General features: G+C 45.4%; 2 protein-coding genes, 6 long non-coding RNA genes and 1 other non-coding gene across 12 annotated transcripts; 5 read left to right on the top strand and 4 right to left on the bottom strand.

Moving 5' to 3' along the window:
- Positions 1-1,438: 1,438 nt before the first annotated feature.
- On the top strand, positions 1,439-15,980 carry LOC131487478 (uncharacterized). Of its 2 annotated transcripts, XR_009249760.1 has the most exons (4): positions 1,439-1,806; positions 9,346-9,457; positions 9,958-10,063; positions 15,444-15,980. It is a non-coding gene; the product is annotated as an uncharacterized LOC131487478 (long non-coding RNA). The 2 variants fall into 2 exon arrangements; XR_009249761.1 differs by lacking the exon at positions 9,958-10,063.
- A 2,686-nt stretch (positions 15,981-18,666) lies between these two features.
- LOC131488723 (uncharacterized) lies at positions 18,667-23,311 on the bottom strand. Its single transcript, XR_009250263.1, has 3 exons — positions 23,206-23,311; positions 22,912-23,048; positions 18,667-18,771 (listed from the first exon to the last, which is right to left on the bottom strand). It is a non-coding gene; the product is annotated as an uncharacterized LOC131488723 (long non-coding RNA).
- Positions 23,312-25,011: 1,700 nt separating this feature from the next.
- On the top strand, positions 25,012-28,588 carry LOC131488724 (uncharacterized). Its single transcript, XR_009250264.1, has 2 exons — positions 25,012-25,321; positions 28,259-28,588. It is a non-coding gene; the product is annotated as an uncharacterized LOC131488724 (long non-coding RNA).
- A 20,717-nt stretch (positions 28,589-49,305) lies between these two features.
- LOC131488725 (uncharacterized) lies at positions 49,306-51,214 on the top strand. Its single transcript, XR_009250265.1, has 3 exons — positions 49,306-49,393; positions 50,032-50,151; positions 51,118-51,214. It is a non-coding gene; the product is annotated as an uncharacterized LOC131488725 (long non-coding RNA).
- Positions 51,215-57,441: 6,227 nt separating this feature from the next.
- GALNT18 (polypeptide N-acetylgalactosaminyltransferase 18) lies at positions 57,442-409,264 on the bottom strand. Of its 3 annotated transcripts, XM_058688250.1 has the most exons (11): positions 408,572-409,263; positions 233,708-233,900; positions 215,277-215,443; positions 158,220-158,403; positions 156,508-156,705; positions 151,771-151,885; positions 118,567-118,752; positions 110,365-110,502; positions 104,674-104,769; positions 73,663-73,827; positions 57,442-57,863 (listed from the first exon to the last, which is right to left on the bottom strand). In XM_058688250.1, exons 1-11 carry the CDS (start codon positions 408,804-408,806, stop codon positions 57,717-57,719), a joined length of 1,824 nt encoding a protein of 607 aa, XP_058544233.1. In that variant the 5' UTR covers positions 408,807-409,263; the 3' UTR covers positions 57,442-57,716. The 3 variants fall into 3 exon arrangements, with proteins under 3 accessions (XP_058544233.1, XP_058544235.1, XP_058544236.1); XM_058688252.1 differs by lacking the exon at positions 118,567-118,752 and having other exon boundaries at positions 408,572-409,264; XM_058688253.1 differs by lacking the exons at positions 57,442-57,863; positions 73,663-73,827 and adding an exon at positions 100,318-100,344.
- On the bottom strand, positions 274,279-291,022 carry LOC131487480 (uncharacterized). The gene is made up of 3 exons (XR_009249762.1): positions 284,850-291,022; positions 282,939-283,079; positions 274,279-274,466 (listed from the first exon to the last, which is right to left on the bottom strand). It is a non-coding gene; the product is annotated as an uncharacterized LOC131487480 (long non-coding RNA).
- LOC131487481 (uncharacterized) lies at positions 316,514-321,391 on the top strand. The gene is made up of 3 exons (XR_009249763.1): positions 316,514-316,591; positions 317,259-317,450; positions 321,263-321,391. It is a non-coding gene; the product is annotated as an uncharacterized LOC131487481 (long non-coding RNA).
- A 71,055-nt stretch (positions 409,265-480,319) lies between the features above and the next one.
- On the bottom strand, positions 480,320-483,067 carry LOC131487482 (heterogeneous nuclear ribonucleoprotein A1-like). Its single transcript, XM_058688254.1, is given in 2 exon segments — positions 480,320-481,597; positions 481,599-483,067. Coding segments are annotated over 2 exon segments (1,227 nt in total). The 5' UTR covers positions 481,953-483,067; the 3' UTR covers positions 480,320-480,724.
- An 8,555-nt stretch (positions 483,068-491,622) lies between these two features.
- Positions 491,623-491,729, top strand: LOC131488906 (U6 spliceosomal RNA). Its single transcript, XR_009250295.1, has one exon. It is a non-coding gene; the product is annotated as a U6 spliceosomal RNA (small nuclear RNA).
- Positions 491,730-576,716: the final 84,987 nt, after the last annotated feature.

Raw genomic sequence — 576,716 nt, forward strand, 5'->3', positions numbered from 1 at the left:
GGGAAAAAAATGGAACTAACAAATAAATTGCCTGTTAATAAAACAGTGATGTTGAATTCTAAGGGTGTGAAACTGAGAACAAGAGAGAGTATGATTTGGGGCGCCTGGGTGGCTCAATCGGTTAAGCGTCCAACTTCGGCTCATGTCATGATCTCATGGATCATGAGTTTGAACCCCATGTCGGGCTCTGTGCTGACAGCTCAGAGACTGGAGCCGGCTTCAGATTCTGTGTCTTCCTCCCTCTCTGCCCCTTACCTGCTCACACTCTGACTTTCTCTCTCTCTCTCTCTCTCTCTCTCAAAAATAAATAAACATTAAGACAAATTTTAAAAAAGAGAGAGAGTGTGTGTAATTTATCACACCCTGGACTCCGTCTTCCGGTAAGGCTTGTAGATATGGAAACCTGGTCACCTCAAACGGAAGGACTGAGAGCTGTGTTCTGATCGCTGCCTCATCGTGAGCTCCAGCCGAGAGGGACAGTCTCACTGACTTGGGTCCTGATGCTGTCAGAGGTCAGCACAAGGCAGACACCAGTACATTTCTCTAGGAGAGTCATTCACTTTGGGCTGGCAGAGGGCTTGCTTCCTCTGATTGTCAGGCAGGGCTTAGAGCATTTTGCAGGCAGCTGGGCCCCAAGAAGACCTTACCAAGCTCTTTGGCTGCATCACAAGGATCATTTATTTATTCTGACTCCTTTGAGACAGACGGCTCGCTTTCAACATCTAGAGGGACATCCTTTCTCTCCATTGCTCTCCTTCATTCCGCCCCCTCCATGCCTTCACTCCAGGCCTCATCTCTTATTTGGTCCACTGTACTGGCCTCCTAACTGGCCTCCCAGCCTCCTTTCCAGCCACTTTTCACTGATCCTCTGCAGCCACAACCGTTTTTCCAAACTGCTGACATCTGATGGCTTCCTATGGTTTCCAGAAAACAGCCCAGAGACCTTAGTCTGACATTTGGGATCCTCCAAACCTGGCTAGTCTGCCTTTAACCTTAGTTTATATTCTTCTCACGTGTGCCTTATTTGCCCCAATCATACTGAGCTTCTTGACATTTGTTTTTTTCTGTTCACAGCCTGTTATTTTAAGTCTCTAAGTCATTGCAGTGGCTACTTCTTTTGGGTGGCATTTTTTCCCTTCTGCTTCACTTTCCAAACTCAGCTCAAATGTCAGCTTTGTGAAGTCATCTTCCCATATTCTCTAGGATAATCATCTCCTCCCTTTGATTCTCACACTGCTCTCTTCATACTCCTCATAAACATTTGTAAAAATTTCCCTTTCCCCCACCAGATTATAAGTTATTTTAGTGTTGGGCTTGTGTTTATTCAGCTCAGTATGCCCAGTGCCCAGTGCCCAGTTGTTTATGACATAGTATCTGCTTCATAAATGGATGTATTAATATTTGGATGGACAGAAGATAGATAGATGATGGATGGGTGGGTGGGTGGATGGCTGGCAGACTGGCTGGCTGGATGGGCAGATAGCTGGATGGGCAAATAGATGGGTGGATGGATAGATGGATGGATGGAAGGTGCATGGATGTATTAGTAGATGGAAGGAAGGGAAAAAGGTAGATAGGAAGGAAGGATGGATTAGTGAGTGATTGAGTAGATGAGATAGGGAAAATGTAACCCAAATAGATTTAAAAGCTTGAAGTCCATTTAAGTACAACTGTTTTGCCTGCAGTGGGGAGGTTGCAATTGATTTTGTGATAAAACCAAAGGAAGTTGTGATGTAAAATATAAAGGAAAACACTCAGAAGACAGAAAGTAAGGAAGGCTGGGAGAAAATCATTGTAGCAGAAAAGGTAAGCAAAAGTCCAAACAACGAAGAGGGATTTTGCTACTCATCTCTGAATTGCCCAGAGCCCAGATCAGTGGATGGCACACAGTAGGTATTCAATAAATGCTTACTGAATGAGTGAGAAAGCCTATGCACAAAGTCCATATGGAACCCAAAGCAGATATATTCTCTCTCAGAAGCAATAAGTGATTTGGAAAAGTCCTTGTCTGTGAGCATCACTGAGAGAGAATTCTGTGATTTTTATGGATGCCAAGTTATACCCAGGGGCTTAGGTGATATAGGCTGATTTTCTGTTATTCGTTTGGTGTGTGTGGTAGGATCATTCTCAAACACGGAGTGTTCACACATGTGCAGCTCTGGGCTGTCAAGTGGATGGTCTTCCCTTCCTGAGTGTGGGAGCTTCAGCCAAGGAAGGAACCTGTTTTCCCTGACAGTGGGACCAGCAGAATCAGACAGAGCACCACAGCTATGTTTCACCTTTCCACAGGGAATATTAGGTGTTGAGGCTCTGAAATGGAAGTACAGCTCCAAATATAAAACAAAAAGAAATGTGATGGGAGACAAAGAAATTTCCTTACAAAAGACTTCCTGGCTATTGAGAGAGGGATGTGCTTGCACTGGATGGAGTCAATTGCTAAAAAATTCAGCTGGTTTAGATATTTGGGGTCTGGGAATAGAAAGATACCAACACAAAATTCACTTTCCCTATCCTTCAGATATGGGAGAAAAGGGACTGCCCTCTTTATTACAGGGCTATTTAGGTCAACAAAACATTTATGAAACATTTACTATTTGCCAAGAACGGAGTTCCAACTGGGGACACAGAGAAGGAGAAAGCCTGTTCCCTGCTCTCAAGGAGCCCTGTGGGGAGGAAGGCAAGACAATAATCAATGGCAGTTCCATATGTCCAGGGCTCAAATGGAGGCATGAGTGTCAAGGTCTAGAGGTCCACAGGGGAAGGGGTTGTGCTTCATCTTACATGAAGAAACCATGAAAGGCCTCTCAGAGGAAGAAGGCTCATGAGGAGGGAAATGGAGAAAAGAAATGGTGTTCCAGGCAGATGGGCTAAACGCTGGGGCAAGACCAGTGCAAAAAGACCTAAGTGGGTGTGAAAATAATTGAGATGTGAGATATTAAGGGGGGATGGGGAAAATGCAGAGTCGAGATGCACACAGGAGGTAGAGCTTCCTGGACAGGAGGAAAGCCTGGCCAGGAGGGACGGGGAAGGCGGAGTCAACGTGTCAGGCACCATTCACAGAGATGGGAAACAGATGGGAAGGAACTTGAGGGTGATGCCAAGAGGGACAGATTGGACTGTCTTCTCCCGCAGTGAGTCTGCTGTGTTGGAGGACCCTTGGGAGGAAACATCTGGATAAATGGATCTGGAGCTTAGGGCAAAGAACAGAATGGAGATACAGGTTTGAGAGTCCTCCAGGGAAGCAGATCAGGCCCTGGGGATGCCTTTCGAAGTTGACAACTGCGAGTGGGGAGGTTGTAACAAGGGGTGGCGCACAAAACCCTCACCCCGGTGGGTTCATCAGTCCAGCTGTGGGTTTTCTGGGCTACCCCTGTGGGTATCACTTCTGCCATCACTCACCTACCTGCCTCTTGGTCCTCTGGATTGTCCCTGCTCTGCATGGCTACTACATAATCGAAGCTGCGAGATTAAAAGGTGGTAAACAGAGCTCAAGCGACCAGTGTCAAATTCCAAAAGCAATGCGAGGGAGCACAGGCATCAGGAAATGGGGGGACCATTTATGTCACAGGCTTCCTGGGTCAGGGGGCCGGAGGTGGCCTCCACCACCTGCTGTAGGGGGCTCTTCTGTGCTCAGGAAGAGCTTTAGCTTGACTAGATTCCTGAGTTGGAGAGTGAGCCCTTCATAATGTGGTCTGACAGCCGAGGGTGACTTTTCCCACATATTGTTTTAAAGGGAAGACAGCTGCACTGTAGTTTCACTTTGTTCTGGGGTTTCCATTGCACTCCCCACAGGAAGAGCCCCTGGGCTGCAAGCCTTGGGGGCTTCTGTGTGACAAGTTGTGGGACCAGAGAAAGGGGTGACCTTCTGGGTAGCCAGCATTAGCATTAAAACCCAAGGGCCCCACCTCTTAAGATTTAAGATGCTCTTGGGATGCCTGGGTGGCTCAGTCGGTTAAGCCTTCAATTTTGGCTCAGGTCATGATCTCATGGTTCGTGAGTTCAAGCCCTGTGTCAGGCTCTGTGCTGACAGCTCAGAGCCTGGAGTCCGTTTTGGATTCTGTGTGTCTCTCTCTCTCTGACCCTCCCTTGCTCGCACTTTCTCTCAAAAATAAATAAACATAAAATTTTTTTTTTTTAAGGATTCAAAATGCTCTTATGTTCTGGTGCTCACCCATAGGGGGAGCACTACAGTCAGCTCTCCCTGAGGCCCTACTTTCCAGCTCCTGCCTCTCCCAGAATGTAAGGATTTCTGGATGGAATTTGGGGCCTGGGTTACTCAGGCTGAGTCAGTTTCTGCCTCCAGCTTCAGATGTGTCACCTGTCCCTTCCTGGAAGGAATTGTTGGGTGGGAAGAAAAAAATCCCTTCAGTTAGAAACAAGTGCTGCTGAGATTCAAATATTCACTTCCACACTCCTACCACAACCCTAAAAGATACAATGTCCTAGGCTTGAACCTCCAGGGGCTGGACCTGGTGGTAGTGGGGAGGGGGGGGGGGGTCATTCCTGGTTCTGACAATCACCAGCTGTGTGACTGGGGGCACCACCTTTCAGTCCCTTCTGCCTTAGTGTCCTTACCTGTCTGGGAAATGCCAGAAGCAGGAAGGGAGGGGCTGTTCATACCTAGTTTTGTTTAGGACAGGTATATTCAAAGAAACGGGGGTACAGCATGTGGCTCTCCTTCTTGTCCAGGCAAACTTCTGCCCACTTCTACACACAAGGGCATGCACACAGACAAGTGCACATACAGTCAGACGCTGCCACTATGGGACCTCCCGAAGGTGTGGGTCCCCAGAATGTTATACAGGTTATAATTTAAGATAAAGGAGGGGCAGGAAGTAGCTTTTACGGGGTCCCGCCATGGGGCAGACACTATGCTGTGCATTTTTTCCATGTCACCTTATTTAGCCCTTACAGAATTCTATGCAGGGATTCAGAGAAGCTAAGCCACTTGCCCAAGGTCACTCAGTAAGTAAGTGGTACAGCCAGGACTTGAACCTTGGGGAGGTCTGGCTCCCAATGCTAGGCTCGTGCTGTCCCGCACTTCCTCTGACACAGGACCTCTCCTACTGTGCACCCTGTCCAATATCCTCCAGTCTGGGCTGCAATCCAGCTCGTCCTATCTGACTTGCTAAGAGCTCCCTGGCACAGGCTTCTCAAATCCCACTCTCCTTCCTGAAGTCTGTTTTTTTGATTCCCACCACCCTTCCTTTTCAACCCCGCCTAGGATGCAAGGTCTCACCAGCAAAATCTCCTTTCAGCCGACTGTCCAGTATCAGTTCTGATCCACTGGTGACTTCTCATACTTTTCAGACGTCTCAGACAATGCATTCACTTCCCCATTTCCAGCTGCAGTTCTCCCACTTAGTACAGGATCACACTGAGAGCTGTACTCTCTGTCTTCAGCTGGAGGAAGCTGGTACTTCCAGCTCCCACGGGATGGCCCCTCCAACCGGGTGCAGATAGAGTCTGAGATGGTTGGCTGCCACATGGGTGAGTTCTCTATCACCTACAAGCCTGTGAAGCACCACTGGGCCAGCTTTGGGGCCACCTGCTTCTCCTGCTTCATCCCTCTCAAGTAGCCTGCTTGGCCAGTAAGGGGACAGGCTTCTCTGAATGGGTGGATGGATGGATGGATGGATGATAAATGACCTTAGAACTATACCCTCATTCCCATCTCTGGGCCCTTGATTTTGCTTCTCCTGATTCCCTACATTTGTCTCTGACTTTGGGTGGGAGAGTAACACTTCTGCTCTCAGTCCTTTCTAGAGACTTCCAAATGAGGACTCTGGCCACTAGTCCATGATTTTGTCTCTTAGGCCATGGAAAGAACTTGTCAATAAGTCAGTGATTGACACTCTTCCTGCATGCCTTCTGGTCTCTTTCTGCCCAGTCTGTGCAATTGCAGAGGACAGGGCTGTGAGGACATAACCCAGGCCATTGATGCCCTGCCTATCTCCTCTTAGCGTTCACCACCTCACACTGATGGCTCCCTCTTCAATGTCTGCAATTCTCTGCCAGAGGGGGTGGCTGGACCTACAGCACAGCAGACACTCCTGGGAGGATCCCTGGGCCAATTAGGGACGGCAGTTGGAGGCAAGACACCCAGCTCTCTTGTCACTCAGATGGCACAGCTCAGAGACATAGTCTACACTATCAGATGTCCCCTGTGAGATTACCCTCAATTCCCAGCTCATGCACCCACCTGAGTTGACTCTCTTTCTGTTCCTGTCTCACTCCTCACTCCCCTAAAAGTACTTCCTGTGCAAATTGCTGGGACTCAAATCCTTCTTAGGGTCTGCTTCTTGGGGCACCCAACCTAAGACAGGGTCCTAAAGCTGAAGTACTTGGTGACTCTGGCTTCCACACAGCTCTTTCAAAGGGGTCACAGCCACCAAATTCCCACAAAAGTTTCAGGACTGAGTCAGTGCATATACCAAAGCTCCAGCAAGTACAGGAGTAAAAAAAAAATGTTTAACATAGTCATCTTTAATGGAAGCAAGTTATGGAGCTAATAATACTGATATTTTCAATGGACCGAATTAAATTATGCTTCCCATCTTGTATCTTAATTAAAGGAATAAAAACTGTTTCACATTTTAATTAGCAAGTATGCCTTGAAAAGACTTAAATTAATATGGGAGTCATCACCATAGGAAAGCAGCCCTCTGCCAAGATTCATGAGGCCAGAGAGAGCATGGAGAACAGAATGGGGTTCTCGTCGTGGATAAGCGCAGCCGCGGCTGGAACTCAGAAACCTTGGCTCTTTGAATTTTCTGAAGGGATAAAAGCAGGAGTCTGTTGTGTAGCTGGGAGGCATGACCATTTTCTTTTCTAGAAAGGGCCACCTTCCACATCTTTTCTAAGGCATTTGAACACTAGACCTAGAAAATGTGAGTGTAACAATGATCCTTTTTATAATGACTCTGCCTTGGCTGCCTTCTTGCTTGAGAGTTCTTAGAGGTTCTGGAAGCCTTGTTGGCAGAGACTGGGAACAACAGGGGCTCTACCCCTGGAGCTAGCCTGGCAAGTGCCTTGAATAAATGTCCTGTGCAGTTTGGGAGAGGAGTCAGTCTCCAATGGCTGTGTGTTTCCCCTGGTTTGGGGCAAGGCATGCTGTCTACCATCAAGTGTGTGAAGTCCTACAGCAGGCAAGTCTGCACATTGGTTTCTTTTTTTAGTTTTACTTGAAAAAAAATTCACAAGTAATACAACTTGTTTAAAACATTGAGAATACATGAAGCAAAGAGGAAAATTCAACCCCAAAAGCATCATCCCAGCATCTGCATCCAGAGATAATCACTGATGACATTTTGATGTGGTTTCTCTGCCTGTTGGCACCTCCTGGCTAATGTTTCTGAGGCCACTGGGGAATGAGGGACGGGAGGGTGGAGGACGGTGCTCCCCTTCTCCTTCTACACCCCCGCTCCAGTCCCCACAGTACCCTTCTCACCACCTGCCACCTCTCCCGTTAGTTGTTCCAGTGTTGGGTTGTCCTCACCTCATTCCTACCATGAGCTGCCTGGTTCCCCCTCCTCCATGTCCCTCAGGACGCTTAACCCAAGTCTACTGTACAATGACCTGGGTTAAAGGGTTTATGTAAAATGGGGTTTCAAGATGGAAAAGGTTAGATTAGATGTCATTACTCCTCCCTTGAGGATTCTTCACTGCCTCTCTCTGTTTGGTCCAAGGTCCTGCCAGCAGACTGCTTGGCCCCCTCTCTCCCAAATGCTTCTCCTGTCTCCTCTCCTCTTGGTTGTCTCAGTTTCCCAAACCCCTTACTTGAGTTGCCAAGGGACCAATCTGAAGTCTCTTTTTCTCTTTTCTTTTTTTTTTTTTTGAGTTTATTTATTTCTGTTGAGAGAAAGAGAGATAGCACTAATGGGGGAGGGACAGAGAGAGAGAATCCCAAGCAGGCTCCACACTGTGGGTGCAGAGCCCACCGTGGGGCTCGAGCTCAACAAACCTAGAGCCCACATCAAGAGTCGGCCGCCCAACAGACTGGGCCACCCAGGAGCCCCACCCTCAAGTTTCTGCTACTTTGTTGTGCTAGGTTCTTTTGTTCCTATTTTGTCGCTATCTCTTCCATATAGACCAGCTCAAAGCCTTACCTTTCATAGACAAGAGACCACAGATTTTCTAAATCCAATAGCCAACTACTTTTGAGTTTTATTTTATTTTCTCCTTCTCCCAAAGTAAAAGTCTTTAATGTTGTTTGATTTTTTTTTTTTTTTAAACTAAATTGAGGATGGGAGAGTGGCATGTGTGCACAGGCTTAACCATATCTTTAGACTTAATTCTTAGAAGTGAAAACCTTGCTCAGGAACCATGAAGAATGTCAAGGCTTTTGACACATTCTGCCGAACTGCCATGCCCAGAAGAGTGCCATCTACTATCCCTCCGGCACTCCCCTTTGAGGGTCCATTTTCCACTAGCCTGGCCAGCTTTGGATGATATAATTTGGAGGGGGGAAAGAATGAGCCGTTTTGATGGCTGGAAGTCATACCTGCATGCTGATGGGATTTCCAAAGCAGTCTCTGAGCTGTGTGTGGGCAGAGCCCGGGAGGCAGGAGCCCCCCGTAGAAAGCCACATGTCACCTATTTGACATCAAACTTCCAAATGGAATCTTAAGTTCTGCACAGCCATTTATCAAAGAGTTTCCAAATGTCACTTTCCAATTTGCATCAGACCTTTTCTACATATTGATGTGATTCTGTAACTAATGTATGTATTTTTGCTGCTCTACCTAAATTTGCATTTGAAACTCTAATGAGGCCAGAGGGTGAGCCAACTCCCTGGGGGAAAAGCGTGCGGATGCTTCCCCCTGTGGTCCATGAGGATGTCCTCAAAGAAGTCACAGAAAAGTCAGAATCGACCCAGGCAGCCCACTTGCAGTCTTTGTGACCTCTGGTGCTCAGTTTGGGCTCTGGGCCGACTTTTGACCCACGTGTCCTCTTGCCTTGGGGGAGGCCTATTCTGGTTTGCTTGCTTGTTCACCATCTAAGACGATGAGCCTGTACCAGAAGGGTTGGGCCCCCTGCTTTGCCCAGGGGTTTTACCAGTGGAGGCTCCGGGGCCCAGAACTAAGTTAGAAGCTTCTGCAGCAGAGGGAACTCAGGGCAGGGAGAGTGAGATGGCCACTCCAAATCTGAATTCTTTGGGAAAACTTGTCCCAACGTCTGATACTTCTGCTGCATTGTCCAGGGGCCTGCAACGAGTACCTTTGGGCATCACTGCCCAGGGCAGGGCCTCAGCTCTGAGCCCACAGGGTTTGCACTCCAAAGAAGCTTGTGGAGGGTTTACTGCTACTCATTCTGTCACCCTCTGCTCTCTCCTCCCTTTCCCAGGCCTGAGCTTTGAAGACAAGATGTTATCTTGAAGGCTTGTTTGGAAGTTTTGGAGGGGAGCATCTGACCCTCTGTCAACTGAATCCCAGTGTGGAAGGCCTGACCTTTCTAGGTGAGCATGGGACTCCCTGGTTAGTGTCAGGTTACCTCAGGCCCTTTATTTTATTTTATTTTTATTTTATTTTATTTTTTTTAACGTTTATTTATTTTTGAGACAGAGAGAGACAGAGCATGAACGGGGGAGGGTCAGAGAGAGGGAGACACAGAATCCGAAGCAGGCTCCCGGCTCCGAGCCGTCAACCCAGAGCCTGACGCGGGGCTCGAACTCACGGACCGTGAGATCGTGACCTGAGCTGAAGTCGGACGCTTAACTGACTGAGCCACCCAGGCGCCCCTACCTCAGGCCCTTTAAACCAGCCTCCGGTCTTCCCCGGGGCATGCACTGAGGTCCCACCGTCCCTTGAAAGGGAGCCACAGCCCCCAGCACAACAGCAGCAAGGCACGTACCCTAAACTCTCCTTGCTCATTCTTGGCCTGCTTTCTCTCCAAACTCCATTTTGCTCCATTCTGAATCCTTGGCTTCACACCCACATTTCGATTCTGTGTCTTGAGACTTTGGACTTGGTGTCTGTGCTTTGTCTTCCAGGTATCTGGATCTCAGCTTTCTCTGGGACTCATGCACCAGGCTCTCTGCTTTTCAGCCTCCAGGATGCTGCAGGTAGGAGTTCCTGTCTATGTTCAGCCCTGGCCCCTGACCTAGGCCCCTCAGCCAGGGCCCCTGTGGGTCGAGGGCAGGCTCTCTTTCCCTCAAGTGCAAGTAGTATGGGGAGGAGAAAATAAAGGGGACCCTTGAGCTCTGTATCAGAGAAGCTGAACCCAGCCCCGGACGGTGGGGTGACAGCTAGCCAGCCCCCTACATCCATTCTTTCAAATGTATGGTCAATTCATAAAGATGGGCCAGGTGAGTACATCTCTCCCTTCCCTGCACACACCTGTCAGACCACACTTCTGCTGCAGGGAGCCACATAAATCTTTGGAACTGCTGGACTTCAGGCCCTGGGCCTGTTTCTGCCTGCCCCAGCCCTGCTTAGCAGCGGGCACCAAACCACTTAACCAGGAACTTTTTTTTTTAAGTTTTTCTTTAAATTCCAGTTCGTTAACATACAGGGTAATAGTAGTTTCAGGTGTACAATACAGTGATTTAACACTTCGGTACATCACCCCATGCTCATCACAAGTGCACTCCTTAATCCCCATCACCTGTTTCACCCTTCACCACCCCCCCTTCCTCTCCTCTGGTGACCATCAGTTTGTTCTCTATAGTTGAGTCTGTTTCTTGGTTTGCCTCTCTCTCTCTTTCTTTTTTCCCCCTTGCTTGTTGGCTTTGTTTCCTAAATTCCTCATATGAGTGAAGTCATGTGGTATTTGTCTTTCTCTGATTTATTTCACTTAGTATTATACTCTCTAGCTCCATCCACGTCATTGCAAATGGCAAGATTTCATTACATATTTTTTTTAACATTTATTCATTTTTGAGAGACAGAATGCTAGTGGGGGAGGGGCAGGGAGCGAGGGAGACACAGAATCCGAAGCAGGCTCCAGGCTCTGAGCTGTCAGCACAGAACCCGACGTGGGGCTCGAACTCACCAACTGTGAGATCGTGACCTGAGCTGAAGTCGGATGCTTAACGTACTGAGCCACCCAGGCGCCCCAAGATTTCATTCTTTTTTATGGCTGAGTAATTTTCTATTGTATGTATATACCACATCCTGTTTATCCATTCATCAGTCGATGGACACTTGGCCTTTCTCCATAGTTGGGCTATGGTAGATAATGCTGCTATAAACATTGGGGTGCATATATCCCTTTGAATTAGCATTTTTTGTGTTATTTGGGTAAATACCTAGTAGTACAATTACTGGATCATAGGTAGTTTTTAACTTTTTGAGGAACCTCCATGCTGCTCTCCAGAGTGGCTGCACCGGTTTGCATTCCCACCAACAGGGCAAGAAAGTTCCCCTTTCTCCACATCCTCGCCAACAACTGTTGTTTCTCGTGTTGTTAATTTTAGTCATTCTGACAGGCATCATGAAGAACTTCACTTGCATGGGGACCAGGAAGGCATGAAGCTCCAGCCGCTCCCTCAAGTCAAGAGATGAGTTTTGGGGCTTCTACGGTCAGCCTGTGCATGCTGGGGAGAGACTCTGCTGTCCTTCTCAGGCCCAGGCCCAGCCTCAGCCTGCAGTCACAGGACTGCGGGCATTTCCTGGTTTGTCCCAGAGTCTTAGCAGGAATGGAGCCTGTAGTTTGCTAGGGCTGCTGTGACAAATTACTACAAACTGGCTGGCTTAAGACAACAGAAATAATTCTCTCACAGTCCTGAAGGCCTGAAGTCCAAAATCAAGACATTGGCAGAGCTGGTTCCTTCTGGAGGCTCTAAGGGACATGGATGTCTCTTGTCCTCACTTCTGGTAGCTGCTGGCAGTCCATGGTGCCCTGTGCCTTGTGAACAATAGTGCTTCAATCTCTGTCTCTGCCATCACCTCACCTTCTGTGGGTCTCAGCTCCCCTTCTCATGTAAGGATACTGGTCATTGGATTCAGGGTCCACTCTGGTAGTCTAGCCAACTATAGAACCCTAACCTGAACCCCAGCTGACATGACTGGATTCTATCCCTGTGCAGCTTCCCTAGAAACTAAGCTTTTTCCTGGGACCCTTGATGATTCCCTGCTGTCACCCACGACCCTGTATCTGAGCTCCTCCTGCAGTGCTCTCCCAACTTGTTCACTGAATTCTTTGATCCACCCAGAATGTCAGAATTAAACCAGGGTTCCCCATACCCCATGAGACACAGAACAATGGACTCTGGACCATCCAAACCAGGACAAGGCAGTGGCTCAGGGGAAAGGGCGTGGGCTTTGGTGTGAGATGAAGCTTGGTTCTTGGCTCCAACACTCACTCCTGGTACAAGGCGCAGGGTGGTGGAGGGGGTATTTATACTCACTGGCGAGTTTAATTAAGCTGGAGTCTACTTTGGATAATGATTATCACACCAGGCAATATTCAGTCTCCCCTACTCTAAAGCAAACTCAGGACTAAGAAATCTTACCATTTTTCTGCCAGTCACGATATGGATCTCTATGATGGGTGAGCTTGGTTTAAATACCTCACAGTTGACAATGAATATGCAAACAGATGTTAATTAAGGCCTTTGCTCCTCTTCCTACCTCACTGTGAATATTCAGCCACAGTTAGTGGTGTTGGTGTATCGCTCAGTGCCCAACCCTGAGCACCGACTGGCCTGTCCCCAGGTTGCCCTCCCCAACCTCCCAGGATTGTTCAGGGCTTGAATCATGTAGACCTGACCTGAAGAAACCTTTCTCTACTAGCGAGCAAGCACCCGCTCACACAGCCCTCTGATTAATTAACCGAGTCGTGGTTGAGGGCCTTTTTGTGGATGGGTGGTGGAGAACATGTAGCCCTGTAAACATGCTTAATTAGGCTGGATGAATTACTGGACTCCTTAGCAACGGACTGGGCCTCAAAGCCAGCCTTGTGGCATATTTGCACAATGTGCTCTGTGTTTGCATGTTTGAAACGGGATTGATCTATCTGGGGGATGCCTGTGTGTCTGGTATTCAACATTTTTTCTTGGCACAGTCAGATTAAGGGGGAGCTCAGAGGAACGTGGCCCTCCCCAGGACTCTCCTCAGAGACGAGCTATGATTCTACTATTCAGGGAGCATGGCCAGCTGCTGCCAAGCAGGAGAAACAAGATGTGCATGTAGTTGTAGTGTTAGTCAGAAGTGATATGTGAAATATTTAATAATAGGGGTAGCACAGGTTCCAACCAATCAGAGCCAACAGCAGCCCTGAATAACAGAGGTGTTCTAGTGTGTACTAGCTGAATACCAGCCGTGGAAAACGTTAGAGTTTGCAAAGAGTTTCACATATATTTACCCTGTTTGACTGTAGCCACAACCACGTGAGATGGGTTTGGATACTTTCCCAATTATAGCGATGGGGAAACTGAGGTTCAGAGAGGCTATGTGTCTTTCCTCAAAGCCACATAGCTAATGCCATAGCTAGAAGCCAAGCACCGTCCTTGTTTCTACTACCATATCCTTTGGCTGTGCCTACACAGATTCTGGGGCTCCACCACGTCCAGGAAGATCTAGAGAAAACCCCCAGCTGTGGCTGGGCTGCCAACTGGCAAGCCCAGGGCCAAGGTGAGAGTGAGGGCAGGAGAGGGGCCCACAGTGTTCTGGGATTTGTAGTCAATCAGGGTGGAGCCAAGAGGCAAGAATGGGCCTTTTTGTGTCTTCTGCTTGCAAAGCTCTATGACCCTAGGGAGGCTCCGAGGAAGAGAAGAGGGTACAGAGCAAACATAGAAGCATTCCTGGAAGGCAAGGGCACACTATTTATCCGGAAAGTGATCCCTGGATGCCAGGAGGAAGTGGGGAAAGTTAGATACAGAAGGCAAAGAGCTAATTAACAAGTCACCATTGTGGGCATTCCCCTGGGGACCTTCCAAAAACCATGTGGCCCTTGCCTCAGAATTGTGCCAGTGGAGAGCGAGGAGGTGGGGCACTTTTCTACCCTCTGCCACCCCCAGCCCCTCGCATGAACTTCACTGCACTTCATGGTTGTGCTGGGCCACTAAGAGAAGTCAGCCAGGCAGAGACAAGAGACCGGGCGCAGGGGGTGAGGCCTGAGGACTGTCTTCACAACTGCCAGTGAACTTGGGCTGCTGAGGGATATGGGATGGGGCAGCCACAGCATCTGCTATGCCCACATATCCCATAGGGGGCCAGAAAACAGGCTTTTTCCCATTGTGGGCTGGTTTTCTCCATGGGAGGCATGGAGGCCTGGATGTTTCAGTCCCATGCCCAGGACAACACCTGATCTTCTGGGAAACTCTGAAGAACATGCCCCTCGACTCTCCAGCTGTGGAGTCTTACTGTCTGGACTTCCATCTCCCAATCCTCTGACTTATTTGAGAAGCTTCTGGAGCCTTCACAGTTTGGGGAGCCTTGCTTGTGGCTCTGGTGGGAAGTGCCACATGCCCCAAGGCTGACAGTTTCCCCTCCTCCACGTCCTTACCCTCACACCAATCTGTAGCTGGCATCTCTACCCTGCCAGAGGGCCTGCTGAGGACATATGACAGATATAGAACGTTTTAATTTCGGATGCCATTGATCTAGAGCACGTTAATAAATGGCACCTGTCAGTCCAAATGTTGTTTGCCATTTGTCTTGTCTTATCTGAGCACTGACTGCATCTAGATAGGAGCCATGGCAGTCTTTGGGGACCGATTGTCACACAGCTGCTCCCCCCACCCTCCTGCCCCAGCGTCAAGAGGACTTGTCCCTCCAGCCTATGAATAACAAGGGCAGTGCCTCTGAGGTTGGCTTAGGGGCCAAGGATAGGAGAAAGTATCAGCAAATTGCTTGGAGTGGCTAAGAGAAGAGTGTCTTCACCTCCACTACGAGGGCTAGTCTTCCATTTTGGCAGTGAGTTGAAGAGAGACTGGATTGTTACCTGCTTACGGACCTCCACAGGCAGCCTCATTTATATAACAAGTACAGGCGGGGGTTCATTATGGGAGCTTGTAGCTTGGCCCTATCTAGCCATATGGACACAGGCATGTTGATTGCCCTCTTGTTTCTTTCATCACATCACCTAGGAAAGAAGCATGGAGGTCTCTACCTGGTGCCATTTCATTGGGCTGCTGACAGCACTAAGTCAGGACAGCACTAAGAAAAGTAGAAGGAACTGTGGAGATGCACTTCATTTATATCAAGGTGGATGAGTCAAAGCCAAGAACACCTGTACCCATATGGGATGGGTGAGGCTGGGCATGGTGACTCACCGATAACTTTGGGAGAGAATCAGTGATGTTAACCCATCTGGATAAAGACAGAATGTGCCAGCAGAAGGGAAGGGGTCCAACACAGAAAGTGGGCTTCAGAGAGGAGGGGTGGTAGTCTAGCCCCAGCTCTGTCCTAGAGACAGGTCTGTTTTGTGGTGAGGACAATTCGTGGATCTTAGTGGAAATAATTCTCTCTGCCTCCTAATATTCCTCTTGTCTTATTCAGACACAACAAGCAAGCAAGCCTCTGAAGAATGTTTTGGTCTCCTCAATGCTCTGAAAGAGTATCCTGGTATGGTGGGTGTCAGCTGGATTTTCCAAGGAGCATTGTGGTGCCAGTATCCTATTTCCCTCTTTTTCATCCACCAACTCTTGGCATAAGGATGAAACGCTCCCAGATCCCCAGGTGATGTAGCCTTCAGGCAATCAGAACATAATGTTCCTGTCCTAGCCACAAGGGATGAATTCAGTGATGGCTACATGACCTAATGAGAACCCAAGTGATGCAGTGAGATGCTTACTGGGGCTTCCAGAAGAGAATCCTATTCCTGCCAGCTAGACTGGAAGCTGAGAGGATGGGGTCCTGGAGGTCAGGAAGCTATCTTGCAACAATATGGAGCCTAAGATGGAAGTCCACGTGGTGCAAAACAGAACCCAAAAGAGGAAGAAATTGAGTCCCAGTGATACCATTTGAGCCCTGAATCCAGCAGGACCTGAAGTTGGACCTACCTCTGGAACTTTCAGCCTTGAAAACAAATAAAGTTCCTTCGTGCTTAAGTCATTTTGAGTTAGAATTTCTACCTCTTGCAACTACAAGGGTATCAACTGAAGTACCTGCATGAGGGATAGTAGCATTCCAGTCACCTTTATGAATAGTTAGGTTGCATTCTTACTTTGCATCAGTGTCTTTTGAGCTGTGTTTACCCTGAAAGACTGATGATTTGGGGGTACACTGAAAAAAGTCTACATTCTGAACTTGGCTGGCTGATAACTTGGCCTGGGTATAGCCCACCTATGAAAGACACTGACCAAGTGCCCATCTCTGTGGTCATTGTGGATGGCACCTTATTTGTTCACCAACATACCCCCATGGGCTTCCTTCCTTCACGAGGCTGACAAGGTCACAGATGCTAGGTTACATATCATTCATTGCTTTGCTTATTGGAATGTCCTTTAATTCATTCAACAAATAAGCAAACAAGGAAATGGTGAAAAATAAGGGTAGTCTTGTTGACTGAGTCAGGAGTAATATTCAAAATACAGTAAAACCTTGGTTTGTGAGCATAACCTATTCCAGAAACATGCTTATAATCCAAAGCACTTGTATATCAAAGTGAATTTCCCCATAAGAAACAACAGAAAGTCAGATGATTTGCTCCACAACCCAAAAATATTCATATAAAAATGATTACAATACTGTAATATATAATACAAAGTAATAAAGAAAATATAAAATATAAAGAAAAAGAAACAAATTAGCCTACACTTACCTTTGAAAACCTTCATGGCTGGTGTGAGGGAGACATGAGAGAAGAGGGTTATTGTGTAGGACGACTTTCACTATCACTAACAGAATCACTGCCAGCTATTGGCTCCATGGAATCTTTTTCTTTTCGTGTAACTTTAACAAGGAACCTATCCAATGACACTTGCTTTTGCCTCCTTTTGAGGATTTCATGGAAATGTGACATTGCATTGGTAATCCTCCACAATCCCGCAGAGAGAGAGAGAGAGAGAGAAGAACCATTGGCTCAGCTGTGATCATGTGACATTCAGCATCACTGTACTACTCATATTGCAAGACATCGTTCATTTATCAAGTTGAAATTTATCAACTTGAAATAGGAATGTTTGCTTGTCTTATGGAACACTCGCAAAACAAGTTATTTGCATCCAAGATTGTACAGTATTGCATTTAATAACCAATATGGTCTACTATAGAAGCTGTGGTTCCTGCAAGCTGTGGTCCATGCAAGGGCACCTCTAGAGAATGCTGGGCCATGTCAGGGATCTCAACACACCATATACCTTGTGGGGGGGCCAGTGCCAGGTTGAAGAATCCTTATTTTACCTTGAAGACAATTGGGAGCTATTGGGGCTGTATAAGAAGGAAACTGACTTAACCAGATTTGTGACTTGGAAGCATGTTTCTAGTGATGGTGTAGAAGATGATTGGATGAAGCACCACAGACAGGTAACCTTGGCAGAAGGCTGGCGACGACAGTCCAAGAGAAAGATGGGGTTCTATGTTAGAATAATCTTTTCCCCTTTGGAGGCTACTGAACTGAGTGGCTTGGAAGGACTTGGCCTTGAGATAATGTGTGTTGAGGGGGGGTAGTTGAATCTCCATAAAATGTGACACTTTTTCTGATGGTATGGGGCAAGAGTTGGCTGTTTTTTGGTTTTTCCTTTCCCGGTGTGTTTAGGAATTCCCGAACACTCCCAGGAAACCTGCCCTTGCAACATCCTGCCCTCCATACCTCCCACCATCCCGGTGCTCCACAGGGATTCTGAAAAGCTTCAATTCACTGATACACATCAGGGAGAAAGAAGCTGCTGCTCAGCTATTTAAGCTTTGACTATTTCTGCTTGAAAAGCTTGAGATAAAATTTTCTAAAGAATCCTCCTTCCTTCATTGCTGGGGGGGGGGGGGGGCACTTAGGTGGCTTAGGCCCTTAACCAATCACACTCCACCAGCAACCCTGAGAAGATCCCTGAATGTTCTTAAGTGGAAATGGGTGGATCATCAACGTTGGGGAAATTCATTCATTAAGCATTTGCCAAGCCCCTACTGTCAATCAGGCGCTTCTGCTCCTTTCACACCTGCACACCACAAAACATGTCATCAGCCCACAAAAGGGGGTGGTCGAGGCAAATCCAAAGTGGTATTTTATTTCCCTCATTGGGCAAAGCTGGCGCAGCACCGGGGCAATATTAATGGCCAGATCCATTTAGGAGCTCCAGAACTGCCCCTTTCTTGGTTCTTCCATTTCCCTAAGGTAATTCTTAGGCATCCAAAGATTATGGCTCTAACGGACAACAGGTCAAATCAAGCACTGGTTTGTTAGGTCACCTCTGTTATTCCCCAGTATCAGAGAATAGCGCTCCCACAAAGATCCCCTTTACTGCACTGTGATGTCTTCTGCAGATCTTGGAAGCAGTAGCTATAAGGGCCCAAGGCTGCCACTCAGCCCAGACCAGACTTTGGCCTTGGGGATGGTTTTGCAATTAAGTAGCTGATATGGTTTTCTGCTGATAATCCCTTTTCTGTGGCTAGGAAGTTGATTCAAAGCTGCTTCTCACTGGAAAGCTTTCTTTTTCATTCAAAACTGGGCTCTTAAAGGAGACAACTCTTTTTGTACTGAATATTCAAGCCACCATTGTAAAGGACAGCTTTTTTTTTTTAATGTTTATTTTATTTGTATTTATTTTGATAGGCAGGGCAGAGGGAGAGGGGGAGAGAGAGAGGAGAGAGAGAGAGAGAGAGAGAATGAATCCCAGGCAGGCTCCATGCTGTCAGGGTAGAGTCTGTTGCAGGGCTCCATCTCAGGAACCTAAACCAAAATCAAGAGTGGGACGCTTAACCAACTGAGCCACCCAGGCCTTTGAATGCAAAGAGAGTCCTTTCCTCACATAGAGTCTTGGGGGAGCCTGTCCACTAGGTGTGGGTGTGGGGAAGGGGATTCATGGTGAGGATATGTTGAGGGTAGAGGGGGAAATAGAGGGGGTCCAAGGATGGGAGAAAGCCAGACAAACTCAGGAAGAATGCCAGTTGTCTTCAGGGCCAGCCTTGTTGTGGGCACAGAGGTTGAGCAACTCCCCTGTGGGCACAGGGGGATGCTAAGTAATCTAATGGGAGGAATCTGCTGGAATCCTAGATCACAGTTAATGCTAATAACAGCTACTACTTGCACTATACTTACTATGTGCCAGGCACTATTCTTTGTATGTATTAACACATTTGATCCTCAAAACAAGATAAATGTCATTATTATTATCATTTTCCAGATGTGGAAATTGAAGCAGAGAACAGTGGAGTAATTTGCCCAAGTCACAGGGCTGGTGAGTGGTGAGGCAGGATTCAGAGCTGAGGAATCAGTTGCGGGTCTGTCTGAGATCTGCTGCTCCAGGATGGGGTCTGGAGAGGGGGCCCCACCCACACCAGAAGGAGGGTCTGGGTGAGTTCCTGGGACCCTTAGGTTTTCACCTACACAGTTGGGGGAAGGATGGATACCAGTGGGTCGTGGTGAAGAGAAAATGAGACAGTGAGAGGGAAGTGTGCTCTGGGGGCCGGAGGGGTCTGGGCACACCTTCAGTGAGGTTGGTTTGCTGCTAGGAAGAGGGGAGATGGGAGGCTGAGAGATTGGCTTTTCCAAGGAGAACCCAGCTGGTGCCCCAGAGACTCTGAGATTCTAGGGGAGCCATTGAGCCTGGAGAGGAGATGAAGGAAGCAAGAGAGAAGGACTCCCAGGAAAGGAAGTGAGCCTGGCATCAACCCCCCTCAGGGGCCATCCAGACCCAGAGATGGAGCTGGAATTCTCACTTCATGCAAGGTCCCATCTGGGGAGCCGGAAGGGGCCTCTGGACATTCCACTGGAGCCCAGCAGAGTGTTCCTACTGCAAACCTCAGAGGTCTCGGGCAGCTCTCATCAGGGCCCCTCCTCTATCTCTCTTCCTTCCGCTCTAAACTCTGCTCATCTCTCAAGGCCCAGGCCAGATGCTGCCTCCCTCATGGAGCTTCCAGGTCATTTACAAGACCAAGGACCATTCAGCTTCCTGAATGACTCACCACTGGGCGTCCACTTTCTGCCTTTTGTCAGGCTTATTTGCATCTGTGTGAGCTCACCAAGTGTGGGGAACTTGGTTACTCCCTGAGCCCTTGACAAATGTTTATTGAGTTGAATTGAGGAATGGTTTGGGAGTAGGCACAGCCCTCCTTCTAGCTCTACTGTGTGACCGTGGGTTAGTCACAAAACCTCTCTGGGCTGTCTCATCTGATGAGGAGAGGGTTGGGTGGGATGATTTGGAGGGCCCCTTCAGCTTTGACCTCCCAGTGTTCTAGGGATGGAATGTCACAAGGTGGGCAAGCAGAGGTCCACCTGTGTGTCTGAGAGGCTGGCCCCCCTTGGCTGTGGCCTCTGTGGAGCAGACTCTGTGCCCAGCACTTGTCTTTTATTATTATTATTATTTTATTGTTTATTTTTGAGAACTCCTTTGGGAGTTCTTTGAGAGACAGAGCACAAGCAGGGGAGGAGCAGAGAGAGGGGGAGACACAGAATCCTAAGCAGGCTCCAGGCTCCGAGCTGTCAGCACAGAGCCTGATGCGGGGCTCAAACCCACAGACTGTGAGACCGTGACCTGAGCTGAGGTCGGACTCTTAACCAACTGAACCACCCAGGTGCCCCCTAGCGCTTGTCTTTAATGCCCTTTGATTCTCACTGGCGGCTCTAAGAAGTCATTTAGGACCCTGAGTGGGTAGAATGAACACCGGCTTTATTCGTCTGGCAACAAGAATTTGGTTGGCAATAAATTGCTTGGCCAATGAGAGCATAATCACTTCTCATCAGATGACCCCTTGCCAGGAGCTGTTCTAAAATCCTGTCTATGGCTGATCCAGCTCTCACTCCCAAGGAAAAAAATTAAAAGCAAATTAGATGCAAGGATGATGAATTTGATGAAGGACAAAGATACCCTGAGGTTCTGTCTCCTGTAGAAAGACTCAGGAAGAGGGGAGCAGGTCACAAGCAATCTTAAGAAGCTGCCAAAGCCTGAGGTGGGAAGAACTGGCAGCCGCCCCCCACCCCCACCCCCAATCTCACGCCTGTGATGTAGGAAAGCAGGCTTCGGGCCCAATTCCACTGCATGGTGGACAATTATTCACTCGCCAGGCGGGCAATAAGACAGTTCTCACAACCTGTTCTGTGAGTTCTGCAAAGTCCCTGCTCTCCATCCTATTACATCCAACCTCACCTTGTGCGAAAGGACAATGTAGACAGGACAAAATCCCATCCGAGGGATTCCATGCTTCTGGTCGACATCACAAGGCGAGAAAGCCTCCTAAACCAATGACCAGACCCAGAACTGTGCCTCAGGGGTGAAAGGCACGGGTCTCCTAGGATTCTTATGTCCTTGTCACACAAAGATGAGTATTGTCCCCAAACTATTTTCAGCCAGACCGCATATCTGAACCCCTTTCATTCCACCAATGCAAACTCATTTCTGATATTCATCTTGCTAGCCAATATGCTACCATTTTCTCCAATAAAACTCATTTCTGACATGCAACATGCTAATTTTCGGAGCCTTAGCTGTTGGATGAAAAAAAAATAATAGAAGTGCTTACACCGGTCGTTTCTGACATATGGGCTTCATCCTGAGTGTGCATGTTAGCTCATGACCCCTGGTCTGTAGACTCTCAATTAGGGCAACATCTTAGAAAATTGAGTTCCTCTCTATGCTGAAGTATTTGGAAGTAAATTATGGGCATCATAACTGGTTTCTTGTTATGATGCCCATAATTTACTTCCAAAACCAGTAATGAGAGACCCTGTGACTCTGTAAATCATTGAGTTTGAAGAGAGAAAATAATTTACGAAACCTTATCTCATACACAGCTTCTCTCCCCAGCTGGAGATTCAGTCACTGACTGAGTTCAAATCCCTGATCCCCATCACCAGCTTCCCTCTGCCCCTGGCCACAGGTGGAGTCACCAAACTCTCCAGAGTCTGGACTGCAGGCAACCTTAACAGAGGAGCCTGGTGCAGATCTTAGAACAGTGTGTGATCGTAAGTATTCAGGCCACTGGATGAGCCTTCAAGCTGAGTTCCCTCCATAAATTTAGTTTGGTTTGAATTTTAGGTCAGTGGCATTCCTGGGAGAGATGTGGATTTTCACCTCCTTACAATACAAACCACTAATTCAGGCCTCTGGGAGTTCTTTCGTGGGGGGGCTTTCACTTCCTATAAATGTACTGCCTAGATTTTGGGCACTGACTCAGAGTCAGTTTAGCATTTTAAAAAAGCTAAAGAATATGTAAAGCATCCTAATAAAAATATAGTTAGAGCCCAGGCGGGAGGAATAATCATTACGTTAATGCATGGGGCTCGTATTCCCAAAGGCACTTTTGTGCTTATATAAAATCCTTTCCCCCCTGGTTAACTGGTCTTAGAGAATGGCACTGTGTTTACTGTTTTGTTGTTGTTGTTTTCTGAGACCATTGGCATTTCTGAGTCTGGTTTTTGAAGTTCCATCCATGTTTTTATTTATGAAGCAAGCATGATACAGACAGCCCTGTGAACAGGTCCTGAGTTTTGGAATCAGACACCTGGGGTCCCCTTCACAGCTCTGCCACCCCCCAGCAGGATGAGCTTGGGCTCTTCTTAGCTTCAACCTGAGCCCCAGTGTCTGCATGTGTGAAATGGGGCTAATAAAATTTATTTGGGGTCATGGGATGACTAAACTCATCAGTATTTGTAAAGTACTTATCATTTAGGAAGTGCTCTGCTCTGTTAAGGGTAGGTGCTTAGTCCAAGGCCAACCTGACAATGCCTGTGTATGGAAACAGCTTTAGAAATGTGTGCCCTCGGGCACTGTGAGTGGTTCTGTTCTGAAGAATAATTATTTGTGAGCTAGTGGATCTGAAGCCTGGCTGACAGTGGTGGGTGGGTCTCAGACCGGGGGTGTAGTGCACTTACCATTTGGACCCCAACTCTGGGCACTGCTTGGTAGACTTAGCAAGGCTCTAGAATCCAGACCTTCTCTGGAGTCCTGCCTGAAGTTGGTGGTGGCTTGTGCTGGTCCCAAGTGAGGAACAATCGTCAGTCACAGATCCCTGGTTGGGAGATACATGAGGCACTGACCTCCTCCTCTCCTCAGCACATCCCCTCACCACACCCGCCGCCTCCTGAGGCTCAGCCCACCCACCGACCACCCCAGGTCAGGAGGAGGTCTGGCTCGGCATCAGCAGCCTAGCGCCGGGTCCTTCTGACCGTCTGCCACCTCTTCTCTAGCCAGTCCTCCCCTGTCCCTTGTAGCCAGGCTCCAACGATGGAGGTGCTGCTTCAGTTCCTGTCTGGTGTTTCAGAGTTCTAGAACTAGAATCGAGCCTTGCTCCCCTTACCCGCCCCCCCTTTGCCAGGCCCCAAGAGTCATGCCCCTGGTTTTCAGGATCTGTGACTGGAGTCCTGCTACCTTCTCAGAGGCACCCCTAACCCTGGGCTCCCCACTCAATGTCCACTGCCTAACCCATCATCAAGCATTTGACCATGTGTGAGTCCATCTGGCCGTGGGCCTTGGCCACCCTTGGGCTGGTGTGTCCCACCCTGCCTGAGCCCTGGGCCGGGCCCAGGAGGGCATAGCCCCAGGAGGGCATAGCCGCTGCCAGCCCCAGCTGACATGGGCACAGTCAGCACAGAGGCCATCTGCTGGGTGTCCAGGGAGCCCACACACACTTGGCTGGGAGTCAGGAAGTCTCAACTGGGGAGCAGCATCTGCCCCTCACGGCCTCTGCTGGAGAGTTGTGGGAGGGTTCTGCAACCCCAGCTCCTTGCTCAAGCTGTCTCTGCAGGCTCTGAAGCAGCCTGTGTCAGGAATGTGGGAGGGGGTGCAGATCAAGGCGGGGAGCTGCTGGCAGCTGTAGGGAGGGGCGGGGGTGGCAGCTGCTGCTGTGACCGCCCACTCTCCTGTCCCCTCCACAGTGTGGCATTTTGGGACCAAAGGAAGCCTCCACCCCAGATGCTTCTGGGCTGAATGTAGAGACATGGGCAGGATCAGGCCCGAATGTAGAGACATGGGCAGAATCAGGCCCTCAGTATGTCCTTGGTCAATAATTAACATGAACAAGACTCCAAAGCTGTTTTTCAATGCCCAGCCCCTTGTCGCCCACTTCTGCTAGTCAGGTTCTGACTAATTGATCTGAAGCAGAGTCTGGGCTAAGTATTTTTCAAAGCTCTCCAGGTGATTATGATGTATAGCCAGTGCTGAGAACTTCGGCTCCAGAGCTTTGCTATTCAAAGTGTGGCCCATGGGCCAGCAAAACTGACATCACCAGGGAGCTTGCTAGAAATGCAGGGGTGCCTGGCTGGCTCAGTCGGTCAAGCGTTCAAATCTTGCTTTCGGCTCAGGTCATGATCTCATGATTTGTGAGGTGGAGTCCTGAGTCAGGCTCTGCACTGACAGTGTGGAACCAGCTTGGGATTCTCTCTCTCCCTCTGTCTCTGCCCCTCCCCAGCACGTGCATGCTCACACACACTCTCTCTCTCAAAATAAACAAACATTTAAAAAATAAATAAATGCAGACTCTCAACCCCAGCTATGGAATCCGAATCTGCTTTGTAAGATCCCCAGGGGGTTCAGAGGCACATTAAATTTGGGAATCACTGTGGGAAATAAAATCAACCTTCACCCAAGGAGGGCAGTTTTAGGACACCTCTGGCTGCCGCTTAATGGCTGTGACTGTGCCCATGTCAGCTGGGGCTGGCAGCGGCTATGCCCTCCTGGGGCTATGCCCTCCTGGGCCCGGCCCAGGGCTCAGGCAGGGTGGGACACACCAGCCCAAGGGTGACCAAGGCCCACGGCCAGATGGACTCACACATGGTCAAATGCTTGGTGATGGGTTAGGCAGTGGACATTGAGTGGGGAGCCCAGGGTTAAGAATGCCTCTGAGAAGGTAGCAGGACCCCAGTCACAGATCCTGGAAACCAGGGGCATGACTCTTGGGGCCTGGCAAAGGGGGGGCGGGTAAGGGGAGCAAGGCTCGATTCTAGTTCTAGAACTCTGAAACACCAGACAGGAACTGAAGCAGCACCTCCATCATTGGAGCCTGGCTACAAGGGACAGAGGGGAGGACTGGCTAGAGAAGAGGTGGCAGACGGTCAGAAGGACCCGGCGCTAGGCTGCTGATGCCGAGCCGGACCTCCTCCTGACCTGGGGTGGTCGGTGGGTGGGCTGAGCCTCAGGAGGCGGCGGTGTGGTGAGGGGATGTGCTGAGGAGAGGAGGAGGCCAGTGCCTCATGTGTCTCCCAACCAGGGATCTGTGACTGACAATCGTTCCTCACTTGGGACCAGCACAAGCCACCACCAACTTCAGGCAGGACTCCAGAGAAAGTCTGGATTCTAGAGCCTTGTAAGGAGCGGGTAACCAACCTTTGTATCGGTCCGTTTTCTCCAGATAAACAGGTTTCTTTTCCAGGAAACCTGTTTTTGCTTGTGAGGCCTTCAGCTGATTGAATGAGGTCTAGCCACATTATGGAGGGTAATCGCCTTTACTTCAAGTCCACTGATTGTAGAAGTTTACCCCGTCTACAAATACCTTCAGGGCCACACCTAGATTAGTGTTTGATTGAACCACTGGGTGATGTAGCCCAGCCAAGCTGACACCTGAAAGTAATCATCATACCCTCCAATGTGTCCACTGGTGTGGTTTTGGGGTGCCGGTGCCTTTAGGGGAGCGACCGTTTGCCTGCCTGTCTGTACTCAGGGCTGGATGCTGGTGTTCAGTAGGGATGGGAATGGATCCTCCCTGTCCTTCTCCACCCCTGCCGGGGCTCAGGTCCCCAGCACCCAAAGCTTAATCAGTGCCACAGTCTCCCAACGGTGGTTTCCAGGCTTTTCTCACACCACACCCAGCAAGACCTTCTTAAAAGCAAATCCAATCAGCTCACTCCCTGTCTCCCTAAACTATTTTGGTTGCCTTTCTCTTAGCACAGCTGACTTCTTTCCAGCCAAGCCACTGCCTGCAGGAACTACCAATACGTCCTCAAAAATCCAGGCAGCCTCATATCTTTGGGTGTTTACTCATGCCAAGAATGCAACTTCTTTACTTATGCACTCTATCCTGTCTCTCTTTTATCTGTCACCCACTGCCTATGTACACACACTCAGACACACATGCATATACACACGTGTGAGCACACGCTCAAGAATGCCTAGTCTAGTGGTGTATCTAGACCTCCTCTATGAAGTCTTTCCTTGCCTCTCCTCGCCACCTTAGGACTAACCACTCTGTCCTTTTTGTCCTCTCATCCACTCACCCCGTGCACTTGCCCACCCTGGGGTCTGTATAAACTTCCAGCACAGGGCCTGGTATATCTTATTGCCCTGAGTTTTATCTGTCTTCTGCAGTGATAGTGCATTCCATGGGAGTCTGTCTCCGGCAGGATCACGGGGCCAGATATGCATGCAGTCGGCTCTCAATCAGTGTCTGTAAACGAACAGTGACAGAAGGAATGAGCAACTAAATGGATACATGCATGCGTGAGTACCAAGCTTCCCCAAACCAGCTCATTTCTTTTTTTACCCTTTGAAGCATCCTGATGCCTTCTCTTGTTTTTTTAACTTAAAAAAAAATTTTATATTTTGAGAAAGAGAGAATGTGAGCAGGGGAGGGGCAGAGAGAGAGAGGGAGAGAGAGAATCCAAAGTAGGCTCTGAACTGCCAGCGTGGAGCCTGAGGTGGGGCTCAGACTCATGAACCATAAGATCATGACCTGAGCCGAAACCAAGAGTTGGACGCTTAACCAACTGAGCCACCCAGGCACCCCAGAAGCTTTCTGATGCCTTCTAATTCCCACTGACAACCTGAGACTCAAAGAGGATGTTTGGATCCCATTAGGTCAGCCAGAATCTCACTCCTTCTCCCCACTGCTGGGCAGAGCAGAGGTGGGGGTAATAAATGCAATAGCTTGTGTGTGTCGAGCACTTACTATGTGCTGAGCTTTACGTGGATTATTTTATTGAATACTTACAACTCTGAGGGCAAGTACTTGTATTATCCCCACTGTGCAGATGAGAAAACTGAGACTCAGTGACACAGCTAGTAAGGGGCAGAGCCAGGGCTTGAACTTGGGCACCAAGCCTGATTCCAGGGTCCCCCCTCAACCACCACACTAGACTGTCTCCCAGGGGGACATACAGTTGCATTGAACAATTTGGTGGAAAGCACTTTATTTAAATACAACTCAGACCACAATTTGATTTAAAAAGTATATTTTCACTTTTATTACTTATAGGTAATGTTGATGCATGATGAAGTTTCTTCTAATGCACTTATTTTTTATTGAGATATAATTCACATATCATAAATTCATCCTTTTAAAGTGTACAATTTAGTGGTTTTAGTATATTCATAAAGTTGTACCATCACCAGCCACTATCTGATTCCAGAACATTTTTATCACCCCCCCCCCCCAAAGAAACTACATATACCCACTAACAGTCACTTCCCATTGCCCCTCCCTCCAGCCCCTGGCAATCACTAATCTACTTTTGTCTCCATTAGTTTGTTTATGCTGGACATTTTATATAAATGGAATCAGATATTTTGGGGCCTTCTGTGTCACTTTTCCACTTAGCCTGATGTTTCCAGTTTCGTCCGTGTTGTAGCATGTATCAGTAAACCATTCCTTTCCGTGGCTGGATAATATTCTATTGTACAGTAGGCTGAGTAATGACTCCCAAAGACATCCGTGGCCCATCCCTGGAATGTGATCTTATATGGCAAAAGGGATTTTGCAGATGTGACTAACTAAGGATTTGAGATGGGAAGATTATCCTGGATTATGATAAGGATAAGGATAAAAGCAGGATTGCTGTGTTGCTCTTTGAAGATGGAGGGAGGGGCTTCAAGCCAAGGAATATCCAGTGGCCACTGGAAGCACCAAAGGCAAGGAAAGAGATTCCTCCTTCATAACCTCTAGAAGGCACAAGTCCTGCCTCTAGCCAGTGAAACCAGTTAAGGGCTTTCAGCCTCCAAAACAGTAAGATAATAAATTTGTATTGTTCTGGAAATTTCTGGTAATTTGTTACAGCAGTAATAGGAAACCAATATAATATGGATATGGCACATTTTGTTTATACATTAATTAATAGACATTTGGGGTTTTCTTTTTTGCACTTTCTAGCCATTGTGAATAATGCTGCTATGAACATTTATGAACAAGTTTGTGTGTGGACATACTTTCAATTCTCTTGGGTCTATACCTGTGGTGGAGGGAATTGCTGGATCATAGGGTAACTGTTTATCTTGATGAGCTTTGTTTTACAGACTCTTGTACATCCTGAATGGCCAGCAAAGTTTCAAACCGGGCAAGCTGATGGCCGGGCAGACCGGGGAGATTAGCATACGGGAGCGGGAGCGCTGCGGAGGGCAGGCAGTCTGGAAGTTCCAAAGAGCATTTCTAAAACTCGAGCTGCCATTTCATGCATATGCAGCACTTTCCCAGAGCCAAAGGCAATGGGACTGCAATCACTTTTTTCTGTGTATTTATTCGAAGGTAGAAGCAGGTATGCGGTTTCCTAAAGCTGCTGCTGAAACAGTGTAGATATGCCTAATTTGGTAAAAATAAACAGTAAGGATTTCAAAGGACATCCACAACAGGCGTGATAAGGACAGTGTTTGTCAAGTGTCTTCACACCCCGCAATGGCACCTGAATACCTCCTGTGAGCCTCAGGCCAGGCCCTGGGATGGGCTCCCTCACATCAGTTTTTGGATTTAGTTCCCACAGAACCCCACGAGGAAGTATGGCGTTCCTCCATGTGTGACATTTGAGGATGACACAGAAGCTGAGCAAAGGGAAGCGTCTGCCCAGGTCACAAAACTATTGTTTGAGGGAGTCCGAATTCAAACAAGATCTGTCTGCCTTAAATTACTTTTATCTCCGTAGGAAAGGAGGACGTTTCCTTCAAGGTACTTGTTCGGGTTTGTAAGTACACACTCTGAGACGGCTTCGGCAGTCACCTGATCTAAAACTTCTCTGGTTCACGTTAGAATGGGAAGTCCTTCTGAGGGAAATGACGTAGAGACAAAAGTCTTGGAGCTCCCCACAGGAACTGGGGAAGACGGAGGAATTAAAGCAGTCTGGGAGTGGTTTTTGTTTTGCTTTTTTTGTTTTGTATTTTTGTTTCTTGAGCACCCATCCCAGGCCAGGCTTCCCCTACAGTTGTCGCAGCATCCTTTTGAGGTACTTATTATCAGTGCTTCACAGATGAGAGGAAGGGAATATGGAGAGGTTACGTCCCCCAAGTGACCCAGCTGGTAAATATTAGAGGCAGGATCTGAATCCAGGTTTGCTGATTGGAAAGCCCTTGCTATTTCCCCCCACATAATCTTAACCACTTCTTGGTTTGGAATCTGAGACTCAGAAGGGATTAGGATTCTTCTTTCTGGGAAGCATGGCGAGGGATGTGAGGGAACAGAGAGGTCCAAGCCAATGCCTCCGAAGCCTACATTGACCTCTGAGTTTGGGAAGGAAGATGTAGACACACCAAGCTGGGAGGGACCAGAGAGACTCATCTGGTACAATATTGAAGCGTAGGCCCAGGAAAGGAGTACAACCTGGCAGGCCAGGATGCAGAAAGAGCGGGAGATTGGGGACCAAATCCTGCTCCACCTACTGGGTACATCTGGGCAAGAGATTTAATCGGGAGATGAGGAGGGCCCTGTGGCAATTAGAAAGAAGACACGTGACCGGGCAGCAGGTAGTCAGCATGCCTGGCCTTCCCAGGCAGCTGGGCTCTAACGGCTGAAGCAGACCAACACGTCCTCGCCGGGCCTTCTTGGAGGCTCAGATGATGCCCATGAGCCCACCGGAGGCTGGAGCCTTCTCCTTCCTCCATCACTGCCGAGAGACTGGGTTCCAGTCAGGCTCCCCAGACCCGGATGTCACAGACAGCAGGGTCTTGGGTGGTCAGTAATTTTGGGCAAAGAGCTTTGCAGAGTCTAGAAATCCAGCTCAGCGTTTCCTCAGCCTGCAGCCCCATGAGACCTCAGGAACAAAGACACTGCAATCCCGCTGGCGGCTGCTTCCTTGTTGCTAAGCGACCACATATTTGATACTAAGTTCCTGTTGATGAAGCTAATTGCAAAGGTTAATTGTCCTCCCAGATGAAAAACGCTCCAGGAATGTATTTAGGAGTTGGTCTCTATGAACTTCTGAGAGAATGTGATTTTTGGGAAAAGCCTGTTTTTCAGACGGTGATGGCATCAGCACTTTGTTCTTCATGCTTTGTTCATTTCTCTGGGCTGAAGTTTTCAAACTTGGCAAAAGGGACTCTTACATGGAACCACAACATATGTAAGAGGTCAAGGAGAGCTAAGGAGGTGGGTGGAGTCCCCAGAGACCCGCCCACCGTGAATCCACGCCCACTAGGAGCCCCGCCCACTCCCCCGCCTCCCTCCAACCCAGTGGCATCCCTGTGGTGCTGGTTTCTGGCTTCTCCCTCTCCTTTCCTTTACTAAGCAGTGATACCCTTGAGAGGTAAAGCTGTGCTGTCTACCTCTGTGTTTGGAGTATCCAGCCTAGAGCCTGGTGCAGGGCAAGTGAACAGTGAATGCATCACTCATAAATGACACCCTCATGTGTCATGAACCAGGCTGGATCACTAGTGTGGATGCAGCTAAAATACTTGATTCAAAGATCATGGAATGCAGTTTCAGCACTGTTCCAGTTGCTGGGTTACAGTCACTGGGGAAGCAGGTCATGGGCATGAGAACAGAGGAAATAGTGGGTTTTCATTTCACCTCCAGTACTTACTGGTTATGTGACCTTGGGCAGATGGCTTCATCCTTCTGGAGGCTCAGTTTCCTCATCTTTTTTTTTTTTTTTTTTTTTTTTTTAATGTTTATTTATTTTTGAGACAGAGAGAGACAGAGTATGAATGGGGGAGGGTCAGAGAGAGAGGGAGACACAGAATCTGAGACAGGCTCCAGGCTCTGAGCGGTCAGCACAGAGCCCGATGCGGGGCTCGAACCTGCAGACTGCGAGATCATGACCTGAGCTGAAGTCGGACGCTTAACCAACAGAGCCACCCAGGCGCCCCTCAGATTCCTCATCTTTAAATGGGGATGATAAAACCCACTTTGTCTCTCAGTGCTGTTCTAAGAACTGGTGTTGACTGTATAAAATATATGGCCCTGTGCCTGGCAGAGCCGGAGTTCAATAAATGGTAGCTATTTTTTTCGTGTGTTGTTGTTTTCCAACAAGAGGCTGGAGTGGTCACTGTGGGACAGCCTGCCTCAGGCAGGAGGGTGAATTCTGATTCAATTCATGAATGCTCTGAGGAAAGACACAGCACCAAAGCCAGGGGCAGGAGTAGTAGGCAAAAAGGAGTGGAGGTATGGCTCTCCAAACATCTCCAGTGGCATCTTTTCCATTTCACAGTGAGGATTTAAGAGGGCTTTCCTTCCAAGAAGATGCTGAGCCTCTCATTAGAGGGGCTGTGAGTGGTGCTGGGGTGATCACGTGGGGGCCTGCTGTCGGCCCTGGCTCAGGGTCACCTGTGAGGACCAATGCAGGTGACAGCATCACAGAGGGGCTTCCCAGGATCTAGGTGGAGCTCAGATCCTGACACTTCAGCTTCTGTCCGCCACACATTCAGCCCTCATTCAGCACTTATTTAGGGAAGATGAGTGGGTCAGAGATGGAAGACGTGAGTCCTACCTCAAGGAGCTCATAGTCTAATTCAGGGGTTAACAAACATTTTCTATAGAGGGCCAGCTAGTAAATATTTTCAGCTTTGTGGACCATATGGTCTTGTGCAGTTATTCAACTCTGCCATTGTAGCATGAAAGCAACCATAGGCAATATGGAAATAAATGGGCACGACTGTGTTCCAATAAAACTTTACTTAAAAAACCAAGGTTACTCAAGGACTATAGTTTGCTAATGACTTAGAGAAAGACAAAGTGGTAAACAGATCTTTACAGTAGGCGTCATCATGCAGATATTACACAGGATATAGCAGGTATCCAGACAAGGAAAAGATATTTGCTTAAAAAACTTCCTGAATGGGGTGCCTGGGTGGCTCAGTAGGTACAGTGTCCAACTTCGGCTCAGGTCATGATCTCACAGTTTGTGAGTTGGATCCCGACACTGGGCTTTCTGCTGTCAGTGCCTGCTTCAGATCTTCTGTCTCCCTCTCTCTGCCGCCCCCCCCCCCCCCCGCCAATAAATACAACATTAAAAACAACAACAAAAAGAAACCTCTTGATGGGGTGCCCGGGTGGCTCAGTCAGTTGAGTGTCCAACTCTTGATTTCAGCTCAGGTCATGATCTCATGGTTTGTGATTTTGAGCCCTGCATTGGGCTCTGGGCAGACAGTTTGGAGCCTGCTTGGGATTCTCTCTCTCACCCTCTCTCTGCCCCTCCCCCACTTACTTTCTCTCTTAAAGTAAATAAATGAACTTAAAAAAAAAAGTAAAAAAAAAAAAAAGAAACCTCCTGAAGATATCAGCTGGGTGGCTTTGGAGAAGTCCCTCTCTATATCTTAGTTTCTTCAGCGGGATATTAATATTATAGAGATCATAGGATAAATGTGTTATACACCTAACATACTGTCTAGGTCATTGTTATGTCCATAAGCTAACTCAATAAATGTCAGCAATAATAATAGCTAATTTTTTTGAGGGCCTTTCATATGCTAGCCACTCTTTCATGCACTCTCTCTATATTATCTTATTTAAATCTCATAACTATATTGTGAGAGATCTATAATCCCCCCAAGAAGATGCTGAGCCTCTCGTTAGAGGCTCTGTATGAGAGATGTATAATCATTCTTTCCATTTGACATATGATAAGACAAAGGCACAAGGAGATCAAATAAATCTGGTAAAGGCACAGCCAGGACTTAAAGGCAAATTCCTGAGCCAGAACTCTAGCTACTGCACTCACAATAACCACTGACAGTATATATTAGGACCCACTCAAGCCAAGACGGACAATTGCTGGTCAGCAGGCATGTTTCTGTGGGCAGTGGGTCATGGGCTTCATTGCTTGCCCTCTGGCAGCAAAGCCTGAACCTAAGTCTCTGAGTGATGCCCACACCCTATTACCGTGACATCCAATGGGTCATTTCAACCACGTTTGCCTCAAGGACTCAAGGGCACAGATGTGTGGTGGTATCTTCCAACCCTCTGTACCTGGCAGTACAGTGAGCTTATCATGTCAAGCTTCACTCCTTCCCTATCCTTTCTCCCCTTATGTCTAATCACCAGCTACCCTCAAAAACAAGCAAACAAAATATATGGAGTCCTGCTCCATAAGGATGGGCAATGATATCCTCACTCACCATTTTGGACCCATTTCTTTAGAGTTAAATTTTCATGCTGTGCCCACAGTGGGAGCAAATGAGCCAACTCTATCAAGAAATAGAGGCATAAACACTGTGGACTAAGGATGCCTTTGTCCACTTCTTGACTGATGGTCTCCCAGGGATCGGCCCATCTCACTTGCAATCTATGCTTTTAGCAGCTAATTGCATTTCTTAACCATGCTGCTTCAGACAAAGTTACACAAGTACAATTCCTGGAAGTCTGACACAGCTTGTCAGAGTAGCAGGGCAGAGCTCATCTTACTGGAAATCCCCCTTGGTCTCTTGAGGGGGGGGGGGTGCTTAGTATAGCAACATCAGGAGCCCCAGCCCCCTTAGCGTTTACTGGGCTTCCAATTAGAGTAGGCCCTTGAAGTTGGGGTATGAGTCAGCCCAAGTCTGTAAGAGACAGCTTGTATCTGGCCCAAGGTCAAATTTCAGAGCACCAGGCTCTAGGAAAGAGGCCCATCCATGTTTAAGGATTGGTGTCTGCACGCAGCTAGCTCACAATGATAATAACAACAATAGATACCATTGATTGAGTTCCTGTGGATCAAAAGCTCTTATGCGAACACTTTTCAGCATTGCCTTTCTCTTGTTGCGGTGGCCGGTTCTGCATGGGCGTTGGCTGATTTCCCACAGGTACGTCTTGATAGTTTCTCACCTCAGCTATGTGCATGTACCATGTGCCTCCTATGCTGGGAGTTCTCTGTTGATGCCCGTGTAAAGCCCCACTCTGCATCCCACAAGGGGAAATACCAAAGTGCAAGTGAGTTAGTCCCCCGTAAGATGAAATTTTGGCCAGTTGGAGATAGAAGTCACGAAATACATTTTTCCCTCATTCTCTCCCCTGAGAGATGGTTCCAAGACTCATCTTGTATTGCCCAAGAGCTTTCAGAGATGCCACTATGATTGAGCATTATGGGATTGCTTCTGCTAGTTATAGCCAGAATCTGGTAGCTCTAGTGTGCTCAGGCTGGAGGATTTCTTGGCATGGGTGGAGTGGGGGGACTAGTCCCCAGAGCAGCATCTTTCTAGGATGAGAGGGTCCTACCAAGTGTTAAAGGCATCAGTTTCAGTAGTGAAGATGAACTTGATTGGGCTAAGCAGGAATCAGGTAGAGGTAGATTGCTTTAATCTCAAAAAGCCTATGTATGTTCTTGGCTTTCTGAGGATTTGGCTATTTACTGCCATAAATGCAGAGTAAATTGAAACCTACCTTTCTTCTCTAGGATATACTCCCTCAAGTTTCTCCCAAGTTTGGGCTAGGTAGCTTTCTGGACCAACAGCTAATGGAATATCAGGTCTGAGAAGGCTATTTTTGGATGATCTTAGATTAGCACTTGAGCCAAAGCTCCCACATAGCCTTTGAAATTCCAGACAAAATATAATCGGGACAGACTTCAGGTATGATAACATGCCTCCTCGCTATGACTTTGAGCCTGGAATTCATTACGTCGTGCACATTTGGAGCAGTGCTAACTAATCTAGGGTTTTTTTCTTCAGGTCCTTCTTCTGCTGGCTTTAACTAGCAATACTTTTGCCCAGTAGTCACAAATGGGGTGTGGCATAGACAGTGCTAGCGTGGGGACATAGGAATATCATATTTCACAATCTCCCCTGCAGTCTGCAACCTCAGACTGGGTTCTAACTTATGGGTTGTAGGCAAATATATGCCACTTTCAGTCCTGGCCTTAAAACTCTACGTGTGTACATTTGCCCACACTTTCTCCCTTTTTTCCCCTCCACCTAGTTGGAAGCAAAGTTTTCCAGCTGGGTGGGGCCCATGATGAAAGGAATTCAATCCTCAACACTTGCTTGGAGGTGGAGGTATCCAGGAGAGTCACTTGTCACACATCAGGCTATGTTAAACCACTGAGATCTGGGATTGCTTGTTACTGGAGCTTAGCTCACACATACTAACAAAGTGGGGGACAGTGCCTTTCCAGCCCTCTTGCCCCCAAATCGTCCCCAGATGGTTGGGGAGCAGTTAGGTGTCCTCCCCTGGTCTTTGGCTCACCAGTCTTTGCCAGGCTGGATCAGGATGGAAGCATGGGAAGGTTTTACTGAAGGGCCAGGTACATTTCAGAAGAGCAGTGTCCTGTGAGAGGAGGAGAGTTTGTAACTTACTGTGATCATTCCCTGTGCATACAAGGGAAGCACTTCCGAGAAGCAGCCCGTACAGCTTCAGACCTCTGTCTTGGTTCCACCTGGGACCCTCTCAACTCCATTGGGGTTTGTCCTCGTCCTTGGCTCTTCACAAGAAGATGAGATTCCGCCCCTCAGATCCTTTAGGTTTTGTAAACCAGAGTGTTTTAGGCTTCCTTTCAGCTGATAATGGTGGTTCTGCTATCCCTGGGAGGAAGTGGTAAGGGTGTCTACGGGATGGTGTCACAGTCTCCTTCCCTCTCTCCCCTGCAAGGGGCTCTGGCTGCCTTTCTCACAGGCTCATCTGGGAAGCAAGTACCCCTCTCCATGGGTGTGCTACTTTTTTGTCAGAGGCAACCTGGCACAGACTCATTTGGGGAAAGGACATTTCTCTTGGTCAGAAGTTTTGACCTCATCCCTTTATCAAACAGCGACCCCTTTCATTAATGCAAGGGGACTTTGGTTCTTGTGGGGGCCTGGGTTCACTCATAAAGGTCACCAACTGGGCTACAAATAGCTCATTTTTGCCATTCAGAAGAGGTGACAGCCTCTCCTTTGGGATGGATGGTTCTCAAGTTACTCGACTCTGTTGGGGGATTCCCAAGTTATTTTCATGCTTTCCCCAAATTATATGCACATATATACACACATGCACACACACATGTGTATATACACACACACTCCCCTAGATGGTAGATAAGGTCATGCCAGAGCACAGCACACAGGGCACATTCCTGTCTCAGGGCCTTTGCACTTGCCTCTCCCTCTGCCTCAAACACCTGGTTTTCAGATTTCCATCTGGCTTGCTCCCTGCTCTCATCCAGGTTGTTGCTCAGATGTCATCTTCTCGGGGAGAAGATCATCCTATAAAATTGCATCCCTCATCCCCCAGCGTCCTTATATCCTTTCTCTGCTTTGTATGACCTCCCAGCACTTATCACATTCTGACAGGGTATATATTTTACTTGTTTGTTAGTTTACTGTCTGTTTCCCCCAAAGAACATATGAACTCCAAGAAAATAAGAGTTTTCATCTGTGTTGTTTCCTCCCGTATCCCCTGATCTACAACAATGTCTGGAATATGGCAGGTGCTCAAAAGATACTTATTAAATGAATTAATGATCCCCTTTTCCAGATAAAGAAGCAAAATCTCGGAGGGGTAGTTAGAGCTAGGGCGTGTCAAGAAAGATTTCAAACCCAGGAATTTCTGCTTCAAAGCGTTTTTATTTTCTGCTCTGATATCAGACTTCAGGCGTGCGCGCTATGGCCAAGGGGCTGTGATGTGGGACGATGCAGCCATGAGAAGAATATTCTGTAACACCAGGTACCAGCGAGCTGCCTGCCCCAGTAGCTGTGCATCGTTTGCAGGGTTTCTGTTCTGCCCACAGAAGCATTTACCTCGTCAGCAGCATCCATGGTCTTTGAAATTGCTTCACCTCTCTGTGGCTCAAACACCTTCAGCTTCCTACCTGCAAATATTGCCTTTGAGGTTTTCGAGCCATGCTTCCATTCTGTCATGCTTGACAGGCTGGGGGTCAGGTGCCCTGGGGCCCCGTTGTCACCACATGCTTCTTATCGGTGTGTTGTCTGTGCCTTCCTTCCCAGGTGGCTCGCACTCCAGAAGAGGTGACTTGTGATTAGCTACTCACATTTGCTGATCAGGATTTCCACGGCCACATTCACCTTCGCTTCAAGCGATAAAGCTTTCCACGGAAGGGATCAAGCGTCGCCTTAAATCAGTGGGGGCTTTAACTCATGCTGACGGCTGCGTCTACCCCCAGAGATTCTGATTCCATTGGTCTGGGCATCGGAATTTTAAAAATCTCCCCTGGTGATTCTCAATGTGCAGTCAGGGCTGGGAACACTGCTTCGATCAGCTGTAGAGCCTCTTTCTGAGAGGGGAGGAAGAGCGTACAATGTAGCTGAAAACACATACATTTCAGAAATAGTCACGTCTCATTCCCGAGTTCTCCTGTCCCTCCTCATCTGACATCCTGCTGGGAGCCGGAGACTGCGTCCTTCTCAGTTTCATTGTGGAAATCTGATATTTCTATTTTCTAGATGCCTTTCTTACTACAAATAATGGCAAACTCTGGTGAGTATGAGGTTCTTTCTATTGGTCGTGTGTACCTCAGTTTTCTCACCAGGGAAATAGGCATAATAATAATAATGCTGACATGGTAGTTTTGTTGAGACTTCAAGGAGCTAATATATGTAAATTAGGAGTTAAGCACCTGGCATCAGCTACTATTTTTGTTGTTAGGCATCTTGCTTATCAAATGCCTTCTCCAGAGTCCATTGTTATAGGAACTGATATTGGCTCCGACGCAACCTTCCACCTAGATATTGCATGACTCTCTTTTTTTTAAGTTTTTAAAGTTTATTTATTTATTTTGAGAGAAAAAGAGCGAGCAGAAGAGGGGCAGAGAGAGAGGGAGAGAGAGAATCCCAAGCAGGCTCTGCACGGTCCGCACAGAACCCGACGTGGGGCTCAAACTCAGAAACCGTGAGATCGTGACCTGGGCCGAAACCAAGAGTAGGACACTTAACCGGCAGAACCCTTGCATGACTCTTTAAGGGCTTTTGGCTTTGCCATGCCTCTGGCACACTCCAAATGTGTCTTTCTTTCAAAAGGTAAATGTCTTTTGAAAGACATTTCAAAAGGTCTTCTGACCTTTCAAATGTCTTTCATTTGACATTTCAAAAGGTAAATGGCACTATTTTAAGTCTTGGGACTTGCCTTGGGCAGGGGCCAGCCTCACCTGCCTCTGGACCAGTGTTCCTAGCCTGGCACCATAGTGGTGTCTATCCCTGGGGGTAGCTGTGACTACACCTCCCACAGGCCCAGAAGCGGGTATGGACAGATACTGCCAAGACAGTGGAAGTGGCCACGGGGTGGGTAGCAGAGAACTAAGTGGAGGAGCCCAGCACTGGAAGGGCCCATGTGCCAATAACCCAGGGATTGTGGGCCAGCATAGCCGCAATGTTTGGTCCAATCACACATGCAAATATCTTCCGGAAGGGGGTGCCTGGGTGGCTCAGTTGGTTAAGCGTCTGACTCTCGATCGTGGCTCAGGTCCTGATCTCACAGTTCAGGGGTGTCAAGCTCCACGTGGGGTTCTGTGCTCACAGTGCAGAGCCTGCTTGGGATTCTCTCTGCCCCATCCCTGCACACACGCACGTACACATGTTCTCTCTCTCTCTGTCTGTGTCTCTCTCTCCCTGTCTCAAAATAAACAAATAAACATTAAAAAGAGAAAAAAAAGGATCTCATGGATCTGGACTCAGAAAATTAATTGCGGAAGTCTGGTAAGCCAGACCCTGATCAGGGTGCAAGTATCTGTCTCTTCCTGTGGCCTGAAGTGGATGAAACATGGGCACCCACCCAAGGAAGAGACCACAACCAAAGGGAGGCAGAAAGTGCAATAGTTGCCCCCAATCTGGAGAGAATGATAGAGACAGAAGTGATACAGACACCACCTCCATCTCCTGAGACTGTCTGCCAGGGGTAGGGACAGACCAAATATTTAACAAGGGTAGCCATGTAGTGTGATGGGTTTCATGCCAGAGACATGTAAGTAGCTGTGGGCACAAGTCACAGGAGACCCGGGTTCACCCTGAGCTCTCAGTGGCAGCGGCTTCCCTCGACCGTGGCTGAAGGTTACCAGACCCACTAGCCTTTATTTCTTTACCCCTGTCTACATGTGAAGGAACTGAGAATGCCATGCTTGCCTTGTGTTGGCTGTATGTGGCTGTCCTAGCCCAGAACCTCTGAGAGAGGGGGAATCAGGTCCCCTTGTTCGCCACCGTGTCTCGAGCACACAGGAAAGCATGTGGCGTTAGCAGATGCTCTGTAGTTATTCGCTGAATACATGGATGGCTGCATGAACTAATGAATCCCAACGTAACACAATGATGGGGAACCCAGGGAAGTGGTGCCCAGAAGTCCACATGCCAGGTAGCTGGCAGGTAGCAGGGCACAGTGTGGTTAACAAGGTAAGACCCACTCAAAATCACTGGGGTGGGAGTTTGCAGCAGGGACCAAGATATGCACGTAGAGCGGGACTAAAGAGCCTCCGTGAATCATGGCCCCAGGACCTGGGCAGGTCTGGGCCTTTGGATGGGGATCAACGCGCCCAGCAGCTGGGAACTGCTGACAATGGAGGAGGGCTGACACAGTAATGAAAAAGACATACGGTCCATTCAAGAGACAGCTAGTTAGTGAAGAAATTGCTCTGGAAGTAGAATATTTCTGAGGTGGATGCAGAATCCGTAGGCTTTAACTATAGATCACATCATGTTTTCAAACACATTTCTCTGTGTCGACAATTTCACTTATTCTGCAGGTTGTGACGGATTCAAGTGCCATAATTCCTGCCAATGAGACCAGAGCCACATCATGTGGGTTCCCAAATTGGGTTTGTGTATTGCAGCTAAATGGCCATCTCTTCATTTAGAGGAGCTACAGTTTGAAGATGCACCAACAGTACAGCCATGATGACAGATGAGAAACCCCCAGTCTGGCAGGTCCTCCCGCCCAGTCAGAGCTGACTGCACACCCGGGAGGCCCTGTCTGCACCTGCTGGTAGTGTCATCTCATGTGTGGCCTTGCACTTTGGGGATGGCAGTTGGGGCCTGAGGCAGCTGGTGTGCTGCAGGGGCAGATGGAACTCTGTCCAGAACTCAGTCCAGAACTCAAGGGTCATATCTAGTACCTAGGATAGCTGCTTCCAAGGTTCCTCAGGCTGCACTTCACAAGGACCAGCAAAGGGTAGAGACACCGGCACAGTGTGAAACACGGGGTCCTTGGGTATCTGTTTGAGGCAAAGCACCTGCAGGGATGGGGAGGCTGATTGAGTCAGGTTTCATGAGCTCGCAAGAGCAGACACGCAAAAACATGCTGCAGTGATGCTTCCAATATAAAGATGTATGGATTGGGGTGCTTGGGTAGCTCAGTTGGTTAAGTATCCGACTTTGGCTCAGGTCATGATCTGGTGGTTCGTGAGTTTGAGCCCCGCATCGGGCTCTGTGATGACAGCTCAGAGCCTGGACCCTACTTCAGATTCTATGTCTCCTTCCCCCTCTGCCCCTCCCCTGCTTGCTCTCTCTCTCTCTCTCTCTCGCTCTCAAAAATAAATACACATTAAAAAAAAATTTTTTTTAAAAAGATGTATGGATTGAAAGTAAATGGATAGGCAAAGATATACCATGCTAACACTAACCAAAAGAAAGCAGGAGTTGCTGTACAAATTTCAGACAGAGCAGACTTCAGACCAAGAAAAGTTACCAGGGACAAAGAGGGGCATTACATAATAATAAAGATGTCAATTCTCTAAGAAGACATAACAAGCCTTAATATGTATGCTACTAACAACAGAGCATCAAAAGTATTGTCCTCTGGTTGTATACATACACTCTTATAATTTCTTTGACCCATACTCTTAACTACTGCTCACGCTATTATCCCTCTGAAAATGAAATGCAAGAGAACTTAGCTGCGCTCAGAGCTGTCCGCGTTCTGAGACGCAACAGTTCAGTCCGGGTTGAAACGAGGGGCTTATGCAAGGAATTCAGGGAATTCGGGGATGAAGTTTGGCTTTTCATAGAAGGAAGATTGCTTTATATCAGAGCAACATTCGGAGCTGAGAAAATCAACAAGAGGTGAGACTTGAATGCTCTTGCTGCTGGTTCAGGAGAGAATTGAGGAGAACAGGTAAAAGCTGATTCAGATAAGCTGGAGCTCAAGTCTGTTTCTTTTGCCTCCTCCACGTGGTGCTGGGACCAGGTCTCAGGGATGAGCTAGGCGCGCGCCGGTTCCACCGGGAGAGAAGGAGTCAGTAAGAACGTCTCCTGCAAAGTTTTCTAACGTTGAAGCTGGCTTCATGACAGACAGCCTTTGCTCCTGTGCAGACCAGCATGGAAGATAAAAAATTATAAAAGTGTCAGCTCAAAGACGTTTAGTTCTTTCTCAAATGGCAATTCTCAGCATGCCACAGAGCTACTGGTTAACTCAGTAGCGTCACAGATGGGGCTTATGAGCTCAAAATTATGGTGAAAATTTTATGAGGATCCATTAGCTTCATACGAGCAAACCACAGATGCTACTGGTGTACTTTGAGGAGTGATAAATAAATACTTACATACATACTTGTTTTCTTTAGCTGATTCATTCCTGAGGCAGAACCTGTATTTTATTTTCTCCCCCAGAGCTTGTGTTGAATGCTTGGGAATGATGTTTTAAAGACACTAAGCTTGTTTATTTGAGCTCTTGGGCCCCTCGGAGCAAAGCGGTCCTGACTGACCTTTCAGCATGGGTTGACTCAAAGTGACAGTTTCCTGTGATCTGTTACAGGAGAAACCATCTCTCTCTCCTTCCTGCGCTGAGCCATGTTAGCAGTCAGCCTGAAGAGTGAGCACAGGGTGAAGTCAGGGCTTCTGGCTTTTACTTCCAGCCTCCCCTGTTGTTCTCTTCCCCCCCACACATACCCGCCCCCCGCCTCCACAGAGCAGGCACCTGGTCTTACAGTGAGGCTGAACCAGGAGACAGTTCTGACTGGCAAACGCCAGGCTGTCCCCTGAATTGTCCCTTGTCCTGCTGACTAAGCCTTTCTTACTGAATCTTACAAGCTTGGATTCCTCTTCCCTTAGGATTAGTTTTTTTCCAGGAAGCTCTTCAATTTTTTTTTAATATAACGTTTAGTTATTTTTGAGAAAGAGAGAGCGAGCGAGTAGGGGAGCTACAGAGAGAGGGAGACCCAGAATCCAAAGCAGGCTCCAGGCTCCGAGCTGTCAGCAAAGAGCCCGATGTGGGACTCAAAATCATGAGCTGTGAGATCATGACCTGAGCTGAAGTCAGCCGCTCAACCGACTGAGCCACCCAGGCGCCCCTAGACTAGCATCCTTTAAAGTTTTTTTAATGTTTATTTATTTTTGAGATAGAGACAGAGCATGAATGGGGGAGGGTCAGAGAGAGAGGGAGACACAGAATCTGAAACAGGCTCCAGGCTCTGAACAGTCAGCACAGAGCCCAACACGGGGCTCGAACTCACGGACCGCGAGATCATGACCTGAGCCAAAGTCAGACGCTTAACCCACTGAGCCACCCAGGCGCCCCTAGACTAGCATCCTTTAAATGTGCTCAGAACACTGACACTGGCCTACATTTGGGCAAAACTCATCTCAAAGAAAGCCTATTTCACAATCAAGTGTTGAATATCTCATGCAGTTTACTGAATACTGTACCATGGAAATCAGAATGGGTGTGTGGGGACAGAACGGCTGTGTGTCAGTTGCTTACCCTTGTGATGGCGTGGCTGATGGGGTGCCGTGGCCTGCCACCACTACCCAGCATCACAGAAGAGGAGCGTGCCACATATCGCTAGTTCAGGAAACTAGCACAATTCCAAATTTCAAGTATGGTTTCTACTTACGGGGGGCATTGCTTTTGCACCACGGTCAAGTTGAAAAATCATAAGTGAAGCCATCGTAAGCCAGGGACTATCTGCACTTTCTATATTCTAGATACTGTGTTAAACATTTTGTATACTGTAATTGATTCAATTCTCAAAATAACCTTGTTAATCAAGATTCTTTTGATTACAAATGACAGAAACTTCAACTAAAACCGGCTTACACATACAAGGCAATCTATTGACTTAAGTAACCAAAAGTCCAACATAAGCACATACCAAAATTAAACAAAGTAGTGATATGGTTCCCTCTGGGTGGATCTTGGGTAATTTCTCTTTCCCTTTTTATGTTCTACATTATGTATTTGCTTATACTAGACATTTGCTATGTTTAAAATCAGAGAAACTTTATTTGAACGGGGCTTATACAGCATTCTCCACATCGTTTCATATATTCTAATCAACTGGGACTCTTGTTCCCTGGGCTATGGTGTCCTCAAGGGCAAGGACTTTTACATGTGTCTTTGTAGGACCTTCCTTGTCTTTTCAATTTGTGCTCAAAGATGTACGTAAGGTGGATTGAATTCACACGTCTCACAAGGATGCTTTTTGCTCTTCCAATTCTTTCAGAAGACAGATGATAATAAGACAATAGTTTACACTTGATTCAATCCGTGATTCCTCAGGACAAACCATGTAACCTCAAATGGAGGTAATAATCTCAGGTTATTGTGAAGCTCAAATGAATTAGAGCCCCGTGTGAGCTGTAAAATTCTGTACACCTGGCAGTCGGTAATGACTTGGGTTTATAGAGACTTCTCATTCCACAGCCTCTATCCTAGGTGAGTCATGTCTATTTCTAAATTTTCTAAGAACCATCATTATCTCTTGATGAAAAGATATGGGAGAGGAGAGAGGAGCTGGGAACATCAATTTAGGACACATTATTAATCCCCTGCCGTGTGCATGCTCCACACCCACATATCCTGCTGTCAGACTGTCAGATTCTTCTGACATCTCCTTCTGGAAAGCTTGAAGGGCTCTCAAGCCCAATAGGTTTGAGACTGAGTTCAGGATCTTGCTTCCAAAACTGGTCCTCTTGAAGCGTTCTTCATACCAGTGAATCTTTCCACCCTCAACTCTCTCTCTTCCTCAGACTCCATATTCAAGCCACTGCCGTGATCTGTCTACTTCACCTGTTATAGGTCTCTGGAATTTATTCTTCTTTTCATCTTCACTGCCATGACTCTAGTCCAAGGTACCATCACTCCACCTCCTACTTGATCTCTCCATGGAAGAGCTTCCTTTCTTCCAATCAACTCCACTTAGTAGCCAAACACAACTCTGATTGTGTCACCTGTTCAAAACTCTTCAGTGATTTCCTCACTCTGAGGATACAGGTCCCATCTTTAGGCAAACTCACGCAGGCCCTGCAGTGAGTAGGGTACCACCTGTCTTTTACTGTCTACCCTCATTTTCCACCCCTTCACTCTTTCGGCTCCTCCTGTGTGAGCTCCTTAGAGGCCCTCCTACCTGCCTCTTTATGGGCTGTTCCCCCAGAATGGAAGGACATTCCTCTATCCTCCGGTTAATCCTTCACAACATACATAACATCTCAAATGTCACGTCCTTGGCATCTGTCTTTTATTTCCCTGACTAGGTTTATCTGCCTTTGGTTCTGTCAGAATTCCATATGTCCTCTTCTTAGCACTTGCTACAGTTGCAATTTTACATTGTTGGTTTCATTACTTGATTAGTATTTGTTTAATTACTCAATTAATATTTCCACCAGATTGTAAGGTCTATGAGGGTAGTGACTGTGTCTCTTTGTATTCCCTATCATATCCGTAGCATACGGATGGGGACAGATCCCAGGGGATGGGGACAGCAGGGGATGAGGACAGCACCCAGCAGATGATTGAGACACATGTGTTGGACAGATGGATGAATGAATGAATGAATGAATGAATACATGTGTACATACCAGGCACAGTGCTAGGAGCTAGGGATACAAAAAAATCAAGTACCCACAGTCAGGCTGGACATGGGCACAAGTCCACGGCCAGTCACAGTGCAAGGGAGAGGGACACTAGCCTGGTCCTGGAGGCTCGGGGACCACTCTCAGAGGAGACAGATTTTAAGATGAATCCCCAAGGACTAGCACGAATGCATTAGCTGGGTGAGCAAGGTGGCCCCAGATCTGCATTTTACAAACACCCTAGTAATTCAAATTGGGGTGGGGGTAGGGCTAGGGTGGATCACATGCTGAGAAGCATTAGTGTGGGAGGTTAGGGGGGGAGACAGGTAAGGGGGCTTCAGTGATAGTCCAGGTGTAGGGCATGGTCTTGTTTTAAATGCTGGACATTCCAGAGGCGCCCAGGTGGATCAGTCGGTTAAGCGTCTGACTTCAGCTCAGGTCATGATCTCACAGTGGGTGAGTTAGAGCCCCCCATCAGGCTCTGCGCTGACAGCTCAGAGCCTGGAGCCTGCTTCAGATTCTCTGCTTCAGATTCTGTGTCTCCCTCTCTCTCCTCCACTCCCCCACTCACGCTCTGTCTCTCAAGAATGAATAAACGTTTAAAAAAATTTTTAATGCTAGACATTCCAAGTGGGGACTCCATGCCATGTCTCTTTGCACAGACTGAAGAAGGAGATACCCTCCCAGGATGCAGACCTGAGGCCTAGAGGCCAAGGCTCTGAGCTGAGCTTTTTCCCTGGAGAAGGGAGTTGGTTGTGGAGACCCTACAAAGGCCTAGCTTTTATATTTGTGTGTTTCCCCTGGACTACGAGAAAGTTTCGTAAAGTGTGCGTAAATGGAAAACATGGCTTGCTCCTACATCAGCGATTCCCCTTTGGTCTAGCCGGGCAGAGAGTTCTGGTCCCCCTGACTGCCTTGGGTCATGGAGGCATGGAGAATCACAAGAAGTCAGCCTGCTATTTCGTCTTTGCTGGAGGAGTGAGCTTTGTCCTAGAGGTTAGGGAGGTGAGAGCCAAGGGAAGACTTGAGGGCAGAGATGAGACAGATCCCTTCACTCCCAAGAGAGGCAGATGAAGGGCAGTCTCTCCTCTCTCTCTTACTCTTCAAATCCAGTCATTCTTCAGGATTGATCATTTTTCTCTTCCCCCTTTTCTTCTTTCTTGCTGACATGTCTTTTTCTTGCCTTTTCCAGAAAATTCCTACTCACCTAACAAACCCCAGATTATAAATCACCACCTCTTTTTTGTGGCGTTCTCTGTCTCAGGCAGGCCACACACGCGTGCGTGCACACACACACACGCACACCCCATGTCTACATGAGAAACAATAGTAAAATTGGTCTTGGAGTCTGAAGAAGTAGATATGAATCTGAGCTATTTCATTCCCTCTTACTAGTTCTGGGACGTTGGGGAAGTTCTCGATCCTAGCTGAGCCACTACCTTTCCTCATCTGTAAAATGGGGACTTAATATTTACCTTGTGGGCTATTGTGAAACTTAAGATGGATGTCAAGATGGATATGTAGGCTATAAACGTGCATCAGAAACATCCCATTGTTGGATTTCTTTTACTTCTGGCTACATTAAACTCTGATGGCCTAACACCCTACCTAAGACTTCCCTTCAGCTGGTGAGTGCCCCACAGGAGACACCTGGCCTCCTGCCCTTTCACTCTCTGCCTGTACCCAGGGATCTACAAAAGACAGCCTGCTGAATGCATGACTTTGCAATCCCTCGTCACCCCTGGGAAGGAGGTAAAGGCCTATTTGAGTTTGGCCCACTTGGTGAGGTTTAGACGGACATACTGTTCTTATTCAGTGTCCTCGGTTTGGCCAGTCTGCCCAAGTTTATTTTTTTATTTTTATTTTTTTATAGTTTATTTATTTTGAGAGATGGAGTGAGTGGTGGAGGGGCAAAGAGAGAGGGAGAGAGAGAATCCAAAGCAGGCTTCACACTGTCAGCTCAGAGCCCGATCATGATCAGAGAGATCGTGAACTGAGCCGAAATCAAGAGCTGGACACTTAATGGACTGAGACAGGCGCCCCTGCCCAAGTTTAAAGTGGAGAAAGAAGTTTCTTCCCCTCCTATGCCCTTGTCCTTTGGTTTTCCTTGAACCATCAATCACCAAGGTGCAGTCAGCCTCCCTGGCCACACTTCTCATATGTGGGCACTTGGGCCTCCACAACTACCGGTTCAGAGCTCTGAGCACCCTACCCACTGCTCTCCCTTCCCCCAGACTGCCTTTCCCTGCAGCCCCTCCTGCCTGTCTTGCTGTTGACATCAAAGGACAAATGCAGTCCTATATTTCAAAGTCATCGGGCAGATCTGATTAATTTTGGAAATGAACAACATGAAGATTCATCACAAACTTTCAGGTATGAGCAGCAATAAACAAAACCAGAGCATGGAGTGCTATTTATTTATTAAAACAGTAAATTGAAGGGAAATGGGCTATTTATTTTGCACGATGTCTTCCACAGAAATAATTGGCTCATTAATCACACTCTTGCTGTGGTCACGTTCAGAAGGTCAGTCTCGCCAGGGAATTGAAACAGGGGGGCGGTCTGCACAGCCCTGGCAGCGTGTAGAGCCTGGGGGGATGCTGGCTGCTGGGGGTCTTGGCATGTCCTGTGGATTCTGTGTCACATGAAGGCAGCCAGGAGGCTGGAAGGCAGTGTGGCATAGTGGCTCGGGCAGCAGGGGGCCTGGGTTCAAATTCTGGCTACTGCCACTTCCTATCTGTATGACCTTGGGCAGGCTAGTTCACTCCTACGTCTTGATATCTTCATCTATAAAATGATGCTGGTAATGGGAACTAACTTGTAGGGCACCAAGAGTTTAAGTGAGTTGGCAAGGCACCAGCATGGGTCCGGGGCAGGTTTGGTGCTCTTATGGATGTTAGTTGTGTTTGTTTGTTCGGTCCAGGTAGAGCCTCAGGCTGGGGCACCCTGGTGTCGTGGAAGCTTGGAGCATAAGGTTACTGCGGTATTGCCAAAGGTGGCCAAAGGAGGCAGACAGCATAGTAGAGGCTAGGGGGTCAGGCTCTGCAGTCAGCCTCCTTGGGTTCAAATCCAACCTCTGTCTCTTACTAGTTATATGTCCTTATAGAATGACTTGGCCTTTGTGTGCCTCGGTTTTCTTCACTGTAAACTGGGGGTGATCATGATAGCACTGCTTGGTGAGACTATAATGAACGTTAAATGAGAAAATAAATGGAAAGTACTTGCCTCGGTGGCGGGCGTTAGAAATAATCGACATTTGTTATGATCATTTTTAGGACCTTCCTGGCCTGGGCCTTTCACCCAGACACCCGGCATGGTCCAGGCATGGTGGAGGTGAGCAGACATGCTGAACTTTGGGCCCCTTCCCTGGCAGGGACACAGAGGGTGCCAGAGCCCAAAAGGGGAAAGGCTGGGGAAGGTGTGCCTACAGCAAAGGCCAATGCCACAGCGCAGCTGGAGGGTCCACGTGGTTTGGGCAGGTGACAGCAATGAGCAGGGGTTTGGGTTGATGGGACAGAGCAGAGCCCCCATGAGTAGGTGGCCTCTAGCAGCAGCAGCCCAGCCAACAAGAGGCTGCAGAGCACCATCCCAGTGGGCCGAGGGTCACGGAGATGCCCCGGCTGGGAATCAGACTTCTGGAGGAGCACAACGGAGGGGGTGGATGGGCAGGGCGGAAAGGCCAAACGCGGGGCGCCCATGCATTCCTATCCTCTCCCCTGCTCACCCACTCTGGTACCCTTGCCTATGGAAGCCAGAGCCAGAGTCTTTCCCAACACATCACTCCAGGAAGCTGTGGCCAACCAAATGCCCTCAAACGGACGGGATATCTTTGCTAGTCCAGGGCTACAAGGTCAAAGCCCATCCTAGGCTCTTCTAGGGCAGTGAGGTCAGCTCCCTCACATGCTGGTCAGGGGGGGCTGAGGCTATTGAAGAAGGCCTGAGTTTCTTTTCTTTCTTTCTTTCTTTCTTTCTTTCTTTCTTTCTTTCTTTCTTTCTTTCTTTCTTTCTTTCTTTCTTTCAAGTTTATTTATTTTGTTTTTTTCCTTTCTTTTTTTTAAAAAAATTTTTAAAATGTTTTATTTATTTTTGAGACAGAGAGACACAGAGCATGAACGGGGGAGGGTCAGAGAGAGAGGGAGACACAGAATCTGAAGCAGGCTCCAGGCTCTGAGCTGTCAGCACAAAGCCCGATGCGGGGCTCGAACCCACGGACCGTGAGATCATGACCTGAGCCAAAGTCGGATGCTTAACCGACTGAGCCACCCAGGCGCTCCTAAGTTTATTTATTTTGAAAGAGAAGGAGAGAGAAAGTGAGCATGAATAGGGGAGAGTCAGAGAGAGGGAGAGAGAGAATCCCAAGCAGTTTCTACAATGTCAGTGCAGAGCTCGATGCGGGGCTGGATCCCACAACCGTGAGATCATAAACAGAGCCAAAGTCAAGAGTTGGACGCTTAATGGACTGAGCCACTCAGGTTCCCCTGAAGGATGCCTGAGTTTCGATGACCCTAGAGGAAGTGGACAAGAGGAGGCAAGATCCTTGAGAGACTCCAGCTGTAGGTGGGAAGACCTCTCTCCCTTCTCTTTCACATCAGTGAAGGAATACTTAAGTGGGAAAGTACGAGGTGTGGTCAGTTTCAGGGCAGGAGGCATCCAGAGACTGGGGGAAGGGTGTGAGCTGGCGAGGCGAGAGGGCCAGTAGGTGGCCTGGGATACCCAGACCAGGGTGAGGCTGAGCGTAAGTGTGCTGGTTATTCTCCCTCTTGGCTCTTCCCTGGCCTGTAGTGTGGACTGCATCAGTGGTTCTTCTGCCCTCTGCCTCCAGTTGGGTTTGGCCAATGAGAGCCTCTGGTAGAATATCTGACAGCAGGGGGGCAATGGGGAAGAAGTGGAGGTATTTTCCCTAAGCCTTCCCCCTTCCCCCCAAAGGCTCCCTCCCTGCTGGGCTGCGGGCTCTACAGTGGGGGGCCCTCAGGCTGTGGCTGTCTGTCCTGCTAGGCAACCCACTCCCATGGCAGCATCAGTGAGGGTTGGAAGCCCCCTGCTCTTAGTCCCTTTAGCTAGAAGAGTAGGTACAGCGTCCACTTTTGCTGTCTGGGGGTGCTTCCCCCTACCCTGCCCACACCTCTGAAGACCGCTGTCACTCTCCTGAAATCCTCTTCAGTTAACCTCCGGGGGCATCATCTGCTTCCTCCAAGGTCCTGATTCAGTTGCGGAGCACAGAAGGGTCCTTTTGTCCGAGTAGGGAAACGGGTCAGATTATGCCAGGGGCATTTCCGTGGTCAGGAGCTGAAGACGGACCAGGCCTGTGGAAAAGTGTGAGTAGGACATCGAAGGGGAGCAGAGTTTTTGGGGAAAGTAACTCTCGCACCGCTCCTTGGTATGGGGGTCATTTCCTTGGAACTCCTGTTGGCAGTTCGATCCCTCACAGAAATCCTGGCGAGCCTTACCACGGAACCCAGGGATGGGATCTGGGCCCACACTTCTGAGCACAAAGGGAGCACAGCACCCCCTAGGGGCTGATGTGAGAGTGGCAGCACCTCTAGAAGAGGAGGGGGGAGGGGCAGAGAGGGGCACAGGTCCCAGAGTCCTGGCTCAGGTGCCTCTCTCACCAGAAGCAGCTCATTTTAGGAAAAGGTTCTGTGTCATGGGCTAGATTGTGGGTGTTTTCTTAAAAAAAAAAAATGCTGTGTCACAGGCAGGATCTGCAGTATAATTTGCCGGTCCAGATACAAAATAAAAGTACGGGGCTCCTTGTTCAGAAATTATTAAGAATTTCAAGACACAAGAGCATGGAACTAAGCTGAGGTGGGGGCCCTGAGCTCGGAGCCTCATGCCACATACCCATGAAGCCTGCTTGGGTCACAGCTTGGGGAGACCACGGGGGGAGCCCCCACCCCTAGGCCAAGCAAGGGAGGTAACAGAGACAGGCATGACGTGGTGACAGCCTTGAAAGTCTGGCTTCCGGGTGTGGCTATGCTGTGTAATTTGAAAACATACACATAGTAGGGCTGATGCCTCCCTAGGCCCTTTCTGGCTAATCGTGTGAGCCAGATACCAACGAAGGACAAAATTCCTGTCTGTGGGTGGGGAGAGATGGGCAGAGGCCAGAGGGCGGGGCAGCGGGACCTGAGGGTCTTGTGGGGTCAGGGGCTGGATGTGGGCCAATGCATCTAGTACATTCCCCTCCCTCCTCTTTGGCTGAAGTCAGGAGAGAGGGCATGGCTGAGGGAGGATACATTTTTGGGTGGCTCTGTCCATGTTTGCTTTCTTGGGCTATTTAGATGGTTGTCATCACGAGGAAAGCAAACAAACACAGACTCTTAAGGCTAGAGAGTCTCTCCATCTTGCCTCGGAACTGCCTTGTATCTCTTACCTGGAATTAGGAAGAAATGGTGAGGACAGAAGAACTCAGATTTCCTCTGCTTCACAAGAACCGTGTTAAATGGTGTTAAGCGACGGCAGCCCAAAAGATCTTTGGGGAGTGGGCAGAAATAGCTCTTCTCTTTGGAGTCAGTGTGTGCGTGTGTGTGTGTGTGTGTCCACGCATGTATCTATGTGACCGCTGGATGTGAGTGCACACACGTGTGCACGTGAGGGGCTGTGTGAGCCTGGGCATGCGTTTACATAGAAGGTGCAGATGATGTCCCTCTGCTGCACATGTGCGCAGTAGTTGTAGGCATGGTGTGCGTGTTCACACACGTGTGAGGGTCTGGGAATGAGCAGGTTCTGGTGTCTAAAATCTTTACATCCTGCTCCGGTCAGTCTTGTTGGCTGTAAAGGGCAGGGACCCGCTCAGCCAACTCTGGGAAAAGCCGAATTGGCAGGATGTGGATGGGTGGGGTCTGGAATGAGGAGGAAATGCGGGCAGCTCTAAGGCTGTCTCTGGTCTTCGTCTGTGTCATGGCTACATGCTACGCCTTCCTCACGGCGGGTCTGCTGCCTCTGCTCATCAGCTCCTTTCTCTGCTCCGCTCAGCTGTGGTTTCCTCCTCGTGACCTCAGCATGCACGAGGCTGTGGCATGGTCGGTCCTCCTGGGGCCCCAATCTACCCTATGGCATATCTCTACGTATGGCCATGGCTTCTTCACTAACTGGTTGATTTTTTTAATTTTTTTTAAATGTTTATTTATTTTTGAGAGAGACAGAACACGAGTGGGTTAGGGGCAGGGAGAGAGGGAGACACAGAATCCCAAGCAGGCTCCAGATTCCGGGCTGTCAGCACAGAGCCTGACGCGGGGCTCGAACTCACGAGCTGTGAGATCATGACCTGAGCCAAAAGTCGGACGTTCAATCATCTGAGCCACCCAGGCACCTCTGGTTGATTCTTTATGTGTGTCATAGTGCAAATGTGCAAGCAGAATTTGATTGACCCCGTTCATCTTTCTGTGTTAAGTCATTGATTACTGGCCAGCCTATGGACACTTCCCTTGGGTCAACTTGACTCCCCATGGAGGAAGACAGCATGGTCATGGTACCGGGGGGGGGGGGGGGGTCACAGCTAGGGCTGTGGCTGGGACAGTTTTCCTCAAAAGGGGTGTGGATACAGAGGACAACGATGAACTTCTCAGGTCTGCATGCACAAACTCCCTGTCACCTGCTCAGTGCCCACTCTCTTCCCTGGGGACATCAGGACAACTGGGGTGCCCCCAACAGGCAGGACTTTCCAGGCAAGGTGGGTATGAGTGTAGGCAGTCCCCCGGAGCCTGGAGTATGCCCTTCACCACCCCTCTTCTGCTCCCTTTTATGGGCTGAGTTGTGTTTCCCCCCAAAATCCATATGTTGAAGTCCTGGAAGTCCCCTCAGAATGTGACCTTACCTGGAGATGGGGTCTTTACAGAAGCAGTGAAATTAAAATGAGGACATTAGGATGGGTCCTAATCCAATATGACTGGATTGGGCACCTGGGTGGCTTAGTCGGTTAAGCCTCCAACTTTAGCTCAGGTCATGATCTCGCGGTTTGTGAGTTCGAGCCCCGCGTCAGGCTCTGTGCTGACAGCTCAGAGACTGGAGCCTGCTTCAGATTCTGTGTCTCCCTCTTCCTTCCCCCTGCTCCCACTCTGACTCTCTCTGTCTTTCAATAATAAATAAACGTTAAAAGAATTTGTTTTAAAAAAGAGGAAGAAATTTGGAAACTGAGTCACACACACAGGGAAGACAGTGCAAAGGCGCAGGGAAAAGACGGTTAATTGTAAGCCAAGGAGAGAGGCCTGGACACAACCTTCCATCACAGCCCTCAGAGGAGTCAACCCTGCTGACAGCTTGATCTTGGACTTCTGGACTCCAGACTGAGAGACAACACGTTTCTGTTGTTTGAGCCACCCAGTGTGTGGCACTGTTACAGAAGTTCTGGAAAACTCATACTCACTCCAAGAAAAACTTCTTGAAAAAAAATAAAGAAGATACGGGTCACCAACATCTCTAGAGGGTGGGTTAGGGCCACAGGCATCCAGAGCATGTGACAGCCAGGAAGCTAGGCCCTCTCACACCCACAGCCCACCCCTGACCTGGGCGTTTCCGAAACTCAGTTCCTGGACTCACTGAAGGAGGAAAGTCTGCGGCTGGCGCCCGAGCTACTCATTTACCATCTTCGGTGAGACCCAGGCGACAGTTTTAGGCCAGGGGAAAAACTGATGACATAGCATTTCAGGAAGATCACTATGACCGTTGCAGGGAGGAGGGCTGCTGAGGTGGCATGGTGGGGCCCATGCGAGCGATGAAGCAAGATGTGAACAGTGGGGGTGTGAGGGTCGAGAGGAGGTCTCTGGTGTGAGCACCTGGTGGAGGTCACTAGAGCGGCGCTGGGAGAGGAGCAATGGGTTGGTTCTCTGCTTGTCACATCAGCATTGTCTGAGGGACACCCACTCAGATGCCCAGGGCCCATCAGCAGCCGGAGATTGGGCCTGGAGCTCAGGATATAGATGTGGATTTGGGCGTCCCGGTGTCTGGATGGCCCTGTGTCACGGGCATGAGACTGTGGTGCAGGAGTGGCCGTGAGCAGCTTCTCCAGGAGCAGACCCAAAGACTGGCATGTGGGAGGTGACTGGGGCACAACAAGGAGGGAGCTGGAGGGCGGGGAGATAGGGAGGGAGGAATGCCAGTGAAGTGCCCATTAAGGTGGGTTACTGGGGCTCAGTCCTATGGGGGGACTGTGGGGTGGGGGATGAGGCCTCACATGTGTGTTCCTGAAGGGTGAGGAGGCCCATCCCTCATGGATGGGCTTGTTCCTGAGGCCCAACCCCCTCAGTACTTCGGTCTACCCACACGCAGGCCCGAGCATGTGCCTGTGGCCAGAGAAGGGCCTCAGACAGAGACACAGGAAGCTGCAGGAGCTGCAGGTCTGTGACCCCCTGGCAAGTGACCTTTGGGGCCAGCCAGGATACGGCCAGGTCGCTGGCTTCTGCCATTGTCTCTGCAAACAATCGTGTCCACTTCCGGTCGGGAGTGAGGGGCCCATCTTCTCCCTTCACTTCTCGGAGCGGGTGGGAGCCTGGGTACCCGCAGGCGAGGGCTGGGGCTGAGCTGTGGAACCAGGCTGTGGGGCTCGCTGTCCTGGAGGTCTTAGACACCTGCTAAAAGAGCCCTTAATGGTATCAGAACCGTTTCCTGTTTCTACCAAGTCGTCGGATGTGCAAACCATTAAGAAAATAATGATCTCACTCCAGGGCGTTCAGAGAGCCCCCAGACAGCTGCTAGTTAGCTTGCACCAACATCAGGGAAAAGCAGCCAGCTGAGGCTGGATGTGGCCGAGTGCCCTTGGCCTCCTTCCTTTACATTCTCCCCTCCTGCCTCTGCCCCACGCTCACCAGCCCCTCTGCTTTGGAGACGTGTGACCTTGTGTGTCTCACTTTTATCCCTCTGAGACCCAAGTGAGCCTGGACTGGCCATGTGGCCCTCGCTCTTCGGGGGCCAGGGCCCTCAGGGATTATCTCAGAGACAATTCTCCCACCAGGGCCTGGGCCTCTGGGCTCAGGGAGGAGCTGCCCCCTATCGCCCTGTTTTCACTGCCCCCGGATTAGCTCAAAGGGGAGAGCTCTACTCTGGGGTTTGCTTCTTAGAGTGTAGATGTTGGGAGTGGCTGAAGGCAGGGTGCCTTTGATAGGACAGGGATGTGTGGAGTTTGTAAAAGTGTGGGTTTGGGTGAGGGCAAGCGCCTCTAGGCAGGTGAGACTGACGGTGTAGATGCTGGCACAGGCTGGATGGGCCACGGAAGCCAACAGGCCTGGTGAAGTATGGGCATCGACTGGTGTCAAGGTGTGGATATCCATGACAGCGGCTGGGTGTTAGGATGTCAGTGGATAAAATAATAGTAGTTACGACTTGATGGCACTTACCATGTACCTATCGCTGTTCTTAGTGTTTTACATAAATTCCCACTCATTTAATTTTCACAACAACCCCACAGAAGACATTCCTATTTTTTAAGGAGAGGAAACAGAGATGGAGAGGTTTAGTAGCTGCCCGAGACCATCCAGCCAATAGCTGAGGCTAACTCAGAGTCCCCACTCCTGGTTCCTCTGCCCTACAGCAGGGACGGGGCACAGGCTGTGGAGGTGCGGGTGTGGGTAGACGCGGGGCATCCGTGATTGTGGCTTCAAGTAGAGGCCGCCGGGTGTAGGGGAGTGTGTGATGGATGTAGCTGGGGTGGGAGGCCTGGGAGAGAGCAGGAGGAAGGGTACAAGGGAAGGGATCCTGGTGGGGACCGAGCAGGGGTCTCAGACTTCAGCAGGGAATCAGAATTCCTGGACCATTTGTTAAAACCCTGTTTCTGATTCAGGATTTCCAGGTGGGTCTCGAGAACCGCCCTTCTAGTAAGTCCTCAGATGACGCCAATGCCGCTGGTCTTGGGACCAGACTTGGGGGCCACTGGCAGGCACGTGCGTGGGGGTGATGATGAAGCACAGCAATTGGTGCTGAGAGGTGAAGCACCAGGTGGGTAGATGAGACTAGAATGGAGGGGACTTGGGAAGCGTGGCTGGGTTGCAGGGCTCAGAGGAGTTTGTTAGAATGAGGTAGAGGAATAAGTGTGGGGGAAGCCATATTGAGGCCCTGGCTTCCGGAATATGGCAAAGGCAGTGCCTACAATTCCCTCTTGAGGGTCTTGCTTCCCGTGTCCACCTTCCGGGTGGGAGCCATCAGGTGGGAGCCGCCTGGCCAATGTCTGGGTATCCTCTCTGGTCTGTGGTGGGAAAGCAGTGTAACTCTAGGTGGGGGGAGGTGGGGGGCGGGGCGGCTATGGTGGCAGCCTGGGAAGTCCTAGTGGCCCTCTAGGGTGAAGCCTGTGCATGCGGGTGTCTTGGTGTGCCAGATGGCCAAGACGAGAGGCTCCTCTTCCTTGGGGGTCCCTGAGGCACAGGGGTGTCTCTATGATCACCAGTGTTTCAGCTATAGATTATTGATCCCCAACAAGCAGGTGTTGGGACTGGAGGCCCCTGGGAAGGAGGTCCCAGAGAACTTGAGAGGGTGGGTGGGGCTGAAATCTGTCCAGGAAGGGTTTCCTCTCCTGCCTCGGCCCTACAGCCTGACACTCACTACTGCTCTGCTATGAGCGAGAGGGTTGGAGGTGGTGCTGGAGGTGGGGTTGGGGTGTCCTTCAAACTAAAAACAGGAGCCTTCAACCTGAGGAAGGCCTACTTTGGATTGGGACAAGAACCACTCAGCCGGAAGCTATTGGAGGGACAGAGGATTGAGTAAGAGGCTCCAAGAAACATGGTTCTATTCTGAGGGCCACTGGTCTCCTGAGGCTGGGCCCAGAGGGGTGATGTGGAACCATAACTGAAAGAGCCATGTGTTATGGGTTCAATTGTGTCCCTACCCCTCAGTACCTCAGACGAGAAGTCCTCTCCCCTCAGTACCTCAGAATGTGACCTTATTTGGAAATATAGACTTCACAGAGGTAATCAAGTTAAAACGAGGCCACAATGGTGGGCCCTAATCCAATATCACTGGTGTCCTTGTAAAAATGAGAAATGTGGACCCTGAGGCAGACACACAGAGGGACACAGGAAGCACATGGCCACCTACAAGCTGAGGAATGTTTGAGGCTATCAGAAGCTAGAAGAGAGACCTGAAACAGATCCTCTCACAGCACTGGGAAGGACCCAACTCTGCCCATCTTTGATTTTGTACTCCCAGCCTCCAGAACTGGGACAGAATGAATTTCTGTTTAAGCCAGCCAGTCGGTGGCACTTTGTTATGACAGCCCCAGGAAACAAATACACTGTGACTCATGGAAGGAGCCGAACCGTCTTAGCAACTGGAAGGAGGCATTTGCTGTAGGCCAGGGTCACTGCTGAGGGCCGGGGCGATGGACCGCTTTGGGAGGTGAGGAAGGTGATATCAAGATGGGGCAGTGTGGCCTAAAGCCTAAAGCCCAGCAGCTGACGCTCGGGGGCCAGCAGAAACCCTGCTTTCTTCAGGAATGCTGTCTCCAAAGGACGTATCAGCTGTGGGAGAGGCAGAAGGAGCCTTCTCTCTGGAGGTGACTGTGAGGTCACAGTGCCCCACTCGCCACCCTAGGCTTCACAAAGAAAGCGGGCTACAAGAACTCCAAGTTCAGAGGAACCAGGCAGGCAGCTCCACTGTGCACCAAATGACTGCAAAAGCCCTTTTCTTAATCAATAGTATTTTATTGTCAGTTATAAATATTTTCCATTTGTCCCCTATTTACAGTTGCAAAATAGTTTATGATATTATACCATCACCCACCATTCGGCACCTTTCTATAAACTCCATGAAAATTGAATAGGAAATAAAAAGCTCTTTTGGGGGGGTCCCGCTAACCTGGTTCCCCCAGACTCAAACAACCCCCCAGACAGCAGGCAGCATTGCAGCAGGTGCTACACAGTAGCAAAGGGACGGGCGGGGGCGGCTCCCAGCAGGGTCAGGACGCCAGGCTCCTCAGGACGTTGGTGATGCTCCAGTGCTGGCCTGAGCACCTCTGCAGCACCAGCTGGAAGCCAAACTCCGAGTCACTGTTCTCCTGCAGCTCCAGACAGCGCTTGGACTTGCGGTTCTGGATGGGGCCTCCCTGGGAGCCGGGGCAGAGAGTGGAGTCAGAGGCTATAGACGAAACAGGGGAATCTGGGGGGGACCTTGGGCCTAGAGTTATCGGTGGGTCCAGATGCCTGGGGTCCAGAGAGGCTACGGGAGGTGTGGGGGCCAGCATTCCCATGCAGCCTCAGGCTGCCCTTCTCTGATGTGTTGGTCTCCTCCCTGAGACCGAACATGTGCCTTGGTTTTCTTCACAGGGCCCTAGTTCTTCGTTAGGACGGAGACACCCTGCCCCAAATTCCATCCACTTGCTGGGGTGTGGCATGCTGGTTTGCTCCCATAGCTCCCACCCTGGGGGCCAGGCCCTGGTCCCCATAGGCATAGGCTGGGGTCCTGCTCTGAAAAGTCTAGTTCCTTGGGACTCCCCTCCCCATGACTGGCCTGAATTTGACCACCACCAGAGGCCCAGGACCTCCTGCTTTTAGGGTCCATGTACCCAAGTGGACCTCTAGAGTCATCAGTGTTGGTCTCCACCAAACTCAGTCTCCTGGATATGTCTCCTAGGCCACTGGGCTCCCTCGGCCCTGGGCATGCATGGTTTTCCCCCATGCTACTGATGTTCTAGAATGTTCTGTAGCCATGAACACTCAGTTTATGCCCAAAGCCTCTTGAAGGAAGAGAGGTGCTGCTCCCCAGAGTAGCCCCATGGCAGCAAAGAGGAGCCCACTAAGTTTTTATTTTAGTGAGGCCCTTGCAGAGCTCAGATACTCTGAGGCTGCTGGCTGTAAGTCTAAGCATCAGCCCGGACTATTTGAGTATCTTGGAGTTATACCAATTCTGCAGGCAGAATTGCTTGGGGTAGGTGGTGGTCCTTATAAGTACACTCTTTGGAGCTTAATGGCACTTGAGTAGATGTTCAAACTCACCTTCTCCCCAGAATCTACTCCTCTTGTGTTTACCACCTCAGTTATAAATATTTCCCATAAATAATTTCCCCCAAAAGCAATAGCCAGGCATTCGTGTGGGAGACCTGGGCATTCTCACTGACACCTCTGCCTCCTCCCCAGCATCTGATTAGGCACTAAGTCCTGCCAATTCCACATCCCTCTTGCCTGGTGACTGTCCCCTTATTGCTATCACATCACAACCCTGCCTGCGTTCAGGCCACCATCTTCTGTCCCCTGGACAACTGCATCAGCCTCCTAGGTGACCCCCCTCTGACCTCCAGAGGCAGGGAAGAGTGATGTCTCTGAAATGCATGTTTGGCCTAGAGGACAGAGCCCAAGTTCCTTAGCACAGGCCTTTCATGGCCTCATCTCCTCCCTCAGCCACCACACCTTTTGTGCAGCCACACCAAACTTCCTGCAGTTGTGTAAAGATTTCTGTATTATCAGGGTTCCTAGACATCAAGCAAGCCGTGTCCTGTGCTGGGGGTCCTTCTCCATGCTTCCGTAGCAGGCCAAGGCACAGTCACGTTTCAAGGCTAAGCTCCTGCTCCATTTCTTCCAGAAGCCTCCTTATCTCTCACCTCAGCCCCTCCCACCTCTTCTCCTCCAGGCCACCCAGCTGGCGAGGTGCTATTCACCCGTGTTTCCACCGTGTTTTCTCTATTCACCCAGCATGATTGAACGGTAGCGGAATTACTAGTTTCCTTGTCTCTCCCCCACCCTCCCATACTGACAGCTCTATGTCTTATCAATTTCTGTGCCCTCAGCATCCAGCCAAAAGCCTGGTACATAACAGATGATCAGTAAATGTTGGCGGTCATGACCTGCATAGGTGAGGAGGGATGGGTCTCAAGACAGGGCTGCTGTGTTTCACTCTGGAGTGGCCCTGAGCAGGCCTGGCAGCAGGGGGAGGGAGGCCCCTGCCTCTTTTGACTGCAGCCCACCCCCAGCTACATCCCATGCCCATTCCAGTGAACAGCATGCTGGGAGAGGAGACCACGAACTTCTTCTGAAAGGGGTCATCCCCAGTCAGCTACCACTATCCCCATGGTGACGGCTGACATCTCAGAGAACATGAAGACTCAGTTCTCACGGCGACCTAGGAAACTGGCAGTATTTACCGCGGTTGGACACACGCACCTCCGAGACCCAACACTCCCACACTAGGTCTGTACCTAGCACAAATGCGTGCACCAGAGACAAGCACCTGAGTGCTTTCTGCAACATCATTTGTAAAAGCTCCAATCTGGAAACAACCCAAATGCCCATCGATAGTAGAATGGATAAATAACTTGTGGTTAGTCACATAACGGAATATTGTACAGCATCGCAAATATACAAACTAGAGCTCCACTCAATATGAATAAACCTAACAAATATCACGTTAGCAGAAGAAGCCAGATAAAGAACACATATATAATTCCACTTATATACACCCCCCAAACAGGCAAAATAGGACCACGGTGTTAGAGCCAGGATGGGGGTTATCTTTAAGGAGGGGGAGGGGAAAATGATTGACAGGAAGCAAGAGAGGGGCTCCTGGGATGCTGATGGGATGCTATTTCCTGACCTGGCTGGTGGCAATACAGGTGTTTGCTTTGCTTTAAACCACTGAGTTGAACATTTACACTTTGTGCATGTTTCTGTATGTATGTGTGCTATTCTTCAATTAAACAATTAAGACAAAAAAGATGCAGCTCCCTCAGAAGTGACTTTGAACCGTGGGTGAAGGAGGCAGGTAGTGAGAGACTGGATGGCAAAGGGGATCGGGGGTCTGTCTGTGCGTGTGTTGGGGAGGAGGAAGAGAATTCCCAATTTCCAGTGGGTGGAAGATGGCCCAGCAAATTTCTTCTGGAATATTCAAGGGAAGAAAGCAGGTCTCTCCTGCTGTGCGCCTGAGGAGAGCCGTGACTCATTGCACCCAAGAGCAGAGAGACACCAGTGCAAAGAGGAAACCCAAACAGCAAGCTCATCTCTCACCCAGAGAGACACCGGCTGACTCAGGCCCTGAGGGGGCAGAGGAACAAGTGGCAGTGAGACAAGGGCTCAGAAAGGACCCTGCAGTCCGCATGTGGAGTTCACTCTGAAGGCCGACCCTCTTGCTCTAATCAGCAACCTGGGTGACCTCTACTTCGGCCTGGGGCCTCCAGCTTTGCTGGGCTTCCTCCAGGGGTGACTCACGTAGCCTCCTGAACCAGCACTTTCTTTCCCATGCTGCTCTGCCCAGGAGCATTCAACTCAAATCCTTGTCGTGGAGGCAACCAGCAACAGGCCCCAGACTGTCCCCCTGAGGTTCCCACACGTGGGTCTGCTCCCGCTTCTCCACCCTTTCCCTTCCAATAGGGGAAGGTAGGGCTCATGTCCTCCGAGTTCCATGCCTTTCTAGTTTAAACTTCCACAAGGAACTGGGCAACAATTTTGAATAATTTTTCCAACCCGCCTGCTCTCCTTTGGACAAACTCCAGTTATTCTGTGTCACTCAGAACTGACGGCCAAGCAGAGGGCCACCACCTCATTTCCACTGGACAACAGACTCCTTCAACACAGCCAATGAATCAGTGCTTTCGGTGGCCACGCCATGCTCCTGGGCTGACGACAGGTTGATAGCTTCAAGTAGTCCACTTGGAAGCTGTGGGACCCCATTCTGTCCCTCAAAAGCTGGACTTGCAGACCCAGAGACATCTCTTGTGTCACCTGCTCCAAGCAAGGCCAGCCCATGGCTCTGCCAGGCACAGGTTTCTGCCGTTTCTGTTGCCGTGGCCTGAGCGCACCTGTCGCCCACATCCGGGTTGGGCCGTGTCACTGCTGCTTCTTTGGCAGATGTGTGGCCAGGCTCCCCTGACCCTCCAACACTCCGTCAGCTGGCGGCATGCCAGACCCATGTCGCTAGGAGTGGAGCTCAGGCAGGGTGCGAATGAGACCAGCCCCACTCACTAATTCATGAGCTCTGCCGGCCTTTCTGGCAGTAAGATGGGAAGGGGCGGTGCTGACCTATGATGCTTCCTTCCTGGTTGTTAGCTGGTGGCCCTGGGTGAGCTGCTCTCCACTCTGGTTCCATTGTGTCTAGGACCAGATGGTAATTTCTTTCCTGACTACTGGAGGATGAGAGAAGGAGGAACGGGAAACCCTTCCATCAGCTATAAAACAACCAACGAGTGTGTATCAGGATGAGGGCTCCGGAAAAATTGCACAACAGGCAGAAAAGGGACCAGAGCAAGTGCCCATTCACTCTTCTGAAGATGGGCTTCTCAGAATCTCCTCAGGGGCTGGCCCGGGCCTGTGTGCCAGTGGCCGGGCTGCTTCTGTCAACCCTGGAATAAATGAACTTGGGGAAACTTGTCCAAAACAGAGAAGGCGCAGTCTCTCCTTTCCTGCTACCACTCAGGCACATTCTAAGCCTTTCACAGGGGCGCCTTGCCAAGCCCAAGAGAGGGAGGAGTGTCTCTGAGAAGGAAAGCATTCCTTCAGAGACTCAAATGTGACATTTCCCAGACCCCATCCTGGCCCTCAGGACCCTGGAGACAGGAAGTGTCGTGACCCTGGGGCAGAAGCAGCCAGTGTGGCCTCTGGGAAGGATGTGGAGGAAACAGAGCGAGGCCAAGAGCAGTGCTGTGAAGGAGACACAACCTCAGTGAGAGCATCAGGGCCTGTCAGGGAGGGTGAAGCAGGCAGTCAAGGAGAGCTTCCTCCCTAGAGGCTCCAAGAGGAGAATCTTCTAGAGCAGAAGAGTAAGGCCCGTGTGGAGGCCTCGCTGAGCAGCCCTGGTCAATGTCTTGGGAACATATCTGGGCTAGAGGAGGAGGAGGCAGGCCACTTTGGTGAGGGAGCTAGCACTGGCCACGGGTGCTGCCTCCCTCCTGTCCTCCTTCGCAGACCCCAGCCGCTCTCAGTGAATAATCTCTAGGCTCTCACCCTCTCTGGGCAGATTCCATCTACCACAATTGCAAAGGAGCCTTCCTTTCCTGCGGTCCATCCTTCCCTGGTGAGCTCAGCACACCCTGGGGAGCAGCCTGGTGCTGTGACTCTCCGTACCCCTCCCTGCAGGCTCTGCACTGAGATGGAACTAACAGCGGTTGCCACTGATTTTCCAGGCTCCCAGCACTGTGTCAAATGCTGCACATGCCCAGTCGCACATATTCCTCATGATAATAACCCTGAGGGGTGGAGATGGTAATTGTCCGCATTGTATAGAACTGGAGACTAGGGCTCAGAAAGGTTGGGACACGGGCCCAGGGTCACGTGGTCAGTAAGCGGTAGAGACAGGCTGGGGGCCCCTGCCCCATTCACTGTTCCTCACTAGCATGTGTAACTAGGCCCACCAAGTCATCTCTCCGGCCCCATGCCTGTCTCGAGGCAGCGGACTAGACTGAGCTCTGCGGGTGCCTCGATGTCTGGGGCAGAGGAAGGTCACCTTCGTGGGCTTCAGGGGCTCTGCGGAGCCAGTTTGGGCTAGTTCTTTTGAGGGCTCGCTGCAGACACATGATTCATCCATCTATTCATCCATCCATCAGATATTTAGTACCTACTGTGTGCCAGTTACTGTGTAACTCTAGGCCATGGAGATTCAGGAGTGACTAAACAGAAACAGATCTTTTTCTGTAGACAAAGACTGAGACTATATTCCAGGAGGGGGAGCAAACAGTTCTTTGGTGTGTTAGAGAGTGATCAGGCTGTGCACAAAAACGGACTGAATGCGAGCCCTTAAAATTCATACTGAAGTCCTACTCCCCACTGTGATGATATTTGGAGGTGGGGCCTCTGGGAGGTAATTAGGTCATGAGGGTGGAGCCCTCATGAATTGGATTAGTGCCCTTCTAAGAAGAGACGCAAGAGAGATGCCTGTCTCCCTCTGCCATGTGAGGACGCAGTGAGAAAGGGAACACCTGCAACCCAGGAAGAGGGTTCTCAGCAGACACTATCTGCTGGCACCTTGATCTTAGACCTCCCAGGCTTCAGAACTGTGAGAAATAAATGTTTGTTGTGTAAGCCACTCAGTCGATGGCCTTTGTGTTCTAGCCTGAACGGCCTCAGACAAACCAGGTAAGAGAGTGGGGCCGGCGGGAGGCAGGCAGAAGAAAGAGGTGGCCAGGGTGATCGTCAACAAGAAGGGGAGAGTTGAGTGAAGACACAAAGGGGGAGAGAAGGTGGCCTAGGTGGAATCTGGGGGTAGTCCTATGCCCCAGAGCAAGGCTCTCGCACCAGCAGAGGCCTGGTGTGTTCAGAGAACAGCACAAAGACCAGCGTGGAGGCCGTTGGGCAGTGCGGGCGTGGGGTAGGAGTAGGAGTTAAGGCCCAAGAGGTGAGGTAGGGGCAGGTTCTGTGAGGACTCAGTGAGGACTCACAGCCACTGAATGGACTTTGGCTTTTAATCTGGTAATAGGGCCATTGCAGGGTCAGACTGACATGCTAACCGGGCCACTCTGGCTGCTGTGTGAGGCATGGAGTGTTGGAGGAAGGAAGAAAGCAAGGATGCCTGTTTGCAGTCTCTTGTCCTCACAGCCCAGGCCCATCCAGCAGCCCCTGGGCCGGGCCCTGGGCTCTGAAGGGCTGGGGCTTGATGCAGATCCCCTGGCCAGCCCCGCCGTCCATGGAGAGCACAGTTCCTTGGTTTACCAGTCCAGTCATCGAAATTATTTGTGTAATACATACACCAACAGGATCTGGAAACACACAATACTTTTAATTAAAGAATTTAAATAAGGGCAATTAAACCTGGCAGGAGAGATGCCGCAGCACACAGAGAGCTTAATTGGAATGGAAACTGAAGTAAATATGGAAAGAGCATTACAAAAAATCGAAAGCTCAATGTATAGAATTAAGGAGGCTAATAATAATTCCTGGAGGTGCGTTCCCAGCCCCCAGCCTAGCTCTGGCTCCTTCTGGGCCTCTCTGGAGTAGTCACTTGGAAGGGCAAGACAGGCAGTGTGGGCGGAAGCAAAGGAAGAGGGGCTCTGCTCCTGGCCTTGCCTCTGGCTCTTCCCACCGGACCCTGGGTCAGCAGCTCAGCTGCCCTGGGCCTTAGGCTTCTCATTTGCAGAAGGCCCGGAGAGCTGTGGGGCACTCAGATTTGTGTCTTGCCATGGGGCACTGATGATGTGTAGAGTGGGGCTCGTGGAGCCGTGGTCCACTGTGTAGCTGACCCCAGATCACGCAGCATGCGCTTCCCCTCTGCTTCAGTTTCCCCAACTATGTGCCTGTGGCAGCTAGAAGTTTCCTAACTAGCCCAGTTCCTCCTGAGGGTGTAGGCTGGGTAAACAGATTAGGCAGAGTCCCCAGAGGGCTCGCTTATCACAGATCACTTCTGGGCCTGTGATGGGGCCCAGAAAATGCCTTGTTTGGTTCCCGGGGGCTGCTGCCTCTGGTGCTGCTTGCTGGCTACCACAAACAAGCTGTCGCCGTCTCAAGGAAGGGCTGGGCCTGGCTTGTCGCTTGCACTTGTGACCTCTGGAGCCTCTGGGCTGAGCTCAGGCTGGTCTCATGTTTACCACCAAAGCGTTTAGAGGAGGTTGTGTGGAGTGACTCCTGTATTCCAAAGTCTTCTCTGCTTATTTCAAAGCTCTCGTTCCACTTTCCAATTAATTTTCCATGGCCAAATGGCCCAGTGTGTCTTGGGCTTTAAGCACAGTGGGCTTGGGAGTTTCCAGGTTAAATAGTTAATGATTAGTAATCAAATACTTCAAAGCATGGGTGGGATGTTAGCACTAGTTAAAGAAACTCTGAGATTAAGTCTTTTCATAGAGGAAAGCGGTCTTTATGTATTATGAATATTCAACACTAGATTTATTCAAGAAGTACTCTGGCATTTATCTTTTTTAAAGGAGACTCACCAGTGCCTGAGTGAGAGTCTGCCTGGGATTTGCTCTGAAGGTCCACTGGACCAAAGATGGGGTAATGGCAATCTCAAGTGAGGAAAAAAAAAAAAGGGTGAAAGTGGGTTGTGGAGATAGCAGGGTGGCTGGAAGGAGTTCGCTGAGGTGGCAGGAATCCAGCCAGTTCACACACGTCAGTGACTGGTTGGCAGGGAGACCCTAGCCCCAAACTCCCACTGCAGCCATTCACTGGTTTTCTAGAAGCAAGACAAAGAAAGGAGCCATGGTATGGTGGTTTAAAGCATAGATCCCAGAGGCAAAATTCCTAGATTTGTTCTTGGACAAATTAATGTCTCTGTGCCTCAGTTTCCTCATCTGTAAAATGAGGATAATTAAAGTACCTACTAGCATTGTTGGGGGGAGTTAAATAATATTTATAAGGCAGTTACAATACTATCTGGCACATAGGAATCACCATGTAAATTCGGTAAATAATTTTTAAAATCTTCTTCGGTCTGAGTAGTGGGGATCTGAGCCATCACACCTGCTCCTGGCTCCTGATCTCTGTGGGATGAGCAGAGGGGGGGGTGCATGCTGACTGCCATAAACTAAACATCACAAACTTCCAGGGCCTATGCAAGGCTTTGTTAATCCATCAAAACTGGACAGTTCTACATTTGCCCCTTCATACGACACGGGAATGAAAAGGTGTTTTATTCCAGAGCCATAATGAAATACCAGATTATAGTCTTTTCAGTACAAAATGTTCCTGAAGTCGGACTTCCTGACGGCGACTGGGAATCGGAATGGGAGAAAGTCAAGGACTCCTCCTCCTTGAGTGTGGGGAAATCCTTTGGCAGAATTAGCCATGCTCCCTGGGAAATGTGCTCTGCAAATAGGTTCTTTTTTGAGTGGGTTACTCATCTTGCATCAAATTATCAAATTATACCCCACAAATCAGAGCCAATTATCCTGGACAGGCAGGCTTGGCTCTACACTCAGCTCTCTTCCGGGCAGTCTCCTCATACTCTCGAAAATTTCTTCTCTCCTGGCATTAATAGACATCTCTGTTGTTATCCGTGATGTCCCTCATGTGGAAAATGCATAAATGCTTTGCAGAGAACGAGGCAAGCATAGGGGCTCAGGTGTGGGGACAGCCTACCAGTGGGAACGCTGATCTATGTGTTCTTGGACCCCCAGATGGACCTTGCTAATGTTTCCATCAAAGGACTCAACAGCCAAGGGGAGTGACGGCAACCCCCACAGTATGAGAGCAGCATGAGATATAGTCTGGATACCCTGACGTTTCGTCAAAGCCTCCTGTTTTAAAAAATATTCATACAGGGGCTCCTGGGTGGCTCAGTCGGTTGGGCAACTGACTTCAGCTCAGGTCATGATCTCATGGTCTGTGGGTTCGAGCCCCGCGTTGGGCTCTGTGCTGACAGCTCAGAGCCTGGAGCCTGCTTCAGATACTGTGTCTCCCTCTCTCTTCTCCTCCCCCACTTGTGTTATATCAAAAATAAATACATACTAAAAAATTTTTAAAAATTCATACAAATTTGTGTTCACCCTGCTCTACGTAGTATGCATATTTGTTTTAGTATAAAGCATTTCCACCTCCTTCCTTCAAATCTGAAGTTATAGGAAGAAGTACATATTTACCGTATAATTTAGAGTACCTCACATAACACAGTTAGGATGCACCACCACCTAAAAGTGTTATTTGTAGGAACTAGGGATTTCTCCAGCTAAGCAGGGCCCTTTGACTATTATGCTGAAATGTCCTTTTGCAGTGTGCCCGCATGCTGGGAGTCATCAGTGGTAAACTTTTGTTCGTCTTACAGTCTCCCACAGACCTAGCTCAAGACCTGGTGCACAGGAGGCCTCTGGTTAGTTTTTGTGAATTTCTGAAAAAAAAAAAAATAACTGCTTCATTTGATTAACAGCACGTTGGGTGACTCCTCTGTCTCGTTTTCCATGAGGTGCTAGAGATGTTGGAAGTGTAAGACAGTCGTGCCCTCCCGTGTATTGGTTGATGGATGAGAGGAGCGTGGACTGACATAATGGAAAAACAGTTGCACACAGTGGGATAAAGATGGCCGTTGTGCAAGGAGTTCGGCTCATTTTCAAACTTGTGGCACTTTTTATTGAGGCAGGCCCAGGGAACTTTCCAGGTGGGGAAGCCCTCCTCAGGGCTTGCTGTCTAAATTTAGCTTAGAATTACAGAATTTTGGGTTTGGCAGGCCCTTCAAGCCATCCAGTGCAAATCCACTGAGAGCTGCAGAGCCTTAGATGGCCGGCTGCATGGTCCCCGGAGCCCCTGGCTCTTCCCTGAACTGCCAACCTCATGTCTGGACAACTTGGATTAGGAGAAAGCTGCTCTATAAACCGTCCCGGACTCGCCAGTCTTCCCTCAGAGCCAATAGGACAAGACTGCTTTCCTGTGGGTAGGGCAGCCCTTCAGCTTTGAGAAGGCAGAGCTAAGGTGCTTCTGGTCTTTCTGGTCCAACAGCCTGCAATTCCTTCAACCGTGCATTCAAATAGATACGTAGAATTTAAGGAAGTTGGACCTTAGAAGACACACATCATGTGGCAAGAATCCCTGTAAGAATATCTAAAGAGAGGGATGCAGCCCTTGTGTAACCATTCACAATAATGGTAATGGCGGAAGAGTGGCATCTCATTACCATGGAGAGGCAGTCTATCGCGTCACTTGGCAGGTCTGGCCACAAAGTTCTCTGTAGCAACTTGATATTTGCTTACTCCCTCTCCTTCTATTGGCATGGGGCTCATTGACTAAATGCCTCTTTCACTAACCTTTCATCACCAAATCCCAGAATCCCCCCAAATCTCAGTATGTAGGGTACTCTCAGAAGACTGAAAGTCCTATAATTTATAGGTAACACTTTAGGAGAGTCTTTAAACCAGGAGGAGTCACAAGCTGGAAAAGTCACAGAAGGCAATGACTACTATTTCCCGTGTTCACAAAATTTCTTCATGTGCTGATGTGGGAAATGCTGGCTATCTAGAGACAGGTGCGTCACTTGAGAGGGACAACTCTGGCTGCCCTGTTCTTCGGACAGAAACCCAGAGCCTAGAGTGGTCCTGGGTTAATAATACCCCTTCACAATTCCCTCCTTTTCATCCATCAGTACTTCCAACAGACTGATACAGTCTCTCTCAAAATCATCCCCCCGCCCAGCTGCCTGGACCCACGCCCTCATGGCAATTGAGTCTGCCCCATCTCTCATGGGAATGATGGAACAGCCCCCTAACTTGCTTCCATGTCTCTTTTTTTCTAATCTACCCTGAACTCTACTACCAGAGGGGTTCAGACCCCATCGTGGCAATCCACTGCTTAAAACTTCCTCCGGTTCCTCCCTCTGCTTTTAAGGTGAAATCCAACTTGTTGGCCTGGCTTTCACCGATCACCACTATCTGCACCCAAACTGACCCTTATGTCTGAGCTCTCTCATGCCTCTTTGGAGGTTCCAAATTCCACCCATACCAACACTGGATTTGCATTCTTCAGACATACTCTGTTTTTTCTTGCCTTTGCCCAGGCTGAGCCTCTACATGGGATGTTCTCCCTTTTTACACCTGGGAACTGTCCTACAACTTTCAAGATCCAGATCAAACAAGTCTCGAATGTGAAGCCATCCTTGAGCCTGACAACCCCAGGGTCCCAGAACATCATACATCCCTCATTTCTGGTCTCATCATGCATTTTATTGCGTGTTTATATGCTCATGAGCTCCTCCAGGGCAGAGGCTGGCTCTGTTTCATATCTGCATCCCTCCTGCCCAACCCCCATGCTCAATAAATGTTTGATGAATAACTGAAGGAAAGAATGTTCATCATCAGAAAATTGCTCATCAGAGCCCTGTACATCAGTGTTGCCAAGAGATGTTTCATCAAATGTGGTTTCTCAGTGTCAGTATCTAATGCTGTCCTGATTCATCCTGAAGCATCAGAAATGCAGAAGTGCTTGCAGGGGATAGAAGACAGGCATTTTATTTGTTAAACAGAAAATCAGAGTATGAGATGGAACACTAAGATATGCAAATGCCTATCTTCTTTGTAGGAGAACCTGAGAGAATCGTGCTGGATTATTTTGAAATTAATTCAGCCTGAGTGTCTGTGGAGTTTAAATGCAGCCCTCAGGAGAGTAAATAATGCAGAATGTGAAACCGGAAAGGAGATTGGAGATGCACCAGTAAAAGCTCCTTTCAGCCCAACTTCTGCACCAGATCATTCTAGTTGGTAGGATACCCATGTAATTTGCAAAGATTAAAACCTGTTGCAAGAAAAGTAGCCCAAGAACACGATTTAATCACGTAAGAGGCTTCCAGCTTCCTCTGGCCTTGTCAACAGTAGTTCCTAACCAGCGAGAGCTTGTGGACAGATTCCGGTTGCTTGATAAACATCAATCATTTTGCATTAAACAAAAAATTCACATATGTTAATCTTTAAATATCAGGCAAGAGTGGCTGCTCTGAGTTTGCAAATGAGGGATTTAAAAATATTATTTCCAAACAGTTCCCCTTGGTAGAAAGATCAAAGATGTGACTGCCAAACCACCCTGGGAGTTAATTAGATATATATGTAAGTGGCTGAAAATTGCCCAGGGTCCAGGATTCCACATTCCAATATGGCCTGCTTTGCCGGTCACTGTGTCCTTTCAAGTAGGAACCACATGGGGCTGCCTGTTCAAGGCCATGTGCTGAGATGAGAAAAGGAAAGAGCTAGATTTGGGGGTGTCTTTGCCTTGAGTATGTCCATTTTAGGGGGGGATATTCCTTTCTCTAACCCCGGTCAGGGACGGACAGATGAGATGAAGGCCAGCCAGGGGCACCCAGGCATCTGGGACTGGAGATGGAGAGAGGAGTCACTTCAGCCTGAGACCTTGGGGGCATGTCTGTCTATGAGGGTTGGAAACAGGCGGAGGTGCCTGTGTGTGGGGCTGGGATATGAAGCAGCCTGTGTTTGGATGCAACCAGCCTGTTTGAACTCCGGCTCCATCCTTCAGGCCCTATGATCTTGGCCAGGTCACTTCATCTCGTTTTGTCCCAACTGGGATGGAGTTGCTATGTTTATGAACACTGCACTTCATGAGGTTGGACACAGCGGAGCTGAGGAGCTCTGTGTCCCTGGTGGTTCCGGACCTCCTCGGAGGAGCAAGGCTTCCAAAGAGGCCAGGGAGCTCACTTCAGTTCAACAACACTCATATCCTGGTGACACCAAGTCTCTAGCGTGGCAGGTGCGTGGCTGGGCTATGACCTCCAGGGGCTATTCCGGGGCTGCCCGGGGCCGCTTTCCCTCCTCCCCGTGAGTTGAAGCAGCATGTTCAACTATTAGAGGACTCCCAGCCACACGTGTCAATCTGCCTGACCCACAACCACCAGAAGCTGGGCATCTCGGTTCAGCCTCAGACCTTGCCCTGAGAGGAGATCTCGGTGGCCAGGCAGGGCCATAAGGACCCTGGGGCCACTCACAGAGGAGAGGGAGGAGGGAACAGCTAAATGTTCAGACTGCATTTCTGCCTCCTGCTGGCTTTTCTTCCTGCCTCTCTCCCCCTTCTAGAAGCTCCCCTTCCCATTCAGCCTCACAACCTCTGCCACAGGGGCATTCAAAAGCCCACACCTACACATGCCAGTCCCCTGCCGCACATCTTCCTGCCCACAGGCTCAAGTCCAGGCTCATGTGCAGCTACTCCCCGCCCCCTGTGCCGTCCAGGCCCCACCACCCCTGACTATCCGCAGCTCTCTGAACATAGCCGGGGTTTGATGCTTCACAGCTTCTGTACATGCTGTTCCCTTTCCCTGGAATGCCCTTCACTATCTTCATATGGAGCACACTCCTACACATTCTTCAAGGTTCAAGCTAAGTGCTCTCTCTTCTGAAAAGCCAGCAGCCCTGGTCTGGCTCCCTACCCGCCATCTTCCTGGACAGTTTCTTCAACATTCCCAGGAGGAAGCTGAGCTCACGGGCCCAGCAGGCTTGGCTGAAGGCAGCAGAGAATGGCCTGATGTAAGCCCCTGCCCAGCCTCCCTAGATGGTATGATGTCCACTTCACCCCAGCAAAGTCAGCCCCACTCACCTCCACAGGGATATGTGTCCATTTCCCTCTGTTGCCTCCAGTCTGCAGGCCGATTTTGCACCTAGCCTGAGCTGGGAAACACCAGCCAGCAAGCATACATCCAGCCTTCCTCCCTGACCACATGCCTCCAGCCCTCTCTCTGCCTGAGGAGAAATACAGTCCCATCCCGTGTCACTCAGGGCTAGACACCTGGCAGGGGACAGTGACAAAGGCTACCGCTGGGCAGAGTGTGGGGTCAGAAAAGGTGCTTCAGTGAGAGAGAGGGAGGCGGGAGGAAGATGTGCCCTGTATTCTCAAACCTCAGCCCTGACCCTGACCTTCTTCTCGGTGGCCACTACTAAGTAAAAAGGAGAACCTGAAATAGTTCGCGGATAGTACCCAACATGAACACGTTGGGCACGTTATTTACCGTCTTTGTGTCTCATTTGCCTCATGGTACCTACATGCAGCTGTTTGGAGGAATAAATAAGCGAATACATGCCCCGTGCTTAGAAGTTCTGGCACAGAGTAAGCACTGTATGAAGGCTGGCTGCCATTCTTACTGGGACAGAATATTACAGTTCACCACACAGGGAGGAGCACGGCAGGAGCCACCAGTCCTGGTGCACCATATTCCCTCTCGTGGAGCCCCATATATTATGCAGGCCCAGCCGGGACTCGGAGCTGCCCCACACATCTCCCACCTGCCCTTGGAAGTGCTCCCAGTTGGCTCCCTGTGCTGCTCCCCAGCCATCTGCTTTTCCTGGGGGGTCACAAAGCCCTTGTCTGGACTCCTGCTTTCCGAGTAGCCCTTAAATCTATGGCCTTATTTCGAACTCAGTATTGACCTTCCTCACTCATTCAGGACCCAATTCAGTCCTCTGGATGCACACACCCAGATCACGGATCAAAGGTTCCCCTACCCGTAGAATATGATGCAGCCGGGACCTGCCCTGCCCACCCTCACCACCACCTCCCCCCGCCCCCCCCCCCTCCCCCCCACCACGGGGAGAGTAACTGCCAGTCCCTTCCAGTGCCCACCAGCTTCCTCCTCCCCAGGGCAGCAGCAGCTTGCTGGAAGGCTGAGTCAGGGTCTCTTCTACTCGGTCCTTCTACTCGGAAAGGGAATATACCTATTCCCTTTCTGACTTCCCTGGAAGCTTCCACCATATACAGTCCTCTGATGCCTTAGAAGCCCATGGGCCCCCTCACTTCCTGTTCTGAACACTTCCGCTGCACTGCCTGGGAGGTGGGTGTCCCTACCTATGGGGGAAAACTGGCCCTAACTTAGTGGAATCCTGGGGGTTGGGAGCCTCTGGGCTGAGGCCCAGGTCCTCTTCAAAGCTGAATCATGGTGGGCCATCCCAACTGGGCATCTTGATCCTCGGACATCATTTTGTAACTGGGCTAATGGAGAGCAGGAAGTCAAATATGGGCCTCAGAACTGATGGAGGCTTAATACGGGACTGCTTCCTGTTCACCATTGTACACACTGCCCTTTGAGGAAGCCTCCTCCCCTAGAGTGAGCCCGTTCTGGGAGGAAGGCAAAGCACGGCACAGACCAGAGGTGCCTCGGCACTGTCTATACCTGGGACACTGGGCTTCATCCCAGGAGATAGGGCGTGTGGAGAGGAAATGTGAAAGTTTAAAGACAGAGAGGCCTAAATCTAACTCCCAGCACTGATCCTTACTGTGTGACTTTGGGCACATGACTTCCCTCTCTGAGCCTATCTCCATGTATCTACAAATTAAACAAAATGATAATAAAACAATAATAACCACAACAATTCCCCTTTTAGCGCCAATATCAGGAGGCAATAAGCTAATGTACATAAAATGTCTGGCACATAGTCAGTGCCCAGTAAATCCCGGGAGTCCCAGCCTCCCTGTTGCCACCATGTCCCTTTCCTCCCTGTCTCTTCCCACATGCTCCCTGGCCCCTTAGACCTTCTCCCCCCTCTGCTTTCCTGCTGCCCTTCATGGGGGCTCTGGGGCTGTTACCTGAGAGAACTGCCAGTGAAGCTTCATTCTCTTGGCTTTGGCATAACTGCACTCGATGAGCCGTGGCCGACTGTTGACATCCACCAGGCACCGGTTGTCATCATCGTCGACCGTGGGGCTCAGGATGCCCACGTGGATCTGCTGACTGCTCGTGTAGTACACGTTCTGGGGGTGGGGGAAGAATGTGGTTAAAATGCAGTGGCCAGAGAGATGGGGGGTGGCCAGTGGGGATTCTCCCTGGCAGCTAGCGAAGAGAGCACAGTCCAGCGGTCTTCGAGTTATTTTCTACTGCGACGGGCAAGAAGAGGAAACCCTTTAACATCACGATCCAGGATAGTATCTGGTCCACATGTGTAACTGAAACAAAATTTTCAGGAAATAAAACTTATTCTTACCATATGCAATGCAATCTGATATCTTCTATTCTATTCTTTCAGTGAAAAGCATTGGTCATAACCTTTCAAATAGATTTCACCACCCACAGTTTAAAAAGTATGGCTTGAATCCATTATTTGCAGGCTTGCTGACTTCTCCCTCCATAAATAACTTGTGCAAGATACTGTGGTTGGCCAGTAGATAAAGAGAAAAGACCTGTGCCATGCCTTAGGGAGTTCAGAGTCCTATAAAACATAATTTCCATCTAGACTAAGACTGTGTAGACCAAGGATTGGCAAACTTTTTCTTAAAGGGCCAGGTGGCAAGTAATTTTGGCTTTGCAGTGTGTTGGGAAGTCCTGAAGACCACTCCCAGGTTTGAAGATTTGATAGGGCTCACAAGACTCAGCACATATTTGTACTCACAGCTGTGAATTATTTTAACAAAAGGATACAAATCATATTGGCAAAGGGAAAAGGCACCTGGGGCAAAGCCTGGGGGAAACCAGGTGGAAGTTTCCAAAGGTACTCTCCTAGTGGTCACAAGGATACACTTAATTCCCCCCAGCAAGGAGCTGAGACAACACGTGTGAGATGTTTTCTACCTGGAAAGTTCTTAGAGACTCAGCTGGGCTTTTTTATCAGGGCTGGTCACGTACACAGCCTCTGCCTGGCACATACCAAAATTCCAGATTCCCAGAAGGAAAGCACATGTTAGCACAAACTGTACATTGCCTGTACAGTCTGGTTAGGCATAGTGAACCACTCTTATAGATCTGGGGATGGTGGGAACCTCCTGAAATCCAAGTTCCAAGTAGGCCTTTCAAAGGACAGCAGTCAGCCCCACTGTGTTAACTCTTTTCTGCACAGAAGGCCATACAGTCTGAAAACTCAACTCTGCCATTGTAGCATGAACACAGCCACAGACAATATGTGAATGAATGGCTGTTAGGAGAATGCTTCAATTACAAAAATAAGGGCTGTGCCATGGGCTGTAGTTTACTGGCTCTGGTCTAGGAGAAAGCCACAAGACCCTTGGCCTTCCAAGTTTCCAGTCTCTTCCTTCAACCTTCAGTCATGGTTCCAAAGAAAAGGGCTCTGAGGGAGAAGTCATAAGGTTCTGTGAGTTTTTCTCTTCATATTACTAAAGAAATGAACACCCCCACTTATGATTAGACCCCAGGGGCAAATTGAGATACTACATTTCTTTGCTTTAGGTTAGAGTTCAGGGTGAGCCCTCTTGTTATCTTCATATATTAAAACATTCTTACTGGTAAATATTTTTGATTAATTCCAAAAGAGAATATAAAGATTTCTTGTTTTAGTAGAAGAGGGATTATATATATATTATATATATTAATGTATTATATATGTATATTATGTATATATTTTAATGTTTATTTTTAAGAGCACAGGCGGGGGAAGGGCAGAGAGAGGGGGAGACACAGAATCTGAAGCAGCAGGGCTTGAACCCATGAACCACGAGATCATGACCTGAGCTGAAGTCGGACACTTAACTGACTGAGCCACCCAGGCACCCGACATCATTAGAAGAGGGACTTTTAAACATGAGTGTGGGACATAAAAGGGATTGTGGGGTGAGAAGGGCAGTGCAGGGAAGGTAGGTAAGGAGTGGTCCTTGGGGGCATGTTCTTTCTGACCTTTGGAAGTCCAAGGAGGGCATGGAGAGGCAGGTAGGATCACCCTTCAGACATAAGAAGATCCTCAGGCCAGTGTATCAGTCAAGGCCCTAACTGGAAATATATGGCACACTCAAGGTGGGGGAATCCAAAGAGGGTATAATAAAGGCACAGGTCTCAATGATGTGGGTAGGATGTAAGGCAACCATAGGGATAGTATAATTCCCTGAGAATAATAACATGGAGCTATTACCACTCCTAGACCCCAAGGGATGAGAGAAGAGAGAAGTTACCAGAATCTGTAAAAGTCATCTAGAGAGGGTTGACTTGCAAGAAGGCTTCAGGGAGGGAGGGGTTTGATGAGTGGTGGTGAATAAATAACCCAACTTTACTCTCCCCCCTCCTCACTTGGTTCTCCTGCTGGGTCAGCCCATTGGCAGAACCCTGCTGGAAGCCAAACAACATGGGAGCCCATTGAAACATTCCATAAAGTCAGTGTCCTAGAGTAGAAGGAAAGGATGGAGAGTGGATCTGGAGAGACAAAGAGAAGACACTCATTACAGGAAGGATGCACTCTCTCAAATCATCTTACAAGTTATCAGATTTGGGAATCCATGGAAATAGGCATTTAACTACTGAGATGACTGATTCTTCCCATAATAGAGGCGACCAAAGTTCTGAGCAGAGGCCAAATGTAGAAGGCCTGGCTCCAGCGTGGACATGTGACCAGAACACAGGGGCAAGAGGGTCCTATTCAGAACCCATATTGAGTGAGAGACCCTCCAGTGGGTGGTCTGGATTTCCAGTTCACCACTAAGGAAAGCCAATGACCTGCTGTGGCTTCCAGTTTTTTGGAGGTGAGGGAGAATATGATGACTGGTCAGATTTACGAATTTAAATAGATGCTGGTAGACATCTCATTCCTCCATCCACCCACCATCCATCCATTCATCTGTCTGTCCAACAACAATCTCTAAGTTGAGATCTGAGGATAATAGAGATGAGAAAGCTATGGTCCCTGTCCTGGATGATCCAAGAGCCAAGCTGGGGAAACTAACGTTTCAGGAAATAATGGCTCTAATCACACTAAAATGAACATTGTCTGTGCTTCCTCCATTCACCTAATCCAACTCTCGCTCCTTTGAAAATAGAAATAAAAACACCACTTCCTGAAAGCCTTCCATGAATATGCAAAAGCATGGGGCCTCTCAGCCTGCCACCTGAGCCTCTCTCCAAAAAGTGCAGAGCTGCTCATGACGTTGGGTTGAATGCCCCACGCTCTCTCCTCAGGACAGAGTGTAGCTCTCAGTCACCCTGTTTATCAGGACCCAGATTTCCCGAGGCTTGGCAGTGTGGGCTGCCTGACAAGGACAGCTAGGAAGCTAGTGACTGCCATCCTTCTTTCATTGCTGTCACCAGGGCCTGACTCTGGTCTCCGGGGCAGGTTGTAGAGACACAAGCGGCTGTGCAGGTAATAGCTGAAATCAGTTTTATTCACTTAGCTGCTCTGAAGTGTTTGGGGGAGACGCTTGGAGAGGCACGCGTGCGGTTCCTATCTGGCACAGCTGTCACATAACAGGGACAGACAGTTGTTATTTAAAAGCAAACACCAAAGTGCATCTTGAGTGGTGTCACCATGAAGCCTGCAGAACAGAGAGAGAGATTCGGCAGAGGACGCTCTCAAGTGGTCCCTTGGGCACCTCAGAAGTCCAGCCAGCAGTGGATTGAATCGGTAAACGGCCTGAACACAAACGAGGGGCACCAGTTTCATACAAGATGCCCCACTTTTGGTACCAGCAGGCCCAGGAAGCACCGCTACACTTTCTGAATAACGGGGAGCCCGGAAGCTTTAAGCAAGCAAGGACCTAGAACCGTGGTTCTCAGGGAGGGGTGGTTTTGCCTACCAGGGCATATCGGGCGATGTCTGGGGACATCTGTGGTTGTCATGAGAACAGGGGAGGGACGCTGCTACTGGCATCCAGGCGGTAGAGGTCAGGGACACTCGCTGCTCGACATCCTACCCCGTACCCAACAGCCCCCCAACAGCGAAGAATGACCCGATCCCGGATGCGCAAGAATGCTGCTGTTGAAAACCCCTGCCTTAGGTGGCTAATAACGAAAGCTGAGATGTTTGTAGTTCCTACTCTGTGCCAGACTCAAAGTCATTTGCATGCTTTATCCCACTGAATCCTAAAACAACTCTGAGGAGGGCGCCGCTGTCGCCCCCATCTTGTAGATGAGGAAACTGAGGCACAGGAAATTAAGTAAAAGTCCTACAGGTGGAGAGCAGTAGCTGAGATTCAAACTGAGGCAGTCTGACCCCAGAGCCACACCTGTGACTTTTTACCTCGCCCGCCTACCTACCTCCCTTGGGTCAGGGCAGCTCTAGCAGCCGGCCCAAGGGGGAGAGGCCAGGAGGCTGGCTTGGGAAGCTTCCCCTGTGATCCATGTGAGCCTGCACTGAGGAAGCAGCAGAGGGCTGGGGGCGCCTGTGGTACAAGAGGGTACAAAGCGCTTAGCCATTTTGGGATGAGCACTGGGTGTTGTATGGAAACCAATTTGACAATAAACTTCATATATCGAAAAAACCAAAAAAACAAAAAAGCAAAAAACCAAAAACCAAGTGCTTAGCCACATTCCTCCAGTAACTCCCCAGTTAGCAGCAGAGGGGGAGCTCCATCCTGCCCGGGGATGTTTTACAAACCCCGGGGGCATAGAAACAATAGTCTGACCCCTTGGCTACTCCCCAGCTGCAAACTATTAACTCCGCTCACTCTTCAAGCAGCCCCATGAGGCCTGAGGCAGGCCTTCAAACCTGAGCCGGCACTTCCTTCTTTTTTTGTTTTTAATATGAAATTTATTGTCAAATTGGTTTCCATACAACACCCAGTGCTCATCCCAACAGGTGCCCTCCTCAATGCCCATCACCCACTTTCCCCTCCCTCCCACCCCCCATCAACCCTCAGTTTGTTCTCAGTATTTAAGAGTCTCTTATGGTTTGCCTCCCCCACCCTAACTTTTTTTCCCCTTCCCCTCCCCCATGGTCTTCTGTTGAGTTTCTCAGGATCCACAGAAGAGTGAAAACATATGGCGTCTTTCTCTGTATGACTTATTTCACTTAGCATCACACTCTCCAGTTCCATCCACGTTGCTACAAAAGGCCATATTTCATTCTTTCCTATTGCCAAGTAGTATCCCATTGTATATATAAACCCAAACTTCTTTATCCATTCATTAATTGATGGACATTTAGCTCTTTCCAAAATTATGGAACGGGCACTTCTTTCTGATGCTTGGAAGGAAAAGGGAAAAAGCACATGCAGGGTGACAGAACAGACACATCCCGTGTCTTGGGGCTCACACCAGTGGCATTTGCCTCTCCCTCAGGCCAGGGGCAGGAGTCATGACTAATAGCGAAGCCGGCCAGCCCGCCAGGGAGCCCATTGGGTGCACACTCCTGCCCTCAGGGCCACAGAGCCAAGGCCAGGCAAACACCCCCAGGGCTGGAGGTCCATCTTGCTCTGTCACTATATCTCCTGGACAAGCAAGGGCTCCCACCCTGACCACTGTCAGCTGTCCTCAGCATCCCTTCCCTACCCGGCAGGCATGGAGGTGGGACCTGCCTGTACTAGAGACTGAGCTATGGCCTTTTATAAGATCTGCCCTCCACCCCTATTAAACGGCACCTCCCTGACAGAAACTGCCACTGGCAGCCGAAACTTCTCCGGAAGGCAGGTGGGAGAAGAGAAGAAACATACGTTTGTGCACCTATATGCCAGGCCCTCTGCAGGGTACTTTCCGTATCTGCGGTCACCTTCCAGTTGTAAGGATAAGGAAACTGAGGCTAAGAGGCTGTAAACACTTTGCCAGAGGCAAAGGCAGGCAGGTGCTCTCTCCCCCCTGCCTGGGGGAGGCTCCTGGGGAAGGCAGAGACCTTGGCAATTCAGTGCCTTCACCCCACTCTCGGGTCGACCACCCCAGATGGTCTCATCTCCCCCAGCCCTCAGCAGGGCCTCCCCAGAGCAGAGGCCAAGACGGGCAGAGGGAGAGGGACGAGGGTCTCCCAGGCAAGTCAGGAACATGGAGCAAAATGGGGTTGGTTAAATGACTTAATAATATGGTTTCAAGGTGCAAAAGAAGTCCCAGCTCCCTTCCAAACAAAGGCCAGGTGGATTTTGAGCAGCTTTATTTCCTTCATTAAGTGATGTTTCCTTGGCAACACTGCCGGGCCTACTGAGTGGCTGCCCTTGAAAAATAAGGTAAGGTAGAGACATTGAAAGACACGGGGCAGCAGTGGTGGTATTTGGCTGAAAACTCCCTCAGCCTAAAGGGTGGTGGTGAGGGGATGGAAGGCAGAGAGTCATTGTGGGACACTCTTTACAAGAGGTTCTAGAACCTACCACAGGGAGAAAACTTTATTTGCAGGGTGCTTTCATGGGAAAAATGACCGAGGGTGAAGCAGGGTCCTTGTGGTCATTTCTTTGGATACTTGCAGGATATCTGTATGTACCCTGGAGGATTGTTGCTGCCCAAAAAGACTTAAGAGACCAGCTCTCTGTGGGGGTGGGGGGACACACCAGGGGAGTGAAAGTCTCGGGGTGGAAAATTACAAACAATGGTGCAATTACAAAGAGTCAAAATGGCAGGGGCGGGGAGGAGGGCTGTTGGTAAAGATCACTAAAGGGAGAGCCAACCTCTGGGGCTACTGCATGGTGGGCTTCTTAGAGGAGAGGATGGGTGCTGGGCTTTGGAAGAAGAGAAAGATCTGTGAGCAAATGAAATGCGGGAGGATAGAGGGATCAAAGCGACATACTCCTAAATGCAATCAAGCTAAGGCATTGCCGTCTACCTTGCACAGTAGAATCACCTGGGGAGCTCTGAAAAGTATAAATCCGGGGCGCCTGGGTGGTTCGGTTGGTTAAATATTCGACTCTTGGTTTCAGGTCAGGTCACTATCTCACAGTTTGTGGGTTTGAGCTCTGCAAGCACGGAGCCTGCTTGAAATTCTCTCCCTCTCTCTCTGCCCTTTCCTGCTCGTGTGTGAGTGCTCTCGCTTGTTCATGCTCTCTCTCTCTCAAAAAATACATGAAAAGTAGAAATGCGGGGCGCCTGGGTGGCTCAGCGGTTAAGTATTTGGCTCTTGGTTTCGGGTCAGGTCACAATCTCACAGTTTGTGGATTTGAGCTCTGTTCTGTAAGTAGGGAGCCTGCCTGAAATTCTCTTCCCTCTCTCTGCCCTTCCCTGCTGTGTTTGAGCACTCTCTCTTGCTTGCTCTCAAAATACATAAAACTTAAAGTGTAAATCCAGGTGCCTGGGTGGCTCAGTTAAGTATTCGACTCTTGGTTTCAGCTCAGGTCATGATCTCCTAGTTTGTGGGTCTGAGCTCTGCTCTGTGAGCATGGAGCCTTCTTGAAATTCTCATTCTCTCTCTCTCTCTCTCTCTCTCTGCCCTTCCCTGCTCATGCGTGTGTTCTCTCTCAAATTAGAATATATATATAAATATAAAACTTAAAAATTCAGGGGCACTTGCGTGGCTCAGTCATTAAGTACTTGACTTTCAGTTTCAGCCCAGGTCATGATCTCACAGTTTGGCTTTGAGCTGTGCTCTGAAGGTGGAGCCTGCTTGAAATTCTATCTCCCTCTCTCTGCCCTTCTCTGCTAGTGTGTGAGTACACACACGCGTGCTCTTTCTCTCAAAAATATGAGACTTAAAAATATATATAAATTAGGGGCACCTGGGTATCTCAAATCTTACGTATTTGACACTTGGTTTCAGGTCAGCTCGTGATCTGAGTTTGGGTTTGAGCTCTGCTCTGTGAACGTGAAGGGTACTTGAAATTCTCTGACCTTCCCTGCTCATGTGCATACATGCATTCTCTCTCTCTCTCTCTTTCTCTCAAAATAAGGACAAGGATAAATCAGTCTTAGCAGGTGAGAACTAGGCATGCGGGGTGTTCCAGGTGATTCCAATGTGTAGCCGGGGTTGAAACTAGCTGTATGAAGGACATTTTGGGGAAGCCCAGGGAGGAAACATGGGGACAGCACTTATGACCACCTGGATTCCAAGCCTCTCATTGTGGGACCAACAGGGATCCCCATCTTCAGGGGCACGGTTTCCAAGACTCTGATGTGGGTGGCCAAGGTGGTAGGAAGCACCACTGTTTAGGACCATAGTTCCCAAAGTGTGGTCCTAGCATCATCTGGGAACTTGATAGAAATGCACATTTTGAGCCCAACCCCGGACCTGCTGAATCAAACTCTGAGCGGGGCCCAGGAGTCTGTATTTTAACAAGCCCTCCACGTGAGTCTGTGTGTGAACATTTGAGAATGGCTTGGTCCAGGTGAAGGTGGTCACGTGGGACAGTCAGGTGGACCCGCGTCTTCACTCAGCACCTCCGCCCAACCTTTTGTAGCTGGGAAACCACTCTAAGCCTCCGTTTCCTGACCTGTAAAATGCGACTGTGAGGATTATGATAGTGATGACTCCCAGTCTGGCCACAGGGCCTGCGGGGCACAGAACAAGGCAGGAGGGACGGAGGCCTTCATAGGAGGGCAAGAAGAGACACAGGGAAGGGACTGCTTCCAGCTGCCCTGCCCCAACCCCTTCCTCTCTGCCCCCCCACCCCCATCTTCAGCCTGCCTGGCCAGTGGATCTGTGGGTAAGAATTCATGGAAACAGCAGGCAGGGAGCAGGGGGAGGGGCAGAGAGGGAGTAGAGGCTTGCTTTATTAAATCTCAATTTAGAGTAGTGACTCTGACATCTGTAATGTGTGCTGGAAATGGGCTGTTTGTCCTCTTTACCGAGAATGAGCTGCTGGCCCCTCTGCAGATAGGGCAGGCTGATTTAAGGGTTTGCTTACTAGTCATTAACCCCTCGACACAGAGGTTAGTTACAGTGCTGAGGGCTGCGGGGCACTGATGCTAAATCAGCAGTGAAGGGGAGTCATTTCCAAAATGATCTCGTGTTCACTAAGCACAGAACCAGGTACATCAAGGGAATGAAAACCTGTAGAAACATTCTGTTTGCCATAGCTGTGAAGGAGCACAAGTGTGGAAAGCAAGGTCCCTAGCTCAAGGCCTCCCCTCCCCCTCCTCGTAAGCCCATTTCCCTGGTGGAGGGGAACAGGTGGGGCTAAGCACGTGAGTCCCCCAGGTGTGTGTGGGGAGGTGTATAACCGGCACTCAGCACATCGATCCGGTTTAATTAGCAAACACGCCTTCGTGCCCACTAGCGTGTGGCCTGAGACGGGCAATGGGGAAACAGGGGAGAAAGACACATGCATCCTCCCTCGGTGAGCCTGGTGGGGAGACCAGCCTGCTGTGAAGGGAAGAGAATAGCCTCGTGGCCAGGCTTAGAGCGGAGTAAGAGCAGGTCAAAGTGCCGGAGGGGCCAGAGCTGGAGTGATTTACTCCGTCTGGGGGTCTGGGGCTAGTTGGTGAGTGAGGAGTTTCGAGAAGAGCCGAGGAGAGAGTAGTTTTCCCAGACAAGTGACAGGGGTGAGGGACTGCTGTCAGAAGGGACAGGACAAGCCAAGTCAGGCTTGGCACTACCTTGCCGTGTTGGGTGAAAGAGAGGTCCCTACGGGGGTGGGGAGAGAAGGCCAGACAAGCAGCTCGGGGCTGAAGAGTTCACACAGCACACATGAGCTCTGACTTCAGGTTACCTGCCCCTCCTCCACTTGTGAGTGCCTATGAGGAATTCTCAGAGTGGTTTGGGTCAGAACCATCCAGGGTGCCCGGAAAGTGAGCTGCGGTAGAGGTGACACGGCCACCTCTGCAGGCTTGTTTGGAGGAGGTTGCTCATGAGGCCGTGGGGAGAAAAGCGAGCTTTGGACTAGGGTGTTGTGTTGGAACATCAGACTGAGTAGAGACGACTAAGCAATGCCCGTTTTCTGCCCCCCAACTGTGCACCTGAGCAGGACAGCCAGGCAAACAGCTGCTCAGCACGATTGCTGGGCTTGGAAAGTTTGACTTAGATTCACAGCTTGTGTGTCTCATTCTGGGCCTTGTACCCACAGGGGTGGGGAAGGGGCAGCCATCTCTCCACCACGGTCTATGAGGCTGTTTGCAGACCAGTCAACCTAGTCAGCAACCTGAACCCCTCACCTAGCTCTGCTTTCTCTTCCTGTGTCATTCTTAGCTCCTGGTGTCGCCTGGCCTCAGTGTTTCCCCTGCCAGCCCCTCTGTCCTCACGAGAGAGCCAGGCAGCAGGGGTCATCCTGGGCTTCCCACATGGAAACCTAGCAGGAACGGATGACCAGTGAGCGCAGAGACAAACTGGAGGAGGCCGCTGCAGGATTCTTGATGCTGAGAACTTTATCTGCTATCTTGCAACAGCATTTTGCCTCACTCGGACCATCATGGTAGGCCTATTTCAGTTGGCTGGTCAGGGTACTCCATTGCCCTGGTTCTAGAATGGACATGTTGATCAGTCTGGGCCAATAAAAGTCCTCCCTCAGATTTTCTATTTGTGGGATCATGCTGGAAGGCTCTAGGCCCCGAGCTACTGTTGCTTTCTTCCTCAGGTAAATCAGGGAAGTAAGTCCCTTCCCCTTGAAAATAGGAGAGACTAAGGTTACATATGAAGGGAACCATAGCCAAAATAGGAGGAGGGCAGGCAGGAGGGAGAGAGAGAAGAGGAGGAGGAGGAGGAAGAGAAGGGAAGAGTACAGCAAGCTTCATTCCTGCCCCTGGATCCAGCCCTGCCTGAAGTTGGAGACAGACGTGGACTTGTCCGTTACAGGAGATAAAAACTTTTTGCATTTAAAAAAAAATGTTTTTAACGTTTATTTTTGAGACAGAGCATGAACAGGGGAGGGGCAGAGAGAGAGGGAGGCACAGAATCTGAAACAGGCTCCAGGCTCTGAGCAGTCAGCACATAGCCCGATGCGGGGCTCGAACTCACGGACTGCGAGATCATGACTGACTGAGCCACCCAGGCGCCCCAAAAAAAACTTTTTGCATTTGAGTTGGGTCTTTGTCATTTGCAACTAAGAGTCTTGATTAATCTAGAATACCCAGGAGACCTTTCAAGAACCCCAAAGGGGAGGAACCAAAAGGATCAAATCACAGTGGTCTTTAGCTACTGGATGAATGTAAGTGGCATGTGTGTACATGTTTTATTCATTTATTATAAAGCAAGGCACCTGTTTTAATAATTACTGAAGTTCATGAATTTATGGTTGTTTTTTTAAACAAGATAAAGATCCCCCTCATGTGCATGCCAGTATGCTTTCTTTAGTGGGTGAAAAGCTAGTGGGCCTGGAGGTTCACATAGCCTTAGTAAGCACCTAGGAGTGGGCTGAGCATCTGAATATTACCTATCATGTAAGTATAAGAGAAGCTGAGAATTTCAGAGGAAGCCCAAGTTCTAGGAAAATAAGATTGGCGTGGCCCAGGATGAGACTAGGAACAGGTGCCCTGGACTGGGATCACTGCCTGAGCCGTCTTTTTCTGCAGCCTCCTGTGTCTGGGGAGCAGTGCTTGGTAATTGCCCCGACCTGGGCCTTAGCTGCTCATCCCGGTCCTGCTGCTTCCCCTCCCTCGCTCCTCCTGTTCTCTGCCTGTGCATTTCACAACAAGGTGAGAGGGTGCAGGGCCAGGGACTGGGGCAGGCAGTTGTGAAGAGGTGGGAGGGGAGGGGAGCGGGGGTCATCGCACTTGGCCTACAATGAGCTGGAGAGACACAGATGAGGCAGCTCTGTAGCTAAGCCATGGATCCATAAACTCTTACTGCTGAGGCCCCTGGAGCTGTCCGCATTCCTGCCACCCCTACCCCGGTCAAACTTCCTTTTGAGTCTATGCAGTGAATTACCCAGGTTTTCTATAATTGCACCCACCCTTCATTTTTAACCAAAGCTGCCCACGTTTGTTTCAGTTGTTGCTGTTGATAATAACTCCCTCCCCTTGCATGAGCAAACAGCTCGTTTGTTCATCGGGACATTTGCTATCTTCAAGAAATTTCAAACACCTGCTGACTGTTGGGTCCCGTTTTGGTCCCTATTTTGGAAGGTACTGCTCAGAGTCCTTCATAGCTGTGTCTGCTTGTCTGATACAAGCTGTGTCTACCCACTGACAAACAGCTAAAATGGAGCATATCATGTGCACTTAGGAAAATGCCCTGGCATTCTTCATTTCCAAAACACAACCGTCTGCCAACTCGCTATCAGCTGGTGACAGTCAATGCATGCTCTTCAACCACTTGAACAGACTGACTCACTGCTCTGTCCTATGAAACTCCTCCTGTGTTCCCCTCCCGACAGAGCTATTACATGTCCCTGCATTGTTAGTATCAGAATTGGCCACATGCCTTTAACGAATGGGAGTGGGAGAGACCTGCTCCATTTCCAATCAAAAGCTTTAAGAGCAATCGTGATCTACCACATCTCTCTTCACTCCCTGCCATTGGACTGACAGCATCCCAGATGGGGGCTGCTGCTTCGGTCCCAGAAAAAGGAGAGGTGACACAGCTGGAGCTAAACCATGATGACCATAGAGCGTGAGCAGGAAATAAGCATTTCTTGTAAGTCACTGAGATTTGGGGACCATCAGCCTAAGCTGAATGATAAATTGATACTATATGAGGGGTGCTACGAAACTCTAAAATATGGGACACTGACTTTGGGGCCAGAAAGTGGGCAGTGAGGAACCATCCCCGGAAGCTGGAAAGATGGCGTCCTCTTTTATGCAGGGGTGAGACATCTGGTATAACTGTTGCCTGTAGTAACTTGGTGGACTGTGCTTTTGATGAAGAGCATGCCTGTGTTCCTATTGGCTGCTTTGACAAGGCTGCAAAAGGGGAGATCAGGTCAGCAAAGACTTGGACATGTAGCACGACTGAGAAATGTTTGTTATTGTAAGCCACTGGGATTTCGAGGTCATGTGTTACTGGAGCATAACGAAGCCCGAACTGACCAAAACGACGACTGTGCTATGCTCCCTCACCAAATAATCACACAAAAATAGAATCACAGAGTGTGATGCAGGATCTTCAAACAACAAAGGACTTCAAAATAGATACCAAGAAAACTTGATCTAGTGGAGAGAGGGGAAGGAGTTGACTCCAGAAAGATTGACTCTGGATCGGAACTGCCTAATTTGAGTGCCCCCTCTCATTGTTCACTAGCTGTGTGACTACAGACCATGTATTTGGCCCATTCATTCTTTCAATTTACTCATCTGTAAAAGCAGGCGATAATAACGGTACCTGTCGCACACAGTTGTTGGGGGAATTGTATGGACTGAGCATTGGTTAGTGTTAGCCATTAGTAATGTTTTGTAACCTCTCTCTCATTGGGTTACCAGTTTCCCGAGGGCAGGAACCATGCTGGTCTTGCTCATTATTGTATCTCTATTGTCCAAACTGCTGTTTGATATATGAGCTATACTCAAAACATATTACCTGATTGAATGTGTTAAACTATTCCAGGGACCTTGAACTCCAGGTGAGAAATCATCCAGGCTTCCTCCCTAGTACCTGTTTCATGTCAAAGACTCCTCTAAGCTCTCTGTTCCGTTTTAGACCAGCACCTTGGACAACACCTTCCATATAACCTTGTGGATCAATAGTTTAGGCAGAATGGGATTCTCTCTCTCTCTAGGACAAGATTCTCAATATTTGCTCCCAGGACACCATCTGTGCCACACCTAATTCTTACCTGGACCCATGAGCAGTGATGGGGGTGGAGGGGCAGAGAGCTCAATCATTTGATGGCACACCACAACTGTTATCCTGCACTGAATTAAGAAGAGTTTAGAATATTGCCAGGGAGGAGGGGTTGGGGGAAGCGGGGAAGAGAGAGTGTATGTGTGTGTTTGACTGAGATTTTAACACGTGAAGTCAATGATGGTCTGGACTCACCAGCAATCTCCGTGATCAGGAAGACGGGGGACAGAGCATGGAAACAAAACCTGCCCATTAAGACCCGGTAGGGAGAAGTCCGCTCAGAGATATAGAGCTCATGTGGATGAAATCTTGGTGCCTGATTCTGATTTGCAAATGTAAATCTCTCTTGTGCCTGCTCCAACACTATCTGCATCTCAACCTCCCTCTGCCCTGAGAAGAGTATGATCTGCTTTACTGGGGAACAAAAGGTCCAGCTCACGTCTTTACTGGATGTTACAGACCTCAGACAGCAGTGCCAGATAGATTGCACTACGATAAGGTATTAGGAAACTGAGGCCATTTGGGGGGAGATTTCTTTTCTCACGACACCTCAAGACAGGTGCTTAATAAATATTTTTGGATAAATGAGCAAATGAATGAAATAACAGTGAATCTGAAAAGCCATTGTTCTATATTAGAAGAATGGCCACAGTTTTCCCCATTCTTGCATGCAGACTCTGCCCTGTGAGGCTGGGCTTGGCCTTGTGACTTACTTTGGGCAATGACAAAATTTTCACAGCAAAGGTGATGCAAGCAGAGACTTCTACAGGGATGCTTGCCCTTTCTTGGTGCTCTTAGAAACCCCTGTCACTGCCGTCATGTGAAGCAGCCTGGATCATCCTTTTGGATGATGAAACACACATGCTCCAGACACTCCCTCCTTCCAGCTGACAGTCAGCCAACCTCTGGAGGCCGACTCAACTAGCTGACCAGCATTTGGCCACAGATGCCTGATTGAGCCCAGCTGAAACCATCAGAAGGCAGGGCCAGCCCACCCCACCCCACCCCACCCAGCTCAAATTGTTGACCTTCAGAGTCTTGAGCTAAATAGATGGGATGTATCTTTTAGTTTAAATTTTTATTTTTTGAGAGTATGCATATGTGTGCCATGTACAAGCAGGAGAGGGGCGGAGGGAGAGAATCTTAAGCAAGCTCCATGCTTGGCACAGAGCCCGATGCAGGCTCCGTCTCCTAATCATGACCTCGGCTGGAATCAAGAGTTAGACATTCAACTGACTGAGCCAACCAGGTGCTCCTAAATGGATGTATCTTAAGCCACTACATTTTGGGGGGTAGTTTTCTAGGCAGCAAAAATGATACAGGTAGCTCCTTTCACAGGCATGTTTGTTAAATATATGGCACAGAGTGTAGGTACTCAGCAAACTGCTGTTACTTTTTCCTCCTGATTAATGAAAATAATTATACTAATATTATTTAATGACCTCTATGTCAGTGAAGCTAAATGCTTCACAGATACTTCCTCCATCCTCAAAATAACCCTGGATAAGTGGAATATTATCCTCTCCTTTTTTGGGTGTGAAAACTGAATTAGACGGAGGTAAATGAATGCAAAGCAAGTAGCAAAGCTGGTAACTGGACTCAGGTCACCTGGCCCCCAAACTCAGCTCCCAAGCACTACAATACCCTGCTTCTTACTAAAGGAGGAAAGGAAGGTTCCATTCTACCCCTTCCCACCTGCGGCCCCCACTCCTGAAGTGTTCTTTCTGCTCTGCTTTTGTTTGTGCATATCCTACTCTTTGAGGTCCAGGTGTGGCTCCTCCTCCAGGAAGTCTTCCCTGACCTCTCCAGGTCACCATGACTCAGCCCTTTTTCTCCTTGGCAGCTGGGACTCTGATCCCTTCCAGTGGCAGAGGGGAAAGCTCCAGGAAGCCCTGCTGATCCTGGGCTGATGTGACCGGGATGGGGTTCGTTCACCATGAGAGCCTTAGGGGAGGGTACTTTGTGGGGCCCAAGGTGACTGCAGTAGCTGCATACAAGGAGATGGGGCTCCCCAATCTGATTCTGCCATCCCTTTCCTTCCAGCCACCCTCTTAAACATCTGGTTTAACTTTTGGTGTCTTTGTGGGGCTTTCTCGTCCTCTCTCAACCCCCGATATGCTCTGTGCTTCTTTCTTGGCCAATCTTCCTTTGCTTCCCCCTGACTCTTAAACCTTCCCCAAATGCCTACAGAACACCCAGTATCTTTCAAGGACAGTCCTTTCCAGCCAAAAAGGACTTGTCCTGTCTCTACCCACACATGGCATTTTCCCGAAGGATAATGCTACTCTTGTGGGCTTTGACTCTGTTGCTTCTTCCATCAGGGACACGAGGCGGAGCTGGCAGTCTCCTCTCCCTGCAGCAGCGCCCCTTCTCCACCCCAGCCCTCCATCCCGTACAGAAACCTCCCCTCCTTAGGCCTCAGCCACCAGGCCCCACTTATGCACTGCCCGCTTTGTGCTTCTCACCCAAGTGCTTCCCAGGCAGTCCTCTGCTACTCTCCCGCCGCTACCATCCCACTGGGCAGCTCCTCAGACGATGAACGGCCCCACCTGCACTGGGACCTCAGCCACGGGGAGGGCCACCTGTACTGCACTTTAGTCACTCACACCCGGGGACCCTGGCTCTCAGTGCCTGGAACTGTTGTCCCCTGAGATCTTCCCCTCCTCTGCCCTACGTTCCCCCAACCACCTGTCATCTTGATTACTCATTCTCTCACTTCCCGAATGCCTGCTCATCAACCTGACACCTTTGGAACAAGAACCTTGTTTCTTTTTTTTTTCCTTTCCTCCCCTACGTTCATCTCCCTCCCAGCCTCTCCACATTCCTGAAAGGCTGCACCCACATTCCTTCAACTATCCGCTTGCCAGCACCTTCCAGTCTCTCGTTCCTTATTCCTTCCGCCTTTGACACCCTGTGAGCCCCACCTCTGCAGCTGATTCGCCTTCTCCACACCCTCTCCCGGGATACTGGGCACACCAACGAAAAATCATGGCAAGGGGCACATGAGACCCTCCACAGACTCATGGTCTTCAACCTCAGCTGGGCCCCTGCACACTGCCCTCCACGCTAGGCCTTCTGGTGTGCCTCTGAGCCACCCTCCTCCGCAGGGTTTCTATACGTTCTCTACTCTCGAATACAAGCAGAGCCCCCATGCTTGACTTGCAAGACAGCCTGCAAACTCCTTCCTCTTGGACAAACCTCCATCCTACCCTTGAAGTCCAGGGCCAGCCCACTGGCCTTGGACCCCATCCTCTCCTGTCCTTGCTCTTTCCCCACCCAAGAATGTTGCTTCATTCTCTCCCCATATGAGCCCTCTTTCTCTACGGACTTCCTCCTCTCAGCCTCAGACATGCTCCCATATTGCTTCCCTTAAAAAGCAAATCGGAACACACATGTTCTCTCAACATCTCACCCCTCTTGGTAGCCAGCTTCTTTTTCTTTCCATCCCTTCATAGCAAACTGAGGGGGAAAGGAGTTTACACTTGTTCCTGGTCCTCACTTGCCTCCCTGGATGAAGCCCTCTACCCACCATATCCTCCTGGACATATCATGACCACCTAGCTGTGAGGGCTGAAACGCTCCTTATAGCATCAACCGTCCTCATTCTTCACAGGTAGGCACCAGCTCAAACCTTGCCACTCTAGAACTCCCCCCCCCCCCCTTCCCCCAGAGGAACCAAAAAGGTAAATCCCGGCTCAGTCCCCTTTATGATCATCACTTAAAAGGCTTTAATTTTCCATGGATTCAATCATTTCTTTATTTAATATATATTTGTTAAACACCTATAATGCCCCAGGCAAATATGACTGAGTGACTTCTGAGCAGCTCAGGATATTCTGAGGAGCTAAAGATACTGCAGAGACATAAATGTGTTCTGTAGCTCAGTTCTACAAGAATTAAGACCAGCAAGGCCTTTTTCCTGCAGAAAAAAAATGTTATGAAATTTTCCTTTTAAGCGTGTCCTTCACCCAAGTCAACCTCCACTCCCACACGTGTTCCTGCATTTAATAGTGTATTTTTGAGCAAGAAAAAAAAAAAATAAAGCTGTGCTGGTGATTGATTTAGAGGGCCCGGCTCTGCTGAAATTCCCAGTATATTAACACAGTGCTAACCTCAAGGACTCCACGAACGCTCTACGCTGGCAGACTAATGCACAGCGATGAACAGATTTCAGAAAAAGCAGCAGGGACAAAGGCTGTGTGGTGACAATGGAGTTAGTTGGAAAAAAATCAAATAGAAGAACCCATTTATGCCCATAATACATTCTGAACACATCTCCTTAGGAAATTTCTTGAAATAGGCCAGCATGTCCACAAGCTGCCCTGATCTAAACACCACTCAGACGTCCCCACTCCATGCCACCAACCATATCCTAGTCCTGGAGCCTTGTTTCCTATGTTCCTTATCACATTCTCAGCCAGGGGTTGGCACCACCCTCCTCCAGGGCACGGGGAAATGTACGGAGGTGTTCGGGTCCACACTGATGCTACTGCTGGTTGATCAGAGTCCAGTGAGGCTGAATGTCCTGCACAGTCAATGGGAGAAAGCTCTCTTGCCTGAAGGTTGAGTCGAAAGGGAAGGAAGGCTGCCTCTGTGTGCCAGCAAGCATGGTGGCAGGGGAGGCCTTGATGGCCGGGCTCTCCTTCCCCACTCCTGCCCAACCTGCACCCACAACAACTGGACCTCATCAAGAAAAATGCCCTGGATCTGGCTTCCATTTCAGTGGGGGTGCGTATATCTCTCAAGCTCCTGTCCGTAGGTCCCCACAAAAAGATAGTGGGTCTAAAAAGTGATACTGAGCCTGCCAGATCTTATCTTGACTATTAATAACTTGTATTACTAACAAAAACAGCAACTGCTATACAGTGACTGCGGATTTACAGTGTACCAGGCGTCGGGCTGAGAGCCTTATGTATTTCTCCACCTAATCCTCACAAAACCTCTATCAGATGGATGTCTGTAACTCCATATTACAGAAAAATCAGGCTTCGGGTGAAGGCTGGTAAGTGGCAAAGCCAGTGTGGCTGGGCAGGCTGCTAGGAGGTCTTTGTTAGGAAGACTACCTTCAATTACCCAAAAATCCACCAACTTTATGAACCGAGTCTTTTACTAAGTGGAGGCGCGCTGAGTGCCTGCTCTGTGCCAGACAGTGTGCTAGGCTCAAGGGATTCACTAGAGGGACAAGCAAGTGCCTGCCTTCAAGGAGCTTATGATCTAGTGGTAGAGCATAAGTCTGTTTTACAAGGAGACAAACTGATGACTAAGTGCCCACTGTGATTAGGATCACATGCGTCCAGATACTACAGGAGCTGTGAAGCAATCAGATGGTTGCCGAGATTTGAGAGTAACTAGTGAGAACACCTAGGGATAGGGTGGTCTGGCGAAGCGGACTTTGTCTGAGACCTGAAGGGTAAGAACGGGGGAGAAGTGGATTGACGCTTTGCTCCTGGAATGCTGAGACTAGATGTCTTCCAATGGGGAGGAAGGGGGAACCCCAAAGGCAGGAGGCACATGTGGGGAGTCCTCATGAGTCAAGAGAGGGCTAACCCACCTGCATTCTGGGTCAGAGCCCAGGGTGGATGGGGAAGGGCAGTGCCAGCTGGCTAGTGTTTGCCAATCGCCTTCAGCCTAGTCTCAGGAACCTGCCATAAGTCCCTTCAGGGAGGAAACTGCAAATCAGACTCCCTTTTCCTTTAGATCCTAAGAAGAGCAGGCCTGGTGGTAGGTTAAAACCTCCCACCCCTATAGGGTCATGGCAGCCTTTATTTGTCCTGCAAGGACACTCCGAACCCCTCCAAGGGGCAGCACCAAACTGTGGCGGCTTCTTGTCCTGTCTGCCCAGAGAACTCCCTGAGAGCAGAGGCCACAGTTGATGAAAGTAGGGAAGCACTCCTCAGGCAAGGCTCTGGGCATCGGCTTGGCATCTGTGCCAATAAATGCCACCAGCTGGGAATCCCATGACCCTGAACAAGTTACATTACTGCCTGGAGGCTGGTTTTCTCCACTGTACAAATGGGGTAACAGAACCTACTTCCCAGGGCTGCTGAGGGCATTAGCTGAGATTATGCACACAGAGCATTTAGAAAGATGCCGAGGAACAGTAAACAAAGGTAAGCTGTTGTTGGTATCATTATCTCTAGGCAGACTAGCGAGCTCTCAAAAGTGTGGGGACACTGCCCTAATTAGAATAGGAAACCCACCTTACTGAGCAGGGTCCTGTGCCAGGCTTGGAGTGAGGCACAGATGGGTGTGCTCCTTCATTTAAATTTGGCATCCGCCCCATTTGACGGATCAGGAGGCTGACGCCAGGGGTTGGGGGGCGGTGAAGGGATTTGTCAGCACAGAGCCAGGTCCAAGGTGGGATCTAAGTTCAGCGGCTCTGATGCTGGTTCAGCGACCTGTCCCCAAGCTAGAAGCCTAAGAAGCAAAGCTCTCCCAAGGCTGGAGAGTGGAGGGGGCGAGGTTCAGCCTCTTGCCGGGTGGTGAGCCAGTACTGTTTTCCTCTGTGTTGGCCCACCGTGGTGCTACTAATGACTGCTGCTTCCCGGCCTGTGGGAGCTTAATAAAGTCATGCAAAACTCGCTGTTTACCACTCTAACTGTGGAGTCTGGACATGAAGTGAAGAACATATCACGTGGAATGAATAACAAATCAAGCGGCTCCTTTTTTTTTGTTTTGTTTTAGCACCGAAGCTTAGGAGCACTGCAGAGTTCACCATCCCTCTGTGTGGCGCCAACATCTGTGAGCGAACATCCCCGGCGGTGCCCCACTGTGTGCCCGCACCCCCACCCTGAGCTGATGCTTCGGGCTCCGAGTGCAACCGCCAAAAGGGAAACGGAGATGGGTGGTTTTCGAAAGCAGGTGCCAAACCGGCTGCGTTCCCCCACCCAGCGTGGGGACAAGCTCCAGGCTGATAGCCCCTGGACCCGCCTAAGGTTATCTGCGATGGAGACTTGTGATGGGTCTGTGCCCTGGGGAAGCATCTAGAGCCCAAGAGAGGTAGTACCAGGAAAGAAAGCAGCACCGGTGGTCAGCAAGCCCTTCCCAGGTTCAAGCCTCTTCCTCTGCCCCAGGAGAGGTGTGATATAATTGCACCTACCATCATGTTCTGGGTCCTAGGGGCCTGCATCTACCACTCACTGTGGTGGGGACTTGGGTACATCTTTACATCTTTGAGCCAACATCTTTGAAGTGGGAATAAGGTGGCAATGGGGCTTTAAGATGAAACGACACCTGGAAGGTATCTAGGGAGACTAATACATAGCAATCACATATATATGATGTGTCTTTTATATAGAAATACATATATATAAATACAATGTGTATTAATCAAACTAATAACATAACCTCCTATAGTTAAGTAGTTTTTACTGCGAACTAGGTTTTAAGTTAGATATTCCAGGTAAAGAGAAATTAAGTATCCTGTTCCAGGTGACACAACTTCTAAGTGCAGAGTCAGGATTCACGCCCAAGTAGCCCCCACACGGCCCAGGACCGGCTAGTTACTGTCCTTTAGTAGGGCTGTATGGAAGAAATGAGATCGCAGGCTGGATTGAAAACCATGCATTCACTCCTCACTGAGGAGCAGATAGAGTGCAGTGAGTTCTTGAGCCCCGGGATGCAGGCAGGATACATTAGACACCGGGTCTCCATGGATGCTTCTAGGGCTGTAAGGATGAAGGGAGCCACTCCAGCCCTGGGGGTTCGGGGTCAGGGTGGGGTGGCTGGGATGACTGCAGATGGTCAGCCCTCCCTATCCCAGCCTCAAGCGTCCCACTTTTGCACACTCGGAGAGGCCACCCTCAGGTGTGATCTAGCACCTGCAGGCATGTTCTATGCACGGGGCCAGAAGCTGTCATGCACAGGCCATCAGAGTGTCACCAGTCATTCTGCCAGAAGTACCACTTACTCTGCCTCCTGTGGAAATGATGGCCCTGGAATATGAGATGCCACAGCTCAGGGGCCAATAAACCTCTGATGAGGCCCTGCATCATGCAGACCTGGAGGCGTCCGCCTAAGTTGCAAGGCTGGTTGAGGCTCCCCTCAAACTGGAACCCGGTTAGGGCACGGTGCCAACGTTTGTCAGCTGGTACCTGGGCAGCAAAGCCATACACTGGGAGGTGCGCGGGGCGCACTTTGATCCTAGCAGAGCCAGGGGGTAAACTCAAGAAAGCTTTTCAAAACCTCACAGCCATTCAGTGCCAGCCATTCTGATGTACTGATAAATAAAAATCCTAGAGAAGTGGAGAAACCTTCCAAAGGTCACAGAGAAGCGGCTGGTGATTTAAATTCTTGCCGCGCAAATTAAGACTCTTCAGTTGTCTCTGAGGTGTTACTTGGGAGATCTGGGGGATGTGTGCACAGTCCATGAGAGGCCTCTAACGTCCCCCAGGAGCGCCGGCCAGGGCCGGAGTCCTGGCTCCGTTACAGCCCCACATGGGAGTGGCACGTGTGTATGCACGTACAGCCAAGTTAAAACTTTAAAAAAATGAAGAAATTCCAAAAAAATCTAAAAACGCAAAGGCACCAAAGTCCATCTAGAATGCCACACTTTTCTTTTATGAAACCTACTACCCGATCTAACGTGAAAGCTGTCTCTGGGTAAAAATAGAATACTTCTTTAAACTCTAATCTTTATATTTCTGAGTCAAAAAGCACTTCCTGAAGCACAACGTGGCGGTGTAAGTATTTCCAAAGCTTTAGAGGGAGTTAAAGATCCTTTCATCTTTTGTCTACAGCCAGGAATTCACATTCCGGTAGGAAACGCACTGTTTTCCCTGGGCCTTTTGTAGCCTAGAAGATGGAGGCAGCAAAGAACAGGAGAAGCCCCCAGACCCTGTCCTGTGCTATCGGTCCTTTGATGGGCTGATGAGAAGGTGATCAGGGGCGGCAGGCTGCATCGTATGAACTGTGACGATCCCAGTGCCTGGCTTCCTGTCCGCACTGGGACCCCTCCAGATGTGGGGCCTGGGCAAAGTGCCTTTGCCACTCCCAATTCGTGGCATAAAGTGTAATGCTCCGTGCATGTTTCTTGAATGAGCGAATGAATGAGTGAAGGAGTGATTGATTGAATAAATACGGAGTCTGTGGGGAGACCCTATTGTTGTATTTTTCCCAGCAGAAGAAATTTTCCAGGCTGTTACACTAATTAGGGCTAATATTCTCAGTTATTTTGAGGATAGCTTGAAATTTGCTGCTAATTTAAATAAAATGGTTACGTTTACTCATTAACCAATTAGCATGCTTCCCAGCAGCTTCACCTCACTAACTTGATTAGTTACACTATGCTTTCTCCTACCCAGAGCTGAGAACATCACAACTATATGAGAGTAAACACAGATGTGAACCCAGTCCCTCTTTCCAGCTCACCGTGTCCCCACTAGAAGTTGGTCTATGTTACCGTTCCTATCACTAGACCAAATTGGTTTTTCAAGGAAAACAAAACTTTCCAAACTTTGGGGACTTCCTGAAACACAACCTGTCTCCTATGTTTGAAGAACGAATGATCGAAGCTAGAGAAGAAACTGGAAGCCAAAATACAAGCCCCCTTCCTAGCCCTGTGTTTGTCAGTGACCTGCAGTACATACGGGCTCAGGCTAGCCTGCTCATATCATTTTCCTGTTTTCTTATTTGTCAGAGGTGGAAGTGATTTAGCAAATATTTAATTTTCTGTGGCAGAGACCGGCTTCCTGGGCACGCAGAAAACCCTAGCTTCCCACACCCTCGGTAGTTAGCTGGCAGGGCTGTGTGACTGGCTCTGGTGAATCAGACGTGAGAGGAAGTAAGGTGAGGCACTTTTCATTTGAGGCATGAAAATCAAGAGTTCCAGGCACACTCTTCCCCTTTGAGGGGGGGTTGTGGGTGGAACTGTGTACCTCAAAAGTTCATATGTTGAAGTCCTAATCCCCCACCCCCCAGTATCGCAGAATGGGACCTTCTTTGGAAATAGTCATTGCAGATGTAACTAAGTCAGGATGAGGTCACACGGGAGTAGGGTGGCCCCTAATCCAGTATGGCTGGCATCCTTACGACAAGGGACAGAGACCTGGGAGAACACCACACGGAGGTGGTATGCTACCACAAATACAGTTCTTGGTAGCCAAGAACTACCAGAAGCTAGGAGAGAGGCCCGAAACAGATCCTTTCCTGGTGCCTTCAGAGGGAGCACAGCTCTGCCAACACCTTGGTCTTGGACTTCTAGCTTCCAGAACTGTGAGACGATATACTTCTGTTGTTTAAGCCACCCAGGCCGTGGTCCACTGTGATGACTGCCTTAGGAAATAATCTACGGGAAAGGCCACGTGGTCAGACAGCTCATCCACAAGGGATGTCACTAATGGCCTGAACAGGCACTCTGCCTTTAGCCAGCTTTGTGAACAGAGTAAGAGAAATGTCTAAAACCTGGAAATAAGGCAAAATGGGAGAGGAAATGGTCTGTCCTTTCAATATCCTACTGGGGCATGAACAAGCCCACCCAAGGGTATGCAATTTTCCAGGAGAATGTACCTGTGTTTGACTTTGTTATTTACCTTTTGACTGGTAGCCAAACACTAGGAAGTTAAATGGTAACTTCCAGATTTGTCTAGTAAAGATCACACTAAAGGCTACGATTTTATTTCCCTATAGGACATTGACTGCTTTTGTATCTAATCTAGCAACCTTATTCTAACTTTCTTTTTTAGAAAATGCCTAGAGATCCTGAGCTCCTCAAATGTTCTCCAGAATTGCTTAACCTTCTTACTGGCTCCCTGATTAAGGGATTAAATAAGTTTTTGTCACATGTTCATTTTGATTTTAAGAATCATGTTTTACTTTGAGTTGACAAAATAAACTTGTTTGATTAATGGCAATGAGGTTTGAGGATTGTTTATTACCTGACTGATACAGATTCTTTCTGGTTTTAAAACCCCAAATGGAATAAGTTAGAAATCTGAAAGAAGGAAATGAGAAAGGGAAATGACTCTCCGGGTCAGCGGGATAAACTGGATCATCTTGCTGTCCTGCCTTCTTGACCTTTTTCTTCCTTCACCATTCTTGGCCGTGCTTGGCTGAAATCCAAGCCACACGGCTCAACTCTGGCCACATGTGTAATTCTTAGAAGAGTTCAAGCCCTGGCTGTGGTGAAGACTTGAGGATTAAAAAATATAGAACAGTCTGTCTCCAGCCCTAGAATGGGGACTTAATGAGGGCAGTGACTTCCATCTGGCTCATGACTGTTTCCCAGGGCCAAGAACATGACCTGGTACATGTTGGACTCTCACTGATTTCAGAAGAAAAAAAATGTAATGAATTAAAAGGTCATACAATTCTAGGGTGGGAGTGCCCTTAGGGATTTCTTAGCTTAAGCACCTACATGATATAGGAACCTTTCATAATGCCTCTGGAGTCCGCCAGAGTTGACTTGGACACTTCTGATGATGGAGAGGTCACAGTATCATCAGAGCCAATGACTGGGAAGAGTTTCTGTATACTCAGCCAAAAATATGTGCCTTTTATAATTTTGGACATTTTCATGTCTCTCTTAGATCTGTTCCTCTCCAGGCTAAACAATTCCTGTTCTCAAGGACAGTCTTGAGTTTCTTTACCAATCTTGTAATGAGCCAATATCTAGTAAGCAATGACTGTGTACCAGGTTTGTTGTCTCAGTGCTTTATGTGCATTGGTTGATTTAATTCTTATAATAACCCTGAAGGTAGGTACTGCTAGAATATCTATTCTATAGGTGAGAAAATTGAGGCACAAGGAAACTTTGACACCTATTCAAGGAACCCAATTGGTAAGTGGTCTGACTGGGATTCGAACCCAGACGGTCTGGTTCTTGACCACTATATATTGCCTCATCGTTTGCTTTTCAGCATTTTCAAGCTTCCTATCAAGGAAGGAACTCCTAGCAGAGTCTAGAAAGACTGTAACTTTGGGCTGATCTCTACTCCCCAGACAACAATGTGAGGTGCCACGTCCCTCCCCTGGAGTTGTGCAGTGTACCACCTGCACAGTTGTATGTGGCAGTCTCATCTGTGCATAAGTGAACTTCCCTGGTCTCTCTGTGGCCTCTGTGGCCATGGTAACAAGAGATTTTTCCAAGAGCTGTCAGTGTGGGGGTGGGGGGGGGAATGTTCCTGGAAATACATATCAAGGGTCTGATTTGGACCAAGTCTAAGAGATTCAGTCTCTATATTTGTCCAAAGTCCCCTCATGAGGTGTACCCTGACCACATACTAAGGTGATAGCCCTAAGCCTCTCCTTTGCTCCTCCCCATCCAACCCACCCCACCCCACCCCACCCCCCAGGAGCCAGTGAAGTTTTTAAGGGCTAGTGGATACCTTTGGGAAGGCTTGCCAGTCAGAAGCCCTGCCTTATCACCCACTGCTTATCCTGTGTGCCTGCTTCTATGTCTGGTGGATGGAGGAACTCTACCAAGGACACATAGCCCATCTCCAGGATGACCCCATCCTCTTGGGCCACAGGGCAGGCCAGACTCAACAAACTCTTGCCATGGCAGGTTACCTACCACCCTGTTCTGGGAAATGTGTTTGATCTGAGGTTAGTCTCGAGCCTCCTTATCTCTGGGCACTAACAACTGTGCACCTCCTCTGTGGGCCTGGTGGGAGAAGGCAACTGGGACCCTGTACAGCCTAGTACAGGAATGGGGAGGGGGACCCAACTCTTTAAGACTTGTTGCATATCTCCATGAAGGAGTTGATTCATAAAGCACCGAGGGAAGGCAGCTCCCAGCCTTCCTGGCAAGCCCAGCACAAACTCACAGCTTCTCAGGCCAACTAAATTTCAGAACGAAGGAATTGAAGGTAAGTAGGTAGAGCTGGGCCTACAGCTGGCCAGCACAGCTTCCTCATTTGCAGAAGACAGGCCCAGATGAGACGAATCAGTGGTGCTAGGGATCAGAATCGCCATTACCTTTGGGTGTAGAGTATTGACCAAGAGGAGGAATGAGGAAAGCCCAGTGGGATGACAGGCTCAATCTGGATGCTGCCTACGTGGTTGCCTGAAAATATGGAAATTCACTGAACACTTCAGATATATGTACTTTAGTGTACAACCATATCTCAATAAAAGGATAAAACAAAGGCTCAGAGAGGGTTAAGGTGACATTACAAATGTGTGGCAAGACCAAGCCTAGAACTCAGGATTCCTGAAGCCCCCCTTTCCATTATTCCACTGTATTTTTGCTGCCACAGAAACTCAGTGATGCTCCATTAGTCTAGGGGTAGGCTTTGACCAGGGCAGGAATCCATAGCACATGGCCCATGAGGTCAAGGAAAGTCAGTCCAGTGTGGGCTGGAGTTAGAATCTTGAAGGTATTTATACTGAGCAAGGCTTAATAAGCAAAATAGTAATAGTATAGCACTATCATGACATTAACATCTAATATTTATTGAGTGCTTACTATATACCATGCACTACTTAAAATATTTTTTAATATTTATTATCTTAGAAAGTGAGAGAGAGAGCAAGCAGGGAAGGGGCAGAGAGAGAGGGAGACACAGAATCTGAAGCAGGCTCCAGGTGCTCAATGAGGTGCTCGAACTCACAGACCGTGAGATCATGACCTGAACTGTAGTCGGCCACCCAACCGACTGAGCCATCCAGGCGCCCCTACCAGGCGCTATTTTAAATACTTTACATGTATTAAATCTTTACAACAACCTTGATGGTACATACCACTATGAATCCATATTTTACAAAAATACAATAGGCCCACCTTTAAAAACTTGCCCATTTAAAAATGTGACAACTAGAGAGCACTGAAGTTGATTTTTGATTCCAGATGACCTGATTCCATAATCCATGCTCTTAGCCACAACACAGACTGCCCTATATTGAACCAGCAGCAGCTAGTAGACTGGCAGCCTTTGCCCAAACCGACATCTGCTATCCCACAGAGAAAACACTCAACATTTGTCCAATGATCCAGATAAGCAACAATCCTGCAGATTTCCACCTAGACTTGTTAAAAGCAAGTTCCTTCATTGTCTCCTGGACTGCATGTATTAAAAAGCAGACAAGGAATTGACAAAAAGACTACTTGTCTACTTGTGACCTGGCCACGTTGGCCCATACTCAAGAATAACCTGGGGAATTTCTGAGCTGAAAACTCCAGTGTCCAACTGCATTAATGATCAGAGAAATGCAAATTAAAACCATGGTGTGATACTATACACCTGCCACAATGTCTATAATTTAAAAAGACAGGTAATACCAAGTGTTGGCAAGGATGTGGAACAACTAGATAACATGTGGTTGGCACGAGTGAAAATTGAACTACTTAATTTGGAAATCTGTTTGACAGTATATTGGGTTGGCTTGGGTTGCCACCACAAAGTATCACAGGCTGGGTGGCTTAAATAACAGAAAGTCATTTTCCCACAGTTTTGAAGGCTGGGAAGTCCCAGATCTAAGTGCTGGTGCCTACAGGTTCCAGGGAGAGCTCCCTTGCTAGCTTGCTAACCACCTTCTTGCTGTGTTGTCACATGGCAGAGACAGAAAGATGAAGAGAGAGAGAGAGAGAGAGAGAAACTTTGTAGTGTCTCTTTTTACAAGGACACTAATTCTATAAGATCAGGGATCTACCTTTATAACCTTATTTAACCTTAATTGCTTCCTTGCTCCAAATACAGTCAGGGTTAGTGCTTCAACATATGAATTTGGGGGTGACACAATTCAGTCCATAGCATTCTTCCCCTGCCCCCCCCGCCAAGTTCATTTCCTTCTCCCAAGCACAATGCATTTGTTTCATCCCAACAGCCCCTGAAATCTTAAGTCATTCCAGCATCAACTCTAGAGTCCAAATGTCATCAAAGTATCATCAAAATCAGATGGGCATGAGGCTCAAAGTGTGATTTATTCCAAGGCAAAACTTCTCTCCAGCTGAGAAACTGTGATATCAGAGAAGTTATGTGCTTCTAAAATACGGTGGCTGGGCAAACACCAGTTAGACAAGTGTGTTCCAGAAGGGGGAAATTGGAAAGAAGAGGTGATGGATCCCAAATGAGTCCAAAACCCAGCAAGGCTAATTCCATTTAATCTCAAGGCTTGAGAACAATCCCCTTTGTCTTGATGCTCTTCCCTCTAGGCCCACTGGGGTGGCATCACTCTATGGCTCTGTGGAGTTGCCTGACCCTTTGGCCCTCTGGGGTGGCTCTGCCCAAGCCACTCATTGCTTTAACCCTACCCCTGAGGTCCTGGGAGGGATCATCCTGGACCACTGAAACCAGAGAGGTAGGCCTGCCCTTTGAGGTGACAGCCTTGCCCCTGGGTTTGTTGGTGGGTCTGGCCTTCAGCATCTTTCTTCTCTTGAGGAATAGTGCATGTTCACAGCTGAACAGCTCTATGCTCCTGCCTTGTGAAATCTAAGAAACCCATCAGCCTGCCTTCATTCTGTCCTCTCTTCAGTGGAGGCTTCCAGTGTCTCTGCTGGTATAAGCTCATCTCTATTTATGGCTTCTGCTGCTGTGACGGCCGATTGAGTCCACGAGTCCTACCATGATCTCTTAATCAAACAGTTGTTCAGTCACACTCAGAGTTCTCTTCAGAACATGCCATATGGACAAGATGAGAATTTTCCAAATCTTTGAGGTTAAATGGGTCATAAGGGTCAAGCCCTGATCTAATGGGATTAGTGTCCCTTCAAGAAGAGACACCAGAGCTCTCTCATTCTTTCTCTTCCTGCTGTGTGAGGACACAGAGAAGGTAACCATCAGCAAGTCAGAAAGAGCCCTCACCAGAAACCACATCAGCCAGCACTTTGATCTTGAACTTCCCAGCCACCAGAACTGTGAGAAAATAAATTCCCGTGACATTTTGTTACAGCAGTCCCAGCTGACAAATGCAGGCATTATCTGCTAAAAGTAAACACACATCAACCCTATGATTCAGTGATTTGACTCAGGTATAAATCCAAAAGAAATGAGTCCAAATGTGCACCAAAAGACATGAACAAGGATGTTCATAGCAGCAGTATTCATGATACTCTCAAACTGGCAATTTCCCAGGTGTCCATCAGCCATAAATATATAGGCAATACTGTATATTCATAAAATGGAAAATTACACAGTAATGAAAATTACAGCTACATCTAGCAGCATGGAGGAACTTTACAAATATGATGAGGAAAGACAGAAGCCAACATGAGAAAGCATACACCCTAGGATCCTATTTATATAAAATTCAGAATCAGGTAATAATGCTCTTTTTTTTTTTTTTTTTAATCTAGGGACTGGTTATGTTGGTGCACTTGCTCTGAAAACTCACTAATCTGTACACTTACAATTGGCTACTTTCTGTACGTATGTTGCGCGTCAATAAAAAGTTTACATAAAAATAGTGACCTGTGAAAAATATCGCAGCATTGTAAGAATGAGGAATGAGCTGCTATACTGTGTGGTGTGGGGAGAGTGTGATCTGCTGACCTACAACTGACCAGTCAGTGATGTCACAGCAGCTTGGCCCCCATAAAGGACGAGCGGGTGGAGGTCACAGTGGACAGTTGCTGTAAGTCTCAGCACACACACATCGTGATAGCCTTCAGTTGTATGTTTAGGTGGGTAACCACTCTTTTAAACACTCAGTTATAATTGCACAAATATACATATCTTCTATACCATCTTTTAAAAAAAAAATCGTGCCCTTCTGGAGGTAAGATAAGTAAACTCTGAAAGTGTCAGAACAGGTCAGTCTGTGGCATCCATGGAAAAATGGCTGTCCGTTGTACTCTATTGAATAAGCCATTTCTCTTGCCTGTGTTTCAGCACCCTCTTTGGATATCTGGAGCCTAGGCTATGACTGGCTAATTTTTCCTAGGATAAATTATTTCCCTGGTAGCTTCCCCTCATTCTCCATGAGGAGAAAGTCCTAAGAGCTAGAAAAGTTCTCCTGGCTATAGATCTTGGCTCCAGCTGTGATCTACTAAAGGGCAGAGCCCAGACACCATAAAATGGCACTGTGAAGGGATTCTGAGATGTCAGGGAGCTTGGGGGGACCTTGGGTTCCCGCCTGCTAGGGAAGGGCATGGCTGCCAAAGCAAGGACTGAGATTTACCCATAGTTTCCCCAATAAGGCAGGCGTTCCTCTTTAGAAATTTATCCCTTTCCTTGCTCCCCACCCCAGAGGATCCAGGCATCCCAGCATCTGCTCCCCCCACCTCCTTCCAGGCAAGGCAGGCATGACTCTCCTCTTCTACTCATGAGCATACTCTTATTGAAGAGCCCTGGAGGCCTCTGGGCCTACAGTAGCCAAAACATGACTTTAGCTATCCTTCTCCACACTGGACATACATGTGTACACCCCCAACAAGAGCCTCTCTCCGGGAACTCACCTGTGGTGTCATCCCATGGCAGATGTACACGATGGGAACGTTCTCTGTGTCTGGACCCTGATCAAGACACAAATCGGTCTTCAGAGAGTTCTGCAGCTGGACACCAGAGGAAAGGTAGCCACACCAAGGAGAAAGGAACAGAGAAACATATGCATTAAGTCAGGAGAAGCCAGCATTCCACTGAGACAAGTCCCATGTCCATAATTGCCCCACGGCCCCTTGAATACTCTGGAGAGCAATAACCACCAGCTTTTGCCTTGCATGAAGGTGCTGAGGGAAAACCAGCCTCCTGTGAAGGAGAAGCATTTTTGTGTTGTTAAACTGTGACAGTCCAGGTAGAAATAAGATATTCGCACATGCACAAGATGGTGCCAGGTTCCTTACCCTGTCTATTCCCATAGGGGTGGCACCACGGCTTTCAATAGTCCTTGGTTAGAAGTCTTTGCTCTGGAAGGTTGGGCAAAGTGGGCAATATGTTAGCTGCCTTCAGGCCTGAGATGTCCTCTGGGTCCTTTCTGCCTCCTGCAGATCCAACAGGGGCTGGCTTGGCCCCTGTGGTGCCCAGATGATGAATCTCCAGAGTGGAGGTCAGACAGGTGGATAAGGGGTCCAGGATGGGAGTAGGGGAAGAGAGAGGTATCTCTTATCCTCACCTACAGGCACATAGCAATCAATAGAACCAGTGCCTGGGTACCATGGACCAGTGTCTTACCATGTCTGGTAAGAAAGCCAATATTCAATGTTCCTTTCTGGCATATGTCTACTTCCAGTCCCTGGAGAGGACAGGTTATGGTCCACATGGCCCTGCTCACCAGCTATAGCTGAGTAGACCATGGTGGGCACCAACATGCAGTTTAGAATGAGTTAATAATTCTATTTCTTTCTCTATTCTCCATCCTTCTCCTTCTGGAATGTAACCATCTCATCATCCTCTTACTCTGTCCTAGAACTCTAGATGAGAGAGTCAGTGTGGTCAATGGGTGGTGGCCACAAGAATTGTGAAGCCATTTAGATTGGGCATGGGGGATCTATCGGGGCATATGTAAGCTGAGAGATCCAATGTGGCCAAGGAAGAAATGAAGCATGAGACAGGATTAGAGAAGTTCTGCCCCTGCTATGGCTTTAGTGGCTTCTGGGCTCGGGTGCCCATGTCCAGCTGCACTTTACTTCCTGTGCCCATTAGAGTTTGTGGTATCGTTGGCCACCTCAACTTGAGCTAGCTGATACATAGCTCTTGTTAGCAACCGAAGCACTCTGCTTAGAACAGAAGAGGGATGTTGGAATTCAGGGAAGACCAGGGCAATGGACCACACAGGTGGGGCATCTAGCCAAGGAGGCCAGAGACTGATGGCGGCTGAGCTTTCATGGTCTTGACAACTTGTGGCAGGAAGGCAATGGACCCAATTAGGGGTGCAAAATGCAACAACCAGAGGCACGTGTGTGCTCTGTGAATCCCCTGTTCTTGACAGGGGACAAGGAACAGAGTCAAATTCTTTTCTCTTGAGCTTCCTCTCCTCTACCAGGCAAAGGCATCTCAATCCCAAACTTGCAGTTTGGAAGTTCTGGAGAAATATAAATGTGTGCCAGCTCCCTAGGCAGAGGCTCCAGAAACATCTATGTAGCAAATCCTCATTTATAAAAGAACTATTTGGCTTGCCTGTGTGAGGCAGCATACATAAGCACTCTCTGGACTTCTCCCACAGTCTACAGAGAGGTGGGTGTCACATCTAAAGCTGAGAACTGTAATCCATTAGTGAGACCCGCTAACAGCTGTCACAAAGCAAAAGCAAAAGGTCCATGGAGCCCTGATGTCAGACTTGGCTTTCTGCTAGGTTCTCAAAGCCATCCCCTGGGTGAGGAGGTAGGTGGTGGCTTTTGATAAAGTGCCCCCAGCTCTGTGTCATTCCTCCCCCATTAAGCAGGTGGTCTGTTGATGCTGTTGGGAGAGACAGGGTGGGATGGAATCCTGGCTCCAGCTGTGTGGTCTTGGACAAAGAACATTTACTCCTTCTTGTCTGTTTTCTCCTCTCTAAAATAGGGATAATAATAGTGCCTACCTCACAGGGTTGTTATGAGGGTTAAATGAGACACTACCTATGAGTACATAGCATGGAGCCTGGTAAATAGCAAATGTGCAATAATTGTTAGCTACTATTATTACGGCTATAACCTTCCTGAGAGCCATTCAGGGAAACTAGCTTTTATGGCTGCATTTATGTGCCAGCTACCATGTGAAGTGCTTTCCATGTGTTATCTCCCCTAATCCTCAGAGCAATGCAGCCAGGTAATATGATCTCTTTTAAGGGTGAGGAACAGTGGCATAGGAAGGTCTGCCTCACCTCGTCATCTGTGATGCCATTTCCATTGCATGGGCCCTTCCCCATGTCACCTCTACTTTTGCCTTCATTTTGTCAGACGAAGTCCTCTTCTTCCTTCTGCTCTCAGCTTCTCTGTTGCTCTGACCCACATCTGGGTGTAAGGTCATGGCCCTATGCTTCATCATCATCTCCATTTCTCTTACTGTAGCACTTGGTGTGCTGTGTTCTTACTGCTTCTTCACGTGCCTTTCTCCCCTGAGCAGGCTGGGGCTATGTCTTTCTCATGGTCTGTGACACGGGCCACTCCTGGCCCATAGCAGACAGTAAATCCATGTGGAATGAATGAATTAGTGAAGAAAATGAACAAATGGATGGCATTCCCAAATGAACAACACTGGCAGGTGGACAAGTGTAAAGTTCTTTCCCTCATGCAGCTGGCGACAATCCTGAGACTGAAAACTGCCCCCTCAGATGGTGTAACTATAACTTTTAAGGTTTTATAACCTGCCAAGATCACACAGAGTAAGTGGCAAAGCTAACGTTCGCAAGCTGGGTGTGTCTGTTTCCAGATGCTGTTCCATCTTCGCTGTCCACACTAGAGCTGGGATCAATCCAAAGACCCCGCCTCTTGGACGTGGAGCTCCACCCTCCGGGGGAAACCCATTCCCACACTATGGGGCCCAGAGGCCCTTCTGCCTGTGGCAGTCATTAATGGGACCTGTGAGTGGATTAATGGGCTGTGTTATAGACTTGACCCAGGCCCCACTGAGAGTTCCAGGAGGTTATTTGACCTGAGCAATGTAGTTTGGCGTAAGTTAGCACGGAAAAAGTAAGAAGAAGCTTTACCCCCAAGGAGACATCTGGTCTCTGCATTTCAGAATAAAAATAATCACCAGGAAGAATGATTCAGCCTCAGCAAATCCTCTTGTGGCTGCATCCTGCTTTGCCCATCTTCACCCTGTTGCCCCCATTAAGAGTTAATTATGCTCCTTGACAAGCCAGCGTGTCTCTATTCTGTCAGAGCCCAGGCTGTGGAGGAGCCAGAAGGGAGGGGAGGCTGGCTGGGCTCCCTGAGCAGGGGCTGGCAGATGAACATGTGGGGGTGGGGGTCAGAGACTCTGCTAGCCCCAGGGATGGTTAGCACTGGTCAGTCCTTTGGGATGATGAGAGAATGGCTTTTCAGCACACCAGAGTAAAAGCAGCTCTAACTAAGGACTCAGATCCAGATCTCAACCCTGTACATGCCACTTACTATTTGATCAACGAAAGGTTTCTGGGTGTGGTGATGAGGGCTACATGGTAATTCTGCTGTACATTTCATTAAGATGAGACCCTTTTGCTTGGAAGACAAGAATGCTTTTGGTAAGGCCCAGTACTGCAATGGCCGTATACACAAACCTCCACTGTTGCTTTCCCACTGTAGTTAATACTGTTTGGCTGATGCTGTTCAGCTATAGCTGACAGCTTGGTGAGAACATGAATCTAGAAGCTGGCCCTAGCTCACAGGGGTTTGGGGCCAATAGTTTCTCCAGAGCCACGGTAGCATAACCCTCCTTTTTGGATTGGGTCCAACCATGGCCTAGCATCATATATGACTTGCTATGGGCAGAGTGCAGGGGGACCAGTAATAGCTATGTCCTCAATATGGCCCTAGGGAGATAGATGGGGTTGATAGGTACTTCATAGTCTGGTGTGTTTCCATGGGAACAAGAGGATGTGAAGCTTCAGGTGAGAAGTTTTCTGGCACCCAAATTACACCAGCCTGAGAAATGGAGACGCAAGGGGCCACTGAGTGATTTCCTCAGGACATGTCAACCATGCCATGGAAACTCTTGTGGGAGGATCTGACTCCCTCCTATAGGTTGGTCTGCTGGACAACAAAAGTCTGATTGGGGGACAGGATTCCTGGGATCCTGGCTCTGTGTCTTATAGCATCCTAGAATGTCAGAGTTGGGAGGCCCACTGAGAACATGGAGGCCCATCCTCAGCAAGCATTTTCCTCTCACCCCAACCCAAGTAGTTGCTATGCCCATTATATTCCTGCTGAGGCAGGCCTTCAACTCAGTTTTGACCACAGCTTATTGGAGGGGAGGTCACAGTTCTTCTTCTGAGTTTCATCCTAGAATATCAAAAAGGTCTGCAGGGATTCTCTCCAAAGAGAGGGAGCAGAGTGCTATCAGAAGCTGATGTTTTAGGGGGTGCCTGGGTGGCTCAGTAGGTTAAGCATCCGACTTCGGCTCAAGCCATGATCTCACTGTTCGTGAGTTCAAGCCCTGCTTTGGGCTCTGTGCTGACAGCTCAGGGCCTGGAGCCTGCGTTTGATTCTGTGTCTCCCCCTCTCTTGGCTCCTCCCCTGATCACACTCTTTCTCTGTCTCAAAATAAATAAAGATTAAAAAAAAATTAAGAAAAAAAGATGATGTTTTAGACTCAGTTCTGTGTTAATGACCTATGTAAACATGGGAAGGTCACTTTGCCTTTTTGTCACCCCCCACCCTGGAACAAGGTGGTGAGAAATCTATGTAGTTTGGGGGGCTTATAGCTGTCAGCAGAAAAGCTCTATGTGTTCAGGAATCAAAGACCAGATGAGCTATCAAAAAAATCAATCAGGTATCATTGAAAACACTTTAAGAGTTGAATCGTCCTGGGAACATTGGGATAATGGTAGAATTTACCATATTAAAAGTATTTTAACCTTAGAAAATACAAATCGTCAGGATATATATTTATATAGCTGAGACATTTTTCTATTCTAGGAGTACAGCATTATTTTGCCCCATTTAACATAGGGACAAACTGAGGCCCATAGATGTTAAGACACTTGACTGAGAAGCAGCTTGGTCAAGATTGGTTTGGATCCGAACCACATCTGTCTGCATCCAAACCCTGTACTCTGCCCTCCATAAGGGTAACTGCTCTGTGCCAAACAGGGGGTTGGCGCTTCCCCCCAAATACAGTGAACTTAAGAAGGTTATGTTCCAGAACTCCTTTCCTAGAGGCTGTGCGTGTGAGTGGAAAGCATAAGCCCCTTCGGTGGGGCAGGCATACAGGCTGGTCACTAGAACCTCAGGCACCCGTTGCTTGGGGAACAGTGGGTGATTGGTATGTTACCTCGCAATCTTAACCTAACTGCAGGGTTTTGTCTTATTAAGTAGCACATGCAGGTTTGAGGCTAGAGCTAAATTGCTTGAGGCTCCAGAGGAGAGACTAAGCACATCTCAAGGGAACAGAGAGGTTCTGTCTATGAAACCAAAAGCTGCCTTTTGCCCGCTGGTCTACCAGAGGTCCCGTGGAGTCAGGCTCTCCCCTGACTCTATACCTCTCTCTGGCCTTGCTCTCTGTGTCTGAGTGAACCCCAAGGGGCAGGTCCTTACCACTCCATAGGCAATGATGTCCGAGTACATCCTCATCTCCGGGTACACACTGACCAGGTACCATCGGAAGGTCTTGCACTGCAGCTGTTTTCTCAGGGCCTTCCTTGCGGTGATGTCCCCAATGTCGATTCCAGAGTCCTGCGTGGGTGTGCAAATGCAGAGATACAGCCACCACCAGGACATGGCTTCTCCCCAGACCTCCCAGCCAACGTTCCTGGAGACTGCCTAGTGAAGGGAGGACGTGGGACATTAACTCCTTCATTTCCCCATATGTCCTTAGCCCCATGACTGTCCCCATGTGGGCACTGAAACGTGAGGTCAGCACTGATGGGGACTGTCACCAAAAGCCTTTGAAAATAAATAGAACAAGGGGCGCCTGAGTGGCGCAGTCGGTTAAGTGTCTGACTTCAGCTCAGGTCATGATCTCACGGCTTGTGGGTTCGAGCCCCATGTCGGGCTCTGTGCTGACAGCTCAGAGCCTGGAGCCTGCTTCGGACTCTGTGTCTCCCTCTCTCTCTGCCCTTCCCCTGCTCATGCTCAGTCTCTCTCTCTCTCTGTCTCTCTCAAAAATAAATAAACGTTAAAAAAAAAATAAATGGAACAAAAAAACCTGTGGTCTAGGTGTAGGTGGAAGGAGCTGGAGCACACAGTTGGAGTACAGTTTTTTCTACCTCATGCTAGAAGATGAGAAGTTCTGAGCTGTGGGGGGAAAGAGGGAGGGAGGGAAAAAGTGGAAGGTGGAATAGTACTAATTCAAATACTATTCCTAATAACTGCGGCAGAAAAGCCTTCTGTAATGCTCGCAATGTGGTAGGTTCTGTCCTGCATGAAACCTGCACAGAAGTTTATATGCATGTATAGTGGCCCACTTAAACCTATAGGGTAGCACTGTTTTATAGATGAGTTGAGACAAAGAGAGGTTCAGTGACCTCTTGCCCAAAGTCCTACAGCTGATAAATGTGGGTGCAACTCTCAGCTCCCCATCAACCCAGGTCGGGAGTTTGCATTTTTAACCTATGCTATGCATCTAGAAGAGCCTGCCCCTCTGCCTCCTAAGACCAGGTCCTTGTGGGAGAAGCAGACCCTCTCTTAGCTTGGGGGTCTTAGTGTAGAGAGTAGTTGTGTCTCTCACTTCCCAGGTATATCAGAGTGGTGGCCTCTGAGCCATCAAGGTATAGCAGGCAAGAAATGGTAATGGAGACATGGATGTGTCCTTGATTTAGAGAGAGAGAGAGGCCCCCATATTCCTTGCGGTCTCAGAGCAAAGGGGAGAACACTGAGTCCCTGGGCCTGAACACCGGCCATGGAACAGGGCACAGAATCAGCTGAGAAAGAGTTGATGTCACAGCAGAAGATGGTGAGGAGTCTCTCTAGCTGGGGATCAGGTGGAGACTCCATGACATCTCAGAGGATGACACCACGGAGCCAGGGACCAGAGAGGGCACGTGGTATTTCGTAAGCCCAGAGTAGGGAGAGAGGAAGACCGGGAAATAACAGCTCTCTCCTACTGGCACTGGTACTTGTGTGCTGGCTATGTGAACCTCCTGCTTCTAGCAACAGCTCTGGGGATCAAGTTACTGGGGTTGGGAAGATCATGAAATGAACAGAGTTTGAGTTAATGTCTGAGAAAAATCACAAAGACGGCCGCTGCACGAATCTGCACGTGATCAGGACAAGTATTTGGTATTCGACCATGGAGGCCTGAGTAACAAGAGAGTGTAGATACAGAAGAAACACATTTATTTTTCCCACCAGAATTTAGGTAACATAAAAATGTGAACCTACTACAGCCTGAAGTTTAAGTTCTAGACTGCTAAGGGGCAATGTTTTCTGAGTACTTCTAGATGACCTCATCTATAATTTGCCTATTCCTCAGCTCCTGCCCAGAGAACTTTCTAGCAACTGCTACTTGGCCTTTCTCTGCTGGATCCAGGAAACATGTTAGACTAATCTCTGTGCCCCGGACCTACCGCTGAGCCTGGAATGTATTGATGAAAACTAGGTTGAAAAAATATTTATGAAGTATTATAGATAAAAGCTGGCAATAAATGTAACCTGCCACTCACCCCAGCCCCAGCCCCACCCCAAGGGATCTGTTAAGTATTAGTTCTTTAAACTTCTCTGCCCCTTATCCTGATATCACAAAGGTATTTGCTAGGACCCAGGCCTTCCCCTTCATGCTATCATCACCTTTATATGACAAATTAACACTGTGTCTCAGTATTTACGGGGAGCCACTGGAAGAATCTGTCTCTAGAAGGCCCCCGTGCTTTCCTAAAATTCCGGGTTCCCACAGGAAAACTTTCTTTTTACATTCAGGATCAAGGGAAAGTTGGTCTCTCTCCTTATCTAATCGAAGGTAGGAGAACTACCCATCAGAGGCTCATTTCTACTTCTAGAAGATTCAAGAATCAGAGCTTTGCTCTGCTTATATTTCTGGATATCATGCCCCTTTCCCCTTCCTATTTGTTAGTTGACTTCTGTCTTTCCATTTTAATGGTTCAGGACGTCTGTACAGTGTATTTACTGTAAAATGCATCAAACTGTTTTCAGATTGGGGGAAGAAATTGTGAAATAAGCAAACTTTCTCAGAGAAGGTCACCTTTACCCTTATTATTAGAAAACAATAAATGTATCACCCCCTTTGCCAAATACTTAGTGGATTGAATAGAGTCCCCTGTAAAATTTGTGTCTACCCAGAACCTCCAAATGTGATCTTATTTGGCAATAGGATCATTGCAGACAGAATTCATTAGAGATCTGCAGATGAAATCATTCTGGATTTAGGGTAAGCTCTAAATGCAATGGCCAGTATCTTCATAAGAGATAGGGGGGTGGCATTGAACACACAGAGTCATAGAGACAGAGGGAGAGACTGGAGTTGTGCATTTACGAGATGAGGAATATGCCAGGAACCACCAAAAGCTGGAGAAGACGAAGTATCCTCCCCTAGAGCTTTTGGAGGGAGCACAGCACTGTCGTCACCTTGATTTGGGGCTTCTGGCCTCCAGAATTGCGAGAGAGTAATTTCTGTTGTTTAAAGCCACTCAATTTGTGGTAATTTGTGATGGTGGCCCTTGGAAACAAATACACCCAGCCACACAAAAAGCTGGCCAGTATTCCCGCCCGTGTGTGCAGCCACATACACAACATCTTGTAGCCAAACCTAGAGAAGGGCCATCACTTGTGCACCATGGTGAGTCATCCCTGGCACTCAACCTGTCTTTGGGCAAGAGAAGGCAGTGGGGTGGGGGTGGGGGGGGGCGGTGGCTAGAGTTCCTGAACCTGGTGTAAGAGAATGTTGATGCTTTGCTGCAGGCTGACTTCCTGTGTGTTGATAAACAAACTGATTTTCAATCAAAGTAGAAAGGATGCCAGAGCTGGCAGCTCCTCTGGCCATCCCAAAGCTTGGGACTGAACGTGGAAAGGAAGCAGGTCACAGAGCTGGCGGACCTGGCTGGTGCACGGCAGGGGGAGGACTTGGCATAGAAGGTGACCGGGCAGGATAAATGCCCTGCAAGGGCATTTGAAAGCTGGGGTGGGAATGCAGAAGGCAGAGGCAAGACCACCCAGACCGAGAGGTAAGACTGATCTGGTGCTTTTTCTACTTGCCGAGCACCCATCAAAGCCTTTATGTACATGAACTTATTTAATTTTCAAGGCAGCCACTGGGCAGGGTTGTGGGGTCTGACTCTCTACCTGCAGCTGGGATGCTGGAGGCAAAAGGTTAAGTAAACAGGTAGCAGATGTGCTGTGGTTGAGCAGAAGGTCTTGATATAGCACCACAGCAAGGGCAGCCGGGAAAACTCTTGGGGAAGGCACACAGGGCATGTGGCATCCACACTTCCTCCCTCTTTCTTTTTCAGCTCATCTTAAAAAAAATTTTTAATGTTTATTTTTGACAGAAACCGAGCATGAGTGGGGGAGGGGCAGAGAGAGAGGGAGACACAGAATCCAAAGCAGGCTCCAGGCTCTGAGCTGTCGGCACAGAGCCCGATGTTGGGCTCGAACTCACAGACCGCGAGGTCATGACCTGAGCTGAAGTCAGACGCTCAACCGACTGAGCCACCCAGGTGCCCCTTCAGCTCATCTTTAGTACATGCCAGGTGCTGTCCTAAGCACTGTGCATCCAAAGAGGAAGAAGGCACAGACTGTGCTTGAAAGGAAGACCCAGACAAGTAAACAGACTCTGTACACAGTGTGAAGCACAGAAGCAAACAGGGTGCTGAGGGAGAGCAGAAGAGGAAGGAGCCCTTAGTCCATCTCACTGTGTGGGGCAGCCAAGATGGTGGGGAGGGAAAGGCGAGCAATCAGAGAAGGCTTCCTGGAGGAGGTGACACTCAAGGTGAATTAAAGACTAGCAGGATTAATCTAGTATTACTCAAATCTGGCAGTCCCAAACCGGCACCCAGAGAGCTCTGAACAGGTTCTGGGACCACTACATACCTACTCATCACAATCTCTGAGGATGAGACCCAGAATTAATCAGCTGGTCTGCAGATCTGCTTTTAAGAGCCACTGACCGAGGGAGAAAGGAATTACACACACTGCCAGCAGATCCATTTGTTAATAAGCATCGGCGAGGTTTTCCTGAGCTCTGATCATGTGCCCTGGCTTGCGCTAGGTATGGTGACACAAAAATGAAGAATACAATCTGTCCCCAGGAAGCCTGTGGTCTAATGCAGTGGCTCTCAGCCTGGATGGATATTAGAATCCCTGAAGAGCTTTCCAAAAAATGATCCCTGGTCCCCTTCCAAACCAATTAAGTCATAATCTCTGGGGCTGGAACACAAGGGATTTTAATGTTCAGCCAGATTTGAGAGCCCCTGGGGGAGGGAGGGAGAGAGAGAGAGAGAGAGACTTTTACACAATAGAACATTCTTTCACAGGATAGTGCTGCAATGACACAGACATACATGCAAAGGGGGCACTTTCTCTAGCTGAGGCTGACTTTCTAGAGGAGGGGTCACTGGAACTGAGTCTACTAGGATGGAGGGAAATCGGTAAGGGTGGATGCTGGGGGAGAGGCAGAGGGTAGGGAGTTCCAAGCAGAGAGGACAAAATGAGCAAACATACAGAAAGAAGAAATAGCATGGAATAGATGGGAAACTCTGGAGCTCTCACTGTCCTGCAGTCTACAGAAACTATAATACAGAGTGGGGACAGGGGGTTACAGGTGGGCAGAGGGGTTTATGCCTGATCTGGTGCACAGTGGAGAGTCCGTTCAAGATTTTAAGCAGGGCAATGATGTGGTCACTGAGTTTTAAAACAATTTTTTTAATGTTTTATTATTTTTGAGCGCAAGAGAGAGACAGAGTACAAGTAGGGGAGGGGTAGAGAGAGGGAGACACAGAATCCGAAGAAGGCTCCAGGCTCTGAGCTGTCAGCACAGAGCCCGACGCGAGGCTCCAACCCATTAACCGTGAGATAATGACCTGAACCGAAGTCAGACACCTAACTGACTGAGCGCCACCCAGGCGCCCCACTGTGTGTGTGTGTGTGTGTGTGTGTGTTTATTTTTATTTTTTAAAGATAACTTTGGGTAGTGTGGAGGATAGATTTGAGGGGGATAAGTCTCGAGCCAGGGAAACCAGGGGCTCTTGTGCAGGAAAAGACAAGGCCTGAACTCAGACGTGAGGTGGGTAGGAACGGACAGAAGAGTTCAGTGATGGATTGGGAATGGGGCTTAAGGGAAAGGAGGATCAGAGGAAGACGTGTTTCAAGCTCATAGATCTGGGAAGATGGTGGTATCCTCAACTGTAATGGGAGGGAGAACAGGAGCAGCTTTGGGGGGAAAGATGTTCTCCATTTTTGGCAGATCCAGTCTAAAGTGCCTGAGGGAGCACCCAGGAGATCGACGTGCAGCTGCAGGTCTGAAGCTAAAGGCAGAAGTCAGGGCTAGAGGTATTAGTTAGGAAGTCGTCAATGGATAGATGGTAGGAGGACCCAGGAATAGATGGGACCACCAGGGAGTAAAATGAGAGTGGTTGGCCAAGGGTGGATGCCTGGGTGCACTTAAGCATCCAGGGGAGGTAAGCATTGCCCACAGGGAATTAGGAGCAATCAGAGAGAGGTGGGGATATCCTGGGGTGTGGAATCAAAGAGCCAAGCAAGTACAGAATTTCAAGGAAAAGGTGGGATCCTGGAGGTTAAAGACTTTAAAATGTCCATTAAGCAGTTAAGATGCTTTGTCAAAAGCAGTTTGGGGGCAATACTGGGATGTGACTTGAGAAGTGAATGGAGGGGGTATGTGTTGACTCTTTCCAGAAGTCTCAGAAGAGGCAGGAGATGGAGTCTGGACAAAGCAGGAAATAGTGGGGGTCAAGAGATAGACTTTTAGAAAACACACTGACCACCTTCTCCATCTGAGGCTTTATCCTGGACACTCCCACTGCTCATCTGCCTTCCCTTTTTTACTAAAAAAATTTTTAATGTTTATTTTTGAGAGAGAGAGAGAGGGAGACACAGAATTTGAAGTGGGCTCCAGGATCTGAGCTGTCAGCATAGAACCTGATGTGGGGCTCTAACTCATGAACTGTGAGATCATGATCTGAGCTGAAGTTAAATGCTTAACTGACTGAGCCACCCAGGAGCCCCTTATCTGCCTTTCTTGAATTCACTTCCCTCTCATCCTACCCATTTGACCGGGTTTGAACTACCCTCTGAGAAGTCACAGACACACACTGAGTTTCATCATTTTCCAGTTACTTTTCTCTCTTGGTCTCTGCCATTCATTGGATTTACTATCCACTTCAACATCTATCAGCCACTATGAGGGGAGAGGACTAAAAGATTTGCAGCTTTGGGGTACAGAGAGAAGGGGGCAAGAGTGTGGACAGGACTCTAAGAGACTACGGATCTATGATACTTCACTGCTAAGTTCCTGGGGGACTTTCCAAGTGTTTAACATTTTGCTATCAGAGGACACCCACAGTGGGGCTCAGCATGCTCCCAAGAATACTGTGATCCAACTCCCACAGCCACAGATGGGTCTAGAAGGCACTGCTGTTTCCCTAGAAACACTCCCACTGTCAGGGATACAATCCTGGGGTTGGTTCATTAAGGTTGCTCACACTCTGGCTGGTACTTCTTGGCTCCTCTTCTCCCTACTGGTGAAATGTCACTGGTCGTGGGAGTACACATCCCAACCCCACCCCCACCCCCACCCCCACCCCCACCCCCACCCCCATGATAGTGGAGGTGATGGGGGCTGCCTAAAAGCTCCTGCCCATGGTCCAGGTAACCTTCAATCACTCCGCCAGAGCAACATTAGCTGGGTGGAGAGATCAGGGAACAGGACCTTCATATGGAAACGTTAGGCAAAAATCAACCATTTCTCTATTAGGAAGAGAGAACTGAAGCTTTTTAAAGGATTCCCAAGGGGAAAGAAGGAGGTCATGCAGTCAACAGCTATCTCACATAGACAGTGCAACATAACCAATGATCTCCAGGCAGACAGGCTGGTAAGCAGGTTGGGATCCCATGGCTGGCATCTGTTGGGTTCTTGCAACTCAGTGGTCCAAGGTCATTTCCATGTGACACATGACAAGGCAGAACCAATCTACTAGAGAAACATTGCTTTTTCTCTGGCATTTCTTAAATGTAGGAGATAAGAGGGATAGAGGACAGTGGCAGGCAATGATGAGATTCTGTGATGATTAGAAATCATCCAGAACAGTTCCCTTCTCCTCCTGAGGGTCCTGTGAGAGTGTATCCCCTCCTCATGCATCTGGTTCCAGAAATCCCAAAGGCATATGGACATTCCTATTGCTCTGGTCACAGGTTCTATGGAGAAGCCTAAATATAGTCTACAGGGAGACTAAAGGGCACTTTGGTGAATTTTGGTAATTGCTGGTATATTTGTATAGCAGAGAGGCTGAGGACCTAGACATGAAGTAAAGTTGGAGCCACCCGGTCCAATGTTCTCATTTAAAATGAGGATAACTGAGGTCAGGAGAGAAGAAGTCTTTCTTTAAGCATGCTGACCAGGGACAGGGGTGGGGATAAGACATGGCTTAGTGCCTCACAGTCCGCCTTTTTTCTCCCACATGTAGTATCTTTTGGGGCTGAGAGTCTACTCTACCATGGATAATAAGACTCTGCCTGATCTATGGGAAAAAGGGTTAGTCCCATATTTTTTGTGTTTTAATGTTTTTTCCTACCAACCCTCCCCAAAACCCCATCCCCACAGGGGCTTCCTACCTCTTGGGGTATGTTCCATGCCATGTAGACATGGCTTTTAAATTCATCCATCCAGACTTCAGCCACCCTGAGGGCATTCCTGCGGACATGGGCTGTGAGGTCCTCGGTGTAGGGCTTGTGGGCTCGCTCAATGTGGGCAATCCGAGAACAAGGCAGGACTTCCACGCTCCCGCCACACTGCCACACCTGTAGAAGACACAGAGTCACTCACCAGTGCCCAGACCTGACTCTGAGCCACTAAAGTAGGCCTTAGGTGACCATTCAATCTGAGCATGAACAACTCCAGTTCTCTTCATCTTGTCTCTCCAGACTACTGTCTACAGAGGGGGTGAGCTCTACCTTATTTCTACTCCTATAGCAGGAAGGTTATTGAGTCATTATTTTGTGTCTTGTTTCTTGTTGCTGTGGATTTACCAGCAAAGAATGCACCTTCTTTTTCCATCCCTTCCATTCCTGCAAAGAAGAGACTAGACATTGTGTGACCAATGATCTGGGCTCTCCTAGCCCCTGACAGAGAAGTTAACAAAAATCTTCATAATGGTCTCTGCAGCAATGCTAGACCTAGAGGAACCAGTAGAGACTCCCAGCAGAGGTATCATCCTAAAATGGACCACATGGGCCAGACAGAGATTAGTGATCACCAGAGGGAGTGAGCCTGTTGCCCTTCTCCTGGTCCGTCTTTTCTAATAGAACCCAAGAGAGAGGGAGATACAAAGAAGGCAATCATGTGAAACTTCTCGCTGACCTCAGTGACTAGGAGCTTGAATCAGATGCAATTTGACTTCAAAAAATAAAGAAAAATGGTCTTCTCTTCTGAGTGCCGAAGGACAGTGTCTTGGAGGTCTTGCCACAAATGTTGCAGCCACTCAACTTCCAATGTTCTGGGATGTGCACATCTTTTTGTCATTGTAGAATGCTACTCCTTCTCCAGCTGAAAAAATGTAATCTCTCAAGATCCTGACCACATGACTTCTCTGTTGTAGAGTCTTTGCTCAATTTTGGGGGCAGAGCCAATTTCTCCCTCCTCTGGTCCCCAAGCTCTTGATATGACAACTTCCTGCTTACCTGTCAGCCTCCTTCCCTCACTTCGTGTTCCTAGATGGAAAGAACTCCTGTCTCCTTCATTTCTCATCCCTAGCACTAACACAGACCTGGTACATACAGGTACTTAGTAAGTACTTGTTGAATCAATATATGGATGATGATACTTAATCACTCAATCACTATATGATTGATGCTTAATAAATGTGTGATGAATCCGAAATACCTGGCCAGAGCTGATGAATGAAGCTTCTGAGGGAAAATAATCATTATTTCTTGGTGGATAGCAGTGAGCACCTGTCAGATACTGTCAACCAGATAATTTGGTAAATAATGTTCACACTTATAACCTGTATCCATCAAGGATAGGTCTGCATCTAAGATAAGGTCAACTTTGTTTTTCCTTTCCTTTTTTTTTTTTTTTTTTTTTTTTGAGTATAGTTAACATACAGTGTTGTATTAGGTTCAGGTGTACAATACAATGATTGGAAAATTCTATACATTTCTCATTGTTCATCAAGATAAGTGTACTATAAGGTCAACTTTGGATTTCACTAAGTTATTCTGTGTGTGTGTCAGGAAGAGAATGCCTTCTGTTCCACCCGTCTGTTTCACAACAGTTGGTCCCTACAGACTGTCAGAGTTGGAAGGCAACTGATCGCCTTTCCACTCTCTGAACTTGTCTTGCCTTCGGTATATAATTTATGGCCAATGGAAAAGACACAAGCGTTTGCACTGAGGGTCCACCATGTACCAGGCACTGGACTGTGTATGTGGGTAGGTAGTATAGTGTGGTGGTTATGAGCAGAGGGTTTGGAACCAGACTGCTTGGGTTCAAATCCTGGCTCTGTTTCATGCTAGCTGCGTGACCTTGGGTACGTCACTCAATCTCATTGTGTTTCAGTTTCCTCCTCTCAAATGGGGATTAAAATAGTACCTCTTTCATGAGGTTCCCGAGGAGATTAAAGTGATTATATACAAAGTGCTTAGCAACATGCCTGGCACATAATCATGTCATCAGCTCAGCTCTTACTAAACAAATTATATTCAGCAGGATCTTTAACCCTGTGTTACAGTGGTTATTGTCTCCAATTCCAAATGGGGAAACTGAGACCAAAGGCTGTCCCTTGTCCAAGGCCACACGGCTGGTACTGAAGAGAAAAGGATCTGTCTGACCTCCACCGAAGCTTAGGCAAGAGAGGAAGCCATGGAAGGCCTCAGGCTGTGCACCTTCATTTCCATGACCCATACATTCTGGGGCTCGTGCTGATTTCCAATTCACTTTGCTGAGATTTGCAATGAAAGCCTATGAATACTGTGAATATGTTACAACACAGAGAGTCAGGGTAATTATTCTTTTGCAACCGGAACGGAGGCTATTACTTGGCATATTTCAGCAACACAACACAGAACATGATTTGTAACAAAGCTCTTTTATTACAAGACCTGTTTCTCAAAGAGTCGCTTCACCATTTCACCTTAGAGTGGGTGCCTCTGCTGTGGTTCTGATCACAAGGGTGGCAGCTGTACCTCCTATGCCCTCTAAGCGCACGGTAAGAGGAATGGTGTGAACTCACTGTTGGACTCTCGAATCCACTCCTGTTTTCCTTTTCTTTGACCACGGCCCTTGTCTAGACCACTGTCATGTCTCACTTGAACTCTGGAACAGCCTCCAAACAACCGATCTCCCTCCTGCCTTCCTCCTCCAGTCTCTTCGCCTCCCTGCGGCCAGAGTGATGCTTTTAAAGTGTAGGGTGGATCACATCCCCTGCACCACACATTTCCCAGCACGGCCCTGAGGCCGTGAGGCCTCCTGGGGCCCAGCCCTGCCCTGCCCATCTCTCCAGCCTTGTGCTGGCTCCCCCATATGCTCTATGCCACAGCCACGCTGACATGTTCTACTTCTCCCAGCATGCATGTTTGTCCTCCCATCTCTGGACTTCTGCACATACGATTATATACCCCACCCCTGCCCAAGCTCTCCTTTAGACACGTGCTAAATGGTGCCTGGACAGATCATGGGTTTCCAGCAGAGTTGGAGTGGCTGGGCCAGTGGGAGGACATAGTGTTTGAAAGCACAAATTTGGAGCCAGCGAGAACTAAATTCAAACATTTTGCCTCTGCCACCTGCTGCAATTCCACCTTGGGCAGGTCACTTCTCCCAAGCCTCAATTTCGCCCAGGAGAAGAGGGGGATGTGTGGATTCATCATGTTCAACCCTGGTGCTTCAGTCTGAGCACCGCATGGATGGCAGTCAAGGAGGTAGGGCAGGACATCTGGGCTCATTCTGTCCTCACTGCATGCCTGCTGACGGGTGACTGTGGGCCACTTAACCTCTTGTCTATGAAACACGCATAATAGGTTGTTCCTGCACAGGGCTGTGGGCTCAGGAAGCCCTGCAGTAAGCCCTCAGCGTGCACACATTATTATTTTATAATAACCTTATCATCGCTGCTATTTGGCTCTTCCTGAACATCCACCTTCGGGGGAAAAAATGACTGCAGAGGACTCCCACGTCTGGCTAAAGTCCAACAGACAAGAGATAGGCTGACTTCCAGAGTGCCTGGCCCAGTGCAGTAGGGTGAATCAGGCTCCTCCTTAGAGACTAGGAGCACTTGTTAATCTAGAAGTCACTCCCACTCTCCTACCTTCTCTGCAAAGGAATTCATCTATAGAGGGGGTGACGGCATCTGTCTTGAATGCAGCCTGTGGGTTCCTAGCAGTCTCTGGGCATTGGAGCAGAAGATGTGGATTTGGCATGTTTACCCTGCTGCTTCTGGACCCTGCCCAATGACAATGAAATACACAAGAGGAAGCCCATGATCGCTGATCCCCAGGTGGTAAGTGGCTCCGCTGACCAATGACTTGACACAGAGAGACTCTCAAAGGTCTGACCCACAGCTGATCTTGGAGACCCTCTCATGGAGGGTAGACAAAGGATAGGAAGGAAAATCACTGGCATTTGGACCTTCTGGAAAATTATATCATAAAACTTCCATGGAAGCTTGGTGTGGGGGAAGGCAGGGGTGAGGAAATGAGGAAGGGGAGCTGCATCTGGGACATGTCACAGCTGGTGTTGAGGTAGAAAGACCCAAACCGATAGAAACTACAGACAGGAAAGATTGTGCCAGAGAAGCAGGGCCACTGGATGGACGGTAAAGGTGTGGGACACAGTGATGGCTTAGCCTTGCAAGTTCCATGGGGTGAGGGTGCCAAGAGGAGAGAGGGCAGGAGAGGTGGGTACCAAAGACGTGGCTGAGAAGTGAAGGTCAAGGGTCAGTAACCAAGAAGGCAGATGAGGTCACAGGTCACAGGAAGCAACTACAAGATGGAGAGCTTGGTTTTTACATGGGGTGCATGTGACCCCAACTTGTTATCACAAGTGAGACACATGCTCAGTCCCACAGCTTCTGGGGATACTTGACACATGTCAGCCCTGGATGTAGGCTAGATCTTGTGGCTTCTGGATCGGCCCTGGGAAATATAGTTCTTGACCACACCAAGTTTCTTCCTGTCTCTGTGCCCTCGCACCTGCTACTCCATCTTTCTGGGATAAATCCCCCTCCCCCCCCCCCCCAACTGTTACCCAGCTCAAATATTACCTTCTTTGACCTGCCCATTAGATCCCCTCAGAATACTTACAGTGCCCCACCCTTTTTCTTGGGAACACTTATTCACAATACTTCCACTTATGTGTTTATTCAAGTCTGTCCCCTGCTCCCTGCTAGACTATAAGCTCCAGGAAGACAAGGATCATGTTGTATTCATCAGCACCAGGCATATGGTATACATTCAATAACATAAACTGTTATTTCAATGAGTGATTCCAGCAATCTCCGAGTCCTGGGCTTTCACTAACTATGGAGAAGTGGTTTTAACTCGCTCAGCTGGATCCCCTAATAAAGGCCATAAACATAAAATGTGGCCAGATTTGACTGAACACAATGACTTCCTTCAGACCCAAGCAGTTTTTCAGCGACGCTCTGACATTTAAGTGCACACTGCTGTAACTGAAGAGAGTCACTTTGGCTGCAGAGCGTAAATGAATGTTGTAAAACCTGGCAAGGCATCAAATGAGTGTGGTGGAAAGCAGGCAGCTTCATCTTGTGGAACCACGAACTAGTGTGGAGAAAGCCCTTGGCCTGGCCAGTGTTTGCAAACACCCACAGAGGAGATGCTGGGCTTGCCCTCAGGTGGGACCAAGAACCGGAAGTAGATGGTAAACAACAGTTACGCAGCATGGAGTGAAGTCTCACTCACCACCAGCCCTTCCCAGAGAGCCCTAATCCTATTAGTGTTTCCAGAAAGATGGAGCATCCACCTGGGAACCATCTGGGAAGGCGGCTCTTGGGGGCTGATGGAAGAGGGTTTCAATCCTGCCTCTGTTGCCCATTAGCCTTTGACCTGAACCTGTCTTTGGGTGTCAGTTGCCTTTTTATTGGGGATAATGATACCCTGGCAGGTTTAAAAGAGATGCTGTATGAAAAGCTGCCACTAGCAAAGACAGGCATGTAGTGGGTTCTTAGGGAAAGGTCAGGTTCCCTTTCCCCTTCCAGGCTGGGAGCTGCTGCTAAAAGGTCAGGGTCAAAGGATCTGAATTTATGTTCTGTTTGCCACTTCTATAAACAAGCCTATTTCCCTCCCAGGCCTCAAGTTTCTCCTAGCTGCCAAATGGAGGGACGGAACTCAGTGATGTGATAGATCCCTTCTACTTGCATTTTGTGAGTCTACGTTTTCTTGCCAGTACCTCAAATGATGCCCAGTATTTGAGATGTGACTGGCAGAGTCGTAAATCCAAAGTTGTAAAATAGAGAGACACTGGAGGGAAGGCGACAGGATACAGCTTGACCATTTCTCCCACTCAGACTCATGATCACTCTGCAGTCTATGTCAAGGAGAGCAAATAATACTTCCATGATAAATGCATTTGCTTGTTAATGTCCTTCTGAAGCACCGTGTTGAGGATTCTGAGGCTCTGAATCCTTCTGAGCAGGAGTCTCCGGGCTCAACAGAAAAGTGTGCCACAGTTTATTAGTGATGCTTCCTGGAGGCAAGGGATTGGGGGTGGTGGCATCTCAGCCTTGTACTCCATAGACCTAGACCACAGGACCCCAAATCCTGTCCAGCTTTTATCTCCACATGACTTTTAATGAGCTCTTTGCTCTTGGCAAAATGTTCCCACTATTCCTTTAGCATAAAAAGCCTCCTTCCTGCTCTCCATCCATCCAAAGCCAGCCTGGCCAAGTTCCTCCAAACTCCTGAAACACATGATTTGTACCACTCCTGTGGTCCGTATTTCTTGACTCATGTTGTTAATTATCTTTCTTATGTGTAACTGTTTCTCCTAACTTGGCTGTGAAATGCAGCGACCAGAGTAGAAAGCCAAACCAGGCAGGCTCGGGGAAGAAAGACAAGGAGGATGGAGGTTGAGGCTGAGGCCTGAGAATAGCTGGCAGAAGACGAGAAACTCATTTCCAGGGTGGTTGTAGAGTCAGAAATGCAGGCAAACCAAGACGCTGACCAGGGCTGTGCAGGGCCCCTATTCTTCAGGCGTCTTTCCATTCTGCACCCTGGGCACTTGGCTCACCTTGGCCCTAGGCCTGGTCCTGCATGGGAGTAAGAAGGGAAGAGGGGTCAAGTCTGGGCAAAGCTAAGACAAACGCCAGAAGCCACCAGCAAACTGAGGTCAAGGGCGTGAGGCAGAAGAGGAGCCAGGATGGGGACAATGTAAAACATGGAGCCAAACTCCCTCCAAAAATGCACCTCACTCCCATACTTGCAACTTTTAGTCTCCAGAGAAAAGACCATATTCCTTAACATGATTTGCAAGACCTCTGAGACCTGGTCCTTTCTGTTTGCTGCAGCTTCATGTTTCATGCTCTGCTTTCCTGTTACATCAACTTCTCTTAGTTCCTAGGATAGACCTAGGATTCCTAGTCTCGGATTCCTGCCCTGCACCCTATACCATTCCCTTTACTGGAATTTTCCTCCCCTCCCCCTGCCCGCAGCAATACATTTATTTGCCTAGTGATTCCTACCTACATTTCCTGGCTGTCCTAAATTTGCTTAAATACCTCTGCTACTCATTGCCGTATTACCTATACTTCCTCTTGCACAGCACTTACAATAGCTGTGTGCAAATGTACAGTTTAAAGACACATAATATAAGGAAAATCTATTTACCTAGCACCCTGCTTACAAAACAGTACATTAGCAGTAACTCAGAAAACTCTGTATGCTCTTCCTTCCTCCCAAAGGTAACCCATTATCCTGAATTTTGTTAATTTCCTTGCCATCAACCTAAACTATCTATATTTGGTTTTATCTGTTTTTGAATGCTACATAAATGAAAGCATATCGTCTGCATTCTGCAACCTGCTTCTTGCTTCATTTATTTTCATCACCATGGTGTTCCACTGTATAAATATACAGCAGTTTACTTATGCATTCTCTTGTTGGTCGACAGTCTGGTTGTTTCCAGTATAATGAGGAACGCTCCTTGGAACATTCTTATGCACGTCTCTTGGTGCCCAAGAGCAGGTGCCTCTCCACGTATTTACACTGCGGTGGAATTTCTGAGGCACAGGCTATATACACATTCGACTTTCCCCAGGAAGGTGAAAATCTTCCAAAGCGAGTACACCAAGCTCTGCTCCCACAGCGCAGATGAGCACTCCTGTTGCTTTGCAATCTCGCCAACATTTGGTGCTGTCCAACGTTTTAATTCTTGCCGATGGGTGTGGAATTCGCTCTCACTGGAGCTTCAGTTTGTAACTCCTTGACTTTCAGTGAGCTGGAGCCCTTCCTGTTTACAGATCTACACCACCAGACTGTGAGAGAAGACCCAAGGCCACCTAGCTCTCATGAGGGAATCCCTTGGGCCTCCACGATAGGTGCTTGATAAATCATTCCTGCATGAACGCAGGATCAAGAACCTGGACTGACTTCTGAATTATCCCCAGTGCACTTTACTTGGTGCTCTTCCAGGATCACAAGGGTTGATACTGCATTATTTTAGAGTGTAAGAAAACATTTTTAAAGTCCATGCTTATTCTTCCACGGGACCCCATGGAAAAACACTCCTTGGGGATACAGTTTCCCCAAGCCCTCTTCTTGTCAAAACACTGCCACAGAGTCCTCTGGACAGAATTGATGCTTGGGGGAAAAAAAATGATGCCTTTTCTTGGAAGGTGTCCCTGAAGGGGTCCGATTTTGGGTCAACCCTAAGAAGCACTTGAAGCACTTTCCCTGTGTGAAAGGGAGTCTTCATAACTATCAGAAAACAGCAGGAGGATCCATCTGGCAGAATTCCAAAAAGAGACCAGCTGGGCTGGAATGTCTGGAAGCTTTTCATGAATAAAAAGTTAAAAGGCTGTTTTGCAGGGTCTTGAGATTTGCTGAGATAGCTGCTTCCCTACAGGAAACCCGGGGGCCGTGATGGCCCCAAGCTCAGCAAACTAACCCATCATACACAGGGGACTCTGCTTTTCCTCAGACGCCACTGCTCTATTAAGATTGGGGCCATGGGAGTTCACTTCCTCATGGGAAATGTCACGAGGATTGCTTTGCAAATTGAGATCAGAAGGCATCTTTTAATGGTTCCAACCAAGTAGAGTTTATTCATGGTTACTTCAGGTCTCTTTCTAGCTAACAGGCCTGGTTAATATTGCCCACACTCAAGCTAGGTTGGATTCATGACAAAATGGAAGGAGCTGGTCCTGAACATACGGAGGCTGGCAAAGCTGAGACCGGAGTAGGGTGGTCTTCAAGGGTGTGGTAGGCTCGTACTGCTCACTAATATGTCTGTGCTCCTTTACATCTCCCATCCTCCCTTGCTGTCAGGAGGGACCATGTGAATAGCTGTGCCCAATGAAATAAATAGCTGCCACTTCCTGGCCAAAGGCAGTAAGTATCCCATGTGGGAAGTCCATGAACACGTCTACCTCCCTCCCTCCCAATCTGCTGGATATTTAAAGCAGGATGACCCTGAGGTTCAAAGATGGGTAACCCCCCAAAGGAAGCTACCTGAGTCACCATGTAGAGAATGGCTGCCCAGGACAGCCTCCCACCTCTCAGGAGACTGATGAGAGCAGCAAACAAACTCGTCCTGGGTTAAGCCTCTGTGGTTTGGGGGCTACTGGTGCAGCTTTTGATCACCTCCCTGGTGAATACAAGCTGCCAAAGAGGCAAAGTGACCAGAGAGGCTTGGCTCCTGCAATACTGATAATCAGGGGTTTGGTCTATTGAGTGGGACTTCGTAGCAGAAAGTCCCAGGCATTGGGAGAGACTATTCAGAAGGCAACAACTTCCCAACTGCAGGTGATAAGTGCATTCCGAACATGACGCCACCAGAGGCCGAGGGTACAGACAGTAGGTCTAGTCCCAAGGAGTGGGAGAGGGAGCTAGCTACCACGGGCAGGCAGGGTGTAGGACCCTCTCACAACAGGCTGTAGGTGAGAGTCTGCTTCATGTTCAGAACAAGAGCAGAGGTCAAAGAGCTAAGAAGCCAGGGTGGAAAAGGAAAAGGTTGGGGTTTGGTGGTCACACACAGTCCAGAGTTCCTCAGACCGCTAGACAGCAGCCCTGTGGTGGCTCCGCTAATTCTGGAGCCGGCCAGGTGAGTCTGGGGCCGGAGCTGCACCCCAGCCTTGGTCAGGCAACACCATCTTGACAGGGCTGACCCTTACAGCTTCCCAGGCATGGCAGACAAGCCAGGCTAATTCCAATCCAGGCATTTCTATAGAGCCCAAACTATAGAACCCCCCAAGCTCTGAGAAAGAAGTATTGACTAAGTTCCAAATCAGGGTCCCATTGACACGTGTGCTGTCTACTCTAATCAAGTCTTTGTTTTGAGCTAAGATCTCTGGCCCCATTACCATCATGGATGCTTCCAGAGAATAATAATAAGCTTGAATGTCACGGGGACTCGGGGAGCAATTTTCTGAAATCCAAATAAAACTCTTCTCATTGCTAGTCTGAGAGTCATTTTTATCAGATAACTTGGCCCATCCATTTACTCCAGAGTGCTCAGTGCCCTCTCTGGTGCGTTAAGTCCCTTTGAATTGCTGTGAGCATCTTCTCCTTGTGGACATATTCAGAAAATCCCACTCTATCCAGCTGCTATTCAAAGCTGAGCCCCTGGACTATGTTTAATTTATACTTTGCTATATGAAGATGAGCCACTTACTCATTTAAAGTGTTTCCTTTTTTATGTCTTTAATCAGTGGCTGTTTCTTTCCTCTCTGAGAAGCTTAATCTAATCAGAAACAAATCCTACACATATGAATGGCTCATTAGCATGTCCCAATCAAATTCAAATTGACTGTCCATATCAGATGCCCCCTCAAAAGGGTGACACTGGCCCAAAGGATGACTCTTTGGACTAGTGTCTGAAGAATATAGCCCATGGTAAGTTAGGGGGGTCCTTTCTGAAATGCAGGGCAACCAGGAACCACTGGAAGAAAGGATGCACTGTGTCATCACTACCTCCCTATCCCCAGCATATTGGTGGCCATATGACTCAGTGACATATGAGATGGCATAGGTGGGAAAGTTTGGCAGACCCTGGGCACAGACCTTAGAGGAAGCTATGTGTCTGGCTCAAGCATCACCCTCACAGTTGGCTCAGTGGGACCCTTGAGGAATACTATTCAGATAATAAAAAGGAATCTGAGATGCTGAACATTCTCTCACTCAGAAATGGTATTTGTTCTAAGCAACCTTCCTCTTGCTCCATTGGAATTCAGATTTAAAAAGCTGGTGTGCTGGGTCTTTGCTTAAAGAGATTTGCCCTTTTCATGCGTGTCAAAATGAATTGTCAGCTTGGGCATCATTTCTGAAAGGTACATATGGCAAACTCACATTAAAAATGGGATTTACAAAGGAGATCGGCATTGCAGTATGGAACTGAAGGAGCCCATCATTTCCCAGGCGAGCAAAGTGAGGCTCAAGGTCACGTGATAACTTAGAAGCAGATTAGGAAATGTACCCAAGACCTAGGCCTCTTGAGAGACAGGGGGTCACTGTGGTTCAGAGGTCAGGCTCAGGGATTAAACAGTGTTGGTGTCAAATCCCACACTTCTCATTTGCTGGACTGGCAACTTTAGGCAACTCATTTCACCTTCTAACATTCAATTTCCTTGTCTGTGAAATGGAGACAAAATGACACACTGAAAAAACAGTTGTTGTGACAATCAAATGAGCTATGTCCCTCTGTGCTCGAGATTTATATATCCCGCTGCCTACATGTTACCTCCACTTGTGTATCTCTGAGGCATCACAAGCTTGTCTTGTGCAAAACCAAGTTGTCGATTTCCTTCCCTGCCTCCCTGTCATCCCCTAGTCTTCCCCTCATCCAACTAATAGCCCAAGCCTAAACCCTACATCAATAATGACGTAATCCATCTGTAATCCCATCCTCTTTCTCCCCTCCATGACCAATAATACACCAGCAGTCAGTTCTACCTCCTAAGTATAGCTTAAGGTTAATCACACCTCTCAATCTGCAGAGTCAACAGCCTGGTCTAAGCCACTATTATCTTTGTGCAGACAACCCTATCAACAGCCTCCTAAAGTCTCTTTCCTTCAATCCTTGTTGCCCTGCAATCCTTCTACAACTATGAATCAGATCATGTCCCTTCTCTGCTTTAGTTCAATTCAACAATCATTTATTGACTACCCACTCTGTGCCAGGCACTGTTGTACGAGATGGGCATTTTGTCACTGAAAAATACATACAAAATCCCTGACTTTGTGGAACTTACATTCTGTGTTTTTTTGCCATAGCACTTGCTAGGGACGGAATTGTGTCCCGCTCCACCAAATTCATATCCTGAAGCCCTAACTCCCCCATGTGACTATATTGGAATAGAGCCTTTTAAGGAGGTGATTAAGTTAAATGAGGTCATAAGGGTGGAACCCTGATCAGACAGAACTGGTATCCTTATAAGAAGACAAAGAGACATTAGAACACTCTCTGTACCATGTAAGGACACAGTGAGAAGGTGGTCGTTTACAAGTCAGGAAGAGAAGTCTTACCAGAACCCGACCATGCAGGAGTCCTGATCTCAGACTTCTAGCTTCCAGAATAGCGAAAAAATAAATTTGCATTGTTGAAGCCACCTTGGCATTCTGTTATGGCAGCCCAAGTTGATTAACAGAATAGCACTTACTGAAATTTGTAACTGTATATTTATTCTGTGTTCTCTTTTATCAGCTGTCTGTGCTATTATGCCATTAGCTCTAAGAGGGAAGGGGCTGTGCTTATTTTCAAACACTGTATGTCCAATGTCAAACACTGTAGGCCCAATGACACATACAACAGCCACCTAGCGATGTGAAAGGAGAGAACTGCATTAAATGCACACATCAAAGTATAAGTCGAGTGACCATATGTCCTGGTTTGCCCCTGATAATATTGGTTTTTACCTGTTGTTCCAGTGTAACTGCTGGTAGTACTTTCATTCTCAAAACTGTTCTGGTTGGGATAAATTGTAATTTGCTTAGATATTTATTATTTATTTATATATGCTAAGTTCATAGGGCATGACTTGATTTCAGAAATGCTGAAATCCAAGAAAAGCAACTCTCTTGAAATCATGATTCATGTTTTCTCTCCCCTACTTCAGGATTTCTTTCCATCGCTACAATGCAGTGCAGAAAATTACACAAGTCACTGACGAGCAGTATCCGAAGCAGGCATAATGAATACGGTAGGGGCACAGCACATCCGCGGTTCCAGCACCTGCCGGGTCCTGCAGCAAGCAAGGACAGGGACCGGGGCCGGTCCCTTGAACTTTCCACAGCTAGACAGACAGCACACACTTAGAGTCAGGATCTCTGGGAGTAAATGTTGTTTCCTGGGGTAGTTTACAGCAGGGGTTAACTCTGTCTTCAGGACTGACTTTATGTTCGGGAAGTTTTGCTTGATAGCAAAACTTGTGTGTAAGGGTAATTTCTGTAAAGAGTCACTCACAAGCACTGGATACTTATCTGTATCCTGCCTCTTGCATCGCTTTACAAAGTAAAGAGCATTTGTAATGGGAGTAGATGTCTCTGAATTCCCCTTCTGCAATTGCAGATTTATGAAGATCAGGTCTCATCAAAAGAACACAACAGTGTCTGGAAGAGGAGGACAAAGAGGAGGGGGAGCAGGAGGAGGGAGAGGAGCCCCGGCTCACTTGCTATCTGTCATTCTGAGGGACTGAGTTTGGTCTCAGCTGATGGTCCCTTCCTGGAAAAGTCAAGCTACAATGTAATGGTGGCAGCAAGGCTACCTTCCAGGGTCTGATACAAAATTGCACAGAGACTGGGCTAAAACAAAAACAAAACACAGAAAAGAACAGGCGGGGAGTTGGGGGGGCAGGAACGAATGACTCTCCGGAGCTTTAACATACATTGCTGGCTCCCAAGGTTTGGTTTTTTTTTTCTCTTTTATTTTTCTTTTTCCCCCATACCAGGAAATTAAACACTGATACATTACTATTTATCTAATCCACAACCTATAATAAAATTTCATTAATTATCCCAATAATGGCCTTTATAGCTCTTTTCCTCCTTGGTCCCAACTTTTTAAGAAGGTAAAAATTTCCTTCAGTTTAAATCTCAAAACCCTTTATCAATTGTTACCTTTTCTATGCATCTTATGAATCTCACTCTTCTACGGCTCCCTCATCGAACACGATTAAAAAAACGTAAGTGTGAAGTCCCTTCCAGAGTAAAATTGTCCGTGGGCGTTCTCCCTTTCTTGCTCCCCACCATTTCTAGCTAATTGCTTCATTATGTACTTTTTTAATTGCTTTGTTCTTTAGGGATTAATTTTGCACTTATCGTTACTAACCGTAAAACTTTTACAATGTACTGTTAAACTGCCTCTGTTCAGCGGCTGGTTTGTAATTGCAGAGTCACTCATGGCTGGTGTGCTAAAGATAACGTGCTATGGCAAAGACGCCTTCTTCTCTATATTTTCAGATGCCGTCTGGCCACTGGGCATGGCAGAGTCACTGGTTCTGGGCTGCACGGTGTACTAAGCTTCCCTCATGTATGCACACTGCAAGCAAGGGAGACCCCAAATCCTGGGGTTTAGGCCTCACAGGCCCCAGGTTGCTCAGACCTCAAGGGCCCTGGACATTTCAGGCCCCATGGGTGCCAGGAGGCCACACCTGGTGGCACACATTCCAGCACAGCAGGGCTAGATATAGCCAACCGCCCAGAAGGAAATGAAAATTTCAACCACTCTCCTAAGGTCAAGTCCATACTGCCCGAGGGCACTGGCGCTTGGCTTCTGCCTACGTGCAAACACTAGGTTACCCTCTCCCTCCATTCATGGTCACATAAAATCTCTAACCTCCCTGCCTCTTACCAGTTTCCATCCACTCCCTCCATAGCCCTTTGGAGTCTGTCTCCTATAGCCACCCTTGACTCCACCTGTCCCCTCAAAGGCCGCCTTCCAGCTGCATCCATATGCCCTTTCTCTGCTCACATTCTCTTAGTACAAGATGGGGGCTTAGAGGCATTGGCATCAGACAGAACCATCTTCAAATCCAAGCTCCACCACCCTTTCCCTGTGGGACCTAGGCAGGTGACTCAACTGCTCTAAGCTTCTGTGTTCTCTTCTGTAAAAGGAGGATAATAATTCTAGCCTCTCGTGGTTCTCAGGAGGCGTAAATGACAGCACAAAATTCACTAGAATGGAGGTGCTATGGTGGTAAGGCCTAGGCTATCCTGCTCATCTCTGTGTACCTAGTACTTAGCACAGCACAGTGTCTAGTATTAAATAAGTGTACGAAGCACAAATGAAGTGTTCAAAAGACAGCAGCTATTATCATTAATATTCCTCTTAGCTTAGCTATGGCACTCCTGAAACACTGTCTTCCCCTGGCATCTCTTATTTTCCACCAATCCAGCTTTTCTCTATCTGGCTGATTCCTCCCTGTAACTATGGGCACCACCCTGTCACCCACCCCCTACTCAATGCCCATGGTCAATTCCAAAATCTCGTTTCAGTTCAGACTTCATCATCACTGGGCTCCTCCATCCTCTTGCCTTGAGTGGGCACACGGAGGGCACCTGAGCCCCATCTCCCCTCCAAGGCTTCTGTTTTACACAGTGCTGGCTTCCTGTTGAAGTCAGGATCCAGGCACTCCATTTTCCTGTACCCTACCACCAAGCACATAACACAAATGGCATAAGAAATGCTCACTGTATGAATGGATAGACGCATGAATAACGCAAGCTTTTTGGTTGTTTCCTTTGTTATTTACAATATCAAACATGCCCCATTTTCCCCTTTAAACCAATTCTCTATCCGGAATGCCCCTTTCCTAGTAAATGGTACCCCCAAATCTCCCATCATCTTGGCTTCACTCAATGCCATCTTTGTCAGACTTTTAATAACTCATTTATAAAGATCAGAAAAGGCTAGGTCTTGACCTCCAACTATCACTCAAACTATTATTAGCATCCAACACAGTGCTAAGGGAACATGTGGACAGTGCCTTAGCTAAAGCTTTGAGTCACTGGGAAAATTCCGTTAGGAAGTATAAAAGCCTGCAAAGTGGAAACCTGTGTTTGGTGTCTTTTGAAGTCCTTGGCCTCAGAAGACTGCACGGATGAATTCTTATTCCACTGACAACTGTCAGCCTTCTAAAGGCTTTACCCCGTGACAGTGGCTGAAGGACAATGCCAAAGCAGATTCCAATTCATGACAAAATGATATAAAACAGTGGCAGGGCTCACTGCCTCACCTCAAGTGCATGCGCGTGTGCACACACACACACACGTGCACGTGGATGTGTGATTCCAAGTTCTCAGATTATTCTGAACTCTAGCTCCAGCTGGCTTAGATCAACCATAATGTTTAGAAGTAACCAGAGAAAAATCCAATTTAAGGTGTTTCATTTTCTCGGTCTCCAGGGATGGGAGGTAAGAGAATCTATGCACAGCTTTTCTATGAGATGTTGCATCTGGCGGTTTCCTGAGACCTTCTCAGCTGAGCAGGGAATTCTGGTGCCCACACCCTTTCTCTTCCTTCTCAAGGCTCTCTGGCTGTGCTGGCAGATGAGTTGATTTACTTGAAACTGTGGGAGCCTGTGTTTTTTAATATCCTCCTTGTGGCTGGGTGAGAACAGCCCTGATGTTAGCAGTGAGCTGAGATTACTAAGACCTCTGAGGCGTGGCCTCCAGGGAGAACCATATAGTCTGTCATATGCTTCAGCATAGTAGGCTTAGCAAGCACCCATTAGCCCACCCAGACCTCTGTCACTGGTAATTTTGGCGACGTCTGTAGCCCTTTAACCAAAGATCTATTTTGTAAAAGTCTCAAATAATGGTGATGCCTGTTCTAGGCAGTTGCTACAGACAGACCGTTCTTTGCTTTCTCTTCCTCCTCCGTGTCTCTGGCTTCCTGAACACAGATTTCTGACTTCCTGTCTGTTTTCTGGTTCCTCTCATTTGGCAGCTCCTCCATGTACTCCTTTTCTGACTCTCTGGACTCTGGATTTTGGCTCAGTTCTTGTCTCTGTCACCCCTCCAGTTTAGAAGTCTGCTGTGACCTCCAGTAAAGACACTGTGTAGTACTTTCTGACCCAGTACTTTCCCACCCATCAGGGATTTGGGCTATGTCATCAAGCCCTAGAACAGTACTGTGGTCATTTTCCAAAGCAGTACCATTTTCCAAAGCTGGCCAAATGCGGAAATTAAAATGTATGCCATGGCTGAATCCTGAAGGCAGAGGCAGAGAAGCATCATGATACAATGAGAAGGTCTTGAAGCCACTCAGGCTAGTTCTAAGCTTGAGCGATTCGGGGAGATATTTTATCCTGTTTTATCCTCCAGGTTCCTAATTCACAGAATGGGGATAAGCATGCAGACCTCACGCGGCTCATACAAAAATTAATGAGATAATATATACAGAGTGATGAGCCAATCGCATATAATAAATGGAAGTTCTCATTATTCGTATTATCACCATCCTCCATATTGTTGGCAACTACTGCTACCAGCTGTGGAATGTGGATCTGCTTTAGGAAATCATAACTTTCTCCTGTTGCCCAAGAGTTTGTCACCAACCAAATCGCAGATGTTCCAGAACTAGAAGGCCGATGTTGGTAACCAAGTAAATGTTTGTGTGGAACCTCTCAGCTCCAGGTCATCTGCCATAAGCACACTTTTTTCCTTTCACTTAAGTCACCAAGGAAAATGCTGGACATTTTGGATTGCCTTCTGGACTGCCAATGAATGACCAATTTTTCTCTCCATGTGATAGCTCTGTCTTCCCCGTCTCTGACTCTCCGTTTCGGCCCCATGCCTGGTTACAGACCCCTACTTCCCAGCCTGAGGGGTCAGCCGGGGTCATGTGTTTTCCCCGCTGTCACTGTACCTGTCACCCCCATTCTCTGTAGCACCCATAGTCCCCTTCCCTGCCTGAAAACGCACACCCTTTCTCTGGGGTCCCGCATAAATGCCTCCACTGCTAAGCCTCACCTAGCTCCCACAGGGAGAGGGGTCGCTCACTCCTGGTGCTACTGTTACACAAGATCTTTCATCCTTGCCGTTTTGATTCTGAGACAGGTGTGCCTTACTTAGTACTTTAATGCGGAGTATGTTCACCGTAATGAATTTTTATCCAGAAGGTATTTTTTGGAATAAATGTCACTAAAGCAATTTAATCCTCTTGGTTAATTTTTGATATGATTAAAATATATTTCCTTTTATACTCATTTTCCAGTTTTATTTTTTCCAGAATTATTTTCATTCAGATTAATTTTTTTTGCATTGATTTAATAACTGACATATGAATATCAGTACTTTTTTTTATTATACACATCACATTTTACAATCTGTCAGGGTTTTCATTTGTCATCGTTATTTCAACCAAGTTTGGTTTTCTTGAATCAAATTTTGCAGATATGAATTATGTTACTATTTATTTCTTCAATCCATTTTTTAGTTTTTACATTTTTTACCATATTCAGTTTGTGTTGATTATCTTTGTGTTGATTATCTTTACTCATGGTTTGGCAAAATAATAATAGTTTATATTTTTTGTTTAAAAAAATAATTTTAGGATTATCACAAGACAGGGGCACCAGGGTAGCTCACTCAGTTAAGTGTCTGACTCTTGATTTCATTTCAGGTCATGATTTTGCAGTTGGAGCCCTGGATCAGGCTCCATGCTGGGTGTGGCACCTGCTTAAGATTCTCTCTCTCTCTCCCTCCCCCTCTCTCCCCAGCTCGTGCATGCTCAGCATTCATTCTCTCTCTCTCTCTCTCTCTCTCTTTCTCTCTCAAAAAAAAAAAAAAAAAAAGAATATCACAAGACAGAGTGATCAGGTTTTCTGGGTTGTATACTTACTATAGTTACCATTGGTGGATCAAAGAACACAGAAGTCCTTGGAGTCAAAATGGAGGAAGGAGTCAACGCATCCTGTTTAAGTTCATGACACTTCCTATAATTTTCTATAAGACTAATACTTAGAAAATGGTAAGGTGGGTTTGTCTTTACTGCTAGACTGAGAGCCACTCAAAGGCAGGGTCTGTGCCATTCACCTCTAGTTTCCCGGCACCTGGCAAGTGGATGTATGAAGAGTGAATGCATGAATGAATAAAAAACAAAAAATTAACCTACAAGAAATTTGAGAGAAATTTTGTCAGATTTCTCACTGAAGGCTACTAGACAGTGCCTACCTACATAAGGCATAATGGCTGCTGAAGCCATTCTTCATGGGTTCAAATCTGTTTTTCCATTTATCAGTCATGTAACCTAGGGCAAGTTACATCCCTGCTCTGTGCTTCAGTGTATCTACCTGTAAGTGGGGAGAATAGTAATATTTGCATCTCAAGGTTGCTGCAAGGATTAAAGGAGTTAATACACATAAATCACTTAGGACAATGGCTCACATATAGTTATTGCTGCATCACTATTAACACTAGTATTATGGTCATAAATCCCATCTATCTTTACAGTGATACCAACAGGTGGTGATGTTCATGTCATATTATAAGGAGCTCATTCTATTAGGCATTGCTCCCCCTTTTTTTTTTAAGTGACTCTAATCCTGGTTACTTACATTGAATTGATAATGTCCTTACAACTTCTACCCCACCTCAGAAGGTCATAGTTCTGACCTTTTCAGTTATATAGAATATATTCTCTTATATTTGTCCTTCAATTTCAAAACCTGTTCATTGAGCACATACTAGGTTCTAAGCATCAATATGAAAGTTAAGTAGCCATAAATCCTGATAGTGAGCATTTTAAAGTCTGTTCAGGAAAGAAGGAATGATGACATTGTTTGTCTCTTAAGGATCTTCTCCTTTGAATCCAAGATCCCCATAACACACAGTTGGTAAGCCAGAATCCAACTCACAAACATAACTTAAAACATTTTTAAGGTTAGACTTACAGACATAATACAAAGTCTATATATAATTGAAACTCTGTGATATCAGTACATAAATATACCAATAAATCAATGGAAATAGAACATAAAATCCAGAAACAGATTCAAATATATGTGGCAACTGAATGTTTGATAAAGGTACTACTGCAAACCAGTGAGGAAAAGATGGCATTTTAAATAGAAGGTATTAGAATAACTGGTTGACCATGTTGAGAACTAAGACACTTGGGTCCATTCCTCACACCATACATCAATACCAGGTCTAAATGAATCAGATCAAACCATTTGCAATGACATGGATGGAGCTAGAGTGTATCATGCTAAGCGAAGTAAGTCAATCAGGGAAAGACAAATATATGATTTCACTCATTTGTGGAATTTCAGAAACAAAACAGATGAACATATGACAAGTGGGGGGAAGAGGAGAAAGGGAAACAAACCACAAGAGACTCTTAATGACAGAGAACAAACTGAGGGTTGATGGGAGGGAGGTGGGTAGGAGATGGGCTAGATGGGTGATGGGGATTAAGGAGGGCACTTGTTGTGATGAGCACTGGGTATTGTATGTAAGTGAAGAATCTACTGAATTCTATTCCTGAAACATATTGTACTGTTAACTTACTAGGGTTTAAATAATTAAAAAAAAAAAGAAATGAAAAAATTGTGAAAAATACAGTTACACAAATATTGGAAGAAAACATAGATGAATTTCCTTGTGATCTGATAGTGGGCAAGTTTTCCTATGACTAAACTCTGAAAGCAAGAAGGAAAAAGATACATTTGCTTACGTTAAAAAAAAAAAAAAAAGGAAAGAAAAGAAAGGAAAAAAGGCTTTGCATGGCAGCAGCAACAACAAAACAAGTATACACACACAAAAAACAAACAAACAAACAAACAAACAAAAACAAAACGCCAGAAGCAAAATCAAAAGACAAGTAATGAACAGGGAGAAATTATTGGCAATTTATATGATAGGCAGACTATTAACATCCCTAATGTGTAAAGAAGTTCTAAAAATAGAGAAAAGACTAACAATCCTATAGGAAAATAGGCCAAAGATATGAAAAGCTCACAGAAAAAAATGCAAACGGTTTTAATCATATGAAAAGCTGTTCAACTTAGCTCTTAATAAGAGAAATGCAAATTGAAACTACTCTGAAAGCCATTTCTCATCTGGAAGATTGGCAAAAACCCAAATAGTTCACAACATACTTTGTTGGTTGACTCCAAGGAACTCTTCATTGTTTCTGGTGGAAAAAGTACTACCCACCCCTCTGGAGGGATATTTGATGATAGCCTAGCAAAATTACATACACATTTGCCCTTTGACCTCACAATTATGCTTTCAGGAATCTGTTCACACAATAACCCAGTAAAATATGAAAAAAATGCATGCACAAGACTATGAATTATAGCACTATGCCCTCAAAAGGAAAGTGGCAGAAATGACTATGGAGCATTGCATACATTGGAGTACTATGTAGCTATAAAAAAGCAATAAGGAATAATCTATTCTATTATAAAATGATCTTCAGAAAAATATACATATATTTTTAAAAATACAGTACTGAAAAGTGTAGACAGTGTACTACCATTTATCTACGAATGAGGAGATGTGAATATATACATGTATTTCCTTAGATGTTTTTGATGTGTAAAGTAAAATGAACAAACAAAATGTTTATGTTAGAGGTAGTAAGAACACAAGATGGAGAGGACAGTGATAAAAGGTAGACTTTTCTGAATATACTTGATTTTTGTGGATTTGACTTTGAGATTATGTAAATATTTACATAATTATAAAAAATTAAATATGAACAACAATTCCTAAAAATCAAAAGCCAAATGAAAGAAATGAACCAGTTTGTTAGGTTGGCAATAATAACACAGAGGGGAACTATTCTAGATGACTTCAAATCACAGTAATTTGACTGTATATCTCTGGTGGAATATAAACAACAGAAATAAAGACAAAAAATTTAGACTGTTTTTAGCAATCATATTGAGGGTGATAGGGTTGTTATTAGTATTCTGAGACAGTTGTGTGCATACTGGGGAATAAAATAAACAATTGTGTTGGTGTCATTAAGAATAAGAATTTTTGACATGGGAGAAGGGAAATAAAGAGGAAAGATTGATAAGGTGAAGTAAAAACTCAGTAGTCCTACATTTGAATCAGAAAGATCATAATGAATGCCTAGAAAATTTTATCTCTACAAAAATAATAACTTCTAGCTCTGACTACTTAAAAGACCTAGAAACATGAACCAACCCAGTAGCAATGAGCACCTCTAGTGCCCAGATTGTGATTTCAAGTACCATTTCTCATTAAAAGAAAGCTGGGCTCCTTAGGGAAATGGCTGGTTATAGGTGTGGAATAGGAAATGTATAGATGAACCTGGAACATCTTGATGGCAGGGAAGCCATTAAAGAAACAAAGGGACTCAGGAACCAATGTCAGAGGCTCTCAATGGCCAAAGGTGAAAATATGCAAATCAGTAGGGATATTAAATGTAATAAATTAAAATACATCAAAACTTAAATCTGTAAGTTCATAATACTAAAAAGGAATAATTGGTTCCCTTTGGAAGATGGTACAGAATCAAATCATTATTTTGAAAGCTGTTATAAAATTATTTATTCTGATTTTTCCAAATGAACTTTATCATATTTCTAGGCAACCAAAAAGTGGATGATTATAAACGTCTCTTTATATAAATCACAAGAATAAAAGGCACAGCATAAGGAATACAGTCAATGATATTGTAACAGTAGTGTGTCAGGACAGATGGTAGCTATGCTGTGGTGAACACAACATAATGTGTAAATTTGTTGAATCACTATGTGGTATACCTGAAACCAATGTAGTATTGTATGTCAACCATACTCAAATACAATTACATTATATATTTGTATATAACTATGAATAACTATATATATATATAAATAACTATATATAACTATAAATTATATATATATAGTTATTCCAGGTATTAAATGAGGAAGGAAAAAATAAAAATATCACCGTTTTGCAACCTCTAATGAATTATTGGATCTAGGCAACATTCAGCAAAGAGTGCTAACATCACAAATGGGGAGACCACTAGACGTTCTGTACCTCACGATGGAAGCACACACATACTGCCTATGACCTATTTTTGCTACAAAACTGAACCTACATCCCCGGATCTAACTACCAATTTAGAAGACATATACGGGTGGAAAGACATGCTAAATGACACCAGGGGGATTCAATAGGGAAAATCTGGACTGTGGGAGTCTCTATAGGACAAATGACCTGATCTCTTTAAAAATAAACTACAAGGGGGGAAAAAGATGGAGAGAGAAATTCAGTAGATTAATAGACACTTAAAGGACATATTAAACAACTGAATTTTAATTCATGCAAATGATATTTTTTGTTTGAAAAACAAAAAATGATGAGACAATGAAGGAAATTTGAACACCAATAATACTTGATGGTACTAGGGAATTCTTTTCAACACCTTTAGAACTAAAAATGGTATTCTTTAAAAAGTCCTTATCTATTTTAGATGCATATTGAAATATTTTTTGATGATACAATCTCTTGGATTTGGTTGAAAATAACAAGTTGGGGGAGGATTGCATAAGAGTAGAGATTAAAACCAAATTATCTGTCCACTGACACCATTGAAATGGGGTGATGGCTGCATGGCAATTTATTATACCATTCTCTCTATTTTTGCATATGTTTGAAATTGTCCATGATAAAGAGGTGTTTTTGTTTTTGCTTTAGATCCCATTTCTGATAAACTACCTGTAACATGGAGCATAGTAACCTAGATATCAGACGACTTGCTGTTGAGGACTTTTGAACTCAGGTTCTAAATTCCCTTGCTATATAAGGGACCACATCATATGTAGTTCTTGAGCCTAAGGAAGCTGAAAGGAGGCATATATGATCTGCCCCTGTCCTTGGAAGCATAAGCATATAATCTAGGTTTAGCCAACTGTATGCTCTCACTAAGGACTTTGAATCTTGGTAAATGTCACCAAGACCCAAGCAATGGTGCCCAGTATCCAGTGGCAGGGCCACCTAGTCATGGCAGTAGAGTCAGTCCTAAATATACTATTCTTACCAGTTGGTTTTGGCTATGGTTCCTGCTGTCTAGTCTCTCTTGGTTTTTTTCTTGTTTTCTGAATCTGCATCTATAGAGTTCTTATTAATTCTTTGAGATATCCAATGACCCTCCAATAAATTCCATTTCTCTTTAAGTTAGCCTGATTCAGTTTTCTTTGCTTAAGACCTAGATTCTTGAGTGTTATCCAAATAAATAGCTCAGTAGGACTATATAACATAAATTAAAGCATGTTTTTAAAAAATAGAGCACTATGGGGCGCCTGGGTGGCGCAGTCGGTTAAGCGTCCGACTTCAGCCAGGTCACGATCTCGCGGTCCGTGAGTTCGAGCCCCGCGTCAGGCTCTGGGCTGATGGCTCGGAGCCTGGAGCCTGTTTCCGATTCTGTGTCTCCCTCTCTCTCTGCCCCTCCCCCGTTCATGCTCTGTCTCTCTCTGTCCCAAAAATAAATTAAAAAACGTTGAAAAAAAAATTAAAAAAAAAAGAAAATAAATAAAGCACTAAATAAACTGTATGGTAGCATATTAATGTAACATATATATCTACATGTATAATGCAATTGTAAGTTTTGTATAGAGCCTTTTATAGTTTACAAAGTACTTACATTGATTTTTTTTGCTATCTTTGTTAAATAATGATTATAATAAAGAGGTAATAAAGTATAAGAATTTACTTTTTTGACCACATAAATATTTTCAATCTTATAACACTTTCACTTATTTATTTTGAGAGAGAGAGAGCGCGCATGTGCATACAAGTTGGAGAAAGGCAGAAGGAGAGGGAGAGAGAAAATCTTAACAGGCTCCATGCTCAGCATGGAGGCTGACACGGGGCTTGATTGAATGACCATGAGATCATGACCTGAGCTGAAATCAAGAGAGAGACACTTAACCAACTGAGCCACCCAGGAGCCCCTAATCTTACAGCACTTGAAAAATATCATGTGGCTTGCCAATAACACTCGATTGCTGTGTTCAGTAAATAGGATAATTATAGGGAAAGAATTTTGAAAACACATAGCAAAGGCATTGCCATTGTTTCTTAGTTGATTATAGAAACCAGAGATGAACCTAGTCCAGGGACTAAGGAATTTTTGAAACCTGGTGACTATGCTGTGTCTATAACCTTCTTTGTTTGTGTTCATCCCACATGCCCTGTGGAATAGCCATTGGCATTTTCTTAGGGTATAGAGAGATACTAGATGCTTCTTGGCTAAGAAAGAAGGTTTAAAAGTGGGCATGAAAACTGATAGACAAGGGCAATAAAAAGATGTCACAGAAATAGAATAAAGGCACTGTCTGAAGTACTGAGAAATCTCCAATGCAAATTTGTTTTATTAAGCTATTAAATAAGGATACCCAAATAAGGAGGACCTTGATCGATTCCTTGGTGATCCAAAGGCCAACAAATGGAGTCAGTCCACTGGATCTCTTATTGTCCTAGATTTTGCTCAGTTACACAGGGAGAAGAGGCAGGGTAATTCACAGGGAGAGATGCTACACTCAGCTAGACCTTAAGATGAGGTTAAGCAAGAGTAGTTAAAAGAGGCAAGGCTGTCACGAGGGTTTGGGTAATCTGGTTCAGACGGAATAAAGGCAATGATCCCGGCTTTGGAGCAGATGGTAAGAGGTCAGTTAGCCTAGAGGATGAAAAAGCTGTTCAACAGGCATTACAATAGTAGACCATATTTTAAAGAGAATGACAATAATGAATATTCTAAGATGAGAGTCTAAAATGCCAATAAGAAACCCGAAGTGAGGAAAGCTTAGACATCCAGATAAGGAGTTGGTGACTGGCAAGTATGTCTAAGTGGGTGTCCAACATAGTCCTATCTGGAAGACTCTCTTCTCTGTGCTACGTTCCAGAGAGCTCAATCCAGTATAGTCGTCTACAGCTAGGGCAAGATGGAGAGGAGAGCTCTCTTTCCTCAGATTGCCTCTGCCCTGGACACTCAGAAGGGAATTGGCATAGTTGTGGTAGCATTCTTTCTCTGCCTTTCCTACTTCTATGGTTTCCATCCCATAAAGGTGGAGATAGCTGTTACTTACATTGAAGAATTTAATTTCAGGGGCACCTGGGTGTCTCAGTCCATTAAACGTTGGACTCCGGATTTCAGTTCAGGTCATGATCTCACAGTTCATGTTATTATGTCCCATGTCAGGCTCTGCGCTGAAAGTGTGGAGCCTGTTTGAGATTCTCAATCCCTCTCTCTCTCATTCACACACTGTCTCTGTTTCTGTCTCTCAAAATAAATAAACATTTAAAAAAAATTTAGTTTCAAAGAATAATAAACAGGCTAGGCTTCCAGATGTTTCCCTATGTCAGTTTCACATAACTGAGGAACTGTCTCTTCCAATATTAGAAATTTAACTGGCTTTACATTTTCTAAAGAAATTTTTAAACATGTGTATGCTCTTTCTGTTGTATTGAACAGAGTGCCTGTTGTATTCTGAATACAATTTAGAATACAATTTAGGCTTTTCTTTATGACTCAGGCCTGTTATTAAGCACCAGTAATTGTGCTGTACGTTTTTGTGCTCTAAACCCAGGGATCTGCCTGGATGTTCCGCCCTAGAAGAGATCCAAGTCATTGTGCTTTTGGTCATTACAAAGACTCTTCTCTTTCCTCCACATCCTTGCCAACACTTGTTATCTCTTGTCGTTTTGATAATAGCCATTCTAACAGGTGTGAGGTGATATCTTATTGTGGTCTTGATTTACATTTCCCTGATGATTAGTGTTGTTGAGCATCTTTTCATGTACCCGTTGGCCATCTGTATATCTTCTTTAGAAAGATGTTTATTTAGATATTCTGCCTATTTTTAAACAGGATTGTTTGGGTTCTTTTGCTACCACATTGCATGGATTCTTTATATATCTTGGATATTAATCTCTTATCAGTTATATTATTGGCAAATATTTTCTCCCATTCAGTAGGTGGACTTCATTTTGTTGATGGGTTTCCTTTCCTGTGCTGACTCTTTTGAGTTTGGTGTAGTTGCACTTGTTTATTTCTGCTTTTTGCTGCTTTTACTTTTCATGTCAGATTCAAAAATCATCACCAAGATTTATGTTAAGGAGCTTACTATCTACATTTTCTATGGGTTTTATGGTTTCAGGTCTAACATTCAAGTCTTTAAACCATTTTGAATTATTTTTTGTGTATGGTGTAAGAAAGTGGTCCAATTTTTGCATGTGACTGCCCAGTTTTCCCAATACCATTTATTGAGGAGACTGTCCTATCCCTGTTGTGTATTCTTGGCTCCTTTGTTGTAAGTTAATTGACCATATATGTGTGAGTTTATTTCTGGGCTCTCCATTTTGTTCCATTGACTTATGTGTCTGATTTTATGCCAATACCATACTGTTTTAATTTACAACTTAAGTGCTGTTTTAGCTGTATTTAATATAATGTAAAATGGAGCATATTTGGTATACTCGTTTTAAAATATTCTCAAATTTCCAGTATAATTTCTTTTATGACCTATGCGTTTAGAAATGTTTCATCATTTCCAAAAATATGGCTTTTGTCTATACCTTTTAGTTGTGGGTTTCTAATTGAATTCCATCGTAGTCAGAGAACATGTTCTATATAATGTTAATCCTTGAAATTTGTTGAATCTTGTAATTGTTAGATGCAGCGTTCTCTATATGCCCATTAGATTCAAACTATTGTGTTGGTCTATCAGTTCCTTGGCGAAATGTATTAAAATATTCCACTACATTACTGGAGCTGTCGATGTCTCCTTGTAATTCTGTCAACTTTTACTTTATATAAATCAAGGTTGTGAAATTAGGTGCATAAAAGCTTATAATTGTTATATATTCTGATGAACTGCACATTGTAGAAACCTTTATTTGTACTAAAACATGTGGTAATAGTATTTTTTCTAATATTAATATAACTATATCAACTTTCTTTTCATTGGCATTTGCCTGTCATGAGTTTTTCTATCCATTTAGATTTAACCTTTCTATATTATTACATTTCAGACATGTTTCTTATAAATAGCCAACAGATAACTTAAAAAATCTAATTTTAAAATGTCATTTAACTTAGTCCATGTAAACTTACTGTATTTACTCATATATTTGGATTTATTTCTATCATCTATGTTTTCTCATCCTTTCTATTTCTCCCCTTCTTACCATTTTCATATTTCATTTGTCCCCTCTACTTCTTTGGAAGTTATACTTTCTTTATCTATGATTCTCATGGCTTCCCTAGAAATTTTAATGTGCTCACTTCATCAAAAGTGGAAGTCAACTCATATCCCTTCCACCCTCATTAACATATAGGCACTTGAGAACACTTTCATTACAATCACCCCCTCCCAATTTATTGGCAATTGTCATCACACATTGTAGTTTTAATAATCCCATAAAACATTACTATAGTGTTACTTACCAACAACGTGTCTTTATATTTCCTCATATATTTTCTACTTTTTGAGCTAAATATTCTTCTTTCACCTCAAATTTCCTTCTGGGGTCATGTTCCTTATGCTTGAAGTGTATCCTTTGTAATTTATTTTAGTGAGGATCTATTAGTGGCAAACTCTTACAGTTTTTGTGTTTCATAAAATGACTTTCCTTTATATATATAAAAGACACAATTATTTTCTTTCAGAATATTTAAGATATTATCTCATCGTCTTCTGGATTCCATTATTGCCACTGAAAAGTCAACTGTTACTCTAATTATCATTAATTTTTCAGTAGTCTATCTTTTTTCTCTGGCTGCTAACAGATCTCTTTGTTTCTGGCATTCACTATGACATGTCTAAGTGTGGATATATTTGTATTTATCTTACTTTGGACAGGCCGACTTCCTGAATCTGAGGGCTGGTGTCTTTTACCAGCTTGGGTACATTCTTAGTCATTATCTCTTAAAATAATTGCTTTTTCCTAATCCTCACTTTTTATTATCTCCTTCTGGAATTCTAAGATATTAGATCTTTCCCCTCAATTCTACCTGTCTTTCAATCTTTTTTTTTTTTTTTTTTTTTCGTATTTTCTTCTTTGTATTCCTGGGATGATTTTGAATAATCTTTTTAGGTATATTTCCCAGTTTACTATTTTTTCCTTTAATAATATCCATCTGCATGATTTAATCCACCCATTAAACTTTTAATTTCCATTTTTATATTTATGTTTAAAATTCTATTTTTATCCCAATATGATGAGTCTTGTTCATAGTCTCTTTCTTCTTATTTATATCTCCAATTTCCGATTTATTTAAAACTAGTATACAACTTGTTTCATACCCTGAGTCTGATAAAGTCAATACTTGAAGATTTTATAGAACAAATTTGGCTGTCCAATGCTTTTGCTGGTGTTTGCTCTTGGCGCTTTCTTTTCCCCTTGTTCATTTGTGGTTTTTTAAAAAAGATGAACTCCTATTCCTTGAAACTCTGGCTGTGGGAAGTTTTATGGCCTGGGTTAAAAGGGTCTTTCCCCAGAGAGGGTTTGTATACATTTTTGCAGATGCTTAAGAACTTCCAACAACTTTAAGTTAAATTCTACTCTTGAGATTTTTCTGGATCATGAAGTATTTTGATTTTATGTTATAAATCCAAGGGAGAAACTCACAGAGGAGAATTCTTCCTCTCTTCCCAGCAGAAAATTGAGATAGGCAATTTTCACTCTATCACTGGGGGTGAGGATGGGAGTATTTCTAGCTCATCTTTATACTGAGCTAATAGGCCTTTGGAGTGACCAGTTTTATGGGAGGTGAGGTCGGGGCTGGGGGGTTATTTTATTAGACTCTTCAAGCTGGGAAACCCTTAGGCTTTGTATAATGTCCTCTGTACTCTGTGAAATTGGGAAATCATAAACCTAAAGTCACCAGGTTCTTCAAATATAGTAGATGCAGACTTTCTCTAGGTTCCTACCTATTTTCACTCACACTTTAATTTCCTTGTGTTATAACAAAGCACAAGTTGGATCTCCTAAAACCACAGATTTATTCTCTCATAGCTCTGGAGGCTAGAAGTCTGAAAACAGGCATTGACAGGGCCATACTCTCTCCAAAGCCTTAGGACAGGATCCTTCCTTGCCTCTTCCAGCTTCTGGTGGCCCCAGGCATTCCCTGACATTACTCCAATCCGTGCTTCTATCTTCACGTGGTCATCCTCCCTCTGTGCCTATCTGTGTCCAAATATCCCTTCCAAAACCACCAGTCGTATTGGATTAGGGCCACCACAACCCAGTATGACCTCATGTTCACCTGATTACATTGGCCAAGACCTATTTCCAAATGAGATCATATTCACAGGTACAGAGGGTTAGAACTTCAACATATTTTTGAGGGGAGTCCATTGAATTTATGAGTGTCGCTAACAATTTCTAATTCCTTACCACTTCTTGAATGCTTTCTACTTATACTTTAGCATCTTTATAGCCATCGCCTATACAATCTTTCTGCCTTTTATTCTGTGTCAGCTCTTATTGCTTGTTTTCATCTGCTTGCCCACAGTAACTCCCTTCTTTTTTTTCCCACTGAGTTGTGGAATTAGAAATCAGAAAAAAAGGGGGCATTATTGGAAACAAATACAAAAAAAGAAAAAGGCATTCAGTAGATATGACTGAATAGAGTAGAAGGAAATTACTGCATGGACACTGTAATACTTTTGGGGGTATGCTCAAAAGACTTTTATCCCTAGATCACTGTGGTATATCTTTAAAAAAAAAATTATTTTGAGAGAGAGCGATCATGCATGGACGAGTGGGGAAGGGGCAGAGAGTGAGAGGGAGAGAGAGAATCTTAAGCAGGCTCCACACTCAGCTCAGCACAGAGCCTGACGTGGGGCTTGATCTTACAAACCATAAGATCATGACCTTAGCTGAAATCAAGAATTGGACGCTTAACCAGTTGAGCTACCCAGGCCTCCCTCACTATGGAATATCTATCTAGGCTTTCTAATCATAAAGATCTGGGGTTAAATCTTTTCTCTACCTCTTCTAAGCTATATGACTTTGAGAACACATGTAAACTCTTTAATTTCACAATTTTCTCATCTGAATAAAAGGGGTATTATAATAACAACTACTTTTTAGGGATATAGATAGATGGCACGGTTAGGTGCCAGAGCAGGTAGCGAATAATTGTGCAAACAACTCTTTCTGTGTTCCGAATGGGCAAGGACTTTGAATATGTTGCCTTTGAATCAAAGAAATGAGAAAAGCAACATCTCTCCTTTTTACAAACACTCCTGTGGAGATCCCAGATGATGAAAGCGAGGCACTGGGATGCGAACTCCTAATACATGAAAGGAAGACACTAATAACCACACAAAACATTAAAATCTATTTTGGCAGTGGCGGGGGGTGGGTAACTGGAATTCAAATGAACTAGCCTCTCCTTCTGTTCTCAGCTCTGTCGGCCAACAGGCCATTCAGTCCGTGCTTTTATTTTTTTTAATTTTTTAATTTTATTTTTATTATTTTTTTTAATGTTTATTTATTTTTGACACAGAGAGAGACAGAGCATGAACAGGGGAGGGTCAGAGAGAGGGAGACACAGAATCTGAAACAGGCTCCAGGCTCTGAGCTGTCAGCACAGAGCCCGACGCGGGGCTCGAACTCACGAACCGTGAGATCGTGACCCGAGGTGAAGTCGGACGCTTAACCGACTGAGCCACCCAGGCACCCCCAGTCCGTGCTTTTAAAAACACCTTTCCTTCAACTACAATGACATTTCGTCTCTGTCAAGTGGGAGGGAAGAGACAGAGAAGAAGAAAAGCCAGGCAACGTTTTACACCCTGAACACAAACCCCCATAATTTAAACACTTTTTGAAAGCCTCACCCAAGCCCACACTCCAGAACAGCTTTATAATCTGGGCGAGGAAAAGCCAGAAGCCTCCCACCACCCCACGACTGTCCCACATACATGTGAGCTCAGTCTCTGGGAAGACCTCACACATCTACTTCCTCTCTGAGTCCTCAAGCATCTCTACCCGGAGAGCACACATACTGGAGGGGGCCCCACCTGCTCCGCCAATTCCTGGCAGCAGCTCCTTGTGAAAAATAGTATGTTTGGGGACGACCATTTATTTGGGAGTGGTGCGGAACTGAGATGGTGAGGACACAAATGGTGAATAAACGACTGATGTAGGGAGAGCTGGAGGAGGGAGGGTGATAACGCAGGCGCTGTCCTCTATGAATATATTAGCTCCCTACGAAGCCCATGCATTTTGACTGCCTTCAAAGCAATCTCTCTGGATTTCAGTGAATTCAAGTGTCTAGAAGTGTTTTCTAAGCTCAGCTGCAGATAGGCTGCTCCTGCTGCCAGTCGTCAGAGCCTTAGGATTAAGGCTGGGCAGTAAGTCAAGCCCACACAGTGCTGGTCAGACCATTGGAGATGTTGTGAGATGCTCAGCAGAGATGCCCAGTCTCCCTTCAGGGCAGGGCAAGGTCTGTTCAGGGTCAGATGACTTGCCCAGTGGGGATGGGAGGACTAAGGAAGTTAGAGGTAAGAGGAGGGTGTGTCCAAGCTGGAGTCCTGACTGAGAACTGGAAATACAGACACTGAAGCCACAAGGCCAAGAGTGGGTCATTAGTAGGAATGAGCTGGATGCTGGGGTGGTTTGCATGGAGAGCTGGCAGTGATGAGGAATATCTTGGATGATGGCCATGAACTCTAGCAGAAACAAGGTCCTCTCCAAGGGCTGTCCCACATGGATGTGTCAGGCTGCTTCAATTACAATGCCCATGGAGAGGACAATGGGGACCACTGTAGGGATAAGCCACAGCTTGAATACTGTTTTTCTTTTGTGAGGGTAGGACCACGGCCTAGACAGAAAGGTGGGCTTCCCTCTAGGATGAGGTCCTTCATTGTCTCCATTATTACATTCTTGCCAACCACCAGGGCACCGAATGTGTCCCTCAGACATGATGGGGGAGGTATCATTTTGGAGTTATCTTTTCATGGGCCCAGGAAAAAGAGCCGGAGCCTAGGAAACATTCCCATGGGATGAGAAATTAAAATGATGCCTATTGTGCATTCACACCATATGTCAATAGCTGCAAAAGACCCTCTATTTTGGGGAAGGATGGTGGCTACCTCTGAAGAGTGGTCTGAATAGGTCTGAGTGTCTGACCAGCACATGGTGACATCAGAAAACAGAATGGAGTGAGCCTGGCTGTGTTTTGCTCTCTATAGCTCATGAGTTTTATTTCCCTGGAGCTCTCTCTTGATAAAGTCTTTAGGAAAGTTCTCTGGACTGCTGAGGAGGAGGCAGAGAATATGAGAGTGAGAAATTCCAAGGGGAGGTGACTCTAAGGGTCACTCTGGTACCGCCACCCTCAATGCATGCAGGTCTCTTCCTGGAGCACACTTCTGCTCAGCCCTGAGGAGCCTATGTTCGGTTTTAACAAAGAGGTTGTTCCCATAGTTGGGAGCTCTATTCTCCCATGTCCCCGGCTCTAGCCAAAGCAGTTTCTGAAGTCTTTTTCTTCCTGCAAATTCTATAGGTCCCCTCTTGCGTCTCTATCCCGTCCTCAAGCAGCCCTGATCACACACACGAAGTAAGGTTAAGGACTAGACAGTCAGCAACCTGGAGCCCCATTTCTCCACCTCCTAAGCTCATTCACCTTTTGGGGAGCTGAGCCAAGCCCTCTGGGTGAGAAACCTTGCTTACCCTGATCCCCAGCTCGACATTCTCGCCTCCATAGACCTCCATGCCCTCGTCCAGTAAGCCGATCTCCTGGAAGTACTGCCGGTCCACAATAAAGCAGCCAATGAGGGCAGGGCTCCTACAGGGGTGAGGAGAGATGGGCCAGCAGTTAGCAGAGGGGCTGCCAGAGGAGTCAGAGCGGTGGTGCCTTCCTACCAGAAGGATCTGTTCCTCTTCCTTCTTTTGCTGCTGAGCTGGAGTGGGCCTTGTTCTCTGCAGGCCCCTCCCACGCTCACCTTCACCAGAGGCTGTAGAGAGGCTGTTTCCTCAAGGTGGCCGTGGGTAGCTCCCCACCTCAGGGCCTGCCATCATTCCAGGTGGCACTTGCATGGTGTGTTAGCCCAGAGACCGAGTACTCAGTCTGCGGGCCCAGGCTGCATGTCTGCTTTTGTAGCTTCCCCGATGCCTGAGCTCTGAGCTGCACAACCAGTCTTGTTTCTACCTGGGTACCCATGCTACCTCCCTCACCCTTCCCCAACTTGGGTCCTGCGTGTTAACCTTGGTTCACTTAGAAAGATTACCTGGGGCTTTGGACAGCACGGTAAATGATTTGCATTTTACCTGGAGGTAGAGGAGTGTCAGTGAGGAATTTTAATCCGACTTTGGTAGGAGCAGAAATAAGTCAGCCAGAGAAAGACAGATACCATATGATTTCACTCATACATGGAATTTAAGAAACAAAAGAACAAAGAAAAAGAGAGCCTCCCCCCCGAAAAAACAAAAACAAACAAAAAACCCACCCAGACTCTTAAATATGGAGAACAAACAGATCTGTGCTTTAAAAGGAATCCTGCAGCAGCTGTGGGGTGATAGGGTGAAAACGGAGGAATCCAGTTGGGAAGCTTGTTGCTATGTCCTGTGAGAAATGATGAGGCCCTTGACCAGTGTATCAGGAATGGACAGACAGTTTAAGGACACATGTTAATGTAAATCAACAGAACTTAGAAACAGGTGAACGGGTGAGAGAGAGAGAGAGAGGGAGGGTGGGAGGACTCTGGATGCCCGCTGGCTTTGTGGTTTGCATGATGGTGGAGTGGGGACCACCCATCGATGTGGGCCATGGAGAAGCTGGCTTCAGAAGGAAGAAGCATTCCCTACTGGGAAAACAGATCTGAAGGTGCCTGTGGGACACTGGAGGGAGATAACCAACAGGTAGGGTTTAGTACATGGCCTGGGTCTTAGGCCTGAGCAATTGGGTCTTAGGCCTGAGCCAATTGGTCCAGGAGCTGGAAGGTCTTTCCTTAGTGACAGTGTGGGCTCAGGGTTCATAGGCCGTGTAAAGGCACTCACTGAAGCACAGGACTTTGCTAGGAGTGATTCGTATTAGGAGAATCAGCATGAGCACATGTGGACTGCCTCTCTGCTGAGAGCATTAGCTTACACAAATGACTTTGAATTGTTCCACTGCACACTGCTACCATTTCTAGCCCTTGTATATAGCATCTTATCAGCTGGTGGCTGAAGGATTTGGAGGGGAAGAGAAAGAAAAAGAGAAATGATGAATCCTCAGTGATGAGAAAACTGTCAGTCACATGCAAATGGACCCATCTTTGAAATTGGAAACTCATCAAGGTGGAGAAACAGCTATTTTGCAGGCCATTTCTTTAGACAGTGTTGATGCAGGAGGCTGCTCAGGCAGGGACTGGTGCCTTCGGGTCCCTGGCCCCCCTCCTTTTAAATCACAGCATTTTGTTCTGGATGGGCTCACCTTCCACAGACCACAGGAAGCCAGGGAGGACAATCTACTTCAATCCACTACTCCTAAAGCAGGCGGAGATCCTGCTGTAGTGGAGGATGCTTTGACCCTGGCCTTGGAGGTGTGTGCTATGGGAAAAATTCCCTCCTGGCTGTGTGTCACTGAGAAAAGTTCCCTAGCCTCTCTGAGTCTCCGATTCCATATCCATGAAATAGAATCAACTAGAGCCTCATAAGGATTAAATTAAATAATGTAAAACCTTGAAAACTTGTGGGACAGAATTGTTACTTTAAAAATAATTTAAAAAGATGCACTTGTACAATGAAGAAGTCTGGAGAATCCCCTCCATGAATTCATGGTGATTTAAAAACATCAGTCCAGAAGAGTGAGCAGAGTGAGGTCTCAACCTTTCCCTCGACGTTCCTGAAATGTTGAGTATTTCCACATGGTGCTCCAAGACCTGCAGGAAGGGGCCTTCCCCATTTGGCCGAACCCACTCAGGGAAACAGCAGAATCTAAAACAATTACTGTGGAATGAGCACAGGCCACCTCAGGCAGTCTATTACTTATTAACCAGCTAGGGTATGAAGTAGACCCAGTCAGCCTGGAAGTGTTATTGATTTCTACCTTACCTCATTCCCAAAAAAGATCAGAAAGAGCTTATGAAAAAAATGTCCAATACATTGAAATACAAAATACATAAATGTCTGAAAAGACCAAGAGTTCACAACAAATTAGGAGCCAGTCAGGATGCATGTACAGTGTTAGGTCCTCCTTCACAGGTTTTAAAGTAGACCCATGGGGGCACCTGAATGGCTCAGTTGGTAAAGCATCCGACTCTTAATTTTGGCTCAGGTCATGATCTCACGGTTTGTGGGTTCGAGCCCCACCTCAGGTTCCGTGCTGGCAGTGGAGCCTGCTTGGGATTCTCTCCCTCTCTCTCTGACCCTCCCTCGCTCACTCTCTCTATCTCTCTCTCAAAAATAAATAAACTTAAAAAAAATTAAAGTAGACCCACAAAACTGGGCACTGCGCTTCCTGGCAGCCAACGTGAAAATGAACAAACATGTCTTAGGAATAAGATGTATTGCTCCCATGTGAAAATATCACACTAATTCCTTGAGGATAACAAGATTTTCCTTGAGTAGCAGTCAGTTTGAAAGAAATTTCTCATGTCAGTATTCTTAGAGGTCACTCTGGGACATAGTGAACAACCATCTCAAAATGTCACTTTAGAATGCAATAGAAGATACCTCTGGGCTCTTTTGATAGCTTACGTCATATGGACAAAGCACTGATGTACAGCTCCAAGGAAATAGGAGCCAAAGTGGGCAAGGTATATTTGTATAACCCACAGTTTTCTATGAGGTTGTATTCATCTAGGATTAAGTCAGTATTGTTTTTCCAAAAACCTTCCATGACTATAATTTTCTCTCAGCCAAGTTTTTGACAAAAGTTAGGTAATGAAAACTTTGAGATCCTATTCTTTGTCAAGGACCTAGAATTAGGTTTACTATGACCAGGCTGACACATTTCAAGATGAGCAGAACAAAGCAGCGGATATCAGTGCAGTCTTCTGCAAGAACACTCCATGTATGACAGTATACTTCCTTCCAGTAGCATTCAGCTCACCTAGGGGCAGAATTCAACCATGGCAGTTATGAGCTCAACAGTGGGAATCTATGTGGATGACAACTAGATGTGGAATCTAGCCAACCTAGGTTTGGATCCTGGCTCCACTGCCCACAGCCTGTGTGGCAGGGACATTCTCCTTTGTCCATCTTATGGGCTGTCCTCATCTTGTGAAACAGGGATGGCCCAATGAGCTGTCAAAAGGTTATAATGAGGAGCAAATGAGACTGTGTGTGTAAGAGACCCTTGCACACAGTGACCTCCAAACATATATTTAACAACACAAAATTGTGGCAGGGGCTAACAGGTGGGTAACAGGGGTAACTGCAGGAAAGCTATGTGGTTCTCTTTCACCTTGTTATAAATAGGACTATGGTTTGTTTTCTGGCAAGGAAAGATGTGATCTCAGATATTAACCACCCACTTTCAATTAAATTTTTCATAATCTTTCTCCCTCATGTAATACAAAGCAACATCAGTTTCTAATCTCCTCTTTCATTCCAAGAATTGTCCCCTAGGCCACCTCTGGTGCCATCTGTGTGTTTAACGAGCAGGACTTTGCAGAGAGCATAAAGGCACCTGATCTGTGATTAACCAGACAGAAATAAGGGCTAGTGGGGTGGCTGTTTCAGGAGTCCTGACCCATGGAACAGAGGCTGAACAGTGGAGTCATTTGGGTGTCTGTGAAGGCAGTGGCAAAGGCAGAAAGAGTTCGGAATCTTTAAAATGCAGTTTGAAGCCACTTTTGACTGAGTCCTACGGGATTAACTTGAATATCAGCAAGGCATACAAGGCGCTGTGAGGTCTGGTCTTGCCTCTCTGCCCCTCCAGCCTCATTGCCTGAGGCTGCCTCCTCATGGTCCTCCTCCCAAAGGTCCCTTTAAACCTCCTCTGTGTCCACAAACTTACTCTGCTTCTTCACGTACGAAGGTCCCTGCCCCAGCTGGCAATCTCCTCTATGCACTTAAAAACAAGTGCAAATGTTAGTCTCTGAAAAAGATTCTCCCCACTTTCCATGCAGTTTCCTCCAGCAACAATTTGTTCTTCCAATTATTTTGTCTGTTTTCACTAGACTTCAGGCTTTTGGGGGCAGGAACTGAGTCTTAATCCCTCTGGACCCCCAGCACCCGGCACCGCAGCTGGTACCCGGTGGGTGTCCCATCACCATGTGTGCAAATGAATAACTCTGAGCCTCTGAATGGATGCTGGTGCCATAGTCCTTTTGGAAGGGCTCATCTGTAATTCCCTTCCGGCCCCACCCCCCACCCCATCATCCCACAGTGGGGCTGGAGTTTGGGGAACAAGGTTGAGCTGGGAGGCGAGTCCCTGCCTGGAAGACAAGGCAGAGAGAGCCACAGGGAAAGATGCTTTACCTGATTGGGGCGGTCGAATTCTCCAGCTTCCACCAGGCCTTGGGAGGGTTCAGGTAACGACACCACAGCTCCCAGTCAAAGCCCTGGGCGGCCAGCGGGTACTCTTCTATCTCAAAGTTGTCATATTTGATGTTGTCAAAGGAGGGGGAGATGATCCGCTTCCGGTTCTCCTTTATGCGGGTGAGCACAGGTTCAGCCCTGAGCGAGAGGAGGGGAAGGACGGTAACTGCTTCCAAGGTGTCCAGCTGGCGACCCCTAGAGCTCCTTCCTCCCCCCACCCCTGCAGGAAAATGAACAAAACACCTGGCCATCTGCTTCAGGAGCGCTGTTCTGCCCCCAGGGAAGGAGTCCCTATTTAACCTCCACCCCTCTCCCTAGACTTGTGGGTTGGCCAGAGGCCTGGGCACTCCTGCAGCTTGTCTGGGGCTGAGCTGAGAGATTCTTAGTGCCTTAGATACTTGTGTCTGCTTGCTTTCCCTTTTTCTACTAGGAAAAAAAAAAATCAAGACCCAAGAAAGAAGAGAGGAGGAGATCTGAGGTTCTATGGGAAGCTTTCAACTCAGGCTTTGATTTTGCTAAAATTCAGTGTATCAACCAGGAGGAAAAGGCAGATGACAGTGTCAGAAGCATGGAGGTGAGAAGAAACTTACTTGATGCTGCTTCAGTCCTTCCACCCCATCCCACACGCCCTCCACTGCCCAAGGAGAGGCAGGGGGGGTAGGACTTCCAGGCAGCCAGGAGGCCCCCATGGGCACCAGGCACATAAAGTGTTTGCAGACAGGAATGATGAGCTTCTTATTAATAATGCATTTGTTGCGTAATTGTTTATTCAAATCAGCTTGAAATAGTAAGTGTCCCTCTCCTCTTCTGGCCATAAATCCAGTGAAAATGCTTTTTAAATAGTCACAAATGGCAAGCAGGGACTTCAACTATAAAAAACAGCTTCATTGCAGCCTTAATTTGGGCCTGTTATATAAAAGTATGCCCAAATCTAGTCATGCTGTGTGCATGCCCGGCAGCTCCTTCCTGCTAAAGGGCCCTCCTCACCCTGGGTCTCTACTAAGCCACACACGGGGCCAGCCACAGCACACCCCCACTGGCCCTGCAGGGATGTCAATGTCCTATCCCTGATTGGCTGTAGCCACTGAGTCCATATGCCTTTTCTCTTGCCCCACGCAGCACCTGAGCAGCCCTGACCAGAGAAAGAAAGGTTTTCTAAGACACAGTTTCACCAATAGGAAGAATCTGAGATTCTATGCTACGTCTGGGTTGGCATTTGGGGGAGCCCAGGCCACCCGTGATAACATCAAGCTACCCTAGCCCCTTCTCACCACTGTCTGCTTCATGTCTGGTCCAGCTGTCCCTCACCCAGCAGTTGCAGCCCTGTCCTGAGCTGGGCTGGAATTCTAAGCCTTGCCCTTAGTATTTACCCTCTCCCAGATCCTGTCTCCTAGAGGAAGACACTAGCCAGAGTCACACCCGATGTCACCATACCCTTTAGACACTGTGTATTGACCTGTTGGCCCCTGACTCTCCCCCACCCTGAAGGGCCAGCCTGGTGGCCTATGTCAGTCACACATCCAGATCTCATCTGTTTCAAGAATTCTCTCCTTTCCCGCACTAGGACTGAGATCCCAGCATGCTTTGCACTCATTTGAGCCAAAGCCCTGGACCACACTGGGACTTCTCCTCCTCTCCTGATGGGCACTTACCAGCCCACATTGAACTCCACATGGGCATCAAAGAGTGCCACTACGGGGGCGGTGGCCACCCTCCAGCCGCTGACTCTGGAGCGGATGAGGCCTTCCTGCTTGCTGTGGCGCACGACCTTGATGAAGCCCGGCTTCTGGCCATTCACCTTGTTTACGTACTCTGTCAGCTTCTCCTTCAGCTCCTCTGGAAGGGAGAAAATGCATCATTAGCATGAGGGGGGGGGAGGGGTGATGAAAACATTCACCCTTTTAGGTGAGAGGCTGGAGGGTCCATTTCCCTCCCCAGGTCTCCTTAATGTTCCCCAGGATGGCCAGGGCCGCTCAGCTTTGAAGGGAAAAATAGAGGCGAAAACAATTTTTATTGAGCCCGGCAACTTGCACAGGGTCACGTGCTTCACACATACCGTCTATTTAATCTTCACAACAAGCCCATGGGAAAATGGGGCTCAGAAGGGTTTCTCAATTTGTCCAATGCCATGCAGCTTGCGAGTGGCACAGGCTGGTTTCAAGCCGGGTCTAATGACTTCAAAAGCCGTATTCTTCTCATCAGCTCAGTGGCCTCTTTCTTCCCCAGTGCCCTCCACTGGTTCTCCCCTAATGCCCAAAGAAAGCTTCCATCTGCGAAGATTACAGCCCGGGACCCGTTCCTGCCTGGATCTCCATCCTTCCGGGAAGTGGACGACCAGGCATTCTGCCCTGTGAGCAGTTGGCATTGGTTTGCCGCCTGCCGGTGCCTGGCTAAGCATCTGATTCCCCTGCTATTTCGTAAATGTAAATGGGTCCTGCGGTCCCCTTGCCCCTCAGCCAGAGACGGCACGGCAGCCACGCTCATTGAGTTTTCCACAGCAGTTTAGGCAACAGCCTGTGACACTCCTTTTCCCAAAATGACCCTAGTGGGCTGCATTCTCCCACCTGCCATCACTGCATCTCCCCAGCACTCAATTTCCACCCTTTGCCTGTGTTCTGCAGGACCGCCCTGGCAGGAGTCGTCCTCCTACCTGCGCAGCCTGCCCATGCCGTGTGACAGACCCATTGGGCTGAGCCTCGTCCTCATCAGAGGACAGCAGGAGCTCCGTGTCCCTTGGTGCCCAGTCTGGGGTCCTGCCACACAAGCAGCCTGCCGTAAGAAAAGGGCAGGAGGCGGCCAGCACAGTGCCTGGTGCCTGGCAGGCGTGCCCCAGAGCAGCAGCCCTGTGTAGTGGAAAGAGGGTGGTATTTGGAGGCAGCAATGATGCAATTTAAGTCTGCTTTCCAGGTAGGAGCGTTATGATCCTAGGCCTGTTCCTCAACGAGTTGTTGATGTCTGTGAGGATGTGGTGGATGGTGGTGGATGTATTTCGCGTGTGGTAAGGACACGGATTTTGGGGAACCACAGGATGGACTGTTAGGGATCAGCAAAAAGATACGCTGAAGCCTAGCCTCTAGTACCTTAGAATATAACCTTATTTGGAAGCAGGGTCTTTGCAGATTTAACCGAGTCAAGATCATGAGTCCCATGACTGGTGTTCTTATAAAAGGAGGAAATTTGGACAGAGAGACAGGTGCAAAGAAGGAAGATAAGTAAGGAGACATAAAGAGAAGATGGTTACCTACAAGCCAAGGACCATCTGAGGGCACCAGAAGCTAGGAGAGAGGCCTGGAACAGATCCCTCTCTATCACCTTCAGAGGGGGCATGGCCCTGCTCGATTTGGACTTGGTTTTGGACTCCAGAACTGTGAGACAATAAATTTCTATTGTTCCAAGCCTCCCAGTTTGTGGTAGTCATACAGCAGCTCTAGGAAGCTAATATAGTTGTTATGAGGATTAAATGGGATTGACATGTGAGAAAAATGCACAGCACATTGTAGATGCTTAAAAAAAAAAAAAAAAGCTCCTTTCCCTCCTTCCTCGGGTCCATCACATTGGGAGTTTTAAGGGAAGAAGGAGCTGCAAATCCTTCTTCATGTGCTCTGGTCCAGGACCACCTCTTCCTGCTCTGCCCTGAATCTAGGTTAGAAGTCCATAAGCAGCAAAGCCCTGGCAGCCAAGCAGGAGATGGGAACACGTGCAGGGACCTCATGGTCAGGGCAGGCCTCGGGGCATGCCAGCTACTGCCAGAACTGGTGTGCCCTCCTATAGACATCGATTTCAGATCTTTTTACACATGATGGTGGCCAAACAAACAGGGCTGGCTGGATGGGTAGGATGTCATCCCTAGGCATCCCTGCTCGAGTGATCATCATGGAGGTGAGGAAACTGGGCATCAGAGGCAGGAATGCTTAAAGGGAGGCAGGAAACGCAGGTGCTACACAGCTATCAGCTTGCTCTGACCTTGGGCAAATCCCCATGAATCCCGAGACCTCAGAGTTAGTTGCACAGGATTTTAATGTTCCTTTTGAACCAATTACCCATCTAAGATTTGAATCGCCTCTGTCTATCCTGATGAATGATCATCCGGCCCCTGCAGTGACCAGAAACACACAGTCCATTCCTTACTGGGCCATTCTAAATATCCAATGTTGTTCTTCTTCCTTTTGCCCCCCAAATGCCAGGGTGCTTCTACCTTTCACTCACTGGTTCAAGATTTACTTAGGGGCCAAAGGGGGAGAATCAAAGCCCTCTTCCACATGACAACCACTTGGAGTAAAAGGCCATCCTTAAGTCCTTGCTGAGGATTTCTCTAGGTCAAATGTCTTCAGTGCCTCTGTATACTTCCTCACGTCTGGTGAGTTCAGGTTCTTTTATCATGCTCAGCTTTCCTCTAAATCTGTTAGTTTTTCTCTAACACTTAAATTATGCACCTAGAAATTGGCCTAACACTTATGGAGTAAATTGGGCTATACAGAATAGAATGAACTAATCACCTCCTTTATTCTAGAATCTATACCCCTATTCATATAGTTGAAGGTCTCATTAATTTTGGCCTACTTTTGACTCAAATTGAGCTTCTTGGGAACAGACAATGACACATCCTTTTCACATGTTGCTGCTAAGTCAGGCTTCCTTCATCTCGTTTCTTCACAGATGCATACACATGTGGATGCATGCATGTGTGTGTGCCTGTGTGTATGTGTGTATGCATGCTCTGAGCCAAACCATTAGGATCTTATGTTTAGTCTGCTTTTATTCCATCTTTTTAAAGATTTACACCGTTTCTCTGAAGTCAGAGTATGTTCTTCCCTGATTCTGTTATCCAATGGCTTTGTTATCAAGCCCTCCAGCTTTCCTGCTTCTGCAAGAGTGATTAGCATATGGCCTTTATTGTCATTCGACTCATCCTTTTACACAGAGTGACCCTTGTGCGGAGTTAGGGCCAATGAGGCTGGTCGGTCAGGTGTTCTCATTCCATCCTGGAGAAAATTCAGCTTTCAGGCTGCCATTCACATGCCGTATCTCTCACTTTAGCTGATGTGAAAATGACCTCGAGATCTCCAACCACACAGCTGGCTGGGGAGGCCTGGGGATGCCGCCGTCTGCAAGTGTCAGGAAGTCGGCCATAGAGCGGCATAGCTCAATGTGCCCCGTGCTTACAAGGTCTTCAAGTGTGGCTTCCAGGAGGCCTCTTAAAACACTGACTGTTCCATCTCTTCAAAGGTCCACCTCTCATATATCCTTTTCAAAAATTTTAAGTAGAACTCGTAAAGCCTGGTATTTGGGCTTTTGATAGTAGCAGTTAAGTGCTGAGTCCAGGAACTTGGAGTGAGAACAGAGCTAGTATCAAATGACACCCTTCTCCACCCCCAGGGAGGACATACCTGTCCCCTTCTGTCCCTCCCCACCCCTTGGCTGAGAACCACTGCCTCCTGTTGTTGGGTTTATTGATGGGATGGGGCTGTGGATGACTGCCACCCTGTGATCCTCCATGAATCCCCCCTTCCTGATTCACGTCCTTGTGTAGCCATCTCACAGGCTGAATCTGGGCTGACCATAGCGCAAGAGGATGCAGAGGGGAGGGATGTGAGCTGGTGGCGGGCCTAGGCCTCCGGAGGCCTTGCAGCTTGAACTTGTTTTGTCTGGCTGCCTTAAGTAAGGAAGCCTGAGACAGCCTCCTTGAGCTTGAGAGGCCCAGTGAGCCCCCATTAATTTAGGCTACCCCACCAAGGCCCAGACAGTGAGTGAGGCCATCTCGGATCCTTCTGCTGATTGCAAACGCGGGGTTGGGGGAACCCAGCTGACACCCCATAGAACAGAGACAAGCTGCCTTGTTGCAGAACTGAGAGCCAGTGAATGGTTGCTGTTTTAAGCCAACTTACTTCTGGGATGGTTTGTTATACACAGAGGCGAACAAAACAGGCTCTGTTATTCTGGTGTGGTGCTGAGGTTTGGGTAAGATTGTGAACTCCTGATGCACAGGAAATGTGAAGAGCCAGACACACACAGAGAAGAGCCACTTAGAAGGTGGCAGCAAGAGACAAGAAGGCTTTGCTTCTTGTAGGAGCTGCTGGCCCCTTCGTGCCTCTGCTCCCTGTTAACGGAAGTAGGATAAAAGTTTCTGGTGGACTAGCTAGAGGGAAATTCTGTTCTCAGCCCGTTGCATCCCAAACATTGGCTACTGATTCGAAGAGAGCATTCCCTTAGTCCTGACCAAACAGCTGCTATCAAAAATCAAAACAGTCCTGAAATACTCCAGACAATATTGGCTCATAGTCTTTGCAAAGTGTCTTTACCTAATTAGGTATTCATGTTTTCCTTCAACTTTTACATTGCCAAAGAGAGAAAGAACTATCTCAAAAGCACTTCTGCGTTTGCTAGGAAACCATGGCCCAAGATACTGCCTATTATATATTATATGTAATATATAATATATATATGACAAATGCCTCTCAGAATTTAGTTCAAAAAATATATTTTCTTTATACCTACACACAAATACATAACCCTGCATAGTTACCTTTTTGCCAAGGCTGCCAGGAAGCTCAGAGAAAAAAATCTAATGCCTAATCACGGGGTTCAGCATTCTTGCTTCTCTACCTTTGCAAAAGATTTGATTTTCAACTTCTAAAGTCTGCATTATTTTACTTTTTTCCCCCCCGTGTGAGCTACCTTTAACTATTTCTTGAAATATCTACAAATAACTTTTAACAAAGTGTCTTGGTAGAGCAGGGCAGGAGCATAATTATGGAAAGAAGGAGGAGGCTGTAGGTCACGTTTGTTTTAATGTGTTGGGCAAAGACGAGGTGGGGAGTCTGCTCTCTGCGACTTTGCCAGATTTAGAATCAATGGTGGAGTTGTCGATAGCCAGCGTGGACAGAGAAATACAATCTGCACCCTGCATGGGGCCAGGTGTCATCCCTCTTCTGTTGCTCCTCCAGCCCTCCCCTGCTGCCTGCAAATCCCTACTCTGTTGACATCTGAACGACCTCTGTGAGTCAGCACTCCCGGAAGCCATGCTCATCAAATGCCATCCCCTCTGGGGAGGGCACGGGCCACTCTCCACCATCCCCATGTGGTTCCTCCCCTCAGAGCCCTGCTGAGTGCAGCCTGCTTGCTTGCTCTCCCTCCTTCAGACTTGCAAGCCACATAAAAATGCGGACTTCACCAGCCTGGTCAAACAGAGCCCTTTCTTCCCTCCCTGTATATGCCCCCGTGCTGTTCCTGTAAAAAGCAATTAGCTTCACAGGGTCATCCCAAAAGAAACAAAATGCAGGCTGAGCAGAAGAAGTCTGGTACTAATGGCTGTTAATCTGATTTGAACACCTAATGAGATACTCTTTATCTCTGGCATAAAGGAAAATAAAGGATCAGGAAATTGATGCCCAACGGGCCTTCTCTCTTCAGAGGGCAGCTGCATAGGCATCTTTGCAAAACGGCCTGTCCAGCCTTGCCCAGGAGGAACGTGGTCCTCATCCTACCCTCGATGCTCAGATAACCACTTTCCATGTCTGTCCTAGGTTTGGGGGAAGTAGGAGTGATGGGAGAGCCACCCACCCATTCATTTGGCAAATACCGAGCTCTCACTAGCTGCTGTGGCAAGAGCTGTGAACCAGATAGTCCTTATGGAACTTCCATTCTGCTGGATGAAAAAGGCATGCAACCTACTTCATTGGGAGACAGAGAGTAGGGGGAGGAGGTAGAGACAGCGGGGGAGAGACAGGGAGAGAGAGAGGGATGGAGAGGGAGAAAGACAGAGAGAGGGAGGGAACAGGCAGAGAGAGAAGGAGGGAGAAAAAGGTTGAGATTTTTGAAAAAGAATCTCAGAAATGGATTCAGGGCTCACAGACACCAAAGCCTCTTAAAGGACAGGCCTCCTGGGCCTGAGAAGCAGTTCCTGGTGCAGTTGGTGGCAAGTCAGAGAGGCACGGGCTGAAGCTACAAGATCTCCCTGCTGTTACTTTCCTATAGCCCAGTGGTTCTCAATGGGGAGCGATTTTGTTACACTCCCACCCCCGTGAGGGGATATCTGGCAATGTCTGGAGACTGTTTTGAGTGTCCCAACTGGGAGGGTGCTCCTGGGCATGGATCTGCTAAATATCCTACCGGGCACAGGGCAGCCCTCTGCAAGAAACAATTATCCAGTTCAAAATGTCAACGGTGCCAAGTCTGAGAAACCTCATGTGGCTCTCAATGATGGAGGAGGCCTCACCGTGGAAATCTGAGCCTGGACTCCTGCAAAGTTTTCAAAACTGGCGTTCCCAGGGCTGCATCTGCTCAGAGACGTATTCCTTTGTCCTGCAAAGCACTCCTGCTGGGTGCTAACTGGAGTTGGGCTGGAACTGCCACTTTAGAAGGGTGCTGTGACGGGTGTTGTCCACTGGCCACCTTCGTGGGTGCCGTCTGAGTAGTCCTCACAGGGTGCACACTCAGAAGCGGCCTAATGCTCCCGACTATGGATGGTCTAATGCTCCTGCCCACATTTCCTTGGCACCCACCTTCCCAGACACACTGCTGGCCATCCTCTCTCTGCCTGAGGGCTTTCTCTGGCCACCTGTACTCAGCCTATCTACAGACAGCTCTCAATCCGTTAGGGGTAGGTCTCAGGGGATGAATATCTGTTATGGGGTGAATTGCGTCCTCCCTCTGCCCCCATTCATATGTTGAAGTCCTACCCACCAATACCTTAGTATATGGCTTTATTTGGAAATAGGGCCATTGCAGAAGTAAGTAGCTAAGATCCGGTTATACTGGACTAGGGGAGACCCGAATCCAATATGATGGGTGTCCTTACACGAAGATGGCCATATGAAGACAGAGACACACAGGGAGAATGCCATGTGATGACAAAGCCATAGATTGGAATGATTCATCTCTGAGTCAGGGAGCACCAAAGACTGCCGGGAAACCCTAGAAGGTAAGGGAGAGACATGGAACAGATTTGCCATCATCACAGCCCTGTGGACGCCTTGATCTTGCACATCCAGCTTCCGGAACTGAGACAATTTCTGTTGTTTAGGCCACTGAGACTGATGCTACTTTGATACAGCAGCCTTAGGAAATGAGTCCCTCCCTGCTTCCTCACCCCCCGGTGAGACAAAGCTGAGGCAGGTTGTACAGTCTCTGGGTGGTTCCCAGTGGGACTGGGCCTGAGGCCATAGTGGTAGCTTGTTTGTGAAGTCCGCGGTGTTGACTTTTCTCTCTGCCCTCACACCACACTCTCTCCTCACGGTTTCCTGAAGTCATCTATATGACAAATGACTCGACCCCAATGCCTGTTTCAGCGTCTGCTTCTGTGGGAACCCAAACTAAGAAGCCATACATTCTCCATGACACTATGGTCCCCACCAGCATATGAATTTTCAACCCTTGCCCAATGTATATGATGTGGATGTATGTATATATGTACGATGACTTAAGTTCCTCTACCCCTGTATCTCTGCATTAACTGGCTAATATTCAATAAAGGAAATAATAGTAATAATGATGTACCAGGCATTTTATACTTAGCATATATTATCTCATTTAAGCCTTTTGACAACCCTATGACGTGGTTACTATTAATGTTCTATTTTGAAGACAAGGAAATGAAGGCACAGTGTGACCCAGGCAGTACATGGTGAAGTCAGGCATTTCAGTCTGACCGAGCTGTACCCAGAGTTCATGCTCTTTACTCTCCATACTGCCTCTCTAGGATAAAAACTGGCCTGTGCAAGAATCAGCTTGGTAGAGGGGCGCCTGGGTGGCTCAGTCGGTTAAGCACCCGACTTTGGCTCAGGTCATGATCTCACGGTCTGTGAGTTCAAGCCCCCATCAGGCTCTGTGCTGACAGCCTGGTGCCTGTTTCAGGTTATGTGTCTCCCTCTCTCTCTCTGCCCCTCCCCTGTTCATGCTGTCTCTCTCTGTCTCAAAAATAAACATTAAAAAATAAAAATCAGCTTGGTAGAAACCCAGGCTCCAGGGTACCACACTACGCAGAGTCTGATTTGGTATATCAGGGACCAGAGACTGTGAATTTCATACAAGCTCCCAGTGAGATTCTGATGGGCAGCTGAGCCTGGTAACCGAAATAATACCGGTTTTGTTACAGGGGGGGAAAGGAGCCTTCTCTGCAATGTGTGTGGCTCCAGCCCTTCACAGAAGGCTTCAGACTCTGTCTGAGAAAGGCTCCCCCAGTACCTGCCCAGATAATTCCCTCTTCATTTTTCCAAACCCCTGGGCTCCACGTTGGGACCTTCAGTGACAGGCCCTTCATTGCCCAGTTGGTTTTCATTTCTCTGTGTGTCCATCTTTCGATCTCATGCGTTGGACTGTCCCCTGAAGTTCCCCAGCTGCCCTTTGCAGAGGGCACTGCCTTTTGTCCCTCTTGCCCAGCCCCACAGGTTCACATGAGCCAGCCCTGCCTTCCTCCCTAGCTCAGTGCTGTCCCCGAAACCCAGCCTAGATGGGAGTAGCTACCCCCACTCCAGTGCCTGGGAGGGGAGCGTGCACACCCCCGCTGAGAAGTGCTAATAATTGCTAGTCTCCAATAGTGCTAATTTAAAGATTAAAAGCACAGCACATTTCTGTTTATTCTTCCAAGAGCGAACAGTAGCTGGTCTTCCTCAGATCAAGATTAAGCGACTTTCCTCTAAAGCCATTTAGGGCCATCGAAACACAAATGATATGTCAACACATTTTAAAAGAGAGATTATTCATTGGGATGCCATGGTTGTCAAACCTAGCTGATCATCTGCCTATCTAAAGAGCTAAAAAAGAAGTATAGATGCTGCCCACCCCCACCCCCACCCCCACCCCCACAAAGAATCCAGAGAGGCCTGCTGATGAATGATGGTGAGCTGGGCTTGGACAGCGGTGATCCTAAAATAGAGCCTAGCAGCCTTGCTTTATGCCTTCCTGTCTCTTTAAGATCCTTCGGACAAGCCTTCACATTCTGGGCAGTTTACAAATTCTTGCATGCATTTCTTCTTTCTCTGTCCACTACACTTAGCTGAATTTCTGTCCAGCTCCTTTAATTGCCGTACTTCTTCAAAGTCAATTGCTACTGAAGTAGATTTGGAATGGCCTTAAATGGTCCTCCTTACTCGGGACTTGGGGAAAGGCTCCACCTCGGAGACCCACATATGGCATTTAAAATACAGCTGGAGGGTCCAGCCTTAGTGTCACAATCTTCCTGGGAGGCTCCAAGCATTAATTCAGTCTTGGCAAGTTACAGAAATCCCCAGGATCACCACCCAAAAGACCCAACCATCTGTTTCTGGGTGTACTCTTTCATGTCATAGCCAGGCATTAGTAACCACCAAACCCACAAAAAATATGCATTCCCCACTTAGTGGGGTCTCCAAAGCCAGGCTTTCAACATCCACTAACACTTTCTTATCTGCTCCAAAATGACTTATTTTCCCAAAGATCCTGTGTGCTGCAATAAAGTGGTCAGAACTGCTTTCTGAAGGTGGCGGTGCCAGGTGTAAAAAATGGTCCCCTGGCCAGTCGAGAATGTGTTGGGTGCAAATCAATGCTGCCCCCCCCATGCTCCCCCCCCCGACTCCCTCCCTTCATCTTTCTCTCTCCCTCTTTCTGTCTCAACAATAGCAAACAAAAACAGCACAGAGCCTGCTGGGGATTCCCTCTCTGCCCCTCCTGTCCTCATGTGTTTGCATGCTCTTTCAAAATAAATGAACAAAAATTTTTAAATCCAAACCCCCCCCCCCCCCCAAAAACTGGATTTGTAACATTTTCCAGCATCTGTGGCATAAACACCATAACTGATTTCAAGCTCTTAGTGATGCCATTGACCCTGAATTGGGGAGAGTTGTGCATGCAGCGTTGGGGAAGGGTGTACACGATCAGCTGGTGATAATCCAGGTCAGCCCCAGATCACTGGTTCAAATGCCCAGCCAGAAAGGCTGCAGTTCTGTGGGTGCGTCTCCCAGTTTAATGTATGATGGGCTCGGTGCTTTACATCTACCCATCCCGGTCTTCATTCTTTCACCCAGCAATTATATATTCAGCACGTATGAAGTACTGTACATTATTCAAGATACCCATCTAATTGAAATCTCACTACCACCCTACAAACAATGACATTTATAGCTAATGTTTATTTAGAGCTCACCACGTGCCAAGTACTGTTCCAAATCCACTTCGTATGTTTCCCATTCTGTACTCTCGACAACTGTGATACCTACTTGAGGTGTGACGTATCATACCCACAGTCCATGCATTAGGCACTCTGAGCACACAGAGGTGGAGGGGTTTGCTCAGTGTCCCAGGGCTGGAAGCCGGTGGGACGGGGATGCAAACCATGTTCTTAATCCCACACGTGATTATCTTCAAATGACACAAGAGAAAAACTCAAGGAACAGACTTTCAGTGACATGCCCCTAACGACACAGATGGTAGAGCATGAGCAGGGGAGTTCAAACTCCGATCAGTCTGACTCTAATGACTGCTGTTTGCTACTCTGCCCCACAGCCAACCAAAGGAGCCACATGCCTCAGGCCTCCCTCAATAGCATTCTGTGATCACTGATTCAATTCGGAAAGAAAATATCCTCTTCTCACTACTGTGTATCCTTAGTGCCCAAGGGAAGGGATTAGACTGCCCAACTCAGCTTCCTTTTGACTGGAGAGTTGGTAGAGTATTCACACACAAATCCAGTTTCTCTGGGATAAAAATCCCTGAGCAAGCAAGACCAACAAATGAGGGGAGAGGGCCTGGGTTTGACTTTCCTAGAGCACACCTTACTCACCTTTGGAATTCACAATCGGGCACTATTCAGGCACAGTTGTGCTGGGAAACGCAGTAAAGGGCCAAGGACAGAAGGCTGCCTGAACCAATCTGGGTGTTCACCATGGGGTACTGGTCCATGCTGTAGCACCCTCCAGTTCCAAGGTGGGGGGGGTGCTTCTGAATGCTCACGCCCTCTTTGCTCCAGACACCCTCAGACTTGCCCAAGGTCGCACAGCTGGTAACAGCATGACCGGGAAGAGAATCCAGCTCTTTCTCCCCGCCTCCCCGCCGCCAGGGGCCTGAGCTACAGGCACTCTGTTCCACCAATTTTCTATTCATCCACCATGAGTAATTCAGAGGATGAAAACAAGAATAATGGACTAATAGAAATCAGTTGTCTTCGCAGACTAAATGACCTTGGACAAGAGCCAGCTTGCCTGGGGCTGTGGAGATGGAAACTCACATAAAGTAAAGGTGGGGCAGTGGCCCAAATGCTATGATATTACTTTCAGGGCATAAAATACTCCTGCTCCTAGGATGATTTTCAGCAGGAATCCCAGGACTTATTAAAAATGCCATGATGGGTGATTAATGTCAGCTGCACCCAGGCAGAGTGGAGTGGCCACTGTTCCAGCTCCAGCAACCCCACCCCACCCCACCGCTCAGGAGCACTGGGCAGGGCCCTTGCTGTGAACTTCAGGGGAGGGAACCACCAAGACCTCAAAGCCCCAGGAAATGCTGGCATCCAGCCTGTAACAGCAGGTTAAATCTGAGCCAGGAACAGGCCCTGCTGGTGTCCCAGCACACAAAGGAGATTCCAGAGGGGCCAGGTCCAGTGTGGGCATTTGGGAACGTCTGGTTGCCATTGGCAGTTAAGCCAGAGGCCAACTGGAATTCTGGTACTAAATTCTCCTTTTGTGCAAGACTTGAAGATTTCTGAGTGCTGCCCAACTCAGAAACCTGATCCAAAATCTCATGACAGAGAGCACAAGAGCTTGTGAGGAGTCCCAAATTTCAAGAGTCTGAGATCTCTAAAGTCTGTGATTCTTGGATACTGACACCCATGATCCTGAGACCTTGGAAGTCTAAGCTTCTATAAATGCCAGAGGAACAGCCTCCCCCCAGGCCCCTACTCCAGCCCCATCGCTGTTGGCCTGCAGGGCTGAATGAAGGTCCTGGTTCCCACTTGCTTAGCCTCCATAAGGCTCTACACTCAAGTCACATTCCCAAACATGCCAGACTCAGTGGGGCCACAGTACCTTTGCATTAACTGCTTCCTCTCCCTGGAACATTCCTCCTGCCCCATCTGGCCCAGCTGAGACTCTTTTGGAAGTCTTCCTTGATCTGCAGCTCTCCAACTAGAGGAAAGGCTAGGGGAAAGGAGGGATTTTTTTCTCCTTGGAACACAGACACAGGGCGCTGAAAACACTGATGTGTTCCAGACACCAGTAAGGACCAACGACAGGCCTCGAGGTCCAAGTCCTGCGGCACAGCCCTGAGTGTCCTCCAGGGGGAGAGCTAAGGCTCCCAAAGGTTGTAAGTCAGCTCTGCGCTTCTGCAAATCACCGTTGCTTAGGCTGTGTGACCAGCAGCCTCAGCCTGGCTGATTCATGACCCAGGAGACCCAGTGGGCTTTGCACGCATATTTACAGCCTATCCACTGTCGGTGTTTGTCAGATCAGGAAGCTGGGTGTTATTTTCCTCAGCTCACTGAACATCTTTGGGCAATCTTTTCTCAAAGGGAAGAATCCCATGAAGGGGTGCATGACAAGGCAGACCCCAAGTGCTCTGCTCTCAGCCCTTGGGTTTTTGTTTCTTTATAAAAAGATGTCACAGGGAGCACAAAGAACAGGGACTCAGAAGAGAGAGAAACTACAATTTAATTCCCAGTTGTGGCCATCTATCAGCTGTGTGACTTTGGGCATGGGACTTAACCTCTCTGAGCCTCAATTTCCTCATCTTTGAGATGGGAAGGATGTTATCTACTTCTTGCAGTGGCTGGAGGGTTCTGTGAGACAATGCCTGACATGCTGTAAGTACTTAATGAGTGGTGTTCTTGTATGCTCATTAGTCTGAACTCCTTTGTTCCCATCCTTTTTTTTTTTTTTAATGTTTGTTTTGAGAGAGAGAGCACGTGCAAGTGAGCATGAGCAGGGAAGAGGCAGAGAGAGAATCCCAAGCAGGCTCCATGCTGTCAGCACAGAGCCCAATGGGGGGCTTGATCTCATGAAATGTGAGATCACGACTCTGAGCCAAAATCAAGAGTTGGACACTTAACTAATCGAGCCCCTCAGGGGTCCCTCCCTTCCTCCCTTCCTCCCTTTCAAAGGAAGGTGCGTGGCCTAGAAGCAGGCCCCCTCCATTATTTGGGAAAGCCTGGCCTACAGCAAATTGCCCTGAGGCTTCCCTAGGCCCAGGGCACTGCTGCTTCTCCTCAGGGGCCACTTCATATTTGATCCTCAACCCCCTTCCTACCCTAGCCTGTCATCCATTAACTGAACAGCCCCTTATGAGGACATTCCTGTGTGCCAGGACTCCTAAGAGCTTTATGTGTATTAAGTCACTTAACCCTCAGAGAAACTCTATTAGGTAAGTACTACTGATAACCCAATGTATGGATGAAAAACTGAGGCATAAACAGGGTGATCTGTCCAAGTTCAAATGGTTAGCAAGTGGTAGAGCCCACATGCCGGGTTCGGCAGTCTAGCCCTAGAGTCCACGTTCTTAACACATTTCTCGCCTTCAGGAGTAACGGTGGGAGGGTGTATTGAATAAGCACCTGACGGCTCTGTGCTGGCCCTTCAGTCTCACTTTGCAATTTAAAGCAGACAAAAACCTAAAGGAAGCCTCTCCTATCTCTGCTCTCATTCACAGCACCCCTGGGAGGCAGGGACCTTTTCTGCTCTTAGGCCCATTTTACAAATGAACATAACGAAGCTAGGAAGAAGAGGCCCAGGTATTCATATACCAACTCCCAGCAGGCACTGTTGAGGGCTGCTCTGGGGGCACATTAGTTCCCAGCCCACCCAGCCTGCTCTGTGCATGGCAGAGAAACCTTCCCTGGCTTTGGAGAAAGCCCCCAGGTGAAGAGCTGCAGGTGCGGGCAATGGGAAGTCAGCTGTGCACTCCCAAGTGGTTAGGCCAGAGCTGTGGCCGCACCTGCTGCTCTGCTACATGGTCCTGGCTTTGGGCACTCACTGTGCCTGGCACATGGTAGGGATACTTTGGTGTTCATTTGTTTTGTTTTGTTTTGTTTTAATGTTTATTTATTTATTTTGAGAGAGAGGGGAGGGCCAGGGAGGGAGGGAGAGAGAGAATCCCAAGCAGGCTCCACTGTCTGTGCAGAGCCCGACACGGGGCTTGATCTCACAAACTGTGAGATCGTGACCTGAGCCTAAATCAACTGTCGGATGCTTAACCGACTGAGCCACCCGGGCACCCCTGTTTTGTTTTAATAAATATGTTTACAAGAATGAATGAATGAATAAATGCTGTCCTGGCTCAATGCTTTCTAATGACCAAGATTTAAACCTCTCCAGGAAGACTTTGGGACTCTTTTTCTTTAATTCTCTCAGCCCTTTGGCCCTGTCTCCTTTATGGTGCTAATGTACTGAATGTCCCACCTGGCTATGAGCTCCTTGAGGAAGGAGATAGGGTCTTCCTCATCCTTGTATCCAGAGTCCAGCCAGAGCCTGGCCATTAGGGGAGGGTTGTTGGTTGGCTGAATAGCACCTGGAACAGAAGACCTTAGACTAAGGTTTGAGGATCCTTCTGGAAAATACCCAGAAAAACCCCGTGGTGCTGCTGCTGTTAGACCTCACAATCACATAGGAATTAAAAAGTCACTCTTTGTCTAGAACCTACTTTCTGAACTTTCAGCATGTGGTTCCTGATGCACGGTGGACATGTGGGTTCACTGGGCTTGTTTCACGTGCATTGTCCCACTCAATCCTCATGGGAGCCCGCACATTAAGTAGTAGTGTGGCCATTGTTAACATAAGGAAATGGAGGCTGAGGACACTAAGACTCTTTCCTGAAGTCATAGAGCTCATGAATGGCAGGGCCAGACTCAACCCCACAGGCCTGGGGCAGGTCGGAAGACAGGCTTTGTCAGCTCCCCTCCTCAAGTTCACTTCTGACCTTCCTGAGAACCTCTGAAGGCCCAGTTCCCAAGAGGGTAAATGAAGTAACAATGGGAAACGTGTCGCCCTTTCCCTAAGTGGCCTTCTTGCTGCATACCAGGCTTCCTTACAACCATCTGCTGCTTCCTTGGGGTCAGCAAAAGCCATGTGAGCCACACTCCCTCAGCCCACCCCCATCTTGGCCATGGTGTCTGGAAACACTTTTAGAGCTCAGATATCTTGGGTGTTATACATATGCCCCAGGCACCATATTAAGCCCTTTCTGCAACTGACCACACTAAGTCCCCATGCCCACGACCTAGGAGGAGAGAACCATTATGGACCTCACTTTATAGCTGAGCCCAGTATCACACTGCTAGTGGTAAAGCCTGGATCCAAACCACTGCTGTCTGACTCAGGTACTGTAGGACATGGACCTTTCACAAGACATGGTGAACTCTGGCTCAAGGGAGACACATCATGTTGCCTGGGCACTCACCCATTCAAATACTACTGAATATCTCTCTGTGCCAATCACTGCTCAGAGAGTAAAACCAAGCTCCCTTCCCTCAAGGAGCTCAAAGACCAGTAAGGCGATACATAGATACATAAATGGGTGTATACTATGATGTCAGACATTGAGTTTGTGCTATGTGGAAAAAGCAAGCAGAGTGAGGCACGCACAAGGACGGGAGAGGGGACATAGCAGCTGTGGTCCCTAAGCAAGGGTAACATTAACCACAGAGGGGCAGTGATGTAATCTATCCAATACAGAGGGGGAGGCTGCTGGCATTTGGGAAGCCAGAGACACAGTTGTGGATCTCAGGAGGAATGCGGGCAAAGTATTAGGCCTATGGGTGGGCCTAAGCAAGGGGCTGGGGTTTAGGAAAAGGCCCTGGCCTGAGAAGTAAAGTGAGGCAGAGCACATCCCTTAGCAGGGTACGTCCAGACACACACTGAGCAGACAGCCCCTCTGGAAGATAGGGCTAGTCCCCACACATGCCCTCTTAGCCTGGGGATGGCCAGCTTCAACCATGAAACTAAGCAGAGATGGGAGCAGAAAAGGGGAGGGCCAGCACTGACCCCTCCAAGTCAAAACCTCTTATATCCACGCTTTAGGTTCTAGAGGGGCTGGGAGAAGCCGGGGTTGAGGGAGACTCAAATCCAGGCATGGGCTCTGGGTGGATCATGGCTCATGCTCCTGGGTGCAAAGCTATTGGATAAAACTCACTAAATGCTTGAGTCTGTGGAGGCCTGCAGTGGATCCCAAGTGTAGATAAAAAGAAACAACTGCTGGAAGCATCAATGATTATTTTTTTAAATTTAGAGCCTAAGACTAAGGAGAGCCCCTTGCCAGCATCATCTCAACATGGACTGATAACATCGGCCAGGTCTTGGGCTCCAGCCCAGCCTACGTCAACTTCCCTGACCACCCTGCATGGGCTTTCCTCTTCCCTTAAAGCTTCCAAAGGTGGAGCCGTGGGGCCTGGAGATGCTATCACAATGTAGGACGCAGAGAAGCACAGGTATTCCAACCACTGGCCAGAGACTCCAGGATAGGGGTGAATCATCTTGCTGAGGAGCCATCCTCTGAAGTCTGCACCCTGCCGAGCTAGCAAGCCCGCTGGCATATTTTTGGCCAGACCTTTCGGGATTATTGATTTTTTTCGGAACCCCTCTATTTTAGCAACATTATGCTTCTTTAGTGAGACCTCAGAAAACCCAAGAAATATTACCTCCCTGATCGACATGCCCCCGAGATTGAAAACATTGCTCTTCCACACTCCGTGTCCCCATTTGCGCTTCCTTCATTCATGTGTTCAACTGGCAGATTTTCCCTGAGAACTCAGCATGTGGCAGGCCCGGTGCTCAGAGCTGGGCATATGGAGTAAGTCAGGGTTCCGTCCTGAAGACTCTCACAATGGAGTGGGAGGAAATAATTAAGCAGATCATTTTAGTGTATTGAAATATGTTCTAAATGGTGCTGTGATAATATAGTACAGGATGGCATAAGCTTTACAGGAGGATATTTGAGTTTGTCTCAAATGGATGGATGAGGCGGCTTTGCTAGGAAGGTAAAGGAGACAGAAAAAAGCGTCCCAGGTAGAAAAACAAAGCATGCATAAAGGCTGAGAGGCATGAACACTCATGACGTGTCTGGGAAGTGGCAGGCCTGCCGAGAGTTGGCTACGCAGAATGTGGGGTGCAGACTGAATGAGGGGGGAGGATGCTGGGTACGTGTGTGGTGGGAAGATTGCAAGGGCTGAAAAGTATTAGGAAGTCATAAGGAAGCTTTATTTGGAGTCCTCCGCACTAGAAGTCTCTGAAAGATGAGCTGAAATGTCAGGAAGTGCCTTTTATCCATTTGTTAATTAAAAAATGCGGGGCGCCTGGGTGGCTCAGTCAGTTGAGCATCTGGCTCTTGATTTTGGCTCAGGTGGTGATCTCATGGTTGTGGGATCGAGCCCCGTGTTGCCCCCCTCCCCTCAACCGGGACTGGAGTTTGCATAGGATTCTCTCTAATCCTCTCTCTCTGCCGGGAGGGGCAAAAAAAAAAAAAAAAAAAAAAAAAACCTGAAAAAAAAAAAAAACTTAAAAAATGTACTGTAGTAGCAAAAGGAATTGCCCCATTCTAGAAACCCAAGTAAGTGAGGTTTTGATTTTGCTTTCCCCCCCCCATAAAAGTTATGTGTTCTTCATCTGGCTCCAAGCCTCAATCAGGCCTGTCTTAGGGCTCTAACAGGGGCCAGCACCATTGCTTGAGCCAGTAGGACACGGATAGCCATTACTAGGGAAGGTGCAGAGACTGGGTCTGATTCTCTGCCAGGATCACTCAAGCCTGTCCTGACCACTTCTGACTATGCCTGGAATGTAATAGGTTCCTCAGTCTCCCACATAATTCAGAGTTAAAGCAGCCAGACCTGATCTTCACCATGGGAACAACTCATGGGTCACCCAGGTGCATGGCCAGCCTGGCCCCCAAGCAGGACCTGACATGGTACCCAGTCTTCTGGAGAGAACGCAGTACATTAAATCAGCCCTATAGGAACAGCCTATGTTGGTCTCAGAATCTGGGCTTTTTGTCATCTTTTTTGAATCATTCATTGACTCATTCAACAAAACCATGGAGGACACAATATCAGATACCCATCCTCAGATAAGATTCAGTCCCTGCCAACATGGGTCTGGCAAGGTCCCACAGGAAGAACCCTGGGTACAGATGGGGTTTCTGTGTCTCTGTGATTGGCTCACAGTGCCGCCTGGCCGAGAGAGCTACAGAGGAAAGCCTGGGCAGAGTGAAGTGAGTGTGTCTACTGTAAATGGGGGAGATGGCTCCAGGGGAAGCAGAAAGAAGGGATTTAGCCTGTCTGAGCACCTACTACGGGCTAGGCACTTCATCTACACTATCTCATTTAACCTTCACAATGATCCCATGAGATGGGCAGACTGGGACCCAGTGACTAGCAGAAAGGCAAGGAGGCACCTTGAGGAACCTCAGAGCTTTGAGTCTTCCTGCCTGAAGCAAGACCCAGGTGGATGCATGGCAAGTGTAAGTGGTCACTACACTTGCGGGGAAGGAATCTAAAAAACAGCTTCTGAGCAGGTATCCCCCTATAGAGACAATGACATAAAGAAAAGGAGAAGAAAGGAAGGATGGAGAGAGTACAAGCTGATCTGAACAGAGGGAACCAAACTCTGAGCAAAAAAACAAGCCATGTGGGGGGGAAAAGAAGTTCCAGAACTTTGGGTAAATGTGATGGGAAAGCCAGCTCTATAAGTATAGTATGTTGACCTTAATCCCGATTCAAATGTCGACTGACTACAAATTCCAGAGCACTAGTGGGTACAAGGAGGACATCGCTGCTTACTGCTGTGGGGACACAGCCTGGTGGGAGAGGTGTCACTTTCCTGGGGTGCATCTGAGCCTCACCCAGCTGTGGCCACTTCCCTCTGCTGTTAACTACCTGGGGCTGAACAACCCCACATAGAAAGAGAGGCACATCTTCAAAGTCTGGCGGGACACTGAGGAGGTCAGATGGCTGAGTGGTACTTTTATTGCTTTTTTCCCACTGACTTCGAAAGAGCAAAGAACTGGCAGGATATCAGCTGGATCTGCCAATGGTGTTCACAAGCGGTGTCTGGCTTTCTTGATACTGGCCTGGAATCCACAAAAGCTGAATCAAGCAGGTGACATTTTGTGAAGAGGGTAGGGAAGAGGGAGTTTGCTTAGGGATTAGGCACAGCAGAGAAGAAATCCATCTGTGAGCCGGTTGCTATGGAGAACAGTGCCGATGGTGGAGAGAGAAAGCACGTGTGGGAGGGAGCATGAGTCAGATGAGGAAACTGTGGATCTGGGAGCTGAAGACAGAACTTCACTCCTCAGAAGTCTAGGCAGCAGTCTTGACAGCAGGAGCTACAAGCAAAGCTGACTCCAGGTTGGAAGCCAGGCACAGGGTGATCCCATGGGTATCACGAAGATTCGCAGGTGACTTGAGTTTGCGTGAACAGCGCTGCTGGGGCAGGAAGGGTTAACTCCTGCCTGGCACCCCCTCATCCAAGGGTGGAAGCACTTGGTGAGGCTAAGGGGGAGAAGAATGGAGGTGAGAGCTGGATCTGTAATCTGCCATTGGTGCTGTGACCCAATGGATCAAGAGGGAGGCTCTTTCTGGCCCAGAGGGCAGGATTGGTAGGGAGGTAAACTGCATAGGGAGGGTCCTGGCTGTCCAGATGCCAAAGGGAAGGCTTCCATTCCAGTCAAAGCAGGATGCTTGGCGACTTGTAGAGCTAACAGTTCCCTCCTCTGATGGCTGGAAGGAAGGTTGCCATGGTCATTACCCTTCGTACAGCTCAGAGATCTCAGAGAGTCTAATGAAACCTACAGGTCTTTTCCCCTAAAAAAAAAAATGCATTCACACACACGCACACATGCAAACACACAGACACCCTTTGCCCATGTCCCCAGTAGCCATTCATGGTTCTTCTAGGATTCCACGGGCTCTGACTAAAATACACTTTTTCCTCAGCCCTTGGGCCTTTGCAATTGTACTTCCCACCTCAAAGATCTCCTAATCTTTGCAGGACTCACTCTCTCGGGTCAGTTTCTGTTAACTATCACAACCTCAGGTAGGCTCTCCCTGACCATCTCATCCACTCCTCCAATCCACTCCCTTCCATCCCTACATGTTCTATCACCTACCTGTCTTATTTTTCTGCAAGGATTTTTAAGTATCTAAAAATCATATTAATCCTTATTTGGTTCTCTTGATGTCTGTATCTGCAGCTAAAATATACTATCTATATAGGCATGGGCCTTTTCTCTCTACGATTTCTAGTGCTGTGACAGGGCTTGATACATGGTGGGGGAGCTATAGTTAAAAAAAGACCCTTTGCTATTCTGGGCTTATCAGTTCCCATCAACCATGAAGAACTGGTGAAATGCAGGGAATCTTGGGGAAAATGTCCATATGGTCTCACAGGGCCTGTTAGAGAAAGACAGGCCAGGTATACCCAAAGCCCTGGCTTTAGTAGACAGATTTCGAAAAGTGGATGGGAAAGAAAACCGTGATTTCACGGATTACAGACTTTAGAAGGAGGCCCTCAGAACCAAAATTCTGCTTGTGTAACCAGCAATGGTCCCAAACAGGAGTAACATGGGAGAAAACCCAGAAAAATCAGACCCTGGGGAACTCTCAAGGAGGCTCATATTTTTAAAAGGTCATGTAGAGAAAATAGAAAGGAGATTCAAAATTGCAGCTGACTGGCTCCTGTAAGAATGGAATTAAGAAGATGAGTAAGAAGGGGCCCGTGATGGGGGCCAAAGGCACATTGTAGGAAGTGCCGAAGAGAAAGCACAGCTCCTTGGCTTCCATTCTGCAATTGCCCCTATGCCCGCGAGAGTAATGCTCGATTTGAAGGGAAGAAAAAGGAAATTAACATTTATTAAATAACTGCTATGTTCCTGCACTCAAGTGCTCCACGCATTACAGGCATTATTTAATCTTCAAAACAATCCTGAGAGGAGCTATTGGTATTTGCGTTATATAGACGAGAAAACTGAGGTGTTAAACGACAGGTGCAAGACTGCATACTTAATCAGGAGCAGAGGCTGGATTGAAATCTCTACATGTCTTTCTGCAAAGTGAGTTCCTTCCATATCCACTGCCTTCTCTCTAAATCTTAGAGGATCATGGGATCTCAGAGGACTGACCTCTGACCTGGGCATCCCCATCCTGGTGCTAGTTGTGCCTGAACTCACTGGGCAGCTGGCTAAAGTGGAAGAAGGGGATATGATAATCACTACAAGAAACACTGACTGTAGGCCAGTAAGCACTTCCTAAACACTTTCCACACCTAATTCGTTTACTCCTCACCATAAGCTTATAGGAAAGCTTATTTTATTTTTTTTAATGTTTATTTTTTATTTTTGAGAGAGAGATACAGAGCACACATGGGAGATGGTTGGAGAAAGAGGGAGACACAGAATCCGAAGCAGGCTCCCAGCTCTGAGCTGTCAGCACAGAGCCAGATGTGGGGCTCAAACTCACAAACTGTGGGCTCATGACCTGAGCTGAAGTTGGATGCCCAACTTACTTACTGAGCCACCCAGGTGCCCCAGGAAAGTTTCTTTTAAATTATTCCTCTTATTTTAAAGATAAGAAAACTAAAGTACAGAGGTATCAGGATAAGTTACCTGCTTATAAATGGCAGACCAAGATGGAACCCAGGCAGTCAGACCTCAGTGCTGGGCATTTAACTACTCTGCTAAAAATGGATGTGAAGAGAGTGCCCGATTGTCACCAGTCAGTCCAGTCTGTGGTTGAGAAGACCATGACTCAGGGCACTGAGATCCACTGGACATTGTATCACTGAACTAATATGAAGAAAGGGGCTGGAAAACCACTATCAACTCAAGAAAAGGAACAGGATTATTCATAGTACAGGCAATAGGATTTAATACCAAGCACAGGCACAATTTCTTTTTTAAGAGAGGAAGAAAGATATACCAGGCACATAAGCCTAACAAGGGCAAATATGCTGAAAATGGAAAGAGTATGGTGCTTAAGATTAGCTGAAGCCCCTGCAGCCAGGGTGGAGGGCACAAGGTGGGAAGGAGTGAGATGGAGTGAGAGAGAGGGAGGGGCAAGCCCTGAAGAAGGGGCTCTGTAAGTCATGTTTAAGAGGTTCATCTTTATCCAAAGAGCAAGGAGCAAGATTGGAAAGGGGTGGGTTTTGAGTACCTACAGCATGAAATGGTGAGGCCTGGGGCCCAACAAAGATTTTATTAGAACAAATCAGTAAATGGATCACATTTCTTTCCTTAACAGGCTTATTAGTGCTGTAAGTCAGGGAAACATGTAACTAATGATGATGATGATGACAATAATAATAACAACAATAACAATAATATGCCAATAATGACTATAAACAGTAACAATACAGAATTTTGAAATTTAGCGTAGTATAACAGTTAAATGAACACTAGTAGGATTTGAATCCCATGTCCTCGTTCACTAGTGTGTGAACTTGGGTTATTTGTTTTACCTTACTGTGCATGTGCTCTAAGATGTAAAATGCGAATAATAATAATAATAAATAATGTAATATACAGTTGTGAATTTAAGAGGTAATGCACATAAAGCTTTTAGAAGAATGTCTGGTAGGTACCAAATACTCAGGGTTACCTATTATTACTATTATTTTAAGTAACAGTTATTGAGCACTTATTAGGCATTAAGTACATAGCGTTAGAAGTTTTATATGCATTACCTAATGTAATGATTGTTGATGGTTTCAAAATGCACTGTGTGTTGTATATAAGTGATGAATCACTAAATTCTCCTGAAATCATTATTAAACTCTATGTTAACTAACTTGGATTTAAAGAAAATTTAAAAATTAAAAAAAATTTTTTTAAAGTCTTAATACAAACTGCCAAAAAAAAAGAAAAAAAAAAAGCATTCACAAGGGCTTTGATATTCCTCTCTTCATGAAATGGAGCTCAATTCCTTTCCTCCTGAATGTGGGCTGTACTTAGTGACCTGCTCCCAGTGAACAGAATAAGGCAGAAGTAGAAGTGTGTCACTTCTGTAACTAGGTCATAAGAAACATTACAGCTTGGTCATTCTCTCTTGGATCACTTACTCTGAGAGAAACCAGCTGCCATGCCATCAAAAAAGATCCATGTAGGTCCTCCACCCCATTCAAGCCTTCAAATGATGGCAGCCCCAGCCAACATCTTGACTATAGTCTCATGATCCAGAACCATCCAGCCAAGACACTCCTGGATTCTTGACCCTCAAAGATTGTGTGCAATAATAAATGTTTGTTGTTTTAGTCTGCTAAGTGTGGGGTGATTTGTTAGACAGTAATAGATAACTAATACAATGATTGTTACACAAAGTCCCCCTTGGTATCCTTTAGGAAGTTTGTAAACTCAAAACATAAATGAGTAAAGTAATCAGGAACTATAGCAAACCAGACAGCACGTGCCTCTGTAACAAAGACAGCTGCCACTCCATTTCAGCTGATTGTTATTAAGTACTTTTTCCAGAAATATAGATATTTTGGTGAGAAACCTCCTGAAGTTTAACATGAGTTTAGATTTTAAAAAAGAATGTGTAGACCAAACAAAACATTGCCAGAAAGCCACCATTTTGAAACATTTGGACTGGATGCTTACAATATTTGAACTAGATGCTTATATAATCAAGAAAAATAGTTACTCACTGAATGACTGTGTCCCAAGGGATTGCTTTATGGCTCAGCATCAACATCAAAGGGGTTTCTAACAGCCAGCAAAAAGCTCTTCCTTTAGTTCCATCCTACATATATTTTTTCTTGATAGCTTAGATAGAGAAGGTCTCAAAATCTGTGACTGATAAGATGGTAGGGGGAGAGTGGTAACACATCCAAAAACACTTTAACAAGAGGCAATGATAGCTCAAATCCAACAACATGGAATTTGACAGACACGAAATTGGAAGCTGTGTACCTGTCCCCCAAATGCCAAGTGCACCAAGACAGGAAGTGGGAGCCAAAATGTATGTGTTGGTCATGAGGCAGCTCATATGGGAAGGGACAGCAGTTGAGGTGAGATATGCCCACTGGCCTCAGATAAGTGGGTGGGGAAAGTCCTAGGAGCAGAGAGGAAGAAGATGGACCAGGCACATGTAGCCTCAGGGGAGCCTGGCAGCCAGTGAAGGACTGAAGGTCCCGGCCAGTGGTCAGCATCAGGGAGGCACAGCTAAGGTTGCAGGTGGTACCTAAGGTGGGTATGGCATGGATCCCATCCTGGAAGGTTGACAGCCAGCCATCAGCTGAAAATGCAAACAGAAGACTGTCCAGCAGGGGGCATGGCCTATCTACCTGGACTGGGGGCCAGGGGCTTGGTCACATGGAAAACTCAGTCACAAAGGCCAACATCCAACACACAAGTTGGAATCACTTGCTGCTGTCGTGCTCCAACTCATCCCAGAGTCCTTGCTTCATTAAGGTGAAATGGGAAAGGGAGGAAGGGAAGGACTCAAGATGAGGCCCATAATGATGGCTCCCTGGAAGCAGACTGAGGACTCACTATATTCAGTACCTGGGGAGAGTTCTCACTCTTCAGCCTGGGATCCCATTTCCATTCCTTCATATGTTTCTCACTCCTGGCTTTGAGGTCACCTGGAAAATCTGTGCTGTCACCAGACTAATCCTTACTTGACTCTGGCTGGATAGTCATGGAATAGGTATCCAGCTCTTGTTCTATTTCTTACTACTTCCTGTCTATTGGAACTTTGTTGTGAGTATATGCCACCAAGTTACTGGTAAAGAGCTTTCAACAACCTTCCCAAACTGGGAACAGAACTGGCTTCAGTGCCTGAGTGGGGCTAAGTGCCCCTCTCTTTAATGGCTGAAGGTAGGCTGGGGCAGGAATGCAGGTAGTTCTTGGATACAGGACACAGGAGGGCAGTAGTGAGCTGAGGCCAGGCCACCTGGCTTTAGGCTGTCAATAGGAGAGATAGGAAACAGTTTTCAACAGGGGCATAATGTGATCAGAGCTTTCCTTTGGCAAGATCCTTCCAGCAATGGGGTGTATTCTGGGAGATGGGAAGACACACAGACTGGAAGTGGGTGGCTGCACTTGTCTTACAGATGACTAGTAAAGTCCCAGAATTCCCAAAGACCAAAGCTTTCAGGCCATTTAAAGTTTTCCCAGTAAGCTTAAACTCCTTCACATTTTGCTTGTATGACTCCTAATTTCAGGTCTCAGAAAGTCCTTTCCTGTTCTGAGTCCCAAAGACTAAGTTAGATAACCTTCCCCTGGAGCAGCAGTGTGTCCTAGTCTATCTCCCCACTAGATAGTAAGCTCTTTGAGGGCCATGCCCACAGCCTGTTCAGCTATGGCTACAGTGCCTAGCACTGAACTTAGCATAGAGAACTTGACCTGGAAAGGCTTTTTGAAAAGAACAAATGGTTCACTCCTGTCTCTAGGAGGGACTGCCTGACGCTCACCCGTATCAGACGATTTTTTTCTATGGCTTCTATCAACACACTCAAGAGATCATTTCCAGGATTAGAGAGCTATCTACATTCCTCCATGGAGCCAGTTTAATACACACCCACACGTGCATGTGCGCACGCATGCACACACACACACACACACACACACACACACACACTCTTAGATTGCTGAAATTAAGTTCGTGGGAAGTAAAGAGCAGGCAGACTAGTCTGGCTTTCTAAAAGCATCTCAATCGGATGCACTACAGGTCTCCGAAGCTCTCACAATCAGGAAAAAGGGTGTTTCCAGAGCCTGCGCAACCCAGAAGAGAATCAAGACATTGTGATGTGTTTGGCCTCAGAAACTCCAGGCCTGGGAACTTGGAGTACAGAAAACTTATCTCCTTTCCCAAAGAGAAATGAACAAATAAACAAATTCAGATCAGCCTCCTGAATGTGGCAAACACATGGGATCCTTTATGCCTTTGCAAGGGAGCAAAGAGAGGATTTGGGCTATTGTGTGACTAGCTCTGATGAGGTCCCTGCAGAGTTTGGTGCTGGGTGGCATGGTTGAGCTGGCCTGAGCCCACGCTCTGTCCTAAAGCCTTAGGCCCCAGTCCCAGCTGTGCTGCCTTTTGTCATTCGGGAGGACGTCAAAGGGGATCCACTCCAGGCTCCCCTTAAATATTCTGGTTAAAACGCACCTAGGAATAAGAATTCCAGGCTCCCTCAACTAGAGAATAGCCCTTTCTGTCTTCTGGTCAAATGTTTCACTTTTACAAGTCTAAAATTACCATTTAAAATAGTAAACGAGGGGTGCCCGGGTGGCTCAGTTGGTTGACTGTCCAACTTCGGATCAGGTCGTGATCTTACAGTTTGTGAGTTAGAGCCCTGCATCAGGCTCTGTGCTGACAGCTTGGAGCCTAGAGCCTGCTTCTGATTCTGTGTCTCCCTCACTCTCTGCTCCTCCACCACTCATGCTCTGTCTCTCTCTCTCAAAAATAAATAAACATTAAAAAAATTATAAAAAAAATAAAGTAGTAAAAAAAGGGGCACCTGGGTGGCTCAGTCAGTTAAGCATCTGACTTTAATCAGGTCATGATCTCACGGCTCGTGGGTTTGAGCCCCATGTAGGGCTCTGTGGTGACAGCTCAGAGCCTGGAACCTGCTTCAGATTCTGTGTGTCCCTCTCTCTTTGTCCCTCCCCCACGTGTGTGTGTGTGTGTGTGTGCGCGCACTCTCTCTCAGTAATGAATAAACATTTAAAAAATTAAAAAAAAAATAAAGTAGTAAACGATAGGGGCCAGTCTGCATTGCATACAGTAGATAAAACAGACTAAGCAAAGTCTGAGAATGTACTGTGGCCAGGCACTATCCTAAGAACTGAAGAGACATAGCCCTTGGTCTCAAGGAGTTCCCAGCCCACTGGGACACAGATATGGCAACAGACAAGTAGACTCCATTCTAAATGGTGAGTGCTATCCCAGAGGCAAGTGCAAATAGCTCAGGGACTCCCAACAACTACTCTTAGAGTAAGGAGGGTTTTTACAGAAGATGTGGCATCTCAGTGGGCTTTAAGGGATGAACAGAAGTTTGCCAGGTTGATAAAGGTGAGAATACCCTTCTAGTGAGAGGAATAGTCAGAGGAAGGTATGGAATGGGCTTGTACGTTGAGTAAATTAGAAGTTTTCATAGGTGGCTGGCACGGAATTTTCCATGTAAAGAATTAGGCTTGAAAGGCTGGAAATTAAATGTAAGGCAACAGAAGAATCATGCAATCATGGTTTATTTTATATCACCTTGGGAACACTACCCTTCAGTGTGTTTGTAGAATGTAGATTGCCCTTTAAGTGATCCAGCCCAGTGGAATTAGATTTCTTTCCCCATCATCTCTGAAATGTAAGCAACATGTTCAATATTCTCAGAAAAATAACTATTGTCATTGGGGGCGTAGACATGTTTTAATCTGTGATGACAGTTTGTCTTGAATCATACACCACTTGTATCTCATTGAACCAGGCTTTGATGGTAGGCGGCTTCCTCTGATTGGCTGCCTCACTGAGCGGAACTTTGCAGCAGCGGAAAGCAAAATAATGAGCTCCTTTTGTCAAGGTGCCTCTGCTTGGTGCGTGGAGTCTTAGGAGATTGAGGACATCAGCCCCAGCTCTCACTGAGAAGGATTTCACATGGCCTTATCTCAGGGCCTAAGTCCTCCTCTTCAAGGACAGTGCCAGTACCCCAAAAACTCTTTGGGGGAACTAAGTCTCAATTCTTTTCCAAGCCTGAAATGTGGCATGCTGACCTACCTGTCCTGCAGCTACAGGCAGGAACAGAGGTGGTGGGAGGGAAATGGAAAGATATGAAGGCCTCCTGTAGTGCCATTGGCATCTGACAAGAAGCCTTGTAGTGCCTTTTGGGGTAGTGTGATGCTTGTTTCTCTTTGGAGTGAGCACAGCTCTGGGAGGTGGGTGCTTCTCTCTTCTCTGCCCCAGGCATTCCCCTGAGGAAAGTGATCCTCAGAACCAGGAAAGAAAGGTGGTCATTTAGAATGAATCATATTCTCTGTAGGGCAGAAGGGATGCTAATGCTCAAACATGGTATGGAGGAGATGATAGGACAGAGGGCAAAAAGCAGGGGCCTGGACCGTAGACAGGTATGCAGAAAGCCAAGTATTGTATATAGTCAAGCACGTGACCTTGCACTTGAGACCTCCTTCTCAGAGCATCCCACAGGAAGGCCTTTGACAGTCAACTGATGGAATTCTTCACCACTGCCAAATTCCTGGACGCCACATTTCTGATATGTTGTTTCTGCTCAGCTAGACCATGTCCTGTCATGGGAAACTCAATACCTTCCCAGACAGCTCATTCTCCCATTGAATGGCCCTGGCTGAGAGAAACTGCTTCCTCAAGTAGGGAAGAAGCCTATCCTGCTATAACTTGTAGCCACTGGTCCCGAGTTTTGCTGTGGAGAGCTCTGCTACAAGCCAGCCCTTTTGGTCCATGAAGCTGCTTTGAATATTCTGGGTCTTCCCTTCTGGAAGCTGAATATTACTGAGTATTTCAACCACCCTCATGTGCAAGCCCTGGTCTCTGAGAAGTCGGGTCACATCTTCTTCCCTCTGGAAGTCCCTACCTGAGGTCTTAATCCAGGTTTATACCTCCTCCTCCCCCACCCTCTGCGCAAGTAGAGACAGGCTTTGATTCCAGCCAGTGCCACCACCTGAGGCAGACCCCTCACCCAGCCGACAGCAGTCTCATCTCACTGTGAATGGTGCCTGTGTTAATGTCTCAGTGGCATGTGGTCTCTGCTGATGGCTGTGCCGACCGTCACCCTGGCCAGGCGCAGGAAAGAGTACTGATGGCCTGTGGTCTGGTGGGCACAAGGCTCGCAGGCTGCTGTAGAGGGTGAGACTGTTCATCATCTTTCTGCCCAGTTGCCGAGGGTGCTGGGAGTGTTGTGCAATGAGCAGGATCCAGGAAATGACATTTGGAGTTACTTCTGGGCAGCCTGGCTATTCCAAGGTATCTGTGCCCAGAGGCACCAGGCAAATGATTAGCTAGTGCCCTGCCACTTGCCTGGCAGCAGGAGGAGAGCGCTCCCATTTCTCATGGGCTCCCCACGAGATGGGTTTTTTCCTTCTGGAAAGGAGTGAGTGTCAAGAAGAGTGCACACATGCAAAACACGGAGCCAATTATCCCTGCTCCGGGAAATGGGGATGTTCTCGATCACGGGATCCCCCAAGGGAACCCCGCACTTCAGTGTCCATGCCTCTACCCACACCATCCATCTGCACATGGGCAGGAGAAGTGGCTGTATTAGCTGGATTCAACTCAGCTGCTTTTATTCTTGGGCCCTCCCTGGGGAAATAGCTAATACCCATGAAATATAGGAGGGTAGGAGGGACAAGAGCAGGAGCTGAAACACTCAGAGCTTGGCATGAGCCTTGGGCCCTGAAGGAGTTAAGGGTCAAAGAGCACCCAGGGGAGCAGTGTTAGAGAATTGAGGAGAGTCTGACCCTGTAGAACCATCATTCCACTAAACCTAACCTAGTTCTTCTCAAACTCTGCTGCCCACAGCCCTATTCTCAATCAAGTATGACTGCCTTATCTCAACTCTAAACTCAATCCAACTCTGACTTCACCTTGACCTTGATCTCCTCTGGTCTCCGGCTATTCCCCCAAACTCCTACCCCAACCACACCTTGGCAACTCCACCAGCCATGACTGCACCACCACTCTGGCCTCAACTTGAACACAACAGGAAAAAAAACACAGTAGAATATGCCCCAGGCACACCTCACCTAACCCAGCCCTTGGCCAGACCCTGACTCTCCTCTCAGCCCTGGGCTTGTTTCAGAGGCAGAGGGTGGAAGGGTCTCACCAGTAGCTGGGGAACAGACTCTAAGCCACAGAACTGCTTTGCCATGTTGTGTTTGTCCTTCCTACCTCACCCTCCCCACACCAGTACAGTTCAAGTGGCTCAGACATTGTCTTGTTCCTTAGACAAGTTTTAATGGGAAACATCCTGACTTGGTTACTTGTTGCTTTTGTGTCCTCAGTCAGGGGACTTGGCTGAAGGCACTGGCCATCACTCTATTTCCTGCCTGCTCTGTGCTGGGTCAAGGGAGGAGGGTTAGGGCAAGGTGGATATAAGGGACTATCTTTTTTCCCCCATCCCTTCCTTTGTCTTCATTTTCTAGGCTATGAAGGAGACACAGAGGAAATAGCTGCATCATTGTTTAAAAATCATCTGGTTTTGTTCCCATTGTATTCAAATGTTCTCAGGACAAAACTAAGACTATGGCTGTCTCCTAAGCAGAGACCAGTCAAATCTTCAAAGTGAATTTGAAATGACTGGACTTTGGGAGGAATGAGGTAAACAAGAAGAGGGTCAAAGAGGTTTTCACTGACAGGGGTGGGGTGGGGTTTCTTGGTTTAGGGTTTCTTCCTCCTCTAGCCACATACCATGGCTTTTTAGGATTTAGAGCAGCAAGAGCCACATGGAAGTAAGAGGGCTCTTTGTTAGGGGTCAAGCCTCTGTCGTCTCAGAACAGGAAAGGATATTTTTTCCTTAGGAAAATAAGAGGGAAGCAATGAATGGACAGTATAAGTGGAAGCCCTATGAGGGCTCCTTTGACCCAATCTATGAGCTGGAAAATCTCTTTTAAATGCCTAGAAGCTACTAGAACGGGGAGAGAAAGTTAACATTTCCCAAGAGTGAAAAAAGTCAGTATTAAGTAGTGATGGATAAGAGTTCTGTTTGGCAAGGAAGAAATACGACTTTTATCTAACTGGTTGTGTGTCTCTTTCATCTTATGGCTTGGACTCCTGCTTATCTGTCTTTCTCTGTCCAAGCAGCTTTACGGATGCACTAGTCCTAACCTGATTTTTAGCTCCTTTGATGTGGTCTTTACAATGAGCAGGGCATCAACAGTCCTGCCAGACCAGAAGCCTAGTATCTCATCCCATAGAGATTTCCATTAGAGAGATATGAAAGTCCCAATGGCCATGAGTGGGTAAATGTTTCCCCATAGTATAGCTGCCTTTCTTATTGTGGATAACTATGTAACTTATGCTACCATTTTAACAAAAATCACATCAATTAAAGAAATGAATAGGTCATTCATTCTTAAAATAATAGCCACTACTTACTGAGTACCTACAATGGCCACGCATCCAGGCTGGATTAGCAGCTGCTGGGTGTGCGGTAAAGACCCCTCCTTCATTAAGTAGGAGAGTAATTATCATGATGTCTGCAGCTCCCACAATGTGTCTATCGTAACAACTGGAATCAGTGATTTTTTTTTTTTTGTATTTTTCTCTTTTATTTATTTATTTATTTATTTAAATTTTTTAAATATGAAATTTATTGTCAAATTGGTTTCCACAAAACACCCAGTACTCACCCAACATGTACCCTCCTCAATGCCCATCACCCACTTTCCCCTCCCTCCCACCCCCTGGAATCAGTGATTTATTATGCCTTTTCTGATTTTTCCATGCTGGAATCTTGGGACAATACCAAATTGCAGGTAAACGTTGAAATATTCTGTCTCCATAGGGCTAATTTTTTTATACCAAGTACACTTATGGCTGATAAACATCACAAAACATTGGTATTTCCAGCCCGATCTCTACCTCCAAAGCTACTTACAGAAATGGCTCAATATCTATATGCTGTTTCAACCTGGTTGAGAGGTGGGGATGGTTCCAGGTGTTTCTGTGGTACAATAAAGGCGAAACTGAATGTAAGGTGACCATAGGGTTATAAAATAATAAAAGTTGGGTCAGGATTCCAAAATAATTTCAGAACATGGCCAAAGTCATACTCTAGTATGATAACCACCAAACCAAATATGAAAATTAGAGCTCATGGTAGTAGGTGCCCAAGATAAAAGCCAACAGAAGAGAAAGGACATGAGAGTTGTCAAACATAGTCCACAGTCATCTCCTTGGCCAATGGTGTTCCCGTCACTCCCTTTTGCAAAGCCAAGGGCCTTGTCCCCATGGGTGTGGGTCTTCAGGTCCTTCCCTGGAGGGTGAACCCAGGAGGACTATTATCCATGGGGGATTTGTACTGAAGGGAGGGTCCTGGGTTCAGGTTGGACTAGGAGGGGACTGACCCAGGACAGCCTCCAACAGCATCACTATAGGAAGACACCTAATCAGAAGGAAGCTCAGTGCCGAGGAGCTGCATCTACATGGGTGTGAGCCAACAGACTCCCAACACAGGAACTGGAGCAGGTTGGGATGCTATACACTCAGTGGGCCAAGGCAGGATGTCCAGGCCCAGGCTCTAAAGGGAAGGAGCACCAGAGGATGGCAATGTTTGGGGCTGGCTGTGGAGGACAGGGAATGGCTTTAAGGGCTAGCATCCAGCCAGCAACCATCCCTACTTTGTACTTGTGTGGCTTTCTGAGAGACCAAGCAAAGGGCTGGAGCTGAATAGCTGAAAGCATCCTCCACTCAAATCAGCAAATTGTCCCTTGAGAAAACAGACCAGGCAACTTGTACAATGAAGAGGCAATTAGGGAAGCTGCCTTCCCCCGAGAGAGTCGCCACCCCGGAGACATAACCTACACCCCTTCCGCACATACATCTCCGCTCTGCAGAACCAGAGATAAATAGCAAAGGCCACTGGGCTTCAGCTCCATTTATTATTATTCAGAAATAGCACTGCGGAGCTTTCTCAAAGTCAGCCGCGTGATGTAGGCAACCAGTGCTGCAAGATGATTTATGGGACCTGAGAGGAGATATTTCCGGTGACCACTATTATCCAGACACAGTCAGAGAACACTACGGGACAAGGGAAGCACGTAGCTATATTTGGCCACGAACTTAATAAACCTAGGAGGAGGGCAGAGTGGAAGAAAGAACACGTCCAAACAGAGGTTTAGTAGGCTAAAGGAAAAGGGACCAAATCCCCCAGGGAATGTGAGCAGCATGAGCGAAAATCTGGAAGCCAAAGCTGGCTCCAGAGGAGAGAGAGAAGGAGGCTGGGCAGGAAGTGCCAATTGTCCTTTAGGTGTATTAGGCGGAGGCCCACCCTCAGCCATTCACGACTCAAGCAAATATACCCATGGCCCTCCCCCTAAGGGGTTTATCATCTAGCTGGTCAGAGAAAATGTGCAAAAATACACGGAGAACCAGGCAAAGAACTTGAAAGTATCTATCTATCATGTGTCCTAGAGGACTGTTCACCTCAATGGACAGATCATATTGCACCCAAGACCTATGTGGAGAAGGTTCCAGAAGGAGGTGATCCAGATGGAAAGAGCCATAGGAACACCGAGTAAGATTCTCTTTCGGAGAGTCATCACTTCTTTGGGGTCACCCATTGTGATTCCTAACTCTCCCGGTTAAACAAAACTATCTTGAAAAAATGAAGACAGTCTGTCCCCCCACACCCTGTGTAGGTGGCTGGTGAGGCACCCATGCCCGTGTCCTAGGCACAAGGGAGGAAAGCCTAATTTTGCTATGTTCTAGCACTGCTCTGATGTGCGAACAGTCCCTAATGGGCCCAAAGTGGTATATATGGTGTCTCAAACCCCTATCTTCACTCGGTGACCATGAGCTCCTTGAGGACCAGAGCTAGGCACAGGTAATGAAGAAAGTGGCACAGGGCCTGGCTTATAGTAGTGCTCTAAGAGGGAACAACCTGATTTTGGTCAATTACAGGCTGGATTCCTAGACTGTTCTCAGGGCAGACACACAAACCTAGATGGTCAGGTCTAGGTCAGCAATGTCCCACAAACAAATTTATATTCTAATCATCAAGCCTGCCATTTTTGGCCTCATGGTGCAGCACTGAGGAATCAATACAGATTTTTAGGGAAAAAGATGTTTCTAACTTAAAATAGCCCTGGTACCACAGGATGAAAGCAAAACCATCATTCCCCGCCCCCCCCCCCCCCAACTACCAACAAACCTCAATCCATTGCTGAGACATGGGCAGCAAGGCTGGCAACTCTCTGGCTCCTGCTTGCTCCCTCCCAGCTGTTGGCTCAGGGAGGTGAAGCCAGAATGCTCTTCTCCCAAGCTCCCAGGGTCAGCAGCTTTGCCTCCTTGGAACAGAGCTTCATCAGTCTCTAGGTTCCAGGAGCTTGGCTTCCTCAAACACCATCTATAACCCCTGCCTTCTCCAGGGCAAGCTTAGCAGGTTGCAGGACCAGACCAGCTGGTCTAGCTACAGGGCAAGGCCTAGAAAAAGCTCAGACACCACCTAGCCACAGTTCTGGGCCCCATCAGCTCTCCGTCTCTACCTTGGCCTGGCCTTTGTGTGCCTGACAAGGCCCTCTGGGGGACCCCAGCACCCCCCAGAGTGAGACTCCTATTACCTCTGCACGCCCCCTCCCCACGCCGCCCCAGCTCTGCTTTCTCCCTGCCCCCAAAGGCGGCTCCATGCAGGACTCTCAGTTTACAGCCAGTCACCTCACCATGCCTGGAATTTTATTCAACACTGCCATGGGTTCTAGCTTTGTCCCTAAATCACTGTGTGACCTTACACAAGGCACTTGCCCTCTCTGGGCCGCAGTTCCTCATCTGAAACATAAGGGCTCTTGACTAGGTCCTGGTGTCCTCCTGCTCTGTGAATCTCTGGTGCTGACATCTGATGAGCATTCATTCTCTTTCCTTGCCTGGCGTCACCTGGATCCCTCCTACAAACAAGGACTAACACCTGCTGACAAGTACACCATGAACCCTTAAACTCCACCAGAGCAAGGAGAAGTTAAACCAAACCACCTGCGTCATGAGGACTCTGTCCTGAAGCACTGTTAGCTAGCGCACTATGTGGCGTGCTGGGTACCATCCACCCGTGCCCCACCTTTCTCTACCCTGTGCCCCAGGAGGCTGACCTGTGGGAAAGACATCCAGCCACAACCTTTATCCTGACAGTGGGAGATCAGGGGGAAGGAGTTTGTCCCCCCAGCACCTCCCTGTGGGGTCGGTTCCCCCAGGAACCAAAAGGTCAGCTCCCTTCAGGGACCCTTCAGCACCATCTGGTTCCAGTTGCCTGTGTTTTTGGCCCTTCCGGGCTGGGGTGGGAGGGATCCCTGCTGTTTCCAGCCCTGTGGGCCTTGCTCTATCCCCAAGGTTTCCCCACACCCTGATACCACCTCTGTAAATTGTCTCTATTATTAAGCTCTCCTCCAATTATCTAGTTTGATAGTGCCACCTGCTTCCCGCCAGGGCCCTGCCATCTGAGCTTGCAGTCTGGAGACTAAAGATCTGTATGGAAAACACAGGATGGAGGAGGGGGCTCAGAGATGAACCTAAGAAAGCCCTAACTTACACGTCTACCTCCATTATACCCAAATAATAAAGCCTGCAAATGAAAGAAAGAGAGCATCCGTGGTGTTTTTACATATCTTATTAAATGAGGACTCACCGGCCCTGTGTCATTAATTTCCATTTACCAACCTTAGTTCGTGAAAACTTTTTTTCAGATCGCTCTCCTTGGCAGTTTTCAATGACACACACACAGTTTGCTCTGCTTTGTTGCAGACAACGTGCACACTGAGAGGCGTTTGCCCCTGTGTCTGGAGTTCCAGTCAAGTATCACTGTCCTTCCAATCCCAGGGCTGGTGGCTCCTGCCGCCTGTCTTGCCACTGCTCCAAGAATGCAACAGCACTGTGGAGGCTTTACATGAAAAGGCCCCAATGACCCTAATTTAGCTGAGAGGGTCTCTGTCACGCCCTCCCCAGTATACACAGGAGCCGGGCAGCCCACACTCTCCTCGGCAGCTTCCGGCCAAGACATGTTGGAAATGGCATTCCTCCTGTCTATTCCTCTAAAAAAAAGCCTGCCTGTAGTGGAGAGCTTGGGCTTTTTTTTTTTTTTTTTTTTTTGGTCTCAATATCCTTCATCTCTCCCAAGGTCACGTTGCCAAAACCTCTTCACCCATTCTGTCTTTTGCCTTATTCCCTTTTCTTTGTCCCAACTTCCGGTTCCTTTTTCTGCCCCCTCCCCCCCCCCCCCCCCCCCCCCCCCCCGTCCCCCGGATATCTACCCACAGGGAGTGACTCGAATATACTAGAAGTAAAATCCTTGCAACAGAGGGAAAGGCTTCTAGAAATAAACCCTTGCTTAGTTGAATTTCACGGAAGTCACATTTTTTTTTCTTTTCAGTCCCTGCTGAATCAAGCACAGCTCTGGGCTCACACGGGGAAGGAACTCAATCCATTCTAACTGAGACACTGATCGAGGGGGCGATCTACCATCCTGGTTTGCTCAGAGGGATCCCAGTTTAGTGTGGGAAATCCTACAGTCCCAGGCACCCTGGGAGCGCTGTTCACCCTTCTCTAGCCAACTTCTTACCCACTCAGCCTGCTACTGCTACCACATCTCACACATTGGCAGTCTTAGGTCAGGTTCTCTAAGAGCTCAGCCTGCGAGGGGGGTTCTTGAGGAAATGGCTTAACTGAGGCCGAGCTCTCCTTGTAGGGGAGGAGAGAAGCAGGGCAGGGAAGGGAGCAGGGCAAAGATATGAGTTCAGCTGACCTCTAGGTTCAGTCTGCTGCACAGGGAGCGTGAATGGCACCTAAGGCTTATCCCATCTTGGGGCAAGCGGTGGGGTTCGAAACACCCATCTCGATCTGGCATTAGTTCTGGCCCATCCCCGCAGGAGGGGCACAATGTCCCAGGCATTTCTGGGTGAGGCAGCTCTCACCAGAGAGGGCAATTCCACCGAGGAGGGTACAGCTCTGAGCTTCTGGACACCAACACAAATGGCACCTGGGGGACAGATGGACTGGCCTGTGACAGTCCATCCTGGGCGGGGGACCAACAGTGTCCACAACACTAAGGCTCCAGCCTGATATCTGGAATGCCGAGGGAATGCCCTCAATGCCTGCTGCCAGTCAAGCTGTGGCCTCCTTCCCACTTCCCTGACACAGCCCCAGACCTCACAAGTGTGGCTCTACCTCAGTTTTCTGTGTCTCCTTCTCAGCACTGACCTGACACCCTTCTTGGCTAAGGCCTGGCCCCCCTAGAATATACCAGTCTTTCCCAGAGACTGCATCTTGCCCTGATTCTCCCATCTCTGGCTGGATTGTGCTTTAAACCTGCTGAAGCTGTGGGTCTCTGACCGCCCCCCCCCCCCCCCCCCCGTAGCCTGAGTGAGTCTCTATAACCCTAAGTCTGGCAGGTGCTCTGTCTGTCAGAAGGACCCACTAGACAGGGACACAGAGAACATGTGGCCCCAGGTCTTGAGGCACTGAGGGCTCTGCCTGTGGGCTGCAGGTGGACTTCCTGGGGCAGGAGAGGTTCTAACCCTGGTTTTTCTTGACCTGGAGGGATAGTCTCACCCTGCTGCAGATGCTCCAGCATGCCTTACAACTTGGCCTGCAGAGATTTGGACAGAGTCAGTACCGTAGCTTTTTGGAAATGCAGTTTTTACAAGTATCTAAAACACGTGCCTCGTGAACCTTGGATGCTTCACCCATTTTCTTGGCGCCTCACCCTTTCTCAGTGCCCCTCTCTCCACCACTACACTTAACTCCCAGAACATCTGCCCAAGGGCTTTGCTTAGAGCCACAGAAGGCCACTCTGCCCCAGCACACGTCAGTCTGAAGTGCTCGAAATTAATGTCCCTTGAGAGCAGCACTGAACCAATGACTGAAGGGAGCTGGTATACAAATACCCCGGCTCCCTCACCTCTCAGGGATGATCGTCCTGAGGCATGTATTTTACCACCTTTCCCAGGATTTCCCCCTGGGTTTAAGCGCCGCCTGCCTGCAGTGGTGCCTGTCCTGCTAGCATACTCTTACTGCTGCTTCCCTCACCTCGTCTTAACTCCCCACCCTACCCGTATATCTTTCTCAACAAACTACATGCTCTTGAATCCATACTTCTGGGTCTGTTTCTGGGGGAAGAGCCCCTCCAAGGCAAAGCTGGAGCAGCCACAGCCAGATCTGCCACACACGGTGTAGGTCCCCTGTAGGGTGTGGCTACACACCTGAGCCCAAAGGTCAGGATCCCTGCGGGAACTCTTTCCACACCAGACCCTTCTGCACTGAGGAGCCCTGGGGAAGGAGGTGGCAAGCCTGGCCAAACGTCTTACCAGAGTGCCGACATCCCATTAGGATTCAGAGGCACTCTCCGCTTTCTCTAGAGGCCAGCTGATCTCGGGAGGTGATTCTAATCAGGGATTTGATCATCCTAGAGATGATTCCTTGAGCACGCTCATTCTTCCCAGGCTCCCTCAGGCCCCTTAACAACATTAGATTGCAATTTCAAGTTTATATAATTTGGTGCTTAATGCACCTTACTACTAGCCCAGAACAACTGAAGTAACTTGCTGAGATGTCAGCTTCATGTTGGAGCTACTCAGCATGTGAGCAGGGGGTGGGGGAGTCTAGGAAGGAAGACTACACCAGAAGTCCAGGTCCCTGGTCTTCAAAGCCTTGCTGTGTAGACCCAAGTATTCTGCCTTTCTTCAACGAAACGATCGGGGAGCTGCCACTAGGCCAGGCTGGCTGGTCCTGACCCCTCCTTGGGCCTGGGCATCACCCCTGCTCAGCAGGACCTATCTGTCCAAACAGCTACTTGACATCTCCTCTTAGACATCTCACAAGCATCTCACATTCATCACATCTAAAACTGCACTCTGGTCTTACTCCCTAAACCTGTTCTTCCCCCAAGCTTGTGCCTCCTGTCTCAGTAAATGGCACGGTCACTCACCCCATTACTCAAGCTGGGAACCCAAGTTTCATCTCCAATTCTTTCCTTTCCCCTACATCCAATCACCAGCAGATCCAAATGTATCTCAAATCCAGCTGCTTCTCCCTCCCGCCAGCCACCATAGTCCAGACCACCATCATCTCTTGAGTGAAGTATTCCAATAGTCTCCCAAATGACTTCCCTGCTTCTACTTTTACCCATATGGAAACTACTCACTCCAGACCAGCCAGACAGATCCTCCAGAAAGGACGGTCAGACCATACCTCTCCGCATCTAAAATTCCCCAGTGTTGCCTACTGTACTGAGAATTCTCTTCCACAGGGTACTATGTGATGAAGCCCCTGCCCGATTCCTCAACATTATCTCAAGCCCTCTTCTTCCTTCCTTGCCACGTTCCAGACACACTTGCCTTCTTCTGACTCTGAGAATATGTCAGGCTCTCTCCCACCTCAGGGCCTTTGCATGTGTTGTTCCCTCTGCCTAGAACACTTTTCCATGGCTCTTCAGGTTGGCTAACTCCTTTTCATTCATTAGTGCTCAGGCCAGAGGCCTCTCTAACATCTCACCTTGGAGCAAAGCCCTTCCACCTTGGATTTATTTCACAACATCCTGTTTATATATTTTATGGCATTTATCACACTGTAATCATTTGTTGTGTTTCTCATCTATCTCTCACACCAGACTGTGAGCCCTGTGAGGGCAGGGGCCATGCCAGTCTCATATTCCCAGCAATTAGCACAGTGGCCAACATACTGTAGGTGACTACTTTAGTAGTCTGTTGCTGCGTAACAAACAGCGTGAATTTAGCAGCTTAGGACAACACAAATTTATTATCTCATAGTTTCTGGAGGTTATAAACTCAGGTATGACAAGGCTGGATTCTCCACTCAGGGTGTCACTGGGCTGAAATCAAGATGTCAGCCAGGACTGTAGCTCATACCTGGGACCCAGGGTCCTCTTCTAGCTTTACTAATTGTTGGCACAATTCATTTCCTGGAGTTGTAGGAGCGAAGTCCCGGTCTTCCTGCTAGCTGTCAGCTGGGGCCACTCTCGGCAAGCAGAGGCCACCTGCAGTTCCCTGCCTTGTGGCCCCCACCGGCAGTTCACAGCACGGATGTTAGCTTTTTTTCAGACCTTGACAGCATATGTCTGCGGCTCACCTTTCTGCGTCCGACCAGAAGAAACTCTGCTTTTAAAAAGCTCATGTGATTAGGTCAGGCCCAAGTGATTGGGAACTTTTACTACATCAGGAAAGACCCTTCATAGTGGTAGGCAGGTTACTGTTTGAATAATTAGAAGAAGTAAGTATATACCAGGGGCCAGGAGTCTTGGGGCTCCATCTTGGAATTCTGCCAACACAGTGATCAGTACATATTTGCTGAATGGAAAAAAAAAATGGACCTCTTTCTGACCATCTATTTGTGTAAGCAGCCTATATGACTGGTCCAGGCCTATGTGACTCCATCTTTAGATATAAGGCAGGCAGTTAAAAAAAAAAAAAAAAAAAAGGCCTAGTGGACAATACAGACAAAGGAAAAGACAGACACATTCAAGCTGGGAAATGTGGGTTCAAGCCCCAGCTTTGCCACCATCTTGCAGTGAGAAATTTTGGGAACTTGGGTGATTTACTACTGCTTCTGACTCTCAATTCCTTCATCTTCCAAATGGACATAAAATACCTATGTCATGGAATGGAAAAGATTGAATCCATCTATCCATCCATCTATCCATCCACCCATTCATCCATCTACCCACCTACCTATCCATACCTCTTCCTGTCTTTCCCTCTCTGTCTCTCCCTCCTTCCTCCCCTCCCTCTCCCATAGATGCACCTGGCATAACATAAGAGCCCCAGTGGAAAGTGGAAGGATAGGACTGGATTTTCCAGCCATGCAACATTGAGGAGTTGGGTGAACAGGCATTATCACCCACCGCTGGGCTGACATATTGTAGGACTACGGAGTGTGCAGGTCTAGAGGAGAGCAGTTGAGTACCTAAGACTATGGAAACTCACTCCAGAAAGATTAAACAACCCTGAATATTCTTTTCAGAGAAAATACAATCACTTTAGGTAATACCTCAGCCTCATGCCTGAGCAGCCCTGGTCAGGAACACTCAGCAAACAACTCTGTTTTCTTTGATTCTCTGCATTAGTTCTCATGTTTAAACCAAATGGAATTTGACAACACAGACAAGCTTGCAGACACACCCCGTCCACTGGACTTAGCTAGAAACCTCCTTCAATGTAGGGGAAAATATTCCTTTCTTCAATGTCTAAGCACCTCAGGGAAGATATGGGGGAGTCAATGTGGCCACTGGGCGGCCTGGCATTAAAATCTGCCTCGCATTGGTGGCATTTTCTGTCACATCAGTGAGTGTCAACTGGTGACAAGCTAATTCCTTCCCCGTATCTGGGTAGAGAACCCTCTCTCCACCTCCTGATCTCGTCAACAGGATCCTTCCATCAATTCCCCTGAGACCCAGGTCGGAACACTCTGCCAAGTCATATATGCAGGAAGCCTTGCCTTCACCATTAACTCTGCTGGAGATACTCTTTTTAATTTCCATTTGGCTTGGAACCCATGTAAATGCTGAGCCCTGATCTAATTTCTAATTCATTTCTGTCACCCCATCAAATTTACTGGGTGAGAAAGGGTTTAAAGAGTTGGGCTCATGAAGTTCCAATTCACCTTTCTTTCCCCAGATGAGAGAAACATGAGGCCTAGGATTTTTTTCCCCTGGGTCTTATTTGGCTTTGAAATGATGTGGTTATTCACTCCTAGATGGCAGCGACCCCATTTTCAACCACAAGCACCACAAACACACTCTGGGACCATCCCTCAGCGTTGTGGGTCATAGTCAGTGCAGGAAATGGGGAGAGAATTAGGCCAGCCAGGGTGAGTCCCGGTGAGCTGTGGTATGTCCAAGTCATAGGCACCTGCAGGCTGAGTCAGCCCATGTGAAGGCCTGAGCTCCTGCTGTCCTCCCCTACCCCTCCTCGACCTCCTGCCCCTGAGAGATGTCCTGCTGAGGGACATGTGGCTGCTCTAAGTGACTCTCAAACTATCTGCCTCCTCTGCAGCTTTCCTTGCCACTGGCCCCTCCCCTCCCCTCCCCCACTACTGGCCCGGTCCAGGGTGCCTGATGCAAGTTGCAAGGTCTCAAGATTCAGGGATGTCTCAAGGACAGCCTCCAAGTCCACCACCCAGGCACACAAAATCCATACCTCAACCGCCTGACTGTGTGCTTTTTTGAAAGGCTGATCAGCCCAGAAGGGGCCTCCCTGAATCAGTGGAACTAAAAGTGCACGCATGGCCTGTGCCTTGTCGAGTTCTCCAACTGCACACGATGAAGGGAAGCTGGATGGAGGAGTGGCTCGTTCAGCCTGTGTGGACTGGCTGCTTTCTGAGATGTGGGAAAGCAGCCAGCATGAGAGGGGGAGGGGACAAGAGGGAGAAGTTTCCACCAAGGCTGTGTGAAATACACAGCTTCTCCAGAGAAGCTTCTACGTCTCACACTGGGAGCCAGCACGACACAGGCTGTGCTCAGAAAGCCCAGGACTGTATCTGGCCTGCCCATGTGGCTCGTTTGGCCCACCAGATGTAAAAGTGTGATCTCCAACTTGAAACAAGCCGGCCGGAAGAGGTGGGGTCCCTTCTGGCTGAGCGGGGACTCCTTCTCTTGTCCCGCCAGTCCTCATTGCCTCACCTCTACCTTTCACCTTATCTATCTAGCCTCGGTAGGTAACTGAGTCTAGGACCCCTGAATATCACAAGGTTAAGTGCTCAGGCTCTGCAGCCAGATCCAACTCGGGCCCAAATGCTGTTTCTTCCATTCCTAGCTATGCAACTGGTAACTTTTCTGAGCCTCCATGTTCTTGTCTGTGAAATGGGCTTGATAATAATACCCAGCTCACATGGTTGGTCGTAGGGTTAAATGAAGTAACACATCAAAGATGCTTGGAAAAAGGGAAAGTTCTTGTTAGTATTCACTTAGGCTAAGATTATATCAGCCTGGGGGTGGGTATAAATTAAATGCATGGGAAGACATTTATTCTGATGACAGAAATCCTAAATAGCTGTGTGCTCAGCCACACTCTGTCCAAGGAAGGGGTATGATGCCTTCCTTACGACTTTGCAAACTCGCTATTCCCATCTCTCTGTGCCCATTTTCGTTCAATCATCACATTCATTGTGGGGCACAAGGCACTGGGGGAGGCCTCTTGGGGAAGAGAGAAAAAGGAATCAAAGAAGAAGCCTCCATTCAGGGCTAAGTTACTTCTGAGTCTGCTTCCTCATCTGTAAGATGAAGAGAGATACCAGAAAAATTAAGACAGTGTGTAAAAGTGTGCAGCACCGTGCCTGGAACACAGTAGGTGTCCAATACATGATCGTTCTGACTCCTTCCCTAAAGTGTATTAGAAAGACACAAAAACAGAGGCAAGTTCTGTCTTTTTCTCCACTCTCAAATCCATTATCCAAATCCCATTCAACCTCCAAGGCCCAGCTCAAATGCCAGCTCTTCCAGGAAGTCCTCCCAGAATGACCTTGACCTCTCCCTGGGGCTCCTCAGCACTCTCTCCTGTCACCTGTGGCTGGTGGCACTTACCACCACATTGTGTGTAACGGCTATTTGTTTACGGTATATCATCTGCACCGGGCTGTGAGCTCTCTGGAAACAGAAACTGTTTCGACCCATTGTTGCATCACTGATGCTGAGTGTGATGCCTGACACACGAGAACACACTCTGTGCATGTTTGCTGGATGAATGAGTGCAGACAGCAAAGCACTGGAGCAGGGTTGCTCTCTAGCTGTGTGCCACTGGGAAACTCACATACCCTCTCTGGATCTTTTGTCCCTCCAGTAAAGTGAGGGGCTTGCACTACATTTTAGGGTTGCCTGCTTCAAGTTGCCCAATGCCCCACTAGAGAAGCCCATCTAGCAAGGAGAGCAACCCACAAAGTGAGCTAGGTCACCCACCCTGTTCCTAGGTCGGGTGCTGAGTGGAGAACTACCTCCGGCAGGGCGGCAGAGGAAGGAATGGAAGTCACAGTATGGGGACCAGGGACGGGAAAACAAAGGGAGGCACACGTCTCGTTTGCCGGGCCCTGCCCTCTTTGGTTAGACTAAAATCAACACCCTGCTTCAGCAGCACAGAATGAGTCAAGAGTCAGCCTTGGGGCTGTCTAGTAAACATAGCCTTCCATTAGTGGTGGTTTGAACGAAACCTTCCTGCTCACTGATCTGACAAACCTGGGGTTGTTTTCTATTCCAGAGCTTCCCTCCCTACAATTCTACTTACATCTTGAACTCCCAAGGCATAAACATCTAAAAACAAGGAGAAATGAGGCATCTCTACATCTCATCTCATCTCTACATCTGTGCCAAAGGGGGGCTGTAGAGTCTGTCTACTTGACTAAAGCTTATCAGAGGCAAGAGCCACACCTGGTTCACCCCTGCCTCCCCAGCAAAAAGCTTGGAACCTGCTTCTCCATTTGTTGAATGAATGCATGTCAATGGCTGCAGAAACTCCAAAGGCACAATTCCCTGTGGACCTGAGCAGATACGTGAGGCAGTCCCTGGAAAAAAAAAAAAAAAAAAAAAGAACTTGTTCCCAATTTAGGGCCCTTAGGTGTAGAGTAGAGCCCTGGTTAAAAAAAAAAAAATAAAAAATAATCTCTCCCCCCAATCACAATAAGAGCAGATTTCTAGTGATGTGCAGTGTAGGTAGGTCCACACCTGCTGTTGTCATCTGCACTGGCTTCTACCACACCCCAGCCCTCACACCCCAATGGTGTCTGCCATAGAACCTTCCACCATGACATCAAACCATAGCAGCACCGGCCTCCTGGGGGCTCTGAAGTACCACACAGGACATATCTGGACGGCGGCTGGGGTGGCCACAAGCTCTAACTCTTGTCCACACGCTCCTTTTTCTTTCCTGGTGTTGCTGGAGGACACCTGGGTTGCTGTGTGGTCTGGGGCTGCCTTTCAGAAAATCAGTCTCACTAGGAGGCATTTCGGACTCCAAAGACTTAATATCAGCAGCGGTTTTAAGTGTTTGGGAAAGCAGAGGGATGATCTCAGCTTGGCCGTAGTGTCTGCATTCACGGTACCTACACCGTCAGTACCGGTCTGTCTTTACAAGCTGCTGAGCGAGATAGGCTGGACAAGGAGACATCTCCTGTGGGCCGCACTGCGGGCTGGGGTAGTGTGACCCTGGCCTTTCCCAGAGACAGTTGGACTCCCAGCTGCGGCAGCAGGGCCCCTCACCCGGGGGCAGAAGAGACTGCTCCTGATCTCCTCCCATACTCGCTCAGTGCTCCAACTCCAGGAAATTCTCCCTCAACAGATGGTCATACGGCTAACTGCTTGACGAAGGCTTTCCTGTATTTGGTTCCTGCTGGCTCTGTTAATCAAATGCTGGTCATCTTGTCTCGTCTGTAAAGCAAAATGGTCCAAAGTCCCCCTGCTGCAGACTGCTTACAGGGAGCTCCTGAGCTAAGGAGGGCATGTTATTTGCCCTCCTGGGGGCTCTTCTTGGGAGGCAGGGAAATATGTTGGGGAGTTTCTGATTCCCTAAGTCAGCTTCCTTTATCAGCAAAGGGGCCCAGGACGAGTGATGTGCTACCCACACTACTGCGAGACTCAGGTAGACTTGGCATGCTGGGACCCTGGCAGAGTGGCTGGTGAGGACAGAGAAGAAGATGGCAACAGGCAGAACTGGAGCTGGAGAAACTGACTGAGCTCTGGGGCTTGTCCAGGAGGCGGTGTCAGCAGGGGCTCGGCACATCCCGGCATCACTAAGGATGCTCAGCCCCCAGGTTAGGGGAAGGCAGGTGGATCAGACTAGTGGAGCAGGGCCCCAGCCAGGGGGTACCAAGAGCAGGGGCAAGCCTCTCAAATAGGAGGGTTGGCCAGGCTAGATGGGAGCCAGAGCCCAGCTCAGGGGGTAAGGGCTCCATCCTAGGAGGGAATGGCAGACTGGTAGAGCACAGAGGCAGAAGGTCCAGTGTAGGACCAACTCAGAGGAAGTTAAGGAAGGCTGGGGTGTGGAGGGCAGCAGGTGCAGGGGACACCCCCAGGCTGCAGCAGCTCTGTTACAGCCATGCCGTCCACCGTGGGAAAAAGACACTGCTGTTATTCTCCGCAGAGTCAGCGCTGGCTGGGCTATTAGCACATGGCCCTTTGATGTGCATCACAGAAAAGTACTCCCCCTCAGACTCCCAGTTTGAAAAGGCATTTCTGACAGACTCATATCAGGATGCATGGCTTAGCGAATGGAGATCGTGGGCTAGATTTAAACCCCCCACTTGCCCCTTGTCTGGGTGCCCTGGTCAAGGGCATAGCCCGCAAAACCACATGTGGTGGCTCTACAAGGATTATTCAGAAACAGACACAACTGAAATGGCCAGAAATATTTACCCGATTCCTTTCCACCACCATGGCCACTGGCCGAAGCATGTCCCAGTCCTAGGATCAGGGCTTGAGTCGGGCAGGGAGGGGTGGGCATTGATCAGGGCTTGAGTCGGGCAGGGAGGGGTGGGCATTCACTACCCAGAGCAGCCAGGAGCTCACAAGTCATACGATTTCCGTGGGAGAGGGCTGGACAACACCTGAGCACAGGAATCCGTATAGTCTGGCCAAGAGTAAGCCTCAGTCTGGGGGCAAACAGTGTGGCAGGCAGAGCAGCCCCAGGCAGCACAGGGTAAATGTGAGAGCCTCCAGGACCTCTGCAGAATTCATTATGAGGCTGCCTCCATCTTGAGGTTCCCGGGTGCCTGCTGCCAGTCTTATGGGTGGGCTATTCTAGTCACACCAGTCAGAGGCATGGGGGTGGTGGTGACAAGAAGCCTTCAGCTGAGTGGGCCGACAGCCCATGTGCCTGGCTGTATAAACACCTTTAAGCTGCCTGAGACTTGGTTGTAATTAGATTAGCTATATGGGATTCTTTAAGCTCCATAAAGCACAATACTGTCAGACCATTCTTTTCCTCTGCTTTTTTTTTATTTTTGCAATTATTCCAGCTGCATGCAAAGCTGTTGGTATTTTTACAGCTTGGAATGAGTATCTCTTGTGTAGGACAGCATCTTTGAAACATTAAACAATGATTAGGCAGCCTCTGGGCCAAGGGATGATGGGGTCTCCACAGGGGGTGGAGGGGGACCCAGCAGCTGGTGGCAAGCAATCTGGGAGTTCTGATTCTACTTCGTCACTACTCTGTGATTTTCTTACCACCGATTAAAAATAACAGTGACTCACAGTTGTGCAATGACTTGTCGCTCATCACAATCGTGAAGGTGGCTCCAGGTAGTGGTGGAAGTGGCTCAGCCACTATCTGTGGGTCTTGCCCCTCCCCACCCCCGCCACTACTCACAGAAGCCCAGTGTGATGGACCGAATCTGCACACCCCCCAGATCCATACGGTCAAGTCCTAATCCCCAACATTATAGTATTTGGAGGTGGGGCCTTTGCGAGGTAATCAGGGTTAGATAAGGTCATGAGTGTAGAGCCGCATGATGGGATTAGTGCCCCCTTATAAGAAAAGACACCAGGACTTGCATTCTGTCCACACATAGGCAACAGGGAAAGGCCATGTGAGGACAAGCCAGAAGGCAGCCATCTATAAGCCAGGAAGCAGGCTTTCCTCAGACACTGAATCTGCCAGCACCTTGATCTTGAACTTCCAGCCTCCAGAACATGGGAAACAAATGTCGCCCGGTCTATGGTATTTTGGTACAAAACACGGTACATGGTGTAAAAGCCACCCAAATGGAGTAAGACACCAGGTGCACCCGTGCGTGCACACATTGCTCACACACGTTCACACCGCATCAGCGCACGTTCACCGGGTCACAGCCACTCACTCACACACGTGCGCACATAGACACGCCAGGTTCTCTCCGTTTCAAATGAAATAGGAAGCTGCCCCTCTCACGAGATGACCTGAGCACGGTTCTTCAGTTTCCTCTCAGTCCCGACACAAGCCTAGCCGCCTCCATGAAACACGTCTCCTTCCTACTGGACCCGGGCAAAGCTCCAGCTGAGGAGACAGCCACTCCCTTCTCTTAAGTTCCTTCTTCGCCTCTTTTGCTGGCCCTGTTGCCCAATGCCATTCTCTCTCCAGAGAATGAGGCCAAAATTCCATTAATTCTTTTGGAGTCCGAGATCCACGGTGCATGAGAGGCAGCCTGTTTAATGGTTGAGGGAGTCAGCTCAGAAGCCAGACAGCCTGGGTTCAAATCCTATGTCTGCGTGACTTTGGACAAGGAACTTGTCCTCTGTGCCTGTTTCCTTATTATATAGAATGATTTTGTAATGGTTCTTACCATTATCATACAGCACTGATTAATTTATTAAAAAAATCCTTAGAAAAGGCTCTGGCACATGTTAAGTGCTCACTGTGCTGGTGCTGCCTGATTCGGACTTCATCTACCCAGAAGCTCTGGGAGTCACTCTGGTCAGAGGCCCAGGCCTGGAGAAGTGAGGGTCAAAGCCCAGTCCTGGGCAGAGGCAGCCCACTGAGCGGTGGTCTAGCCGGGGGCATGGAACACAGCCTGAGGAACCACTCATGTCCACACTTGCCAGCTGCCCTTCACTGAGGTAGATCCAGGACCTGTACCTGGGAGGGGTCTGGGGGAGGCTAATCTATGCGAGACTCTGGGACACAGGTCTACCATTTCATTTAGCGTGGGGGCGAGGGGGTCATCCTGGATTTGACCTACCCTCTGCAAGAAGTAATGGGGTGGGCTGCTGTCAGGGGAAAATCAGACACGAAGGAACCTATGTCCACATAGTTGAGCACAAGACCAGCTCCTGGTGCCAGTTCTCATGCTGTTCCCACCCCACGTGGGGGCCTTACCTCCATGATGGTCTTTCTCTCCAAGAGTGGACTCATGGGCTCCCTTCTGATTAGGAGGCTGTCCAAAGCTTATTTCTAAATTAAATAGTCCCACTCCTCCACAAAATAAAAGAAAAGCCCCCGGCCTCCCAGCAGTGTGATGAGTAGAGAGACACGGGTTCCAGGACCAGAGGACCTGGGTTTGAATCCCCATCTAACCATGGCTTGGCTATGACCTTGGGCCGTGGTCACTTTTTATTTTCACCTGAGACTTAGCTTCCTCCTCTACGGAAACGGAGATGGTAACCACACCTACTTCCCTAAGGGATTGTGAATGTCCTTTTGTAACCAGTTTTATTGAGTGACTACTATGTGCTGAGCACTAGGCTAGTTGGTGGGACACTGAGATGAGTGGCACCCTAACACTGGTCACCCTGGCTAACCTGTGCTAAATTTCTCACTCTAATTTCATGAGTAAATAGCCAGTAAAAATAGTATGTGAGGGAGGCAGTCAGAGCCTGTGTGAGTGCTAAGGTGAACTTCCTGATCCAGCTGGCAGGCAGAGTGCAGAGTGATGGAGGGCTTTCTGGAAGCGCTACCAACTGAACAGTCCCTGAAGCTTGATTTGGGTGAAGGGGGTGGGCTGTGGGAGGACAGTCATTCTCAGAAGAGGGCTAAGCAAGGCAAATGGTCCGGAGCACCATAACGAAACCAAACCTGCCTGGCCTTGGCTGGGCTTCCACAGCCATATAAAGTGCAGACAGCAGGAAGACTGAACACGGGGCCACGTAGTAACACAGCATGGGGTGGAGGAGAGAGCCCTCATGAGAGTCAGAGGACCCGAGGTCCTACCTTAGCTCTGTCACCCACATACTGTAGGGCCCTGGCAAGTCTCGGTCCTACATAGGTCCTCAGTTTCCTCCCAAGAACCAGGTGGGGTTTGCCTGGTCTTCTGTCTGTCTCTCCAACAGCATGGTGGGGGAGGGACAGCCCCATTTACCCTGTCTGTGGAGGCTGCCTGGTTCTATGACTCATGCTGCCAACATTTGTTGAAGATTTCAAGCAAACGTGACCAGTGAGAAGGCTGCATCCATGAACGAAAGGTATGCATCACCCAGGAGAGAGACCATCCAGCTTCAAGGGTGTGAGGTTCTGGCAACTGGCCATTCTGTTGTTGGAGGGCAGAAGAGGACACACATCAGGCTGGGTGAGGTTGGCCAAGTCACTGCCAACCAAGAGCAGACTGAGACCTCCAGGGAATAGCATTCTTTTCTTTTTTTTTTTTAATATTTATTTTGAGAGAGAGAGAGAGAGAGAGATCATGCCAGCATGAATGGGGAAGGGGCAGAGAGAGACAGACACAGAATCTGAAGCTGGCTGGCTCCCGGCTCTGAGCTGTCAGCACACAGCCCAATGCAGGGCTCAAACCCACAAACCATGAGATCATGACCTGAGCTGAAGTCGGATGTTTAGCTGACTGAGCCACCCCAGCACCTCAGGGAATGGTATTCTTAAAAGAATATTTGATATTGCCATTGCTTTGATATGCTTCTAGTCACAACAGTCAGATTCATTTTAAAATTTCAAATAGCATGAAAAGAAGGGTGTATGATTTTTAAGTTTATCAAAAGAGGACACGAGTTAAAAAAGGAAACACAGAAAGTGCAGAAAAGGAAATGGTTTTGGAAGTGGACGTGGCTGGATTGTGGAATATGGTGACTCTGGAACAGCCGGTGAGGGGACCTGAAAAGGCTCATGTTCATTGAGCACCTGTCCTGTGCCAGGCACTGGAATACCTGCGTCACATGAATGAGCTCACAATGGGGGAGAGGCAAATGCTTAGCTGTGTGCTAAAGTACTAGCACAAAGTAGTGGCCATCAAAAACCTGTTGAGGGAATGAATGAATGAATGAATGAATGAGTGAATGAAGTGAATGAACAAACAGGTGAATGCCAAGAATCAAAGGCAGGGATGATTCTATCAGCTGCAAATGCTGGTGCTTCCCTCCCTCTGGAGGTCCATAAAGGTTAAATCATTCAGTCCCAGATAAAGACTTTGGCCTATTGGGATTCACTGAGAGCATGGTAATTAAAACCAGGAGGCTCACAGCCGTGTTCCCACCATTTCTTGAGATAACAGTATGAGGAGCCAGGGAGGGAAGACATTGTCTCAGAGCTACAGGGCAGGTAGGGCATGGCCTACCCTGGCAGGAATGCCTGCAGACATTGGGTAACATTGAAGGGAGGAGGCTTGGGGTCAGCCACCTGACTCTGTGCATAGGACCTGAGTTCAGGCCAGGTTGGGGGTAACAGCAAGAGAAGCTCTGCATCCTGCCCGCCATTCACGTCATCTCCCTGGGATGCAGCAGGGAGGTCCCAAAGGCCCCACCGGGGGAAGAAACGCTCCAGCCAGCAGTGCCTGCTGCCTGAGGCTTGCTCTGGGGGAGCTTAAATGCCTGTTGTCCCAAGGTCCTCAGCTGCAGTACAGATGAGGGACAACAGTTAGAACAGTGATTCCCAGAGAATGTCCCACTGCATGAGAATGCTCTGGGAAGTTTACTAAAATGCAGATTCCAAGCCTTGCCCCAGACCTACAGAATCAAAATTCACTGATTCATTCAATCACTATTTAGTACATCCCTGCAAGTACCAGGCACTATTCTGGGCACTGGAGACAGAGCAATGAACAAACCCCAAGTCCCTGTCTTCATGGAACTTACAGATGGGTAGAGCGAGAAGGTATAAATAAATAAAGGAAGGTAACCAAGTGAGTACAGTATAACAGATGTAGTAATAGGTGCTGTGGAAGAAAAGAAGCGAGGAAGGGATGAGGAGTGACAGGGGTAAGGGCTGCCACTTTAACCAGGGTGCTATTTTAAAGATTTGAGCAAAGGCCTAAAGAGGCAAAAGAAGAAGCTGTGCGGCAGTAAAGGCCTTCCAAGTGAAGGGAGCTGCAAGTGCAAATGTCCTGAGGCAAGAATGCGCCTGGCGCGAATCTCTGTATTTTTCATCAAGCTCAAACGCTAAAGTCTGAGACCACATTAGTAGAATGACCACATCTTACACAGGAGCCGCCCCCTGAAAGAGTGGAGCTTGTTTGGGATATTGCTAAGGAGGCAGAAAACAGGGACTCAGACTCTCATACAAGGACCATCTGCAGAGCCTCCAGCCCTTGGCTTCTGAGGGAGAGAGCTAAAGATCTAGAGAGGCTTGGATAAAGAAGGCAGTCATTGACGGCCCCTTTCCTGTGTTTGTGGAAACACAAGCCTGACCCCAAACAAAAATGCCTTCAGACTCTCAACTATAGAGAACAAACTGAGGGTTGCTGGAGGGGAGGTGGGGGGTGGGGGGATGGGCTAGACGGGTGATGGGCATTAAGGAGGGCACTTGTTGGGGTGAGCCCTGGGTGGTATATGTAAGCGATGAATCACTAAATTCTACTCTTGAAACCAATTTTTTAAAAAAGGCAAAAGAAATGCCTGTGGAGGAGGGGTTTGGGGGACACGAGGTACCAGCACACACACAACGTGTGACACTGCCTGGGGAGATGTCCCGAAGGCTCTATACTCCCGCTTCATTTAGAGCTGCAAACACAGATGCCCCTTCCATCATGCCTTATCGCATTCAAGCCTCTGAACAACCCCTGAGGTAGGAATTCCATGTCCCAGTTTTACAGATAAGAAAAATAGGGTTCACAGAGGTCAAGAGCACGTAGCCAGGAAGAAGCTAGGAAGAGCTGGAACTGAAAAGCTGGCCAAAGGCCCATTTCTGCGTTCTTCCCACCAGAGCATACTGTTTCAGGAGGGAGAGAAAAGCAAGAGTTGCCTTTAAGTAGTGGTTACACATCAGCTGTTATTATTACTGTTGTTGTTGAAGTTGTTGTTATTGTCATTTAGACTCACCCTGGGGGCACCCTTCACACCTTGCAGCTTACATGGCCCTTTCACTGCCATTACCTCACTGTCACTCACGTCCATTGTCATTATCCTTGGTGACTATGGGGCGGGCAGGGCAGGGCCTGAAATCCCCACAGGGCACATAAAACCAAGGCAAGGACCCACGGCCAGGAAGTGGCAGACCTGAGACCAGAAACAGGAGTCCTATTAGGTTTCATATCCTTTTATTTATTTGCAGGACTCTCTGATGTCAGGGGCTAGATTCCCGTCATGCCCTTGGCCTAGGCTGGGTGCCCCATAAACATCTGTGGAACTGTACTGACTTGGCCTGACATGAAATAAACATCTCGCTCTGTGCTGAGCGAGATGATGCCCAAGAGAAGCAGGTCCCAAATGGAGCCTGAGCAGGAGGATATCGTCCTAGCCACCTTCCCCCAAGTCGGGCTGGTCTGGTCTGAAGGGTCCTTAAGCCCTTTGCTAAGCATGATGGCTCACCTCTTTCAAGGGCCACAGTCTCCAGGGTTTTTTCTGCCCTTCTTGAGAGCTCAGCTCAGACTGGTCTTGAGGAGACCCATTCCAGATCACCTCCCTGCCCCATTCCACACAGGGCAACCCCAGCTGCCACCAGTCCCCTTCCCAACATGCCCCCCACCCACCCAAGGTCTTGCAAGCTATAGGGTACTGGGACTGAGCACTATTACTCTGCCAGCCTACTGGCACCCCTTCTTGTACCCCTCATTGCCTCCAGCTATCTCCCTATTCACCCATCTGCTTCTCCTGAGTGGTACAGAGATGGGCCCTTTCTTCCCAGAGGCAGCCCTCACTTCTGTGCCCGGGATCCCCTCCTCTCCTCCGCCGTCAGAGGCCTTGTTCCACACCTTGGCCTCAAAGGCCACAGGCAACCCCCCCCCGCCCCCACCCAGACCAATGGAATTACCAGAGCCAAGAGATGGCCACCCAGATTGTGTAAAAGCTCCCCGAGCAATTCTAATGTGCAGTCAGGGTCTTGAGAACAACCTGCCTTTCAAAAAAAGAAATACAATACAATACAATACGATACAATACAATACAATACCATACCATACCATACAGTGCAATACAACTGAATAACATAAACCAGACTATAATAGAAAATATCACATTTTCTATTGATATCACAATATCAATATTGTTTCTTAAAAGTTTTGTTTCAATAGTGTGTGCTATTGTATGAGTGTGAGTAGGTGTGTCCTCCTGGGTCATGATGTACACGTATTTCTTACTATAGATTATGGTTAAAATTTGTGTAAGTGTGTGTGTGTGTGTGTGTGTTTGTGTGTGAAACATTGCTCCAGAATCATTAGAATCTGATTCTCTCTTGCAGCCAAAATCCCTGACAGAGAAAAGCTACCTCCCTGTCTGCTCTTCATCTTTAAATGGCTTCCATAGCTCCCATCCCCGATACTTTCCTAAAGCTTCCTGCTGCACCTTCCAAATACGGAGGCTTCTTCCCAGACTCTGCGTCCTCCCACCTGTCTGTGGGTTCATTCAAATAAATGACTCTCACTTCTGGAATTCTCTCTGTCCACAGAATCCATCATCCTCCAGATTCTCCTGCCCTTTCCCGTTCCGTCTCTCACCAGCTAACCCTCTTCCTCCTGACTCTTTAATGTCTCACGCTCAGTATTCTCTCAAGCTTCTATTTTTATTCTTCCCTCTTTTCTTTGCCACCATCTCCTCCCAGGCAGTGGCTTCAATTATTCCGTGCATAAGACTCCAAATTCACGTTCCCACGGTTCCGTCTCTGGAGCTCCAGCTGTGTAGTTGGCGAGCTATGTGGCAGTCTCCTGGGAATGCGGGGGCGGGGTGGGTAGGGGTAAACACTGATGGCCTTCAATTTGGTCATTTGCTTGACTGTGTCAGGCAGGTGAAGCAAACAGGGACGATTATTATTCCCATTTTACAAAGGAAGAAATGAAGATTCTGAGACGTCATGGTCACTCATCCAATGGTGGAGAGGACCCTACAGCCCATGTCTTGAGACTTCAGAGTTCTTTCCCTTCACATCATGGACTGGAACTCATGTGTACAAGAGCAAAGCTACATCTTACTCATTAAACCAGAGGTTCTCAACCAGAGCTATGCAACACAGCCATTAAGAATGCTTTTTACTTTTTTATTTTTGTTTTAAATGTTTATTTACTTAGAGACAGAGCGTGTGTGCACATAGCAGGGGAGGGGCAGAGAGAGAGACAGAGAGATAATCCCAAGCAGGCTCTGCTCTGTCAGCACAAAGCCAGACTCGGGGCTTGAACTCATGAACTATATCATGATCTGAACCGAACCCAAGAGTCAGATGCTTAACTGAGCCACCCAGGCATCCCAAGAATGCTTTTTAAAACAGAGATGGCCAGTTTCCACCTCAAACTTACTGAATTAGAATCTTCTGAGAGAGATGTTTGTTTTAGCCTTTATATTTTGAAGTAATTACAGATAACACAGGAAAGTACACAGAAATGTACAAGGAGGTTCCACACACCTTCACCCGGCCTCCCACAACATTAACATCTTACACAACTACAGTCCAATATCACACTGTGATATGATGTTGCCCCCATCCACGGAGCTTTTCAGATCTCTCCAGTAAGATGTGTACCCATTTGGGTGTGGGTATGTAGTTCTGTGCAATTTTGTCACATGCAGCTTTGGGTAACTACCACCACAGTCACGATTCTTAACTTTCCCATCAGCATACTACTCCCTAGAGCTCAGGGTTTGAAAGCTTCCATCCTTGAAGAGCCCCACCGCTCCTTCTCCTCCCTCTCCTGGGAAGGGACCATCATCCTCAGAGCCACCCTGGCTTGAAAGTAAGCCATAATTCACTAGCCCTCCTTTGGTTCATCTGCCCATAGCCTATTAGTCAAGAGATCCGGAAGATGCTTCCTTCATAATATCTCTCTGGCTAGTATCTTGCCTTTGATCCTCATACCCACCTCTATAGCACAAGAGAGCCTAAGGATGCCTCGTGACTGGGGGATGTCCTCACCCTTGAAAGGATGGCTCATTCATCCCTTACCTTCTCACATGTAAGAGGAGAGGGGCCAGCAGGCCTGGGTGCAGCAAGGTAGGGTGCACGGGTGGGCTAGTCAAGCTGTTCGCCACTCGCTCAGGCATCCATTCCATGGACACAGGCCAGATAATAGCAAGTAGCCGTGAGAAGCAGAGGCTGGGCCCCTTCCTGTCTCCTGCATTAACAATCACCTTTAAAACTATGCTGCCTGTTTGCTACCACTCTCTGATGTCTTTTCCTCCCTTTACAACCACGGAACAATTAGAGTCAAGTGATCCGTAAGCACTGCCCTTCAGAAAGCTCTGAAATCCGCTTCACAGCGCTGCTCTACACTTCTTACTACATGGTGATAAAATGAAAAAGAAAATTTGCTTATTGAGATTAAATATATTTCAATTATCTGATATGTTTCAGCTTTAATTGATAACAAAACACAAATTGCCCATCTGAATTTCTCATTATAGCAACGATTCACTGGAAAATTTACTACCTGACACCAGAGAAAGCACTAAAGATAACACAGGCTCAGTGACTCTCTGATCCTGTGCCCTAGCAGTCTAGTATTTAGTATCGTGCATTATCCAAAGCACATCCATATTAATCATCCTATCAAGAGCACTGGTTTTAAAACCATCTCCGTACCTGGTCTCTAAGTTTGGAAAATGTTATGGGGTGGTTGGTATACGTAGGTATCAGAGGTCCCAGAATGTGCCCCAAGGGAAAGAGGTAGCTGGTAGCATGGCTGGAGAAGGGGAGAGAGAAGGGGTAAGGGCTTCAACAAGTGTTTGTGGGCCACCCGAGGCTTTGCGAAGGCCGGATGGAACAGGGAGCAGGGCATCCAGCAAAGAGGACAGACTTTTTACAGCTCTGTTGCTGGTACCATGTTACACGCCCACTACCAGCCCCCACTACCAGACCACTGCAAACCAGCACCACACCCAGCACCATCAACATCTCTGCTATCATCACCACCACTGCTAAGACAACACCAACAATCTTCCAGGAAGAGGCCAAGGGATACCACAAACTGAAATGATGCTTCACAGAAAAGAGTCACTGTGCACGTCGTGCAATGTTCACTGTGCATGTGGTGGGGGTGGGGGTCAGGGCTCTTTATCCCACACTGCACTAGAATGTTAGAGGAGAGAGTGGACAGCCAATGAGGAAAAGCTTAGGGACCAGGCCCCTTCAAGATGCAGAGAGGGTACACCTATGGAGTGAACCTTCCAGAGCCGGGACCATCAAGAATCTCTCATCTCTGAAGCAACATCTCATTGAAGGAGCAGTCAGAGAGAGCCTTAAAAAATGAGAACTGCCCCCCCAACAGAGGCTCAACCCTCTGCTGAGATGTCAGGCACAGAGCAGGGTGCAGGGCTCAAGGGAGTTTAGGCACTCACCGTTGCTGCTGTTGTCATCCACCAGGATGATCTCCTTGAGCAGGTGTGGAGGTGTGCGTTCAATGGCCGAGTGGATGGAGCGCAGTAGCACTGAGAGTGCTTCGTTGACGAAGATGAACACGATGCTCACTTCTGGCAGGCTATCGGGGAAAGAGAGGTTGCGGCACCTACAAAGAAGAAAAGCCAGGCTCTTAGATCTGTCCGTGACTCAGATGCGGGGCACCCCAGGTGCTGACCCACCCCATGTCTTGGCTCCAGCTTTGCTGGAGGGCTCAGGAGTCCAGATTCTTCCCAGGGCCTCTTCTTTAATACTTAAGACAAGCCCTAAATATATAACAGACAGGCTCACAACCATTAAAATGGATTTGTACCACAACAGAGTCTGGATTTGTCAATAATCATCCCAGCTTAATAGTTGTGCCGTAAACACCCAGTGTAGTACCTGGAACACAGCAGGTAGTCACCGAGTGTTTGTTAGAAGAATGGCTCAATCTTTCTAAACCCAATAGGATAGAAAATGCGACCAAAGGAAAGTCTTCGTTTTTTCAAAATGGCAGCCAACATCTAGGTAAGAGCAGACCTTAGATGATCTTCTTTGGGAGAAAAAGATGTGCCCTTCCAGTGACTTCTGCCAGAATCCACTCTGTCTCACTGCAGAAGGCATACTGCCTGGGCCTCTCCTACCTCTCATTCATCACCAGGAACCAGACTCCAGACCAGGTTGAAGCTACAGTCAGAGTCTCTACACAAATGAGGGACAGAATGACAGGTCTCGTCTCATTTCACAAAGGAGGTCACTAAGGCTCAGAGAGATTGAGTCCCCACCGTGAATCAGCTGCCAAGATAGAATCACACTATGGTCTTCTGACATCTATACCTGGTTTTTCCCTCAGGGAAAGATGGTTGCTGGCGAGACTACCTCTAACTGTCTCATTTCCCCCTCTAGTTGTCCTGAAACCCTGAAGTCATTTGGAGGTCTCTTTCCCAAATGACTTGGAGCATAATCTTAAAAGTCTACATGCTATTCCCAGCAGGGGGAGGAACACACAAGTACTGTAAGCATCACCTTTATGGGCAAGAAACCATGGTGGGTGCCCTGCTCGGGCTGAAACGAAACATTATTCCAGAAGGCATGGACTCCTGTCTTCAGGACAGTTGAACAGAAGGGAAGAGCAGCAATTATAGGCCCTGGGCTCAGAGAGGAGGCTGTCTACTCCCATCACCTGCCACTGGAGGCTCCAGGGGTTCAGGGCTGGTGACCATGGTGTATGGCTCCAAAGTGGGAGGTGCAACCAGGTTAGAACATGCAATAATGAGCATAATGGTACAGAGCTTCTGCTTGTTGGCAATTAAAGTGCTGCAGGATAGGAATGGGCCTGTTCTTCCTTAATGAGGAAGGCTGCAGGATAACCAGGGCTGAGCAATTTGGAGAAATCACCGTGGGGCCCCAGCCTGCTTAAGAGCAGGAGATTAATAAACTAAAATCACCGTCTCTATGGTTACCAGAAATTTACAGAAACTTCTCCCATTCTATTTCCAGCTCTCCTTCTCTCTCACCAAAGAGAGGTGGGGGAAGGAAAAGAGTTGAGCCTCTTCCCAAATCTGTTTCATACTTACAATTTCTTTTATTTTATTTTATCTAATTTTTTTTAATTTATTTTTTAATTTACATCCAAGTTAGTTAGCATATAGTGCAATAATGATTTCAGGAGTAGATTCCAGCGAGTCATCCCCCATGTATAACACCCAGTGCTCAACCCAAGTGTCTTCCTTGATGCCCTTTAACCCATTTGGTCCCTCCCCCTCCCCCACCCCCCTCCAGCAACCCTCAGTGTGTTCTCTGTATTTAAGAGGCTCTTATGTTTTGTCCCCATCTTTGTGCCCATGTTATTTTCATACTTAAAATGTTAATAAAACCACCAGGTTAACAGACTTGCATCGTAGAAGGCATTCATTCTTGTATTTAATGGGATAAATATTTATTGAGCTTCTTCCATGAAGCAGGTACTATTGTAGGCAATAAGGGCACAGCAGGACAAGGACAAAGTACCTGTCCTCACGGCACTTACACTTCGACAGGGGAAACAGGTCAACATGGAAGCAAACAAATGATATAATTTCATATAAGTACTGAGATGAAAAGTAAAGCAGGGTAAGAGGACAGCGTGATGCCTTGGCAGCTGTTCCAGAAGGAGTTGTCAGAAGAGGGCTCTGGGAGGAGACAGATTTAGTTACACTCTTAAATGGTATGAAAAAGCAAGTCGTGCAAAGGCCTGGTGGGGCTGAGGGAATAGTGCTGTGACTGGAGAAAAGCAACTGGCTCATGGAAGTGCAGTGAAGGGATGAAGGGGGTGGGGAGGTAGAGGGAGGGACTTTAATGAAGGACAAAGACTGGAAGGCCTCCTTAAGCTCATCAAGACCCTTTCCAAAAAAATTTTTTCTTGTTGTGAAAATGATTTTTCGAACAGCCATCAGAAAGTTTGTGGCCAAAAGTCCAGTCCTCTAGCTAGTGCTCATTTTTTTTTCAGTGTTTATTTATTTACTTTGAGAGAGAGAGAAGGAGGGTACATGCATGTGTGGGGGGGAGGGGCAGAGAAAGAGGGAGAGAGAGAATCCAAAGCAGGCTCCATACCCAGCACAGAGTCCAACGCGGGGCTCGATCTCACAACCGCAAGATCACCACCAGAGCTGAAACCAAGAGTTGGATGCTCAACCGACTGAGCCACCCAGGCGCCCCTGCCTAGAGCCTATTTATAGCTGTCAAGACCAGCAGCTGACCTTTCCGTAGGCATGAAAACTGACAAAAGTATCAAGATACAACCCACTCACTGACTGCATTTAAAAAATAATTCAATATATGACCAAACTGCTGGCACGTGACTTTGTATCATTGTTTTTTTATGAAGTGCAGTGCACAGCTCCCAATAAGGTTGGTACAGTGGTACATGTTGGCTGTCCTTCCCACTAACCCCACCAGCTGTGCAGACTGTGACCCTGTGTCTGGTAGCACTTCTCCAGAGGGTTCCTCAGAGCCCCACTAACCATAGATCCAGGTGGTTCGTAGGGGTTTTCCTGAGCCGGGGGTTAACAACCCTCTACTCCCTTCCCTTCTTCCCTTCCCCATTTTCCCCCTCCCAAGGAGACCAAGTTGAATTTCTCCCAGTACCAGCCAGGCCCACTAGACGGTTTGAACCCCCAGGGCTATAGGTCAACTCCTGATGGCCTTTCCGTAAGCAGAATGGAAATGTTTTCTTTTACAAGCTAAATTCTGATCACCATTTCCATGTGAAAGACTCCTTTGAACATAAGGTTTTTCTACGCGGGCCCTTCCGAATGGAACACCTAGTGCAATACATCATAATGGTGGGCGTTTATTGTCTGCCTCCCCCACTATAACCAAGCCCCCCAAGAACCAGGGCTGTATTTTGCTGCTGAGCTATCTTCTTAAACCAGAGTCTGCCCACACAGTAGGTTTTTGGAATTAAACAGAGCTAACAGGGCTGCTTATTTTATAGAAGGCCGACATTTTATATGCATGCCACTGACCCCGGCGGGTTCCTTTTTTTCTGCAAACCTCCTCCCTGGGTCAGAGAGTCAGGGCCTCTCTTCACCAGCAGGGTCCTTCCTCCCCGGAACTTATGGCCCCAGTTCCTCACATTCTGTCTCCAGCAGTTCTAAGTTTCTTTGTACTGTAATTAAGTGATCCCTCCAGGCCAAATGTCCTGACCTCCTTAAATCCTTCCTTCCTCTTTTTCTCTCTTGGGAGCTGCTCAGGGTCCCTCCAGCAACAGCTGCCTTGCCCTGGCCTCTCTCTCTACACCTGGAGGCAAGCTCCCTTACCCTTCAGTTTATTTGAACCTAACCCCAAATATGGATGTGGCTGAGCAGAGAGGGGGGAAGGGTGGGCAGGATAAGAAAGACAAGGTGAGGGGCACCTGGGTGGCTCAGGTCATGATCTCACAGTCCGTGAGTTCGAGCCCCACGTCAGGCTCTGTGCTGACAGCTCAGAGCCTGGAGCCTGTTTTCAGATTCTGTGTCTCCCTCTTTCTCTGCCCTTCTCCCACTCCTGCTCTCTGTCTCTGTCTGTCTCTCTCTCTCAAAAATAAATAATAAGTGTTAAAAAAAATTTTTAAAAAGAAAAGAAAAGAAAGACAAGAGGGGCCCGTTTTTAGGGAAAGAGTGTTAGAGGGTGGATGAAGCCACCCAGGCCGAGCTCCGCCCCAAGCTGCCACGTGACCATGGGTGGGCCACTTCACTTCTCTGTATGTCCCATCCTAGAATGAGGGAGGCAGAAGAAATGATCACCTAGGTGTCTTTCTCTATGAAATTCGACATCTTCTACCTCCCATGTGGTGAAAGGAAGACACCTCGTTGAGGAAAGAGTTTGCAAACCTCCCTGCCCTCCCATCCAGCACCTGGATTTGGCCACCACTAAATGCCACAAGAAACACCCCCTTACTGCCATCTTGATTACACAAGGTGGCCAAATGTCCCGGTTTGCCCAGGATTTCCCAGTTTCAGCCCTGAAAGTCCCAAGCAAGGCGGGACAGTAGGTTGCCCGATGAGTAGACGACAGTGTCCCTAACCTTCTTGGGGGCAGGAACAGAGCTTGCTCACTCACGACTGCGCTCCCACTGCCCAGCACAGTGCCTGGCCTGCGGCAGGCACTCAGTCAGCATCCGCCGAATACACTGACGCTACCCTTTCAAAGTGCCCAACACACAGACACCAGCACACAGTCTTGGTTCCTATTGTCTTCTCGACGCTGAAGCAGAACTCGCATTGCTGGAGAAGGAGGCATAAAGAAGGAGGCAGAAGAGCACGTTAGGCAAGAGGTCCACATACCTGCCGGTCACACTCACCATCATCACTGCCGAACACAGGACACAAGCCTGCCGGCCCAGGGCAGCCCAAGGCTTTCAAAAGGAATACACATTCAAGAACTGCTGTGGAAGAGAATTGTTCCAGACCTCAGCCCAGCACTTCTATCCTCCAGGGTCTGGCCCTCACACCCTCTGCCCCCCAGAGCCTGCTCCCCACCTGCTGTGGGTGTCTGCCTCTTCCCCCACTCACCTCCCCAGAGAAGGACCAGAGGACATGAGAGTCAGAGGAGCCACACAGGCCTAACCGGCCTTTCTTTCCTGACGCTTCTGGAGAAAGCCTGACTGTACGAGACCTGCTCCTTACTCATTTTGAGAAGAGGCATATTCTCCATAAAATTAAGCCATAAAAGTTCCCTTTTTACTTTTATTCTTGTTCAAAGTCGAGCCATTTTCCACTAGAGATAAAAACAAGGCATTTCTGAGAGCGAGTACTAGGGCTGTCTAATAAGCCGGAATTGATGGTCATGATAAACTCAACTTTATCGATCTCTGCACACAGAAGGCGATGCGGGGTGGGAACAGCTAAGTAAGGGCCTCTCGGCCGAGCTCCCTGAGACTGTTGTGAGCTGCTCATAAGGCACATTTATATCAAGAGCTTCAGTGCCACTGTTGCCTGTGAGAGACAGTGGCCAAGTAAGCAGGGCCAACCTAGGCTCCTGGCAGACGGGCGCTGCCCAGAACAGCAGCCAGAAACCTGTATGTGGCATCAGTGGATTTTCCGCCTACATGTGGCATCAGTAGATTCTCCCCTCCCTATGACCTCGGCAAACCTACAAGCTCCCAGTCCATCTGGTGATAATTCAAAGAGGCTGTTTGACCGAGGGTGAGAGAGTGGGTAGACTTCTTCCAGAATAAAGGTCAAAGTCAAATGTTTGCTGATGCTGCTGCCAGTGCAAGGGGTAACCAGGTCCACCATGCTAGGGTTCTGGGAGTAGGGAAGGGACCTTCTTGGACCAAGCAGTGAGAAGATGACACACCTAGGTACCCAAGGGTCCCCAGCCCCTCTTCCTTCCCAGGATTCTCCCAAGCAGCCCTCCCTGCAGCCATGGTCAGCACACGAGGGTTCAGAGATACCATTAACCACCTAGAACATAAACCTTGGGACACTGCCTTCTTGGCCCTTTGAGGCCGCCAGTATCCTCGCCCCAGCTTCCCCCCTACCACCTGCACCCACAGGAATTGCTTGATCCTCCTCTGGCCTTACTTGGGTACACTGTTGGCATCTTCTAGACTTTTCCAGATTAGATAGTCTCCCAGGCTTGCCAGCGTCCAGTCTGCTGGACTTAATGAAACCTAAAGATAGGTCAATGTAGGGATTCTCACTGAGCATGAGGACAGTCAAGACTTTTACTCTCTCTGGCATCTATATCTCCATGACCTCTGTAGCTAAGAGACTGCATGGAGCTTGCCACCCCCACTGCCCATGGACCCCATGTAGAATATTTGGAAATTATAATAGTAATAATTTCCATTTTCTGAGTGCTCATGATTTGCCATAAACCATGCTAAGAGATGTAGGGATATTTTTACTCTCCCCCTGCCCACCCCCATTTATTCCTTCTTAAAATCCTATATGGTAAACATATCTATCCCCATTTTATAGATGAGGGAACTAGGGTTAAGACAGTAAGTTATTTTCCAGGGCTTAAACCTGGCCTCATTTGTCTCCAAAGCCTGTACTCATAATCCCTGTTAAACTAGGGTCTGTATCTTCCTTCTCACTCTCACCCAGGGATGCATCTGGCAAAACAATGGTGTTGTGACGACCCAGATACTTGATTGGGGGTGGGGGCACAAAACATAAGTTACTCCAGGATGCCAGCTCTGATGAAAGATGGAACGGGTGCAGTATGTCTAGTAGGATGATGGGGGAAAATATAAACACTGCTGGGCACCCGAAGCCTAAACTCTTCCTGTTGCATTGTTCCCATTGGGATAAACAATCCCAGTGACTCCTTGTATAAGGGTGTCTGGGTCTTCTGTCCTGTGGCTTCATCACTTGGCTCATAACTGATGGGACCAGAGACCTATTCCTGAGCCCCAAGTAGCTACCAACAGCCTGGCTGTCAGCATACAGGGAAGCCTCACTCAAGACTCCGTGTAGCCAGATCTGGCAATCCTGAAGAAGGACCAGCAACCCTATCAAGCTCTTTCTCATGGGGAGGTTGAACGTGAGATACCCCAAGAAGGCAAGAGGCAGGAGGCAGGAGTCTGGGGCAGCGGGAATGATGGAGTTGGAATAGGACACTGTCAGTGAGATGGAGACACAGATGGTCACCACTAGAGACACAGAACTCTAACAATGAGCCAGGAGGATGCAGACTTGAGCTCGTCCATGATGTCTTCAACTATACTGCCCTCTTCCATACCTAAACACATGGCTTCGAATTGTATGATTACGTGACTATGTGTGAACATCAACCCACAAAGAATCCCACCCCTCTGTGGTTGCTGAGTGAGTTCAGTTCCTTGCTCTGAGAGAGCACACAAGACCCAGTAAAGAGAGAACAAGTATGACTCCTGGGCTGGAATTGGATGTCCCATGATTCTCCCAGCATCCTTCGCTTTTCTTGCATGCCACTTATTTGCTATTGCAATGTGTTTTTCTGTGATTGTTTAACAAACAGCAGTGTCTCTGCTAGACTATAAACCATATGAGGTCAGGGCACCTGGATGGCTCACTTGGTTGAATTCCTGACTCTTGATTTTGGCTCAGGTCATGATCCTAAGGTCATGGGATTGAGTACCATGTCGGGCTCTGTGCTGAGTGTGGAGCCTGCTTAAGGTTCAGTCTCTCTCTCTCTTTCTCTCCCACACACACACAGCCCCTCTTCCCTGCTCATGCTCTCTCTCTAAAATTAATAGAAAATTAGAAAAAAAATTAAACGGCATAAGTGTAAGACCACACCTGCTTTACTCACCAGTATCCCTACTGCCTCACATAATGGTCAGCACAGAGAAGAAACTATTGAGTGTCTGGCTCAATGAACAAATAAATAAATAAATAAATAAATATTTGAATGATGAAGAGTAGAATTAATTCAGACCCACGAAAGCCCTGTGGGTGGGAATTCTACCATGAGCTGACAGAATAGGAGTCACTGAGTCAAACATTCACTCCCTGACTGTATGAGTTTCCTAACACTAACAGAGTTGCTGTAAAAGATCATTGTAAACTTGGGCCTTAAAACAACACAAACGTGTTCTTTTACAAGGAAGGCACAGAGAGGCTGGTAACTTGCTAGAGGTCAACCAGTTTGTAAATGAGAGACCCGGCCTTGGAACCCAAGTTTCAAACATCAGTCTATAACCTAAGCAGAAACTTCATCTGTTTGTTACCTAGTTTCTCGCATCCTCCAAAAAACCAAAGGGGTAAATGGAGGCAGGCAGGGTGGGGATACCCAGAGGCTTCTGGGACCTGGCAAGATACCACATCTGGCCCAGCTGTGGAAGAGACAGCAGACACCTGAGAACTGAGAGCTTTACCAGTCTGCAAGGCAAGAGAAATAGACCCATCTGGTCAGGGTGCAGATTTTGGCACAGAAACTACGGACAGGTAAACTACCAAGGAGATGTGATCATCAGAGTGTCCAGCTTTAGTCCAGAGGGAGAACTTCTACAAACGTTTTTCAGGTGATTATACAATTTCGAGAAAGGATCTGCTAATATCAAATGTTGATTGTAAGTAGGACAAGAGGGAAAAGAGTCATTTGAAATGTAAACACCTGTAAAGGAAGCAGGAAACCATTAGTTCCTAAAAGGATCTTACTGGAAACCCAGGGAAAATAGACTCCTGGGGGCTACATGGACAGCTGCCTAGAGAACAAGCAGGCTGGCTCTGGTGGAGAAGACCAAGCGTCTCCATGTGGTGAGTCTGTTGGTAAACAGGTCAGGCCCATGGCAAGGAGAACATGGGGTAGGGGAAGGTGAGCCCCTTAAGTCAGGAAAAGGAAGATGGGGCATCTCTGCTCTCCAGCAGAGCCTGGCCCTGGGCCTCTGATACCCAGAACTCTGGAGCTGGGGTGAAATCCCTCTATGTGATCTGCCTGGCCCTCCTCTCATCTAGTGCTGGGGCTGATGGCCTGGTCCACGTGGTTCCTTGTCCACACGGCAGGACTCCAGGTAGTTAAAGTCATGGTCATGTCCCCCAAGCCATCTCTTTTACAGATCAAAGACCCAGATGATACAAGGAACAAAAAATTAAATAGCAGCGACTATGGGTCAGGCAGTGTTCTGAGAGCTCTCCATTCAACCTCTGTATTACTATCTTTAGCTTGCATATAGGAAACTCAGGCATAGAGAGGCTGGAGAACTTGCTGGAGGTCAACCAGCTCGTAACAGCACTTTATAATCTAAGCAGAAACTGCATCTGTTTGTCATGTTACCCGCTTCCTCTCTTGGCTTGTTCTCCTCTGAACATCCTCTTCTTTCTCTATATCCCTTAAAATCCAGTTATGCAGTTGTGATCTGAGTGGCAAAACAGACAAAACTATCACCTTCCCTTTTTAAGACAGTATATTTCTATTAATATAGCTCAAGATTATATTATCTTTAAGAATAACCCACAGGATACTGTTGGCCCATAAGGAGCCTAACACGAAGAATTGGAACTGTTTTCGCCGAGTGCGTTAGTAAAAGAGTATTTTCCCCCCAAATGTGTGTGCTTAACATCTCCAGGGTGCTAGCAGAATCATTAGTAAGGGTGTTCCCTCCTTGTCCTGAGGCAGCCCTCACGGAGGATTTCTGGGTCACCTCCATAGAGCTAAGATCCCAAACTAGAAAAACTCACTGGGGCAGAGGAGGGCCAGGGTGCTGAGGCAGTGTCCTAAAGACACAAGACCCAGGTAAAAATACTGGTTCTGCCGCATACCACCCGTGGGAACTTCAATACATTTCTTACCTTTGCAAATACTCCGTATTCTCCTAAATAAAACAGAAATAATAGTAATTACCTCCTAGAGATGTAAGGATCAAGTTAAATTAGAACATGCATGTTAAGCAGTTTGCACAGCACCTGGCACCCAGGAAGGGGGCAAGTGGTGCTCTTGGTGAAAATCAGCAGCCCCTGGGTAGCAACTCACACATGGTCTAGCAAATATGATCCCAGCTGCTCCCCCTAGAGCCCTCCCCCTTGTCCCCCAGGACCAGCTACATAATATGGGGGGGCCCAGTGAAGAAAGAAAAGCTGGTGGTATTCAGAAGTTATTCAGAATTGTTACACAGTAACGGTAGAGCATTAAACCAAGCACAGAACCTTTCCAGCCTTCTTGGGATCCTGTGCAGAGGCTGCACACACAGGAGTTTCCTAAATGCGAATATTGCTGCTGGAAGAAAGCACTACAGATGTGGTGGCTTAGAACAACACGCATTTATTATCTTATAGTTCTGGAGGTCAGAAGTCTGATGCGGGTCTCACAGGGCTAACATCACAGTGTTGACAGGACTGCGTTCCTTTTTTGAGGCTCACAGCGATAATCTGTTTTCCTGCCTTTTCCAGTATCTAAAGGCTAACTGCATGCCTTGGCTTATGGCTCTTTTCCATCTTCAAAGGCAGCAACAGCTGGTGGAGTCCTTGTCACGCTGCCACCCCCCTGGCTCTGACTCTTCTGCCTCTCTCTTCCACTTTGAGTGCCCTGTGATTACACTGGGCCCATCTAGATAAGCCAAGATAATCTCTTTATTTTAAAATCAGCTGAGAACAACCTTAATTCCATCTGCAACCTTAATTCTCCATTGCCACGTGCTATACTATAGTCAATGGTTCCAGGGATTAGGACATGGGTGTCTTTGGGAGACCATTATTCTGTTTACTCCACACACCCATGAAGCCAGGCCTGCTGGCCCCCAAAGTCCAGAGATCTCAGATGTGTGTCTAGAGACACACATGCTCCATGAGAACCCTACAGCCCTCTGATCCATACATGCAAACCTGTGGCCACACCCCAGTGACAGCAGCAACACCCACAGCCACCTTGCTAACTGCTCCTAGGTGGACTGAGCCCCCTGGCTCCATGCTGCATTCTCTCTCTGCTATAATCCCATCCTGATCCTTTCTACTTGATGTTCATACAGGATCTCTCCAGGTCAGGACTAGGGCTATGTGTGTGTGTGTGTGTGTGTGTGTCTGTGTGTGTGTGTGTGTGTCTGTGTGTGTGCACCCATGCACCTATCTGTCCCAGTTGTTCCCTCCTGGGGTTGCAGAAAATAGTCTTAATTCCCTTTAATCATCCCCTCGTGCTTTGGCCTCAAGCTTGAGCCCACCAGTCAACCCAAAAGTCAGTCCACACTATTCCTGGGAGGGAGGGACTAAGACCTAGGGGGACATTGGAGAGAAGGGTGACATCATCACTGATAGACTCAGGAGTCTCTGGCAATCAACCAGCAAGAGGCCAGAAGCAGTACCTGCTAGAGGCTCTGCCTTGAACTACCTTGGAGGTAGGCCATAGGGTTGCCATGGCAACTTCAAGCCTTGAACCTTTCACCCAGAGCTCCCCCTCTCTTGCCCACATCCACATGCCCACCAGATCAGGTACTCATCCCTTACACTTTCCTGGCTCCTGTTCAGAAATAACAACCACTGCCTGCATAAAAGGATGAGATGTGCCCCTATCGTTTTGGAACTATGGGCTCCCATATGCCACCTGCTCGACCCGCTGTCACTGGGGTGGGGGCCCGCCCTTACTTTCCTGCCCTGAGCTGGTGAGTGGCTCCAACCCCCATGATCCTCCTTCCCCACAATCACAACCCATCTTCTCAGTGGCTCCCCAAAAATGCCACCTCCATCCCCTCCAGCCCTCAGGCAAAGACTTCCCTGAGCTCTTTCTTATACCCTCATTTTCCAAAAAATTGATACTTCATCTACATGCAGCAAAATTCACAGATCTTAAGTGAACTTGATGAGTTTTGACAAATGCATATTCTTATGTAGTCCACACCCCATTAAGACTTGTTTTTTCCCTTCTCTCTTTTTGCCCCTCATAGGTTATTTTAGGGCCTACAGACAAGGAGGAGGAGGGTGAGCACTGGGGGGCAGGAGCATACAGAGACAGCCAGAGGAATGTTTGGAGCTTGCCTCTGGGGATGTGAGGGATGGGGCAAAGTCCAGCCTGGGTGGGATGCAGCCTTTCTTCCCTTCAATCCTGGGGCCTGGGTGTCTCTCCAACCCAGAAAGCAAGAAGGCATAGCCCTGCCCAGATCCGGCAAAGGACCCTTACGGGGTGAGGTCTAGGAGGACCACCAGAGGAGGATGCCAAGGCCCTGTCTCTCCTGGGTCTTCTTACCTGGATGGCCAAGGGCCTACTCTGCTCTTGTTACAACAATGAAGACAGAATGAATGGTATTTCGATTTCCCTCGAAGCCAACTGTCCTGGAGCCCAGAGGAAAATCGTCCTTCCTCTGCCCAGATGAGACTAACAAAACTGCCACACTTCCGGTTCCCATTCCCTTCCTTTTCCAGGGGAGGGCCGTCACAGATCCTAAAGGGAAGCTCCTTGCAGATGCTTCTCTGGGTCCTGCCTCCCTGCTACACAGAAGAACAGGGCTTCCGTGGGCCATCAAGTCCAGCCCCTGACTTACTACAAACGTGTAGGAATGACTCCTCTTCAGGGAGGCCAGGAGATGGTCAGCAACCTTTCTGATCACCTGTCCTGCTCTCCTACCACCTTCCATCTGGATTCCTGCTACAGTGTTAGCTCCTTGAGGTTTCTGTCTGACGCTTTACTGGGTACCTGGCACACACTTGGAGCTCAATAAACGTTTGTTGGATGAATACATTAATAAAGCCTAGCAACACGCTGGCTGGACTTTGTTCCTTCTGCTGTGTATAAGGCACTGAGTATAGTATGGTCCTTTTAGCCAGATGGAAAAATGGGTCAGATTACCTCTTGCAGCACCAAAAAAGGAGACAAAATAAGGGACCAGTCAGAGATGATGGAAGAGTGGGTGGGGCAGGATTCGGAATACCCACTTTCTGGTCCAGGAGTGAAGCCAAGCATAACGTCAGGGTTAGGACTTAGAAGAGCAAACCCAAGAGGAAGGACAAAGAGCAGAGTGTGAAATCCAAGCACACCTCCAGGGGCAGAAGTCCCCACGGGCAAACAGGAGGAGGGGACAAAGGCACTGAGAATGAAGCAACACCCACCTGGCCTGATTCTTCTGGAGACTGTCCCTAGCATGGTGCTTCCTCTCCAGATGCTGCCGCTGCCCCACCCACCCTACCTCCAATCCCAACATTACCTGTAACAACGGCATCGTTCTCTACCTTGATGATAGATTGTATGCTCACCAAAACAGATTTTCCAACACTTAGAGAAGACTTTCCTGACTCAGACGAACTGATCAGCCCAGTGCTACATACTTTAAAGCAGTCCTCACTCCCAAGAGAATGTCACAGGTTGACACCTCAAGGCGGTAAGTCTGGTGGCAGTTACAAACACAAACCCTGGGTTCAGTCCCCAGCCCTAACACTAGTGACCACGAGCAGATTTTATCTCTTCATGCCTCAGTTTCCTCTTCGGTAAAATGGAAACTAATAATAATACTGTCAAATAATAAGAAATATATATATTGGTCTCTACCCCTGGTTTCTGCTAATATTTGGTCTTTGAGCCCAGTTCCTGACATGGAGATCCTAAACACTTTGTCATTTCCTGACTGAAAGTAGTATCTGACAGAGCTCCTAAATCCCTTGGAGTTTCCTGGGTGATAAGAGCATCTTTTTTTTTTTTTTTAATGTAATTTATTGTCAAATTGGCTAACATACAGTCTGTAAAGTGTGCTCTTGGTTTTTGGGGTACATTCCCGTGGTTCATCACTTACATACAACACCCAGTGCTTATCCCAACAAGTGCCCTCCTCAATGCCCATCACCCATTTTCCCCTCATCCCCACCCTCCCCTCCATCCACCCTCAGTTTGTTCCCTGTATTTAAGAGTCTCTTACGGTTTGTCAATAGGAGCATCTTTTGATCTAATGAGGTGACTCTTGATGGGCCCCGAATGAGAGCTGGTCACCAGAAAGACCAAACCATAATTAGAAGTTTGAAACTTTCAGTCTAACCTCCCCACACAATCCTCTGAAGAGAGAAGATGTGCTGGAAAATGAGTTAATAATCGATCATGCCTGCATGATGAAGCCTCATAAAGTATGGGTTTCAGAGAGCTTCCAGGTTGGTGAACATATCCACATTCCAGGAGGATGATGCACCCCAAGCCCACAGGTACAGAAGCTCCTGTGCCGGGGACCCCCCCAGCTCCTGTGCCGAGGACCCCACCCAGGCCCCCCCCCCTCCTCATCAGACAGTTCATCCATATCCTGTATTATATGCTTCACAATCAACCATTACATGTAAGTACTTCCCTGAGTTCTGTGTAATTGCAGGCAAGTTCCTGAATTCAAGGATGGGTCATGGGAACCTCACTTTATAGCCAGTCATTCAGAGGCACAGGTGATAACCTGACACTTGTGATTGGCCTCTGAAGTGAGGGCAGCATCATGGGACTGAGCCCATAACCTGTAGGACTGACTACCGGAGGTAGATAGTGCCAGAACGGGATGGAATTGTAGGGCCTCCAGCTGGTGTCACAGAATCAGCTGGTATGGAAAAACCCGACACATCTGGTGTCAGAAGTATTGTGAGCAGGAGAGCAAAGAACACCGTGTGCTTCCTGGACAAGTACCCACTCCAGCAGGTTACTGCGAGGAGTCAAACAGTTAACATAAATAAAAGTGCCAGACGCATCCCTGCAAACATGGCTCAAGCTATATAAATGTTTGCCAATGTAATTTGAAATAGGATGATAGTAAAGACAGTGAAACAAATGTTTCCAAACGGAGTTAAACAGGATAAGCTAAGCGATGACCTTGTTACAAGGCAGGAATGGTTTTAGGGAAGTTAACAGACAAAGAGGGGCACTTTTACCTAAGCACACCCTTGTTTTGAGTGGTCCCCCGACAGTTCTTGGGTCTTTGACGTGTGTCTGGCACGGGCTCTGATTGAGCCCCTCCAAGTAGACGCATAAAGAGGAACTGCATTCTTTTTTTTTTTTTTTTTTTTTTTTTTTTAAATTTTTTTTTTTTTTTCAACGTTTATTTTATTTTTGGGACAGAGAGAGACAGAGCATGAACGGGGGAGGGACAGAGAGAGAGGGAGACACAGAATCTGAAACAGGCTCCAGGCTCTGAGCCATCAGCCCAGAGCCTGACGCGGGGCTCGAACTCACGGACCGTGAGATCGTGACCTGGCTGAAGTCGGACGCTTAACCGACTGCGCCACCCAGGCGCCCCGAGGAACTGCATTCTTAAAGCCACTGCAGAGAGGACTGCTGGGGGCGCACTCAGAAGGCTCAGCGCTACCTTTTATCAGGGATTCCATTTTTCCTCTATAAAGAGTCACTGTGCCCAACAGGGGAGGTGTGGAAACTCCATAAACTGTAGCTTTGTACAGAGGGAAGGTCTTTCTGTTGGGACTATTGCTCCTTTCCAATGGCTCAGAATTCTGCCCACCTGGAGTCCTTCAAAGATCCTTTCTCAGCAAAGTCCGGAAATCCAGGCTGGACTGGCCCCCAAAACGTGCCTCTTCCAGAGCATGCTTGCAAGGGATGGCCATGTGGCCTCTGTCCATCCCCCCCATCCCCAACTTCCTGTTTCTCTCCCATGGAAATAGGAAGGAACAGCAACAGGGCACCTCTCTCAATGAAGGGTTAGGGGCTCCGGCATCGGTTGGCTCTTAACAAGACAGCTGCGGGCTACCATCAAAGACCAGGATTAGGCATCTGGATACACAGTTTCGGCTCAACTACTTATCCAACTGTGTGACCTCAGACATAAGACTCATTACACTTTCTGTTCCTCAGTTTCCTCAACCCTGAATGGGAAGAATATGCCAGTTCTTTCCCTACCTCCATCCACTTCAGGTTGGCATGGTCCAACAGGGAAGGGCATTCTCAACAAGTGGAGCCCTATGTAAATACCGTTAATTGTTATGGTCATGTTGCAGTCTGTAAGATCTACCCTTTCCTTCCTTAGCTTCCTTCTGATTTCCTTTCTAACGTGGAACAAACGTGCATTGAGCTAGGCCTGAGTTTTGCACCAGAGCTGGCTGCAAAAAGTCTGCAGCTCCTGTGCTGCCAAGATCAAGGCCAAGGCCCCTGCAGAAGTCCTGGGGCCCCGACTCCTCTTGAGGACTCTTCTTCCAGAGCGTCTAGGTTCTGCCCACATCAGACCTACTTCTCCGCAGCCCCAGGCATGGTGCCTGCAGCACTCCCGGAGGGCTGAGACCTTGTGGCATGGAGATAAAATCACCTTCAGGATATTCCCAGAATCCAACCCCATCCCAACACCTGCCTACTGCCATCATGGTCCAAGCCACCATCGCATCTCACCTGCCTATGCAGAAGCATCCTAACTGGACTCCCTGCTTTCTCCCTGGCCCTTTCAGTCTGTTCTCAGCACAGCAGCCACAGGGGCCTTTAAAAATGACAATCAGAGCATATTACTAGTCTGCTCAAGCCCTTGGATCCCCATCTCACAGAGTGAAAAGTACACCCCTTGCAGCAGCCTGCAAAGCCCTTCCCTGGCAATTCTCAGCCTGGGCTGTATACTGGAATCACATGAAAGTTCTAAGCGATACAGATAGAGTGTCACTTCTGGAAACTCTTTAACTGGTCTAGGGTGTGGCCCTGGCATCAAGATTATTTATTTATTTATTTAGTTCGTTAGTTAGTTAGTTAGTTATTTTAACGTTTACTTATTATTGAGAGTCAGAGAGAGAGACAGAGCATGAGCATGGGAGGGACAGAGAGAGGGGGACACACAGATTCCGAAGCAGGCTCCAGGCTCTGAGCTGTCAGCACAGAGCCCGATGCGGGGCTCAAACTCACAAACTACAAGATCATGACCTGAGCCAAAGTCAGATGCTTAACCAAAACTGAGCCACCCAGGTGCCCCATCAAGATTATTTAAAGCTCCCTATGAGTTGAATGTGTAGCCGAGTTTGAGAACCACTAACCTACTTGATCTGCTTCCTGTTGCCCCTCTGCCCTCATCTCCAACTACTGCCTTCATGCTTGCTCTGGTCCAACCACATGGGCCTCTTTTTTCTTTTTCAAACATGCCAAGCACACTTCTCCTACCTCAGGACCTTTGCACTTGCTCTACCTAGAAAGTTTTTGCCCAGGTATCCGCATGGCTTGCTTCCTCATCTCTTCTGGATGTTTGCTCACATGTCACCTTGTTAGTGAAGTCTTTCTCTCCACCTCACTAAAAACTCAACACCTCCTTCTATTCCAGGAAATCTCTATCTCTGTCTTCAACTTTCTATTTCTTCATGACATTTGCTACCATCTAACATGGTACATATTTTACTTTAAAAAATTTTTATTTTATTTTATTTTATTTTATTTTATTTTATTTGAGAGAGAGAGAGAGAGAGAGAGAGAGAGAGAGAGAATGAACAAACAGGGGAGAGGGGCAGAGGTAGAGACTCTCAAGTAGGATCCATGCTGGGGCTCAATCCCACAACCATGAAATCATGACCTGAGCCAAAATCAAGACTTGGATGCTCAACCCATAGAGCCACCCAGGCACCCCTGTTTTATTATGTGTCCCTGCCCATCTAGAAATGCAAGCTCTGTGAGGGCAAGGATTCCTGTCTGTTTTGTTCACTGCACTATCCCTGGGCCTAGACTATGCTGATACATAAGAAGTGCTCAGTAACTATCCTTTATGTGAATATATACTCTTCTAGCCCCTTGTAGATCCTCAGCTGCTCTTTCAGCCCTAGAACCCAATCAGGTTCTCCTTGGGCCAGGGAAAAACCATACTCAATTATACAGTACACAGTAGGTGCTCAATAAATGTCTGTGGAACTGAACTGAACTTTCCTCCCTAGAAAAACACAGCCTCCAAACCCAGCAGCAAGATTTTTCCTAAAAACCCCAGATACAAGCTCACTGTGGTTTGCAACTTTAAGAAAATTTTAAAAATAAGGAGAAAGAGGGGAAAAGAAGGCATGGGGGGGGGTGAAGCTCACAAAAGTTAATGAGATTTTCTCAGCTGTGGTACGTGCCCACACTTTTAATAATTAGGAGTAATAAAAACTCTAACTGAACCTTAAAGGAACATCTTCTGTGACAAAGAGAGAAGTCAAGACAGACTTCTGCGTCGCGCATAATGACTTGTTAGCTCTGGAAGATGGATAGACTTTAAAATAGTAATTTATAGGAAAAAAATAATTGTTCATAAAAATGCAACTAATTGGGTTAAAATGACTTATTAACAAGAATACTGGATGATTCTAAAGCCCATAGGGAGCAAATTAGGTTATTAATCCTCAACGCTTCATGAAAGAAGCTTCCCCTGCTTAGCAGATGGAGAAACTGAGGCTGAGGGAGGGGGAGAGTGAGTTGCCAATGGAGGCTGAGGGCACAGACCCTGCGGGAGAGGGACCCAGGAGCCCCAAGGCCCTGTCCTGACTCTATCCCCAGCACTGTGGTGACCCCGTCTCCCCACAGGCAGGTCAAAAAGGGCCCAGCCACTGACTCTGCTCACCCACTGGGTCTGAGGTCAGGCAGAGGCCGGTCGAGGGGCAGACGGTCACTGAGGTAGGCGTTGTAGCCGTAGTACTGGAACTGCTTCAGGGCCATGCGCCGGCCTTCAGGGCTGAGCTCCTGGCCCCAGTGTGCAAACAGAGAGGAGTCTGTGAAGGGCTCAGCCTCTGCCTCCTCAGGCTTGGCGGGAGCCTCTGGAGAAAGAAGGGACAAGGAGACAGTGGGTCAGAGTGCACCCCTGCAAATGCCATGACAACCCCTTTCCCTTCCTCACCATCACCTTGCATACAACAATCTTATCCCCATATTTGGGAGCTGTGGGGAGGACGGACTGTAATCTTCATGCTTCCCCAAACTCATTTATCCACCCATTCATCCATTCATTCATCCAACAACCACTAGGCACAAGGGATACAGAAATACATCCTACAGGGTCTACCGAGAAGCTGAGGGATGTGATCCAGATGCCCCATGGCTTCAAGTCAGAACTCCCTCCTTTCCAGTCGGCCTCCCCACCAGAGATTCTAGCCTTAGCCCTCAAAATGGGTTTCCACTTCTCTTACCCAAGATTACACCCCCACTCCCTGCCGGTCCTGGGCTGGCCCCACACCCAGGCCCTCCAGCTGAGGTTCTGCTCCCCTTTCCAGCTCTTGCCAGCCCACCTCCCTGTCCGCTGTCTGGTCTGATATGAGTTGCCTGGCCCCACCAAGCGCCATTCACGTGGCTCCAAGGACCTCCAGCCAGACTGCCTCCTGCTGCGTCCAGCCTGTGCCTACCAAATAGGGAATCACTGGCACAGAGGACAGCCCAAAAAATCCCCAGTCACCCATGCATTGTTGGCACTGCTCATTGGATCCCTGGTAGACTTTGTAGGGGCAGCCCCCACACTAGGATGAGGAGAGCTCATGGTTTCCCTGGAACTTTCTAAGAAAATGAAGAGGACATTATTACCTATAAGAGCAGAAACTTTGGATTCACACAAATATGGATTCAAAGAAATTCCCGCTGCACCATTCACTGGCTACATGGCCTCAAGCAAACACTCAATGTCTCTGTACCTCGACTGCCCCATTTGTAATGCAGGCATACTAATATCTACCCATGTCCGCCCCCACAGGATCTGAGAGGATTACATACAATAATGTATATACAGCACTTCGGCTAGCATATGTCTCAGAAAAAGTACACAATAATTGGTAACCAGCGTAACACATAGCAAGGGGAGCCTGGCAGGACATTTAAATCTTTCTTTTATGGGGGCAAAAGGTAGGTCTTTCCACGACATAGGCTGGTGGGTCAAGACTTGGGAATTTATTCTAAGGGTCATTTAGTCAAGGTCAGATATCAGAGCAATTGGACAGAGATGCCAAGCCCACTGGACGATGCCCTCCGTGTTCATAAACATGATATAAGTGAGAGATGGCGCTGGGAGTCTGGAAACGAGACAGAGACCAGAAGGAAGCAGAAGTAGGTTGGGGACAGAAGAGGCAGGCTTGGGATACTTACTAATGATCCCTCAGCCATCCAGGCAGGCTTGGGACTTTTGCCAATGTCCCCTCAGCCATCTGTATGAAGTCAGTAGGTGTATGAAACACCTATGTCGGATAACTTAAAGGCACAGGCTGGGCACAGGTGAAGGTCTAAGAATGCAGAGTCTTCGAGGTTAAGGAGCTCAGAGCTGCAGACTACAGTTCTTACTATCACTGCCTCTTGGGGGGAACGCACAGACATACCCCAAACCAGAGGTACATGAATCTCCTGGGATAACCATCATGGCTAGTCCCCACTGAGTGCTTTCCATGAGTCAGGCTCTGCTGTGAACGTTTTTGCCACATCAACGCATTGCACCCTGCGTGGTGGGAACTATTATTGTTTCGACTTCACAGGTAATGAAAGTGAGGCCTGGGGAGGATGAGAAACTTGCCCTGATTCACTCACAAGGAGGCGAAGTAGTGGAGGGTCAATCCCGAGAAGTCTGTCTCTCCAGGCGGTGGTCCTAACTGCTACACCATACCCCTTCTACGTGGCAATGGGCCGGGACACACATGCGTTCCAAAGACAAATGTGGCACGCCAATTTTCCTTCAAGACACGGAAGGAAACTCAGGTACCCAAAGCAGATTAGGATCTAATAAGGAGTAAAATACGAACTGCGTGTGCATTTCTGTGACAGGGCAAGCATTTTTAGTACTTGTGGTGGCCACTGCAAGTTCCATGCCAGAACTCAGGGCCCACTTGCTCTCCCCTACGAGGCATAAGTGAAGGGAAGCACAGGGTTTACATGATCGATCGTCAAGGTCCTCGCCATCCCTAAAAAGATGTAAGACTCGTTCGTGTGGAATGTTGGGGTAGTAAAAACCTAAATCAGTGAGCCAACTGAATCATATGATATTTAAAAGAAATGGAGTTTTACTGCTCTCACATACCTAAATGGATATTACCAAGTAAAATGAGATCAGTTAATGAAAAAATTATGATTCACAATTAGACCTGCATTGCATAAAAATGTATTATAAACATATTAAAGTCCTCGGTTCCACCACACGCCCCTGTCTTTTTGCTCGGCATGGGTATAAACCACAACGAACTGGAGAGCAGTGGGTCTCGAATGATAAGCCGGGGGGGCACAGCAGCAGCAAGAAGTCCTCTTCGTTGAATTCCTGCCCAGAGCCAAGCACCGTGCTGGTCCATGTCTTTACCCAAGGTGATCTCTGTCTTGCTCATGGGTGTGCCCTCCACGAGGGCAGGCTGACATCTGTCTTAATCCCTGCTGCGCCCCCAGCATGGTACACAGCTCTTGCGAGGGGCTCAATATACCATTTTAAAATAAGTTACTTGAGGTGCCTGAGTGGCTCAGTCGGTTAAGCAACTGACTCTTAGTTTCAGCTAGGGTCATGATCTCATGGTTTGTGAGTTCAAGCCTTGCATCGGGCTCTGAGCTGACAGTGCAGAGTCTGCTTGGGAGTCTCTCCGCCTACTCCCACCCCCCCGCCCCACCCCCTGCCCTTCCACCACTCTCTCTCAAAATATAAATAAATGAAACTTTTTAAATATTTTTTTTAACGTTTATTTATTTTTGAGACAGAGAGAGACAGAGCATGAATGGGGGAGGGTCAGAGAGAGGGAGACACAGAATCTGAAACAGGCTCCAGGCTCTGAGCTGTCAGCACAGAGCCCGACACGGGGCTTGAACTCACGGACCGTGAGATCATGGCCTGAGCCGAAGTCGGCCGCTTAACCGACTGAGCCACCCAGGCGCCCCAAAACTTTTTAAAAGATAGAATAAGTTTGTTGAACAGTAGCCTGTAGGGTTAGTTATTCGTTCGACATGAGGAAACCAAAGATGAAAAGGTGAAATGACCAATCCAAGGTCATCCAGTTGGTCAGGGGCATTGAAGAAGGTCTGGCTCCCTCCAAACCTCACTTTCTTCCCTCTATATCACGAATGACAAACTACAGTCTGAGGGCCAAAGCTGACCCACCACCTATTCTGTAAATAATGCTTTGTTGGAACACAGTCTCATCCATGTGCTTACATATTATCTACGGCTGCTTTAGAGCTACAAGGGCAGAGTTGAGTACATGCAACAGAGCCCATGTGGCCTAAAAAGTCGAAAATTCTCAACTATCTTGTCCCTCGAGAAAATGTGTGCTCTACATCTTATACCAGACATCCAAAGACTGGTTAAGGGTACTGGTTGCTGGGTGGCTCAGTCGGTTGAATGTCTGACTCTTGATTTCAGCTCAGGTCATGATCCCAGGATCGTAGGATCGAGCCTCTAAAAATTGGGCTCCATGCTGAGTGTGGAGCCCATTTAAGATTCTCTCTCTCTCTCTCTCTCTCTGTCTTTCTCTCTGTTTCTCTGTCTCCCCCCCCCCACCACCTGTCTCCCCCACTTATGCCCACTCTCACTCTCAAATTAAAAAAAAAAAAAAAAGAGTAGTGTCAGAATCCTGGGGACACTCCAGATCTACCATTTACCAGCTAGACTAGCTTACCTGCACCTTAGTTTCCTCATCCAGAAAGTGTCATTGATCATAACAGTGACCTTTTCATAGGACACGTGTGCATACTCAATGAGATGTCCCATGTAAGGAGCTTAGCACAGTGCCTGGCACATGATAAATGTTAGCTCCATAAAGGTTAGCTAGTAAGGAACCACAAAGCCCCATGGCCCCACTAGGGTGTTTTTCTGACAACACCTCTTGAGTTCAGATGGGGGAGATAAATGGCCCTGCCCTGAGGTCCCCAGCTCTGAAAGATGTAGTTACTGTCTAGGCCCCAGATGAAGCGTTTCCATGTCCACTGACAAGTGGCCTGCCCTTAACTGGTCCTAGACCCAACTCCTTTATCTCTCCAGTAAGAAAACAGTCCTACATGGTCCTCAGAAAAGGAGGACCATCTTTGACATGGTGTTGTGACGGGCAAGGAGGCTTCAGGGAGGTGCCCAGGCTAGGACCAGGGTCCAGGGGCATCTGGATACATCTGGTGATGGGCCAGACCAAGGGCTGTCTGTCAGCCCAGAATGCTCCTCTTAGGAGCAGACTTGGGCTATACTGGAGTATAACATTTCCTACTGGGGTCTAGACCTCCTTGGGCACACCTGACCAACTGAGGGGTGACTCAGAAGAAGTATATATCCAGACAGCTGAGAGCTCCCCAAGGGGAGCTCATTCAAGGCGGAGACTCAGTGGGGCACAGTGAACTCAGCCTGATGGCAGAGCCAGAGTTTAGAGGGTTCTGAGTACAGCACAAACTCTGTAATCCCAGTTCATTCCTCGCCCAGTGCTGGTGCTTGTCTGGGTCCTAGGGAGAGGGGGCTGACAGGAAACACATAGGCCATTTCCTCAGACAGCCACCCATAGGACCCGATAGGCACCCGTGGAACTCAGAGGCAGGGAGACATTCTCCCACCTTCCTGCACTATGAGCTCTGTGGCATGGGCAGGAGGGGGGCCCCCTACAGGGCGTGAGCAGACCCACAGGCTGGGGGAAACACTACCATGCTATACGCCCTCTCTGCGCAGTACCCTCCAATGGCCAACTATCTCCTCGGCATGAAAGACTGAGTCCCAACTAACACTAACAAGGCCCTACAAGGCTCCCTGGGATCAAAACCTGAGAGCCTCCAGAGCTCACCCCCTACCACTGCTCCCCTGTCTTCTCTAGTCCAGCCACACCAGCCCCTCGGCCCCTCGCAAGACTCACTCAGCATATCTCACCTCAGGGCCTTTGCTCTTGCACTTCCTTCTATACCCTTACGACTAACCCCCCCTCACTTCCTTTCCGTCTTTACTCAGAAGTCATTTTCTCAGCAAAGCCTTTTCTAAACATTCAATCTCAGTGTTTCCTCCACACCCACTACAGGACTTTTTCTATTTGTCTTACTAGTTGTTTGTCTTTCCTGACTCAAATGTGAGCTCCACGAAGTCAGGGACTTGCTCTGAGGAGCCCCCAGTGCTTAGAACAGTGCCTGTTCTAACAGGTGCTCAATGAATATCAGGAAAATGAATGAATGGGGCAGTAGCAATAGGTCAGAAGAGGAGTCAGTAAGCCCCCTATCCACCAGGGACTCCCCAAATCCTCAGAGGGGATTGAAAGGGGACTGGAGTCTTGTGTCAGCACGCAGGAGTGTGACACCAGTAAAGGGCAAGCAAATTCTACTTGCGTGCAGTTAACTTCCTACCTAGCTCACTTATGCAAAGCCATTTGAGATTATGCTCTTAGAAGCCTCTTGGGGAGTTCCAAGGAATGTGGTCATTGGTAGACAGCCCTCATCCCTGTCCCAGGACTCTGGTAAATCTCTTATATCAGGGAATTACCTGACATCTCTCCCAAGCATCCACAACAGGACCGTGCACAGAGGACTTGCCCCCAAAAACATGGGGAGTAGAGAAATAAGGAAGGAGGGAGGGAAAGCTGTGTCGGTTTCTTGCCTCTTCCTCTTTCTGCTCTCACCTGGAAGAGCTCAGAATCAGAAAGACCACATGAAGACTCCAAAGTCACAGAAACCCTGGTGCAGAGGACAATGAGGTGGTAAGACCGAGTCTTCAGGAAACTAACCTAAGATGCCTTCGGGGAGTGTCTGACCCAAACCGCAAGAGCTTCAGAGAGCCTGAGCGTCAAGTCAGGTGTCCCCAACCTTCCCCAAAGTTCCTGTAGACGTGTGGCTGTCAGCCTTCCTCCTGACCTCATCCCCGGCTCAGTCTCTAAGGTGCTTGCTACAGAAATCCCTGCCACCAAACTCAAGGTCACTAATCCCTGCACCTTTTGAAGAGAAAAGGCACATTTGATGGGTCTGTGTAAAGCATGACATTTTTGACACTGAGGAAAAGGGCTGACTTACTCCTCCTTGACATCTCTTAGAGGAACCTGCCTTTCCCTTTGTAGGCCACCCTCCCCCCCACCTTGGGGCCCAGGGAACAACCAATCCTGCTCATTCCAAGAATGCTCTCCTTGGCCAGCATCTGGGAACTGCTGTCAGTCAGCTTGATCCCGAGGGGATAAAGGCTGCACCTCTTTCATTGCCAGGCCTTGGGAGTCACTGTCAGCTCTGCCCTAGAGGGAGTTAACTCTTCTTATCAGATAATCAACAAATATCCAAGCAAGTTTATGCTACGTCAGGCCTATTGCTGGGCATTGGAAATATAAAGACTTCTCAGACTTGGTGCCTATCCCCATGCAGCAGCCAGTCTAGGGAAAAGCCAGACGTATAGAGAATGTGATCAGTGCTCAGCCACTGGGTCACTGAAGACGGAAGGGGGGTGTGCAAGGAAGGCTTCCTAGAGGAGGCAATGCTTGAATTAGACATGAAGAACAAGTGAGATTCACAAGCTCTCTCTGGGGAAGGGAACCCCAAGGGCAGGACCAACAGGAACAAGGATGTAGAAGTGGGAGAGAGCACAGTGTGGGGCTCAGGGCCTCTGGACAGATGGCTACCCACAGCTGAAACTGGAGAAGAAGAAACCAAGCTGCTGGGGGCCTCAGTAGGCCTGGGACAGCAGGATGTATGGAAGAACCATAAAGGAAACTGCAAGTCTTAAAGGCCAGGATTGGCCATACATAACATTTGGAAATAGCTTATAAACCTACAAGCACGTATGCCAAAGCCCAACATACTAACCATCACCAGAGGTACTGTGCCGAGGGGCAAAGTGCATTATGTGAGGTCCGATGAAGAGGGAAACCGCATGCCAATCTAGGGTGTCTACCGCAAACCCTTTGCCCCTGTACACCTTACCCCAGTTCCACTGTCCTGCCCCTGCCAGGTGGTGAGGCCAGGCCATCACAGAGGCTGTGTGATGTAGGGCCTACCCTCCCCATCATAGATAAGAGGAAACTGCAGCCCAGAGACCTATCCCTAGCCTACCTCCATGTTGGGAGTGAGACACAATGGCTTGAAGATTGTAGAAACTTCAGGCCCCGGGAGACTTTCAGTTGGTCTGCTCGGGTCCACTGCAGCATTAAACTATTGAAATACTTCCACAGAGCTGGTAAAAAGCTGCTGCCCAGAGTCCCTCCAGGTGGCCTTGCTACCCTGCCGCCCTGGCTCTTTTCTTGGAATGTTCCAGGTCTCTCCACCAGCCAGCAACCACAGGTGTATGCCTGGTCTGGCCAGCAGTCCCAGGACCTTGCTCCACACTGTGGCCAGCATTCATGCAAAATGGCTAGTGCCTGTGCCCTAGCTGGTTGAGTATGTTTTGACTATCACTTGCTCCAAACCCTTCCTAGGGGGCCCCTGTGAATATGAATTACGGGTTTCCAGAGACCTTTCACTCAGCTCATCTGTTTCTCCATGTGAATGCCCAGTTCTCGCTGTGCATGACCTGTTTTCCAGAAAGTTCTACCAGTGATCACCTGGGGCATCGGGAAATGCCACCTTATGGTCTCAGATATGCCCCATGTGCAGCCCACTAATGAGAACGGAGAATTACAGATACATGTCCTGACAGCCTCTATGCTAATTCACAGAGACAAGAGGGAAGTGGGGCAGGAAAGCAGCTTGCGAGGCTTTGAGCAATTAAAGCAACAAAAGCCGCAGCTCTGAGGGTCGTGCATGGGTGTACCCGCCAGGCACGAGGGCACATCTGGAGACTCTGCCAAGGCTCTCGTGGCTCGTGCAGCCCCTGATGCTGGAAACAGGAAGGATACCTGTGCGAGAGTGGCTGCTTCCGTGAGCAGCCCAAACGAGGGCCTGCCCCGCTGCTTTTGCTCCGCACAATGGAGCGGCAAGAAAATGGGTTTGGGCATGAAATAAACATTGTAATGCTGCCCAGCCCATCTGATTCTGACTGCCTGTCCTCTCCAGGCCCCCATTCCTGGCCACCCCCATCTTCTGAAGCGGAGCCATTTAGCTGCCTCCTGCTGTGCACGTTAGTGAGGGGCCGCTAGCAATTTGGAGAAGCTGCAGGAGAGGCTCTGGCCCAGACATCCCCCTGAGCAGGAACCCAAGACCATCTCGGCTCTCGGATTTTCGGATGAATCCTAAACTAGCAATCGAAGGGGACACACTGCACAGTTTCCGCTGGAGGCCAAAGTGGTTTGGGGCTCCCACCTCAGGACTGGGCGGCAGTACAGGTCAAGCTCTGCCAAGCGGACAGAGAGAGGCACCCGGGACTCAGCTCCCATCACTTAGCACCCCTGGCCCATGGCCCATGTTCAGCCATGTGCTCTTTGGAAGGGGCAGCTTTGCTTCTGGTGCCTCAGTTTGGGCACCTCTAGGAAAGCAGGGGAGCCTTCTTGTTTCTTGTGGGTTTACTCACTTTACTATACATTCATTCCTATTTCAGGCAGAGTTCAGAAGGCTTTGAGGGTGTGTAAGGAGGGGGCCTTTGCTTCTGCGCAGCCAGTCCTATAGCCACTGCTATTTCTGTTTCCGCCCTCAGGCCAGGCTCAAAGCCAAAGCTTGGGGTGTTTGGTGATACGATCCAGAATGCAGTGATGAGGAGGCAGCGGGAAGTGGGACAGACAGGCAAGCCCGGGTCCCAGGTGACTGCCTGCGGTGGGCACCAGAACCTGTGTATAAGGTCTCTCCAGGGGACAGACCCAGATGGACCTGTCTCCTGGTCCTCCTCCCGGTATGTTCTGGGGCCCCCTTCTCCCCAGTCCTGGGGCTGTTATTCACTCTCTCGGACAAGACCGTCAGCCTGGCCCCTCGAGCCCCATCCCCTTCTCCTGTGAAATGGGGACAGCCTGTCAAGCTGCTATGTAGAATCACAGTGAAGTCAGCTTTTGGAAGCATGAAGGCTAAGCATTAAATAATGGAGGGGGCATTGCTCACTATCCCAGATAAGAATTCTTAAAGGATATTTCCTTTTCTTCCACTCCATTGACTCATTTTTTTCACATCTTTACTGGGGGGTAATTTATAGAACACAAAATTCACCCACCTCAAATGTACAATTCAATGATTTTTAGAAAGATTTTCTTTTACTCTTGAGATGCGTTGCTGCATGTTTTATTTGGGGCTAAAAAGAAAAGGGCAACTGGATATCCAGAAATGTGCACTTCCCTTGTTGGCTTTCAGGAAACTCCTGCCTGCTGGCTTCCCACTGGTGAGAAGTCACCATTATTCCTACTAACGAGCCTCGTGCTTGGGCCTCGCCAGAGCAGCTCAGGCTGTTTCCATCAAGGCCCGCCATCCGGGTACTACTGCTGAGGTCGGATTCGCTTCACCACACAGGGAGGGATTTAACCCTGACACCCTGTGCTGTCTCCACAGCCCGGGATACTTGTCTCCCCTCCCTCCCCTTCCAACACCCAGCTCTGAGGTTCAAAGCCAGCCTCTGTGCCCAGTCCCAGCCACAGGGAAGCACAGAGAGCTTGTGGGAAGTAGAGGCAGGAGGCCTCAGCCGACCCTCAACTCCCACACTGGACAAATCTGCTACACTGTGGGTCCCCTTTCTCTCCTGTAAGATGGACCCAGTGTTTGGGTTTTGTTTGGGAGAAAAAGGAGAACTTTAAGCCCATCAGCGTGGTGCTTTTCTTATCCTTGAAATGCCAAGACAGTGTGCCTCTTCTTGGGCTCCCAAGGGAAAATTCTCAGAATTTTTAAAACACCCTTTGATATGCTAAGAGTCCTAGTAATAAGGAAATAAAGTATTCTGCATACGGTATTTCCCCTCTTCCGTGCTTCTGGAGGTGCATTAGAACATGAGCTAAAGGTCTTTTGCCAGCAGCCCTCACGATTAGGCTTTCTCTCCCAGGGATCCTCAGAACTGCTAAGAGAAAGAAGTGGAATCTGACAAGAAAAAGCTTGGAGTTAATCAAAAGAAAGGAGCCCTGACAGTCTCAAGTCTGACACCATTAAAATCCTCTGCACAATGACTTTATTCATCGTGGCAAAGGCAAATCTGGGAGAGCTTCCTCTGACACCCAACGGGTGTTGTGGGGAAAGAGAGACTTCTACAGAATGCCTCATTACAAGGCAGGGCCAAGGCCTGTCTGCAAGGGTGGCTTCCTGTAGGGGCTCTGGACTCAGCTCTGCCCTTGACTACCTGGGTGACCTCCGTCCAGCTCTTGAACCTTTCTGAGCCTGAGCTTGCTCATCTGTCTAATGGGGATAATGTTATCTACCTCTAGCTCACTGTAAAGATTAAGTGTGGCGGTGAAGGTCAGTAAAGTGTTTAGCAAACCTTCAAATGCCTGGTAAGCGGATTCATTTCCTGTTGTCAGGATGGCTGAGTGGTCTAAGGAACTGCATTCCGGATTAGTTTGCTAGTGCTGCTATAACAAATGATCACAGATTTTTCTCTAAGATAAAATCAGGGTGTTGACAAGGCTGCTTTCCTTTCTGAATGTTCTAAAGGAGAATCCATTTCCCTGGATCCTTGAATCTTTGAATCCTTTCCAGCTTCTAGTGGCTGCCTGTATTCCTTGGCCCAAGGCCCTCTTACTTGATGGCCATTGCCAACATGAGTGGCTTCAGTCCTTTTCACACGGCGTCACCCTGACTTTCTCTTCTGATCCCCTTTCTACTTCTACGGACTCTGAGATGACACTGGACCCACTTGGATAATGTAGGATGCTCTCCCTATTTTGAAGTCAGCTTATTAACAACCTCAATTCCATCTGCAACCTCAATTCCCCACTGCCATGTAAGGTAACAGATTCACAGATTCCAGAGATTGTCACGTGCACACCTTTTGGAGGGGGGATGGTCGTTATTCTGCTTACCCCAATAAGAGCTCCATCATTGTGGGTTTTGCCATCAATAGAAAGGAGATTCCGATACTTTGCCCTCAGGGTTGTCGGGAGGCAAAGGAATGACAACTAACATTTGTTGAGCACCAACCACGTGCTAGCGCTGACCTCAGCGCAGCGCTCTCTCACCCCTGACATTCCAGTGAGACTGCATGCAGGGATATGACAGGTGCTCTCAGGGCAGGACTGACAGCCAGGTTCTCCAAAGGAGCAGGTGCACATGAGGGTAGCCGGTGGCCATGAGCTGTGCAGGGGCGTCATCCCTGACCTTGAAGCCAGCATGGCCCTGCCTCCCTCATACACCAGCTAATGAACAACAAAGGACAGCCCCAGACAGCACAAGGCAGGTACTGAGGCAATCACCATTCTGCCTCTGTCTCTTCTCCGCTGGCTCTGATTGAACTATCCTGGTTTCCAACTGGCTCCTGATCACTGGCCTTGCCTCCCACTGCTGTGCTTTGGACTAGGAATTGGCATTTGGCTACCCCCAAATTCTGCCTTTCAAACCCCCCTAAAGTTGCAGGTCTATTGTGTTTGTGTGTGTGTGGAGGGGGTGGTTCTCATCTGAGAATCTGATGAAGACTGTGACCACTCCCCAGAAAATACACACTGACACATGCACAGAATAATCTGCTTTCAATTTCATGGGAGTCCTGGATGGCAATATGATGTAAAGCAGGGGTTGACAAACTTTTTTCTGTAAAGGACCAGCAATAAATAGTTTAGGCTTGCAGGTCAGGTGGTCTCAGTCTCCACCACTCAACTCTGCTGTTGCAGGGAGAAAGCAGCACTGGGCACCACGTAAATGAGTGGGTGTAGCTGTGTTCCAAGAAAACTGTTTATAAAAGCAGGCAGCAGGTCAGATTTGGCCTGTGGACTGCAGTTTGCCAAACCCTGGGGTAGTGGTAGCAAAGCCACCATGGCTCCTGGCTGCCCCATCTACTGGATGGATGGGCCTTAACTGCTCTGAGCCTCTGTTTCCTCACTTGGAAATGAGGATAACAATACTGCTTCATACAGTTGTAGTGAGGAAAGTAGGAATAAATCTGTGTCAAGCACTCAGAACAGTGCCTAGCACCTAGTAAGCTGGGTGGTGTCAGCTAGGCTCTGTCTGCTGGCCAAGAGCCTCTGCCTCCAGGAAGCTGGCTTTGATACACCTCTCTAGCTCCTCTGAGCCCCTGGTATCTGCCTCATGGGTCACAACCCTAGCCCACCTGGCTGGGGCTGAGTGAGGCCTAATTCAGCCCCGGCTGGGAAAGACAGAAGGCAGCTATGGTCTGGGATGTTCAAGTCCCTGCAAACTGGACGCTGGGCAAAGCTGGGGATAGAGAAATCAGACCCCATGTGTTGGGAGGGGCTGGCAATGGCTGGAGAAGGCAGCCCAGACAAGTGGGCTAGGATTCAGGAAGATGGCAAGTCCTAGCAAAGAACTACAGAATGATCTGGGGGCGGTCTAGGGAGAAGCACCATTATTTCTCTCTGGTCTGACGTGTCAGGCAAGGAACGGGAATTCGTCTGACTCTGGGAGGCCATTCCAGATACTGTATGACGGCCTCCCACAGCCAGACAGATCCCACACCTTCTCTAGTGCCCTGTCCTGCCCGTCCTGCACAGGCTGGGGTCTGGGCCTAGGTGTGGCTGAGCTCACCACTGAGAGGGCCAGGCAGGTAGGGGCAGCCGGAGCTCAGCATGTGCACACACACTCATGGAAATGGAAGTGGACATGATTAGAAATTATGCAGAATGAAAGCTTCCATTAAAGGTCCGAGTCTTTATGCTCCAAGCCAACCATATAAAGCACATGTGAAAAACTCACTTTAAGGAGTGACAAATGTGTGTATCTTAGGAACCAGGATTTATAGGTGCCATTATGTGCTACTTTAAAACAACCCTTTAAACCTAGGATTCTGCCTAGGAGATATAATGAACTCTGAAGCACATACCATCATTTTTTTTTCCCTGAGAGTTGACAGCCTGGAGCCGAGCACCCGGACTTCTAAATATACACCTCACTGTTCACACATAAAACACAGTGTTTCCACACATCAATTTCTTGGAATGAACTAGCTGGCTGACCCTGATGATGTTAAAGTGGCATGCTTCTCCTGTAGCAATGGGAATAGCTGGGCTCGGCAGGGAGGAAATGGGGCTCTTTGTGCTAGGACGGCCCGGATCAGCCCAACCAGCTGGATGCCTGCATAGCTGTGCCTCCTAGGTTCTGGGATGGGTCGCACAGAGGTCCTTGCCTTGGGGAACCTGCAGTGGGAAGGAAGCCGGGAAGAGTGCACATACCTCCCTCCATAATATTACTCTACTCTTTTCTCTCCAGTCTCAGACTCTCCACAGAAGCCTGCAGGCTTGCAGTCTTTCTTCTGGTCTTAGACCAGCAGGCCATGTGCTGGAATGCAGTGGCTCACAAATGTTAGTGAGCATCAGAAACATCCACAGGGCTTGTTAAACCACAAGATCATCACGGGACCCCCACCCTAGGACTTTCTAAAGCAGCAGGTTTGTGTGGGGTAGAACCTGAAAATGTACATTCCTAACAGATTCCCAGGGGATGCTGAGGCTGCTGGTTGGGGGGGGATGGGCCACGGTTCTCTAAGAACCGGGCTGTAGAGGTGACTGGAATCCCAGGCTTTCTTATGGTCTGGTTCTGTGGCTCATGCCCTCCGTGAATGGGCAAGCCCCGCCCCCTTCTCTTTAGACCTCAGCTTTCTCCTGGGCAAATGCGAGGGGGGTGGGACAAGATGATCTCGAGTCTTAAAATTCTAGGGTGCTTCAGGTGGCAGATTTTAGCTCACACAGGGACTGGAAGCTTCCACTTAGAATGGTCAAGGGAACACTTCTACCTCTAGTTCAACTCTTTTGTCTTATAAATCAAGTCCAGAGAGGTTAAATGACTTGCCCAAGGTCACAATGAGAGGCAGCAGCTGATTCTTAGACTGGAAAAGGAGGCAAAACCCCTTAATGCCCTCATTCCCTGCTCAGTGCTCCCTCTAACACCCATGAGGATTCTGCCAAATAGCTCCGGGAAAAGGCAACTTGCTGGACAACCAAGTATTTCCAGCACCTTGGAGGCAGCCAAGGCCTACAGCCTGACGCTTGGGCAAACCAGTGAACCCCCCTACAGAGACCCCTCACCAACGCTGGTGCCTGGATCCAGACCTACAGAAGCACCTGGAACCCATATGTCAGGCGAGCAAAAAGCTAAGAGGTGCTCTGCAGGTGTGGAGGGAGAGGATATTAATCACAAGATCCAGGGATTATTAAACCAGGCTCCCAGAGGAGGACAGTGTTCCTGGTTTGCTCAGTTATCACTGGCTGTATCCTCACATGTGGGCGCACACACACACACACACACACACACACAGAGTCACAGAAGGTCACAGCAGCCCACAAGGCCTATCCTGAAAACAGATTCCTCTAGTCCTAAGGGGCCGCTCACCACATGTAGCAAGACCATTAAAAATATGTCATTTCAAAGACAAGAGAACACTTGTAAAAACAAACTTTCCAGAAGAAATATTATGGGGCTCCACTCTGGTTAAATAGCCTCCATCTGAATCCTTAATTGCAATTTACAGTGGAGAGGGATCTGAGAAGCTAGGGCGTTGTGGGGCTCGGTCTGCTCACAGGCTCCTGGGTGCCCGGGCTTCGGAGGTCCCCGGGCTGTGTGCCCCATCACTCCTAGCAGCTGTTGGCTCGCCGGACATCTTTTTGTTACCATCCTCAGCCATAAATCTGCCAGCCCTGGCGGCTGTGCCTGTATTTCAATGAAGAGAAGTGGATTTGTCCTTCGAAAAAGTTAACATGTCAGCCCTCCCAAACCCCAGCTCCTGCAGGACCCAGAAAGGCTTTGAATCCATGTCAAAGAAGCCATCAAAGGAAACAGGCCATTTTCAAACAAAATCCATTTCTCGAGCATGACGGTAAAAATATTTATCACATGAAAGATATGAAACCTTTATGATGTCTCAATGCTCTGTATTATGAATGCAGCATGTGTCCAGTGGAATGTGTGCAAAAAAAAAAAAAAACAGTCTATGATTCTGATAGCGGGAAAAATTAGTCCTTTCCATCTGGCAAATACTTAATTTATCAACCCAGTTGTGCTGTATGGGCGCAAGAGGCAAAGGAAAGAGGTGAGCTCGGCATTCAGCCAGACCAAATAAGCAAAGACTCTGGACAAAGAAACTCAACATGTCCAGGGCACAGGGAATAGGGGTCCCATGCTTATTTGGTTCTGTCAGCCATGGCTTTGGATAGCATCCACACTCACACCTCATGCACAAGGTCAGACAAGGCCACTTCAGTGAGTCTCAGGATGACCCACAGGGTCTGAAATCTCTTCAGGGCACTTCATAATCAGGAGTGTTTGCCCTACTGAGGGATTTTCAAAATGCAAGATAAAGCTCGTTCCTATGCCCCAGAAAGGATCATGAGGGGGCAAGCCAGCCTTCCTGGAAGACCCAAGTCTCCCAGGCTCGGATCTGAGGATGAGAATTCTGCTCAGAGACTGTATGGCCCTGAAGTTCCACCTCAGTGCCATGCCTCGAGGTTGGTGGGTGACCAGAGAGGGCACTCAGATGCACAGCCTCTCATGGGCTCATGAGTATGTCCTTCTCTTCAGAAAAGAAATGCCCTTAGTTCTAATGCCCTTTCTTCTGGGTGGGTGACTCAAACAGAAGCTCCCTGGCAGGTACTAACACACTGGAAAAGATACATTAGCTTACCCTACCTTTTCTGAGTACCCACAGAGAGGCGAAAATTAAACTATGCATTTGGAGTTATGAATGAAAGCTAATTCACTTATTCAACTAATTATGTATCAAGATGCAGCTGTGCAGAGAGACAACCTAGCCTAGCTAGGTGAAGTACAAGAATCCTGAGCCACACTGCCAGAGTCTGGAACGTAGTTTCCCCACTTACGAGCTGTGTGACCTCATGCAAATCACTTAACCTCTCTGCACCTCAGCTGCCTAATGTAGAAAGTCAGGGACAATCATAATATCTGCCTCTTTGTGGGGCTATTATGAGGACTGAGTAAATTAATAACAAAATCTCCTGCATTCTATGTGCTACATAATCATTGGCAATTGCTACTATTGTTACGGGTCAGATACCCTGATGAGTGTTAGGGATAAAATTGTAAACAGAAGTAGTGGTGGGGGGAGTTGTTGAGGTGGCTGCTTATCACTTCTGTGTCTTCCCCACCAGTGTCTGCTTCACAGGGTAACTGAGAACACAAGGCTCCTATATCCTCCCTAAAAGGAAGGAGGGGACCCAGAGTCCCCTGGGACCCTAGGATGAAGGGTTTTGGGATCCCTAAGAAATGTCTGTCTCTGCTCCTGGCTCTCTACCCCAGTCCTGCTAAGGTCAGGGGAGGAAGAAAAATCAGGAAAGTCACATTGCATAGTGCAGCCTAGTGCCATAATGTGAGGGCCTCTGCATACAGACGGATCACCCCTTGGCTGGGGAGTTGGGTGAACAGGTAGCAACTTCTCCTGCCAGGCTGGTCACACTGTGAAGACCAGGTCAAGGAAATAAAGATTCCCACCCTACAGGGCAGTTAGTCTGTAGGGAAACACCAAAGATTCCTACAGCTTGGAGTCTGACCCTCCAGGCTGCCCTCTACTCCTGAGAGTCATAACCCAGCGGCCATGACATGTTGGCAATCACAGAAACCAAGGCATCCCAGAGCATGAGACTGAGCAGGGAGTAATCAAGGGGAGGCCTCTAGACCCCTCACATACCCATGTCTCTCTCCTTGTACAAGATATACCATGGTTAGCTCCCTGGACCATGGACTTGGGCAAGGTCAGTCCCATGTTATCTCCTCACCTCTGCCAGGGCCCGGTAGGAGGAATGTTACAGCTGCCCGTGTGCCTGGTGCTGGGCTCTCCCAGGGGGAGGGGTGCGCCCTGCCCAGCAGCCCTGCCTTCCTGAGCCCTCATCTCCCTGCATGGTCACCAGCTCACCACAGAGCCCAGTGGTCAGAAGGTTCCCAAATAGATGTGAGGTCAAGTCAGAGGCTGAAAGAACCGCAGAGCACATCCATCCAGACGAGCTCTTGGTCTCTCCTGATCCTAACTCACAGTGAGAACCATTTGTCATGTCACGCTAGGACACACAGGCAGATATACATAAGGGAAACCACAGTTCATAAAACTGTCTGTAGCCTTACCATGTGTGACTAGTTCTGTCATGTTCTATTTTATTCTATGATATTCTATCAAGAAGGAATGCTGGTCATGACCTACGAAATTGATTCCATGACCTACTAATGGGTTGGGACCCACATTGTGAAAAACACTGATCTAGGTCAATGGATTGCAACCTTTTATAAATCAATGCCCCCTTTTCATAAGCATTAAAATCCCAACCCTCCTTTCAAACTACTTGAAATTTGAAATAAAATAATTAAATATCCAAAGTGAAAACAAATAAAAGCAATGAGCATTTGGAATATACTTTTTCAAAGTATAAATGCCATCTAACCCAACTGTCCCAAGATCTTGATATAGACATCCCCCACAGAAGGAGAAAAGGTGCTCACCACTGAAAATAGGTAGGACAATGGCTTTTGTGGGACCCCTAGGGGAGGGTGGACCATGATTGGGGGTGTGGGAGGTCTGAAGTCCCCCTCTCCCCCTTTCCCACAGCAGCTATGATTTAGTCCATTTATATACTAGATATAGTATATAAACTCTTTAAAGGAAGGGTCAGTGGCTCAATAAAAAATGATTTAAACCCCACAAGCTGGTGAGTTCATCTATGTCATCTCCCAGGGGACAGAATGAGGCCAAGTCATTCATTCCATCAGGAAGGTTCAGAGACTTACTGAAGATGACACAGAAAGACAAAATTGGGGCAGAAGTGAGAGTGAGAGGGACACAGGACAGGAGGTAAGACCTGGGTAGTATTCCCCAGCCTTCAAACTATTCCCAAAAGGCCCAGCAAGAAGGACACATACAGATCAATGAAGGGGCCCAATTTCTTGATTATGGGTTAGATTTCTAGAAGACTCGGAGTGGAAAAAGTCTCCTCTACTGAAAGTCAGAAGCCTTGCTTAACAGCTACATGTGTCTTTGATTAATAAAAGATAGGAAATAAATTGATCATCTCTGAACAGGAACTGTGTATTTGGAGAAGAGCATCTTCCTAACCTGGGGCCCAGGAGGCAAAAAGCTCTTGATGGAGAGAAGACAGGTATCCCTGTGTGTACCTACCAGCCATGTATGCTACCTGTATCCATGGTGGGGAAGGGAGGAGGGCTCTGTTGGCTATTTCACTGATACGCAGAGGCCAATGCTGAGTGTCAAGTTTGTGGCTCTGTAGCACCTGCCACATTAAGTGCTGCTGCCCTAAGGGAGATCACCTACCACTTGATAATCAGGGCCGGTCCCAGAACTGCTGGTTCTGGCCATAGCTGCTGCCTTCTGCTCCTTCAGACAGGATTTTCTGACCCAGAGACAGACAGCAGAGGCCACAGTATTCTTGGGGCTCTCAGGAAACTTCTCCCTACACAGCAGAGGCTGCCATGCCAATCTGATGTCCAGACAGAGGCATTTGAAGGGAACCACTCCATGTCCTGGACTGATCCCAGGTACCAACTGACCATAAATGTCTCCGAGGGTTGGAGTCAGCCCAAGAGATACACCTGCACATGCTCTTACATGCTTACACATGTAGGGCACAGACAGGCACCGTCCCTGAGGCTATGGCTTACCCCAAGCTCCCAGCCCTCATGGCACATTAAAGCCATCTGGGAACAAAAAAACAATGAGCCTACCGATGCCTACGCTCTACCCTAGACTGATAAACTCAGAATATCTGGAGATAGCAACCAGGTTTTAGTTTGTTTGTTTTTTGGGTTTGTTTTTTATATTTTTTTGTTGTTGTTCTTTATTGCCTTCTTTATCTCCCCAAGTGATTCCAATGTGCATCCAAGATTTAGAATCACTAGGTTGGGGAAATAATTTACAAAATTCAATGTATACACAAGAATCCATCTGGAAAGTCTGGTAAAACACAGATGCACCCCAAGATGGCCCATCCCCAGAGATTCTGGAGCAGAAGTTCTGAGATAGGCATAAGAAATTAGCTACCCATTAATCAACAAGGACTTTATGTCAATCCAAACCATTGCAAATCTCAAATAACAAGCAACCCTTAAGTTTTATCCCCTGAACCAATAGCATAATCCCTTTGTATACCATCAATGTTTTATTGGACAAGCACTATGCCTTCTCTCAGATGCAGTAGTATATTATCATAACCTCTTTCAAATAGCCTTTTAGAAGTTTCATAACTGATGACTGCAGGTCTATTTGGGCATTCATGATATCTCATTTTCCCAATGTGAGTATCACAAGGTCCCTTCTCCCCAAGGCAAATGATGGAAGGCTCTTTGATATACTCATAGGGAAGAAAAGAAAGTCTGTCAAGGACCTGGGCTGAGGTGGTCCTCAGCCCCTGGCTGATGGGCCCAATTCTCCTTCCTGCCTACCATGCAGTTTTAGAAATGGCCAAGTCTCGTTTTAAGGTTCTGAGTCTTTTCTCTATGCCACAAAGTCTTTGGGTGTTTCTGACACAGCATTCCCCAGAACACACTTCGAGAAACAGGGCAGTGAGGCTAGGCTGTGGGGAGGTTGCTGCAGATAAAAGCAAGGTTAGAGGATCGAGGGCCTCACAGGCTTTTCATTGAGTTCCACTTCCTGAGTCACCTGTAGGCAGGATTCTCAGGACTGGGGGCTTTTTCAAATAGGATCCCCAGAAATCAAAGGGCCCTTCTCCACTTCAAGAATCCCTGGCTTAGTGAGCAGCTATTACTGATGGTATGTGGCAGATTCCACGGGTGTTGTGATGGGGAAAGTCTCCGAACTATTACTGCAGGAGGGATACCAAGACGAAGCCAACAGGCTCCCTGCCTTCAGCGACCTCACGCTACTATGAGATAGACAGGTAGACAGGTGTATTGCCAGTGTATCACCATTCTACACTGGGCTGCCCGGCAGGCTGGCAGCACAGATGAATGATCCTACAGCTGAAGCCAGGGTTTGGGAGGGAGCATGTCAGGCACAACAGCCGCCTCTTGAGACAGGCCAGCAGAACTAAGCACTTTTTACGTCACTGTGAATAAGCCAGCTCTGAGGATTTTATTTTTTGGATCTGAGGAGCCAGGAAAAGCAGTTGGAGTTGCTATGAACACAAAGGGATCCATCTGCTTTCTTGCCTTTGTGAATATCTCAGAGAGTGCAGAGCTAATGAAGGCCCCAAACCATGGTCCCAGACTGTTCCTAGGGACTTCACAGAGGCAGCAGATGAAAGGCATCAGGACAGCTCTGAAAACCTGTCCCTCATTATCAGTGGTTCAATGCCTCAAGGCAACATGCAGGCTACACCTCTTCCCTCTGCAGCTTCCCCTTCACCAGTGGCCCAGACTGTTCCTGGGGGCCGGAGAGGACAGGCAGTACTTCCCCACCAGCCCCTGAGAGATCCGGTTCCACACACCACTCAGCCATCAGCAACAGTCACTTGGTCTGGGAGCACAGCAAAGTGATCAGGAGCATGGACTCTGGATTTAACAGACTAGGGCTCCACAACTACAACCTGTGGACTTTGAGCAAGTTCCTGAATCTTTCGTAGCTCCCCAGCTTACTTGGCTGTAAAACGGGGAGAAAGAGTCCCTACTTCCTAAGAGCTGGGAAGAGTACACGAAATATTTCATGTAAAGCGCTGTCAGTGCCTGAGACGTGGTAAGCATCCAATCAATGTTATATAGTAGTGGTACAACTAAGGTCACTGTGGCTATGTGGAACAACGGCAGCACAAAACACAGAAAGACTCGGGCTGAGAAGCCAATTCCCAAGCACAAGTGCCTGGTCTGCCCTCTACGAGCTGCATGACCTTGCACTCCTAACCTCTCTGAGCCTCAGCCTCCTCATCTCTGAGATGGACGTGATAATTACATTTACCCTCTGCCACAAAAGGTTTGCATATGTGTTGAACGCTACGTTTGCTCCAGTTTTATTATCAGCACATATAGAATGTGCTGGAGTGGCAGGTGTGACCCTTCAGCCTAGCTAGTGGGACAGCAGCCCACTGCAACAGTGAGCGCCCCTTCCCCAACAACACCTGAGGGATCTGGTTCTACAGACAACCAAGTAACTCAAAGATCCCTTCACAGCTCATCTAAAAGCTCAGTTTAGTTAACCAGCAGGACTAGGCGGAATGCCCCAGAGGAAAGCCTACTGAATGTGTTGTCTCGATCATATCTTTTGTAGGGACCAATTCCAATCTCTAAGGCAGGCACAGGGAACAGGGTCGATCAAGGTCCAGATCTTGTCCTTTGGGGAGCATTCCTTGATCTCCCAACAACTCGCTTTCTCCTTTAAACTCTGCTGCACACTGGGTCTATGTCTTGGTGGCTAGCTTCTGACTCATGTTTCTGTCCTGGCCCAGCAGTGGGAACTTTCAGCTTCTCAGAAGATGGGAAGACACCTGTCATTAGGATGTGAGGAAAGCACTGTCCTCCACACAGTTGGCTGGTTTAAGTGACCACCTGATCGACCCCACCATTCCTCTGGTCTAGGCTCAGGGACAGTGACAGGATGAGTATTCATTGGCAAAACTTTGACCTTTTGATTTTTATATGATTCCTTGGCTGCCCGAGATATTGGCACTCACAGGGAATTGACTGAAAGACCCCTTTAGACCCTGTTAGCTAGGTCCCTTGGCAGATTCTCAGACCCTTTCCTTCCTCTAGAGAACTTCTTCCTGCCACTGTGAGCCCTACACTTGGCATACAGCAGCATGCCCACAAGACCTGTCCCCACACCTGAAGGGCAGGCAGGAATGACCTGCAGCTGCTATGGAGGGCCTGTGGCACATCCTTGGCCTCCAACCACCTGTGGCCCCAAGACATAACTTCTGTGCTCTGTGGGGTGCTTTCTTCTTCTGTGTTCCCATACTAAAAATCTTTGCCTGGGAGTCAAATGTCCCTTCAAATGACTTCCTGATTCCTCTTCATCTGCACCCAGAGCCCCTGCACATGGGACATCATCCTCCTGCCTGTATCTTCATCCTCCTTACATCATCCATGTGATGATGTGACCCCTGTGTCCATCTAATACAACCTTACCTGGGTTCCCCTCATCCTAACCCCCATTTCTCCCCTTTCTTCCATTCCAGTCTTCTTGTAATAGAAGTCTACACTGTCTGCCTTCTCCATATCCATCCTTACCATTGGCTCTCTACCCCTCTCATGGTTCCAATCGTTCCCTGAGGGCAGGGCTGTGCCCTCAAAGGCATGTCTGCATCCCCAAAACACAGCATGGGGCTTAGACATGATAAAAGCACACCAGCTGTTTGATGAATAAATGAATGAATGTAAGAATGAATGAAAGAGCAAATCAACAGTACTCATATAAGTCACACCCCACTTTGGGTCTCATTTTCTCATCTGTCAAGCAGTGAGGCAGGTAGGACTGGCCCAATTCTGATATGGCATCATTCTGGGACTTTCCTCCTCATGCCATCATCATAGGAAGATGGTGACTGGCTGCTTATCATGGTGCTGGTGACAAGGGTGGCAACATTAATCCCAGGCAAGCTTTTTCTTGCTGTGACTCTCTGTCCCTCTCTCAGATCCCCCTTTCCTTTTACTCTCTGATGGCTCTGCCATCAGATTTTGAGCCGAAGTGAAATGATGTTTATAACATCCATAGCACAGGGCTTGACCCATAAAAGGAGAGCCCTTGTAGAACCATAATGAATAAGGAAACTGAGGCTTGAGGAATAAGGCTACTGAGTCAGTAGCCTGCTTGGGGATACCAAGCAAGAAAATAAACAAGCAGAAGCCAAACTCTGGGATACTTTTCTTATGGCTCTGCTTGACACATGGCCCATTGGCCTCCTGAGGTCCTGCCCTGCTCTGGTCCTGACGGGATGGCCGTTTGACAAATAAAACAGCTTTGCAGCCTGACTCCCTCCATTAGCAACACAGTTGTCCAGGAATCATGAAGGGCCTAGCTAAGAGTGCCCAGAAAGTGCAGGGGCGATGGCTAAGCAATAAGAACAACAGTGGTCTCAGCAGAAACCCACTGAAGGAAGCAATCTATGCTTTATTTGAGGTTTGCTTGCAAGACAAGTAGGCTGCTTTGGAATGTGCAGCAGGGAAAGAATGGGTGATCTATCCTACATTAGGAGCAGCTGATGGCATCTGGATCTGATGGGAGGACAGGGCTCTGCTGGCTGGATATGGGCCATGTTTCCCACTGCTCTGCACCGCCTGGCTGGAGCAGAAAGAAGGATCCGTGGGGCCCCATGCCAAAGCCCAGCTGTCAGGCTCTGGCTCAGGGCAGGCCCCCGGTAGAAGGGAAGAGGGTTTGCATAGGAGTGGGGGTGCTTTAGGGGCAATCTCCCCCTTTTTCTCTCTCTGGGCTGATGTATTTCTTGGGGCTGCCCTTCTCTGTCCCCAGTAAATCCAACTGAAGTCAGTTCAAGGTGGGCCTATTCAGAAAAGGGAGAGGCACTAAAATACTAGCAGTTATTCCTGGGTTGCTCATTTGGTGATGATTATCAGTTCTATAATGAGAAAACAATAACAGATTACACTTTAAGTACTTACTGAGCTCCTACTGAATGCACAGAGTAGAGTGCAGATATATATTCTTATAACTGAGTCTGGTTGGAGGGATGAAACTAATAAAGATGTGTAGTTAAATTGAATTCAGCTATGCTATGTATATAAAAACCCCAGTTATGTGCCAGACAGTGTGCTAAGTATTTTCATGTTCATTATATCATCTTCAGAATAACCCCAAGGGGGTAAGAATTTCTATCCCGTTTCATAGATGAAGAAACAAAAGTGATACAGTAAGCAGGGGGCAGGCTGCCGACCCTGTCACCTACCTGCTCACCTTCCCCTATTGGGGGCCTCTTCCCCTGTTACAAGCCCAAAACCCAGTTGGCCCCAAACAAGGCACTCTCAACCCATTTCTGGGACACACAGAACCAGAAAATGCCTGGAACCATACAGAACATTATGGAATAAAATTAAGTGGAACTCAATAGGGCTACTGTCACTTATTTAACTATCTCAGTGCAAAATAGTCTGAGGCAAGAGGTTGGATGAGTAAAAATGTATTTATTGAGCAATCACATGAAAGCGCTCTGGGCCCAGATTATGCTCTTGTATATAACTTACTTTATAAATACAAACCCAGTCTTATTCAGAGAGTTGGAATGAAAGATTTGCCTTTCAATGGAGAAATCTGCATTTCAATATAAAGGTGTCTCAGTTACTCACCAGAGATGTAAGATACGATTAATTCTTTACATTTAGCATTTAGAAAGCCTGAGGACTTCAGGCCTGAAGGTGGCAGCCTGCAGAGTGAAATATGTGAGCCTCACTTCCCGCATCCTGAGCACCATCTCTGAAGTCTCCAGGGACAACAGCATCAGGGTTGTCTTTCCACACAGCCAAAGTGTGTGTGTGTGTGTGTGTGTGTGTGTTTGGGGGAAGAGGGGAGTGAGTTCACTACCAAGCCATTTAATTGGTTATGCCAGCTGAGCACCTATTACCTGTCAGGTGCCCAGTGCTGAGGCTGAAACTGAACTTGCTAGACAAGAGTGCCTATGCAGCCTATGTTCTATTGATGGAGACAGACATGAAGTAAAATAATCCAACAAAGCAGGTCCCTGCAGACTATGGCAACTGTTGCAAAGGGAATAAACTTAGCAGCCTAGTAAAGAGAAAACTAGCGGGGTGGTCATCCCTACTTCAGATAGCACAGTCAGCACTGGTCATTCTGAGGACACATTTGAGCTGGTATCAGAAAGATGAGAATATGCCAGCCACAGGGCAAAGAGGACAGCAAGCATGAAACTCTTGTGGCCAGAAAGCACTCAGAGGGTCCAAAGAGCTAAAACAAGACCAGTGGGATTGGAAGCGAGGGATGGATCCCGGGTGATGGCACCCGGAAGCTGTCATAAGGAGTGGGGGTAATGTTCTAACAGCAAGGGAAGAACTGAAGGGCTTGAGCAGAGGAGCACCATGTTCGGATTAGTACATTAAAAAGTCTGTTCTGCTCCAACAATGGATGCGAGGAGGCCAGTGAAGAGCTATTGAGTAGCTCAGGCAAGAAGTGGCTTGGATGAGGCTGGTAGGTGAAGACAGAAAAGGGTAGCTGGATTTCAGATACATGTTGAAGTACAAACACGTGGCTTCAAAGTGAAGTAAGGATGGATTCATTCATTCACAATAAACACTGAAGATCAGGAAATGGGAGGCTCCCAACCACAGAAAGAGTTGCTGAGTAGGAACAAGGCTTCAGGGTGGAGACCTTAAATGCACTGTGTGTGTGTGTGTGTGTGTGTGTGTGTGTGTGTGTGTGTGTGATCCCCCTTCCAGGGAAAAGATGTTGCACTCATTCACCAAACAATATAAAGGGACTACTAAATAGCATGTAGATTTCAACTTTCTCCCGTTCCACTTTTTATCACAACAAACAGAATAACCAAACAAGATCTCCGTTTTCTTTTTTCTTATAATTCTACTTTGTGTCATTTCTCTGGGTGCTTTCTACCTGCATAATACATCTCGTTATCATATTGTAGTCACTGCATCTCACATAGTTGATAATTATCGTATTTCTAGAGCCTGTTAACATCCACTTTCCACCGTGATATCTTTTTAAATCTCCACGTGAGCCATTTATTTCATTTTTTTTATGAAGATCACAGGTAGGTGCTCGGTGGAAAAACAATCATTAACGTCATTAAAACAGCAGGGTGAGAAGCTGAGAGCATGGCTTCTGACATCCTAAGAGTTTAGAGTTTCAACTCCCGAGACCCCAAATTGAGTTTTGTGCCTTTTAGTCATAATGAATGTTAAAATCAAAAAGCATACTTTAAAACAAAGTCTTCAAAACTTGGCCAGAAGCTACCGGATCCTGTGCTTATGCTCTCAGCAGGACACTTAACAATACTGCTAGCCAGACTGAGAGGAACCATGCAGACTGTTGTTGTACCTGCCCAACATTTATTTATTGTATTTCAGAAGATGCTGAGCCTTGGGCAGAGTTACATTAGGACACTGGAAAAGTGCCAGTCTGAATCTCCCAGCCCCAACTGCCCTTCTGTAGGGCACATCAAGTGAAATCCTGAATGGCATTCTGGATCCACATTAACCTGCCACATGGGCATCTCAATTCCATACAACTCCAAACTATGCAGACCCTGAGTCCCCTGTCTATGCAAGGGAAAACAACAAGCATCGAATCCAGGAACAGAGTTGAGGAGCCATGGTATTCATGGCCCATCTCATTCTCTAAACTCAGGAATTTCTTTCCTGTACAGGGAGATGGCCCATAATGATAGAAATATGGACTGGAGAACCTGAAAGCGACTTCCCTGTTCAGCCCTCCCTTCTTGTCCTCCAGAGACTGTCATCTCTCAACATATAGTTCAAGAATCATATGTTTGCTTCATATCTGCCAGCCAGCTCCATGAAAATCAGAAATCAATTAGCTCACTGCTTCAGATTCTGTATCTCCCTCTCCCCTGCTTGCTCTCTCTCTCTCTTTCAAAAATAAACACTAAAAAATAATAATAATAAAATCAATTAACTCAGTCCTCCCCCCATATCAGCTGATAACTCTAGCTCAGTGTCAACATTCTCATGAGTAGCAGTGGAATTAGAGTCATCTAAACATCAATAGCAGCATGGAGAGGTGGTCCTCAGAGTCATGTTCCCCTGGGATTCCAGACCCTTGCCCTTGTAATAGCTGACTTAATAGGACCTGGAACTGTTCAGGGATATATATTTCTGTTCTCTTTCTTTGTTTTCTTCTGTGGTTATTGAGGAATACTCAAAACCAGGGAATGTGATTCCTCTTGGGTGAACAGAGCTAATTGGACACATTCAGAATGAAGAAATTTCTCCCATAGCCTATAAAATTAAAGACAATAAATAAGCAAATAAAACGTGTTTCCTATGACTCTGGAGGTGCTGTGGCATCCTCCTTTATAGGCTCGTAAACATCACCCAGCACTCTTGCTCTACTATCGACAGCTCCAGTGACAAGGCTGTGCTATCAGCTCACTAATTGGAATGTCCTTTTTTCAGGAAACTCTCTGAAGGAATTAAATTTCCAGCCTCCCACTGCCTTTTTCTTCAGAGGTATCTAGATATTCAAGATGGCTATTTCATAACAACTTTGGCACAGTGTGACACAGGTACATGGGGAAGGCCGACTCTTAAAGATGCCCATGTAACAAGAATGCTAAGCTGGGAATTTTCACCAGGCACCAAGATGCGATGGATACCTGATGCATACAGTGAGTTCTCAGACCGGGAAATGAAACTTTAAAGAGGGTAATTGGAAATTGATTAGCAATTCACCCAGATTGAGAGGATAAAGGACTGGTTTATTAAAGACTTTAAGGAGAGGATTTGTGAAGATGATTTCTGAGCTGGGGACTCCCCTGAGAGGAGAGGTTGGATGACCTATCTCCCACTCCAAGCTTAATGGCAGAAGCATCAGTGGAAGCCACCTACAGAATTGATATGTGTTCCCCAAAGCCGGGGTACACAGGAGTCTGACTTATGGCTGAGAAAGCTAAAGCAGCCACTAAAGCCCCCTGCAATGGCAGGACAATGGTACACAGACATGGAATCCTAGGTGGAAATGTTAGCATGCCATCATTTTAATAGACCTCCTGCGGCAGCCTACCAGGACAAGGGATCCTTCAAAGTGCTGTGGGGGTCAGAAACTGTGGAAGGATTGGGAGTAGCCAGTTAAAGCTGAGGCCCTGCTTCTATCAAGGTAGTTGTAGTACCTGTCCCAGCAGGGAAGCCTCCAGAAAACTCACAAAAATTCTAATAGAGAGTCACATTCCATGTCTGCCAGACCCACAAGGCACAAAGCCATCTTAGGGCAGGATCAGCCAAGTAAGAGCCATCCCCATGCCTTTCCCGTCTCCTACTTGCTAGAATGGTGAGAAAACACAGCTAGAAAATGGGAAATGAGAAGAAAGGAAAGTATAAAGCAGGGCCACACTCTCCTCCTTGGATGGCAGAGCCTTTGGAGGAGAATTAACATCAAATAGAGTTTGAAATTTTACTGATTATATAGCAGCAGGCCCTCTTAATAACTGAATTGAGACTGTGTTTTGGTTTACATTAATCATACAACTTATTCTTGCCCATTAATGAAAAAGAAAATCCTGGTCTTGTTTGAATTTTCACTCCCTGGCAGGGAAAGACTCATCCCCATTGAGTACATTTAAAAGGACAGTGATACCAAAATAAAGATACTCCTATAATTACACCTCAGGGGTCCAAAGTACTTATCCAAAGTACCAGATATACCAAGTCAGAGCAGCAGGATAGGACTCATTTGATCATCTATGGTTGATGGCTAATTCTGCCAGAAAGTCCTACAATTAGGAACTGATCCCTTGGGGACACTGTGCTCTATCTAAGCTGAAAGCTTCAATCCCATTTGGTCTTGATATTTTCCTCACTGTGGAGGGGGTAGCTTTATGTTCTTAGCAAAACAAATCTATATTTGTGGTTGTTTGTCTCAATCTGCAAGGAAAATCTGGGGATACCTAGAAGATCCTAAAAGCATCCAAAGAGAAAAAACAGGTCATATGTAAAAAAGCAAAAACTTGGGATCGCACCAGATCTCAAAAACAACACTGGCAGTTACAACTCAATGAATCAGCACCATCAAAAATCCCAAGGAAAAATTGTTTTCAAGCTAGAGTTCTAAAGCCAGCTAACCTGTCAATCAAATGTGAGTACAATATAAAGACATTTTCAGACATGCATAAGTAAAATATTTATTTCCCATGGCCTCATTCTTGGGAAGCTACTGGAAGACACACTCCACAAACAGGAAGCAAACCAAGGAAGAGGAAGCCGTGGGGTTAACACAGGGGATTCAGCTCAGGACCGAGGATGAGGGACTCCCTGACATGAAGATGCCCTGAAGTCTCAGGTAGGCCATAAGCAAACAGCCCCGGCTGGAACAGAAGGATTAAGCACTCCAGGAAACAAAACGAAACTGATGGATTATGTGATATATTCAAACATTTGGAAAGTAATATTAACGGTGTGAAACAGATGTGATAGAGCACAAAGAAAAAAAATCAATGCTAAATACTTACATAATTATCTTTTATAAAAAGAGCATCTTAGTGTGCCTGGTATTTGCCTTTTTGCCATCCATTCCTTGCTCTCCTCTGACCTGTTCTGTAGCATTGGAGTTAGGAAGGACACTGGGGGTCTGATGCCTTCAAGCTGCACTTCTCACTTGGCTTCTGTCTGCATGTGGCCAATGGTAGGCAGTGAAGGGAGATGGAGAAACCAGGGTATTTCTCTCCCTCTCTCTCTCTCTGCTTCGTGTGGCATCTCCCACTGAGGTGTACCTCTTCCATGGCTTTGATCCCTTCTGGATAGGCCCACCACAGTTCTACCTTTTGCCCGGTGACTCTTGTATTCTGGGCTCCAGAAAGATTGCCCACACCCTCACCCTTACACATGGCAGCAGCTTCTGGCTATTGCAAATTTCTCATTGCACCAACTTCCCGTTTGGCTTCCCAGCTCTTCTATTACCTGTGTAACCAATTCCTTAAATTCATTCTCTTCTGCTTAAAATGCTTAGTGATTTGTGTTCCTAACTGGCTGCTGATTCAACTAGGAAAAACAAAAGTTTCCATCGTGGAAGTCCACTTAACACTGACACATATTTTCACAGTACATAATGTAAACACTGTCTATTGTTTTTACCCAAAGTGTGAGGATTAGGAGAGACGACATGTATGTTTGGAAGAGGTGGAGAGTAGAAGGAATAATGGGAAATCATTATATATTGGCTAATATTGATGAATCAGGACGTAGTGATATAAGCATGTCATTGAGTAATATGGTGGCAGTTTTGAGAAGAAACAGCTAAAAATGTTAAATGGAACTCCTTTGGAGGTCAAGGGTGGGAAGATGACTGATGAAGTACAGAACTATTTTATTTTATTATAAGTACTACTTGAGGTTTTTAACTATGTATAAAACTACTTTGATAGAATTCAAAATAATTTTAAAAATACTGATTCATTCTAGTGGTTTCTGAGGACAACATTAAGCTCACTAACCCATAGTTTACAAAGCTGACCTTCTGCCCAGTGTGAAAATTTTAGGACATGTATTTATCTGTGGTTTTTGGCCCCAGTCCAACTCCCCACCACACCCTGAAGCTCATGCCTGGAGGACTCACGTCCTCTTTTGAAAATTCACCTTCTGTGAAGCCTCATCTAGTGGGACCCAGGCCAGAAACCTGAACTCGTTTAAAACAGTTGTGTCTCCTATCACTGTTTCTAAACTCCAGTTGCCCTGCGGATAGGTAAGTTACCTAGATGCTCACCTCCCTGGCCCAGGAGGGGGCGAGAAGATAGGAGAAGATGAGGAGAAAGGAGCAAAGCCACTGCCCCAGTAGGAGGCTGGAGAAGACAGATGGGAGATAGCAAAGCCACCTCTTGGGTTTTCAGATCCAGGTAGGGAAATACAGTTCTTTGTTACCTTAACTATCTTGGGCTTCAACTTTCTTTTATTCAATAACCTTCGGTCTGAAACTTAACTTCCCAGAATAAGTCAGGATGATGGCCACATATAAGTGAAGAGAAGAGCTCTCTCTCTTTTGGTCATACGCCATAGCTCAGGCTCAGACTCTGTTATTGGTTCTTTTTGCTTATCTCATTCCAGGTTTTACCCCTCTGATAATGGTCCAGGATATTCTTGTCTGTTCATTGTTAGTTGCTTATCCATCTTCCAACGGCCTAAGAGTCTGAATTAGTTCCAGCTAGTCGCCTCTCCCCTCTCTCATGCTGCCTTCTAAGCTACAACTGTCTATGAAGCACATTATGAATGTACTGGATACTCTGCTTCTAGTTTCTGGCAGAGAGAGGCTGTGGGTAGTTTTTGGTCACCACATGGCATTGTGATCTGATTGTGGAATGCAGTGGCCACTATTGCTGCTGGGGCTCACTGACAGCAGGAGACTAACATTGGCAGACAACCTTTGGCCCTCCAGAATCTTTCCTGACTATCCAGATGTATCCTCTCATCTTGTATCAGCACTTCCCACAGCACGCTCTGCAGAACCTTCATTCTGTGCAGAGTGATTAAGTGCTGTGAAATAGAGATCCATGGTCAAATAACTATGGGAAATGCTGGTTAGTCCTGGTTAAGTGAAAAAGATTCCTGACTCAGGACTTCTCAGGTCTCTGATATACACTGGGAACCTCCAAGAGCAAAGCATAATTATAGCACTGGGCAAACTCACATGATGGGGGAGCCCTCCTTTGAAAGACACAACCCAGGTAATATTCCACCGCTCCTCAGCGCTGATCTTCCAATCTAATGGAATTTGTTCAAATTGCTTCCAGAGGGATATTCCAAAGGGATCACAGTGGTAGGCTCTCCATGGGTCTGGGCAGCTACATATACGAGCTAGGTGAGCAAGCTCAGGACCAAGAGAGTAGTTGGATCTCCCAAAGCAGCCCCCTTCCTCAAGTTCCCTTGAGAGGAGACAGTCTTTGCCACTCCCTCGTCCCAGCTACAGCATAGTACAAAGTTCTCTAAGTGCTCCCACACCTCTGTGCTTCACTCATGCTATTGTTCCTTCCAAACATAGACCCCTTCTTCTCCACTGTCTTAGTTTAGGTTCTCCCAAGAGCCAACTCTGGGACAAGCATTTACATGTGAGTTGAAGGTGAGGAAAATCCTAGTAAGGGAGAAAAGTGAGACAAGGATGGGAAGGCAGCCAATAAAGAATGCTTTATCCCACCAGTACTGCATTGACTAGGGCTGAATCCTGCTAGGGAATCTTCATATAGCACACACACTTCCAACTTAGCTTCCCCATGAGGAGAGAGAACCGGGATATTTATACACCATCTCCTGTCAGTCATTGGTTGAAGGCTGCTGTGGAAGCCAAACTTCCACTTGCCATTTGTGCATAGTCATAGGAAATAAGGAATAAAACCTTCCCAGGTCTTACACACAGAGCCATCCTGCCTGCCATGGGTATTCAAAGTGTGCTATTCAAAGTGTGGACCAGCAGCATGAGCATCATCTAGAAGCTTGTTAGAAATTCAGACTCTATAAGCATAATCTGCATTTTTAACAACCCCCCCATGGGTTTCACATGCACATTAAATCTGAGAAGCCTTTGTGAAAATTCACTCCAATGGCTCAGAGTTCTCTTCTTTGAACCATGAGTGGCTTATAGGTTTGCCAGTCCAAAATCCTGGCTATTTCCCCATCCATCCAATCTGATGCCCACCATTGTGCCTGAGAGGCTTGTTTCCTTGCCTCTGCTCTTACTACTCCCTTTGCCCACAGTGCCCTCCTTTTCCCAGCCCCATTCTTGGTTTGGCTAAATTATCCTCTAAAATTCGACTTCCAGGAAGCTGCCCTGACCCCCCAGGCTGCAAGAAACTACCCTCTGGTTTCCCATAGACTCTGCCCTCAGTCCTAGCAGGACCTTCGTCAAACTGTGCAGGTTGTTGACTTTTTCTGTCTCTCCCATCACACTTGGAGCTGTGTGGCCACCTTTATATAACCAACTGTTCACAAAAACACTTAAAACATCTTGGTTGAATAAAACACAATGTCCACTGGACATTTTTCTGAGTGTAAAATTGCCTGTTCATTCTGGAGAAGACTGAGAATGTGCCCCTAGCCTTCTCCTGGCCTGTCACACAGAGCTCCTGGGAATGAAGGCCTGTAGAGGGCTTGAGAAAGATCAGAGTACCAACCCCATACGGCCATTCTGAAACATACACACTTTCCCTCTCAATTGAGGCAAGACTCTAAAAGGCAGAAGGCACTAAAGCCAGTCCTTGGTGATGCTAATGAGTTGCAGGAGGGCAAGTGGATCAGGGTCATGACTTCAAGATGTACCAAAGTTTCTTCAATAAATAATGAGCTCAATAACTGTAGGTGAGTTTGTATTTAGGCTCTTTCCCCTGTGTTTTTGGAGGGATGATTAATCTAGCTCTAAAAGAGAAGATGTGAACTATGTGTGGGCGGATGCCGTTTGAAATGAAGGCCCAGAGCAAAGCAGCCATCATTGGACAGGTTGGGTCCAGTGTGTAACCCTCACCCCAAGGAAACCGTATCTACTCTGTGCCAGGAACTCTCCACACATTTTCTTATTTTTAAAAATAAGCAACATGCAATGTTACATTGGTTTCAGGTGTACAATATATTGATTCAACAATTCTGTACATTACTTAATGTTCACCAGGGTAAGAGTAGTCACTATCTGTCACTATACTATGTTATTATAGGATTAGGACTATATTCCTTACACTGTACTTTTCATTTCTGTGACTTATTTATTTTATAACTGCAAGTTTGTACCTCTTAGTCCCCCTTCATCTGTTTTGCCCATTCCCCCACCACCTCCCCTCTGGCAACCACCAGTTTGTTCTCTGTATTTAAGAGTCTATTTATTTTGTTTGTTTGCTCATTTGTTTAGTTTTTTTAGATTCTACATATAAGTGAAGTCATACAGTATTTGCCTTTGTCTGACTTATTTCCCTTAGCATAATGCCCTGTAGGTCTATCCATGTTGTTGCAAAAGACAAGAATTCATTCTTTTTTTCTATGGCTCAATAATATTCCATTATATATATGTATTATATACCTCCATTATACATACCTATATATATTAAATATATCCATTAAATATATATAATTCATCACACACACACACACACACACACAATCATCCATTCATCTATCTTCTTCCATTTATCTATCAGTGGACACTTGGGTTGCTTCCATGTCCTGGTTATTGTAAATAATGCTACAATAAACATAGGGAGGCATATATCTTTTCATATTAGTTTTTTTTTTTTTTGTATTCTTTGGGTAAATATCCAGTAGTGGAATTATTGGATCATGTAGAATTTCTATTTTTAATTTTTGTGGAACCTCCAGACTGTTTTCTACAGTGGCTGTACAAATTTACATTCCCACCAACAGTGTACAAGGGGTTCCCTTTCTCCAGATCCTTGCCAATACTTGTTATTTCTTGTCTTTTTTATATGAGCCATCTTTACTGGGGTAAGGTGATATCTCATTATGGTTTTGATTTGCATTTCCCTGATGATTAGTGATATTGTGCATTTTTTTCATGTGTTTGTTGGCTACCTGTATGTCTTCCTTAGAAAAATGTCTATTCAGGTCCTCTACCCATTTTTTAATCAAATTATTTGTATTTTTTTTTTTTTGGTTTTGAGTTGTGTAAGTTCTTTATATATTTTGATATTAACCCCTTATCAAATATATCATTGGCAAATATCTTGTCACATTCACTAGGTTGTCTTTTTGTTTTATTGATGGTTTATTTTAGTGTGCAAAAGCTTTTTATTTTGGTGTATTCTTAAGAGTTTATTTTTGCTTTGGTTTCCCTTGCCTCAAGAGACATATCTATAAACATGTTGCTAAGGCTGATGTTTAAGAGATTACTGCCTATGTTTTCTTCGAGGAGTTTTATGGTTTCAGGTTTCACATGTAGGTCTTTAATCCATTTTGAGGGGTGTGTGTGTGTGTGTGTGTGTGTGTGTGTGTGTGTGTATGGTGTAAGAAAGTGGTCCAGTTTCAGTCTTTTGCATATAGCTTTCCAGTTTTCCAAATACCATTTATACAAAAGACTGTCTTTTCCTCATTGTATATTCTTGCCTTATTTGCTGTAGATTAATTGACTATATAAGCAGGAGTTTATTTCTGGGTTTTCTATCCCATTTTATTGGTTTACGTATCTATTTTTGTGCCAATACCATACTGTTTTGATTATTACAGCTTTGAAATATATCTTGAAATCTGGGATTGTGGTACCCCCAGCTTTGTTTTTTTCTCAAGATTGTTTGGCTATTTGAGGTCATTTGTGATTGCATACAAATTTTAGAATTATTTGTTGTAGTTCTGTGGAAAATGCTATTGGTATTTTGATAGGATTGCAATCTGTAGATTACTTTGAGTAGTATAGATATTTTAATGATATCAATTCTTCCAATCCATGAGCATGGTATATGTTTCCATTTGTTTGTGTCATCTTCAATTTCTTTCATCAGTGTCTTATAGTTTTCAGAGTACAGGTCTTTCATCTTCTTGGTTAAATTAATTCCTAGGTATTTTATTCTCTTTGGTGAAACTGTAAATGGGGCCATTTTCTTAATTTGTCTGTTACTTTGTTATTAGTGTATAGAAATACAACATATTTCTGTATATTAATTTTGTATCCTGCAATTTCATTGAACTCATTTATCAGTTCTAATGGTTTTTTGGTAGGAGCTTTAAGTTTTTTTATACACATTTTCTCACTTAATCTTCCCAAGAGTTCAGTGAGCTAACTATTATTATTGGCTTTTCACAAGTAAGGAATCAGAAGCTCAGAGTGTTTTAAAAAAATTGTCCAAAGTCAGAGAGCAGCTAAATGCTGGAGTCAAGATGACCATCTGAGCCTGCCATCTCTATGGACATTTTGCAGAGCTCCTGCAAAATGCAACAGAGTTTCTGCTGACCACTGGGAATCCAGGCTAATTCTGAGCAATTTGCTTCACTTCAAAAATAACTAAGTGAAATATTAATAAAGCACCCCAGCATCTCTCTGCTGCCTTCAAATAATGGAATGGGCACAAGACAAAGTATGTTCAATGTCATGCAACTCACAAGAACAAGAATCCAAGGGATTAGGACAGGCCCTTAGCAACTCTGGCAAAGGGGAGAGGGGCTGGGACCATGAGGGGTGAGGAGAAACTGAGCAGCTATGCAGGGCCCTTGGGAACACCACTCAAAATAAGACCTTGGCATCAGTAACATGTGACTGCTATGCTAATCTCAAGGCGAGCCTGTCATAAGACAACATAGAATTAACAAATGTTTACTATGTTAGGGCCAACAGCAGAATTCCTAGAGAGGAAAGTCTTAGAAAACCAATCTGAGGAGTGCTGGGTGGAATGTGAAAGATGAGCACCTACAGTCTCCCCTGAAGACCAGAGTACCAGCTGTGACCCAGGTGTCAGAGGAGGGAAGGAACTGGACTTCAGAGACCAGGGTTAAGAACTGGGAGTTTGCTCCTGAAAAGGAAAAGAAAAGGGAGGACAGTAAGTACCGGGCCGACAAGATGATGTGAGCCTCGGATGAAAGGTGGGTGATGAAACCCTGTGAGGTAGAATGGCCAGCACATGTTTTAAGGCTTCCAGGTATTCTAGGCTTCTGAAGCCAATTAAAGCTGCTGTCCTACTAAATCTGTTTAGAGAAGGCCTACTGTGCACCTGAGCCTTTTATGAATTCTCTTTGTAAAACACACTGACTATGAGCACAGTGAGCACATCTCACAGGTAGCCCATGGAAAGTTGGGAACCCAGGATGCAGGGGCAGTCTTAACTCACAGGAATGAGCAGGAATCTACACAGAGGACTGTACTTCCAGGGGCTGTGAAATTATCTGGAATGATGGGAGAGTTGAGTGAGTCCCAGCTAACACCTGACCACATTTGTCAGATGCTTTGACTATCCCAGGTGCCGTGCACCTCCCCCTGCCCTTCTTGCCTTCCTTTTCTCCTCTATTCATTTCCTGAAAATTCTCTGCCTGTCACAAAGCCCTCTGAAGGTCACAAATCTATTCCCCATCAAGTCTGTCCTCATCACCGGAAAGAAAACAAGAAGCATATCAGGATTTTTTTTTTAAGAGATGAAGTGTGTGCAAACGCCAAGGCCCTTGGGTACCACAGGACACTGACGGTCCTGTCAAGAAGGGACAGAGCTGAGGAACTGATCTGAAAGTTAAATAACTCCAAGTGGGGTTTCTTCATCTTCTTCTCCTTTTTTAAAAAAATAATTCATAGTATCAGACAGGTTGACAACTTATTGAAAATGGTTCCTCACCTGGAAAGTGCTTATTACTTACAGTGTACCATCTTTATTACATCGATACTGACATTTAACACTCAATAAATCTCCACTCCCTCCATGGAGATATGTCTGACAGCCAACAGGAGTCCCTGCCTTTTCTCTGAATTTCAGCATGGTTTTGGTTCCAGGGACTGTGCTCTGATATCAGGTTCCTCAAATCCAACTGAGTGGGAAACAATAGTCCTGAGATGCCTTTGTTCAAGCTGATGGCCCCATCCTAACCCAGCCAAGACCCCCTATCTGCTAACAGTGGTGGATACCAATATGTAAAGGTAGTTGAATAAGTAAATGAAGGGAGGAAGGAATGGTCCTGCCACACCCTACCACAAGACCTGCTATAACAGCCAAGGCCCCTCCTAATCCATCCTCATCCTACCACTACAGTCCTACCCAGGGAATGACCAGTCATCACCCCCCAATAAGCCAATGTACCCCCAACCTCTGGGCCTTTCCTCATGTGGTTCCCTCTGTACTGAATGCATGATTCCTCCTAAAGTCTAAGTCAAATGCCTCCTCCTCTATGCATAGGCTCCCTGTGGAAGAACCCAGTGTTTTCTAGTCTGTACCCTAGAGAACCACGTGAAGACTGCCCACAGTTCCACTCGGCACAACTGTCTGTTACTCCATGAGCTTCTCCAGGGCAGGAGCTTGTCTTTACTAATTTCAGTATCTGACCTACCAAAGGCCAAAACATAATGAACAAATGAGTGAATAAATGAATGAGCATATCACTTTCTTCTCTACCTTCTCCTTCTTCCCACTCTGTCTTTACTACCTCTATCTGGAGATTCCACGGGCTCTGACCTCCTTGGTTTCACTAAGTCTCTGAAATGATAGATTAAGGTAGGCAATATTTGGGACTCTGAAATGGGACAAATCTGTGTGTGTGTTGGACACACACACACATATACATACACACCCCATTAGGTGGTTGGAAGGATCAGATAACATAATACATGTGAAGTGCTTGCATATCCTCTGCTGTCCTAGAATACAGGAGCTTTCTTGTGTGCCACTCCTTGCCCCGAGAGGACAGTAGAGGCCCCATCCTGCCTGGCTCAGGTGGTATGATTCTAGGCAGCCCTGATGGCCCAATGGCCTGAGGTGGAGGAACACCCAGGGCAAAGCCAGTCTAAGCTGGCAGGAAGCCAGAGCAGTAGCCTGTTTGTAGAGAAATGCAAGAGTATTCCTTCCAAGGACATGCAATCAAATGAATGTGGGGAGTGTTGTGCTAGTCTCCAATGTGTAATTAGAGTATCACGCAGATGAGTTCTGCTCCAAAGCCTACAAACATTTCCTCTCTACAGGGTTTCAAGTTTCTCCTTGCTGCTAGGAGTAGCTTATACTGATCACTGGCTTGGCAAATGTCACAGACCTCTTGGGCTGGGCAGGGACAACAGAGAGCCCAGCCTCTGGGGATCTCACACCAGCCCTTCTGCTGCTCCAGAAATGTGCACATCCCCTGGGTCACAGAGGGATGGGCAGGGCAGACTTTCAGGGAATGAAAATTCCCCAAGCTGTGCCCCTGCAGGAGTTCACTGGTGACTGGGCAGCTGTCCTAGGGCAGGATGCCCTTCTGAGGCACACAGTTTCTGCTCTGAACCAAGTTACTTAGGGTCGGCCATTGACATTGACAGGGCCCCAAAGGCCTCAGGAGCATGGAGGAAACATCCTTGAATAAAGACCCTTGCCTACTTTAGACTTTTGAAAGAATACTGCTGTGTTTTCTCAAGGCCAGACAGAATAGCCAGAAAAGTACAAACAATAAAACGGGGAAAATGTAATTACTACACAAAAATCCACTAACACACTCACAGTTCTTTACACATCAGAAGAACTCTGAGTGTGACCTGGTCTATCCCTGATCTCAAAGCAGCAATCCCACAAAGGCCTTGTGAAGAAGGTTTTGGCCTCTATTTCTGCTTACCTACTACTTATGATGGGGTGTTCCTGCCTCTCTTCTTTAGTCATGGCCATTGATTAGAAGCTCTTTCTTTCAACAAGGTCAAATTGCCTCCCTAGCATATTATGCCATAGGTTCCACTTCTACCCATGAGGCCAGCCCCGTCTGATACAAATAGAATGCAAGTCACATGTGTAATTTTAAATGTTCTAGTATCCCCATTAAAAATAGCAAAAAAGTAATAAGTGATTTTATTTTATTTTATTTATTTTATAAGATAATGTTAATAAGTATTTTACTTAAACCAACATACCTAAAATATCATTTCACTATACAATCAACCTAAAAATGATGAATGAGTTATTTTTAAATTATTGTTCCCATTTGAAATCTTTGACTTGGTTGTATATTTCATGCTTAGAGCACATCTCAATTTGGACTTTACGTATCAAGTGTTCAACAGCCACACATAGCTACTGGCCACAAGGATGGGACAGCGCTACTGGGGGCACCTTGCTGGCAGCTGCCTTGGCCCTCCTCATACCTGTCTGCCCAACCCAGCTCACACATCCCCACTTCTTTCCATTCTTCTTCAACCTTCTTGTCTTTTGCTCCCTTAAGCTACTCTATGTTGTGCTTTTATTCACAGTAAATAGTCAATAAATGCTCTTTATCTTCTCTACCCCCTATTTAAAAACCACTCCACATCCTTCCTCCTGTGAAAGATTCTCACAGTATTATTGTAAAAAGAGTTTTATATCGCATGAATATTATTTGGCTTCAGGAAATGCTAATACAAATTATATCTAGTAAGTATGTAAAGGTTCGATCCATTGGAAATACTCATTTATCCTTCCAACCATTTTGGGTACAAATCAAAATTATTTTTCCTCTCCCCTCATGTGAGCCCCCACACAGTGTTACATCAGTGGCTAAGCTTGAAGGTGTCCACACACTGATTGCTAACAAGGGCAGAGCAAACCCAGATCCTTGTCCAGAAACCCCTATCACACAAATGCAAGAGCTGCAGCCAGGACTGGAGCGGGCCAGGCCATCCAGCACCTCTGCAAGCTAGGCCTCCATCCTCCTTTCTACCGTACATAAAGCTCATGTTTCCAAAGCAAAGAGACAGAGAAGCAGCCAAGAGTTGAATCCCAATTTCCATGGCCACCCCCTGCCCCCAGTGCAAATTCCTGAAAGAAAAGTGCACAAAGATGATAAAAATGATCATGCTCTATATGATATCTGGCATCAGGCAGCAGGATAATATGGTGGTGATGAGCCCAGGCTCTGGAATCAAATATCTGGCCATGGGTCCTAGCCCTAAGCCTTACTATCTGTGACAATGCACAAGTTTACCCTTTCTAAACTTCAGGACCCTCATTTATAAAAGAGAGATAATAATTATACCATTATATAGGGTACATTAGTTTCTTATTGCTGCTGGAACAAATTGCCACAAATTTAGTGATGTCAAATGACACTAATTTATTGTCTTACTATACTGGAGGTCAAAAATCTGAAATGGGTCTCACTGGGCTAAACAGGTGTCAGCAGAGCCATGATTCTCCTGGAGGCTCTAGAGAGAATCCATTTTCTTGCTTTTTTCCAACTTCTATAAGCTGTGCCCATTCCTTGACTCATGGTTCTCTTCCTCCATCCTTAGAGTCAGAAAGGGTGAGTTGAGTACTTCTCACATTGAAAAACTCTTGACTATTGTGCCTCTCCCTTTCACTTATAAAGACCTGTGTTTACATTGAGCCCACCCAGGTAATCCAGGACAGTCTCCCCATCTCAAGGTAAATTGATTAGCAAAATGAACTCCCTCATGCTATGTAATAGACCATATTTATAGATTCTGAGGATTAGGATGTGAATATCTCTGGGCGCCATCATTCTTCCTCCCACAAAGGATTATGTGGAAGATCCAGGAAGCAATACCTGGCACATCATAAATCCTCAATAAATCTTGGAAATTTTTGAATTTGTTCCCAAATCCTATGTGAACTCCTGGCCCTGGGCTGCACAGTAGAGCGAGTCTGGTCCATTTACTCCAGGCATCCCTTCTCTTGGACCCAACTGGCATCCTTCTTAGGGTGAGAGGGTCACTTCCAAGTGGGAGACAACTCTGGGTCCAGACCATCATGTGGATTCCTAAAAGGCCATGCTCCCCAGAAAGAAGCTGCAGAGTAAAGACCAAAGACAGCCCACCCTAAGAGGTAAGAGCTTTAACTTCTTTGCTCTTCACAAAGGATGCTCCATTGCAGGCTCCAAAGCCCAAACATGCCCTCACCCTTGACCCACATTGGTGCTTCTCCTTGGGGATATAAAGAAGGGAAAGAAGGGAGGATTGGTTTGCCCTAGAAGTGGAGAAAAATAAGAACCCACTGCTATGTTATGTAGGCAAAGTGAAATATGCCCCAAACTTGGAAAGAAGAAGACTTGGCAATAATAACAATAGTAGCAGTAGCTAACATTTAGTGAGCACTCACTACATGCCGTGCCCTGAGTTTTATGATATTTACCTTATTTGATCCCCCAGCCAAATAAATGTGGGAGCATTGTTAATGAAAATGAAATGAGCAGGTATTTGCACATGGGTGGAAAGAGGCCACTGTTAGCAAATAGGTGAGCAAGAGATGTAGGACCCCTGAAGTTCCATCCTTTGACTTGGGGTGGGGGGCACGTCTCAAGGATATGGTGCTAGAAGGAGATTCAAACGCAGAAAGTTGAAACCTATTCATCTCAGCTGAACCTCACTTAGATAACAGCGTGGGCAAGAGATGTAGACAAGAGTATTTCATGAGGAGACAAATGTCCACTTGTCTCCCCCGCTGTCCACAGAACCCACATGAATATGGAATCCCTGTGGCAGGTCTCTCCCTAGAGAGAAGATGCAACCAATTCCATCCAGGGCTGGTTTTAATGCTGGAACTTCCATGTAAACACTGGTGACTTAAGGAATGTTCTTAATTTCTCTGTACTTCAGACTTTTCATTTGTAAGATGATGATAACAATAATAATAGCGAACATTCGTACAGGAATTAACTAAGTGCCAGGCCCTGTTCAACAAGCATTATATGTGTTAACACTTATTCTTTATAACAACTCTATGAAGTAGGTATTATCCTATTATATAGATAGGAAACTGAGGCATAGAAAGGTTATATTAAGCAACATGCCCAAGGTCACAGAGCTGATGGTAAGCAGAACTGGGATTTGAATACACATGGTCTGGTTCTAGCCCCAGGGGTCCCAGCCACTACTCAATATTGCCTCACAATGTGGCTCACCTCATAGGGATGCTAGTAATTAAATATCTACGTAATATGTATTTTAATGCTCATATGTAACATATACCTGCTATAATAAATATTAAACATCTGAACAAGTTACCCAATGGATGGGGGCTCAGTGATGGAGCATTTCAGCACAGTCCAGGGACCTGCATGCATAGGTACTGCTGTTTCCAGAATGGTTGATTGTGTGGCCAGAGTTATGAGGGAATGCAAGCCCTCTGTAGGATCATCTCTGACTTGTGTGTCAGGGGCAGCCCTGCCCTGAAGGTCCTTCACAGCAGACACACCAAGAAGTTTTATAAGGCCTTTGACTTATTGTCTTTCCAAATCATGCTGTATTGTACTAGTTCTCAAGGAAACTGAGACAGCTCAACATGGGCTGCCGGAGGGTCTGTCTGGTGTATCTAAAATTGGGTAAGGCATCCAAATAGCATTATCATTCTGGCAGAGCCATGGTCACTGGACGTCAATACCCAAACCCTAAAGGTGGGCTCTGGCAGATACTGGGGACATGGGTAACAAGGGGGCATAGGTAGAGTTTCCACTGAGTCAGGGAGGAGCACCCACAGAGGCCAGATGTGGGAGCCTAGCAAATGTCCAGAGAGAGGTTGTCCACCTTGCTTATTTCTTTGGTTCTCATAGGGCCATTATCACCAGACAGGTCAGAAGGCAGGCCTGTGATGCCAGGTGGCTCTCCATCAGATGTTCTGGCCATACAAGGGCACCTCAGCTCTTTGTCATCCCAGGAGCTCTGTGGCAGCTGTTCAGATATAAGATATATCCTAGAAATCATTTGTAAGAGTCAGATGGCAGAAAAGACTCACTATCATCAAACAGCCATGAGCAATGACATTTATAGGCACGAACACCTTCCAGGCCTCCTTCCCAGGCTCAGGGCACCGATCTATTCACTGAACGCAAAGAACAATTAGTCCTGCCAGATGGGGGATGTATCGAAAACCCTCTCCCTGGGCATAACCAATTAAAGCCTGGGTTTTAAAAAGCCGATTGATTCACTCAAAGGAGCAAACAGCAGGCTGCAGGAGCCCTTCCCGCTGAGCCATTTCTCTGCGTTTCCCAAAGCAGATCTAAAACCTCCCGATGGATTTGGTTTTCATATGGCTATGTGCAGTGTCCGCTGATAATCTCTATGATTCAAAGCACTTGCTGGGTATCTTCTGATGCATATTCATTTAATCATTCAACACAATTTCACTTCCCCCTCTCACCCCAGAATCTGTGCCCTGGGAAGGCTGACAGCAGAGTGCCGGGGCAGCAGAGTGGATGGCCCCAGCATGTCAGCTGGAGCCTCTACACTAGAGCCACACAAGCAAATGAAGAAGGGACCTTCCGAGGCCCCCTCTCCCCTTCACAAGCAAGACAGACTCTCTGGGTATCCACAGCCACGCTGAGTCCAAGGAACAAATCCTGCCTGTTACAGGCAATTCAAATAGATGGAATCGGTAATGAAACGCTCATTTCTCACAGAAGGAAAGAATACCTATGATCCATTTAGCATTGACTCAAAATTTGATTTTTAAAATCTAAAATGAATATTGTATGATGAGTTTTATTGGCTCAACCAGAATTAATGGGTTAATGGAGGGGGGCAGAATAGTCCTTCATAGCAAGAGACAATCACTCCAAATTGTATCCTGGTGCTCTAGTAACACCAGGCATCATCTGGGTGTCAGGACCAAGCATTTAATCCAACGTATCTGCACGGATGTCCTGCCAGCTTAGTGTCTGGCTGTAGGGCACACAGAAAGGAGTGGACACCGGATGCCACCTTCTGGGTCACTTGTTGATTCATCTCACAGTCTCACAGGTGTAGTTGCCCCTTTAGAACCAACAACTGTGCCACAAAAGCCAAGAGAGCTGAGAACAGAGGGAAGAACTGTCTCAAGCCAGCAACAGACAAAAGCACACAGCAGTAATGAATCTGCTTTCTAAATCTCCTGAGGTGACGAGGTGATACCTCGTTCCCCTGACTTTCCAGCCTCTTGGGCCTCAACAGGGTGGCTTTTCCTCATCTGGATGGATCTTTTATTTGGTTTCTCTTCACAGCCTAAGTCCAGAGACCACTCAAGAAACAGTAACTCCTCATTCATTAAAAACTCATGGTTGTGTACATAGCTCAACACTACCGCATATACTCGGCAAATAGCTTAATCTCTGGAAGCCTCAACTCTCTCATCTGTAAAAGCAGATAATATTAGTCCTCTTGAAAAATTTTTAGAAGAATCAGGGATAATGTTGAAGGTTTCTAGGTCAGTTTCTAGCACACAGTGGTGTTCAGTAAATGGCTGTTGTTTACAAAATGGAAATGATGACATCTATACCTCAAGGTTTATTTCAAAGACAGCACATGAGGAACACCCACCCCTGGGTCTCCCAGTTGTAACCAAAAGGTAAGTAGGAATTTCTTGCTTTCCTTCTCCAACCTGCTCCCATCCAGCATGTGGCAGCAGACCAGAAGCCATATCCTAAGGGTTCAGAGCCCAGCTCTAGTAGAAGACTGCCTAGGTTCAGATCTCGGGGGTCAAGTCACTTACCCTCCCTGTGCCTCTATTTTCTCATCAATAAAATGGGGTTAATATAAATATCTTCAAGGGCTGCTGTGAGGTTTTAATGAGACCATGAATAGAACCTGGCAGAGTACCTGGCATACAGGAAATGCTTGACAAATGTTTACAATGAATGTGTTTTTTTCCACACTACCAACCAATTCTCTGATACCAGCAGGGTGTCCTACAACTCAACAGAATTCTGACACTACCTACTTGGAGATAGCATCAGATCATGTAAGTTAAGGGCTCCATCCTACATGACTGCCCCCAACTTCAGACACCAACCATAAGTCCATGTTGTCACCCGTGCTTCTGATGGACCAGCTATAAATAGATTAGAGGTTCCAACGAACTCCTCCCTGGGTTCAATTAATTTGCTAGAGCAGGTCACAGAACTCAGAGACACATTTCCTTACTAGATTACCAATCTATTATAAACTCAGGAACAGCTAGGAACAGATGCTTAGGGGGAGGCATGGGGAGGGGGCTCAGAGGATCCATGCTCTCTGAGAATGTCACTCTCCCCAAACCTTCACATGTTACCCAACCCAGAAGCTCTCTGGACCTTGTCCTATTGGGTTATTTTGGAAGCTTCATTACATAGGCATTAAGGATTAAATCATTGGCAACTGGTGACTGAACTCAATCTCCAGGCCGTCTCTCCTCCATGGAGGTCTGGGGTGGGTGGGGCTGAAAGTTCCAACTCTATTATCACTTGGTTGGCTTCTCCGATGACAACTCCCTATCCCTAGTTGACCTAGGGGCTTTCCAAAAGTCATCTTATTAACATAATAAAAGACTTTTATATTTCACATCACTTAGGAAACTCCAAGAGTTTTAGGAGCTCTGTACCACGAGGGTGGGGGACAGTTAAAACCAAATATGTATTTCTTATTGTAAATCACAGTATCATAACACTACTATCAAATACCACCATTATCATCTCCGTCATCATCACCATCATCAGGAATAAGAGGAAACAAAAGAATAAAGTACCGGGAGTAGAATCTAAATGCAGGAAGATGAAAGTCACGTTCCCAGCAGAACTTACCATATTAAGAGGAAGCATAAGCCAGACGCTTGAGCCTAGGAACTCAGTCCCTTCATAAGCACCTCCAGTGTAGGATCCCATGTGGCCTTAACAATCTGTTTCCCGCAGTCTGTATTTGTCACTAGCTACCTTGTCTGAGAAGGATGACTGACTCCAAGGGACCATGCATGCCCAGGGTCACCACATCCAAGATAACTGGAATCATCTTTGTTACCTACAAAGTTCAGCTAAAACTCACCATCTTCCCAACAGCACCAACCACCACCCAGACCCAACTCGACCACAAGAGACGAGGCACCTTTAGGCTGAGAGAGATGCAGAGTCATGCCTCATACAATTTGCCAGTTTCCTTTCTTCCCTCTGGCATCTACCACACACACATTTCCAGTTTCTATACAGCTTCAGTCTTTCTTGTTTTTAACTCTGTAGGGGATCAGGGTAAAATTTAACAGCAGTTCTTCTTCCGTCCTGTCAGTATCCACACTCCGCATCTTGGGGCATTTCCACTGTGGCCAAGTCAGAGAGATGAATCCAGTCTATGGTGCCACTATTCAAAGCTGATGTGAGACTAATGTGCTCAAGGGAGGGAAAGTATTTTAATTTTACAACCCTAACCCTGATCATCTGGGAATGTCAAAAATCAGATGCCTAATTCCACCAAAGGAAAATGCAGTAATGTGGAGTTATAAGCCAATCTTACACTCTGTGGTTTGAGTATATGAACAGAGAAGTCCAACATGAATCTTCCAGAGCCCCTTGGTTTTGCCAAGGGAAGGAGGATGAGGAGTGTGTCAATAAACTCTGAAATTACATCTTAAATAAAAAATCTGATCCAGCCCAAGAGACATGAATAGAAAGGTATAAGAAATCAGGTCAGCAATTTTGTTAGCAACTTGAAGTTCTGAGCTGAGCACTTGGAGTTGGGATTTGGAAGCTTAGATTTCCAACTTTGATTCCTAAGGTCACCCAACAAAATAAAATGAAGAGCAGTGTTTTCCCAAGTGTGAATAGGAATGGAGGGTTAAATAAAATTAAATATGTTTCCTTACTGATGTACTTCTCGGAGACTGGACTATGCTACTGATGAATGTGAATCTCCAACAGGGGATTTGCTATACAAACTTCCCTCAAATGAATTTAACCTTTGGAGAGGGTATGTCTCGTGGGACTGGCCACACATCAAGAGTCATCAACTCAAGGAATGAAGGAACCTGCAAAAACAAGGCTCTAGGCCTTCCAGAGGAAACCATATGAGCTCTAATCTTAAGCAGCCATATTCATTTACTAATTACGAGCAAAAGCACATAAGCAGAAGCTGAGAATGAAGTGTAGTCATGATAGACGAATGGATAAAGAAGATGTGGTTAATATATACAATGGAATACTACTTGGCAATGAGAAAGAATGAAATCTGGCCATTTGCAGCAATGTGGATGGAACTGGAGGGTATTATGCTAAGTTAAATAAGTCAGTCAGAGAAAGATAGATACCGTATGTTTTCTTTCACTCATAGGTAGATATTGAGAAACTTAACAGAAGACCATGGGGGAGGGGAAGGGGGAAAAAAAGTTACCGAGAGGGAGAAAGGCAAACCATAAGAGACTCTTAGGGACTGAGAACAAACTGAGGTTTGATGGGGGGTAGGGGAGAGGGGAAAGTGAGTGATGGGCATGGAGGAGGGCACCTGTTGGGATGAGCACTGGGTGTTATATGGAAACCAACTTGACAATAATTTATATTTTAAAAAAAGAAAGAAAGAAATTCAGGCACAACAGCTTCCCTCAAAGTGGAAAACCTCAGAGACCAAGCTAGGTACAAAGGTACTAGGTACAAAGGACTAGTGTTCCAAAGGTGTAAAACAAAGGCTAAGTAGAAAAATGTGAAGACGTACCAGGAAGGGGCCTTAAAGTCCTTGTGAATCCCTGAGTTAGGGCAATCATGGTTATATAAGATGTAGTAGAAGCTCCTAGAGGTCCCTTAATACTGGAAACTTCTGCTACAAATATTCCAGGACAGAAAGTATCATCAGTAAAGGCTTTAACCAAGAAACGGGCATGTGCTTCTCCCAAGCCAGCCGTCCTTCACCTTCTCTAAGATCCCCAACTTGAATATGTGCCAGACACTTTGCAAAGTGCATCACATCCATTCTTTCATTACATTTTCATAATCTTAAGAGGTATGTGTTATCAGTATCCTTGTTTCACAGCTAAGGCTCAAGAAAGTCAAGTCTAAGGACACAACTTATCTAAGGACACAAAGCAAGGAATTAGAGCTGTGAGCTCATTATAAGTTTGCTGAATGAATGAATGAATGAATGAATAGGGAGAAAGGGTCTTTGCAAACATTTTCCACCTATTTAAAAGAGTTGGTAGAAAACAGAAATAGAATTGTGATTACCTACTGACATTGTCTTATTACTAGAAAGTCATCTTTCACTTGGAAAATGGGAGGCCCCTCCCCTGTGATTCATCCATCACTAAGAAGTCTGGGATCTCCCCATCCATCAGCAACACTCCAGATGGCACAATACTGCAAACTGGATCCAATTACAGGAAGAGTCAACTCTTGCCTGATTCACAGGAGCCCAATCAGCAGTTCCTGGGTTTAGCCACCAGCCCAAATTTACCCAGCAGTACATTATCAACTTCAATAATGGGCATGCCAGGAAAACAAAATAGGAGACCATTCTTACGTAGGAAGAGCTTTCCTCTTTATCAATTACACTTTTCTAAAGAACAAGCAGCCTACTATCTCTTTGTGGGTTCTGATAGACACTGCAGAGGAGTAGATGAAAGGTTATTATAACGAGGGTGGGAAGAAGGAAAGACTGTACCTGGGGGGAGGGAGGGCCCTGTGGAGTGGCCTGGAGAAGACACTGAGCTTCCTTGTGCAGATCCCATATTATCCTGACTCTGTCTACCTCTCTGACTCTGTTGTTCTCACTGTGATGGTCTACACTCTATTTCTGTCCCGGATCTCTGTGATGGCCTCCTAGCTAGTTTAACCACTCCCATACCAGCCCCCTTGCACCCAGCAATCCATCAGCCACAGTAGCCACAGTGAACTTTTAAAAACATAAATCAGATCACATCACTCCCACACTTAAAACTCAACAATAGTTTCCCTTATCACTTAGTATAATATTCAAATTATTCACTCGGGTCTGTAGGGACTTCACTGCTACTGTTCATCCCACCCTTCCTCTCACTCACCATGTTCCAGAAGCACTGGGCTTCCTTCTTGAGGGCTCATTCTCACCTCAGGATCTTTGCACTTCCTGCTTCCTCAGTCAAGAATGCTAAGACCCCAGGACCACACTCTTCTTGTCATTCAAGTCCCAGCTCATTTGTTGCCTGCCACAGAGAGGTCCTCCTTGATCACCCCTAACTGCTCCCTTGCCAGCCACTCTTATCATAACTTTGTGTTTTGTTTCCTTTATAGTACTTATTACTTAAAATTATCTTGTTTATTATTCATGTTCTACATCTCCTCCTCCAACACATACACACAAGCTCCATGAGAGCAGACACCTGGCCTTTCTGCACCTATACCTCCAGCACCTGGGACAGTTTTCAGCACAAAACAGCAGCTTAATAAATTTTTGCTGGATTAAAGAATACCCCCTAAGGGTTCTTGTATGAATTAAATGAGACAGTTATATATTTAGAGTTTTTCAGAAGGTTTGGCACATCAAAACACAGTATTTCAAGTTATGACTCTCTTATCTGGTATTATCAGGATGAGCCAATCTGTTAATCCAAAAAATCTGAATGAAATAGGGATCACTAATATTGTACATATATACTATACAAACTTTAGACACTATTTCAACTTGAAACATTTCTGGCTAGTCTATTGATGTAGAGCTAAGGCCTCTACTTGAGACAGGTCTACAGGTTGGAGTTCGAAATCTATGTGTTCCTTTTTTTGAGAGCTCATGCCTTTTATATATCATCTGTGGTTCCCAGATTTGGCTTTAGAATGGAGAAGGAACTTAACCTCACATACAAAATAATCTGAGTGCAAAATTCTTATAGAATTATGTACAAATTTTTCCTAACTTTTATCAGTTGCCCTGCCCACAACTAAGCTAACAGCCTACATCGACTGACTCTTATCAAACCATTCAATGCTTGCAGCTTGGTTTCCTTAAGAAATGACTCTCTTTTCACCCATATTTTACTGGTTCACTTAATCTCTAATTAAATTATGTTCTTATAATAACACATTCAGCCAGCATAAGAAGGACTGGGTGAAAATGGAGCTCTTTGACCCTTAGTAAGCATTTACCAAAATGGTGGGGGCAATGTTCACAGGAATAGTATGGGTCCCTGTGTGCTGTGAATGTCCAGCAGGTCGTGGCCCTCAGTCAGTGGGTATTACAGAAGGAAGACAATGGAGGACATTGGTGAATTTGTGAGTTGATTAAGTAGAGATGGGTTAAAAGAGATTGCATTATAGTATAAGAACTTGTCAATAGCAATGATTATAGTTGTCGTCAAGGAAGATTAAATGGAAATATGCCAAAATGTTTTCTCTGGTAGGCTGTTAATATTCCTCTTAACAATTTCCCATATCTTTCAAGTTTTGACACCATCATAAATAATACTTCACAGAAGCAGAGAGTAAATTGTGATCCTGGCGGAGTCAAAGGATAGTGCTGACAGTTACCATTTCTAGTGCTCCTGTTCTATGCCAGCAACTTACATGGTACCTCTTGCCCTCATGTTCACTCTGCAAGGCAGGTGCAAAGGTGCCCACCTTTATGACTGTGTGATTGTGTTCCCCGAAGTTTAGCCCCAGGTCCCTGTCCCAATACTACATTCCTTCCCCTGGCCCACAAAGTCACCCAATGCAGTCAGCATCTCCATGAGCTGGCAGGGTGTCAAGTCCATGAGCTTTCAACAGGACCAAATCTTTATTTATGTCACTGTCCGGCTCTCTGCTTTGCAAGTTAATTAGAAATAAAGCCTTTCCTCATCAGTCTGGCCTCCCCCACTGCTCTCTCGCTCCTGGCTGCAGGCTGTATCCTATCTCCTTCACCTCTGGGCTCAGGACCCCATCCTGGAACAGATGCAGCCTCATCAGCATATCTCTTCTGTGGTGATGGCTACATCACTCACCTCCCTCCTGGAGGCTGTCTTCCCTGGACTGTGGTCTTCTTACTCTGCCCTCTGCTGCCTGTGTTCCCTCTGCCGGCCCTTATCCACCTGGGTTTCTGCACCATTCCAGCCCTGACCTCCAAGAAGCACAACCCACCACATGGCCTATCCTGTGTCCATCCTTGTTCTGCCTGGTTCTCACAGCCACGTCTTATAGCCTTGTGACCCAATGTCTGATCTGACCCAGAGTCCCCATTGTGATACCCAGAGAGACACAGACCTCTACTGCCCCAATTTAGTACTCACACAGCACATGAAATTGTTGGGAGGGAGGGTTTACAGGGAGTGGGGAATGTATATGGGAAGAGGGTACTCCAACACCAGGTACTGGTAAAGTCCTGGTGGCAGCTTCAGACAGATGGAACCCTTCCAGTGATGGCAGCAGTTAGCTCTCAATAGCCCCCAAACCGAAAGGACTCCACCACTCCAAGTTATCAGAGAGATTAAGACTCTGACCTAGAGAGACAGAGACAGAAAAGGGATCAGGAGAAAGGACACAAAAGCCAAAAGAAAGGCTGAGCATTGTCAAAACTTGACATATTCACCACATTTGTTCTCGTCTTATTCTCTTCTACAAAAAGACTTAACTGGCAACTGCAAGTAGGATCCCAAAGCCAGGATGAGGATGCCGCGGGTCTACAGGAAGAAAAGTCACAGTTCAGGGTCCTAGAAAAGTAGAAATCTGGACAGAGGTACCCACTACAAAGAACTTGCAAGAGGTTGGCCTCCCAGGATCTCTGACACTGGTGGGCAGATGTGGGTTTCAAATCCCCTTTGTATGGCTTTAGGTACGTGTCTTAACCTCTCCAAGGCTTCATTTCCTCACGTATAGAATGATGCTAGTAACACCTGCCTTGTGGACTGTTGAGGCTTATATGAGCTAATACAGGCCTGGTACCTAAACCAGTGGCAATGTCTGGACACAACTTTGGTTGTCACATGTGGTGGGGACGGAGGGATGTATACTGCCAGCACCAATGGGTAAAAGCCAGAAGCCAGGGATGCTAGTAAAACTAGTAATCATCCCACAACGATCAGAGCAGCCCCCATGACAAAGAATGATTCAGCCCAAATGCCAGCATCAAGAAACTTTTCCAAAGCCCAGTACAGAGCGGGGATCAGCAAACATTCATTCCCCACCTCTTCCTCTCTCCACTCCTCTTTCTGGACAGTGCATAGCATCAGGGAAGGGCCAGGATCTCCTTCCCTTGCATCTCTCATAGAGATGGAGAAGGAAAAGTACCAAACAAAGTGCCTGGCACCTCCTATCTCTCTGCTCTTCCCGCTAGAGCTGTGTCTAGCTGGAAGCCAGGTACACAGCAGGGATGTACAAAGGACAGATTTGTTAGCTGACTGGAGCAGAGGCCTCTGTGCAACACCGACCTCAGCTTGGAAACTGGACAGAAAAGCAGCTCTAAGGAAGCTGAGCTCAGAAAGGAAGGCTGGGCATGGATAATGCCATGAGAGGGACCTATGAGCAGGGACCAAAAAAAAAAATGACCGTCCAATTGGGCCCAGGGTGCACCGTTTCTCCAAGACTTGACAGCAATCTCATATGCAGAAGGTAAAAGTCAGAATTCATTCCTTCAGTCAACTATTCAGCACGTACTGGGCTAGGACTCTGGTGTGCGTGGCACTCTAATGGTCTACGTTAAAAAAAAAAATTCAATGTTATTATTTTTCCGGCCCTGTAACTATTCAACCAAGACATCGATGGGAATGAAAAAGTAAGCAAGAGAAACAGATGTTTAAATCTCATAGAATCTTGAATCTGACCAGCCTCATTTTAAATGGTGAAAATACCCACTTGAAAAAGTGGGAAAAGCTAATATTATTCTATTATTCACTCTCTCTTTATTAAGGCTTCAGAGATGATTCATTGAGTTTCCGAAGCACAGTATTTTTTTTGTATGTTACTCTTTCATGAACAAACTATTCCAAGACACAATCTGCCTATATTATATAATGCATCTTCCACAGAGACAGCCCAAAGTGAAGCTACTTATTTCTTATTCCTGTATTTGGTAAGGCCTGTTTATACCTTGCCTGAGTGTGTGAGAGAACACAGGGGAAAGTGCTTTGAGAGCTGGAAGCCCTGGGACAAACCTTGGCCCCTATTGTCAGTATTAGCCATCATAATTTCCAAATTCCACAGGGCAGAACAGATGAGGTTTTGCTTTGTGTTTCTGGATCCCGGACTCCCGAGTTGCTAAGATGCCTGTCCTTTTCTCAACTTACAGACTCTCTAGTCCAGGGAAGGTAGGAGCAAATGCACACCAAGAAGGCCCCAGATCTCGCTCCCAAGATCTTGCTCCCTTGCCCGCTGCCTCACTTTCCCCCATATGCTGCAGATCCTTGCCAGATCCTCTGTGGGAGCTGCAAACCAGGAGGCTCTCAGCTGCAAAGAGCCAAGAGGAGTCTTTCCAAATGCCTTTTGAGCCCAAATCAGGAAGTTCTGCAAAAACACACCCACTGTTCTGAGTGGAGAGCCTGTCTGAGGATAAAGTACCCTCCCCTGAGCTCAGCTTAGCACCTCATAAAGCCAGACTCAGACCATATAAGTAAGATGTCTCTCTAAGGCAAGGTGAGGCTTGCATGATTTATGTGCTCCTGGGGTCCCTTGCAAACAAGCTTAAACCAACAGTACCTGACTCTCCTTTCTTCTGTGGACTGACTTGGCTCCACAAGGTGGGGTAAAAGGCCCCTGTGTCTGCCTGGAGTGTTCCCGGGCCATCCCACTGGCTGAATGGGCAGGCAGGAGCATGTGTGGCCTTTGAGAAGCCTTGGTCCCTGAGCCCCTCCGGAAAAGGACTGCTTGGGAGCACAGACGGGGAGGCCTGTGACATGCTCTTCTGGCTTCTGTGTAAAGGAAAACAGGTAGAGGGAGCCAGGAAGGGAGCAAAGAAAGGAAAGTCATTTATAGGAACAGCCTGAGCAGAGAAACCAGATGTGAGCTGGTGTCAGCAGCAGGGACAGCCTGCTGCATAATTCATCCATTGTGGTTCTGTTTATGTGTCTGTTTTTAAGGTTAATCATTTGTTTGTTTGATCGAGGCTTACTCTTCTGAACGCTTCTGTTAGCACATGAACAGGATGCTTGGTATGAAACGCAAACATCCTTATTTGGCAGACACAGAGCTTGCTAAATTATCCTTCCAGCTGCAAATAAGTTGTGACATTTGTAATAAGTTGCCAGTCATAAGGGGCGCAGCATAGTCTCAGAGAAATTCACAAGCTGAATTTCTCCCCAGCTTCAGTCCCTCTCTCTGAGGGAAGCAGATATTTCAGTCCAAGAGGCACATTTAAGACAGAAGCAGAGTCACTCAGTCTTGGGTGTCAGATCTAACCCATGAGCACCCTGTTGGTCTAGACTCCAGTCCCCATCAAAATGTTTGCAGTGCATGGGCCAGGAAAACACCTCATGAAAAGGAGGTCCTGGCCCCCACCCACTGACAGCCTCACTTCCACCCTTTGTGCAGAAGAAAACAGGTTTCTCTTCTCAACACCACCTCTAAGGAAGCAGGCAGACTCTAGAACTGTAGAAGGCCAGGATTGGGACTAGACTTTGAAGGTATCAGAGGTAATGTGCTATATGAGAAAGCAGGAGACTCTGGAGCTGCGTGGCTTTGGATAGATCATTTCTCCTTCAAGCCTCTGTTTCCTCCAGGTTAAGGGGGACTGGTAGGAAGCCTGGGGAGTACACACGTAAAGGACCTGACACACTGTAGTTTCTTAAGAAGAGCTACTGCTCTCATCATCCTGAAGCAAATCCATCAGGGTGCCCATCTCCACTGCAATTTCCGGTCAGACTTCTTGAAGCCTTGCAGAGAAGCTAGCAGCTGCAGGCATTCACCCATCCCATCATTTCACAAAGACGCAGTTTGGGCCTGCTCAGCCCAGGCCCTGTGCAGGGCACCATGGGTACAGCAGCCAATAAACTCAATCTCCAGTCCCCTGAAAAGCTGAGTTCATCTGTGAGTGATTTCGGTAGAAAGGATTTCCTAATTTTGAATCAAAACTATTTTGAGAAAACCTCACTACTTTCTGCAACACTTCCAACTTAATTTCCAGGCATCATCTTTTGCCCTCTTTTGGTTGATGTCTGATGCCCATACAGAAGTGCACCTCACAGAGGAGTGCCTCCTGATGAATTGTCACAAGCTGAGCACCTCCAGATAACCATCGCCCAGAGCAAGATCATCACCAGCGCTCCCAATATCCTGCTCCCCCTTCCCACCGCTACAGCCCAGGGTAGCTGGGTTGCTGAATTTTAGCAGCATACATTCATTTTGCTTGTTTTACTACTTTGGCATTATCTTTAAAGAAAATTATTTGTACTGGGTTCTTCACTCTCCTGTCCTGCTTTCACATAGGTCAAGCATATGAAAGGCAAACAATGAAAAGGTTTCCTTTTCTATCATGAAGCTTTGCCTCGACATAGTTTTATTTTTCCAATGAGCCCCTGAGGGTCAGGGCATGTGCCTCTAGGGCTTGTGCACAGTAGGTACTCAGTAAGTATGTGTTGAGTCAATGAATGATGACATCAGATCCATCAATAACCAACACATCTCAGCAAATGGAGAGCCATATTCAACAGGGTCAGGGCAGGGAGAATGGTGATGTGGTTTTAGAAGGAAGGTTAGATCAGATGCCTCTTTCCTGGGTCATTCTGTTCATCTGGATGGGACAGCCTTGGGCCCAATCCTGATTCACTGAAGTTCTGTCGAGTACCAGGCATTTTTGTTCTGCCTTCAAACATATACACATTTTCCTTATTAAAAAGAAAATGAAAACCGACCACAAATAAATGACGTCATCAAACATTTAATGAAAGCCTACACTCTAATTCTAGGCAAGGGAGTGATTTACTGAGTGCCAATTATGTACTGGGCATTCTGCTTGCCTTTGATGACTCAGAATTTAATCAGGTACCACTTCTGCCCACAAGTAGCTTCTAGGCTGAAGGAAGATATAGGCACATAAACAACTGAAATACTAAAGTGTTGTAAGTGCTATAATTCAGATATATAACAAGTACCTTGGGAACATAGAAAAAGGATCAAAGTTTATTGGAAATACTACATGGAGGAGATGACATTTGAAGAGGGCTTGAAGAATGAGTGGGGTTCATGAGATCAACACAAGGAAAGCATTCTGCAGGTTGAGTAAACAACACGAATAACAACAGAGCTGATACTTGGTGGTATGCATGAGCATGGGCAACTGGTCGTTTCCAGCCAGTGTCTGCTGGGAGTAGTCATGGGCTTGTTGTGAGAGATCATGAACATCCACCCTGAATAAAAGCAGGAAGACAAAAGAAGGGCAGGCCATGTTCAGGGAATAGTGGTGAGGTACAACTCCTACAACATCTAACCTCTGCCAAGGATGGTACATATGTGTCATGCAGGCCAACACTGACCGCTCCTATGCCTACAACAGATATTAGAAATCAATCATAGCACTCTTCCTAGATTCACCCAGAAACAACCTCACGATCCTGCTCCACAAAGAACTCGAGGCAATCACTACTAGCAATAGGATTTGGCATCATCCTGGGTTGCACACGACAGCTTCCACTGCCTCACAAATGCCATACAGTCTGGCTTCAGACATTCCACTGAAACTGTTCTCTCTAAGCTTTCCATTACCTTCCTCCTCACCAGATTCCACAGTCCTCATTCTGATTAAATACCACACTCCCTCCCTCCTGGAAACTCTTGCCTCCTCCTTCACGAATCTAGAGTATCATCTCTCTTTCCTTCTTCTAATGTCTTTAAGTTCTATCTACATTTCCTTCCCACTGTGTCAGATCTGGCTCTTGTCCATGGCAGACACTCTAGCCCAGGCCTTACTGATGTAACTCAGAGTCAGAGAAGTCAGCCATCCAACTTCACATACCCCAAAAGGGAGTCATCCCGCTGCGGCCTTCCTTATCAGTGCAAGTTGGCAGCGTTTAAAGCTGGCTCAGCTTTTGGGGACAAAATTATGGATTATTGAAGCCTCCTCCACTCATCCTGCAGCAACTTGTAATGCCCAGAACCATCTGGCTGATTTAGTCCTTGGAAGCTTCAGTGATGGAAGACTCAGCTGAGTGAGAAGACAGAAGCTACCAGCTGAAATAAAGTTTAAGGTTTATCTATTGATTTCAAATGATCTGTGTCCCAGAGCTCCAGCACGCAGCAGTTCTAGCAAGTGAATATAAAAAATGTACAAGCAACACACACACACACACACACACACACACACACACACCCTATAAAACCCCACATGGATTTGCTATTGACCCCTGGTCTATATCATTCATGCATTTTGTGAAAGAAAAGCTGCCACAACAAAATATCTAATGTGGGTTCAGTACATATGTGGGATATTTTTCTTACAGTGAGATGACTTTAGACTCAGGATGATCAGGCATGGATGCTGAACCCTCTGTCTAAACCTTGTCCGGATGACTATTTCCCCAAATAGCTCCAAGGAGACACCAAGAAAGCAATGACAATCATTGGCCAATTAGTGGTTCAGGCATTTGGAGTAGGATGTGACTCCCAGAAAGCTTACAGGAAGAGAATGGCTGTCTCAGGCTCAGGCTTCCTGGAGCAGGGCTGACCATGCATCAGCCAGCACTATTGATTCCTGTCATTGCTATTTTCTGGTAGAAAGAGGGACATTTGTCTTAGATTAATTAAAAATGAACTAGGAGAAAGAACTGTGTTATAAAAATGAAGATATATGAAGAAACTCTCAAGACCGTGCTGTTTCCAGATACCAAGTGGAGGAAGCATCTGGTCAGTGGGCAAGAAAATGCTCAGAAGACCCAAGGCAGACCAGGCTAGAATGCTGGCAGGTATACCCTGGTGTCGTTGGAGGTTTCTGGCTGCAGAGGAAGATGGAGAGCCGGTCATATCAAATGGCCTGCTGGTCCTCATTTAGACAGTCAGACTACCCTGCGTGGTCCCTTCCTAGACCATGCTTTTGCTTCTACATCTTCCACACTAGGTGTCTCGGGCAAGGAGACATATGGGACACAACCTGTCAGGGATGCTTCCAAAGGAAAGGGCACCTTTGAGAAAGCCTCTCCTTCTCAGAGGCTGTTCCCCATACACTGGGGAACTGAAAATGTAAACAAACAGGGGTAAAAATGGCCTGTGGTCCAAGGCTGGCTGCCTTGGCACTGTTATTCAGGACCATATGGACACTCGTATTTGATGGACAATGATGTGTAGATGGATGAATTTTTCCATCACTCAGAATTTCTACATTTTCAAGTCTCTCATATATTCAAAACAATAGAAGTCATTGAAATAAACATGTATAGGGGCGCCTGGGTGGCGCAGTCGGTTAAGCGTCCGACTTCAGCCAGGTCACGATCTCGCGGTCCGTGAGTTCGAGCCCCGCGTCAGGCTCTGGGCTGATGGCTCGGAGCCTGGAGCCTGTTTCCGATTCTGTGTCTCCCTCTCTCTCTGCCCCTCCCCCGTTCAGGCTCTGTCTCTCTCTGTCCCAAAAATAAATAAAAAACGTTAAAAAAAAAAAAAAAAAAAAAAAAAAAAAAGAAATAAACATGTATTAAAGACTTACTTTATACCAGAATATTTAATTCTCACAAAAGCCCACCAACGAAGATATAATTCCCCCACCTTATCAGTCAGGAAGCTGAGTTTCAAAGAAAAAGCCTGAACTGAGTCAGTCTTCCAACCACTAGCCTCAATGTTCTTTCCTTTTTTTTTCTTCTTCTTTTTCTTCTTCCTCATGCTTCTCTTCCTCTTATTCCTCTTCTGCTTCAACTGCTCCCTCCAAAACATTCAGTTTCTCCTATTCATGCACAAAGATTGAAGGGTGAACTGCTTCTACAAACCTCATAGGAAGTCGCCTTCCTGGGGGGAGTATCCTTGTTCCACACTCAGCTCCCAACATCTCCTACTCCCCTAAGTTGAACTGTGTTCAACTCCCCCAACCTTCTCTCCAAGCATGTACTGCCTGTCTCTCTATAACATGCTTATGTTACTTCTTCCTTTTTTTTCTTCAGTTTGAAGCATTGTCTATGGACTTTCCCTAATAGAAGATAAAGGTATAACTCTCACAAACATACTCCACCTCCTCTCCCGCCCATCTCCAGATGCACATTTATGCAAATAACTTTATTCCACAGCCAGACTTAATAGTTTAGGTGGGTATAGAGTTCCAAGTTGGAAAAGCATTTTCCCTCAAAATGTTAAAGGTATTGCTCTATTTTCTTCTAGTTTCTAACACTGCTTTTGAGAAGCTTAGGCCACTGAGATTCTTACTCTTTTTTTCTGTATGATAGCTTACAAGAGCCTCACTTTGTCCACAGTGTTCTGAAAATTCACTTTCATATGCCTTGATGTGGATTTATTTTCATTCATGATGAGAAGCACTCAGTGGGCCCTTTCTGTCCTGATAAGTACTTCAGGAAAATTACAGAAAATTGTCTTGAGTTATTTCTTTGATGATTTTCTCCCTTACTGTCTGTCTCTGCTTTCTACCTGGAACACCTATTATTTGGATATTGGGCCTCTAGAACTGATGCTCTAATAGACTTGCATTTTCTCTTACTTTCCATATCTTTTTTATTTTCTCTCTACTTTCTAAAAGACAACCTCAATTTTACCTTCCAACAAATTCACCAAGTGTTTCATTTTTGCTAACACCTTGTTAATTCCTAAGGGCTCTGATTGTGACCTTTCTTTCTTAGAAAGGATCTTCTTCCTGAATGCAATTTCTACTCTTATCTCTCTGAGGATATCTAACAATTTTTAAAACTTCTTTTCCCTGGATTTTCTGTTTCCATTAGATTGGTTTTTTTCTCATTTGTTTTATGTCTCTGTCTTCCATATTGTTTCTCTGCCAATCATCTTGGATGTCTGGTGATCTTTGACCATCTCTTATTTTAGGGGGTGGCAATAAAAGGTTCACTGGAGACTCTGTGTAGGGGGTTTTGTGACTGTGGCCTCACAGTAATTTGGCTGGGCCATTTTTAGTAAAAACACCGATTACTGATCTTTAGAATTTTTCAAAGGCTGATCAGGTTCCCCAAAGAAGAATCTTATCACCTCACTAGAGTATAAAAATATGGCTGTCACTGTTCTAGGAACCAAGAGGAAGACAATGGCTGGAGAAGTCTCCACATTCAGTGTGACACAGGCTTTCAATTAACCCTGTTGTTTTTAGTACGGTAGCTCACTCTGTCAGATGTCCATCGGCACACAACATCTGTTTTACTCTGCTAAAAGAATAAATTTCCAGTCTCCTGTCAAAATTTGGGGGGGGGGGGTGCAGCATTGATTTACCTGAACCCATAGAGTAAAAGAGGAGACTGGAGAGCCTAACTATTTCTTAAATTAACTTTCAACCAATCCTCCTGCTTCCAGCTCTGATCATATCCACACTTTTAGCAGTAGCTACTAGTAATGCAGAGATGAAGGAAGTAGAGATTACAGAGATATTTCTAGAGTAGTGTCAGTTGGGAAGGGGGTAGAAACGAGATCATAATGGAACTGATGGGTGAGAGGAGAACAAAGGTGTGTTTGGGGACCTTATGTTCCAAGGAAAAGTTCAGTGTTTATTGCCTAGTGAGAGATTTGAATAACAAGAACATTGTAATCCAGGAGAGCAGATTTGGGAGTTGAAATATTGTACATGGATTAGGACAAAATGATGAGGAGTTTCCAATAAGAGGTGACAGAGAGGAATCTCTTCATGTACAACTACCCCCTGACCTTCTCCTCTCCTTTGCTCTCAGGTCACATATGGACAGAAACCCCTGAGGATAATTAATAATGGCCAGAATGGTTAAAAAGCAAAAACACAGAATTCACAAAGTGCAAACTCAGCTGTAGTGCAGGGCAGAATTCTGATCTTTCCCCCAGCAGACTCTAAGCCGGTTCCCATTCCTTAACACTTCCAGATTGTACACCCGGACCCCCATCCCTGTTTATGACCTGTAAGTATCAAGTAGATAACCACTTCTAGGACTGTCCCCAAATGTGTCCTCTATCTTCTATAACTGCCTAAACATCCTTTAATGAAAGCCCTTCCTGTCTTATTTAGCGATCAACAGTACAAATGCCAAGTTTCCCTGGGAAGGTGAACATATTGGGATCACCAAAACTTGAAAACAGCACAGGCTTTACAGCCAGACTGATAAGGTTTAAAACCTGGTTCTGCATTTGCCTCCAGCTATGTGTTTGTGGCAAATTACTTACCTTCTTTGAGCCTCAGTCTCTACACTTATAAAACATAAATGAACACCATTCACTTCATAGGATTTTTCTGAGAATTACATACATAATTGTAAAGTACCTAATACAGTATCTGGCATGTAACGGATAGTCAGTAGTAGTAAAAGTAGAAATAACCAACAGTAGTAGTAATAGTAAGTAATAATGCTGTTGCGTGCATGCGCACTATGTGGGCAAAAGAACTCTGTGTCCTACACAGAAGCTACACTTATCCCCTGGTGTTAACTATGGGTGTGACATAAATTAATTGCAATTTCTCTAAAAATATTCTTTGGTTTTAAATAAGTGTATTAATTGAATTTTAGCTCACAGAATTAATTAAGGTAAATTACTGATATATTGTCTAGATCCGGAAGCATCAGAGAATTTTTAAGTTGATATTAGTGACACCTACTGGTAAAAGTATGACATGGCAGCCTAGCTCTCTTAGACACTGTGAGAGGGGACAACTTCCAGGAACAATGTACCAAAACTGTAAGTCAATAGGAGTGGTAGTTTACAGACCTTCAACATGTCAGAATATATTATCAGCAAGAGTAAAGTAAAGAAAACACTAAGGGAAGCAAGGCAAGTAATCAAGAATATATCTACAGGGTCCAGAAAACACTCCACAAATGCTTTGGAATGCCATACAGTAGCAACACATGTGAAATATTTCCCTTAAAAAACATTTTTACCTCAACATATTAGAGATGATTCTCCATTTTTTTCAATGGAAATCAATAAAAAAAATAGGATCAACTACCAAGATTCACTTTGTAGTCATCTTATAGCACACATCTTATTCTGCAAGGGATATGTACATTTGGTCAAGGGTAGCTTTGCTACATGTAAAGTTAACTTCATACCAATTTGAGATCACAGTCCTGAGAGCACACATTGTCCTATATTGCTACATGAGGAGTTGCTGTTGCTTTGTTTTAAGGTTTTCATTTGAAAAATTTATAACCTTAGAAAACTTGAAAGAGTGGAAAAATGAACATTTATAAAGTTTCCTCCTAGATTCATCAATTGTTAATATCTTACCACATTTTGGCTTGCTCTCTCTCTCTCTCTCTTTTTCCAGCTCTCATTCTCGTCACTCCACCTCTAAATGCATCATCAGTTATCACTTAAGTATCAGGCATTCTTATATATTAATATTATAGTAATACACCATTATCATACCCAAGAAATTTAACATTGATAGAACAAATCATTATCTAATATGCATTCTATATTCAAATTTTCCCAATTATCCCAATAATGTCCTCTATAGCTCTTTTTTCATTTTCCCAATTCATGATCCAATCAGAGATCTAGCATTTCGTTTCATTGTCCTATCTTTTTGGTCTCCTTTAGTCTAGAACAGTGCTTCTGTACATACACACCCTTTTTTTTCTTTCAAAACGTTGACAGTCTTAGAGTCTATGCAATTTTATTTGAAGGATATCCTACAATGTGAATGTGTCTGATTAATTTCTCTTTATTATATTCAGGTCAAAGATTTTTGGCAAGAATACTACATAAGTGATGCTATGTCCTTTCCACTGTACTCCATCAAAAGCCACATTTGTCCCATTATCGGTAATGCTGAGTGTGATCACTTGATTAAAGTGATGTCCGCCATATTTCTCATTGTAAAATTACTTTGTTCTTTTGTAATTAATAAGTAATGTGCAGGGTGTTACTTTGAGGCTGTGTGAATATCTGCTTCTCCAAATCGTTGTTGTTTTTTAATCACTGCAATTATTGTGATCCCTCCTTAACAGAATTGAGCAGTAATGGGAGGACAGAGGCATGGTCTTCATTCACTTCACTATCTCTGTAAATCCCATTTGGCACTGGTTAATGATAATGAAGCCTTTGGCACTTTTTTCCTATAGATGCACTTACAGGATAGAACCCCATTTAAAAAATGCATTACACCAAAGCACAGTGAAAGCAATTACCAATACTCAATTACTCTGGCATCACTTCATCACTGTAGATACTCTTAAATGCAATGCAAGGGTGGTTTTGAATATCCTGAAGGTGAAAATGAGTCTACAACAGCAGAGGCTCAGAAACCTGCAGAGGCTCCCAAGAACTACTCAAACCAATCCAAACTCCTTATTCTGACACTTGAGGTCCTATAAGATCTGGCCACACCTTTTATCCTATCTCCCATAACTCTCTCTCATGTCCCCACCAAATTGAGCTTCCCTCTTCTTCTTATATATACCCCCATGTTTCTCCTTTGCTTATTCCGATTCCTTTGTCTTGAGAGAATTTACAAACCTTACTTAGCTTCAAGGCAAAAAGTGAATTCTTGCTCTTCCATAAGCATTTGTTGAAAAAATAACTTTCCCTTTGTCTGAGTTCTCCTAGTCTGTGACAATTTGGGCACTTGGTACATATTATTGTTCTGTGTGTCTTATCTCCCCATAAGGCTGAAATCAGGCATGTGATTTCTGAATAATACTCTGAGCATGTGTTCAGAACACCAATGAAGTTTGGATACCAAATTAGTTTTGAAAGTATTTGATATCAAAACAAAATTTTTTAAGCATTTAAGTTGTTATCATGTGAAAAATTAGAACTGGCTGGTATTCCTTATAAATATTTATAATATAATATATTTTTATTTTGAATTACTTATGGCGGAGGGGGGAAGGGAACACTGGTATTCTTAGCACCCCGTATATCTTAATCTAGTCCTGACTAAAAACTCTAAGAAAAGAATTCATGTTGTTTCTTTCCTAGCCTCAGGCCCAGCACAATGTGTTAGGCATATTAACTGCTCAATAAGTCATTACTGCATGACTGAGAGAAAACTGGGAGTTAGACCAATTGTTTTTGATCCTTTGAAGATGGAATGACTTTACCCAATTCTGTTATCCCCTTACCTTAGGAACATCTCATGAGAAGAGGCCTAGGCCCTCAGTGGCTAACCATGCCAGAGAGCAAAGATTTGCCATTGACCTTTGGCCAGAGGCTTGCATATTTGAATTCAAGACTTTCATTGGCCTGTGGTCAGCATAAGGGCTGCCCCATCCTCTGTAACAAATGGAATATCCTGTTCTTGATAACGATTAAGGGCCAACCTAATTTTTTTGCCTATGCTTGGGCCCACCCCAGTACCACTCAGTAGGTATATTCATTTAAGACATAGCCCAGGGGCATATGTCTTCTGGGAAGCCTCCTGAGGGCAGAGCCTACTAGTACATCCTTTGGATTCTTGGTTATAGCATCTGAACCCTCCAGATGTCTCACTGTGGCCCTGTCAATACCAACCAGTGCCCATCCTATGCTAGCCATGGCATGGGATACTCAACACAAGGGCAGACCCAGCTCCTTCTTCAAAGGAACATTACCATCAAGTCACAGAGACAATACTGTTGTGTCTAAAGTGCCCAAGAATAAACAAGGCAATGTGGGATGAGGGGCTTTAAAAATTCCCACGCTGGAAAAATCAAGTTTAAGTGCAGCTAGCCTTTTGCCCAGCACTAAAGCACACAAAGCACTTTAACATCTATTGTCTGAGCATGCTCTCCCAGAGGCCCTGTGAGATGGGTAGGTAAGAAGCGTTAAATATGAAACAGAGTAGTAAAAGCTCTCTACTCTGTGTCTCATCTATGAAGAAGTCTCCCCATATTTCTACCTCTACTCAGGTCACTCTACAAAACTTCTTGGAGTACAACTAATCACCAGGCACTAGGGACACAGAAAGTCCCTTCAAGCACGAACTATGTGCATTTAGTGATGCATTTTCTGGGTCTGACTCTGGGGTCAGTAGAGGAGGAAATACAGAGATAAAAGTGCTTGCCCATGAAGAATTCTCTGGCTACTGTCCACTTTTCATGCCACCTGGTAGGACCTGTTGGCCCAACTGTCTTTTCATCTGGGCTGTGATACTTTTCAGAAAAGGGGTATCTCTGTAGCCTCAGAGGAAATCTCAGGGCTGAGCACTTGGCAACATCATTTTATTTTACTTTTTTTAATTTTTTAATGTTTATTTTTGAAAGAGAGAGAGAGAGAGCATGAGCAGGGGAGGGGATGAGAGAGAGGGAGACACAGAATCTGAAGCAGGCTCAAGGTTCTGAGCTGTCTGCAAGGAGCCCAACACGGGGCTCAAACCCACGAACCAATGACATCATGACCTGAGCTGAAGTCAGACGCTTAACCGACTGAGCCACCCAGGCACCCCACGACATCATTTTAAAGACATGGTGATGTGATGGTGAACAGTCCCAGAAAAACTGTCTGCAGCTTTCAAACACCCTCCCATAGCTCTATCAGTGAGGATGGTGCCCAAGAAGCCCTACTCAGTGTAGTTCCTATAGAGAGAGTCAGCACTCTTTCTTTTTGGGTGGGTGTGCTGCTGGTATCGCCTTCCACTTGACCCCTGCCGAAGACACAGGGTTTGCTGGGGAATGCAGAGGAAAGACAGGCTGTAGCAGAGGGCCTTCCGTCATGGGAATTCTGAAAACAGGCTGCCCTCCTTTGGTCTGAAGTATCCAAAGACCACATTCAGGGTCCAGATCCCAAAATCCCAGCTATGGAATCTGCTGAAGACTGGAGGGACCAATTGTCCAGTTTGACACAGGGAGGGCTCTTGGAGCTACCAGTGCCACCAGGCCCTCGTCTCAAACCTTACAAACTGTCTGCACAAGCTTCCATCCTGAGGTTGCTCTGTCTGCCACAGACACCACTGATATACAGCTGAGCTAGTCTCCTGTACTGTGCAGAGCAGAACCCCACACATGTGATCCCCAGAGAAGGTCCTCCTATTCCTGGGGAGACTCTGTTAGGCCTCTGGTTATGTTAATGCAAAGGTTCTTCTCTTCTGGGTTATATGCTCCTTGGAAAAATCTGAGGAAAGGGTTGGGCCATGTCTCCAGAAAATGCATGCATACACACACACACACACACACACACACACACACACACACACCTACATATGAATATACATATGTATACATGCATATACATATACACGTTTGCACACACACACACACACACCTACATATGAATATACATATGTATACATGCATATACATATACACGTTTGCATATATATACACAGAGAATTATTCCCATAATTTTTGCATGTCACAGATTCCCTAAAGTCCATCCATGAAATCCAGGTTAAGAATCCTTGTTTTTAAATCTTCTCAGGAACCTAGCAACCCTGGGTTCTTAGCAACCTTCCTCATTAAAGTCACCAAGGAAGAAGGGAATTTTTCTATCTGAAACCCCCTGCTCCCGTGGGGTCAGGGCTGGGCCCCATCTCCTGAGCAGGAAGAAAGTGTTAATCCAGCCCGAGGTCCAAGTGTGGAGAACTGTCTGTTTTGTGGCTGGGCACTCTTGACCCCCATCTCACAGCTGTCAGATTCTGCCTGACCCAGATCTGCCAGCAGGACAGATTTTTCTTTGTGGGAGTAGCTCATGGTACTTTGTCATTCACAGGCATTCTCTCTGGGTTTCACTTACAGATGGAGGGAAGCATCCCTGTGCTGTGGAAATTCATCATTCCAAGTAGGAACAGGAATCTGGGACAAGAAATGTGGAGCAGGGGTCAGTGGCTGTCTGTGTAAACACACACACAGACACATGTGAGTTCCTTCTGAACCCAGTGCAGTGACAGCAAATTAGCCATTTCCTTAGGACAGCTCAGCCCAGCTCAGACCTTATCCACATAATTTAAGTGACAAATTCTTCATCCCAATTGGCAGTTTGTGCAGGGACTGTGTCTGGAAGGTGCTGTAGAGGGTTGGGCATCCCCTGAGGTCAGGACTCATTATGTGCCTTAAGCCAGTGGTATTTTCCGTGCATGGCTACTCTCTCAACCCATCTATAAAGCAACAGAACACAAGGGTGCTAGCTAGAAAAAGGATACCTCTAGAAAAAGTCCCAGAATGAAGGAAACTCCTCTCATCAATCAGGTGGCCCCTGTGTGTAGATATGTGTATGTGTGTGTATATGCATGTGCAAGTATGTGTTTACACATACCAGGTATGAAAACAGGAAAGGCAAACCCAGTAATCATGGATGGGACTTCATGTAGATTTCCCAGCAGACAGACCCCAGACAGTAGGCACCCCTCCCCTCTGGACCACAGAGATACACTAGAGAAGAAAAAGGTAGCTTGATGGGGGAGGAGAGCGTGCTCTTTGGAATCACAGATAACTGGATCCAGGTTCAAGTTCAGACTGAAGAGCTCACTCCCTCGGTGATCTTAGAAAAGGTACTTCATGTCTCTGATCCTCAGTTTCCTCTTCTGTAATATGGGAATCAGAACCTTTGTCATAGGATCGGGAGCAATAAATATGAGGATTGAAGAAAAGAAGCCAGCACCATGCTTGGCAGGTAGATGGTCGTTGATGCCGACCAATTGTGTTGTCTCTTGTTCCATTCTAGTAACTCCCGAAGGAATCATCCAAGCCAAAAGTACGACTCTAGCTTTTTTTTTTCAATTTTTTTAATGTTTATTTATTTTTGAGAGAGAGAGACACACTCAGTGGGAGTGGGGGAGGGACAGAGTGAGAGGGAGACACAGAATCCAAAGCAGGCTCTAGGCTCTGAGATGTCAGCACAGAGCCCCATGCAGGGCTCACACTCACAAACCATGAGATCATGATCTGAGCCAAAGTCAGATGATTAACCGACTGAGCCACCCAGGTGCCCCCCAACTCTGGCTTTTTAAATCCTCCATTCGCCAAAACATCTACCTCTTTCAAAGACATGGGTGGTGCCCCCCCATCTCAGGAGAGGCCAGTGACTGGCACATCTCAGAGACGCCTGGGTGCTGAAACGAACATTGCGCCTCCACAATGCAAAACTGCCTCCCACACCTGCATCACCAGCCAAGCCTGGTCTCCCCTGCCAAGCCTCAAGCTCCTGCTTCCCAAACAATCTAATCTGTTTTATTCAAGACAAGGAACAAGAGGGTTTTACCGAATGGGAAGTCAGTTTATTTCCTGGGACGTTTACATAGGTCACAGTAAAACAGTTTATGTCTCCAATGACATTTCTTCTGGGACTGCTCATAGGGAACATAATTTATTTTTTGAAGAGCTTTAAAGGTTGTTGTTCTTTTGTTGTAAGTGGGACTGATAATGTGTTTCTAGGCAGTTACAGGTCCCATTTGACTGATTCTGATGGGATGTCTTGAAAGAAAGCACCAGGCTTGAATGGGTCACGGATGGAAAACAGAGCCAACAGCCAGTGGGCAGCTCAGAGCCTGAGCGAGTACTAGATCCACGGTGGGCGGAGGGGAGCCACTGAGAGTGAAGGCGGCCCTCTCCCTGTGGGATCCTTGTGATCACAGAGACGGGGATTAGAACAGGAAAGGGAGTTTTCTGAAACATCCTCCCTTAAAGAGAATCTTGGACCCCAGCCCACCCAGTAATTCCCACATTACAGATGATGAAACTGAGGCTCAGAGACATGAAGTCACTCATCTAAGTTTATGCAGGGAGTCAGTGCTGGAGTCTGGGTTTGAACCAAGGTTAGGTTTCTAGAACTCCAGGGCTCACACCTGTAGCTGTCTGTCCCAGGCTGACCCTTCAGGGAAATTGCCTCTGGCTTGCAGAGCCTCAGTCCTTTACACAGCAGCATCCTAAAACCATCCCCTAGGAAGGGGCTTCCCTGTACACTGTTTTTGCAGTGACAAGGGTGGCAGGCTTCTCTAGTGGCCCAAGGGTCACCAATGCTGGCATTTATGAGCGTGGGCAAGGAGAAGAAAATTCATACAGAGAATCTATTTTCAACATGTGAAGGTTCACATTTTCCATGGCTTGTCACTAATCTGGTAGTGGTCCCAAGCCGCTGGTGCTATGTCCCTCTCCTACTCTTGCCCTGTAAATGGAAAATTCAAGGAAGCTGTCAGAAGTTCACTCTGATCTGTCTTCCAGTTGCTCCCATCCTGGCTGCCAGCAGGAGGACTGGAGGACAAAGGAGAGATGGACAGACCATGACAGCTAGGATTGACTGAGTGGCCGCAGAGGCAGGAGCAAATGGACCAGGGCAGGCTGCAGCTAGAGTCCAAGAGGACCCCAAGAGTGAGAGCAACCCAAAGGTCATATGAGGAGACAAAGGAGGCCTGGTGGTTCATAGGATGGCTGAGAGACAGAAATAGCAAAGAGGGGTTGAACCTAGAAAAGAATATTAAGACTAGTTACCATTTATTGAGGACCTCTTTTGTACCAAACACATTTGTCTAATGAGAAGCATTATAGAGTAGGAAGTGTTGTATCTAGATCTCAATCCTGGGTTTAAGTTCCTAATCTGCCACTTGCTATCAAGGGCACTTAGGGGTTTGGGCAGGTCACTTTACCATTCTGTGGCTCAGATATCCCATCTGTAAACTACAAGTAGTAATAATTCCCCTCCTAGGACATCACAAGGATAAAGTGAGGTCATCCTTGCAAAATGCTTGGTACAGGGCACAGAACATGATGAGCATTCATTAAACATAAGTTATTATTATGAATTCTCACAACATCCCAATGAGTCAGAATTAATACACCCATTTTTCAGACAAACAAACTGGGATTCAAAGGAGTTGGGATACACTCAAGGTCATACACATGTATGTAGCAGAAGCAGATTTGGAACCCCAGTCTTTGTCTGTCTCCAAGTCACCTGCTTTTTCCATAGGCAACCTATCTCTCAGACTCAGTGAATAAAACCAACACAGTCCCTGTCCTCACAGAGTTGATGTTCTAGCAAGTGGAGAAACAAACACATAAACAAACAGAAAACGTCTCAGATGGTGGTAAGTACGACTTAGACAAATGAAGTCAGGGGCCAATGGGGTACATTAGATACGATCAAGATGGTCAGGGAAGGCCTCTTCGACAAGATGAAACCTGAGCAAATACCTGAAGGGAGGGAGGGAGGCACGTGGCTATGGGGAAGGAAGAGCATTCCAGATAGGAGGAACAGCAGGTACAGAGACCCTGGAGAATCCGAGTGACAGGAGAACAGTGGAAGGCCCAATGACTGGGGCACAGGAATGAGGGCAGGAGTGGGAGCACAGATGGCTCCCTCAGGTGGGGGAGGAGGACCATCAGGGGGGAGGTGCCTCAACAGAGCCAGAAGGCTGAAGTTCCTTTCCAAGTCCAAATCCCCAACCAAGTGTGTTGGTACCAGTACAGAGACACAGAAGGGCCGTGGCTTCTGGGAGGAACGGAAACAGCAGACAGGAGCTTAGGGACTCAGGAACTAGGGCCACAGTCACCAAGAAGGTAAAGACAAGGCAAGGTCTCCGAAGAACTGGGCAGGCCAGGGAATCGGTCCAGGTAGATGGGGCTGGGGACAAGTCTGAGGGATGGTGGTAGAATGGACCCTGGCCATAGCGTCCTTCTAGCCCCCACTGAGCCCCAGGAGGGCCACAGAGCTGCTAAGTGGACCCAGCTGCAAGGGAAGAAAGAGTAGGAACAGGTTGAAAATCAAATGTCTTATACTCTGAAAAATCAAGTAGAATTGCCCCCCAAGTGGCCACATCCCTAGACTGGCAGCATGAAGGAGGTTTGGGCTTAAATTCTTGGCTCTGCACTAAGTGGCATTAGAAAAGTCACCTGACCCCTCCTAGTCTCCATTTTCTATCAGTAATGAGACCACCCTGCAGGGGTGCTGTGGGGGCTAGACATGACTGAATGCCCACAAAGGAGGCCCTCAGAAAACACTAGCTAGCCCAGCTACCTTTGCAGTATTTGAACGTGCTAAAGCCAAAACAGACATCAAGGCCATGGCCAATGCTGGCTGACTGAGCTCCAGCATATCCAGACAAGGTCAGCTCTGTAAAACAAGCTGCCTGGAGGTCACTGTGGTACAGGGCAACCAGATAGCCCAAGTAAGACCCAAGATGTAGCCTCCATCCACCCAAGACAACTGGGATTCTTCCAGATACATTAGCACTGATGTATCTTTCCACTGCTGTGTGAGAACACTTTTTCCTACCCTGGAAGAAATAAAGAAGGAAAAAAAGAGGGGGGGGGTAGGAATACATACACCCATATATATGCACATACAGACTTATTTTAATAAATTAAAATAAATATTTGTGGTGCTTTAGTGATCCCCAGGTAACCACTGGCCAAGCAGACCCTAACATACAGCTCTGGCATCCCTGGTCTGGGGCTGCACAGATCTGGCCTGCCCTAAACAGTATTTAAAAACAGGCAGTTACTCTCTTCTATCCCCATGTGAGTCTGGCTACTTGGATGAAAGGGAAAAAAACAGAGTTCCTGCTGCAGCCCTTTGTCTCAGTGGCCTGCCCCCACCAAGCCACCCAGGGTCCCCTCTTTTTACCCCTAGGTTTCCTGCCCCAGCACTTGAGCTTCAAAACCTACTCAGCAGAAGGGTTGACACTATTTTAACCAAAGTGAGAACACTGATGACCATCTAAAATGAGCCTTGTAAGAAGAGGAAATCTGCAGTTTCCCATTATTACCAGTTTCAGCTAAAGGGGTGACATAACAATGGAGGGGTATAAGGCATCTGCTCTAAAGACTGTCTCCATCCAGCAATCCCCAAGGTGGCAGAGCCCCAAAGTTACCAGCAGAAGGGTGCCATCTTCAGACACAAAGCCAGGCTATGGAGAACTTCTCAGGAGCTGTGGGAATCCAGTTGATTTGGGGCTTGGCTGCGCAATACCCAACCTATCTCCAAAGTGGGATCCCCTCTCATCAACCAGCCAAAAGCCCTTTCTCCACTGTTAGCCCAGTACAGACACCAACTTCATTTCATGGCTGAAAAGCCAGTGGCAGGATAAGTAGTGTTTGTTATCTAACTAAATTGTAGTTTGTTATCTAACCAAATGATGTGTGGATGAGAAAATTCTAACACAACTGTGGATCACTTCTGACAGCTTCGATTATGGTTTTGTTTAGTTAAGCACTTGTGCATTCCAATGAACTGTCTTATGGAATTATTAATTGGATCTGGGATTTCCAGGGCTTTTCCACTGCTCTGAATTCTTCCCAGTAGAGACAATGTGTCTGTGGTGTCTTGATTACAAAAGTTATTTTCCACTCAAAAATCCTGGGCCTAAGGCCTGGAACAAACCAGATCCCAGCATCTAAAGGTAGAGAGAGTAGTTCTTGGTCTTCTCACAAAGTTGAACACACAGAGGAGCAACTTCTTGAAAATACAAGGACACAGAATAAGATTGATTTGGGGGCATGATGGTCTGTGGCTTTTCATTAGGAAAAAAACTCCAGTCGAGAAGTAAGCCAGAACATGTAGATCAATTACTTGGGAGCTGAGTGTTAGTCATTTGGGATAAGGAGGGAGCGCTGGACCCATCAGCTTCTCTAAACACAGACCAGGAAAAACTGGAAGAGGCCCCAGGCCCATGTTCCTCAGAACATCCTGGTGCCTGCTCTCCCGGCTTTGGGGGCACCAGCATTATAGGGCTTCTTCTGTCCTGCTTCTTCTCTAAGGCCATTGCTGTAGCAGCCAAAAGGTTCTTCCAGCTTCCTTGATGAAACCAAACCCAGATCTGCTACTGGCAACAGAGGGTACACTCCACATAGAGAACAAAGAAGTCCCCTGGAGCTCACCCAGCATTGTCTCATGCAGTTGTAAGCTGTGGACACCTGGGGAAGTGGGGGGCGCTGCAATCCAGCTCACACCCCACATGTTCAGCCGAGGGCCCATGGGGCCCATGTCAGCCCCCAGAGTGTGTATCAGTCAGGGCTCCAGCAGAAGACTAGCCAAGAGAGTTTAATGAGGATATTTACAAAGGTAGGCAAGGTTGAGGGAAGTCGACAAGGGACAGAGACAGCCTGGGCTAGCAAGAAGGGGGGCCGTTACCATCACAGGCCTGACGGGGTTAGCAGAGGGTGTCCTCAGAGGGAGCAGCAGGAGTTGCAACTATGGGGTGAGTGGAAGAGCACAGACCTTGGACTCCCCGCGGGGATGAGGCTTGCAGACCAAATGGCCCAGCCTCTCACCCTCCATTCTATTGGGGCTGCCCACTGATCACCCCCGATCACCTCCTCCCTGGGAACCTGAGGCATGCAAGCCTGCATGGTGCAATCCACAGAGATCAGCCTCTTGGGACCCAGAGCAGCATGGAGACAGATGGGCAGTGAATGTGGAAAGGCAAAGGGGACTCATTCTCTGACTCTCACAATGGTCCCTATGGGCCTGATTGGTGCCAGGTTTTCAATCCCCACCTTCTCCTGGAGTGTGTGTGCGGGGGGCGAGGGCGGAAGTCTCTCATGGCTGGTCCCACTGCTACCACCACACTGCATGCCCTCTCCCCTTTCTGTGTGTCTCAGCCCCACCCCTCCTGGTCTGCAGGAGAAACCAGAGGAAGGAGGGGTGGTAACTCATCCATCAAAGTGCAATCAGGAAAATCTGGAGGCCCCTCTCCCTGGGACCATCTGCAGCCTAGGAACCTGCTCACCTCTGCCCACCTCACCCCCTAGAGGCACATAGAGTTTGTGGATAAGGATGGGTCCTGCCCTCTGTGCAAGGTAGATGGCAACTGTGCCCTGTGCGAGCCACGGGTAAACTTTAATATCCAAGGAAGGAATCTGGGGCATGACTCCCAGAAAAGTACTTGACAGGAGGCACCAAAGGTCACATCCAAAAGCAAGAGCCAGCAAGAACTGTGAGAAACATACCATCCTGTATTTCCTTGCTCTGCTGGCAGGCCCCCTGGAGAGAGGCCCTGGACCTCTTGGGTGATATTTCAACAAACACTCCTATACTGCTCATTATGTGCCCAACAGGCACTGTATGTTCTAAAAGATTTACAAAGATTTCCCCCACTTAATCCTTCCCCCTTCTGGAGGTGCGCATCCTAAGAGCTCTCCCTCATGCACTTCCTGCATGCCTACTTACTTCCATCTTGGAGGTCACCTGCCAGGGACCCAACCTGTGGCTCCTTCTTCAAAGTCAGAGAGGCCCTGAGTCATCTCTGAGATGACTAGGCTTGCTCAGATAACAGCAGAGAGGGCTCTTCAGAGATGCCTTACACAGGTCAGGGAGGAGTGGGAAGCAGGCCCCTATCTGGGTGGCAGTTAGTGTGCATGGCTGGCAGGGGTGGGAGTGGGTATCCTCCCCTGAGCTCAGCAGCTAAAAGAGCAAATCTAGCTGGCTTGCCTGAGTTGGACTCTTATTCTACCACTTGTTCCCCACGTGATTGGAGGCAGATCTGTACCTCGGTTTTCTCATCTATCAAATGGAGAAGATAATTGTACATCCCTCGTAGTGTTCTTGTCCAGTCTGCCTTCTAGACTATTTTGCCACCGGCATACTTTATAAACATGAGAAAGTCATTTAGCCTCCTTGTAAATTACAATAGCCTTGTGAATTACAATAATCATAATAGATCCTGAACTCCTTTCATGTGTATATCTCCCTTAATACAAAAACTCTAGGAGGCAGGTCTTACTCTAACCTTCACGTTATAGATTAGGGAATTGACACACACAGAAGCTAAGTAACTTGTCCCAAGTACAGAGGTAGCAGGAAGCTGGAGATCTGGTTTCAAAGCTGACCCTCTTAACTACTTTATACAATACCTCCCTGGGAAGGTTGGTAGGTGAGCCAGGATGCATGGCTGTGAACAACAGCACTGGCTCATAGAAGCAGAAAAGGAATTAATAAAAAGACATTGGGTGGTTCATGGAATTGCCAGGAGAGGTAGACAACCAGGGTCTCAGTTATGTCACTAAGTACATCATCACAAGTCTTGTTTCAGCCCCCAGACCTGCCAACACCACTGATACTGGGCACTGCTACCTGTACTTCAGCCACAAGGACCCCAAGAACTTGCAGCTCTTTGACTCAAAGCCTGAGAATGTACACCCTAATGACGTAGGCCAAGCCATGGACTGGGGCCTATATACAAGGGAGGCAAATCACTTCTCTTGTGGGAGGCCATACTAATCAGTTTTAATTCCCACCAAGACTCAAAAGTAGAGAATTCCCCAAACATAAGTGGATTCAGATGCTGGATGGTCCAGAATGGCAAATATTCAACCAATGAGGAAACTGGACAGTGGGTTCTTTAAGGCTCTTTTCAGCAGCATGAGTCCATTCATTTTAACAAGCACATTGCAGTGGGGTGTATTATAATTCCCATTTATAACCCCATCTCCTCTATAAAAATATTAGGTGTTGTTATCCATTGCCATTGCCTTGCCATGCCTGCTCCATCCTATGGGAAAATACTTTTCCATTGTCATTGGACTTGAGCATGTACCTGGATTTGACCAATAGGATATGATGTAAACTATGCCCTAGCTGAAGTTTTGAGAGACATTACATGGCTTTGGAGGACTCTCGCTTCTTTTTTCTTCCAGGAAAATGGCATGTTCCACATGGGGGTTTTTCCTTCAGCCAGTGCCTCAGAGTGGGAACTCACATGGAACAGAACCTAGCAGAGCTCTGTAGCAACCACAACTGACTCACACAGCCTAACATTAATAGAGTAAGAAAAAAAATGTTTCTTGTTCTAAGTCACTGATGTGGGGAGCCTGCTTGTTACAAAACTGTCTGATACATGTATACTGCAAATCACTCCACACCACTGACTACTAAACAAAGGGAATACATAAATAAATAGGACCCAGTCTCTGCCTTTGTGACACTCTCCAGTCAGAACTGGCACAAAGAGGAGAAATGTTTCAAGGGAGGCATAAACACAAGCCCTAGGGAGCACTAGGAGAGGAGACAGAGATTCTGCCTGGTGCTTCCAAGAAAGCTTCCCAGAGGATATGAAACTTGAACTGGATCTTGATGGTTAAGGCAGCGTGATCTATCAGAGAAGGTTGAAGAGGAGAGGGGAGGGGATTTCATGCAGAAGAAAATATATGAAAATTCAGAGGCATAAGAAAAAACCCGATACATTTATACATACAAGAATATATTCTGGAGTTGCCGGAGTTCAGGCAAGTGAGGAGGAGAAGTGGAAGGAAAAACAGCCAAATGGAGAAGCTGATTTCAAATGGCCCAGAATGCCACTCCAGCAGGTTTCAACATCATACTCAAGACAACCCGGAATCACTGAAAGTTTCTAGATCTCGATTTAGAAAAAGCACCATAAATGCAAAAATTCTCAGTAAGATACTAGCAAATCGAATTCAACAGCATATAAAAAGAATTATTTACCATGATCATGTGGGATTCATTCCTGGGATGCAGGGCTGGTTCAACATTCGTAAATCAATCAATGTGATACATCACATTAATAAAAGAAAAGATAAGAACCATATGATCCTGGATCATATGATCATACCGATCATATGATCAATGCAGAAAAAGCATTTGACAAAATTCAGCATCCTTTCTTAATAAAAACCCTCGAGAAAGTCGGGATAGAAGGAACATAGTTAAACATCATAAAAGCCATTTATGAAAAGCCCACAGCTAATATCATCCTCAATGGGGAAAAACTGAGAGCTTTTTCCCTGAGGTCAGGAACACGACAGGGATGTCCACTCTCACGGCTGCTGTTTAACATAGTGTTGGAAGTTCTAGCATAGCAATCAGACAACAACAGGAAATCAAAGGCATCAAAATTGGCAAAGATGAAGTTAAGTGTTCACTTTTTGCAGATGACATGATAGTATACATGGAAAATCCGACAGACTCCACCAGAAGTCTGCTAGAACTGATACATGAATTCAGCAAAGTTGCAGGATACAAAATCAATGTACAGAAATCAGTTGCATTCTTATACACTAATAATGAAGCAACAGAAAGACTAATAAAGAAACTGATCCCATTCACAATTGCACGAAGAAGCATAAAATACCTAGGAATAAATCTAACCAAAGATGTAAAAGATCTGTATGCTGAAAACTATAGAAAGCTTATGAAGGAAATTGAAGAAGATATAAAGAAATGGAAAAACATTCCATGCTCATGGGTTGGAAGAATAAAAAATGTCAATACTACCCAAAGCTATCTACACATTCAATGCAATCCCAATCAAAATTGCACCAGCATTCTTCTCAAAGCTAGAACAAGCAATCCTAAAATTCATATGGAACCACAAAAGGCCCCGAATAGCCAAAGTAATTTTGAAGAAGACCAAAGCAGGAGGCATCACAATCCCAGACTTTAGCCTCTACTACAAAGCTGTAATCATCAAGACAGCATGGTATTGGCACAAAAACAGACACATAGACCAATGGAATAGAATAGAAACCCCAGAACTAGACCCACAAAAGTATGGCCAACTAATCTTTGACAAAACAGGAAAGAATATCCAATGGAAAAAAAGACAGTCTCTTTAACAAATGGTGCTGGGAGAACTGGACAGCAACATGCAGAAGGTTGAAACTAGACCACTTTCTCACACCATTCACAAAAATAAACTCAAAATGGATAAAGGAAGGACCTGAATGTGAGACCATCAAAACCCTACAGGAGAAAGCAGGAAAAGACCTCTCTGACTTCAGCCATAGCAATTTCTTACTTGACACATCCCCAAAGGCAAGGGAATTAATAGCAAAAATGAACTATTGGGACCTCATGAAAATAAAAAGCTTCTGCACAGCAAAGGAAACAATCAACAAAACGAAAAGGCAACCAATGGAATGGGAAAAGATATTTGCAAATGACATATCGGACAAAGGGCTAGTATCCAAAATCTATAAAGAGCTCACCAAACTCCACACCTGAAAACAAATAACCCAGTGAAGAAATGGGCAGAAAACATGAATAGACACTTCTCTAAAGAAGACATCCGGATGGCCAACACGCACATGAAAACATGCTCAATGCCACTCCTCATCAGGGAAATACAAATCAAAACCACACTCAGATATCACCTCACGCCAGTCAGAGTGGCCAAAATGAACAAATCAGGAGACTATAGATGCTGGAGAGGATGTGGAGAAACAGGAACCCTCTTGCACTATTGGTGGGAATGCAAACTGGTGCAGCCGCTCTGGAAAACAGTGTGGAGGTTCCTCAAAAAATTAAAAATAGACCTACCCTATGACCCAGCAGTAGCACTGCTAGGAATTTACCCAAGGGATACAGGAGTACTGAGGCATAGGGGCACTTGTACCCCAATGTTTATAGCAGCACTCTCAACAATAGCTAAATTATGGAAAGAGTCTAAATGTCCATCAACTGATGAATGGATAAAGAAATTGTGGTTTATATACACAATGGAGTACTACGTGGCAATGAGAAAGAACGAAATATGGCCCTTTGTAGCAACGTGGATGGAACTGGAGAGTGTGATGCTAAGTGAAATAAGCCATACAGAGAAAGACAGATACCATATGTTTTCACTTTTATGTGGATCCTGAGAAATTTAACAGAAACCCATGGGGGAGGGGAAGGGAAAAAAAAAAAAAAGAGGTTAGAGTGGGAGAGAGCCAAAGCATAAGAGACTCTTAAAACCTGAGAACAAACTGACGGTTGATGGGGGGTGGGAGGGAGGGGAGGGTGGGTGGTGGGTACTGAAGAGGGCATCTTTTGGGATGAGTGCTGGGTGTTGTACGGAAACCAATTTGACAATAAATTTCATATATTAAAAAAAATAAAAATAAATAAAATAAATAAAGTAGGATTCTGAGGCAAAAAAAGAAAAAGAAATAAAAAGAAAAAAAAGAGAAAAAAAGAAAAAGAAAAAAAAGAAAAAGCACCATAAAAGTAACAGAGTGGAGGATGAGTAAGAAGCAGAGAACACAGTGAATAAGCAGGTTGTTAGATTAAAACTAGTCCCAAATAGGGGCCCTTGGGTGGCTCGATCGGTTAGGCATCTGACTTTGTCTCAGGTCATGATCTCGTGGTTCGTGAGTTTGAGCCCCACGTTGGGCTCTGTGCTGACAGCTTAGAGCCTCAAGCCTGCTTCAGATTCTCTGTCTCCTTCTCTCTCTGCCACTCTTCCACCCACATTCCCTCTCTCTCTTCCTCTTTCTCTCAAAAATAAACATTTTTTTAAAAATTTAAATAAAATACAATACGAAAAAAACAAAACCAGTGCCAGATAATAAGATCCTAAACTGAAAATGTTCACAAAACATTTCAGAGGTGAAATCAGTAAGACTTGGTTGGATAAGAGATGAGAAGGAAAAGATGAGAGATGACACAAAATGTTACCTTATAGATTTAATCACTAAATGAGTGGTGGAACTGTTCGTGGATATGGCGGAAGCAGACAGCAGGGACAGGCTTGGGAACAGCTGATACTTTTGTGTTGAACACATCACATTTGAGCTGTCCTGGAGACAAAACTATGGAAGTGTCCAGTTGGCACTTGAAAGATATGGAAGAAATTCCCAACTGCCTGGAGTTGGAGAAGTGTTTGGGCAAAGTCCTGGAATCAATGTTGGCACTTGCACTGAGACCACAAGGTGTTCACTGAAGGAACAGGATGTTGAAAGAGGGAAAAAAGAGAAGGCTGGCATTCTAGGCAGAGGATCAAGCCTGTATAAAGGCACAAAGCTATGATGTAATCAGAGAAAAGCAAGTAATTGAATGTGGTTGATGGAAGGGAAGACGATATATTGTGGCTTCCCTACATGACATTTTCCCACAATCCGTGGCACTGGTCATAGACCGATAATATCTGTGGGTAAAGGAGTGTTTGTGTGGAAGTGACAGAGTGTTACTTTGTGAATAAATCAGCAAATTCTTAAAAGTAGACTCTTGGGATCCTTGATGTTCCTTTATGAACTCAACTGTTGGTCCATTTCTGGCATTAATGGATACTTCCTTCTCTTATGGTCCTTCTGCTATAAAAGTCAGAATATGTCTAGTTAATCGCAGAAGTAAGAAATGCCGTATCATTCTTCCTTTTAAAAATATAGTGGGGGTGCCTGGGTGGCTCAGTTGGTTAAGCGTCTGACTTTAGCTCAGGTCATGATCTCCCAGTCCGTGAGTTCAAGCCCCGCATCAGGCCCTGTGCTGACAGCTCACAGTCTGGAGCCTGCTTCAGATTCTGTCTCCCTGTCTCTCTGCCCCTCCCCTGCTCATGCTCTGTCTCTCTCACTCTCAAAATGAATAAGTGTCAAAAATTTTTAAAAAAAATAAAAATATAGTGTATTTGTCAGTACAGACTGGGTTAGATTGCAGGAACAAAAACGCCCAAAATATCAGTGGCTTATAGAACAAAGGTGTATTTTTTGCCCATGCTACGCGTCCACCAAGGGTCAACCAGGAGTCCTGCTCCTGTGTTGTCACTGCCATCCTTATACTGGGATCCAGGCTGATGGGGCACCTGTACCACTGATCCTTGTGCCCATGGCACAGAGGAAAAGAGAACAAGGTGAAGCATACACTGGCCCTTAAAGCTTCCACCTGGAAATGACATATGTCACTTCTGCTCACATTTTCTTGGCCAAAGTAAGTTGCACAGCCAAGCCTGGCATCCAGAGGCAGTGGGAAAGTATAACCCTCCCCCAGGCACATATCAGATCTCACTGAACAGCAACACAGTCTATGACATACCACACTCATCTGGCTAGCTTCTTCAAAGTCTCTGATAGTGTTTCACCTAGACTGCAACAATTCTCCTTTTATGTAGACACCTCCTTCAGGAAAGGAAATAATAGAGATTATATTTTCATATATGCATCTCTTTAGACCTTGGCATCAGATTACCAGTGACCTTCACATTCCCAGACAAGAACATCCCAAGTTTATGCCTGTCCTCCCTGCACTGTGGTCTTTCCAAAAGTCGTAATTATCTTGGAGATGCCCCCGACCCTGGACTAAGAATGGAGCCAAGAATCATCCGCTTCTGCTTCTACTCTGGCTTTTGTCTGCATAAAGAAAAAAGAAAACCTGGCACAGACCCTGTATTCACTATCAGAGGCATTTTTAGACCAATGTCACCTATTGGTCTGCTGCTGGGTTGGGGATTTCTTGCTATGACTGCAGATAACTTGTTTGCTTTTCAAGTGTCTAGTCTGATGCAGTCAACTCATCCCGGTACCAAGCAGGAACAATAATTATTATTCCTATGCAGCTCTGCAATTAACCAGCTTTTCCTGAGTGAATGTCCGAAGGAGCTTCATTGAACAGAACTGTAAACAGATGCCACAGAGTCCTGCCTCCACCACCCCAGTTCACCAATGAGAGGAGTCAGGCCAGGAGCAATAGGCTATGAGACATTCAAATGCCTCCAAGATTGATTGATTGATTGATTGATTATTTATTTATTTATTTATAAACGTTAGGTCTAACATTATTTAGAAAACCAAATTTTATTGTCTCCGTTCTGCTTCCTGGAACAGAGCTTTCTAGGTAACAAATTCCTGCCCCTTAATCATACACAACCCCACCAAGCCAGGCATCTGCAATGGCTATTTTCCTGTTTACTGACTGGTAGACATGAATTACTCTCTATTTGCTTTAACTGTAAGTGGTAAGAGCCTGTCAAACTCAGGTACCCTGGCGAAGACAGACAGCAGAGTCCCTGTTGTTACCCCTGCCCAAATCTCTGACCTCTTAAGATACCAGGCAGGCAGGTGGCTGGCTATTTACCAGGCACCTCCTATACGCCAGACATTGTGTGAAGCACTTTGCATGGGTTATCTCATTTAACCCTCAAGGCAACCCCATTGGGAGGTCCTATGATTACCCTATTTTACAGAGGAGAAAAGCGAGATTTAGAAAATGTTAAAGAAAAACTCTAAAGAGTAGGTGGCATATGCACTGAGTCTTAGAGGATAATTAGGAACTAGCCCGAGGTTTAAAGAGAGGAAGGCCACCCAAGCAAACTGAGCAGCACAGAAAAAGACATGAAATGAGGGGGGCACCTGGGTGGCTCAGTTGCTTGGGCATCCAACTTTAGCTCAGGTCATGATCTCACAGTCTGTGGGTTCGAGCCCTGCGTTGGGCTCTGTGCTGACAGCTCAGAGCCTGGAGCCTGCTTCGGATTCTGTGTCTCCCTCTCTCTGTCCCTTCCCCTCTCATGCCTCTGTCTCTCTGTCTCTCTCTCTCTCTCTCAAAAGTAAATGAACGTTAAACAAAAATAAAAAAAATTTAAAAAAAGACATGAAATGAGGAAGAATACTGTGTTTTCAGGGAAGAGTACGAACCAGAATGACTGGAACACAAGGTGCTTGGGTAGAATTGTCTATAAATACAGAGAAGGTTATCCAGGGCCAAATTATGAAAGGACTCAAAGGTTATGCTGAAGAATGCTCAAATGCCTTTACTTTAGGGACTGGTCAAGCAACAGAGGAGGGAATTGGGCTAGTATAAAATGGTAAAGAGTGGTAAGGACTGTGGCAAACTGGAAGCCATACACCTTTCAGATGGAAAGGCATTAAAATTCTTTCTTGTTTTTAAGTGTGAGTTGAATTTGGCCCTTGGGGCATGAGCTTGCAAACTCTACTAGGCAGTAAGAAACTCACAAAGGGATTCATCTGGGAATGACACAGTTGGATCTCTTATCTTGAGGAGCTCCCTCTGACAAGAGTGTGGGTGACAGGCTCTGTGGGGGCAAGACTGAGGACAAAGAAAAGGTGCAGAAGAGCAGCAGGAGATGATGGTAGGTGAGCCCTGGGGGGTGGCAGTAGGTAGAAAAAGGTAAAGGATTCAAGACGGAAATATTAAGGAGGAAGAAACTTGGCAGTACTTGAAGGCAAACAGGATGTGAGGGAGGAAACGCATGGGGCTTTCAAAGATAACCATGTTTCTGGTGCAGCACAGGGGACAAAGACTGGTGATAAACCCAGGGGTTGGGGGAGTGGAAGATAATGAGAGTCATTTCAGACAAGCTGACGGGCAAAGCTTTGATGTCTCTGCCACCAAGAGGCCCACAGGGTTGGTATGGGTCTTGGCTAAGACTCCTTGCTATTTCCATGGCTGGATGGCTGATGGGCCTACCCATACCATGCTCGTCAGTCCCTGCAGGGATAGCTTCTCCTGGATTGTAGGGGCACCCACAGTTCCAGGAGGCCCTAAGACTGCTGCCTGCCCCACTGCTGCACCAGGATACCTACAGGCGGACACATACGCTCGTCAGATACCAGGTGTGATGGTGAATTTTACGTATCAAGTTGATTAGACCATGGTACCCATATATCTGCTCAAACATTATTCTGGGTGTGTCTGTGAGGATGGTTTTGAATGGTAGATGAGCAAGACAGATTGCCCTCCCCATTGTGGGTGGCCGTCATCCAGTGAGTTGAACAAAAAGGCCGACACTCCCACAGGTTACAGGGAACTCCTCCCACTTGACTGTTCTAGCTGGAACATCAGTCTTTCCTGGCTTTGGACTGGAACTGAAACACTGACTCTTCCTGGCCCTCAAGCCTGCTGGGATTTGGACTGGAACTACATCACCAGCTCTCCTGGGTCTCCAGCTTGCTGACTGGATCTGGGGATTTCTTAGCCTCCGGAATCATGTGAGCCAACTCCTTATAAAAAAAATCTTTCTCTCTCTCTCTCTCTCTCTCTCTCTCTCTCTCTCTATATATATATATATATATATATATATATATATATATATATATGTCTATCTCCTGTTGGTTCTGTTTCTCTGGAGAACCCTGACAAATACACCAGGTCAAAAATACACCAGCATAGCTCCATGAACAGACTACTGTGTCTGGTTCTCTGAATGGGTCTGGTTCTCTCACGCACATGGAAAATGTCCTCAGCAGGATAATGTAAAGCAAGGTCAGGAGAGGGAGTTCCCCACAGTGCTGGTGGCTTTTCACAGCAAATTTATTTAAACCTCACAAGAGGCCAAAGAGACAGTCATGAATATCCTTGCTTTACTGGCAAGAAAACAGGCCCACGCTTTGACCTGGGTCACACAGCTAGCCCAGATGAAAATGTAAATCAATCCTCCTGTGTCTCAGTGCCCCCTACTCTGCCTGCCTGGCTAAGTTCCTCCTCTAAGGACAGGAGAAGAGTCATTGGTGCAGAGAGGATGGACTTAATCATACCCTGAAAACTCTGGTGAGTGTAGGCCAGTCCCAACGTCCACAGGTGTTGACCCTTGAGGAGAAGTGAGCAGCTGAGTGTGGGCTCACTGAGGGATGAGATCTGACATGTAGAAGGTTCCTCTAACACAGGCACTACTGAGCCACACCAGCCTGGGATTCCTCCCAGAACTAGCCTCTCTGGAAGGAGCCCAGCCTGCCCTTAGGCTTGGTATCTCTGTCATCCTAGAGGCCCTGGTTCCAAAACGCGTGCCTCCTGTCCCAGAACTGGCTGGGCAACCAGGGCACAGAGTTGTTAGCTTTGCCCCCAGTTTGTGCTGAGCAAATCAATCTAAGTCATCCAGGAAGGGATTTAGCTGTGGGCTAAACTTACGGATGTGGGCGGCAATCTCCTCTAACAGCTTGACCTGTTCTGACTAAACATGATCCGCATGTGTCTGTGTGTGAGAGAGAGTATGTGTGTGTGTGAGAGTACGTGTGTATGTGAGAGGGCATATGTATGAAAGACTGCGTGTGTCTGAGAGACTGTATACAGGTGCGCGTCTGTATATGAGTGTGTATGTATGTGTAAGTGTGAGTGTGTTTGCTATGTGTCTAACCATGTCATGTATCTGTGAGAGCATGTATGTGAGAGAATGTGTATATATGAGAGAGTATGTGTGTGTCTGTGTGAGTGTATGTGAGTGTGTATGCGGGAGAGTGTGTGTTTGAGAGCATGTTTGTGTGTGTCTGTGTGTGAGAGTGTCTTCTATGTGTCTAAATGTGTGTGTGACTGCACATGGGTGTGTGCTTGTGTATGAGCATGTGTGTAACTCTTCTTGGTTTTCACACCCAATATGTATTCTTCTACAGAAACGTTCCTGCACCTTCCAGAACATCTTCTGAGTCCAGCCCTCGGCATTACGGGACTCTTGGGCAGGGCAGCTGGGAAATGGCTCAGGTGTCCAGCTCTACTAAATCCCACTGGCGTGGCTTTTCCTGGAGCCAAGGCCGTCATCACTCTCCAGGCTGGTGGGCCGGGCCTGCACCACCCCTCCTGGCACAGACTCATTCCCATGCACAGGCTTGCAATGCCCCTCAGAGCAAGGCAGGGCAGCCAGAGAGGAGAAGGCTGGAGAGATCAAATTCCAGTCCTAACATGGGCAGGGAGGGGAATTAGCTCCCTGTCATCTTTAACACACACTCCATAACTTAAGGCAAGTTTTAAATGAAGTAGACAAATGCCTTCCCTCCACTGTAAACAGGAAGGCAGTTTTCCTTAGGCTGCTGACAGGGCCTTATCTCCACCTCCTGGAGAGGCCTCAAGGGGTGGGCTGTCTCAGCAATATCTGGGCAATGTGAACTGAACTCACATCCAAACACCACTCTGAGCACACGCACTCAACATGCTAATGGGCAACACAGGCCCATTAGCTTTGCTATCCAGAGTGCCTTTTGCAGTTAACCCTTCTGGAAGCCAACCTGATAAAAAACAGGTGTGCTGCAGGCACCCTACTGAGGAAAAGGAGAGGCAGACGATGGACCAGTTGTGGAGATGTCCCAGGCCACACAGAGCTGGGTTTGAGACAGAGCTGCTGACCACCATTCTGTGCTGCCTACCACCTGCACTAAACTGCCTGTGGGAACCGTTTGCAACCCAGGGCCACGCTGGTCAGCTGTGCAAGCCCATGGAGAGCACGAGAGCTCTTGTCAACCAATACCACAGGTCGAGGGTCCACTGGATGCTGGCTGGAAGCTCAGCCTAGCGCTGCCAGCTCCAAGTTCCCAGCAAAAGCCCCGGTAGGACCAATGATGTGGAAGGGGGCAGAGCCAGGGAGGTGAGGCCAAGTGGCAGAGAGGTTAAGAGCGCTTCTGGGGCCTTGGGAAGTGAGGGCAGGGACAACGCACTCACTGAGGACAGCATCATGATGTCCATATCCACCCCCCAGCTGCACATACTCTGAGAACATGTTTGGGCTTCCTCTCATACGTAGGCCCTTGCCTGAGGCTTCCCACTGTACCTCTCACACCTCCTGAGCACCTGCTAGGGCAGAAAGAGGAAAACAGTACACGGGTATTTGTCTGAAGTATCTATAAACCTATAGTTTTGTCTCAAGTATGTATAAACCTAAAGACCAGGGAGGCTGCAAGCCAATCACAGCTGCTCATGAGTAACTGAGGCAGCACCGTGCATGTGCTTTGAGCAAACCCTGCAGGAAGCCCCACCTAAAGGGCTCTGAGAGTCCTGCTCGGCATCATGACCATGCGGGAGAGGCTCGGAAATCATGCTGGCTGTGCCACCACTGCCCGACCCCCCTCGTCCCGCCCCAGCCCTGAGTGCCCTTGCAGGAAGAAGCTCCCGCCAGCCTGTGCACACCTGCACAGGGGTGTGTGTAAATGCAATCTTAACACTGCTGCCTCCTTTGCTCACCCAAGATTTGCACTCCCTCCCAAGATCCTGCTCTCCACCCTTGTCTGCCAGGCTCTGTGCCCAGGCAGGAGGCCCCTGCCTGTGGCATCATTCAGCCTCCCTTGGTAGAGCTTAGCCAATGGGAGGCATCAGCATGTCAGAGAGTAGAAGGAGAGTGGTCAGATTTCTTCCCCTCCTGAAGTACTTCAGGGCCACCTCTCTGGCGGTGGCTGTGTCCTGTGACTACAGCTCCTACCAGGCAGCATCACTTCCAAGGCCCTGGTCACACTACTTCTCCTCCTGTCCCATCAGCCTTAGGTACGGAAGAGCTTCCTCTCATCATGAGTGTCAACGTGTCACCATGCCCTGCTCGCACTTTAAACTCTGTCCTTACCTCCTCATTAAGGCCTGTGCATGTGAACCACTGGGGTAAGTCCTGCTTTGCATCAGGTCCCTTCTGATAGGTATGAATGTGTGTGTGTCTATATGTATGCATGCACATGGAGGGGGGTACAGGCAGGGTATATACACATCCAGCTGTGTGTGCACATCCTGACATACACACATGACACAGCTTTCCTCTGAACTTCCACGGTTGATGGAAGGAAGCCATCTTTGGGCATCCATGTCTGCATCCCAGAATACTTACTCCCATCCTGACCCCATTTTGAAACGTTTAGTCTAGGTCTCTGCCTGACCCCACAGCTTGATGGTAAATTCCTTGAAGGCAAGGCAAGAAGGGGGTTGTTGGAGAAAGTAGGAAGGAGGAAGGGAGGGGAGAGGAACAGAAAAAAAAAGATGACTATCATTCATTGAGTACCTGAGATGGAACCATTTCTCTATTCTATAAACCATGTAGATAATCAGTCTCATTTTACAGGTGGGAAACCCTGGCTCAGAGGCTTTGGGTAACAATGCCAAAGGCACACAGTTAACGAGCAGTGGAGAGGCACTCAACCACAGGTAAGTCGGGGTCCTGGCCCCTTCCAGTCCACCCTGCTGTTTCTTTGTCTCCCCCACCAGGAGCACACTGATAGCCACATAGTAGGGGCTCAAATGATGCTTGTAAAGTGGAACTGAAGCTGAGAAGGAAATCCAATGACAAGCTTTCATCCAAAGAGAAAGCTCACCAGTCATGAAGAGAGCCAAAGTGCTCAAGGCCTTTGAGCTCAGATCATCCCGAACAACACAACAGGTAGTGTGTGAAGCTGTAACCCTACAGAAAGCATGGAGGGCTTCCCACAGAGCTTCCTGGCTGCGGTCCAAGGCTGGCTCTTGGTCAAAGCCGGGGGTGTCATTAGGTTGCCGGATAAGGGCTTTCTAATGGTTGGACACATAATTGAGAACCAAAGCATCAGGAAGGCTGAATTGCTAACATATCCCTCAGCCTACCCTCTCAGCAAGGCCAGGGCAGGAACCCAACAGCAGATAATCTGCAGTCTGCATCACTGATGGAAACTGAAATGCCAGGTGACTAAGTGGACAGCAACAAGGGTGTTTAATAATTATATTAATAATAATAATAGTAATAACAACAACAACTAGACTCATCTTTTGGAAGGTCATACGGCTCAAAGTCTGGGGTCTGTTCAAGGGCCAAAGCTGGGCCTAGACATACCTGCCCCATCATAGTGACCAGCACATCACCCTTGTCCCCTGTCTACGGGGCTACTCCCCAGACTTTAGGTAATCGACAGGCCCCTGAAAATACTGCAGCCATCTGGCCCTGGAAATTCCTGCCTATCTTGCCAAAGCTAGCAAGAACTCCCGTTGAGCAGTTCCCAGGAATGAGCTCCGCCTTCACAGTGACACTATTAGTGACGTGACGCTACCTGCAGTGTACAGAGTAGAAACTCACATAGCTGGCACGCGATGGCGCGGGATTCAAACCCAGATCTGCCCTGTTGCAAATCCTGCCACCTTCGGCATACCCAATGGCGTCGACGCCCTCCAACGCCGTTCAAATGCCACGGTTCACTATACCCTCCAAGCCGCGCCATGCAGGTCTCCCTGAAGAGCTGCCAGGAGTGAGAGGACGGTCACTCAGAGGCAGACATGTGTCACATCTCCAGATCACCAAAGCCAGGCCTCTGTGGCACTGAGTCAGGCCTCACAGTGGCCACCCTGATCTCTCTACATTGCCTGTTCTCCAAAACAGCTATTTATAAACCTCATTTACACAAAGAGAACAGCACATTCTGGCTTTTTTCCTGCACTTTAAAGAACCAAGTTATGGATGAAGGAAATACGATGGAAATGTTAGCCAATCACGGGTTTGCCCTGGTGCACATCTGTGTATCCATCGTTTCTCCCAGTGCCATTTTAACAGACGCCTCTCCTCTCTGCCTCATTATCTCCTGCTCTCCTCTGTGCTCCTAAACAAAGACAACGTGGGCATACATCCAGGGCTTGCTTACCTCTCACCTGGCAGAGGGAGCAGGAAGGGACAAGTCACCCTCCCTGGCCCCTTAGGAAATGACAGTACAAAGACCTAACATGGATTGAACCCTTAGGAAATGCCAGCACTGTTTACACTGTCTTATCTTACTCTGTCCTCACCATTCTTCATGTTACTACCCCTATCTTACAGATCAGGAAACTGAGGCTTGGAGAGGTCAGGCAGCTTATCCAAGGTCCCACAGCTGAAAAGGGATGAAGCCAAGACTTGAATTATGGCAATGTGAGCCTGGTATCTGGGCCTTTGACTGTGGCCAGTTGGTCCTGGACCTTGACCATAGCTATTCAATACTAAAAAAGTCCAGTGGTGATCCCCATTACCAAGGTGATGGCTCCCAAGGGAAGATGGTGTTCTAAGAGGCAGAGGATGACCATGCATGAGATTTCCCAAGGAGCTCTGCAGGCCAGGCATGGAGGCATGTGAGCCCATGGTAGGTGTCATATAAAAGGGGGGAGGGGGGGGACAGCTACTGAGCAGCCATTTGATCTCACCATTACCTTGAATGATGGCTTTCAAGCACTCAGATATTCATTTAACAAATATTTGTGAAACACTCTAGGTCAGACCCTTTGCTGTGTGCTGCTAATGCAAAGGTAAATATGACACAGTGTTGTCCTCAAGGTGTTTAGCCAGTCAGTGAGACAGACGAGCCAAAGCCACCGACACACCCACTAAGGGGTGGCACTATCCTGGCCCAAGACACGGGCTCTCCATGTCTGCATGACTTGAAAACTTCCATCTTTCCCCAGGCCATCTTCTTTTCCACTAGCATTTCCCTTGTTTTACTTAGCAGGCAAATTTGGAACGTGTGCAATAGAACCTGTGCATTCCTTGCTGGCTTCTTGATGTATTCTTCATGCTGTGTTTACAAATGCAACTGCAGACACAAATTACTCCTGCCACCTGTCCTGTGAGACATGCTGGTGGCCTTTCATTGTTTGATGCTGTTGATGTTCCTTATGCAGCAGTGGTACATAAGGAGTCTGCTCCTGCCTTCTCCAGCATGACAGGAAAAGTGTCCGACGCAGTGGAGACAATGCGGGACGGGGAGCCAGCAGACCTGGTTCGGGCCCTGGCTTTGCCACCGTCTTCTGAGTGACCCAGGCAAGGCTGTTAACTGCTCTGAAATTGAATTTCCTTATCTTTAAACTAAGGAGACTGAACAAGGAGCCCCATTAGGTCCCTACTAAAGTCCCATGGAGCATCTAGAATCCTGTCCAAAAACACACACAGTAATTCATGGGTTGGTCCAAACAAGTTGGCCTTTCAATCTATGTTCTCTCTCCAACCATTCCTGCCTATACTTTTAAGGATCCTGTATAGGGAAAGACTTGAATTATCAAGACTGTGGGCTAGACTGGGCACACGGTAAAGTTCACTGAGCACGAAAGTGCTGAGCATTTATGAGCCCACCAATTTATCCACACAACCTTGTTGAACTTGGTCCAGCAACTCAGTAATAGAGGTACTATTATTATCTCTATTTTACAGAGGAGGACTAGACTGGCTAGCAAAGTTCCCAAGATCACACAGCTCATAGATACCAGGCCAGGCTTCCTAGCCATGTCTGTCTGCTCCAAGGCTCAAGTGTTAAGGCACGTTGCTCTCCTGCTTCCCGAGGAAGGCCAGGCAGGCTCTGGGGTGGCAGAGGTAGGTGACAGGAATGAGAATGGGGCTCCCCTTCCCTTTCTTTCATCATCACTGGACATTGCTGTTCTTGCTCCTGCTAATGTCTCCCTTCGTTACATCAGGTCCCACCTTTGTGGCTCTTCAGCTGAGGAAACCAGCCAAGACCTTAGGTAACTCCATGTCTTGGAAATGAAAACTGAGACAAAGAAAAAAGGCCCCTGGTGCCCGCATGCCACTTCGCTAGATCACAGGTAGGGTGACTCTCCAAAGAGAAGGCCTCACAGAGTGCACTAATGGGATTTAGCGAAATGATGTTCAGCTTCCTATGTGGTGGTCACAGATATGGCTTCTCCCACCGTTACTATGGCATATGTGTCCCTTCTTTGGAAAAACAATGACTGGAAATCACACTGGTGCTTCAAGGCAGAATTGTGTGTCAGGAAAGAACAAGGCTTGGCCAAAGCCAGTCAGCACCATTATCTAGTTTCTTATTTGATTTTCTCAACGGTATGCAATGCTCATGCCCCCTGGATTTGTTTGGGCTGTCTCACGCAGTTACATTTTACTCTCTATAAAGAAGGCTCACTATGAATCAGGCATTATTGTAAGTGCTTTATCAGTTTTAACTCAGCCAATCCTCAAAACAGCACTATGGGATAGGTGCTGTTAGCCCTCTTCCAAAGATGAGAAAATAAAGCACAGAGAAGTTATATCACTTGCCCAAGGTCACACGCTAACAAGAGGGAAGACCTGACTCAAACCCAGGCAGTCTATTGCCACTGTCTGTATTTTTAATCACTGTGCTACCCAGAGTATGTTTGCTAGGAATCCATTCAAGATACAAATAAAAACAAATACATTGTATCTTTGTAACACTTCTAAGATGGATTCCCAAGTCAGAAAAAAAAAAAAAAAACCCTTTAACCGTGTTTCTTAGGAGAGAGCTTAGAAAATGTGGTCTCCAGGAGACAGGTGATTTTGTAGGTCTGCATGGTGTCTAGACAGGCGGCCAAGGAGAAAGGATCTGTCCGTATGTCTCCAGGGCTGCCCAAGGAAAGGGAGCCCGCCGTGAGATGATAGCTCCCTGTGATTAGACAGAAATAGCCCAGCCATGGAGGAGAGCCAGCCACCAGGCTGGCCAGGGCTGGAAGAAACAGCTTATAAAAACAGTGCTGCCCAAAACTAGTTCTTGGACTTCCTGTAATAGAACCATCTTGGGATTTTATCAAAAATACAGATTCAGGACCTCACTCCAGACCCATGAATAGAAATCTCCAGAGGGAGAGGAGGGAATGAGATAGTAGTATAACCTTAAAACCACCTGAATCTTTCACAAGCTCCCTGAGTGTTCCGATGACAGGAAGTTTGGAGTCCTCTGCCATAAAACCTGATGGCTCTATTTGCCATAAGTCTCTGAGCACTGTGCATCCTCAGGAAATACGATGCAGTCACTGGAATGACTTACTGCCCAGCCCCAGCCCCGTGACTGAGTTTAATCTGATACTAACATGCTATAATAACAAGAATGAGAGCTACTGATTATTGAGCATCTCCTATGGGCCAGACACTGTGCTGAGTGCTTTAACCTTATTTATGCTCATCCTCATCACAGTCCATGCTTTACTTAGGATCAACCTCATTTTACTGATGGTGAAATTAAGGCTTGGGGAGTCTGGGTGACTACCTCAAGGCTACAGAAAAAGCAAGAGGCGGAGACAGAATTCAGACCCAGTCTGTCACCTTGATCACTCTGAGCCCAAGGTCAGTGCTACAAACAGTCCACCCGCTGCCATCGTCCTTCAGGCCACAGCTGGGGCTGGGAAGGCCCCTCAGTAAGGAAAACAGCATCATTTGCACAGCACCCGCTGGACCATAGCTGCTCTTCTGCTTGCACAGCCATTTCGGCGGATCCCCCGGGGGCACCGCTCCCCCTGTTCTGACACCAGCCAATGTGCTAGGTTGACACCAGCAGCATTTGGCCTGAGCCTGTACAGTGGGAGAAACAGGGGCATCCCAGTATCAGCAACTGAGGTGAAAACCTGGTTGCTGGGAACAACGACCCGGGGGCTCCTCTCAGGAGCTCATACAGCTCCCCTTCTGCAGATGGAAGGAACGGTGTCCATCCAGCTGACCTGAGGGCGAGTCCTTGCTTCGGAGATGTATGCATTCGGCAGGCCGCTCACCCTGAGAGTGAATCTACCAATGGTGATATGAACGAGGGCCTCACTGGGCCTCTGGATGGCTTAAAGGAAACACTATCTGGAAAGCACCTGGTCCTGGCCACGCACATTGTAAGTGCCCAGATCTCACCTCTTTACTCCTGCCATCGTCTTCTTTAATTTCTTGGGTATCGTCCCCAGCTGGACAACACTGCCAGTCTTCCTACTCAGGCCTCCAGTAAACACGGGGTGCTCTTTTGCCGGCAGGGGTACCCCCATCCCCCACTCTCCCACTGTTGGAGCTCCAGGGGGCCCTAGGCTCCCCTATTTACTCAGCTCCAGGATGCAGGCTTCCCAAGAGAAGAGCCTTAACTGTCCTGTTCTCTGTTACCTCCTCGGGCTAGCAGCATGCCTGGCAGGGAGCGGGCACTCAGTACTCGCCAAATGAATAATTCAGTCACTGGACAAATGGGAACTGAGCCCTTGCTCTATGCAGGGCCCAGTGCTGTGGATGAACCCATCCGGAGCATGTGGTTCTGCCCTCGGATCTGACAGTGAGTCTCCCTCTCAAGGGCTCCTCTTGCCCTCAAGTGTGGCTAAGTCAGCAGGGGAGCCCCACACTCCTGGCATCCCTGCTCCTGCACTCATTTTTGTCCTGGGACAAGCCTCCTAGAGAGAGATATCAGACCACCCCCTTCTTCTGGAACTTTCCATGTAATCCTAAAGCCAGAGTGAAGCCCAGACGCCTCTCCTGAGCAGCAAACAGGTAGCCAACCCTCGGCCTGGCTGCCACTCCAAAGAAATGTCCTGACACACTGTCACTGCTCACAGCCTCCTGCAGAAAAATCCACAGGCAAGAGAACCTTACAGCCTCCCCTGAGAAGGGCCCCCGGAGGACCCAGCCTCAAAAGTGAAAACACCAACCAGCCAAGACACCGGATTGCTGGAAACACAGAAGGAAGCTGGCCCCAGGGGAGGCTTCAGAAAGTTCCAGACCTCCCTGCCCCCACCAATGGACTAATGGATCCATCTCAATTACTTAAGTTTATTTACTGATCGTTATAGACTTCGCCCGAAGGCTAGAAGAAAAGCTATGTCTGGGTCTTAGGAAACAAAACAAAGCAAAACAAAACCTTAGCACCAAAGCGTTAGAAGGGGCTGCCAAAAGAAGATTGATCAGAAATAATCTCTTAGACTCTAAAGGATGTCAACGGCGGATCAGAAGTTGCTGTGCGCAAATGTGATGCATGGCTTTGACAACGGCACCTGGCAGAGGTGAAGGGCAACTGCATTCCAGTACCAACCACGGGAGGGAGAGTGGAAAAGGGCCCGGGGGCCAGGGATCCAAAGGCCAGCGTGTCACCTGCAGTTCCGCCCCTCCCCAACTAGGCAACCTTGGACAAGGGGCTTAACCCTTCTGGGTCTGTTTCCTTCTCTGAAAACTGAAGGGATGGGATCAGATCATCCTAAACATATTTTTGGTTCTAAAAACTCTTTTGCACCTCCATGTCAATATTTCAGAGACAGAGATAGTTCTGGCTCCTTAGCATGCTTTCTTCTCCACGGCTAAGGCAGTGTCCCCATAACCTTGGCGAAGGGCCCTAGAAGGTGCAGGATAATTGTTTCTCTGCCTTGTTGCTATGGAAACTTGCAACTCCTGCATCGCCAGTGCTAGGACAATGGCGTGCCTAGAGCTCCTGGGGGGTTTGAGTTTGTTTTGTCCACATGCAGCGTATGAATGCCGAAGCGCTCGCAAAGCGGAAGGCAATGGCTTGCTGATATGAGTCACTGCTACTTCCCCTTTAATCGCAAAGCTTCGTTAGAAAGCTTGGGATTGTGGCGAGCGATCACATTAGCCATTCTGAGACTCCACTGAGGGGCTCCCACGATAAGAGCATCCCTTGGTCCTGATCTTGCCTTCTGTGGGCTTCTGCTGGCTGGCTCGGCGACTGCACCGTGACGCTTTATGACTTTCTTGCCACTTCTGATGTTGCCCTTCCCAGGATGCCCTCAGCAAGTACTGAACGACAGCATAGCACCTGTTTGTGACTCTATCTTGCAAACACATTAACTCAGCAGAAACATGTGTCAGAAACCAGGTCTTTGAGGGCCTGAACACGTGTAATTGGCAAAAAGGTCGATGGTGGTGGTGCTGTCTACTTAGACTTTGAGTTGTCAGAGGGGGAGAGTGGGTTTGGAAATCTTCCCAGTCCATATTAACCCCAGAAAACACATCAGATTGGCTAAAAGATCGGTGCCGTCTTTCGATTCTCTTTTCAACAGTGGTAGGCGCTTCATAAAACTGAAATGTGACCACTTAAGAGTCACTACCTTGCTTCTGACAAAACAGGGACAAACAACAGGCCTCCTTGCTTGTCCCACATCCAGTCCTAAGACCACAGCCTCCCCCTCCCCCCGGCTGAGATTAACGGGGGACACCATGACTGCTGAGGTTTCTCACCGTCACACCCCACACCGACAAGCTCTTCTTCTCGCCAAGCAGGGGCCGCTGCCCACACTTCCATGCACACCCATCACCAGCTCCTCCATTGCTCCCACACATGTGGGCACCACATCTTCTCTGAACCCCACCTCCACTGCCTCCCTCACTTAGAGAGTGAGCTCTGCCCAAACAGTGACCGGCTACCGTGTTTCCAGGGTCAGCCTTGCGGATCTGTGACAGGTGTGGGTCCCAGCTGCAGAGCCCGCTGCAGGGGTCTGAGGGAAAATGGGATCTGTGACCGAGACGTGCACTGTCGCAGCTTTACCGCTCACAGCAGGAATGGTCCAATTGGACCTCCTTGCCGCCCGCCCCCCCCCCATCCTGTGCCCACTACCCTAGCTGGCTGAAGTGACAGGGGTGTGGTGCGGGATAAAGGGGGCTCGGTGGGGACTCTGGACACCCCCCTGCAGTCATGCCTTTAGTTTCAGGTCAGGATGTCCGTTCTCTGCTGCTATCTTACTATGTTCGGGCTGCTAACATAACAAAATACTACAGACTGGGAGGTTTATAAACAACAGAAATGTATTTCTTACAGTTATGGAGGCAGGAAGTCCAGGACTGAGATGCCAGCATGGTGGTGCTCTGGTCAGGGCTCTACTTCATAGCCAGCACCTCTTTCTGTGTCACACAAGGTGGAAGAGGCTAGGGAGCTCTCTGGGGCCTCTTTCATGAGGGCTCCACCCCACGACCTAATCACCTCCCAAAGCCCCATCTACTGATACCATCATCTAGGGTGTTAGGATTTCAACACATGAATTTGGGGGGCATTCAAACATTCAGACTCCAGCAGCTACCTTGTCCCCACTGTCCCACACCGAAGGCCCATCTCTGCACAGGGTGGTCACTCATAAGTGTTGCTGAAGCCTTTCCCACCCTGGGGGAACTGATTGCAGCAGGCCAGGGCCAGAGGTGTGGGAAACAACGCAGTGCAGTGCAGCATGGGGAAAGGGGTGGCTTCAGCATTCGGCACACAAGGGTCCAAGCCTCATCTCCTCACCACGTGCCCATTGACCTGGCACAAATCCCATCCCTCCCTAGGGCCCTGTTTATCTGTAAAGTGAGGGTCTCGAGTTAGATCATGGATTCTTCCATCCTGTGGCTTGAAGATGTGACCCGGGTCTTGAGTGTGTCTCAGTGGGGCAAGTACAGCACTGTCCCCATTTTTTTCCCCTGGTGCTCCAGGCTCTGACAGCTTCTGGAAACACCTGTTCTTCCTGAGACAGGAAAAGCCTTTTCTAAATCATTTTCCCTCTCTCCAGGTCCAAGCCAAGAAGCTTGGAACACTAAAACGCCAGCCTAGTCTTCTGTCACGATTGTCTACAAACCTCATAAAAATTTGCTGCCTTGGACCCAGGAATGGGGAGTACAATTCTTTCTTGTCAGCCTGGAGGGTGCTCAGGCTTCAGGACCGCACCCCCTCCCCCGCCAAAGGCAAGAAGCAGATAGCAAAGGGGCCAACCAGGACACCAAGACCCCCACAGATGTGGGAGGCCCACTCTCCTCTGATCAGGAGGGTCTAAATTAGGCCTGGCTCACAACTGTCAGCCTCCGTGAAACCAGGGCACATGGTGGAAACTGAGGGAATCCAACCTTCAGTACATGCAGGGAGGGGGCCAATGTGATCTGTGAGCAAGGAGTGCTGGGTCCTGCTGATTTATTTTTAGAGGCACACCTTCCCTTGTTATTAATAACAAAACACTTGGATACCTAAGATCTTATTCTATGTCAAGCATGACACTAAGGGCTTTGGCTTCATTAAGTCATATCATCATTTATTCATTCAACCAAAACTTCAGTGAGCCCTTCGCATGTGCCAGAAGCTGTGCTCGGCACTGAGGCACAGTGTGAAGCCAAAGGGCCATGGTTCCTGCCCTCAGGAAGCAAACAGTCTAGGATTATGCTTCTCAAACTTAGGCATGCATTCAAGGAGACTTCTCTGGTATGTTAACTCTGGGCCACATCCCCAAATAGTAATCTTAGCTTTTCTCAAGTACCTCATCCTTAATTCACAGTTTGTGAAACACTGGTCTGGTGCTATGGGAGAAGTCCATTACTATGCTCATGTTACAGATGAAGAAACTGAGGCAGAGAGGCTGAATAACTTGCACGGAACACACAGCCCATAAGGGGCAAAGCTGACATAGGAACCCTGCTCTATTTCAGAGCCAGTGTTCTTAATTATTATGCTATCTATCCTGTCTTCCCAAACCTTACCCAAAGAATTATAATTGTATTTACAGAGTAGCAAATCATTTCATTGTGTGTAATCTTTATAACAACCTAACCTCATGGGGTGGGAGTACTATCATTCCCATTTTGTAGATATAAAACTGAGGCTCAGAGGGTGAAGCAGCTTGTTCAAGGTCACATGACCAGCCGGCCCCAGAGCTAAGACTCAAAGTCAGGTCTGTGCCACTGCAAGGCTTAACACATTCTACTTCTTCGGAAAATCCTTTTATAAAGGTGAAGAGGAATCAGATGGAAAGGCAACAACTAAAACCAGCTGTGGACAAAAGGGAAGGACAAAAATGCAAATACTCGGCTAGCAGGTCAGGACCCAGGGGAGAGGGGCTCCTTCCTCCACGGCGTCTGGGGGTACTGACAGGCACCGAACTCCTGAATCACCTGTGCCCCACAGAGCATAACCCACGGACTGGGAATTGCCAACCTGTGTGTATTTGCACTGCCATGTGGCTCTGTGCTTACCGCCGTACGTGTAGCGTGTGCACAGACCACAAGCGGACATTCACGTGCACGCAGGACCCATGCCACACTCCTTACAATCCCAGCTCCTCGGGAACGCCCTTTTGAAAAAGTCACCTCGTGGCAGGTGGTCCTCCACTGCCCCAACTGGCAGTCACCACCAGATTAAACAGCCTCTGCTGAAAAGTCTTTTCCAGTCAAAAGAGGTTTTAGCAGCTAGAGTGCATGTGTAAAGGTCAGTTCCCCACCCGGGGGATGGCCAAGCCAGGGGAAGGGACAGGAGGCCAGGGAGGGCTGCCTGGGGGATGACATTTGAAATTAGGCATCTCTCTAAGCTGCCTGCAGAGCTGCAGGGCCCAAGAGAAGGCCTGGATCCCAGGGAACTCCGACTTTTTGCCTTTACATGACAAGCCCGTCTATGTAAAGCATCAACTAATCTGCAAGAAAAGGAGGATGAACATCACAGCACCCCAGGAAGGCACAGACCTAACTTCTCCAGGAGCCAAGACATCCTGGGGAAGATCCCAGCTTCTGGGGTTCCCTCTCCCCAGCTTCGCTGCCAGACTGCTAGTGTGGACTCCCTTTCCAGGTGTCTTTGACTCACACTGAGCCCTGACATCCCTGAGAGCTCAAAGGGAGCCTGCTGCCTGGCTATCCCTGGACCACAGCATATTTGAAAGATGGGGTGCACAGGCGGGGTGCCCCAAGTGACAGAGTCCTTAACCAGACTTCTGTCAGGCTACTCCAAATCCTCCTTCCAACTACACCTCAACTTTCGGGCTTCTACATTCATCTCGGCATTGTCCACTTTTAGCAAGAATCCTGCTAAATCAGTTTAGCCAGATTTTCCCCGCAACTCAATATCTGATCGGGTTCCTCATCGCCCGTCGTCCCCCATGTGAGTCTGGTCACGCTGGCACGCCTTCAGCAAGAATCCTGGCAGGTCGATTTAGCCAGAATCCCCTTACCCCTGATGCTTCCTCAGTGACTTCCCATCCACTGACCCCACCCTGCTCCTTGGCTATAAATCCCCACCTGTCTTATATTGGAATTGAGGCTGGTTCTACAGAGAGGTCTCTTTTCCCCTATCACCACCATCCTGAATCAAATCTGCTTTTCCTACTTTAACTTCTGTCCAGCTCCGGGGTTTTGTGTGTGTGTATACACAGCCACACCCAGCCCCCTCCCCCAGGCCCTGTGGCACTATCTCTTGCCCGAACCTCTAACAAGGATCTCCTGGCCTCCATCATCACAGCACCTGCACCTTCTCTGTAGCTGTTCAACAGAAAGCAAGTCCTGCCACCATGATGCTTTAAAAGGGAAGATGTCTCCTACCACCCACTGGATAAACCCCAAACCCTGACTTGGCCCTTCACAACCCAGGACCAGCCCACCTGCCTGACATTCCCTACTGCCCAACCTCCCCCAGTACCCTGACCTCTAGCCATATAAACACATCTGTGTCCCAAAGAGCCCAGTAGATTCCCTGCAGGTTCCTGATTTCTTCCTGGGCCTTCATCCCTCCAGCTTATAAATTCCTGGAGGGCCTGGCACAGAGCAAGCACTGAAACTTCAGATCAGATAGGTGGTGAGTGGCTGGCTGGCTGGCTGGCTGGCTGGATTCGAGAAGTCCTTTTTTGGCTCCTGTCATCTTCATCTGATGTCTCCCTGGGAGGCAAACAGCCTGACCAGACATTTTCAAACACACTAGTAGCTTGGTCTCCACTTTTAAACTGAATAATGTGAAAGATGAGGATAATAGTACCTCCACTGTAGTGCTTTTGTGAGGCTTCAATGAGAAAATGTATATAGCAAGTAGTGAGCCCTGTCCTGACACATAGCAGGTGCACAACAAACTACAGCCGCTGCTCTTGGAACAAAGTGCTGTATGGAGCCTCCTGCCTTCCCATGGGCAGGGCCGAGGTCTTCCAGCCTCTCCCAGTTCTGGGGAAGATGGATCTTTCCTGGAGGCTGGAGTGAAGGGTGGGGGCAGCCACAGAGGAGCCCGTGGCCTACTTTGCACAATTTTAGGCTCAGGCAAGGCCCCAGACGGTAAGTGACGTAAAGAGCACTCGAAGCCGGCTGCAGATAATGAGGCCCCGGGGGACAGGGTACTCAGGGTGGCGCTCCCCAGCAGCCTCTGGCGGTGCCCACAGCTCAGGCCTCTGCGAAGTTGCCAGGCATTCCTCCCCCTCCACAAACAAAGGGAGGCAATCCCTGTCACCCCGGGCTTCAGGGAAGCTTCTCTCCAGCACCCATTTGTGAAGTCAGGAAGAGTTAAGACAAAGCTGCTCTACAGAACACAAAAGCCTGCCTGTGCAAGCCAGCCCTCGAACCCCTGCTACCAGGATTACTCAGGTCCTCACAGGTCTGCCAGCATCCATACACAGGCTTCTAGCTCAAATTCCTTCCATGCTGCAACCAGGGTGGGCAGTACTGATACAGGTCTCATTCAGTCCTTCCCTAGCCTACAGTCCACTCATTGGAGGCTCCCTATTGCCCTCCAGAGAAACTCCAAACTCTTTGGGGCGGCATTCAAGGCCTTTCCCAGCCCTTCCAGCCTCTGATCCTGCCCCACATACTCCATCTGCCATTCCTGGGATACACCAGGTTCGCTCACACTTGCAGGCATCTGCGTGTGCACTTCCCTCGGCCTGAAACACCCCAAAGTCACTCATTGAGAAAGTGACTGAGCCAGGACTCCAGGCCCTTTCTTTTCCACACTCCTTGGGTGGGAAGGACCAGGGGATTCCAGAACATCCCAGCCCCACGGTGCTAGGATCCCAGGACAGACCTTTTCCATGTCTCACATCCCAGATTCTCTGAATTTGCCCTCGCTACAACTCTCTGGGTGTCACTGTAAGCACCCAGTCTTCGGCTTCCCAAATCAAAGCCAGCACAGACTACCATCTGCATCCCCAAGGGTTTGAAGGCTCAGCTGTAAAAGAGAACACAAGCTGACATTCCCAATTAACTTTGTTCTCACTCTCAGTCACCGTGCACTGTGCGGCACACCCCCATGGGACTGCAGGAGACAGGAGTCCAGGGAGCGGAGGCTGGCCCTGGCCCCCGGGCCACAGGGAAGCACCTCTCCAACACCCGTTTGGGAAGGCCCTGAGATGTAAGACAAACTGCTCCATCCAACACAAAGACTCTTGTCCCAGCTCATCCTCGTGTCCCTGCCACTTGGCTCACAGGAACCTCTCTGCGGCCTCCACTCCTGCTGACAGCCACACCTCCTGGGGGCCCTGGGCCAGGGACCTCCCCATCTGTCAGGAGGGGGGCCTCTGAGGGCCTTGTGGCCACGTGCACAAAACCGTCACTGCCCTCCATCAATGGCCCTGCACATCCTAACAAGTTTGAATCACAAGGGTCAGGCACACAAGAGCGAACACCCATGCAAATTCCCTTTTTCCCAGCAACAAACTCTACTTTGACATGCTAAAAGTCTCCTCAGCAACGCAGTACCTGTAAACTCAATAAACAGATCTCTGTGCTGTGAGCAGAAGATTTAATGCACATACAAAATCTTTACTGCTGATCACGACAGGAATTTTCCTGGTAGACAATGGATGCTTCATCCATACTCTCACTCATACTAATGCACTTGACTAGTTAGAACACCCAAGTTATGGCTGGGCACGTGACTACACAGAAGAAAGACTACATTTCCCAGTTTTCCTTAAAGTTAGGTGTGGTCATGTGACCATATTCTGGACAACAGGACATAGGAGGCCATGGGATGTATGACTTCCAGGAATTATCCTTGGAGGGGAAAAATGTTCCCTTCTCCTCCTTCCTTTTTCCTGCTGTCTAGAATACACACATAATGATTGGAGCTGGAGCAGCCCTTGGTACCACAAGTTGGAAGGCTCATGTTAAAGATGACAGCAACAAACTACAAACAGCCCCCGGCCCCTGACACTGGGATAGCCAGACCAGCCCTGGCAGACTGCTTAACTACATACTTCTTCAATGTGGGAGAGACACTTCCATCCTGCTTTAAGCCACTATTATACTGAGTTTTCTGTCAACTTGCTGCTGAACCTAAATCTAATGGGTATGGCAGATGATCTGAAAAGGCTTGGTTTGCTTTTCTAAGCATCTTCCTCTGTGTCAGTGTCAAACACTGCATGTGGGGCCTCTATGTCCCACATGCTTGGGCATCTTGAGGGAGCTGCTTGTATTCAAATGGAATATGTGATTTCAGTCCTCAGAATTTGGCCCTTAAGATTGCTTCTCCACTCTTCAATCTGCCCTTGACCTTCCTGTTTGATATCCACTAGCCAATTTTTCTGGCCTACAATTCTTTCCCGTTATTCCCAGTTCTCTCCTCCACATTGCACACAGGTAGTGTTTACGTGGTCTGCTGGTTTCTAGGTGACTAGCCTCTTTGAACTGTTCTGGCTACAAACCTAGTAACTGGGCTGGGACCCCAAGCACTGACCTTCCTTTGCCCTCACCCTCTAGGAGAGTCTAGCCATGCGAATATCCTTATGGACTCACCTCAGTCTACCCCCAAAGCATGGTGGGGAATCAAAGTCAAGAGCCTATCCTGCCTGATTTGCCTTCTTAAAAAACCAAGCTGCCAGCCAGTCCTGATGTGGTCATAGAAGTTAGCCAGGGAAGAGGAAGGCTCACATAATACAGAGGCAGATGCCATTGAAAAGGCAGGTTTTCCTGACAGGATATGACTCTGGTGGCAGCCCTGGGGAGCAGGGAATTGACTGGCATTACAAGGTTACAAATCGTTGCATCCCGTAGCAAAGACACAGAAACAGTGAGTGCTCAGCTCTCAGCCCCTGGGAGAAGTAGCACAGATGATCCCAGCCCAGGTGCAAACACAGAGAGCGCCATCTAGACCACATGACAGTCCCTAGACTCCTGGATTAGCAGGTTGATGGCACCTGATCCCCAGGACCTATGTGCCAAGGACCTCTCAGAGGAAGATGCAGGGGACCTGAAGGCAGTCCTATTCTCACAGCTTTCCAAATGGACATGTTGATTTTTGGCACCTGCCCTTGAGGGCCCTTGACCAACCCTTGTGCCATGTGAGCACAGACTTAAGCAATCTACAAGCTATTCTCCTGTCACAGCCCCACATGGCTCTTCTTTTTTTTTTTTTTTTTATTTATTTATTTTTTTTTTAATTTTTTTTTTTTCAACGTTTTTTATTTTTATTTTTGGATAGAGAGAGACAGAGCATGAACGGGGGAGGGGCAGAGAGAGAGAGGGAGACACAGAATCGGAAACAGGCTCCAGGCTCCGAGCCATCAGCCCAGAGCCTGACGCGGGGCTCGAACTCACGGACCGCGAGATCGTGACCTGGCTGAAGTCGGACGCTTAACCGACTGCGCCACCCAGGCGCCCCCCACATGGCTCTTCTGAAAGCCCTCCTGCCTTTTCCTTCTCCTTCCTTTTCTCTCCTTGCCACCTGCCTGCCATTCTCTCCGTCTCTCCCTCTCTCTCGTGCGCGCCGTAATTTAGAAATAAGGTGTTCCTAAAGTTTTACTAGATTCTCATATTCTAGGTGCATAGGATACTTGGTGACTCATGACAGAGTATGTATGTCCATGGGAGTGAATGGTCTAGAACAGTGCTGTTCAGTAGAACATTCCATGACAAAAACTCTCTATACTTGCACTGTGCAAGAGAGTTGCCACCTGCCACGTGTGGCTGTTGAGCAGTTCAAATGTAGGTAGTGTAACTGAGGAGGTAAAATGTTAATTTTATTTAATTTCATGTCATTTAAATTTAAAAAGCCACATGTGGCTACTGGCTGCCATGTTAAACACTGGAGGTCTCAAGGGGTCAGACAAATAAGCAAATAGCTGTCCTGATACAGATTTGATACAGATTCAATAGTTATGAGTTACAATAAACACCATGGTGGGAGCAAACAGTGTATGGTGAGTATGTATAATGGGGGGAATGTAACCTTTCCTGGGATGAGAAAACATTTCTCTAAAGCAGTCACATGTTAATGGATGACCCAACTATAGACATAAAAACAAAACTCTGTAACAAGGAAAAAAAAAAAGCCTGAAAGGAGTTACACCAAAAATCTTTTTCAAATGCCTTATAATGAGTTCGTTTTATTTATATAAACTTGTTTTTAAGTGGGTCAGCTCAACATTATCTATTTCTTTCTGAGGAAATGTAAACTAAATAAAGTTGCTGTCTATTTATATGTGGGCCAAACTTGATTTTTTTTTTCCTTATGCAACAGAGATCTGTCAAAGACCGGAATGTTCCCCACCCCAGCCTGGAGAAAAGGGGGATAAGATGACTTCAGGACCCCTGAAGCCTGGTCTTTCCAAACGCCACACCTTGCCTTCTACCTTTACAGCTGCTAGAGCCCGAGGTCATCACTGAGGCCAGCGAGGACACAGATTCCCAAAGCCCAGAAATTTCCAAAACCTTTAACTCTTTAGGCTTCCTTAGAGTTAAAGGCTATAGTGGCATTTCCTGGGAGGCCATTATAGCTCATCCCCCTAGTGAAGACAGAGGGAGCTGAAGGCTTTGGAAAAGTTGGTAGATACAGTTGCCATGAGAGCCACCTAAGTGACTGCTCCTTTCCTACGGGAATAACACCTTTTAAAAAGGAAAATGACGTCTTTACAAATGCATTCACTAAAAAGAAGGAAAAGGAGAAAGCAGCCAGCAGGGCCTCTAGAGGCCCAGGTCTTCCCTCCAGGGGCAGGTAATGGGGCCTCTGCCCTGTGCTCCGGGGTTTCTGGGCAGTGAGCTGTGTCATGTGAGAAGTGTAGCCACTCGTCTGACTTACCTACCAGGGCCAGACTGTGGCAAGGAGCCCAAGACCCTGAGAAAGTTAGTCATCTCCCCTCTGTCCCCCATAACTCTTCATTCAGATGTTCACAGTAGCGGTCGACATGTTGTATTCTTGTTGTTTATGTTTCTGTCACCTCAGAGAGGCCAGAAGCTTCTTGACGGCAGGTGCTAGTTCCATCCATCCCAGCATCCTCACGCCCAGCTCAGGGCCTGGCAGAGAGTAGATGCGAGTAAATGCTGAATGAACGAAAACAGCATATGGACAGCACAGAGTTCAAATCCCAGCCCAGCCTCCCAGTACCTGTGAGAGCTGGGACAAGCTACTTAACCTCAGGGAGCCTCATAGTAGGAATTAAATACGAGGAAGCATTTTGGGACACCTGGGTGGCTCAGTCTGTTGAGCATCCAACTTCAGCTCGGGTCATGATCTCACGGTTCGTGGGTTCGAGCCCCATGTCAGGCTCTGTGCTGACACCTCAGAGCCTAGAGCCTGCTTCAGATTCTGTGTCTCTCTCCCTCTGTCCCTCCTCCACTCATGCTGTCTCTCTCTCAAAACAAATAACATTATAGATAAGCATTTATAAAAAAAAAAAAATTATGAAGGAGCATTTTAAGCCCAGCCTGGGGCATTTGAAGGTTCAATAGGCAGGAGCTTATTGTGGACCAAGCTGGAGGGAGGAGAGACCCCCTTAAACACAGGGTGATTCCTATAGACCCCCTCCCTAACTTAGAGAACTTGCCTTTGTCCAGCAGATGGATCCAATAGCTTAGCTTCCATGTTGGTTTTTCTTTTGACTTTTCTCAGGGAAGGATAGAACCATCTTGATTAAATAACCAAGTGCCACCCTCACCTGTCTCCAGGCCCCTGCCCCATTCCCAGTTACTAATGCTTCACCTGCATTCCTGAGCCATTTCAGGCTGTGATCAGCAGTTTTCTAGGAACCACAGCTTTGGCCGATGGGCCTTCAGGGCAGACAGCCTGCCGTGTGCATCATTAGTGACCCCAAAGCCCAGGGCAGCTGCAGGTACTGGGTAACACAGCTTTGTGCTTCACCCACTTGTAACTGTTTAGTCTAGGCCAGTAGGTTCTCAGGCTGTTGACCCAGGATCGACAGTATCAGCAGCATCTGGGAACCTGCTAGACAGGCAAACTATGGGGCCCCACCCTACTGCAAACCTACGGAACCACAAACTCGGGAAGTGGTGGCCCAGAAATGTGCATTTCACAAGCCCTCCAGAGGATTCTGATGGATTCTCAAGTTTGAGAGGTACCCTGAAGTTCTGCCTGGTTCCCCTTCTTTGATCACACTCTTCCTGTCCCCAGATTGGCGTCTTCTTCCTATGTTCCATCCAGGGTGGGCCCTGAGGACCTGAACAGACCTACCTGCCAGCTGCCAGGCTAACCCCATCTCTGTATACTTTGCCTTCCTGAGCCAGTATCCCAGGCCAACCACTCTTAGAATCAAGATGCAACCATGCCAAGGCATACCTGCATGGCCCCCACGCCAGAGGGCAACAGCAGGGAAGGGGGGAAAGCTCCAGGATGGGAAAGGCCTTGGAAACTCACTGGAAGAAGAGAGAGACTCATGGAAGGCCCTTAGCAGAAGGGAGAAATGTGGAAAGGACTAGGACACAGCAAGCTGCCCCCCCATCCCCAGGCTCCTGCCCGACTGGAGGCCCTGCTAACCAGCTGCCCCCTCCAGAGCCCTTCTAAGCAGCCCTCCTTTTAAGTTTTACTTTCTGCTGAGCTGCAATCGCTCACTGCTGGGTGCCAAGGTTGCCTGCCACGTCCCTGATTGCAAGTCCGCAAATGTGGCCGAGAAATCCATTTAACTCCTAGAAAATGCATGGGCACATCCCTAAGGGAACACAGGGGAATTTGCCGCACAAGGCACAGCCGCTTCCCGGTTCTGCCTGCCTGAGACTTGTGTAATTATACATTGATTACTGCTTGCTCTCTGCACTGCTGGCCCCTGCTCAGCACTTCATAACTACAAAAGGATCCGCTGGTTAGGGGCCAGTGGATCCATCTCTGGTGAGTGGGCTCCTCTGGATCACCATGCTTCCACTGACACTGACACTGCTTCCCCCAATTACAGTTCAATTCTCCATCCTCAGCAGGACTCCTGCGGGAGCAGCCATGCACTCACTGTGACAGCAATTTGTCTAGAGTTGCGGCCCGCAACCACCCCAGAAATTCCCATCCCTGCCTGAAGTATCTCCCCAGTAGGCTTGCCCCCTGTCCCAACCCACCCCAAAATGCCATCCTGACTGCCTCCTCTGCCCTGTCTCTTTTCCAAGGGCATCTGGGTTTGGGGAGGCACAATCACTGTGATGAGAGGGGGCCACAGAGATCTGGGGATATGTGGTGAGTGGCAGGCATAGGTAGTCTCAGAGGTGACATGATCTGAAATATCTCAGGAAGCATCTATAATCTGTATCTCTAGTATTTCCCCATGTACCTTCTATGAAGGACATAATCTGGCCAGTAGCAGGTATTATGTGGGGGGAAGAGAGGGGGGCTTGAGGTAGAGACTTCTGTGGCCAAATACATGTGGAACACCCTAGAAGTAAATCAGGCTTTACTACTATAAGGTGTCATAGAACTCTGTATTTAGGTCATTCCCAAAGAAAGATTTCCACAGAAATCTGTGTAAATCTGTGTATTTCTCCACAGAACCCTATTCCATAGAGTGCACACAGAACTAGTGTTCCATGGAACCCACTTTGGGAACTAGAACTCTCTCAGCAGCTATGTTGTGAGAAGTGTGCTGGCTTCCTTATGGGGCTTATACACATCCACCTCTCCCCCAGATGCTCAATATATAGGAAGTGTTAATGGAGAGGCAAGAACAGCCAGATTTGAAGCCTGAAGGGCCCTGCTGCAGACAGTGCTTGCCTGAGCCTATGCCCCTTCCCCACCCCCCCAAGGGTGAGGAGCCTGGAAGGAGTGGGAAGAGAGGGGTAGGCAACTGGGTTTGTTCCTAAGTAGCATGCTGGTCAGGAAATCCAGAATCCTTGACCCTACTCTTGTAGACACCTTCCCAGGCACTTGGAATTCATGGTCACATTAAATCCTACCAACAACCCAGTAGAGTATGTCATTATTACCATTTTACAGATGTAGAAACTGAGATCCAAAGTTGCTAAGAAACCAGCAGGATTTGAACCAAGATGCTGAATGATGAGCCCTACTAAGGACCCTGACAGGAGCCCTGGCTGTCTGGGGAAGGGCAAAGGGCAGAGCTGACTGACCATATCCACCTGCCACCACCATCCATGACAATCAAGATGCCAAGGACCTGGCCCCTCTCTGGCAGCCGGCAGGCTGCTGGGGCCTCTTTTATCAGATTGAACTTGTGAGCACTTTCTTGACATGGTGTAAACATTTGCCAGGAACAGGGTTCTTATCTTCCCAAACCCCCGCTTAATCCCAGTGCTGGTGCTTAGGGGCATCAGACTTCGATAGCACCGCCCAGGAGTGGGCACATGTCAGCATGTGAAAACATGGGTTTAGTGCATGTCCCCTGTGATAAAAGTCACCCAGGCCCTGGTTTCTGACTTGAACCTGCTCTGTTTGTTTTGGGAAATCTAATTATTCTATGCAAAGTAATTCCCTGCACCCCATAATTTCCAACAGAGTAATCCCAAACCTGGCGAAGACATTCAGCAGCAGTGTTTGCATATCCAAACACACTCAGGCAGACCTTTCCCAACTTCCCAGAGGCCAGGAAGTCCTACAGGGAAGCAAGGGAGCAGGGAGAAACACTTTTGGTGCCAAAGAAATGACAGAGCTCACACTCCCTCTGGATAGCCAGACCAGCGGCAGACTGGTGAGCAGCTCCAAACACAAGTGGCCACTTCCTGCATTTGCCCTATCCATCCAAATTTTTATTCATCAGATTTTATTCTGTGCCAAGAAAGGATTGCAGAACATTCCCTGGTCAACAAAAAGTGACTGTCTCATGGGGTCTTTATTTATACATATATATTTTTTAACGTTTATTCATTTTTGAGAGACAGAGAGAGACAAAGTACGATCAGGGGAGGGGCAGAGAGAGAGGGAGACACAGAATCCGAAACAGGTTCCAGGCTCCGAGCTGTCAGCACAGAGCCCGACGTGGGGCTCGAACCCATGAACCACAAGATCAAGACCTGAGCTGAAGTCAGACACTTAAACTGACTGAGCCACCCAGGCACCCCTTGGGGTCTTTATTTATAAAGTGAGTGGAATTGAACTGATATCTGTGAGCATCAGCTATGTGAACAGTTTTAATTCACTGAATCTTCATTACAGTGCTATGAGGTATGCAATAGTATCCCCAGTTTCTAAAGGGAAGACTGAAGCTCAAGGAAGGTACATTACAAGGAAGCTACAGGTCACACAGCCATGCTGACCTGTTATCAGGACTCAACCTCTTTCCTCCTTATCATCCAGTCCTGGGCTTGAAAAGCCTGGCTTAAAAGCACCAGCCTCAGTCTAGGATAACTCCTGTTGACACAGTCATGTGCAGAACAGAATCTGCCTTAGCACCAGCTAACAATGGTGGATTCTGGAAAAGAGTGGAGATCCTAGCTGGCTATCAGGCAGCCAGGGCTCCTCATGGTATGGATACAGGTTTGGCTACCCCACAGCTGTGCCTGGATCTGGGATCCACTGGATTGTAAAACCCCTAGTCCAGACTTGAATCTGCTGCTAAGCATTGAATAATCACACACAATGGGAAGATTTTTCTCCCTTCCCTATCTAAAACACGAGCTTCCCCTACCTCCCATGATGCTTTCTTTTTCACAGGGCTTAGCATGGCCTGACTCTTCATTACATATCTATATGTCTACTTCTTTAGTGTCTAAGACTACCATGGAAACAACAGTTTGAAATTCACTCTAGTTCACACAGTTATCTACAGGGCTAGCACATGCCAGGAACACAGAAGACTCTCAATACCTATTTGTTGGATGAATAAATGAACAGAAGCCCCAGGTGGTCAAACAAGATGCAGGAAAGCACTTGGCTACCTAAACAAGGCACACTTCCTCCGCTGGATGACTTCAGGGCACTGCAAGAACTTGCCAGTGAATGACCATACTCATTTGAATGGTCTCTGATGAGTTCTAGAGAATAGGAGAAAGGAGGTTGGCACTAAGGATCCTGCAGTTCCAGTTTCTAAAGAGAATAAAGAAGTAGATTCTAGTCTACAGACCTTTGGTGGCACCCATTAGAGATTCCAGGAGAATTACACCAGGAATGATTTGAGCACTAGGATCCCAGATGGCCTGCTCTACTGGGATGAATAATGCCTGCCCGCCCCCAAATTCAGGTCCATCTAGAACGTCAGAACGTGACGTTATTTGGAATTAGGGTCTTTGTAGATATAATTAGTTAAGATAAGGTCATAGTGGATTAGAGTGGACCCTAAGCCAATGACTCATGTCTTTATAAGAATAGAAAACAGAGATGCGGAGACACGTAGGAAAGCATACCATGTAAAGACAGAGGAGAGATTGAAGTGATGCATTTACAAGCCAAGGAGCACTAAGACTTGCTGACAACCACTAGGACCTAGGAAAAAGCAAGGAGGGATTCTTCCCTAAAGCCCCCAGAGGGAGCATAGCCCTATCAAACACCTTGGCTTTGGACTTCAAGCCTCCAGAACTATGAGACAATATCTTTATGTTGTTTTAAGCCATTCACTCAGCAGTACATTGTTACAACCACCAAGGGCACATCCTGTCAGATTTACCTCATATCCTTAACAGAGTTACCAGAGCAGCAAGGCACTAGTGAAGGCTTCCTGCAAGGTTATGCCTCCCTTGGCCAGAAGGCTAGGCCCTACGGTCAGACGGAACACCCTGGATGGGAGAGACCTCTATTGGACCAGGTGGACTCTTTCTTGAAGAGACAAACTCTTCTCCAAAGAATTTCAGCATGTAACAGGAAAGGCAAAGGTTTGGGGGAAGGCAGGATGCCCTGGACATTAATCCGGTTTGCTTTCTTTCATTTCCTTGCAGTCCTACAACTTAGATCAAATATAAGTCAATGCCAGACATCAGCAGACCATTATTTGCCAAGCAGATCGATCACATGAAGTTGACAGGACCTCAAAGGTCACTTTGTGTAAAAACTATAAGGCTTAAAGGAGAAACCTGGGGCTCAGGGAAAGGAATGGCATTAGATGCCCAAGGACATACAAGGAGGTAGATGCAGAGATAAACCCAGGATTCTTGCTGTCTTGCAGTTGGGTAAATGTAAGGAGCAAAGGTGAAACTCCATTGTGTGCTTAAGAAGTCAACTATCAAGGCCATGCAGGTTGTATGTGCAGGTGGTAAAAACTAGGAGACACCATTCACGTTGTTATTTGTCCCTAGAACTGTGCAGGATGCACCCTGCACCCCGTACGTGGCAGCCCCCACTGTCACCTGAATTGCCATCTATAGGAATTGCAAAATTGTCACTGGAGTACATCGGCAATATGGCACCAGTTAATTCAGGTTTCCGTGGGTAATTATGGAATAGACATGATTGACAGAAAGTGAGTCTGTCTCACTTTTGTGCATGATATGCCGTTGAGTAAAAAATACACTGAATGTCAAGTTTTTAAAAATTTATTATTGGGGTACCTGGGTGGCTCAGTCGGTTAAGTGTTTGACTTCAGCTCAGGTCATGATCTCTCAGTCTGTGAGGTCAAGCCCCGCATCAGGCCCTGTGCTGACAGCTCGGAGCCTGGAGCTTGCTTCGGATTCTGTGTCTCCCTCTCTCTCTGCCCCTCCCCTGCTCATGCTCTGTCTCTCTCTCTCTCAAAAATGAATAAATGTTAAAAAAAATCTTTTTTTAATTTATTATTTATACAAGTTCTAACCTGCCACCTCTGTTGAGTATTTTTGTGATCTGCATGTTCGAAGTTGTGTCATGAACTGCACACTGTGTCACCAGCCTTGCACAATGCCAGCTGCCAGTAGCTTGCATTCAGTACCAGTAGTCAACTGCAATTCCAAATGGTATAAGCAGAACACAGTACTGTTTGTAGGAAACTAATGCTTGGTGATGGGTCAGTGTAAGCTACCATTATCTTCAGCAAGTATTAGTGACAAACACTATCTGGTTACGGGTGACAGGAAAATGTACACTAAACTATAGTGCGAAATAAGTTCACGTGTTGTGTTCAGTGCATGTTATAGCCTAAAGAACATAAAGAAAAAGGTGTACAGCTTTTATTACTAGAAAATCCATTTCTCCTTGGTCCCAATCAATAAACATTGAAGAAATATTTCAAGAATGTTAGATAGAAGAGGTGCCACATCATTAGCCTGCCCAGGGGGCCAACAGATCTCAGTGAGGCCCTCGTACCAAACCTTGTGTCTTTCCCCGACAATCCCAGGACATTGGTGTTGGATGGCCTTTGGGGACTGTCCGGTCTAGCCATTTTCACACTGTTTCAAGAAGCTCCAGGATGCCACCGAGGTGCCTCTACAAACTGGAGAGACTCTAAGCCTTACTCCCATCCAACAAGAAAGACTACCATCTTGCCAATTTTATTTTTGGAGCTCTAAGTTAGATTTCATTTGGAAAAGGGTTGTGTTGGCTTTTCAAAATACAATAATTATTGCTCTACCCTGGTCCCCTCATGGTTAATAGGATGGAACTTTAACTGGAGAACTTAGATTCAACTCATCTCTGCCACTTACTAACTGTGTGACATTGGGGAAATCCTGTAACTGCTGTACCTCCATTTCCTCATCTGAAAAGTGGACGTAATAACAGTGTCTACCTCACAGAGTTATTGTGAGGATTAAGGGGACTAGTACTTAAAAGATATGTAGAATAATGGATGGCATGGGGATGCCTCGGTGGCTCAGTCGGTTAAGAATAATGGATGGCACATACCAAGCACTTAGTACCTGGTAGCTTCTATTATTATTGTTTTGCATCCTCCCTATACAGAAGGGGAATCTGGGACCCCAGAGAGCAAAGCAACACACCCGAGGTTGCCCAGATTAGAGCCCTGGTCCCTCAGCCCTGAGGGCAAGGTGCTCTCACACCAGACTCAGCTCCAATTACCACCCAACCCTCCCCCCCACCCCCTCCAAGAAGACACACCAAGGCTACTGGTGATCACAGCTGGTCCTTGTCCACCTACCAAGTTTCACACTTCTTAGCTTGGAGTGGGAGCTGATTATCTGTCAAACTCAACTGAAGAATGAACTCAGCTGTGAGTGTTCTTGAGCTACTTGAATTGTCGTCCCCAAAGTGGGCCTGGATGGTTGCAGCTGAATGCAGCACAGGGGGGGCTGGATGGATGTGGACCTCACCACCCTTCCCTGGCCAGTGCCAGCCAGTGCCACTACCCACCTTGTTGGGCAAGCTCCCCATGCAGGTGTCCTCACTCAGCCACGAAATGTTTAGAAAATACCATATTGCCTGGAATCTAAGATGCCCATTTCTTTTTTATGGCTTCAATATCTCTGAAATGATGACAAATCTTACAATCAATATGTACTTTTGATGTGGTAGTGTTTCTTCTTTTTCCTCTGAAAAACTATTATTAAATCAATGATGGGTCTTAAAATTGGTGGCATGCTAAAATAGAGAAAAGACCTTGTAACAAATGCTGTGAGATACTCAATAGGAAAAGACAAGTAAGGAAAGAATGGCTAAGTCCTACTGCTGAGTGCTTGCAAATGCCCCAGCTAGCTGTTTTAGGTAGGTCCAAGGTGCCAGGGAGGGTGAGGCCGGGCTCTGGGTGGGGGTAGCACTTGTCTCTGTTGGTGAAGTCTGGTTGTGCCCCAGGCTGGAGACTAACTAGGGGCCGGAACGGCTGTGCATCCTGGAGCCATGAGGCATTTCCCAACCTTCTCCACAAACAGTGGTGATGGAAAGCCTGGCGCAGGCTCAGAGTTTCCTGGCTCAGCAGCTGCTGGACTTACCCAGAGTCCCTGGCAGGAAAGTACCCTGGAGGTGGAGGAAACGTGGCAACGGTTCCTGCTGTTCCACTGTGACAAAGAGGGTGGAGAGCTTGGCTCAAGGAGACTGACTTCATGGAGAAAATTATACCTGCACTCTAGGAGGGGCAGTTGCCAGAGCCCCTGCTTACTGTCCCCGGGATAGAGGACAGCACCGGTTCTACCTCCGTGTTTGGAATGCCCTCCCTGTGTTGCCAGAAGAGCCATGATGATTAAGGCCACAGCCTGTCTGGGTTTGAACCCCAGCACTACCGCTTACTAAACTGCATCAGTGTGTGCATCTATTTCCTTGTTTGGAGGAAAACAGAGATGATGAGAGAGCGCCTCCCTCACCAGCTGTTATGGGGAGCAAATGAGTTATAATAAGTAAAATGCAGCCCAGTACCTAGCAAGTTATATTTAAGCACTGATTTAGAGATTCGCTGTTGGCCTGGTAAATTCCTATTCACTCTTGGAAAATTCAACCCAACAATCACCTTCAAGACGGCTTCCCTGACAACCTCCTACCTTTGCCTTCTCCTACAACTGCCTCTGGTCTTTGGTTATATATGGTGAGGTGACTTTGCTGGGGGGATGAAGGAGGGGTTAGCCTCTCCATCTGTGGTCTGCATCACACTAGAATTGTTTATTTCTCTTGTTAGAGAGGGAGTTTCATGAAGGCAGGACTGAATCTTGGTCATCTCTGTGCCCCAGTACTTGGAACAGAACCTGGAACTGAGAATACCTTCATGACTATTTAAAGCATGGAAAGGACTGGGTGGAGTGAAATGCACAGCATGGCATGGACGGGATGGGATGGGATGGAATGCAGTGGAATGGAATGGAACAGAATAGTCATGGCACTATCTTTTCAAATCACAGCACAGACACTTCCTCAAGGCAGATTCAGGAAGAAAAATAATCTTACACTGGTAGGCAGTTCACCACTTGGTGCCAGTGTCTTTGAGGTCTGGAACAAACAGTTCTCCCTGGGGACACCAGACCAGCACAAGCACTCTGGACCCTGCCTATGAGAGAAGCTTCCTATAAGAGCCAGCAAGAAGCTCAGCTGGAAGAGGCTCTGCCCTAAAACCCAGCTTCTCTTCTTATTTTTTTTTTAATTTATTTTTGAGGGAGACACAAAATCTGAAGCAGGCTCTAGGCTCTGAGCTGTTAGCACAGAGCCCAATGCAGGGCTTGAATTCATGAACTGTGAGATCATGACCCGAGCCGGAGTAGGACACTCAACCGACTGAGCCACCCAGGTGCCCCCTAAAACCCAGCTCCCGACCCTCCCTTAAGGCTGCAGGCTCCACCTCTGGTGTGGTGGTCCAGGAAATGGAGTCCAGCTCACCACACAGGACACTGACCCCAGTCAAGCCACCACTGGCAGTTCTGTTTGCCTGGCCACCTTGCAAGTACTGCCAGGGACCATTTTCCTGGGTCCTCACACCTGATCAGGTCTCCGGGGAGCAGAACCACTGCCATTCCTGCCAGGCCTTTCTTGGGGAATCCCTCTTCCAGCCTTTCTGCTGGAGAAAGGTGTTGTTGGCCCAAGATGCCACTGCTCTGCCACTGGAGAGCTGGAAGAGCTTATAGCTCAGCCGCCCCAGGGTCTTGTCCTACAGAGGCCCCTTGGTTGACACTTCTGCCACAGAAAACTCATTTTATTTAACCTTTCTTCTCATGATGGCATTTTAACGAAAAAGTCACTTAAGACCTGCAGTGAAAAATACATTTAACTAGAACAACGCATAACCCAAATGCCATTTGCCTTTTCTTATCAATTCTTAGTTCATTCATCATCTTTATTAAAAATCCATGAAGAAATAGCAGCCTCAAAAACTGCTGGGTGCCTTTTTCAGGGAGATGAGGGAAGGGAAAGAAAAGGGAAAGGAAATTTGGACTCTGTATGAGCATAATCACCTTTTCTTGACAGCAGGCCCTTTCTCTACCCTCCATGGGCAACCCTATCCAGGCAACTCCGTATCCTGAGACCAAAAATCAAAACTTCTTCTGCAAATGAAGCCCCATATTGTAGGGAAAGGAATCATGCAGGTCTAGATTCAAATTCCTGCACTGCCATTTATAAGCCAATTGACCTGGGGCAAGTTACTGAAGCTTTCTGACACTCAGTTTCCCAGTCTGCAAAATGGGTACAATAATGCCTGTTTCAGAGGACTGTGGTAAGGATTAAATGAGAAAGCCAATGTGGAAACATCTAGCAGAATCAGGCAAAACACAAATGTCCAGTAAAAGTCAGTTCCTTCATCAATTCATCCCAAAAGCATACAGCTGAGGGAAACCCTTCTGGTCCAGCTTGGCAATGGGGGTGGGGAGTTGATAAATTTTAGTACAGAACTATGCCCAAGAATCTTCCTGAAAGCCTTCCAGTGGTCACAGGTGTGGCTTTTCCAGGGAAACAAGGCACTACCTCCAGAAATCCTGGGATTCCAAGCAGGAGAGGAGTAGATGGCTGCTGGGCACAGCCAACTAGGGGCAGCCATCTTGTGGAAAAGGGGAAGTCAGAACAGAAGAGGGGAGTGGGGTAATAACAACAGTTACCACCCACCATCAGATTTCACCTCACCACAAATCTGCAGAGAGGCAGGTATTATTACCTCCATGGCCTGACAAGGAAACTGTGTCTCACAGAGATGAAGGGACCTGCCCATGGTCACACAGCAAGTAAGTGCAGAGCAGGGCTCTGGCCAGGCCATCTGAACGCCTCCATAGACCATACTCTTAACCCCTCCTTCTTTAAACAAACACGTGGGGGCCACTCCCATAGATGCTGAGTCTTCTAGGAGGCAGAAATGGGGCCTTGGGAGTTGTTCTGGAAACACCTACCACCACCATCATCCCTGCCAAGGTGGCCTTCATCCCCCATCAACCCCATGTCACCCAGCATGATTTTAAGTTCTGTGCACGGCCCCACACAGACTTCTGCAAATAGCAAAATAAATCAGTAAATGAGCAAATGATGTGTTCTTTATTATGAAATTCTGTGGGGAAGAAGAATCAATCACATATTAAGTTCAGCCAAACACTAAGTTCTGGGGGCACCTGGTGGCTCAGCCAGTTAAGCATCTGACTCTTGATTTCAGCTCAGGTCATGATCTTACAGTTCATGGGTTCAAGCCCCACGTCAGGCTCCATGCTGGTGGCACGGCCCACTCATGCTCTCTCTCAAAATAAATAAACTTAAAAAAAAAAAAAAACACTAAGTGCTGTGCCTTCAATCCCCATTTTAATGATGGACACCTTGAGGCTGAGGGAGGCAATTTAGCCTGGGCCATGTGGAAGAAAGTGACGAAACAAACTTGCTCTCAGGTCTGCCTCGCCTGGGAGCCTAGACGTTCTCTCCACATCACGCTGGCTGAGGCTTCATCAGGTCCCCTGCGGTCCCCTGCAGTCTTCACATTCACAGATGGAGGTGCAGGAAAGGCCTGTGTCTCCCATGTGCTGCTTCTCTCCCTGCTGTCTACAGTTTGTGTCCTTCTGATGTTTCCTGCTTCAGCCTCCTCCCTGTAAACAAGACCTCCCGAGCCCAGGAGCTGCCTCCCTGACTCCCACCCCACCTGGCACAGGTGCCCTCCGGGAGTCCCTCTGTTCACAGGAACATGTACAAATTGGTCTTCCTCAAGTCAGCGTATGGCTGTTGGTCTCCCGCCTTCCTACTCTTAGGGCTTGGTTTTTTCTGACTTTCAGCTCAGCCTGCAGCCTGTTCCTTCTGGAAGCTTGGTTCCAGTGGTCTAAATAGGGCCTCTTGATAGACGGACACAGTCAAGGGCTGGGAAGACAGGATTTGCTGCCTTGAATGGCACAGCTGAAGAAGGCCTCTGGACAGCTTCCAGCTGGGAGCCCCACCATGAAGGGCCCCAAGTAGCTTCCAACTTGTGAGTCTGAACATTTAAGCTGAAAAAGGATTTAAATGCTCAGATTCTACTGACACTTACAGAGTGTCTTCTACATGCCGGCAGTGGGCTGGCTTTATCTCATTTGACTCTCACTCCGTCTCCATTACACAATGGATGAAACTGAGGCTCAGAATATTTACATAGCTTACAGCTGGGAATGGGAGTCAGGGTGGGGGGTGGGGGTCACACAGCCAGTAAGTGGGATTCAAACCCAGGCCTTCCGATGCCACGTCCAACATTCTCTCTGCATAGCCCTGCCTCCCCAACACCACACTTTTGTGGAAACTATTCTGAAAAATCAAAGCAACTCTTTTCTATCCAGAACTATAAATACCCAGAGACAGGGAGATGAGATGAGTTGAGAAAACAGACATCCTTTCCCAGGATTTGGGAGCAAATTCTTGCAAAGCTCCCAAAAGCATTTTGAGTTCTGAAAGCAAGAAACTGTCAGTGCAAAAAAAAAAAAAATTTTAAATAAAAGAAAAGAAAAAGAAAGAGTGAGCAGAGCAGAGTGCAAAAAATAAAGGGCTATGCTGATCTGACATTGGAAATACCATGGCTTTACCAACACCCTAAACCAGCAAGGACCTAGCAGATGCAGCCCGTGAGTGAGGCATATGCTTGCTTAACCCTGACAGTAGCCCCATGGGTTAGATACCGATATTAACCCCATTTTACAGTTGTTGAAATCTGAGCACAGAAAGGTGAAATACTTGCTCAAGGTCACAGAGCTTGTAGCTTTTAACCCCAGGATGTGCAGCTCCAAAGCCCACGTTTATGACCGCCATGCCATCCTGCCTCCAACTGAACAGCCTAGCCTAAGGGCAACATGCCTGAGTCTCTACTGGGGCCCCACTCTAGGTCCTAAGAGGACAGGCATATTCCTGGGAGTCTATACTCTGTTGTCAGCTTCCGCCAGGAACCCAAACCCAGCCTTGCATTCCCAAATCCCCAGAAGGATCACAGGCAAGCACTTGGAGGAAGACAACTAAATATATAACAGTTCCATCACTCGGGTCCTGTGAGGCTTCTCTTTCACGTCTCCCTCTTTTCCTCCCCACAATCCCATGCATTCCCTTTGTTTGAGGGTTGGAAGATTCACTTGCCTCAAATGCAAACCTGAAAACAGTCACGTCTCATCAGAGTGGCGGCACTGCAGCTGGTTCCCTGTTCCAGAACAAATTGGGTGCTAATACAGTGGTTTGGCATTTAAAGCTAATTTTTCTATGAAAACCATGCTAACCTAGCTAGCCACACATGTACTCAGAATATACCTGGCCAACATTCATTCCAGTCTGTACCGTCTGGCACAGTAAGCGCTAGCCACACGTGGTTATTTTAATTTAAACATATTAATTAAAATTAAATAAGTCACACTAACCACATTTCAAGTCTTTGTAAGTGACATGTGGCTACTGGACACAGTATTGAACAGAGCAGATCTAGAACATTTCCATCATCCCAGAAAGTTCATACAGACTGACCTGATCTAGACCCTAGTCCCAAATTCTAACAATGCCTAGGATAACAGATTCCTTCTAAGATTAAACTTGGAGTGCCAGGAACACCCCCCTCCTAGAGAAAAACCATGATAAACTTCGGGGGATAAGGGGGGGGTTTGGAATCACTGTCATTTCAGTCCTTGTATCAGAATGATCTAAGGCTACTTTGAGATCAGCAGCTATGAGGGTAAGTACCCCAATCACAGGCACTAGGAGGGGAAGGACAGGAGGAAGAGAGGAACAGAAATCCCATGAGGTGGCCTGGGAGTAAGAGAGAAGCACTTGAGCCATTTTGGAATCTATTCATTCATTCCATTGACAATTCCTGAGCATGTTAGACTTTATATTAAGCACCAAGGAGACATAGTTAAGTGAGACTTGGTCCCTGCCCTCAAGACCCCCTCACATTAGAGGGTAAGACCAACAGAAAATGAATCAATGCTCTAGTGTGGTCACTGTTCTGACATTAGAAAATCCAGTGGGTCTCAGGAGCTTAGAGAACCAGATGGTGGATAAAGGGGTCTTAGGAATGAGAAGGGAGAAAGGTCTGGGGGGCTTCCAAAAGGTGGTGCTTGCACTAAACCTTTACAGAGGGTCGAGAGGCATCCCAGGCAAAGGAAACTGCAGGAACAAAGATATATGGGGCATGCGTACTTCATGTCATTACATCAGGCAGTGCTAAGGAGCCTGGGGCATCCAGGGAAGTAATGGGAGCAAAGGATGGAGGGAGCTGGTTGTGAAGTCTTAGGGTGTCAGGCCTTGGATCTGTCCCAGACACTTTCTCATTCCACAACACGCCCGTTTTACTGTGGCTGAGAAGATCAAAAAGGACGAGCCAAACTGTATAGTCACATTCAAAACTTCTGTTCAGACTTGGCCTACTTCGTGTCTGCTCACATTCCAACAGGGAGCCTTTGTCATTGTGCATAAAGAGTGTTCATAAATTAGGGATTATTTACACATTGAAAAAAATAAAAAACGTATGCAGGGTATGAGCCTTGTTTGGATCCTGGATTGCACGCATACTAATAGATGGGTTTGCATGCTTTTTCTTAAAGGGTCAGGTAGTAAAATATTTGAGGCTCGGTGGGACAAAGAGTCTCACTCCCAACTACTCAGCTGTGCAGCTGGAGCAGGAAAACAGCCATAAACAATACGTAAATGACTGAGTGTGGCTGTGTTCCAAGAAAACTTTATTTATGACAACAGGCAGCAGGCCGGATTTGGTCCCTATAGCCAAATCTTGCTATAAAGAACATCTTTGGGCCCAGCAGGGAAATATGCATAACGATTGTAGATAATACTATTGTACTGATGTTAATTTTTCTGAGTGTGACAAGTATATCGTGGTTCTGCAGGAGGATGTCTTTGTTCTTAGGAGATACATGCTGAAGTATTCGGAGGGCATAAAGGCTATATAACTAATTCTCAGGTGGTTCAGGGAGATAATCAGTATAGGTAGAAAGAAAAATAAAAGCAAATGTGTTAGAAAAATCAGGCCAGATACCCAGGTAAAAGGTATATGGGTCTTCCTTGCACTTTTCTTGCAACTTCTTTAGAAGTTTGAAATCTTTCCAAATAAAAGGTTTGGTGGAAAAAGAAACTCGAGCCACTTCAGACAAAAGGTCTTCGTGAGCAGATGGCTCTGAACTCCCTCATCCCGCAGCACTCTCTGACCTTCCCTAGCACAGGCTCATCTGTCTGCAGAGCACAGGCAGGTACACTTTTGATCATGTGTGTGCCATCTCTTGCAACACCAGAGGAGGTCATGTGAATGCAAAAATGGGTGTAGGTTCCTGGCTCCTTCTCAGGCTCCTTTTGTCTGAATTCTTGTTCTCTTCACTCAACAGCCTGGAGAACAGTGTCCTTTGGACACTGGGCTTCGGAGGCTGCAGCAGCACTAAGAGCCATGAGTGCTCCCTGCCGTGGGATTTCCTGCAGGGGAGGGACTGGAGAGCAACCACAGAGGAAAGGAGGTCTCTAGCGGTCTCTATCTGATCAAAGGCCACCTGGCACCTGCAGGTGCTTGGTGTGACACTTTCTGCTGAGCCAGGAGCTGCTGACACTGTTAAAAAGGTTGGCAGCAGCACTTTCCCATGGAACCCAGATCTGAATCTCCAATGGTCCTGCTGCAGAGGGATTTCCTAATTCTTGACATATGAGTAATCAATACGATAAAAAATACTAACACCTCCATTAAAGTAGGCATTCATTGATTTCCATTGGGAAGGGGGGGTTGTTTGGAAGCCCTGGATCTCAAAAAGCTCCAGTTTTGATTTTTCATCTGTCAAAACAACAGAAAGTACAAAGCGTACACTTCCTGAAGGGGGCGAGGTCCTCCCTCCCATTCCTTAGAGCAACATCTGTCAGTGGTACTCCTTGAGCCTTTCTGGACACCAATCCCGGCCAGCCCACCAGGGGATGCCTATCACTGCCTAAACCAGTTCAGGCCCATATCCTCTTTGGGGAAAGAAAAGGAGAAACAGGAATCCTCCACAAGGAATACATGCCATTGCTTGGGATCCAGGGCTCTGAGAGACTAGACAGAGACTTTCTTAACGTCTTTAAGAGCTAGGATCCAGAGAGCTTAAAAAGTCCTACTGAGGTAAGTACTCTGTAGGCCTTCCACCAGTCCCAACCACATACCCTCTGTGGTAGACTCCATTCACTTGCAGTTACTCCCTACCATCAGCCACGGCTGTAAGACAATTATACGACCGCCTTCCCCTTGCCCTGTGACTTACAAAGTGCCTACCCCACTGTCAGGATCCGCCATGTGACTTGTTTCAGCCAATGGAATGTGAGCAGACATGAATTAGGCCAAATATGAGCAGAAGTTTCAAATGTCACTGTACAATCTGTCTTGGCCTCTTGCTCTTCTCAGCCACAATAAAACAGGCATGTCGCAGAATGAGAAAATATATGGAGCAGAACCACAGCCAACGCACAGCCCACATGCAACACAAGGAAGAAATAAACCTTTGTTTTGTAAGCCACTGAGATTCGGGGGCTGTTTGTTACGTGGCCAAACTTGGCAACAGTTGACTAACACCCTCCAATACAAGAGTAGCAAGTAGGCTGCTGGGAGTTGGCCGGCTCTTTACACCCATATCCTATGGCTCCTGTCCACCACCTAACAAAGCCCAGACCTGGTTCTATCTTCTCTGTGACTCATTTTCCATCTATTTACACCTGAGGCTCCCTAAGGAGTCAGGTTTCCCAGCAGTGCCCTTAGGTCATGATTCATTCCTGCCAGTGATTCTAGTTGGGAGAAAGAATAGCAGGCCTAATTATTCAGCAACACCACTGATGATCTCAGAGTGAATACTCCCCCGTTTTCCTCTCCTGGAGAGGCTTCACACCAAGACCAATGGATACTCGCTGTTTAAGACAGGGAGCTCAATGTACAGGAGAGAGCACTGAGCTAGAAGTCCAGAATGCTGGACTCTAGTTCAGATCAAGTCACTGGGCCAGGATGACCCTTAAACCATGAGTCTCCAAGGGCCTGTGTGATTTGGGCAAGTAACTCTCCCTCTCTGGGCTGATCAGTGGTTTTCAAACCCAGCCCTGGGTTATTCAGAGAGGTCTCAGCAGACAACTGAGATGGAAGAAGCCAGTGGCCAGTAGGGCCCTCATCCCCTGCTTTGGCCAGACCAACTCTGCTTTGATCTGTTGAACTTACTAGGTCTCCAGATAAGATTTGGTTGGGGCAGAAATTCTATGACAAATGTATCTCAAAGACACTGATCAGGTGACCTCTGAGCACACTTCCAGCTCTGGTGCACTGTTTGTGCATTCTGTGGTCACACACTTCCTTGTCACCACAGTCAAGTTTTTGCCAACACCCAGAGGGCAGTTTTTGCAACACCCATGATTACTGACTGATGAGCAAGAATATAATGAGGTAGATTCGAAACAACTCAACCAAGAATTATAAAACAGATTACTCTAGTTCTGCAAGGTGATGGGACTTTAGAAGGCCAAAGAAAGGGACACCAGTTGAGAGCTGCCACTGTGAAAGTGAAGGTGTTACCTATCTACTTGAGGTCCATCTTCTGCTTAGAGTGTAGGGTATCACCCTACCTGCCCCGACCCCAACATCCCAACTGGAAAAGGGTGCTTCAGACTGAGAGTCATACTTTTAGACCATAGTATATGGCCAACTATTTAAAAAGTCTTTTTCTCTCTAAAGACCAGGCCCTATTAAGATAGGCACTCTGTAGGTATTCCACCAACCCCAACCACAAACCCGTTATGGCAGACTCCATTCTATTAGAGACTATGGAAACTATTTCAGGGTGTGGAACTTTGTTGGGACATTTGTTGATCAGAATTCTCTGATTCTCATTCTCTACCACTCCCCTGCCCTGTCCTTTCTGTCTCACTCACATTGTCTCTGAATTAGTTTAAGAAACTCTGGGGTCAGGGAGCTTATAAGATATAGGGCCTTTACCCAGGGGACAGAGACTCGCCTGGCTTCCCAAAGCTCCTGTGGGTAAACCCACATCCTGAGCCCAGGGGAAGGGGCCGTGTCCCAGTAGTCAGGCCTTCACTACACCAGAGGTCACATCCCATCTGCCATGGGACAAGGAGTGGTCTGGACACCATGGCAGAACCAGGGTGACTGTGACCTACATTCAAGTTGCTAGTAAGTAGGCAAGCAGGACAGAGATGGGAAGTGAGGACCACAAAACAGGGCATGAGGTTGCTGGAGCAGCCAGAGATTAATTGAAACAGAGAGAAGCTGGCCCATGGAGACAGGAAATGCTCAGGAAATAAGAAACTCTGGTTCAAGGAGATTTATATAAGAGGGACATGAGCAAAACAGGCCACTCAGGAAGTAGGGGCTCGCTTGATGGGAAAGGCAGCTTGGACTTTTCCTGGCTATAAAAACACAGGGAAAGGCCTGGATTCCTCTGTGAGCAGCAATGAGAGTAAGCTCAGGCGGGCTGAGAGTCAAAGTAAGGGTAAGTTCCAGACTGTGACTGGAAGGCAGGATCTCACCTCACAGATCAGAATTTGTCCCAAAGGCTCCACAATGGGCTGAGCACACAGTATGAGATTTAACATGTTTGAAAGAGTCTACCATGAACCACCCTGTAGCCATCTAATTTGTCTGCCTGCTTGCCTTCTTGCCCCCACTCCTCTATTCTCCACACTGCAGCCAGAGCAAACTTTTAACACTGCTGATCTGGATGTCCCCTCCCCTCTTACATGCCCTGGTTGCCTGGCATTGCCCACATCTGCTCACCTCTCCTTGCAACTTAGCCCATAAGCCCTTGCTCACTGCTTCAGCCTCATCTGGCCTCCTTCCCCTGACTCCCTAGGTTTCTTGACCACACCAAGTTCTCCTCCTCCTTGGGGACTCGGCCCTCTGCTGAGAAAGCTTTTTTCCCCATGATTCGCCTAACCAGCCACTTCTTTTCCTGCAGATCTCAGCTTAACAATCCCAAAGCTCTCACTGACCACCCAAGCTCAAGAAGGATCTCCCATCAACACCTCGTTCCTCTCACCTAATTTTGTTTTTCACCCTGATCACACTTCTCGCAGTATGCGCTGATCCATTTAATATCAGGCTCCAGACTGAGATAACACCACAAGAAAGGGATTATTTCAGTTCTCTGGTACATCCTCAGTGCCAGCACGGTGCTTGGTGCATTCGGGCTCAAGAAGTCGTTGCTGAACAACTGAGTGAATGCACAGTTTACTTGCCTGTAAATAGCCTCCAAATTGCTCCCCAAGTCTTCCCTCTAACCATATTAAAACCATGCCACTCTACAGAAGACAGGAGGGACTAGTGACCATGAACATTCATTGAGTGCTGCGCATGTGACTTGGCCTTCCCTGGCTCATCTCACTTAACCTTCACAGCAACTTTAATGAGGTGAGTCTTCCTATTTCCACTTTACAGATGAGAAAATCAAGGCTAAACCAAATTTAGTGGCTTCCCCAAGAGCATCAGAGTCAGGGTTTAAACTCTGGCAGACTGATCCTTGGCCCGTGTGGTTAGCCACCACCGATACGGCAGCTTTGGGACGTAAAAGGAAAAGGTCCCAAGGACACGCATTTGGAGAATCAACTCCTGACTCTGTGATAGAAGAAGGAAACCAACAAGTCTGCAATGCATTTCCTCAGCATGCTGGGAAACGCGGCTATCCAGCTACCCGGAAACTAGCTCTTCAGTTAGTGCCAGCCTCTGAGTCTGGGCTCCTGTGTGTCCAGAAGCCATCCCCCACCAAGGTTTCAGTCCTCTCGATGACTAGGGGCGATCAAAGTCAGAGGAAGGCTAGGTGAATGATGTGCCCCTCTGCTGAGAGGTGCCTCTCCCCAGACAGTGGAAATCCACTGTGGAGGGTGGGGTACTGTGCAGTTTTAGATGAGCTGAGTCCCCAGGGGCCCCTCTGCAATGGGCCTCATTGGCTTTGGTGACCTCTTGTCAATTAGCTGTGTCCAGGCCAAACATAATATCTTGACAAAGAGTGACTCAATTCAGTTCAAATAGACTTCCTCCACAGAGCCCATAATACCTAATGAGGTTATTTAATCTAGAAAGAAATCCAATGACCTGGAAAAAAAAATGGTGTATGTTAAAGAGACCCTTTTCTTCACCTGCATCTCCACACGCTCCTCCTTAACCCGCAGACGGCACTATCTGCCTGGGCTGCCAGGCTATGAGGGTGTATGTCACATCTGGGGTCCCTGCCCTGTTCCCCTGCTCCGGGATGACACTGTGCTGTGTATCCAGTGATGGAGGCTGAGACCCCACACCAACTGGGAATTCTTTGGGAGGCACTTGACAAAGAGATTTCCAGGCTCTGCCTCTGGAGACTCTGATTCAGCAAGTCTGAGATGGGGCCCAGGAATCTGTGTTTTCCCATGCATGCACGCCTGTGGGGTAGCGTTTGGACATTACCGAGTGGTGGTGTCAACGCTTCTGTCATGCCATGTCTTGCAGAGATATAGGCTCAGTCACTCTTTCCTGTGGGGTCCCTGACCATGTAGTATCTCAGCTCAATTTATTTATCTTGTCTGGAAAAGGAGTCCACGTAGGGGCCTGCTTGCCCCTTTGGGAGGTGGATAGGGGTCATAGAGAGGATACAAGTAAATAAGAGAGCTAACATCTATTGACTATTGACCATGTGCCGGGCACCAGATAAAGCACTTTGCTTACATAACTCTGTCTTCATAAAAACCGTATGAGGGAGTTACTATTGTTGCTTCTGTTTTAAAGATGAGTACACTAAGGCACAAAGAGGTTAGGCGGCTTGTCCAAAGTTGCTAAGTGTGGGATGTGAGCTTGGCCATGAGACAGGTTCAGGCTCCTCTCCAGTCCTACCTGTGAAACCTGGCAAGGGCTGCACATGTGTGACAAAGCCATTCTGCATTCAGCTTTCCTGCCCCATCCTCCACTGATGGCATCAGGATGTGAGGTCTGAGTGTGGGGACAGGATCAGAGGAGCCCTGAATGTTAAACATGCTCGGCCAGTGCCCTTCTGCAGGAGGATAAGAAACAGATGGCCCTTGTGTGACCTTACCTCCCTGCCAGCTGTCAGGGGTGTGGAAGCTTGCACCAGTTTCCGCTGATGGGAAAGAAGGAAAATGCAGTGACAACAACAACACCAACTGGGACACAGGTTGCCATTTTGAATTGCCAAGGCCAGTAACCAAAAATATTGAGAATTTTTTTTGAGAGAAAACATTAGCATAGGAGGGGGGCAAAGGGAGAGAGAGAGAGAGTCTTAAGCAGACTCCACACCCAGTATGGAGCCCAATGTGGGGCTCAATCCAAGGACCCTGAGATCATGACCTGAGCCGAAATCAAGAGTTGGGCACTCAACTGACTGAGCCACCCAGGTGACCCAAGAAGAATTCTTAAAACAGCCCCTTATATTTGTACATATGACAAAGAGGAGCAGATAATACCGTTTATTGAACACCAACTCTATGCAAAACCCTACTGAACTGTCATTTTCTTGAACCCTTACAGTTGCTCCATGAAGTGGGTCTTTTTATTAGCCCATTCTACAGGTGACAAACCTGAGTATGAGGGACACTAATTAAAGTGTCCCAGGGCCAGCAAGCAGTGGACACTGGATCTGATTCAGATAGTCCCAGCTCCAAAACCCTGCCCTTCCTGGGCCACAGCGCCCCCCACAGGGCACTTCATGTCCTTTATGGTGAGAAGCTTTGACAAGGCCAATGCTTTGAGCGGAGGCTCATACCTCACATCTGTGTCCTGGAAATTCCCTACACACAGCTTTAGGTACTGAAGAAAAATCTCCCTATCCCACAGCATCCTGGAGCATATGGGAAGGCTGACAGGACTGAGTTAAAGGGGTTTCAGCCTTATGCCGAAATAGGAGTGCCCATCTCAAGTATTGGTTAGGCCAAGATGAAGAGTCACAATTAAGCAAGCACTACTGAGAACCAAGAACTTGCTCATAGATGATATTATTATTTTTTAATTAATTAATTAATTAATTTTGAGAAAGAGCAGCAGAAAGGCAGAGAGAGAATCCCAGGCAGGCTCCACACTGTTGGTGCAGAGCCCAACATGGGGCTTGATCCCATGAACAATGAGATCAGGACCTGAGCCAAAACCAAGAGTTGGACGCTCAACGAACTGAGCCACCCAGGTGCCTTTCAGAGATGGTATTATTACAGTTTCACAACCACCGGGCCAGATTGGGTTCTATTATCCTGTTTACAGATGCAGAATCTGAAGCTCAGCAAAGGGAAAAGGAAAGAGGGAGGTAGGGATGCTATTTGGTCTGCCATTTCCCCAGAAACCTCACCTTCCTGGGAAGACATGCTCTGCTGGGTCAGCAAAAGGCTGATGGAGAACACATCTTCTGTCTCCAAGGGGAAAATGTGAGATGGCGTGAGGACAGATTTTCTTTCCACCAAGGGCTTTGTGTGACTGAAGGGGATGTCCTATTTTCTATCGTGTATCTTCCTCATTGTCTCAGTAAACTCATTTGGAAGACTGACTTCATGAAGCTCACCTTGATCCTTTATGCTCCAGGAGGCTGGTGCATCGACCCCACTGTGTTTGAGGTGCCACCCTGGGACTCTCTGTACACCATTTCATTTGGTGCTCATGACAATATTAAAGGTCGGCTTGTTCTATCAAGATTCTCATTTTAGAAAAAAGATCTCAGGGAAATAGGCTGGCTCCCCAAATCTCCCAGGTGGATTTGGGATTCCAACCCAACTCGTCAGTCTGAGCCCACCACGTGACATCAGAAGGTCTTTCAATAGCAGATAAGCATCTAACAGATCAATTACTGTGGGTATGGCTCCCCACCCCCCACGAGAGAGAAAGGGCGATCACGTATCTATCACATGACAAGCTCTATCAGCTCCAGTGACAGGGAGGCCACCTTTCCCAATGGTTGTCTGTGGCATCATCTGGGAAAATGGTCTCCAGATAGGACAATTGCCAGCTACGTCAGACTAAAAACAAAAGCAAAAACAAAACTGGACCCTCATTTTACAGAAGGGCCAGAGAAGGCAAATGGCTTCGGAAGCCTACAAATGAATCTCTGGCCCTGCTGAGATGAGCAAGCTGTTCAAATCTGCTCCCTCCAGCTGGGAGAGTAGAGGGAGCCTGAAGGCCAGGCACACAGTGAGTGAGCCTTCCCTTTGGTCTGGACTTAACAACCCGATTTGGATAGACAGCCCTGAACTTTTGTACAATCATGCATTGCCTTGAAAGGATCAAAATACATGGTCCTCCCTCAACTCCTAACCACATCTCTAAACTCTAACCATGCTGCATGATATGAAATCCTCTAGGAGGAAGCATCAGACCTACCTTCTGGCTTGGCCCTTCATCCACTTAAAGGAACCCACAGCACCATGGCTGCCAGGATGTCTCATGAGGAAATAAACCTCACCAAGGTAATCTAAAGTCTGTTTCACATCGGGAAAAGTCCACCTACCAGCACCCATCACTTCCCAAGATGGCTAAAAGGAAGCCAGACACCCTGAGTACAGGCAGGAGCTGATGACAAAAGGGAATCCCTTCTGCAGGACGACTGGAAGAGCCACACAAAACAGATGGAGCCAATTCAATATCTCCCCCAGCGAAGGAGTCATGTTAGAAAACCAAGGACAAGCAGAAGCATTAGTATAAATTACTCTGAGTGTTCATAAAGGCTTGCTGCTCAACACTCCTGGGATACTAAAGAATTGTTTGCTCCAGCCTAGCAGACCCAAAGCATGCAAATTAATAGCCATGATTTATCATGAGGGGTTTTCCTCCGGCATTCTTGGGACCAGGTTTCTTTAAGTATTTGGGTTCATCTATCTAGCATGTGCCTAGTCACGTTACTGCTCATAACACATCATAAATTCAACATCTAAGAGAGGTTTATTTAAGCCAGCCTGGTGTCCAGGGTCTAAGCTCATTACCATGAATACAATTAATTCCTGGCAGGGCACTGGAGGGTGGGAACCAATTCACCACATCTGTGAAGCACTAGGTGGTCACTCATGGTCTCTGCAGGGGCAGTGGGGGGACTCCCACCCCTCACCAAGGTGTCTCTTCCTCACTCCAGAACCACTTGCCATCGCTTGATCAACATCTGCTTTTTAGCTGCCACACCTTTGCTCAAGCCATTCCTTCTTCCTGGCAAACACTGCCTACCCCACACCTTTGCCTTCCAGAATTCTAAACAATCTTCAAGGCCCAGTTCAAGGGTTTGCTCCACTAAAGCTTTTCCTCATAATCTAAGGCAAGACCCTCCCTTCTTACCTCTCCAACCTACACAGGGCTAGGTGAAGAGGCTAGATATGAGCTGGAAGACCCTGGGTCCACACCATTCTCCCTCCAGAGCCTCCATTTCCTCATGTGGATAGGATGACCTCAAAGTTCCTTTTAGGCAAAAATTGACTCCAGTTCTCCTGCCCTGGAACTCATGTCCTATTATCTTCTACATGAGGACATGAGTTCCTCAAGGGTGTAAAGTGCTTTGTCCAGCCTCACGTTCTCCCTGACATCCAGCACAGCACTTCTGACAAAGAGCAGATGCTATGAAACAATGGAAGGGAGGAAAGAAAAGCACAAGGCAGAGGAGAAGACAGGGAAGGAAGGAAAGATGAGTCACTCAGCTAAGCAAGGGACTCCATTCATAAGCTGTCAACTACTCTAGGGAAAACAAATTATCACTGCAGTCACCCCTTTGAGAAGAAAAAGTGATACCGGGCTCAAATACTGAAGATAATAACTGAAGATAATACTTCAGTTATATTCAACAGATAAATACTGAAGATAATAACCATCTTTGAAAACTTACAATGTGACTGTCATGACAACAGTAGGAGGGGGTGATCTGAACCCCGCTTCACAGAAGAAGAAACTGTGGTTCAGAGAGGTGCAGCAACTAACCCAGGGTCACTCAGAAAGACAGAGCCAGGGTTTCAAGCTCTTCTGTTGAATCACCTGGCTATCTACTTGCCATTTTTTTCCCAGAAGGCATGTATTAAAGCTTGGCCAGGAGATAGTACATGCTGTGTCTCTAAGGCCAGCGGGCTTCTCCTGGTGTCACTGCATCTGATTAGGTTCCAGGGCCCTGATTCTGGGAAGGGGTCTTTTGGTCAGGTCCCCCGTCCCAACTGACCAGGCTGGGCTTCCGTGTGGAGGCTCATCCTGGCATCATGACCTGAGTTCAGAATAATTAAGGGAAAAAATCTAAATGACAGAACATAATATCATTCCAATTCATTTCCCCCAAGGAGATCAACCACAAGATGTTGTTGAAAAGAGAGGAAAGTGGGATTGCGGTGGGGATGGCAGGGGGAGTGGTTGAAGCAGGAGGCTATTAACATTTGTTGAAATGTTCTGCACTTCATGCAGGCACATGTGCCATAGCATACCAGGCACTCTATATACGTGACCTTCATCAGGTCTCACCACGATCACAGGAGGAGATTATGATCCCATTTTACAGATTAAGAAATCAAAGCTCCAAGTGGTTAAATAGTTTGCCTAGTGAACACAGCCGGAAGGAGGTGGAGCTATGATTCAAGCACAGGCCCGCCCAACTCTGAAGCTCAAGCTGAGGTCTGGGCCTTAGCACAGGGAACTAATGAGGTCAGGCCTCTGGGTGTGGAGCCCATCATAGTATCTGAGAATAAGAATGTGATAAGAATGTGTTTTGTAGCTGAAACCCAAACTATCATTTAAAAAGCTTTTTTTTTTCCCCCCGCTTTTGCTTTTGCACAGAGCAAATTTCTCTCCTTTGGCCATGGCCCGAGCCCCAGCTTTCCCAGTGTGAATGCACACCATTAGTTCCAGAGATAGAACCACATGGGGCCGCTGGCTGAGGGCAGGCCTTCACTGCTCGTTCCAGGAGAGCCCCTGGCCCGGGACCACCAGGGGCTGGATATTAGAGTGGGCCTTCTATAGACAGAGAGACCAAAACTCAAACCTCAGCCATTGTCTATCTTTGCTGCCCTTCAGACTGTCTGACTGTCACCTGGAGGTAAACCACATATCCACAGCGCTGACTGGCTGTGCAACCGGAAATCTATTTCTTCATCTAAACTGGGGATAATGAGGGGTGCCTGGGTGGCTCAGGGTTGAGCGTCCGACTTCAGCTCAGGTCATGATCTCGCAGTTCGTGAGTTTGAGCTCTGCATCAGGCTCTGTGCTAACAAACAGCTCGGAGCCTGGAGCCTGCTTCAGACCTTGTATCTCTCCCTCTCTTTCCCCATCCCCTGCCCATGCTCTGCCTCTCTCTGTCTCTCAAAAATAAATAAATGTTAAAAAAAATTATTCTTTTAAATGGGGATAATGATACTTACTTCACAGCTGGTGGTGGGAATTGAATGGAAGAATGTCTGAGCTGCACTCAGCAAGTGCCCGCCCATACCAAGGGCTCAGTAATGTTAGCCATCATTCTGATTATCATCCTCACTTTCAGGCCCTTGTGAAGAGCACTGTGGGAATTACTGATTCACGCATTGCCCTAGGCCACAGAATGGAGCCTGTCTCCAGCAGGGGCAGCCCTGCTCACCCAGCCCTGCCCCTGGGTCAGCCCTGTCTGAACCTTCCCTGCCCACTCTCTGGAAACTGCCTAGAATATTGGGATTTGCGTGATCACTGAGTGACAGAAAAGGAAGCCATTCACACACCTCCAAAGTGCAAACATGCTGCCCCTTCGGGTTCTGTTTCATTAGAGACAGTGTCAATAGCAAGAGGTCTGTGCCCACTCTCTCCCCTCCAATCTAGGGGGCCTAAGTGTGCCCACAAAATCCTGGGCTCCACACCCAGAAGCCAGCAGAGCTAGATGATTCAAAGACAGACCCTAGGAAAGATGGATCCTTTAATCTTAGTGGAATGGGGAGGCAGACAAGTTCTCAGCAGCCCACCTGAGGGAGAGAGTGTATTTGTCAGGAAGATTCTTGGTTTGGGAAGTGCTTCGACAGAAGCAAGAAGACAGGGCCTGGGTGAGGATGGTGTGACCAAGGCTTCCAAGAAGCAGGAAACCACCCTATATGACGACAGGAAAGACTATGGCAGTTTGAGAGAAGAAGCAAGACCTGTACCTGGAGCTGTGACCTTCCCCATGGCCCTTCCCACGTTCCCTAAAGAGAAGATGCTGTGAATGCCTATGAGGCTGCCTGAATGAGTGGTTTTCTTTCCAGCATTGACTTCGAGCAAAGAAGAGACCACAGGTGCACGGGCCACAGCCAGACCTAGAGGCGACTCTGAGAAGAACCCCAGAATATGCTCAAATGCTGTGGCGGCTGACAATGTCCCTGGGGCCACAGACTCAGGGCCCGGGGAAGGTGTGAGGCAATCGAATCCCAGCAATCATTGGGTTTGGACAAGGATCCAGGACAGACCCTCCTTCCGGTCACTGGTTAGGAAAAGACAGACACCCATAAGGAGGAACCAAAAAGAACAAGAAAGGAAAAAATCAAAGTCCACCAGCCAAATGATCTCCTCGCTTTCTCCTTGTCACTGCTCCCCCAAACACCCTTTTCAAGTGAGAGCACACTGGCCCAACATTCAGCTCTCTTGTAGATAGAAGGAACTTTAATTAAAAAGTAAATTGCAGCTTGAGTACACCTGGTAATGTGTGCAATGGCCTTGAGCCAATTAAGAAGAGGTTTCCCTTTCATCCTTTCCTTTGCCAGATGGATTTATTGCTTGGCTTTTAAAGACAGAAGACAGAGAAAAAGCAACAAGGCATCTCAGGAAGAGACCCCAGGTCCTGGAGCCAGGAGGTGAGGGTGAGTCAGGGCTGCATGTCACAGGAGATCAGGGCCTCCCAGGTGCAGCACAAACGGGCAGCGCGGTGTCCTTCCCAGCTGCCACCTTCCTCTGGGACTCCTGCTGCAGAAGTGAAGGCAGTGATGGGGAGAAAAGAGAAAGGCACAATCCCAACCATCCTTTCCTCACCAGCCATTTCCTAAAATTGGACTTCTGATGCTTTGTGTCTGCTTAGAAATTGAAAGGGCTCTGCCAACAGCTAAGAACTTGAGGCTTAGACCAACTGACTCCCTGGAGATCCAAAAGAGATGGGTGGCCTCTCTCTGCCCTCGGCTTCAGGAAGGAAGGAGGTGAGGCCAGCACTGCTGGACAGCTGGGGAAGGGCCAGGTCACCTCCGGAGCTGTACCCAGACAGGAGGGGGCAGCTCAAGTTTCCCGGCCAGCAGCATCCCAGCAGACATGCAAGGTGGCTAGGAACTGGCTAAGGACAGATAATCCCAGTGTGGGGAAAACGTGAGTCTGGGCATTTGGTTGGGCCAAGTGGTGGTGATGACAGAGGAAGCATCCTCCTCTGGTGCCATGGCATGGGGCCACCTCTCAGGAGCCTGCTGGGCCCCCTGGTCAGCCCGCAGCTGGCACTAGTGAGGGCTGAGTCGAGGCCCAGCTGCCACCATCTCTCCAGGCTTAAGCAGGGCTTGGAGGCAACAGACAGCAGGCTACTTGGCCTGGCTGTATGGCTTGCTCATTCCAAACAATGATTTCCAAACTTGTGTTAGTGGGTCCTGTGTATCCAAATAAATTCCTATGTGAAGGGAAACAGAAATAAGAGGGGGATAAAACATAAGAGACTCTTAAAAATGGAGAACAAACAGAAGGTTACTGGAGGGGGTGTGGGAAGGGGAATGGGCTAAGTGGGTAAGGGGCACTAAGGAATCTACTCCTGAAATCATTGTTGCACTATATGCTAACTAATTTGGATGTAAATTAAAAAAAAATAAAATTAAAAATTAAAAAAAAAAATTCCTATGTGAATCCCAATGTCCTAAACTGATAGGACAGAGCTGCTCTGGTGGACATAAGGGTGGAGGTGGGGGTCTCTGTCCTCACCCCTACCCATCAGGCCCACAGCCCCTGGACCACTGTCAAAGTACCCTATGGGCCTAAGTTCTGGTACCCCATAACTGCAATGTGGGGAAAGGCAGGGAAAGAGCACGTGTGATTAGGACTAATCGATAATCTGTCCCTTTCTAAAGAAACGATTAAGCCCATTCCATTGTGCTCTGAGGCCATGCCAACAGACAATTTCATACATCAGTGTGCTGAGCCCTGCAACGCTCAAGAACAAATTTCCACATTTTAGCCTGTTTCAGTTAGGAGAGAGTTCCAGGAGCACTGGGAGAGGGGGGTTGTCAGGAGGCAGTTTTAACACACTGGGTCTGCACACAGCACACACCTAAGCCGTGGTTCAGTAAGTGTACCTGGACAAGGGCTTCCTGAGACCCACGGGCTCAACAAAAGACGCTCCCCAAACCTCAGCACAACAGATTTCCTACGGTAATGAAAGAAAGGTCAGAATGGAGGGAATTTGAATGATGAAAAGTTCTGTATCACTCAACTTTGGACAAGTAAGTGAAAGGGAAATTAAGTGGACTAGAGAGACAAGGAGAGATGATTGAGAGATACAGAGATGGATGGATGGATGGATGGATGGATGGATAGATAGATAGACGTTTGGATAGATAAGAGATATTTCTGGGAAACTGAGGCCTCTAGTCAACAATCAGATTAACCATGGCTTTACCACTAACTCACTGTGTGACCTTCAGTGTGTCTCCGTGTTCGGGCCTAGGTTTTCTAGTCTGTTGCCAAGATGCAAACCCCTTTGTGAAAACACCTGGCAGGCCCAGGGCAAATGTCATCTGTTAATTGATCCTAAAGGCTGACTGAGAAAGGTGCCATCCTGTTCTTTCTCCACCTTGAGGCCTTCCTCTGGGTTCTCCTTTCCAAAGGCTTTCATAAAATGATCCCCAAGATGAGAACCCCTGAATCTTTCAGGCTTTCTCATGTCTCTGGCTGTTCCCTTAACTTGGAATCCCTCCATTCACCTTGCTGCTACTTAACTCTTACTCATTTTTCAAGTTCAAATGCTCCCAGTTCCAAGGCCAGGCAGTTCAGCCACTGGAGGTTACAGATTAATGAGACCTCCACACAGGAATAATATGCAAACTACTTGATACTGGAATAGGATGGCCACTGCTCAAGCAGAACACCCAACCAACCCCAAAAGATACTTGTCAAGATGGCCTACATGGCCACACAATATGTTCCAGTGACCATCAGCCCTGTCTCCACCTATCATCACCCCACATTAGGGCTGTCTCTCCTCCTGGCCGAATGGGGACCTAACTCATTCCTGGGCTCAGCAGGAAGGAAAACAGAGGGTGAATGACTCCTACCTGCTGATAACATCTCCAAGAACAGGTCTAATAGCCACAGGATCATGGGTTATTTCCACGCTACCCTGGCAATTGCACAGGGGCGTCTATGAACTTTATACTCCTCCAGCCTGAGGATATTCTAGTGAAAGGACACTACGGATTGTGTCCTCCTTCATGGTGCCACCCTGAATCCTGCTCTGCCATTCCCTCACCCCTGGGAGAGAGGGAGACAGTATGTCTTGTCTTGTACTGACAAGAAAAATGTACGTGCTGGGTGGGTTTTGTTTATCTGCTGGTGTCCAGAGAGGAGCAGGCCTGCTGAGCCCCAGCTGTGGCAACTCTAAAGACCTCAACTTCCTAATTGCTCAGAAATCAGGACAGAAGTGCTCCAAGGTCTGAGGAGTGGAGCAGAGCTGGGGCAGGGGTGGGTGGACACAGTGTATACTGGTGTGGGGTTGACTTGGCACAGGGCAAAGGGAGAGGCCAGGGCAAGAGGCAGGACCCAGGCAAGCCTGGCTTTCTGGCTGTTACCTGGATTCACAGACTCGCTGAGTCCCGCTGGCTCTGACTCATGTGACAAATTCATTTTTCGTGCAGCCACAAATGGGCCCTAAACACAGCCAGGTCCTGGTCATGTGTAATTCCTGCCTTCCAGGGATGCCTGCCAGGATTTTCTGCTTTTCTCGCCCACCTGGAATTCACGGCTGACCTCCTGGCTACTTTGGGTCTGAACGCTGATCCAAGCAGAAAGAGGCAGCTGAGACTCCAGCTGATCTCCCACCCACCCAGCTGTCCCCTCCCTGTTCATTCTCAACCCGACCACAAGCCCAGGTCATCTGTCGCCGTTGCCCACAGCAGGGCTGTGGAAGGGTGCAGCAACTTAGTAATTCAACAGGGGCTGCCGACTGGTGCTTCCTAACACCTGGCTCCACCACCCTTCCTGGCCAGGCTTGCAGATGAAGGGGAAAGACTTCATGTAGGGGCCTAAAAAGAATGCACGTGTCTGTTTCATGCTCAGCAGGACAGAAGCATCTAGGCTGGTTAGAGGCTTGTGCTTATTCCCAAAGAGGCTGCTACCCCCCTCTGCTGGGAGCCTCTCTGCTTTGGGACTGACCTGATTGTCCTACAGGTGACCAAAGACTCATCCAACATGTATTTGCTAAAAGCCCATCAAGTGTCAGGCATCCAGGTACATGAGATGCCAAGGAAGAGGGCCAAGCCCCTGCCCCATGACAGTTCCAAAATCTAGGGGAGGAGAAAGATGACCCATAAGCAGATATATCAAGGAATCTCCAGTGACTATATGTGTACAAAGGAAAACAAAGCAGAGGCAATGGGAAAGAGAACAGTTGTCAAAGCAAGCCTCTCTGGGAAGTGAGATCTAAGCACAGGGCTGTATGAAGTGATGGGAAGCCATGCAGAGAGCAGCCCTTCTGGGCAGGGGCACCGAGGCAGGAGCATAGCTGGGGTGTCTCAGAAGCAGCACAGGCTGTGGGGCAACAGCAAAGAGAGAACTGAGAGAGTGCCGGGAATGGACGGCAGGCTAGAGAGCAAAGGGCCTCCAGGAAGATGCGTTACGGTTCCCAAGTATTCGCTATCCTCCTGTAAGAGAGTGACACAGGTCTATCCATTGCCCTGGGACTTGAAGTACTACCCAATGGGGATGATGTGTCCAGCCCCACAGTGAGAGGTGATCTCATGGCTTCGACCAGTGGAACATGAGCAAAAGTGATATTCTTTGAGGGAACGAGTTAAGAGCCATTACAATACTCAGCCATTGCTGCTCCCTTAGCCCGGATCCCGGAATGAAGAAGTCATGTGAAGAAAGCCTGAAATCCACTGTGAACCAGAAATACACCTTTGAAAACACTGGAGGTGTTACTACAGCATAAGGTAGCAGAAACTCACAAAAACAGTCTTGCAAGACCCATTCAAGGAGGTGGAATTTCTTCTTTTTTTTTTTTTTAGGAGAGAGAGGAAATGTGTGCATGTGCAAGTGGGGTAGGGGCAGAGGGAGAGAGAGAATCCCAAGCAGGCTCCACACTCAGCACAGAGCCCAGTGTGGAGCTCAATCCCATGACCTTGGGATCACGACCTGAGCTGAAATCAAGAGTCAGATGTTCAACCGACTGAGCCACCCAGGCACTCCGGATTTAGTCTTTATATAATGAATAACCATTACAGGGCTTTAGGAAGAGTGCTCTCATATGACTGTACTTTATTTATTTATTGACTGCACTTTTTAAAAGACCACCCTTGATACTGAATGAGGAACAGACCCCCTATCAGCCTTATCTCTCACTCACAGTACCCTAGTCATACACACTGCCACACACACCCCTGAAGATGTGACCACCATGGGCCAATGGGAGGAAGAGTCCAAGATACCCCTGTGCCATCTTATCCCCCATGTTTATTGTCTATCCCAACTGAAAGGCACTGGCCCCTCTCCAAGTCCTGTCCACACACCTCAGGAAGGATGTTCATGTACTCTTCTGCAGAAGCTGTGAGGACCAGCAGAGACTGGTACTTGCCAGCTCTTTACTGAGAAGTTGCATTCAATTTGTCACTATGTGAAGGGATTTTTCCAAATATCACAGATCTAGGCTCGAGATATTGGTCTCCTGCTCATTTCCTTTATGAAAGATAAAGCCAATTCCACCCCTGTTCTTCCATTCTTTGAGGACAATTCTTGGGTTCTCTCTCCTGGCACCTGTTCCTCCTGGATGCTCATTCTCTGTGTGCACATCTCATTATCCCAGTAGACAATGACCATCAGGTAATGCCTCTGTATCCTCCAGAGGATCTCACACAGTGCCTGGAATATAGCATGTTTTATATAGCATATATAGCATATATAAAACAAATAATATTTTTCAGGGTTAGCAGGTTTAGCAAATATACACCATTCTGGTTATTAAAATGCTAAAAATATTGAATAGTAAAAGTCTTACCATTTTGTGAAAAGTCACTGTCCCCCACCCCTTGACAGATGCCTCACTACCACTTGCCATCCTGGTCCCTCCCCCAGCACTCCAATGCACCCCCCCCCCCAGACCCAGGAACTAAACAATTACTGTCTGGCACATCAGGGGTTCTCCAGCATGCTGCTCTGGCACTATAGCCATGATCTGCTCTGACCAGAAACTGCCAAATGCCACATCAGTTACTCATATATTTGAGTATCAACCTTCATTGGCTCACTCCCTCAAGGATGATGAGGGCAACTTGAGATTTGGATGAAACAATGTTCCAGAGGGATGAACACTGGCTGGAAACACCATGATGCCCAAGTCATTATGTCATATAGACTGACCCCATATATAGTTTTATAGCGTGTTTAGCATATTTTGAATGAATGAATAAATGCATAATATCAGAATCCATGGTGAAAATAAAATCCAGAGGGTAAAAAGGTTGCTAGCTCTGTTTCTAGCTGTAAAGTACATGAAAGCTGAGTTTAATCAATAAGTAAGAATGACTGTAGCTACTAAAGTCTTCTCCACGTGGTACTAGCAAAGGACACACTTACATCTCATTCCCCAAAGACAGAATATCAAAAGACCAGAGGTCCTATGAGATGCCACTCGTTCAAAGGCAGACCTTGGGAATGGAGCACATCAAGACATCTACAATGCCTTGACCACATATATGGCCAGGAAAATGTTGCCAAACTGGCCATTTCCACTCTACCAGCCGGCAGTGGCTGAATCTTCACAATGTGTCAGGCATTAACTGGACCCAGGAGGGAGAGACGAAGGCATCACCCAATCTGCAGAAGCATATGATTGAAACACCAACAGAGGATCTAGATAAGTGAATTTCAGTCTTGGGCAAGTCAGTAGCTCTCCACAAAATGAGAGCACACAGTCACACTCAATGAACAGAGATGAACCAAATTCTCGTGAGGGCACGAGAATTCAGAAAGGAAACACATCATGAGCTGGCTAGCTAGAGACGGTTTAAGCTTTGAAGAGTGTGGCCAAGCAGATAGAAGAGGACACTTAGAGAGGAGCCAAAAGAGGAAGCAGGAAAAAAAGGGGGGTCCCTGAATTCCAGGGACTTGGTTCCAAAAGACCGACAAGTAGCCAGAGGCAGTAAAATGGAAGCAAACTGTCCTGCCAACAGTTGGGGATAGGAAACTAAAGGACTGACACGATACTGTGCCAGGAAAAAAAAAAAAAAAGCCCATACAAACACAAGGGGACAGCTTGTATTTTACAGTCTTAGAAAAGTAAATCAAAGTAAACAGGAACCTTAAAGGCATCAGATTACTAACGGATGGAAAGCCAATGGTCAACATCACGAAAGACACTGGTCCCTGTTCTCAGGGCATTTCAACTGGCCACATTCTCACCAGTGCACGGGGTGGGCAGAGCTCAGCAGAGCATATTGGAACATTTAAGGACAGAAAGGAAAGCCTTTGGTGAAATACTCAGAGGGCCGTTTGCTCCTGGAGATTCCTGCGGAGCCTGGAGTGCAAACAAGCAAAACCAATGAGCCACAGTGTAAATTATTCCTATTTATTCAGCAATATCTATAAGCATAAACACACACAAACTATCCTTACTGCAGACTAAAATATGATGGTATTCTTCAGAAAAAGTGCTTGTATGATTGTTTGAGTTGCAAACTGAACTAGCCACATTTTTCATAGAACGCTGTTTTTACTTGGAAGAACACTAACCGATAGACAGAATTGAATGATTATTCAAAGTTGGGAATCTTTTAAAAATTAAAGAAGGGAGTTAGTTAATTCAAGGAAACTAATGAGGAATTTTTCCCAATGATGAAATTCAAGCTCTTAAGCAAAAATTACAGTTTTGGAAAAGTTGCACCCACCATCATGGGCTTGATAGCTTCCCAACATTCATGGACTTCTGATGATATCAATGGTAATATTAATGAAAATAATTTGTGTTACTGTAGAATAAAAGATATCAACATTTAGAAGATCTGCTTAATCAGTGAAGCTATCTTTTCCAACAAACAGTGTGAAGTGTTACAAAATCAGTCTTGGGTAAAAGATACAAGCATAAAAGTACAAGAAAAGTACAGTGGATTCTAATGTAATAGAGTACAAAAATTTTTTTATTTATATGATTTCAGATTCCACACTGCAACTAGCCTCTGAAAACCTACCACTTGTCCAGTTTGGGTGCAGTATCACAGAAGAATAGCCACAATTACCTGAAATGGTACTAAAATACCCCTCCCCTTTCTATCTATATATCCATGTAAAGAATGGTTTTCATACACTTCACCCAAAACAACAGCTTGCAACAGCCTGAATGCACAAGCAGATATGAGAATCTAGCTTTCTTTTCTGGACATGAGATTTCTTAAAATGTAAAACAGTGTCACTCTTCCCAAAAAAAGTAGCTTTTGTTTTGAAAATTATAGTTCTTTTTCATTAAAAAATGTCATTTATATTGATGTGTAATTGTGTTCATTGTTGTCATTTGTAAATAAACTAACACATTTATTAACTTAAAAATTAGGTGATTATTTTGAAATATTCTCAGTTTAAATTTCCAATGTGGTAGATATTGATAGATGTAACCCACATGAGCAAAAGCTCTTTGGGGTCCTCAATAATTTTTAAAAGCATAAAGGAGTCCTATACTCAAAACACTTCAGAACAACAGGTTTAAACTAATGCTAGACAATGGGATATTCTACTTGTTCAGGGCCCAGCATCCCTAAGACCCAAGCTTGTACCCCTCCATATCCCAATAAAATCTGCCTTATTGACAAGCAGAAGAAAACAGGGACATTTTTCCTTGGGCTGGAAATAGTCAGGGCAAGGTTGGTAAAATATAATGTGTGAAGGATTGATATTTAGCAGATGTACACCATACTGGTTATTAAAATGCTAAAAATATTGAATAGTAAAAGTCTTACCATTTTGTAAAAAGTCACTATCCCCCACCGCTTGACAGATGCCTCACTACCACTTGCCATCCTGGTCCCTCCCCCAGCACTCCAATGCCTCCCAAACCCAGGAACTAAACAATTACTGTCTGGCATAGCAGGGGTTCTCCAGCAGCCTGCTCTAGCACTATAGCCATGATCTGCTCTGACCAGAAACTGCCAAATGCCACATCAGTTACTCATATATTTGAGTATCAACCTTCATTGGCTCATTCCCTCAAGGATGATGAGGGCAACTTGAGATTTGGATGAAACAATATTCCAGAGGGATGAACACTGGCTGGAAACACCATGAATGCCCAAGTCACTATGTCATGTAGACTGACATGGTCAGTCAAGCAGATTTGCCTCTGAAGAATCAGTTACACACCAAATCAATGAGAGATGCAAGAGCGGGCAGTTTTTGTAAGATGGGAATGAGCAGAAGCCACATCTAAGACCATATCTAGAAAGGAGCTCCCTCTAGCTCAAGGCAGTCTTTGAATGGGAGCTCTAGACTCAGCCTTGCCGGATCACCCACAGTTGCACAGGGGAAATCCCCTAAAGTAGGAAAAGCTGAGATTGGTGCTTAAAATCTAATGTCCTCACAAATTCCATTTCAGAAGTTATATCCTAGTGGAGTAAGACCAGGCATCAACATCAAAGCCAATCTATAACAAGGAAAATTAATGTCCCCTGGCAGGTGCTCAATGTGAAAGAGGCGAAAAAAGTCCATGCTGGTGAAGGCAAGATGAAGCCCCACACCCACTCCAGCTTCCCACGCCCCCATTTCAAAGATTAAGCAAGAAGACTTCTTCATCATCTGTAAGATTAATATAAACCCAAATGCAGAAATCTGAGGTGAAAGAGAGAAAAACAAAGAGACAGAAAGCCTTTCCTCTGATTCACTGAGTGGCATGTTTCTACTGATTAGGCATTTCACAAATCTACATTTTCTTTTCTAACTTCCACACCTTTATACACATAGGTCTTTCTTCCTTCCTTCCTTTCCCCAACCTTTTGCAGTTAAAATCCAACCCATCGTTCGGTGATCAGTTCAGATATCTCTTTCTCTGTGAACACTTCCCCAAACCTATGCACATCTGCTCAGCTGGAAATGGGTCCACCCTCTGCTGACCTTCTCTCACACATTCTTGTTGGTCTCTTTCTTATGGCATTTCTCACATGCCATGTTGGGTATGTATTACCTCTGTCCATGTCTTCACCCCATATTGGCCTATGAACTTGTAGGCAGGGACTACATCTTCCCCTTTGTATCCTTCTGGGCAACTAGATAGAATATGGCATTGTCTGTTGACTAAATCAATGGATGCATGAATGGATAGATGGAAGGAAAGAAGGAACAATGATGTAATGTTATACCTTGATTCCTATCAGGTAAATCAATTCTTACCTCTGCCAACTGGTTATAAATTCTCTCCGTGGATCAGGCAGATGCTAGGCTTAGTAATATCCTCTTTTCCTAATCATTCAGCATCCTGACCAACCCAACTTCATCTTCCAATTCTGGTGGATGAAAACTCAGGGACGCCATGAAGCAAGAAGAGATTTGTCTGGGTCAGCTCCAGGCTCAGGGAAATTTTAGTCCTACTTTCTCTATCCAAAGGGGAATACTGCCAACACTCTATGCACACACCTAGGCAGGCTCCACTCGAAATCTCAAACCCCAGCTTCCAGGATTTATTGAGAGTGACTTATGATTTGTACTTTGTCATTCTCCCATTTGATGAGAACAGATGTTATTTGTTTCTAACACCCAGACACCTGGAACTAGGAAAACTCCTAGTGCCCACTTCATTACCATAAAACAAGCAGTGCCCATAATAACTCTTTAACTACCATACCTATTTCTGCTCAGGGCTGAGGCAGCAGAATCAGTTACACCAGTAGGCACTGTGACTGCGGTCAAAACTGACATAGTATACCAAGACTTCATCTTGGGAAGGACTGCATGCATGGAATCCCCACGCATGTAATCACCTTCCCAAATGGCAGGAGAAAATGAAGTGATCCTGAATCCCTGAATAAAGGGATGAAGTTTTTGGACCTTGCTGTTTAGCTGTGTGTCCCTCCTCTGAGAGTCCCCATAGGACTGGAGGGAGAGAGGGCCTGCAGTCACTCTGCAACTTGGGCCATGGGCCAGTGAGGAAGTGGGTGACAAGGTATTCAAACCAGCCTTTTTTCCAGGAAAGAAGCACATGGATGAAGCCAATAGATCTTTCTTGTGCCTCAGAATAAACAAGACCTGGAGCTCTAAAACAGAGCAAGCAATGTCCTTTGCCAAAGAAAGTGAATACCCACATTCCATGAGATCTTCACATTTGGCCACATTGCTAAAAACAACTCCCAAATATGAAAACACTATACCATGGCTCCCCTTTTCCTTTTCAACAGCATGGAAAACTGTTAGCTCCAACTCATAGGAGCTTCAACCAAGAGAGGCATTCAGTAGTTTGTGTTTTTTTAAGCCTTAAACAGCTGATTTGTACAAGACTCACAGCCTTACTGAATGCTAATGACAGTCTGAGCCTGGCTGGAAAAAGTGACACAGTTTGTCCATCACTCCTAGCATAGCCACTGAGCACCACACAAGCCAGGAGCTTCAAAGGCCTGACCCTGGGTCTGCTCACAAAAATTCCCAACAACCCACTCTCAGATCCACAGCCCAAATAGTCCATGGCAAGGTACAGGGAGAGCATCCACAAGAGTCATAGAACTATATGGCCTAGGAAGGCAGGCACCACACGGTCATGTGGAACACTCCCTGCATCCAGAGCCACAGAACTTGATCTGGCCATTGGAAGAGAATAAGAGAACATGCAAAGAATCCAGATCTGGGGTTACACAAACCTGGGTCCCACTCCCAGCTCCATCACTTGCTGACTTTGTGACCTAATCTAAGGTGAGACTCAAATACATAACAACCAATAGAGCATGGTAATGTGGCACACTGCCAAATGTTCACTAAAACTCATTTCCTTTTCTTCCTGGACTACCAGACTACATTTCCCAGCTTCCCCTGCAGTAAGGCAGGAACTACATGACTGAGTTCCTGCCAATAAAATATGGCAGAAATCATGTGCTCCTCTTTGAGTCCTGGCCCATGAAAGCCTTCCCTGAGGTTCTCCGTGTTCCCTCCTGTTTCTTCTGGCTCCATGCAGAGGGTCCATAGCAGAAGACTACAAGGCCCAAGCCTATATCCTTGGGTACAAGGAAGACTGTCGGCTCACCAGAGACTTCTACACTGATCACTGGGTAAGTGAGGAATACATTTTTACTGGTTAAAAACCACTGAGGTTTGGAAGCTGGTACTGCAGTTAACTTCCTTTCTTCTAAATAAAAGAGGTACAAATCGAACAGAAGGACCCTAGCTATTATGCTGCACCAATACACTAGGAATATATGAGTGAAATGCCACCCCCGAATTTGTTTCTGAAACCTCCATTTCTTCATTGGTGAAACAGGAATGTTCTGTATGCTGACCAAGGTTATTATGAGGATTGACTGAGATCACATATATAAAGCATGTAGCACACTATTTAGCCTATGGTTGACTGAACTGAATGAACTTCATGGAGTTCCTTCTCATCTGTGTCTCTCAGGTTCCTCATTTGTAACTGAAGATTGTCCCAAACACTCCCTTTCTATTTTATAAGCCAGAGTGGGGGAGGCCTTGACAGCCTGAACTTTCTCTTCCTCGCTTATATCTTCAACCAGTCATTCTGTCCACAAGGAAAGCAGCCCCCACCCCCAGGACATACTGCTGTCATTTTTAAACAACTTTATGTAAATGCTTGCTTCTGAGTGGGTATTGGGGGAGTGATGGTTAAAGGAGGCTGTTAGTGATGGAAGTACATCCTCTTTAGTGCTAGATAAAAATACAATGAGCCCAGTCATACAAATGGTCTCACATACTCTTTGAAGGGACCAAAACACACCAGCTACAAGGTTTGAGGACCTGAGAACACATCTCTAATCCTGAGAGCTGTGATTAGACACCACAAGGACTTAAATGTTCTGATTTTGACATAATACAGTTTTGATGGGTTCAGACTCTGCTGTCAGACCACATGGAGTCAATTCTTTCCCTATTACCGGTAACTATGTAACCATGGGTATATTATTTAATGTTCCTGTGCCTCAATTTTAATATCAGAAAAGGGGGATAATAAAAGTACCTATCTCAGACTGTTGCTATGAAGGTAAAGTGATATAACTCATATATAGTACCTGGTACATAATAAATACTCAATAAACATTAGCTATTCGTGTCTATTCAGCACAGATCGGAACAAACTTTCTAACCAGTTAAGGAGACTCCTATTCTCTTAGTGAGTCCCTAGAAACACCGTCAATCTGTCTCCAGCAGACATTTTTCTATTTAATGATTCTAAAGAGACAGAAAAGCTTTAATCAATTCCCAGAAGCAAAATGCTAAGAAATTATACGCACAGTTACGAAAAAAAAAAATCAAAGATGTTTCCCACACATTGTTCAGCAGAGAAAAACATATTGACATGCTGTTCCTACAAGGAAATGGACTGAGTTTTCTAGATAATCCTGAGCCAGTCAGCCTTCTCACTACTGTGTTCCACTTTCCAGGGCCAAAACAAGGGGCTTCCTCCCCAAAGTTTCTTTCATGATTCCCTGCAGAAACCATGCTCCCTCACCTGTGGGCACACAACACACTTCCAGACCCTGGTATAAGCTCAAAACATTAAACTCAAAAAAAGGATATATACAAATTCCTTCTTAGGAAACTAGAGACAGTGAAAAACATAGGAACACATTTCACGTAAAAATTCTACCATTGGGAGTCCCAACTCTGTGAATTTTTATTTATTTATTTGTAAAACAAGTATAATTAACATGCAGTGTTTTATTAGTTTCAGGTGTACAATACAGTGATTCAATAATTCTATATATTACTCAGTACTCATCACAATAAGTGTACTCTTAATCTCCTTCACATACTGCATTGATCCACCCACCCACCTCCTCTCTGGCCACCATCAGTTTGTTCTCTGTATTTGAGTCTGTCTCTTTTTTTTCTTTATTCATTTGTTTTCTTTCTTAAATTTCACATATGAGTGAAATCATATGGTATTTGTCTTTCTCTGACTTATTTCACTTAGCATTATACCCTCTAGATCCGTTCATGTTGTTGCAAATGGCAAGATTTCATTCTTTTTTACAGCTGAGTAATGTTCCAGTGTGTGTGTGTGTGTGTGTGTGTGTGTGTGTGTGTGTACCACATCTTATCTATCTATTCATTTATGGATGGACAATTGGAATGCTTCCATATCTTTTTTTAAGATTTTGTAACAATTTTTATTTAGTTTTGAGAGAGAGAGAGAGAGAGAGTGAGCAGGGGATGCAGAGAGAGAGGGAGACAGACGATCCAAAGTGGGTTCTGCGCTAAGAGTGGAGAGCTCGAACTCACGAGCCACAAGATCATGACCTTGCCACCCAGGTGCCCTAGATTGCTTCCGTATCTTGGCTACTGTAAATAATTCTGCAATAAACATAGGGGTGCATATATCTTTTCGAATTTGTGTTTTCATTTTCTTTGGGTAAATATCAAGTAGTGGATCATATGGTAATTCTCTTTCAAATTTTTTGATGATCTTCCATACTGTTTTCCACAGTAGATGCACCAGATTACATTCCCACCAACAATGGTTCCTTTTTCCCCACATCCTCACCAAAACTTATTTTTTTATTATTTTATTTTATTTTATTTTATTTTAGCCATTCTGACAGTTGTGAGGTGATATACCTTTGTCATTTGGATTTTCATTTCCCTGATGGTTAGTGATGTTGAGCATCTTTTCATGTGTCTGTGGGTCACCTGTATATCTTCTTTGAAAAAATGTCTATTCATGCCTTCTGCCCATTTTTAATTGGATTTGTTTTTTTGGTGTTGAGCTGTGTAAGTTCTTCATATGTTTCAGATATTAACACCTTATCAGATATACCATTTGCACATATCTTCTCCCATTTGGTAAGCTTTTTGTTTTGTTGATGGTTTCCCTCACTGTGCAAAAGCTTTTTATTTTGGTATAGTCCCAATAGTTTAATTTTGCTTTTGTTTCCCTTGCCAAAGGAGACATATCTAGAAAAATGTTTCTACAGCTGATGTCAGAGAGAATACTACCTATGTTTTCTTCTAGGATTTTATGGTTTCAGGTCTCACATTGAGGTATTTTATCCATTTTGATTTTATTTTTGTGTATGATATAAGACAGTAGTGCATTTTCATTCTATTGCATGTAGATGTCCAGTTTTCCCAACACTATTTGTTAAAAACTGTCTTTTTCCCATTATGTATTCTTGCCTTCTTTGTCATAGATTAGTATGTTCATACTACCCAAAGCAATCTATAGACTTAATGCAATCCCTATCAAAATACCAACAGCATTTTTCACAGGACTAGAACAAATCCTAAAATTTGTATGGAACCACAAAAGACCCTCGGTAGCAAAAGCAATCCTGAAAAAGAACAAAACTAAAGGTAACATGATCCCAGATTTCAAGATCACTACAAAGCTGTAGTAATCAAAACAGTATAGTCCTGGCACAAAAACAGGCACGTAGATCAATGGAACAAAATAGAGAGCCTAGAAAAAAACCCATGATTTTATGGGAGTCCCAACTCTTTCAAATGCCAAAGGCAGAACAGGAGCTTATTTTCAAGGGAGTCTGGGACTCATCCTGGAAATCTTTTTCCTTTTTAAGTTTATTTATTTATTTTGAGAAAGAGAGCATGAGCAGGGGAGGGGCAGAGAGGGAAGAAGAGAGACAATCCCAAGCAGGCTCTGCTCTGTTAGTGCAGAGCCTGGCACAGGGCTCAATCTCATGAACCACGAGATCATGACCTGAGCCACAATCAAGAGTTGGACGCTTAACTGGCTCAAGCACCCAGATGCCCTCATCCTGGAAATCTTTTAACATAGCTCTAAAGTATAAACAGAAGGTACAGTACTCTGAACTTAAACAAGTCATTTCCTTCTCAAGGCCTCTGATCACCTTTCTTGTAGATAAAATATCAGCAGTCAGACTAGAACAGGCGTGACTCAAGCTTTTTTTTTTTTTTTCCAGTCTGACCACTACAGCCCCCTCTAGGCAAGACATACAATGTCCACTTCTCTGTAGTCCCAACTGTTCCTTGTTATATTACAACAAGCCCTTATCAGCTACTTAAGTTACCTGCCTGGCATTTGGATTTGCAGCCCTGGGACTAGAGGGTCTCCAGGGATCTTTCTACCTTGTCTGTTCATGAGTCTAAAATATCTCTGACCTAAAAAGTCTATCCCAAATCCCTTCCTCAGCTTTCCAAATTTCTGAAAGTCACCATGAAGCTTGACCTTCCTTCTCCAGAAACAGATTGGTACTAACAAAAGAGTTGTCAGGTGTATAAGGGCTTTTGTTCCCTTTTCTCCACATGCCACATCTCAAATACCAGTGGGAAATTTATGGAACTGGACCACACCTGATTTGTTTCTACAGTCTCCAGAGGCTACTATAAGTGATTTCACCATCTAAAAATTTCCAGGCTTTCTCAACTGCACTCTCAAGTTCCGTGGATAAGATTTCAAAGATGAGCCCCATGATCACTGGAACATTGTTTCCCTGTGCTGTGTGTGGCTTTTCAAAGAATTGGTCCTCATGTTTGTACAATGAGTGGTAGAATTTTAAATGAAGGATGCTTTGAATTGCTTCTCAGCTCCTCTCTTCTTTGCTAGGAGACAAACATAGTAAACACCTCTTTTAGGAATTGAAAGTAGATTTTACTCTGCACCAGACTCTATGTGTGTATGGAGAGAGAGGATAAAGCACAGTCCTTTAAGGTCTAGATGGCCACAGTACATTGATATTTGCAGTTCCTTTCTGGATAGACCTCATTCCAGAATGTCTTCAATGCAGAAAGACTCTCTTCCATCCACCAAAGTTAGAAACTCACTAGCTTAAGTTAGTTCGTAAAATTAATAACCCCATGGAATTTTTAAACAGTTTTGTTGATATATAATTCTCATACCATTCCACTGGTCCACTTAAAGGGTATCAATCAATGGTTTTTAGTATATTCACAGAGCCATGTGCTTCCATCACCACAACCTAATCTCAGAACATTTTCATCACTTCCCAAAGAAGCCCTGTACCCAATAGCAGTCACTCTCCATTTCCCATCCCCACTCCCACATCCAACCCTAGGCAAATACTAATATACTTTCTGTCTCTACAGACTTACCTATTCATATAAATGAAATGATACAATATGTAATCTTTTGCATCTAGCTTCTTTCACTTAGCATAATGTTTTCATTTTTTTTAACGTTTATTTATCTTTGAGACAGAGAGAGACAGAGCATGAACGGGGGAGGGTAAGAGAGAGAGGGAGACACAGAATCTGAAACAGGCTCCAGGCTCTGAGCAGTCAGCCCAGAGCCCGACGCGGGGCTCAAACTCACGGACCGCGAGATCGTGACCTGAGCCGAAGTCAGACGCTTAACTGACTGAGCCACCCAGGCGCCCCTTAGCATAATGTTTTCAAGGCTCATCTATGCTGTGGTATGTATGGCTGAATAATATTCTATTACACGGATATACTATTTTGTTTATCCATCCATCACTTTTTTAAAAAATATAATTTATTGTCAAGGTGGCTACCATACAGTGTACACAGTGTGCTCTTGATTTTGAGGGTAGATTCCTGTGGTTCATAGCTTCCATACAACACCCAGTGCTCAGCCCAACAAGTGCCCTCTTCAATGCCCATCACCCGTTTTCCCCCTCTCCCCCCGCCATCAACCCTGTATTTAAGAGTCTCTTATGGGTTGTCTCCCTCTCTGTTTGAAACTATATTTCCCCTCCCCTTCCCCCCCATGGTCTTCTGTTAAGTTTTTTCAAGTTTCAAATATGAGTGAAAACATATGATATCTGTCTTTCTCTGACTGACTTCTTTCACTTAGCATAATACCCTCCAGTTCCATCCACATTGTTGCAAATGGGAGGATTTAATTCTTTCTCATTGCCAAGTAGTATTCCGTTGTATATATAAACCACATCTTTTTTATCCATTCATCAGTTGATGGACATTTGGATTATTTCCATGTCTCGGCTAAAAACTCTCACGTACAAGTTTCCGTGTGGACGTGTTTTCAATTGCCTTGGGTATATACCTAAGTGAAGTTACTAGGCCATTTTGGTGACTCTACATTTAAAATTTTGAGAAATTCCCAAATTGTTTCCAAAGTGATTGCACCATTTTGCCCCCAGCAATTTATGAGAATTCCAACTTCTCTACATTCTCACCAACACTCAGTATTATTTGTCTTTTTGACTAAAGCCATCCTAGTAAGTGTAAAGTCATACCTCATTGTGCTTTTGATTTGCATTTCCTGAATAGCTAACGATGTGGAGCATCTTTTCATGTGCTTATTAAACATTTGTATATCTTCTTTGAAGAAATGTCTATTCAGACACTTTGCCTCTTTTTTAATTGGGTTATTTATTTATGAGTGGATTATAGTTCTTATATATTCTAAATATCACTCCCTTAATAGGGACATAATTTCCAAGTATTTTCTCCAATTCTGTGGTTTATCATTTCACTCAAAAAGTATCCTTTGATGCACGAAAGCTTTTAATTTTGATAAGGTTCAATTTATCTATTTTTTTCTTTTGTCACTTGTGATTTTGATGTCACATCTAAGGAGCCTTTGCCCCACCCAAGATCACAAAGATTTATGACTGTTTTCTTATAAGAATGTTCTAGTTTTAGCTCTAGTAATCAGGTCTATGGTCATTTTGAGCTAATTATTGTGTACGGAGTGAGGTAGGGCTACAACTTCTAGCTTCCCTTTTGATTTCTTCTTTGGTCCATTATTTAGGAGTGTGTTGTTTAATTTCCACATACTTGTGAATTCCTGAGATTTCCTTCTCTTATTGATTCCTCATTCCATGTGGTCAGAGAATGTACTTGTATGAGTTCAATCCTTATAAATTTCTCAAGGCTTATTTTATGGCCTAACATATGATGGACTGTGGAGAATGTTCCACATGTGCTTAAGAAAGATATGTATTCTGCCTTTGTTGAGCGAAGTGTTTCATAGATACCTTGTACTTCTGCCTAATTGTGTCATTCATGATTTAAAGGAGGTATTATCTCCAACTATTTTTGTTGAATAGTCTATTTCTCCTTTAAATTATTTCTGTTTTTATTTCATATATTTTGGGGCTCTGTTCTTAAGTGCATATATGTTTATAATTGCTAATATATTCTTGATCGATTGAAGCTTTTATTGTTATAAAATGTCCCTCTTTATCTCTAGCAACATATTTTTGTTTTAAAGTCTATTTTGTCTGATATTAATATAGCCACACCAGCTTTCTTATAGTTGCATCTTTATCCATCTTTTCCCTTCAAACAATTTATATATGAATCAAAAGTATATCTCCTATAGACAGTATATGGTTGCATCTGTGCTTTCATCTAGTCTGACAATCTCTACATTTTGACTGGATAGTTTAATCCATTCACATTTAATATTATTATTGATATAGTTGGATTTACAGCTGCAATTTTACTTTTTGTTTTCTCTATGGCTCATCAATTTTTTTGTTCTTGTATTCCTCCTAATTGCTTTCTTGTGAATTACATGAATATTTTCTTGTAGAACATTTCAATTTCTTTAATGATTTTTAACTGCATTTATTGGATTATTTTCTTAGTGGCTGATCTAGAGTTTACAATATACGTCTTAATCCATCCAAGCCTCTTAACTTAATTCTAATGAAATATAGAAACTTTACTCCTTATGTAGCTTTAGTCTCTCCTCTCCATTTTTGTGCCTTTGTGTTATTATTGTCAAATACATTACATTTCTATATGTTATATGCCAGCAATACCATTATATGATATATACTGCTTTATGCAATTCCTCTTAAAATCTCTTAAGAGAAGAAATGAGAAATATGGAACTATACTTTTATAATTGCTTATAATGTACATTTCCTGGTACTCTCTATTTTTTTGTGTGTAAATTTGAATTCCTGTCTGGTGCCACTTGCATTCAGCCTGAAGAATATCCTTCAGTATTTCTTATAACGTAGAGCTGATAGCAACAAATTCTCTCAGTTTTATTTATCTGGAGATGTCTTTATTTTGCCTTTGTTTTTGAAGGATAGTTTTGCTGTATATAAGATTCTCAGCCTCCATTGTTTCTGATGAGAAATATACTATTAACCTTATTGCAGGTGATGGGGAGTTCTGTTCTCTGCTTTCAAGGTTTTCTCATTGTCTCTTAGCAGACATGCCACTGGTACACTTTATGGTGTCCTCCATTTCTCCAAGGCTCAGCTCACTTTTCTTCATTTGTTTTTCCTCTCTCTTCAGATTTCATAAATTCTGTTGATCTATCTTTAAATGTGCTGTCAACTCAAATCTCATTTTAAATGCCTCTAGTGAATTTTTTCACTTTTTTCATACTTTTCAGGTCCAGAATTTCAACTGTGTTCTTTATTTATCTTTATTGATATTCCCTATTGGTAAGATATTGTCATCCTACTCCCCTCTATTCTTCCATCAAAGTTTCCTTTAGTTCTTTAAACAAATTTAGAATAACTACTTTTGAAGTCTGTCTGGTAAGTCCAACATCCAGGTCCCCTCAAAGACAGTTTCTGTTATCTGCTTTCCCCCCCCTGTTATGTTCCCCTGTCTTTGATGTCTCTTAAGTATTTGTTGAAAACCAGTCATTTGAGATAACTTATTTTAGCCACTCTGGATATGATCACTCAGGACATGTGGGTGTTGTTTGCTTAGTTGTTTAGTGATTTAGATGGTCTAGTTCTGTGAATCCTTTACCCCACGAAGTGTGTAGTCTCTAATGTCAATCCCCGGAGACTGTATCTTTGGCCACGTGCGCAATGTTCCTGACCCCCTACCCAGGCCCCTAGGGTGACAGTGGTTTAGCAGGGCCCTTTGGCTTGTTTGTTTTTTGTTTGTTTTATTTTGTTTCATTTTACTATCACTTTCACTTATCTCCCTGTGAAGCTTCTGGCTGGACTGCCCTATTGGAATCACATCTAGCTGTTAGCCTCCACTACTTGCTACCTGACTGCTCTATTGTTTTCTTCTTTTTCTTTTTAAATAATTTATCATCCAGTTAGCTAAAATACAGTGTATACAGTGTAGTATTGGCCTCTGGAGTAGAATCCCATGATTCATCACTTAAATACAACATCCAGTGTTCATCCTAACAAGTGCCCTCCTCAGTGCCCATCACCCATTTTTCCCATCCTCCCAACCCCCCACCCCCATCAATCCTCAGTTCGTTCTCTGTTAAGAGTCTTTTATAGTTTGCTTCCCTCTCTGTTTGTAATTTATTTCTCCTTCCTTTCCCCTATGGTCTTCTGTTAAGTTTCTCAAATTCCACATATGAGTGAAAACATATGATGTCTGTCTTTCTCTGACTGACTTATTTCACTTAGCATAATACCCTCCAGTTATACCCACATTGTTGCAAATGGCAAGATTTTATTCTTTTTCATAGTTGAGTAGTATTCCATTACATCCGTGTGTGTGTGTGTGTGTGTGTGTGTGTGTGCGCGTGTGTGTGTGTGTGTACACGCACCACATCTTCTTTATCCATTCATCAACTGATTTTCAATAGTGACTTTAGGTATAAATTTCTCCACAGTCTGAAACACTTAAATTCAGGCTCCTTTGCAGGCTTCTTTGTCTTTGAAGTCAATCTTTGAGGCTTGTTTTAACCCCACAGGACAGTTCTTCTCAGATGTCTCTTTCTCTGGGTCTCTCTGTTAAACTTCTAGCTGGTCTAGCTGACCTACTGCAGCTCTTGTTGCTATTAAGGAGCTACCAGCCTCCTCTTAAATGCTTTCAAGCTTGAAATTCCTCACACTTTGTTCCAAATGAAGTCAGTTCCTTCAGGGAGAGCAATAGAACTCTGTTCTTCTAGCCTGCCTCTTCTCCTAGGCAGAATCTCTGTACCACTGCTCTGGAGCTAGGGGCGGTGGGAACCACAGCCTGATTCTCTCAGAGTGACATGCCTGCTCTATGTGTGTGGTGCTGGGTGGAGATAGTAGCCACTGGTCTTCTTGAACGGCCACTCCTGGCATGGAAACTTCACTTTATGTGTGAGCTGGGGTGGTGGTGATTACAACCCAGTATTCTTGGCCTGGGGTAGAGTTTCTACCCTACAAGAGGGGGTTGGGTGGCAGAAAGCAGCCCCAGACTTAGCCATGCTTGCATGTAATAAAGCTTCTGCAACACAGAGCTGGAAGAGATGAGAAATGCAGTGGCCTGTGCCTCCTGAAAAGAAACTATAGCCCTAGAATAGGAGCTAGGAGGAAAAGGAAACCCTATCTTCTCCACATCTACCCAGAGAACAGCTTCTGTCTGTGAACTGGAGTTCAAAGGGGGAGCAGGATCATGTCTCAAAAGCCACAGTGTTGCTGTTCTGAGGTTTAGTAGATTTTCTTGAATAAGTATTTCTCCATTTCATGTATGCACACAGAACAACTTTCAGAGACTTTAAATGGCTGGGGTTCTTTAAATAATTTTCAAAACAGATGAACATAGAGGAAGGGAAGGAAAAATAAGATAAAAACAGAGAGGAAGGCAAACCATAAGAGACTTTTAAAGACAGAGAACAAACTGAGGGTTACTGGAGGGGGTGGGCTAAATGGGTGTTGGGCATTAAGAAGGGCACTTGTTGGGATGAGCACTGGGTGTTAAATTAAGTAATGAATCACTCAATTCTATTCCTGAAACCATTATTATACTATATGTTAGCTAACTTGGATTTAAATTTTAAAAAAAGAAAAGAAAAAGAAAAAAATAATAAAATCATTTTCACCAGTTATGTTTGTATCACTGGGGAAAGGATCCACAGAGCTCCTCATACTGCCATCCCTAAAGTGCTTCTCCTAACCCCACATGATTTGCACTGAAAAAAAGACTGATTGAGGAAACAGCTGGCTCCATTTACCAGTGCTCTGTTTACTTCACTGTAGCCGTATTTTCTAAATTAAAAATAAGGGACATGTGCTCTGGCAAGGGCTTTGTACAGCTTCCAGGTACGGGAACCAGAAGGGCAGTAAATGTTGGAAATACTAGAATTTACAATTCATTTATACGGTTTCTGGGGACAACAGATCAGAATACGTGAAAATGTGTTGCCCCAGAAAACCTGGGGATATATAATTGCTAAAACTCTGGTTCTCCTGGACAGCTAGAAGGGATTCCTGGCTAATACAAAGTCTCCTTTGAAAGGGGACAGTTCTAAGCCATGTCTTCCCATCAACCATCTCAACTTGCATTTGGTGCTTCTCCAAAGACAATCAATTAATTCTAATAGGGATTTAACATGGAGGGACTGGGCTCTAAAGAAAAAACACCAGCAGCCAAGACTAAGTCTTGCCATGTAACACCCATCCTCCAAGGCTGGAAATGGGCTGCTTTGTTTCAACTCTGAATCAGCCATCACCTATGCATTCAGAATCTACTTTTCTCTCTTGGGCAACTTGGGAATTTCTCAGCTAAAGCCTAGATCTATGAATGTAGGCAAGGGGAATGCAGCCTGGCAAAGTTGGGGAAAGTTAATAGGGCTGTCTCTGACACTTCATTCCCAAATGTTCTTAAAATCAGACTCTGAAGTCACCAGGGAAATCTGGTTTTGAAATGATAGACAGCCCCAATCCCCTCAGCCATCAGGATAACACACCCTCCCTGGAAATATGCATCTGTCTAATTGCTCAAGATTGTGTACAAACTGAATATTCATGATCTTCACATTGACACAAAGGCTATATTTTTAAATGCTGCTACCCAATATTTAAAATCCTTTTTCTGTCCTTAAAAAGACTCATAGATTTTATTGGATCCACTGCAATTTGAGACACCTGGCTAGCTGGGGACTACATGGACTATGAGCCACAGATCTCCAGAATGGGGGGAAGAGGGCAGAAAGTACTTGAGTCAGAGCTATTGCAAAGCATAGTGAGTTTACTATCTATAGATTGAATAAATATGTCTTAGTCATATATGTGTGACCAGTTTTCAAGGAAGTGCATTGGTGTGTTTAATAAGTTAAAACTCCATTTAAAAGGATTATTGAATTTCTGATTGTCTGTCATCATGTGTGGTCTCCACTGGTGACACCACCCTGACCATGCCATGTACCTGGCTGGGTCTCAGTTTTAGGATCAGTAAAGTGAGGCAGGCTTACTACTCAGGTGACCTGTCGTTGAGCCCACATTACCGGGGAGTGGGGAGGGAAGGGGTGGACACACAATCTGTTCACGGTCCTAGACACTCTGGACGGCCTCTGGCAACATCATACCAATGAGTGGCACACCAGAATTTGAACCAAGTTTATCTGACTAAAACTCAGCACCTCATCTGAGCTGGTAGAGGTAAGGCTGCTGTGTATCAGAAGGGCATGTTTAGAACCAGAACCCAGAGCACCATTTCAGAGCTTCCAGAAGCTTCCTGAACGTTGTTCCTGTCCTCTCAAGCTGGCAAAAACCAAAAGGCCTCCACTCCCAAGGCAAAGAGAAAGAGATAAGGAATTTGGGAAGCTTTTCTGCCCCAGGGAAGAATCAGCCTCAATGACAGTTTGGTATTAACTAGCTCAGCCATGCAGGGAGGCATAATTAGTTTCCCAGCCCAGAGTTTCATTCCACCGGTCCCCCACACCCCAAGGGCTACACAATCTGTTTGAAATGAAAAGAAAAATAAAATCACTGCTCTCCTCGGCTGACCCATCAGGCTATTGCTCCTGGCCGTGGGCAAAAGGTGAGGCAGCCATCTGCCTGCTGAGGTAACAAAGAATGGAATAGTCATTTTTAAATGACATTTTCCATTTTTCCCCTATGTCTACTACGCCCTCTTCTACCCTACTGTTTAAATGATTCTTTTAAAATTGAAAATATCAGGGAGTAATAGGAAAAGAAAAATCACAGTACTCTGTGGTTCCTGCTAATGGGCTGATCTGTCCCAGTGGGCCAAGTCAGAGAAGAACCTTCTTCCTGGGCCCATTTCCTGGGCCTGCTGACGGCAGCAGGTGGGTGAAGGTGCACGGGGCCGCTGTGAAGGGCCTACGGGTCCCAACCCAAACTGACACCCATGGGGGGGTTATTCCACAGGTGGCCACCAGGGAACCAAGAGGCTCAGCCTGCCCAATTTCTAGTTCCGCTACTGCGCCAACTTCCGCCCTCGGTGCCCAAGGACCTGTGACAGCAGAGGTAGAGAAAATGCCCTCCTGAGTCCAGAGCGGCCCCCTCTGAGAATTCTTCCTCCTCTAGGCAGACAGTTGCTGCCACCTCCCTCCTGGGTGTGGGAAGAGCTGGTCCCAACTTACTACTGTCATCCAAAAGCCACCTCAAGATGGTGGGATCCATTGTGAGGTTCTCACAGGCCTCGGCGTGGACAGGAGCCCAAGCTGCTGCCACTTGGACTAGGAAGCCAAAGGCCAACCTTCCCTTAGCTCCTAGGGCCCCGAGGAATTCTCGATCCTTTCTTAGAAATTAAGCTATGCTTTCAACTTCTTATGGGCTCCCTAGGTATCCATTTAAGTGACCCCAACTCTGTCCCTCCTTTTGGAGCAGAGCTTCCCTGTTCAGCTACATCTTTTCTGGCATTTTTCTCCACTTTTTGGTGCAGGTTTGTTTTTCCCCTTCTGTACCTACAAGATTGCTTTCATTTGAAAGTGACCACAAGTGACAGCTTTATTAAAATAAAGATATCGAGGCTCCCCTGAAGGCTTCACACTCCTCTCACCAGCTGATTCCTGGGGGATCTCAGTGCAGGAAAGCACATTTTGCACACGCGTGCGCACACACACACACACACACACACACACACATTCTACTGAGCTGCTGCTTCCCTTTGATTAAACCTTGCTAGGACAGTATGAGCTGTGAGGTGCCTTAAAAGAGACCCGAGAAATGCGTGTTTTCCTGTCTCTGACCCAGAAGGAGGACACAGCCTGAGACAGCCTCGTGCAAGCCACCCCTAAGCCTGGAAGGATGAGAATCAGTTCTTCAGTCCCGTGGCCTCCCTTCCAGACAGCTTTGAAGCCAGATACCTGGCTATGAATGTTCTTACTAAGTGGTTTCAGGCAGGCCTGCTTATTTATTCATTCAGTCACTCAACAAATTCCTACTTAGCCCCAACTACATGCCTGCCACTGTATCAAACAGGAAATTGGAAAAATTAGGACTCTGTCCACCCTCAAGGAACCCAGAGTGTAATGAGAAAAGCAAATTAATCGTTACAGTACAGTACAACTTTCTCATCTATAAAATGGGGCTAATGATTTCACAGGCTTATTTTAAAGCTTATATAAGATGAAGTGAATTAAACCGTGCCAAACATCTAGTCAGTGACCGATAAGTGTCAATTTTCTCTCATTTCCTCTTCCTGATGTAAAATCTCTGCCCCTCCTTCATGGGCACCACCACTGGGATCTGGAAAGCTGGGAAGAAGTCTGCTCCCAGTATAGAGGTCGCATCTCCAGGAGCTGCCACGTACTGCTGGGAACCGAAGTCAGGTCCTGCTTACAGCTGTGTCCTCAATCCTTAAGATGATCCCAGGCAGTAGAGTGCCAGCCCCAGGCACTCAGATAGGCCATAGAGAGGGGACTAAGGGATCCCCTCAGACCCCATCTAAGGAAATCTATCCATCCCTTGTCCCTTAAGCATCTGGCTTTATCTGAGAATATATAACCAAGGGTTTATTTTCCCACTGCAGAAGCTTCTTCTGGGGTTGAAAGAAGTAAAAGGATGTAGAGGGAAACTTTCTAGACTTGATTCAGACCTCTCCATCCCCATCCCAAAGTCTCCAGGGCCCAGGGGAGGGCCGTCAGTACAGTCACCAAATTGTACTGGGGCTTGGATCCCTCAGCAAACAGGTTGAGGGTGTGGGTGCTGTTACTTCTGGGCTTTAGCATGCTCTGATTCTAAGTAAAGATCTTTCTAGATCTTTACCAGGCTAGAGCTTTCCCAACTGAGATACAACTTGAGAAATCTCAGCCTTCTTTGCTAATAGATGAGGAAAGAGGGAAGGGCTGCACTGAGCTGTACAACAATACCATACATTCCTAATATGGACCAGGGTGAAATAAGACATTTAATTCTCAATTTATAAAAATCAAGGCAACTTTCTGTACTTTGAAAGTAATTACAGACTCAAAAATCCTTATGCCTGTGTTGCTAAAAAACAACTGGATGTTGTTGAAAAACACTTAAGATTCACAACTGTACAGTTTTAGGTAAATACAACAATTATTTTTCTGTGACCCAAACACTCCCTGCTAATCAAGAAATGGCAATCGCCCAGGAGGTTTCATAGTTATTTATTACAATTCTCTCTAGTAAGAAAGCAAAACCATCCCTCAGTTTTCTGCTGTCACTATAATCTTCTTCACAAGCACTTTAAATAGTTAAGTACTAACAGAAAAAAAAATGTAGAGTGGAGCTTCCTGATGTGAAACTACATCTATCCTGAGTTGTAAAGAATGTATATTAAAATTATATCACACAACAAAATACACATTTTGTAGAGGGGGTAGAAAGAAAAGATTAAATTGAGTCTCCCTGACAATTGTCTTAAATCACACCTTCCTGCCTGCAATCGAAATTATAAGTCACGTTGCTTTGAATTAAATCAAATTCACCCTGGCGGGAAGATAGGCTGACGTGACTGCAATTCTGTCAGCAGGTCAAAACACACACACACAAAAACCCAAGTCTCTCCTTAAGGAGACTCTCCTTCCGTCATCGGGGAGAGTCCTTCCCATCCATCACTGGGGAAATGAGACTCTGACCAGGTAACTGGGCACCTTGCATAATTCTCCCACCAGCCAAGCTTCCTACAAACATAGCACATTCCTGACATGGTCTGCTGCCCACTGCAATGCCAAGTGGGTTTTACAAAACAAATATTTCTCTACAAACAGGAGCAGGTCCCCAGGCTGGCAGGCTTAGAATTTCAGAGAAGTAGGCAAGTCAGACGGAGACACTTGAGTATTAGCATTAGTTCAGGCTCCCCTCTCATCTCACTACTGACCTTCTCAGGCTAGATGTAACTGGGGAAGTCTTAGCACACACATCATGTCTAATGGCACTGAAATGGGCTTCAAATCTGCTATTCTAGGCATTACAACCAGAAAATACATTCCTGATCGTGTTTTCTATGTGAGCTCCAAGAAGGAAAGATAGTGGAAATGAAGGAAAGAGGGAAAGAAGGAAGCCTGAAGAAAAGAATGTGCTTCCTGCCCCTATGCCTGCTCCATGACAGGCAGGGTGGGGGTGCTTTCCCGCATGGCATCTCATTTCATCAGCACAACGATCCCACAGTGTTTACGGAGCAACCGCCCTCCTTTCTACAGCTGGGGAAACTGAGGCACAGGACAGCGAAGAGACTTGCCCAAGGTCACCCACCCTGAAAACAGCAGCGCCGATTCCAGCCACCGATTGCCTGCATGCTTTTCCCCACATTAAATGAGAGGCGCAGGTAACTGCTGGTTAAGATCTGAGCTTACCCTCTCCAGATCTTCCCTGCTCCACTCCTCTTAATCCTCCTCATTCTTCCGAGATGTGTCATAAGCCCCAGTTCCTCCAGGAAGTCCGTTCTGATGATGCACTCTTCTAGAATTCAATTTTAACCCTCATTACACTAGTTAGCTTGCAAAAGATCTTCAGCGGTTTCTTGTATTGTCTTCTAGGCCTGATTATGAGCTTCTTAAAGGAAAGAACCATGTCCTATATATTTTTTCATCTCCTGACATGCCTGGCACAGAGTCAAGCCCTTGCAGAGTGCTCAGGGAGTAGCCACAGAACAGCCTGGATTGATGCCTTTAAAAGCTGGGCTTCTCTGCTAACCCCTACCCATAGCTCCCCATTTCTCCCACAGTGGCCTCCAAGGCCTGCACAATCTGCTCCCCAGCCAGCACTTCTCTGGCCTCATCCCCCAACCCTTTCTTCCATAATCACTCTGCTCTGGCCACACTAGCTAACCCACGGTTCCTCAAACACACCAGGCACATTCCTACCCCAGGGCCTTTACACTGTTCCCTCCACCTCGAAATCTCTTCCCCCAGGCAGAGTTCACACCTAACTTTCTTCAAGTCCTTGCTGACAGGACAGCTCCTGATCATCTCATTTAATTACAACGCCTTTACATTTTTGTCTTTGTTCCACTGATGTACCCTCAGCACTTGCTAGGCACTCAGTAAATGCTGGTTGGATGATGGAAGGGAAGGATCTGAGCATGTGACCAACAGAAAGCAGGAGTACGTATCAGGTCACTGTCAAATTCCCAGTCATATTGGGGAAGAATAGGAACTTGGAAGCAGGTCTGTAGTTTCTCCCAACCATCTCATGCCCCACCCCCAACTGCTGGCACCCTGCCAGGATCCAAACTAATGCCAGCCTTGGAGTCCACCTCCTATATCTTCCCACAGAGCTGGGGGCCCACCGTTATATCCACTTTACCTGAATATTCCATTTCCTCAATTAAATGGGAAGTTCCTGGCAAACTCGGACATGTCTGCTGTTTCTTTTGTGTGCACCAGTCCCCTCCATGGTCCCCCACCCGACCCCATTCCCTGAGCCTGGAGGACCCCCAAAAACCTTAGGTCTGAGTGAGTGGAGGAGATGGGCTTGCTCACACTAAGTCCTCTCCTGAAAAAAATGATACTGTTGGCTTCAAAGGGCCATGCCCTGGAGCCTCTTTCAGCTTTCCTGAGTGCTCAGTCCCGGCCAGCTCCTGGCACAGGCATCCTCTTGTGTCTCCAGGGAAGGATACCAACAAAACAGCCACTTGGTAACCCATCTCAAGGCCTCGCTTCTGTCATGCATCTTTCTTCCAGTCTCATCTGCAAACTTTCTGCTGAAAGTAAGGGATAAGCTTGCTTTCTCTTGATCAGCATCGCTACAGCAGAAAAACAAGAGGATCCCTGACCTGTTACTAAGGGGCTTAGCAAAGTAATGGGGTTTTACCTCTTAGTAAGCACATAATCTTGGACAAGTTAACTACAGTTGCTGAGCCTGGATTTCCTCATCTGTAAAATGGCACTAACAGCATCCCACAAGGTTCCTTACAAGGTTAAAGTGATGTAACACATGCAAAGCATTTAGCACGCAAGAGATGCTCAACAAACATTAATTCTCTTCTTCCTCCCATCTCTTCTCCAGACAACTTCGGGCCTATTTCTACAACACTTCCTCACTGGTTTCTTTTTCCAACTTCTGAATCTTTGATAAAAGTCTCTTGTATCCACTTTCCATTACATTTCCCCTCGAATATAAATCTCCAGATTCTAGTAAAATATTTTTTTAAAAACCTGGCCCAGGCACCTGGGTGGCTCAGTCAGTTAAGCATCTGACTTCGGCTCAGGTCGTGATCTCACAGTTTGTGGGTTCAAGCCCCACATTGGGCTCTGTGCTGACAGCTCAGAGCCTGGAGCCTGCTTTGGATTCTCTCTCTCTCTCTCTCTCTCTCTCTAAGATAAATAAACATTAAAATTTTTTTAAAAAGCCTAGCCCAATTATAGACTTGGTCTACATCATAATCCCTACAATGTATACTTTCCTCCAAACAGTCTTTTAGAAAATAAAGCAAATCAGAGGATCAGTTTATTATTAAGCTGAGATTTAGATGTGGAAGAAACCAAAATGTTAAAAGACTCACTGTTCCAAGCCCTTGAACTGAGAGGCAGGTCTAAAGCCTCTCCCACACATATACCGCCAACCCCCCCCCCTTTCCTCCGTGGCTCCTTCTGTCCCATCAGGGAAATATTATGATGATTAATTAGACAACGCCTGTCCCGTTGGTCAAGATCCTTTGAGGTGGGAACCACATAAACACCAAGCATCATAACTGCAATAAAAAGAAACCAGAAAACCCCTCAGCTCTGGGACCCTAACCAAGGCAGAGCTAAATAAATCTGGAGCAGAATATCAAGAAGGATCTTCCACATGGATAATAGAAAATGTCACCAGCGTAAACAGGAAGAGAGATTAGTTCAATAAAGGAATAAAGGCACATTTGCGGGTCTCAAGTAAGATTTTTGCTTACTTTTAACTTCCCAGCATATAACTCACAAGGTTATTAATACAGACTCCTACTGTTTTGGGCAAATAAACAGCTGCTGATGTTTTGTGCCCAAACCACTTTATTAGAGCTTTCCTTTACAGCAATTGTTTTTTCCTTTCCAAATCCTGAGAGGCTCAGACAGCTAAAAAACAGAGTGCCAAGGCGGGAGGAATAACAAAGGAGAGAGGAGGCAGCCTGTGTGGGCAGAGAGAATGGGGCAGGGGCTGCTGGGACCCTCACTGTCCTCTTTACTACTCTTGGACAAAGTCAACGTTCAAGAGCAGAGACCAGAAGACACAGATAGGGTGTAATCACAAGGGCTATTTTTGCCCTGATGCTAGGAGCTGCCATTAAACAGAATTTAACAGTGTGAGAAGATAAGGATGACCAACCATCCAGGTTTTCCCGGGTTCAAGGGGCTTCCTTGGAGCCAGGAACTACAGTTTTAAAATAGGGAAAGTCCTAGGGCACCTGGGTGGCTCAGTCCATTAAGCATTTTGACTCTTGATGTGAGCTCATGTCATGATCTCACTGTTTGTGAGTTCGAGCCCTGCATTCAGGCTCTACACTGACAGAGGAGTCTGCTTGGGATTCTCTTTATCACTCTCTCTCTCTCTCTCTCCCCCCCTGCCCCTCCCCCGCTCACACGCACTCATGCTCTCTCACTCTCAAAATAAATAAATTAATTAAAAAACAAAACAATGCCCAGGGAAAGTCTTGGGCAAATGGGACAAGTTGATCACCCCAGAAGACACACGACTCTGTCAATGGACAGGAAAGCACTCAGCATAGCGCCTGGCACACAGTGAGTGCTCTCTAGTCCCACGTGGAATTGGAATGAGCTCTAGCTTGCCTCGGGCACCTTCTGCTTGTCCTGCAGGACAAGTTCCTGGGGGCTTATGATGCTCCACAATGATCCAAGAGAGAGGGCTCTCCACAGCTTCCGGAGCAGCAGCTTGCTCACCCTTCCAGAGCAAGGACTCCGCCTCTGGCACCCAACCTCGAGGCTCCTCACCTACATAAGGACAGACCAAGCCACCTGCCTGGCACCCCACCCCCACCAGTCCCCCACTTGCCCTGAGGCCTCTGAGCTTACACTTGAACACAGTCTCCAACAGAATGATCTCCTGGTCCTCTCTCTGTGATTTTCACCTTTTTCTTTTTCTTGTGTAGGGAGCATATATGTTAGAAAGTTCCCTTCTTGTCTCCACCACGTACCAGTGTGTGACCTTGGGCAAACTCTCTAAGTGTCTATGTCTAACTGTCCTCACCTCTAAAACTCTCCGTCCACGTTGCAAAGGTAAAAAGCAACCTCGCATGGACAGCATCTAGTCCAGTCCTTGCCACACAGGAGTTCTCTTTCTCCGTGCCTCCTGATATAATCAGTCTTCAATACTTGATATGCCTGTTGCTCTTAAAATAAGCCAAGGGTTTGGCTAGGATTCTCATTTGTCACTTCTGAAGCTTCAAATCCCCTCTTAGCTTTCTTACTCTTATATTCATTGGCTCAAGCAATTTTGGTACTGTTCTCCTAAAGTCCCAGAGGCTATTAGCCTGACACTTATGGGTCCAGGATTCAAATCCTGTCCTGCCCAGGTCCCTGAATTACCTTCCCATTTCTCTGGGATCTCAATGGCCTTTAAAGGTCCATCCCAGGGGCGCCTGGGTGGCTCCGTCGGTTAAGCGTCCGGCTTCAGCTCAGGTCATGATCTCGTGGTCCATGAGTTCGAGCCCCGCGTCGGGCTCTGTGCTGACAGCTCAGAGCCTGGAGCCTGTTTCAGATTCTGTATCTCCCTCTCTCTGACCCTCCCCTGTTCATGCTCTGTCTCTCCCTGTCTCAAAAAAAAAAAAAAAAAAAAAAAAAGTTAAAAAAAATTAAAAAAAAAAAAAAAAAGTCCATCCCAGGATACAGAGATGGATGGGCTAAGCAAACAAGTCACCAGGGCTTAAAATGCAATACTCAGCAATCTTAAACAGGGCTACACCTCTGTCTTAAACTCTGGACAATGGCTATTCTAAAGAGGTGGCCCTAAGCCTCCTCTTCAGACATCATTTTTCATTGTTCTCATCTGTCCCAAGGAGAGGGGTGCAGATACCACTCTTCTGGATCTTCCCAAACACAGTACTTTGTGAACTCCTGAAGAGAAGCAGTAACAAAACGTAGCCCAAAGAACCATCTGCTGGCTCTAACACCATTTCACCAGTGGCCTCATACGGAGAGCCTGTCACAGTCTCATTGGGACTGCACACTTAGGACTTTCACAAAGCTTCATTAAAGGCAGTTTCATCTCTGAAAAGCAAGCCTTCACAAAACTGATGGTGAATGATGGGCAGTGAAAGGGCTACATCAGAACCCCATACCCACTGGGACGATTTGTCCTAGCAATATATTTTAGTCCATAATCCTGTAGTCGGCGGGAGGTGCGGGAAGGGGGGAGGAGGAGCCCCTGGGTGGCTCAGTCGGTTAAGCACCTGCCTTCGGCTCAGGTCATGATCTCGCAGTTTGTGAGTTCGAGCCCCACGTGCTCTGTGCTGAGAGCTCAGAGCCTGGAGCCTGCTTCATATTCTGTCTCTCTCTCTCTCTCTCTCTCTCTCTCCCTCCCTGACTCGAATTCCGTCTCTCTCTCAAAAATACACAAACATTACAAAAAAATTTTTTAAAAGAAAAGAAAAAGACATAATCGTGTAGCCAGCAAAACTACCCAAGCGTTAGTGTTCATATAATCAGGAATCCTCTTGCTTAAAGTTCCAGTTGGCTGCACTCAGCTGGGTCCATAAAAAGTACACAGCCCCACAAATAGGACTCCAGGACAGCAGTTGTTCCCGATTACTACCACAACAAATTTTAGATTGGAACAGTTGTACAGTGGTTGGTCGTTAACAATAACTAAAATACCAAAACATACAAATGATTAAGTTTAACTAGTAAGTTGAAGGGATTTCAAGGTTATCACATTCTCTTGCATACTAATCCGCTTCTTGAGTGGGAGGAAAAAGGACAGAGTGAGAATGCGTGCACTGTGTAGGGACATGCTCCATCCTGGCCCCACCCTGGGGCGTGTGCCCTGCATGTGAAGGCATGCGTGTGAGGAGAAGGAAAACATTCAGCGCTTCCATACTCACACACTGCATTGTGGAACGGAGCTGCTCCACCCCCAAAGGCAGACTGAGATTTGATAAGCTGGTAATTGTAGGCACCATGGAATAATCAAATCTCTAACCAACTCAAGGACTCCCAGCGCCGGAGAGACATTCAAGGCCAGCATGAAAAGTGAGGGCAACACTCATTTCATCTGGATCATGAACCAGCAGACCTAGCCCCCCCACCCCTTGCACTCTGTTGCGGTTGCCCGTCTCACATTTATGGGTTTCTGCCCCTCCATCTTTATGTGTGATCCTCTTTCTTCCCAAATCCCATCTTACTGCCTTCTGGCCACATTCATCACTCATTCAGCCTGTTGCTTCCCACAAAGAAACTTCTGTGCAGCATCACCTCCTACTAGACTGCCTTCCTATATGCTTCTCCACAGGGCAGCCATCTCTCCTAGACTCCTGGACAGGACCCAAGTAATGAAAAAGGGCAACAATCCTAAAGAGACCCTCAAGCCTCCAAAAGGCAATGGCCCCAAGGCATTTGGCTTCCCAAGTGAAGTGAAGTCAGAAATTCTACAGGATGGTAATGAAGATGGTCCAGTAACCTTGTATGTGGCTCTGAATCCTACAAATACCTTTGGAAAAACACAGACCGGCATAGCCCAAGTGACTGCAGCTGACCTTCAAGGCCCTCACAGACCAGGAAACCAGACTGTGGTTCTCCCACATTTCATTCTGAATTCTCCTTGAGATTCTACATCAACCTACTTATCAAGGGCAAATAACAATTTATGTCGAGTGAGTGGGAAAGAATGTGGAATTCATTTATTTTACAGCCTACACACTTGTGGATAAAAATGAGAATTCTTTGGCCATGGGAAAAAAGTTGTATTCTTTGGCAAGGTTTCCCGACTCCATGAAGATGCGGTCTGGGGCTATTAATAAAGGTAATTGGGCCCAACTTCTAAATCCTGCTCTTGCACTCTCAAAATATCAATCACTGTTACTAATATAACTTCACACGCCATAGTTCATTCCGAAGGAAAAATAGCTTTACTATTTAAATGACACCCTTTCCTCAACTAAACTCCACAAGCACTTAGAAAACATCATATCCTCTTCTTCACAACCATGCCAAGTCAGGGATCAGATGAGAAGGACACCAGCCAATTCTAGGTGACATCCAAAAGCTACAAGGGACAAAAAAAAAAAATCTCCCCACATCCAGACCTAGGACATTTTCTGACTTTTAGGGACCACAAATGGTTTGTAATCAGAGCAAGCAACCTGTTTTTAGTGACCTAATATACATTAATATGCATAGAATATGCCTAACAAACTTTTAGGAAACAAAAAGCAGTTAATAATCCATTTCTCCCATTGTTGGGATGATCTTGACTCACTGAAGTAAGATAATGGATTTAGAAATTAGTCATATAATGTAATACATTATTAATCATGGTATTCAGAAGGGTAAATAGATATTATAAAAACACTACCCAGGAATTCAATTTCCTTTCAGATGTGTTTACTCTCTTGAATTCTTTATGCTACCATCATCCGTCACAAAAATGTAATAGTCAGGCCTTTTTCTCCCAAAACAGTGATTTTCAACCTTTTCTTTAAAAAAAAAAAAAACACAGCCTTTTAAAAAATAAAACATTCTATAGAACACCAAATATAAGGCATGTGAAGGAGGAGATACACTGGCTGTGAGGAGGAGAGCATGTGGGTGCAGGAGGGGTCCAGGAGACTTCAGTTGACCCTTTTATTTGTCAGGTCCCAGATCCAACCTTCCAGAAGCTTGGGGCTGCTTGGGGCTACAGTATGAAAACTACTGCCCTAAGTCATCTATGTAAAGCAAAAAATATGTACATAATATAGAATACAGGCCGTGTGTGTGTGTGTGTGTGTGTGTGTGTGTGTGTAACTAGTGATCTATGTAAATATACCATACATATATATAATATACAAATCACAAAAACTGATATCCCAAGAGAAAAACTGGCAAAAGACACTAATACAAGGTGAAAGTAACAGGGGTAGGTGGGGGGGGGCAGTTATTAACTTCTACAGTAATCATAGGAGTACAAATCAAAAGAACACTTAACAGTGATTACCTTTGCCCAGAAAAAGTTAAATGATACCACCAATGCTGGCCAGGTTCCATGAAACTGGTACAAGAATACATTGCAAGTGGCTGTGTAGCAAGATTTTAACAACAATCGTTCATTAAACTATTCCTACTTTTGGAGTCCGTAGTAATCGCACATCTGGAAATAGATCCTTAAAGATAGTTGAAAAGAAGAAAAATGAGGTGGATATGTTCATTTCTGCATTAATTGTAGTGGAAAAGCCAATGTTCTGTAATGGGGAAGTCATTAAATCAATAATGGTTATACCGATGGTGGAATATTATGCAGTCATTAAAAATACAGTACAAGTTCTCTTTAAGAACCCTCCGCTTTGTCACCTCTCCTAATGAAGCATGCTTTCAATCCCCCTGGGAAACCAGCCCCAGGATGCCTTTGTCCTTCTGTGTCAGCTTTTCTCTCCCGCCCCCACTCACATCTCCAGCTCAGGACTGAGTTGTTTGGCTACCAACAGTCCTCTGGGTTTGTTCCCAAATGTGTTTTTACCTTTGGTACTTGTCATTGTAACAGAATAATTTAATTTAATTACATATTCTGGAAACCAATGGAATATGACTGCTAAAAAGATGAGAGCTGTTGTTTCTAAGAAAATTAATTTAACTGCTTTGCAAAGACTTTATAAAGCTAGTCACTGAAATAGCACTCAAATTGCATGTGAGCAAAATCACTGCGAAGGATGAGGCAAAAGTCGTAGAAATTCAGGCTACTACACAGAGGCTGCTTCATAAGCATCTTCAAGTTCTCAATGAATTTTAAAGGAAACAGAAGTAGAGATCAGTCTTTGTAAAATAGCACATTATGTAAGTGGCTTATGCAAGGAAGAAGATCAGAAAGGCCCCCGCCGCCCCGCCCAATGACGAGCTTTGGCCTTAACATCAAAAGGCTGGCAAATGGGGGCGCCTGGGTGGCGCAGTCGGTTAAGCGTCCGACTTCAGCCAGGTCACGATCTCGCGGTCCGTGAGTTCGAGCCCCGCGTCAGGCTCTGGGCTGATGGCTCGGAGCCTGGAGCCTGTTTCTGATTCTGTGTCTCCCTCTCTCTCTGGCCCTCCCCCGTTCATGCTCTGTCTCTCTCTGTCCCAAAAATAAATAAAAAATGTTGAAAAAAAAAAAAAATTAAAAAAAAAAAAAAAAAAAAGGCTGGCAAATGAATGTACAAAATATTCAAAAATAAAATGAAAATAAAATACTTAATGCAGATATGCACTATTTTGTTTTATTCTCTTCTTTACTCAGTTTTTCAATTAACTACCTTAAAGCCCAACTGTATTGAATAAGAGGGAATCTATTGTTCTTTAAAAACAAGTCCACAGTGGCAGGGTCCGGGAGTGTCTTGATTTACTGCCATATCCAATGTCACCTCTCCACTGTGCTACCTGGCACATATTAGATCTCCAATAAATAAAGACTGAATCAATATACTATGTAGCAAACATGAAAAAATACTTCTAACAAAAAACAAGCTGAGAAAAGGTGAAATATGAAATTACATGCAAACCATGACTACACCTTTTTTTTTAAATACGGAGGCAGATGGGAAAAGTTAGAAGGGAAGGCTCAAATGCAAAATAGATGTATTAAAGTAAAATGAATTAAAGGCAATTTTATACATTTTTAATTATTTTCTTTAATATTGGCACATTCTTTTACAGATTCAAAAAGATACTAATCAAGAAAAGGAGGGGCGCCTGGGTGGCTCAGTCGATTAAGCATCTGATGTCGGCTCAGGTCATGAACTCACAGTTCATGAGTTCGAGACCCACATCAGGCTCTGAGCTGACAGCACAGAGCCTGGAGCCTGCTTCGGATTCTGTGTCCCTCTCTCTCTGTCCCTCCCCCACTCACACTCTGTCTCTCTCTCAAAAGTAAATAAACATTAAAAAAAGAAGGAAGGAAGGAAGGAAGGAAGGAAGGAAGGAAGGAAGGAAGGAAGGAAGGAAGGAAAAAGATAAGGAGAAAGCTGTTTCAGTTTCTACGGGACTTCCAAAATAAGACAGGAACCAACACTGAGTAGGTTCCAAGCTCTCCAAAACACAAGCTGCCTTCAACACACCCTCTGCTTCATCTGCCTCACCACGTCCAGCAATCCCATCTTTCTCCTCCGAAGAGTGAACCTGTACGAACACTTATCTCCAGCCCAACAGGATGCTATTTTTGAAATCTGGAGCTATCCACCCTCTCGCTTACCAACTATTTGAAAAAAAAAATTTTTTTCAAAACTGCAATTTACATTCCCAAGAGATTCCCAAACACCATCTAATTAAATCATTCAATCAGAAAACAAATTAAAATGAAATATCACTGCAACCCCCAAGAGGAAAATAAACTTTTCAGTCATGACTAGAACAGACCTCTAGGGTGATGCTCCAAAGCCTCTTCTAATTGCAAGGCCTATGACACATTCTGCAGAACATTTTGTGACATTTGCAGTTTCCGGGACAACTTTCCTTCCAAAGCAAAAAGAAGCCTGAGCAAGGCTCCAAAGCAAAACATTCGTTTGAGAATGGAAACGCTTTCATAAATGACTAACTGGTGCACTGGGCATCCACATTATACACTCATTCATTCATCCATTCATCTATCCAACACCTACGCTCTACAGAATGTGCCAGGAACTGTCCTGGGTATTCCACCAACACTTTTTAAGTGAAAGTAACCTCTGTCTCTCAACATAAAATAAAACAAAACCCAGAGCTTCCTGAGTTTACCTATGGAAGAGTCTCAACGTGGGCAGGTTCTGACTTCATCATTCCTTGGGCATCTTCTGAGGTCTCTAACTCTGACGCCCTCTTCCATCATCAAGTAACTCCAGGGGATCGCTGTTTCCCCTGTGAGCTGCTGGCCCTCTAAGGAGACAGTACAGTATGTGGTGAAGAACACAGACCCTGAAGCCAGATGGGCTGGGTTTAAATCCCTGAACTCCCATGTATCAGTAATGTGACCCAGGCAAGTCTTTATCTCTGTCTGTAAAATGGAGTTAATACTACCTATTTTACAGGGTTGTGATGATTAAATTAGTCAATATACATAAAGTGCCTGGCACATAATGGGCGCTATATAATTTTCAGCCATTATCATTACCCCTTATTCTCCTCTCCCTCAGCTCAGCACAGTAAACTGGATTGCTCAAAAGGCTGTACTAACTGGAGGAAACTTAACAGTGGAATACACATGAACAGTGTATATCACTGAGTACCAGGGTCTGACTGTCCTTCCCTACCCTCTGCCTCCAAAGAGTTGCACTTGGCCAGTCCCAAACTTTGCAGGCCTCTTAAACATAGATCTCTAAATTCACTTAATCCCCTGAATCCTAGCTCTGGATGGCTCCGGGGCCACTGGGAGGGCTGTCACTGGTCACACTACCCTATCACGGCGCAGCCAACCAAGTCACCTCCACTCTCTACCTGTCTCCCATCTAGCCTTCCCCAAGTCACTGACACTTCCCCACCCTCTAGAGCCTGTGGCTTTCACCTTTCTGTCCTGAGAACCTGGTCATTTCTGAATATCCACAGGAGTCCTAATATACAGTCAGGGCACATACCCAAGAGAACCGGACCAACGTATGTTTTAAGAATCCTGTTCTCTCTTTGCTTCCCATCTCTCCCAATTTTTTCAGGTATATATTTAAAAGTTCCGAACAATGTGTAGTTATAAGGTTTCCTGGGAACAAAATCACAAAGGCTCCTTTCAGCTTTAAAACTGCACTCACTTTCATGTAGAGCCTTATAAATCATGTGACATGGTCCACATTCAATATGATAGGGGCTACTCTGTGATGAGCTCATGGGTTAACAATGTCTCCTCACTGCTTCCCAAAGCAGTACCTTGCTCACCTCCTCCCTGAGCAGACTGGAAAGCACAAGAGAATCATTTTTCAGGAATATATATACACACACTCACGCGGAATCTGTGAATGAAAATCTCTCAAAACCTGTGGGCAAACTGGAAACGTCAAAGTAAGGTATGGCCTTGTGTCTCCCTGGGAACAGTCTGAAACACCCTGGGGCAAGCACTGTACTTCTATTGCTGATTAATTTTCAGTCCAAACCTACAGGATGGAAAAGGTAAGAAACAGCAGCAACAGGGGCCATCAGATAGATAAATCGGTCTGCTAAGCCCAGTTCCAGTTTGAGAGGCAGAGGTAGGTATGAAGGAGAAGCTGTCAACAGTCTCCTTTCGAGGGAAGTGTCCCTAAGCCATGAGCTTGTTTTGAAGTCATTAGTTAGAAAGCACAAGGGATATGTACACCTCTCCTGCACTCACCTGGACCTCCCCTGGGAAGGAACTATTCTGGACATGTGGGGTTACCATGGGAAATGTGGACACAGCGCCTATTTCTACCCTGGCAGGGGCAGCAGGTGCAGACGCCCACGTGTAAACAAAAGAAAGTGCTCCTGGGGAAGAAAGCCTTCCATCAGCTAGATATTTGACAAGATCTGCTAGGTAGTGGACCCAGAGTCTGCATGGCCTGCCAGGTTTATAGGTGAACAAGGTTCCCTGCCCTTCAGAAGCTCACACGCTGGTAGAAAGCAGGGGAAGTGGGGAGGTGACGAAAAGAGAAGTGTGAACGGGTGAGACGCGCGCGTGTGTGCACACCCAGTACCAGTGCCCCGCGGAGCCGGGAGCTCTCCATCCCCTGCCTCTGACAGTACATCGGACAGGGTTGCATAGGGAGGGCTCCCATACGCCATCCTCCCCTTGACCCCAGCCCTGGCCTAGATGGAGGGCAACCACCTCGTGCAGCCTTAGACTCAAGAACCACTCCGCGAGGGTCTGTCTGCTCCGCCCCAACCGCTCCCTGGGCCTGGGAATGCCCTGGGCCTGGGAGTGGAGCTACCGGAGGCAACGGCTTTCGCCCGGCCCCGCGGGGAAGGTGCAGCCCAGGGGGGATTCTCTCGGTCCTGGGCGGAGGCGCCACCGCAGTGGACAGAGCTCCAGGCTCCCGTGCTTCTTCCACGAGTCGACACCTGCTCCTGGAGAGGGTCCTGGACCCGCTGGTTGTGGTGGGGGTGGGCACCGCTATAGGTTTAAGCGGCAACCCCAGCCACAGATTTCCCCTACAGGTCCAACGGACCTGTGCGCCTACGGACGGCGCACAGCAGGGCTGGGGCTGGGTCTACGCAATCTTCCTAGTCCAGGCTTGTCCCGCAGCCTGTGGGTTCTAAATGCCAAAGGCTGGGGCCGCGCGAGCATCTCGCCGTGGGCCCTTACAAGGGACCAAATGAGCTCGACTGCCCGCGCCCGCTCTCTCTTGTACACACACAAACATGCACGTACACACTCTGAGCCGGACCTGTGTGCGATCCCGAGAGCCGGCGAGCAACCAGCCCGGAGTCTCGGGCACATTTGGACACGTGCGCAGCGCTCCCCCACACCGCCAGTGAGCTGCACACACCCGCGCGTGGAGCCCCGCGCACACACGTGTGCCCTGGAGAAGCGCGCACCGCCGCAGACAGCGAGGGTCCCCCACGCAGGCAAGAGCGCACACCCAGCCCCCCAAGCTTCTGCGGCCTCAGACCCCGCAGCTACCGGCTACATGCGCACCCGCCCCAGCGCACCCGGCGCTTCGCTGGGCACTCCGGGGCCTGGTGAGCGGCCCAAGTTTCCCGGGGCGCCCGTACCTTGGATATGCTGCTTGATGACATTCTCCAGGTGGTCTAGCCGTTCAATAATCTTCAGGGTGTCCCCTTTGTCTTCCTCCAGCTTCTTGTCAGGCGCCGGCTCCTGCCCCCGCACATACACGCTGGCGATGTAGTTGGTGACCCAGCCCACGTAGAGCAGACATATGATGTTGGTCATGCCGCTCAGGATCACGCAAGTGGACACCAAAGTTTTGGTCTTCCTGGTGCACACCATTCTGGGCTCCTTCCTCCATATAGAGCTCCCGGGGGACCCTCCTCGCCGCGCGCCGGCACTCCCCCGCGCGCGCACACCCCCTCGCCCGCCCCGGGCCGCTGGGCGCCCGAGCACCTGAGTCCCAAGGTCCTCCTACAGCCGGAGCTGCTTGCGGTGGAGCCGCCGTGCCCAAGTTTAGAGCTCCCGCCGCTGGCCACCCGGAGAGAGAGCTTGACAAAGGAAACGAGGTGGATTTTTTCCAAATTAAAAATCTCCTAGCCCTTCTGGAAGCGGTCACGGGTGGCCGGCAGCCGCGCGCCCGGATACGCGCGTCGGGGAAACTTTGCCACAACCTGGGTCCACGGCCGCGCCGTTTCCCATCGCCAGCGCGGGGTGCCTGGGCGGTCCGACCGGCCCGCGCTGCTGGAAGGACGGCGACGGCGGCGGCGGCGGCAGCAGCGGCGGCGGGGAAAGCAGCGGAGCAGAGCGGCCCGGCCCCCTCCGAGCGACAAGCGCCGCCACCAATCGCGCTCCGGCTCGGGAGAGGGGCCGGTGCTGCGCTGCCGCGGACCAACAGGGAGGGCGCGCCGGGCGGAGTCCGGCCCCCGGGCCCCACCTGCTGGCCGCCCCTGGCTCCCGCCCTCCAGGGACGCGCCTGAGCTTCCACCAGCGTCCGCGCGGGCTGCCCCAGCCTCGAGGCTCCCGGAGAGGCGCGCCGCCAGCCTCAGCCCCTAGGTCGGCAGATTCCACCTCTAGGGGAATGCTAGGGGAATTCTTGCTCTTGCGCCGGGACCTCCGGTCTTTGCGGGGTCGCGCGGCTCAGCGCCCCTCGGCGGGGCTTCTCGCTCTGGTGTCCCCGGCCGGCCGACTCCTTGTCCCTCTTTTGGGCCGCCGGGAAGCAGAGAGGCGGGGGAGACATGGGCCAGAATAGTCTGACTATCCTTGCCCTTGGTCAGGCCCCGTGGGCATCCACTTCTTCCTTAGCCTCACTCCAGCCTCCGCCTGTCTGACGCCCTCTGTCCTCTGGCCTCCTGCATGGCTCCAGGCTTGGCAACTGCCAAAGGGGCTAAGCCTCCCAGGAAGAATCTCCTAGAAGATTTTGGACCACCACCACCATCACCACCAACCCCCTGGAAGATTTTTGCCCCATCTAGATTTTTTTTTTTTTTTTTTTTAATGTCTGCACAGCTCCCAGGACAAAACTGTGTCCTGTAACCCAGTTGTCATCCATGTGGAACTAGGCTCATCTCGGTGAATAGGGAAATTCTGCACAGAAAGGGGAGAGGCGTTGCAGGGGCATTGGGGGCAGACTATGCTCTCTGTGAACTGTAAAGTCCTTATGCATGCTGTTTGTAATTGATGTTAGAGAGGACAGAACTGTGACTGACAGCAAAGGGACATGGCTGGGCTCTAATGGCTGAGACTATTTTATTTGTTATAAGAGCAAATACACTTATTCATATTATCCCCTTCTGCTGAAGTCACTTCTTTTCAGCAGCTGAATAGAATTCCTCTAAACAAAGGCTCTTTAAACACAGATTTATATCCTCTTCTCCATCTGTGGGTGCATTTCCTTGGCCTGCAGAGTCAGGGAGCATCCTGCTGCATAGCCACCTTGTACATCAGCACCCCAATGGGCCATGGTAGTAGTACCCACAGTGGCTCTCTCAAGTGATATTTTCTGGATTCAAGGAACTGGCCCCACAGAGGAGGGAGGGCACAAAACCAAAGAAGGGGCACTTTATGGCCATCAGCCAGTGCTTTGCTTACAAAACCCCCAAAATACGCTGTGATACCAACTGGAAGATTTCTCTTTCACACAGCTGGAAGCAGGTTGGGAAGAGAGAAGAGGAGAACAGGATATATGTGTCAATATGTATGAGAGGAGAGGACACACACACACACACTTATCTTTTTCTGGGAAAAAAAAATCAAGGTAAAGAAATCTACAACCAGGAGGGAATAAAACCTGCCTCTCCCTTTCTCCTCCTCTGGAAGTATAATCAGCTCACAAATGAAGGATCTGGACTTTCTTCCGGTTGGATGAATTTACAAGCAACGGCCTTGGATACAGCTAGTGGCAAAGGTCTAATTCTTTCCTTCTGTCATGCACCTTCTCCCAGGAGGAGCTCCAGAAGTTCATCTCTTCCCAGGATCTTCCTAAACCTCCACAGGGCTAGACAGAGAGGAAGCAATACTCGTTTTTCACATTCTTACTGGGGGGAAAAAGCCCCAATTTACAAGGTTTAAGGCAAAAACAAAGTGGATTGTGTGACCTCAAATTTTTGTCCAGCCGATCTCCTAAGATAATTTGTAACTGTGGAGGGAAAGAATGCAACAAAAGAATGAAGTACAGGCTCTCCTCTCTGAAAGGTCACAGGGTCAAGTTGACCAGTTCAAAGAATATTCACTGGAGGGGCAGCCCAACTCCAGGACTCTAATCTCAGATCTGCCACTTATTAGTACTGTGAGGTAGGACAAATTTTAAAACATTGCTGGGACTCAGTATTCCCATGTGTCAAAGGAGTTGTTGTGGAGATTAAAATGAGAGAATGCACCGGAAAGGGCTTTAATTAGGGCAGGACACATAGTGGGTGCTCAGGACATGGTGAGTTTCCCACAGAGGATATTGTCTTTCCCCTGCTGGGCCAGAACTCACCTCCATGAACTCCATCCCACTGTTTAGCAATACAGCTGACCCTTAAACAACATGAGTTTGAACTGTGCCATCCACTTACATGCGGAGTTTTTCAAATAAATACATTACAGTACTGCAAATGTATTTTCTCTTCCTTATGGTTTCCTTAATAACATTTTCTTTTCTTTAACTCACTTTACTAAAGGATACAGCATACAATACATATAACATACAGAGTATGTGTTAGTTGACTGCTTATGTTATTGGAAAGGCTAAGGTCAATGGTAGGCTATCAGCAGTTCAGTTTGGGGGGAGTCAAAAGTTCTACTTGGATTTCAGCTGTGCAGGGGGTCAGCTCCCCAACCCCCCTGCATTGTTCAAGGGTCACCTGTACTTGGTTTCTCCACTGACCAGTATCAGTGCTCTCTCCCCTGATGGAAGCTAACAGGAAGTAAAGCTATAGGCAGCAAGGTGCTATCTTGTCTAGCTGGGTTCCAGCACATTGGCTATCTATTCATAATGTCTATCTTCACCATCAGTAGTACAGTGATCTGCATTGGTTGATAGGATGTTCCATATGGGAAGCTGGTTTCAGGGACTGTTGCCTGCCATACCCTCAAATTTCCACTTAAGACTGCCAACTCCTTGGGTTATAAACAAGTGAACTGGAAGGAAGCACAAAGACTTCACCCACAAAGGTTTTGTAGTCACAAGGCCAGAAAAGAGCCTCCATGTAAACCCTCCTGTAAACAATACATGGGCCGTATTTTTAGCCCCCCGTTCAACTACATTAAATCCAGCAAGTAACTATTGAGCCCTTGAGGTTCTGTCTGAATGACCAGCTGCTCTGGGCCTTGCCTAAGTTTACCCCAGACATGTAGATACAATTGGAGTCTCACAGTCTCAATATGGGCCTCTTCTGAGCCTGGGAAGCTGCTAAAAATCATCCTTGAACTGGAAGAATGTTTCAGATTCTCAAGTTGGGTCATTTATCTAACTCCTAAGTGTTTCCTCACCTTTATTTCAAATAAATCTTACTTCAGGGGAGTACTGTGAACTTAATCAGATAATGGATGTGAGCAAGCCTAGCAGAGACTCCAGGACAGTGTATTTCCCTAAACTGATGCCCAGCATTTGGACCTGGGGTTTCCTTCCACTCTTGCTCCAAGAGAAAGTGAGTACCTTGAAGAATCTATAAAAAGGGCTGGAGATCCTTGATAGAGTCTCCCTGGCACAATCTTTGGATTTCAGCCATCTTTTATATTGTGTAGGCAGCTGCCCTCTTCATGTGATTTGAGGGGGAGCTCAGTAGGACTTCTTACCCACCAGTCCAGCCACGCTATCATCCCACCAATTAGCAAGCCTTCATTGAGAATATCCTTAATGCCAAGGTTGGAAAAGCCAGTCATTAATGGAGTTTAACTACTGGGTGATTAAGTTCTAAGTGGAATACCCTGCCTGGGGATTAAAAGGAACAGAGGACCAATCCTGGCCAATGGCAAGGAGTCCACTCACCACTCACTGGAGAGAGATGTCAGTGGTCATCTGTACCCACCAGATGGCAGCACCATGCAAAGCCTTGGGGCCAGAGGTGTCCATTGGGATTTGGGGACTCCAAAGGGAAAGTGGGCCCTAAAGGTAGAATGACTCAATCCTTGGTCTGGCTTCATGGCAAGTGGGGTTTCCAGAGCCCTAGGAAAAAAGAGATTGTTGGGGCTTCCAGCAGGGATGGATGCAAAGTTCAGAGACAAAGGCTGTGGAGGAATAATAGGAACAAGATTGGATTCTGCCAAGCCACAGGACTGAGATGTCACTGAAGGAAGGCACACTTCTGGGGGTGGGGGGAAGTGGAAAGGTGAACAAAGAGAAGAATGTTTGTTTAGTACCTACACTGTGTCAAGTCTAGTGTTTTTCATGTTATCTCTTGAACACAGACTAGGGAGCCAAACAGCTAGGCTCATAGTCCACGTCTGCCATTTACTTACGATGTTCTTGGGCAGGTTACTTAACCAGTCTGTGCCTCAGTTTTTTTACCTGAGAAAATGGGGAGAAAACTGTTGTTTTGAGAATTAGATGAATTCATGTATATAAATCACATTAAATGCACTCTATAAGTATTAGTTCTATAAAGTGTTAATACTATCTCTGATCAACAGAGTATCTGAAAGGCAAATGAAAGGAGAGAAGACAAGCCACCAGAGGGAATTTTCCTCTAACTAGGAGCAAAGGGTCCTAGAAATAGACATTTGGCTCTTCTTTTTTTTTCAAGTTTATTTATTTATTGGGGAGGAGGGGAGGGGCAGAGACAGAATCCCAAGCAGGCTCCCCACTGTCAGTTTGGAGCCACATGTGGGGCTCGAACTCACGAACCATGAGATCATGACCTCAGCCAAAATCAAGAATCACATGCTTAACCAACTGAACCATCCGGTGCCCCGGCTCTTCTTTCTTTACCTTATTGAAGAACCCAGAGCAACTCCTAGCTGAAATGCAGAGCAGATCCTGACAGGAATCCTGCAACTAGACCCATTTAAGCATCTGTCCACTTATTCACCCACTACATATCTCTGAGTACCTGCTCTGGGTTAGACCCAATGTTAGGTACAGGTAATTCAGAGATGACTCACAGAACTGCACCCCTGCTATCAAGGAGATCACTGTTTAGTGGAGGAGGCCCATAAATAAACAAGTGTAATATAGTCTGATAAGCTCTATCTGACATACTATACCAGTATCAAAGAGAAGGGCACCAGCAGGTGATGAAGGCACCAAATTCCTCCCCAACAAGTAGTAATGTAATTTCTGAATGGCTCCACTTCCATTCAATCACTAGACAGCTTTGCTGGGTGGGAATTTGTCCTTTAGACCTAGAGGAAAATACTTGCAAGATATTTAATTGACTAAGGACTGGTATCCAGAATATATAAAGAATTCATATAAACCCATGAAATAGGCAAGAAAATACACAAATGGAAAGATGGGCCAAAAATACAAGCAAGCAATTAACTAGAGAGAAAGTACAAATATCCAAAAAATACAAGACAGGATGCTTAAACATGTAAAAATCGGGAAATACAAATATAGACACCATATCTCACCTATCAGATTGACAAATTGAATGTGATAATTAGCAAGTATTAGAGAGAAGACAAGGAAAATAAGTACTCACATATCATGCTGGTGAAATCATAGTTGGTACAATCATTTTGGAATGTAATTTGGCAGTAATGATGGAATTAAAAATGCACATATTCTATGACCTTGTACTCAAAGTATGGTCCATGGGCCAGAAGCATTAGCTTCACCTGGGAACTAATTATCAGGCTCATCCCACATCTACTGATTCGAAATCTTCATTTTAACAAAATCCCCAGATGAGTCATATATACAATAAAATCTAAGATGCAATACACATGAAACTGTTAACCATAACCTTTCTTTGGGAGAAGAACCACAATTAAGGAATGTGGCCAACTTCTGAACTTGTTACCAGGCTCATCTATAATGTCTGATTTTTTTACTATGAGTATTTCTTAATGTAATACTTCTGAAATTCAAGTTATTATGTTTATAATTTAAGAAGTAATTCCTTTGGTTGTGCTGAAATCTGCTTCATATTGGTTGCTGCCCCACTTTGTGACCTGAGGTATACACACACACACACACACACACACACACACACACACACACACACACGATTCTTGACCACCTCATGCTATGTATTGCATGCATTATGTATGTTGTATGTATTCCTTATTGAAAAAGTAAAAGGAATCATCAAGGTACATAACCACAATCACTATTTAGTGAGAGCAGGAATGTTATCAACCACCACCTCCTTCTTTTGCACATTCAGAGCCACTTCTGAGTTTTGTGTATTTTACATAAAAGACATTTTTATAATGTTGTCTACTGGGGAGACAGTAAAAGATTTTATAAAAGTTTTGACTTACTGTTTCTTAAAAGCATGCCCAGTAGGAGGTATGTTGATTAGGAAAGCAGTAGAACATAGTAGTTACACATATGTAACCAGACAGTCTTGGGTTTGAATTCTGGATCTACCATTTACTAATTCTATGAATCTGGGCAAGTTACTTAAGTTCTTGTATCTCAATTTCCTCATCTATAAAACCTAATATCTACTTCATAAGGTTGTTGTGAAGATTAAGTGAAATCATATCTGTAAAGCTTGCTACTCAGTCTGTGGTAAGCACAGAACAAAGGTTAATTTCAATAGTACTCAACACTTTTATTTAAATAATAAATCATGGTATCTCATTTCCAATCCATAATTATACATATCATGTAGCATATATTCAGGAGCATCATACTTTTGTAGCCCAAGGACTAAGTGTATATTTTTAATGTTGCTGTCACTTAAAGAGAGGAGTATCAGTATCTAAGTAGAATCAAGTAGAACTACACAGAACAGTGATGTGTCTTGTTAGACCACCTATATCTCTAGGGCAAGTGGGGAATACTAGTACTTTCAATCATGGAACACTGTTCACACATTTCTTGATCTTCACAACAACCCCATAAGGTGAGGTATTATTATGCCCATTTTACAGATGAGAAAACTGTATCTAAGGGCAAACACTAAAACATGGTAGAGGGCTTCTAATTTCAAATCCAGTACTCTTTCCATATACCACATCCCTCCTAGGGATCTCTTAAGGGGTATCTATATTCAACAAAGGAATTACTGGCTGAGTAAGACTCAAAAGTAAGAGACTTCCTGGGAAGACTTTTCATCTGCAAGGAGGATTACTGAAAACAGAAGCACCTTCAAAACCTAGTTGAATGTTGTTCCCAAGCAAGAAAAAGAGCTGCTAATTTTTTCCTTTCTGAATGAGTGAATCTGGTTGGCAAAGATGAAGAAAGGGAGTCACATTTATTGAGCACTTACTGATAGCAGAAGTAGAGTCACAGATTTCCTCATGCCCATGGAAGAACTCTTGTGTGGGCTTTAGGAAGGCAGGAAGAAGAGGGGGTGGGATTGCGAAATGCCCCCCTCGCTTAGGAAAATGCATACAGACTATCCCAATATTGGGATACAGAAATATTGGGAGACAGAAATCTCCTTCAGCTGCTTCACAGCACAGAGCTCTCCTTCTAAAGCCTCCACAGAAAAGCACAGGACCCATGTGAAGGCTTGATGGTGCCAGCCAGGCATGAGGAGAAGCGAGTGACCTTTTCAGGGTTGGTGTATGGTGGTCTGGGGCATTATTGGCCCTATGTAGGTTCTGTACTTTGCTGCCAGCCAGATGGTAAATAAAATATTCAACAGACACACAACCTTCTCACAACAGTGATGTGACTGGCTTATTCAGAACAGAATGAGTTCTGTAGAAAGCACAAATTGCAAGTGGCAAGAAGCAGCTGGGAGATAGTCAACAATCTGCTTCCTGTGACAGAGCCAGAGACCAGAGATGGGGACAGCTTGCATTTGCAGCAGGGCCAGAGTCCCTCTTCAGAGAACTGTGGAATTTGTCATCAAAGAACTTCTATATACTTAGTTCCAAAACAAATGCAGATGCACAAAAGTACAAAGTACTCAGACGGATGATTCCAGATAAAATAGCCTCAGCAGGTGCCAATGGATAGGCTGATGTGGCAGAATGTATTCACAGATACCCATATGATCGCTCTCCTGACAGAGCGCAAACCCAAATAGTGTCTAGGTATTTGCTAGTGATTCTCCAGTCTGCCTGGGCTCCTTAATCCGGGCATTTGCAAGCATGATGAGTGAGCCGACAGACTCCCGAACAGAGTGCTTAGGACCCCCATGTCCTCGTGTAGTTTGACAAAATGGCAAACTCCTTTCCATCCCACGCTAATTTCACTGCAGGGTCTCCAACGACTGTTGAATGGGTAGGCCCAGCATTTTACGGTTGTGCTCATTTATAAAGCTTATTTCTGTAAGCCTTAATAGTTAACATTCTTATTTGTGATGTTGCTTTCTGAAACCAGAACACAACAATGCAGATTCATTTACTTTCCAATAAATTAATTTAAAAATCCCACTTCGCACTCACTCTTCAACATTATAATCATCTCCAAGATAACTCTCGATAGTGTTTCCAATGATTACTATGTGGTTAAATCCAATGGAATTTCTCAGTCCTCATCTTACTTAACCATTCAATAGGTTTTGACATTGCTAACTTTCCCTTCTTTCTTAAAACATTCAATTTCCTTAGCTTTTAGGACAAGAGGATCTCCTGGATTTCCTCTTGCCTCATCCCATTGCCAACCTATTCTTTGTTACTTGGCCATTAAATATTGTAACTCCCCAAGATTTCATTCAAGCCTCTCTCCTCTTCTTCCTCTGTTCTCTCTGGCCCTAGCCAATTTTATCTACACCCAAACCATCAATTACTCTTTATAGACATATGATTCCAGCCAGGTGTCTCATCCAAGGTCCAGACCACTATATCTACATCCCTCCTTATGACTCAAAAGTATCGCCATCAAAATGACAAAACCAAACTCATGAGCATCCCCTCCTGTCTGCCTTCCCCAATCTGGTCCTCTTCCATTCTTCCCCATTGCAAGGTAGGATGACATCCATTCATTTGCATAAGCTGGAATCCCAGAAGTTATCCTTTACAATTCCCTCTCCTCTGCTCCTCATGCCCAATTCATGACCAGCTGGTATTGGTTTTAATTACTAATTGTGTCACAAATCCTTCCACATCTCCCCATGTCTTCTCTATGACCTTAAGTAAACTGCCTTCATCTCTTACCTGGACAATTAACTGGTAAACCACCTTAGTCTATTGGCTCCCGGAGGGCAGAGATGAGTCTCTGAGTTTTACTCACCATAGTAGCCTCAAAGCCTATCATTGTACACATAAATATTTAATAAGTTAATGAATAATATTTTTTACTTAAATTATGTATTATCTGATAGTGTCAGAGAACAATAAATCTGACCTATAAGAATCTCCAGACAATTGAAACTCAATTTTTTTTTATTTCAATCCATTTGAATGGGAATCTTTCTAAAATATACAAATATGTATTCCTTTTTTTCTTCTAAAATGATAAAATTAAACTGCCGTTACTCTCTAATGGTGATTATGTATAGATAGAACTCCAAATAAATGCCAATTTATTATAATTAATAAGGTACTTTAACAAGTTGCTAGATTTATGATCAATAAACAGAAATCAATTGCTTTTCTACACTCCAAAGAATAATTTGAAAACAATGAAAAAAATTATATTTATCATAGCAACAAAAAAATACACCTAAAACTCCAGCAAAGGTTGTGCAAGAGACATCATAGCTCCAACTGACTTACTTCTGATGGCCATGGTTTCTAGCCAGAATGGCTTAACTGAGTAAAAAGTTGAAGTCCAGAGCTGCCTTCTCAGAACTGCCCTACTTTCTGCTACCAAAGCTTTTTCTCCTAATGAGCCTCTCAAATGGAATCTGAATGTCTCAGGCAACTCTTGTGCAGGTTTCAGACTGTTTATTAAATTAACAATAACAACAAAATAAGTTACCTGAAATAAGAGAAGTTCTTCAGGAGTCTTTCATCGACCTGTCTTCCTGGCAGTACATCTCACCACCCAAGCAAAACCAAAAGGTCAAGTACAAGTCTCAGGGATGATGGAGGGTTCCTGACCACCTTAGCCTGAGGGCCCTGGAGGGCTTCAGTCTCAGACCAGAGAAGACCCAATCCAAGTCTCCACAGCCAAGGCACCTCTCACACTCAATACAGGCTAAGGCCCACTGTTGCTGAGTGAGGGGCCAGTGAGGGGCCCAGCGAGGGACTCAGTGATGGGTCCAGTGAGGGGCCAGTGAGGGACTCAGTGAAGGGCATAGTGAGGGGCCTAGTGAGGGGGCCTGTGAGGGACTCAGTGATGGGTCCAGTGAAGGGCCCAGTGAGGGGCCAGTGAAGGGCCCAGTGAGAGACCCAGTGAGTGGCTCGAGTCATGCCCATGCTGGTGAAATTACTGAGGGACTATTTATACCCTGTGCTTCTCTGAGGAGGTTCCCTAGCATCCTTGAGAGACCTTTCTAGGTCCTTCAAAGACTGCAACAGTCTAGAAAATGCTCCAGCCAAGCTTCTGAAAAAGAACCATGCCTATCATGACTGCTTTGTTATTTTGCCCGAGCTCATGTGCCAGGTGTACCGATGAGAGGCCAGAAGGTTTGACCAAGCCCCAGCCCCTCTACTCTAGCGACTTCAGGATGGCCACTATCACAGAGGGAAACCCAGAGCTGGCCTTGGACTCCAGGGTTCAAGATGATGCCATTTTGGGATTAGTCCAGTGGCAACTCAACAAGTCACAAGCACTGCTGGGAATGTAGAATCGTCCTTTTTTTCCCCCTGACTTTTTAAAGAGAGGTTAATATCACATTTTGTTGTTGATTCAATTTAATCTCCCAAGTTACCAAATGCAAGGCTGAAATAAGCAGATGTGGTTGGGGTAGGGCTGTTTGCCTTTCCATTGAATAATCCAACCTGCTGAGCAATTTAGATTTATTTTAATACTTAGAAGGTATGTCTTTCCTTAGATTCAAGCTGCCACTTTTCAGTTGCCAGTGTTAATTTCCCACTACATTCTTGAATCCTTTCTTAAGTTCCTATTCATAATCTGCTACAAATTGGGGGAAACAAACAGCTGAATTATTAGAATTGGATGTAAGTGGGGGGAAAAAAAGGCTTTGAGCCTGGGACTGAGGGACTCTCCTATGAATAAACCATTCAAGGGTTTGACACATTTATTGGTTCACTTATTTCCTGTTTCTCAACATCCTCACTATTCCAGCAGCTTGCACTCCTGGCCCCACCAATCAATTCCCTGTAAAGCAGCCAGAGTGACCTCCTAAAAATACAGAATTGATCCTGTCACACACACACACACACACACACACACACACACACACACACACACACTCCATCCCTCCCCTCTTAGAACCCTCCAGGGACTTCCCACTGCTCTCAGGATAAAGTCCAGCCTCCCCAGCAGGCTTTCAAAGCCCTGGCCTCTCGTACCTTCCCCCCTTCACCACTAGGCCACTCTTAACCTCACCACATCTGCACCTCATCTTACAGATTTCATCTTGACTCTTTCTTCCAGAAAGCCTCCCTGGCCCCCTGAACAAAATCACGTGTCAACACTGGTCCATGGCCCCATCCACTTCCCCAGGTAAACATTTAGCCAAAATCACAACTGCATAATAGCATTATAGATTTGTGGCTCCACCATTTAGTAGCTGGGTTGCATTGGGTATATTACTTAACCTCTCTAAGGCTTGGTTTCTTTACCTGTAAAATGGAGATAATTATTTCACCTACCGCTTAATCTCTCAGTAAGGATTGAGATGATGCATACAGAACACTTAGCACAATGAATGTGCTTACAATTCTTTATCTGCCTTCTTTTCTAGAAGGTAAGTTCCGTGGGGTCAGGAATCATGCCTGTCTTGTGCTCACTGTGGCCTGCACATCCCTGAGCCGAAGTATCTGGAACACAGCTATTCGATTCTATGCTGATAATCTACAGCATGAATAAATGAATGAATGTCAATTTCCTGCCAAAGAATCCGCAGGGGCTCCCATGCCAAGCTTGAACACATCTCCATTCTCCCTGCTGCATCACCGCCAACCTCTTCAGCTTCCCTCTGCTGCACCTCCACAGCCTGTCTGATGAAGTTCCCTTTACCTCCTCTCCCTTCACCAAACCCTCCCTTCCAGGCCTGGGTCCTGCCCCCTCCAGAAAGCTTTCCTGGGCTCACTGCTCAGGTCTTCTTGGAACTCCTCCTCAGCACTGCTCATTTCGTTCTCAACCATTCCCCAACTCCTTTCGGGCCTAGCCTCTCCTCCAACTAAGAGGCAGTGGCCTTGAAGGCAAGCTCTGCTCTACTTCTCCTTTTGTGCCCTCTCCCTGCTGCTGTTCCTGGCCACCAGCTCTCTGTCTCCTGCTTCTGCCCCAAAGCCATTCCTTTTGGTGATATTTTCTCAAAAATTACATCCTCACAGTGTTTACCTCCAAGTTCCTGAGTTTCACCACGCCTCACTTAAGGTATTGACTTTTCAATTCGTGATAAATTATTCAGCAGCTCATTTTCAGCCAAACTCCTCTTTTCTTCAGGGCCTGTTCTCCTTCAGCTACCATCTCGGGGCTGCCTTTAAGTCTAATGACGTGTTTACAATTCATGCTCTGCCAGACATTAAAGCAAGGCAGCGCACTCAGGGATGATAAAGTGCTACTCCGAGGAAGGGTCCAACAAGAGTGCCGCTCTGTTGTTTATGGAGAACAAAGATCTCTGTCTCTACTACAAAGGATCTGTGTGCAGACACAGGCAAGGCTTTCCTGGATCTTTCCAGGCCTCCCTGAAAAGCAGCCCAGAAGCCGATGGGCTCAGACAAATCTGATTCCAGTCAACCCTAAACTTGAACATTTTCAAGCTCTGTGCCATCAGGTTGATGTTGGGGATGGGGTGGTGAGGGGAAAGAAAAGAAAAGGAAAGAAAAAAAGAAACCATAAATCTTGCCTGATCAGAGCTATCTGAGAAATGAAGCAAACAAGAAGCCATACACAATGCTCACCCTCAGGATTGGGTTTTTAAGATGGAGTCTTTTCATACTGCTCAAAGGATACTGTTAGCCATCCCAGCCCTTCCTGCCTAATGCCCTTGTAGCCCAGCATGAGCTCCCTTCCTTCTGGATGTTTCTGCCCCTGGCATAGAGGAGCTCCTCTCTCCTTCACATTAACCCCAGACCTTCCCGGCTCTGGGTTGGAGACCCTGTTCCCAACACAGCCTCCTAACCAGACTGTGTCTGAGACCACAGGTCATGACTGCAGGCTTAGGACTATCAAACACATTAAGGTATAATCTACATGGTCAATAATGGGGGAAGAAAGGTGTGGGGACTCTACCACTGGGGGTCATAGGAAGGGAACGAGATTCCCATTGCCTTAGATGTTGCTGAAATCTACAATGTCATTTTCTTCCTAATTATGTGATCAGTTAGGCTCCAGTCTGAGCATTGACTACCTTCAAGGGTGTGACCTGAGAAGAACAGAATTAAGGGGAATGGATGATGAGGCAAGTGACAGGACTTCCCCGGATCCCATTGAAACTAAGCTGATGGTCCTGGTGGCACCACAGAAGAGGTTAAAAACAACAAAAGCAATATCAAAACAGATGAAAAATAAGGAAGGCAGCATGTGCAAGAGCCAGAGGAAGAAAATAAAATTAGTTGATATGACGGCACGTTTGATCTGTCACAAAATCTTATCTTTCCTTCCTGTTCCTCTCTCTTTCACTGAATACGGAAAGGCTACAAAACCTGAGAGGACAGGACACTGTATCAGAAGTGTCCACACTCTCTTCCTGGAAAAAACCTCAACCTTGGCAGGCGCATTCTGCCACCTCTTCCACCACCCTCAGCCCACTTCTGCCAAAGCTAATTGAAAAGAGGTTAGCCCAATAAGATTCTCCCTCCCAGGAATCTGTGATTGAAACACAAAAGCCTAAGCCTGTTAGCAGTAGGGAGTGAGGGAGCACGGTGGTGCAGTCAGGAGATGAAACCACCATTTTAGGGCAGCCATGATGGCTCATGTACAAGTAGATGAGTACACAAAGAAGCCAGCTGAACAGAGAGGAATGAAGGAGAAATGCTTAGGGAAGGCAGAACAGAAACTGAGAGAGAGAGAGAGAGAGAGAGAGAGAGAGAGAGAGAGAGAGAGAGAACAAACTTATAGGAGCCAGCAAATGGGTGTCCTTGCTAACCAAAGATCCCTGACACACAGACCTTGAATCCCCACCTCCAAGTTACTAAGAAAACATTCACCCGGCAATTCAAGGTGAAATAACATTTAATGAGCACCCAAGAAGTGCCAGAAGTATGGTAAGCTATGGATTAAAGCAAACTAGCTCTAATATAAATAAATCCAACAAGATTGGAGCACCTAGGTGGCTCCGTCCGTTAAGCATCCGACTTCAACTCAGGTCACGAGCTCACAGTTCATGAGTTCAAAGCCCATGTTGGGCTCTGGGCTGATAGCTCTGAGCCTGGAGCCTGCTTTGGATTCTCTCTCTCTCTCTCTCTCTCTCTCTCTCTCTTCTCCTCCCCCACTTGTGCCTTCTCTCTCTCTCTCTCTCTCAAAAATGAATAAACATTTTAAAAAATCCAACAAGATTGATAGATTTACAATCACTCTACAAAGCTTAGGTAACCAGTACAAGTTCTGCAACTAGAAAGTAGCAGGGCCTGGATGTGAACCCACTGGGGCTGACTGGAAGCCCATACTCCCCCAGTTTCCACACTCCTCTCTAGTGTGAAAGAATGTGTGGTCCTTTCCTCTGGCACCATCAAGAAACTAGCAGGTTCATACTGATGAAGTTCCCAAATAAATGAAGTATGCCTTTCAAGGGAAAAAAAAAAAGTTTTTCTTTTTCAAAAACGGTAGTTGGGAATCTTGAAACATACATGACATTTTTCTGCCTATTACTCACTGAGCACAATTTAACATTTTCCTGATTAAATTAAGTCCATCCATTCAAAAATAGGTGGAGGACCTCCCATTTGCCAGGCACTATGCAAATAACTAAGAATACAAAGTTGCTTTAAGTAAGCATCTACCTCAAAACAGATGAACATAAGGGAAGGGAAGCAAAAATAATATAAAAACAGGAGGGGGACAAAACATAAGAGGCTCTTAAATATGGAGAACAAACAGAAGGTTACTAGAGGGGTTGTGGGAGGAGGGATGGGCTAAATGGCAAAGGGGCATTAAGGAATCTACTCCTGAAATCATTGTTGCACTATATGCTAACTAATTTGGATGGAAATTTTAAAAAATAAAAAATAAAATTAGAAATAAAAATAAATAAATAAATAAATAAGCGTTTACCTTCAAGGAGCTTATAGTCTGGTAGGGGAAATATCAAGATAGTATTCATAATCATAACTATGATGGTAGTAGCTAGCATCTATGTTTAGCCTGTACTTTACTTGCACTAGCTTAATCCTCAGAATAAGTCTATGCAGGATTATAATTATTGTTATTACTCTCATTTACAGAAGACAATGAGATTCAGAGTCCAATTTACAGGTGCTAAATATTGAAGCAGGGCAAATCATATAATGTATCCAGAACCTGAGCTATTAGCACTAGGCTATACAGTTTCTTCTGACCATTCAGACAAAGAGAAAAGCACTTGCAAAAGCTCAGCAACGGGAAAGAGCATTAGGCACTAAGAGAACTGCAAGCAGTTTTGTGTGTTTGGAGCATAAGTAGGAGAAAATGAAGGACAAGGAAGAAAGTGGAGAGAAACGAGGGTGGAAATACAGTCAGGGGACAGATGTGGGGCAGCCTCATATTACACCTACCAAGGCAATGAAGGAGTTAGGTGGAGAGAGGATGGGATGATATTTGTATTTTTAGGAAGATGAGAGAGATTATTCTGGCTGCAGTGTGGAGGGTGAGAATGAAGGGTCAGTAGTTGCGAAGGGGGAGGGGCAGGAAAGAGGGGAAGCCGCTCCCACCCCAGGGACATATGAAAATGGTGTATATGTGTTTGGGGGGTGGTCACAATGCAGCACTGAGTCTAGAAATATTCCATGTCCTGTTGCATTCAGGATAGACCTGCCCAATGAGTTGTCCTGTCCCAAATGCCCAGTGAGAAACACTAGACAAAGAGAAACTTGGGAGCCATTCTAGATGTGCTTTTCCTTCACCAGCCCCACTACCCTGCCCACACACATATTAATCATCTGAGAGTCCTGTATCTTCCACTACTTCCATACCTTCAAGTACACATCTCACTATTTCTTCTTTTGACTGTGTGCTATTTGTCACTGGATCCCTGGCACTGAACCCTGTGCTTCGAACAAAGTAGGTGGTTGCTAATGTTTGTTGAACCCAATGGAACTGCCTAATCCTGTGGGATAAATGTTCCCTGTGCAATGCCCTTGGCTTGAATCAAATCAACTGATGCCCTCCTCACTTGTGATCTTGACATGAGTATTTCTCCCATGTCTCAGCAAAGTTGGTGATTTCTGCTTGGCTTCCTCACCGCATTAGAAATACCACGTTTCATCATCATTGCTGTTCTCTTCGAAAACTCTTTATATTGCCCAGCATCCCCTGGGTAATCAGAGCAAATATAATGTCTTTACTGCATCTATTTGTCACTTGGAATGCATGGCAAGGCTTCACGGAAAATTTCCTCAAGTTCACATTTCCTTTCAGAATGAGTCTTTATCTACATTTAACTCTTGAGTTACCTTTCTCTGTGTGTGTCTCTGTCTCTCTGTCTCTCTCTCTCTCTGTTCTCTCTCTCTGTCTCTCTCTCTCTCTCTCTCTCTCACACACACACACACACACACACACACACACACAAACACCATGTTCTGAATTAAAATGAGAAGAGTCATGGATTAAGAACCAAGAGAGCTCCACTCTGGCCCAGATTTTGATATTTGACCTTAACTAAGCAACTTGACCTCAGTTTCATTTATAAAATAGGGGAACTGACTCAAATAGTTTTCAAGGAGTCTAGGAGTTCCTTGGAGGTATCTAGGGAGAACACCGGGAGCAAGGGACAGCTCATACACACATACACGTGCATACACACACACACACACACACACACACACACACACACACACGCTCACTGCGGTACTCAATAGTTGTGTCCACCCAACATTTTTACTAGGAAATACCTTCTGGGCACATGGTGGGATTGTACTTCTTGGCCCCTTTGTGATGGGGTAGGGCTGTGTGACTGTTTTTGACCCATGGCATCTGAGTAGAAGTGCTGTGTGCCACTTTTAAATCAGAGCATTTAATTAACAAGGCAATACTCTTCAGAGTTGATTCTTTTCTTCTGCCATGGCAACTGGCAATGCTCAGAATGGTGGCTGCTTCATCCACTTGGGTTCTAGAGTGAAGCAGTGAGCTGATCCCAAGCCCACCTATGATGGACATTTAACATGAACAAGAAAAACTTCTGTTATAACAGCTGAAATATCCCGAGGGTTTTTTTTACTGCCCCTAACTTAGCTTATTCTGACTAATACACACACATACACACACTCACCCTTTAACCAGAGCTTCTCTATACTTACCTGTTTTACATATTAGATTTCTGCATAAGCTTTTATTTGACAAATGAGTCCAACCGCTAAAAAGAAACTTGAAAACCACTAGTCCACTTGATTTCTGAGGACGCTTCCTACAAAAATCTATGTTATGCAGATTCTTCCAATAATCCAGCTCTTTTCCCTACTCTACATATTTTGACTTTACTTCATTTCCACAAGCTCCTCTTAATTTGAAAGTTACCTCCCATAGAGATTTACTCTCACATAAAATTTTTTGTCAACTTTTGGATCTCAAAATGGTGACCCACTTTTTCTTCACCATACATACCTTCACTTGCCACAGTCATCAAAACAAACTTAGCTGCCAGAGTTGACAGTTCCACTCTGACAAGGTGAGACTTGTTGCAAGCTGTCCCCACACTGTCTCTTTTCTATGAGACACAAATGAAAATGTGTGTCTTCGCTTTAGAGTCACGGCTAGTCTGAGTGTTTTAGTCAACTAGTATCCCCCACTATGGCTGGTCAGAGTTCTATACAAAGAAGGTATCCAGTAAACTTATTGATGGTTTCTTTGGAAATAGTGGATACATGTAATATCACTATTTTTTTGATAGTCCGGTGACTTCTGGAATCTCCCTTCTTCAAGACTTAGGAGTGTCCTTTGACTACGATGGATGGCTGAAGTGAGATACCAACTGGAATCTGGGACATTAAATCAGTTACCGAATTTTGTTGGCTTAATCATCAATCTAATAATCTCCCCCAATTCACTTTGTCTGGAGTGATGGCTTGGAATCCATATTTTTACTATGGTGACTTTGGGGGCAGGTAGTTACAGAACCCCAATTTGAGAAATTTTACCCTTGAACTCTAATCTTTTTTTTTTAACCTTAGGAATCTGTGGAGGTATCTTGGTATAAGTTCCCAAATACATGAGAGATTCATAACATTCAGTTAAATGTACCAGGGGAAAATCACTGGTCATTTCTATATATTTCCTCCTTGGCAGTGGAGCTAAGGCATGAGAATGAAGGAGCTATTATTTGTCCTAGTAAGAGTTGTATAAGGGACTAGAGGAAGTGTCTCTTACCTAATTCACCAATGATGTCAAAGCAGAGCCCAGAGATGGTGAGGAGCTATGGTGGAGAATCCAGGAATGCACAAGGGATCCAAGAATCCTTTGCCAAACAAAGGTGAAGAAGAGGTCCAAAGCAGGTTCTGAAAGTAAAACTTAAGGTCAGAGAAATGAGAAGGTGACATACAAGTGTCAGATCCAGGCAGTTAACTGGAAAGATCTGAGTGAGTCCTAGGGATAGACACAGTGGCCTGGATGTCAAGGTACCCCTTATAGGTGACTAAGGCAAGCCAACAGGGATGAGCCAGGCAGAGTGGTTGCTGGAGTAAGGATAAAGGGTTTCTGGAAACTAAATCCAATAAAAACTGGGTTGGACTTTAATCCAAAGTGGCCAGGAATAGAGTAAGTCAGAGGATGAATGTAATCCACAACCCAGGGAGAACTAAGAGTTGAACCAAATAAATCTAGTTAAGTTAAAGGATGGACTTAATGGAGCTAGAAATAGGAGACTAGGGGCGTCTGGGTGGCTTAGTAAGTTGAGCGTCCAACTCTTGATTTTGGCTCAGCTCATGATCCCAGGGTTGTGGGATCTAGCCCTACATCAGGCTCTGTGCTGAGCATGAAGTCTGCTTAAGATTCTCTCTCTCTCTCTCTCTCTCTCTCTCTCTCTCTCATTCTGCCCCTCTACCCTGATTGAGTGCTCTCTCTCTCTCTCAAAACAAAACAAAACAAAACAAAACAAAGCAAAAATAAGAGACTAAAAGTTTGGTTTCTGGTAGAAACAAGAATAAAATCAAGAATAAAACATCAGAGCAGAAATTAATAAAGAGGTCAAAGGTAATTGCCCTGCTTGCAGTTGTGAGGCTGATCTCTGACTTTCATTGGCTCCATGTGGTGTGGGGTGGGTGGCCTGGTCTAAAGACAAATAAGGCAGATGCTTACCTGGATCACTGGATCCAGAGAAGATGGAACCATTGTACCCAAGACCTCCTTTTTCAGACAGAACTCAGCTGAGGTCAATTCAAACAGTTTGGCAATGAAACATAGCTGAGATATCAGCTACCAAATGCAATAGTGAGGAATTAGGGTAGATAGTTGGAATTGCTTGGGCTATGCAACTTACTAGGCTCATGTTTGGCAAACAAACACAGCTTAATTGGGAGACAAAAGATTTTGAGAACAAGTAAGAATAGCATTCTCTCCCTCTTCATCTTCTTTTTCCTCCCGTTATAAAATGCCTTTGGTGAAACAATGGGCCATGGCCCAGTAATTCCACTGAGGCTGTGATAATTGTTTCTCATCACAAATTTGGGCACATCCTTCCCCAATTAAAAATTCTTTGTGCTCAAGAAGAAAATAATTTAGGACTCATTACAGCTTTGTTTTCAAATCAGTTAATAAAATGTGGTAGATAATGGAGGGAGAAGGCAGAGAACTGGGCTGGAAGACGGGAAAATTGATTCTTATTCCCAGTTCTGACATTTACTAGCCATGTGACCATAGGCAAATTATTTCATCTCTTTGGGCTTTTGTTTCCTTCTTTGTAAAAAGAAAGTTATTGAACTTGAAGGTTTCTAATGTCCTTCCAACTCAGACATTCTCAGATGTCCATGATTCAATAAGCCTGGGTCTTCCTACCTAACAAGAAAGCTTTGGAAAATGGAATTGTACACCTTGTAAAAATGGATACTTAATTGTTGGATGATAAATGGATGGAGGGATTAATGAATGAGAGCCATCCGATGACACATATTTTGGGGCATTTCCAATGAAAGGGTTGCCAAACCAAGGTGAGGAAGAGACCTAACGCACATGATGAAAGTAAAGCATAAAATCAGGGAAATGGGAAGGTGAGCTTAATTGGTGGATCCAGATCCACTTCTGACCTCTATTTATCTAAGTCCTACAATAATGAATACAGACTTTCAGAACTCAAAGGCTTACCATGCCAAATTAACCCATTTCACAGGTGGGGAAACTAAGACTAGGAAACATGACTTGCCTACAGTTTTGGGGTTAGCTAGCAACAGAGAGATAGAAAGAGCTTTTTTGCCTCTCCTCACTGTGCTTGTCTTCTGTACTGTGCTGCCTCACATTTCCCAAATGAGCAACTAAAAATGAAGCTAAAGCTCTAGGCAAAGGCCCAAAGTTGAAGACCCAATGTGACCTGAATAGTAATCTAATACTGGAACAAAAAGACTCCCAAAATGTTCCAAGAGAAGCTCTATTCCCTTTAACTCAACCTCTGCTCCAGAACCACCCTCCACCATCACCACTACCACCAACTGCAACTGAAAAGGGGCATGAGCAATGGGCTCTGAAAAATGCACATTCCATAAGAGAAGATGATCAGGAGCAAAGACAGAAAGAGCTAATTTTAGGAATTTTTCTGGAAATAATTCCAGAGATTTTGGTTTACTGAGAAAACTCATGGGCAGTGGCAAAAGTTGCAGCTTCTTTCTCTCCCTAGAACCATGAAAACCCCCCTTTCCATCTGACCAGGAGTTTCGCCAACTTTCTCATAAGGCATTCAAACTCCCTAGACCTCAGCTTTCTTCTTTAAAATAGAGAAGGACAAATTCAGCAATAATCAAATGAGGCCCATGGATATACCAGAACCAGATTCATGCACTCAAAATGCTGTCTTCATCCGGTTACCTGTGCCTGAGACTCTCTTGTGTTCATTCTTACCCCTGAGACATTGCTTATTTGCTTCCCAGCCTAATATGAAGAGTTCTTTGATCACTCCAACCCAGGATAAGGCTTTCCTCATATATTTATGGCCTATGAAAGTCATTTGATGCTTGCATGCACGATGCCTGGAATTAACAACGTTATTGTTTTTCCGGGTTAAGATCTCTTACTATCTGTAGTAGATCCCCAAAGATATCTATATCCTAACCTTCAGAACCTATGAATGTGTTATGTTACATGAAAGGGAGAATTAAGATTGTAGATGGAATTAAGGTGGTTAATCAGCTGGCCTTAATTATCTTTGATTATCCAGGTGCGACCAAAGTAATCACAAGTTTCCTTAAATAAGGAAGGCAGAAGAGCCAGAACTTGAGAGATGGCATTGTGAGAATGTCTCAGCCAGTCATTGCTAGATTTGAAGACGGACAAGACCATGAACTCAGAAATGTAGAAGGCCATAGGAGCTGGGAAAAGGAAAGAAATGGATTCTTCCCTGGAGCCTCCAGAAGGAACACAGCCTTCCCAACACGTTGGTCTTAGCCCAGTGAAACTCATTTCAAAATTCTGACCTCCAGAACTGTAAGATAAAAAAAAACTGGGGGTGTTTCAGGCCACTGTGTTTATGGTAATTTGCTACACTAGCAATAGGAAATTTATATACTGCCTATTACATCCTATACTTTATGCTGAACTTGTATATCATGGTCTAGTCAGTATTTTTCTCTGGCTACCAAATATCACTAAACACAAAGTAAGCAACTAATATATATTTTTTAAAGTAAATGAATGAATGAATGTACTAATTAGTGTGATAACAATTTGGAAACCCATCAATCAATCCAATGACAGACTCAGATTATAAAAACCCTTGAAAGCAGACTCAGGAGTCTGGCTATAACATAATATGATTTCATGGAGATTTCTTTTTTTGTTGTTTTTGTTTTTTTAGAAATTGGCATATTCTCTTTCTCTTTTAAAAACAATATCTATTTATTTTTGAGAGAGATAAAGAGCACAAGCAGGGGAGGGGCAGAGAGAGAGAGAAAGGGAGACACAGAATCAGTAGCAAGACTCCAGGCTCTGAGATGTCAGCGCAGAGCCCCATGTGGGCCTTAAACCCGCAAACTGAGATTATGACCTGAGTCAAAGTCGGATGCTTAAGTGATGAGCCCCCCAGGCACCCCTCATGGATATTTCTTATCATGGACATTTCTCAGTACTCCCACATCCAGTGTTGCTATTATTTTTCCAAGACCATACCATACATTGAAATTAGTTCCGGATTTGAAGTCAAAAGTCCTGGGACAGAGTCCTGCTGCTGACATAGATTAGCTGTCTGACCTTGGACAAACTGTGACTAACCTAGGCCTCAGTTAACTCATCTAGGAAAGAAAGACACTATTCACTATTCTAAGAACTTCCCAGGACTGCAGTAAGGAACAGACGAGTCAATGCCCAGAAAAGAGTTGTGAAAAGTGTAAAACTCTATGTGAATGGGAGGAGCTGTTATTTACCGCCTTCCTCTTTGGACTAATTTTTAGCTAATAGGCATTTTCTTAGTGCCTCTACTGTACTCACATTACTATATGAGGCCTTGCGGGAGGAATGTAAGAAATAAACATTTGGAAGAGCTTGTAGTCCAAGGGAGGTACTAGGGTGAAATGAGACAAGTCATTCAGTTCCTACTCTAGTCTGGGAGCCCAGAGCCACCTGCTGCTGGCTTGGCCCCAGGCACTGAGAAACCAGCTACTGCTGACAATGGGAAGGAGCCTTCTGCTACAGATCCAGTTCAATGAGCTAAGGCCCAGAGCCCATGGTTAACCAACTAAAGAGAGGGGTCTTTCATTTGATGGAAGCCTTGTGCAGGTAGCTGGTCCCACCCGACGTAGAGCACTCGTGGAACAGCTCCTACCTGCTGGGTAGTGTTTGCAGGCTCCTTCTTCATTCTCCACAGACTCATGATCCATTGGGGCTGGGATTTGGGAAAAGTAGGGGATTTGGGCATATGCAATCCCAATCCCTAGAAAACATCTGGCCTTCAGAGCTAATGCCCTGGGTTTTCCAATGGAGATTTCATTTCCTTAGGGAGTTAAGTCTTCTAGGTTGCCAACAGGGCCTGCCTTAGGCAAAGAACTGATGTTGAAGAAGCTACTGAGTATAGCTCCTTACTTCTCAAATAAAAGTGCTGTAGATTCACCCCAAGTCCAAGATATTCACAGTTCTGTCACTTTACAAATAAACTCATTTTTAAAAAGATGAAAACACATGACACAAAGCTCTTAATCTCCCTTCCCATTGGCCTTGAATTCTCTCTACAGCTCTCCTTAGCTTCAGAAATATGGGATAAAGCATCCCCCTAATTATTTAAATCTAATTTCTTGTGCTTTTGATCCTATACTAATCCATAAATGCAAAAGGAGAAAAAAATGCTACAGGCACAAAGAAGTGCTCATTATAGCAATATCAATAAAAATTACATAAACTAAAATTCTGGTTACAGACAGTAGTTTGTTACCATGTGTTTATTTCTTCTTCATTCTGTGCTCCCACTAATATGATAAAAAGAATAATTCTTTAAAACCACATGGAGCATGGGAAAAGGGGTATCAGCATATAAGCTTTTATTTTTTTATTGTTCATTTATTTATTTTGAGAGACACAGAGAGAGACGGAGGGAGCCAGAGAGAGAGAGCACAAGTGGGGTAGGGGCAGACAGAGAGGGAGAGAGAATTCCAAGCAGCCTTCACCTTCATGTATACCCGATGCGGGGCTCGAACTCACGAACTGTGAGATCATGACCTGAGCTGAGATGGAGTCAGATGCTTAACTGACTGAGCCACCCAGGTACTCCAGCATATAAGATTTTAATAAATTTTTAGAAGACTAAAACTTGAAGGAATAGCTACTGCCTTAGCAGTGTGAAGGAAGCCAGAGGAGGGACAAGAAAAGGAAGTAATCTCCATAAAACCCTGAAAAGGCTAAGAATTCAGTGAAGCCAGAACACCTAGATCAATGTCTCTGGTACCCAGCCTATTTACTTCTTTCCTAGGCAGAAGATCTGAGTTTTCTTCTTTGGCAAAATTAGCAGGAGAAACTCAGGATTCAGAGATACCTCAGAGGTGGAGGGCAGGAATAATGACAAAGAGATAAATTGCAAGCCTGTAAAATGAAGTGAAAGGACCAAGTCCTCCTTTGTTCCCACCATTCAGACCCCTACAGGCAGAATGCTTGTAGGTGGTCACTTCCCTTGTGGCCTTTGGAAGTCTCTTTCCTGGCATTTGGGAAGCACCAATAAAATGACCACCTAACTGTCCAAGTATCTGAAAGTGAAGCCCATCAGTTGAAAAGCACCATCACCATCCACACCCATATACATTTATACATTCTTACTTGAACACACACTCTCACGTTTCCATGTCTTACTCTTAAACAAACAAGGCTCACTAAACTGAGGAAAATCTCCAACATGAAAGTGAGAAATTAAACAAACAAACAAAAAACACCTTATCTAACAGAGATCCAAGACACAAGAAAACATTTTCCCCAAATCATTATCCTCAGTTACATAGGAGAAAACACATATATTAAACAGTAGGAAACAGAAAACACTCGGTGACTAAGAAAGAGTTCTTGTAAGTTAGCATATATTATTGCCAAAATTAAAAACTTGAATAAAATGCTTGGAAATAAAGTGCAAAAAAATCTGAAGGAAAATAGAATGAAAGACAAAGAGACCAATGGAAAGGAAAAAAAATCTAAGAGAAGATAAATCCAAGAATTCTATCCTACAAATTATAGGAGCTATGGAAAGAAAAAGCAGAGAAAATTAGGGAGAGGGAGTAGAAGAAGGATATTATTACATTCTCAAAGACGTCTCTAGATTGGAAGAACCCACAGGCTATCTAAATAAATGGAAAAAAAAACACATTAAAAGTTCATGAACATGAAATTTCAGGGACCAGGGGTAAAGAAAAAATTATAAGATATTCTAAAATGGAAAAAAAATTACAAAGAGGAAATCAGAATTATAATGGCTTCAGACTTTTCCTTAACAATACTGGATGACAGAAGACTATGGACCAAGCCTTCAAAATTCTATTGAAAACTTTTAACTTAAAATTTTGCACACAAACTAGCCATCAGAATTAACAGTGGAACAAAGTTACTTCAGGCATTTCTTGATCCCAAATTATCTCTATTTACAAGGAAGATACAAAAGGATATACTCTAACCAAAAAGAGAGTAAACCAAGAAGGATGATGACATAGAAAACAGGAAGCAATAGATACATTTAGGAAAATGGGGTTGGAAGACCCCAGGGCAACAAATGTGTAACCTCCCAGCATCACAGAAGACCCCAGGAGGGTCACTTCTAATGAAAAGGGTGAGGGGACTTGATATAATATCTTTAAAAATAGAGCATTTAGAAAAGGTTAAGAAAAAATGACAAAATATGCCAAGGGATACAGGAGTGCTGATGCATAGGGGCACTTGTACCCCAATGTTTATAGCAGCACTTTCAACAATAGCCAAATTGTGGAAAGAGCCTAAATGTCCATCAACTGATGAATGAATAAAGAAATTGTGGTTTATATACACAATGGAATACTACATGGCAATGAGAAAGAATGAAATATGGCCTTTTGTAGCAACGTGGATGGAACTGGAGAGTGTTATGCTAAGTGAAATAAGTCATACAGAGAAAGACAGATAACCATATGTTTTCACTCTAATGTGGATCCTGATAAACTTAACAGAAGACCATGGGAGAGGGGAAGGAAAAAAAAAGTTAGAGAGGGAGAGAGCCAAACCATAAGAGACTCTTAAAAACTGAGAATAAACTGAGGGTTGATGAGGGGTAGGAGGGAGGGGAAGGTGGGTGATGGGCATTGAGGAGAGCACCTATTGGGATGAGCACTGGGTGTTGTATGGAAACCAATTTGACAATAAATTTCATATTTAAAAAAATAAGTAAGTGAAATTAAATTAAGCAATTATAAACTTGGAGAATGATTTAAAAACTGATACAGAAATAAAATGGAATTATAGTACTGTTCAGTTCTGAAATAAGCAACTTACATAGTCATAATGGTATAACACTGATTACTTATGTAAAAATTATGATACAATTTAATTGGGAAGATGGAAGGTGGGAAATTGAGAGATGGTATAAAAAAGCTAAAGCCTGTCCTGCTATAACAGGAAGTTAATATACAATGTAAGAAATAAATGAGAAACCGGTAGATGCATACTGTTTATAAATATGGGTTTAGTTATAAAGAGAAAAGCTAATTAATTAAAGAAGTTATCTCTACATAGTGGGACTGAGGTGGGAAGGCATGAAAGAGGGAAATGATGTCTGTTATTATAAGTCTTTTTTTTTTTTTTAATATATGAAATTTACTGTCAAATTGGTTTCCTTACAACACCCAGTGCTCATCCCAAAAGGTGCCCTCCTCAATACCCATCACCCACCCTGCCCTCCCTCCCACCCCCCATCAACCCTCAGTTTGTTCTCAGTTTTTAATAGATGCTGGAGAGGATGTGGAGAGACGGGAACCCTCTTGCACTGTTGGTGGGAATGCAAATTGGTGCAGCCGCTCTGGAAAGCAGTATAAGTCTTTTATATATATTTAATGCTTTAAAACATATACATATAATACTTACTTGACAGTATTTTTGAATTAAAAAGTAATGATATAGGACGTTCAATTTCAAACATAATGGAGTGCCAGGGGTTAGATTTACCATCTCACCTCAATAAAATCAGAAGAAAATCAGACAAAATATATGAAATATTTTTTTAGTCATTGAACAAAAGGCAGAACAGACCATAATCTTTGTGAGAAGAGAAACAAATGTGGTGAGCCTTATAATTGCCCTAGAATACTGTCTGAAGACAATTTCCAGGCTGCAATACAAGGGCAAAGGTTCCAAAAGTCCTGGTGATCTTGATGATCTGAGAAGACAGAAAGAAGTTCAGAAGGGCTGCTGTCACTAGAATTTGCAGAAAAAGTATCAGAGAGAAAGGCGCTGCTCAGAGAGAACTCCAAAGATCTTCAAAGGGGATCCTTTAAGTTTCTGTGAGTACTAATCTACAGGTGCATAAGATAAAACTGCCTGACACTAGTGAAATAATCTTCAGAAAGTAGCAGCCTGAACAACTTTCAAAGTTTACTACGGGCTGACAATAGCTTAGGTTGCCACAAGCCAAAGTACAAAGATCTCATAATATAAAATTTTTTTAATGTTTATTTATTTTTGAGAGAGACAAAGTATGAACAGGGAAGGGGCAGAGAGAGAGGGAGACACAGAATCTGAAGCAGGCTCCAAGCTCTGAGCTGTCAGCACAGAGCCCAACATGGGGCTTGAACCCATGAACGATGAGATCATGACCTGAGCAGAAGTCAGACACTCAACCGACTGAGCCACCCAGGCGCCCCTAAAGATCTCATAATATAAATGACATCAGCTAGAGTCATCTGAAGGGCATTGCCTAAATTAACCTGATCCAAAGGCTGCCTTGGATCTACTCTAACAAAGCTTAATATCAAATTTGAAAAAGATCTAACTAACACCAAGAAATGTAACTGCATGCCAGAAAAAAAGTAAACCTGATACTATTTTTTCAAAAAATACAGTGAAAACGAGTATCCTACAACATAAGATCAACAATGTCTGGCATCAAATAAAAAATTACCAGACATGCAAAGAGTACAAACTTTCAGTTATAAGATAAATAAATTCTGGGGATCTAATCTACAGCATGGTGATTATAGTTAATAGTACTGTATTGTATTGTATCCTTGAAATTTGCTAAGAGTAAGTGTTCTTACCACACACAAAAAGGTCAACTATGTGAGGCGATGGATATGTTAATTAACTTGTTTGTGCTAATCATTTTACGACGTACATATATTAAATTATCACATTGTACATCTTTTAAAAACCATATTGTACAACCTAAGTATTTACAAATTTTATTTGTCAATTATAAATCAATAAAACTAGAAAAAGTTTTTAAAAAATAAACAGGGTTTTTTAAATAATAAAACACTACTATAGTAATAAAATCAGAAATCTTGAAAAAAAAATCACCAAATGTAAAGAGAAGCAGGCAAATACAACCCATTTCCAGAGAACAATCAATATCAACAGACCCAGAAATGAGTGATAGGATAAAAATAGCAAGTGAGGATATTAAAATAACTATTAAAAACTGCTTCATAGGTTCAAGAGGGTAAATGAAAACATGACCACAACAGAAAGAGAATGAGAAGATATAAAACATCCAAATGAAACTTCTGACAATGGAAAAATACAAAATCTTAAATGGCAAAAAGAAAATGCATTGGATGAGATTAATAGTAAATTAGTGCTGAAGTAAAAGACATAGCAACAGAAACTATCCAAAATGAAGCACAGAGAGTAAAAAGATTGAAAAACATGAGCAATGTCTCAGTGGTCCATAGGAGCATATCAAACAGTTTAACGAATGTATAATTCGAATCCTGCAAAGAGGGAGGGGCACAGAAAAATATTTAAAGACATAATGACTGAAAACTTTCCAAATCTGATTAAATATATATCACCACAGATCCAAAAAGCTCAATGACTCCAAGGAAAATAAAAATGTTTTTAATGCAACAAGGCATTTAGACTAAATAAGAGTTAGGAAGATGGCAGTGTAGGAGGACGCTGGGCTTACCGCGTCCTGCTGATCACTTAGATTCCACTCACATCTGCCTAAATAACCCAGAAAACCGCCGGAAGACTAGCAGAATGGATTCTCCGGAGCCAAGTGTAGACAAGAGGCCCACGGAAGAGGGTAGGAAGGGCGGAGAGGCGGTGCACGCTACACAGACTGGCAGGAGGGAGCCGGGTGGAGGGACAGCCTGCAGGCAAAGCAGAGCCCTTGAATCTGGCTTGCAAAAGCGGAGGGGCCAGACGGAGTGTGTTCTGACAGCAAGCGGGACTTAACATCTGGAAGGTTATAAGTCAACATCTGGACAACGGGAGGGAGAGTTGTTGAGCCCCGGACTACAGAGCTCAGCTTGGCGGGGAACAAAGGCACTCACCAGCGCCATCTCCCTCGCCCATCTCCCAGCCAAAATCCCAAAGGGAACCAGTTCCTGTCAGGGAACTTGCTTGCACCCCACAAACACCCAACGCTGTGCTTCTGTGGATCCATCCCTCCAGCGGGTCTGACTCCCTCCCAGTGCCTCAGGGCCCCTCCTGAAGTGGATCACCGAAGGAAAAGTGAGCTGAGCCTGCCCGCCCCCCCCCCCCGCCCCTGTGCACCTTGCCGATCCACCCCACCTAATACACCAGATCCCCAGCACCACAAGCCTGACAGTGTGCAAGTAGTCCAGATGGGCCATGCCACCCCACAGTGAATCCTGCCCCTAGGAGAGGGGAAGAGAAGGTACACACCAGTCTGACTGTGGCCCCAGCGGTGGGCTGGGGGCAGACATCAGGTCTGACTGCAGCCCCACCCACCAACGCAAGTTATTCAAGACAGCACAAGGGAAGTGCCCTGCAGTTCTGCACCACTCCAAGGACTATCCAAAATGACAAAATGGAAGAATTCTCCTCAAAAGAATCTTCAGGAAATAGCGACAGCTAATGAACTGATCAAAAACGATTTAAACAATATAACAGAAAGTGAATTTAGAATAGTAGTCATAAAATTAATCGCTGGGCTTGAAAACAGTATAGATGACAGCAGAGAATCTATTGCTACAGAGATCAAGGGACTAAGGAACAGCCAGGAGGAGCTAAAAAATGCTATAAATGAGCTGCAAAATAAAATGGAGATGACCACAGCTCGGATTGAAGAGGCAGAGGAGAGAATAGGTGAACTAGAAGATAAAATTATGGAAAAAGAGGAAACTGAGAAAAAGAGAGATAAAAAAATCCAGGAGTATGAGGGGAAAATTAGAGAACTAAGTGATGCACCAAAGAGAAATAATCTACACATAATTGGTATTCCAGAGGAGGAAGAAAGAGGGAAAGGTGCTGACGGTATATTTGAAGAAATAATAGCTGAGAACTTCCCTGATCTGGGGAAGGAAAAAGGCATTGAAATCCAAGAGGCACAGAGAACTCCTTTCAGACGTAACCTGAATTGACCTTCTGCACGACATATCATAGTGAAACTGGCAAAATACAAGGATAAAGAGAAAATTCTGAAAGCAGCTAGGGATGAACGTGCTCTAACATATAAAGGGAGACCGATAAGACTCATGACGGATCTCTCTACTGAAACTTGGCAGGCCAGAAAGGAATGGCAGGAAATCTTCAATGTGATAAACAGAAAAAATATGCAGCCAAGAATCCTTTATCCAGCAAGTCTGTCATTTAGAATAGAAGGAGAGATAAAGGTCTTCCCAAACAAACAAAAACTGAAGGAATTCGTCACCACTAAACCAGCCCTACAAGAGATCCTAAGGGGGATCCTGTGAGACAAAGTACCAGACACATCGCTAAAAGCATGAAACCTACAGACATTACAATGACTCTAAACCCATATCTGTCTATAATAACACTGAATGTAAATGGACTAAATGCGCCAACCAAAAGACAGGGTATCAGAATGGATAAAAAAAACAAGACCCATCTATATGCTGTCTACAAGAGACTCATTTTAGACCTGAGGACACCTGCAGATGGAAAGTGAGGGGATGGAGAACTATTTATCATGCTACTGGAAGTCAAAAGAGAGCTGGAGTAGCCATACTTATATCAGACAAACTAGACTTTAAATTAAAGGTTGTAACAAGAGATGAATAAGGGCATTATATAATAATTACAGGGTCTATTCATCAGGAAGAGCTAACAATTATAAATGTCTATGCACCGAATACGGAAGCCCCCAGATATATAAAACAATTACTCACAAACATAAGCAACCTTATTGATAAGAATGTGGTAATTGCAGGAGACTTTAACACCCCACTTACAACAATGGATAGATCATCTAGACACACGGTCAATAAAGAAACAAGGGCCCTGAATGATACATTGGATCAGATGGACCTGACAGATCTATTTAGAACTCTGCATCCCAAAGCAACAGAATATAATTTCTTCTCGAATGCACATGGAACATTCTCCAAGATAGATCACATACTGGGTCACAAAACAGTCCTTCCTAAGTGTACAAGAATTGAGATCATACCATGCATACGTTCAGACCACAATGCTATGAATCTTGAAATCAACCACAGGAAAAAGTTTGGGAAACCTCCAAAAGTATGGAGGTTAAAGAACACCCTACTAAAGAATGAATGGGTCAACCAGGCCATTAGAGAAGAAATTTAAAAATATATGGAAACAAACGAAAATGAAAATACAACAATCCAAACGCTTTGGGATGCAGCGAAGGCAGTCTTGAGAGGAAAATACATTGCAATCCAGGCCTATCTCAAGAAACAAGAAAAATACCCAATACAAAATCTAACAGAACACCTCAAGGAAATAGAAGCAGAACAGCAAAGACATCCTAAACCCAGCAGCAGAAGAGAAATAATAAAGATTAGAGAAGAAATAAACAATATAGAATCTAAAAAAACTGTAGAGCAGATCAATGAAACCAAAAGTTGGTTTTTTGAAAAAATAAACAAAATTGATAAACCTCTAGCCAGGATTCTCGAAAGAAAAGGGAGATGACCCAAATTGATAAAATCATGAATGAAAATGGAAGTATTACAACCAATCTCTAAGAAATACAAGCAATTATCAGGGAATACTATGAAAAACTATATGCCAACAAACTGGACAACCTGGAAGAAATGGACAAATCCCTAAACACCCACACACTTCCAAAACTCAATCAGGAGGAAATAGAAAGCTTGAACAGATCCACAACCAGCGAACAAACTGAATCAGTTATCAAAAATCTCCCAACAAATAAGAGTCCAGGACCAGATGGCTTCCCAGGGGAGTTCTACCAGACATTTGAAGCAGAGATAATACTTATCCTTCTCAAGCTATTCCAAAAAATAGAAAGGGAAGGAAAACTTCCAGACTCGTTCTATGAAGCCAGTATTACTTTGATTCCTAAACCAGACAGAGACCCAGTAGAAAAAGAGAACTACAGGCCAATATCCCTGATGAATATAGATGCAAAAATTCTCAATAAGATACTAGCAAATCGAATTCAACAGCATATAAAAACAATTGTTCACCATGATCAAGTGGGATTCATTCCTGGGATGCAGGGCTGGTTCAACATTCACAAATCAATCAACGTGATACATCACATTAATAAAAGGAAAGATAAGAACCATATTATCCTGTCAATTGATGCAGAAAAAGCATTTGACAAAATTCAGCATCCTTTCTTAATAAAAACCCTCGAGAAAGTCGGGATAGAAGGAACATAGTTAAACATCATAAAAGCCATTTATGAAAAGCCCACAACTAACATCATCCTCAATGGGGAAAAACTGAGAGCTTTTTCCCTGAGATCAGGAACACGACAGGGATGTCCACTCTCACGGCTGCTGTTTAACATAGTGTTGGAAGTTCTAGCATCAGCAATCAGACAACAACAGGAAATCAAAGGCATCAAAATTGGCAAAGATGAAGTTCAGCTTTCACTTTTTGCAGATGACATGATATTATACATGGAAAATCTGACAGACTCCACCAGAAGTCTGCTAGAACTGATACATGAATTCAGCAAAGTTGCAGGATACAAAATCAATGTACAGAAATCAGTTGCATTCTTATACACTAATAATGAAGCAACAGAAAGACAAATAAAGAAACTGATCTCATTCACAATTGCACGAAGAAGCATAAAATACCTAGGAATAAATCTAACCAAAGATGTAAAAGATCTGTATGCTGAAAACTATAGAAAGCTTATGAAGGAAATTGAAGAAGATATAAAGAAATGGAAAAACATTCCGTGCTCATGGGTTGGAAGAATAAAATATTGTCAAAATGTCAATACTACCCAAAGCTATCTACACATTCAATGCAATCCCAATCAAAATTGCACCAGCATCCTTCTCAAAGCTAGAACAAGCAATCCTAAAATTCATATGGAACCACAAAAGGCCCCGAATAGCCAAAGTAATTTTGAAGAAGAAGACCAAAGCAGGAGGCATCACAATCCCAGACTTCAAAGCTGTAATCATCAAGACAGCATGGTATTGGCACAAAAACAGACACATAGACCAATGGAATAGAATAGAAACCCCAGAACTAGACCCACAAAAGTATGGCCAACTAATCTTTGACAAAACAGGAAAGAATATCCAATGGAAAAAAAGACAGTTTCTTTAACAAATGGTGCTAGGAGAACTGGACAGCAACATGCAGAAGGTTGAAACTAGACCACCTTCTCACACCATTCACAAAAATAAACTCAAAATGGATGAAGGACCTGAATGTGAGACAGGAAACCATCAAAACCCTAGAGAAGAAAACAGGAAAAGACCTCCCTGACCTCAGCCGTAGAATTTCTTACTTGACACATCCCCAAAGGCAAGGGAGTTAATAGCAAAAATGAACTATTGGGACCTCATGAAGATAAAAAGCTTCTGCACAGCAAAGGAAACAATCAACAAAATTAAAAGGCAACCAACAGAATGGGAAAAGATATTTGCAAATGACATATCGGACAAAGGGCTAGTATCCAAAATCTATAAAGAGCTCACCAAACTCCACACCCGAAAAACAAATAACCCAGTGAAGAAATGGGCAGAAAACATGAATAGACACTTCTCTAAAGAAGACATCCGGATGGCCAACACGCACATGAAAACATGCTCAACATCGCTCCTCATCAGGGAAATACGAATCAAAACCACACTCAGATATCACCTCACGCCAGTCAGAGTGGCCAAAATGAACAAATCAGGAGACTATAGATGCTGGAGAGGATGTGGAGAAACAGGAACCCTCTTGCACTGTTGGTGTGAATGCAAACTGATGCAGCTGCTCTGGAAAACAGTGTGGAGGTTCCTCAAAAAATTAAAAATAGACCTACCCTATGACCCAGCAGTAGCACTGCTAGGAATTTACCCAAGGGATACAGGAGTACTGAGGCATAGGGGCACTTGTACCCCAATGTTTATAGCAGCACTCTCAACAATAGCCAAATTATGGAAAGAGCCTAAATGTCCATCAACTGATGAATGGATAAAGAAATTGTGGTTTATATACACAATGGAATACTACATGGCAATGAGAAAAAATGAAATATGGCCTTTTGTAGCAACGTGGATGGAACTGGAGAGTGTGATGCTAAGTGAAATAAGCCATACAGAGAAAGACAGATACCATATGGTTTCACTCTTATGTGGATCCTGAGAAACGTAACAGAAACCCATGGGGGAGGGGAAGGGAAAAAAAAAAAAAAAAAGAGGTTAGAGTGGGAGAGAGCCAAAGCATAAGAGACTGTTAAAAACTGAGAACAAACTGAGGGTTGATGGGGGGTGGGAGGGAGGGCAGGGTGGGTGATGGGTATTGAGGAGGGCACCTTTTGGGATGAGCACTGGGTGTTGTATGGAAACCAATTTGACAGTAAATTTCATATATTAAAAAATAAAGAAAGAAAGAAAGAAAGAAAGAAAGAAAGAAAGAAAGAAAGAAAGAAAAAAAAAATAAAATATTATCAATTACAAAAAAAAAAAAAAAAATTAAAAATAGACCTACCCTATGACCCAGCAGTAGCACTGCTAGGAATTTACCCAAGGGATACAGGAGTACTGAGGCATAGGGGCACTTGTACCCCAATGTTTATAGCAGCACTCTCAACAATAGCCAAATTATGGAAAGAGCCTAAATGCCCATCAACTGATGAATGGATAAAGAAATTGTGGTTTATATACACAATGGAGTACTACGTGGCAATGAAAAAGAATGAAATATGGCCCTTTGTAGCAACATGGATGGAACTGGAGAGTGTTATGCTAAGTGAAATAAGCCATACAGAGAAAGACAGATACCATATGTTTTCACTCTAATGTGGATCCTGAGAAACTTAACAGGAACCCATGGGGGAGGGGAAGGAAAAAAAAAAAGAGGTTAGAGTGGGAGAGAGCCAAAGCTTAAGAGATTCTTTAAAACTGAGAACAAACTGAGGGCTTATGGGGGGTGGGAGGAGGGGAGGGTGGGTGATGGGTATTGAAGAGGGCATCTTTTGGGATGAGCACTGGGTGTTGTATGGAAACCAATTTGACAATAAATTTCATATATTAAAAAATATAAATAAATAAATAAATAAATAAATAAATAAATAAATAAGAAAAAAAACCCAGGGCATTTAACAAGCAAATTGCTGAAAATTGCTGATAAAAGAAAATTCTTAAAAGCAGCCAGAAGAGAAAAAAAAGACACATGTACAGAGAAACAAAATAAGAATGATAGAGGATTTCATGTTAGAAACTATGCAAACCAGAAGAAAATAAATCTGTCAACTATATTTTTATGCCCAAAAAAGTATCTTGCAAAGATGAAGTGAAATGAACGCTTTTTCGGACAAACAACATCTGAGAAAATTCATTAACAGTAGAGCAGTATTATAAGAAATTCTAAAGGAAATTCTTCAAGCAGACAGAACATAATACTATGTGGAAATGTGGATCTACATGAAGGAATCAAGAGTGTCTGTAATGAGAATAGGTGGAATAAAGTAAAATACAGTGTCCCATTGTTTAATCTCTTTAAAATAAAATTGTCTATTGAAAACAAAAATAATACCAGTATACCTTGGGATTTACAACATATATAGAAGTAGAACATGACGATGATAGTACAAAACATGACAGAAATTATTTACCCCATACATGAGCAGTATAATTTCATCTGAAGGTAGGTAGACTGTGGTAAGTTAAGAATGTATAATATAATCGCTTCTCGGCCTTTTGGCTAAGATCAAGAATGTATAATATAAACTTAAGAGTTGCCAATAGCAAAACAAAGTGTAGGTATATATAATAAGCCAACAAAAAGATCTAATGGAGTCATTAAAAGAATGTAGGAAAAGAAGGGAAGAAAGAATGAAAATAGAGGAAAATAGAAAACAAACAGCAATGTCATAGATTTAAACCCAGCCATATCAATAATTACATTAAATGTAAACAATCTAAGCACTTCAACTAAGAGCAAAGATTGTGAGACAGGATAAAAAAGTAAGAACCAATTTTGTGCTACCTATAAGAAACCCACTTTAAAAATATAGGCACAGGTAAATTAAAAATAAAAGGATGCAAAAAAGATAGATCATTAAAGCATTAATCAAAAGAAAGTTGGAGTGGTTACATTAACACAGAGAAAAGACTTCAGGATAAGAAATATTTCAGATAAAGAGGTCTATTTCTAATAATAAATCAATGAATCCATCAAGAGAACGTAACAGACCTAAGTGTGTGTACACTTAATATCAGAGCCTCAAAACAATGAGGTGAAAACTGATAGAAATGAAATGAGAATTAGACAAACCCACAATTGTACCTGAATACTTCAACAGCTTTTCGGTAATTGAACAGCTCAGTGAAGGATACGCAATACATGAACAAATTGAATCTGGCACACAAAGAGCATTCTGATGAACAACAGCAAAATACACATTCCTTTCAAGAACACACATAACATTAAGCAAAAATGACTATATTCTGAGTCAGAAAAATGCCTATAAGTTAAAAGGGTTGAAATTCCATAAACTATGTTTTCTAGTCACAATGGAATTAAACTAGAGATCACTAACATCATAAGAATATCTGGAAACAACCAAATATTTGGAAATTAACAACATGCTTATAAATAGCTCCTTTGACAAAGAAGAAACCAAAAGGGAAATTAGAGAATATTTTGAACAAAATAAAAATGAAAACACAAAGTACCAAAATTTCTGGAATAGCTATAGAGCTTGGGTGTGTTTAGAACAAATTTCATAGATTAAAAGAACAGTGGTACACACCAAAGGTAAAATGCAATACTACTTCAAGTCAAAAGCCGAAGGGATATTTGGCAAAAGCAGTGGATGCTCACCACACCTTCCCTCTGTTTTACCATGTCATCAGGCTTCCATTCTATCTCTTTCCTTCTCTCCATGAAATGTTTCCAAAGCCTGGATACAATAAGCTGTCTCTATCAACATAAGTCATCCATCCTTTCCTACTCATTGTAATTGTACTGCTAGAAAAGAAACATTTCATAAAGTCTGCTCCATCCATAGCTTTACACATACATACCCTTCTATCCAACCCCTCACCGCCCCACATTCACACACGCAGAGGTAGGGCTAAATGGAACTAGTGGTGACCAATATGTTAGTTGGCTAGAAATCTGACTGTGTGTGACTTTGCATTAGCTGATGAATGGGGCTGAAGAGATTCTATCTTGAGAACTTACTATAAGACACAAGATTGCTGACACTTGCTGGTGGGAAGGTACAGTAAATTGAAAGTAATAGCAACCATTTGCAAGTTGATGAGTAAAAAGGGGAAGCTCTTCTGCAGAGAAATGAAAATGGAGCTGACAAGAAGCAGAGAGGAGAGAAGAGCCTGTGGCCCAAGAGAGGGAAATTGAGGTAGCAGCCAGCTGCTTCTGTTCCTCTCAATCTCCCCTGATGCTTAGCTGCACTTGATTTCATGTCATTTGATTCTGTGAGAGCTCTGCATCCTTGCAATAAACACTCTTCTTTACTTGAGTAACTTTGAATGAGTTTTGTTTTCTTGTAACCAAAGGAGCCATAACATGAACAGTTTCATGTGTCTTTTTAATTGTCTCGTAGTATTGCATACTAACTTCTTTAAGGCTAAGCAGTGTATTTTATTTCATCTGTATAATGCAGCTCATGGCAACATGACTGAATTATATAAGCGTTGATAAGGTTAATAATGAATGAATTCATTAATCTGGTTACTGACACTTCTACCACTACCAGAATAATCAATCACTTGTTTTGTCTGCCCTACATCAATTCCTTTGTGAAACAATTTTTTCTCTACTCCCTGTGGCTCTGGTGAGATCAAGAATCTCAGGCTCCAACCCAATCCAACCCACCCACCCATGAAGTAAAGGAGGCATACAATCCACGAAGGAGGCATACAGACTCACGAAGGTGAGTCAAGTTCTCCCACTCAGGATTTTGAGTCTAAGTCATTGGACAGTAGCCCCCTAAAGAAATATTGATAAGTTTCTGCAGTTGGGTACCCTGGACCTCCCCTAGTTCCTAGCCTTTCAAGGATCTGATTAGTCCCCTTTTCCTTCAATCCTAGGGCCAACTCCCCTGCCAATAACTCCCCACCCTTTCCTCATTTAAGTCATCAGATTTCATCTATTTCTGTTGTTTTCAGTCTAAGAATCCTCTCTGATATAGTTTGGTTCCCAGGGAGGCCAGTTTCTCCCCTGGTTCATTTAGAATAACTGGAAGAAATACTTCCTTTTGGAAAAAGTATCTGTCTTTGAAACATACCATCTTTGAAACAAATGAAATATTTCTTTATTGATCAGTTGCTCTACTGCTGGTTTTATGCAGTAGTCTCTGATCCAACCTTCTGGGCTGCCTTTTATGCAAGAGGCATCATTGGTTCTGCCTCAGTTGTTTATATTCAATCTCATCCTCACCTTTGAGGCTGTCTGTGAGTGAAAAAATAATGAGCCTTTAAAGGAGTCATATGTATTTGGGAGCCCAAGCAACAGAGGCCAATTACATTTAACCAAGTGAACACTTTTTCTACAGCAATGTAAAATAGACTCCATGACTTAGGTATGAGGGGTCTATACTTAGCCTAACAAGGCATGTCTCAGGCTTGAGCCTTGTGCCCCAGTTTCTGATGATGAACCCTTCCTGGTCCTTTGCATTAGTATCCCTTCTTACAGTGAGGCCATGCTTAGCCCTGATTCTCCCAAAACCTCAAGTTCCAAGGAGGTCTTTCTCCTGTCAACACTCTGACACATTATTCTGTTTTACTGAAGCACTTAGAATGAGAGCTTTTGGGAAGTGCTCTGTGCAATTAGATAAATGAATAGGCAGTTATTTAAAATGTTTTCAGATTTCCTAGAAAGAAATCTTATATTCTTTCCCTTACACTAATTTCTTGATGTGAGTAACAGTTCCGGGGGACATCCCTGCCCAATCCAGGGACCTGGATTTCCAAGGCAATCTAAAGTCCAGTCAAGAGATATTCATTCATTTTTCAAATCACTATTGAGTACCCATTGCATACCAGGCACTGTACTGTGATCTGGGTATACAGTAGTGAGAAAACAGGCATAGTCTTGCCTTCAAGGACACAGTCTAGTGGAGGAAAGAAAAAGAAATAAGCAAATAAACTAAAAGATAATCATAAATCAGTGATTAGTGATATGAAACAATTAACTAGCAATGGATAAAGATAAGAGGAAGTATTTTTAGATGGGAGAGGGCAGAAGGGTTTCTCTGAGTCCTAAAGGATAAGGAGTGAGGGGTACAGCAACCAAATAAAATAGCATAGATGGAGGTGAGAAAGAAATGGAACCAGCCAAAGGTAGAGTGAGACAAGTTGAGACAGGGAGAGAGTTGGGGCCAGGTAAGGAGTTTGTACTTAAAATATGGCCATATGGTCACTTTGAAAAATAGTTTGGCAATTACTGAGTATCTACCCAAGATAAATGAAAACACCTACACAAAGACTTGAATGCTCACAGCAGCATTATTCATAATGGTCTAAGATCTGAAACAATTCAACTGTCTGTTAATAAGAGCATGGATAAATAAATTGTGTGTCCATAGGATGGGATACTGCTAGGCAAGCAAAAAAGAGCAAACTACTCATACAAGATCAAACTTGTTTTTGTTGGTGGCCACTGTGGCATCAATAGCTATGAGAAAACTCAGTGAATGGACCATGTAAGATTGCACATTTTACTGCATGTAAATCATAGCTCAATATTTTAAAATGTAATGGAAAGATGCAGAAGGGTTTCTAAAGGAAGAGAAAAAATGTGACTTGATTTGTTCTTTTTTTAAAATTTATTCTGAGGGAGATTGAGAGAGTGTGTGTGTGCACGCATAGGAGGGGCAGAGAGAGAGAGAGGGAGAAAGAGAATCCCAAGAAGTCTCTACTGTCAGCACTGAGCCCAATACAGGGCTTGATCTCACGAACTGTGAGGTGATGACTTGAGCTGAAATCAAGAGTTGGATGCTTTACTGACTGAGTCACCCAGGCACCCCTGATTTGTTCTTAACAAATTCCTCTGATCACTGTGTAAAAATCAAGTGATCATTGAAGGGAGCTGACGAACAGGTAGAGTGACCATTAAAGGGGTTATTGCAGCAATCCAAGAGTAAGATGCTAAAGGCTTTGACTAGTGAGGAATAAGGGAAGCTGGTATATAGACTTGAGATGGAAAAGGAGGTGGAAATGACAGAGTTTGTTTATTTTTAAAAGATGAAAAAATAAAGGACAACACATTTTTGTCTTGAGCCAATGGGTGGATAATCTTGCCATTTACTGAAATGGATTAGCAGACTATGAAAGGAACAGATTTGGTTGAGGGCATAGGGGAGAATCAAGAGCTCTGTTTCAGGCATATTTAGGCAGAGATGCATATGACACATCCAAGTAGAACACTCAAGCTGAATATGTATTCAGTTGAATGTGTATGTCTGAAGCTCAAATGAGAGATTGAGATGGAAATACAAAGTCGAATGTCATGAGCATGTAGATGATATGTAGGTCATGAAAATAAATCATTTAGGATGAGAGTGTAGAGAGAAAACAGTGCTATGAAACACCAACATGTAAACATTGGTAGAGGAAGAGGGCCTGTGATAGAAACTGAAAAGAAATTGTAGAGATATCAGAGGTGAAGAGAAGGCCAACAGTGTAATATCAAATAAAGCAGTTGTCATTTGGGTCTAATGCACTGAGGGGCTAAGATGAGGACACAAATTGTCCATTGGACTTGACAACATGAAGATTATTGGCAACCTTGAGATGAGAACTTTTACTGAAATGGTAAGGGAAGAGACCCAATTTGAAGTAGTATCAAAGGTGAAACAATGGAGATAATTATGTAAATAACTATTTTGAGATATTAAGCTGTGATATTTTGTGATATTAAGGGTTGTGGAGAGATGGGCAGTAGCTGGAAAGGGATGAGGGAAACAAAGAAGGACTTTTAGAGATAAAGAAGAGCCAATCATGTTTGTGAGCTGAAGAGAATAGTCTCATAGAAAAGGGGAGGATTAATCATTTAGGAGGGACAGGAAATAACTGGGGGAGTAAAACCTTGAGAACAGGAGAGAGAATGGGACCCAGAGCCCATAGGGGTTCCAGGTCCAGGAAGAGCTGAGTTATGACAGAAACAGCACCCTTTCTCCTTTGTGCCAGGAGGACAGAAGGGGAAGATGCAGATGAACACAGATATAGACTACGGGAGTTTTTGCCTGATGGTTCTTTAATTTTTTTTTTTTTCAACGTTTTTTATTTATTTTTGGGACAGAGAGAGACATAGCATGAACGGGGGAGGGGCAGAGAGAGAGGGAGACACAGAATCGGAAACAGGCTCCAGGCTCTGAGCCATCAGCCCAGAGCCTGACGCGGGGCTCGAACTCACGGACCGCGAGATCGTGACCTGGCTGAAGTCGGACGCTTAACCGACTGCGCCACCCAGGCGCCCCTGCCTGATGGTTCTAATTTCTCAATTAGATACAATTGACTCAGGATAATCAGATGAGAGTAAGTGGTTAGGAATGAAGTAGGAGTTTTGAGAAGAGAGGTGAAGGTAGGAAATATCATCCTAAAGGGTAGAATATCAAGTTTATTAGATATGCATAAAATGAGATTGAGTGGGCAGTGGACTGAGAAGGTGAGCTTAAAGGGAAGCTTCTCAGTTGACTGTGATTTTCTCCAGTGATATTCAGTTGCTCAAATTCATGTAGGTGGCTGGCTGAGTTCATTCAAGCTTGGAGTTTTGCCCAGTGAGTATGACAGCTGCCTCTCCCATTACTAGCTCTAAGGGAAAAGATATTTGTAACATGATTAGTGAGGACCCAGACAATTGATGTGCCATATTTAAGTAATGTACTTAGGAGTCCAGGTGCTTGCCTAGTTTTTTGTTTTTTGGGTTTTTTTGATACCTCCCTTGGTTAAGTGTCTAGTAGGAAGAAGGGTCAGTATCAAGACATTCCTGTGTCCCTGTGGCCATAGTGTCATCATAATGGAATTCAAATCTCACTTTGACCCCCTAAGCCATCCAACAATCTACTAGGGTTTCTGATTAATGTTCATCTTAAATGTTCCATTAATTAGTCCCACCCACTTAATGAAACCCCCAAACCTTCAACTGACACCCTTTGCAACATTACTGTTATTGCATACCCCCAAAAGATATGGTGAAATACTAACCCCAGTACCTCAGAATGTGAGTTTATTTGAAACAGGGTCACTGCAGATGTAATTAGTTAAGATGAAGTCATACTGGAGTAGGGTGATCCCTTAGGTCCAATATGACTGATGTCCTTATCAGTAAAAAAGAGAAGAGACACAGAGACAGAGACACATGAAGAAACAAAGTCACATGATGAGAGAGGCAGGGATTGAAGTGCTGTAACTTCAAGCCACAGGAACACAAAAGATTGCTGGCAAATCACCAGAAGCTAGAAAGAGGCAAGGAAAGATTGTCTCCTTCAGGTTTCAGAGGGAGGATGGCCCTGCCAACACATCAGTTTTGGACCTCTAGCCTCCAAAACTATGAGACAATACATTTCCATTGTTTGAAGCCAACCAGGTTGTGTATTTTGTTACAGTAGCTCTAGAGACAAATATAATTACTATCGCCCTTGTGGTCTTCATGGAATTTCCTGCCAAACCACAGAAGCTGAGTCGGCCTAGAGTTCCTGCTTCCTTCCTGGTAGGTGGGCTTCATCCAAGTCCTAGGTCTCCCCTGTCTTGCTCTAGGAAATCAGGAAGCTCTCAGCTCCTTGCTAAGTCAGCCAGCCAAACACAAATATGTTTTGATTTTACGGAGGGTACACATAACCCAGCCTCAGCTCCAGGAGGGTCTGTTTGACATGGTGGCCATGGCAACAAACCTGCTGAGGAAACACTGAGTCCTCCAGCTAGCCCGGGAGGAAAATGCCTCTTTCCATACCAGTAATGCAAGAAAAAGTTCTAAAAGGGACCCAGAAGGATTCACAGTGAGCACAATGACCCGGGGAAGATATGGCCCTTATGTGCCATGGTGTTAGCATGCAGCTAATAGTGGGCATAGAATAAGGAAAGCAGAGATCAGCCAGCAGCATGAGGAAGAGTAAGTGATGTCAAACTGGGTGGAGGTAGAGGAAGGGACTGTACTAGGCAAAGTGCTTATGGAGTTCAAATATGTTCCACAGTAAAGCAAGCGACAGAAAGGGGTCTATAGGGATCACTATCTAATCTAACATGCAAAATAAAGAAGAACCCCATATAGCAGGAAGCTATACTATATAATGTGCAGTGCTATGTCACCATGCCAGAGATCTATCTGTTCAGGTTGGATCCAAGCAATGTTGAGAGGAACACAATTCAGGGTCTGATCTCCCAGGAAGAGGGCTATAAGGGCTAAGCAGAGGGTCAAGACTCCAGCCAAGTGGTCTGGGATTTGGGAAAGTCTCCTAATCTGAAAGAAAGTGTATGATAAGAGGAAGGGAGCCACAAGAGGACCCAAATTGTGGATGGAGTCCACACAGTGAGAAGCAGCAATGCAGGGAAGTCTTCAACTTGGAGGTGGCACAGATACCCAAGGCTTGCCTGGGTTCATCACATCCTGGGTCTGGTTCATTCAACAAATATTTATTGAACTTTGACTGTGTTCAAGTCCGACTCATGCTAGGAGTACACAGAGAACATGATACAGATTCTTCCCTAGAGAAGACTGGTCTAGCTGGGAAAACAGACCAAGCAGCAAATAAGTACCATGCAGAGTGATAAACAGTAAATTGAGATACGAACAAAGTGCTGTGGGAATGCAGAAGGAAGGGACACAACTCTGCCTGGGGTACTCAGGATGGCAGAAAATATATTTCGTTAGTTTTATGGTGATCTAGATAAATTAAGAAATAAAAGGAAAAGTGGAATTCTATTACACCCTCATGCTCTGCATTCTCAACCCCATAGTCCAGACCTCATTTCATTCTTGCTGTTTCCTGTCTCCTTTGAAATGCTGAGTACAAATTAAGGATAATCATATATTGGAATTATTTGTCACTGTATCATGAAAACAGTAATGCTTGATCAGTGTATTTCTAGATCTAAAACCTCCACACCCTCAACAGTTTGGTAGTCTCTGTCCCATGGAGTCAGATGACAGACCTGGGTGGTAACCGGATGCCACATGAAGTTGTCACAAGTGACTCATATCTTAGGATAACACAGAGCACTTGATGAATCCTCTACCTCCTTTCTTCAAAATACCAGGAAGAAACACAATAAGGTGTTGGAAACCATAGTGGTTATGTTCCCATTTCCCTGAACTGCTGTCTCCACTCCCAGAGAGACTTTTCAGTGGCCTCTAATGACTGGGCAGTGGACTTGTGGTTCCACACCCTGACAAGTGCTGATTGATCCAAATTGGCCAATGTGATTCTTTCTTTCCAGACTTTAAAACTGCAACACAGGAGCTCTCTGTGCACTTCAACTGAGGAGGTGTGTATATCTGGTCCTAGGGCAGCCATGTTTGCATCATGTTTAAATGGGATAGAGAAAGGGCGCTCTGCAAAAATGGGGGAATGGAACATTTCCACAGAGGGTAGCTGGGGGAGGGTAGGGGAGGGCAAGGGAAGAGGACTGCCTTTGTACTGATGACACTGACTTCCTGGTTCAGGCTCTCTTGGAACGCCCCATTAATCCTTTCCTTTGGTGAAGAAGGAGTTCATGTTCACCCTGGTCTGCTATTGAAGACCTCTCTTATTTATATAGATGCAAGGCAGGCAGCCCCAGCCATGGGGAAAAGACACAAGGGACCCTTTTACTTGTTTATGGTGTGCAGAGTTCTGGGAAGAAAGTGAGAAAATTTGCATAACAGACACAGAATTTCTTCAAGGGAAGAAACCCTTGCCTCCAACCCATTCCCTCTAAGACCTAGGGGTAGGATTATCTATGGGGTCAATTTAGATGCCCCTAATCACAATCCAGCACCAGTGATAGGCACAGGAGCCCCAGAGATAAGTTGCCGTAAGAATGAAGACAGGTAGAAATTATGGGGTAGTCCTGGCACCCTACGAAGAAAGGGAACAGAAACCGTGGATCAGCAGGCACTACATCCAGTTTGCATCCAGCCTTTCAGTCACTGCCATAAGCCCTATTTTGGCATCTTGAATCTGACTGAAAAAGCCAATTATTGAATGCTGTAACATATAGGCTTAAAACATGGAGCCTTCCCAACTAAAACTCCATAGCAGTTGAAAAGAGTTCCACATCAGCATTTCTAGTAGAGATCTGAGGGAGGGTATAACTCAAAGATCATTATGCTCCATGAATTATCTCCCACAGCAGAAAGCAGGGCTTTGCTGCCTTTTACTAACAACACATAGGCTGGGGGATGTTGGAACCTGTATTGACAGGGTCACCCAAGGTACAGCCTCCACACATTGTGGGAGAGACTGGGTGACATGGTCAATTTACTAGGGAGCCCTTTCACTGGGCAGGAGGCTCACAACTTCTCAAAATGTGCTATAGGTGGGTCAAGATGGAGCCCTAGCACCTTGCCACAGCCACTGGGCTTCAGACCCGACCCAGTGAGGCCAGCTTTCACTCAGCGGCCAACATCCTTCCACCACAGTCTGCATCGCAGTAGAATGAACGGGGTTCCCAAGTTGAAAATATAAGCATTGTATATATAAAGGGGGAGGTGTTTGTGGGCCTTGTAAGGTTAACTGGATTTCCCATCTTCCTGCTTCCCCAGCTTGGGGAGCAGGAGCGTTTACTCTGACACTTGGCTGAGGCATGCTAATCACATCCTACACTATAAATCAAAGCATTTTGGCTTCCTGATCCCTCATGGGATTAACTTCATTTCTCACCCTTGGGTTTTTGAGAAGTTCTTGTGCCCTTCCAATTAATTCTACTTTCTCCTTAAATTAGCTTGCATGGTACTGTCATCTGCAAGTAAATAATCCCTGAATAAGGCAGAAACTAAGGTTAAGAGAAGACGATTGCCAGAATCAAGGTGGAAATTTCTCTCACTTACAGGGCTAATTTACAAGGCAAACTTTTGGTATGTCCCTGTTAAGGGTGGATTGAAATACACAGATAATGACTAAATAGACTGCCCTCTGAACCCCAGGCAGAGAACAGGGGGAAAGACAGCAAAAGCCTTTGTATGCCCCTCATGTCCCACCACCTTCCCTTGGCTTGGGCATGCCAGTATCTAGTAAAGCAAGAGAAATACCAACCTTATTGTTCAATATTTATGTTCTGAGGCAGCCAAATTCATGCTAATTTATTTGCTCTCTTCTCCTCCCCTGGCCCTATTTTCTAGAACTGTTCAGAAATGAAAACTTCAGGAATACAAGAGTATTGGGGGTAGAAGGTACAGGATCCCAGAAAACTGCAAGTGGGGACAGGGACAGAGCCCTGGAAGCTCAGTACTCAGCAGCTTAGGGCTCTCCACATGTTACACACATACAAAGGGGACTGGACTGAGGCTCACACTTAGGCAGAGAACAGGGGCCCCAGAACAGGAGCGCACTCCTCTGCCCAAAGGCAGATACCTGAAAAACTGCTATGCTCCTGAGCTGGTTGGGAGGCCTTGCTCCTCAGATCAACCAGCAGCTCAGGCTATGGGAAGGGGAGATGCCAGGACCATAGATGAAGTAGGGCAAAAATGAAAGAAAGTCTAGTTTAATTTCTTTTCACAAATGAACAAACAACCAAAACATACAATATGAAGTGCAACAGAGAAATGAATAAAATTACATCTTCCAAAAATTATTTACCACAAGAGACAGAAGAAACCTTTAGAAACATGCTTGATGTTTCGATACCATGAAAGAAGATCTGGTCTCTATAAGGTACACCAAAAGACCCACAAATGGAAGCCGGGTTAAGAGAAAACCTGGGATGCACAGGAACTAGATAAAATTTTCAAAGTCACAACAGAATGCAAAATAAAATAGAAAAAGATTTTGAATTCCCCTAAATAGCAGTGATCAGCAAGATGGACTCACCATAAAAAATAAACAATTAAAAGCTGTGATATAGAGAACACACTGGGGAAAATCTCCAAGATTAGAGAAGAGGAGAGAGGGGGGGAAGAATGATGAAAGGGAGGTGATAACACGGAAACAGATTGAACATCAGATCACAAGATGGTTGGTACCCAGAGCAAGAAGCTTATCCTGGTCTAGCACCTATGGGACCATTCTAATGTATAAGACCACTCTTAGGCAAGAAGGGTCCCTGCTCTGGCCCCTCACTTTGGAGAGCCCTGCTGCGACTCTCCACTGGCCATGACCCTCTTCCTAAAGCAAAGAGTCCAGTGTCTAGAGGATGAGCCCGCTCTCAGCTTGACCACACCCTGCACTCGGGATAGCACCTGGGTATCCTGAATTAAATTCTTCACCCAGGCAGCCTGAGTCTGCTTCCCAGATTTGAGCAGCCCTCTTCCCTGGACCCATTCTCCAAAAGTCAGACCACTCCTACGGTGTGGTCCCAGGCTTGAACTGCTTGCAGGGCTTACAAACAGAGCTTAGATGTGCATGTTGGGATACCCACTGTGTGCATGCAGTGACCCTTGCAGTGTGAGTCAGAGCCAGGAATGGGAAGGGAAAGAGAGGCAGTCTGGAGGCTGGGGGTCCTTGTCGGCTTTCCCGGAAATACCATATTCTCAGAACTCAGAGGAGGGTGAGAATTCCTATTTCAGTCCAGGCTTCTAGGTGCCTATGAAGGTATATTTGTGCAGGTTGGAGGAAGAACATATTTTATTTAAGAGTATATTAGCATGATTTATAACTTTTAAATATTTAAGCACATGATATGTGGTCCTTCATTTGTGCTCTTACCCTGGCCTCAGAGTTATAAGAAAGGCAGGGCTTGCCAGTTGTATTACTGTTCCTGATGATCATCTCCCCAGGTCACCTATATTAAGAAATGTAACCTTTAGCACTTCTTGTCCAGAGAGCTGCAGTCAGCTTCTTTTATGCAAAAGGAAGAGAAAGCTTTCTGGTAGGGCACCTGGCTACAGCTAGAACCAGGATCTGGGACATCAAGACTCAGTAGCTCTCTCTCTTTCCCTTTGAGGTTTGGCCTAGAAAGGCAGGAAGACCCGAGAGCCAAATCCCATGCCATGAACTGCTGTCTGAGGTGACAGCCAGAGCAGAGGATTCCACCTCCACTGCCACGCTCTGGACATTGCCTTCAGGGTAGCTGACCTGCTTGTGGTTTCCACTGGCGAGACTCAATTGCTTAATTCCTAAATGTTGTGGTGTCCAGTCAGTGGCATTTTGCTTCTGGTTGCACAGGTCTGCTACAGCAAAATCCACTTCCTCATGCCGGGAGCATGTTAACAATTTTAACCCACAGGGCCCTGATCAGTTCTGCTGAGTACCTTCCCCTGAGCATAATGCTGGGGAGAGCTCTTGCTGCTCTGTATGGTGACGCTTGTGTGTGGCCAATAAAGGAACTTCCGTGCGAGGCCACCCCTGATACATCACCAAGGGCAATGGAAGGGTATGGACTGGGCTTCTGGACTTGCCACTATTACTCACAGATGGGTACTGGTGAAGGTTAACTTTACGTGTCAGCTTGGCTAGGCTATGGTGCCCAGTTGTTTGGTCAAACACCAGCCTGGATGTTGCTGTGAAAGTATTTTTCAGTTGTGATTAACATTTTTTTTAATTTTTTTTAATTTACATCCAAATTAGTTAGCATATAATGCAACAATGATTTTAGGAGTAGATTCCTTAGTGCCCCTTAACCATTTAGACCATCTCCTACTCCCACAACCCCTCCAGTAACCCTCAGTTTATTCTCCATATTTGTGAGTCTCTTCTGTTTTGTCCCCCTCCCTGTTTTTATATGATTTTTGTTTCCCTTCCCTTATGTTCATCTGTTTTGTCTCTTAAAGTCCTCATATGAGTGAAGTCATATGATTTTTGTCTTTCTCTAATTTCACTTAGCATAATACCCTCCAGTTCCATCCATGTAGTTGCAAATGGCATGATTTCATTCTTTTTGATTGCCAAGTAATACTCCATTGTATATATATATACCACCAGATGTGATTAACATTTAAATCACTTGACTCTGAGCAAAGTAGAGTACCCTCCATGATGTGGGTGGACTTCATTCGATGAGCTGAAGACTGACCAGAGACTGAGATTTCCCTAAGAGAAGGTATTATCCTCAAGAATACAACATAGTATATAGATACAGTATATATATATATATATATATATATATATATATATATATATAGTGTATATATGTGTATATGTGTATATATATATATATATATATATATATATGTATGCATATGTACTGTATATGTACTATATATATGTATGTGTGCATGTCCTATTGGTCTATTTCTCTATGAAACTCTAATACAGTACTCAAGCATTACATTCTGGCAGTGGGCTGGGGGTACTGTTTGTAGCCCAACCTGTACAGCAGGGCACCTTGCTTGACCAAAACTCTTTTGAATCAGGTCAAAGCCCCAGACCAAAGGCTGACAGTCAAGACCATTCTCCATGCTCAGTAAGCCCTAGAAATGTAGGAACTGGATTTCACATTGGTGTCCTGGCATAAGGCCAGGCAAGCAGAAGGGGTCCAGAGGGAAGCTGCTACCACTTCCTGTTCGGCTCACTTCTTCTAGACAACCTGGTCACGGGGCATGGGACAACAGGCCAGCTCTAGGAGTCACCCTTTGATGAGGAGGGAATTTCCACTGTGCCAGGCCAGGCTTCCGCTGGCCATGGGCCTTGGCAGGGCTGAGCCTCATGGTAGCTGGTTATGAAAGCTGGCAGCTAGGGAGGGCTGGAGACAAGGAGCCAGCAGAGCTGGATTGGGGGCTTGGTGAGGTTCCCAGTGGCATCCACAGAGGATGGGCTGAGTCCAGGTCAGCTTAACCCACACTCGCTACTATGTGGGTGGGAGAAGAGCTGCAGCCAGAATAATAATGTGGCATCTGACTTGGTTTCCTGAGACTTGGTTTCCTCATCAGGAAGGTGGGACTAATAATATCTCAAGGCAGAGCAATGAGAACTTAAAAGGGTGACATTTACTCTCTCTCTTTAAAAATAAATATGGGGCGCCTGGGTGGTTCAGTCGGTTGAGCGTCCGACTTTGGCTCAGGTCATGATCTTGCGGTTCATGGGTTCGAGCTTCACGTCAGGCTCTGTGCTGACAGCTTAGAGCCTGGAGCCTGCTTCAGATTCTGTGTCTCCCTCTCTCTCTGTCCCTCCCCTGCTCGTGTTCTTTCTGTCTCTTGTCTCTCAACAATAAATAAGTGTTAAGAAAAAATTTTTTAATAAATAAACTTAAAAAGTGATTTTTAAAAAGGGGGTGCCTGGGTGGCTCAGTTAAGTGACTGGCTCTTGGTTTCAGCTCAGGTCGTGATCTCAGGGTTCATGAATTCAAGCCCCACGTCAGGCTCTATGCTGACAGTGCAGAAAGAATTTGAAAGGGTGACATTTGTGTGGAAGCACACTGCTTGTGCCCAAAAAATGTCCGTGTCCTTCCTTCTCCCAGGAAGGATGGGACATCCACCATGAGGGGTGAAGTGAGCAGGCTCTGGAGCGCTTTGTGAACCTGCACCTGCATCTTCCTCTGTAAGGTGAGATCTCGCCCCACAGAATTATCACAAAGACCCATGTAGACTACTTTGCAGAGTATGCCTTCAGTAAATGCTGGAAAAAGAAACCTGTGTGACCCCCGCTCTTCAGGAAGACACAGAAACAACCGATATAGGTTTAATTTTCTCTTGTGACATTGCAGGAGGGAAGAGAAGCAAATAGCAGTGGTATGATTTGCAAGGTGGTGCCAGCCCTGCTCTGGAGAACTGCATCTGGTCAGCATTGAGTGCTGGCCTCCGGCTGAAACCTTCAGCCTATAATACTGCACTTTGCCACCTGCCGCCCATGCTTATCAGTCTGAGGCAGTGAGAGGACATGCCTAATGACACACATAGCCCTGTGTGCAGACCAGGAGGGCCTGAGGCTTAATCCAAAACCACTGTCCATCCAGAGGATGGAGCCAGCCTGGCCAGTTCATTCTCCAGGCTGGAAAGGGAGGCCTGTGGCTGTGGACAGATGGCTCTGACCTCTTTTGTCTTGCTCAGCCTAGGAGGATGTGTCTTCCTACACACAGAACTATTCTCTTGCTCTTCTTCAATCAACAGTTTTAGAAATCCTCCTGATTCTGAATATGTATTGGGGTGGGGGGGGCAACTTATTTTTTTTTTAATTTATTTTTTTAATATTTATTTATTTTTCAGAGAGAGACAGACAGAGTGTGAGCTGGGGAGGAGCAGACAGAGAGGGAGACACGGAATCCAAAGCAGGCTCCAGGCTCTGAGCTGTCAGCACAGAGCCAGATGCAGGGCTCCAACTCACGAACCATGAGATCATGACCTGAGCCAAAGGCACACACTTAACCAACTGAGCCACCCAGGCGCCCCAGGGAGGAGGTCAATTTAGAAGCATATCTGTCTCCTGAGGAGGGTGCATCCTGTTCAAGGACACTCCCTTCCAGATATACAAGACTGGCCAGGAGTTCAATTGGAAAGGAGGGACTAGCCACTGGGGAAGCAAAGAGGAGAAAGAAAGAGTGAGAAGCAGTTCTCCCAGCTGAGGAAAGAGCTGAGAAATATTTGAGGGACAGGAACATCTAGGATCTATAAGTTATGTACCTTTTTTTAATGTATCCAAAATCATCAGTGAGGTCTGCGAGATGCATAGTTCCATATGTGAGTTCATGTGTGTGTAAGTTTAGAAAAGCGATGAGTTCCACACCTGATAAACATGGTGTGGACACAAGTCCACACGGGATTACAGAAATCAATCATGGAATGGGGATTCACATCCATATTCCCCAGAGCTTAAGAGACCAGGAGATCCCAGCTGACATGAAATATGAACTAGGTTTAGTCGGATGCTCACCTCACAGAGCCCAGGTCTTGCAAATCTGCTCAATCTTGTATCGGGGTAAAGCTTTAAGCAGCCGCTCCCTTGCTCAGCTTTGCCTTATTCTGATCTTGCTCTCCAAGGTGAACAGCCACGTCTACAAATGAAGCCAGTTGTCATGAATGCCAGGATCCCTATCCCGGCAGATGGAAATCAGACTTGTCCCTTGAAATGCTCCCAGGATTCCAAGGACAGCAGGCCTGGAGCTGTTTGTAAGAGGCCTCCTGTACCAGCTGGCTGCCTTCTTTCTTGCAACAAAGAGCTTTATTTGGAACTATCTAGACTCCCATTGTCTTACAAAGTAACTAGCAGCCCAGAATGTTCTTGAATTATCCCTTTGCCTCTCCATCCAATCTCCAACAAACACCTAATACTCCTAGGCCTGCTACGGTGTAGAAAGCTGAGCACTTTCTCAGGGGCTGCTCATTTCTTCCTATTTTCAAATTAACCACACTACAAAAAGTCCCCACAGCTATAGAGTTGATAACAACAGTGAACAGATATTTGACAGACACTCTGCTGGGCCTTTTGAACAGACTGTCCCACTTCATCCTTACAGTGCCCCTATGCAGAGGTGCAATTATTGTTATTATTCCCATTTTCACAGACAAGAAACTGATGAAATTCAAGTTCTACTGACATATCTCCATCACTTACTTGGCATCAGACTACATGCCTTCACTTTAATCATCAATTCTTTTAAAAAATAATAATAATTTCTTGAATTTACCATGTGAGTCAATACTGTTATTCTTATGTTAAATACTGTTATTCTTATGATAAACCAAGCTGGAAGCAGTGAATTGAAATCATCTAGGGTTACTTGGTACATGGTAGATTTTCATGATTGTGCCTGAGGAGTGGATCTATGCGAAATCTTCAGTTACAAGTGGTCAATAATGGTCCATTTTATTTACGATTTCAACACAAGACAAGATTTCTGGAATGTCACACAAACAACATTGGCAAGAAAAGAGAGGTAGAAATAGACCAGGCAGCCAGAAAGCCAGTGGCTTCCCAAGTCCAAGGTATTCAGTTTGAGAGAATAAAGGAATCATTCCATTTCAAGGTGTAATTGAGTTTCTTTTTTTAGAGGATCATTATGTACCAAACCTCAGGCCAGATTTCACTCTTCCTGTGAAAGCCCAGTCTGTGTTTGCATTTGTAATCTTTTCCTGTGACAGAGGATCCAGGGCCCAATGGGGTTGGTACAACACTTGTGCAGCCCTTGGCAGTTGGGAGAGGAGGTACCAACCACACAGAACTAGGGATCCCACTCTGTCACTGAGGCTGGCCCAAAAGATGTAGCAGAATGAGCTAGAACAGTGTCTCAAAAACTACAGCTCTTTGAAGCTCTGCAGTACTTTCCAGTTGCAAGAGGCAACCATTTCTAGGGCAATGCATGGCCAACAATTTGACCCATCACAAATTGGTGGGGGGTTATGACAGGATCAGCCCTCTGTCTCCATTTCTTTTTTTTTTTTTTTAATTTCTTTTTTTTTCAACGTTTTTAATTTATTTTTGGGACAGAGAGAGACAGAGCATGAACGGGGGAGGGGCAGAGAGAGAGGGAGACACAGAATCGGAAACAGGCTCCAGGCTCCGAGCCATCAGCCCAGAGCCTGACGCGGGGCTCGAACTCACGGACCGCGAGATCGTGACCTGGCTGAAGTCGGACGCTTAACCGACTGCGCCACCCAGGCGCCCCCCTCTGTCTCCATTTCTGATGGGGAGAGACAGCTACTCCCTCACTCGCTTCAGGGCCACTTCAAGGCATTGAAGGATTCATGATGGTATAAAACCAGATGCTGTAAGGCTGATGATTTAACTACAGTCTTCCTCCTGTGTGTGTCAGTCAATAGCTCCCTGACCTCAAAAGTCCTAAAAACAGTCCCTGATGACTGAGCGCCGCCCCCTCTGCCCCCGTGTCTCTCCCTCCTTCTCTCCCTCTCTCTCATCAGCCAGCAGTTTCTAGATCATTAACATTCTGGATTACATTAGATTAGAAAGGCATTTCAGACAATTCGAAGTCAAAGCCATGGGCCTGATGGGCCTAGCCCCAGGATGAATTAACCACACTTCCTCATCACATCTTGGGTGACCAGTTCTCTAAATGACATAATTACAGTTTGTGACACTGGAGACTACACTCCAAGAGGGTTTGTCTCTACTTGCAACCATGCTGAGCTATATGTTACAGTGAAGTCTGTTGGAGACCCTGGTTTGTGGGGGTTAAGAACATGGAGTCGGGAGTCATCTAGAACAAGGTTTTCATCCAAACTCTATTAGTTGTAAGACTTTAAACAAGTTACTTAATTTTTCTACGTCTGTTTCTTCATCTGTGTGATGGCAATGGAAAAAGATAGTATAGGAAAGTGAGAAACTAGGAAGGGTCTGGGATTTTGCACTAACAAGTTAGCCTGCTTTTCATTTTGTTAATGTTTATTTACTTATTTAGAGAGAGCAGGGGAGGGGCAGAGAGAGAGGGAGAAAGAATCGCAAGGAGGCTCTGCACTGCCAGCAGGAGCCCAACTTGGGGCTTGAACTCATGAACCGTGAGATCATGACCTGAGCTGAAACCAAGAGCCGGATGCTTAACCAAGTGAGCCAGCCAGGTACCCCTAGCCTGCCTTGCATTTTACTTAAAGAAAAATCCAAACTCCTCAGGGTTGCCCACAGACCTCTTCATGGTCAACTTAGCTCTACTCTTCAGCCACCCTGGCACCCCTTCTATTCTAGAACACATCTGATTTTTTTTTCCCACCTCAAAACCTTTGCTCAATATTGTTATCTGCCTGGACTAATCCAGATTTGGGGCATGAAAGTCACATCCTCAGAAAGCCTTTATTGGCCACCCTTATCTAAAGGGCCTCGTCCCCTCCCTCACCCTACTGGTCATTATTGGCTATCTTTATTTCCTTTCAAACATTTTGGGGGTCAATGAAGTGGTCAGCTCTCAGGGACCTGCAGAGCCTAAGGAAGGCACAAGATTAAATACTGCACTTTGAGGGTGGAATGAACAGGGGGTACCTATTTTTAAAATGCAAACACCCCTGGGGCTCCTGGGTGGCTCAGTCAGTTAGGCATCCGACTTCAGCTCAGATCATGATCTCGCGGTTTGCAGGTTCAAGCCCTGTGTCGGGCTCTGTGCTGACAGCTCAGAACTTGGAGCCGGCTTCAGATTCTGTGTCTCCTCTCTCTCTGCCCCTCCTATGCTCATACTCTGTCTGTCTCTGTCTCTCAATAATAAATAAATGTAAAATAAAATAAAATAAAATAAAATAAAATAAAATAAAATAAAATAAAATAAAATGCAAAAACCCCTGAGAAGGCACAAATTGATAAGCTCAACAAGTTCCTCTCATGCCCATAGGAGAAGCTTCTGGCCTTAAGTGCCCTGAGCATGGATGGAAGGGGATGGAAGAGTATGAAGGAGTGGTAGCAAAACGCTGCCTCCCTAAAATAATGAATTTGAATTTCTGACATAAACCCCCACTCCTACCCACCCCTGAGGCACTGAACTGCAAATATGGAGCCCAAGCATTTTTAAGTGGTGCTGGGGCTTTAACCTGCAAATGCATATTGGTGATATCCATATATTCATTTTCTTGTGGCTGCTGTAACAAAGTATCATAAACTTGTGTGGTGTTTAGGAGGCATTTGAAGCCCCACTGCCTGGCTTTAAAGCCCAGAAATTTATTCTCCTATGGTTCTGGGGTTTAGAAGTTCAAAATCAGTATCACTGGGCCAAAATCAAAAGGTTGGCAGGGCCGTGCTTACTGTAGAGTCTAGGAGAGAATTTGTTCCTTGCCTTTTCCAGTTTCTGGCGGCTGCCGGTAGCCACATGCCTCCAATCTCCAAGGTCAGCATCCTCAAATCTCTCTATTTTATTGTCACATCACCTTCTCTTCTCAGCCTTTGACACCAGATGGTATCAAATATCTCTCTGCCCATCTCTCATAAAGATACGTGTGACTGTGTTTAGTGTCCACCCATATAATCCAGGATAATCTTCCCCTCTCAAAGTCCTTAATGCAATCACATCTCTTGTGACACATAGGTAACATTCACAGGTTCCAGGGATTAGGACACGGATACCTCTCAGGGAGCCATATTTCAGCCAACCGCACTCGAACAGGTGGAAAACAAAAAAGAAGCAAAGACCCTTTTGCTACCTAGGTTATGGCAGAGAGGGAAGGAAGGGGGGAAGTGAAATTGGAAGCAAAAGTGTGCTGGAAGTAAAGCTGGACTCCAGACCTGTGAACTGGAAAGCAGGAGAGGTCCGTGCACAGGGAGGTAGAGGACCCATACCTTCACAGGACGTTCCCCCCTAGGCCTGGCCTCTCAGAGCCCATGTGGGATCCAAGAGGTAGCTTTGGCAGGGAGTTTGGAGTCTTGGGGCTAGAGAAGCTTGGGAAGAGCCCTTATGGAGAGGAGAGTCATCTCATGTGATGGGCGTGGAACACAAATGGGCTTTTTCCAGAGGTCAGAAAATGGATCCACTAGAGGCAGGTTACCTTGGGCCTAGAGGAAAGACAGACATGGAAAAATTATATTTGGCTCTCCACGCATTTGACACTGATTGTCCTCTTTCTTGAAGCTCTCCCTTCTGGTTCTCCTCTTGCCTCTGTAAACTGTTCCTTTAGGGTCCCTTTCTCTGGCCCCAGGTGTCCATAGTAGTAACCTGCTCCTAATGATCCCATGTGGTCTCTTTCCCTACCTTTGATTCACTTTCTGCAAAATAAATAGAGTGAGATAATCGGTGTTAAAAGCACTGTGTCTGAGCCCCACTGCCTGGCTTTCAATTCTGGCTGTACCACCTCCTATGTGTGGTCTCAGACAAGTGCCTTACAGGCTGTATCGCTGAGTTCAGAATCTCCTTGCAGGAAATGGGGACAACCAGGCTGTCTGAGGAACTGAGATAAAGCACACAATTAGATGGCAGCTGGTGAACAACGTTAGCCATCGTTGGTATTTGTTGCAGTTGTTGCCTCATTCAGCTCTCTACTTGTCTTCTGTTGTGTGTCTGAACCCAGGAGGGGTGGGAGGGGGTGCCAAGTGACCACGGTCATCAGGCAGAGGGGCAGAGCTGGAAGGGAGTGGGAGGGGAGAAAAGATGGGCACCAAGGCTGTCCCCTAGTGGAAAAAACATTTTTCTGAGGCTGACAGCAGCAAGGAGAGAAGCTGAGGCTGTACCCCCGAGACCCAGGAGCAATAGAGCATGGTGTGTCCCCCAACACCTGCTGCCCTTCGCCTCGTCCCTCAGCCAGCCATAGCCCCTAAGACTTGGCTGACCCCTGGTCTTCCTAATTTCCTGCTGGAGAAGATGGAGGGGCTCTGAACAATGCTGCACAGAGTGGAAACACTGGGCCTATGGAGAAAGGTGAAAGGGGCAGGAATTATTTAGTTAGACAGGAGGCAGCCAAGGAGAGATTTAATAACAGTCTTTGAAGATCTGAAGGGTTATTATATAGAAATTGGTGACCGGCTGGCCCTTCTTCGCTCAGAGCACAGGGCCAAAGGAAATGAGTTTATGCTCTGGAAGAAGAGATATTTAGGTTAGGTAAAGATAGATAGATAGACAGAAAGATGATAGAAAGATGATAGATAGGTAGATAGATAGATAGATAGATAGATAGATAGATAGATAGATAATGATCTTCCTGTGTGGGTGGAATGGGCCATTAATGGACCTACAGTGGACACACATGGTGCAGCATTATGCTTGGAAGACAGGCCTCCAGAGTACTCAGGGACACCTCTATCCAAGCAGTGATCCGAGGAGCAGACACCCATTGACTGGGATGGCAGTGTCTTTCCCAGTTGATACAGTGATGGGCCCTCTCCCCAACTCCCAGCCCCCATCACATCTCCTACCCCCCGGAACAAAATCCTTGGAATTGTGTGGAGAAAAATAGGTCATCCTATTGGGAGTGGGATGGTGGTGAACCATGCAGGGGGGCACTTTTCTCATAATAAAAAGAAGAATGCTCCCCAAACACCACACAAATGCACCAGAACCTCATGAATTGCCCTTATGCCTTTTCTTGGAGATGAGATTTCTCTGTTTAGGAGAAAATGGCCTTTCTGTTCTGGGCTACTGGTGGCTGGAGCGGGTCCCCTTGGCTCATTCATTTAACAGACATTCATGGAGTGCCTGGGCCATGCTCGAAGGTAACAGGACTGGCAGCTTCATGAAACAGAGCAGTTATGTTTAGTGGTGAAAATCAAAAAGAACACAGATTCTCATTCAGCTCGGGATCCTCTCTTCTCACAAATGGAGGATGCTGGCAGGAAAGAACCAGACTGTGTGTCTTTCTCAGAGCTATGGTCACCCACACTTCCTAATATTTAGCCCTTGCTCTCTGCCAGGCCCAGTACTCAAATGCATAGTATCTCATTTAATCATCATGAGACCACATTGAGGTCCTGTTATTAACTCCCTGGCAAAACACTAGTATCAACCTCATGAGGTTGTTGCAGTTACACAAGTTAAAATAGTAAGGCACACCTCTGCCATATAAGCACACGCTATCATCATTGCTGCTGCTGATGTTGTTAAAGAGACCAAATGTTCCATCCAAGTTCACTCAGCTTGTAAGGCAGAGCCAGGCCTATCTGACACCAAAGTCTATGCCCTTTCTTTCTGTCCACTCACCACACATGGAGGCACCATGCACTGCAGTCAAAAGCATAGGCTCTAGGAGTTAGAAAAACAGACTACCATTTGAATTCCAGCTCTGCTGGTTTCCAACTAGGTGATCTTGGGCAAGCCACTTTGTCCCTCTGAACTTTAGTTTATGAATCTATAAATGGGGATAATAATAGGACCGGCCTCCAAGTTAATTTTGAAGATTAAGTGCTATAGGACATGAAAACTCTAAATAAGTACTTAATGTACATCATTATTATTACTCTCATCAGCCATTGAAAGGGCAAAGACTAATTCACCAAAAAAACAGAAGTCTAAGCTGGCAAAGAAGAGATACACTACTTTGGGTTTCAGGTCATCTGGAGACCCCCTGCTAACACATTCCTGATAATACTGTCAAGAGGTGGCTTTTTGGTAGTTGAAGATTTCACCAGAGTGTGTGTTTCATTGTCCTTAAATCCATAAAAACTGGCCAGAAAATCCCTGAGTATCCTTGACACTTTAAGAACGCTGGGTAGATCAACAATAGTTTCGGAGGCTTCAGGTCTAATATGACAGAGAAGCCCACCCAGGCCAGCAGTGGGGAGGTTTCTATCCTGAAGGTCAAAGGTGGGCTTTAATGCTGCAACCTGTCAGGGGCTACTGAGAGCCCCATGCACCTAACATGTGCTTGACACAAGCTTGCATCTAGAAACAAGGAGACAAAGACAAGATCAATGGTCAGGAATACACAGGGGTAGGTTCAAAGACTTCTGCTGCTGCTGTTGCAGGAAATAAACTGGCTTCCATTGTCTTTCACCTGAGTTGCTCTGTTGAGACTCTTCTGAGTCACATTTTATGTTTTAATTCTATATTTGTCTTAGGGAGTAAATACCAATGACCCACCACTTGAGTCCTTTGTAATAAATACCATTTTATTGTAAATGGCAGAATGGCAGATCCCTTGCTCAAAGCACAGGTGAGAACCAAAACACAAAGCAGAATCCCCTCTGGAGCAGGGCGGGGGGGGGGGGGGGGGTTGGCCCCAGCCAGAAACCCAGTGACCATCCAGGGTCTTGTAAAAGCAAACACTAACATAAGCACTTACCATATTCCTGGCACTATTTGAAGTGCTCTGCATATATTAACTCATTTAATCCTCACAGCAACCCTATGAAGTTGGAAATATTATCATCTTCATTCTATACATGGGGAAACTGAGGCACAGAGAGGCTAATACCTAGCCCAAGATCAAACAGCTAGTAATCTGCTGAACCACAATTTGAATTTCTGTTCTTTACTTAGGAGCTATATTCAGGCCTCTCCGGTGCAGGAGCATGGACATATAGGACTGAGACCTCAGAGCCCCTAAAGAAATGTGAAGCAGCACTTGGGGGTGGGAGTGTGCAAGACGATGAGTATGGGCATTACATTAGGAACTGAGTGCTAGAATCTTCTTTTTTCTTTTCATGTTCTTTTTTAGTAATGGTGGGGGTGGTGTTGGTTGGTTGGTTGGTTGGTTGGTTGGTTATCGATTGCTAGTTTTACCTCTCTAAAAGGGTATTTGTTCCTAGATGCAAGTCTAAGTATGGAGCTTGGAGTGATTTTTTTTTAGCCAGCTGATAAGCTAGCAAGTATCCCATAGACCCAAGGTCAGTGACAGCAGTAGCAGGACAAGTCCATTGCTGCATCTGGGGTGTGTCGGGACTCAGAAACTATGAGAGTCCATATGGTCCTGTCAGAGGCCAGAGGCTATGTCCAGCAAAAGGTGACCACCACTAAGCTCCAATTAGAGCAAAAGCCTCAGTGGCAAATGCTCCCCTCAATGTAGCCATGGTGACCCCAGGACTCAGACTGATGAAACGTTTACAGGGAAGGATTTGGAAAGAAGGTGGATGGAAGAGCAGACAAGGGAAAGAGAAGTAAAAGAAATGGTGATTCTAGGTGTGTCTGGATCAGGAGCATTCCTGGTGGAGACCCCAGACAATTCTGACATCTCCAGGGCTGTGTTCTTGGCTCGGTCCATCTAGAATCCTGTCTGCAAGAGTTGACTCTTGGCCACCCAGAGGTCCAAGTTCAATTCTAAGACCATCTGGGACACCTATGGAAAGTTGCCTATGAAAAGCGTCACCTAGGCCTGTGAAAATTATGTTAACTATAGCTATAGCCTAAGGCATCTATCTCCCATTTTTTGGTGACGGTGACCTTACTCCTACCACCTAAGAAACCAAGCTTGCTCAAGCTCTCTTAGCTTTCAGCTCACAAAAGGAAGAAGTGAAGGGCTTTTTGTTTTTCCCAGGTGGAGCCTACATTAGGCTTTTCAACAGGACCATTTCTAGGTACGCCACTGAGTCATAGAAATGCAGGGAAGGAGAGCCTTTTCTCCCCACACAGATATAAAAGTGCCAGTGCTAGCAGAGGTACAGAGCAGCAGAGAACCAAGAAAGGAGAAATCAGGCTTTGTACTGGGCCAAGTGAGCATTGCCTGGTCAGATCTCACACTGACAGTAAACAGCCAACCAGTTGTGCTGGTGCATTCTAGCCCCAGCCTAGAGGAAGGAGCCTCCATAGTCAGTTTCCAGCATTATTTTCTGGTTGTTCTGTGCATGCATTCTATCTTCCCCTACCACCCCCAACAAGTCCTTGAGCTACTAAAGAACCTTGTCATAGGAGATGATATTTTAAACATTTATCTCAAAAAGTAACAATTAGTCACATTGACTGATGGCTTGGCTAATGAACTGGGAGAACTAGCTGGAGGGTGTTAGTGAACTATGTGACTCATCATCTCCACTTATCAGCTACCCACTCTCCCCCCACCAATTGAAACAGAAGAGTCTCCAAGGAAGGAAGACAAGAATTAGTACCAGCTCAGAGCTTCTAAGCACTGAGCCAGGCCCGCTGCCCACATCATCTTGCTTACTTCTATACGACCCGCTTGAGATGGAGCTGTTGCATTTAGAAGGGGAAAAGCATGTATGGAGCTCTGATGTTCCTGGAGAGATCTTCTTAGGGGAGACGTGGGTCACGTTGGTGAATTCACCTTGTCACAAGCCCTGGCATCCTTAGCCTTGCAGGCTCAGAAAACTCACAAACAAAGAGCAGACCCATTTGTTGGGGACAGATTCACGGGAACCAAGCTCAAGACCGCATGTTAACATGGCCATGACAATGAGAAGTGCATCCATCCCATGGAACAGAATAGTGCATTGTCTATGAATATTGGAAGCCAAGTTATTCACAAATGGCCATGTGGTGAACGTAGAATCAGCAGAGAGGTGGCTGATGGGGGAGTCCAGAGTAGTGCTCAGAGGACTCTGTAATTACGGTTCATCTACTGAGCCTCATCTCAGGAGTCACTCTGCAGGAATCCTCCCTGTCCCCATCCTCCATCCCCAATACCAAAGCCAGGCCAACACACCCTCTCTATGATCCCAGAATGCATAGTCCTCCCACGGCACTGGCCACACTATTCAACAATCCTCACTAACCACACTAATAGTCTGCACTGCTGCCGATCACACTTCTTTGAGGCCAGGAGGGTGCCTCATTCCTATGATGTCCCTTTCACCTGCCATGTAGACAGTGCTTTGCTACTAGAGACATTAAAAAATGCAAATCTCAATCTTTGAGCCAGGACTTCCTCCTAACTGGGCAGTGCCTGAGGGTCTGCCAACTTTGGGTATGCTGACCTTACCCTTCTGTTTGTTCTCCAAAGAGTATATATACTGCTGTGAGTTTGTTTCCTACTAGCAAAATTATGATCACACACCACACTCACCTTCCTAAGACTAGACCCAGTCTTCTCGACTGAGGTTTGTATATCACCTGCTAAACATCAGACCCACAGCATGTCCTGGGTTCCTCCACTTGTAACCTGTACTGTACATGCAGAGTTTTGGATTTAGTTCTCAGAGGGTAACCAAAATATCTAATGATAAGGGAGTGGTTAAATAAGCCATACCTCCTTACAATGGCCTACTGTGCATCCAACACAATGATGTTTTAATGAAGCAGAGGAATGCTTATTCTATGATATTATGGGAAAAGGAGGTACATCATATGTACATCATGTAATTTTATCTGTGTGAATAAAAGCATAAAGTGCTAGAAAGATTTATTTAACTGCTAAAAGTAGCTACTTCTACATGGGAGGGTAACAGTTGATTCCAACCCCCTTTCTCGTTAAGCCTTTCTGTGCTTCCCAATCTATAGTAAGTATGATGTTACTTTTATAGTTAAGTAAAACAATAAACTTTACTGAAAAATTCGTGACTAGAACATTTACCATTTCTCTAAAAAATATATTTGTATTTAATTATGTATCTTCTAATGATTTTTTTTTTGGTAAGTCACAGAGAAACTGGATTATAAAAAAGTCTCCTCCTTCCCATATCCCAGGCAGAAGAGGTATCCCAGTGTGTCTACAACTGGGATCTAGAACTGGTGTCAACCCTGTCCAGGCTTGTCTCCCTTCCCCATCCCCCTTTCACCCAGATGCTTTCCTGGGGCACCCCTGTCAGCATGGGGAATAAACTGTCCAAGGTCATGTGTAAAGATGGAAAGATACATATGATGCTTCCATTAAAGGACTAGGTAGTTACCGACATGACTTCAAATTCTTTCCAATAATTATGTGATGCTTCAACCAAATCTCTCCTATGTAGCATTTAAAAAAATTTTGGCCTTGGGGCGCCTGGGTGGCTCAGTCGGTTAAGCATCCGACTTCGGCTCAGGTCACGATCTCGCGGTCCGTGAGTTCGAGCCCTGCGTCAGGCTCTGGGCAGATGGCTCAGAGCCTGGAGCCTGTTTCCGATTCTGTGTCTCCCTCTCTCTCTGCCCCTCCCCGTTCATGCTCTGTCTCTCTCTGTCTCAAAAATAAATGAACGTTAAAAAAAAAAATTTTGGCCTCATTTTACTGACATAAGATTCACATAACATAAAATTAACCATTTGATAATGAACAATTTAGGTGGCATTCAGTACAGTGTTGTGTGACCACCATCTATGTCTAGTTCCAAAATTTTTTCACCACCCCAACAGAAAACCTCATGCAGTAAAATAGTTCTTCACATTCTCCTCTCTCCCCAACCCCTGGCAACCACCAATCTGTGCCTGTGTGTATGGATTTATTACTCTGAATATTTCATATAAATGGAATCATACAATAGGTGGCATTTTGAGTCTGGCTTCTTATACTTAGCTTAATCTTTTCAAGGTTCATCCATGTTATAGCATGTATATTTCATTCTTTTTGTGGCTAAATCATATTCCATTGTATGGATCTACCACATTTTGTTTATCCACTCATCCAATGATGGACGTTTGGGCTATTTCCACCTTTTGGCTATTGTGAGTAGGGCTGCTATGAACATATGTGCACATGTACTTGGCTTCTATGTAGTATTAATGACCTTATATTTTAGGGTAAATATCTGTTCTCACCATCTCAAGGCTTCCATCTGGGGACTGCCACATTCAGGAGCCAACCTCTCTGTGCTCCAAACCAGGACAAAGTTCCAGCAAGTCAGAAAGATTGAAAATGTTGTCGATTCAAAAACAGCTAGCCGTGACAGGCCTGGGAGGTGGATTCCAGGAGCAAATTAGTGGGAGAAAAAGAGGATGTGGCAAAGAAGGAGTAATTACTACTACAAATCTCTGGGAGTGTCATTTAGTTAAGCAAAACGGTGGCAATTGAATTGGCCACATCCAACTTCTCATTCATTATTAATGTCTGAGAGTAGGTTTCATTGTGCTAATACCTCATGGTGCAGCTCTGGCTGGACCCCTAGACATATTTAGGGAAAGAGTGCCACACATCTCAGCTGACCACTGGCTTCCAGATGCACTAGGTCTCATCAACTGGCTTCACCAAACCCCCAGAGAATGGCTTTGTCCCAGCAAACAGGGTGAACAAGACATCATCCCAAATATGGTGACCCATCCCAACTTGTGTTTCCTGGCCACACTGGGCAGCTAGGTGCAAATTAGGGAAAACAGCTCAGAGAGGAGGTCAAGTATAATGGTTAGGAGTCCAGACTCTGAAACCAGAGAACTGCCAGCCTGCAGTTGAACTCTGCCTCCGGTGCTTGCTAGCTGTGTGACCTTGTGCAAGTCACAACCACTCTGAGCCTCAGTTTACCAACTGTCAACAGGCAATAGTGGAAAACACCAACCTCATCCAGGTGCTATATAATTTAAAAGAGAGTGTAGGATACGTTAGTTGAAGAGCTCAATAAATGTCAGTTAGCTAGGGTGGTATTGTAACACAGAGTAGTTCCAGGATTATATCCCCTGCCAGCATACTGCAAGAGCCCCAGTTCCCTTATCCCAGGAAGGCCCAAGGAGACCAATTTAAGTCTCCTAGTCTCCCTGTGGCAACCATTTTCCTAGCCTCAGACACACACACAGGCCCAATGCCCTCTACCTGGCTGTGGCTGATGCCACCAGATCCCTGGAACCTTCTCTTCATGTGGGGGCACAGACTGTCTCAGGCTTTAGCATCTGAAATGTAGCCCTCACACATCAAGCAGGGCCCAGAGGCCAACATCGGGATAACTCCTCCAGGGAGATGGGGTAAGGGGCTATGAATTCTTTTGGCTTTTTATCTTCTTTTTAAGGAATGTGATTTGCATGTTTAAAAAATATGTACATTTAAAGATACCGCACTTAATAAGTAATACACAAATATGGCAAAAATAAATACAGGAATGAGTACATTCTGGGAACCATTGATTCTAGTCTGAAGTGACTTCTGAGTCTGTGACTATGACTTATACAATGACCCCCTGATGTCATTGGATCTCTTTACCTCAAGGCCATATTCACCAAACAGCCTTTTCCTACTTACACTCCCTCTCAGCAAGGTGCTATGTTAAGTGCTGACACATACAAAGGGGAAGAAGAAATGAGCTCTGTCCTCACACCTGGTAAACTAGGCAGGCATGTCCACCAATAGCACTGGGAGGGAGCAGCCAGAGGGAACTCCTTTGGACGTTTCTGTCAGTGGTGCTTCCAGGCTGGGCTTAAAGGTCCCTGAAATATCTAGACTCTGAGCTGATGAGACTCTATCAAGGAAGTTGGTCAAAACAGATGCTATGGGGTTAGAACTTTGCAACATGCTGGTGTATTGCAGTGTGGTGGTACACAAGCGGTGATCCCATGCTAAGGGCAGTGGGGCTATCAGGTTGTCACATGACAACCCTCATGGCATGGCGTGATGGTGGCAGTAGTGTGCGGTATAGGGTCTGCCTACACTCTCACAGTGTGGAGTTGTGTCGGTGCCAAGTTCCACTTTGTCGTGGTGGAAAGTTCTGGCCATGTGCTGTTACAGCTGTCAGCAATATTGTGCCCACTTGCCAAGTTGTTACCGGGTCACGATGGCTTTCCTGTGCTCCAGCTTTATGAGCTTGCATTGTGATGTGGCAGTGGGATAGGGTGCAACACCACCTTTCTTGCTAGAGGGACTCCCATGTGGTTTGTGACCAGAAATTCTTTTCATTTCAGTGCCCAAGACACTGCGCGTTCCCTTCACTGGTCCATTTCCTCCTGAAACCCCAGCAAGGGCTGCAAACATGCCACACGCGTTTCTCCTCAGGCAGAAGAGCATTTAGTGACAGTTACCGGGGAGGCCTAGTAACTATGATCTCAGTTTTGTCTCAGGGGTCTGCCAGGTGCTTTCTGAAGCTGCCACATAAAAGGCAATTGTCAGGCCAAGTCCAAGGAGGCAGGAAAGGAGCAGAGGCACAGCTCAATCCCCTAGTCAGGGTTAACCTTCTCCTGGCATCAGCAGGAAGCAGTGGCTCCTAACTCACCAAGGGAGCAGTCAGCTGGCCAGCTTCTGCCCTTGTGCCTGGTGACCGTGGCCTGCCCCACTGGCCCAAAGAGCCTCTGAGGCTGAAGGTTCTCAAGATACCCGTGTCCTGCCTGCATTTTGTCAAGAAAGGCATGGAACCATACAAAACTGTGGTCCTGACCTTAAAATGTGTCTGTTCAGTACACATGAGGCAGAAATCTGCTCATTCCCATATGCCTCACTTCTCCGGGCCTCATAGGCTGGGGGAGTCTGGTAAGACAAAACAAGGGATTCTCATTACTCATGGTAGTTAGGTCACATCAGGCTGTCTCCAATCAGAACCACTGCTCACAGAGGAAATCAGGACTAGTTTCTTATGAGCCTCCGCTCACAACATAACTTTGTTTTCTGTGTGTTTCTGTGTAAACACCTTATTTAATATATATTGTCAATTCATTAACATTGACCTTACAGCCAACAGCATTATAACTCATGCCTCAACAAAACTTATCTAACACACATACTTCCTCTGTAAGGCACATCCCAGCTTTCTTGTGCTTAGGAACCCAACTTGTGTTTAGCAGACAGTACTTCAGCACCACACCTGAAGCACTTTAGACAAGGAAATCAACCAAATAAAGCCCAAAAATGCAGAAGAAAATATGGCACTAAATAGACTGGAAAGGACCCTTGTTACCAGTATGAGAACTGAAACAAGAAGGCAGAGCTCACTTGTCCAACTTCAGCCAGGTATGTGCACGTCAGGCCACTCAAATTTGTCGCCATTCTGCACATGCCATAAATGACCATGAAGTCACCTTAAGTATTGATGTTGGGGTTACAAATAGATTTTAGCCAGTAGGCAAATTTGCAGATACATAATCTGCAAATAATGAGGATGTCCTGCAACTAGAAAAAGCATATTTAGAGACGTACAGGACACAAGGAATCATTCATTCTAAGTGCTTTACATGTGTTGACTCATTTAATCCTGCCAGCAACACAATGAAGTGGGTGTTACTACTCTCCCTATTTACAGTTCAGGGAATGGAGGCAAAAAGCATCAAGGAATTTGCAGAAGTTCCCACAGCCAGGAACTGACAAAGCCAGGATATGAATCAGGTACCTTGCTCTAGAACCCCCATGCTTAATCCATATTGCCTCTGGGTAGAAATCTCCATCAATGACCTTAGTTTCTTAAGAGAATCACTTGGAAGTCAAAGAGCTGAACCCATTACCTTTCCTCTAGCATGGCAGGCTGTCTCATACCTTCTAATCCTGAGCAACTGAAGCTTTTCTAATGTTTCCAATGAAGCTGGTCTCCCATCTGTTATTTGATGATCTCCACTGAAGCTTCTAATACTGGCCTTGCTATTATTGATAAATCTGCCTTGGCTGCCCTGCCTGATTGGGGAGGGCCTTTTCTTCCTACCATTGAACTACTGAGTTGCCATCTTCTTATGATACTCCATCAACAGTTTTGTAGGGGAGGAGGGAGTGTTGCATTATGTCCTCAGGACAAGTCATTAAGGCTAGGCACATGGTACCACATCCATGACTCAGGCAAGAGGTCAGGTACCTACTTGAGAGTGATTCCCTACATAATAGTGATCCTCTGGCCCTCTGAACTCCTTTCCCCACTGGTGTATGTGCACAAATAGGTGGGAGGTGGTATGGTAAATGGCTACAACCACCAGATTTGGGTTTGAGGAATGTGTCACTATGGAAAAGTAACAAAACTCTCTATGCTTCATTTTCAACACTAAAGTAGGTGCGATGCTACCTGCCTTATGAAAACAGTGATAAAAGGGATAAAGTAGGGGTGATAATAATACCGGGCTCATACGGTAGTTGAGAGACTTAACTGAGAACAACCATATTAAAGATTTCACACAATACCTAGTACCAAGAAGAGCTCAGTGGGAAGCTTCTTATTTTTCTTCCCACTTTTATTTCACAAGTATTAATTTTAGTGTTCTGGGCATACTACCACCAAATATAAAGGGCTTTTGTAGTTTCACACAAGAGTCCTAACACTTTCAAAATCAAATAGGACTCCTGGTGGTTTGTACAAATTTCTTAAGCTTCTAAGGTAGACATATAACTGCATATCTTCACCCCCCACTGCCAAAAATTTCTAGAGGCACGTGTGGGATTCTAGGAAAGGTGGTAGCAATGATGATATAAATTTTTATCTTTTTTTAGTCATCCCACAAAACAGAAAGAGACTAACACAGCAAAACCAAAATCCTTCAGACAATATCTACAGCAAAACAAAGAATTCAGACCAGCTCCAAAATATGAACAATTGAGGAACAACCATGAATACCACCAAAACCATGTAACATCAGCAAATGTGAAGGGGGAAGACAACAAGAGACAAAGAGATTTGTGTTGAACCTGAGATTTGGGGAACCCAAAATTGCCAATAGATACTCCCAAGGGAAGGGGAACACAATCTGGGGAAAACAGCCATAACTGGCAGGGGTCTTGCACAATTTAGTTTCTGAGCACAAGATCAGACAATACCAGAGCAGTCTGGGTACTATGAGCTCTTAGAAATAACAAGAGCAACCTTCCAAGACAAAGGCCTACATTGAGTAGAAAAATACTGAGAATAGAATCTAATTTATGTAGGACAAGGTATTAGGGGGAAAGGAAAGAAACATTCCTGATAAAACCGGGGGAAGGTAACTGAGCCAGCAAATGTTAGAATAAATTAAAGCCATATATTTGAACGCTTTGAAATAACATCAGAATAGTGAACTCCAGAGCTATGAAACTAGTAAAATGATCCTGGCCCACGCTCCCCTCCAAAGTGAATAGGAGAACTCATGCCCTTCAAGCATGATCAACAAAAAAGAATTGTGTTTGAATCCCACACAAAGTTATTTTAAGGAAAAAAGAGAATAAGGAGCAAAATGTCCCCACAGACAATAAATAAGCCAGAAATAAAGACAAAAATGTAGAGAGGAAAACAAAGAAAACCCAGGCACCAGATGGCTGCCTGGGTGAATTCTATCAAAACATTTAAAAGATAAAATGCCAATCTTACAAAAACTGTTTTAGAAAATAGAAGAGGAGGAAACACTTCCAAACTAATTTTATGAGACTAGAAAAACCTTGGTACCAAAACCTTATGAAGACACTGGACATTACAGATCAATATCCCCCACGAATCTAGACATAAAACCCTTGAAAATACTGCAAGATGCAACAGTATATAAAAAGGATAAGCTTCATGATTAAAGTTCACTTCAGGAATGCAAGGCTGGCTTAACTTTCAAAAAGCATTCAATGTAACCATATTAAAAAGAAAAAAAGGAGAAAAATCATATTATCATTCCAGTAAATGCAGAAAAACCCTTTCACAAAATTCAATACATATTCATGATTAAGGAAAAAAGTCTCTCAGCAAACTAATTCCTCAATCTCTGTGTTAGTATGGGTTCTCCAAGAAGCAGATACCAAAATAAGATTAGACATACAAGACATTTATCAGAGGAAATGCTTTCGAGAGGAAATAAGGAAAAGTCCTGGAAGAAGATGAATACAAATCTTACTTCAGGTGAAGGAGGAGAGGAGGAAGGTCAGTGGTAGAGAAGACTACAAAACTCCAGGACAGCTTTTAGAGTTACGTAAAGCCTTCAGGTCACCCACCCACTAGAGGAACCCCATGTCTCCTAGGCATTGGCTGGGAAAAGTCTTTGGGAAGTGTCCCGTTAGCACAAAAAGTGAGGGATTTCAAAATGCAGCTGCTGGAGCTGTCAGGCTTTAATTGCCCCACACTTAGAAATCTGATAGGTACATTCTCCTAGCCACCAAGATTGTAAAAGGGTACGTATGAAAAACCTAAAACAAACTTCATACGTAATGAAACATGGAACACTTTTCTTCTTTTTTTTTCAAGAGAATATTAAATCATTTATTGATTACACATGATAATGGATGATACACAAGCTTTAATCCCATCTATAATTGTATCTGATACCATAATTCAATTTAGATATATTGCATAGGATGTGCCAACAATCATATTAATAACCAAATAAACTCCAGGACTTTGCTTGGGTGACCCTTTAAAAAAATTTTTTTTAACGTTTTTATTTATTTTTGAGACAGAGAGAGACAGAGCATGAACAGGGGAGGGTCAGAGAGAGTGAGACACAGAATCTGAAACAGGCTCCAGCCTCTGAGCTGTCAGCACAGAGCCCGACGCGGGGCTCGAACTCACGGACCGTGAGATCATGACCTGAGCCAAAGTCGGCCGCTTAACCGACTGAGCCACCCAGGCGCCCCATGGGTGACCCTTTTAACGGTGAACTCCAGGTCACAACATGTTAACTGTCAGTTCAACCACACCAATGTTTGTGGAGACAATGGCTTCTGTGCCCAAGCAGGTTGCAAATACATTTCAGATGGAATCTGGCATCACCCTGAAGAAATTCTAACTTCACACTGTTGGGGTAGTTTACCAAGATAGCTTCAGAATAGACTAACTTTACACGGCACATTTAAAAAAAAGACACATTTATTCAGCATCATGATCAGACTATTACATTTAGCAATCAACAGCATGGGTGCAAAAAAAAATCTACAGTAAAACCCTTTGTTGGAATGCTTTACACTTTCCACAGAACAGAAACTAAAATAACCTGCTATACAATTAGTCACAAATACAGTCCTCGAGTTTTTTGCCCATACACATGAGTATTGTCTAAAATATGTCTTCTTTGTAACAGCTAGGCCCTGCCACCACTGTGCTTGGCTGAGTTCACAAATCTGTTGTAACCTATAGCTTCCCTGTCACTTCTCTGGCTCTCCTCTCCTGCTAAGCTTTGTTTCCTGGCAGTAATTAAAACCTTACGCCACTGCCATAGCTACTGCTGCTGCTGGAACTGCCACAGCCACCTTGGTTTCATAGTTTGGCAAAGTATTGGCCTCCACCACCATAGGGGCCAGTGCTTGTGCCTCCAAAATTTCCTCCTTTCATGGGTCCAAAATTTGAAAATTGATTGTTGTAATTGCCAAAATCATTACAGCTTCCACCACCTGCAAAGTTGCTTCCACTACTGCTGCCAAAGCTGCCTCCACCTCCTCCTTTATTATAGCTGTCATAGCTGCCACTCCCGCCAAAGCCACTGCCCTGGTTTCCATAACCCTGTCCACCACTTTGATAGCCTCTGCTTCCTCCAGAGTAACCAGGGCCGCCTCCTCCATAACCACCATCATTACCAAATCCGTTATAGCCATCCCCACTGCCACCATATCCACCACCACCTTGACTGCCACCAAAGCCACCTCACCCACTGAAGTTTCCTCCATGGCCAAAGTGGTCATTCCCACCAAAACCACCTCCACAACCACTGCTGAAGTTCCCAGAACCACTTCGACCTCTTTGGCTGGAAGAAGCACCAGCCATCTCTTGCTTAGATAAAGCTTTCCTTACTTGACTGTTGTGGCCATTCACAGTATGGTATTTTTTAATGACAATCTTGTCCACAGAGTCATGGTTGCCAAATGTTACAAAAGCAAAGCCTCTCTTTTTGCCACTGCCTCGGTCAGTCATGATTTCAATCACTTCAGTTTTCCCATACTGTTCAAAATAATCTTTTAGGTGATGTTTTTCAGTGTCTTCTTTAATGCTACTGACAAAAATCTTTTTCACAGTTAAGTGGGCACCAGGTCTTTGAGAATCTTCTCTCAAGACAGCCCTCTTTGGTTCTACAACTCTTCCATCCACCTTGTGTGGCCTTGCATTCGTGGCTGCGTCCACCTCTTCCACAGTGGCATGCATACGTGACAAACCCAAAGCCTCTAGAGAACTTGGTGTTTGGATCTCTCATTACCACACAGTCCGTAAGCATTCCCCACTGCTCAAAATGGCTCCTCAGACTCTCATTGGTTGTTTCAAAGCTCAAACCTCCGATGAAAAGCTTCCGCAGCTGTTCAGGCTCTTTGGGAGACTCAGACTTAGACATGATGGCGGTAAGAGGGGAGACTTTCACGATGCTTACTCGGCGGCGTCCACGGGCAGAAAGGCAACACTTTTCTTCTAACAACAGGCATAAGTCAAGGATGTCTACTATTCTGCATTGTACTGAGGTTTGGTCCCAGCCAATGCAGTAAAGGAAGAAAAAAAGCATAAAGCTTGGAAAGGTGTAAGTAAATTATTACACACGTCAAATACTTACCCCCAAATCTACCAATTAATAAGAGAATTTAACAACCTTTCAGAATACAAGATCAATATACAAATAGTAACCGCATGTCTATATACTAGCCACAAACAATTGGAAAATAAATTGAAAAATACCATTTACAAAAGTATCAAAAACCAGAAAAAGTTTAAGAGTAAATTGAACAAAATATATGCAAGCCCTCTATACTGAAAATTATAAAACATCTCTGGGAAATTAAAGAAGACTCAGATATATGGAGAGATATAACATGTTCATGTTGTATGAAGCCTCAATACTGTTAAGACGTCATTTATCTTAAGGTTGATCTATAGGTCCAACATAATCCTGTTATGAACTAAATTGTGTGCCCCCCAATTCGTGTGTTGAAACCCTGACCCCCCGTACCTCAGAAAGTGACTGCATCTGGAGACAGGGTCTTTAAAGAGGTGACTGAGTTAAAATAAAGCCATTAGGGTGATGCCTGATGCGATCCGACTGGTGTCCTTTACAAAGAGGAAATAATGAGCACACAGAGACACTGAGGATGCCCCCACACAGAGGAAAGACCACGTGAAGACACAGCATGGAGGCAGCCATCTGCAAGCCAAGGAGAAACTAAACCTGCTGGCACCTTGACCTTGGACTTCTAGCTTCCAGAACTGTGTGAATATACATTTCTGCTGTTTAAGCCACCCAGTCTGTGGTATTTTGTTGTGGCGGTGCTATCAAACTCACACAAATCCCCCCAAAATCCCAGAAGGCTTTTTTTATAGAAATTGACAAGCTGATTCTAAAATGTAAATGGAAAGGCAAAGGGCCTGAAATAGCCACAACAATCTTGTTAAATCTTTTTAAAAAGTCATAGGACTTATATTGCCTGATTTCAAAATTTACTATAAAGTTACAGTAATCAATGCAGTGTGGTATTGGTGTAAGTGTAGACAAATAGATGTCTAGAGAAAACAGAAGCAGACCCATGTGTATACAGTCAATTGATTTTTCACAAAGATGTTAAGGCCATTCAATGAAGAAAGAAAAGCCTTTTCAATGAATCCGACAACTGGATATCCATGTTAAAAATCAAAATCAAAAACCTCAGACCATATACAACGATTAATTCAAGATAGGAAAGTACTAAAACAATAAAACTAGAAGAAAATATAGGAGAATATCCTTATGACCTAGGGATAGGGAAAACGTTTCCAAAGAGAACACAAAATATGCTAAATATAAAAGGAAAAAATGATAAATTGGGCTTCACCAAAATTAACAACATCCACATATCAAAAGATACAATTAAGAGGGGGTGGGGGGGAAGGCAAGTCACAGACCAAAAGAAAATATCCACAAAACATATACCTGACAAAGAAGTTGTATAAGAAATATATAAAGAACTACAAATTGGGGCACCTGGGTGGCTTAGTTGGTTAAGTGTCCGACTCTTGATTTCAGCTCAGGTTATTATCTCATGGCTCATGAGTTAGAGCCCCACATTGGGCTTCCTGCTGAGAGTGCAAAGCCTGCTTGGAATTCTCTGTCTCCCTCTCTTTCTGCCCCTCCCCTGCTCACTCTCTAACTCTCTCTCAAAAATAAATAAACATTTTTTTAAAAAGAACTAAAATCACTAATAAAACTACAACTATTTAAAAAGGGCAAATGCTTCAAGAAGAACTTCACAAAAGAAGATATATAAATGGCTAATAAGCACATGAAAGGATGTTTAACATCATTAGTCATCAGAGAAATTAAAATTAAAACCAAAATGAAATATCACTCCACATCCATTAGAATGGCTAAAATTTAAGACTGATGATACCAGTTGTCAGTGAGAATATAGAGCAACTGGAACATTCATACATTGTTGGTAGTTTGTTAATGGTACAAACACTTTTGAAAAATAATTTCTTGTTTTTTTAACTTTTTTATTATTTTTAAAAATTTTATTGAGACATAATTGATATGTACCATTATATTTGTATACAGCATGTATATTACATCCCCAGGACTTACTTATTTTATAACTGAAAATGTGTACCTTTTGACCATCTTCACTCATTTCACCACCTCAAAGCATCCCCTGGTCAATCTATTCTCTGTATGTATGAGTTCCTTGTGTTTCTTTTTAAGATTCCACGTGTGAGATCATATGGTATTTGTCTTTCTCTGGCTGGCTTACTCTACTTAGCATAATGCCCTCAAGTTCCATTCATGTTGTCACAAATGGAAAGATTTCCTTCTTTTCATGGCTGAATAATAGAATAATATTCCAGTGTATGTGTGTGTGTGTGTGTGTGTGTGTGTGTGTGTGTGTGTCACATTTTCTTTATCCATTCACCCATTATTCATCCATCGATGGACATTTAGGTTGCTTCCATGTCTTGGCTATTGTAAATAATTATGCTGCAATGAACACTGGCATGCAGATATCTTGTTGAGTTAGTGTTTTCATTTCCTTTAGATAAATAACAAGTGGAACTGTTTTTTATAACAGCTAGCACACTCCTACCTTATGAGCAAACTGTTCCACTTTTAGGTATACACTCAAGTAAAATGAAAACATGTATTCACAAAAAGACTTGTGCAAAAATATTTATAGCGGCTTTTTTTTCTTTTTTCTTTTATTTTTTAATTCAAGTATAATTAGCTTATAGTGTTATATTAGTTTCAGCTGTATAATATAATGATTCAACAATTCCTCAGTGCTCATCACGGTAAGTGTGCTCTTAATCACCTTCACCTATATCATTTATGCTCCACCCACCTCCCCTTTGGCAACTACCATTTTGTTCCCTACAGTGAAGAATCTGTGTTTTTCAAAAGAGACTCAAAAATATGGAGAACAAACAGAGGGTTGCTGGAGGGGTTGTGGGAGGGAGGATGGGCTAAATGGGTAAGGGTCATTAAGGAATCTACTCCTGAAATGATTGCTTCACTATATACTAACGAATTTGAATGCAAATTTTAAAAAATAAAAAATAAAGTTAAATTATAAAAAAAAGAATATGTGCTTTTGTTTGTCTCTTTTTTCTGTGTTCATTTATTTTGTTTCTTAAATTCCACATATGAGTAAAATCATATGGCACTTGTCCTTCTCTGACTGACTTATTTCACTTAGCATTATACCCTCTACATCCATCCATGTTGTTGCAAATGGCAAGACTTCATTTTTTTATGGCTGAGTAATTTTCATATATATATATATATATATATATATATATATATATACCACACCTTCTTTATCCATTCATCTATGGATGGACAGTCGAGTTGCTTCCATATCTGGGCTACTATAAATAATGTGCCAATAAACATAGGGGTCCATATACCTTTTTGAATTAGTGTTTTTGTTTTCTTTGGGCAAATATCCAGTAGTGGAAGTAGTGGATCATATGGTAATTCTATTTTTAATTTTTTGAGAAACCTCCATACTGTTTTCCACAGTGGCTGCACAAGCTTGCATTCCCAAGTGCACAAGGGTTCCTTTTACTCCATGTTCTCCACAACATTTATTTCTTGTGTTTTTTATTTTATCCATTCTGACAGGTGTGAGGTGATACTGTGGTGTGGATTTGCATTTCCTTGATGATTAGTGATGTTGAGCATCTTTTCATGTGTGTGTTGGCCATCTGTATGTCTTCTTTGGGGAAATGTCTATTCGTGTGTTCTGCCCATTTTTAATTGGATTAAAATTGGATTTTTAATTGGATTTTGTTTTGGGGTTGAGCTGTATAAGTTCTTTATATATTTTTGATATTAACCCTTTATCAGATGTATCATTTACAAGTATCTTCTCCTATTCAATCAGTTGCTTTTTGTTTTGTTGATGGTTTCTTTCACCATGAAAAAGCTTTTTATTTTGGTGTAGTCCCAGTAGTTTAATTTTGAATAGCATTTTTATTCTTATACCCCCAAAATGGAATAAACTAAATTCATCAACAAATGAATGCATAAATTGTGGTATATCTAATATGTAATACCACCCATAAATTAAAAAGAACATATTACTGATACATTCAAGAACATGTGTAAATCTTAAAACATAAATTAAGTACAAGAAGCCAGACATAAAATAGCATATACTTGGGGCGCCTGGGTGGCACAGTCGGTTAAGCGTCCGACTTCAGCCAGGTCACGATCTCGCGGTCCGTGAGTTCGAGCCCCGCGTCAGGCTCTGGGCTGATGGCTCGGAGCCTGGAGCCTGTTTCCGATTCTGTGTCTCCCTCTCTCTCTGCCCCTCCCCCGTTCATGCTCTGTCTCTCTCTGTCCCAAAAATAAATAAAAAATGTTGAAAAAAAAATTTAAAAAAAAAATAGCATATACTGTAGAATCAATTTATAATATATTTGAAAACTGGAAAAACTAAACTATGGTGGTAGATATTAGAACACTGTTACCTCTGGGATACAGTAGGAGGTTGTCTGGAGAGGAGGGAGAAGAAACTTTTTAGAGTGATAGAATTGTTTTCTGTCTTAATTCGTGTTTTGTTCCACATATAATTTGTCAAAATCATCAAACTGTACCCATAATGAATTTCACAGTAAGTTAGTTATACCTTAACAAAGATATGAGTTAAAAACAGAAAAAAAAAGAGAACTAATAAATACATCTAAAAGTTAATTATTTGAAAAAAAGAACATAATAAAATAAACTGTTAGCTGATGTAACTGGGAAAAAAAGGGGGGTTTTATATACATAAAATTAGAAATGACAAGGAGGAAATAAGCAAACTAAGCACTTTTTTAATGATAAGAGTTGACTTTGTACAATTCTTCGCAAATAAATTTTGGAAAAGTAGATGAAATGGATAATTTTCTAGCAAATACAACTTGTCAAAATCAATCCCAGTGGAGACAGAAAGTCCAAACATATAAAATACCACAGAAGAAATAGAGGAAGCAGAAAAAATTTCTCACAAAAATGTCCCAGGCCCAGGCTGTTTCTCAGGGAAATTCTGTATTTAAAAATTATTATATGAAGTGAGTGTAACATCTATCTAAACCTGAAAATGATTGCATCAACAAAAGAAAATTACAGGCCAATTTATCTTATAAATATCAATAATTAGCAAACAGAATCCAACAGGACATTAAAACATTCATCATGACCAAGTAGAATAGATTCAATATTCTAAAATTCATTAATATTATCCATCATATTAATAGAGCTTAATAGAGCTAAGAATTATATAAGTGTGTATCTAGAAAAATCCAAATTACTACAGTACTAGAAAACAACTACAAACAAAATAATTTAGTACAGTAGGTTATAAAATCAATATACAAAAATCAGATCTTCCCCTATATACTAATAAAAATCAGTTTATATTGGACGAGAAAACCACCTTTGTGAAAACTAAATAAAATTAAATACCCAGGTGTAAATTTAGCAAGAAATGTCCAGGACCTATAGGAAGAATAAGTATAGAATAATTCAAAAATGCACAAAAATAACCTTGCATAAATGAAAAGATATAACACATTCCTAGACAGGAAGACTCAATATCAGAAATTTTAGGTCAAAATAAGTTCATAACATGTCATATAGTTCATAAATTTAATATAATCCAACAAAAATATGAGTAAGTTTCTTTCTGGAACTAGATCATTTTTTTTATAAAATTCATTTGGAAGAACAGACAAGCAAGAATAGCCAAGAGGGGAAAGCTTGAAAAGAGAGAGAGAAATGGGAAAGGGATAACATTATGAGACATTGAAACATACTCTAATGTCTCTAATTAAAAATGTGGTGGTGCAACATGCATGACCCAGTGGAACAAAATAGAAAATCCAGAAATAGATCCAATTGCATTTGGAAATTTAGTATATTATAAAGGAAGAATCTCAAGTTATTGGGGAAAATGATGACTTTTTTTTTTTAAATCAAAGGCATGGAGCTAACTGAATAGCCATAGAAAAGATAAAATTGTATTCATTGCCCAAACCATGTACCAAGATAAATTCCAAGTGGATTAGAAAATTAAACATATTAAATGAGTCCATACAAGTATAGAAAAAAATATTCTATAATCCAAGAGTGAGGGGCACTTTCCTACCTCTGACTCAACGTTTAGAAGCCATAAGGGAAAAGATTAAGGAATTTATTACATAAAATAAGAAAAAAAAATTTAACTTACATGGCATAAAAACACCATAAGGAAAGTAAAGAAACAAATAACACACTTCAACTTTTTCCATTTTTCAACTTTTATCATAAATAAAAGTTTAATATTTACCATATATAAAGAACCTTGAAAAAGAAAGAATGAGAGGTGCCAGTTAAGCGTCTGACTCTACATTTCTGCTCAGGTCATGATGTCACAGTCATGAGATTGAGCTCCATGTTGGGCTCTGCACTGACAGCATTGAGCCTGCTTGGGATTATTTCTCTCCTTCTCTCTCTCTCTGCCCCTCCCCCTCTCACTCACACATTCTCTTCTCTCTCTGTCTCAAAATAAATAAACTTAAAAAAAAGAAAGAATGGAAGACTAATAATGCTACAGAGAAAAAATGCTAGGAATATATACAGACAATTCATAGAAAACTAAATACAAATGCCTTTATCTACATGAAAAGATCTTGATTGTGCACATAATAAGAAAATGGTAAATTAAAAACACAATAGTATACCATTTTTCACCTATCACAGTGGCAAAAAATCCAAGATTGATGAGTATTCATTTGGCCAGGCTTTGAGAAAACATGCACTCTCATCATTGCTGGTACAAATCCTACAGAGGGGAATTTGGCAATTTTTAACAAAATAACATATGCATTCTGACCCTTTGACCCAGGAAGCTTACGTCTAGGCATCTGTCCTAAAGAAACACTGACAGAAACACAAAAATATGGACACTTATTTTGTAATAGCAAAAACCCCAAATGTTCATCAATAGGAGTCTACTGGAGAAACTACAGTACATCCAAATAGTGAAATACTATGCATCTAGAGAAACCAATGCAGACTATCTTTGTATATAACTATAGCATAAGCTCCAGAATATAGTTCTGTGTACACACACACACACACACACACACACGAATCAGATATGGATTTACTTATGTAGATAATTACAGAAGTATAAACCATAAAGTAAATAAAATCTTGGCTAAAGGGAAAGAAGGAAAAAGGGAGTTTGGGATGGAAGTTGGACTTCTGTGAATAATACCTTGTTTTTTAATTTTTTATAATTTTTTATTGAAGTGTATAGTTGACATACAATGTTATATTAGTTTCAGGTGAAAAAGAGAGTGAATTGACAATTCTATATATCACACGATGCTCACCACAAGTGTAGTGGTTTTTTTTTATTTGACCCCAGAGACCTACTTCTAGGAAAATGAGCCACAAAAATGTTTTAGGTGACTATAAATTATGTTAAATCAGGATGAAAAAACAATTCCTAAAACAAAAGCAAAATAAAATAAATGGATCTAACTGTGCATTGAGATTATAGCCTAGATGCAGAGGTATATTATTTTAAATGGTTTGAAAATACAAAAGTTCATAATAACTATTTTCACTAATCCTATTTTGGCACGATTTTTCTAAAATCTATATAATAAGGTAAAGCAAATAAGCAATTACACTATTGTCATTAAGAACCAAGACTTTTAGGTGCGCCTGGGTGGCTCAGCCGGTTAAGCGTCCGACTTCGTCTCAGGTCATGATCTAGTGGTTCGTGAGTTCAAGCCCCGCGTTGGGCTCTGTGCTGACAGCTCAGAGCCTGGAGCCTGTTTCAGATTCTGTGTCTCCCTCTCTCTCTCTGACCCTCCCCCGTTCATGCTCTGTCTCTGTCTCAAAAATAAATAAACATTTAAAAAAAAAAGAACGAAGACTTTTAGCATAAGAGGAAAAGATTCAAAATAAAATTGAAGGGTTAAGCAAAGCGCTGTAATCTTAAATTTGGGTTGAAAGTATCAGTATAAACTTATAATATATTTTCTCTTTAAGAGGGATTTCCTTTTCCAAGCTTGGACACCTTTTGTTTCCAGAAAATGATGACTGGGGACATGGTCATGTCAGAATTCAAGACGCAACTCAAGAAAGAGGTTCACATTCAATGGCCAGAAATAAAAAAAAAAAAAAAATCAGCACAAAAGAGAACAACTACAATGGATTTAAACACATGGAATATGTTTAAATTCATAAGTTCCTTCCTAATAATAGCATAAAACAAAAAATCTCAGTGGTTACCTCTGGAGTATTTAAGGGAACCAACCCGCTATTCTGAATGCAGGTAAGTAGAGGGAAAAAATCAAACATTCAACCTATTTTTCCTGATTAAGCTATGTCATAAGTTATCTAAATAGTTAATGAGGAAAGAGTTCTCTCTATCGAAATAGTCCATGTAATAAATGATGAAGGAATGACAGAATTAGAATGCCGCCATTTTGCAAATCCCCAAATGAAGTCATGAATCTGAACAATGATTATTAATGGCTGTTACATCACAAAAAAGAGACAACCGGTCATGTGTGCTGGCTGACAGAAGCACATGACAATACTTACAATGCAGTCTTGCAAAGAGAGAAAGAAATCTGAATCGGACCAAGTCACTAGGCCTAACTGCCATTTTATGGGAAATATAGGGGACAAAGGAGCAAGGTAAATGATACCAGAGATATGCAGTCCTATCTAGAAAACAAGAAATGACCTGGTCTCTTCAACAAATGACATAAAAGGGAATAAAAAGAAAGGCAGGGGAATCTATAAATTGCAGAGATAAAGAGAAATATCAACCACTTGCAATGTATGAATCTTATTTAAATCCTAATTCAACTGGAAAAAACAGACAATTGTGGAAATTTGAATACTGGATATTCAATGATATTAAGGACTTATTAATTTTTCAATGTGATAGTGTTAATACTGTTCTTTTAGAAAGCTCTCATCATTCACAAAAGCATATAGAAGTATTTACAGATGACATTATTTGGGGGATGTGTGTTAAACACTCTGTCAGGGGGAGGGAGGGGTACAGATGAAACAAAAGTGGCTGTGAGTTTATTTTGTGTCTGGGTAATAGGTTCATGAGGGTTCACTGTACTATTCTGCCTAATTTTGTGAATTTTTCAATTTGTTATAAAAACTGTTTAATGCAAGAAGTTCATAGATTGGGTAATTACTATATATTGGTGAAGGCAGACCTTTTGAAAGTAGAGAACTGAGCAGGAAAATCCATTAACTGCAGATAAGTCACTCAAAATGTATCCTTTCTTTTTGTCACTTTAGGCGGCCTCTTTTTCACTGGGGCTGGATTAGCTGTTTCACAAATGCTCCACACGAGTATGTATGCCCAGAAAACTCTCCATCTGGAGAGTCTACTGCACCCTGGGCCCAGGCCACCTTCCCAGACTATACCACCTTTTCCTAAAAGCTGCCTTAAGTCATTCTGCCTAGGCCACAGTCATGCGGTGGGCACACTGCTGCTCCAGTAACATACCTAGGACCCTCGGGTAGTTCAGTCCTTCTCCCACCATGAAGTTCCCTCGGGCCAGACCTGACCATAGAGCTCTTTCCTTCTCTAGGTTTTAATCATTACTTTTTCACCATTGTCTCTGTTTCTTGCGGTCTGTTTCTATCAAAATCATGCACACACACAGTAACTAGTAGTCTCTTACAAGAATAGGCACCAGTGCTGGCTTCAGCAGCACATGTACTAAAATTGAAATGACACAGAGAAGATTAGCATGGCCCTTGCACAAGGGTGACATGCAAATTCGTGAAGCTTCCATATGTAAAATTAAAGAAGAGGCACCTTATACCTATCATCTGCTGTGTCAGTCCCTGCTTACCCCTCTGCATTCAAATACTCACAATGACCCTGAGAGGAGCTATTATTATCCTATTTTACAGATGAGGAAATGGAGGGAGAAGCTTCACCAAAACTGCACAGCTTGTAAATGGCAGAGCTGGGATTTAAATCCAGGTCTACCTGCTTGCAAAGCAAGTTTATTTAACCATAAATTGCCTGAATTGCCTTCTTTAGCAGCAAAGTGGCTATTCAATCAGTGCTCGCTGGGAGATACATGAATCTAACTGAGAAATTCAGGCATCCTGCTCATGTCTTCCCTTTCACAACTTCTTTATGTCCTAATGTCAGGCATCCCTTTTGCTCCCTGGACTGGAGGGGCTGAAGGATGCTTTCCACCGGGCCTGGAAGAGTATAAACACATCTGGAAGGAGGCCGCTGCCAAGCAAACCATGCTCCCCCCAGAGTGCGGACAGGATGAGGTGGCTATAAATAATCACAAGAGTGTGAAGAGATTCTCTCCCTGGACTCCCTCTGCAAAAGGTTGATGGTAATTGATGAGGCTACAGGGACATGCCAATCCTTCTGCTCTTAGAACCAGGTGTGGTTATTTACAGAAATGTCACTTTCCCAGCCCTCCCTCCCTATCTCTGCCAGAGGCTTGGAGATCAGCAAATAGCAATTTATTGCTGCCCCAGGGCACACAGCAATGAGGCACCTATATGCCCCACTGTCTACAAACCAGGCTCAGGCTCCTGCTCTGGCTGAGAGATGCTTCCTCTTTGGAAATTTGGAAAGACAGAGAGATCACAGATTTGCCCCCTTTCCAGGCAGAGGGCGGTCAAATGAACCATATCACAAACCACCAAGTCAATAAAATCTGGAGTTTCCACATTGCCCAGCTCATAGTGGGAGAAATAAATAGACCACTGGAAGAGAAGTCAGATGAGTGGCTACCGACCCCAACTAGGCCATCTGTTAGCAATCGATGTCTGAGCTCCAGTTTCCCAACTGTAAAATGGAGGCTAGTCTTCTGTCACATGCCAGACACAAAAGAATACATTAAGTAATGGAGTTAAATGACCTGCATTGTGTGAGACCTTCATTTTCATAGTCATTATTATAATGAAGTCCTATAAGCCCCTATTAGGAGTGTCCATGATAGGTTTCAGAAAATAGTTTGCACTTGTTCTGCCCTCCTTCCCGTGGCCTTGCTGGTCAGTGGCATGAGCAAAGTGGAAATGCAGCATATAAATTTGATTTCTCACAGCATCGAATTGTAGATGAAGATCATTTTGTTATAACAAGGTTTACACCAAAAAATAAAATAAAATCAATTTCACAACTAAATAAAAATGCTTTTGGGAATAAGAGAGCAGAGCTACATCTCAAGATAGCCCAAGCTGGCTGAAAGTTCTACTCTGAATAACTGGATCTCAACCAATAATGGATGGAAAATTGTCATGCTCCTTCCTTGCTCAGGGTGATACCAAAAGACCACACCAAAGGCTCCCCACTGCCAAGATGTCCAGGGTGGCCGGTGCAGATAGAGGCCAGAGAGAATGATAAGCAACAGGACACCTCAATCTGATGTTCCAGCTTCTTTTGGGGGCTCCACTCTAGTGCCTCTGCCAACAGTATCCCTAGGAAGTAGCTCACACAAATAACCTCTCTTAGCCCTGCAAAGTGGAAAACTTGATCTGTAAACAACAGAGCTGGTATTTGAATCCAGATCCATCCACTTTCTAAGAACCATAACCTGCTGCCAGCCTATAATTGGACTCCCCATTGCAGGGGAGTCCACTTAGAGTCAACAGGAACTATATCTTATTCCCTTTATTCTGACACGCCTTTAGCCATCTGGCCCTTTTGTGCTTCCACAGAGCAGGCTTGTACTTGGAAAGTAAAGCCCCAGAGATGCCCCCATCTAAAAAGGATATCAGGCTGAACTGACAAGGGTAGTTTGTCTCTTGGTCAGGAGGGGAGTATTTTTCCTTTCCTCAGAAGTTCGAACCCCAAAAAACAATCAATTGAAAACATGTATAAAAAAGCAACTTAGTTTTATTTCTCTCCTTGGGAATAGATGTTTTAGAAAAAGTTCTGACCATCTGATTTTGTGTTAGGATGAAGAAGCATAAACAATAATTTTTATAAGCCATAATAATAGTTAACATTCATGAGTACTTTTTTATTTAAGTGTCAAAATTTATGCTGAGTGATTTACATGAATTATCTCAAATGATTAAACAACCTGCACAAGATTCTTTACCCCTATTTACAGGTGAGGGAGAGAGGTCAAAGTGATTTACCCAAGATCACACAGTAGAGAAGCAGATATTCTGAGGTAAAGCCCCACACTGGTTACATAGGCTCCAGGCTTTGTTCTACAGAATCTATTCAAAATCCTTTTTTAAAAATCCTTTCTTTGGATAAACAAAATGTGGTATATCCATACAATGGTATATTATTCAGCCATTAAAAGGAATGAAGTGTTGATATGTGCTACAACATGGATGAACCTTGAAGATGTCATGCTAAGTGAAGTAAGCCAGACACAAAAAGACAAATATTATATAATTCCACTTATATGAAATATTTATGATAGGTAAATTCATAGAAATAGAAAGTAAGATTCAGGTTACCTCTGGAGACCTGAAGGGGAGCATGGAGGAAGAGGAGAATGGAAAGTTATTGTTAATGGGCATAGAGTTCCTGTTCGAGGTAATAAAAACATTTTGGAAATACTGGTGATGGTTGTACAAGATTGTGAATGTATTTAATACCACTGAACTGTACATTTAAAATAGTTAAAATTCCAATTAAAAAAATTTTATACCATATCTTTCTTATCTATTTGCCTTTCAATGGACACTTAGGTTGCCTTCATATCTTGGCTATTGTAAATAATGTTGCAATAAACATAGGGGTGCATATATCTTTTCAAATTAGTGTTTTTCATGTTCTTTGGGTAAATATCCAGTAGTAGAATTACTGGATCATACGATATTTCTATTTTTAATTTTTGAAGAACCTCTATATTGTTTTCCACAATGGCTGCACCAGTTCACATTTGCACCCACAGTGTAGGAGGGTTCCTTTTTCTCTATATCTTTGCCAACACCTGTTATTTCTTATGTTTTTTATTTTAACCATTCTGACAGGAGAGATCTCATGGTGGTTTTTATTTGCATTTCCCTCATAATGAGTGATGTTGAGCATCTTTTCATGTGTCTTGTCGGCCATTTGGATATATTCTTTGGGAAAATGTCTATTTGAGTCCCTTGTTCATTTTTGAATTGGATTGTTTAGGGTTTTTTGGTGATGAATTAAGTTCTTTGTAGTTTCTGGATATTAAATATATCATTTGCAAATACCTTCTCCTACTTGATAGTTTGCCTTTTGATGGTTTCCTTTACTGTATAAACCTTTTTATTTTGATATAGTCCCAATAGTTTATTTTTGCTTTTGTTTTCCTTGTCTTAGGAGACATATCTAGAAAAATGTTGCTATGGCCAATGTCAGAGAAATTACTGCCTTTGCTCTCTTCTAGGATTTTTATGGTTTCAGGTCTCACATTTAGGTCTTAAATACATTTTGAATTTATCTTTGTGTATAGTGTGAGAAAGTGGTCCAGTTTCATTCTTTTGCATGTAGTTGACCAGTTTTCTGAGCATCATTTATTGAAGAGACTATCTTTTCTCTATTGTATATTCTTTCCTGCTTTGTCAAAGATTAATTGACCATATATTTGTGGGTTTATTTCTGGGTTCTATATTCTGTTCTATTGATCTGTATGTCTATTTTTGTGCCAGTACCATACTTTTTTTTATTACTACAGCTTTGTAGTGTATCTTGAGATCTGGAATTGTGATACCTCCAGCTTTGTTTTTCTTTCTCAAGATCGCTTTTGCTATTCAGGGTCTTTTGTGATTACACACAAATTTTAGGGTTATTTTAGTTTTGTGGAAAATGTTGTTTTTATTTTGACAGGAATTGCATTAAATCTGTAGATTGCTTCAGTACTGTGGACATTTCAACAATATTTGTTCTTCCAATCCATGAGCATGAAATATCTTTCTATTTGTGTCATCTTCAATTTCTTTCATCAATGTTTTATAGTTTTCAGAGTACAGGACTTTCACTTCTACAGTTAAGTTTCTTCCTAGGTATTTTATTCTTTTTGGTGCAATTTTAAGTGGAGTTGTTTTCTTAATTTCTCTTTCTGCTACTGCATTATTAGTGTACAGAAATGCTACCAATTTCTGGGCATTAATCTTGTATCCTGCAATTTTACTGAATTCATTTATTACTTCTAGTAGCTTTTTGGTGGAGTCTTCAGAGTTTTCTATGTATAGTATCATGTCATCTGCAAATAGTGACAGTTTAACTTCTTCTTTACCAATATAGATGCCTCTAATTTATTTTTCTTGTCTGATTGCTGTGGCTAGGACTTCTAGGACCATGCTGAATAAAGGTGGCAAGAGTGGACATCCTGTTTCTGATCTTAGGGGGAAAGCTCTAAGTTTTTCACCATTGAGTAAGATGTTATCTGTGAGTAACATAGATAACCTTTATGTTGAGGTATGTTCCCTCTAAACCAATTGGTTGAGAGTTTTTATCATAAGTAGATGTTGAATTTTGCCAAATGCTTTTTCTGCATCTATTGAAATGATGATTTTTAACTTTGCTTTTGTTGATCACATCGACTGATTTGTGAATATCGAACCATCCTTGCATTCCTGGAATAAGTCCCATTTGATCCTGGTGAATGATCCTTTTAGTGTATTATTGAATGCAGTTTGCTAATATTTTATTGAGGATTTTTGCAACAGTGTTCATCAGGAACATTGGCCTACAGTATGCTTTTTTTGTGGTGTCTTTGCCTGGCTTTGGTATTAGGGTAATGCTGACCTTGTAGAATGAATTTGGAAGCATTCCTTCCTCTTCTGTTTTTTTTTTTTTTTTGGGGGGGGGTAGGGGTATAGTTTGAGGAGAATAGATATTATCTCTTCTTTAAACATTTGGTAGAATTTACTTGTGAATCCATTTGGTCCTGGAGTTTTATTTTTTGGTAGTTTTTTAATTATCAGTTCAATTTCATTGCTAGCAACCAGTATGTTCAGATTTTCTATTTCTTCCTGATTCAGTTTTGGATGATAGTATGTTTCTAGGAATTTATCCACTTCTTCTAAGTTGTCCAATTTGTTGACATATAAATTTTCATAGTATTCTCTTACAATCCTTTGTACTTCTGTGGTTTCAGTTGTTACTTCTCCTCTCTCATTTATGATTTTACTTATTTGGGTCCTTTTTTTTCTTGATGAGTCTGGCTAAGAACTTATCTGTTTTATTTCTCTTCAAAAAACCAGCTCTTGGTTTCATTGATTTTTTTTATTATTTTTTAGTCTTTGTCATTTATTTCTCCTCTGATATTTATTATTTTCTTCCTTCTACTCACCTTGGGCTTTGTTTATTCACCTTTTTCTAGCTCCTTTAGGTGTAAGATTAGATTGTTTATTTGAGTTTTTTCTAGTTTCTTGAGGTAGGCCTGTATAGCTATATATTTCCCTCTTAGAACTGCTTTCACTGCAACCCAAAGATTTTGGACTGTTGTGTTTTTACTTTCATTTGTTGTCATGTATTTTTTTTTTAATTTATTCTTTGATTGTTTCATTGACTCATTGGTTGTTTAGTACCATGTTGTTTAGCCTCCATATGTTTGTGTTTTTTCCAGTTTTTTTTCATGTGATTAATTTCTAGCTTCATACAATTGTGTTCAGGAAATATGCATGCTATGATCTCAATCTTCTTAAATTTATTGAGGTTTTTTTTGTGGCCTAACTTGTGATCTATTCTAGAGAATGTTTTCCATGTTCACTTTAAAAGAATATGTATTCTATTGTTTTTAGATGGAATGTTCTGTATGTATCGGTTATGTCCGTCTGGTCTAATATGTCATTTAAATACAGTATTTCCTTGTTGATTTTCTAATTGTGTGATCTATTCATTGATGTAAGTGGGGGTATTAAAGTCCCCTATTATTATTGTATTATGTCAATTTCTCTATGTTTGTTGATAGTTACTTTATGTATTCCAGTGTTAGATGTGTAGATATTAACAACTGTTACATCTTCTTAATGGATTGATCCCTTTATCATTATATAATGCCCTTCTTTGTCTCTTGTTAGTCTTTGTTTAAAAAAATTTTTTTAATGCTTATTTATTTTTGAGAGAAAGAGCATGAGCAGCACAGGGGCACAGAGAGACAGAAAGAGAGGGAGAGAGAAAGAGAGAGAGAGAGAATCTGAATCAGGCTCCAGGCTCTGAGCTGTCAGCACAAAGCCCAACACAGGGCTTGAACCCACGAACCATGAGATCATGACCTGAGCTGAAGTCAGATGCTTAACTGACTGAGCCACCCAGCATCCCTTGTTAGTCTTTATTTTAAATTCTATTTTGTCTGATATAAGTATTGCTACCTTGACTTTTTTTTTTTTTTTTTTGCTTTCATTTGCATGGTAAATGTTTCTTCATCCCTTCACTTTCAGTCTGTATGTGCCTTTGGGTCTGAGGTGGGCCTCTTGTAGGCAGCAAATATATGGGCTTTGTTTTTTTTTCTTAATCCAGTCTGCCACCTATGTCTTTTGATTGGAGCATTTAGACCATTTACATCAAACTCCAAATTTTATGTTATATATAACATATATAAATATACATTTAGCATAAAATCTGCTTAAGTTAACCAAAACTGATTTCTGTTACTTGCAACTAAGAATGTGCCTGATCCACTAAGATGGAACTTATGCTCTAGGCCACAATAGTAATGACCAGACCAAATTACCTTGAAAAACATTTTAAAAAACCAAACAGATGAATAAAAGCTAGAGAGTAGACAATAGTTTGTCAATGTACAGACTAGATTTGGGGATTCTTTTGCATGGGTTATCAAAGGTTGCCCATGCAGGATGCCCATGCAGGATGAGAGGTTGAGTTTTAGAAGCATCCAGGAGGGACATTATTTTAACAGTATCCTTTTCAATTTTAAATAGAAAAACATATCAGAGATAGAAGCTTTATAGGTCTTCTATCATGCACTATGGAAAATTCAATAACAATTCCATCTGCTGTACCAGAAAGCCCTGATGTTATGAAGTCACAAAGAACAAGGTTGTACCTAGGCCAGACTTGTGGGAAGAAGATGCTTTTCATGGAGCCCACAACTCCTCAAGGTTGGAGCCCACACCCCAGGATGGTGATTACAGTATCTCAAATCAAATAGTCCTTACCATTGTAACCTGGCTGCTGAAATCTTAGTGCTAGGCTAAAGGAGTAAAACCAATTAAGTTGCTATTCCTTGCTGTTCCAGCTGTGCCCCCCCAATCCTAAACTCTCCCTCCAGGCTGCTTCAATATCTCTAATTGCTCCCCACAGACCAAGTTTAAGTGCGACTGATCCATAACAATAGCTTCCTGACTGGTCTCATTCATTCATCAGGTATCTACTGACTACCAACTATGTGCCTGGCCCTGTTCTAGACCCTAGGGAAAAATAATGAACAAAAGAGAACCCTCAGGGAGCTAATATTCCTGTGAATCCCATCATCTAGTATCACTCCTCTATAGTACATCCCACACATTAGCCAACAGAGACATCTTTCAGAAACACAGATCTAATCATAGCCCTCTCAGGCTGAAAATCCTCCCCTAGCTCCTCACTCCCAAGGATGAAGTTCAAGCTCCCTGGCCCACAAGACCCTTCTAAACTTAGCCCTACGATACCGTACAGCCTCACCTTCACCTTCTCTCTGCCCCAGCATCCCACTTATGATGAAAAGAGCTTGGCACAAACAACATCAAGAATCATGTGGTGCACCTGGAACTTGTGGGCAAAGGGATCAGCAGGTGTGCCCAGGCTCCTGTCCTCTTTACATCCTGCAAAAAAGAAATGTTTAGGCTGCAGCATAGCTGTGTGTGAAGTGGGTCATCAGAGGGCTCTACCCTTTGTTGTTTTCCATTTGTAGGGACCAAATGTGGAAGTGGCTTTGCTCTAAGAAGAGGGAAAAATAAACATTTAGGACTTCAGGCACCAAGGGATACAGGCTGAGGTACCAGGTGTACAGAGGACTGCTGGGAGGTGCCAGCTGCCTAACACCTTGAGACTCTGGGAGCCCCCATTCCACAGGAAACTGAATTAAGGCACAGATAACTCTGAGGAGAGAAGAGAGTTTATCCAGGTCTATGAGAACTGCAGCCTTTCCTGGGATCAAAGAGTCATTCATCCTAGTTCCCCTTATTGGAAAGCAATTCAGAGACAGCCCCTAATGTCATTTATTCACCAGTTCCACCCATCTCCAACCACACCCCCATCACAGCATGTATCCCATCCCCAGACACACCACGCATTCTAAACACTCTGGTACCTCCATGCCTTTATACATGTGCTTCTTGGTGCCTGTGGCACTTTCTCCCCTCTCTGGAGAATTCTTTCCACAGATGTCAAACACAGCATTGACAAAGGAAGTGGTTCTACATGATCATTCAAAGCCTGACTTCTTGCTGAGACCTCTGATCACCCCTATACATATATACCATTTCACACATTGGGCAGAATTAAATTTGTGCCCCCTGGGAGTCCTGCTAAATTCTGCTTATTACTATCTCTTTTCACATTGTCTCTCCACTGAATTATGAGCTCCTCAAATGTAGGGTCCATGCCTGTCATCCCTATATTCTGCCTGCCACAGAACATGTTTGTGGAAGATAGAAAACTGGAGTAGAAACACCATTTTACTGCTCTGGAGTCTTAGCACATGTTGTTCCCTCAGCTCTCCCCATCACGTCAAATGACTGGCCCCTTCTTATTCAGTAGGTGTCAGCTTATTCATCATAAACCAATACAAAATAAGTCACTTTCCATGTGGCACCCTCTTCTTTTCCTCCATAGAACTTTTCATAATTTATAATTTCATGTTCATGGTCTATCTCTCCTGCTTGACTATAAGCTCCAAGATACATAGAAGTGCTTATTTTATTCCCTAGTGTATGATACAGTAGTGGGGAGGTAGGGGAGGAGTAACTTAATCTGTGACCATTTTTTTTTAATAAGGAAGCATACCCGGCCTAGAAAACAGACAGGTTAATGAGACATTCTTTCTCCTCACCTAGTCCTGCCCCATTCCCACCCAACAGCAGTGGTTCTCCACCTTACTGTACAGTGGAATTATCTGGGAAGTTTTAAAAATTACTGACACCTGGGTCACCTCATCAGGCATTCTGATTCAATTATCAAGGGTATTGCCCAGACATGGTTAGGTTCAGATGCTGCCCAGCTGATTCTAATGTACATCCAGAGCAGGGAGTCACTGTCCTACAGTAGGGGTTGTTCTCTCAGGTTTTTAATGGCTTTATGGGACTATGACTGCCAAATCTGTCACCTGAGATAATTTTTGGCACCTAACAGAGAGAAGCCCACAGCTCCTCTGGCCACCGGAGTACCAGCACCTACGCTCCTTAGAGCAGATAACGTGTGCAAGATATAGTAGGTTCTGTTGCTCCACCAAGAGGCCCCCAATAAGCAGATGGGATTGAGCAAGCAGACCTGGTGTGCTGCAAAGAGGAGCTAAGGCAGTAGTTCCTCAGGAAGTGGCTAACAAAGCTGGATGGTCATCCACCCATGGAGAACTTTGTTTCTTCATCCTCAAATGGGTCAAACAGCCTTTCCAGGAGGATAGCTCTCCAGCCAGACAGTTCTCCCTGGCCCTGCAAGTAAGAAATGGGCCACAAGACTTGTGGCTTATTCTCAATATAGTCCTCATTGTTTCCGCATAAACATTTTAGAGTAAAGTTATCGTCGGGCCTATGTTTAGAAAGACAGCTCTGGCAGTGGGGCTTCTATTAGTAGTATAATATCTTCTAGTCCACAAACTTTTACTGCATTTCTTCTAAATACCAATCACTGATCTACAGGCAGGAAATTCTAAAAAATGAATAAGATAAAACCTCTCCTCTCCATAAGCTAGTGGGGAAAATAGGCTGATGAATAGATTGTTGTAGACAAAGGGGAAATGGGAAGCCAAGAATGTGCCCAAAGTGTTATGGGTGACCATGAGGCAGTTCCTGAACTAAGTCGCAAAGGATGAATGGGAGTTGGCCAGGTGGAGGATAGGAAGACTTCTGAGGCAGAGGAGTCAATGTGAACAAAGGCTACTTGAACAAAATTTAGGGATAGCTAGCCTGACAGAGAGGAAAGTACATTGAGCGAAGAAAGCCACCAGGTGTTGTGAAGCAGTGTGTGGGGAAAGGAATCACAATAGCAAATGCTTACACAGTGCTTACTATGTAGCAGACACATTCTAAGTGTAAATGTATGTGTATGGATTTATTTTATGTATGTATTTATTTATTTACCCATTTAATTCTCATGGCAACCTAAAGAGATAAGATTATCACCCCCATGTTATAGATGAGGAAACCAGGTCACAGGCAGTAAAAGCAACCACCCCAAATCACACGGCAAGTGGCAGAGCCAGGATTTATACCAAAGTAGGCTGGCTCCAAAGGATATACTCTTTTTTTTTTTTTTTAATTTAAATTCAAGTTAGTTAAAATATAGTGTAATAATGATTTCAGGAATAGAATTTAGTGAACACCCAGTACTCATCCCAACAAGTGTCCTCCTTAATGCCCCTCACCCACTTAGCCCATCCCCCTCCCCAACACCACCCCCCTAGCAACCCTCAGTTTATTCTCTGTATTTAAGAGTCTCTTATGGTTTGTCTCCCTCTCTGTTTTTATATTATTTTTGCTTCCCTTCCCTTATATTCATGTGTTTTGTATCTTAAGTTCAACATATGAGTGAAATCAAATGATACTTGTCTTTCTCTGACTGACTTATTTCCTTTAGCATAATACACTCTACTTCCATCCACACTGTTGCAAATGGGAAAATTTCATTCTTCTTGATCACCGAGTAATATTCCTTTGTGTATATATATATATATATATATATATATATATATATATACATATACATGTATATGTATGTGTATGTATATATATATACATGTATATGTGTATATATATATATATATATATATATATATATATCACCTCTTCTTTATCCATTCATCAGTCAAAGGACCTTTGGGCTCTTTCTATACTTTGGCTATTGTCAATAGTATTGCTATAAACATTGGGGTTCATGTGCCCCTTCAAATTAGCACTCCTGTGTCCTTTGGATAAATACCTACTAGTGAAATTACTGAGTCATAGGGTAGTTCTATTTTTAATTTTTTAAGGAAACTCGACACTGTTTTCCAGAGTGGCTGCACCAGTTTGCATTCCCACCAGTAGTACAAAGGGTTACTCTTTCTCTGCATGTTTGCCAACACATGTCATTGCCTCAGTTGTTCATTTTAGCCAGTCTGACAGGTGTGAGGTTGTATCTCATTGTGGTTTTGATTTGTATTTCCCTGATGATGAATGATGTTGAGCATCTTTTCATGTGTCTGTTATCCATCTGGATGTCTTCTTTGGAAAAGTGTCTATTCATGTCCTCTGCCCATTTCTTCAATGGATTATTGTTTTTTGGTGTTGAGTTTGATAAGTTCTTTACAGATTTTGGTTACTAACCCTTTATCTGATATGTCATTTGCAAATATCTTCTCCCATTCTGCTGGTTGCCTTTTCATGTCATTGATTGTTTCATTCACTGTGCAGAAGCTTTTTATCTTAATGAGGTCCCAATAGTTCATTTTTGCTTTTGTCTCCCTTACCTCCAGAGACAAGCAAGAAGTTACTGCGGCCAAGGTTAAAGAAGTTGTTGCCTGTTTTCTCCTCTAGGATCTTGATGACTTCTTGTCTTACATTTAGGTCTTTCACCAATTTTGAGTTTATTTTTGTGCATGGTATAAGAAAGTAGTCCAGGCTACTTCTTCTGTATGTCGCTGTCCAGTTTTCCCAAAACCATTTGCTAAAGAGACTGTCTTTTTTCCATTGGGTATTCTTTCCTGCTTTGTCAAAGATTAGTTGGCCATACGTTTGGAATCCATTTCTGGGATCTCTATTCTGTTCCATTGATCTGAGTGTCTGTTTTTGTGCCACTAACATACTGTCTTGATGATTACAGCTTTGTGGTACAGCTTGAAGTCTGGAAATGTGATGCCTCCACCTTTGGTTTTCTTTTTCAGGATTGCTTTGGCTATTCAGGGTCTTTTGTGGTTCCATACAAATTTTAGAATTGTTTGTTCTAGCTCTGTGAAGAATGCTGGTGTTATTTTGATAGGGATTGCATTGAATATCTAGATTGCTTTGGGTAGAATCAACATTTTAACAATATTTGCTCATCCAATCCATGAGTATGGGATGTTTTTCCATTTTTTTGTGTGGCTTCTTAAATTTCTTTCCTAAGCTTTCTATAGTTTTCAGTGTATAGATTTTTCACCTCTTCGGTTAGGTTTATTCCTAGGTATTTTATGGTTTGGGGTGCAATTGTAAAAGGGGTCAATTCCTTGATTTCTCTTTCTGCTGCTTCATTATTGGCTTATAGAAATGCAACTGACTTCTCTACGTTGATTTTATATCCTACGACTAATGAATTCATGTTTCAGTTCTAGCAGTTTTTTGGTGGAATCTTTTGGGTTTTTCATGTCATCTGTGAAGAGTGAAAGTTTGACTTCCTCCTTGCCAATGTAGATGCCTTTTATTTCTTTGTGTTGTCTGACTGCTGAGGCTAGGACTTCCAACACTATACTGAATAACAGTGATGAGAGTGGATATCCTTATCATGTTCCTTACCTTAGGGAGAAAGCTCTTAGTTTTTCCCCATTGAAGACATTAGCGGTGGGTCTTTCATATATGGCCTTTATGATCTTAAGGTATGATCCTTCTATCCCTACTTTCTTGAGGGTTTTTATCAAGAAAGATGCTGTGTTTTGTCAAATATTTTTTCTGCATTGAGAGGATCATGTGGTTCTTATCCTCTTATTAATGTGATGCATCACATTGATTGATTTGTGGATATTGAACAAGCCCTGCATCCCAGGAATAAATCCCACTTGATCATGGTGAATAATTCTTTCAATGTATTTTGGATCTGGTTTGCTAGTATCTTGTTGAGAATTTTTGCATCCATGTTCATCAGGGAAATTGGTCTGTAGTTCTCCTTTTTAGTAGGGTCTTTGTCTGGTTTTGGAATCAAGGTGATGCTAGCATCGTAGAATGAGTTTGAAAGTTTTCCTTTCATTCCCATTTTTTTTAATAGCTTCAAAAGAATAGGTGTTAACTCTTCTTTAAATGTTTGGTATAATTCCCCCTGGAAAGCCATCCAGCACTGGACTCTTGTTTGTTGGGAGATTTTTGATTACTGATTCAATTTCTTTACTGGTTATGGGTCTGTTCAAGTTTTCTGTTTCTTCCTGTTTCAGTTTTGGTAGTTTATATGTTTCTAGGAATTTGTCCATTTCTTCCAGATTGCCCAATTTGTTGGCATACAATTACTCATAATATTCTTTCATTATTGTTTGTATTTTTTGTGATGTTGTTTGTGATCCCTCCTCTTTCATTCGTGATTTTATTTGTTTGTGTCCTTTCCTTTTTCTTTTTAATCATTCTGGCTAGGGGTCTATCAATTTTGTTCATTCTTTCAAGGAAACAGCTCCTGGTTTCGTTGATCTGTTCTACTGTGTTTTTTTTTTATTTCTATATCATTTATTTCTGCTCTAATCTTTATTATTTCCTGTCTTCTGCTGGTTTGGGGGCTTTATTTGCTGTTCTTTTTGCAGCTCTTTTATGTGTAAGGTTAGGTTATGTATTTGAGACCTTTCTTCCTTCTTTAGGAAGGCCTGGATTGGTATATACATCCCTCTTATGATTGCCTTTGCTGCATCCCAGAAGTTTTGGCCTGTTATGCTTTCATTTTCATTGGCTTTCATGTACTTTTTAATTTCCTCTTTAATTTCTTGGTCGACCCATTCATTCTTTAGTAGGATTTTCTTTAATCTCCAAATTTTCATGGCCTTTGCAAATTTTTTCTTGTGACTTGAGTTTCATAGCATGTGGTCTGAAAATATGCAAGGTATGATCTAGATCTTTCTGTACTTGTTGAGGGCTGATTTGTCACCCACTATATAATCTATTCTGGAGAATGTTCCATATGCACTTGAGAAGAATGTGTATTCTGCTGCTTTAGGATGAAATGTTCTGAATATATGCTAAGTCTAATCTGGTCCAGTGTGTCATTCAAAGCCATTGTTTCCTTGTTGATTTTCTGTTTACGTGATCTGTCCATTGCTATAAGTGGGGTGCTGAAGTCCCCTACTATTATGGTATTATTATCAATGAGTTTCTTTGTGATTAATTCATTTATATATTTGGGTTCCCTCACATTGGGGACACAAATATTTACAATTGTTAGATCTTCTTGGTGGATAGACCTCTTAATTATGATATAATGCTCTTCGCCATCTTCTGTTACAGTCTTTATTTTAAAATCTAGTTTGTCTCTTATAAGTATGGCTACTCCAGCTTTCTTTTGATGACCATTAGCATAATAGATGGTTCTCCATCCCCTTACTTTCAATCTGCAGGTGACTTTAGGTCTAAAATGAGTCTCTTATAAGCAGCATATAGATGGGTCTTGTTTTCTTATCCATTCTGATGCCCTATGTCTTTGATTGAAGCATTTTTAGTTCATTGATATTTAGAGTGAGTACTCAGAGATATGAATTTAGTGCCATTTTGTTGCCTGTAGAGTTGGTGTTTCCGGTGATGTTCTTGGGTTCTTTCTAGGCTTTGTTGCTTTTGGTCTTTTTTGTTTTGTTTTGTCTTTTCTCTACTCAAAGAGTCCCCCTTAAAATTTATTGCTGGGCTGGTGTAGTGACCATGAACTACTTTAGTTTTTGTTTGTCTATTAAACTTTTTATTTCTCCTTCTATTTTGAATGAAAACCTTGCTGGATAAAGAATTTTTGGCTGCATATTCTTCTGACTCAGCATGTTGAATATGTCCTGTCTCTCCTTTCTGGCCTGCCAAGTTTCTGTGGATAGGTCTACCATGAACCTGATCTGTCTTCCCTTATAGGTTAAGGACTTTTTTTCCTTTGCTGCTTTCATAATTCTTTCCTTGTCTGTGTACTTTGTGAATTTGACTATGATATGTGTTGGTGATGGTCGGTTTTTGTTGAATTCAGTGGTTCTCTGTGCCTCTTGGATTTGGATGTCTGTGTCCTTCCCCAGATTCGGAAAGTTTTCTACTATAATTTGGTCACATAAACCTTCTGCCCCTTTTTCTCTCTTCATCTTTTGGTCCTCTTATAATTTGGATGTTATTCCTTTTTAATAAGTCACTGAGTTCTCTACATCTTGTATTGTGATCTTTTGCCTTCATTTCCCTCTTTTTTCTGCTTCATTATTCTCCATAATTTTATATTCTGTATTGTTGAATCACTGCACTGCTTTGTCCATCTTTGCTGTTGTGGCATCCATTCGAGATTACATCTTGGCTATAGCATTTTTAATTTTGTCCTGACTAGATTTTATTTCTTTTATCTCTGCATAAAGTGATCTATGCTTTCTTCAACACCAGCTAGTATTCTTATTATCATGATTCTAAATTCTAGTTCAGACATCCTGCTTATATCTATGTTGATTAATGACAGCCCCAGCTGTCATTTCTTCCTGTTCTTTCTTTTGGGGTGAATTTCTTCATTTAGTCATTTTGGAGGAAGAAAATAATTAATAAAATAAAAAATAATTAAAAAGTTAACAGCAAAACAGGAAATCAAATAAAGAAAGCCAGATCCTAGGTGTGTTTTGGTTTGCTTCTTGAAGGAAGCTTAATAGAATAGAGAAAAAAGGGAAAGAAAAGAAAAGGAAAAAAAGGTGAGAAAAAATTTTTAAATGTAAAAATTAAAAAACATAGAAAAAATAGAATAAAATGAAATAAAGAAAATTAAATAGAATAAAAAATTTTTTAAATAAAATATAAAGTAAAAAAAGAAAATAAAAAATTTTCCCTTTCTGTATCCGAGAAAGAGGAAGAAAAGAAAGAAAAAATAAAACAATTTAAGCAAAAACAGAAGGAAAGAAAGTGAACAAATAAATGAACCAGCAAACAGAATGAAACCGGAATGAAGTTACATCCAGTTTCCCTTAGAACTGAAACTATGAAGCACTCTTTAGTCTGTACACTAAGCAGGTGAAGTAACTTGTGCTGGTCTTCTAGGGGATGTGCTTGGAGGGTTCAGTTGGGCAGGGCTTGGTGTAATGGCTCCTTTATCCACTAGATGGCACTGCTTAGCTTAATGGGGTGGATCAGTGTGGTGTACATGCATCTGCGCATACATGCACATGTGCAGGAGAGGTGAAAATGGGTTTACCCAGCTCCCTAGACTCTGGCACAGGAACTTTGTGCTCTCACTAACCTGTGATCAAGTGCCCCTCCTTTGTCTCAGGCCTCTGTCCACTCTCTACCTCTACCCTGTCCATGTCCAAGCTGTCTGCCTGCCAGGAGGCACCTCTCTCCAGAGTTTTATCTCAGAGAGGGTTGTGTTTAAACACACAACAACACTTCAGAAACCCCTGTGGCTTGGACCCCCACTGACACCCTGAGGGAAGGTCTCGCTGAGCAATGGCTGGGTGCCAGATTGCCACAGAAAATGCTCATGTTATTGCACAGTGTCAGAGGTTCAGAGATTATGGCAAATCACAACACACTGCCTGTTCCAGGTTTCACCACACTCTAGCATCTTTGTCCCATTACCAGCAAATGTGGCTGCCCTCTGGGGTCCTCTGGGACCTTTGCCTGTGGGGGAGGGGAGGGGCGTATGGCCTCTACCAAATGGTCTCCAAGCAGGGGAACTACTTTTCCCCGTGTGGCACATGGACCCCTCAGACTCTGCTGCCTGCTCCTGGGGCTTTGCCCTATTTCCTCACCAGAGCTCTGCCAGGCACTGAGTTCTAGAACTTCAGACTCTGTGCTCTACTATTTATAGAATACTAATGGTATTGAAACGCTCTCCTTTCTTCCCATCAACTGTTTTGGGGAACAGATTTCTTGTTCAGTCCCCTGCAAGTGTTTTCACTCTTTCTCTCTTTCTCTTCAGTTACTTTTGGGGGAGTGCTTTTTTTGCACAATCCCGACACACCGCATTCTCCCCCTTTCTCTTTCTCTGTCCTCTCTCTGCAAAAACAGCTCCCTACCCTCCATAGCTTTTCTCTCCTGCAGTTCACCTCTCTGCGAACCTGCTGAGTTCTGTGGCTCAAGTTATGGATATTGTTGTGTCAATCCGCAGATCAACTTCCTAGCTGTTCAAAATGGTTTGGTGATCTAGCTACATTTCAGGGATGAGACAAGTTCAAGGTCTCCATGCTGCTCCACCATCTTAACTCCTCCCAAAGTATATACTCTTAACTGCCACGTTCCACCACCTTTTGTGACAGATTATCGGAGTAAGCCATGCTTAAAGAGACTGGATACTATCCTGTAACAAAGGGAGCCAGTGAATTATTCTATATCAGAAAGTGGGAACATCACATGCATACAGAGACAGAAGTGATGGAGGAGATTTGAGGGCAGGAATAACCAGTGGAAGAAGGGCTATAGAACAGGAAAAAGAAAAGTCTGAATCAGGGCCATTGTTCCAAGGGTGAAAAGGAGAAAAGGGACTTGAGAAAAATTCTGGCATTTGAATTAGTGGGACATTGTGATTGATTAGAATTGGGCAGATAGTGTGGAGTCAGAATGCCACCCAGAGTCCTAATTTGGATGGAAAACAGAATTAAAGGGGGAGGGATGATGGTCAGATTCAGACAGGTTGGGTTTAGGGTGTCTGTGAGTACCCAGTGGGGATGGAAGACAGGCAGCTGCATGTGCTACTTCCACAATGACAGTGTGGCCAACAGCTTTGTGGGAGCATAATGGGGAGGGGGAGGTGAGGATGAATGTTACAAGAGGCCCCACTGCCTATCCCTCCCCATAACTCTGAGTGCCTCTCCACAAAATGGGTTATCAGTACCTGTCATTTATCAAACTCTCCAAGGTACTAAAACATTCATTTTTGGCTGACATTCAGCTATTTCTCTATAAGCAGGTGAAGTTAGATTTCCACTTATCAAACTCTATTCATTATTCTAATTTAATTTCTCTGTAACCAGAGTTAGAGTTTTTTTTAAATGGAAAGTCATTCTGACCTGAAAGACACAATTGCTTCATACCATCATGACAGGTCAATTTAAGAATGCAAGAGGCTGAGAGCATAACTTCCAGGCTCATTTCCAAGAGCCAAACCTCCCTGCAGTGGTCTGGGGCCTCTCGGGCAGTTTGCTGAAGTTGCAAAACTCCTCTGACTGTGGCCATATAGATTCAGGTAGGAGCAACGTAGCCAAAGAAATAGCCCCAGAATACCAGGTGGCTCCTGCTGTTTTCTCTAACTTTCTCATCTCAGTTGAAGATGAGAAAGGCGGCTACTCCAACTGCAGAAAACATGGCTGTCCACGTACTCTGTTCCCAAAGCTTGCCCCCAAGGAATCCATTTCCTCCTGACTCGGCCTCCAGTCAGCTCAGTTACGCCACTCGTCTCTAGCCTTCACCCCCTTGGTCCCTCACTCATCAATATCAATCGTGGCATGAAAGCCATACTATCCCACCTTGTACCAACAAACTTCATCATTGGTTCAGCCTGATGATAAATAAACCCTCATCCATCTTTACTTACAACATTCTACTAGGTGGATATTGCAATAACTAGTTGTCTGTGCAGTAACCACTCTCCCTTCTGCTCTGTTGAGGCAGCCAAGTGCCCAGCTAACTGACTCCAGGGGTCTCAACAAGAGGGAGGTGGCCAGGGCTTCTGGGAAGCCACTTTAAAAAAGGCTAACTCAGCTGAGTGAACTTCTTTTATCCCCACACCCTTTCTCTTCTTCCTACTGGCATGTTGATGTGACCACTGGGGCTCCCAAGCCCTAGACACTGACTTCCAGACTTCTTTTAAAGTCAGAAAATAACCTGATAATGTGTTTAAGCCATTGTATTTGAGTTTCGGTTCCTAGCAGCTCTGCTACTGTGATAAAACCCAGAGACTGGAAAGTAAGACCTAGAATGGCCTTCCCCAGCCTTAGCAGATGTTTCTTTGGGAACATCTCCTCCAGCATTGCATTCAAATAACCATTAAGTGTGTCCATCTTCCACCCAAAATAGTGAGTTCCTTAAAGGCAAACACTCTTCACGTATTCACAATTATGGAGCAGCACCTAGCACACACCTGGCACAAGGCAAGAACTGTGCAAATGTATGTTGAATGAATAAACAGAAGCTGCACTGGGGGTCTAGTGTTGATTATTGAGTTTCTGTAATTAGCTAATTAATGAAGTTATATACCATCAGCCTTATATAGAGGATACCACGATTTTAATCAAAATGCAAAATGAACTAGGCTTCATGGTCTCTAGGCAGTGGTTGTTGAATTGATGCCTCCTTTGGGTGAGAAGAAACCCTTCCTGGGCATTAAAATATTCTGCCATGGTTAGTCACTCAACAAAAAAAAATGTGGTATTTACTGAAGATCTTCTAGTACTTGACAGTTATCCTTATATCTGCTTTGTAAAGTAAGTGTCCTCATTGCCCCATTTTACTGGTGAGAAGCCTGAGGTCCAGAAGGTGAAATGACTTTCCCAAGGTCATGTGCCATTCCATAGCAAGGCAGGGATCTGAACCCAATTGTGTCCACACTATTCCTACATCACCTTGCTGCTTTTCTACTTCATATCGGTTTTAGAACTGAGGTTGAGATGGTCCCAGTTCCAAAAGATAAAACACGATGCACCGATGGTGGCCTATGTTTTTCACCCTATAATCTCTAGGCTCCTTTAACCCAGGTGAAGAAGTGGTGGTAGGGAGGGAAAAGGGCCACAAGCCACTGGCAGGCTGACGCCCCAGAGTTCCTCCTAAGACCTGAAAATGTGTGCAATTGCCTAAATTAAAATCAATATGCTGCTTGGCTGGAAGGCTGCACAATTGTTTTTGAAGCTGGGTATATTATGTTCTAAATGTTTAATCTGGCAGAGGCCATAAAAGACGAGTTCCAGGCCATTTGGAGCTTATATTGCGAACAAGATGGTCTACGAGGCAGCTAAAACCAAAAAAAAAAAAAAAAAAAAAAAAAAAAAAAACCCCGACAGCAATCCCAACAGAGTGGCACAGACAAATTGATCTGGTTCTGACATGGATGCTAGGCGGCAATTTGGGGTGAAAGAGACTTTGTTGATAGGAGAAAAGCAGTGATAAAAGCAAAATGGTCAGCTGTCAGACCTCACTTTCTAATGCATGGGGAGGCTTCCCTGAGATGGCAAAGAAATCAATATGTCTAAGGCAGACGTGTTGATTCCTGGTGCCAGACAGTCAAGAAAGGCAATCCTACCCTCCAGATGTTAATAGATGACCATTTAGCATGCTTGAGTCTGATGCACTACAGGCCGAGAAGGACAGATCCTCCCAACCCAAAGCCTGCAGCTGAAATAAGCACACACATAGTTTCCTTAAGGAATCCTCCTCTTGAAGGCTTCCTGATGGGGGCAGGGGAGTAGGGGTGGGGGGGGGGGGAGAGTATAGTATGGTGGTTAAATGCACAGGCTTAAGTGTTAGATGTAGATTCAAATTCTAGCTTTCTTATCTACTCAGGACATACCGCTTTGGAACCTATCTGTCTAGGTCTCCATTTCCTCATCTAGTGGACTCCTTACAGGAATAAAAGGAGCACCAGTCTACCAGCAATGAGGTGAGAATTAGAGGAGATAATTGGCACAGCCTCAGGTATATAGTAAGTGTTGAATAAATGTTACCTGTTAGTATTAAGGGTCTCAGAATGTACAAGAGTATGGACCAAGTATAGCAATATTTAAATGCCAGAAAATGTCACAACTTGGCCTCTCTTTTTTGTACTGCAGGCATTAGGTACATTCTTGGCAATGCATGGTGTCTGGTATCTCTTGGTTATTCTTATGCCAAAGGTTTGGCATTAGTATTTCAGAGCAGGGCAGGGCTTGAGCCTTGAAACAAACTCATTGAAGTGTACCGTGGGTTTATTAGATTGAATCCTCCTTCTGGAAATATCCTCAGGGGATGAGGGCCATCATAAATTGTATACTTATTACATGTCAGACACTGTGTCAAATACTTTACCACTATTCACACTAATTTCTTACAATTCTGTGAACTGAGACACAGAGAGGGTAGAAAATTTGCCCACAGTCACACAGCAACCTTGGGAGGCAGAAACCATGGTTTTTCCAAATTCAGATTTCTAAATTCAGTATTTTTTACCCTACATCACAGCTGTGTCTTTATTTATAGAAATACAAATAAGATTGCAAAGGAAATGTTTAGTTTGCTTATGAAAGCCAACAGTTTTTAAGAGTCTATAAAATTACTTTAATTTAACCCATCTGTCTACAGAAATGTACTGCAGTAACTACAAATGTTGTTACCTGTTCATTTGAAGAACAAATATGTAAAATTTCTACTTGTAATACTATGTTATGTCAATAGTGTTCATCACCTAGTTTTCCACTTGAGAATTATCATCTAGTGGTAGAAAATACTTCTACAGAAAAGTGGGTTCAAATCCTGGTTCCACCATGCACCAGTTCTGTGGCTTTGAACAAACTCCTTAATTTTACTGAGCCTCTATTTCTTCATTATGTAAAAGGCAGTTATTAATACTAATTTCAGGGTCACTACAAAAATTAAATGAGGTAATATGTATTAGGCACCTAGTACAGTGTCTGGTACTCCTAAATAATGGGAAACTATCATTATTCCCAGGAAATAACCCTTCTTTAAAATATTCTCCAATTCAGACATACTACTGTTCAAATAAGCAAATTTCACTAAACACAGATGTCTGATAAGCCAGCAATTCCATTTGTAGGAATCCAGCCCAAGGAAATGCTCACAACTGCAGCGAAAGATGTATGTGTGTGATGATATGAATTACACAACTGTTTATTTGTAATAGTGGAAAATGGGAAACAACCTATATATTCATCAAAAGAGACATGGTTAAGTAAATTATGATTTATCTATATCAGGACAAACTTCTGTAAAGAGCCCAAGAGCAGATATTTTCAGCCATCCAACCTATGTGACAACTAGGTTGTCAGTGCTGTTGCTGTAACACTAAATCAGCCATAGACCATATGTAAAATAATGGACCTGGCTATGTCTCAGAAAACAAAAAACCAAACAAAACTCTATTTAGAAAAATAGATAGAAGGCCACATTTGGCCTCAGTTGGTTTCTAACCCCTAAATAAATGGCTGGATACTACATAACTATTTAGAAAATAGTAATAAACTAGACCCACATGTATTAGAACAGAAAGATATCCACAAGGACTCCTACAAATCATAAGAAAATGGTAAACAGTACAATAAAAAGTGGGAGGAGAATATGAACAGGCAATTCATAAGAGAGATCATTCAGATAGTCAGTTTGAAAAGTTGCTCAACCATCTAATTAACTTTTCCAAAAGCAAACTAAGACAAGAAGATCCAATTTGCACTCATTATATCTGAAAAAATTAAAACATTGACAAAATCAAGAGTTGGTGATACTATAGAGAAAAGAGTACTCTCATACACTCTTAGAACAAATACAGATGAGGACAATCACTTTGAAAATATCTCTGGTGGAGTCTATTAAAACTGTAAATGTGCATGTCCTATGACCCAGCATTTCCTCTTCTAGGTCTATACCGCAGAAAACCATGTTCACATGTGTGTATTCAGAAAGACCGAATAACGAAACTAATGGAAGCATTATAAAAGCAAGGAAATGAAAATGACCTAAAGATCCACCAATAACTGAATGGGCAAATATAATGTAATACATTCACTTGACAAAGTACAATTCAGCAGTTAAAAGGTGTAAACCAAATTTATGTTCATAAGGATATAAAGATCTCAGAAATACAATGCCAACTTTCAGAACAGTCCTCACAGTATGACACAATTTATGTAAGAACATGGACACAAACAACAAACTATACACTTGCTTTGGGTACAGGTACATGTGTATAAAGGTATTTAAAGAAAGATCTGGAAGGATATGCACTAAACTCAAACAGTAGTTATCTTGAGGCATGGGAGAGAAGATTAGAAGTGGTGGCCCAAGGAGACTTTAGTTTTACCCATAATATTCTAACTTTTAACAAAGAAATAAATATGTATTATCTCACAATTGAAATAATTTTTTTAAATGTTCATGGTGTATTAACTGAATAACCGAGTTACAAAACCATATATATTAGATGATGGCATTTTATTTTTACAATTATTACATGTTGTTGTTGTTGTGTGTGTGTGTGTCTGTCTGTCTGTCTGGAGGGTTGTATATCAAATAGTTAACAGGATTGTACAGCTGTGGAAAGAGGATTGGGGCCTGGGGAAGAATAATATATTAGTCTCCTTAGGCTGTCATAACAAAATACCACTAACTAAGTGGCTTAAACAAGATTTATTTCTCACAGCTCTGGAGACCGTAAATTCCAAGATCCAGGTGCTGACAAGATCTGGTGAGGGCTCTTTTCCTGGCTTGTAGATGGCCACCTCCTTGCTGTATCTTCACGTGACTTTTTCTGCAATGTGTGTGTCCCCCAGGGAGGGGGGGGGAGGATCAAGGGGAACAAGTTCTATGGACACTAATCTTATCTGATCAGGGTCCTACCCTTATGGCCTCATTTTAACCTTAATTAACCTTGGAGGCACATTTCTAACTAAAGCTACACTTGGGGTTGGGGCTTCAACATATGAACTTTGAGGCAACACAAAAATTCAGTTCATTACAGCTACTTTCCCTCTGTTGATGAGAAAGTATGGTATGGAAACCATACTGCAGCTGGAGCTGGCTAAGCTCTAACCCTACCTGTGGCACTTCAGAGCAGCATGGCCACAGGAAAGTCAACCTCAGTTTCTTCTTCTGAAAAATCATATTAAATCTGTTATTTAATATGGTGTTTACTCTGTGCCAGGTACTCTGCTAAGAACTTGATTTTATATAGCTATCTTCCTCACTTCAACCCTATGAGGTAGGATCACATCCCCATTTTAGAGATGAGGAAACTGAGATGCAAAGAAGCTCTGTGACTTGCCCAAGTTGTAATGCAAGACTGTGGCAGACCTGGTTCCAGAGACCACAATCTTGAGTCACAAGCAATACTCTGAATGTAAGTTATTGTTATTTTCACTTCATATAATATGTTCAAATATGTTTAAGTTTTATAATCCTTGAATTTTATAGAGTATATGTATGTGTGTATATATATGTATACCTACATGTATGTACATATACATGTAGTATCAGTTTCTTATTGCTGCTATAACAAATTGCCAACAAACTTAGTGCTTAAAACAACAAAATTTTATTTTTAATAGTTATAGAGGACAGAAGCCTAAAATCAAGATGGTATTAGGGCTGTCTTCCTTCTGGAGGCTTCAGAAAAGAATTCATTCCCTTGCCCTTTCCAGCTTCTAGAGGCTACCTACATTCCTGAGTCATATTCCCTTTCTCCATCTTCAAAGTGCAACATTCCCACCTCTGACTCCATCACCACATCTCCTTTTTCTGACTCTGACTCCTCCTACATCCCTCTTATAAGGGCTTCATCATTATATTGGGCCCACCCAGATAATCCAAGATACTCTCCTTAGCTCAAGACCCTTAAATTAATCGTATCTGCAAAGACTTTTTGCTATGGAAAGTAACACATTCACAGCTTCTAGGGATTAGGATATGGTCATCTTTGGGGGCCATATATTAGATGGAATGTACACACACACACACACACACACACACACACACACAATTTAATGACGGAAATCTGATATATTAACTACATGTTATACATACAACATATGTATAACATATACATATAACGTACATATATAATGTATATATTTGCCTTCACAGCACATTTGACACAAACTTGTTTTCACTGGACACTTCTGAATGTATGACTCTAGGCAGAGAATCCAAACTCAAAAGCATATTTTTGGAATCTGCCATGGAAACCAGGTCAAGATTCCATTTCTTCCCCAAAATGCCCAGAGGTCTTTCATGCCTCCCATTATTCTGTTTCTCATTCTCTCGGCTCAGAAGAAATCTGAGCTCAGGACAAGGGAATCTGGCTGAGTCTCCTACTCAGGAGATGAGGGCCCCAGCAGGTCAGGTCTTATGTTTGTCCACAGGTTGGGAATTACTGATCTAATCCATCATAGCAGGTTAGAAAAAAGTGGTGACTAACTGGACACACAAGTCTCCTGGGCCCCAGAGCACTGCAGATATTTGCTTTGAAACAGCAGGACAACTTGAAGAACCCACCTCCACCAGAAGGCCAGAAAAACAGATTCAGACAGAATCAAAGGGCTTGGCCAAGGGCTGGGTCTGCATCAGTTCTGACACAGTTCTCTGACACCTCCTTGCTCAGGCTTTGACAATGTCACCTAAAATAGCTTTATTCTAACCAACCTAAGCACTAAACCTTCTACTTCGGGAAAGAAGAGAGCTTTGTGGTTTTCCTGAAAAATCCTTGCATCTGGTGCATCTCTGTAAGAGCCTCAGTGGTGCCACTAAGTTGATTCTGTTTCTTCTTGAAAACATTCCCTGCACAATCCCATGCATTTTAATTTCCAATCAGCAATGTTTTGTCAAGGTAACCACAGTGCTACCGAGTGACAAGTCTCAGCAGCTGCCGTATGGACCCTCAATTATCTCCTGGCTGAGTCTGTTTCAAGAGACCATCTATTGTTCTGAGTTATACATGCTTCCCCCCAACCCCACTGTGCAGCTAGCTTGACCCAGCTATGTGTGAGCCCCACCAAGACCTTCCTTTCCTTTGATTTTGGTCTGTGCCAGACCCTTTCCCAGTAGTGAGAGATAAATGTGGTAGGTTGGTAGATATGGTCAATGCATAAACTGTCACTCTAGCTGCACTGCACAGGTGAATCTAGGCCACAACAGGAAAGCATGGGGGCAAAAGGTGAGAGGCCAGAGGATCTAGTCTCTCTGCATGTCCTATTGTTGCCAATTGGTCAAGGGAGAGTCAGGTGACCTCCAAGTGCCATATGGAGAGTGAGCCTTGAGCAGATAGATACAATGTCCCTGTCACTAACCCTGTTACCACATCTTGCACAAGCCACTCCCACTCACTTATCAGAGTGAGTCTGGCTGTCTTTATCAGACCAGTTTATGGGGCACCTAACATCCCTGATAATAGTCCATGGCACTGTCATTTGCATTTATTACAAATCATCATTAAGATTTTTTCCAGCTCAAAAACAACATTTTATTGAGGTAGCTCTGATTATATATGGGAAAAAAATAAACCTAGACCATGATATTTTTTAAATCAAAATTACTCAAAATGAAATATTTGTGTAACTGACAACTTTCAGGGTTGGTCAAGAATGTGATTGTTTAATATGTCTTCCATTCCTTCATTCTTACACAAATCTTTAAAAGAAAATGGGTGTGGCAAACCGACACTCAGCCTATTCTATCTGGAGTCAACTCGGAATCCCTGTCTTGTAAGACATACACATCTCTTGACACTATAAACCATATGGCTGAGGGTTTTTTCTTCCTCATTTTAAATATGACTTCTATCCATCAAATGTAACTAAGTTGACAGGGCTTAAGACATAGCACAGAAAAGAAGGAAGGACTATGCATTGAATAAAGGGTAATATCTTCCGAGCACCTATTATATATCAGGTATTGTACCAGACATTTTCTGTGAGACAGATGTCACCCCTAAATTTCAAATGAGGAAACACATTCAGAGATGTTACATAAGTGACCCAGGTCACACTGCTAATTATATGGATGTTGGGATTCATAATCTGTCACTAAATTCCAAGCTAATGTTGTTATATTGTGCTGCCTCTCCAGCATGTTAAAGCAGGATAAGTTTTCAAACAACCACAGAGAAGAGGGTGTTGAACGTGACCATAAAATCTGCAAGTGTGCAATATAAAAGACTATGACAAATAAAGTTAGAGTTAGTTCATCATAAGCCTGAGCTTCAGTTCTCTCAACATTTCACTGTACACTTATGAATATATCACTCTAGGCAGAGAATCCAAACTCATAAGCATATTCTTGGAATTTGCCACAGAAACCAGGTCAAGATTCCATTTCTTCCCCAAAATGCCCAGAGGTCTTTCATGCCTCCCGTTATTCTGTTCCTCATTCTCTATCCCTTTCTCCCATAAAGAGCACAGGCTCAGCCTATGCCTTTCAGAGTCCTGATAGCCTGGAGGGATGGCAATGGATACAATGGCTCATGGATGGCATCATCCCCAAGGAGGTGCCAGGCAGTAGGATATCATGGCTGCATTTTATGGCATCTTCCACACATGTGCTGCTGCCTTCACAGAACACACAGTACTACAAATATCTCAGTATTGCAAAGAATGGCCCTACTCTCTTTTCTACACTCCTGTCTTTTGTCCTGTCAAAAATTGTTACATTTGATGAATATTGAGCATATTTAAAATGATTAAAAAAAAAGAGTTATTCAGATAGCTTATAGTGTCAAGAGGCATGCCAACTCTCACATGATAGGAATTCCAAATTGACTCTAGATCAATGTTTCTTTGGCACTATTGGCAGTTTAAGCCAGATTGTTCTCAATAAGAATTACTAGGTGGAGTTGTCTGTATCCCTCAATCCCAACCCTCTTCCCCTAGTTAAGTTCTACTCATCCTTCAGGTTCCTGCTTAAACATCACTTCCTCTGAGTGGTTTTTCCCAACCTTCCTGAACTCTAGTTGACATATCCCCTCCAATGTATTTCCAAGGAACCCCGAACTTTCCTCACTGAACATGGTGTTGTAATGGTCTGTTTACTTAGATGGTGGAACAGAGAATTTACATAATGTTCTGATCCAGTCTCTTCTATTTGTTGCTTTCCCAATCTAATTACTCATTCATTGCTTTTGTCCCTCTATAGCATCTTTGTCAAACTATCATCAAGTCTCTACCTTCACACCTTCAATAATGAGCCCACTACCTTTTAAGACCTTCATTTCATCGCTGAAGAGTTAAAAGTGTGTCGTAATAGTAACTCCCAATATTTCTCCTTATAATTTCCTCTTGGCCCTGGCTTTACCACTGGGAGACACTTTTAGAATGACAGGTAGATGTAAGCAACTCAGAATTGTTTAACATTCTCAACCCAAGCTGACCTCTGCCAACTACTAATCTTTCTTGTATTCATATCTCTTTGGCCAGTCAACTGTATATTCAGGAAATACAGATTCTTGCTTTCTGAATGAGAGATGTATGATAAGAAAGGCAAACCACAACAGGGATAAGTAAACTTCTTCCAGGCCCAGCCTAGGAAACAGGGTCTGGGTCTGGGTTCCAGGGAGATTCAGGAGCAGAGTTATCAACTATGCATCATCTGGAATCAGAAGCCCCTCTGCTCCTGCCCAGAGTTTTGTGAATGCTCTTGAGATACCAAGTAGAGGCAAACTCTGCATATACTCTGGGAATTCCAGATGTGTACACAAAGCCTCAAACCTGGTCATTTGCCCAAGGCAGGTGTTACGGACTGAATATTTGTGCCCGCCCCCCCAATACTCATAGGTTGAATCCTGACTCCCAACATGATGGTATTTGGAAATGGGGCTTTGGGAGGTAACTAGAGTTACAGTAGGTCATGAAGGTGGAGCCCTCATGACAGGAATAGTGGCCTTATAAGAAGACAAGGAGGAGAGAGATCTAAAATGTGCTTCCACTGAAGGAAGGCCATGTGAAGACACAGTGAGAAGACGGGCACCTGCAAGCCAGGACAAGAGCTCTCACCAATAACCAAATTGGTCAGCAACTTGATCATTGACTTCCCAGCCTCTGGAACTGTGAGAAATAAATTTCTGTTGTAAAGTCACCCAGTGTGTGGTATTTTGTTCTGGCAGCCCAAGCAGACTAATACAGTAGGCAAACCAGAAAGAAGTTCACATGCACAAAGGACCATGAGGAAGGTAAGCAGCAAAGTGGTTGCCTCCGCTCTCTCATCTCAGAGCTCTCACCTCGCTCAGGTTACCAGCAGCCCTCCCTCACACAGACAGGATGCTCAAGGAAACATGTTTCTCTCCCCAGAAGGTGGTTCCCCTGGTACCATGCCAGGCTCTCTGCTCTCCCTGAAGCCAATTCAGACCACCCAGCACCTGCACTCCAGACGTTCCCACCATTTCTCAGAAAAAAGTAGTTACATTTTCATCTAGCCAGCAGCACCCTTACTACTTAAATACCACTTCAAGGTCTCTCTCAGAAGAAAAGCTTGTCTTTCCTAGGGGCTCCTGTCTCGAATCTCACTTCCCCTAAATGTTTCTCAACACTGCTGCCAAAGGGGCCTTTCTAGAACACAAATATGATCTTGCTACTCCCCTGTTTAAAGCTTTTTGAAAGATTGCCTACTAATTTTAGGGTAAAATCTCCCTTATCAAACTCCTCTGTACTGCCTCTGCCCTCTTCCTGGGGGTCATAGCTGACCACTCACAATTTTGCCCCTAAGTTATACATCCCACACATTTGGAAGTTCCCCAAAGGTCCACACTCTCTAATACTGTTGTACGTTTGCCTGTGCCAGCCCCTCTGCCTGAGATGGCCCCTTTCCCCATCCTCATCACCTCTCATGGAATATTCTATGACCTGCCCACCCCAATCCATATCCCCTCGGCTGAATCAGCTGTCCCTCCTTTGTATTTCTACACCTTATATGCTTGCTCCTAAAATAGGCAACACATCAAAAACTTCTCTATCTGTAATTTAATCTACTCATCTCTCCACCTCACCTATAAGCCAGGAAAATTATTAGTCTTTATTTGTAGCCCTCTCACTCAGTACAGAGCCTGGCATATAGTTGGTACTCATATATGGTTTTTTAATGAATGAGTGAATGAATGAATGGCCTGTGATGATTGAAATAATGAAAATCTCCCCATCATGACAATTTCTACAACCTACATGTAGACTATGACCTGATTAATGCTACATTAACCTCTTTCATATATCTCCTTCCAAATCACAGTAAGTTCCCAAATCCATGAACCACTATCACTGTCCAAACCAGTGACTGCTAGCCACATGTGGTTTTTAAGTTATTTTAAAATTAAGTAAAATGTTAGTTCTTTGGTCACACTAACCACTAATGGCTATCATGCTGAACAGTGCAGGTATAGAACATCTTTATCACCACAGAAAGTTCTATTAGACAGTGCAGGTCTAGGACAAGGCATATGAATTTGGTTTACAAAGCAGAGAATACATATACCTTTGCTCCCAGGAAGATCAAAATCTAACCTAGTTGATTCTGGTTCATCAGAAATTAGCCACGCATTTCTGTCTTACCTATGGTTATGAATATTCATTTTTGTGTATATGTAAATTATTTCTGTTATGATAAACAATTATTTTAAAATTTCTTGCTCCTTAAAATTATCCTCTTTTTTTTTTATAATTGCCATATGGCTCGCTGATTTACAAGAGTGTTAAGAGACTTAATTAATGTTTATTTGGAGCTTTGCCTGTCAAGGTTGTTATTAGAGGATCCATGGAGATTCTGCTTGTAACAAAAAGTTGGGTGGAAAACCCTAGCTTACTTGAACAGAGGCATAAAAACAATGGGAAGAAGTCTCTAGTCAGATTTAATTTATCACTTTCCTTTATCACCTATTTATTGAGCATATACCATGTGTTTAGCAGTGAATGGCAGAAGGAAAATGTGGCTCCTGCTGGAAACTTGTCATTACTTCCTAGTAATGGAATTCCTGGCATCCATCAAAATTGCTATTACTGGTAGTGAAGCTATAAGGAGATGAAATGGAGATGTGGAGGGTACTGGCTGGTGGCTCAGGCTATCCCTGCCTTGATGGGATCACCATAACCCTGGTCATTATCTGTGTGGTTCTAGAACTGAATTATGCCCATATACCTAAAAGGGATGGGCAATCATCATCATAATCTTCATCACCATCATCATCATCAACATCATTATCATCATCAACATCATGATGATAATCACTAACACCTAGGTAGTATTACTATGTGCCAGGTACTACTATAAGCCATAAATAATAACCAATTACTTGCCAAATGTGACAACCACTTCCCAGTGACCCAACACTAATGTTTGCATCTATTCCAGAATCCTGGTAGCTTGGGAACTTGCTTTAGAAGTCCAGAGGTTGTTTGCTAGGCTTTGACTGCTATAGAATGCATGAGATATCTAGCACCCTCACCTTACCCTATATAATTAACACAGTTCCTAGGGCAGCTGCATAGTTCTTTCACTTATTCCACCTTTTAGACACACCTGATTGGTCAAAGTGGACACTTGACCCAAACAGGCCATAAGGCTCCTCCTCGGGATACGTAACCTAGGACAGGAGAAAGGACAGTGAGTCCGCCTGCAGTGGTGAAGGCTATAAGTCACAACTGAGAAGATATGGGTGTCTATTTTCTCCACCATTTGGAGAAAGTATGTAGGAAGAGAGGCAGAATCCAGCACATGGGAGAAGCAAGGAAAGTCCTAGCCATGTTCAAGCTCCTGATCCCCAAGTGTCCTGAGTCCAACTTCATCTCTGATCCTCCTATCAGCTTACAGCATTCATCTCTTCCTTGGCTTCCACATCAATAAATCTCTCTTTTGATTGCAGGTTATTCAAGCTGAATTTCTTTTACTTGCAACCAAAAACAGTTTTGACATAGATGCCCTCAGAATAGGGTCCAAGCCCCTTAGCACAGAGCAAATGCCCTGTCTGACCCAGGCCCTTCCTCACCAATGCCATGCCCTGCCATTCTCCCTCTCTCAGTGCCCAGAATACACCATGATCACTCTGTCCTCAGGACTTTCTTGCATAACTCTCAACTAGAAGCTCAATGATGATAGCGGATGTGTCTTTTTGTTCACTTCTTTATTCTCAGGGACTAGCAAAGTGTCTGTCATACAGTTGGGGCCTAATAAATACTTATGGAATGACTTCACGAGTCAATACATCAACAGAAACTGAATAGTCCTGATGAACTTTTCGCCCAACCACTGTGAGGGCCTGTGGAATATCCCTGCCCACAACAGGAGCACTTCTCTAGGTCAAGAACACTGTCTCCCAGATTTTCAGACCTTCTCCCCTGGACAATGCTGGCACTCAGTGACAAATCTGGCCATAAGGAACTCCCCCTGAAATCTCACTTGAGACCAGCCTTCTCTATCAGCAAATTTCCTTCAAGCATTGACCCACAGTTAAGTTTCAGCTACAGCCAAGTTAATGCACACAATGATGGGAGATTCTCCAGTCTGACTGAGGCTTGATAGACTTAGTACTCCACTCCTTTTTACTGACTGCCTTTTACTAACTTCCCATTTTATGGGACATTTCTGTAGAGAGCAGATCTCATTCTACGACATTTTTATTCTTCCTAATTTCACTCATAGGAAGAAGGTAAACTTGACTCAAAGCTCTAGGGTTTCCATGCCTGTTATCACTCATCATTGGAATCCCTGTCATTGAAATAACTACACCAGCAGCTGCAGCAGCCACAGGCACAGAGGTGGGGTCGGCCCCACCAGCAGCACCATCACCATAGCAGCAGTAGCAACAGCAAACTCAAGGCAGGGTGGACAATAACATTTAATTGAGATCTTTTTTTTTCTTCATCATTTAAATCCATGCAGACCCCTTTTATCAACTCTCTTCCTCTTTGTTCCCTGCCCTGCCCTCTCTTCACTTCCCTGTGCTCTCAAGATCACTGCTAAAGTGGCATTGAAAGCTGTCCCTTTCCCTGGGTCCTAATCCCCTCCCCTTGCCCCCAAAGTCCTTCTTAAGCAGGTTGGCACCTGGCCCCAGCCTGCCCTCCAGTGTCCTGCTTTGATGGCAGATTCCTGGGCTGTGCAGCTGACAGTTTGGATCCTTTGGCTGGCTGCCAGGGTATTCCACTTCTCATTACTTTTCTCACTGCAATTCATTTCCTTGTGATTGGAGACAATTAGGATGCCAACAAATGGCTGGTCCAGCCCTGTTTGGCAGTTACATAACCACAAATAAGTATGCACTGCCCCATCGGAAGCAAGTGAGCTGCTAATGAGGAAGATTAATTACAAAGCGAAGGTCACCCCAGAATGGCCCCTCACCGCATTTCACCCACTGCTGGAGAGAGGCCAGACACCAAAGCCTTGGCTGCAAAAATCAAAAAAACTGCACAGGGGCCCATTTTGAGAGAGGACTGCCGAGTCCTATTTATGGAGGCAGAAAGGGGTGGGAGGGGCACAGTTGTCCTATCCTTGAGAACCTTGTGTCATGATCCCCCCAGGTCATCCCAACAGCAGAAGATTCACACGCTCTGCACCTCTTGGTCTATTTGCCATACTTCCTTATTTCCCCCTGAATGACTCATGGCTTTGAGTCTTATGTTTCCTGCTTCAACACGCTAAAATACATCCTGGGGCTTATCTTCGAGGTTATTCAATTCTCCCACACCTCTTAGTGGACTGTGCCCTGATGAACTACCAACCAGCCATACGGAGTGTCCTGGGAAAAAGCAGCACAGGGGAATCCAATCAGCATCATCTGTGGATCCAAGCCAGATCTTTTCCAATAAGCCATATCTGGGCTACCTAAAAGTTTTCCCTTTCATACCTTTCCATAAAAACCTAGGCAAGAGCAGGGGCACCTGGGTGGCGCAGTCGGTTGAGCGTCCGACTTCAGCCAGGTCATGATCTCGCGGTCCGTGAGTTCGAGCCCCGTGTCAGGCTCTGGGCTGATGGCTCGGAGCCTGGAGCCTGCGTCCGATTCTGTGTCTCCCTCTCTCTCTGCCCCTCCCCCGTTCGTGCTCTGTCTCTCTCTGTCCCAAAAATAAATAAAAAACGTTGAAACAAAAATTTTTTTTAAATAAAAAAAAAAAAAAAAAAAAAAAAAAAACCTAGGCAAGAGCAGCTTCTTTCACACTTTCTCCCTCTTCAAGCTGCCACAAGTTATGTCAAGCATGACTTTTGAGGTCATGAATGGGAAAACAAGTCCCAACATCAGAAGTTGGGAGAATCAGGAGAACATCTTTATTCTGAGCATGAGGTGAATTGGGCATGTGGCTCAGAGTTAGGGCTAAAACAATAGGAATTGACTGGAAGTCCACTTTGTAAATGAGAGTAATTCCGACTGATTGCAGGAATCTATCGAGGCCTTAGCTCCTATGTGCACCTCTTCAGAGTTTTCTTGTGTATTATAGGTAGTAAAAATTGTCTTCTCCAGTTCTCTTTTGTCCATTCCCCTCTCACACATTGACAAAATGAGAATAATCACTGCACAAAGTTTTACTTCTTTCTTATCCTCCAAAACTACCCCATCCAAGGTTTGCTATACTTTTGATTGAATAATAACATACCAATAAATGTTTCCAGATTTCTTATCATAAGACCATGTCCATTCTCATCAAATGCCAAAAAATGTACCTTTCTAAAATACTATAAGTGTAATCTATTAGCAGGAATCTGAGGGTCCCACCAAATTCCCCCTTCACCCCTCATTTTTAGTTTACAATATGGACTTAGTCCCTTCTCCCATAAGGATACAACCTTTGGCCTTATAAGAAAATTATTTACATATTTCAGTTATCTATGACTCAAACTCTTCTACTGGTGGAAAGTTAGCTCAATATAAAACTGTTTTAAGACGTAAGGACCAGCGAGTATACAGTGCAAGGTAGGGAGTAGCAGAGAATGATGCTGATGGAGTAAGCACAGGCCAAATAATGAAGGCTAAAAGATTTGTACCCTATGTTGTAGACAAGTAGTATACTTAACATGTTTTTATGTAGACAAATGATGATACTGTTCAGATGCACACTGTCAAAGGCATACCCGGATTTATACACAATTCCCCAACCACCATCTATAAATCCCCCTTTCCATTCCTCACCAAGAAGCACTGCATTATGCAATTGATTTAGGATAATGTTATTGTAGAAATAAATATGTATCTACAGTAATATTCAAACAGATAAATCAGTCACAATCTTTAGGACGTTAACTCATTACTAACAAGTTTCTGGCAACATGCAGAAATTTTTACCTGTTTTGGTCACTGATGTACCCTCCCCCCAAAACACCTTCAACAGTAACAATACATAATAGATGTTCAGTAAATACTTTTTGGATGGGTGGATTGACGGATTTGCCTTGCAACTAATGTGACAAACCAGTGTGTTATGCCACCAGGGCTGAGAATGACCATGGCCAGAAAGTTAAGGATTGACAGGATCCTATGCATGTTTTTGAAACACCACTCCACTTGCTGTGTGAAGGACAGGAGAAGAAGAGCCCAGCAGCAAGGAGACCTGTTAGGAGGTCAATGCAGTGACGCACGTAGGAAATGATGAGTTCCTGCACCATGACAGTGGCGATGGGGCTGGAGAGGAAGGAATGGATCCAAGAAACATTTAATAGAAGTGAACAAAACTTAATCAAAGAAACTTTTTCCCATCATGTCTTTGAGCAGAATTAATTACGTAGGTCAGAGGCAAGGACTGGGAATGTTCATCATACTGAAATCATAGTGGCAAAGCCCAGCTGCCATTATTATATGTTGGCAGAGTAGGAAGTCACCTCCATATTATAATGTCAGGAGCACATGGAGGAGTCGCAATCCAAAAATATCTACACCACCCACTGCCTGAAATTACACCATTAAAGCATTTCTTGCTTTTAATCCTCACCTCTCCAGATGACTTTAAAACATGCTAATATATTTGAGAAGAGGGAGAAGGAATATTTATGGGGTACAAATAATACATTAGGCATTCTGCATAGTTCTGTCGAATTCTCACAATGACCTTGTGATTTTAATATTGTTAAGGGGAAACTGAAGCTCAGAGAGAAACACACATAAGTGGTGAAGCTGGGGTTTGAGCCCAGGTCTTTGTAATTTCCTTTTTCTTGAGAGAATGGTGACTGATACCATCATAATGATTATTACTACCACTATTTCTGTTTTGTTCTTTTTACAAATATGAGAATAGTGGGCCCAAGAGAAGAGGAAGTGGCAGAAGCTCTGAGAAGTGAAAATGGTGCAGACAAGACGGAATAAGTTTGCAGATAATAAACATATTTAACGTCACAACTTTCCCTAAGACTACACTTTAGTGCAGGCATGAGTGGGAAAGTGGCTGGTAAGCATCAGTGCCACACAGATCAGTGTGGTCTGGGATTCTGAGCACTCTCATCCTCATGAGCTACAAGTTATCAGATCACAGCAAGAGCTCCCAGGACAAGGTGCCTGTGATCTTGAAATAGTAACTAAATCCAGATCAGGAAGCTGAAAATGGAGTCAGGAAGAGTAATTTCCTCCATATTTCCCAGATAAATGGAAAGAAACTAGCTGGCCCTGACCCTAAGGATACTCCCCACATTTAGAAATTTACTTCTCTCTTGAAGATTTTTTCATTTGACTAATTCTTTCTTGTTCCTCTCTTTCAGAACTCAGTATTCTTCTACATCTGAGCAGTCCTAGAGTCCTACTTCATCTCCCAGAACTTTGCTTTCTTCCTATTTTTTCACCTGGGTACTTCTAACATCTAATAGGAGCTGGGTTATAATATCACACTTCACCAGCAGAGGCTGCCAGCTACGTTGTCTTAATGTGTCCCTGATGTTAAACCTAAAAATAAGTTAATTTCAGTTTATTGATATGAAGATATATCCTGGATTAAAAGTTAGTAAATCTGAAATGTGTGCATTGAGTTTATTTTATCTAGGTATACAGAGGTTAAGCTCAGAAGAAGAGGGGCCAAGGTCAGAAAGTGATGAGAGACTAGGCAGGACCAAAGCCAAACATCCGGAGTGAGAGCAGAGTGAGAGCTGGGTCAGAACCAAACTGGGTCAGTCATCAGGCTGAGCACGACCCAGGGGCATCAGACCCTCACTGATTAGATCTGTCAACTCCCTCAGAATTAATCAGGACCTCTAATTCATGCTTACCAAACTTACAAGACACTGATTGATAAATCAAATGCTGAGCCATTAATTTTCAGGGAAAAATTTACATTGGTCTGGAACCCAGGACCTCCCCTGGACAGTGCTAGAGAAAAACTGACAATATCTTGGTCTCTGGCCCTTAACTTTTCCAGATCCTTTGGAACATTTTCCTCTGTGGGTAATACTAAATACATGTTACGTGCTCGTTACCTGGTTAAGTTAAAGCTTGTACTGGTCTTCACATTCTAGAAAAACCTTCCTGAGACTATACTGAATTTTCACAACAGTTACATCCACCCACTCTCTCTTTCATTCAATTAATACTTATTGATGCCTACTATATGCCCAGCAATGTGCTAGTGTCTGGACATGTAACTGGTAAGTGAGAGTGGCATGGCCTCAGGTCTTATGAAACTTACATTAGTTTGGGGAGACAGACAGCCAATTAGTTTGGGGAGACAGAGAAGCAAAATCACTAGAGAGTGCAGGAGGGGTATGAAGGCATAGTATACTGCAAGAAAGGATAATAGATGGGGCACCCGGGTGGCTGAGCCAATTAAGCATCCAACTCTTGATTTCAGCTCAGTTCTTGAGCTCACGGTCCTGAGTTCAAGCCCCACGTTGGGAAAAAAGGGGGGGAGGGAGAAAGAAAGGATAATGAAAGCCCTCCTTAAATGGGGGGAAAATGTGACTTTTAACCTGAAACCCAAAGAAGCCAACCTTACAAAGATAGATGGGGAAGGTATAGCAGGGGCTGTGATTCCAAGCAAAGAGAAAGCATATGCAAAGTGTCTGAGCTAGGTAAGAATTTGATGTAAAAGATGATCGGTGCTGCTGGAATACAATGATCAAGGGAAGTACACTGTATGAGTTGAAGTTAGACAGGAGGCCGGGGACAGATCATGCAGAGCCTTGTGTGCTATGATAAGGAGTTTGGATTTTATTTGAAGTGAAACAGGAGTCATGGAAGAATTTTAAGAAGTAGGGTGATGTGCTGTGTGTTGAATATTTAAAAGATCACCCGGGCTGCTGTGTGGAGACTGCATTGTGACTTAGGTGAGGGAGGTGTCTTTTTAGAGGAAAGGAAGTAAATTGAATGGTGAGACATTTAGAAAGGAGAATTGACAGACTTACTGATGGACTTGATGTGGAAGAGGAAGAAAAGGATGGTTCCTGGCTTTCCAGGAGGTGGTGGGACCATGAACTAAGAAAAAGAAAAAATTATCTTCTAGGAAAGGTTTATTTTACCAAGGTCAATACTTCATGCCCTCAAAATTCTGGAGTCAAGACTTTGTATATACTAGTAGAGATTCTCCCCCCCCCATCGTGTCCCCCCCAGCAAATCTCCAGACTTATTAAAATCAACCATAAAAGGCCAAACTGAGCAGGTGGCACTCAAGATCCTCCTACAGACACATCAGCTCAAATAACAATTGTTAAGGATGGACTCTCTCCCATTTTAACCTCCTTAGTATGGAGGAACAGTACTGAACATCTTTAATTTACCATCTCAATTAAATCCAAATATTAAGGTCACTCTTTAGACACTCAGACACATTATTAAATCTTATCCACTTATCATTACTATTGTTGCTGTTATTAAATCTTTATAGGTATCTCTGGAGACCTCTTGAATGCTATTCAAGAACTAGAATTGTTTAAATTAACCATAAAAAACAATTTTCAATAGATTTATTTTACTTAGCCAACATTTATTAATTGCCTACTGTGTGCCAGGCACGATTAGATCTTCCCAGCTGCTCCAAGAGGTGGGGGTCGTTGTTCTCGCTTGAAGCCTGAGAAAATTAAGATGCAGAGAACGTGACTGGGCAAAGTCACAAGCAGTGATTGCCACTTAGGTACCTTGGATACAACAGTCACATTCTCTTCCACTCTGCTCTTCTGAACATGCTTCCATTTGCGATTTCCTTGGGGTTATCAGCAACCTCGTGCATAAATGACATCTTTATAAGCATCAAGAAAAAAGAAGCCATATGCCAGGGATAGCAAACTCAAGTGTCTACTGGACCCAGACAGATTCTGTTAATTAGTGAACAGGCCTGTTAGAAGGACAAACTGGGAGTCACAGGGACTGTGGTCAACTGGGGAGCACATGCCCATTCCAATGAGAGCAGCTCCTTCTTACCCCCATATCACTGCCACTGCTAGAAATGTGACCTGCGTGATCAGACATTCTGCTCTCTCAAGGAAGTGAGAAATCCACATTTCCATGTGAGCTCCCTCAAGTTTTGAGTTTGCAACAAAACTCAAATACTCTTAAAAGTACTGTGTGTGGCAACACCATGCAAACCTAACAAAATGGGTGTGTGGGCAGAATCCAGCCTACAGGCTGCCAATTTCTGACCTTAACTGTACAGATCATTGACGCATTATTTATGATCTGGAAGAACTTTAAACAATTTTAATGCCCAGTGATGTAGGCTGGCTCAGATATCTGTGGTGCAGCCATCTGATTGAATTTTTACAGCCTTTAACAGCCAGCAGTATGAAGACCATGTAGCATACTAAAAAAATGCTTAGGACAAACAGCAGGGTAGCATGATTCTGCTATGACATTAAATTCAAAAGGCAAACTACAAAATGATACCCAGTCAAGTGTTTTAAATGTTGAACTGGGGGACGATTACAAAAGTGAACACATGTGAAAAATCATCAAGCTATACAGACACAGATATACTTTGCAGCATGGATATCATACTAAAAAAAATTAATGATGCCTGGGCTATGATCACTATTCTGTACATTTTTGCATGAAAATGGACAAGAATTTCAAGGAAGCATGGGCAAAGAAAACAATTTGATTGTGTTGGTTGTGGGATAATGGAAGACTCTTTCTGCCTTTTCCTCCATATGGATTTCTATTACTGTTACTGTAACATGGTATTGGGGGAAGATTTCTCGAAATATCGTATATAAGAGGGGCGCCTGAGTGGCTCATTCGGTTAAGCATCTGACTTCGGCTCAGGTCATGATCTCATAGTATGAGTTCGAGCCCCACATTGGGCTCTGTGCTGACAGCTCAGAGCCTGGAGCCTGCTTCAGATTCTGTGTCTCCTTCTCTTTCTGTCCCTCCCCCACTTGTGCTCTGTCTCTCTCTGTTTCTCAAAAATAAATAAATGTAAATATATATGTATATATATATATATGTATATATACATATATATATATATACATATATATATATGGTATATAATGAATCAGTAGTTACCATCCCATTTCAATGCAGATTGAAATCCCAAAGTGAAGAACACTATTTACTGTTTGATCTGGGCCACTTTCCACCCCTTCCCAACTAGAGATAGGGAGACCCCCACCTGCTGCCTCAGCACCATCCCTGAACAGGTCAGGTGGGACACTGGAAGCCCCAGCCCTACAAGGTAACGAAGAGACATGATGTTGTCAGCCCACAGTCCCTGCTACTAAAAAGCTTCCAGCAAGTCAGAAGCACCTCTCTGCCCATTGAGCTACCACTGCCCCCACTGAATCATGCAGAATGATTTCTGCTGCAAATATTGAAAAACCCAACCAAATGGTTTAAATACCGGAGAAAGTTTATTATCTCATGTATCCAGAATTCTAGGCAGGGTGGGACTCAGAGGACCACAATCAGCAAGTCAGTGATGTCAGCAAGAGCTCAAGTTCTTTCTATATCCCTGTCTTCCCATGGCTGTCCCTCCACTCTGGTAGCAGCAATAGTCAGAGACGCAAGTAGTCAGAGAGACAGCAGTCAGAGAGTAAGTTCTTTGTTCACATCCAGCAAAGGAGTGATATTTTCCTCTGCAGTTCTCTCTTTAAGAGGGAATTTGTTTTTTGCCCAAAAGCTCCTATTGGACTTTTTATGTCTCAGAATCAGTCACGTTATTGTTTTAAAAGTAATCCCCAGAAAGGAGGAGGATGAAATTACCAAGAACAACTTGGACTAATCACCTAGATTGACACAGATGTGGGATGCCAACCCCAATGTCCTTGGGACCTCTTATCGATTTTTACCATCTAGACAATATCTTAAATGTGTCTGCCTCATTGGTTTCCAAGTTACCATAATCTCATGGTTGGGCTATATAAAAAGCCTCCTAACTAATCAATCTACAAAGCGCTGGTGGACAGGAACTGTCATTACACACTCAGTTCAATCAAGAAGCCAAAGCATTAAGTCAATCTGCCTAATAAAATGTAGGAAGTAGGGGGTCAGGGCAGAGAAAAAAAATGAGCTAGAAATGGAAGGAAACTTTATTTGGTGTTGAACTTTGCTTCTTTGCATGTGACATGGTACCAACATTAGACCTTGTGGCACCTTAGGTTATAATGTGATTCCAGGACTAAATGTCCTTAGTAATCAGTAAGTTTTTCCTGGAAATGCCAAGTTTAAATCTCAGAAAGAATCAACTGCCAAGGCCAAAAAAAAAAAAAAAAGCACTATTCATTCATCCAATACATTTTTGAGTACTTACTCTATCCAAGGCAATGTGCTTGACACTGGAGATACAAAGGTGAATAAGACCAACAGTCTAATCTCTTAGAGCTAACAGTATATCAGGAAAGACAGTCATTAAACAACTAATTACAGACTAATTATTTAATTGCAGTTTTGACAATGCTATTACTAGAGAAATATAGGCAATTGAAACCATATAATGATTTGAGGTGGGAGGCATGAAATCAGAAGATGCTTCCCCAAGGAAGTGACATTTAAACTGGGTGGACTTTAGCCAGAGAAACAGTAAGGGACAAGTATTCAAGGCAGAGAAAATTGTTGTGTACAAAGACTCTAAGACAGAATGAAACAAGGAAAGATGAAAAAGGAGTGTGTCCAGAATAAAGAGAAGAGCAGTACAAGATGAACTGGGAGAGGTAGGGGTTTGTAAGGAAGAGCAGACCAGCAGAATGCAAACCTCTTTTGCACTAGAGGTTTGAGAAAGTGATATGATCAGGGGTGCCTGGGTGGCTCAGTCAGTTAAGCGTCCGACTTCAGCTCAGATCACATCATGGTTCGTGGGTTTGAGCCCCGCCTCAGGCTCTGGGCCGACAGCTCAGAGCCTGGAGCCTGCTTTGAATTCTGTGTCTCCCTCTCTCTCTCTCTCTCTCTCTCTCTCTCTCTCTGCCCTTCTTCCACTCATGCCACTCATGCTCTGTCTCTGTCTCTCTCAAAACTAAATAAAAAACATTAAAAATTAAAAAAATAAAGTGATATGATCAGAAGCCAGAAGATAACACCACAAACAACTGGGAAGAGACCATCAAAAACATAATAAATAAGCTGTTTCCAGAATTCTGGGAGAAAGAGGACACTCCTACTAGTGGATGGGGCTCTGAATAATGTGGCTTGTCTGCATCCAATTCACTCTCTTTTTCAGCTGTCACACTGCAGCCACCATACAGCCACAGATGTCAGTGAATGACATAGTGTTCCCTTTCCAGTGCCCTTAGGGGTGATGTGCCCATGTGTAGCCTGGAAGATATTCCTAGATATCTGTAATATGGGTCTTGCCGCCTGCCCTGGCCTTGTAGTCAGCCTCCTTCCTACCCCAAGATTTTGCATTCCAAACGGGAACACTATTTCTCCAGTCACTGGGCTGTGTACAGGGGTTAATTTGCCTGTTAATTTTCCACATGAGATAATACGCACAATGAAGCACAAGTGAGAAGCAGGACATCGACACTGTCTCCAGCTGAGAAATCAATTCATACTTTAAATTACTCTGGGTAACCCCAGTCACCACTGGGTTCCTACTTCCATCTATCCTGATTTGTATAAAGTTGTCTTCCTGGAGCGTGAAGACCCTAAGAGGACCCTGAGCAGTTTCGCCTCTGCACCCCAGTGGCACGCTAATGGCCCAGGGAGGAGGAGAGGCAGGATTGACGGCAGGGCATCCCCAGGGCATGCAGGCAGCACGTACTCCATAGCAGAGGTGGTGGGGCCTACTGGGCCTGTGCTCAGTGTCAGCAACAGCGTCAGCCAGCTTGAGGTCTGGCCAGCTAACACCTGGGGTTCAGAGGCCACTCACCTCTCCTTACCACCTGGTATCTGAGCTGATTAATTGCCTGGATCATTCATCCATTTCACAAATATGTACATGGGTGTCAGATACTCTGCTTGGTTTAGAGGAGAGAAAAAGATTGAAAAGATCTCCTTGTACCTTAATACGGGAGATCAGAAAAAAATCAAGCAGGCTGGGTGTCAGTCCCAGCTTTTCCATTTAAGAGCTACGTGACCACAGGCCAGCTCTATAACCTCTCTGCAGTTTAGGTGCCTCACCTGTGAAATGGAGACAAGATCTAGTTCCCAAAGTGGTCACAAGGGTCCATGTATATAAATAAAGTTTCCATGCACTTGCTTGTCACTGCATCACACAAAATAGGCTGCATAGATCATCACCAAATGTAGAGATTATAAAAATAAGCCATGTGAAAAGGCTACATATTGTATAAGTCCATTTATATGGAATATCTAGAATATGTCAATTCAGAGAGACGGAAAGCAGACCAATGGTTGCCAGGGGCTGGGAAAGGTAGCAGGGCGGGGTGGTGGGGGGGTGTGGGTGCGGTGTGGATAGGAAGCAACTAGAATGGGTACAGGCTTTCTTTTGGGGGTGATGAAAATGTTCTGGAGTCAGATCATTGTGATGGTTGTACAACTCTCTGAGTATGTGAAAAACCACTGAATTGTATACTTTAAAGGTATGGAGTTCATGGTATATGGTATATGGTATGGTATATGAATTATGTTATTTAATATGTTATTCATTATTAATATGTTATTCATATGGTATATGAATTATGTTATTTAAATGTATAGGGGTGTGTGTGTTTGTACGTGCATATGTATGCCATGTTGCATATATAAAATCTGCTTTGGATGTATTGCATGGAAATCCATGCAATATGAATCAAGATGATGTAGATGGATTCAAACATGAGTCCAGAGCTGGAGTTTCAAGAATAAGCAACGGGGCTTGCAGGTACAAATATGCAATCATGATGCGTCTCGCAGAGGCAGCCCATCTCAGATTGGACCAGCCACAGTTCAAGTGTCGGTAGCCTCCTGTGGCTAATGGCTATGCTTCTAAATAGCACAGGTTTAGAAGGAAGACTGAAAAGGAAAGAAGGAAGGAAAGACAGACGCATCAATTGAAACCTCCTTCGAGCTGGCCATGCATTCCAGTACCACCTTATTCCACTTCACGAAGCCCTGCAAGGGAGACGGCACTAGCTCCACTTTGACATTGGAGTAAATCAGGGCTGAAAGAGGTTAAGCAAGCTTATGAAAGGGGAGGTGGTTGTTGTTAAGTAAGGAGAGAAGACACCTGAAGAGAGGAAACAGCTAAGATTAACAAAAAAAGAGGAAAAACATGACGGGCAAAGGAAGGTCCCAGAGGATGTATGTGGAAGGCCACTTGAAAAGGACAGAATCCCACAAGACAGTTGTGTTTTATGTGTCAGGCAGGTGTGGAATTAGCTTCTCTTGTAGAATTCTCTAATGCCAGAACCATAAGAGCAGATAGAAGGCCATTCCATTATCAGCTGGGGTCAACTTGAACGTGAGCATCAACAGAAATGTGTCTCTGCTCAGCCGAGGCTGAGATGTCAGCCGCACGGGTTTGCAGTCATGCCAGAAAGCAGCCCGTGCCCATGCTGCCCACTCGGCATCTCCTGGCTGCCTTCCCCCCTGACCATACCGATGCCCCCACCCCACACCCCAACAGCAACAGCAGCCCTGGCCTCTGTGTCTGACCCTTGCCCCCTCCAATCACTCTCTTTCCCCTTACCTCTGTGTCACCTGGTTCCTTTTCTCTACAAGCCCTTATTTCCAAGCCTCTTTCCTCTCCGTCTTCATAAATAATCCAGGACAGGCACTTCCAGCAGTGTCTCGTTCATACGCATAATTAAAGTGGCCCTCTCTGAGATAAGTCTCCTCCCTAAGTCATTGGTCAGATAAGGAAACTGAGGAAAAGGGGGGCAGAGCACCCACGCCTCCTGCAGCATTTCCCCTTCAGACACCAAGCACACGCCTGTGTGTGGGGCACGGCTGTTGGCTCCACCCCAGTGACCAGCTCAGCAGCCTCACTGACTCGCAGGGAGATACTGCTCTCCCCAACTTCTTCACATGTGTTTTTACAACCTGAGGAATAGGAAGGAGGGAATACAGCCAAATTCCAGTTCAGCTTCCAGCTCACAATACACTCCAACCAGCAGTAAGTTAGGCAGCTTGATACGGTGAAAAAGCCCCGGCTTTCACGTATCTGGACTTGAGTTTGTGTCCTGACTGCCACTTCTTAGCCATGTGGCTTTGGATGAGTTCATGAACACCCTTCTCCCAACCCCCCCAAAGCTTGATTGCCTCAAGTTTTAAAGTTAAAAATCCTTCCATTTTTTTTTATTGTTTTTTAATGTTTATTTATTTTTGAGAGAGAGCACGAGCAGGGGATGGGGGGGAAGAGGGCGGGGACAGAGGATCCCAAGGGGGCTCCCGGCTGACAGCAGCAAGCCCCATGCGGGGCTCGAACTCAGGAACCGCACAATCATGACCTGAGCTGAAGTCGGACACTCAACTGACTGAGCCACCCAGGTGCCCGAACAGTTAAAGATCTTTTTTTTTTTTTAAGTTTATTTATTTCTTTTGAGAGAGAGAGAGAAAGCATGAGTGGGGTAGGGGTAGAGAGAAAGGGAGAGAGAATTCCAAGCAAGCTCTGTGCTGTCGGCGCAGAGCCCAACATGGGGCTGGAACTCATGAACCGTGAGATCACGACCAGAGCCTACATCAAGAGTTGGACACTTAACCAACTGAGCCACCCAGGTGTCCCGAAAAATCTTTTAAATGGGGAGAGCGAAAAAATCTGGCTTTCCCAGTTGCACTAACAGTTAAAACACAGAAGGTGCCCGAAAGGACCAGTTCTCCAGCTTCTTGTGGCTGTTACTTTCCTTCATTCCTTTCTTCTCTCAACGAAGAACATCAGGCTCACTCTGCAGGCCAGCACAGACACAGGGTTATAGTCCGCAGGACTCACCACCCAGCACACCACCCTGTGCTCGCCTCACAGGTCAAAGTCTGTCCTGCTTGTTCAGAGAAACACCCAGGCTGAACCAAAGTGATGCCACCTATTTCCCTGATCTTGCATCTTCTGTTCATAGGGCCAAAAGAAAGCCAAAAAGTCCAACCCCCATTCTGACTGTGCAGACAGGGTGGCCTCCTGAGATTTCCTCTGTTAATGATGTCTCAGTTACTTTTGCAGCTCCAGCATTAAAACCCCGATTGCATCAAAGCCCCGATGAGTCACACGTGAGAATCCTCCCTGGGGGAAATGTCAGGAAAAGGACAGGGTGGAGGAAGTTGAGGGTACAATGATTTTGTGGTTCAGCAAACCCAAACACTCAGTTCTTTTTGTACTCAGCACCTAAAGTAGTGCCAAGAACACAGATAGCTCTCAAAAAAAAAAAAAAAAAAAGTTAAAAAATAAATAAATAAATAAATGGAACAGGATATTAAAAAACTGAGAGATGTGACAGAGTATAGAATGTTCAAGAGATTGCACACAATTTGGTTTTGCAAAAATGTGTAAGAGAGATACTGCGGTCCAACCAACAAAGTTCAGGCAAGCTCTGTGTACCCAAATGAAGGCAGATCCAGAGTGAGGTCTGCTATGCCCACCAGAAATCCTCCCTCCTTTGACAAGGTCTACACCCAAATCCTCCAATTCACCCATGCCCTGCTACAGCTAGTTTTTCTTTCCCTTCTATTGCTCATCATTTGCCTTCATGGAATATGTCATCGTAAGATTTGTGCAGCTTTATTCATAGTAGCCAAAAGCAGGTAACAGCACAATTGTCCACAGATGGATGAATGTATAAACAAACTGTGGCATATCCATGCAATGGGATACTACTCAAAAATAATAAAAGGGGTGCCTGGGTGGCTCAGTCGGTTGAACATCCAACTCTTGATTTCAGCTCAGGTCATGATCTCATGGTTTGTGAGTTCCAGTCCCATGTCAGGCTCTGTGCTGGCAGTGTGGAGCCTACTTAGGATCCTCTCTCTCCCTCTCTCTGCCCCTCCCACTCATGCTGTCTCTGTGTCTCTCAAAATAAACAAATAAAAACTTAAAATATTAATAATAAAAGAATAAACTGATATACAAAAAAACATGAATGAATCTCAAAAACAGTACACTGAAGGATGGAAGCTAGAGAACAATGAAATAATCATCAAAGTGCTGAGATAAATTAACTGCCAGCCCAGATTCCATACACAGCAAAGTATCTCCCAAAACTACAAGCAGAATTACATATTTTTAAACTAATAAAAATTGATTAATTTGTCAGAAATCTTAATGAAAAGTTTTAATATTCTGAACTAAATGATAAAAACCTGAAAAAACAAACCCAGTAGGATACAGCTAAAATTATGCTTACAGAGAAATTATACCCTTAAAACAGATATATTAAAAAAGAAGAAAATTTGATTAATCTAAGCATCCATCTCAAGAGTTAAGAAAAAACAAGATAAATATCTCAAGAGGAAGAAAATAGTATGATGGTAAATGAAGAAATAAACATGCAATACAAAAGATCAACGAAGTCAAAAGTTGGTTCTTTCAAGACTAATAAAATTTATAAATCCCCATCAAACTGATCAAGAAATAAAACAAGAAAAACAAATAACAAAGCATAAATAAATGTAACACCACTACAGATCCTGTAGCCATTAAAAAGATAACTACCAAAATGAAGTAGATCATCTAAATAGTTCTATAACAATTAAAGAAAATGAATTGGTAATTTTAAAATTCTCTGAAAATAAACCTCCAGGCCCAGATGGTTTCACTGAAGAATTCTACCAAAAATATTTATCTATCTATCTATCTATCTATCTATCTATTTATTTTTGAGACAGGGAGAGAGAGAACGAGCATGCAAGCACAAACAAGCAGGGTAGGGACAGATAGAGAAGGAAAACAGAATTCCAAAACAGGCTCCAAACTCTGAGCTGTTAACACAGAGCCCGCCGCAGGGCTTGAACTCATGAACTGTGAGATGAGATCGTGACCTGAACCAAAGTCAGATGCTTAACCAACTGAGCCACGCAGGCACCCCATATTTGAAAAAACTTTAACACCAATTCCACATAATACCTTCTAAGTAATAGAAGAGGAGGGGATACTTTCCAACTCTTTTAAGAAGCCAAGATCATCCTGATATCAAAATTAGACAAAGACAGTGCAAAAAAAGAAAACTATAAGCCAATATCTTTCATAAATACACATGTAAATATTATTACTAAGAGAATATTAGGAAATAAATTCAGCAATATATAAAAAAAAGTAGACACCATGACCAAGTAGAGTTTATCCTAGGAATGCAAAGTTGGTCAATATGTAAAAATTAGTCAATGTAATCCACCATATTTATAGGAGGCCAAAGAAGAAAAAATCACATGATCACAATTGAAAGTTTGTAATGAAATTCATCACTATTTATGATACAAGTTCTCAAAAACAAACAAACAAACAAACAAAACAACTCTAGGAATGGAGAATTTCCTAAACTTAATAAAGAACATCTACAAAAAACCTACTATACCATTTCTACTAGATGGTAAAAGACTGAATGCTTTCTCCCTAAGATTGGGAGGAAGGCAAGGGAAAAAAAAACAACTTTATTGAGTTATAACTGACATACAAAAAGCTGTACATATTTAATGTATACAAATGAATAAATTTGGAAATAAGTGTGTACACCAATGAAACCATCACCACAATCTATGCCACAAATACATTCACCACCTTTCAAAGTTGCCTACTGTCCTCTTTATTTTTTGTATGATAAAAACACATAACCTAAAATCTACTCTCTTAGCAAATGTTTAATTATATAATACAGTTTTGTAAACTACTAGGTACCATCCTATACAAGAGATCCCTAGGTCTTAATCATTTTTTATAACTGCCGCTGTGTGCCCTAGACTAATACCTTCCTGTTTCCCCTGTCCTGAGTCCAAAGCAACTACCATTCTACATTCTGCTCCTGTGAGTTTGACTATTTTATTGCTCATATAAGTGGTATCACATAGTCTTTATCCTGTGTCCAGCTTATTTCACTTAGCATAAGGTCCTCTAGTTTCATGCACATTGTTGCACATAGCAAGATTTCCTTCTCTGTAGGCTGAAAAATATTCTCTTGTATATTTTGCCACATTTTCTTTATCCATTCATCCACTGATGGACATTTAGGTTGTGTTCATGTCTTGGCTATCATGAATAATTCTGCAATGAATATGGGAGTACAGATACCTCTTAAGATCTTGATTGCAATTCCTTTGGTGTTGGATTGCTAGATAACATGGTATTCTGTTTTTAAATTTTTTGAGGAACCTCCACATTGTTTTGCATTAGTAGCTGCACCAATTTACATTCCTACCAACAATGCACAATGGTTTCTTTTTCCCCACATCCTTGCAACACTTGTTATCTTTTGTTTTTGATGATAGCCATCCTAACAGATATGAGGTGATATCTCATTGTGGTTTTGATTTGCATTCCCTTGATAGTAATGTTGAGCACCTTTTCATATACCTCCTGGCCACTTGTATATTTCCTTTAGGGAAATGTCTATTCAGTGTTTTTCCCAAGGCTTTTTAAAATTTTTTAATGCTTACTTATTTTTGAGAGAGAGAGAGAGAGAGAGAGAGAGAGAGAGAGAGAGAACAAATAGAGGAGGGGCAGAGAGAGAAGGGGACAGAGCATCCAAAGCAGGCTCTGCGCTGACAGCTTAATGTGGGGCACGAACTCAAACTGTGAGATCATGACCTGAGCCGAAGTCAGAGGCTTAACTGACTGAGCCACTCAGGAGCTCCTCTTGTTTTTAATCATGTTATTCATGTTTCCGCTGTTGAGTTGCAAAAGTTCTTTATATATTTTGTACATTAACCCCTTATAAGATATATGGTTTGCAAATATTTTCTCCCATTCCATAGATTACATTTTCATTTCATTGATTCTCAGTTCTGCAGAAGCTTTTTAGTTTGCTGTAATCCAACTTGTCTATATGTGTTTTTGCTGCCTGTGCTTCTGCTGTCAAAAACAAGAAATCATTGCTAAGGCCAATGTCAAGAAGCTTTTTCCCTATGTTTCCTTCTGGAAGTTTTATGGTTTCAGGCCTTACAAGTAAGTCTTTAACCCATTTTGAATTGATTTTTGTGTATGATGCCAGAAAAGGGTTCAATTTCATTCTTTGGCTTATAAATATCCAATTTTGCCAATACCATTTATTAAAAAGAATATCCCTTCTCTACTGTGTATTATTGGCATCCTTATTGAAGATCAGTGGACTGTATATGTGTGGGTTCATTTCTATACTCTCTATTCTGTTCCATTGGTCTATATGTCTATGCCAATATCATACTGTTTAATTACTGTAGCTTTGTAATATATTTTAAAATCAAAAAGTATAATTCTTCCAGCTTTACTCTTCTAACTCAAAAGTAGTTTAGCTATTCAGGGTCTTTCATAGTTCCATACTAATTTAGGACTGTTTTTTCTATTTCTGTAAAAAGTGTCATTGGCATTTTGATAGGGATTGCATTGAATCTGTAGATCATGTTGGGTAATATAGACATTTTTACAATATTAATTCTTTTGATCCATAAACACAAGATGTCTCCCTACTTATTTGCATCCTCTTTAATTTCTTTCATCAATGCCGTATAGTTTTCAGTGTATGAGTCTTTCACCTCGTTGGTTAAGTTTATTCCTAAGTATTTTATTCTTTTCCATGCTATTGTAAATGGAATTGTTTTCTTAATTTCTTTTTTTGGATAGTTCATTGTTAGTGTATTAAAAACTGATTTTTTCTTTGTGCTTATTTATTAACCCTTTACTAGTCTATATAACATGCACTGCATAATACATGGCACTAGTAATTCAGTCTTTATTGCTATTAGACAGGTCAGGTTCTCTACAGGAAGGAAAGAGCAAGAATGGCAAAATTTAGGAAAACTCCTGTCACGTACACCCAGCAGGTTTTAACATATCAACCTGGCCCAGGGAGGAAGATGGGGAGCAGATCCACCCCTCCTCCTAGGATGCAGCATTACCATGTTTTTTGTTTTTCCTTTGTTCCTGCAGCACATCCCAACCCACATGAGTCTCCATCTCCTGTCTGTAAAATCCATGTTAAGCAACTTCCGTCACTCTCCCCTGTGTCTGTAGCACTTATCTCTCCATCAGTGCCTATTTCCTGTTCTTGTATATGATACTGGACTTCAAACGCCTCACTCTGTTGACCTCCATTCCATCCGCAAGTGTGTCTAACCCCTGTTAGCTGGTTGGCCTATACCAGCTCATGCTTGTCTACATTCTGTGTGCCTCTACTCCATCTAGAAAACCAGTGTCTTCATTGAGTTTCTCTCTAGCCTCTGTCTAAATGTGTGTGTTTCCCTACCCTGTGCCTACAGCCCACCTGTACCTCAAGTGTCTTCACATACTGTGTCTCACTTGGTGGTCATTTACCTATTAGAAGACATCTTGGTTCCTTCCAGATTTTTGCCTGGAATATTTTTTTGTTAATAAATATGCTTTATATATGTTCTTAGTGGTTTTTATGTGGACATATGTTTTCACACCACACATTAGGTAAATACATAGGGGCCAATTGCCAAACCATATGATGACACTATGCTCAGCTTCACAAGAATCTGGCAAGATGTCTTCTCAAGAGATTGTACCATTTGTATTCCCATTGTCAATGGATGATATTTCTTGTTGTACCACATCAAAAGGTAGAAACAATCTAAATGCCCATCAATAATACAACAGACAAATAAACTGCAGTGTATCCTACAATAGAATACAGCAATGACAATGAGTGAAATCCTGCTATATGCAACATCATTGTTGAATCTCATGACATAAAACTGAATGAAAGAAGCAAGGCACAAAGAATATTGGATGATGCTATTTATACAGTTAGGGAGCAAAAACAAGTTTAAGAATCTATGATATTAGGGGTGCCTGTGTGGCTCAGTCAGTTGAGTGTCCGACTTCGGCTCAGGTCATGATTTCGTGGTTCGTGAGTTCAAGCCCCACGTCAGGCTCTGTGCTGACAGCTCAGGGCCTGGACCCTGCTTGGGATTCTGTGTCTCCCTCTCTCTCTGCTCCTCTCCTGCTCACACTCTGTCTCTCTCTCAAAAATAAATAAAGATTAAAAATTTTTAAAAAAGAATATGATGTTAAATTCAAAGTTATATTTATCTTTAAGGAGAGTAGGAAGAATGACTGGAAGGTGGATTTGGGTGTCTTCAGGGGTGCTGCTAATGTTCTATTTCTTAATTTGGTTAGTGGTTACACGGGCATGTTCCCTTGGTTAAATTCACTGAACTTACTTAAAATTTATGTGCTTTTTTTTTTGTATGAAAGACCTTTCAACAAAAATTTTATTAAAAAGTTAAATTTGAAGTGGTGATGATGAGCAAATACTGGACACAAAAGAGACAGAAACTTTTAGAAAAAAATTGCCCCAGGGAGGATGCCGGGAAATACCAACCATGCAGAGGGCCAGATGCCTGGAAATGAAGAACTGATCAAGAGTGAGTGCCAGGCCGGGGCGCCTGGGTGGCTCAATCGGTCAAGCGTCCAACTTCGGCTCAGGTCATGATCTCGCGGTTTGTGACTTTGAGCCCTGTGTCAGGCTCTGTGCTGACAGCTTAGAGTCTGGAGCCTGCTTTGGGTTCTGTTTCTCTCTCTGTACCCCTCCCTTGCTCACACTCTGTCTCTCTGTCTCTCTCAAAAATAAACACTAAAAAAAAAAAAAAAAAAAGAGTGAGTGCCAGGAACTAAGAGCAGGTGGAGCCAGGAAAGGCAAGATCCCAGACCAAGGAGATGTGAAGCAAGAAGATCCCTCAAATACAGTGGCTGAAATATGAGAGCAGAAGCTGAAAAGTATTTTGAAATGAAGGCAGTAGCAGCCAGGTAAGCATTCAGGACAGGAATTTTGGAGCAATGAGATGATCTGAGTTCGTGACATGTTTTAACCATCTATCCCAGTCATTTTTTAAGTCTTGGTTCCCAACTAACACAGGTCACCTTGCAATCTTAGACTTTAGAACTTAACCTCTCTTTGACAATTCCCAAAGGATTTCAGTGGAGGAGGGGGAAGGGAATTGTCACTCTGATATATACTAAATATTCAAAACCAGCCTTTCCCTGTCTCTCCTTGGTCTTTGAAAACCCAAGAATGTTTACAATACAATAATGAAATAAAAATAAAGTCATTCATCAAGAACCCTGTATTTATTTTCTTTATGTCTGAAGGTTGTTAAATCCTAATTATCCTGAACTATTTTCATACTGCTGAGCAGCCTCCACTTATGAAGTCAGTAATTAATATTCAATTTGCCTAGAGCTTTCAGATTTGCATGTTAATTATTGATTTCTTAATCACCAGGATGGGTATTTGAAAGCTTTAGAGAACACTGACATTTCAGTAAATGTTACAGAGTGATCATCTCTGTAGATTGGGGTTTTTAAGAAAATATTTTGCAATCTTTTATTTTCAGATTTCCTCTCCACCTGCAGCTCTGATTCTTTCCCAAAGGCATCTGCTCAAGCTTTGCACTACTGTTATTGATAGAATCATGAGTATAAATCAGGAAAGGGGTAATGTCATGGTCCCAGCTTGATCATCCCTCTACCAAGTGTCATCTCTCCAGGAGGGGCAGAGTGAGGAACATTAGCAACACAAACAGAGTAGAGAAAGATAAAGCTGGAACGAATTTCGCTGGACATTGGGGGAGTAACCCGGCTATAGTGGTTGGTCTAGATGATATATCTGGATTACCTAAAGCATAGAATTCAAAGAGACTGTGGTTGGGGAATTTAGAAAATTGAAATGAGGAAATTCTGATGGTAGATGACACTTGACACACAGGTAGAAGCAGCATCAAGTTGTGGCCAATCAGATCTTTCACAGTAGGACCCCAGCCAATTACAGGAGGACTCAAGAAAAAGGTCTATCCACTCCTCAGGAAAAAGAAACTGACAAGAACTAAAGATGTTCTCATTGTTTTTTCTGACTGGACTCGTGCTCAACAGAGCTCCAGATTGAGTTGGAAGCCTCAGTGTCTTCTGACCATGGTCTTTCCATGGCTGGAATCAGAGAAGCAACACACACATATACATACACAAGGGCTCATCCATATGCAGAAGCTCATGCAGTATTTCATGAGTGAGCGTTCTGGGAAAAAAAAATGCCAATATGTCAAGTCCATCCAGGCCATGCCTGAAGCAATCAGAAGAAGACTAGCTGAGAGCCAAGAGAAGACATGCTTGGTCAAATGCTGAAAGAAATGGGGTGGAAGGAAAAGACATTGCAGGGATATAAGAGGTTGGACTACAAACAGGCAAAAGATAGAGGATGTGGGGATATGGAGTGGGGCAGTTTAGAAACAAATCTTGAAAATACAACTGCTAAATCCCTTTACTTGCTACTTGCCACCCAACTGCCCAGACAGTGAAAAGGTCTATAAACTAAAGGCTCTCATTAGACAAGTATTAAGAGGGCTGGGATAGGAAATGCTATGGCATAGATGCTCAACAGCAAACAATCTCCCTGGAATAGCAGCTCTGCAATAGGTAACTAATAAGCTCCATCCAGAGTGGGGAATACAATACAAATTTCATTCCTGCTGTCAGGACTGGCTAATAAATTGCAGTGAGCCTAAGGCCACAGAAGGATGAAAGGAATGAGCCTTGACAGAAGGCTACTACAGAACTCCAGGCTCCCAATTTATGCTGACCACCACATTGATTCTACTTAGTATGTTGATCCAAACACGGTATTTCCCAGCAAGAAATTTAACCAATAGAATAGCATACAAATATCAATAGCCTGTATATCTTTAAGTACCCAAAAGTACCTTAATGTGGTTTTCAGTAGAATGACTGACCGTGCTCAACCATACAAGAGCAATGGATTTGGAAAACTCAATGACAGCCAGTATCTTAAATTCCCTAGGGTGGTAAACATGAGTTCACTTTTTAAGCAACTTTTATGCAACATTTAAACTGGGGGCATCATGCTTGCAATTATCCCGAGGTATTAAGAAATGCAAGAGTAAGCCAGATGCTTGGCCCTGTGTACATTCATCATCATCTTGTTATTCTATTCTGTTCTTTTCCTGAAACATTTTGCACCACACTGAGCTCTAAGCCTGGCTTCAAAGTGGTCCAACATAATTGAGATAGCAGTCACTTTAAAATGGCTTACCCAATGCTCCATCCTGACCCTCTTCTCACTTACCTGCTCCAGTAGATTCTATTAATAGCTCCAATTCTTCATCCTCCCTGGACCCATTCCCTTTCATTGTGACATTTCAATTTCTCCCACTAAAAAGTCAAAAAATATTCCCAGCCCACCTCCACTCGGTCCCCAACTTGGATTCTGTCATGTGACTTGTTTTATCAAAGTGAATGTGAGTAGGCATGAGAGAACAAATGTTTGAAAAGTGCTTTTTCTGGTCCTAAGAGGCATCTTCTGGATCTTCTGCATCTCTGACATGCTCTCAGCCTACTCCCACCTCCATCTTAGAACGATAAGAAAATACAATTGCTCCCCCACATTTCTTGGGGCAGCAGGAACTCAGCAGGGTTGTCTAAGGTCCTCTCTGCCCCTAATACCCATATTTGAGCTTCCTATTCCCACCCCATGCATCATGGAAGTTACTAAAAACTGTCATCTGCTAGCATTCCATTAATTCTTAGAACACCCATACCTTCTAGAGATTATTGTCCCTTCATAATCAACTTGGAGCTAACCCTGAGGAGCTTTTCCCAATGGCCCTCACCTGCACACATTCTCTTCCTTCATTCCCAACTTTTCTCTCTCTTCAGGTAGAGAGATTTTTCTTTTTTCTTTTTTCTTTTGTTCTATTAGTAGAAATAGGAAGAAAAGGTAACAGGCTAGTCAAGTATTCTTCCAATCCAATTTCTCTTCTTGGGGGGGGGGAGGGGCAGGGGATGCTTTTTAAGTTGTTTTTTTTTTTTAATTCGTTAGTTAACATACAGTGTTATATCAGTATCAGGTGTACAATATAGTAATTCAGCACTTCCATACAACACCTGGTGCCCATCACAAGTGCACTCCTTAATCCCCATCACCTGTTTCACCCATCCCCCTACCCACCTCCCCTCTGGCAACCATTAGTTTTTTCTCTATAATTAAGGGTACCTGGGTGGCTCAGTCAGTTAAGCCTCCGACTTCAGCTCCAATCATATGGTTCAGGTTTTCCACATTGGGTTCTCTGCTGTCAGCATGGAGCCTGCTTCAGATCCCCCCTCTCTCTCTCTCTCTCTCTCTCTCTCTCTCTCTCTCTCTCTCTCTCTCTCGTCCTTCCCCTGCTTGTGTGCACGTGTGTGCACTCTCTCACTCAAAAATAAACATTTTTTAAAAAAATAGTCTGTTTCTTGATTGCTCTCTGCCTCTCTCTCTCTCCTTTTCCCCCTGCTCATTTGTTTCTTAAATTCCACATATAAGTGAAATCATATATTTGTCTTTTGCTGACTGGCTCTGACTTAGCATTATACTCTCCAGCTCCACCTATGTCATTTTCATTTTTGTGGTTGAATAATATTCCGGTGTGTGTGTGTGTGTACACATACATACATGCCACAACTTCTTTATCCATTCATCATTCAATGGACATTTGGGCTGCTTTCTTAGTTTGGCAATTGTAAATAATGCTGCTAGAAACATAGGGATGCATGTATCCCTTTGAATTAGTCTTTTTGTATTCTTTGGATAAATACCCAGAAGTGAGATTGCTAGATTATAGGGTAGTTCTATTTTTAACTTTTTGAGGACCCTCCATTCTGTCTTCCACACTGGCTGCACCAGTTTGCATTCCCACCAGAAGTGCATGAGAGTTCCTTTTGCTTCACACCCTCAACAACACCTATTGTTTCTTGTGTTGTTGATTTTAGCCATTCTGACATGTGCAAGGTGATATCTTATTGTAATTTTGATTTACATTCACTTGATGGTAAGTGATGATGAACATTTTTTGACGTGTCTGTTGGCCATCTGGATGTCTTCTTTGGAGAACTGTTTGTTCGTGTCTTTGTCCATTTTGTTATTGTTATTTGGTTTTGGGGTGTTGAGTTGCATAAGTTCTTTATATATTTTGGTTACTAATCCTTTATCAGATATGGCATTTGCAAATATCTTCCCCCATTCTGTAGATTGCTTTTTAGTTTTGTTTATTATTTCCTTTGCTGTGTAGAAGTCTTTTATTTTGATATAATCCGAATAATGTTTGCTATTTTTCCTTCGCCTCAGGAGACATATCTAGAAAAAGGTTGCTATGGCTGATGTCAAAGAGGTTTACTGCCTGTGTTCTCTCCTACAATTTTTATGGTTCCAGGTCTCACATTTAGGTCCTTAATCCACTTTGAATTTATTTTTGTTTATGGCATAAGAAAGTGATCCAGTTTCTTTCTTTTGCGTGTTGCTGTCTAATTTTCTCAACACCATTTGTTGAAGAGACTGTCTTTTTGCCATTGCATATTCTTTCCTGCTTTGCCAAAGACCGATTGACCATATAGTTGTGGGTTTATTTCTGGGTTTTCCATTCTGTTCCATTGGTCTATGTGTCTGTTTTTGTATCAGAACCATGCTGTTTGGATTACTACAGCTTTATACCATAACTTGAAGTCCCCATAACTTGAAGTTATACCATAACTTTGATGCCCCCAGCTTTGCTTTTCTTTTTCAAGATTGCTTTGGCTATTTGAGGTCTTTTGTGGTTCCATACAGATTTTATAATGATTTATTCTAGCTCTGTGAAAAATACTGGTGGTATTTTTGATAGGGATGTATTAAATGTGTAGATTGCTTTGGATAGCAGAGACATTTTAACGATATTTGTTCTTCCAATCTATGAGCATGGAATGTTTTTCCACTTCTTTGTGCTATTTTCAATTTCTTTCATCAGTGTTTTACAGTTTGCAGAGTATAGGTCTTTTGACTCTTTTCCAAACCACCTTCTTATGTCAAGATAATTCACTGTGGGGTTTTTTCTTTCCATTTCAGCTATGACCTCCTTTCCCTGAAGGCCAAGGTCTAGTCTGAATGCTGAGAAGGGCAACAGAACAAACAAGGGAATTGAGTAGCGACAGCAATAACTCCAGTAGAAATCAGTCACTACTTCATTTGTTCATTTGTATACCAAATAAATAAGTGCAAATTAGAGACAGGTTCAGGTGAATAGATAAGTCATCTGAAGTGTCAAGCCAAAAACAGGAACTCAAGAGGAGTATCAAGTCATGGACACCAAAGTAGGGTAAAGCTATTGGTAGAAACTCCAAGCCATCGTAGATGTCAAGAAAAATAGCCAAGGAAGAGAATATCAATAGAAAGGCCCATGTTGTGGCAGGAGTGTAGGACACACTGAAAGGCAACAGATTAGACTTCAGGAATATATAGTAGTGGTCAAAGAACATTTGAAAGTAATTGCAGTGTTGCTTATCCTAATCCAAATATCTTGACCATGAGGATCTCCCTGGCACAGCTGTTAGAATCTCCTAATGATTTCCTACTGTTGGCCTTCACCCAATACCCTGACCATGAATTAAATCTCCACACATGGGTCACGTGGCTCTAGTTGACATGGACTTATTTCTGTGCATCCATGAGTCTCAAAGCCCTAGAAGAAATATCTGGAGAGGAGGAAAAGGGAATTATTAGAGTAAGTACAGCCTTGAACACCAGAGACAAGATGTGGAAGAATAAACATCCTCCATCTAAAAATGGATGTGCAACACACTCTAAGGCAAGTGTGAGGTGCTGTCTGGGTCAAGGATGATCATTACCTCTGCTGTCTGGACCACTGGAGACAGGATCCATGACCCCAATGCATCTTTTCCATCTTTGACATATATTATTCTATGAATTTTTGATGTTTCAATCTGTGTACTTTGGGGAGAATAGTGGTGATTACAAAAAAGTACTTTCCATTCTCCTGGGGGGTGTGATAGATGGCTAGTTTCTGAGAAGATCTGCAGCAGGGAGAAGCTGAGGGGGCCTACACTAGCTGTGAGCTGTTCTTACATGTACCACTTTCGAAAGGCAAACTAAATCCTTTCAAGATAGAAAACAGTGGGTTCTCCTCTTCCCCATTTTGGCAATTATACTTAGGCTGCTCTGTTTCATAAAGTTATGGAGCGGTTATTTGGGATTAAAGGAGCAATTGAATCTGTATCAAAAATAAGTTTGATATTCATGGCCTCCCTGACAAATATGTTATTACTGCCTTCGCAAAGGGGCATTTACCTGTCTGTCAGAAATACACTTTATTTCCTGTGAAATCCTCTTTTACTTCTGAAGACATATCTGTGGAAGAAAGTGAACACTTCCGACAGACATTTCCCAAGGGAAAGCATGAGCCTTCACCCTGCCTGTGGGGTCCTGGCCCTTAAGCAGCACTATTTTGTTGACGAAATGCAGTCATGGTCCTGTGTGCTTTAAAAAACAGAACCCCTTGGATTTCATTCATTTCCAAGGTCTCTGCCACTTCCCTCATTCACATTCTACTTAAGAGATTCCTTTCCTGAACATTCTCCTTAGTTTTTCCCCTAGAAATAAGTCGTTTGCATTTAAAGGGGGAAAGTGTTATAGCTCTGTGACTGTGGAGTCCCTACCTAATTAAAATCCTGGGACGTGGGCTCTCTCCTCCTTCTTAAATGTGCTCACAGTTAGCAGCACACCATCCTCTGGGGTGAGTCATCCAGTTTCCAGGCTATCATCTCTTGCACATAATGAAAACCTTGAAAGTGTGCGGTCAAGAGCAAGCTCTAATAGTAGTGGTAATACCTTTCTAGAGCTTTAGGTTTGTAGACAACTTTCACATTCACTACCTCCTTGAAGCCTGTAAACATTCTTAGGAGGCTGATGTTTTCCCACTTCCCAGATCTGAAAGTGAAGGCCTGCTGAGGAGAAGGGTCTTGCTAAAGTCAAAGAACTCTATGGACGGTCTAACCCAGTCCTCCTGAGTACATATCCCAGGCTTCTTGCACTGCCAAATAAAAACCATCACCAATTAGACCAAGAGTTATGGGACTGGGGCTTGGCACCAGGTGTATGTTGGGCATGCCCACAGTTTCCTGGGGACTCTAACAAGCAGGCAGGGCTGAGAATAGCTGCATTCCCCCATGCAGCCCTCTTCCAGACCCCAGCTCTGTGCTCTGGAATGAGAACAGGTAATGACTTTTCATACAGGAAGAGGCTGGTGTGTGTGTGTGTGTGTGTGTGTGTGTGTGCGTGGTGTTGGAATGGAGGATGCTGCAAATGCACAACAAATTTTGCTTAATTACTTGATCAATTAATGAATGGGCCAGCAGCCCAAAACAAGAGGTGGTAAGAGCAGCAAGTCTCTGCAAAAGAGTGGCATCAGTACCACCAGCCACCTGGGGTCCACTGGAATGGAAAAATGGCTCATGCCTGTAGCCCATGCCCAGTCCTGCCTAGAAGCAGGGGCTGATCCAGACACTGGGAGAGAAAGAGTTTGGTGGTAGAGTGAGATGTGCAGTAATAAAACCTGATAGAGTGTTGACAAGAATCCAGTCCCCTGGGATTCTAATTCTCACCACTGAGTCTTTCAAGATGGGCTCAGCCTGGGATAATAGGGTTCCAGCTGACCTGCAGATAATCAAAGTATTCACTCCACCACAACTGCTGCCCCTAACGCATTTCAGAGAGGTTCCCAATTCTCACACATTCATATCACAAGGCAGTTCCCAGTTCCCAGCTCCCTCAGAGTCAACCAGGATGAGCTAAGATTCCTCCTCAGTATGGATCTGCAACAGACTGGGATTCAAGAAGAGCTCTCCCAGCTCTCCTCTGGGCACACTAGGATGGCATGCTGTTCTAACAGGCAAAGGGCACATTGTAAGAGGGCCAGGCTGAAGTCCTACATGACACCAGAAAAGAGAAGCACTAAAGGTCCCTGGACTAAAAGACAAGCAGATGAGTCTGGTGCAAAGACTGATTCTAGCTGTAACCAGGCAGGCTCTGCATCACTAAGTGAGAGGGCTACTGATTGTGGCACCAAATAAGTGAAGTCAAAACCACAAGGGCTGACGAATGAAAAGGTGCTCAACATCGGTAAACATTAGAGATATGTAATTCAAAACTACAATGAGACACCCCCTCACATCCATTAGAGTAACTACTATTTAAAGAAATAGGAAAAAATAAGTGTTGGTGGGGATGTAGAGAAATTGGTACTCTTACAACTGTCAGTGGGAATGTAACATGGTGCTACTGCTATGGAAAACAGCCTGGTGGCACCTAAAACAAAATTAAGAATAGAAATACCATATAATCCAGCAATCCCACCTCTGGGTATATACCCAAAAGAACTGAAAGCAAGTTCTCAAAGAGATATTTATACACCCATATTCATCGTAGCGCCATTCACAATAGCCAAAAGGTAGAAACAAGCCGAATGTCTATCAGCAGATAAAATAATAAACAAATGTGGCATATACACACACTGAAATATGACTCCACCTTAAAAAGGAGTAAAATTCTGATACATACTACAATATGAATGAACCTTGAGGACATTATGCTAAACCAATCACAAACAAAGACAAATGTTGTATGATTCCTCTTCCCTAACGCACCTAGGATAGTCAAATTCATAAAACAGAAAGTAAATAGTGGTTGTCAGAAGTAGGAGGGGGGATAATCAAGAGTTGTTGTTTAAGGGATAAAGTTTCAGTTTTGCAAGATGAAAAGAGATTCTGGAGATTGGTTGCACAACAATGTGAATGTAATTAACAGTACTGAACTATACACTTAAAGTGGTTAAGACAGTACATTTTATGTTATGTGCATTTTACCACAATTTTTTTAAAAACCAACTGAAATGGCTGAGAGTGTCACCAACCTACCAAAGCTAGAGAAAGTAGACAACCAACACTTGCTCAGAGAGCAGATAGCTTTTTGTGAATAGCTCATTGCATAAGACAAACAACTGCCAGTTCAGAGTTTGAGGCGAGGTACTTCGCCTGGGCAGTTTCTTTTGGACATTGTTTCCCTGGAAAACCTCCAAGGCATTTGCACAGCACATTTCTGTGTCCATTCTTGCCAATCTATTGTACCATCTAGGGCTATCTGGGAAAGCCATGATACAAAGGCAACTGAAAAGAGTACTTAATCCTCTCCATCAGCCTTGTGGGCATGGGCTATTTCTGTCACCAGAGTGACCACAGGAATTGGGGTTGCAGAGCAGAGAATACATAGATAAGAGAACTTTGACACTGTTAGTGTTGGAGACTACTGAGATTGCAGGGTATTGAGGCAGATGCTACCATTGCTATATATCAAGGAGATAAATTTTGGTGGCTTGAAAGAGTAACCTATAAGGAAAGTGGATAGTCAGGAAGGAAATGCCTCCTTGGTAAGGACTGTCATTCAGACTCATGACAGTGGGCAGCCAGTGGGATAAGTCATCACCCATCAGTCCCACTGAACCCTAGGCAGGAGGATCCCTATAGAAACTAAGGAGGCTAATTTCTCCTCTGCTCAGTCTTCCTGGGACACTCCCATAAGCAAGAGCCACTCCTTCCTGGAGACTCCAGTGCTTCCAAATGTTCTAATTCAACTGCATCTGGTCTTGTCAGGCCCTCCCAGGTGCAGAGACAATAAGCATGAGATCTATACAAGTTTGCTGTCAGAATGAACCAGTAAAGGACACAGGTCCTGTTGGGAAGGGATGTGTCTTGGGAGTTTCTGCCCATCTACTACAAAGGAGATTATTCCAGCTGGACTCAGAGAAAGCCTGAAGGTCTATAATGCAATTTTTAAATAAGAATTCCCAGTGTGGGGGCACCTAGGTGGCTCAGTCGGTTGAGTGTCCGACTTCAGCTCAGGTCATGATCTCACACTCGGTGAGTTCAAACCCCACGTCGGGCTCTGTGCTGACAGCTCAGAACCTGGGGCCTGCTTCAGATTCTGGGTCTCCCCCTCTCTGTCCCTCCCCTGCTCATTCTCTGTCTCTCTCTGTCTCAAAAATAAATAGAAACATTTTTAAAAAATCAAAAGAATTCCCAGTGTGGCAATTGATTTATAAAGTGTGGCATCTCCAGCCCCAGCACTGAAACCTAAGGAAGAAACCGCTGAGCCACGCATGGCATAGGAAGTCTGCAGCTTCCCAAAGAACTATGTCCTCAGCCTTTCTTCCTTCCTTCTGCAATATTACTGGAGTAAGTATGTGGCACATGTGCTAGATGCTAGGAAAGCAAGGGTGAAAAGTAGAGTAGGTCCTTGATGTCATGGAGCTTATATTCTAAGGTGGGAAACACATTTTCCCACTGAAGTATAACTGGATGTAGGACACTGATGCCCAACACCATGGCACAAGGGGCTCACAGTCCCCTTCAGGTCTTTGACAAACAAAACTGAACCTGAGTACTGGGCCCTTTTATAAAAGGGTTATGGTAGGACCATGAGAAACATCAAGCATTCCTGGTAAGAAGACATGAAGATTCTACACCCTTTCCCAAGGGTCTAGCTTTCCAATACAGCATCCACAAGCACTTCCTAGGGAGGAAAGCTGAGTTTCTCATCCTGGTGCACAAAGAAGCTGGTCTTACAAGACCAATCACAATAAGGCCATATGTCACATTTGCTCAAAGCAATGACTTTTAGAGTCAGACAGCTTGATTCCACCACTTACTAACTATATGAACCTGACCCTCTCTGTGCCTCAGCTTTACCATGTTTAAAGTGAAAATAATAATCCCAACCTCCCAGAGTTTCTAAGTACATCAAAAGAGATCCTATATTTAAAGGACTTGCACCAAACCTGGCATATGAGACTTGGCAAATTTTCGTGGCTTCCCCTCCTCCCCTGGGCTGCCTCTCCTTTCCCTCACCCCCTGACCTGGACTCCATTGGTCCTCCAGAGCACCCCATCTACGCTTTCTTCCCCTCCCAGGGTGGTTCCAGTTCTCCCAAACTCCTATTTTCTTTGTTTCTGTCCTCAGATAACCAGGAGGGCCTGAAGTATCCATCGGATCACAGGTCCGTGATGAGTCCCCACCACTTACCTGTAGACTCCACATCTAGGGAGGAATCACCTAGGGGAGCATTTGGGGGTGTGGAACCTGCCTAGGAAGGGAATATTAAGAATAAGCAGACATTCAGAAACCCCCAGAAAGAAGGTGGTCTGTCCTACAAGGAACAGGATAGTCCCTTAGCTATGAAGCAACAACTCAAAATCTTTCCACTGACAGGCCAAAGCGATCGATTTTCCCGGAATTTCCCCTCTCCCATCCTCTTTCTTCAAAGCCAGCACTCGAGGGTAGATGAGCTGTACAGTAGTGCCTCCCAGTTTTATTGCAAATTAAACATGCACACATTATAAACAAACAATAGATGTCTCTAGAGTAAATATACAGCTTTCAGACCCCTCATAAATTCTTCAAGAGGAGCTCTTTGCAGTTTATAGCCTCAATACAATTTTGAGTGAGTTACAGCCCTGTGTGGGATGTCACGAAGGAGACTGCTCATGAAGGGGGGTTTATATAAGACTCTCCACTCTCCCATGTTGCTGCAAACTTCTCCAGGGCTGGGGTGTGGTGGAGGTGCAGTCTCACACTGGGCCATCCTCACCTTTTCTCCATGCCTTATGATTTCTTATAAGACTCTCTTTCTCTAATAAGCTTAGAATTTGCCCCTGCTCACCAAATACCAGAATTCTGGGACCAGGGTATCCAGTCACCCAGTCCTACTTCCTTAAAGTCTTATGTAGGGGGACCAAGGCCCAGAAAGGTTGAGCAACTCACCACTAAGCAGCAGAGCCAAGAGTAGACCACAGATCTTCTGACTCCCAGCCCAGTGCTCTCCCTAACATGCTGTGGGCTCCAGGCACCTGACATAAATAAAAGGGCTTTTAAGTGCTTGTAATACTGAAAACTCCAGATGATCATGTGCTGTTAAGGGCAGGAAATCAGAGAAAGAAGCTATAAGGTAGTTACAGGAGATAGAGTCATAATGTCAAAACGAAAAGCAGGAGCCAAATGGAAGGGGCAGAATGAGACCTGTGTGTGACCAGCTTCTTATTCCTGAGGGAGGATATAGAAGACACATAGACATGCAGGACCCATCCTAAGCAGGGAGGTGGACAGGAGGTATGGGGATTTCTATTACTGACTCTGGAACACGTTTGCACTTAGAACATTCCTCTTTTCTATGGGATGGGTTTAGTGTCTTTTTAGAATGTCTACCTCATACCAATCTTTGTTCTGAGTCTTAAGAGCAAGCCAACAGGGGCACCATTCAAGGAAGTCCAAGCACAAGTGGGTTCTAGGAGGCTCTAAAAGAACTCCCTGTTCCACACAACAAATGGCATCTTGAGGTCTCTGGTATGCTTCATGTGACCCTAACAGGGAGAGTCTCCAAAAGAGGTAGGTGCTGGGATATTAGCTCTTGCCCTACCATATTTTTTTTTTAATTTATTTATTTATTTATTTATTTTTTAATATATGAAATTTACTGTCAAATTGGTTTCCATACAACACCCAGTGCTCATCCCAAAAGGTGCCCTACCATATTTAAATGAGGAAACTGAGGCCTAGAAAGGCTGGTTTACCAAAAATGACATAGCTGGTGACCAGTGCCAGAAGTCTCCTTATTTAACTCTAGCTGTCATACTCCCATTCCAGTGCTCTTCCCCCCAAGCTTTCCCCAAACTGCTCCCATGGCAGTCCTGCCTTCCCAAGTGGCAATGTTTTCTAATCAATTAAACTTGACTTTTTGAGATTGTTGTCAGTGTCATGATGCCCCTTGAAATCATTGTCTAGAGGACTTCTATACAACCTTCACACATATAAGTCTAAGGAGGAATGAGAGAAAGCAGGCAGTGCTAGAGAGCAGCAGGTCAAGGTGAATGAATGAAGGTGCCACACACCTCATGGCTTCCCAGCCCTTCCCTGCACTCCTTGTGAGATTGTCTCCTAAAGAAAACGGAAAGTACCATGAAGATAGCTTCTTTTTCTCTCCTTGTCCCTTCCATGGGTATCCCCATTTGACTCTAGACAGCTAAGGCTGTCTTTCCTAAAGGAAATAATCTATAATACTATAAAAAGCAAAAGAAAGAAAGGGTTCTAAATGTCTGAACGGAGGGGAAGAGTCAAGAAAATCATGTGGTATTCATGAAGTAGGATAATATGTAGCCATTATAAGTGACATTTATGCTGTCTATCACATGGGAAAATGCAGTCTGCACAGTCTTCAGGAAGGAATGATCACAACTATGTGAGAACTAGAGATAGAATTCTGTGTAGGGAAAAGGCTGGATAGAAATGTACCTAAATACTAACCATGGATTATTGGAGTGATAAGACTATGAGACACTGTCAGAGGCTGAATGTTCATGTCCCCCCACACAAATTCATATGTTGCGATCCTAACCCCCCAGGTAATGCTATTAGGAGGTGGGGCCTTTGGGAGGTGACCAGGTCACAGGGCAGAGTCCCCAGGAATGGGATTCGTGCCCTTATGAAAGAAAGCCCTGGGCGCCTGGGTGGCTCAGTCAATTAAGCATCTAACTCTTGATTTCAGCTCAGGTCACGATCTCACAGTTCATGAGTTCGAGCCCCACATTGGGCTTCATGCTGACAGCCTGGAGCCTGCTTGAGATTCTCTCCCTCTCCCTCTGCCCCTTCCCTGCTCATTTATTTTCTCTGTCTAAAAAAAAAAAAAAAAAAAAGAAAGAAAGAAAGAAAGAATTAAATATTTTTTTTAAAAAAGAGAAAGAGAGAGCCCAGAGAGCTCTCTCACCCCTTCTGTCATGTGAGGACACAATGAGAAGACAGCCGTCTCTAAACCAGGAAGCAGGCTCTCACCAGACACTAAATCAGCAAACGCCTTGATCTTAGACTTTCCTGCCTCCAGAACTGTGAGAAATAAATGTTTCCTGTTTAAGCCATGCAGTCTATGATATTTCTGTTATAGTAGCCCATATTTTTCCTCTACTTTCTGTTTCTCTGGTTTTCAATTTTTTTATAATGAATATAAATTTTAGAACAGAAAAAAACGTAAACTTTTTAAACATTGCCTTTCCAAACCATGCCAAACTTTTAGAGAAAATAGTGTTTAGTGGTTGAGGCTCAAGTTGACATAGATTTGTTTGAATCCTAAGGTTAATTGTTAATTGTTTTATCCCTCTGTGCCTCCGTTTCCCCTTTTGTACAGAATACCTAATTCACATTATCGTTGTGAGCACTGAATGGGATAAGTTTGAAAAGCACCTCTCCCAACACCTGACACACAGTAGGTGCTGCATAAATGTTAGCAATTACTATCATTGTCATTATTGCTATTGTTGCTAACTCCAGTGCAGGAGCTGGTGGTCAGAGTGCATACGAGATCAAGAACAGCCTGGGTCCTCTCTCTGGGTGGAGAGAACTCCAAAACTGCTAAATGAACATGGCAGTGCTAGAGGGAGCCTGGAGCTTTGAAATTCCTAAACAGCTACCAGATGGTCTGCAGTGAAAGGAAGTTCCTAGGCAAGTGACACTGGTCAGTTAGCCAAGCCACCGTTCTGCTTCACCATGAGCTTTTTTGGCTCTAGACCTCCTCAAGACAGAATTGCACTTTCTCAGGGGCTCACGGTGAATAAATTTTCCCAAGGAAAAAGACTCCCAAGTAGTCTTCCAGATTTATATGTGTTCTTTTTATTGAAACCTAAATTCTTACATTATAAGGAATGTTCCTACTGCCAAAAGCATTCATCAATAAATGATGAGAGACTGGACAGAATAACCATAGAATTCCAAATAGCAATCGAGTTTCTCTGAAGAACACGACTCTGTTGTATCCAAGGAGTTCTGCTAGCTACTTGGCAATGAGATATGTGATTAGAAAAATATCAGTTATTCTTTCAAAGTAACAGCTTTCCTTAGAATAAATGAATGGATTCCCTTTATTCAGGTCCTTAAAATATTATCTGAGCAAGTTCTAGCCCATCACATCTCTGTTCTGAAAACTGTATTGTTCATTGACAGTCTTGGGTTATTAGGTACATACAAGACCCTCCATGGAGGAAGCTCCTCTTCAACTGCTTACAAACTGTAGGTATGAAACTGGTATTCAGAGTGGAGAGGAGATCAGAGGATTTCTACCAATGAACCACCCTAGCAAGTCCTGTGGGGATCTGTGGAACTGAAAGTCACTGTTCGCAAAGATATGTTGATGACATACTGTTGGTTTAAAATAACTATGAGTCCACTGAGCCCAGTATTTTCTGCCATTTTTTAAGCTTAATGAGATGAAGATTAGCCCAAATTAGTATGTCTTCCTTCTGAGGTTTCCAGGACACTTTGTGCATATGCCCACCAGTGGCAATCCCACACATCACCAGGCTAACCAGTCCCCATGGGGAAACTGAGGGAGCTCAACACCAGAGAACACAGACTGGACATATCCCCTCCCTTATTTCCATGTGACAGCATCTCCTGAAACACACCCCTACACTTTCACCCATTTCCAGTACTGATGGAATAAATCGTTAAAAGGAGTAGAATCCGTTTTATGGATGCAGGTTTTAATGAATACAGAGATGTGTTTACCCCCAATTTATCCACTGCCTTTGGCAATAAAATTTGACTGTGTCGGAAGAGATTTTCATAGTTCTATAAAGAAAGGCAGCTTATAGCATGAAAAGCTTAGAGCTTTTCAGAGAAAAAAAGAAAAATTGAAGCCAGAGGTGGTTAAAAAATATCTCCCATATCCCTCACAAGAAACAAACTATCCTATCCATGCCCAGGGTATTTGAGATTTGCAGCAGGGAATCCTTCTAGTATTTGATGTTTTCATTTCCATACTGACTGACACATCTCAGTAGCATAGTGAATGCTTTTCTTCTGGATTCCTCTCCAGCATTATCATTATTATTACCATCACTGTTAGGTTAGGCACTAGTTTTGCCTAAAGCAACAAACCTCAAAAACTCAGCTTTCAAGGCTCTCCCTAAATTATTCGTATACCTATAATGGATCTTATATTATCATTGTTGCATTTTTATTTCCATCAGACTAAGACTCTCCAGAGATCTGAAAACTCCCCCTACCTTTGTGAACAGGAAGGCATTCCAAGGCTCCATAGATCTCTCCCAGGCAAATGAAAACAGTATTACCTGGAGAATTCAGACCCCACCGTTGCTTTTGCCTGAACTAACAACAAGATTCTGTTCTTCATTTCCTTTGATCTTCCCTCCAGCTATAAGAAATTCTACCCTACTGGAATGGAAACTTGGATGCAATGCATGGTAGACTCTCAGTAATGTGGGCCAGCCAGCCGGGGAAAAGTACTGTTGTGGGTAATACTGTGAGCTCCTAGAGGTAGGAACTGTGACTTACTGGTTTCCTATCTTCCAGCACCTAGGAAAGGATCTTTGAGTGCTTGCTGAATCTCAGCTAGTTCAAATGAAGAGGCCAATTGTGGCAAGAGCCAGATGGTCTAAGACCCAGGGTCTGACAGGTTCTGCACTGAATCAGGCAAAGCAAGGCCATTGGTGGGGTGTGATGGTGGGGGAGAGAGGACAAGGGGTGATGGATGACTGATATAGAAGAACTTGGTATTGAGGGACATGCATATAGAGGTGATGGCAATTCTGGTGATCCATGTATTTATAGCAGGACTTTAGCCAGTAACTTGGGAAGGGGTGGTTCAAGAAGATTTCACCACCTCTCCATCACCATCCCCAACAGGGAGGGGAGAAACTGAACTGGATATAAGTCCCAACCACAGAGACAGAGTTTAAGTTGGGTCCAGTCATGAAGAGAGATGCTAATACAAGGCATGATAGCCAGGTGACTACAGGGCAGAGGTTGAGGCAAATGCCCTGTCTGGCAAAGTCTAATACTGAGTGAGGAAGTACCAGGACTGAGCAGCCCCTCAAATAGGCAGAGCTTATCCTTGACATTCAAACACCAAGTCTGGAAGTGTGACTTAACTCCAGGCCCCCCAGTGATGGGTATCAGGCTACTACTGTAAGCTATGTCCTAGTCAGAAATGGGTAGGGGCTTTATGAGGTCCTAGATTGCAGGTAAGAGGACCTGAGTGAGGCCAAGACACAAGCAGTGAAACACCTACAGTCCCTCCCTGACCACTTTCTACTGAGCGTTTGGAAATGACAAAGTTAAGGCTTGAATTAAACTGAAACAATACATTCTGGCAGAATACGTATTAAAAGATGACCTTGGCCTAATTTTGTTGTTGTTGTTGTTGTTGTTGTTGTTGTTGTTGTTGTTGTTGTTTGAAGGAAAAGAACAGGTTGTACAGTATGTTTTTTCTAGGCAGCAAATCTAACTTCTTGACTCCTTAAGAATCTGGCACAAGATTTGGGAAGTTTGGTGAGTAGGCTGAATGTGTCCTGCTTTGGGGAATCTTACTTGGCATCAGCTATGCTTCTTCAGTGTAACCAGGCAACTGGATGATTTTATCAAGACTGCAAAGGCAGAAGAGCTGGCCAAGTTCCATAAATCAGTGGTCTGAGGAAAGGTATGTTTATGGCTTCTGGGAGTTGGTTAGGAGAGGAAGAAGGAAAGAAACTACTCACAAAAACCATGCCACAGAGGGTAAGGAGAAAGAGAGGACAGATGGACATCAGAGAGGTCATGATGGGAAGAGGAAGGGAGACTTTTTCATCCAACATTCAACATGTCCAGGGATGAATGATGGATGTGCCTCTTATGGCCAACTGGAATCTAAAAAAGGACCCAGAATCTCTATCCTTCTCTCCTTACACCTTCATCCACTTCTGAGTTTTTAAAGATTATATTCTGTACCCATTGTATCAGAAAAAGTTCAACCAGAAAAAGAGACTCCTCCAGGGTTTCCAAATAGGAAAGATTTTAATATAGGGAATTGACTCATCTAACCAACAAAAGGACCTGAGGAGCAAAGATTGGGATGGCAGCTGCACAATTCATGAAATCAAGAGGTTACCAAGGATGTGGCTGCTACCAATATCTGCCGTCCACAGCTCAAATCAAGTGACATGGGAGAATGCCCAGATGTGCTACGAAACTCAGGAACTGCAGAGAAACGACAGTCTCAGCTCCCTGTGGCAGGTGGTTCTCAAGAACTAACTTGGAAGTTTCTGTAAACCTTACTTTTGCCTCCTTCCCATCTGCCTACAATTGCGTCAGAGAATAATGACTTCTACCCTGCCACCCTTCAATCTGCACATGGGTGTACAGAATCTAACCCAGAATGATCATGGTGAGGAATTCTGGGAAATGTACTTGCAGACTTCTCTGTAGTAATGATGCAATGATGAAGATAATGTAGAAGCAGACAGAATAGATGCGGAGTTAACAGCACACAATCTGACACACCCATTGAGAATGAAGGATTTACCAGTTCCACTTTCTTATCCTCGGCATATGACTTATAGTTTGTGGGTGATTCTGTTTTGAGTCTATCTCCTTCCACAGGCTTGAACAATGGTATTTGAGTATTTGAAATGTGGTAGAGATGGGGCACCTGGGTGGCTCAGTTGGTTAAGCATCAACTTTGGCTCAGGTCATGATCTCGTGGTTCATGAGTTCAAGCCCTGCATCAGGTTCCATGCTGAGAGTACAGAGCCTGCTTGGAATTCTCTCTCTCTCCTCTCTCTCTCTCTCAAAATAAATAAATAAACTTAAAAAAAAAAGAAATATGGTAGAGATTGCTAGCTTGTTTATTCACTCATTCCCTGAATATGTGCTGAGCTCTTACTAGGTGCCAGATGCTAGTCTAGCTGCTGGGGACAGAGTGGTGAACAAGACAGGCAAGGGCCCTGCCCTCAGAGGCTTATACCCTGATTAAAAAGTGCCATAAAGTAATAAGGTGAACAAATTGAACAAGGTAATTTCTTTTTCCTAACAGCTTTATTGAGGTATATTTTACATATCATAAAATTCACCTACTTTAAGTGTGCAATTCAATGACTTTTAGTAGATTTACTGAATGGTACAACAATCACCATTAAATCAGTTTTAGAACATTTTCATCCCCACAATAAGATCCCGCATGTCCATTTACAGTTAATCCCAGTTCTCACCCCCAGCCCCAGGCCAACACAAATCTATTTTCCGTCTGCATAAATTTGCCTTTTCTAGACATTTCATATAAATGGAATCACACCAATAACTTCAATTTGGGATAAATACATGAGTTAAATGAATCACCTAACTAGACAAGAGTAACTAGACAAGAGAAGCATTCACCTTTATTTTGGGTGGTGGAAGAAGGCCTTCTTGAGAAAGACTTCTATTTGAGCTGAGATACACCTTTTCAGATATGTTAGGCATATATTGTCCAGAGTATGAGGTAGAGACTGTATTAATTGGTATAAAATACACTAAATACAGTAAAATACACCAATAGACTAAGAGCATGGTTTGGAGATGATATGAAGGTTACATTACCCTCACAATAATCATCTATGGCAACAGTCATGCCTAAGGAGAGGGTGCTGTAGAGACTGGTGGGCTTCTAGAAGGGCACCTTCTGGTGGACAGAACTCAGGAAGAGGTTGGGAGACTGACTCAGAAGAAAGGGACAAAGGGCTCTGTTTTCTCTCTAAAGAACAAAGTCCTCAGATTCCATTGACAACCATGCCCTGGCACCTATCAGAATACTCAGACACAACAAGAGATGGAATCAAACAGAACATCTGCCTCCACTCCTCCCCTGCCCCAGGAGCTAAGCCAGGGTACGGCAAACAGCCTTCACAGCAGTATGGGGCGGGCAAGGGCTAAGACTTTAGACTCAGGCAGTCTTTCCAATACTAGTTCCTACTCTTCCTTGCCATGTGATTTCATTTGCTGTTTCCTCATCTGCAAAATGGGAATTAAAACTCTCATCTTGGTAGACCGCTTTAAGGGTTAAATGTGATCATATAGGTAAGCGATCAGCCCAGTGTCTGACATATCATAAGGCCTCAAGAAATTATACGATTTGTTATTGTGAAGGCAGGAGCAGCAGGTTCAAGATTCAGGTAGATAAAAGGCAACATGAGGTTAGACACTCTTTGGTAGATCAATTTTGACTGATTTAACTACTTTAGCCGGCAGATTTACATAAAAAGACAGATACCAGTGCTGCTACCAGACATAATTAAGTAAAATGACTACTGTCTCAGAAGCAGCCAGAGTCAGGCGAAAGTAAACCAATTCTGCAAACACAGCAGCTTAGAACACAGGGGCCATACGACAGACAGCCCCCACCCCACCCAGGGAATGCACGCAAATTTTGGGGAGTCTATTGGATAGCTTCTGAGATGGAATGGGGTTGGAGACAACCTTAAGGGTAAGAAACCTAACACGTCAGGGTCAGAACAGTTGTTGTGTTGCTATTATCTTTATTACTATTTGTTGTTATCATCCCCGGACCCCAGCCCAATTTGGCAGATGAAGAGAACTATCCAGTAAGACCTAGGCAGACAAGGAGATTCAAGGTTCAAAACGCTGTGGGCCATGAAGAACTAAAAAATGAAAGTAGGGGTAGGGTGTGAGAGCAAAAACCTAGAGGGCCCATGACCTGGGGAGTCTGGGGCATAGTCACCACCACATTTACCACCATGTCTCCAAATTCCCTTTCAGGAATTTTTCAGAAAACAGAGAAATAAAAACCCTAAAACAGTTATTTCTCCTGAGCTAGTAAAACCCACGAACAGAATGAAAACAGAACCTGCAGTTTCCACATGGGTCACTGCTCGTATACAGTCTCATCGCAGAATTCTGCTCAGTGAACAACTCAAAGGAAATACAGGGAAATATCCATCATGTAGCCCCAAGACTTGCAAAAGTTGATATTAATCAGTTCTGACTAAAGAAAAGCCAGCCACCAACTACCTTTGTCTTCCACCTTCCAAGTGGGCTGTTTTCACTTCCTTTCTAAATCTGGAGAAAAGACTTTCGAAGGGGCCTGCCATGTAAGACTGTACCCCAATGGAGCCCAGCCAAGATGCTCCATGATTAGAAGACACAGAAGAGTGTGTCATCCACTTTCAAGAGCAAAGCTTCAGCATTCATCAGAACGAGGCTTAAATCTTGGGTCTGCCACTTAAGCAAGTGACTTAAATCTCTCTGTGCTTCAGTTTCTTTCTCTGTAAAATGGGACTGATAATGGTTCTGGCATCATAGGGTTGCAACAAGAATTAAAAGAGACAATTTATGCAAAGCATTTTGTAGAGCACCTGTCACATTGTGAATGCAACAAAAATTGGTTATTACTATTCACATATTCAAACATAATTGGTTGGCCTGCACTGCACTGTGAGCTGAGGTTTGGACATACCTGGCCTGATGGAACAAGAGTCAACTTGGGAGAATGAACACCCGAGTTTCAATTCTGGCTCTGCCCTTTATTAGTTGTTCCAACTTAGTCAAGTCTTTTAAACTTCTTGAGACTCAGCTTCCTCACTTAGCAAATGGGAGTACTAGTATATATCCGCAGTATTGTTATGAGGAATAAATAGAATACTGTCTTTGAAAAGCATGTTGAAGGGGATAGAGTTAGTCATTTGTGGATTCCTTGGACATTTTGCCTCTCTTCCTTTTCTCATTCAGTCCACTCCTTTTGTACCTATTCTCTTTCCCATTTTGGTACCAACCAGAAACAAGGGAAGTGAAGGTGGGCAGAGTGACACAAACCCAGTCCACTGTATCAGCTATTGATAATCCTATAATATTTCTGATGACATAAAAAGTTGAAGATGTGTATAATTCATACACAGATCCTGGAGCACGAGTATATTTCCACTTTCCAGGGTAAATATAGGTTTGTATAAGGAGATCCGGTGTTAGAATCAGGGGCACCTGGGTGGCTCAGTCAGTTAAGGTTCTGACTCTTGATTTCGGCTCAGGTCATGATCTCACAGTTCATGAGACTGAGCCCCACATGGGGCTCTCTCTGTGTTGACAGCATGAAGCCTGCTTGGAATATTCTCTCTCTCTCTCTCTCTCTCTCTCTCTCTCTCTGCCCTACCCTTCCCCACCGCTCTTAAAATAAACATTTAAAAAAAAAACAAGTGTTAGAATCAGAAATATATTCTAACTCTTAAAAAATCCTTATTCTATCCATTATACTTGTGTGACCAAGAGTGAATTACTTAAAATCTCTGAGCCTCAATTTTTTCAACTAATAGGAGTAAATACGCCAAATAAGTAGAGTCGTAAGGTTGAAATATAAAAGAGGTAAAATACAGTGTCTGGACAGATACGGTATTCAATTAAGTGGCAGTTATTCCAAATTGAAATGTTTATTCCAAGTCCTATGATAATTATTTTTTTAGCACTACCAAGATCTTTTTATGAAAGACGATAAAGTCCTAACCAGCTGCCAGACTCAAATGCAACTTCTTCATTATCCTCTCCTTCCCTTCAGACCATGCTTCTTGTTTCCTCAGACATCACGATATAATTCATCAAATCACCTCTCCCAAGATTCTTGCTTTCAAACCAGTGGTCTTGTCTTTCATAGCAGCATGCATCTACAGGACTGATCACTCTCCAGAACTAATGTTCTGTCAGGAAAGGGGTACTGAGTGCTACCAAGTGCAAGAAAGCACTCTGCCGGCATCCCAGATAGGAAACTGTGAGATGCACAGACCCTGACCCTCAAGGGAGACACCTGTCCACAGTGACAGTATCTCATGGCACAGTGCCCAAAGCCCGGTGAGGACCAACATTGGACAGCCAGACAAGGCGACCTTTAGGCTGGGCCTTTGAGGACAGGGAAGGGTTTGAGAGGTGGTCAAAGGAAAGAGAGGAATGATATGGACAAAGGCATGGAGACAGGAATGGCGTCTCCAGTTTGGGTTGCCTGAAACATGGTAGGTTGAAAAAGTGGTAGGAGAAGAGACTGGAGAAGCAGTACAGAAAAAAGATGCTAAAGATCCGAACTACAGTAGCGGTGCTGAAGGTAAAGAAGAAAAGAGTATAAGAGACATTTTTGAGGGTGAATCATCAGTTCTTAACAACCAAAGGACATTGGCAGAAGGCTGAGGAGGGGCACCCAGGAGGGCTCTCAGGTTCGACTGGAGGACTGAATCGGTGGTGGCTCCACTGACGGAGATGGAGTCCTAGTAGGAAGAACAGGTAAGGGAGTAGGTCTTCAGCTCAACCTGGCATGTGTTGAATTTGAGATGCACGTGGGATGCATGCCAAGCCAAGGTAGGTGCCCAAAGACACATCCAACATGTAACTCTGTCGGAGCTCTGGGCACCGTGCTGGCTGAAGCGTATGTTTTTCTCTCTGATAAGTGGAACCAGACCGGCAGATGTGTCTGGACTGGACAGAGGATTTGAGCAGTCATCTTCATAAATGCAATCACGGAAGCCATAGGGTAGAAAAGGCACTCCTTGCACCCCATAGCTCCCCGCAGAGGGAAGAACTCGTGGCAAGAGCTTGATAAATCACAGCTACATGGTTGACTCTCTTGACACAGCTCTCCTCCCTACCCACCTCATCTTTTCTATCGTGTTCACATCTTTCTTCCTTTCATCTCCTCCTGCTTCTCCTTTGCAGCTCCCAGTGAATGCCCGATGAATCCCGGCTTAGCGAATAGGCTAAACTCACCACTTAGAAAACAAGCCCTAGCTTTTATCTTCCTCTGTGGGTTTGAGTCTGCTAGAATCAAAGTGATATTAGCACGATTTGTTTGGATTAGCATGAAGACTTCTAATCCGCTCCTTTGCAATATTCCATATTTTAATAACTTTAATAATTACTGCTTCCCTTTTCTAATTAAGAGCTTAGAGACAGAGACCTTGGAGAGGGACCAAAACAGTGGCGTTTGGTATGGTGGAGGACAGGAAGAAACATTTGCATAGCAGAATCAACATTCAGAGCCAGCTAAGAAGCACTTGGAGTTCATTTCTGTGAGTATTTATTATGCCCCCCCCCGTTGCCCCGCAACCTGTGGTCAAGGCCCCACATGCTGGAGATACAGATGGTGCAGATACAGAGGTCACTTCCGTCCTGTTTGAGGTCCAACTAGGATGCCCTAGGTCACTCTCTGACAACAGTAACATAAATTCCATAACGATATCCTTCTGGTAATGTCCCTAGCAGCACTTACAGCTTAGAAGTCTAGACCACCTTGGCTCTGGCTCACTGTTCTAACTTTAGGGAGGGGCCCTGGTGGCTGAGCAAAGGTTCCTGCTGGGGAGTTGCTTTCAAACCACAAAAGTGCTTTTGAGTTCTCAGCAACAATATGGGAATGAGATCAGTTCTGGAGTCCCCCACCTCTTGGACCCAGAATCACATCCTCTTCTCTCCTGGAGCTTGTCTTCAAGAGCTGAGCCATTTTGAACTCTCATACAGGGGATTTTGTTATGCCCCTTTTCCTCAATCACACTACACCTCTTCTTTTAACAAAATCTATCTTTAGTGATTCCAAGCGCCACCCTTCTGCTAGGGACTCCAAACCCCAGAGATAAATTTGATGCCACCTCTGCCTCAAAAAATCATGGTCTTTTGAAGAAATCAGACATGGGACATTACATTCTTAGAAGGTAGGATAGAATAAGTGCAAATATAGATTCAAAAAAGCCCTCATTCATTCTGACTTTGTGAATTGAGGCCAGTTTTGCAGAGGAGGTATTTGATCTGGTTCTTTGAGGATAAGAAGGATTTAACAGATAGATAATAAGGGAAATAGTATTCCAGGATGGGGGTGCAGAATAAGCCAGCCAGGGAAGCTTGAAAATGCTTCACTTAGGGAAAACTGAGGGGTCTGGTACTGATAAAGAGCAGGATTCAGGGGTGCCTGGGTGGCTCAGTCCGTTAAGCGTCCAACTCTTGATTTTGGCCATCACAACCTCACGGATTCTTGAGACTGGGCTCTGTGCTGATGTGTGGATCCTGTTTGAGATTCTCTCTCCCCCTCTCTCTCTGCCTCTCCCCTGCTCACGTGCATGCATGTGCTTGCTCTCTCTCTCTCAAAATAAATAAATGAACATTAAACAAAAAAAGACAGGATTCACACCAGGCTGTATAGGACATGAAGCTGAAATGTATAGTGGCATCCAACCACGATGCCTGATTCCCATAAGGAATCGGGTCTTTATCCTGGAGGGGTTGGAAAAACACCATGGCAGGATTCTCGAGATAGGAGTGATCTGAATTCTCTTATTCAGATGAATAAGATGTAGGAGGATTACTGCTCATCCACATGGAGGGAGAAATTAACAACATGCCACCAACATGTAAGCTATTGCTTCTGCCCCAGGAGTGGGAGACAGAACAAGGGTAAGGGTAGTAGGAAGCAAAGGAGTGACGACGGTACAGAAAGAATCCATAGGCTTCTCCAACTGACTAGCTGAGGTATCACTGGCTGACATATGTTTGATCGCCCTCACCAGAGTACAGATCCCCTGAGGGCAGGAACCATATCTTATTCACCTTTGTGGCCTTAGTGGTTAACACAAGTGTCTCTCATTATAGTAGATGTCTTAACCTGGTGGCCTTAGGTGAGTTACAAGGGGGTCTTCAAGTCTCCCCAAAATTATATGCACAATTTTTTGTCTGCGCCTTTCTGTTAGAAAGGGCCTACAGCTTTTATCACATCCTTAAGGGGCCCTGTGACCCAAAAGATGGTTAAGAACTGCTCTAGAAATATGTCACCTTCGTAAATGTTTCTGACTCTTGGTTTCTGTTTTTATTCCTTCTCTAAGTACTAACTTCCTATAAAAAAAAAAAAAAAGACAGGGTCAAACACATTAAATGGGTACTATGAACGTTATTATATTTTATTTGTAGTAAAAACCTAACATATAAATTCAGCTGAGTCTAATATGCTGAAACTCTGAAAGACATTTTCCCTGCCCGCATCTGACCTCATTCTCCGGTAACACACTCCATTCCAGAACCTACTCTCTAATAGCTGATGCATCTATGAGGATGTGAATCAATTCTAATTTGGAGTTCAGCTTCTGCAGCAAGTGTCTTTGAAGAAGCACCTTCCCGAGAATGCCAGCTTGCATCTTTCAATTACAGCTAGATAATCAGGATGGGGGCTCGCCTGCTGCCAGTTCCGTTTCTGCATGGGGGCTGTGGGGGTGCGGATGTGGTACTTCTGGGCAACAGACACATTCACCAAACATTGAAAGGGATACTGTTGTCCAAACCCAGGCTGAAGAAGGAGTCGGTGCTGCTTCTGCATGCAAGAACAGTCTGGGAGATGTGGCTTGGATGCCAACTATGAGATGTTCTGTGATAGCCCTGTGGTTTATAAAGACTACGGAACAGAATGTTTCCAAGTGGGACTGGCCCAGAGAACTTGGAACGTATGTTCCCTAGCGGAAGAAAATAGCCTCTGACATCCAGAAAAGATGCAGTCCAGTTGGGGCGATGGGGGTGAAGATACACACATAGAAAAAAAGAAAAAAGAACCTACTTAACAAAAGGACAGAGAAGTGTATGCTCAGTGCAAGGTAAATTTTTCAAATGAAGGGAAGGGCTGTAGGAATTCAGAGAAAAAAAACTGCCACTGTGTAATGAAGTTCATAAAAGAAGGCCATGAAAGAGGGGCAACGGCAAGGAATTAACATATCTGCACCACATATTCATGCATTTAACTTAATTTCTTTTTTTCTAACAATGAGGGAGCATCTACTATGTGCCAGCTAAGCCACCAAGTAATTTTGTATATATTATTTGTTAATCGTCACAACTACCTTTGAGGTAGGGGTTATTATCTTCATTTTATGGATGAGGACTAAAGCTCAGAAAGAGCAAATAAATTTCCTAGGACATGGCTACTAAGTTCCTGAACCAGAACCAGAACCAGAACCCACGTCTACCTGCCTCCAAAGACTAAATTCCTTTCACACCACAGTGTCCCTAAAAAGCTATTAGTACAATGTGGATGAATCTAAAAAACACTAAGCTAAGTGAAAAGAAGCCAGGCACAAAAGGAGTCACATATTTATGACTCCATTTATATGAAACATCCAGAACAGGCAAATCTAGTGATACAGACCTAATGGTTGCTAGAGCTTGGGGAGAGAAAGAAACATCAAGAGGTTTCCCCTCAGTATATTTGGGGGATAGTGAGGTGCCTGAATCAAGTCAAGCAGCATGATAAACCAACATTCTCTTCTCGATTCAAGGGAAGATTTTCAATGAAGGTGTGAGGATCACTCTTTCGCTGAGAATGAGAGTTCCCAGGCACAAAATTCTGTGCTTCTTAATCACGATAGAAGGAGCTGCCCAAGATTATCCAAAATGCCCCCGAGAGCATTTACTAGGGGTGAAGGTCGTCATTGCTGTGGGTCTTCCTAAACCAGGAAGACGCAAAAGTCTTTTGATCATTCTCAAATAACTCTACATGTGGTCATTTCTTGGTTGCTTAGGAGCAACTTTGAATCTCTGTGAATTTAAAATATACAGAATAATCTCTTAGCTAATGAAGATGCCTAGTCAGCCACCCAGCATCCCATCTCAACTGGGCTTTGTTAGCAGCATCGAAGGTATAGAAACTCTCATGAAGGACCTGAGGGAGTCACAGGAGATATTTAATTTGGTTGTACTGCCTTTTACGTGGGAAACTATAAGCCACATGAAAACGGGGACTTATGAAGGCAGACAAAGGTCTGCCATCCAAGCAGCAGTGAGCCTGGAAACGGGACTTATCTTGGAGTCTCAATATCCTTTCAGGTTCTTCGGGAAATGTGTGCCTTCACTTTGCACTATTCTCAGAAGGATCTGTATCAGTGATGGTGGCTTCTGTTTATTTGGAGTTTCACACACCAAACTGACCCTTTCAAACCCTCACAGGCTTTCCGGTAGCAAAAAGGAGGTAGCAAGTTGGCTCACCTGTTCCCTTGCCCTTCTCCAGTCTCTGGTCTACTTTCCTCTTTGCCACAGTCAATTCCCAGAGTCCTGGGAGAGGGGACATGGTTGCCCTGGTGGGCCTATAACTCAGTCTCTTCCAAGTACACGCTCTATTCTGAAAGCAGGAATCAAACTCTTCAGCTGCTCATCCATACCCATTATTGGGGTGCCCAGAAAGATGTAGTTCGTGGGGAGTTCCTGGGGAGTTCCTCGCAGAGTTCTGCACGATGCCAACCATGATGCTGAAAGTCACATTCTGTGCGGAGTCCAGTAAGAGTTCTATGGAGTGTCCAGTGGAGTGGCACACACAGAATTCCACGCAGTGCCTCGTGACTGCCCTGGGCCCAGGGAGGTATATAATGTGTTACAGCCAAGGCAAAGCCAATGAGATGACCTCAGCCATCCCAAATGTGGTATCTGTCAAACAGCTGTCATGCTCAGCAAAATTCCCCTTGAAGTGCTCTGAGCTGTGCCCACTGACATGTCCAATATGGTGTTGAGTATAATGCCTAGTGCCCAACAAGTGCCCATTTGATGGCCTGCATGGTACCTAATGAATGATCTTCAGAGAGTGACGCACCTAGGAAGCTTCTCCCCTGCCCACAACCACCCGCGGCAGTCCCCTATGACTGCCCCTCTGGCGTCCTGATGACCCCAACCCCACTGCCAGCCTCTCCACAGGCCCCTCTGGTCTTTAAAAAGCCACATAATATCATTTTAAAAAAAAAAAAACAAAAAAACCAATTTGTTCCAAAGCTGAAGACAGCCAAGAAAACGTAAAACCTCAAATACCAAGGTAACAAACTTTAGTTTTATTTTGAGATTCTTTTTTTACACTGTTTTAAAAAAACAGCACTCAATAAATACTTGTAAAACAAAACAATATAAGCACATAGTACAGAAATCTATGAAGTACAAAGTAAAATACCCTCTTCCCTTTCCTCACCCTCCCATCTCCCATCAAGCCCTCTTTCTGGAATTAGCCACTGCTCATTTGGTTTGTGTCCTTCCAGATATGTTCCATGCATTACTCAAACGTCTATTATATGCACATAATTCTTGTTTTATATACACAGGGCATTAATGATTCATTCTTCTGAAGCACGCTTTTTTCATAAAATATAATGTAATGTGGTAACCTTTCCATGAGTGTACATGTATGTTTACTTCATCATCTTTGATTGAAATACACAGTAGTACTATTACTTATTTAACCAATCTTCTGTTGATGGCATTTAGATCATTTCCACTTTGTACAGTCACAAACACCACTGCAATTAACATCCTTTAAATTGTGATAATATCGCAAAATAACTCTCCAAAAAGATTATAATAATTTACACTTCTTACTGACAAACGTAATAGAAATCTTTCCATTGCTTCTGGAAAGCCTTTAATTGACTCCACTTTAAAAGTTCCAGGTCATATCACAAGTTTCGGGTTCAGAATGGGAGGGCTCATTTTCGCTGGGCTTCGGCATCATTCCCGTGCCTTGCAACATGTAGGCTGGCATCCAGTCCTTGGCACTCTCTCTCAGTCCAGGTGTCCGGCACCCCCCAGCTGCCAGTAATAAAGACCTGTCCTCAGTGTTCAGGAGGCAGGCTAACTCACGTGGCCACCAGGGTCCGCAGTCTCCCACTGCTCCCAGAGATCTGGTGAGTGAGCACAGAGCCAGAGGCCATCTCTAATTCCCACAGAATAGTCCTTCTGCCTGTCTGACAGGCTTCTGTCCTCCCTGAATTTCCCATCAATCCCCTAACCTGGAATGGAGCTTCTCCTTGCCCCTGATCCCAGGCCAGCCCAGCCTTGGCCCCAGCATCTCCCCCACTGATGGCCACAGTGAGGGTCCTGAGATGCCTGCTGCCATCCACATCTCCACCTGTTGTCTTGGTTCAGAGTTCACCCCATCCTCTAGAGCTGGGTCTCTGGATAATTTACTACTCTTTTGTCATAGTGGCCCAGGCATCTCTTGGCCAGCCTGCATTCCCCTCCCTCCTGCAGCACCAGGGCCTCACCTCTCATTTCATTCATTCATTCAACAAATATTTATTATACGCTATGAACATTTTCTACTGAATTGCACAATTCCTGAAATAATAATTCTTGCATATACATCAAGCTCTGTATTTCTATGGCAATATGGATGGCAGGTTATTGAAATTTTATGAATTTATTACTACAGACTGGATATTTTTCCTGGAAGAGATGCACTCCTATATAGTTACCATTATAGTACTATATCCCATCCCACGGACATGTTATAATAGCCAACATGCATTAAGTATCCACCAAGTGTTGATCAAAGAAGTGAGCATGCATTAATAATCCTCATCAAGACAACCATATGAAATAAATACTACTGTCATCCCCATTTCATAGGTGAGTATCTGAGGCTAACTAAATTACCAACAGAGCCAGTATCCAAACCCAAGCATCTGACATCAGAGCCTGCACCCTTAACCACTATGGCATTCTGCCCCTCCATAGTGCTTTTCTACATCAGATCCTTGGGCAGAGGCCCAAAAATTCATCAACGGCAGCTTGGGGAAATCCTGAAAGATGAAGGGTCCAGGACCTAAAATGAGAGCAATAGCTCTGGACTCTGACCAATGGAACTTCTTAGCAGGCTCAGTGATCTGCAGGCAGTGGGCACCATTGACTAGCATGTTCCAGTGATGTGATGAGAGAGATACACGGAGGCCAGTGCTGAACACACAGTCAGTTCTGTCCTGCTGATAAGAGGCAGCCACTCAGACTTACTCTTCTTTCAACCCGTCATCTCCAAGCTTCTCTGCTTGGTGGTTATCATGTCACTGTGAGAATTAAGGGCAAGGATTCTGGGGGCAGAATGTCTGGGTCCATCTAGATCTTGGCTCTACTACTTCATAGGTGTGTGACCTTGAGATGAGTTGCTAAACATACCTGTGCCTCAATGTCCTGGAATATGAAATGGTAGCAATAAATGTGAACTATTTTAATACCATCTCAAAGGCTGGCCGACCACTTTGGAACAGCTGAGGCAGTGAACATAAAGCCACAACTTGTCCTTGTATAGGTGCTACACAAGGTGCACTCAGAGGGGAACAAGATGGCAGTAGAATAGCAACCTGAGTGAAAACAGGTGTAGTAGTTTGCTGGGGCTGTGGTAATAAAGCACCACCGATTGGGTAGGTTAAACACAGAAACGTGTTCTCTCTCAGTCTGGAGGCTGGAGTCCAAGATCAAAGTGTCAGCAGGTTTGGTTTCTTCTGAGAGCCGTGGGGGATGCATTTGTTCCAGGGCTCTCTTCTTGGCACAGATGGCTGTCTTCTCCCTGCATCTATTCACATCATCTCCCCTCTATGTATATCTCTGTGTCTAAATCCCTCTTTTTATAAGGACACCATATTTGATTAAGGCCCACCTTAATGACCCCATTTTAACTTGATTACCTCTGGAAAAAAAACATATCTCCAAATAAGATCACGTTCGGAGGTGCTGAGAGCCAGGATTTCAACATACGAATTTTCAGGTGACACAATTCAACCCATAACAATCACTAGTGAGAAGAGTTACCATTTATTGGGCAACTATCACATGTTTTACCATGACTCTTAAAACCCACAGCAAATCTAAGGTATCTACTAAGAAAATTGAGATTCAGGGAGTTATAGCGACTTGCCTAAGATTATATAACTAGTCATCAGTGGAGCCAAGATTTGGATAAGGACTGCCTGACTCCAAAGCCATGCTCTTTAAATGTGATATAATAGTGTCCTTTTTAGTCGGTTCCTAACTTGCCAGTGACTTGGGACCATTCCTGTAAAGATACAAGGTCTTATCTAATCTCTGTGCCCACTTCTGGAGCTCCTCTGCCTGGAAGGGGGCTAGTTCTGTCCACATATAGATCCACGGGGACTCCAGAAAATCACGGGCTTGCAAAGCAGGAAGAAACTTCTGGTGTCATCCAGTCCATCCCCTCCTTTACAGATGAAGAATGAGTTGCTTACTACACAAGATCACACAGGCAAGGGAGAATTAGTTTTGAAGCTGTTCTCTACCCAACACTGCCTTACCA

This window comes from Neofelis nebulosa, chromosome 10, assembly GCF_028018385.1.
Source record: "Neofelis nebulosa isolate mNeoNeb1 chromosome 10, mNeoNeb1.pri, whole genome shotgun sequence".
NCBI lineage: Eukaryota > Metazoa > Chordata > Mammalia > Carnivora > Felidae > Neofelis > Neofelis nebulosa.

Bases quoted from the DNA above. Each gene is read 5' to 3' on its own strand.
- GALNT18 (XM_058688250.1), bottom strand. From the start codon at position 408,806: ATGGTGTGCACCAGGAAGACCAAAACTTTGGTGTCCACTTGCGTGATC. The intron at 156,706-158,219 runs GTAAGTGCCCAT...CCTCTCGCTCAG, and splicing joins GTGGAGTTCAATGTGGGCTG to GGCTGAACCTGTGCTCACCC. The intron at 73,828-104,673 runs GTGAGTTCCCGG...CCCCACCCCCAG, and splicing joins GCCATGGGATGACACCACAG to AACGTGTACTACACGAGCAG.